The sequence below is a fragment of the Chiroxiphia lanceolata genome, chromosome 9 (assembly GCF_009829145.1).
Source record: "Chiroxiphia lanceolata isolate bChiLan1 chromosome 9, bChiLan1.pri, whole genome shotgun sequence".
In the NCBI taxonomy this organism is placed as follows: Eukaryota; Metazoa; Chordata; class Aves; order Passeriformes; family Pipridae; genus Chiroxiphia; species Chiroxiphia lanceolata.
This window is the reverse complement of record NC_045645.1, coordinates 2,196,153-2,627,604: the sequence shown is the minus strand read 5'-3', so window position 1 is coordinate 2,627,604 and position 431,452 is coordinate 2,196,153. Positions and strand designations below refer to the sequence as shown.

At 40.0% G+C, this 431,452-nt stretch overlaps 10 protein-coding genes across 58 annotated transcripts; 6 read left to right on the top strand and 4 right to left on the bottom strand.

Annotated features, from left to right (window-relative positions):
* The first annotated feature begins 14,415 nt into the window (after positions 1-14,415).
* On the top strand, positions 14,416-91,079 carry AK5 (adenylate kinase 5). The gene is made up of 14 exons (XM_032697184.1): positions 14,416-14,710; positions 16,420-16,606; positions 17,510-17,677; positions 22,711-22,880; positions 23,000-23,113; positions 33,890-34,081; positions 50,764-50,854; positions 56,737-56,813; positions 68,017-68,059; positions 68,826-68,870; positions 75,574-75,737; positions 76,713-76,829; positions 80,691-80,879; positions 88,815-91,079. Exons 1-14 carry the CDS (start codon positions 14,651-14,653, stop codon positions 88,917-88,919), a joined length of 1,722 nt encoding a protein of 573 aa, XP_032553075.1. The 5' UTR covers positions 14,416-14,650; the 3' UTR covers positions 88,920-91,079.
* A 995-nt stretch (positions 91,080-92,074) lies between these two features.
* On the bottom strand, positions 92,075-145,049 carry ZZZ3 (zinc finger ZZ-type containing 3). 3 transcript variants are annotated; one of them, XM_032697182.1, is made up of 13 exons: positions 144,989-145,049; positions 122,526-122,675; positions 119,302-120,870; positions 107,280-107,418; positions 105,773-105,920; positions 105,572-105,690; positions 105,191-105,262; positions 104,912-105,013; positions 103,819-103,914; positions 100,032-100,184; positions 97,028-97,162; positions 93,775-93,875; positions 92,075-93,410 (listed from the first exon to the last, which is right to left on the bottom strand). In XM_032697182.1, exons 3-13 carry the CDS (start codon positions 120,816-120,818, stop codon positions 93,266-93,268), a joined length of 2,727 nt encoding a protein of 908 aa, XP_032553073.1. In that variant the 5' UTR covers positions 120,819-120,870; positions 122,526-122,675; positions 144,989-145,049; the 3' UTR covers positions 92,075-93,265. The 3 variants fall into 3 exon arrangements, with proteins under 3 accessions (XP_032553073.1, XP_032553074.1, XP_032553072.1); XM_032697183.1 differs by lacking the exon at positions 144,989-145,049 and adding an exon at positions 142,931-143,045 and having other exon boundaries at positions 105,572-105,687; XM_032697181.1 differs by lacking the exon at positions 144,989-145,049 and adding an exon at positions 142,931-143,044.
* Positions 145,050-155,835: 10,786 nt separating this feature from the next.
* USP33 (ubiquitin specific peptidase 33) lies at positions 155,836-189,512 on the bottom strand. Of its 5 annotated transcripts, none has more exons than XM_032696024.1 (24): positions 189,399-189,512; positions 183,969-184,102; positions 182,854-182,907; positions 180,704-180,766; positions 180,126-180,278; positions 178,206-178,305; positions 175,188-175,257; positions 174,856-174,969; positions 174,066-174,144; positions 171,983-172,403; positions 171,434-171,574; positions 169,832-169,944; positions 168,333-168,505; positions 168,127-168,230; positions 167,516-167,549; positions 166,687-166,732; positions 165,193-165,373; positions 164,034-164,160; positions 162,831-163,000; positions 161,809-161,890; positions 160,709-160,817; positions 159,266-159,368; positions 158,473-158,541; positions 155,836-157,034 (listed from the first exon to the last, which is right to left on the bottom strand). In XM_032696024.1, the coding sequence occupies exons 2-24, from the start codon at positions 184,047-184,049 to the stop codon at positions 156,877-156,879; spliced, it is 2,745 nt and encodes a 914-aa protein (XP_032551915.1). In that variant the 5' UTR covers positions 184,050-184,102; positions 189,399-189,512; the 3' UTR covers positions 155,836-156,876. The 5 variants fall into 5 exon arrangements, with proteins under 5 accessions (XP_032551915.1, XP_032551916.1, XP_032551917.1 ...); XM_032696025.1 differs by lacking the exon at positions 189,399-189,512 and adding an exon at positions 188,694-188,872; XM_032696026.1 differs by lacking the exon at positions 189,399-189,512 and having other exon boundaries at positions 168,127-168,227; positions 183,969-184,192.
* A 390-nt stretch (positions 189,513-189,902) lies between these two features.
* On the top strand, positions 189,903-224,964 carry MIGA1 (mitoguardin 1). 4 transcript variants are annotated; one of them, XM_032696054.1, is made up of 16 exons: positions 189,903-190,037; positions 190,718-190,888; positions 193,064-193,241; positions 193,804-193,940; positions 194,191-194,317; positions 194,778-194,914; positions 195,660-195,783; positions 212,064-212,164; positions 218,203-218,321; positions 218,507-218,579; positions 218,911-218,997; positions 219,122-219,220; positions 219,512-219,646; positions 220,977-221,030; positions 221,341-221,457; positions 221,796-224,964. In XM_032696054.1, the coding sequence occupies exons 2-16, from the start codon at positions 190,790-190,792 to the stop codon at positions 222,012-222,014; spliced, it is 1,806 nt and encodes a 601-aa protein (XP_032551945.1). In that variant the 5' UTR covers positions 189,903-190,037; positions 190,718-190,789; the 3' UTR covers positions 222,015-224,964. The 4 variants fall into 4 exon arrangements, with proteins under 4 accessions (XP_032551945.1, XP_032551946.1, XP_032551947.1 ...); XM_032696055.1 differs by having other exon boundaries at positions 189,943-190,011; positions 190,716-190,888; XM_032696056.1 differs by having other exon boundaries at positions 189,944-190,005; positions 190,716-190,888.
* A 995-nt stretch (positions 224,965-225,959) lies between these two features.
* On the bottom strand, positions 225,960-226,874 carry LOC116791012 (translation initiation factor IF-2-like). Its single transcript, XM_032696646.1, has one exon. The coding sequence runs from the start codon at positions 226,872-226,874 to the stop codon at positions 225,960-225,962; it is 915 nt and encodes a 304-aa protein (XP_032552537.1).
* Positions 226,152-246,898, top strand: NEXN (nexilin F-actin binding protein). Of its 16 annotated transcripts, none has more exons than XM_032696029.1 (14): positions 226,152-226,241; positions 232,401-232,483; positions 233,559-233,750; positions 233,885-233,966; positions 234,053-234,201; positions 235,482-235,523; positions 236,646-236,813; positions 236,893-237,066; positions 239,185-239,370; positions 242,560-242,760; positions 244,072-244,293; positions 245,331-245,516; positions 246,109-246,469; positions 246,575-246,898. In XM_032696029.1, the coding sequence occupies exons 2-14, from the start codon at positions 232,457-232,459 to the stop codon at positions 246,586-246,588; spliced, it is 2,004 nt and encodes a 667-aa protein (XP_032551920.1). In that variant the 5' UTR covers positions 226,152-226,241; positions 232,401-232,456; the 3' UTR covers positions 246,589-246,898. The 16 variants fall into 16 exon arrangements, with proteins under 16 accessions (XP_032551920.1, XP_032551927.1, XP_032551926.1 ...); XM_032696035.1 differs by having other exon boundaries at positions 226,153-226,241; positions 242,563-242,760; XM_032696034.1 differs by having other exon boundaries at positions 226,220-226,241; positions 232,405-232,483.
* FUBP1 (far upstream element binding protein 1) lies at positions 237,885-271,395 on the bottom strand. Of its 13 annotated transcripts, none has more exons than XR_004358480.1 (22): positions 271,184-271,395; positions 270,133-270,223; positions 268,188-268,226; positions 267,803-267,842; positions 267,014-267,063; positions 266,851-266,922; positions 266,530-266,587; positions 265,337-265,499; positions 265,159-265,257; positions 264,974-265,075; positions 264,208-264,310; positions 264,023-264,123; positions 263,292-263,433; positions 261,981-262,141; positions 261,011-261,165; positions 260,846-260,925; positions 257,947-258,075; positions 257,245-257,319; positions 253,019-253,164; positions 251,377-251,474; positions 250,447-250,494; positions 237,885-238,646 (listed from the first exon to the last, which is right to left on the bottom strand). XR_004358480.1 is itself a non-coding variant. In XM_032696048.1 (20 exons), the coding sequence occupies exons 1-20, from the start codon at positions 271,295-271,297 to the stop codon at positions 238,629-238,631; spliced, it is 1,938 nt and encodes a 645-aa protein (XP_032551939.1). In that variant the 5' UTR covers positions 271,298-271,395; the 3' UTR covers positions 237,885-238,628. The 13 variants fall into 13 exon arrangements, 6 of the variants coding, with proteins under 6 accessions (XP_032551939.1, XP_032551940.1, XP_032551938.1 ...); XR_004358481.1 differs by lacking the exon at positions 237,885-238,646 and adding an exon at positions 247,877-249,517 and having other exon boundaries at positions 251,377-252,629; XR_004358476.1 differs by lacking the exon at positions 237,885-238,646 and adding an exon at positions 247,877-249,517.
* A 255-nt stretch (positions 271,396-271,650) lies between these two features.
* DNAJB4 (DnaJ heat shock protein family (Hsp40) member B4) lies at positions 271,651-294,766 on the top strand. 6 transcript variants are annotated; one of them, XM_032696206.1, is made up of 6 exons: positions 271,652-271,774; positions 272,680-272,793; positions 280,362-280,508; positions 286,098-286,384; positions 288,615-289,189; positions 290,761-294,766. In XM_032696206.1, exons 4-6 carry the CDS (start codon positions 286,174-286,176, stop codon positions 290,992-290,994), a joined length of 1,020 nt encoding a protein of 339 aa, XP_032552097.1. In that variant the 5' UTR covers positions 271,652-271,774; positions 272,680-272,793; positions 280,362-280,508; positions 286,098-286,173; the 3' UTR covers positions 290,995-294,766. The 6 variants fall into 6 exon arrangements, with proteins under 6 accessions (XP_032552098.1, XP_032552097.1, XP_032552096.1 ...); XM_032696205.1 differs by lacking the exon at positions 280,362-280,508; XM_032696209.1 differs by lacking the exons at positions 271,652-271,774; positions 280,362-280,508 and adding an exon at positions 272,123-272,139.
* Positions 294,767-297,439: 2,673 nt separating this feature from the next.
* Positions 297,440-319,817, top strand: GIPC2 (GIPC PDZ domain containing family member 2). The gene is made up of 6 exons (XM_032697031.1): positions 297,440-297,702; positions 305,005-305,190; positions 308,041-308,221; positions 310,346-310,455; positions 311,154-311,235; positions 319,095-319,817. Exons 1-6 carry the CDS (start codon positions 297,469-297,471, stop codon positions 319,247-319,249), a joined length of 948 nt encoding a protein of 315 aa, XP_032552922.1. The 5' UTR covers positions 297,440-297,468; the 3' UTR covers positions 319,250-319,817.
* Positions 319,818-393,073: 73,256 nt separating this feature from the next.
* On the top strand, positions 393,074-411,413 carry PTGFR (prostaglandin F receptor). Of its 8 annotated transcripts, none has more exons than XM_032697044.1 (3): positions 393,074-393,281; positions 394,590-395,437; positions 409,239-410,852. In XM_032697044.1, exons 2-3 carry the CDS (start codon positions 394,649-394,651, stop codon positions 409,539-409,541), a joined length of 1,092 nt encoding a protein of 363 aa, XP_032552935.1. In that variant the 5' UTR covers positions 393,074-393,281; positions 394,590-394,648; the 3' UTR covers positions 409,542-410,852. The 8 variants fall into 8 exon arrangements, with proteins under 8 accessions (XP_032552935.1, XP_032552933.1, XP_032552938.1 ...); XM_032697042.1 differs by lacking the exon at positions 393,074-393,281 and adding an exon at positions 393,372-393,465; XM_032697047.1 differs by lacking the exon at positions 393,074-393,281 and adding an exon at positions 393,639-393,803 and having other exon boundaries at positions 394,590-395,116; positions 409,239-411,413.
* The last annotated feature ends 20,039 nt before the right edge of the window (positions 411,414-431,452 follow it).

Genomic DNA, 431,452 nt, shown 5'->3' with positions numbered 1-431,452 from the left:
GCCGTGAGCACACGAGTCCACCGTGGCTGTACCGCCCGTGGGGGCAAACACTGGCCGCGCACCTCGCCCGTGGCCGGGCGGCTCCGGGCGTGTCACCGCTTCTCTCAGCTCCTCTCAGAAATTCTGTGAAGTGCCTGGGCTTTGTTGAGGTCGCCGAGGGTGGCCTCGGGCCTTGGTGGCCGCAGGGCAGATCTGCCTTGGAGTGAAGAGGACAGGCAGGGAGAGGGACCGGGGACCGCCTTTGGCAGGGGAGAGAGTGGGGTCTAAAAGTTGACTTTTCTTTTGTCAGGAAGCATTGCTACAGCCTTGCCTGCAGTGCATCTATCCCTCCGAGCTGACGAATCATCAGATTTTTATTTCAATCTATTGAACCGCTTGATATGATTCTTTTATTTCCACTGACTCAACTTGTCACCACTTTGTTCAATTGCCTGATGCCTTCCATTAGAGAGGATTCCGAACCTGCCCTGAACCATGGAATCTATTTCCTGCTCTGTGTACTTGTCAGCAGTAATGACTTTCTGAGACAGGAGCATATTTCCATGTATTGATGCTAGATTTTCAATAGCATTGTGTTTGCTGTTTGAAAGCATCGCTGGTTTCCTTGATAAAAATAACCACCTGTAATTAGATTGCCTTTTTCTGCCTAAAGCTAATGAACCTACTCCCTTTCAAATACTATAACCATCAGCTCCCATTGTGCGTCTCCTGTGTGAGCCTTTTATGAACCCACCGAGAAGTGCTATGGGCGTCAGTGTCTCTTGGTGCCTGCTAAAAGCTGTTTATCTTCTTGCAACAGAAAACTAAATGAATTTAAGACCAGGGCCAAAACTCAGCTTTTTCCTTGCCCTTTCAAATGTTTCCACTTAGGTCTCATTCTCAGATGTGCTCAAGATGTGTCGGTAATTCCAAAGGATAGACAGATATCTTTCCAAGCCTGTGCTCACACACTTTCATAAACTGGAGAGTTGATTTCAAGGGCTTTGATTTGGGTATCACCTCATTACCTTTCAGCTCCCATGTGAAGCTGGTGAGAAAACCTGTGACAGAAGGTCTGAGCCTTTGACTGAACTCCTTTCAGTTAAGCTTACTTGTTCTTTGCATTTATTACAAATATTAGTCCTCTGGTAACATGCATTTTGGTCAACAGCTTTTCCCATAGAAATAATGTCAGCAGCTGCATCCTGATGATGCATCTTTGAACCGGACATAAGTCTGTTGTTTGAACTGTTATATAATGAAAAGTTATGTCAAATATGGCCAAAAGGCAGCTTCAGCTTACCAAGAATTAGTCCTGATGTGAGAAGTAATGAACATCTTTTCTGTGAATGAAACTTAAAATCATCCTATTTGCTTAAAACCTCCTGAACCTTCTGAAATTTTTATCACAGGTGGCCTTAATTTCTTCATTCTCTGGAATACTTGACTTTGTAGTTTTAATAACGTTCCTTTAAAGGTCACTGTGTGGGGTTTGCTACCTAGGAAAAAAGGGAATTGAAAAAAAAAAAGGCAAAATTTCTGTCAGGTGGCATTGGTATGATATAAACATAGGTTATCCCCTGAGGACTGTGCAAACAGACACTTGCTCCTTGTGCTGAGCAATTAAGAACCGGAGCAAATTTCCCTTTACGCGAAAGATCACGTGTGGTGGATGAGACATTTCAAACACAAGGTTTCACCCCCGCTCAGAACAGTTTAAAGCACATTTGTCCAGTCAGTACTGCTGCTGTCTCTCACGGATCCTGTGCAGTTCTGCAGCCGACAGGAAGGTTCAGCCGGCTCCTGATGGGAAAGCAGAGCTGCAAACACGCGGCTCTGGTGTCACACACTGCCCGCTGCAGGGTGGGAGCAGTGCCTGCAGCCACTGCGGTCACACTGCAGGTGTTACTCGTGCATTGGAGGTGTTCGGGTCATGCTGCTGCCCCTCCATCCCAGGGCAGAGACAGCACTGAGTTGGGGCAACCTCAGCTGCACAAGCTCATTGGAATATTCCAAAAGGATGGCCGTTATTCCCTCTGATTTATATGCCGTGTAATGTGGTGCAGAGTTCACCTATTTAAGTCTGTCTCTGGTTTGCCTTCTGGATTCCCTCAGCCTGCTTGAGTGTATTCTGTAATGGATCTATTTCTTCTTCTACTTCTGGCTTTTATTTCTTGACAGTCTCAGTCTTTCATGGGCTTTAGTATTCATCAGACACGCATGAGTGTGCCAATGCTTCAGGCATTATTCCTGGAGGTGGAATCACTTCTCTTTTTTTTTTCCCCAGTAAGACAGTACCAAAAGCTTTGTCCTCATTTTTTTCATCTTTATTCCCTTAGGCAGCTCTCGGTACAGACATGGTGCTTGCTTCCATGCCTGCACAAGATTTTTTTTTGTCTAGAAATTAAGCTCTATGCTGTTTGCTTCCATTTCTTCTCTCTGCTTTGTTTCTATGCTAATCACAGTATTTTTTCATGCTCTGAGTATCTTTAGCTTGACCTTTGCCACGACGTGTCTTGTACTTCATGCTGAGTAATTAGAAGGGACACCAATGTATCCCAAGATAATTTGTAATTAAAACAACTGTTTAAAAAGCTGCTGTAGCCACAGCTGGTATTCACATTGGTGCACATGTTGGTGCTCTTCCAGATCCTTTCCTCCTCCAGCAGGTTGCCCAGGTCCTAATCCTCTAATCTAGACCCTCTGGAAATTGCCCTTTATGAGCCATCTGTCAGCTTGCTCCTGTCCAGCCTGGGGCAAACAAACCTATCCTTCCTTTGAGGAGAGGCAGCAATCCCAAGTGTAACCCCATAAGCACCTAACCCAGGGATTTGTGATACCAGAGTCCACCTGACACTTTTTGATCACAAACTCGTGTATTTTTCTATACCAAAATACCAAATAAATATCTGTAATTTTGTTAGTATTAACCTTAACTATATTACCTACTTGTATAATAGTGTATCTCTTCCTCTTTCTGTACTCTGGATCCTTGTTCTGTGTTTGCTTTCCTGTTATTTTTTCAGACTTGCATCATGATTTTCTACTGTATAAGAGGAAAAAAATATATCTTTGGTTGTATTTGTTATACTTCCAAAAGAAAAATTAAAAGGACCTCTTGCAAAGAGGCCAATAAGGGTGATTCTTAAGGAACCATCAAGAAGAGCTCGACTGTGCTATCTCACTTGAAAATACAGATTTATTACTTTCTTAATTTTGGCTGTCAGTACAATAGATTAAAAATTTTGTCACCAAACAAATCTGCTGCAGTTTGTTATCTGAGCTGATAAAATGGCTATTTTCAAATATGGAACCTGAATGAAACAACAGTAATCAAGTTAATTATTGATCTCACTGCTTTGGGTTTTTTTCCCTTTCTGTTAGTGGAAGACTGGCTTGATTCCAGAACGTTTGTACTTTGAAAAGATTTACATCAAAGCAATACTGATAAAAAATAGGCAAAATGAATACGGTGAGAATAACACACAGAATCTGTAGAATGAGAACTTCCAAAGGAAAATTACTTGAAAGAAGCCTTTGCTTTTAATATTACTGAGCTGAAACAGTTGTACTCGACTGTATTTAGCAATGGATTGTTTTTGTACACTGACTAAACACATCAGACCCTTTTGTTCATCCCCAGCATCAAGTTGCTTCACTCTACATGGGAATCAAACCAGACAGTATTTTTTACTGTTATTTACAAAGTGAGATTATAGACATAATTTTTACAGGCCTTTTGAAGTCAGAATAGAACACAGGCAAAAACTTTGAAGCCTACAATGAAATTCAGTTGACATTTGTCCTTCATGAATTAACCACCTACCTTGTCATCAGTTCTGTTCTGTCATTAATGATGCAAATATCGCCAGGTGTGGAGTTTCCATAATGTTGAATTGTGTAATAAACCAGTGTTTAATCTTCAGAAGACATGAAGTTACAAACCATTCCAGCAGCTTATCCTGTTGGTAAAAAAAAAAAAGTAAAATATGAGAAAACAAAACAGGGAAAAATAGCAGCAGCTTATTTAGATAGTTTGTTAGGTGTAATGGCAGTCATGAAATACGAGTGCACATCACCTTTGGTCTCAGTGCATCAATATTTTTCTCAATAGAAAAAGCTGAAAACATTTTGTCAAAACATTCTCATTTCTTAAAATAACAAAGTACGTGAAAAATACAGCAGCAAAAAACAAAACCCAAGTGCTATCTTTTTAAAATTACCCTGTCCACTGTATTTTTCCATTAATATTTCAAAAGGGTGCATTCTCAAATAGAAAATTCATTGACTTCTTAATTAGGAACAAGATAAGAATCTTAATTAAATTGCCTAAATAAAGCTGACTTTAGAACCACAATTTTACTGTTGACTTCAAGCAGTGGATATAACACACTGTGTTTTAAGACTCATTAAGAAGTCATCATTTTTATTCTGCTGCTAGTTCTGGCATCCCTGCGATAAATCTCTCCTGTGTCCCAAGTACCTGAGTGCCTCAGGAATGCAGGGATGGAGCCCAGGTGGTCTCAGCTCTGCTGGTTAAATTAACTCAAATTGGGGGCATGTTGCTGATGGACTCGTTTTCACTCCCAACCCAATACTTAAAAGCTATTTTGTGTACTCTTAAACTACTCTACAGCCTGCAATCTAAATATATCCTTTTTTCTGCCAGGTAATTGTCTTCATTTGCAAGCAAGGGGTTTTTGTATTCCGTTGAGGACTACTCATCAGCTCTGTGAGAAAATAAACACAGAAGGTTTGGGAAAAAAAAACCAACCAAACAAAAAAAGGCTGCATGCACATCAGCTTTCCCTGGAAAAAATTCATATTATGAAAATCATATTAGAAATAAGACCTAGAGCGAGCACCGAGTCAACTTTAAGGAAGGTTATTTATACTCCAAGTACAATAACATTGATTAACATTAAATATTTGAACAGTGACTAAAACTGAATCCAGTACGTTGCCAGGAAGGGTTATGCAGATCAATGTGTGATGAGAACTGAAATGTTATTAGACCTGATTAGTGGAAGAATGCCCTCGAGATGCAAAATTTAAGACAAATACAAAAATAAGCCATTAAGAAACTCAAATATTTTCAATGGGAGGAATAATTTAATATTTAAAAATATAAATATGCATGATTATTTCTGGGTTTCCAGGAGTTACGGAGGAGAGTAGATCAAAATAGCCTAAAAACTTTCTAGACAAAAGCTTACTTGTATTTTTTAGAGCAGCTGCTCAGGTGTGAATAAAAGTGGCAGCAGATCTGCAAACCTTAATAAAATTTCCCTGTCTACTCAAACTGTGTAAAACAGAGCTTTTTGTTCTCTCTTGAGCTGCATTTACCAGGACCCTGCAAAGCTGCTGTGGCTCAGGTGGGAAGTGCTCGTGCTGAACTAAACACAGAGTATCCTTCAGCATCCTAAAAATTCTAAATCCACGCCCCTGGAAATTAAAAGTGCCTCTTTCTGTGAGCTCATTCACCGGAAACTGTTCCCAACTAGAAATGCCAGAATGACTTCATAAACTGAAATCATAATGCTTGGGAGCCAGGTTTCTCTATAATTTATAAAAATGCAGTCCTCCCAACATTCCTTTCTGTGCAGAAGGAGGGTAAAAGGCTTTGTCACCGTTACAGTGCTGGCACTCGGTGCAAGGGGGAATTTTACTTCAAAAATTAAATTAAATTTACTTCAAAAATTTACTCCTATTATTAAGGAGAAAGTCTAGACAAACCCAAATGGTGTATTCAGCAAGAAAGTAAACTGGTGACTAGGCAATCCTCCAAATACTTTCTTCCTTAAAAGCCAAATTGTGTGGCCTGTTGGTGAGGAAGTTGTGCAAACTGAGCACTGCCCACACAAGAAGGGGTTCACTTAGGAAATCTCTGAGTTTTTTATATTGTTTTGCAAAATCGTGAATAAAAACTTCAAGCACCCCCTTTTTACCTGTCCGTGTCTTTGTGCTGAGGCTGTATCCTGATGGGATTTTTCTAAGTCAAAGGGACCATCAAGAAGAAGACCCAGTGACAACAGGAATTACCAGTACATGAATATGTGCCTGTGGTTTCTGTGTGTCTGTCCTGTTCTGTGACCTGAACTAATTGGTTTAGCTGCTAAATACATATTACATGAAAATGGAAAAGCTACATTTAACGCAGTTAATGACCTTTTAGGTTTTAAGACAGGCATTTGAATTTACATGTTCATTCAAGGTGATTGATTTTTACATGGAGAAAAGGTACCAATCAGTCAATCAGCTTCAACTAATCAGTGCCTTAATGGATGCATTTGCAAAAGTATTATCTCAGTGAAAATCACCTTCTTGCACTTCCATAGTTATCAAGAATTGCCTTACACAGTTTCTCTCATCATAACATTACGTAAATGCTAAAAAACCCTTGCACTTTAGGTGCATGTTCATATTAAATATATATCTCAAGAAAATAATAATACCAGGTACAGAAATATGAGGATTTCAGATTGAAATTTCACAAGCAGAACAAATTAAGATTATCCTTTTCAGAATAATGACATTAAAATCATTATATAAGGTAAGGGGTACATAACTTTACTTGCTACCTAGCTTCAGAATAGAGATGATTCTCATTTTACTCTGCTAAAAATAGAAGCAATAAATGCTTTTTATCTGCAGAGCACCTCTTCCTGAAAGATCTCAAAGCATTCAGTGTTAACTTCATGTCATCTTGAAACCTGGATACTTCAATCCCTATGCAAAATTTTTTTGTGTTGCTACTATATATCCATTTTTGCTCTTCCATCTGATTCTGTTTCCCTGCACATTTCCCCAGGATAAGAAAAACATTTCAATTGTTTGATTGCTATACATTACCACATTATGGGAAGCATTTTTAATACAAATTCTTTTCCATGTATGGATTTTTGACACATAAATTTAAGGAGGCTGAACATATTTTGCCTTCCTTTACATCTTCACCTAGGAACCAGAACAGTATGAACTGTCTTTTCCATTTCCTTACTTAATTCTGTGTCTAGTTATAATGATCTAAAATTGCCACATTTGTTTTCAAATCCTTTTGTGAAATAAATTAATCTTCACTCATTAGGCTCTTTATCTGCTCTGAATTCTAGAAACAAAATGTATTTTTTCTCTCAGAGGAGAGAAAAAAATAATGAAAAAATAAATGAAAAATGTGTTTTGGAAAGGAAGTGTGTCTCTGTGTGTATTAGTAATAATGAATGGTCAAATCTGTACTTTTTTTCCCAGAAATTGCTCATAACACTATTTCCATAAAAGAAGTCAGCTAGGGAAGCTGCACAGTCTGCCTCTACAAGTCATGTTTCTCTTTTCCCTAGCCCAGAGGCTGACAGAACAAAGTTTCAGTAGAAAGCTAAGAAAATGTAGCAGAATATCATTAATTGTCAATCAACTTATATAGAACAATAAAATGTCAGCTGCACTAAAGGGTAATTTAAAAAATTATTCCCAAAACTGATTCAGAGGTGTATAATAGTTGTATAACGTAGAGAAAGAATTCATTTAAGGGATCTTTGAATATTCTTTTCCAAATAGTACCAACTCAGCTGTAAGTCAGTGATCACTTTTTCAAATACACGAGTCAAAATAATGTTTTTTTTTAATTCCTGAACGTTTTTTAATAAATAAGAAAGCCACAACCACTGAGTTTGCCACTTGTACAACTCCGTCATTTTATAGTAAAGTGCCTCTTGCAATGAGGAGTTCACACAGGAGCAGGGCTTTGTAAGGAATTCTCCTGGAAACAGCTCCCCTTGCCAAGCTTGTCCTGAACCTGCTGTGTGTCAGGAATGCAGCACCCAGCCAGGGTGGATCTGCTTTCCAGAACACCACTGCCTCAGCTCTTCTGAGACATTAGGAGGGCAGAGCCAAGGGGCCTGTGCAGCAAAAACAAGGTCTTGGTGATTCAACAAGTGCTGAAGATGATTAGTAAGTTCAAATATTAAAAACTACTTGGTATTAGGCTGTATCCAATATTTGGCTAAACTCTTCTCTCCCATTCTGCCAAAAGTTTTCAGCCCATGCCATGTTGAACCTGAGTTCAAGTCCAACCCTCATGGGACAGTTCCATCCAGTGTTATCTTTGCTAATAAGCCATCTGGCAGGGGGTCAGCTTCTACTGAAAACAGGTGTTTGATCCAATTTTCATTGGTTATACTGCCAGGAAAGCATTCACTGGAGTTGGTGACTAAATTCAGGCAGTTCCTGCACGTCAGCAGAAAGGCAGGATGAATTTTGAGCTAACAATAAACCATTTCTGTGGTTAAAACCTTTGTCACTTCCTCTCATGTCTCTCAGCGCAGCTCATTGTATCTTCAGGTGCAATTTCTTTATCTTGCCTTTGTTCTATATTCTGATTTGTATCTGGTTGTTATGTAATGTGCATATTTTAATCTCTAGATCTTGCATTCTGTTCACTGCGATGAAAGAACAAGAAGTTAAACGGAGTTCAAGAGCCTTTGATCATCGAAAAATTACTTACTTGAAGCAAAATTAGCCCCTCTCCCCCAAAAATGTGTTCTTTATAATAGAATTCAGAGTTGTGAACCAATATCTGCCTAAATTACAGCCTTCCTGGGCTTAAAAAAGTCATTTGGACAGTTGTTTCCCACTTAATTATGAAATACGAAAACCAAAGGGAGCCTTAGCTCTAAAAAAATTAAGTTCTTTAACCATGAAACAACAAACACCAGCAGCTGACTGGCATTTTGACAGCTGCTGCTCTGTGGTGAATACTGAATATGAAACAGGGGACTCCACTTTTTACCAGAACACTACAGTTATCACCGTGATCACTCTCAACAAGAGAATAATAATGCCAACATTATTCCATTGTGAATCCTAATTGTAAAAAAATTGCCATGTCACTAATCAGGATTTTTTTTTCTTAGCATTTATATTATTCTTTGGCATCCATGTACAACCTTGCCAAAATTAATAGTACTTGTGTTTGACTACAGTGAAACAAAAACCTGTATTTGTAAATGTCCCGTGGGCCCTTTCATACTAGAAAAAAAGCCCATCCTGGAATCCTTCTTGACCATAGGTAAAAACAATTTTTATCAAACTAAATTGCACTTTCCCCCTTTAACTTGACATCACAATGTTCTGTGCCACTGTAAAGACATGAGCATCAAAAAATGCTGAAAGGTTTCTTGGTGTGAACAATCCCTGAAATCATTACATGACCCTTCTAAGCCCTTCATACAGGAAGTTGGTATTACTTTCAATTCATTTAGCTTTCTATTAAAAAAAAAGTCAAGATGCTTATCTTTTCAAGAGCTGTACTTTGTGAAAGATGATTTTCAAGCAGGGAAGATTTTCACCATATGACTGTATGACTGGCTAACAAGTTACAGAAATAATGTCATAAGGCACTGGTCCATTTAACCACTGAAATAAAGCCCCAATGATAAGTAGCAGGGACTTGTACCTTCTAATAATCTTGAGCTCCACAGTGTTCCCAAGATGAGGTTTAATAGCTGTGCTTGCATTCTTTTCTGTTTCCACCACCCACAAATCATTATTCAGTTCAAGCCTATTTTATTAACTGAATTTTGCTGTGTTTCTTTATGTTGTTTCCCCCCCCCCCCCTCCAGCTACACAAACTCCCTTTAGCTCATAAAGAATAAACCAGATGAACTGAAATTCTTATTTGGGGACGATTCATAGATTAGAACCTTAAAATCTGTGGTTGGATCCTTAGGATGAAAAGGCAGGGAAATTAAGTCTTCCTTGGAAAAAAATCACCCTGCTGAAAATTCAATATCCATTGATTTGGACTGTTTATTAATCAGCTACTGAAAAACGGTAACTGAGGAATATAAATAATCCTCGCAAAAAGCAATTTCCATAACAATGGGGGGAGAGGGAAGATTTCAGTGTAACTGCCCTAAAATAAAAGCAAAAAGCATCAAGAAGCTGGGATGGATCCGACTGGAAGTCTGTGTGAGCCCTCAGTCTTAGTTCTCACCAGCAGGGATCAGCTGTCCTGGGGACAAGGAAAACCTCCACGGGATCCCCTGCCCTTTATCTCTCAGAAACTTAAGGGCTTCCTGAAGTGGCAACCTTGAATTTATTAAGTTACAGAACGCTGTACAATATCCTCATACTATCTAATTATTATATAAAAATTTAAATACAAAATTGTGCATGATAATTGGGAATTATTTAAGAATTATTTAAGACAGGAAAAAAAGTGTAGCAATTTGCCTTGAGAATAAAGATATGTAAGAATAAAAAAAACCCACCTATTGCAAGCACTAGGAGCTGCAAGAAATATACGTGAGAGGTTTCAGAACTGTTAAAGAAATGAGAATGGAAACAAAATGACATAAAAACCCAATGGTAAGAGTGGTGCAACAGCATTGAAAAGAGCTGTTTTTCCGAACAGAAAAAAGAAAAGGATCCAAACAATATTATTGGAATATGCTTGCATGATTTATCAAAAGCAATTGGAAGACTTCACCAAATATTTCGGTCCTGTATATAAATGATGAGATGATGTAATTATACCACAGCATGATGATGAAACATTCTCCATTTCAATTGTAGTCAAGTAAATTTTATAAACAGTAGTCCCTAAAAATAACTGAGTAAATCTGCACGTTTGGATAAGTGGAATTGGAGTTTTAAAACAGCTGAAAAGGACAAGAAAGGGAAAAGCTGGAAAGGGCCTCTAAGAACCCTTGAAATATTTACATTCTGGGAATGTGCTGGACCAGCACCTTCTAAGGGTGGTGGCACAGGGAATTATAGGCCTGGCCATCTAAAGTGGAACTCAGTGAAAAAACAGAACTGATAAGAACATACTGGAATACAGTTTAATCAATTTAATTAATGCCTGTCAATGCCAGTTTTTGAAAAGTAGATCCTCTCAGATCTATGCAGATACTTTGTTTTGGCTGATGAAGAAAAAAAGTGCTGATCTGATGGCATTTATTTACTGCTGTAGGATATTTTCTTTAGGATTCCCTTTAGGAAATGTGAGTGAATCAAAATTAATGAACATTCATTTAATAACAAATTGACTGGTCTCCAAAGTGAAGAAAAGGAAATGGGAAATATTAAGTGAGTTTTGGTTCCATGGGAAATGTATCTTGCCCATGTACTGTATAACACTTGTATTGATTACAAAAAAAAAAAAAAAAGGAAATCACTGTATTGGTTACCAAAAAAAATAAAAAAAATTTATAGCTATTTAGTTTATCATAACAGTAACTTGACTGTAACATTTTTTTAAAATATTTTTCTTCTCAGCAGATTGAAATATACATCCTCAAACTTTTAGGCAGCACAATATTCTTCCTTCCCTCCCATGTTCCATTCATCTTGGTGTCCTCAAAAGTTACATAAAATACTAATTCTGGGATTTAGTGAAATCTAGATCCAGAGATCAGATTTTTCCAGGTAGATTTTTCACTACCTTTCAATTAGTGATTTAATTCACTTTAGTAACCTGTTTGGGTATCAGTAACCTGTATGTCTATCAGAGTGGAAAAGAAAGGGGAGGGAAAACATCAGGTTTAAAAAAAAGTTAACAACACTGTAGTGAAAGAGTTCAGAAATGGATTTCTCATTAAAATGTAAGGATTGTTTTAGCAATGTTGGACTAATTTACACAACATATGGGGCTGCAGGTAAGTTCTGAATTTACACTAAAATGCATATTATTTCTGGATCAGAAGCATATAATTCAGCATATTCCATTACAAAGGCTACCTATAATTGTTTTACTTACAGAATCTACAAATTCAAAGTGTCCACATATCAGCCTGTGTAAGCACATCAATCCAAGGACAGGGGTTCTGATTTAATAAAGACACCAAGCAGAGCGGCAACCTGTGTGACAAATGCCAGCCAGTAGTGCTTGAACAGGCACTAGACAAAAAAAACCAAACGTTTATAAAACACTGGGGTATTCTGAAGTGATTTTTGAAAACATGGAACCTAATTAGGCTTTGACTGAAGGCTATGGGTGTGAGGTAATTGGTTTAACCAAGAAGAATAGAAGGCCCAGAACACCATATTCCAGCTGATCCCATACTAATTTCATATCAGGGCAGCTTCATGTAGCTCCTGGAGGAAACAAGAAGAACGAGAATGGAATCAGCCCAACGGTACAGAATCCACAAGAAGTTTTCAAGATGGATTTTCAGAAATATTATCGCTTTGATAGCAAAATTTTGTTCTTCCTACTGTAGCTTCTGCCCCTCCAGAAAAGGTGGGACATGGGAGAAGTCTCACCAAAGTGATCCCTCTTTTCTTGAACAATAATTTAGATGTGCATAACGAGAAGAGTTTTGTGGCAAAACAGTTAGAGGGTTTTATTTTCTGCTGGCGTTATCTAACTGAGCAAAATGCCTGGGAGCCTACAGTAAAAAACCAACAAGTAGGACAAGACTTTACACAAAAATTTTTCACATTCCTGAGGAAGCATGTGAAAGGAAATATTTTTCTCTTACCAAACCAGGATGTTGGAAGAGATACTAATTTACCCATAAATGCTGAATATATAAAACTATGGATGCTGAAACCCCTATAAATGGAATTTATCTGAGACGATAATACAGATGAATTTTTTTGGATAAAGAAACAAACAAGTTAAACCCACAAAATGCCAAAACCACAGCTCTGTCTGCCTAAATAGAATGGCATCTTCCATTAGCCCTCTTTCCTTAGGAAAGACATTATTTTAAGAAAATATCTATTCAATTTAATTCCATCTTCCTCTTGTCAAGCTTCATTTAAGGTCTTTTAAAAGCAATTACATCTCATATCTTTTGATTAGGACATCGGAGCCTACTCTGTTTTTTACTCAATCAAAATTAAGGTACTGTGCTTTTCAATGGATTTACATTTGGATGTATTAAAATCACAGCAGAAGACAGGAGGGTTAAAGCCACATCCAGATTTTATGGGAGGATGAGGAAGTCTGCAGATGAATGCTGATTAAACTCTCCAGCAAAGACTAAACTCTTCCTTAAACATCCGAGAAGTGTCAATCCATGGGATGACTTAGAAAGCCAACTAGTCCAAGTTGGCATAAGAAGATCATGGGACTGTCTCCCGAGCAGGGCTGAGCGGTTTGTGGAATGAACAAGGACTGGAAGACTCTCTGGGAGAAAGGGAAGTGCTTTCATAAAATGCTGGAGGCCTGGTTGAGGAAAAAGAGGGCAGTTCAGCTACAGAAGCAGCAAAACAAGGAATGTGGCTGCTGCTGAGAGGGCATCAGTATTTCAAACTGATATTGAGCCACAAATCATATACAAGGAGAAGCTTCTTCAAAGACTCCTGAGAAGACCTATCCTATGAGTGAAAAATACAGAGATAGGAAAGCAGTTGCTCAGTGTTTTTTGTAAGTTTGCAGTAATTGTAACCTATTTCTGTTAGGATGTGCCCCAGTGGGACTACAACAATGCTATGTTAGAAAATAAAATTAAAATCTAATTGGAACATCCGACTTGATAGAGGACAGTTCAGCAACTGAAATAATCTACTCTGATTTCCAGTGTGTTACAGAGTATCAGGGACTAACAAGAGTATCAGTGATAACCCCTACTTAGCACTCCTCAGAGTAGATGGAGAATAATGCACCTTGGGTCGGGCTCCCCAATAAAAGAGAGATGCTGATAAAGTGGAGTCAGTTGAGTGGACAGCAATAAAGATGGTGATGGATGAGAGACTTGTCCTTGAGGACAGGCAGAGGGAACTGGGCTTGTTGAGCCTGTGGGAGGCTTAGAGGGCACATCATAGCAGCCCTCCAAGACTTGATAGGAGGTTGTCATGAAAATGGAGCCAGGCTCTTCACAGTGGTGCAATGGTGGGCAAGAGACAAACTGAGACGGGAGGTGATAACGCAATAGATGGAAACCCTTTTTCATGTCGAGGCCAGCCAAGCACGGGTTATTCTGAGAGCCCCTTCAGTCTCCATCCTCGGAGGTTTTGCAAGACGAGACCAGATAAAAGAAAGCCCTGAGCAACCTGGTCTGACCTCAAGAGCTGCCCTTGCCCTGAGCAGGAGGCTGCACCAGAGATGATTCCAGGTCTCTTCCCGTGACCCGCCGATCACAGATCACAGATGCTCGTTACTGATCGTAGCTCGTGGCCGTTCGCCAGCCCAAAGTGTACGAAACGTCTCGCTCTCCAAAACGCCAGAAAACCCTGCCAAGGGCAGAGACCGCGTTATACCGGGAAGCTTCACCAGCGCCCAGCCCTCCCCGCAGCGCAGCCCGGCAGCGGGTGCGCTCGGCGCCGGGACAGCCCGACCGCGGCTCGGTACAGCCGGGCACAGCGCCAGGCACAGCCCCTCGCCAGGCACAGCGCCAGGCACAGCCCCTCGCCAGGCACAGCCCCTCGCCGCCCCCGCCCGCTGTCACCCCGCGGGCACCCCCAAACTTTCGGCGGCAGGCTGCGCACGCTGCCCCTCCCCGCAGGGGGAAACGTGCTCCGCTCCCTCCGTGCAGCGGGGCCGGGGGGTGGGCGGCTGCCTGCCTGCTGCCTCCCTCCTGCCTGCCTGCTGCCTCCCTCCTGCCTGCCTCCCTCCTGCCTGCTGCCTGCTCCTCCTCGCCCAGGCTCCCGCATTGCACCGCCGCGCCGAGCCGAGCGCGGGGCTCGGGCTGCCCCGCCGGCGCCCCCGGCCCCGGCTGGCGGAATGAGCGCCGGCGAGGCCAAGGAGTACCTGGCCCGCAGGGAGATCCCGCAGCTTTTCGAGGTACGGGGGTGTGGGGGTGTATGGGTGTGTGTCTGTGTGGCGGCGTTTTCCGCCCCGTCTGGGGGTGCTCGGCGCCGGGACCCCGCGGCGGGCAGGGCGGGGGCTGAAGGTGGCTGGAAGGACGGGGCGGCGGCGCTGCGGGTCCGTGCGCGGGGAGCTGCCCCAGCCCCGGCAGGGTGGGCGCTGCCCCAGCCCGGGCAGGGTGGGCGCTGCCCGCCGCTCACCCGCGGAGCCCCCGCGCCCGCCCCGCGCCGCCGGCCAGCGAGAGAACTTGGGCGTCCGCAGGGCAAAAGGAGCGCCCGGGAATGCGGGCAGGGAGCATCACCCCTCGGTATGGGGGAAGGGAAAAAGCCACAACTGTTCAGCGAGGTTTTGTTTAGCTTCCCGCAAGTTACCTGCTGCTGATGGCTGGTGGTTACTTCGCTGTGCAGCGTGGATTTTTTTTTGTCTCCAGTCAGACATCCTGTAAATCTATATGACACACACAGACACATATGTGTTTTCCCTTGTCTGTGCTGAAGCCAGGCGTTTTTCTGTGTATATTTGAAAATTACGGGATGCAGACCATGCTAATGTTTTAATAACACAGCTCGAGTGTGAATGGTTTAACAAGAGATGCAGACAGAACTGGTTTTCTGTAGAGGCTCCAAGCTTGAGCTAGAGATTTTTAAAAATTGGTGCATGTCTTCTGCACAAATACGTGGCTGGTTGCTGTGATCAGTTAAGTAGTATAGTAAGGGCACGGATGCACAGAAATGATATCCTATTTTATAAGTTCAAATGTGTGTAAATAGCAGTCACTGTATAAACTGTAGATAACAACTGAGCAAGTCTTGAATTGGAGCTATGTGTGTTTACTACTAATACCAGCTATAACTGTCAAGTTTATTCACACAAAAATTAGGAAGAGCACAAAGGAACAGGAATCATCCCAAAAGACACTTCTTGTTAAGGGAAGGTTGGATGCAGTGCTCTTGTGAAGAGGTGAGATGATGACTTCTGTATCACCTTGTCAAGGAAAATCAATTACCATGCGTCGGAGGAGGGCCTGGCAGCCCTTCCTCCACACTGCCCACAATGCTCATGGCTCCGGTGGGTGCAGAATTAATACTCCAGAGAGGGGGTTTCTAATGGCTTTGGATTCCTGATCAATTAAATCAGGAACCACCAATGAATTTTGGGGGTGTGGGTTGGAGGTTTTTTCCCAATGCTGATCAAGATGATATTTGAGTATTTCTCATGATTTTTAAAACCCTTTTTTTTCATTGCTTGTGCGTTGACAAGAATATAGATGAGATACTTGTGAGTGTGCTGTAAGGAAAAGATACATATTAATGAGGTCAAAGACTACAAAGACTGTGCAACTTTTGGGGCTCTTTAGCTTGGGCATTACTCTGCCTGTACTTGGCACTGGTTGTTCTAAGGAAAATATAGAGGGTTTTTTGCTATTTTCAGGCTTTATTACATGCAAACAGACAAATATATAGACATAGCCATGAGCTTCCTGTTCCAAGCAATTTTTATGACATTGGCAAACCAAAATGGTATGATTTTTGCAGGCCTTAGTTTTATGTGTTGGCTTGAAATGGAGAGTGTGAATACATGAGGAATGTGGGATTCCTCTGTGGAAAGTAAAGGGCAAAGCAAAAGTGCCTGCTTTTTTCCTGGCATCTGCCATTATAGTGTGTATTTCTGACCTTACGTTTCAGAGTCTGTTGAATGGATTAATGTGCTACAAGCCCGATGACCCCATTGAATATTTGGAAAGCTGTTTGCAGAAAGTAAAAGAGCTTGGAGGGCCAGAAAAAGTGAAATGGGACACTTTTGTCAGCCCAGAAAAGAAGACCCTGCCTCCACTCAATGGAGGACAACCCAGGAGGTCTTTTCTCAGGAATGGTAAGGTATTAAATGTAAAAATGATTATATTTCTTGTGCTGTGTGTGGTTTTACATCCACTGCTGAATTATTTTGTAGCAGATCATGCCTCACTCTGATTTTCCATAGGCAAAGGAATCAAAAATTCTATTTCCTTGCATTTTGGCCTTTGCTTTTCTCCTTCCATAGCAGATGCTAGGCCGGAGAGGAAATTGTGATCACTTTGCAGCCAAGTGTTGGATGTATGCTGTGTGAACGTTTAAGACATTAGTGGAGAGATTTGTTGTAACCCACTTCAAACGTTTGCAAAGACAGGGGCAGAGCTGAATCAGTGCACTTGGCTTATATTTTTATTTGGTTCTTATGGATGACATGCATACCAACCTCAGTGCAGTTACACTAAGTGGTTTTTCTAGTTTATATTGGAGCTATACGCTAATTACTAAATACGATGCAAATTATAAACTCTTAGAAAAAGGTGCATCTCATAAAATCTAAGCAGATGTCATACCAATACCTGTAATTATTTTATTTGTAACGTTAACAAAGAGTAATTAGCTCATCTTTCAGTTGCCATAGTTATTCTTCCTTGCCATGCAGCATTTCATTTAACTAATTAGCAGGAATACTGTCTCTACATCTGTGGGCAGCATGTGTCACCAGAGGAGTCCTGCTTAGTGGTACAGGTTATCTGCACAATACAGAGTGCCTCTTCTCAGAGGCCACTACTGAACTCTGGGTGCTATGGGCAGATGTTCACAGCAAACCTGATGTGCTTGTAAAGAAACTTCAAGGAGTATTTAATATAGCAACAGCAAATGCAGTGTGAAATTATGAGATATACTTATTTAAATCTGTCTACACAACAGATTTTGAGTTTTCTGCCTATTTCTGCAATTTCCAGTGTATCTCACTGTTTTACAGTGCTGCCTGACAATTCCAACTTCCCGTACCGCCGCTATGACAGACTCCCTCCCATCCAACAGTTCTCCATCGAAAGCGACACCGACCTCTCCGAAACCGCGGAGCTGATTGAGGAGTACGATGTGTTTGACCCTGCCAGACCTCGGCCGAAGATTATCCTTGTCATAGGTGTGAAAGCAGTCACTTCTACACGATTTTATCTCTGTTACTTTGCCTTCTGCTTTGTACTGCAAATCCATCGAATGCCTGTATGAATTTAAACACGATTTTTTCCATCTGCCCTAGCAAGTCGTGCAGCCCAGTTCAGAGCGTGAAATTGTTGCTGCTGAGGATGTAGCATCCCAGCTGAAAGAGTTTCAGGGGTGACAGCGAGCACCTGCAGTTGTGTTCTGTAGCCTGGGTGCCTGTTGGCTGCTGGAGAGCTCATGGTTTGGTTATGGAGCACATCTGCCAGTTTGATTTGGTCTTAACTAAACCTGGCTCATGCATTTTGAGACAGCAACACCACGTGAACCAAGTGCTCTTCCAAGGCACGCCCCGGATTGAACTGGAACACTGTTATAGGTACATTCAAAGCCGAGCACAAAAAAAGGTATTTCAAAACATTGGATAAGCCAGCTCACAAAGGTGATAGGGAGCTGTTGCCATCTGTGTTTACAACCCCGACAAGTGGTCAGTGTGTCCAGCTGGAGTGAGCACACACCGTCACTAATCCACTGCACTGATAAATTAATCCCTACATCTAGTTGGCAGAAGAATCCTGTGCCAACTTCATGGACAGTGAGCACTCAGTTGGCATCAGTTAGTTGTGCTTTCTCCCCAGATTCTCTCTTGTGAGCAGTTCAGTGTCCTTTCTAAGCAATTTGTACTTTCCAGCCTCAGACAAGCATAAGTTATTAAAAAATAGCTGCAGTTTAAGTCTAAATCAATGTTTTATTCTGTTTTTGAACTGAAGTTCTTTGAACTAGTTTTCCTTGTCATCTGCGTTAGTTTTCTTCAGAAATTTTGCTGCCAGACCTAATGCACTGAATGGTTTAAAGAGTTACAGCACGAGTGCCAGGTGATGGACAACTACATTTTTAATCTATAAAGCTTTATTTTTAGTAAAGCGAGATACTGCTTCCATAACAGAGAATGGTGTAGTAAAAAGGAGCAAAAATGTCTTCTCTGTGCTACAGAGTGGACTCTCTAAGAACAGCGTGTCCTCTAGGCTCTGCATCCAGCAGTTCTCAGAAATGAGCTACTGGAACATATTAAAAACAGAAACCCTGGCATTTTTCTAGATATTTATGGGATGCCAAAGGAATTGCCTAGGGCATTTGAATTTTCTTAAATCTTTTGTTTCAGAATTACAGATCTCGACGTGCAAATCTCTCCATGCCCCGCTGAACTATAAAGGTTGCAATTAGGTGGAGGAATAACCCGTACCTTTCTTTCATCCCAATTAATTAGCCAGCCTTCCTTTTCATAAAGGAGAGGAACTGGCTCCTTTTCAGTGACCACAGAAGGCTCTTAATGCATTGAAATCCGTGTAGCTCAATGGCAGTGGAGTGATGAATGATGGTTTGATTTCGGGGAGATAAAGAGAGATTGGCTTTCACCTCTGGAACTCAGTGCAGGTGCATTTGAAGTGGAATCCTTGAGCTCCAGCATGTAGTGAACAGACCACGGGTTTTACAGAGCTTTTCTTTCCTCCCATTTTTATAGGGAACGTTGTAAACATTCCACAAAGGCTGTTTCAGGTTTATGTTCCCCCTGAGTTCCTCTGAATCTGTTATGGTGTGATCTGTACGGTACCGTGTGTGGCATAGCAGCTATTGAACATTTTTGTACAGTATCAAGAAAATTTCTCCTCCCAAGTTCAACTTGCCATTGAGAAAGCACATAAAAACACACACTGGAATGACTAAAAGAATAACTGACATACCAGATAAAAGAAGAAAAAAGAAAAAAGTGTACTATTCATTTCAAGAGGCAAGTATTGCACGCAAAAAACGTGTTGCATATTTTCCATTTTGTATGAAATGGCAACAAGAAATTCAGTTAAGCAGCACATTTATGTCAAGTTAGTGATAACTGATCATCCTGCCTAGCTCAGGTTGTACTGGTCCCGTTCACTGTTAGGGACTGAAATGAAGTTAAAGACCTGTCCTCTGCTTCGCATATTAGGTGAACTTTTCTTTATTAATGCATTAGCCCAGGATCTTTTTAATGCTTCCATAAAGGTTTTTACAACTTCTTTGCTTTGTGAAATCTGTCATCCTTACAGTGAACCAGGTAGCTCCAGGGCAAAAGAGAACTCACTCAGGAAGGTGGGGGTTTTGTTCTTTCTCTGGGTTTGCAGAAGAGACCTCTGCTGAGAGGGAAATCTGGAAAGCTGCAAACTGAGTGTGTGACTGGATTTTAGAAAAGTCAGGTGGAACCTGCCCAGGTGGTACCCAGCTGAATCACTGGAAAAATTAAGTTTCTAAGGAACTATGACACTGGCAAAACTAGATTGTGTTTAAAAATGTGCTTCCTAATATACTTTACCAAACACATTTTTAGTATCGGTACAGCCTGAATTTAGAGATCTTAAAATATTAATGACCTGGTGTCATTAGCACCTTAGTTCAGTGTGGTTTTTAGCTGCACTTTGTTAAAAACCTGCATGTTAAAAGAATACACTTTCCTTTTGTGATCAAAGTTTAAAGGCTAGACCAAAGATAGTGCTGCCAGCAAGCAGTTGCCTATTGATTTGTTAAATCCAGTCCACAGCTAGATTTTAAAGTCAAAAGTATTTACAGAAATCTTCTTATTAGATGAATTTATTCTGAATTTGCAAGAAAATTGAAATTTTGAACTGCTGTTAACAAAACTAGATTGAAACAACTGCTTCAGTAAAAATTTTCCGCATACAAATTTTCACTTGAGACCCATTAGCAAACATAATTTTAGATGCAACAAGTGTTGCCTAGTCTAGACATCTTCTAGAAATATGTAAAATAATCACACTTTTCTTGCATAATGCATAATCTCAGAATAAGTGAAAAGAACAAAAACCAGAAGTGATTTGATTTTCCTTTCTTCTGAAGAGTTTGTCAGTGTGATTTATCAAAGAATCAGGAATGGATACATCATTCAATAAATTATAATGATTTGCTGTAGGAAGTAATTTTGTCCTATCCCTTTAACCTTATTTTATTACCTGAATGTTTCCCCTCAGAATGTAAATGGATAATCCCAGCGTGCTGTAAAGGGATATATTTGGACCAAGAGCAACAAACTGTGTGAGAAGTTTATGGACATTAAAGCAAATACTTCATTAGCTATTTTCTGATTGCAATTCAAATCAAAGGAATGGAAGTGCCAAAGTTGGTTTTTTTCCTGCTTTTCTTTAATGACAAAGCAAAGCTCTCCCTCACTGGGGTGTGAGGTCCATCTACTTGTTTCAAGAAGGTTTTTTTCAGCTATTTTATTCTTTTACAGGCTGATGTTTTTTCAAGTGTCAGTTTTGGTTTTTTGGCGTCTTTGGCCTCTCTGTTGGAACAGGAACGCTGTTTGCCTTGTTGTCAGTTTTTCTGTTTCTAATTTTCTACACATTACTGGTATATGCTTTGCATTTTTCTTTCTCTTAAAGAAGAGAGAAACATATGGCTTTGTACAACAGAAACACGGAGTGAAGGGAATGAGGGAAAAACATTTTCCATTGTGACCCTGCTGTACCGAGATAAGATCCAGCTTTTCTTTCTTTCCTTTGCTTGTGTGTTTTATAAACATCTGTAGTTGTGGTGACTGGCTGGATGTTACGGATACATGCTTGTAGAAACGTTATTGGATAATGATCAAACCTTTTTTTTTTCCCAAGGGTATAGGTGAACTGGGAGCAGAGGGGGGAACACTTTGACAATGTGCACATTGGCTCCTGCTGGCTGCTGGTGGCACTGAAAGCTCTCTGACAGTGATGCTGGAGCACAGGGCTGGACCTGCTCACACAGAGAGGGCCATAAATAGAAATAATTGTAAAGTTTATCCTGGAGCCAAAATTGTATTAATTATAGAAATGCCTAAAGGCTATTAATGGGAATAATACAGAGAATATGTTAAAGAGTTACATGATTACTAACAAGAAGCTCAATGTATTCATATTTACTTTCATTGTGTTGCCGTACTTTTTAAAGTTCATAGAAATGTTATAATTTTAATCTTAATTCTTTATCTGTTGAAATAAAATTCAGTGTTCTCCCACGGAATTCCCCAAACTATAGCTACTTAGTGCTTATTACCAAAAGATTTGGTTTGGGTTTGCTTGGTTATACTGTCCAGTAGCACACACTTTCCTAAATATAAACAGTTATTTTTATTCCCTGGTTTTACATACTGGATTCCAGATTCTCTGTTCATCACATCATGACATTTCCTTTTAGTTCAGATATGATCTGATTGTTTTACAGGCATTCTTGCTTGTGCTGTCCAGCTGACCTTCACTTCAGCTTTGCCTCTGGTGTAATGTAGCTGTGTTCTGTGATTTTGATACCCCTTTGGCCTGTATTATATCTATTGAAGGGTCTCTTCAAGTTCTCCAGCAAGCTGAACCCGACAAACTGCTTCTCTGGCAGGTGCTTCAAGCATCAATACCAGAAGTATGCATGGTTCAATAAAAGTCTTTGTACCAAATCACTATGGAAACATCTCGGCTGATTATTTAATATTTTTCTGTATTGTAAAATTAGAAAACCTCAGAAACTCATGCAAGCATGTTTAGGAGCAGATTTTATTAGTTTCATTTCATGACTAGTCCACTGATTTAATTGGCTTACTTAAGTAAGTATGATTCTTTCTGACATGAATACAGTTCAGACTATCTGGCTCTGCCTTTGGATTCATAGAATTCAAGAAGGGAAAGTTCATTTTCTGTTCCTCTGCTACAGATCAAGAAAAACTCTGTTCCAGGAGCAGCTTTAGAATGAGGTCGAGCCTAAAAGAGTGCATTTGTTTTTATTTTGCAACTAGGTTTGTATTGGTTTTTTTTTTAACTTCACATTACAAACTTCATGATCTGGGAGATGAGACAGGTTTCCAGTGGCTGGTAACAGGTCATACAAGGGCAAGATTTACTCTAATAATGGTTGGAAAATTGGTGCCCACAGCAGAGATTTCATGTGTGATCGGGTTCTTCAGGTGAAAGGTTAATTTAATGTTTTGCTTGTAATTCCCAATAGGTGGCCCAGGAAGTGGTAAAGGAACCCAGAGTTTGAAAATAGCAGAACGTTATGGATTTAACTACATCTCGGTTGGGGAATTGCTGAGGAAGAAGATCCACAGCACGAGCAGCAATAGGAAATGGAGCCTAATTGCCAAAATAATTACCACTGGAGAACTGGCCCCTCAGGTAGAGTGTACCCCGTGTTCATGTTTGCTTTCCAGGATTCGAACATGCTGTGTAAATGTGCACCAGCAAGAAAACTTCCTTTGCAATATTGAATAAACCACTTCTTTTCTCTGTGAAAGGAAACAACCATAACTGAGATAAAGCAGAGATTAATGCAGATCCCTGATGAAGAGGGGATAGTGATTGATGGATTTCCCAGAGATGTTGCCCAGGCAATCTCCTTTGAGGACCAAGTAAGAAATTGTTTTTATTCTTAAAATAACATACATATCTCTACAACAGTTAAGCTTGTTGAAATCATCAGTCAGATTCCAAGAAAGAGCATTGCTCTTTAGATCTCTGCAAGTACGTAATTACAGGTTGACAAAAGGTTGTTCTTTTGCTCTATGTTGTATTCTATCCTGTCTGAAGACAGACTATTCTGTAAAAAGAAAATGTGACAATATAACCAATAATCCAAGCCTATTGTCTCAGTAATGAGAGTCCTTGCAAGATGAAGGAGGAAACATGAAATCTAACAGTGAATGTTTTTTGTATCTTAGTGATTTAGAAAAGGGGAAAACATATTTCCATATATATTTGTTCAATTTAATCTAAAGTAAGATAAACATACTTAAAGCAATGCTTTTAATTTCGGGTTTATTGCAGTGCATTGAGAAGGCGAATAAAATATGAGTTAAAACTGCCCATCTTTTGCAAGGTTTTGTAAACCTGAAATTATGCTCTTTTTTTTTAGAAAATGACATCATTTTGTTTGTTCTACACTACAGCTCTAAGGTTGAGTCAGCTGAAACTGTTTCCTTAAGTGTATTCACATGTTGTTTTCATGTGTGTATTTTAAACTAATCTAAAAATACTTAAACTCAGTGGAAAAACAAACAGTTTATATCATTTTCTGATGAAGCACTGCTAAGCATAACAGTTCTGGTCACAAGTAGAGGTTGCAGTTTCAGAGCTGAACTTTTAAGATTGCCTTCATGCAGAGCATTTCGAAGTCCTTCACAATTGGGGCACCACTGTTTCTGTACTTGGAGTTCCAAGTGGCACTGCCAAGGCAGAAGTAATGAAACAAAGCAGCTAATGAGGCATTTCATTAATGTGCTTTTACAGGGTCTTATTCTGGGCAAAATTTAGAAGACTGAATTGAGGAAATTAAAGGAAACAGGCAAAATAGTTATTACAGGAAATAGCGATGACTGCCAACGATATCTCCTTACAATTCACAGAAGAGGAGACTATTTTATGAGTGAAACAGCAGAAATGTAGGCTTAACCATCATTGCCTTGGACCATTTTTTTTTGTCCAGTATAACATGTGATGGTGTGACTTCAGTGCATTTCCTGGTGCTATAATTTTGTGCTGATGTTGTTTTTGATGAAAGAAAGGGGGATACGGAACTGGAAGAAGTGACAGGAATTAAGTGCTTTGAGTTATCCTAGGCTCAGGTTCTCTTTCTACAAAGGAGGACCAGTTAAACAACACTGGACCGTATTCTCAGAGAGTTCCTTCATTTTCAGTCAGTTGGGATTTGCTAAATCCTCCTCAAGGCCTGATTCTGCCTGAAGGATAGATCACTGCCTAAGTCTCTAGAAAAATCCAGGAGCACTTAATACAGAGACACCTTCCAATCTTACCAGTTCTCAAAGAAATACTTGAAAGAAGGAATCCTAGACCTTTTGTAGGAGCACAGGAAGGAAAATGTTATCTGTTTAGGCTCCCTCTTTTTCATCTTCCATAGCAGCTGATCTGTAATATGAACATAATTAAGGCCAGGGAAATAAATGCACAAAGGATAGACGTATTTCAACATTGAACATCTGTGTCTGTATCAGCATCTCCAGTGAGATATATTCGATGTTTTATCTCGGATTTATAGTTTAAAGAAATAAAATATACTTGTTTCTTTAAAATTCTCTGCTTAGTAAGCCATATTGCTCCACACATAAGTAGGAAGGCCTTGTGGGAAGGAAATGGGGACTGTGAGCAGTGGTGGTGCTCACCTTCCCTCACAGGATGAGGCTGACAGTAACCCATGGCACATTAAGTTATTTACAGTAATCATGCTAACACTTCCAAGGCACTCAGAGGTTCCTCAATGGGAAGTGCAATTGAGTTGTGGAGAATTCAGTAATTAACTGTTGTGATAATTTGTGTAGGTCTGCAATTAGAGTTGCTAGGGGGGTTTTCCACAGCTTGCTTTCTAGCAGTGTGTAGAAGCACAGAACAGAATTGGTCTCGTTAGCCACAAGTGACAAGATGAGAAGTAGTTGGTTAGTTGAAATTTCAGCAAAGAAAGTTTTGATTGAACAGTAAGACAATTTTAATTAGACCTGTTAAGCAACGGAACATCCTTTGAAGAGAATGGTGAGATCCCACAAAATGCAAATGGCCAAGTCATAGATGTGCCTTATTCTTACAGAGACATCCCCTGTAGAACCCTGAGATCTGTTACTGAAAAGTTCTGAGTAAGAACTGATTCTGATTGTTATCACCCCATTGTCATGGGTGAATACTTATTCTTACAGGTGGTCCCTTTGAGACCACTGCAGTGCTCAAGTCCCTGAAAACAGCAGAAGAGTTTGTGTGACACAGACAAATTCTTTGCCACTGTTTGCACAAACACAATCTCCAAGAGTATATGTAGTAATGCCAAAAATAAATTGGGGGGGGTGGGATGTGAGGAGCAAGTTATTAAACTGAATGGAAATAGAGATGAGTAATGCAGGATATTGAGAGAGGCTGGAACAGGGACTAAACAAATGTGAGAAAAATTGGAAGAATGTAAACAAACCAGGCTACAAAGACCTGACATAGTTCAAGAAAGGATGTCTGGTGGTTATTGGTCATCAGCAGTCTATATGGGTTTATTACACATATGTTGTTCCTGTGTGAGAAAGTATCTGGACCCAAGGTATCCTAAAGAGACAGGAAGTCAAAACTTGGACTAGGTGTGAGCTGGTCGGTAAATGGTGACCCAAGAGAGAGCCTATACAATTTTTGATCCAAATCATGTCACCTTCCCATTCTCCAGCAGTGCCTCTTCTGGAAAATGGGTGATGAACAACTGAACAGCAAGGCACAAAGGGCATAAAATCTGTCTTACTCCCAAACATTAACACTATAGTTCCCTGAACACTATTTACTGAACATTTTTTGTATGTATTACTGTGTGGCTTTCAGCAGTAAGAGCTACGCTGAGTTATTGTAAAAATAAACTGATTTGTATTGGAAATGGTTTACTGTGTTACAGCAGAAAAGGACAGCTCAGGCACCTGGTTTCTCTTGAAAGCCCTTATAAAATCTAACTGCTGTGTTTGCAGTCATCTTTAATGCAATAAATTATTTATGCTAAATTAATTCTTTCAGTTTATGGCTCACATAGCTGTTACTGAGACTTGACACTATTTGAGCTTTTATAGTCTCTTTGTTCTGTGGAAAAATCAAAGGGGTACAGACCATCTGAACTGCAGTTCAGTACCTGTCCTGCAGAACATTCTATTACAGAAATACATGGTGATAAAGACTGCTTGTTAAACTTTGCTTCTGATTGCTCTTGGTACTACCAGCACATTTTTATCCCTTCGACTCATCCAGAATCTGAGCTTTTCTCTGGGAAAGAGTGTTATTTTTAGTAAACTAGTCAAAGCAAAACAAATTATGCTAACATTCCCATACATAGGTATAGCTCAAAGATGATGATTTTCTTATTGTGTTGCCAGACTCTTGTGTGGACAGTAAGTTCTCAACATGTTGCTAGGCAGAATTGTATTAAAACATGTTTCAGCAGGGTGACTAAAGTGCTCAAGATAAAGCAATGTATCATTGCAGCACTCACACTATTTCTCTTCCTGCTCAGTCCTAGAAACCAGAAGTCACAAACACTGTGTCCAAGCAATGCTGTCAACCTGGAATAAGTTTTCTTTGAGTTTCGGTTTTCTTTGAACTTTTTATCCAAGGTGAAATAAGGCCTGTAGTTGTCTCTTTGAAAAATGTAATAAGTAAATTCTCTCATTGGAAGTCTTAGATTGTTGCCTTACCCTCTCATTCCTTAATTGCAGAGAGCAGAGTCAATGCTGCCAACGCGTACTTTTAATAAAGCCCTGAAGTTCCAAGCAGTCACAGTCGTGGAGGAAAAATGAAAACATGAATTTTAAAGTCTTAAAACCAAATAGAACTTCAGGTTGATATATATCTCTGAAATATATGATAATTTCTGCATTTTGATCATTTCAAAATCCTTCTGCATAGCAGCGCAGATTTAATACTGCAGTATTTAGCCTTTCAGTTTGATCCTGGGCATGAAACTATCCTGAATCACAAATTTCTAAGCTATCCGTGATCTCTGCTGAGTGCAAATGGTAGAAAGGTGTTTGAATTTCAAGGACACATTTGAAAATGCCAAGGAGAAAATGGTTTATTTACCATTAACCTGTCAGCTTGAAATTCAGCAAGTCCCCTCTAGTCCCAGCATGCTGAAGCATCCTAAATATCTTCCTCTCCCGTGCCACTGTAATGAAAGGCCTCTGACTGGTGTATTGAACTCAAAGGACTTGGGAAGAAACTGCAGTTTGACTTTCTGTGTAATCTCTCACATGGTTTTTACCCTTCCCAGGAGAAACAATTAACTGTATTTCACAGTTAGTTTCTGTTACTGCTTTGCTATGGCTTGTTTTTTTCCCCCTACTTTCAGCCATTCACGTGTGTAACTTCCCTTCCAATCTAATTCCTTCACCAGTATTAACCTTGTTAGTGTCAATAAAGTACACATGTAGTTTCCTTAAAATATATTGGATTTTTTTTTTAGTAGTGACATAAATGTAGAACAGGTATTAGAATCAATGGCTGTTCATTAATTGATATAATTTAATTATTTGATAAAATAGGAAAACTGGTTTTGTAGAAATTATCTAAAAAAATATTTTTGTCATATATGACCTGGGTGACAAGACTATATTTCAGTAAAAGATAAATTTAAATTTATATGGCCAGGAGTGAGGGCTCCAGGACAGCTGGGCAAGTGAATGCAGCCTGGTGGTGAATCTTATGAAGGGGAAAGGATCTGTTCTTTGCAAGAGGTTGTTGCTCTGGTAAAAGTATTTTCTGTATCACAGACAGTGTGTTTTCATTTCACCTCCTCAACTTCCATCTCCCTTCTCCTAAATCTCCACTTCACTGATCCAGGGAGCATCCACTACTGGATAAGTACCCAGTGATCAGTGTGAGGAGTGGGAGGACCACACCAGCACTCTGCTTTGCTGTGCTTCCTCTTGTTCACTGTCTTTGGCCCTGTGAGTTTTACGTTGCTCTCTTAAAGCCAAGCCTGACCAGGAAGCCTTTGGAATGTTATTACCATCGTCTGTCTTCTCCCCTGGAAGGTAGAGCACCCTCCAGAGAAAGACAGGCAATGGTTCCATTTTTTGCTTGGGTGAGAGGCCCTAGAGCTCAGGATTCCTGTTTTCCTGGAGCAGGGCTTTTCTCTGCTGCTCAGCCTTGGTGAGGGAGAGCTCATCCATTGCTGGGCCTCAGGAGAGGACCAGATGTTCAAAACTGAGAGTGGATGGAGGTGCCTGATGAGTGGTTCTGGAGCAGAGGTCTGCTCAGACCTTCCTTTATCTCATTAACATTCATATTTTATCAGTTAGCTGCCCTACACAGGTGAAAATCTGAATCAGTTCTCCCTAAACACACCAGTCTCTCTCAATCATCAGGGGGCCTAATTATGTACTCTGGGCAGTTTGCTGGAAACTTATTTCTTGGGCAGTGTGAATGTGGTTCAGAAGCAGTTACCAGGAAAAAATTCTACCGACAGGATTCGTTCTTTGACAGCATGATTTGTGATTTTGCTTTTCTGAAATGAGGAAAAACTATGCAAACAGTCTAGTAACCCAACAGAGATGGAACTATAAAAGGAAAATCAGTAATTACAAGGGAGAGCACACATACAATGGACATAAACTAGCTACTAGTAACCTTTACCAATAAGAATAAAACGCCCTGTTAAATTAATGGCAATTGGTCATGAGCTGTCAGTTTTCTCAGGAGTATCTGGGAGAACATTCCAGGAATTAAGAAACAGAGCATTTTCATCTTTTGCCTAATGAGGACTAATGAGAGAGAGTGTAATCATCTTATTTCTACCAAACAACCACACTATTCTCACTAACAAGAGGAGATGTAGAAAAAATCCCCAGAGAAAAGAGAGCATCTCTCCACTTGTACTGTTTAATGTCAATAGCACCATCAACTTGCATACAATTACTCTCAATTTACTCCTGATTCCAGTTCAGGAAGGAGATTCAAACCCAAAGAGAGTAGGATTTACTTACTAGTAAATACTATTCTAAAAAATGAGAGGATGTACCCACCAGTTTTTTATTCTGAGTTGGTGCCATATGCTCTTCGTCTCGTTCCAATGGAATAACAACAAACCTGCCTGTTCCCACTGGCAAAGATTCTCCCTTCTGCTGACTTCCAGCTCGGAAGTAGCCAAATTGCCTTCCCTGAGCCCCACATCCCACCTCACAGGCATTTCTGGATATGAAGAAACCCCTCTGCCCTCAGCAGCAGATGAGTGTGCTGTGGGAAAGCAGCAGGAAGGAATCCAGTTCTTCTGGCTGTGGTGGTTCTCTGCACCTTTTCCACAAGCTGAGTCTCGGAATAAAACTTATTCCCTGGCCATAAAACACTTAGTTCTGAGTTTGAAAAAGAAGTTTTGTTTCAAATGAGTCATTCCTTCGTTAGAAAAAAAAGCAATTTGTATTCATATTTGCTTAGGAGAATAGATATGTTTCTAGAGGAGTAATCCCAGATGTCCACATTTTCACCCTATCCTGTTCCATTCCAGCTCAGAGTATCCATAAGCATGTCTTGCAGGCAGGTACAGTTGAGGGAAGTGGAAGCAGAATGGTTCATGAAAACAGCAGTGAAATATCAATAGCATTTCAAGGTTGTATCCTGGAGGTTGTAAATACCTGTAGGAGGAATATATTAAGTGCTGTTAGGTCTGTGTGCCTGTGGATATGGGAGAGATGTTACCCTTTTGTGCATCTTGTGTTTATGACATGGTTTTCAGCTACTTTCTGATGATAAAGATGCATATTCTGCAGGTAAAAGATGAATTCATAGAGACCACATAATCAGAGTCTGCTTTATATTCCTACTTCAAATGTGCTTGAATTACTATTTTTTTTTTTTACACTTCAGAAAATTTTTCAGACAGTGCTTCATTTGAAACCAGGCTTCTTGAACTGAGAATTTTAAAACATTGTTTTCCTTGACATTTTATTCCTGTGAGTGAAATATATTTTGAATTACAAAACCCATGGTGTCAGAAAAAAGTGGTCTTAGTTCCTAGGATTCTGATAGTGTCTTTTGTGTTGTTGCTGTTACTTGTAAAAAACAAGAAGAGTACTCAGGTCCTGTAGAGAACTTTCCATTTTTAAAAGCAAAAGGAAATAATTAAACCTAATTAATTAATTATTTGTTCAAGATGTACCTTGTTATTATCCTCATTTTACAGTTAGGGAAAAAAAAATAAATGAAGCCCAGGGAATGCTTTCCCATTTTCTTAAATGTGAAGTGACTTCTGCAGCCAGTGCAGTTTGTGGGAACTGGAAGCAGCTGAGAACCTGCACAGCTTCAACCAGGGCATTGAGATCCTTCCCTTCCTGGGGGGCTGCACTTCCTCAGCCATGGTTTCTTTAAGGAACTGAGGCTGATTGTGGAAAGCTGCACTCTCATGTTTGTGTGAAACAAGGGACCCTCTTTTGGTTTCCTGCCTGTTTTTCCTTCAGGGCTGATAATTTCATGAGTGATCAGTGTGTTGTAAGTGCTCTCTGTAGGATTTGATGCTGTAGGTGAAGTCTTGTGGACACAAAAGCTCAAGTCCTGCCCTTGGGGAGGGCTGGGGTGACTCCACAGACTGGGTGGATGCAGTCCTGGAGATGTCTGGGAGGGAGCATTGGAAGGGACATACAGCTTGGAGCATCTTGGGCATCTTTCTGCCACTGTTGTTAGGATCCACAGAAATGGAAATGTTAAATAAAACTACTCACTTGTATAAACTCCTTTTGTCCTTCGCTTTACCAGGTCCCTGATTTGCAGTTGCAATTTAGGAGTCCCTGTGTAATATATTTTAGGAAGCTTCAATCAGCTGGATATGCACCCTGGGACTGGAGCTGTGTCTGTGCTCAGCCTGCTGGGAGGTGCATCAGCCATTCCCTTTCATGAGACACTGCTCCATGACCTAACAGGCTTTGAAATCTCCACTGTTTTCTTTCAGAATCCATCTGTGTCATAATTTGGGGGTTTTTTCCTACTGTATGCTTTTTGAATTCCCAAATTCCTCATTATTCTTCTACTGCTAGTGAAGCAACCTTAATTTAACAGAGCTGCTTTTAATAATGTCCATGTTGCACTAAAGTCTAACACAGAAACTTGCTTTCATAGTCTTTCATGTGAATAATTATGTGCCTTAAAGCTGCTGTGTGGTAGTAAAATTAACTGTCATAATTAATTCATCCATGGAAGGACAGAATAACTCTGTCAACTGTGTATTTACAATAGTCTGAAAAGGGAAGGAAGAATTACTCTGGTTTTGTTGACATTGAGGTATGTGTGTTAGAGGTAGGGGAGAGCTTCTCTCCCACTGGCAGTTATTTAAAAATAATAGGTTATAAGGTTAATTGTTTCAAAATCTAATAGATACTCAGAAATAATTACCAGAACTAGTATTTTTGTAGTTTGTGTGCTCATGCCTCCAATCATCTACAATGTGTGTAAAAAATAATTGGATTTTCTTTAAAATCCTATTTAATTTTCTGTAATGATAGAGAGGCCACCATTCTGCTGGCTGGTGCTGCTTTTCAGGCTGCCCTTCACTGCTTGAAAATGGCTCTGCTTTTTCACCACTTTCTGCTTCCTCATATCCGTATCCTACTCTGTCAGTGAGCTCATTTGTAAAGGCTAATGAGCATTACCCCAGGCTGCAAAAGTTGTATTTCTTTCTTTTGACTTCCTAAGAACCTTTTTCTGCTCACACTGACAGTAAAAAAGGCCAGACCATACTTAAAAGTTGCATTTCCTCAAATGACAGAAACCAGCTGGATGGGATTATTTTTTTTTTTTTTTTAAAAACTTGATTATTAATTTTTCAGATTGTCCACCTGGGAAGTTTTGACTATTCAGGCTAGGAATAGGGTTGTCTTTATGCAATTTAACATCCTTGGGTAGAGGGACCTAGATATAGAGAGCTTAACTGGTGTGTTATGGCCCTCAATAGCAATGTATTAGTAACAACTATATAATTAAAAAAAAGATATAAATCACTTAGTGTTTACACAGGAGTAGTCAGAATACATGTGGATGTTTTAGTGATAATTTTGCATAGCTCAGATTTGACTATCAAATTTACATCTTATCAAGCTGAACAGAGACAAAATTATTCTGTAGATAGAAAACATCAAGAAAAAAAATCTCTATTTAGCATTCTTGAGCATCCACCATCATTTGCAAAATAAGGAGATTATGTCAGTTCTAGAATGGGAAGCAAATGATTTTATTAATATTAGTTGAAATTAAAGTGTGAAATCTTTTGTTCAGGTAAGTAAAGGCAGCAGAAATGACTTTGTGCTTGTGTGTGAGAACAAATAAACCCTTTCTAATCTGTAAGCAGATAAAAACTTGAACAGTTTGTTTTTACCTTAAATGCTCCTTACAGAGAATTCTGGTATGTTTTAAAAGGCAGCACTAGGGTAGTGAAATCTTTAAAGAGAGGTGGATTTCTTTGCAGCAGCCAGGTAGAGGAAAGAACAAAACCAGATCTTAGGAATGTGGTTCATATACACCTGCAGCCCCATTTTTAAAATCCTGTGAATTTAAGTGTCTGAGTGACTTCAGGGTGAGAGGAAACAGCCTCAGGTTGCACCAGGGGAGGTTTGGGTTGAATAAAAGAAAAATTTCTTTATGGAAGGGGTTGTCAAGCCTTGAAACAGGGCAATGATGGAGTCACCATCCCTGGAGGTGTTTAAAAGACGTGTAGATGTGGCACTTAGGGACGGGGTTTAGTGTGGACTTGGCAGTGCTGGGTCAGTGCTTGGACTAAAAAAAAAAAGGTCTTTTTCAACCTGACTGACTCCATGATTCCAGGATTTCTGTTTTTTTCACCACCTGTACTGAATATTGGTGACCCCCAAAGGTTACCTGTGAACATTTAGCAGTGTTCCTGAGAAAGTGGGGCTGTCTTTGCTTTCTCCCCATCAAGCACCAGAGGTGTCTCTTCTTTAACTGTTTGAGAGCATGAGTAACCACAACTTAGAATGAAGATTTAACTGGGAAAGAGCAGAAATTTCTCATTGCCATAAGGCTGAACTTCCTGAAGTTTAGTACAGGGAGGGGTGTGACACAGGCCAGGGCTCACCACACAGACCAAAAGGGACAGGGGAAATTATAATCCTTTTAGCTGCCACACCAGGTCTCTTGAAAAGGGCATTTAAGCTTTAGTGATATTTAGAGGAACCAAGACAGTGTTTTAAGGAACTGTGGCTCTTGGAACAGGTCTGTTTTCACTGGGACCAGGCCATCAATTAGCTTCATAGCGGTTGTGGGATTTGAAATACCACCTTATTTAAAGAGCTTTTAGATGGAAACCATACAACCATTTTCCTGCAGAATATGGGACATTCCTATTTTGCTCTTTTAAAAAAAATTAGCTAAGGGAACCTTCTGGTAATGCCAATGATGAGCATGGTCTAGAGAAGGCTTCTGGTGTGAGGTAAATTTTTTTCCTTAAACTTTTTCCTTAGCGTTTCAGGTGAAGCAAATTGATTCACCTCCTCCTTAAGGCTGTAAATGTCCCTTAAAAAATACAAATGACAGAAAACAAATGGCTTCATCAAGTTCCAGCTTGTGAAATCGTAGCATATCTGAGCCTCCCATGACAATGGAATTGCTGAGTCGGGCGGTGCTGGATACTCAGCTTAACCAGACTGCTGGAATTGCTCTTCCCACAGATCTGCACCCCGGATTTGGTGGTGTTCCTGGCATGTTCCAGCCAAAGGCTGAAGGAGAGGTTACTGAAGCGTGCAGAGCAGCAGGGGAGACCTGATGATAACCTGAAAGCCACCCAGAGGAGACTCATGAATTTCAAGCAGAACGTCGTCCCCTTGGTGAAATATTTCCAGGAGAAAGGGCTCATCATCACAGTAAGTCCTTCAGGATATGCTTCTGAAACCCTCATTGTTGTGGTTGTACTTGGCTTCTTGTACCTTTTGCTGTAAGACAAGCTGGAGGAGTCAAATTATGTTTTAGCTTAATACCATTGTTATTGAAGTGCTTAACGAAGACGACAAATTCATTGAGCAGTTGACAACAGTTGAATTATTGACGTGTTCTAAATTACAGATTGTGTCTGGTTTTACTAATGCACAGAACATGGTACCATGAGAGCACAGATGGCCCATTTTGTTTCTTTTCCTTGCCTAAATAACCTGTGTAGTTTGCATTGATGTGTTCTCCTCACAGCAAGTGTGACTAATTCTGTGTGCTGGTCAGACTCCTGGGCTGAGATCCTTAATTGCAAAGTCATCTGTTGATATGAGGAGCCCTAATAACGAACTTCAGCAGCTTTCTGAACTTCAGAATGAAAATCCTGGGGAATTATTACATTGTCTTCTCCAGAGAGTACATGTTCTGGCTTAGCATTGTGATCAGTTCTGGTTTTAAGGATGAGAGGACTGGAATTCTTGGAAGTGTTTATTCATTATTGAGCAAGTGGGTGTTTTGTGATGTTTCTGTAGTGCTCCTCCTATAAAAAGCATACTTAGCTCTTCAGGAAAAATGTGCCTTTGTGGATAAATCATGTGGGGCATCTGGGTAGAATTGCATTTCTGTGATGGGACCTGTAAAAGAGAAGATTTTTTTCCTATTCAAGTTCCTTCTACTCTTTAATTCTGTTTCTTCAGAGTTGTAAAGATAAGTCCACCTTAGATATCCTCTTTTCTTTTGAAGAAAGCAGATGTTTATGATGGATATGGAAATGACAACATGGCATGTGAACAGTATATTACTGTCCACTAAGGACAAAGAAACAGCCTATTTTCACATAAAAGAAAATACAATTTTGCATGCTGTTTCCCTAGAGAAGGAGGAAGAAAGAGAGAAAATAACACTGAGCCTGCTGCTTATAATGCTGGACCTGGAAAACAGTGAAATACTGTGCAGATGGGAGCAGTGCAAGGACTAGAACAGCATCAAATAGAATTACAGTAGCCTGATTCCTAGAGGAGTAAATCCTTAAGGCAAGGTCAGGCAAGGTCGGTGTTGTCCAGGAGGAAATAAAAAGATTTACATTTTTCTTACATCTTTACCTGTACCTTGTCACTGCTGTTCAACACTCTAAATCTGGGACATTTCTTCTAACTAGCATCAGGATCCTACTCAGGGGCAAGAAGCAGGACTGTTTGTCTTATGGAGTGTTATAATTTTAGATTCACAACTCAAATTTTATACATCTGCTTAAATATGTTGTTTTTCATCAGTAAACAGGCTAAAAGAGAAAATAAAAATTCACTGAAATATAACTAAATATGATTAATAAGCAGACATTATATATATATATATATATATATATATATATATATATATATATATATATGTAATTACTGTTAGACACTGTGTAAGCAAGAAATAAAAAGCTGAATTCCGAAAGAAGATTCATTTTTGTGCTCCGGCAGTTACTCCATATTGGTTTGAACATATTTTGGTTAATTGAATTAAAAGCCACATTCTTCTTTCAGATCTTACTGATCAGGTTGCTTAGGTGTAATTCTTTCCCTTCATCTTTTATTTCAGTTGATCTTTGATAATTTTCTGCAGTACCTGGCTTCTCCTTGTTTGGTGCTCTGTGTGCCTTGTGTTCTCAGTCTGGGCATGGTATACCTGCTCTCAGAGGGTTGATCCTGTTTGCTGCTTTGAAGGAAAGAAGTGAGGCCCCCACCTACAGCACCTCTAAGAAATACAGCTCTGTCCTTTCTGAAAAACTCTCTTTGAAATAAGTATTTATAAACTTCATTATAATTAGGAGAAGTAAAGATCTGATATTTTCATGAACACACAGTCTGTGTTTAAAATTCATTTTAGCAATCTGTCAGTAGCCTTAACAAATCAGAACCTGACTTTACGTAACTCAAATTGGAATTCAGAAGGTATGGAGACTGCAGTAATACAGTTTTGGACAGGGAGTATGTAAATAGATGAATATGCTGGAATTTATTGTTTCAGTAACTTTGAACAAAGATTAAAACATTATGTATTGTTTACCTAGACAATAACTAACACACCAGTTAGCTGGTGGGGGAGGAGATGTTAATTGGATGAAATTATAAAAGGGAGAACACGTAAGTGCCTGGGTGACCTCAGGTGTTCTGATGTTTAGCAGAGGACTTCAATTCTGAACACCAGTTTTTCCCCTCTCCGGTTTAATTTGACTGTAATCTGGTGTAGATATTGGTGTCTTTATTAGAGAGGAGATCATTTGCTTCCAAAAATCTTTCAGTCAACAGTTCTAAGAGAGCTTGGCTGTTCTTTGTTTGGTCTGGATGGAAAAAAAAAAATGTACAGAGCTCCTCATGGTAGCAGTGGAAGCTTCTCCTGCTGGAGACAGGATCAGGTCCAGTCTGCCTTATTTATAATGATTCCATGTAAGCACAGTGCTTTAGTGGCAGCCTTTTTGTGTTAGTAAGTCTGTGTGCATTTAAGGGGGGGGAAAGGACTGGCTTTATTAAGACAAAAATACCAGACAGGAAAAGAAGGCTCTGGTCCTTATTTAAGCAGCCAGAACGAGACAGCATCGTGTGGCATACATGAAATGCATATTTCTCTGATATCTTCCTTGTCCCACTTGTCCTTTTAGGGAATTTACCCTGCCTATGAAAACATTAAAATGACATTCAGATTAGTCAGAGAAGTAAGGGGAACCCAGAAAAAGCAGCTGAAGCTGGAAATGGATTTTGAGCACAAATTTAGAAGTTAAACAGTGGCGGGTGAGGGAAGGAGCTGTCTGCCCTCATAAGCATCAAACAAGCCTAATGGCTGTCAACTGTCACAGAAAAATTCCCCAGGGAGCTGCATTATATAAATTTTTCTCTTGTTTTGGTTAAAAAAGGAATTTTGCTATAGGATTTGCACATTGACATGAGCTTTATCTGAAGGCTGTGACTTACCAAAACGCTGATGAAAATATCAGTTATAATCTCTTTCTAAAGTTTCTGTGTTATCATTTAGCTGCCCAACTTGACGTGTTGGTTTGGGCTTTTCATCTGTTTGTGAATGCTGATTCCAAAGGACCTGCCCTTACTCAATCTTCTTTTAACTTTGGGCCTGTCCCTGGAGAAATGTGGGTCAATCAACTCTCAAGGTCAATCCAAATCTTACTGATAACAAACTGTTATGTAAAGATGTGATAGAAACCTCCATCCTGCTTCCAGGTCTAAATGACAGCCCCTGGCAGGCATCTTATCCCAAACCAGAATCCAGCTCAGAGAATCTTCTCCCGGGGAGGAACATGCATCTGAACACAGAATGAGTAGCTGCCTCTGTTTTTATGGTGGTACTTGCTCTCACCCTTGCAGTTTTGCATTAAACAGTCCTTAAAAAGAGAATTTTAAAAGTCCCACTCCTCCTTCCCTGAAGTGGTGCTGGATGTGGGCAGCTGTTTGTGGAAACCTTGAGACCAGAGGTCCTGTTTGAGATTCAGGAGTTTTGCTGTAAGGTTCCTAAATCTTTATCTGGCCCCACGAATGTATAATGCTTATATAAACATTAAAAAATTTCTATACAGGGAAAATGAGAGGTGGGATGGGAAATAATGACTATCACTATTTCACTTTTTGCTAATTCAAGGCAAGGAGCTGAATTGAAGCCTAGGGAGTTGAAGCCTAGATATCTGTTGAAGCAGATCTCTGCTGTCACAGAAAGCTGTTATAGAAAATTAAGGCTCTCTGTATCTCTCCTATATTTCATAGCTCTGTTGCAGAAAAACTGGGCTGTGAGAAAGAACCTGGAACTGTTTCTTGTAAAACTGCTGAACTAGAGGAAGTTTATTCATGTTCTAATCACTGCTAGGTTTTACACTGTGTCTCAACGCTATTTATGTGTTACTGTTTTGTGAGATATTTTGGAGAACACACAGAAGAAGGTATGTAAATGAGTTTTGTCTAGAAAGGAGTCTAAACAAACTGTTTGTAAATATATGCACATTTTATGTGGGAAAGATAGATGAATAATTTGTGCATATGTGGAAGCATGTACACCGTAAACACTTTTCCAAGCTTCAAAATATTTTCAGCCTCCCATTTTATGATTTATGTCAACAAGTTAAGTCTGTCAGAAATGCCAGTGTCTGCCAGGGAATGGCCAAGCATGGAAACTTGCCATCTGTGTCCATGCAAGCAAGCAGAGAAACCTTGAGGGTAGAAAGTCTTTGCTGAGGTGAATAGCATCAGTGCAACACTATGTTCTTTTCTAACTTTGGAAGCATGGCAATTTAAATAAATACCTTCTTTTGGAAAGCTGCCCTGCCTCCTGTACGCAGTTGGTAGCTTGAATGAAGTGGAAGACTTTGAAAAAAGAAATAAACTTGGACAAGTCTGGCTGTAGAATTAGCCAGTGATGAGTGCATGGGCCAAGCTGATTTAGGAGCTCCAGAAAGAGAGGGAGAATGCTCTTTCTGAAAGCCATACTACTCTGAATTTTCGCATTTCTGGCACTGTGATAGCTGATACATGTTTCAAATTAACAGACGGGTTTTTTTTACAGATCTGATACTAAAGCTAAGTAATTAAGCCAAGTTATCATGCAGAGAAATGAACTGTAAGAGATGTTTAAAATAACATGTCCTAAATGTTCTTCAAGTTATTTTAAATGGTTCATCTTTAGGTAATTAAGCTGTGTCCTTTGGGTGAATGTTAGCTTCTAATTTCGTTCTTGTAGTTACAGTGATGCTTAAAGGAGATTAATTTCTCTTATTTAGATGAGATATATTAAGAAACCAGCTTGGAAAAAATGCCTCATCTCTGGGAAGACCATTTCATTGAATCAGGAATATTTGGCACCCATAAGCAAATTTTCCTGTCCTAAACAACCCCTGATTTTGTGAACATCCAGCTGAAGAACCAAAGCTGCATTTCAGCCCTGCTTTGCAGTAAATGATAAAGTACCACTTTCTGACCCAAAGTTCCGTTAGTGATTTCCAGCTCTGATTGCCACTGGTGGATCTTCCCTGTGCAAAGTTTATAGTCAGTGACTTCCTGATTTTGTGGCAAAACCATTTTGCTACCATTTGATGGAGAAAATTTGCAGCTCAGCTCATGCAAGTTGCTACATCAGTAGAATCCTATAAAAATGTCTCTACATCTGGTGGGTTGTGCTCTACAATTCCAGTATTTAATATCCTTATTTCCTGAATCTATCACTTAGCATCTAAGTTGCTGTTGTTAGCCTTTGTTAACTATTTCTGTTTCCTTATGCAAGTGGCAACTGAATGTTCTTTCTGCTAGAAATCATCCTCAACTTTGATTCAAATGGGCAAAACGAGACTGAGTGAACTGAGTAATGCAATCCAGCATCATCCTGGAATTATTTGAGCGTTTGCTCCTATTCCTTCTTTCCTGTAGATGTACTGCATTAAAGAGAGGGGAGACATAAGAGATTATACTTTCTTATTTTTTAATGCATCATAAAGATAAATTTATTTGCGTTTGTGAATGCTCAGGTGTTGTAATGATGGAAGTCATTGAAGTGTCAGAACCGTCAGCAGAAAGTCTGCTGCCATTAATATTCTGGACTTCTGGCATTTTTCTCTGGAGTTCTGTAGTCTTTTTTGGGCTCAACAAGACAGGGTTAGATGGAGCTGCAGTGTTGGTGGAGAACTGGGGAAGCTGAAAAGCTGCTCATCCCTGTGTGACTCAGGGAACACGCCACACTAGGCAGTGCTGAAACGAGAACTGTCACCTTCCCCGAGGACATCTTCCCTTTGCAGAGTGTTTCTGATAGCTTTTGGAGGAGTTTTTATGTTTGTTAATACAGCTAAACAATATCTACCAAACAGTGCTTTGATGAACCGTGTGAAATATTCAGAATTAGGAAAACACTGCTGTTGTCTTAAGGGAATATGTCCTTGCTACTTCCATTCCCTGATCCTCATGCATCTGATGATCACTAATGATTATTTTGTTTCTTGTAACTGTGGTACATCATTTAGTGTCAGGACAAACATCTGTGGACATCATTGTGTAGACACAACCTAAAATTCTTGGCAAAGACTCTCCTGTGAATCTTGCCCAGTTATCATTTCTACTTCCAGGGTTAAGAGTTGTACCTTTCCATCTTATATAGTGCCGTGCTTTGTTCCATTAACGGCCAGTGACTATAACTGTCTGTTCACCTTGCTGTCACCATATCATGTTCTGCAGTTCAGTAGTTTGCTTAAACAATAAAACAGGAAAAGAAGCCTCATGAGACATAACTGCAGTCACAGGTACTGTGATCTTCTGTGAAGAAAGAACTGGTGTCTCCATTCTCTTTTTATGCCAACACAGTCAGTCACACCAGTCATGGTAAAAGAAATAAAGGACTTAATGTATAAAATGTGGGATCTTTTCACTGTAACTTGCTGCGATCGGTTATTTTTATCTAGGGTTGTTCATGCATATGATACCCCATGATCCATTTTGTTAAAAATGTAGTTGCTAAAATAACATTGGTTATAGGCACATCTTTACATTTTTTCATTATGTACTCAGCTGAATTTCTCCTTCCATCTTTAACCAGAATGTCAGATTGAAGCTTCACATTCATGTTTTCAACACCACTACTTCAAAATCCTCTGCTCTGTCTAGCATGCCATGTCTTGTCATTTCTTGTATTCTACAATCCATTGTGTTGTGGTAATAATATAGTTTTTCTGATGTCAAGGTCACCTCCCTCTCCTACCACTGCAAGATGCCAATTAGGCAACGTAAAAATATACTTTTCAGTAGTTTCCCACTGTGTCCTGCCTCCTGGGCTTTTTTGGTTGCTCTACTGGAAAGAACAGGCTTTTCTGTAAATGCAGAGTCCCCACTAAACAGGAACTTGGAATGTGGGCAATACTGGTTTTAGTCAAGTTGATTATTGAATTTATCCATCCTTAATGCATTGGAAAAAAAAATCCAGCAATCCTCTTTGTATCTGCACCTTCCTGCAAGGATTTCACTGTATATTTTCTGCATAACACAGATCCACATAACCCCCAGGCAGGTGTTTCTTTAACCAGAACATTCTCTCTGCTTCCTTCAGGCTCTGTGTGTCACCACGATCTGCTCTAACGGCCATTAAAGGTTTGGTGGGTACTTCAGCTTTCATCCCTGACCCTGGTCATGGGTGCAAGGCACAAATGAGCTCAATTCCAGCACTCTGAACAAAGGCTTTTCTGCATTTATGCAACTCATGTTCTCTCTTGAACTTCGGAAAGAGAGTCAGGACCCACGTGAATTCTGAAATGAGTTTGGTTTTAAGAACGGTTCCTTATATCCTTGAACTACAACCAGGGGACCACTCCTCAGGAAAATCACTGAATTTAGTAGGGGGAGTGTAACAGAGAATAAGTTAAACCTGTCTGGATATTCTCTCATAGTAACAGAAACCATGTCAGTGTTTCTAGGGAAGATGACTCTGTTAAAGCCTTTAGCTTAACGCCCACTTAAATTAGAGAACTCTTGAAATAATTTATTTGATAGCTCCTTGTTAAGCCTGCACAACAATTTGTTATAACCCCAATCTGATAACATACCTTCTAAATATTAATTATTCTCTAAGTTAAAGGTTACAGCTGTCTTTTTTTACATTGAGCAAAGTTTAGGCAAAACTGCAAGATTCCCTTTTTCCCCATGAATTGCACGAGCATGGGGAGCTTGGCTGATTTTTAAAATACAGCACCTTGGAAAAAGATTAGGATCTGCCTCTAAATTATTTTCCTTTTTTTACAGTATAGACTACTCTCAAAACTAGTAGAATCAAATAAGAGATTACAGTTCTCTGGACGTTTTGTCACTGACTTCCAGAAGTTTCTAGAACTAGAAACTAGAACACCATAGCGCAAGCTAAAGGAAACTTCTGCCATTTCACAAAGGTGACACTGAAAACAGCCACAGTGTGAGGAACACCTCGGTGTAGACTCATCCAGCAGAAGAACAGAGCAGTGGAGAAGGAGCTGCAGTGATGGAGAACACTGACCAGAAACTATTTTAATACAGAGTTTATAAAATAATTACTGTTCAGTAAGTGTAAAGTAGTGGATTCTCTCGTAGAGTATCAAAAGCTCGAATTTTCTGCATCAATGGAAGCAAAGGGCAGTTACAGCAGTTTTGATAGATGATGTTGTATAAATACTTGATATAAGCTGTTTAACTTGCTTTTGCAATAAATTATTGATACCTTAACAGTGTATGAATAGGTTGTTAATAGGCCCCCAAGAGTTTCAGGTATTCTGTAATGCACTTAGCTCAAACAAGCAGGTAGTGGACAGCTGAAGGGAAATGAAATGATATTAAAAAAAAGATTACAGAGGCTTCATTTTTATCTTTCTTGGGTCTTTCTTTCATCTTTCTCCTGCAACACACACTATTGGCACATTACATGCATTTCTTGACCGTATCCCTGTCCCTTCTCAGGCTTTCATTTATATAGTGAGGCTGAATTTTCTGATTTGTACTTTCCATGTCCTTGATCAGCACAGTGGCCATTCTCTGTACTACTTGTTGGCAAGACGTTCCTTGGACATTTATCATCCTTTTTAAAATAAACTCATTGTATTATTTAATTCTTCCCTAAAATTATGTTTCGTTTAATAGCCTCTGGGGAGGAATATTGTCAAAAGCTTTTAAAAAGTTAAATAAATTATGTCAATCAGGTCCACTTCATCCACTTTTTTTTTTAATGATAGTTAGAAAATGCTTTCAGCCTACATAATCCTGTGGGATTTTGTCCCACATTTGTTTCCAGAAAATACATGCTGGCTGCAAGAACGTCATATTCCGTGATGACTAAAGCAATAGTTTCTGTCAGCATCTCCTGAGCTTGCCAGCTTTCATTTAGAAATCAAGTGGTCTCCGTTATGCTCTCAAACAACATGCTCCAGTAATTTGGATGTGGAAACAGAACTTTCTGGTACAGAAAATAAAGCAGCAGTGGTTCACTTCTTGCTGCAGGAAACAAATCCATGTCCCTGCCGAGGCAGCAGTTGGGAGTTGGCTTTATGAGCCCATCCTGAGCTCCAACTGACATTGGCTGAATATTGTCCTGTTTGATACGAGTCATACTTCCAGAGATAAATAATTTATTTCATGAAAATTTAGCAGTCTTCAGCTCAAGGTGACCAAGGAAGGGTTTATTATCAAGGATTCCAGTGCTGTTTATGAAGTTTATTAATGCAGAGACCATCACTGGAAACACTATTTATCCTGGATCAGAATTCATTTCAATACACAGGAACTGTGTAGCTGGGAATTAAAATTTATTTTTGTCTTCCAAGGGAAACAGAAAAGCTAGTAATTTTCAAATGTTCCAGTTCTTCCAGTGTGAAATTCTGTTTTGAATAGCTACAACTCTTGCAGATGAAATTATTTGTGTTGCTAAGCTCTTTGATGACTAAAAATGTCACATTATTTCCTGAATTAAATGCAGATTTTGCATATGGAACGCCCACAGCAGCTAATGTTGAAGCCCATGGTATAGCCTGTGCTTGTTCTTGCATCTGAGTCATTAGTTCTCGTGCTTTAATAACTTGCTAAATTTGCAGCTGAAATGAACTCGGGACTTTTCTTGTTAGCTTTCTGTTGGTAGCATTCTTCCTTGGAAAATTGTGGTGATACACGGAAAAACTGTGTTTTTGTAGTAATTGTTATGAAGTCATCTAATGGTAAAGGACCAGACAACAATATTTTAGTATTTTGTATTCAGAATCTCTTCCACAAAAACCAACAGAAGGAATGCTCTTGATCTTCAGAGGGAAATATTTGGCTTTATTTGGCAGTGGCATCAATGTTTTTCTTTGAAGTGAAGTGCAAACTGCCAGTGGAAGAAACTAGTTTATAGGAAGAAATGTCTTTTCTTTAAATTTTTTTTTTTTAGTTTCCTTTTTTGAGTTACTTGCTGTTGCTTTTATGGACCTTTTTGGGAAACAAGTGTTGCTCTATATTTACTCAGGGTGCCTGTCTGCAGTCTGTATGTGCTGAGGGAGCTGGTGCTAGAAAATTATTCAGTTTTGTTTTGAACAGAAGAAACAGTGACACGGGAGCTCCAGGAGCTCTACAGGCAGGGGAAAACATGTGTTTTAAAAAAAATTTAATCAGGAAAAGTCCCTCTACACACGAACATATTGGTTGATGTTAATGTAGCCTTAGGGCTCATTCTGCCTGCAAGTGCTGTTGCACTCAATATTAAAAAAGAAAAAAAAGAAGTATTGAGGAAGGCATTTGTTTGACCATGTTGGTAATCAGAGCTGTCTCACTGAATGGTGTGCTGTGGGAATGTGAACATTCCACTGCTTGTCTCGTGTGGTGCTGGAGGAAATAAGGGAATTACGCTGTGGAAACCGGTCCTTTGCCAGTTTATTCCCAGATAGTTCAATCTGAAGAACGAGGGCACATCCAAGCCCCATAGGAGTCTTCATGGATAAAGATGGAAGGAAAACTACTGCAAGGCAGGCATTAGTACTGTGGAAAGAAAAACCAAAGGCATCTGGGGAAGAGTTGGGCAGTTCTAGAGCTTCCTGGAATGTCACTGAGCTGAATGTAACGAAGTGACAGTTGCAGTTGTTACTGACTGATCTTCATGCAGCTTGTTTGTGCTGCTCTACCCTTTGTCTGGGTTTTAAAATACTGAATTTTGCATTAATGCTTCGTAATTTGCAGCATCACTGAGTTCCAGTAATGTAAGCAAGGATTTTGCAGGCTGAGACACAGAGAGCTGTTAAGTGTGATGATTTTGGCAGCATCCAGTTTTACCTGACTCTCTGTCATCAGTTGTGTCTTTCCCCTTCCTTTAGAGTTAGGTGCATTAAAGTAAAAAATCAAACAATTTGTTCTAGACCCAGTGGAGGAAGAGAGTAAGATGATCTCTCCCTCAGGCTGACTGTTTTCCTGGATTTTAAAGGAACAGAGTAACAAATAAATCACAGAGCATCTCTTAACTTGGAATGTAATTAAGTTTTCCATTTAGGCTCTTCTGAAGTGATCTGTCTGGATGCCCAGCACCACTGTTCTGTTTCTTTGTAGTACCATTTGCCTCTTTAAAGGCAATTTCCTTGAAAAAGTAAACCCACAGTGAAAATTACTCCAACAGTGGAATGTATATTTTTTTAAAAGAGAAAAAGTAAGTGTTTGTGCCTTCAAGGTAGAAAAGATCTCTATATGTGCATATGCTAAAGCAGCTCTTTGGTTTTAATTAAACTTCATAAATAAGTAATATAAGTTGACTTTGCTGTGGAAGCTGCTGAATGGATGTAATGCATGTCAAGGTGCAAGTTTTCAATCCTTTGTGAAATGAATATGTACACAGAGTTTCTGTGTAGAGGTGTTGGCTTTTATTTGGTGTTGGTATTTATAGCTTGAAAACCTACTTCCAGAAGTAACTTATCTGACAAGTCAGGTAAGCCAAGACAAACACATGCAAATCATGTCCTTAATGATTTGTGAATTCATGCATGTGCTGCCTGATTCAGTTCTGATTCCTGAGGACAATTCCAGAGTATTTATGGTGAGGGTCATGGTAGTGCAGAGAAATGGCTGAAACATTTTGAATTGTTAAATGGACTTCAGCTTTAGAAAGTTTAATAAATACAAGCCTGTTGGAAGCTCAGAGGTCCTTTGAGAAAATGGAGAACATGATGCAGAAATGCCTTTGGAAATCAAAGAGCAATATGTTTGCTTTCCACACGACAGTCACCAGCCATCCAGATGAACGTCCTTATTGGGGAAAAAATCAACCAGCCACTGCTCTTCAATATCTGCACAGACAGAAAGGCTTTGCATCTTAGTGTTATGAAAAGTATGTATGTTCCAAAACCACTCTGTGGCACCACTCTCTGCCTCCATCAGCTTCCCTATCAAACCAGTAATTGCTTTATCCCCTCAAGTCCATTAATTTTCTGTCTGCTGTGCCACCCAATTATTGATTTCTCCCCTCATCCTGATCAAATCCAGCTCTCCTTCAGCTTGCCCATGTTCTGCTCTACAAGGGCCTGTAATTGCCTGGTGTCTTCCCCATCCACTGTTGCCACCACATTGCCCAAGGCACTCATTTTTGTCAGCTGAAAACTGATGTAAGTCAGGCTGTTGTTCCAATGATCCCAGCACAGAGACACAATGATCACAGCACAGAAGTTCTCCCTCTGTCTGCCTCTCAAAAGCTATTACTCCACACAAATGTGCAGACAGGCTATTACAATTAACTGCTGCTGTTAATTGTTTCTCCAGGTGAGAGGTACCATGTCCTTGGTGCCATCCTGTTCAGTGGTACAGTATTGGGAGCTGGCTCAGCAGGGTTTTGCTGGGAAGGGAGTGAAGCTGCCAGAACATCTCCATGATGTGTGCCATGGCACTGAGTTTGTGGGTTTGGGATGAAATAGCAGAAAATCACCTGAAGAAAAAAACCCCAAGGCTGCCTTTTGCAGTAATTTCATTGTTTATGTACTGAGAACAGAAAAAGAGAAAAAAAAATAGAAAATATCTGTGTGTATGGGGGTGCATATTTGTATTTTCACATTTTGTGGTATAAGGCAGTTAAATTAGCTGATAGTTTCTGTTATAACGATGTATTTGCTCTTTTTTGAGGTCATTGCAGCACTCATTAATGTTCCTGGAAGACGTTATTTGAATTTGATCGTTTAATTTTCATTTTTTTCTCACCACAGAGGAGCCTGTCTACGCACCTAATGTGTTCAAAAATCACATAATTGGTGGCTTCAGATTGCACCTATTTTGAGCAAATGAGTTTGGGATACACAAAAGGCAGCAGCAGCTGCTGCAGAACTGTCAGCTCCACTCAGGGCTGGAGAACATTGAGCCTCCTGCTCAAGGAGCACTCCCGGCAGCAGAGGCTCTGGTGACAAGTGGAACTTGAGAAACTAATGACAGACACATGAGGACTCTGCAATTATTGATGAATCCTCTTCAGAACTCCCGTGGTTAAAAAAATAAGGCATTAAGTGGTTTATTTTAGATAACCCAGAGTATTCCTTAGGATTGTAATAATAGTGTTAATATCTCCAATTTAGTTTCTTTCTAGATTTCTGTCTGATACCAGTTTGTGACCTCTGCTAGTTCATAACATTTTAAAAATCACTGGGGAGCTCCAGTGTATTTTCAGTTGTAGTTTTTCTTCTCTATCTGGTAAAATATAATTTGAGATTTCAGAGTATTTGGTGTAAAAGAATAAAAATATTAGAACTAGAGAAAGGATTAGAGAGAAATATCTTTCTCCTATGTCCTCACGCCCCCTTTTGTGGTGGTTTGGAGGTTTGGGGGGTTTTTAGGAGTATTGTTAAAAATACTTTATCATAGGGAACTCCCAGTCTGCACATGTCAGCTGAATTTCTCAGTTCCTCTGCTTACTGGTTTTCCTAGACAAGGCTTCAACGAATTTTTCCTGCCCCCTGTCCCAATGGTTATTATCCTTACACCTTATATATTTTTCCTCACATATTTCTTTCCTGTTTTCCCATGTTGCTGGTGGTTTCGTTTTGCTTTTCCCACTTTCTCTAGATGTAGCTGCACAGGTCAATTAACTTGTAATAATGAAGAGAAGCAAATTAGGGGTGGAACAACAGCAACGAAGGAATTTCTGTGGGGTTGTCCAAAAATGCTAAAGCAGCACTAGAGTGTGGGTCTGGCTTCACCTTTTAGTATTATTTATAGTTATATTTAATATTATTAGATTATATTTAGTCTTTACCAAGGGTAAAATAAAACTAGTTATTGTTTCTTTTCAATCCTTCAGGAGCAAATCTCTGCCTAAGTCAGTCTGAATAATAACAGTGTGTTCTTGTAACCACTGGCACCTGAAAGTCATTATAACTCTCTCAGTCTTTTGAATCTCTTCATGTTCCTGGGATTGTCAACTTTCTAACAAGAAAATACCAACACTTAAAGGACAGTGGTGCAATTTGACTTCTAAACTGGGTATCTCTTTTTTGTGAATAACCCTGGGGTTTTTTTTGTTTAAAAAGAAATTATTCTTCTGTTGGAGGTGACGATAATATGTGGATAATTTGTCCACTTCCTAAGCAATGATTGTGTCTCACTTCCATTGATCTGGTTAATGAATTACAAAGCCAGAAGTGACAGCTATGGCTACATAGAGCAATTTTTAGACTGCAGATTTCCCTGAATTAATTCCTAATTGATTCATTTGAAAATATTAATATTTTTCTTTTTACAAACAATCTTAAGATTTTCAAATCCTGGGGAATCCATTGCCAATTGTGATTAATTAAGCAGAAAAGACACTGTTGTTAGAATAACAAGCTGTTTGCTTCCATTCTGAACTGGTCTCACTAGCTCTTCATCTTTGCCCCTTACAAGTTTGATTTAGACAGGTTCTGCTAAAAATACAAGTTTTACTGCTGTTTGTGAGTAGGGTTGCTTGAGTACCTTCTACCTTTTATTCAAGCCTCCAATAATTATCAAAGGGTTTCACATTAAGATGTTTAGCAATTCAAGGAGGTGCAGAACTAACAAGGTTACTTGGTTTCTTTCAAAAATAATTTCTCCGTGGAAACTGCCTTGCCTTCCTGTGGCTCAGGTATTAAAATTCTCATTTTGTGAGGGGAAAACTGAGTCTGTATACGAGCTTCAAATAATTGGCTTTCTTTGGGTGACAAAGCCCAGATTTTTCAGAGTGCTGAAGCACAGCTGGTGTTCTTTGAAGAGGGAAGTTGATGTTTCACATTCTTGGAACCTTGGGAACATTTAGAGATTGATCATGTGTTTTTTCCATGGAAAATTGGATTATTCAGAGAAATGCTGCTAATGAGAAGGCAAGCCTGTCATCTCTCCAGGCGTGGTGTGACACAGGAACGATGACACACAACCTCATTACAAGTGGCTGGATTTTATGCTCACACATAACTACAAACATCTTACAATACATGTCTTCCCTAGCATATCTTAGGAACACTCTTGTCTGATCAACAGGGACATTCCAAAGCTGCTCTTTGAGTATGAATAATAAATTGCCCAAGTGTAGCCCCACAGCTTTATTTAGGACCTGTTCTTCCACGAGCCTTGGTTTTGACACAAGTTAAAATGTAATCCCTCTAGTAGGTAAACACAAACTCCTGCTTTAGGAACAAACAAAAAGTGCTTTACGACACACACTAAATGGCAAAAGAATTCCTTGAGAACAGATAAATATCTACCCAGACAGATGTATGACTGTGCTACAGGAGTGGTCCTTAGAGTCAAAGCCACAAGCTCCATTTCCAGAGCCAGTCAGAAAACTCCATGGATTGATAATTACAGTAGGCTGAGCTGTGACAGAAATGAACTCTACTGCTGAGCTGAGCATGCAGGTAAAGATTGAAATTGGGATTCATACCAGTTAAGATTTGAGCACTTGGACAGGTGTTGAGAATTAAATTTCCTACCATTTTACCCCTCTCCACTGTCCTTAGGCCTCCTACAGGCTTCCTCTTTCTTTTGTTCACGCAGACACACTTTGCAGAATCATCACTTGGTCTCTTTTCTGTTATTTCCCTATTTTTTAACTATTTCTGACGTCTGCCACTCTAAATAAGTATTCTTGGGGTGATGTTTGCCTCTGAGTTTACCTTGAGGTGCTCATGGAAAATTCCATAAGAAAATAAATTCCATTATTAAACATTTGCAAAACAGCTTAGGTGATACAGGTAATACAGATGTCACCATAAGGCATAATGGAAAGAGTGATCTGAGGTGTTACACAGAGGTTACAGTATTCTCTCTTTCCATAGTAATGTACCTGGCCTCAATCCAAAAAATAAGAAAAATTCCAGAGCAACAGTAATGAAATGTCTGGGTTTTTTCCAAAGAAAGTGATGATCTAAATGAATGAAGCTTGATAAATACGATAGGAAAAGTCACAAACCCACTGTCAAGCATGACACACCTGGCCATAAAAAGAACCTGTCAGAGAGAGCTGAGAAAAAATTTGGGAGAATCACTATCAGAATTCAGGCAAAATACAGAATAAATGGGGGGGGGAGGTTAAAATGGTAAGAAATTAATTATTTGCCTTTTTAAAGGATCTTTTCCTTTCTGATTGTATTAATTTATCACTGAGCCATTACACTTTCTGCCAGTGTGAGAGTGAGGAAAGCTCTCTTTTCTATAAGCAGGGAAGAAATTGTACACACAAATGTCACAATAATTGGTTTCAAATGATTCAGAAATTGCTGAAAGTTTTTCTCTTGCAAATTTAGAAAGTTAATTATGCTAATCTCCAAAAAGAAGTGACAGTGAGGTAATCCCATTTCTGGTCTCTACGCTGTAATTTTTTTCAATCATCCAACAATTTTAGGAGTAATGTGCATTACTAGTTTTACCTTTTGCTTTGAAACTTCATTCTCTGAGGACAAGTCAGTTTTACTGTTGCTTCTGTTTCTGACAAGCTCATAAAAATAGGCAAAAGGGTTTACAAAGTGAATTTAGCTTTGAGTCAAAAGTAAAATGATTCACACCTAAAGCAATGGACAGCACACAGAGAAGTAGAAGGTTTGCTATCAAGAAGGCTCGGGCTGAGAAGTCACACACTGATGATCAGCCAAGGAGTGAACAAGGTCTGATTCCCAACTTCTTCTTTTGTTTTTCAGTTTGATGCTGACAGAGATGAAGAGGAAGTGTTCTCTGACATAAGTTCAGCAGTTGACAGTAAACTGTTTGCAAACAAAGACGCTGCAGCAGGTGAGTCAAAGTAAGATTTAAGGAGCCACATTTGTTGGTGGGATGCTGTTTTCACATTCCACAAGTGTGGATATATGTGCTGTAGTAGAGTCTGGACTGACCTCAAACATTTGCACAACCAAGGGAAAAAAGTCTTTTTACACTTGGAAGCTTCATACAACCCACCTAACAACTTCTCTACAAGTTAACCTTAAAATGCTGTGGCAAGTCCAGTAAACTGTGTTATTAGTGCAAAAACTTTATAAGTGGGTCAAGTCCAGCTGTCAGCAATACCTCAGTGTTCACCAGAAAACCAGTCCTGTGAGATTAGTGATTATACTTCCTCCCTAATAATAATACTAACTCTGAAACTGTGTGTGAATAAAAGTCAGGTGTTTGGGGCTTTCGTTTATTTGTGTATTTATTATTTGTGTTTACTGAGGCTTGAATGTCTTCAAAGAAAAAGCCTTTGAGGGGCAAAGGACTGCAAAAGAATTGAAGCTAAAAATCAAAGCACTGAAAATGTGTAACATCTGTCAGAAATATTTTGCTTGAGGGGAACAGAAACATGTTCTTTGGTAACTTCACAACTTCTTTTTACAGATGACATCCTGCCTGTTTTCCAAATAGACCATGAGGGTTGCATAGGTAGATGATACTGTAAATGTCTTCTGAAACAGCACAGAAAAAGAAATTTCTTGGGGAAATGTGTTCCCGTAAAATTTACTAGCTTTATTACAACAAATGTTATATATATATAGTAGAGAAAATCGTGTATCTGATCTCTCCTCTGTTTAAGGGAAAACTCATCTCCCATAAATTGGCAGGCAAAAAAGACTCATTTATTTGTAACTGTGAACAATCATTTGGGCCCTGCCAAGGAAGGAGGAATTGATGAAGCACAAGGAAGTAGCAACACATCTGTTATCTCTTTTTGACAAAGGGGAGATTATATTTTCCTCCTAGAAGGCATTTGCAAAGAGCAGTGCCTCTGACAGGAAGATCAGGTCATATTTTGAGGAGCTGAAGGGCAGTTCTGAGCTCACTGGCCTACAGAAACCACCCATAAGGGTATTTTTGATCATGTTCTAAATGAGACACAGATGAAGGATCGGGGGGGGAGGGCAGGGATTGAAAGGGGGCTTTGGGAGGGGAATTTAGAATTACAAAAAGTGCACCAGCTGAAAAACCACTGGTTTCCAATGGTCAGCCTCAAGCTAAGATGCACACAAGAATAAAGATGACTGACTCCCTGTCTCTGTTCAGTGGCACACTTACCTCTTTTGTTCTGAGCCTCATTCATAGAGGCAAGAGGTTGATTCCAAACCTAAAATGGCATTCCCACTGTACAACACTGTGTTGGTAATTACCTGTGGATTCCCTGATTAAATGAGCTCAGTGCCAAGTAGCAAGAGGAGGGAAGTGTCATAAAGGTGCTGGCTCTGACAAGCAGCTTGACAAGACCTAAACAATTTGCACAAACCGGTTGTGATTCTGGAGGAGTTCCAGGCAGTTCCTTGAAAGTCTGATCTACTTAATAAATCCCTCACCAAAATAATTGGAGAGCTATGAGTTCTAGCAGATGCCATGCCACAAGCATCTAGTTGGTGCCTAACCTGAGCACTGATAACAGTCAGGAGGTTTGAAGTAGGATTTCTGTGAGATCAGGTATTTAATTTCTAGACATTGCAATTCCAGCATTGCCTTGATCTCACTTTTTGTCTTTTAACCTTATTAGTGATATTGCAATATATTGTGGTTCCTGGTAGCTACTGTAAACATAGTATTTCTAATATTTTTGTGCCTTCACACCAATGTAATTCACATGTTATAGCCGTAAAATCCAGTTATAATCAACTTTGTAACAATATATGCTGAAAGAAAACAACTGAAATTTTTATAGATTAAAATACAGTTTTCTCATTGTTGCCTTCTACAGCATCTTAAGACTGTTGCCAAGAGCAACAACCTGTCATGAAACTCAACAATGTAAGGTTGCAATAAAATTTGTATTAGAAACGTCTTACTGAGAGGAAAATTCAAAAGTAATCGTTCTAATGCTAATCAGTCCTTCAATAAATTATTTCTATAATATTCCACTTGAAATTTATCTTCTAAACATTTGTCTTGCCCAAGTGCTTACATGCAACACGTATTAATTGAGTTATTAGACGGTGCTTCAGAGCATGTTCCCTAACATAAAAAGACATTTTTATTTTATTGAGCTTAAACATGCTATTAAGAGAAGCAGCACGTGTCACAGGGTAGGCTTAGATTACTCTTCTGACAGTCAGTGTTGAACAGTGCAAATGCTAGAGTTGTTAAAATATGAGCAGGGGCATATTTGAGCCAGTGAACCATATTGAGTAGAGTTGCTAGCAGGATTCCAGATAAGTAAGGGATTTAAGCAAGGTTTGGAAATACAGGAGCTGGTTTGCCAAAACACAAATGGTCCAAGGAATAGACTTAATTAGCTCGCATGATGGGGCATTGATGCCGTGTAATGGGAAGTTAAATCAACTGCAGATAAATTTAGATAGATCAGTCCAGTTTAGTTTCGTTGTATAAATGAATTCAGTGAAATGTGAAAAAGCAATGCTTGACATTTGCATACATGAAAACTTAAGGATGGACACACTTTCAGAGAAAGTGCCATGCACCAGGCTCAGAACCCTGGAATGTTTTGTAGGAGCACAGACATTTATGGCCATGATCCCCTGGGCTTTGGGGTGGATTTCTGTGGTGAGAATTACACCCCTGCCCATAGCAACCAGACTCTCCCGGCTTTCCATGACCAAACCTGTGCAATTCAGCTCAGGAGCAACAAGCAGTATGTGAAATGCAGTCTAAAATGTGAAGTGCAGCGTCCTGGTGAAGGAATGGGCTGAGCAGAGCCGTGCTCCCCTCTAGGGCAGGGCTGTCTCTGTCCTGGCTGTCAGACCATCCTCGTGCACCTTTAATTCACCTCAGCCCTCAGGGCTCAGTTGTTGCATCCTCTTGGGTTCCTGGCAAGACAGAGCTTTAGGAATGATGCCTTCGGTGTCAAGATACAAAACGTGGCCGAAAAAAGGGAGTGCGTTGTAGCTGATCTGCTTTTTCTTATTTCATCAGCCTGCACCTCCCTGGAGAGCTGATTATTCAGTTAACAGGGATTTAATAAAAACTTGCAAGTGATTTATTTTTTAATTGTGCAGTAGTGTACCTAATAAAATCCTCTTTTCTTTCCCTAAGGAGAACACAGGGCACATGAAAATGTCCAGGTCTCCCTTGCCTTAACTTTATTCATGCAATTAAGGAAGCATGTTTTAAGTCCTAAGAGTACCTTTGTAGATCAGGTGCTTTCAAGTTATTTGTCCATGGCAGTAGAACTTCTATGCACTTTCTTAATTTTTTTTTAACTCGAGTTTCCCCTTTTGCAATTAATGAAGATACTCAGATCACCTCAATGGGTTCATACAAGCATAGGAAGGTCCCAAGTTAACCAAGAGCTGAGATTATTTGGTGGAAGGGGACAACAAACTGAGCTGGAGCATAGCAGACTCCTCCTGCTGCACCAGGGATATCAGAAGTGCTCTTACATGTCCCCTAATTCCTTTATCTGGTCCTGGGAGCAGCCATTTGCTTCAATTCATTTCTGGTAGGTTTGTCTTTAGGCAATTTGAAAAGGGTAGAGAAGTCTGTACACTGTTCAGTGATGGATGGTTATGGGGTTGGTAGTTTTCATTAAACTGAGAAAGAAAACACAGATTTTTCAATTTTCCTTGAATAAACCCCAGAAAGAAGCTGTGTTTTCCCAAGGACACCGGCGTCCTAGTTCAAGAAAAAAGGCCTTAAGATGCTTGGCCATATTAAAATTGTATAACCATTATGGCTTTTATCACTTAAGATACATTATGCATGAGTACTCATTTTCAGCCTGACCTTTACATTTAAGTTTGCAGCACCATATTTCATATTAATGTTTCTAGCAAAGGATACGGACTGCTCTTGGTAGTTAAGTGACAGTTAATCAAGTGCCTTTAATAAAGTGCACACAAGTGCCTTTAGAAGTGATTGATGTGCCAGAGTAGGCCAGTGCCAGTGACAACTGAGGCTTAGTTAAATTATATTATCAACAATGACACGGTGTTAAGAGTGAGATGTCAGCTGTGTAAAATAAATCAAATAATTAAGATTCTCTCTATTTGGTTGCATATATCTTTTAGAGACAGGTATTTTCAAAAGACCATAAACTGTATATGCCAGAGAACATGCTGCATATGTACATGTGACACTGTGTGGTAGCAGGAGTATCATTCCTTCCTGTAATTTTTTTTAATAGCAATCTGATAGAGTATACATGGGCATTGGGGGTGGGAGCGAGGGAACCAAACCAAACCCAGCAGCAGATGGTAGATGCAGATCTTTCCCTGGTGTCTCTTATGTAGTCCAAAGAGTTAAATTGAAGATTAATTTGGCAGCAGTTGTGATACAGATTGCAAACTAAAACACCCTGGAATCATCCTCTCTACGAAGTTACAGTTTGGTCATCATGACATGCAGTTCCTCTGCTCTGCTCTCTCTCATAGCGATATTTAGTTCGCCACCTACATAGATTATTACTGTGTAAACTTTAAAAGCAAACAAAGCCAGATAATACATAAATGTATCTGGCACGAACTGAACTGCAAAATCTGTTATTGATGGTGCTTGTTGGAGCGAGAGACCCACACAAACAATCCTAATGGTGAGGAAACACCGGGGCAGCAATAGATTTAACACTGTCTGTCCTCGGTGCCAGCAGGAACATCATACCAGGTAGAGACACCTGGAACCCAGGAGGCAGGGAATTGTTTTCTTTACCTCAGTGATCTTGTTTGGCTGGGGGCACGTGGGCACGAAACAAAACACATCTTACACTTCCCCTGGTGTTACCACATGAGGTTAGTGATTGGACTCATCTGTGACTGCTGGCTGGTTACAATTTTTCGATTTCTGTGTATCTTTACAGGATTTTTTGTTACTTGTGATAAATACTCCTATAGTCACATGCCTGTCGATGTTTTAGTGTTTGCTGAACACGTGCAGTATTTGGTTTGGAGCTGCACATTCGGGAGGACCCAGGAGACCATTCCTTCCTTATTGCCCAGGATTGAACTAATCTGAATGGGGTGCCAGTGCCAGAATACGATGTCCATGCTCTACCCTTCCTGTGTTCATATAGAAAGATGGTTGGTGGTTTATCCTCCCATTCTGGTTTAGCAATGAGTACCCCCCTAGATGACTTCTTGAAGTATCAAGCTCAGTTTCTGTTGTCCTGCACCTTCAGCTAAAGCCAAACTGTAAAGCTCAGCCAGGTCAAGGCTTCTCAGCAACTGAGTTTTGGCATCCCACTTGCATGAGAATGCATTCTTGCTGGTCCTGCCACAGGGAGATGGCAAGGAGAAGGGGCAGAGCCATACAGTCACCTTAGAAAGGGTTAGAATAGGATGGAAATGGGGACTTGACAGCTGGAAGTATGATGGTCCCTTATCAGCATCACTCAAGGATCCTTATCTGCTAATCAGCACTTAGTCAGTATTTCCTTTCCTAAACATGGTTGATATTCTCCCCTGAGTGTGGCAATTTTACAATTGCAAGTCATGGCACGCAGAACACCCTGCCCAATAAATATGCAGTGTAGCTAAAACAGTTCACCAGTTAACATAACACTTCCTTATTAAGATTTGGAGTAGCTTTTCTGGATGCTTTGAAGGCTTTGTTAGTGAAACACCGTTCACCAGAGTACTCTGGCACATCCGAAGGGTCCCTGGGATCACAGTTTTTGCACGGATACAGATTATTGGAAATATTACAGTGTTCCATCACATAAAGTGAAAATTTCCAAACCATTTCTGAAGTCTTAATTTTCTTTCCTATTTTAGGGCCAAATGAACTTGATTGCAGTCTGATTATGGATTCTGGAGATCCTGTTTATACAGAATTTGACTTTGAGGACCAGGTAATTTTCTGTATATATGGCCTCTCTCTAGGCAGTTTTCTAGTTTATGGAAGTGCTGTGCTATACAATGTGACTGAACAAGGTGGTGGAGCTTTAAGGGTGCATAAGACAAAGGGCTTCTTAAGTGCAACATAAGTAAATTCACGATACAGACAGGTTGCTTTTTGGTTAGGAGGAAAGAGTGACTATTACTGTAGTATTAAGAGCCTATATCTTCCATTACTGTGCATTGCTGAGTTTCCTCCACACGTTTTAAAATGTTGGCACATGTGGCAAATAGAGTTCCTAGAATGCACTGTAAGTCTGCTGTATATTTAAGAAGAGGAAGTAAAACACTTTTCAAAAGAGCAGCATGAAAATACAAATTGTGAAATATAACTACGACCAAATCAAACATCCTCCCCTTGGAAAAGGATTTATCAGAATTAAAAACAACAAATGCTTACAGTGTGTTGAAACCAGCCTTTCTACCGATCTCGTTGAATGCACATCTAAAAACTAAATTTTGATGAGTGTTTTCCTTGTAGAAAGAAGGCTGGAGAGGGGGAAAAAAAAGTTTGTGTACATCTTTCCCCTGTAACCTTCACCTCCACACTGGTGAGGTCACAAAGTGAACCATGGTGGGTTCCTGTGGCTTGGATGCTGCACTGAGGATCAGCGTTACTGTTCTTGTTACTCTGCTGTGCATAAGCATGAGAAGAATGACTTAGAATTAGAAGGAAGTATTTTTAAAGCCGTCTGCCTGTCACACCACCGTACTTAAGGGTGGTGGTTTTGTATGTTTTGCCTTCTGTCTTCCACTTCTGCGCGACTCTGCTCGTGCTTCCCTCACGAACACCACAGACACCTCTGTAGATTTGCGAGCAGCTTGGCAAAGAATTTTAATCTGTGTTTCTGTTACCGTTCAACCGAATGCAGCTGCAGATGTTTTCACATCTTCCCTCATTATTTGCAAAAGATATCTTTCAGGGTGGCATTTTAAAGCTGGTGACAAAATCAGGGCCAACAAAACTGAATTTTCAGTCACTGTCACGGAGTTGTTCTTGGTTTTCTTTCACAGTCTTCAGTGCAACACTTTGTCCTCACCTGCAACATGTTATATATTCTGGCCCTATTCATTTCTTTTGATTTATAGATCCCTTTACTATTCTCTCTCTTTGGCTTAGTTATTTCAGTCTGGCTTTTTTCAAGGGGGCAGCTTGTCTCTGCCTCCAAATCTCATTTTAAATCCCTTTCTTTCATAAACCCTTCTCTGCCCAGGAAATTCTTACATTTCTCATCATCTTTGTCTTGACTGTACTGCTTCTTTATTGAAGGGGTTAGGCCTATAAAGCAAAGTGCATATTTAAATTATGTTTGGCTGTGTTGATGCTAAAAATAGATTCTTTTGGCAAAGTATGAACACTAAAGAAATTATACTCCTGATTCGTAATGTTTGAAATGCCATTCAAATAATAAGCCCAAGTTTTATAGATACAAAATAAAATTAACAGAAACATAGGAAAATTATGAAAATGTATGAAAATTAATACCATAATTTCAAATGATATAGTTCACTGATGATACATTGCACAGGCCATAAAAGCACTGCCTGCAGTTCTGAATGCACGTGAGACTAAACAAGAAGACTGTGACAGGACCTTGTTGTCCCTGTCAATGGCAAATATCCTTTGTGCCAGATGTGGCAGGCAGCTTTTCTCATTATTTGGCTAAATTTGCCATTCTGGCAGGAGTGCAGTACTGACAGCAAACAGAGAAGGAGAAATGAAGCTAAAGCAGGGCTAAAATCCCTTCAGTCAAGGACAGCTACATAAATATGAGGTGGCTGAGAACGACTTGCCTCAGCTGCAGGGCTGGTATCTTGATACTTACTAGTGATGTTTTAAAACATGTAAATATTTCTATTGCTAAGAAATATTTTTATACCCAGTTTATATAAGATGCCTTGTACAAATATAAAGAAAATATATGCAGGAGAAAGCGATTGCAACCAAAAGCCCTTGCCATCTAAATTTTGAAATTATGCAAGCAAGTGTTGTATACAGAAGCAAAGAAGAGAGTGGAGATTACCATAAAGTCATAATTCCATCTATCTGCCCAGTCTGAAAAACGAAATGAGAAATTCCTCTCTGGAAGGAAAGATCAATAACTAAATTGAGGAGTGAGGAACTGCTCACATTGCAAACTTGAGCTCATTTTGACTGTGGCAGTGATTTAATACTCCAGTGATTTACCACATGCTGTTTACGAATTGTGTGAGGCATCAACAACCTTTACTCAGAGAATCTCAAGTGGAAAAAGAATGCGTGTCTGGATACAAATGTGTCATGCAGGGATGTTATTGCATAGGAGATCTGTCATGAGAATGTGGGGGATAGGAAGGCTGGTTCCTAAGCAACCTTACCCAGCTGAGCTGCTAAAAATGACTGGATTTTAGGAGAACATCTTGGTAGTCACTGCACCAGAGGAGCTGGGGGTTACACAGCGTGTCCTGAGGACAAAGCCACAGCTGGCAGGGGGTGTCACTTGGCACAGCTGGAATGGAGACACACGGATACCACTGCATTTCCTCAGTCCTGGAATGAGCCAGGAAAACCTCCAGGGTAAACTAAGCCAACAGAGTGTCAGAGTTCTTCAGATGCACAACACTTCTTCCAGAACAATGTCTGACTGGAGGCAGAGCCAAGGAGAAGGAGTGCTGTGGTTCCAACCATGCATGTAGTCATTGGCTCATGTAGGAGTGCTCCAAAATACAGCAAAGGCCTTCGAGGAACACTTGGTACCTGTTGCTGAAACACTGCAAAGCAACACTAATGTAGGCAAAGATCTGGCTTTTCTGAAAGGGGAGATGGAATTTAAAACAGCTCAGGAAAAGCTTGAGCTTTGTATTGTACATTTTATAAATGAACGTTCAATTAAATTCATGTAACTGAATTAAAAGCAAGCTGTTGGTTTACTACTGGCTGTGCATGAATACTTCAAGAACTAGAACACCCATAATCACTAAGTCCCTACAGCACTGAAAGGCAGGAGAGAAATACCCACTTAAAAAAAAAAAGCATTTTTTTCTCCAAATCATTAATAACTATTTTGCTGGGTTTTTTTTCTCAGATCCTGGATTACAGAAGGAGTAATCTAGCTTTTCAGAATGACCTAGAAATACATTCTACTAACAAAATAGAAATAAATAAAGCAGAGAGTACCTCTCATTGAGAATGCCTTGTGGAAGAACCAGCCAAAGTTTCATGTGTTAGCAATGCCCACAGCCTTTTCTGGAATAACGATTACACTACTCAGTACTCGATTGGAAAACATAAAAGCAAAGTAAAGTGGTAGATTTCAGATATTTTCACCCACGTTAAGACTTCAGGAGTGTATTTTGGGCAACTCATTTTTGGGGGCAACAGCTTTATAGAGTGTTCTCAGTTTGCAGAACTTGCTGTCATGACTGGTGTCTGGTTTAACAAGAATTGGCCTTTGCTGCTGGAATGCTCTCAAGTGTGATAAAGGTTTTTACAGCTCGCTGTGTTCCTTTGTACTTGCCATTCAATTCCTCAACTTTGCCAGAGAGGCTGTCAATATAATGCCACTTGTTTCCAGAGATCAGACAAGTTTTATTTTTAAGAATTGGATTTTTAATTAGAAACCTACCATTTGGCTTGTTGCAAGTGCATTCAGGCCAAAAGGGAGTATTGAAAAATTGGCCTCAGGGAATCCTATCAAAGAGTTCCAGAAGAAAAGAGCATCCAGTTATTTTCTCATGAAAAGAAGCCTTTCAAGACAACCTTAGCTAATCTGAGGAATATTTAGACTAATTAGAGAAAAAGTTAAAACACACAGTCAGGTGACTGTAGAGTGAATACACTCCTGAACGAGTGTTTACGGAATTGATAACTTTAAAATTTGGGAAATGTAAATGTCAGGCAACCTTCAAGTAAAAAAGCCTCAAAAGTATATTTAGCCCCTCTAAGTATTTTGGACAGTATTATTGGACAGTTTGGGTTGGAATGGACCATAAAGATCATTTTGTTCCAACCCCCCTGCCATAAGCAGGGACACTTTTCACTACACCAGGTCGCTCAGACCCGGATCCAACCTGGCCTTGAACACTTCAGGGATGGGGCAGCCACAACTTCCCTGGACAGCCTGTGCCAGGGCCTCACCACCCTCACATCTGCAAAACATGGAAACTCATTTTTGTGTCTTCAAGGAAGTTACCAGTTCATAACTGAGGCATTTCCACGTCCTTGCAGTGTCAGAGTGCATTTACTGATGAAATTAGGTAAATGCAACAGCACGAGCAAAGAAGAGATTGTCTTTTTTTTTGCCCCCCCAAATGTAAAAAAGACTGAAAGCTAATAAAAGGTTTTCTGTTCAGCAGTGACAAGCAATCTATTGAATTTAGAAGTGTATAGCCCAATCTTTTCTGCAAGTGCAGAATGTTTTATAATTAGAAAACGCGACAGCTCACTTGAAAAACTCACAAGCAGAACCAAAATCAAGCAAAGGAAAAAAGCCCTGAAAGAGACTTACTCTCATTGTAACAAGACGAAACAAGCTCTTGATTAAAAGTTTTTGCCATGTAGTGACAATCCCTTTTCCAACTCGCTGTGGTTTCCCATCCAAAGCACATGGGAATCCAGGCTTTAGGGGAGCAGGAGGAACTCCATTGCTACCAAGACTCCAACAATATTTCTGACCTTACTGATCAGCATAGCTTGAAACTTAAATATTCAAGAGACATAACAAAAAAGGTCCTGAGAGCCTTTTCAATGCAGAAGCAGAACATAAATATTCATAAAACTGATGGGCAACAGCAAATTGTAAGCCTCATTTAACTAAAGCTCTGTGGATTAAACCAAAGATCATTTTCCTCCGTTTACTGTGTTTCCTATCAGTTGGCACTTTGTTTTGATTGTGTTTTCTCTACTTGGAAGGTTCAATCCAAGTAATTTATTTAACCCTTCAGACCCAGTGCTCCGGGGTTGTTATTACAGTACAACAAGGAGCAAAGTGCACACCTCCATCAGCACAGACTCCACCGCCAGGACTTCTAAAGATGCCTTTCAAAATTAGATAAACATTAATTCAGTTATTCGAGGAGTCAGATCTGGAATGTCATGGATTAATCATGTCCTTTCTCTTTACTTGAGAATATAAGGAACTTGTGGTGGAACAGCAGTTTTATTCACATCTGCTGTGCAGCATTAATCATCACAGGTTTTAGTAAAATGACCAAGAGTATCCGGAAGCCATTTAGATTTTTAATGCTGAACATTTCTGCAGTGTCCATTTCTCTTTTGTTGATAGACAGCGGTATCAATTTGAATTACAGATTCTGGTTATACTGAGAACCTGATTAAAAGAGGAGCATGGGATAGAAAAGAAAATGAGAGGACACTCAGAAAATGGTTGTGAAACTCTGTTCCCTCAACATTTGTTTTTATTAAAGCCCACTGAAAGGTGGAGTTCAATCTAGTTTAAGGATATCTGCAAAAAAGGGATAATGAATAAGCATCTGAAGACATGAAAGAGCTGGAGAGGCAGGCCTGACTACAGAGAAAAGATGTTTAATAGAAATGTACTGAAGTCAGTGAACAATCTGTTCAGTTCAAGTTGCCATGGAAACTATCCTATTAAATGCTTTAAAAAAAAAGAAATCAGTTCTAGAAACAAAGTACTACGGTTTGCCTGTTACAAAATGCTTCCTGGATAAGCTCAAAGCAAATGTATCTCGGTGCTTCTGTATCATTTTGTAAGCTGGCATTATTTGTCTCGTTCAGAATCACCATTGTACCCTGTAAGAAAGGCACATGGAAGAAAGCCTACTGCTCTATTTTCCACATGCAAGAAAAATTGCCCCTTGACTCAATCTGCATTTTTACTGTGAAATGCCAGAAATAGTTGTTTGCTCCTTCTTTGACAGATGTTATTTGAGCTCACTTTCTGCTGATAATACATTTATTAGGGGAGATTGAACCGCCAGGGTTAGTTGAAGTCTTTGCATCCCTAATTCTTTCCTGATTTTTGAACCAAAAGGGGCTGCCTGCAGCTCTGGTGGGCAGGACAGGGCACGAGGGTGCAGTTCCAGGGATGGTGAGCTCAGGTGAGTTACTGGGGATGGAAACCACAGTGACAGCATTATTCTTCACCATGTGCTGCTTTTATACTTCACTGAATCCTTCTGCAGTACCTCAGGAAGCCCTTCTCTGTGGCTTGTGGAAGGTGTCTGTACTAAAAGCATTACAATTTACAGTGTCTCACCATCATTTTTCAAGGCACTAGCAGTAGAATAGTGTACCTTTGTTCCTCACACTTGCTTGCCCCTCCACTGACAGACTGAGGCCTTATCCCTTCATGCACAAAATATAAGTTTACAGCTCAATTTATGAGTTCTACCTTTACAGCCCAGAGAACTTGCATAATTCTTGGGGAATATCAGGCATCCCACACAGTTGATGCAAATAGGATCCAAAGCAGAACTTTTCATATTGCATGAAAAAGTTGTTAAAGAAATGTAAAGGTGTGTTTTAAATCCTGCCCTCTCTGCCCCTGAGATTTACACACCTCACTCAGGGCTGTGGACTGGTTCTGTTCACGTTAGCCCAGCATTCCTGAAGACAGCTACCCAAACCCTTCCTTAGGAACATCTGCAGTAATAATTCCTATATTTTAAAGCACTACAGAAGAAACCACTTTTTTCTTTTATACTTCTTAATCACCATTAAAGTACATGCTATATATTTTTACATTCACCCATAAAACTGCAGTGATTACAAGGATGCTGTTTTACTATGTGGGATACAAAACTGCTCTTAAAATCACTTATTTGTGTTGTATTGAAGCAGAAGAGTGGCTTCTCTGGGTGCATTGGAAGTTAAAAAAAAATTCCCAATGTATTTTCAGAAAGCCATATGTTTCCTATGTGTTGGGTTTTTTTACTCCTTATGTATCCCATGATTGTGCAGTCAGTGTTAGTCATTTTGGGCTTAAATACCAGTCATAAAGAGTGAAAAGTGGCCTAGTTTTAGAACTCCTTCACAGCAGTGCATCTCAGATCAGTGAACTGTTTTTTCAGATAATTAAATTTCTTCTTATTAGAGAAGTTCTTTATAAATACTGTAGAAGTTTCTTATTGAAAGTTATAAAACTACCTAATAATAAATAGATGTTCTAGTAAACCTTGAATATCCAGGGTCAAATGTTAAGCAGAGAAGATCTTTGAGTAGCAAAATTGGAGTACAACAATCAGTTTTTATCTGAACAGCAGCAGCTCACAGGATCTGAGGGCCACGTGCTGCTCTTATTTTTACAACACCCTATTCTTGCCCTTCTTTGTGCCAAAATCTTTTTCTTTTTGAAAATTGAATTGAGACAGGCCTGATAAAAAGTCTTTCTTCTCTAAAGTTAAAAAAAAAAAAACAAACAAAACAGAAAACACCAAAATGCACAAACACATACAAAAACCCCAAATCAAAACCAAACCAACCAGCCTTAAAAAGTGATTTGAAGCATAAATCAAATTTAATGGTAAGCAACTGTATGGCTTATAAAACCCATTCCCGGGTCCACTGCCCTTACATAAAACCTGCAGAGAAACATGTCATTTTTATTTGTTTAAATAATTTGTGCCTGACACATTCCTTTGAATATTTACATTCTCAAATTCAAACTTGAAAATTGAGAATACTTTTAGGCAACAATCATGATGTATTTTAGAGTCAGTCTCACTCTCTTCTCCTTTATTCATGATTATTTATATTTGTGAAAAATCTGAATAAAATGAGTGAGGCACTTTTCACCACTGTTTTCCAGCAGCATTCAAGAAATAGTGATGTGATAAAGGAGAACTTTTTTCTTTTCTATGTTACAAAAAGAACCCAAATAAAACCCCCCAAGGCCTGGAGCAGAGGCTATTAATGGGTAACAGGAAAGCTTTCTCATTTCATCAGGTAATGAACATTCACAGCAGCTGCCATTAAGTCCTAATGAAGAAAACGTCCCCTCATCAGATAAAAAGTTAAATCTATTTTATTGATTTCTTTAAAGTGATATGTCTGAAGAGTCCTAATTCATTAGTAGCAAAACTCAAAGATCTGAAGAATTCTGTATCATTTTCTTATTATTTGCTGTGCCAGTGGCAGAGGTTTTTATTATGGATATTAGCTGGATGGGAACTAGATCATCTTCCAACCCAGACCATCCTATGATTATTTCACAACCTAGCAATGACAGGCAGTAACTTAAACTCATTAACCTGTTATCTACTACCAGTCAGATATTTACTAATAACAACCTAGATGACAGGAAGGCAGAATACAGTCTGACTGCATTTTCCAACTCTAAAGACGAATGTCAGATAAATTCTTTACAGGTAGCAAACTTCTCTATTTAGCAGTGATTTTAACGTAGTGTTGATATTGTTTAAGCAGTTACACAATCAGCTGGGCTCTTCTAATAGATGTGTTTCCAGATAATATTTGTAGATATAACTTGGCTGTAAAGGCATCTGAAATTACAGACTATCCATCTTTCTTCAGCAGTTATTCTTGTACAATTCACTGCTACATCATCATAAGATGATGAACTTCCTCTCCTTGCTTTCAAGCACATGGAAACAGCTCTAAAGCACTGTATTGCTGATGGCAATGTGGTGTAATTACCATTAGCCAACTAGAGGGACTTTTCCTGATGTGATGACTTGCTAAATCCAGCAGTTCTCTTCCAAAGCATTTTGGTAACGAGGCAGATCAGTGCTTTCAGGCAGATAAAGGTTAAGCCCTTCACAGTTTAGAAAGACACAATCAGGTCTAGATACTGTCGTCTGTAAACATGAGAAGACTGCATTAAACAGGGTGCCAGACTCTGCCAAGGTCAAACAGCAAAGTTCCTCACTCAGAGCAGCACAAGAAAGAAATAATGCCACTTTCATTTCTTTAATTTGATTGTAAACTTGTGATTGTGATCTCGATTCTTAAAGAAACTTGTGTAAACTTTGTGCCTAGAATTATTTTGATCCATAGAGCTTCAAAGGCATGATAAGAAGCTGAATCTAAAATGAGGCCTTTTTTATGTAATATATCCTTTACATGGTCAAATATTTTATTGTATTATTGCATCACAAAAAAACCATGTAGGGTTAATACCGTCACTTGAAATGTAGGAAAGAGACTGATCTTTCATTTGAAAATGTTGGCAGGTTTTGGTGGGGTTTTTTTTAAGATGGCAGGTCTCCTGCTGCAGTGTAATGAGCTGAGAATTACTGCGAATCAAAAAAATGAAAATATTCTATGTAGCCAATGTAATAATACTTCAGCCTAATGAAGAGCACTTGTGTTTCAGTGATGATGGGAACACAAGGAGAAAGCTGCAAGGGTAGTGCATGAGCCCTGCAAATTAAAGTAGCCAGCAGTTTACCCATTCTGATCCCTTGCTGTTCATTCCCCTCATCTGCTCATGCTGCCACACACGTTTCTCACTGGGGCTGAAGCTGTGCTGTGAGAAACTATGGCTTGATGACCATGTGCTCTTCTGAGCTGACTGGCATAACGTGTTCTGTGCTGATAACATGCACAGATAAAGTAGTATGAGAGTGCTCCTGTCAGTGCTATTATTGATATTTATAGACTAGGTTAAAGTGTTGATGGTATGAGTATATTGACATCACATAACCCAGACTGTGTCCAGAATATATGTAATTCTCATTTGTGAGAACAACAAAGAATTCCCACTCTAACACTCTTGCTGGCCAGCATTTGTAATTTCTCATTGATTGTACTGTACAGGATGTGACAAAATCATGCTAAGTGGCATGGGAGTCTCAGGAAAGAAAACATGCCAAGTTCCCCATTTCCATGGTGTAATCCCTCTGTAGTTCTGCAGCCTTTATAACAACTTTCAAAGACTAATTTCATCTTTACATTGTAGTTCAGTTCTAGAGCTTTCTCCAGTATTGCTTTCTCACTATTAACAGCTTATCACACCACACTTACTTTGGAAGCAATTCATCCTGCAGGAACCATTCCTTTGGACGCTGGAAAGCTGTTCCTCAAAAAACCAATATTATAGACACATAGAATGGCCTGGGTTGGAAGGGACCTTAGAGATCATCTTGTTCCAACCCCCCTGCTTTGGGCAGGGACACCTGCTACTAGACCAGGTTGCTCAAAGCCTCATCCAACCTGGCCTTGAACACTTCCAGGGATGGGGCATCCACAGCTTCTTGGGCAACATGTTCCAGTGCCTCTCCACTCTCACAGTGAAGAATTTCTTCCTAAGATCTAATCTAAACCTGCTCTCTTTCAGTTTAAAGCCATTCCCCCTTGTCCTGTCACTCCATGCCCTTGGAAAAAGTCCCTGTCCAGCTCTCTTGCAAGCCCCTTTTAGGTACTGGAAAGCTGCTCTAAGGTCTCCCCAGAGCCCTCTCCAGGCTGAACGATCCCAGCTCTCTCAGCCTGTCCTCCTGGGAGAGGTGCTCCAGCCCTCTGAGCATCTTGGTGGCCTCCTCAGGACTCGCTGCAGCAGGTCCGTGTTCCCCTTGTGCTGGGAGCCCCAGAGCTGGATGCAACACTCCAGGTGGGGTTTCCTGAGGGCAGAGCCTTCCTTGGCCTGCTGGTCACATGCTTTTGGTGCAGTCCAGGAGACAATTGGCTTTCTGGGCTGCAAGAGCACGTTGCTGGGTCATGTGGAGCTTCTCATCCACCAAGAATCCCAAGTCCTTCTCCCCAGGGCTGCACTCGATCCATTCTCCATCCAGCCTGCATTTGTGCAGGGATTGCCCTGACACAGGAGCAGCACCTTGTCCTTGACCCTGAACTTTGTGATGCTCACACAGCCTCACCTCTCAAGGCTGTCCAGGTCCCTCTGGATGGTATCCCTTCCGATAGCACAACACAGCCTGGGGTCATTGGCAAACTTGCTGAGGGTGCTCTGGATCCCACTGTCCCTGTCACCGAACCCTGAGGAACTCCACTCATCATATGGGGCAGTTCATCATCTCAGGATATCCTGGGTTCTCCAGGCTCACGTTCTGGCAACTGAAACAGCACCGAGAGCACTTCTGTGACATTGTAAATTGTGCCTCAATGTAGATTAAAACTGAGAGGTTGGAGAGGGTTGTTAAGATACACAGACAAGCAGATAGAAGAAGAAATGCAAACTGTGCAGAATATCCATCTCAACTTATCAATTGCTTAATTAACAGGAGGAGGATCAATCAAGTTTTTCTGGTTATGAGAGCACAGGAGGTGAGTTCCTTTTTCGGTGTTAATTGCCGTTTAATTTTGAAACCTTTGATTTCCCCTGGTATTTAAATAGTTACATAGGAGGCAAAGTAAATTCAGGTTATTTATCGTGAAATTTATTTCTCAAAGTATTTTATCATGTGAATCCTCTTTGAATGCAAATTAAGGTTTGTAGAAGACATTTCTATGCTCTTTAAGCCAGTGGATCCAAAAATATTAGAAGATGCTACTGTTAATCAGCATCAAGTCTCAGAGGTGTTTTCAGAAACTGGCAGTTATGAAAACCTCCTTGGGAAGTGTGAGGTGCTGAGAGTCCAAGAGGAATGAAAGGATTAATCAAAACTTTTCATGCCTAGTGGTATTTTGTAATAAGGCCACATAATAATGTGTCTTGTAAGTGATTAAGTCCAAGACAATAAAATTTCATCAGCTCAAATGGTGCAAGATCACCTTCTGTACTGGTATACATCGAGATGTGTCTGCTTCTCTCTTTTTTTCCTTTTTTCTTTTTTTGAAGAACAGATGTGTATGTGCAAGGTCTAGTTTTCAGGTAAAATATCTTTATCATATCTGCAATGAGAATTATGAAACTGGGAGATTACTAGGCTTGTGGATGATAGCTCCTTTTGGAATGCAGAGCATTGTAGCAGAAGGTAAATCTGGTAAAATCAGATCCCCTTGCATGAGTGTTACCCAATTCAGTTTGGTAAGTAGCTGACATAAAAATTAGTAGGTCTTGCCAACTAAAGGATTTTTATTTTCATTTTAGACTTTTCAGAAGACCTGAGGAAATCAAACATAATTTTTGTTGTTGGTAAGTAGGATTCCTGATTTAACTGCTACGTTTGAAAATCCCCATGTTTTTAGCTTTGATTATATGATTTCTTTTAAAGTTGAGCAGAATAGTTTGGTGGAGAATATTTATGCTACAATGATGGTTTAGTCTTTTGGAAGGGAGTTAGCATTTAATAACATGTAATTAACTTGGGTCTGACCATGCTAACAACAGTTGTGTAAAGCATAAACTTTGAGCAGTCTTTTAAAACAAATTATAACGAGAAGAATTACAAGTTTGATCTTAAAGCTCGGTACTAATCACTTGGAAAGAATAATTGCTTTTGTATCAAGCAGTTTTCAGAATTACCTTACAGTGCAGAGCAGGAACAACATATTTCCAAGGTCATAAGGATAGATACCAGAACATGGGGGAGTGTACATAAAAGTAAGTCAATTTGTGCATTCTTTTTCCTAATTAAAAAAAAGCCACACTTCCAAAGCTAATAATAAATGACTGTCAGTTAGGAGCTGAAATCTGGTAGCAGTGAATTGTACAAGAATTAAAGAAAATGCTGAAGAAACCTCACAGGAGTATAACAAAACTGTTGGGAGTGGGGGGAGAGGTAGAAAAACAAGCCCCCCAAATTCTCAGTGGTTAAGTTGCAGTGGGCAGCACTGGGGATGTTCAGTCCATGATACCTTGGCTGGAAAGAGAGAAAGAAGATGGGATGGAACAGGCTTCCATGGATACTTGAATGGGAAAAACTGCCTTGGTCTCAGGTGCCATTAGATGTATTCATGAGGAAATAATAAGATGCTTAAAAAGATGTTTTAAAGTGTGAGATTTAAAGATGTACATTTGAGGTAATTTACAGACTAATCAAAATAAATGCACCATCTGCCATGGCTGACAGATACTGTTTATAAGACAAAAGATAAAAAACAGGCAGTTTCCTCCCCCACTAATTACCCTTGAAAATTGTCCAAAAGGGAAAGAAAAAGAAATAATCTAATTAGCAAAGATTTACATTAGGGCTAATGTAGGAATTAATTGGAATAACAGTCAAGTTGGATTAATTAAGCAACCGTGTCAACGTTTTACCCAGAGAGTAAAGCAGAGACATAGAACCAGCAAGTGGAAAATACAGGAGATAAGAGCAGGATAATAAAAGAGGCAAAAACTAAGGTAAATTTGGCCTGTAAAGTAAAATTCCAGAGCATAAAAATAAAACCCACAGAGATGTAAAAATAAATTTGGGTGATGCTGTAATACTCAAAACTTATGTAATTATTGCCAGCCATTACAAAACCAAAAAACCACAACATAAAAAACAGCAAAAAATTTTTGTCATCAATTTGAACTGCAGTGAATGACGTTCTGATCAGTGCTAAACTGCTGCAGTACTCCATGCTGCATCCACAAAACTGTCACACAGAACAGTTGCTGGGGTCATTGCCCTTCCCTGTCCTCTCCAGGAGGTTCATAAAACAGAGCCATGTTTGGCTTTGGTTGAGGCTGGAAGTGGAACGGGAGGTCTCGGGAATCTTTGTGCCCTTTGGATCAGAAACAAACTCCCCACTGACTCGTAAATGAGGTGGTTAAAGCTCAGTCAGTGTAACCAACGTCCTCTGCAGAACCTTTGTTATGTTCTTGCTGATGTACTAAAGCTGGTAATTGCTTAAGCTCAGTGTAAGGAAGATCAGCTTTTTAGCTGACACTGAAGATATTCTCACCATTGACACTTAGAAATAAGACATTATCAGCTGCAGACAGTAGCTTCTTGTGCACGCACCAGAAATAAATAAATCATGAAACCCAAACTCTTTATTTGTCCAATGTATGTCAGACCTTGAATGACCTAATCTAATTCAATTTATCATTAATTTAGCCCCTGCTTGAGTAGAACATTTAACCAGATAAGGTCCCTGGCAGCCTAAACTGTGCCACAGTAACTGTATTTCAGAAAGGCATAGGATGAGCAATACTGATAATTAAACCCCCCATCAGCCCCAGCACTAACTGTAGAAGCTGAGGAAGGCTGATTTCCCTGACTTCCCATGACTTGAACATCACGTTTTCTTTAAGAAGGATGAAAACTCAGTGATGTCCCAGGACCCCACATCATTCTGCCAACATGTGCTCCAGGTTGTTTTCCGATTAAAATTATCTTTCAGAAAAAAAAAACCACCAAAAAAAGGTATTGAGGTTTTTTTGTTGTTGAGGAGCTATTGAGAAGCCTTCAAACGCCATATTCTGAAGTTAAGGCTTATTTTTACTTGTATAAATAATACAAGTAGCATTGAAGGTAAAATTGCCACACTGAACAAGTCCTCCAAAATCATAGTTTGAATGTAGGGACAGATTAACTGGGGTTATTTTGGTTTCAGTTCTGACTTCTGAGGCTCCGTTGTTGCAGGTTTCCCCTGCAAGCACTTTTCCATGATACAGGGATGATACCCATTGTGATAACAAGGTCTAGAAATTGAAACATTTTAAAATGAATGGTGGGACTCTCTTGTAAATCTTACTGCTGGCACCTTATGTAAATGTTCGTGATATTTTGGTATATGATAAACTTGTGAGATTTAAAACAGAGACATCTCAGTCTGACAGCATGACACTTTTGCCTTATTAACATTTCTGACAGCAAGGCTGGTTCTTGAACTGCTCATATTGCTTGTTCCTGTCCCTGCTCACTCCCAGCAGCAGTCCCAGCTCCCTCTGTCATCACTAATTCATTGGGTTGTGGTGTTGTGTTGTAGGTCAGAGCGGTACATTTGAGTGACATGCCCAGGCTTCTGGTCCTTCTTAGTCTGGGGGAGGCTGGGGCAGGAGGGAGAACTGAGATCCTTTGCTGATCTCAGGCTGGCTGCAGTTAAATATTCAGAAGTGCTGCTTGGACAAGTGTCATGTCCCCAACCCACTGAGACCACTCCTTTTCTCCCCTTGAAGTGCTCCCTGGGAAGCCTTTCTGCAGTCCATGATTAAACAGGGAAGGGTAACCACCTAAGTCAGCAGCGCTGCCAGAAAGTTATTTACCAGGAAATCCCCTCACACAGGCAGATGAATCAACAGAATGGAAGGGAATGCTGCTCTGAGGGATTGCACAGACCTTTTAATCCAGCCTTGTCTACAGAAAAGCAATATACAGAACTGCATTTAATTTCTGTGCCAGTACCCTGGTTCCACGTTCTTGCTTCCTATTTGTATAAAAACTACAAAGGGAGACACAAAGGATCCAGTTTCCAAAAACAATCGCACCGACTGATACAATGTTTCTAATTTCTTAATCTGCAGTTTTTGTTTTTTGTTGAGTTAACAAACGAGCTTTAAAGCAAGATGTACTGCACTGAGCAATACTAGCACAACACAAAAGCCTGCTAACACTGAAGAACTACTGGTAGTTCTACATCGTCCTGCAGGTTACAGCACACTCCTAATTCCTCTGGCTGTTTTCCAGGCTTTAGCCCTTTACCTTCGTGTCATATATAGAAATTAGAAGACAACATGATTAGTCTGAATAGCAAGTTCCCAAGAACCAAGACATATTTTTTCCAAACTCTATGTAGGCAGAGGATGACAGCACACAGAAAAAATGACAGCGTTCACAAAGAATCTTTTGCCTTCACAACAAAAGTGGGGACGTATTTTCCTCCTGACAGTTGAGCCACTGGGAAAACTTGACTACCTTTTTCAGTGCCTCAAGTATTTTCCATTTGAAAAACAACAAAACAAGTTGCAGTGGAGCCTTCTTAACCGAAAAAAAATGTTTTGCTACCTTTTGTTTATGCTTCACAGGCATAAACACATAAACTTTGTTCCAAATAAACTTTCTTCAAGTAAATTATTAATCTCTTTCTTTAGAAAAATGTGTAGATTTAATAAAGACATCCTCTAAAAGAACAGATACAGTTTTTGTAACACTACAAATTGATAGTGAGCTTCAATGACCACAGGGTTAATTTGCTGTTAAAGCTGCTTACGTAGCAATCAGGTAAGGATATACCCTGAGCAAGAAGGAAGCATCTGATTAGTAAGAAAATGCACTTTCACGTTCTTTCCCACCAAAATAGCTCTACTTCAGTCACATGAGATACTTCAGAGGGCGACAGGACACTAAATAATACTTTAATTTCAGACATGTAAGTTAATACTGTTGTAAAGGCCAAGTGTGTGCTCAGCCCTCAACGCTGAATTTCCTGGGGAATTCAGCCTCTCCTCAGGTCAGGCCAAGCAAGAACTGCAGCCTCATTCATTGATAAGAAAGCACAAGACTTGGTAAAACAGGTCACATAAAATTGTTAAGCAATAGAATGCTTTGTTACTCGTCAAATGAATCTAAATTATTAGCAGTGGCTATAAAAATTACCATTTTCAGCACATAACATACTTAATTATGTCTTTTCCTCTTTAAAGAGCTCAGCATTTTAATTTCTGCTTTGTTGGAACTCTCCTACAAAAATAAACACGGTCAATTTTAATTATTGTTTGGGGTGCACACATGGTGTATGGATATGTATTGTGTCATTCTGACAGTGTTCTCTTTTAAAACACTAACAGACAAGGGTATTAGAAACACATCAACTTTTCTGAATATTTACCTACTAAACAACAAAAAATTTTCCTTGTATTGTTATTTCTAAAAAGACATCTAGTTTATTTAGTATACGAAGAGAATCTACGACATTTCTGGTTGGGCTCTACATCAGGAGAGAAACAGTTATATAAGAAACAGAATAAAATAATCTGTATAGCTGGTGGTTTTTTTAATACTGTATATACAGACCAAATCAATAGGATTAAATCACTGCACTGCTAGCATATTCAATGCCAGGAGATAGAATGTGTAAACAAGCACATTCACGCACAAACTTACTGATCTAAAAAACCAAAACAGACCAGAAATACAAGTAATTGCCACTCAGATACTTAATGGACTCATTACAGTTAATTTGCCTGTAATTTCTCCACATCTGTTTCTTTGTAGCCACTCCTATTTTTTCCCTTTTTTCTTTCAACCGGTGCTTTTACAAAACAACAACGTTCTTCATGTTAAAGCAATAGGAGCACAGAATTCAGCCCACGTCGGCAAGAAAAGATGAGCCTGTGACAAAGATAGTTCTAGCAAAAGATTGTAGTACAGGTGTGATTCTCACACCACGGGCTGATAATTGTCTTTGTGAAGCTGAAGTAAAAGACTGCAGATCACAGCAGACAAGCCCCTTCCTTTGATGCTACTGCCTCATGACCCCATTTTTAATCTTAGCTACAGTGCTGTAACTTCTCTGAAAATCACGTGCTCGGAGCAATTATTTCTTGAATTGAATGCAAAAGTTAGAAGAAAATTCACTCTGTTGTGACCGTGTTATTCCTGCCTTTGTTTGTGGAAAAATAAGCAAACAGGGAAACCATGTATTTTGTAGCATCTTCCTTACACGTAGCAGGGCTGTGTAGTCATACTTGCAGTCCCAGCAGTTGATAAATACACGAGTCACATACTGAAAAAACTTTAAGAGCTTGAGCACTGTCTCCCTACTAGGGTATAATTACCTCCTGCTGCAGTAGATCTCCTGAATAGATCTGTCAAAGACTGTAAAATTGCTACTACATGCAGTGGATTTTCTCCACAAGCTCCAATATTGGGGCTTTGCTTTCCCGCCCTCCCCATCTCCCCTCACACCCCGGTGCCATCACGGCCCCTCAGCCCTCAGGGCCTCACCTCAGCTCCACCACGGCTCTGGGGTCACGGCCACAGCAGCGGCATCCATGACGAGCAGCTTCCAGCAGTTTCCATGGACTGTCCATCTCTCCAGCCGGGCTGGGATGGCTGCAGCACCTCGGGAGGCGACCGAAAACGCCTTTGGCTTTTCGTGTCCTTGGCCGCCAGGGAGAGGAGGGAGAAGCACTGAGGTGATGGGCCAGGGCGGGAGAGGGGTGTCCAGAGCAGCCCCACAGAGGCAGAGCTTTGGGGCTCTCGGGTGGAGACCACTCTCCTGTCCAAGGAATCAGGAGGCTTGAGGCACCATTCCTGCCGGGAGAACACCCACAGCATTCCCTGGGTCACTGCCCTTCCCCTCCTGCCCTCTGTCTCCCACCTGTCCTGTGGGTAGGGCGAGGGCCAGGTACAGGTGCCTTCCCTCCAACCTGGGGAGAAACCACTGAGCGGCTTCACCTGTGTGGCCTGTTGTTGAGGTGCCTGTGACCCTGTGGGTGTTTGGCTCTGGGCAGGGGGGTTTCCAGCCGAGTACAGCTGCGGATGCAGGAGAGCAGGAACTGGCAAGGTCTCCCTGTGCCCTTGGCAGCTGCGCTCCCACATTTCCCGGGAGCAGGTGTGAAGAGCAAGGCAGCACCACGGCAGCAGCTGCAGTACCTGGTGCTCAGTTTTGGGCAGAGCCACCAGCACCTGAGAGCTTTCCAGCTCAGAGGGAAAGGATGCAAAACTCTGCTCTTATGTTCACCACAGTTACTGCACACCTGCGTGCATCCCATCTGACAGAGGCAGGTTTTGCTGGCTCTTTGCCTACACGTTTCCGTCCCATAAGTGGGGGCAAAATATTTCCCTCACAGTGATGCAATGAACGTTACTTTCCTACTATTTGTTGCAACTGTCAAAATGAACATATACTGAGTCAACTACCCTTCCCCACAGGCTGTGTGTTTCATGTTTTTCCTTAACATGCTAATGCTGTTAGGCAGACATTTATTCTCTTCTAATCTAGATATTTTTTCCCTCACAAAGGTGGGCCCGGCTCTGGCAAAGGTAGCCAGTGTGAACAGTTAGCCAAGAAATACGGATTTTCTCACCTGTCCACTGCTGACCTTCTCCAAAATGAGTTATTGTCATTATCAGAGAGAAGTAAATTGATCAAAGACATCATGGAATGTGGTGAACCTGTGCCTGGTGTAAGCAACAGTTTTATTTGGGGCCCTAAGGTTAAACAAAGGCAGTGGTAGGTAGATTGTCTAAAAGGGTGGAAATAAGATAGTGGAGCTGATGATTCCCATTCCAGTAAAACTGATCTGTAACCTGAGGTAGAAGTTTCCTCATTACCAAATCTGGGGCACTTGTTTCTCCTTTCAGTGCCAGTATTTCTTTACATTTCAGACTCATATAGGCAGCAAATTAGACATGAAATACAGTGAGACAGACGCATTGCAAAATGTAAGTATAAGTACAGGAAACAGTCCTTTTTATAGCTTTGCATTTCAGATTCAGAGCTGGTCCTCCTGGCAGCTATTCTGAATCACAGTACCTGCAGCAGTTCCCTGCAGAGCTGGCTGACATCCCAGACTAGCTGGACTGCGGATTAAGGGAGACTGAAGGCAGAGGGTGTTGTTCTCAGCTGGACTTGAGTTTTACATGGCAGGTCTGCAGCCCCAGCTCCTGGTGGGTCTTCAGCAAGTGCAGCTGGATTGTGGGATGTGTCTGTTAATGAAAGATACTGGGAAGTGCTGCTCGGGGGAAACTAAAAGCTGTGCTCAGGCTTGATTTTGATTGCTTTGCTCTTCAGCGTGTTTGGTCAGATGGGGTCACTTTCCATGCAGTGTAATTATATCAGTGACACAGCCAAATGCAATCAGATTGGAAAATGCTGCAGCACTGCTCCAGAATTTCACAGGTATTAACATTCATTTTGAAACTATGAAATATTCCCAGGTACCTAGAGGGCACTTTGGGTGGATTGCAGCACTAGATTTGTGTGGCATAGCTGGTCTTGAGAGAAGAAAAAACACAAGAAAAGACACCTGCGTTCACAGGATTGACTTTTAGCCAAACGGGGCCATTTTCAAGGGGGTAGCATTAGAGTCAGTGTAACAAACAAAGGTATCAATCTTTTTCATTAATTAACCAAATAACTCCCTTTCTTTCCTGTGCAGGGTATTGTTCTAGAGCTGCTGAGGGAAGCCATGGTTTCCAGGCTAGGGGACACAAAAGGATTCCTGATTGATGGGTATCCCCAAGAGCTGAAAGACGCAGAAGAGTTTGAGAGCAAGGTGACCAGATAATTGTAATGCTGTTATAACTCCTGTTCAGATACAACTGTACTTCTGGTGCTGCTTGGGTCCCCATCTTTAGCTGATTGCAGCAGGGCCATGAAAAGAGCCAGTCCAGCAGCACTGTGCTGCTCATCACTGAAACCTTTGCACCCCATCAACATACCAACTCCAGCTTTTGCCCTTGCCTACACAGACTCCAGAGTACAAGGAGAAGCAGAGGCTGATTTTACTCAAATTTAGTGCAAACCAGGAACAACTCACATTTAGTGGCAAGCACCATTTCAGAATCAGTTTTGTGATTCTAGTGGATGGCACCATACTTCTTAGGAAAATCTCATCTATTTGATGTAGATTCATGAATGTACGTATCTTCCCAGTTAATATTTCTTACCAGTAAGCCAGCTCTGCCAAAGCTTGCTGCCACTTGAAACAGCAAAGCACAGATTTAATTTTTGTGAGGACTAACAGGTGGCACAGCCATAAAAAGAGCGTTCTGCAAGTGGCTGCGTGGCACTTCAGGGAGTTATCGATTTCCTCAGGATGTGCTAAGACCTACTGAGAAGTCTCAGCCATGCATTTCTCAGCCTGCAGAAAATACTCTGCATAAGCCCTGTGAATGAATTTGCAGGGTTTAGGAGAAGTGGTGAAGCAGGGAAATCAGTTAAATATATATTCCGCCGTGTTACACACCACAAATGTCCTAAACGAGTTTGAAAGGTAGTAAAACTTTAATGAATCACCTGTTTTCTCCCTGAACCTTTAGCTGCTTTATTTAGTTTTTTTGCCACAAAACCCTAGCAAGATACAGGCATCAGAAGCTGGACAAAATAATGGGTGATGGGATTTGCTATTCACAAAAATGTTGCTCTAGTTCCTTTACTAAAATGCTGTAGATTATTAAAAAAACATTGGAAATTTCTTTCATTTTGTGTATAAGGAGGAACTATTTCAGCAGTGCTGCTTTTCTGGCAGGCATACATGTCATGTCCTGTGAACACTGATCTGTGTTATGAAGTAGGATTTCGAGGTTGGAGTGTCCTGGCCTGAGGCATTGCCAGGCAAATAAGTCTTGATGCATCCAGTGCAAAAGCAGAGCCCCTTTCACTTCCCACAGACACTGTAGCAGCAAAAGATCCTGTAGTCCTGAGCTGCCTTTGACATTTGGAGTAAAATACAGGGACCTCAAGTGATTATTTTGAATGTGCCAGGTCACCCCTGTTGTTCCATGTATCCACTTTTCTCAGGGTGGACTTGGCTGGTTGAAAGCTGCTCGGTGAGGCTGTGAAGCTTTTTTAAGTGAGTCATTATTGAGATAATGCTTTGCAGCTCTTTCTGAAGGGCAATGAGAAGTTCTTCCAAAATTATAACTGAATGAAAAGGGATGCACATCAGGCTTCATTAATTAATGGCAGCAAAGTACAGATGAATAATGCTACATATCTGCATGATGTGTAAAAGGCATTGTAATTGTTAACAAAGAGCTGTTCTATTTAGAAGACACGGAGAACAGTGCTTATACTTCAAAGTTTGATAGCTTTGACTCATGAGCTGTGTAGAAACAGCTTATTCTTCAGCCAGTTTTGCCCAGTTCCTTTCTGTGATACAACTGTAGTTTTACCCAGCCATAATTGTAGAGAAGCACACCTCTCTGTTCCCTCCTCAGGCTTTCTGCTGGGTGAGAAGTAGAAAACATTATTAAATTATAAGTTCCATACCACCAGGTGGAAAGTACCCAGTAAGACCTGATAGTTTGGCTTCCTGCAGATGTCCCCACAGCATGTATTATGTAAGCTAAATTGTGTTGGGAGAATAGTAATTAAAAAAAAACCAAAACCAGTAGTAAAAATTGTAATATCTGACCAGGGCACTACTTTCACTTTTTGTAATTTTTAACTTGGAAGAATGACATTTCTGTGATTCTATCTGAATTCCAGATAATAGCAATATTGAAAATTTTAAGAAAACCATATAGATTTTTCAGAAGTGGATCAGACCCTGTCTGTCAAGCAAGATACAGTTATCTGATCCTATCAGTCAGTATATTCCTCACTGTAAGGTGCTGATATGACTGTGGCTGGTGAAAGGAATCATTCCCCATTTGTTCTAATTTAGAACAGGCCATGGAATTCCTCACATGAAACCGTGGAGGAAATAACTTCTCACTATCCTAGTCCAGTTACACAAAAAGACCATTTATTTAAATCATTGGTGAAGCCCATATCTTAACTTCTTTGTCTATGTCTCTTGCACTATTAAACCTCCTTGTTGGCTTTTTGAATCCCCAAGCCCAGTGCTGCTACTGCTGATAGCATTGATGTTTCCTGGGCTGTGTGGAAAAAATGGATAATGTAGATAAGAGACTGTCATTGAACTGTCCAACATCATCCCTTGGCTTCAGCTTCTCTTAGAAAGTCATTGAGGTCGTAGAAAGGTCAACACAACCCAGACATCCTCAGCCAAATGCAGAAGGCCTGACATGAAATATTTACCTTTGGAGTATTTCTTCCTTCCAGGGCTGTCCACAAAGGTACCAAGGGCAATTTCCATATATCAGTCATTTAGACTTCCTTTGCTGTAGCCATGGTAAAAATATAATTTTGTAATGGTTGCTGGTGTGGAGGACAGTTGTCTTTTTTCAAGACTTCTCACTCTTTCCTAAAAGGTGCTCTCCAAATCCCTACTGGAAAGGGAAGGAATGAAGAAAAAGACTGAGAGTGTCTTTAATACATAACTGCAAGGAAAAATTATCACTTTATTTTTCACTGAGCCCATAACACCTATATTTTACTTGATAGAGTGGCTTTTATCCCTTTGGACTCAGCCCAGCGGTTGTTGCTCCGACAGAACCTTGTGTCAGAGAGCACTGTGCCTGAGCAGGGTGCAGACAGAGTGTACTGCAAGATTTATGCTAAATGACATGCATATTTTTCAGTGTTTCAGGGAAAGAACGATGAGGATTTGTTTAGAACTTCCTGGCTCTCTCCTAAAATATTATAAAGAACTTTTTGCTCTTTCTTGCCAGTTCTTTTTTACCCATAAATACTGTGATATCTACGATCAAATGTAGAGAGAGACAATTATTAACTGTCTCTGCCAGGCCTGAGAATAAAAATAAATAAATCTCTGTGTATTTTCTTTACAGAAAAGAACAGACCCTCCCTCACGACTAGTTTGGCACTAGCCAAGCAGCAGTAAATGGTGGGCTTCTCAGAGAATCTGGCAATCACTTGCCACATTGAAAATGCAGAGCAATATATCACATCCTTCCTTTATGCCATGGGTCGTGATAATGTGGGTACACTGCAAATAAAGACATAAATCCTGTGTGACATAAAATAAATCACAGGGTGTATTCCTGTGAACATTTGATGGTGTTCCCGAGCCTGTCTGCTGTTACCCATTTCCATTTCAAGTGAGCAGACTTTAAATTGGACATTTCCTTCTGTTGGGTCTTGGAATTCTAAACCGTAGTTTATCCCTCCCTTCTCCCAGGCTGAACAAAGCAAAGGCCAGAAAGAGAACTGTGTCAAGTATTCTGTAAGTCCTGCAGTGCTTGCATCAAGCTTTGATTTCACAGTTGCAAATAATGAACTGATGATCTTCAGTCCTAGTAGCCAGAATTTGTCAGATCATGTCTCTTTATCTCTCTGTGTAGGGCCCAGTCAAGCAAAGCCTTGATCCTCAGTGCTGGGCTTTCCAAGTGCTGCTACAGTGTGAGGTGTTTGTTAATAACCGTAATTTCTGCATAGACAAATACTATTTGCTGATAAATTCTGTGGTGACTCTTTCAGGATTATCCAGAGAAAATTTCCCCAGACCAGTGGTTTGGGAATACTTATTGTTTGACTTTGTCCCTAGGTTGGGGAGCCAAAACTCGTGTTCTGCCTGGACTGCTCTGCCGAAACCATGAGCAGTCGCCTTCTGCTGAGGAACCAGAGCAGTCAGAACTCTGATAACGCCGAGACCATCAGGGAAGGAATCGAGAGCTATTCCCAAGCAGCAAAGCCTCTGATTGCATACTATGAAAGCAAGACACAGTTATGCAAGGTAAACTGCTTGACCTTTCTAATGAAATCATTGCTTTTTGCTTCCATTATATAGGCAGTGTTTGGAAAATCCTGTCACGACGCCGTTTATGAACTGTTTCCACGCTTCCGGTTTGTTCTCATTTTGCTCTTCCCTGGTTTGTTTGCAGCTTCTATGAACTTCTGAGTCCCACAGTGCAGTTTGAAAGAGCAAAATCACAGAATTATGCTTAATCTGGGAACATATCCTGAATCACTACCTCATCTGTATAGAATCTCTTATTAAACATTAATTCTGGAAAGCTTTTCTTTAAGTATTAGGATTTATTTCTTTATAAGGGCTTTCAGAATTTGGATGAAAGATTATGTTAATCCAAAGTCCTTTAGTTAAATTTACAAATCTGAAAGTGTATATCCTGAAATAAAACAGACCTGCATTTAAGAAAGACTTTTTTTCTGGAATAAATAACATAGTTATATTAATTTCAATGACTTACCTCAGTTTACACCTGCTCAGGATGTGATATTTAAAGCATTTTTTTATTTTCTAATCAATACTTTACAGTGAAGCAAGAAAAATTGCATCAGTGTACTTAGCTGATGTATATGCAGGCACATCTGTAGTCTCATTTATAAGGGATGTTTGGGGGTTTTTTTCTTTATTTCTCTTCTCTGTCATGGTAAACTGTCCCTTATGTTCAGCTACAGAAAGATCTAGTCCTGCTGCTCTGTCTTATCCTAAAAAGGAAAGAATCCAATAATAATTGCTGGAAATATTATGGCATCTTTTTTTCAGGAGGCTGTAGCAAACATGCAAATCACATACCCCAAACTTTTCTCCTCCGCAGAGTTCCCAAAAGAGAAACATGCAGCTAATTTATGCACCCATATCCTGACCTGAGAACAGAGTAAATAACATAGAGCTGAGAAAAATGAAACTCAAAGGAATTAAGTCCTGATTTGTGTCCTTTGCTAACCCCACAATCAGAGCACATAAGGCAAAGTCTAGAGGGGCAGAAGAAAGCTCCCACTTACTTTCCACCTTCAAGCTATGAATGATAACCTGGTTTATTTGATGTTCCACTGAAGAGCTGTCTTGCCAGCATTGCAAGGATGTGTCTAGTTAAGAATTCAGTGCAGTGCACAACACACCAACACAAAGGCAAACAGAGCTCCCTGTTTCAGTATCCCATTGCATGAGCCGTGCCTGCCACAGTGTTTCCCTTTTGGAAGCATCAGCAAAGAGCAGGCCCAAAGAGAATGAAGCTACACTAAACACTTTCACACAGGTTTTGCATTCGTGGTCTGCCTCATTTTACTTGACCTGGACTTCCCTTGCCCTTCCTGAATACTTCTGCTGCAAGTTCCTGCTCCATCTGCTCTGCAGTGGCAAAACATGCACTCTCTTCTTGAAGGCTGATGGCTCCTTAGCTCCTGAAGGGACTTGCCTAATCTGTGGGTCAGAATTGAGTGTGATTTCTACTCTTATCATTAGTTTTTGGGGTATCTGACACTGTAGGTTTGCATGTTAGAAAACAGCTGTGCCTCGCTTGAACAGAGCCCATCCTGCTTTTCTTACAATGGCTGTACACTGCCTGAACTTGCTGCTGGTGAATGTAGGTGTGTTCAACAAACATCCATCTTCTGGGTGTGAAAGCTCTGTAAAATCAGCCTCATAAACATTATAATGGAAAATGGCCTTTAAAGGTTGAAAAACGTCTTCTGTTTTTCTTGGACACAGCCACTGAAATGTCTGCCTGATCCACTTCTTATAAAGAATATATTATAAAAGACATCTGCTATCAAAGCTGTGACTCCACCATCGATACCCCACCCAAACCCTTACGATGTGGACAAGTGATTTATTAGCATTTAGAGAACACTGCCAAAATCCTCAGCAGAGGTGGGATTTTAAAATCAATCCTCCCAAGGCTGTCCTTGTCACCCCCAGTGAGCCGTGGGTACAAGCCAACAGCCCTGGTGCCTGTGCAGAGAGCACCAGAAGCAGATGTAGTTTTTGTACAAGAAGCCTGTTAATGTTTTATTTTTCATGGGTGAGAGAAGTGATTTTTTTTAACCAAGAGTTGTTGAACTGTCTATTTTAAAGTTTACTTTGCACTTTTACGGTGAAAGTGCAAAAATAAGTCTGAGCACTTTGTTGCACAGGGCAGTTGGCTTCAGTTCTATTTCTGATGTTCCCTATCCAAATGTTCCCTATCAGTTCTGAAGTGGACTATGCTGGAATAAAAAAAAGAAAACAAACAGAAATAATAATAAAAAAACCCTCACAAAACCAAAAAACCAACCAACCAAAAAAACCCCAAACAACAACAACAAAAAAATCAACAAAACATTCCGGTTTGGAAATACACTGAGCATTGTGAAACAAAATAACTTTTCTTCTGGAAGGAATTCTTGCTTAGGAAATTTTTCTAGGCAGTTTTCCTGTATAAGTTAACTCAAAGAGTTTAATTAGACAGTCTGACTTTGTCATCTCCAACTGCATCTGGCATGATGATGTCCCTGCAGTGCCCAGTCCTGCTTTGAGCAGGAGGCTGGACTAGATGACCCACTGGGGTTCTTTCCAACCCGTATTACTATCCTGTAAATGTGCATCTTACAAACCTATACGTTATTTGGCTCAACAATTTGAAAAACAAAGACAAATAAATACAGTTAAGATTTGCTCAGTGGCTGTTTTGAAGCAAAGAGAACTAGATAATACAAAGTGTGCAACTGTTGGCTATGTGGGGGAATTAAGAGAAGGGAGACATTTAGGTTTACAGTGTTAAAACTGTCTTAGTGGTGGATATGTTAAAGCTGTGTTGAAGAAAGGAGAGAGTCAAGGGGAAGTTTGCAATTCCCAGGACACAGGGTTAGTTTCTTATTTATAGCAACAGATTTTACAGTTGGCCAAGCATTGACATTAGCAGCCACTCTGATGTTCTCTGAATGATGAAAGGAAGTTCAGGTGGAAAGCAGAAAAACTGACAATAATAACTTCTGATCAAATAAATATAAATTATGACTGCAATTTTTTTTTTTGGTGCGGGCTAGGCTAAAATAGTCCTTGTGTTTTTTGGTATTTGTAATATCATATACATACACAGAAGACTGAGGGAGTGGGTGTTGAGATTTTAAGAGGAATATTAGAGTCTAAATCCCACTAACTGCCACAAAGATTCAGCATTAACCTTTTCTAGCCAGTTTACTGCAGTGTGTGACTAAGCACCACTAAATTCAAGGTGAAATAGTGTTTAACTGTATAAGTGATCATTGTAGGGCTTGACTGTAGCACCCAGGAAAGAAAATCAGAAGTAGACTTGTTCAGCAAGAAAATAGGGTTGGCATGTGGGTGTCATTTGATTTCTCCACTTTAAGTGTGTTTAGGGCTGGACAAAGTTTTCCACAGATTGGGAGCAGCACCTGCCAACAGGGGTATGTGTTTAACTTGTCCTATCCAGCCAGAAGGTTTTCAGTCCTGAAACAGGCTGATTAAATATGCAAATGTAAAATCCAGTCCTGGGCGTAAGGCCAGGAAAAGGTCTGGTGTGGGAATTGGATGTTGGCTGAGCACTCAGTGGAGGAGGAACTGTCACACCTCATCAAGGTGAGCTCGAGAGGACAGTGCCAAGTGAGCTTCCTCACCCTGTGCGTTGGAACAGGCATTAGGGCACGGCTGGATGGAGCCTGATAAACACAGTGGAGCCAGGCAAACTCGAGTCTGACCTGACTTCTCTGCCCTCATTAGGAATTCTCTCCTTGCTTTACTTGCCCAGAAGAGATATATGGTTGTAACAGCATTCCCACTTTAATCCTTGAGAATGTTGTGACCTTCAACAAGACAAGAGGGCTGGGTCTAAAACTGTGCCAGGGGAGGTTTAGGTTGGATATCAGGAAGAAATTTTTAGAGAGAGTGCTCAGCCATTGGAATGGGCTGCCCAGGGAGGAGTGGCTTTTCTAACCCAGCTGATTCTGTGACCTTCTCTAGACCCAGAGTTCCTGTGCACAGGTGCATTCATAAATAACTAATGTGATATTTGGAACTGGAACGTTTTTCCACTCTGCTGACCTCTGAGTGAGATCAGTGACCTGCTGAAGCTGACAAAAGATCAGGCTCTGTTAGAAATGTCCCTTTGGCCAAGATGAGCAGTCAGTGTTTGTGCCCAGCAGAGGCACGAGGTGTGCACAGAGGTGAAGACTCTGGGGGCAGGTGAAACATCTGTGAACCTGCCAGGAATCAGTAACAGCCATCCTTCCACCACCCTGCTGAGGGGAAGGACTGGGATGGAACTCACAGGAGTGTATTTGCAAGGGAAGATGAACTGATTGGGGAATGAAGTGTCCTCTGCTCACTTTTCTGCTGAGGCTTTAAGTTTCTAAATTGTTAATAGAAAATTTTCAATTAAGTTTTTTTAAAAATCATGTTTTGGGGATTTAGTTTAATATCCCATAATTCCTTTCACAGTCAGTTACAGAACCCCCACCTACTGCTAAGGACAGCAAGTGGCTGCTTTTCAATAAAGACCCTGTGCTGGAAATGCAAGGGCTGAAAGCACTGCTCACAAAAACACCCATTGCAGGCTGCCCGAGTCTGTGGGAATCAGGTGTTTCAGGTTAATGAAATGAAATGAAATGCACTATAGTAGCTGTAATAAGCAGGTAGATGCTGTTATTTTTTAATTTATTTTTCAGTGATCTCCAAGGCAGCCAGACAGAAAAGTGCATCTGAAAATTTAGTGGACACCTACTTGTGTTTTGACATGGCTAAATGTAAATCCCTCTGAATATATGGCCTTCTGTCAATTGAGAAGAAAGTGAGGGAAAAAATGATTGTTTTTAATATCTGACTCATCTTTTAAAGCTCTTTTCAAGTGACAGTCTGTAGGAGGGTAATAAGTTATAGAGCAGAGCAATGCGTTGGGAGTCAAGCAAGACACCACTGATCCTACCTAGCTGCCATCAGGCACCTGGTAGGTGTCTGAAGGACAAAGCCATCTGAGGAAAAGGAGCATGAGTATAACAAATAAGTTAAGCAGTCCAGAGCAGAGGATTAAAGGTGCCCAAAAACTTTCCCTGTTTCAGATCACACGCTACCAAAGCTTCGCTGCCTTTTTCCTTCTTTTTTTTGTTTTAAATATTTTTTTCCTCAGTGTTGTTCTACTGTTTCTTTCTAAAATCAGTTGAAGTCACATATTCCATAACCATTATGAAAGAACACGTGACCATCCACCCTCTCAGTCTTCCCTCGTGAGCCTTCTCATGCTGATGCCATTATAAGTGTGTCTGGGGTTCTAAATTCCAAAACCTACATCAGCTGGAGATTTGTTGACAGAAAACTTAATTGGCCGATTTTAATGACAAAAGGAGCAACATTGTACCATGGGGATGGTTACTCCAGCCATTTTTCACACGAGCTCATTAAATCTCTCTGAAGTTACCTAAAGCCATAGCTGCATTTCAAAACTGGAAGCACTATTGGAAAACTATATGGATCTTGCTTTTATGAGAAGCCAGCCTTAAATAACCTTGAAAGCAGTCCTAATTTATGAGGTTTGTTATATTCTGAGAAAGGGAAACACACAGTTTTCTCTCTGGAGCTGCTGAGAGTGTCATTGAATTACTGTAGTACTAGATGTGAATTATTGTCACATTAAGTTAGTTTTGTGCCACAGTGTTAAGTTAGTTTTATGAATTGGGCCTTTGTTATTTAGGAGGCTGGCGTGGGAAGCACTGGGGCTGTCATTAGTCACGCTCATCCATATTTTAGTGTTGCTGTTGGGAAGTCAGTGTTCCAGCCTGTCATAAAGGGCAGCCATTTCTGTGCTTACAAAGCTAATTCTTCGTCACAACTCCCTAGATCTTGACCTGAGTATCAGTCCCAGTTCTGAAGAGGCCACCAAAAAGCCAGTGGCAATCAGCAGGGCTGATAAGATTAGATCAGTTATACAGTGCAGATGTATTTATGGAGTAAAGAGAGAATAAAGATACGTAATCAGACGAGAACTTTGAAATGGCTGTGGCCTTCACCCTGTGTGAAGTATATAACCTGTGGGACAGCCATATGGAAATAGGTGTCTTGGCAGTTGAGACAGGCAGAACAAGCTGTTTTATAGCAGCTGAGATGGGAGTTGCTGGTTTTATTGCAGCTGGAGAAGGTATTTGGTCCAGCATAGTTCACCATTCCCTTTTCTCTTTGCTCCCAGTGAGTACCCCCCTTCAAAACCCTTTGTCTTCATGGCACAGAAAGCTTCTGACAGACACACAGCCCTTGCTGGAGAACTGACTTTCCTAAGGCACGAGCTGCTGCTTCCTGAGCTATTCCACCATTCTAGAACTATTCCATGTGCTTGCTTCAGCACTGCGGGAAGCAGCAGCTCCAGCAGCTGCCACCGTGAGGGAGAGCAGGGCAGGCGAGGGAACGGTGCCTCTGGAAGCTGCTGGGAGGGAAGGGGGGCTTCAGCTCAGACTGGAAGGTGTCCTTGCAGTGATCCCAGGGGGTGCAGCCAGCCAGGCTCCTTCAGGGCTGCCCAGGCTGGGTGTCCAGTGCTGGAGCTGCTGTGTGTGGAGCCACTGGTGGGATGTGCCTCCAACAGGAGGCAACAGGGACCAAACTCTGCCGCGTCTGCGGGTGCCACCAGGAGTGACACCAAGGCATGGAGTGGGAATGCAGTCCCTTGCTGGATCTCTGAAAGGAGCAGCTGCTGACTCCCACACAGGGCTCAGCACTGAGGGACTTAACTGTACGTGGAGTGCAGTGAGGCTGCACAGGAGCTGGCTGTGAGCCAGCACCGTATCTGAGCAGCATTTCTTGGCCTATTTAAAAAGGATGAGTTTTGAATAAGAAACTCCTTTAATTCTCCTGCAGAACAAAGAGGTGGCAGAAAGTTTGATGGTCAGGAAAGTCCCCTTCAAACACTGCAATGGTCTGGCATCCTGGTCAGCAACGTGGAGATGAAAATGCAGCACATAGTTCAGAAAAAGAGCATTTAGCAAAGTTGTCCTGGGTTGTGCAAACTCCATGGCATAAGAGACAAGCATGGAGAAGCAGAAAGGACACCTCCTTTTGAGTAGAGACCAAAGCTCTCAGCAGGCATCTGAGGAAAAGTCACCAGATGCATCTGTGGGGTGTACCCAGCCAGTGGGAAAGATGCTTCTGTCACTGCTTTGGGGGCAAAAGACAGCTCTCCCTCCCCAAGCAGTGACCCGTGTGACACTCACTGTGTGGGATGGACACGGACTCATCGCTCCCAACAGCTCGGGGCCACCTCACGTGCTCCAGGGAACACATACAAGTGTTCCTGGCTGCAAACATAATCCTCCTTTGCTGAAAGGCAGCTCCTCTTCCTCAGCATAGGAAAGTTAATTGGTCCTTTTTTTGGTGAAGTACAGTCATGACAAATAACTTGAACAGAAAACGGAATCCTTGGGGTTCTTCAATGAAAGGGAGCCCTGGTGCCACAAAAGCAGTGCCCCTAGAAAAGATGAGTTGTCCAAAGGACGTCATAAACCCAGAACCAGTTCACCAAACTCCCAAATACAAATGCACAGAAACACCCAAATTTGCTGTGTTAGGGAGTGGCCGTGACCCCAGAGGGCTGTGCAGCCCTTCAGGACCTCGACAGGTTGGAGATGAGCCTTTGGAAACTGTTCTGCATCCCAGAGGGGTACCTTTGCTTTCAAACACAAATATTTCAGAGAAAGAGCTTAAGCTCCTTCACTTGATTAATGTACTTTGCCACAGATGATGGAGCCTACAGAACCTTCTTACATAAATCTCTGGGAACAAAGTGGATAATGTGGTTTATGGAAGCTGCTCCTCTACATTAGAATGCTTCTAACATGAAACAGAGTAACTTTCACTTTATACTGGACCATTTTTTTGTGTCAGTGTTTAGATTCTGAGAGAATTCTTTGTCACATAATCAAAAGTAATGGGTTTTGTCCTGCTTCACAGGTTGATGCAGAAGGAACACAGGAGGATGTTTTTCTGGAAATCTGCAAGACAATTGACTCTTTTCTGAGAAGGGAAGAGGCAGCACTTTCCACAGAAGCGCAGTGATGGTGTGTACTGGTGTGTACTGGTGTGGACACGGCCTCACCTCACATGCACCCACAGCCAGGAGTGCAATGCTGGTCGAAGCAACACTGCTTTCCTGAGGGGTGTCCGGAATGTGTGCATGTGCTGTGTTCCTCTAGATGAAATCCTTTCTCTCTGTGCTGACAGTCCACTCCATAGACAGTGCTCCGTGTGCCACCCCCACTCTGAGAACTGCAGGTTGTTTTCCTGGCTGTTTGCTCTTCACGGGTTCCAAGCAGGCAGGTGAGCAGCAGCTCTGGGTTGTATTTCACGCTTTCCTGCCTTGGGTGGGGAATCAGGCAGTGCCTGGCCAGCAGGGAGCTCTCCAACCCCCTCACACACTGCTCAGCACACTGATGTTAAGGTGACTGCATACAGGTTTCCCATCAGACATTATTTTAATTAACAGGTTTAATTTTTGGGGTGTCACTGAGCTTGTTCTTGGCCTTTAAACCCTGTTCTCTATAACATGCAGCTGTAAGACAGCTGGAATTAGTTAAGCTACAAGTTGAACTTTTCACACATCCCCAGAACACCATTACAACAAGGAGAAAAATTAATTGAGGATACAGTTGAATATCGTGGAATTCTGTCAACCCATCATTGTGGTGCAAACACCATTTTTGAGAGTCTTGTCTCCTGCTGGGAATTGCAGGATTTTATAACTGACTGCCCAGTTCTGTGAGCTGAGAACAATGGTTGTGTTGTACAGTTCAGTGTGTGAGCCAGTGATGGTCCATGTGAGCAGCAGTTGTGCCATAGCTGTTAAAGTCTGCACGTGAAGGTGACTGAGCCAGAACCTACCATGTCACCTTGAAATCGTACTTGGGGAAGCATTTCAAATGCAAAATTCACATCATCATCATCACCTCTTGTCTTGTACTGCCATTGTCAAAACCTGGGGAGGAGGGGGTGTGTGTGGGTGGGTGGGTGGGGGTCTGGTGGGGTGGGAAACCAGCAAAAAAACAACAAAAAAGGAAAATGTCAGGGATTATTTGATTCCTGTTGCTTGCATCTTTAGTAAGTCATTTATCTGTAATAACTGCAAAAAACTCTGTAAAAGTCAAACCGTATTTCTGTTGGGTTAACCCAAATGTTGTGGAGTTTCTCTTGGTATCCTGACAGCTAAATAAAAAGCTTGTTTGACATTCCTGTAAAGTAATTGCATCCTGTTACTGGAACTTCTGGATGAATTCACAGTGAAAGTGGGTTGCATGATTGCTCGTACTGTCCAAGTTGTAACTTTATGCAGCAGATTTGCATTTTTAAAGTTACCTTTCTTGTAATGAAGACATAATACAAATAAAACCATGTACAAAAATGAGGAGGAATGATTTCTGTTACAGTATATGTGGGTTTAATCCTTTTCAAAGCACGGTACATGACTTGAAAATATAGCTCAAATCAGCATGCTTACAGAGTCTGTCCTTTTTCCAGTCAGGGCCGAGTCTTCGTTCTCGTTTTCTTCCTTAGCATTTGCCCTGTAAATGCTAATTCGATTATTTTTAAGGGTCTTGTTTTACACATGTTCTTATCCTTCATATCCTGGATGTTCCTTCTTTTCCTGGGGTCCTTCTACAGCCTACATTTTACCTCTGATGCTCTGGGAAGTGCTTCTCCAGCTCCAGCCCAGCGCTGAGGGAGCAGCGGCGTCGGCAGCACAACATCGGCTCGGCCAGGCCGGGTGGGGAGGGACCCTGACCCCCAGCAGCTGCTGCTGTTGTTTGGGTTGTTAAAAGTAAAACACTCTGGAGTTACCAGGAAGTTGCAAATTCACCTGGGGAGGTTTCCTGGATTTCTAATCACAGCAGAAGTTCTAAAGTGTGGATCTCGTGCTTGGTGCAGGATGGGAACAAAGGCAACAAGCAGCTGCTGTTTGGTTGGTTGAGGGGGGAAGGGGGGAGTTTAAAATCTAATTATAAAAATTATTTAACATACAGTTTCAGTTTAATTTTTCTTCTTTCTGCTTCTTTTTTTCTGTGGAAAAACAAAAAAAAAAAGCCCATGCTTGATTTGGTGTATGTGCATTAGATACCTATTTGCATATGTTCATAAAGTCTGCAAGAGAAATAGCTGTAAATGCATGCAGAGGGAAATATTAATATTTATACATATTCAATAAAAGAGGACTTATCCAAGACACTCCTTTCCTGGGTGATTCAGACTTGAAACTATCCTGCTTCCAATCTCATTCCAGTGATACCGTGATGTTTGGTTCTTTCCCAGCTGTCCTAAACTGATGACTCTTTTCTCTAATGTACTTTCATTATTTTATTCCAATAATTTTTCCAGGATATCAACAGAAAATGAGTATTACCACAGATTGTCTCCCTGATAATACATCTTCACCAACTCTAGTTTCCTATAAAGACCATGAATGATGTGAAAAGCACATTTTTGTGGTATTAGAGAGCCTCTCAGAGCAGTATCTTTTCCAATTTAAAATACATCCTGTGAGGTTTTGTGTTACATTTTTTAGGGCTTATTAAATTTATCTAAGTATAGTGAAATATGTTCACAGATGCTACTTGCTCAATGTTTTAGTAACTGTACTGTATTACCTTCTAAATAGATTAAATGCCTAAAAATTATTGTTTTTCTGAAGCAGAAAATAGCTACACCTAAAGTTATTGCAAAACCTCGTACTGATCCATCTATAATTACAGTTACATGGTGCAGCCAGCCAATTATCCTTCTTATTGCCACCTTTTTAAGTCAAATTAGTCTGTTTTCTACCTAATTGCTCTGAGTATTCTAGTTTCAAAGCAACTGGAAGTCTTTATTACAGTTATAAAATAACCAAGTGTTTCTGAATCACGAGCTATACATTTCAATAAAAAATATATATTAAGTAAAATATGTCACAGATAATTACAAAGCCTCTCAGACGACGGCATACAGGGTGTACCAAGGCCACTGAAGCTGGAATTTCCCATGGTCTGGCAGAGGAGTCTGTGAGATGTGAGGACTGAACTGCTCCTCCTGCCCCGGTGCCAGGAGAGCAGAGGAGGGCACTGGGCATCCTGCAGGGCTGGCACAGGGAGGGGCTGGGGGACGGAGGAAAAATCTCCTCTGAACGTTTTCCACCTCGATTTTAAAAAGTCAGAACTTACACAGAAAGGAAGTCACGGCAAGCATTCTATATATAAACAGACTGGATCCACATAGTTTATTTCTCACAGTTCTCCTGACAATTGAACATTATTTAAGAACATACTGTATACACAGATAAGAAGGAACATACAAAATGTTTTAAATGATGCACAACAAAATCCAGCAGTATAAAAGAATGCATGTGAACCCTTGCTCACTGCTCAGGCTAAATTTAATCACTGTTTAAATAGTAATAAAAATACAATCTTTCATGGATCTTGTGCAGACTACAAAAGAGGAAAAATTATTACCATATATATGATTTATATTAGGCAGTTTTCTTTGATGAGTTGCACTAACAACTCCAAATACAGAGGCAGAAGGCTGTGTATTTTATTTTAAAGGAGTTAATGTCGAGTATTAGAGACTTTACACAGTTACTAGCACTGGCACTTTTCACCATATTTTGTACACATCACATGATCATCTTATATAACATTACATTTAAAAAATATATCTGAGTGACAATTTTATAACATTCACACACCATGAGCTGGTCAAGGAAGCAATGCCACAGTTGCCCCCTGTAGTGCTTCACTGTTGGTAAATAGAGTTCATCGTGGTTTTAAAAAAAAATTAAAAAAATTGAAAGTCAACATGATTAAGCAGCTCCGATTTAATAAAGGCCTGTAACCAACCATCGCCGAGACAGTGAGGATTTGTAGAGTACAGCCTAGAAGCAAACACTGTCATTGGTTAAAACCTTGCCTAAAGAAGTCAGTTACTGTGCTGAAAACTATTTCACAACAAAACTGCAAGCTACTAAACTGTTTTTATATAAATACTTCATCTCCTCTGATCTCATTATAACCGAGTTCTTCAAAGCCTTTGGAATTTACTCTGTCTTTAATGTGTGCTCTCAATTCTGGCTCACCCTTTTGAATGTTTTTGTTTTCTTTTGTTTAGATTCACCACCTAAAAGTGTCTAATGTGGTGAGAAAAGTCTCCCAGTGAAACCTTCTGCACACTAGGAATGTTCAGCTGCTGTTCAGTGATCTAGAACCATGACAGCTCGAAGCTGTAGTTTGACAAGTACACCCAGGAAGCTGTCATGCTGTGAGTGACATTTCAGGGAAAGCAGAGTCTTTCCAAAATGTGCACGGAATTAACAATGGTGCCATTGTTATTTATTCAAAGAGGACAGTAAACCCAAGCTGGTAGATCTGCTTCCCATGTCATCTATTTGCTGGAAAGTAGTTTGGGTCAAGATAATTGTAACTGGTGCCCTGGGACATGCAGTAGTCTCTGTCTAAAAATGTCTCTGCTCTGTAAATAGGTTCTAACTGGTGATCTTCCTTATGAATCTCTGTTTCATGCAGACTGCAAGGGAAAGAAAAAGATAACAGTTTAAAAGTCAAATATTGTCCTTAACTTCCAGACACAGCGATCATATGAACTGATTCATACCAAAGTGGATCCCAGTTCATTCATAAAGTGTAATTCCCCCCCTCTCTTCAACAGTACCAAACCTATCTTATTAAAAAATAAATTATACATCCAGAACTTGTTAAAAAATATATCTCCCCACAAATACAAGCTAATACTTGATAAAAAAGTATCTCCCGCTTTCCCCAGCACAGGGCGTGTGTCCTGTGCTGGAGCAAAGACTCCCAACATGCAGCAATTACACAGCAGGGAGATCTGATCTCCTGACAAATAACAAGTAGAAGCACGTGCTGCTCACCAGTCAGAACAGGAATCACAGAAATCCAGGGACATTTCCTGAGGGCAGTCCTGGCAGTGCCACCGGACACCCTGGATGGGTTCGATGCCGCAGTTGTCGCACTGTGGAGCAGATGGAGAGCACTGAAATCCCGGCGACTGCAGCGCTGCTGTTCCCACAGGACACACCAAAGCTCCTCATGGAGAGCCCTGTGAGTGTCCCTGTTCCTGTGTGTCCCTGTTCCTGTGTGTCCCTGTTCCTGTGTGTCCCTGTTCCTGTGCCAGCCCACGCAGCCGAATCCTTCACATCACAGACCACACTGTATCCGTGGATAAGGAAGTCCTCAGGCTCTCCAGAGCCCTGAGGATTCATCTTTCTCCTGCTTTGCTTCCCACTCCCCAAATGCTCCATCTTGACATTATCCTGCTCAACCAGAGCAGCCCAGCCCTGCCTGCAGTCACTGCTTATCCTCCCGTGGCTCCAGGAGCTGCTGAGACTCAGCACATGAACATGCTAAAGCAGCAAAAATAAAAAGCACCTTGGTGGTCTAATAACTGGATTAAGTTTGTCCATATCAACTGATGAGTCTGTCTCAATTCTCCTGTCCTTTTGAACTGAACTCTAAACTATCTTTCAATTCTCACAGAAATTTAGAATATTTAGAAACCAGGTGAGAAAACTGTTCCAACAGTTACAGCAAGCAGTTAGACAGAGAATTGTCTTGCAAGAATATTTTCTTGCAAACAAGAAAATATTGATTTCAAGAATGCCCCTTCTTTCATGTCTCCTATTAGGGGCTGATTCTGGGACAGCACATGAGTTTTACTTCATGTTTATTCTCTTAATTTTATGAAAACCTTGTTTTGTGTCCTTCAATTTCAGAGTCTCATTACTTGATAGGATTGTGAGGTTGCTACAAAACAAGGAAAAAATATCAATCTATGACTATTATTCAAAATCTTTGTCCCTTCCTTGGCTTCAGGAGGAGACAAAATAACTCCAAACTCAATCAGAGAATTATCATGAATGAACAGGTAAGTCCAAGCCCACGGAATGCCAGACATTCCATGCTGCAGAAGGAAGCAGCTAGAGCAGCCCAGCAGAGCTTGTTGGGAGGCTGCTGGTGGGCTGGGTCAGGGCACAACAGGTCACACAAATGACAACAGGTCATTTCTGAGTCTTGCAGACTCAGAAATGCAGGAACACATGGGGGGGCTGCAAGGAAAAGCCAGGGGGCTGGGAAGGAAGGGGACAGCACATCCAGGGAAGGGAACAGGTCTGGAACTAGAGCTGAGCAAGAAGACAGGAACTAATCCCCCGAGAAGAGTCAGAGACAGCACAGCAGCAAAGTGCAGGAAGAAACAGAGGACAGATGAGATGAAATATTCACAGTGGTATAGAAGGGGGAGAGAAATGCAAAAATACTTGATTAATAAAAAAGGAACCAGGAAAATGGGACTTGCAGGCAAGAAGAACTTCCCAAAAATCTGAACTATGAAGAGTGCTGCAGAGACAGGACTGAAAAGGGAAAAGAAATGTGGGGAAAAAAGCCTGTGCTTCCACATCCTCTCATCCTCTCCCAGAACCTGGAGTTCTCTCTCAGCATCTGTGAAAGCCTCTTGCCCAGCAGCTTGTTCCTGGCCACAACTGATCCAGCTCAGTGTTACAAATGCCTCACACGTGGATCTGTCACACCTGGAGCCCTTCCTTCCACAGGTGGCTTTCCAAGCTTGAGGGCTGGTAATGAGGAGGGACTGAGCACACAAAGAGCTATTCTTTAAAAATACCAAGTTCAGAATAATGCTAAAACTTAGAAAAAAATATAAACTGGTTCCAGTAATCTGGATTTGAGAACCAAGGCAGTGGAAACCCTTGACCTTAATTTTGGTGCTTCAACTTCCCTCTCCCCTGCGAAACAGAAATAATGCCATGCCTTTCATTTCCTAATGAAAAAAAGGAGTATTTCCAAATTGCTCTGATATTATAGCAATGAAAGCCATAAAAAGCCCACAAGGGATTCAATAACTTAATATTCAAAGCAGAGTTTGAATAATGTGCAGTAAACGAGGCTGAAGGCCGTGCAGAACCAGTGCTGCTCTCCATGGTTGCTTATTAGGTGAGGCCCATCCAGCCCAAGGAGTGAGCAAGGCAGCATTCCTGAGGGAAAACAGTGTATAATCACCTCATTTCACAGCTTACTGTAATGCTGAATACAATCAAATTCAGATGTGAAGAGACTTCCAAACTTCAAATGCTCGACACTGTGTAATGCCAACTTACTCCTCAGAATAATTTTATGTAGCAAAAGCAACTGGTTTGTTACCTTGGAGTCTGGTCTGCCTGAATGAAGTTTTGATTTTAGGGGGAAGAAAAGCCTAATTTGAAAAAATCCCCACAAAACAAAACAACAAACACACCCTGCTGACTAAAGCCAGAAAAATAAAAAGCACCTTGTGGTCTAACACTGGATTATATCAACTGATGAGTCTGTCTCAATTCTACACTCATTTTGAACTGAACTCTAAACTATCTTTGCATTCTTACAGAAATGGGTATTAGAAAATAAATCCAGCTGCACAACACTAAACCAGGTGAGGAAACTGTTCCAACAGTTACAGCAAGCAGTTAGACAGAGAATTGTCTTGCAAGAATATTTTCTTGCAAACAAGAAAATATTGATTTCAAGAATGCCCCTTCTTTCATGTCTCCTATTAGGGGCTGATTCTGGGACAGCACATGAGTTTTACTTCATGTTTATTCTCTTAATTTTATGAAAACATTGTTTTGTGTCCTTCTTCAATTTCAGTGAGTTATTACTTGATAGGATTGTGAGGTTGCTACAAAACAAAGAAAAAATATCAATCTAGGACTGTTATTCAAAATCTTTGTCCCTTCCTTGGCTTCAGGAGGAGACAAAATAACTCCAAACTCAATCAGAGAATTATCATGAATGAATCACTGTTAAAAGAACGTTGTGTCAAATGGAATTCTGCAATGATTGAACAAGGCTCTGTTCCAAGCTTCATTTTCCTAACACAGTGAGGGAAAGAGAGAATGTTTATTCATCTCCATAAACCATCAGCATTCAGTGAGACCTAAGAGTGAATTACTTGGGCTGTTTTTATTAAAGAAACTGAGGGAAAGCAGACACAGTGAACAAGAACTAAGGACCCAAACTTGCTGCATGAAACAAAATCTTTGCAGGGAATTCAAACCATGTCCTCTTGGAAAACTTAATTCCACTGAGTACCAGAAGAACATCTCTGACACTCACCTTGAATCCCACGTGCTGCACAAACCCACTCTCTGCATGCATCTGCTGGAGTTTCTGTTTCTTCAATTTTTTAAACTCTAACAGTTCTTTGTACTCGGGTAACTCTCGGTATGTCACTGGAATACTCTCTTCATCCTGTGCCCCAAACAGAAACATCCTCACTTTAGGATACTGTAACAAATTCTTCCCATAAATCATTAGGTAGGATTATTACTGGTTGAGGAAAAGATGGCAATGTATTCTAACATAATGGGGAAGTATTTTAAAACCATAGCACAAAACATTGCACACAGCTAACTTACTGCTTATTTTCTATTATTTATACTTCATTATTTGCATTAAAACAAACCCCACATTATCCTACAACCAAGTTTCTTCTGGTGAAGACCTTAGCTCTGGTATAAAGGAGAGAGCAGAGTCTAACTTTAATTTCTATTTTGGTGGGGTTTTTTCCCTCTCATCTTAGATGTCTAATGGCAATTTGCATTTAATCCCCTTGTCCAGGCATTGGGAGCAAAATGGCAGCTGCAGGAGCAGAGTCAGCTTTTGTTTAAGACAAAAAGAGTTTATTGTAGTCCCAGACACTGGGCAACAGATGATGTAGCTGAGAACTAAAATTTCATGTCGGTTTTACCAAGTTAATTGACCTTTCTCTTCACTATTCCATGGAATGGTATGGACAAGGACTGTCTGTAGGATAGTTATGATCACTGTCCTGAAGGTTCTCTCAGAAGAAAACTTACTTTTCACAGCTACTTTCAAAGCTGTGAAAGTATTAAGAACTAATGACAACATTTTACAGTTTAAAGAATTTCCATACAAAGTGAGATTTTGAAAAGACCCATGGAAGTCAAGCCAGTACCAAGCTCCCATTATATGTATTTTTCATTTGAAGAGTCAAACTGAAGAGTATTAACCTCTCACCTCTACCTGTCAGAACAAGGAGTGATGAGAAGCACCAGTCCATGACTGAAAGAGTAGAACTTTCAGAGTAATTCAACTTCTTCACCCCTTTACTGTCTCTTAACGGCAGAGAAACAATAACTGCTATTTTCCAGAAGCGATGAAGCAGTTTGGCTCCCTACAGGTTTGTGCAAACATCTTTGCCACGGATCTACAGCAGATGGGTCTATTTTTCAAGAAACACACAATTCCTGGGGTTTTTTTCTCATCCAGTTTCCTTCAACAAAGGTTGAGGATCCCTCTGCTATGAAAGGACAGCAGCTCTAATTCAGATGCTCCTTTCAAGACAACTGTTTTATTGCAGCAGCTCTACCTGGGAGATGTCACCTGTCTGCAAAGATGAGGAGTCTTTACTGGCACAGAACAGTTTTCAGACCCTGCACCAACAGGAACATTCAGGTAGCAATTAAAATTCTTCTAATGTAGCCTAAATGTATGATTTCTTTTCACAAATCTGTGAAGACTGAAGATTCTGTATTATTTACTAAGTCAATTAAAGGAAGTGAGGGAAAGAGGCTTGCTCTTAATATTCAATTGCTAAAGGCCTTATCAATTATTTAATTGTAATTATGAACCTATATAAAGAACTAGACTGCCAATGTTCAAAAAAATTATGGTTAAATGACATGATTCAGTTGGGTGGTGAAAAGCTACAGCCTCTTAATATAAAACAGGGATTTTGTTTCCATGCAAATCTCAAGTTTTTCTGAGAAAAACTGCCTGTCACCAAAGAACTGTATATTGAATAAAGTATGCTTTAACAGCTCCCTGTGTGGACAATTCATTCTGCAATAGCAAGCAGTTGTATTCTGGAATAGTCAGACTACTCATAAAATTAAGAAATCATAACTGAAAAGTAAATGAACTCTGCTGGGAACAGTGTCTCTTCACTTGGAAATAACTCACTTATACCAAAATATAATTTTTCAGGAACAGTTATGCCAGTCAAGCTGACTGGTAACACTCAGGCAAAATCTTTTGTCTTTACACAGGAATGGCACCTGGTAATTCCACTGTGAAGTCAAAGAAAACCTCATTTTCTTCCTACACTGCATTTCTTCTGCACAGCAAAGTATTTTTCTCCAAGACAGTGACTGTCACTAAGAGACCTGACTTCTAGCACCAGAACAGAATACTGTACATTCATTTTGAACACAGTTTATGATCCTCTTTTTGCTTCCCAACTGCTTTTATTTTGCACTGATAATGGGGATCTCTTTGTAACTGAGCTCCCCTGTGTCTCTCTACATTACTTCCAGTCAGAAATGTGTCCATCTGGAAATGCTGCACTACTGAGGGAAGATTATGCCAAATTAATAAAAAAAAATGGGGTGAGGGGGGTACAAGTCCACCATTATTACTGCAAAAATGTGACACAGCAACTTCTGCCCCAGTTAGAATAAATCCCACTTGATTTATGGTGCCCACATTTTTTAGAGTTAGGACACCACAGCAAACCCAAAATGTTTTAGACAACTGGTCAGAACAGTTAGTAAATATATATTTATAAGTAATACAGAACAAAAGCATGTGTGCTCAAAAACACTTCCACTGCATCTCTTCTAAAATAGTTTTTGTTTCCCAGGCCCTTTAAGGTTCCTCCTGGAATATGTGAATTTATCAGGAATGTCTGTAGATGAACTAACAGACCATGTGAGTGAAGATGGGATTTGAGACTGAGAAACAGAGGAGTAAATTTAATAATTAAAGAAGGCTTTGCAGTGCAGGTAAAAAAGTCAGTGAAGAAAATGAATGGACTCCTAGTGGGTGGCCTCAAGACTTCTGTTATGCAACAAGCTTCTCACACAGAAAAATAAATTATCAAGTCAGGTTCTTCAGTGGAAGCCCAGAAAAACCACAGTGGTTCACAGCAGCTGTGAAACTTGCCCAGCATCTTAGCAGTAGGATATAGTCCCTCCATGACTGTGTGGAAATGGGAAGGACATTGCTCTAAATTCCTGCAGTATTATTGCACGTAATAAATTAGGAGAGCAGCACACTGCATGAGTAAGCAAGACATTCTCTGGTTTCAGTGACATACCGATACTTCCTCTTCTGCTGCAGTGTCCATATGGCTGTGAAAGCTGCATCTGTCATCATCCTCATCCATATAAACGGGAGGTTCATGGGATGTCATGAAAGTTGAAGGTTTGAAAAGATGTTTATTTAAAGGATGTTGCCGTCTACTTGATGACTAGGGTGAAAAAACGGTATATTTTTAAAAACGTCCCCTCGCTTATTATTTAAATAATCCTCATTGAGAAAAACCTGGCCAGAAAATTGGGCTTTTGCACTAAAAAAATCTATCATCCTGCTTATTATTTTTACTTAATCTCTGTATCAGAGCCTTACACAGCTGGGGTTCTTCTCCCCATAACAAGTGAAATCAGACAAACAGGGCAACACTTCGGTAAAAAAGCAGCAAGGAAGAGCCCTTCCCATAAAACCCCAACCATCCAAACAGATCAGACTGACAGCAGGAGACAAAACACAAAGGAAAGCTGTGGCAATTCTCAAGACTGAGAACCAAAGCTCAAAAACATTAAAAAAACTGCAATGGTGTGAGTTTGAGACTAAACAAAGAAGTAGTTTTGCACAGGTCCCAGAGCCAAGACACCAGTCCACGCTGGACACTTCATCAACTTCTTCTATTTGTGCCTTAAAAAAAAAAAATAATCTACGTCTAGGGCAATTATCCATATTTCTTTCCTAGTCCAGAAGAGGAAAAGGAATTTATTCCACCATAAAAGAGGTTTCTAAGAGACAGAAAGAACTCTCTGAAGGTTTTTTTTCCACTGTCACCGCGTGGAAAAGGAACCTAAAAAACGTTAGGTGAGATAAATTACTCCATTAGCATAAATCTAAAACCTTTCAACTTTAATGCTGCCTGAAGGTGTAGAATGCATGCCAGTTATAAAAGGCACTCAGTCCCTATTACTTATTCCCCAATGGAAGAATATTAAATATCAAAAAGAAGAATTTGGGGTGAAAGAAACTTTTTACTCAGTTACTTTGCAGACCAGCATCTTGACATTTTTAATGTCAAATCTGACATTCCTCGATTTAAAAAAAAAAATAAAAAATCTGTGTGAATCAAAAAAAAACCCAGAAGTATGAGAAGTGGAGGTTTTTTAACAAGCATAAAAGAGAGGATTGTCTTACACTGTGCCTAGCTCCTAACATACAGATAAAGCATAAGGAATAATTGCAATAGTGAGTACTTGCTTTTTTTTTTAGCAAGACTTTTATCCCAAAAGGTTCCTGTATCAATTACAAACATGTAATACTACATTTATCTCTGCAGAGGGATTCAGCCTCTACAGAGGGATCCAGCATTATTTGACAGTTGTGCACAGTTTAAAGCAAAGGTAAAGATCACATAAATTATCTCTGGATGTGTCTGTGCAGGGAGAAGCATCATGAGGAATTGGGATGAGCTCCACTGGCTCTGCTGGAATCAAGAAAGGAAAACTCTCTGTGCTTATATGGCAGCACTGTTATGCACACAGTTATGACCTAGGAATTTAACTGAGCATTTGAATTCTCTTTTTTTAACATGATCTGCCTCTGCTAAAAAAATGAATTGAAATACTACTTGAAAAGCAGACACTTAAAAATCATTTTTCCTCTGGGAAATGTATTTTCTGGATTAAGCTTAAAAGCAGGTGCACTAATGATATTGTATAAACATTAAATTGAAAATGATAAGCCATAATTGAAGAACTGAGTACTAGAGTCCTACTTCTCTGATGCAAGTTTATTTTCACCCACAGTAGATAATGGTTATACAGGAAAACAGACTCATGCATCCTATCCTGCTTGATTTCCTGTATCACTTGCCAGAAGAGACATTATGTCATATGAGTAGATACACAAAGCAACTTCAACGAGATGTTCAAGAGCTGAATAGGCCTCTCACTTCTCCAGTAACCATTTTAAAAAAGCATCCTGGGCAATCCCCATGGAGAAATGCAAGTATTTCCTCGTGAAGCATCCCTTTTGACACAATTCCTTACATTAAACATCTCTCTGCTTCTTATTTCCCCACAGCTCCGTGCTTTAAGCCCCAGCAGCCAGTCCCCACAGCTCTATTATTGGCAATAAAGCAGATTTACAGCAGTTACACTGGACGTGCATCCTCCAGACCGAAATTAGGATCAGCATCACAGAAGCATGGCCCAGGTTGCCAACAGCCTTTGCATTTCCTTTCTGCCACATTATGTTATCTCCACTGGAGACCTGGGAACAACTAGAGCCTGGTGCAGTGCTGTCAATCTGGGCTCTAAGCAGACAGCTCTATTAGCAGCCTGAGAGCTCAGTTCCCCCACAAATGCTGTTTATTTGATTTTTTTTTCATCTGCTCTGTTTCTTACACAGGCTACAAATAGGAAAAGGAGATGCTGCCTCAGTCCAGAGCAGGGCACAGTGACCCTCCTCTCCCAACCTGGCAGTGAGGAGATGAATCACTCTGGGAAAGCAGATGGAAGGATTGGGTTTGTTCTACGTATAAAGCCCAAGAAAAACCTGCAGGAATGGGAGTGTGCCCGTGGTAGTATGAGAATGTCAAGAGTTTTCTAGAAAGTATCTTTTACTCTTGGTTATAGTGGGCTTACAGAGCTTCATGGATCACTGATCAAATTAGTGGGCAATCCAGTTAAAATGTCCCCCATGCACTGATTAAGTAATCCCACTATTTATCAAATACAGCATTGCACACATTCTGTAAAACAGTCTTTTCAAATAAAACCAAGAGGAAGGAAGAAAAGACACGTGACCAAGGTAATTTAAAGTGGTACAGTGACATAAAGAACTCAGAGGATTATAATTTTCAGAACTAAATTTTCCACGCCTTTTGAAATTAGCCCCATGGTATTCTTATATTATATGACAGAAATCAGACCCAACTGTACAAGTAATTTAGATTTCTGGCAGATGAATCTCACCACAGTATTTAAGGTACCAGTATTTCCAGCTGGTTTTGTTGGTTCTTCTGCCAGAAAGCACTTTTCCAATAGACAAGGTGGCAGACAGAGTCATGTTACTCCACCAAATGCCACTGGAAAGGGGTTTTAATACTGTGGTAACAAACAACCCCCCCCCCCAAAACAACAAACAAAACCACCACAAAATCTGAGACTGCCCTCTTTCAATGTCTACAGTCCTCAACAGTACCCAGGAGTACCACGTTCCTTAAAGCATGTGACTGGTCTGCACAGAAATTTAGTCTTTTCTTTTGCAAATTAACATTTCTCAGGACTATACTCTTTTCTCATCCATTCCAAGATCAGGAAAAGCACTGCATTTTAATGGTCATTTATGTGGCCACACTATTTTAATCATCATGTTGTAAATCAAAATAAAACAAGACATTTCAGTCTGAAGCTATGATGGTGCTAATTCAGTATGCTCAGTTATATGTAATTTTATATGGGTTTGTTAATTAGAAGATTACTGTATAATATGAATTATAGGGTTTTTCTTCTTCCAACAGGGTTTTCATTACCACTTCTTGATCAATTATAATAAATTTACGAATGAGGAAAGGACCCTAATTCAATCCTGTTAGTTCAGTTGCAAAACATTCTCTTTTCTGACACTTCATGCCCCCAAGAGCTGTCAATGTGAAACCAGAATTCCCCTCCACCTCACTCCACAGTGCCACTGGCAAAAGAAAAAGATTACTAAGTAAGAAACACATGCAAGGTGGAACTAGTTAGTAAGAATGCACTCATCAAGACTTAAATCTGTTAAAAATGTTAATGATTTCGACTCAACTTGCACAGAAATGCAACCAGAAACAAAGAATTTCTGCTGTAATATTGTCTCACCTTTTTGGAATATAAATATAAGTTTGGAGTTCTTCCCGGAACTGGAATACCAGCTTTAGTCAGTTTAATAAAATATTTTTGTACTCTACTGGCAACCTAGGAAAAAACCAACATGGCACAGTCAGCTGTCAAAGGAAATGTAAGTGGTTCTTCACTTTAAAGTTTTGCCAGTGTTGCTACACTGGTTCAAAATATTAGGACAAGAAATCCTCCATTTTTCCTTTGTGACAATTAATCTAACTGGTACCTATCTTGCAATGCTGCATTTGTACTGGTTCCAGACACTCTGGCAGCTTTCAGAGGAAAAAAATTACCATTCTTTCAATATACACAGAAAAAATTGTGATAGAAAGAACTTTAGTAGCTTGTTCCCTGCTGAAGCTGAACTTAACTCACTCTTAACAATGGCAGGTACATTGTACAGAGTTTCCATGCAGAAAGGATGTCTATATTTTATTTATGAAATATGTAAGCACGCCTTCATTTTTTTCAGCTATGGAGAAATACACCTGTAAGCATAAATATGATCAGAGATGAGGTAATCCTGCATATTGAAATACTTCACTGGGCTTTCAGCTGAAACAGAAGAAATTAAAGTACTGTAAACACACTACGTCAGCATTTTTTACTTCTTGTCAAAATGGAGACATTCTGTCATTTTAGGGGAAGAATTCCAGTAAGTCAGATGCAGAAATACTTGGTGTCTCTACATCTTTGTCCTGCTGTGGATCTCAGGCCCAGTACAGAACTAATTCTTCTGTCTGTCATAGAAGAATTTCCTGAGGAGCAGGAAATTCAGCACTCCAGTGTCACTCAGTCTGAGCACAGTTGGTGTCACTCCATTTTCTGCATAAAATTAAATGCATGCTGTCAAAATCTCATGAACAACCAGGTCTGGCAGCTTTGTCATGGGCTCTGGGGTACTTTTAACATTCTATATTTGAGATGGAGTATGAGGGTCACATTGCAATTAGTGGACTGCAGGCCCTGCTCTTACATTCTGTGATTACTGAAAATATACTGAATTTTCTTTACTGATAGTAAAAAAATAGTCAAGGAAAGGAATTGCTTCTCCAAGTGTTTAACCTGTTACCTGCTTTGCTGTTCTGTTTCCCAGTTCATCAGCTATTTTCTGCCACCGTCGGGACTCCACTTCCTCTGGTGGATACTTCAAAAGCAACTGCTCAAGTTTTTTCTAAATCAACAGTGAAAAAGAATAAATACATTTTTCCTAGCAGAGGTATGTGTTATCAAGAGGTAAGTATCTAAAGACATGTGACCCTGAGCTCCCAAGTGCTATAAACATTGCCACACAATTTGCTTTTATGCTCACGTGTGTTATCCCAGCTACAAAATTAAAGTTTCCCCTTACCTGTTCCTCTACAGTCCACAGCTGGTTAAAAGTTTCAGGTTTGGTCTCATCACAAAGTCGCCCTCTTATCATCTGCTCAGATACAGGATAGAAAATGGAATAGGTGTTTAGAGAAAAGTATGGTCAGGATAAATGCATTTGAACCCATCTCCTCCCTAAGTAAAACCAAACCCACACCAAATGAAGGCAAGAGAATTTGAAGTAAAATTTGCCTAAACCAAAGGTAAGTTCCCAGATTTGAGGACACGAATGACATCCCAGCACCAGTATGAACATCTGACCTAACAGGTAAGATTATTCACATAGGCATATTGAAAAATAAATAAATAAATTTAAAATTACTACTCTGTCAATTTTATTTCTTTCCTGTTTAATACCTACCTGTGGACGACTGTTGGTAGAACCTTCTGGACCATCACTTAAAGGCAAGACAGAGTATGACACAGACTCCCCATCCTTCTTGGGATCCAAAGGACTTTTTGGTCTTGCAGGTATACCTACTGTGAGCAACACAAAGAAAGAATTACTAAACCTCCCCACTGGCCATTTCCTTCTCGTGACATTCGCCCACTTTTCCATTACCTTTGTCAAAAATCAGCTTCACTCTCCTACTGTTACGTTTTCGGTTCTTGAATTCTCTCTCAAAGTTCCCAAGGCTAGTGGTGTATTGGTCCCAGGAGATCTCAGGGAGCTGAACAACTCTCTGAGGATATGGAAGACCCATATCAACCTGAAAAAAACACCAAGAATGCAAAGTGAAAAGCAATATTTAACAACATTGCTCTACGCCCGAACAAAAGCTACAAATGCTGGAACGTTATGAAAACCCGACACTGCTTTTAGCTAACAGCAGGATTGGAAATCAGAGCTTTTGAAGTGCCATGCAGCACACAGGCTTTTTAAGGAGAAGGTTTCTTTCAAGAATAATACACAACAGTGCATATAAAATATGCAGCGGCACGGTCAATGATGGCTTATCGAGCAGACAACTTTGAGCTGAAATAGGTGTCTCCAACATCCTGAAGCCTATCTGCTTTTCACTAAACATGTCATTTGCTCAGGATCTGTGCCTTTCTTAACACAGGAGCCCATAAGATCCAGAGTTTATTATCTGATAATAAATCACCTAAACTTCTCCCATCAAAGAAATCAATGTCTGTTTTACACTGATTTTACTGTCTTACACCTAGAACAAAACTGTTGTAAAGCTCACCTCTATAAATAAAGGTCAACTCTGTGACTATCATTCCTTTGGTTTTGAGACAAAAATACACCAGGCACCTGTCTTCAGCATTCCCCCATCAAATGACTATCAAATGCAACACTCTTACATCATGCACACTGTGAACTCCTCTCAGAATTTAACAGAAAGGCTACTACTGAAACCAAGGGGCTTCCAGGTCTCTACAATTCTAGGAAAAGAGCACCATAAAACACCCACTTCATTCCTCACTCAAATACAAGATGTTGCTACCAGACTAGAAGGTCAAGTATTCAAGCTGAAAACATGTTTTCAGTATTCCTGTTACTACAGGGTTGGGGTTTTTTTTAAAGCTTCAAAACAAAATGTTTCCTTATCAAACTGAATTCTCCTCTCCCAGACAATAGTCTGTTGTCTGTAACTCAGGTGTGTTTTCTAGTGTTCCTTTCGGGTTTAGGCTACGAACTACATTTCCTGTTCTTTAAGAAACACCCTAAAAATTCACTCAAAGCACAACATTTCATTTCTCACATGAGAAAAATTAGGAGTTTTTGATCTGACACTTCCCAGTCGCCTGCAGATTTCAGGTTGTCTTAAAATACCTATGTTATGATTAAGAAATTTAAAAATCACATTTCTACGTACCCAAAAAAGGGAAAGAAAGCGTATCTAATAAAACCATTGAAGACCTATGTCTTACAGATCTAAGAAGAAATCAGAGGGCTATTGCTGCTCAGCAGATAGAGGACTTTAAACTCGTAATTTTTATGCAAGTATACACCTATATTTATGCAAGAATACACCTATGCTCCGATTTCTATAGATGATGAATTACTAGTTATTAAAAAAAAATTCCAAGTAAGACTTAGGAAAAGCCCATAGAAATACCTTCTTCTGGAGTCTTTCCACAAATCCAATAGGATCTTTCAGTGCTTCTCTCTGGTGTCTGCCTAAACTTTCAAGGTCTTGAACTGCTTGAGTCCGTTGAGCCTCGAGTACAGCAATCGTCTGTAACAGTCTCTGATAACTACAGAGACAAAGGAAAACATCTCACTGATTGGCCTTTCACAGAGACCCCCCAGCTAAACACTGGCCATGGTTAGCTACTCCCAGATTTCACAGCTTATCTGACACATTTCATAGACATTTTACTGAATTGTAGTAAAAATATATCAAATATGTTTGAAGTAGTAGGTGAAATAGAAACCCATAAAGAAAAAAAATTCAACTCTCCAGTGATGTCCTATAAATTTAAATTCTGTACTAGCTAAAGCAATGTGGTATCAGGGACAACCTCTATTCATATTCTCAACAAGCTTTGCTTACAAAGTTAAAAATACCACCCAAAAAATGACCTAATTTCTCTTCCACTTCACTATCAGCTTCCTTCCGCCCCAATAAAAATTACTCTACCACAGAACTGTAACATTTTGCTCAACCACGCACAGGCTGGACAGGAATGGTTTGGAAACTGCATCTCGGCATTTTGTAGAGCAGAACACAAGAACCATTTATGAAAGGCAACAATAAACCAAGGAATGAGCGATTTGCAAAATAAACACAAGGAAAACAGATTCCTCTAAGAATACAGAAGTTGAATGAAAATGTTGGTGTCCCCTCAAACCTGCCATCCCAGATTCACACCATTTGGACTATTTAACACTTTTGAGCATCCCTGATGTGACTGTTGTACCTGCACCCCAAACTGCTTTGGATGAAGCTGACTCAGAGGCAGGAGATCACATATTTTAACACAGCCTTTAAAAACCAGTTACCTACATTTAATACCCTTTATTAGCTCTAAAGTTACAGCTGCCCATTTCTGACATTACCCACGGCCCCCGTTGTTGCAAATTATTATGTATCGACTTTTCTTTAACGAAAATGTTTTCTGACATTTAATATTACAACTGTAATTTAGTCCAGCACAAAATACAACCTAACACATACTAAAATCAGGCAAGAGCTATTCACTGTTACAGTATTTCCTAAGTTTTCTTTCTATTCCCTTATTGCTAAAGCCAAGCCCAGCACAGTGAATTCCATGTGTAGGACAGAAAAGATCCAGAGGTTACTGAGCTAATGCAATTTTCCGATGGACTGCACTAGTAATTGGGTAAGGGTGTAAGTGAAGTAAACAGCCTCAAGCCAAAATACAGGCTTTGTACCTTCCAAAATTTAAGTTTCTGCCTAGACTGCTGTCTCCCCACGAAAAAGGGTCACTTTCTTTCCACTCAAATGTAACATTTGAAAACATAAAATATTAGAAAGCTATACTTTCTGAAGTTTAAAACTAAAATAATGAGCTGGTTTAAAAACAGTAGGACACAATTCTGTTATAAATTCATTACTAGTTATATTAATTAGGCCATTAATATATGAACCTGGACCACAGACAGCCTGTTTCCATCAGCAGGTGCCAAAACTCAGGTTAACACAGTCATGGTAACAGAGGCTCAGCAATGTGCACAAATTTGCATCTAAGAAAAAGGCAGGTATTTATTTAACATTCTTCTCTTGAGCTGTTTTACCTAATTTATTCAAATTGTATTTAAGCGATTGCTTTTCTAAAGGAAATGGAAAGAAAAGAATAATTTCATTTAAAATATTAAAACATACAGAAGAAAAAAAAATCAACCAAACGTTGGAGATTTAAATGAAGGGATAATTGAATGATTCACACGTGTAAAGTAAGGGATGAAATCATCTTAAGGAGGTGGCCTTAAATAATTTACTCTGAACGGAAAGAAATGAGTTTACATTTGGGGAGAAACAACAACAAAACAAGGATATTGAACTCCAGTGACTTCCCTCATTAAAACACTCGTGTGACCCCACTGGTCTTCATGGAAATAAGCAAAAATACAAGGATGTTGGGATCATTTAAAAACATGACATGGGATGTTGATCTGTGGCTACAGAGCAGCAGGACAGTGAAATAATTCAAGAGAGAAAAGGGGTTTTTGAACAAACTGTTCCTACAGAAACATCTCCCAGCACTTTTTTACACCTCTGCTACAAAGTGGATTAACTTGGAGCTATTTCCTTTAACTTCCATGCTCAGTTTTTACAGATTAATATATTCTGAAGCCCTGGCATAAGACTGCAATTTTACCAGGCCATTATCAGAAGTACTGAAATACACAAAAATGTGCATTTTGGGGTCTCACATCGCCAAGAGAAAAAACTGAAAATACTACTCCTGAACCACTGCACTGCCCTTTCAACTCCACCATGACTTTTGAGAGCACTCCATGGCTGTGTATCTTAACTTTCAAACCAATCCTGTTTCTGCAGGTTTGTACAGGCTCTCTGGCCCTCCATGACTGGAATAAAGCCAAATATCTCTCTGAAAAAGCAGTAACACACACATTGAGCACTTTCTTGAAGCCTCTGTCTGTTCTGGCCCCTAAAGTCTCAAATGTTAACATAATGTTTCTACACAAAACACATCATGTGAATGATTTCCAGGACTATTAAAAAAAAAAAAGGAGGGGGAAAAAAAGCCAGCTAACAATTTTACTACCCATCTTTCCAGGTTCTCTGTAAGTAAGCACAGTTCTGATTCAAACTACCCCCTGCAGTTGTGTTAAAATTCTCCAAAACTGAAAGGCTAATAAAGGTAAAGTAACCAGATCCTGCAAAACTGGCTCCACCTTTCAACGAGGCAAAGAGCAACCAGCTCTAAATCATCCAGCTACAGTTCCATCACTTGCTCTGAAAGGTCTCCCAGTAATTACCAATAAAAGTTATCTCACATCCTTTGCCAAAACAAAACAAACTCATACAACTAAATAACCTCACAGCCATGCCCCCTACACTGACTAAGTCATACTTTTCCTCAGGGCTAAATAAATAAATAATAACTTGTTGGCACATAAAAATACCCGGGTAGTTTTTCTTTGCAGGAAAACTTTCGCTCCAGAGAATAGAATTCTTGTGTTTCCACAATCCCAGTATTTAAACACTCTCATAATTTCTTAAATTACGTTAATTGCCAGGAATCTTCTGGATGAACACTTGAATCATTCAGTATAGTACAGAAACAGCTCCAGCATCTCTGTGCTGAAAAACCTTGATTAATGTGGGTTTTTGAGGGACTGGTATTTAAAGAAGGAAAGTTACTTCTTACAGATTGATTCTGATCAGCAGGAATTCCTGTTGCTCTCATTTTTCTTTTGCAGTGATAAATATTCCACTCTTCTGGATTACTCCATGAAATAATCACCACAGAGCAGAGCCAGATTTCTTCCAGTCCTGCCACCAGCAATTCATTATTCCCCTGTTCATCTCCATGCCCCTTGTTCCAGCAGTGAGCAGGGGCACAGCAACCTCCTCTCTTGCCTGTGACAAGGCTTGAGAACAGCGAAGCATGTTTCCTAAATTTACTCTTATTTTTTATACTAAATGACTGGGCATTAGCCTGTAAAAGGGGCCACGTCATTCAGCACTATTAAATTATTACAATAAGGGTCATTCAGGTCACAGAAGCCAGTCTCTCCCTGCTTTCTGAAGGTTTCCTTTCCCTTGAAGACTGTACTATACTTTAAACCTTAATCAAATGAGTGAGATGAGAAACTGATACTACAAAATGAAGATTTCTAACTTTTAGGTAGCTAATTTAAATTAGTGGATGGCATAAAGTGGCTGTTGATTACATTCACACCAAGGAAAAAAAAATCAAAATCAATTCAAAATCAATATCAAAAGACAAACTCACTTAAAATTACTTTAGCAACTTACTTGCCTCACATCATTTAGTACCTTGCAAAGAAAAGTACTTTGATGCCTAAATAAAAAGAAGTGATTTATCCTCTTGACTTACAAAATGCTGTGCAGCTGGTGGTCACTAATTCCCACTCCTAACACTAACTGCACTTCTACAGTTATACAGTTCACACTGTGGTAAGATGTGTAGTATCATCAATTTGAGGGCTTTGACAGTAAAAATATGTGTACCATAATTTAGAAATACTGATCAGTTCCTGTGCAGGTAGGAATTGTTTTACATGAAGGAGTATACATGTCTCATAATAAAACCTGGTTAAAATATACGTAGAAAAAACCTTGTTAATTCTTATTTCCAAGAGCTGTGACACCAAACCCGTCTGTATCAGTCACATTTGAACAAGTCTTTGTTTCATTGCCATCTGCTGGCACTCCAGCAAAGTACAGATTACAACCTGCTCTCCAACACCCAAGTCATCTATTACTCTGGATTTTGGTTTAATAACAGCAATTCAGGAAAAAAAAATCCCTTATTGGATCCTAAGACAAGAAAGTATTGGATATTAAACATAAGACTGTAAATTATTGTAGGAAAAGGGAAACATTAATTGCATTTAGAATTTCCAAGTTACCCAAGGCAGCTGTAGTTAGAGGGACTGGCTCCCTGGAGAAATGTGGGGAGTCAGATCAAACACAACCCTGTCATTTCAAAGCAGCAAGTGGGGATTTTTGTTTGGGTTTTGGTTGTGTCCACAAATAACAGAAAATGCTCTCAGCTTTTAAGGTTGGCCTGAAGTCTTTGCCAGTGTGACAATGCAGTAATTTTGACGTGAAAGTTTCTTGCAAATTATTCTGCTATTCATCCAAGATTTAAAAAAAATCTCTAATTTCACCATGGAAAGGGGCTGGGATTCAGTGCTGCACTTGGAGGATGAAGAGTGGCCCTTCTTTGATCTCCCTTCAGAAACAGAGCAGAGTTTAAGGGCATAATCAATAATAACAGTACACACATCGACCCCTGGGAGGGCTCAGAAAAGCACCTTTGCCTGGAGAAAGCAGCATATGGCAGGTTTTTACTTACCTAAAGCTCAGACACTGACCAAGATAATCTACTTACAGCCATTTCTACAACTCATCACGGAATTGCTTCCTACTCTGGCTTAACCTCCTTACACACACTGTCATTTACTGCACTTTCACTGCCCATATTTAGTATTTGTGCTTCAGACCTTTTAAAATATTTCAAAGGTAAGTAAATAATTAAACTGCATCTCCATTTTATACATTAAACGACTGAAGTATACATTAGATGGCTTCTCCAAGGAACAGAACACAAACCACTATTTCTGACTGCCATCCTCACACCTATTTAAAACAGAAACAGAACCGAGCCAAAAAGCACATTTTTCTAAAGGACATTTTTAAGAAAACAACAAATCCTAAAGCAAAACAAAAAATCCCACTGCAGTGTTTCATCTGGATGCAAAAGAACCATTTTTTCACTCCAATTCTAACTTTCACAGCTTCAGACTTCACATTTCAAGCATCTGAACAGTATTTCATTGGTTATGAACCCGTGATGTCCCCTTCTTTCTTAAATTCCTAACTCTTCCACACAAACAGAACACCCACTCACAAATTTCTATGGGCTTCATTCTTGGCAAGAGCTGTCCAACATACTCAGCAGTATTTACTATCAGCTGTACAAAAGCACCTTCATCAAATATCCACATTTCCAGCAAGTTTTCAGAATTTTTAGTAGCAATTAGGTCTCTGTGCCTCTAAACAAACATGGAACTTGTTTCAGTCTTGTCAACAAAACAGCATCCACCAGTCCTTCCCCAGTTAATACATTTTACTACAGGCTTTTGATCTTCCCCTGACAGGATTTTCCAAAGTATTTGTCTGCAGGACTTAGCAGGGAAAAAGAAACAAGTCCCTGTCATTCCTCTGTTTTCAAGGGTTGGATTTACATGAGATAATGGCAGTAAAATTGTTTCCTTCCCAAGAGGCACAGACAGACAGACTGACTGACAGACAGCATATCCTGATCTTTTTCTCCTCCCCTCTCATCATCTCTAATGGGAAGGGTCCCAATTCCTTTGCAGAGGGAATACACCAATTCCTCCAGAACACACACTTAGATATTCCTCTCCAAAAAGATGTTGGGGAAAGCAACCCCTCAGAAGGGGCTTCTGACCCAACTGTACAGAACTCCTCTGATAAAAAGGAATCAGAGACAGTTCACAACACTGATCACTGAACTCCTTCAGCTCACTCTACATCAGTTTTTGCAGGTTCTCACCCAAGGATGACACACACACGTCCAATTATTTAGGTGCATGTTCTTGCCACAGGAACAAATTAACCTGTTCCCCTCAAGTAACTGAATTACAAGAATATTACATACAACCATGAGTAGATGAATGTTCTAACAGCAATACAAAGCATCATTCACTCAACATTCTTTGGCTAAAAAAGGGGAAGAAAAGTTAAATAAGGAAGAAAATTAGTAAATGTGTATTTTTATTACTACTCACTATAATAAACCATGGACACAGTTGGTCCTTGGCTCAGGAAGCATAAAACTTTTGAAGGCTGTTAGAGAAAACAACAGCAAGATTTTCACCTTGAACTATCCAAAGCAAAATAAAGGTGTGCAATCATGAAAAATCACAAACCACCTAGTTATTCCTGCCACCAACAAAGTTCAAAGGAAACCAAAAAGGAGGATATTTCCTACTGAAGCCAGTAATGGGGTAATTTCAAGCTGGTTTAGTTAAAAACTGGCAAGTAAAGGCACATCCATTCTCACAGCATAGGGCACAAACACCATCTTCTCATTTTCTTGGTGGTCTCGTTATGCTTATTAATATTTTAGTGAAACACTTGTCCACCCCTTCCCAACAGGGAATTATGGTGACATAATTTATTCCTCGTGCCACCACAGGTGCTTTACAGTGATATAACTGGCATAACCACATTTTACTGCTTCTTTTAAGTGTTCCTTATGTGTGTGGCCAAAACCACAGCCAGAGCTTTACTCTCCACACAGCAGTGCTGGGTCAATAAATTACTGCCCCATCCTTTCTTAGTGTTCTCTCTTTTTTTTTTTTTAATCAGGACCAAGAATTTCCACTTGGTTCCGATATTTGTTATTGCATTTGATATTTGTTGCATTGCATGATTGCATTGCATTTGACATTTGTTTCCAACTGGTATTTCCTACACCTCAAAACCATTTTTGTTATTTACTGATACCGAATTTTCCGGCTTAGATGAATTCACTAACGAGGAGCCTTAGAAATGGTATTTCCAAATTAAATTTTTACATTCTTCTGCATTAAAATAGTAATTTTGGGGGTGGTGGTAGTAGGGTTTTTTTTTTTTTAGAATTGTGTATTTTCTGCTTCCATGATTTTTGATCCAAGTGGGAACGACAAGTGAATTCCTGTGTGTCCTCCAAAAACTGGCAGCTTGGAAAGGGCAGAGACCACGAGCACTGTCTCTAGGAGAGAAAGTAAGCAGAATGCAACTGTTACTCTTCCCATTCCACAATCAATCCATCAGCCCACACATCCAGAGGTGCTACACCAAGGCAGCCAAGAGGGAAAAGCATCCCTGTGCTGGAGAGTTCCCACTCTCTCTCCCAGGGCTGGATTGCTGCAACTGGAGACTCGGGGAGGTGGGAGCTTAGGCACAAAAACAGGCAAAGCAGGAGAGAATTCCAGGGGTAATGGACACAAATGCAAGAGAAATCAAGCTTTGCTTTCCACTTTAAGTGAGGACTGCAGGGTCTGCTGGTGCTGTTCCCCAGGATTGGGGTTGGCAGCACCGTCACTGTGTTCAGAGAAACAAAAACCCATCTGACAAATGCACTTGACATTTAAGGGCTCCCAGAGTGTGCCCATCAGCAGGCAGGGAAAAGCTGAGGCAGCACATGCCCAAGGAATTATCTCTTGCAAAGTAACAGCTCTGGTGTTTATTGAGTAGTTTATGTGATTCTAAGACATGATTCTGTGATTATACAATACTCTTAAGCTAGACCTTAATCTACAGTCCTGCCAAAATGTTGTGTCACATAACTTTTCCATTGACAAGTCTTTATAGACAGAAATTATTTTATGAAACATGATAAAGTATTGCTGGCAGTAAAAAAAGCTCAGCATACTTCATATTTTAAGCTGTAGTAGAATATGAGGATTTCAACAATAAATGTGGTCACGTGCCTGTTACAATATCATATTTTAATAACACAATTACCTGCAAAACCAAACTGGAGTTGATCAGAAACTCATATTACAAGTTTCTAATTGATTTCCATTACATTTCTATTTTGCAGATCAAGCAGCTGCAGCATTCAATTTCTACATGACTTTACTTAAAGACACTTTTATTTTTTGTTCCTTACTTAGAACACAGACCAATCTACCAGAGAAGAAAAACATCACTGTATGCCACACCACTTCTGTGAAACAAAGGATGAATTAAAACACATTGTAATCTAATACATATGGTATATATGCATTTTTTTAATTATTAACTTCTATTTTGCTTCACCACTGAAAATGTACACTCATCAATTCTTCTGTATTGATGCTACAGTCTATAAATTAATCAGAGGTATTAAATCTTCTACTACAAAAAGTATTCACTTGATTTACACCTATTCCCTTTCTTCCTTAAGATGAAAAAAGTCAGAAACAGTCCCCACAGACTAAAAGTGTATGTCTCAGGAAAATGAAGACTTAGCTGTTCACAGCTCCATGACATGGTTACAAAGGAACGTCAGGAGTATCTGATTTACCTGGACATTGACATAAATCTCTACTGTGTGAACAATTTTACCTTAATTCTGAGACATATAGTTGATATATGGGGATAATTCACAAAATTGATCTAATATTATTATTATTATTCTTAGCCAATATATATGAAGAGAGACACGGATACTTGGTCTTTTCCACTTAAGGAAAAAACGTGGTGCAGGTAAAATGAGAAGATTAGAGACTTGGAAATTTAGGAATAGGATTACATAACAGTTACACCTCAGGAATATTCTGTTTAAGGCAGTTCTTGAATAACTGCTACTGCAAGGGGCACCAAACCCTATTCTGACAAGTCAAGTGCAGTCAGATGAACTTTTATGCAGAATTGTTTAATCTGATCCTTCAGGAGAAAATCTGAGTGAATAAAATACCAAACCTATACCACAGGAAACGTCACAAACGTTTCTTTTCTCCCATTTATACAGTATCAAAAGTGGATCAAAAGACAAACAGCATTCCTGTGAATTGTCAAGTGTATATTAAATCTGATTGTATGATCCTACAGGCTCCTCTGTCTTTCCAAGGTCTCTGCAACAATACAACCCATCACAGGGAAGAATTCACAAGACTGAGTTTTCAGAGGTGTATTAAAATTTTCCATTTAATCTGTCTTCATTTTAAATGCCAGTGCAGCTATTATGATTTTAAATACTATCAAGTAATAAAGAGACATGAAAATACCCATCTACTGAGCAAACACAAGGTCTTAACTCCTGCAATTAAATGCCTGCAGGCAACTGCTTGCATCTAATTCTTGTGTTTTATTGATCTCACCCACAGGTCTAAGTGGTTCCTGTAAAGCCAAATGCACTTCACAGAATCCCAGAAATGCACTGTATGACACATTATATGGAGGTGAAAACACAACTCCTCAATTACATTTTCATCTAGAACCCAGAGCTAAAAGTCAAACTGAGATTTTGAGATTTCTCCCCTTGTGCAACCTAACAGCTATGAAGCATTGCAAATCTCCAAAGCAAGTAGAGAGGAAGAAGGAAAAAAAAAAAAAAAAGAAAAAAGGGCACTAAATGAAACACTGGGCAAAGGGGAAAAAGTACTGAGAATAAAACAGTGAACAGGATAGAAAATTAAAGTAAGCTACTGCAGAATGAGAAAGAATTACACTATAAAAAGATACAGCAAAGAGATATGAGAAACTCCTGAGGAAAGACATATGCAAAATACTGAGCACAGCATATAAAATTCAGCAGTGTAAGAAGATTTAAATCTACAAGTTCAGTCTTGATGAAAGCATCTCGAGAGAAAATGCAAACGGTTCTGAGCCAGAACATAGAAGCAAAATTCTCAAATATGCACCAAACCATATTTTTCTGAGAGGAATTACAATACACAAAAATTCCAATTATGTGTGTAGCAACAGAAAAATTAACATTAGCAATACTTTACAACTACACAACCCCCCAGATCAGTCTGTTATTATCTACAAGAATGTCTGTGTTGTGGTAAAATTTCTGTTTAGAGATCTCATATCTGTCTTTGTAGGAGAGATCTATTTTAATAGAGAGGTTGTGGGGACATCCATCATTTCAGCCTTCTCTCTGAATAATAATATTCTGTAATCTGTGATGATTATTTTTCCCATTATATAATCCAGTTTTCCCAGAAATTTTAATACACGAATGTTGTTCAAACATGTCAGGATTCAAAAAGCACCAAAATTCGTACAGAAATACTACAATATACACTTAGTTGTTCTCCTTGTAGCAAGTCTTATCAACAGCTCTTGAAGGTTTTGGGATGTTCATATTTTATCAAATCACAATAATTTCTTGGAGAGTGCAAACAGCTGTATGAATATGCATGTCATCAAGCCACATAATGTAACAAGGAATAATGTAAGTTTGCAGCTATATCAAATTGCTTCCATGACACACAGGAATTTGGTTTTTTTTTTTCTTCTGTGGCAACATTCAAAGAATGATATTAATGCCTTCTCGGAGCTAGACAAGATGCTAATGTCTCTCTGAGTTGGTTTTTAAGAGAGAACAGAGATATAAATCAGAGAAAAAAATCAACCATTGTAACCCCAAACTGATGAAGGCCAGGAAAAGCAAAGCTGTGCAGCACCTGAAGCTCTGATGAACAGAACACCAGCAATACTCTGCTCAGCCAGAAACACCCCAGGCAAAGGGAAGAGCCTTTGCCTTAAGCGAAACCTACATTAACAGCATGGAAACCCTGGAATTCTCTGCATCTGCCTAATTCTGCTAAAACTGCCTGATGTGATCTCTGTCATTTTTTTCCTAATAAATACAAAAAATCCCCCGTTGCTCCTGGATCTGTGTGCTAACAGAGACAGTCATATTACATACAGACATTAAAGCATCCAAAGAAGTCAAAAGACAACAGTCCATTTTTTCCATTTACAATTTAGGGAACAATAATCTGTTTTCTATCTACCAGGGAAAGTGTCCACTTTGGACTGATGGCTGAAGCTGCAGATATTTGCTTGTTATTTTGAAATCCTAGTTGGTCTAAACCATGCTCAAATTCCAAATTTTCTGATTAAAATGATTTATTCAGATCCAAGACCAAACAAGATTTCATTATAAAAATAATGCAACTCAAATATCAAAAACCCAGTCATGCTGGATTAAACAATCATCTGTGCCTTGTGCCCCATATCCACAGGATCTGTGCTGGGATCATTCACAGAAACTACCACCAGTGGCTCAACTCTTCACATGAAGCAAACTGAAGATTATCTGCATTATATAACAATAATAATAATTTGAACATGTCTATATCTACATTTAAAGAATATAAGTAGTAATGTAGACATAAGTTACTCTGGACAAAGTTCTGGAATTGCTGCATTTGATCAATTAATCTTCCTTAACACAATAATGATGACTCTTTTTCATGACACTCTTAAGAAAGTATCCAACCTTAAATTCTATGTACAGCAGAATGCTAATTGCATAAGCTGTATCTGCAGTGCCTATTGGATAAATACTGCTGATAAATCACTGAAATCTAATTAAAAGTTATTATACCTTTGGTTTTATCTTTCCAGCTAGTTTTTAAGAGAAAAGAGATAACAGATGCATTTTTAAACAAACAAAAACCTCCCCCCAAAAAAACCAAGTTCTGGTTTAATAATTCCTATTGCTAGAACTGTATAAACCACATTGCTGTACCATACTGCATATTAAATAGAGTTTAATTTCGTTTGAGGTAGAAACAAGGAAGAAAAATGAAGACTGAAGAGCACGAAAATTATAATAAAGCACTGAAATTTTTGTGGAAGGACTTTAAATACTTAATGATTTATATATATATTTTTGGTAAGAAACAAAAGCAGAATTCATGGTTACCATAGTTACACATACTCTTTGTTGTGTTTCAATGCCACATGATCTGATTCAAAGTAATACACATCAGGCTCTTCCTCATCCTCCTCTGCAGTGTGGATGTTGGCACTCTCTTTGGCAGATGGAACATATCCAGCAACAAGCCTAGTCTCAGAAAGTGGCTTTCTTAGTCCATCACTCCCATGATCCCCCGCATTACAATTCGTCTCTTTTTCATTCTGTTTAATTTCTTCGGACTTTTTGGGAGATCCATTGATATTATTATTATTAATACCTACAGGGACACTCTTTTCAGTAGGGCTAAGATTATTCTCCTCGACCTGTCCGTTTTCTCTGCAGGGGGAGTTATTTTTAGTGGGGCTGCTTCTGGCAGGGGCAGCCCTTCGTGGGGAAGTTCTCAGCGTGTATCTGTGTTCTTGGAGTTCCAACATCGACGTCACCGGGGCTGGGACACAGTTCAGCACTGAAGGACGTGCTTCAGGTTCCCCTGAGATTGATGCACTGTCATGATGAGCGCTGGGGTTGCTATTGGTGTTTTCAGCACACTGTTCCTTAGAGGCACTACTATCTCCTACAACATCCACCTCCTCCTCCGAATCCCTTAACAAAGATGGCTGGAGTTCAGAAAAGGACCCTGGAGCTGGCTCGTATGCCTGACCACCACGCTCCTCAGGCGAGCAGTCATTTATTATTTTGTGGTCCTCTAACTTTACCTGTTCTTGGGAGTTTGTGCAAGGCACATAATGGTCTACAACGCTGTCCTCTTTGCTGCTGTTGAGCAACAACGAAGAAGGGGCAAATGAGTTTCCATTTTCTGCTACCGTTTTGTCCTTGGGCGGGCGGGAACCAGCACTGTTCTGCTTCGCGCTCCCGTCAAGCTGACAGTCGTCACAGTTCAGAGAATTGGAGTCTCTCTCACCAACTCCATTGACAGTCTGATAACCTGCAACCTCTTCGACGACTGCAGAGTTATTAAACCCTTCTGCACAGACATTCACCTTTTTAACTTCCCTTTTCTCACAATCATCCAGTAGAAGACACCGGCAAGCTCGCTTAGTCCCCGCGGGGGCCGCGTCATTGTCCGACACCAAGCTCTTGTGCTCCAATGACTCCTTCTCTGCTTTGGGAGGCAAGTCTTCCTCGGAGCTGTTGGGTGCCTCCGAGCGCAGGCAGCGCTTAATTCTCTTCAGGACCGGCGAGACAGGATCTGCTGGCTTTTTATCGCTGTTTTCCACAGTTTGTTTGTCAACATTATCCTTCTCGGAAGCAGACAGCCCTCTCTTCCTGGGGCTCACCCACGATTCCCGAGCGCTCTGTTGTTTCAGATCAGTAGTTCTCCCACCGTTGCTGCCCTTCTGGGTTTGCACAGACTCTGGCCTCTTCTTTGGTGACCTGGATCGGATCTGAGGATGGGGTGAAACCTCCTCTGGGTGAGCAATACTCCGGTTCCTTAATGTTCTACCACAAAAGTTTTCATCCAAACCATTTAAACCCACTGTAGATCTTGTCACACGAGTAGATCGAGAAGCAGCCATACTATGGCGAGTCCCCTAAAGTATGTTCATCCTGATCCACTCATTGGGAAACCTTCAACAAAATGGAAACAAAACAGTCAGGAAAAATACTTAAAAATCACCTCTGGATACGGCAAATCTAAAGAATATTTTGTCACAAATGTACCAGTGTAAAACTGAGCAAGCCCATGCAATGTATTCACACCACTTCTTCCTGTGCTGTTTCTTTAGGTCAGTAAAAAGTTTTCCATCTCAGCTACAAAGTAGCTGACTTGGTATTTGTGGTTGTTCTGGTTTTAGTACTTGTGTGGAAATGTTGTTCATATTTATGCCTTATGCAAGGCTGGAATGTGCCACTTAGGCTCTAGTTACTAAAATACACTGGTTTTATGTATTGTACCTATGTTATAATGTATTGGTATTATTGTCTGTTCAAGTAAGAGGTATGAGATTGCATTCTTAATATCCCACTGTTTCCAGCTACATGGTTTCACACACTGAGAAGTAAACCATTAAAATCACATTTGCTTGCTCATTTGTTGCTTAAAGCAAAACCCAATCACTTACTAATGAGAACTGCAATTCTAATTTAACAGGGAATTAAAAAAATAGAGCACACCAGTAAAAAAAATACTTACAGTCATTAAGAGTAAAAATGAAATAAAACAACATTTCTGAATCAGAATCATATAATCATTCCACTTGAAAAGGACTCTGGGAGGCAACCCTGTCCAACCTCCTGTTCAAATGAACATCAGGACTGAATTCAGACGTAGTTACACAGCACACTGTCCACCAGCTGGGTCTTGAAAAAGCACAGATATTCCACAACTTCTCCAGGCAATTTGTGCCAATGTTTGTCTTTATAATGAAAATATTTTTTCTTATACTCAGGTGTACTTTTGCATCACTTACAACAAAAAGCCTGGCTCTCTCAGCAATCTCCTCTGAGGGACCAGCTGGTTTCCCAAGTCTCCTCCCCTTTTAAACTTCCCATGAGACGAATCATCACCGACATCAGATTTAAGTAAATTCAAACTCAAAGGTGAGTTTCAAACATCCCATTAGAGGGTGTCTGTATTTCACATTTCAAGGTGAAATGTGAGAGTACTCGACAACCTCAAAATAACATTTTTAAGAGAGATCAGTCTTACCCTTCTATTCATTTAGTCTTTAAAAATTCAATGTGTCAAACTGCACATCACCGCAGATCTGTCACAACAGCCATGCTAATGAATAAATTCACATCTGTGCACAATGGCCTTCCCTTCTTCATCTACCAAATCCCAGCTTATACAGACCTGTTCAACCGACACATGAGGTGAAGCCTTAAAATTTGAAATATGGAATCAAACCTTTCCCACGTTACTTAGAAAGGTTGAAAACAACAAAGGGAGAAAATTGTTTCAAGAGGTGTTTTTCATTTTCAGCAAAGGAGGTAAAAAAAAAAGAACATAAATTCTCACAAATCTACTATTTAAGTGTCACATGGTCCTGGACCAGCACACTTTAAACCAATACACCTCAAATCAATACCAATAAAATAAACTAAACCAAATTCAAATGCATGCTTTGGTCAGTAATTACCCCTGCACTCAACAGACATTAGAAACCATGTGTCAGAATAAATCTTTACTGATTTGTTGGTATGTTACTTTTTAAAGAAAGAGACCTTACATGACAAGGTAAAAAGTTATTGTTCACTTAGTACAAATGTAAAAAACTTACCATTGCAAAGCTAGAAGAAATATAAACTTCTGGCATTTCATACAGCAGACTCTGTGCCACTGAAATAATATCAATCACCATTGCTGATATCCATGGTGTGATCCAAGTGCTTTACTAGTTTATGCCATCACATTAACAAGACTTTGAAAACTGTTGAGAAAAAGATAAAGATATCAATAAAACACTTAAATCATTGCAAATGAAAAATGCAACAGGGCATGTAAAGAGTAAAAGCTTTTTTAAGAGGAAATTATCAATTTTAGAAGCGTCCTGCCTAAAGAAAGAACAGTATGCTATAAAGTAATTAAGAATGTTAAATACTAATTTAGGTTTCAAATGTAAAACATCTTTCTGAGTAGTTTCTAAGTGATTCTCTGTATAACCCACTAAATGTGTAAGCAAATGAACAGTCATGGGTTCAAACCTCAGAAGATATTTGAAGAGACACAAGAAAACAAGCAGTGAAAGGTATTACAACTAATGAGTTATGAAATGCATTGTCAAATGCATTTTGTAATTAGATACACAGTGAAAAACAACTATTTCTGCTCTTTAATTTTAATTAACTGAGCAGAACTCTGAACGTATATTGGTTCCAAATTCCTGAACAACCTTCTCCTCCACAACAGGACTGAAATGCTTTCTAGAGTTCACATCCAAGGAAAACAATATGTATAAACAATATGTATACCCTCTTTACAGTGAACGTGAAAGAACTCAGATATTGAAAGACAGAGATAAATCTGTAGATCACAAAGTCAGACAATGCCTTCTGCTGTCAACAGTTTGGGCATCTTTGCCAATGCCCAATGGCTATCACTTGAAAAAACATCCCAGCAATCCCATTTAACAGAACACCTACTGCTCTGGAGGCACCATAAATCACTAAAGAATTGTGGTTCCTGAAGCTTTCTTCATGTTCTGTTGACTTCATAAAAAAGAGCTGATTTTCATCTCGACAATTCAAACACTTCACAATGTGAAACACAAGCTGGCAGGTTTCTCCACATTTTTCTTTCTACACAGTTTTTATATTTAGATGACTGGAAACTGTCTTTACTCTCATCCTAGTTATGATTTCAGAGTGGTAAGAGTAGAAAATGAATTCACTATTAAGTTGCCAACTCAAAATATAAACTAAATAAGAGAAGAGATTAATTATGTCTGGTTGTAGTGAAATTCAATAACACAAGATGTTTCCACAGTGATGTTACATGAAGTATCATAAATTCCATTATGTAGATAATTAAATCAAATCAGGTTTCAGTTATTCAGTGGGATTTCTTAATTTAACAAGCAGCAGAGAACTACCATGATAATAAGAGAAATAAAGAATGGCAAAAGAAGAAGGCAAGGAAAACCACTTGAAAATGCAAGTTACTTAAAACCCATATTATTGCCTTTCCTAAAGATCCCTTTAACTGACTGGAAAGACACACATGGAGATACCAAAAGTAAGGAACAAACAACACACCTCAACAAAAACACCAAAGCTCAGCAACTTTGTTAAAAATAAAAAAAATACAGAGAAAAAAATCTTTAAACAAAATATAACAGTGGGTCAATCAGAAGGAGATCTAATTTCTGAATTTTTAATTACTTTACCAGTCCCTAAGTAAAGGACATTCTCATCAGTTGTTTCAGGAATGGCTGCAATAGTAACATCAGTCTTTTTGCCAGATCTGTACAACTCATCTCTCCTGATGTTCTTTCCCCCAAATCAACCTTATTTTACTCGCAGTAGGAAAGACACAACCCCTGCTGGGTCTGTTTGCCTTTGGGGAGAGCAAAAGCATTTTAGACACAGCAAAAATACTGTGTAAACATCACAAGAGGAGAAACCAAGGCAGGGGAAAGAACTTCTACCCAGGTAGGATTTTTTGTTCAGCAGCAGTTTGAGGGGAGGGAATAATTATTTTAAAAAACTGGAAACTTTAAGCAGGATACACTGAAATGATTGCACTTTAATTACAGCTCAAGACCTAGAAAACAACATTCACAAGGGCTTACCAAGTGAACAATTAAATAATTTCCCCCAAAAGCTTCCCTGGAAAAACTGTCTTGAAAATTAACTATTATTCCTTGACATTGCACAGCCAATTACAATGACTTTGTTTTCACACAGAACAACCACTTCTTCCATGGCAGAGAAATCCAATGGAAGAGCAATTTAATGTTTTGGACACCACTCATTTTAGAAACTACTTATGAGCTGGAATAAGGAGTGCAAGGGGAACTAAAGATGCTTTTAGATCTAAGCCCTTCTTCAGGGAGCCACATCAACATTTAATGAAGAACACTGGAATAATGTGATAAAGACTCCAAGTTGGAAGGCGAGAATCAGCTAAGAAACAACATATTCTGGTTCCACTGAAAATGAATCCTGTCTATCTGGGAATGAAGCATGAGCCCAATTATTTAAAGGAATGAAGAAATGTGGGTACAGGTAAAAGTATGTTCAACGTGGCCCTAAGCCAGAAAAGAAACAATGAAGAGAAGTGGTCAGTAAATGAACACGCTGGGTGTAAACAAGACCTGAAAGCAGCAAAGCAACAAAACCCTCTACTAGAACTGTGGTGGAGCTTTTTATATACATGAAACTTATGATGGATAAATTAACATTACATACAACATTAAACAAACAAACAAAAAAATTATGTACTGGGGGTGGGAGTTCAGTCAAAAGACTTTTGATCACACTCATTTCTGTTGCCAGAACTTGGGAGGCCTTAATGTATATATTCCTTTTCTAAAATGTATTTTATTCTTTTTTTAAAAGAATAAAATCCGTATCAGATTTTCCACTACCTTTTTCAACTTGTAACACTTCAGAACAGACCATCACTTTTACACAAATCTTTCTAATACCAAAAACCAGAAGATTTTCAGGGAAAGAAAACAAACTGACACACATCTGTACCAATTACAATAATGTGGGATTTGAGAGTGTAAGACCGTGCATAATTTACCTAGTTTGAGACAATGTACACTCAATTATCCTATATCTCATCCCAAAATATTCAATTCTGAAACCCTGTTTCATTGACCTAATGATTTTCTAGCCTTAATATAACTGTATTAAAATACCTGTGACTTTAGGTAAGACAACAGTCAAGTCTGCCACGTTCCTGCCCCTCCTGGTTTTGCATTTTCCCCAGATAATTACACCAAAAGTATCCTGAATAAGTTTTTGTGTTTGCCTAGAGACACTCTGATCATTACACCATTACCTTCTCATCAGGAATACACTCCAGACTCCGTTATTTCAGTAAAGAAAAAACCAATTTGTCCATTTTAAGCATGCCTGGCACCACTGTACTGTGTATCTCAAAAGCAAAGAATATTCATAAATGACTTAAAACTAATAAACTAAAGTGGTGGATCTCTGTGGTATAAAATAGCAGTTCTTAAATTCTCTGCAGAGCAGTGGCATGTAACTTAAAACAGAGATTTATTTTTTTTGCCCAAGACAAAAAAAAATTTAAAAAGCACCTCTGAAAAGAAGAGAATCTGCCCAGCCATGGGATTATCAGGATTTGGGATTATCTCCACACAGAATGTATATGAGTTCCTAACAAAGCAGTACTACTAAATTAGGGATGAATTTCATTTAACAAATTCTGTTCAGCAGTCTATCACATCTAGAGCACGCCAGCATCTCTTCCCACACATCCTGAGCTTTGCAGAACTACATTAGCAAGGAACCAGTTTTCTGGAACCAGCACTGTACTTTTCTGATTCTACATCACATCAAAATAAGCAACACTTTCAAATGATAAAAATAACCTCCACCAAAAGACACCATGAAGATCTTACCTGAAATAATATATAACAATAAGCAGCTTAAAGCTATAATGAAAAGTTAAATAAATAAATAAAAAATAAAAATAAATAAATGGTGCTGGAATTACTCTGGAATTTCAGCTGTCTCAGACACAGGAAGGTTATATTACACATGGTCAAAATACAGAATGGGACTAATTATATTGTATATATAAGGATAGCAAGATAAAATAAAGAAAATGAAAAAACAAAAGTAGAACAGTAGGAAGAACTTTTCAACAGGTTTTAAAAGCCAGCAAACTAACAAGGGAGATGTTTTACTCAAAATTAAAACTGGCTAAGAACCAAAATGGATAGTTCAAGATGAGATTTTTCTTCCTTAAAACAGATGGGTTCACCAGGGTAGACAAACCTATTCTCAAGTAAGAGGAGAAAAAAAATAAAGGCATCACCCCTCTTCCAGCCAAACATTCCAGGATAACACTGCAAAATTACTTCCTATAAAACTAAATATGAATTATACAAGTGTGACTCTGCAGAAGAACTCCAGAAAAGTAACCGCTGTATCAAATTTCTTCTCCTTAAAGTCTAAAACACTTAAACTGCTTTCAGTTTCTTGTATCTTGGCCAAATTAGACTCTGTGCTGAAATTATACACTGAAGCATCTGTCTCACACTGATATTCCCACCCTACTGTCTCTCCCCTGAATTCCCAGTCAAAATAATTAGTCATTTCTGTGCACAAATATGGAAATTATTTTAAACCCCTCTTACTGCTCAAGACACATCTGACTATTTCTTCAAGATGCTTTTCTACCTCCATATTTTGGAGTAAGAAACTGGAATTTGGAATGGGTGGAGAAACATTTGCCTCAGAGCAAAATTGCTGGTGGAGCTGAGTTGAAGGCAGGCTGAGGGGAATGCTGAAGGTGAATGGACAGGTAGGGAAAGCAGCTAAAAATAAACAACATTCCCCGCTTCAACACACCAAAGAGTGTGTTAATCTTAAATGTGTCATCTTAACTAACTTAAAAAATGCAAAAAAATTATCAATTACTGTAACATCATTTAATACAAATTGCATTTATCCTGAATGAAGAGAAGGCTACAGCTAAACACCCTTACTGAACTTACTTTATTGACTCATATGTAGTCAATAAATACTACTAATACATAGCCAATGAAGTCACTCTTGTCTGATACAATTAATTTACCAAGAAAATTAAAATCAGACTATGAAAGAAATAACTTCCATGTCCCAGTTAACCTCATTTATTGCCCATCCCTCTGTATCCTTATCATTCCACTTACCCGCTCCACTTTATCATGCCAGGTGAAAGGCCCACTCTAAATTATAATATGCCTTTTTCATCTGAAACCATTCAATTGCTAATTAGCTTTCCTGTTATCCAAAGAACATCTCCTCTGCAGGATTACCAACACATGTGACTAACATCTTGGAGATACATTAAATCACACAGGTTCTTCAAAAGCTCATTATAAAATTAATTACACTAACTTGATTACAGTAACCACTTATCAAAATGTTCCCCTAGCAGAATAGACTCCAATATTATTTAATCTCTTAACCACAGCCAGCACAGAGTTTCATATAAATAGGAAATATATTATTTCCTAAACAAGTTATTATTGCAATACATAGAAAATACCTAGCATTAAAAAAATTGCTTTTTCCAATAGGTAGGCTGCAATTGTAAGGGGCTATCAAGTACTTAATAATCCTGCTAACAGTTTACAGGTGAAAAGGAAGTTGATGGAGAAAAGTAGTGCTCCTTTACTTTTTCCTAAAACCTCCAAGATAAGCCAGTTTTGTCCTTTTTGTAGAATACTACACTGGAAATTACTACCCTGATTTGCTGTTGGAGCAGTGACTACAAACACACTGCCCTCTGAAGTACACTGCAAAGTGCACATTTTGGATGAAACACTGGATAGAACATTTTTATCCCCGATGATTTGCAGTCAAGGGCACGCATTTGAAATGCACCAATTAATAGAGCTTTTTATATGCAAAATTCCAGCATCAGCTCCAGAAGACTCGGAAGTGTGTCGTGATGACAAAGTGACACACAGTAGAGTTTGGAGAAGGGGCACATGAGGCAAATTCCAGTGTGTACATGCCCTGACCACACTGCTTGCAAATCATGGATAGCAGGTAACTGCTGGGCTAAAACCCCCTTTAAAAGGGGACTCAACTTCTGTGAGAGCTGCAAACTCTCTACAGTTCTGAGGTGTTTTACTCCCAGATAAATTTAGGGGGGTTGCCAAGTTGGCCAAAGGCTTCAAATACTACTCAGTGACAACAGTAAACAGAGGGACACCTAAAGGGTTGATCTGAATTATAGCTCTGAATGCTTAAAACACATTCTGGACAGACTGAGGGTACAGAGGGAGCCCAGAACTATCCCAAAATCTACAAGGAAAACCAATGCAGCTTGTCCCAGCCAAGCTGTGCCCCTGCTGGGTCTCCTCACCCAATGCATTTTCGTGCTCCCAGAATTCCAGGCATCCCAAAATTCCAGGCATCCCTTGCCACACCAGCTGATACTGCCTTTCATTACAGCACCAGTCTCCACACAACCAGACGTGCTCTCACATGCAAGGGGCTCTACAAAGTCATGGAACAGCTTATAAAACAATGTCAGCTTTCAACCTGAATTTAAACACAGCAGCAGCCTGCTGCCATCAAATCCCAGAATCGCAGAGGTTGGAAAAGACCCTGAAGACCATCGTGTCCAACTGTAAAGGACCTGCCTGGTGTCTGGTTTTGACTGGCAGTCATTTCTATGAGCTCCTGTGGCCGGACTAAGACTGACTGTGACACATTAATACAATTGTATTACATCCAGTCACGTCTCTGGTGTGCAGCCAGCAGGGAAACATCTCTTTTCTACAAGAAACTGCCTGAGATGCTACAGCTGTTGAAATGTTTCATTACTGCACCTCTCTGCCGGCACCTCAACGCTGTGGCAGTTCTCAAAATAGTGATCTGCAGCAAAAGGACCCATCCTTCCTTTTTGTTCCAGCCTTCCATACGGGATATTGTTTATTTTCATTGTCTCTGCTGTTTGGTCTAACTGCAGATGGTCTTTCAAGCAGTTCTGAACACATTCCTGCTCTGTGAGCTGCGTGGCAGCATCACCTATCCAACAGTGACCCTCTCTCCTCAGGAGCACTTGAAGGCAGACAAAAATTTTCTCCCAAAACTGCAGATCTCAGCACTTACAAACATCTCACAATTTATTCCAAATTCTGCTTTATAACCGACACTGAGCTTGTCAAGCAGAGGTTTCACACCCCTCTGGAGTCTGACATTCTCCCTGTATGTTCACTCTGTATTTAAGTGCTCTGAGTAAAAAGGTTGTTATACATATTCCAGTCTACTTGGCTTGGAAGTTTCAACTGGTGAGTACTGAAGGTGTTTTAATTGCAGTAAGAATCACGTTTTTTAAAAGCTCTTAAAAGAACAGAGACCAGCCCCCTTCTGTTGTACTGCTGTCCTGTCTGTGGGCACAGGAAACCAGACCTGCAATATGAACATTACCACGTACCCTTTCCTTTAATTACAGTATAAGTGCTGGTAATAGGGGCCTTTATTTGAAAATACATAAACTTTGTTATAAGAGTGACCCCAGTTCAATCAGTACATTTCTAGGGGCTTCTATTTACATCCAGCTACCTTCAGACAGGATAGCTGAGTACAATTTTCTTGATTTAACAGCACAACGGTAGCCTGGTTAACTTTCTTATTCTAATACATATAATCAAAACAGAACTATGATTGCATCATGTGCAATTTTGTTTTGCTTGATTGCCATTTTGCTTTCTTCTCTTGCTTGCTCAGAAGGTCTTTGTAGGCCAGTGCATTCACTGATAAACAATATGCTGCATTTAATTTTCTAGGTTTTCTGTGCTCTGCCTGGCCTATGCTGACATTACCAACTGGAAATACAAAGGAAGTTCTGTCTGGCCTACATTTACATTTAAAATCTCAGCCTTTCAGTTACTCTCACTTTCTCAATATGAACATCTTTTTCAGTTGAACACTTTGGCATTAAATGTCATTGCTGCCCCGTAAAAATCCAGGCAGTTGTTTGTTCTTTTCCTACAGCTCTTTGCTCTTCCTGCGACCACTGACAAACAACCTTTAGGTTGGTTTGCTCCACTTTCATTTTTCATCTAGATGCAGGCCTGCTCGTAGGTTTTGCAGTTCCTACAGCCCTTAGCACAGTGAAAATTCAGACCAGTCTGATTCACACTGTTTTACTCTTTCAGAGTCACAAATTTATTCTCTCGAAAGGTTAAGCCAGAAGACACAACTTTTCACATAGTGCCACTACGCATCAGCTGTTTCTTCTCCATGCATCTTATTAACTTGCTAAATATACATATTTTAAAGATTTAAAAGGCATTGCCAACTATTTCTGAGACTTTACACTGTTACTCTAAGCCTACCATTAACCTGTCAACACAATGCTGAATTATAGCTACAGTTTACCCTCTTTATGGTTTTCTTTTTGCTTCTTTTATTCGACTTTGTGATACAAGGAATACTCAAGTATTCTGCTTTGATTCCTATTGTTCATCAGGGTTTTGTTTTGCAACACTCAGTTTACGATTTCCCCGCAGTTAGGTGAGACAATTTACTGTCAAACCTCTGCTCACTGTTCAAGCAGAAAATGAAAGACTGCCTAGCAAGTGAAAAATTCATTCTGAATTCAGTTCTCCAGATGTTCTGTGCTCCAGATACTGAGATGCTGCACTACAGCTACAAAGCAGAAGGGATTTGCCTGTTATTGCCTGAGCACAGGAGCAGATCTGTCACCTGAGCACAAACAAACTTCCCTCCCCACGTTAATTGACTGCTCGGTTTCAAAACTCCTTCCTCAGGAAATTTAAATGCAAATCAATTCTGTTGAACTTTATTAACTTCAAGCCTCTTTTCTCACCCGGGGTAAAGCCAAATGTCTGTGCAGTCAGTGCTGTGTCTCCAAGAGCAGTGAGAAGCAGATGGTTAGGCAAGAGCTGCTATATATAATACCTTTACAGCTTCCCACTATTTTTAGCTCAGAGTCCTCTTAAGTCATATGTGATTTCTATCTATTTACTAAACTTCAATGAATCTCTCTCCCATGAACTTCCCCTGAGCTCCCATAAATTTTTAGCATTCGTGCTACCCTCCTGATGTGTTCTAAAAGAGAATTCTACATTTTCATTTCTACAAGTGGGCGTAAAGACCCACAGCCTGGCAAAGAGGAAAGGCTACAAGATTAGATACCCAGTGCAATTCACAGCATTTCAGCTTTAACTCTTTCTCCATTCTGCTTTCACTTGGTGTTCTGGTTGGTTTTTCTTTAATTAGCAGAAAAAAAAATTCTGTGTTTTACTCAGAGCTCCCCCTTCTACACTTCAGTTTTTCTGACTTTGCCCAGATACATTTTTCCAGGGATGAAGAAACAAAAAAAACCATGGTATTATCAAGGATGGAAAGCTACTGCATGCATAAAGCATGCCTTTGCAACTACACCATCAGAGGTGCTTCAAAGAGATCCACTCAGCACTAGGAACCCAGGTGTGTGTTTGCAGCTGTATCTACCCTATTAGAACACATAAGATGTCAAGGGTTTAAATATCACCTTGCCTTTTCTCATTTGAATTTTCTGAAACTGAAGTAATTTCTCACAAAGATTTGACTTTCCTCCTTTGTCTCGAGACAATAGGACTGAGGGCCACAGTAATATTCCATGGATTTTATACATCATCAGTTATTAATTCAATAATACAGGGCAAACTATGACCATATTTTAATAGAATAGCAATTAGAGCATTTAACCTTTTATATAAAAATACATGTCTGGCTATGGTATCTCAAATTCTTGATGATATTTATTGCCACAAATAAAAAGGAGATGCTCATTTTACCCTTCCTCGCATTTATTCTGTGCCATCAGGTAAAAGAACTGAAGGAACATTAAAAGGCTATTCGAGTTCCAGGTTCAGCCACCGGAGAATTTCTCAAAGCACAAGAACAAAGGAAAAAAAAAAAGAGCTCCTGTCTCCCTTCAGCACATTTTATCCCGGATTCAGGGAACGGTGGAAGCTGCCAGAAGGTGGCTCAGGGAGTGTGATGAGATCGTTCCCATCCTGAGCAGATTGCTGAGTTCAGACACTTCCCTAAATGGCCAACCCAGCCCAGCAGGACCAAATCTGCACTTGCAGTTCAGCTCCTGCTCTCCACAGGCACAGGCTTTGTCTCAGTGTCACACACCGGGATTGCTCACACACGGTATCAAATATTTAAGGTATCAAATATTTAAAAACTTCTCATGTGAAGAATTTAGATAAACCTTACCCTAAATGGTTATGTTATTTACTAGGGACTTAGGTACTGACACAAACACAAGGTAAAATTGATGCTTTTCCTGTTTTATCCCTGTGAAGCACTCAGCTATAGAGATATGATTACTCCAAATGTATGACCCGGAGCAATATGACCCGGAGCTTTCTGAGTTTGCCACAGCTACAGTTCGAAATTTTTGGAGTATAAATTTGAAAATAATCACTGAAAGCAGTTACAAAGTTAGAAATCACACTGATTCACTCTGACAGTCATATGCACATTTACAGTCATAAAGATATCAAGTAGAAGACTCTATATAGGGTTCTTTTTAATAATAGATCACTTACAGTTTGCCAGTGATGTCCTAAAAAAGCCTTACTGGCTCTTTCTAAGGCACAGTTTTTCCAAACTAATCCAAGGAATCTAACAGCACTACATGAAACCAACTGCTGTGCCTGTTCCTTACTTAGTACCTCTGAAGGGCTGACATCAAATATTAAGTAAAGATTCACTTGACAAATGTAGTTTACATGCTGTCCATAAAACTGCTTAACCTTTTTAAAAACATTATAGGAAAAAAAAAAACCCAATTGTCAATTATCTTGGAGAACATCTACAATTTCTGTTAAAAAAAAAAATGAAATTATTCAGCTGTGAACAACTGTATTACCCACAGCACAATGCTACAGCCATTAAAGAAGAAAAATAAATACAGTAAGAATGTATCTCCTAAGCAGCCTTTGCTGTATTTTGCACATACAAAGCCCTCATAACTCAGTGATACATTATCTCTCTGAGGGCAATAAGCAATTAAACACATTCCTTCCTCGATAACAGGAAGAAAAAAAAGACTACATAAAAGCCCTATACCTCTAAAAATTAGTTTCCCAGTATCTGAGGACATACCTTTGCTGTACACTCCCAGAATTAATGGATATTTTATCTGGTTTATCTCCCTGGTGCTCTGTATAAAGAAGTCATTCCAAAACTTTGATTATTCCTATTGCTCTTTTCTGTCCCAAGTCTGGTAGACAGATCAGTGTGGGATAATAATTTTCAGAGCAAGGCCTCTGTAAGTCAGAGATTTTTACCACAGAATAGTTAATATTTTATGTCATGACCTCTTTCTAACAATACTCCACACTATTTACTTTTTTTGACACCTAATGAAAACTGAGCTGGTGGTTTTACAGAAATGTCTAAGAAACAGCTGATTTCGAGTAAGGCCTGGGGTTTGGTTTTTTTTTGCATAAAGTTATTCTGTTCTTATGTATTACTTCACATTTCTGACAGTGAGCCTCTGTTTCTATTTTAATACCCATTTTGTGAGATCCTTCTGACTCAAGACAGTGGTGAAATAGAAGAGCCATCAGATTTGTATCACCTTAGCACCTGATGAGGGTCCTAAGACCCTCCAAATGCTTATTTTTTATAAGACCAAAACCAATGTGACCAGGAGCTTTCTGAGTTTGCCACAGATACAGTTTGAAATTTTTAGAGTACTGGTATTCAAAATTGAAATGACCATCTTCTAACATCTCAAACACCTGCCTATTCTGACTTAAAATGCCCCTCCTGAATCACATGCCAGCTAAGGTGGGCACTGCTTCCTTTCTGGAGTTCTCTGTGCATACACTGGATTATCCTTGCTCAGCTGAGGAACACATTAAAACTTTTTGGTTTTAATTGGCTCTTAGTGGTGAGAAAGGAGCGACTCTACAATGTGTGTGTATTTAAACAGCCACTGAGGAAATAAAAATGTAAATCTATGTTGAGTTCAGAGAATCATAATTAAAAATGAGTTGACGGGGGCAGGAACCTTTGTCCAAGGTTACACATTCACTGACAACGAAGGCTACAAGGGTGGCAAAACAGCTTCTTTAGAGACTGAACCCTCTTTCGGCAGCTGGTTTGATTCAGAAAGGTTTTCACTCCCACCCCAAGTGGGTCACTCTCAGAAGGATCTCAGCATTTTGCCTCCCAACTACTGCAAAGGCCTTTTCTCTACCCCTGCTCACTCCTATCCACTTAGAGACTTCCCAAAGGAGCACTTCCTTCGTTTATTGTTTTGTCCAAGGCACCAGTTTCCTTATGCCTTTCTAGCAAAAACAAAGCCCCATCTATCTCTCCTCTCACTCCTCATCAACAGGGTAGACTCACAGGCTGGTGAGTCCTTCTCTCTTTAATTTTGCAACAAGACTTCCCAGGCGAGGTTTCATTTCACCGTTAAGTGATTTAATCTGCAAAAAGGGGCAATCCCACTCCCCTGCAACTCTCAGGAGCATCATCCTTATTATTCCCATGTATTTGCTTTGGTATTCAATCCCATCTCACAGTGAGCTGATTGAGAAAACACAAATCCTTACAAAAGAGGCATTTTTCTCCTAGTTTAGCTTCCTAGACAGGCTCAGTGTAATGGTCAAATGAGCACAGGTGCCAGTGGAAAGCAGGGGCCACCACTCTGCATTTTGGTGACAGACATTCCTTGGATCAGGTTAGCTGTAATGTGAAGCCTTCCTCTCAGGCTCTACCCTGTGCTTTGTAAGCCTAAGCAGCACAGTTACTCCTGTTAACTTGGAACTCTAAACTTCCACGGTGAGGATAAAGATATTTTGTAACTGATGCACAGGAAATAATTCAACCCCGTTGCTGTTTCTCTCTGTACTGCCCGGCTATAACCTGGATTATTGTGAAGTTGTGAACTCCCTGGGGGAAGCATTCTTCATGTCTGCTTCCTGCAAAGCAGGGGTCACGGTGTCATGTTTTATTTTATTTTCATTCTGGTTTACTGTTCACTTTAATATAAAGCTGCTAAAATCCTATTGAAAAGTTAACTGAAACCCAGCTGATGCAAGCCTTCACTGCCACAACCCGAGGCACAAAAAAGGCACCCGAGGGGAAAAAAAAATCCCAAGAACTTTCTATATTCTTATTCGTTACTGACTCAAACCCTTGGGTTCTTTTTGACATCTTCTCATTATGGAAAATACAGTCAGTGAAGGTCAAAAAGCAACAGTTGTCCAGCCTTCAACAGAAGCTAATTTCTAAGTATTAGAAAAGCAAACTTTTGTTTCAAAGCAGTCACAGGAGTGAACCAAGGAGCGAAGCCATAACACAGCCCACGCACAGGGAGGGCACATTTAAGGGAGGATAAGCAAACAAAACTTAATTCTAGTTCATGCCACTCCTGCAGGTCAGGCCTGCTGACAGAACAGACAGGACGAGACGAAATGTCCACATGATTATTTGGTACAAGTCATGTAACAAAGCTGGAGTGACACACGAATCAAAACTGAAAATGGTACCGAGAATATGACACAGAAAAGCCTCTCCAGAGCTCTCCTGTGTCTCACAGAGAATCTCCTGACCTTTTGGGATGGTTTCTTTGAGAGAATTTCTTGGGCCCAGTAAATACAGACATACAACAAGTTTTTTTGAAGGGTAGTTGATCTAACTGCAAGTAAATTCAATTATGAGATATACCCTAACAGCAGGACACAAAGGTCTGATCACCAGAGTCACCTCTCAAGTGGAAAATCAATGAGACATGAGTCACACTGGATACAGTGACAGTAACTGGCTTGTCTTTACCTCCATAACCTGTAAGGGAGGCCAAACAGTCCCTGTCTACATTCAGAATTCTGACTGAAGAATAGAGTAACCCTTCATGCAATATGGGAATTCTCAATAAAACCACTGCTGGGCTCTAATTAGCCAGAGATCTTTTCAGATCACGAGAGATGTAACTGGAATTCACCAGTAACTGAAATTTTAACAAGAAATTAGTTACCTATGTGGTTGGTGTGGGGTTTTCCCGAGATGCAGTCATACAAAAAAACAACAAAAGACAAATCTGTTCTTTTACACTTGTATAATCTGAATGGTGCTGACAGCAAACTGTACCACACAAAGCAAAGCATTTGTGAGAACGAACCACAGAGGATTCTTGAGCATTTGCAAAATTCTCTTTGGTTCAACAACAACTAAGACCTTCAAAAAACATGTCAAGAAGCACACTGAGATAAGCCTTAGAATCTAAAAAGCCTTGAAACGAACTGTAAAGTAAGAAAAGAAATGTGAAAAAGACTTGGGTTTGGGGTGGAAGAGGTGTGGGGGAGCTTTATCTGCACTAGGACATCATAAAAGAGTAAAGGTTTCTCATTGTCCTTTTCAGCACTGGCTGTCAGATGACAGATATGTGAAGAACCTTTCTCATCTGAAGTATTTTAGGAATCCCCTTAACAAAGGAGCACTGGATTCCCAATTATATGATCCAGAAAAATTCTCAGCTGACCTCACTTAGGAGAAATGATGTAACTACACTTTGTTCTGTTAGAAACCACTTCCTCACAGATGGATTTAAAACTATCCATATATATGTGAAAAGTAACTGCCCTACTGCAGCCTCTACAATGATACTGCCAATAATGATTTTTTTTCAGTCTTTCTTCATCTTTTTACAATGCACTGGATACAGCAGAATTTCCAGAAAACTGATGCAATAAACACCGTGATTCTGATAAAAATAGGACGTTGGTTAAAAAACAAACAAACAAACAAAACCAAACCATAAGCTGTAACGGTTTCTCATTATGCCTATTTTTCCAGGAGAAAACAGAAAAATAAATAAATAAACCCAAACCAAACAAAACCAGAAAAGTTGCCAGCTGAGGATTGAGAAGACCTGAGAACATCTGGTTAGGTCCCTTTTTCCTGAAGTCCAGCTTTTGAGGAAATGCCCAAAGAACAGTGCTGGCAGCACAGTAAGGCACAGAAACACTGTCAAATCTTTTCAAGTCCCAAGTAGAGTACTTACTAACAAAAGCAATATAAACATGTCTACCTAACCCATAAAACTCGGTGTTAGTTGTACTCTGACTTTTAGAGACATAAAAAATGCAAGTAAATGAAAAGAAGTGGGTGGAAAACATGTACCAATAAATTCTAATTTTAGAATAATTAATAAAATACAAATTTTAAAGTTGTCAAAGAAATCTTGTAAATTAGAAACAGAAAAAAAAAACAACCCACAAGCAACCAGACGCCAGTATCTGTTGCCATCAGATTCCTACTCCAGGTCCTCAGTCAGTCATTGCTCAGACACTGCCCTGTCAACTCTCCATGACCTGCTCCAAAGTCCAGGTTAAACCAGCCTTTTCCAGGCAGTTCTGGGTGACAATTGCATCTCAGTTTGAGCTCTTCCCGTGGAGCTCAGGGAATAGGTGCATCTGTCTCTGCCTAAGACTTCAGCCTTTGTGCCCTGACTGCATAAGAGACCCTGATCCCTTTAGAATGTGCTACAGAAAGGCCTCTGTACTGCAGGGATACACAGAAGGAAAATCCCTGCAAGACTTAAAATTATTAGAGGAAAGGAACAAGCTCCTTTTCTGACATCACTCTAATACAGTGAGCAGTGTTTGCATTCCTCCTGTATTGATTTTTAGATTTACATAAGCAAACACTGCATCAGGACCTGAACCCGGTGCCCGCTCAGTTCCCAACACTTTGTTTCCCAATGGTTTAGTCCCAATTTCCCAGCAATTACAACAAACAGAACCATCACACCCTGTGAGGTGAAAGTGTAAGTAAAGCGTAATCCATATAATTGGGGAGATGGAAAAATGTACTAAAAGCCTAATTACCATCAGGCTACAGTAGAGTGACAGCATTGTTCTTTGTGAATCCTCTGCACTCTTCTTAAACGTTGGGATTGTGACAGCACTTTAACCTTTCCCTAATTCCAGAGCACACACACAGGTGACACAAAGCCTATCCCTCACTTGCCATAAGCCCAAGGCAGCTCTGTCGAATCTCAAAAACCAGAAACACTTGAACAAGGGCACATGGAATGGAGGCAGTTGATATGGAACAGAAAAAGTGCAGAGTAAGTAATTAAACTGATTTTAGTTCAAAACAGTTCCATCAAATTGTCCAGCACTTTTATCTCTAAAAACAACTCATTTGTGTCAAGCTTAGCTCTTCCAATTTAATAAAATATTTTTAAATCACCCCAAAAAAAAAGCCTCAAAGGAGAAATTTTGTTTAAAACTACCATATGTAACAGACAGGATACATTTCTAATCAGGCTTTTCCATACTGTGACTATCACTTAGCAATGGCCACGAAAGACTGAAATCTGTTTCTAATACACAGAACACAAACTGCTTTTAAATAACATTATATTTGTATAACAAACATTTCAGGAACAGGAAGACTTTACAAGTGATGATTATCCCTCAAAATACACGTCTGGGATAATAACTGTAATCTGTATTTTACAGAAGCAAGGTGAAGTTGACTTCCTGATGTGCTCTATTGCAGAGCCTGGAATGCACCTGATTCCCTGGCTCCTTAGAATTAATCTTTTGAGCTTTGCTTCTCTCTGACAAAGTCTTCTGGAAGACTTTCACTCTCGCTCAGTTTACTTCCACTCGATCATTAAAAACACATAAAGGCAAGTCAAAGGTATTAATTCCACAAGGAAGATCCTATGAAAGTTATCTTTGATATTACATTACAGAAGACTTTAATAAATGTTTTCTAAAAAAACCCCTTTAATTAATATATTTGCTAAATTTTTTTAGCTAAATCTTACAATTGTTAATCCACTAATTATATTTTTTGCTCCACCACGTTGTTTTGGTTTGGTTTTTATATCATGGCCAGCAAAAGTACAAAAATCTAAAAATGAGGACAGGTTTAATGCTCACATGTCATTCTGCCTCCTATGCTAAGGACAGACAAACTATACCTCTATCACCTCTAAAAGGAGGTTATTTAACCTTTTCTAGAGCTTTCAGCAATAGATATCCTATTACCTCCCTCAGATCTTTAACCCTATGATTACCTGGCCTGGATAGATAATCTTTCCTGGAGCTGGAAAGCTTTTCCTGACATGGAAATCTCCTTTTGTACTCTTTAGGACTATTATTTCTTAGCCCACCTAGAGAGAACAGTCTATTATATTCTTCCCTGTAGCAAACTTTACCATATTTGAAGCCTATTATTATGTCTCCCCATCTCTGCTACAGACTAAACAAGGACAATTCTTTCAGTCCTTCCTCAAAGGTCATTATTGCAACTTTTCTCTAAATACTCTTCAGCTGGTTCAAATCTCTTTGAAGCAGAGTAACAAAAACAGACACAGCCCATCATTTGAGGCCTTACCCTGGGTACTGCAGAAGAATTTCCATCTCACACTCAACAACAATCCTGGTCATATATCCCAGGATAACTCCTGGTTTTCTGTCACAACTCCTTTGTGTTCCCTTTGTGATACAGTCTGCAGAAGTGTTGCCCAGCCAATTGTTTCTCATATTTAAGTTTATTATGGCTACTCAAAGGTATTATTTAGTGTTTCTCTTTACTGAACTGCATCCCACAGAGTTCAGACCATTCATCAGATTTATCAAGATCATTTCACACTCTAATGCTTGTGTTCCTTCCCAGATTTGAACTGTCCAGGCAGTCAGTAAATCTGCTTTGTTCTATCACCCAGGTCACAAACTGAAAGACTAGACAGGAATTAATTCAGAGAATACACCTGCACAATTCACATTTGTGTCTTCAACCCTGTATGTCCTTAAAGCATTTCATTAATAAGTGATTAACCAGCATGGCAAATCTGCTCTGACAGTCTCTATTTCTGGTGTTTGTAGATTCCTCAGCTGTGGAGGTAACGTGCCTGACTTCCACACTGCTGTACAGGCAGAGAATGTTTCAAACATTAATATCCAGGGGAGGCTCCACCAACTCTCCCCTTTAATTTATTTGTATGTGGCACAGTAACCCAGTTGTTAGCTCCTCCAATTCTGAATTTGGGTTATCCCTGGGTTTCTTTCCTGTACTGGAGACACTACAGAGACACTTCAATACACACAACTCCCCTCCCCCCCACACCACTAACTCCAAAAAATTCAGATCTCAGGGACACACATCTACACACTAATAAAACAAACCCAACAACAACAAAAAGCAGGATGTTCCCATTTACATACCAACAGGTAAACTCTTGAGAACATTCATTTCCTTTTTGACTTTTAAATTTTAAAACTAAAGTGTTTTAAACAAAGTTAAATCACCCCATTTTAGGCACACAAATCAGCTATTTCTCATGACAAGAGACTGTCAAGATCCTACTGACACATACTCTAAAAGGTCAGCTTTTACACTTCTTACCAATACTTTGTCTGGCACATGTGCACCCACTAATCAAAACAAATATTTGTGTTTAAGTATTGTATTTAAATCTGGACTTCTAAAACCATTTTTAAAATCCTGGACAATCCAATTGCCAACATTCCTATTCCTATATCCTGTGATGAAGTTCAACAGCCCAGAAAAACTGGAGAGCAGCTCCCAGCAATGTCAAACACTGCTAGGGGGAGAATCAACTTTCTTCTGAGCCAACGAGACACGAAGCAATCAGCTCAATGTGCAAAGCAAAAATATTTAAATGGAGTATCAGGTAAAACTCCAACCATGGGGTGATGGAACTGCTGAAACAAGCAACACAGTGAGGAACTCTGCCATCAGAGGGATGATCTCTGCAGGCTTCCAAAGGGCAGAGACTGCACTGGCTGAGCTCTGTATTTCTGTGTTTAAGTGAATTCATTATAAGCATCAAAACACTGAAGTAACTTTAAAGAACAGTTATGGTAAGTTAAGCTCCCAAGTGCTTTGACTGAAGATACAACAAACTGTATAAGGGAAAGTAATTCAATGCAAACTGTTAACTGATACACAAATTTTGAACACAAACTGTACGAATTATCAACCTACTACACTACAAACCCCAACTATTTTGATTACAAAGCTGCACTTCACAGGGGAATCTTTTTAATAGTCTTTTTGTTTGAAAAGCAGTGTCCAATACAGAGAACACACTATTCAGGGTTCAGCTCTACATTTCTTCAGTGTCTTTCATGAGTTACTCAAACAGAAAGAAGGTTTTCAGAAAACTAAAACTCCCATGACGGTTCTTCTACAACCAAAGCAGGTTTTGAACCAGAAACCATATTTACAATGTTCTTAAAACTAGAACAATATACCCTTAAGTGTTAGAGCAAAGTTTACCAGGAGCCAGTTCTTATCATCAGCAGCTTGATTTCCAGCAGAGAACACTTAATTTGGAAACTAAAAAAAAAAAAAAAAAAAAAACAACCTTCCTCCCTACAGAAGTGAGAAAGTTTCTCACTTTCTGCAACTTCACTCCCGCCTACAGAGGTGGCAGAATTTTTCTTCTTCAAGGTTTTTAAGGACAAGTTCTACAAATATCTGTCTGGAATAATCCAAGTGGTTTTAAACCAACCCAAAAGAAAGGGGACAATAGGTCTGATGCTCCTGCACTTCCAGAACTGTGAGTGCAATGTAAATCTGTGGATATAAGTAAGTGCTGAATACTCAATAAATAAATTACCTCTTGCAAAACCTGGTTCTTTATGACCAAAGAGACCTGTGTCATCAGTTCCCACACAATGTAAAGACTTCCATTTTGGGGAAAATCAAAAGAAAGCCAATGAAAATAAAATAAAATAAACAAACAAACAAAACAAAACAAAAAATAAACAAAAAAACCAAAACAAAACAAAAAAAACCAACAAGAAAAATCCCACCATTGGAAGTAAGGCAGACAGCAAAAACTTTGGTTCCAACTTCCCTAGTACTTTCAGAAACACTAAGAAACATTTCTTATTTCCCTTATGCAACAAGGTGGTGGAAGAGCAGAGTCTTCCCACTTTGTATCAACCACACAACTGTCACTGAGCAGAAGTCAACCTAAGCACCTGGAATGATCTAGAACCAGAGACAGACAAACCAACCAACAAATCTTTAAGTCTCCTGGAAATACTGGGAGAGTAAAGCCTTCATTGTGGATGAGACTATGGACAGCAGACTGTAATTTCACCACACAAGTATGCTGGAGACACTGATAAACATCAGGGCAGCCTGTTCAGCTGGAGAACAAAAGCCCTTATTAGGACACATTCCCAAAATCTGTGAAATAAAGATCTGGTTATTTTTGCACATTAAATCCCCAACAACACCGAGAGAATGAATCCCACTTGCTACTTCTCTTTTTCTAGAAATGTTAAAAATAATGAGAGCAGTCACAGGACTGAAGTTCATGATTAAATATCTCAGTAACTAAGCTATTTAACACAGCCCATCTCTTAGTAATTACACACCTGGAGTATGCAAGGCAAAGGACAAGTCACTGCAGTTAACAGTGGCACAACTGAGAACTCCAACAACCACCTACCTTAGACTAAACAACCAGACACATCAACTGTGAGCAGTATTTCAACTCAGGGTCACTGTGCTGTGCTCCTCACTGACACACACGGCTGTGCTGGGAAACAGGCCTTCACAAAAAGCCTCGCTGTAAATCCAAGGCACAGAATTTTTTTATGGGATAAGCATGACAGCGCTGGAAAAAGCCTGAAACCAAAGTTGTTAAGCTTCTGCACGACTTGCTAAACTAAATTAACTGCTAAGACCTTCTGAGGCATTGGGAAGTTTCATGAGTGACTTCAAATTGGGTGAAAACTTTCACCTGATAGCTATTTTTTGAACATTTTACCACATACTCATTACTTCAAAAGAGATGCATTTTTCTCCCTGCTGTTTAACACACACCATTTTTCTTCCTTAAACTTCCACTTTTGATTCAGCAAATACTATTAATCCAAAAGATACTTGAAAACAAACCACAACAATAACTTGTCAACATCTTTTCTGAAAAGTTACACCCCCTTATGTAAAGAATCACATTCTGCTGATCCCAAACATACCAGTCCCTACTGGATCTCCAATCCTGGGAGCAGCTAGGAGAGGAAGCATAATATCTAACCACAGGTTAGAAATACACCCAAAAAAGCACGTTCTCAAAAGGTTGCACAAGTTAGTTCGTTTGTTTTAATGTAAAAACACAGGGTACACCTGGAGCTTCGCTGGAAAGCCTCAGTAAACAATCACTATGTCATTAGTTCAGCATAAGGAACACACCAATGGAAAACACGCAAACATAGGTGCAGCCACTGAAGTGCTACTACAGTTTGTTTAATAGGAACTGCAAACGTATTTCCAAAATAAAATTTGGAACTCCAGTGCCTAAAGAACGCATTCTTTCATCAAAAAATTAGTGTTAGCCTAGGACTGGATTATTAAAATACCCCAAGAGTACACAAACTGCCAACGTTCCTGGATGATCAGGGACGGAACACAAAACGCCATAAGGAAGAAGCAGAACCATATGCTCTCCCTTAAGAGAGATCAGGATTAGGAGACAAAGGAGATATTGCTGAGCTAGGACACTTGGATACTGCTGGAACAGTTTTCGATAATACAGGAGAAAACAGCACTGTATTGGACGAGTTTGGGCGATAAGGGGGCACGTATCAGAGCCCGCAGCGGGAGCAGGCTCGGGATGTCACACAGCTCCTCTGGAGCTCGGCACCCCCAAACCCCGCCGGCCCTGCGGGGCAGGAGCAGCTCGGGCTCCCCGCACAGACCGAGCGATCACAGAGGCGACGAACAGCCCGGGGCAGGTGTGACAGGACGGCGGGACAGGGCCGAGGGGCCGGGGCAGGGCCCCGCCGTGAGGCCGCAGCGCGGCACGGCCGGGGCAGCGCCGGGGCCGGGGCAGCGGGGGTGGCTCGGCGGGCAGGGGCACCCGGGGGCTGCGCGGCGGGCGGGCGCGGGCCGCGGGCAGGGCCAGGGGGAGCGGTGGGACACGGCGAGCGCGGGGCGGGGCGGGGAGGGAGGGGGGGCGGCCGCGGGGTGATGTGAGGTGAGGCGGGGCAGGGCCGGGGCGGGGGGCGGAGGCGGCTCCCGCGGTGCCGCCCCCGGCCCGGTTCCATTTACCCAGCGCCGCCGCCATCCCGCGCCCGCTCCCGCGGGGGCCGCGCGACCTCGCGAGACTTCCCGCCTTCCTCCTCCTCCTCCTCCGCCGCCGCCCCCACCGCGGCGGCCCGGCGCGCGCTCACGGTGCGCGCTCACGGCGCCCGCGCGGCTCGGGCCCCAACATGGCGGCGGCGCCGCGCACGTGCCCCGGGCGCGCCGGCCGCGCGCACACGTCAGGGGCCCGGGGGGAGGCGGGGCCGCCGCGCACGCGCGCGAGGCGCCGCCGCGGGCCGGCAGCTGATTCGAACGGGGCGCGCGAGCCGCCGCCTCCTCCCCGCACGCGCGGGTCACGTGGGGGCTTCCCCCGCGCGCGCGCTCCCTCCGCCTCCTTCCCCCTCCCCGCGCGGGGCCGCTCTCGCCGCCGGCCGGGCCCCCCCCTTTTCTCTTCCCCCCCGGCGCCGGGACGGGCCCTCACCTGGCGGCCGCTCCCCGGCGCGGCGGGCCCGCGCAGCCCCGCGCGCGGCTCCGCTCCCTCCGTGCCGCCCGCACCAGGCGGCGGCGGCGGCGGCGGCGGCTCCGCACAGCGCCTGCTCCCCTCGGCGCGGCGGCGGCTCCTTCCGCTTCCTTCCCCTCCCCCCCGCGCTGCGGCGGCGCCCGCGCGCGGCAGCGCCCCCTGCCGGCGGAGCGCGGCGCGGCCGAGGCAGGTGCCTGGCGGGGAGCCCTCAGCGGGAGCGGGAACGGGAACGGGGCGGCTGTGGGAGCTCCAGAGCGGCTGTGCTGGGCAGGGCACGGGCAGCGCGGCTCGGCGGGGCAGCTCCAGCCCCAGTGCCGCTCCTGCCGTTCGCAGCTCCGGGGCGATTCCCGGCGCTCTCTCCCGCCGTGGCTCAGGCGCTGCCTCGGGAACGGGCTCCGTGGGGCACTCCAGCCCTCTGGGTTACGGGTAAAACGGAACCGGTGGCGCTCTCAAATTGATTTGGTGCTGCCTGGTTCTCACCGGTGTGCGATCACCAAGTTACTCCTCACCACCTCCGCTCCTACAGAGGAAATGCTGTGTATCTCTGACTGTCCTTAACTACTGGGTTTTTTCCTGATTCACCACCGTTATAATGCATCTGGAAGAGCTTCGTGTGGCCAAAAAACGCAAGAGGCTCAAGTTTTTCTGCTAAGTGCTAATGAAATTCAAAGAAGCTTTCCACTAGGAGCAATTAACAAAATTCCAAATTGCTAGAAGATCCTCAGCTAAAACACTTAGAATATTTTCTGTTGCTTTTAAAGCTAGTTACTGACTGTGTGGCAATTCAACCGATCGATACTTTCGTAAAGAAAGCAGATGTAATAAAATCCTAATTGCCCAAATTGCAAGTCTGGTCTCACAGACGCTCCTTCTGCAGAGTCCGCAGAAAAACCTCAGCGGCTTTCCCCACTTTTCCCAAGCGGTTCTCACTTTTCCCCCTTTCGCCTTGCTGACTTGGAAGTCTTCTCCCGTGATCGGATTCGCCACGACTGAAACCCCACGCGAGAGGGAGTTTTTTCTGTTCCCTTGACAGGCGGTGCCGCGTGTGCCGAACCGCGGGGCCCCGCCATCCATGTGGAAATGCGCTCCCTTCGCGGAACAGCTGCAGCGGCCGAGGGTGTTATTGCACTGCAGACAAGGCTGAGCGCCCCTCACGCAGCACTCACTGGGTGTTCTGACGGTGTGTGGGTTTGTTGGTTTGTTTTTTTTTCAGATTCCCACAGCCCTGTAAAGGTGCGGTTGAGCAACGAGAGCTGGCGGAATCCAAGGGGCAGCGCTTTTTCCCCATCGCTGCCCCACAGTCTCTCCTCCTGCCCGCTCTGGTGCTCATCTTACACACAGGGTAAACCAGCAGGGACTTCCTAAACCACCAAGAAGCTGTTCCTGGTGTATTAGTTTTCAGCTACAAATTACCTGCCCTGGCGAGACTCCATGGGGCTGAGGAGAGGCAGCGGGGCTGAGGAGAGGCAGCGGGGCTGAGGAGAGGCAGCGTGTGAGACACGGGGAGGAGCGAACCCATCCTCCTTTGGCAGCAGGAACGTTTTGGCAACGGCGTTGAACCAGTCAAACTGTATGGTCTAACCACACCCTGCACCAGGATTTGCCTTGAATTCACTTAAATATTATGTTCTGCTTTCTTGCCTAAGCAGCAGTAATGCCTAGTGATGGGAAGGTAACAAAGAGCAACTGTTAATGGTGTGATGTTTCTTTCAGGTAATGGTTCGTGCCAAGGAAAGGGATATTCCATATTCCCTACCTCTGCTTGCCCCCTTCTTTTCCCTGGATTTAATCCAGCCATTGTGTGTCTACAGGATAGTTCGGCTCTGTTGGCCTTGCAGAGGAAAATTAACAATAGGCAGAAAAGAAAAAAGCAGCCCATGTGTAGTAAGGACTGAGATCCAGCAGGCTTAATAAGACCTCCACCCAAGATTTACATTTAAACCTGAAGCAAGCTGCTTGCTTGGAAGCTGGCTGAGGCTCTGCATCCATTCTGATGTCCCCATTCGTGCAATCCTTCCCCAAAGTATCCTACAGCAGGATTCAATCATTCCTAAGGGTAAAAGAACATGCTCCTACTTACAGCACCACATTGCCTTCTCCAACACATTTCCACTTCCAGTTGTCTCCCTTGCTCCTCATACACCCTTCCCAAACTATATATTCATACTCCTGATTCTCGTGGCCACAGCTTCCTCTGTGCTACAGCATCTACCTTGTACCAGTAAGTGGTAGTTGTGTTTATTATGGGCAGCCTTGAGTATTCCTCATTTATAGGGCAATAACCAATCCTTTGGCCTCATCAATGCTGGTAGTGGGAACAAGAAATACCAACCACAAAAACCAAACCACAACAGAACCACCCCCTATTCTGATCAAGGGATAATGGTGTTAGTGACAGCTTTTAGGCAAGTTATAATGAGACAAGGTGAAAAATAGTAGGTCAGCCCCCTCCCAAGTCAGTACTTTCCACAAAATCAGGAGCTGAGATGCTATTTTATGTCCCTCCACGTCACTGAAACCTCAGCTCACGTTCATGTGTGGAGAAGTACCCAAGACTGCAAGGACCAAGGTTCCTGCTTTCAGCAGCAACATCAGTTTCTGTCTATCCAAATAAAACTGCTTCATTGCTTCTCCTGAACCTAGAGCAAATATGTTATTTACCCCACCCCCACCCCCCCAAAGATTAACAAAGGTTAGAACCCAGGGCAACTGAGAATTTGCTCCTAAGGACACCTGGTTAGTTCTGTGGCAGCTCTGCTCTCTTCACCCCGTGCCCCAGGAGCAGCACTAACAAGCTGTTCCTGCTTCTGTCCTTGGCCACAGCTCTGGAGCTACCCTGGTTCTTAAACAGGGCACACAGGACAGGGGAGATTAGAGCTGAATTCAGCCCCAGAGACTTATCTGGTCTGGCCCAAGGGAAGCTGGACTGGCCTGGCTGGTTGTGTGGAATCACTCCGGGGACTGGGCAGGGAGAATTTTCCTAAAGCCAGTTTAGGGTCTGTCGGGTCAATGTCCACAGCATGGCCCAAACCCAACAAACCATCCTGGACTGGATGGGAGTTGGCTCAGCACAACATTCAGAAATCTCTCTAATTATTTTACCATCTCAGTAATTTTAAATTTTTTTTAAGTTGGCACGTTGGATCTTGTATTTACGTCTTTTTGAATAGAAAAAAAAAGCATTTGCATTCTTGTAGATAGTTACAGAAAATAAAGTTACAAAAGGAAAGGTTTTGTTGAGCCAGAAAGAAACAAAAAAAAAATTAACAGAGTTTAAACCATTTTCTGCTTGGATAGGCTATGCATCCTTCCACAGAATCACTTCATGTTTTGTTATAGCTCCTCTGTTTCGCTCTCAGTTCTGCCTGCTGTATTCCCTGCACAGCCCTACACTCTGAGGGTTTTTTCCCATTCATGCTACCATATATACAGAACAAATATGAGAAAGACTAGAATGCCATTAAGATTATAATCAACAAAGTGTTCTCTGTTTTACCTGAAGCAAAACGCTTAGATAAATAATTTTGGTTTGTGTCTAACCTTTAACGAAATGAAAACAATTCTGCCTGAAGACACACTCTACTGACTCACTCAGGTGTGGTTTCAGGAGCCAGTTTACATCAGAGACTACAGGCTTTTTGCCACAACTTTTATTAAAATTTACAGTATTTCCAATTTAGTGCCATGGTAACAAAATGCATGCATTTAATATTATTTTTACTACATGAAATACTACTTGGACAAAGACTTTACAGTAGTATGGAAGTCAGCATGTCAAAAATAATAATAAAATATTACTAAACACATAATTGAAAAAAATGCAATTGTGGCAAATTGCACATAATTGTATTTGGTCATCTGGTCTAATATCTACTAAAAATAAATCCACTCCAGCCACAAATTTAGAATGTCTGGGTTTTATGATTTTTTGTTTGTTTGTTTGTTTCTTCTGGGTGGGAACAAGGTAGGGGGAAATAAGTTTTAGCTCTTTGTTAAAGAGAATGAATCTCCAGTGACTGAGAAAGGATAATACATTGGACAATTCAGGAGTCTGACAACCCACACAGATCACTGAGAGTTGATTTTGGTTACTGGAATATGTGATGTTCCATGGTGAAAAAGCAACCTGCCAATCACAAAAGCTAAACAAATTTCAGAAGTTATTAGTTTATTTGCATTTTATGCCTGTATATTTAAAACAGCAGCAATCTAATCCAAATTGGTCCAAGAGGTTGCAGTGAAGTAATGTGATACTTATTTTTAATAATTAAATTAATTAGACTATAATCAGTACCATGTATAACCACTCCTCACATATAAGGCATTCCCATTTAAATGGCTTTTTCTAATTTCAGTAGAGGCTTGAAAGCCAGGTAGATATGAAATGCTAGCTAGACTGTAGCACATTGTTGAAAAAAAAATCCAGATTGGAATTTACTAAACATAAAAGCAGCACACCTTTGCTCTTCAGAATATACTCTTCTTCTTAGTTGAGGGAGGTTTTATATTTCAAAACTGAAACACTGCTATCTCAGATATTGCAACAAACCATATTTTTATTTGCTTCACTGCTGCTACTTTGAGCACATCATTATTCCAGTGCGTAACATTTGACTCCAGCTTCAAGCAAACAGCAAGAACCTGGAAGTCTCTGGAACGTTCCACATATGTGAAACAGGAGTTTTGACTAAATGGGATTAGAATGGGAGCTGGAACTCCATGGGCACAGTGTTTCTTCAGCTGCCTGACTGCAGTGTTCACATCCGCACTCAGTTATCTTACTCAAGGAGTTTTACCCCTGACAGATGTTATGAACTCCTGTCCAAACACTCACTTTTATCTTTCCTTTCTCCTTTAGAAGCATCCCTTTGTTACCTGATTGGAGCACTCTTAGGTATTAGTGTTCTGCATTAATACTTTGAATTATGTATAACCTACATAAAGACGTGTCAGGTCACAGAATATCCCTGTCACTGTTCTGACTGCCTTGCATATTCCTTCAGCTTCTACAGCACAATAAAGAGCTCCATTGTTACTCCAAACTCAACAGCATGTAGTATGTTCAATGTAAACCAGAAGAACATAAATTAGCACTTCTCAAGTAAGATGTAGGTGTTTAAATAAAATAAATCAATAAATACCTGGCATATTTCTGCCTAGCCTTTAGGCACATTTGTTCCTATCAGAAAAGTTGTTTAAAGACAAGCCTAGCTTGTGATTAGGGCCCTCTCATACAGGATGTGAAAGATTTAAATAAGATTTCAAACTAATTGCCATCATACAGGAGTGGGTCCCAGCACTGCTGCCAGTCTGAGAAGGGGAGATCCCTGTTCAGGGCTCAGATCTGGAGTGGAGGGTGGGCACTTCTCAGATTTAGGTTAAAAGTGTGACCAGGAAACTTCCCATGTTCTGGAGAAGGTTTGCAGAGCAGAAGGCCATGAAGTGCCTCCCTGATCTGTCTCTTTTTCAACATCTCCAGACAGAGCCCAGGCAGAGCAGGCTCTGCACTGTGCAAAGCCAAGGTCACACATCAAGTTCAGATTACTCCTGACCCAGTTTAAGAGACAGATTATCTCCACTACACTGCTTGGTTGGAAAGCAAATTAATTACCCTACAAACAAATGAAGTTAGAGAGAGTACACTTCCCTTGCTAAAAATTATTCAGAAGACAGCTCACTCAAAGAAGAGTTCACAGCTATAAAAAAAAAAAAAAAAGGGGTGAGGAGTTACAGCCTTTCACAGGCCAAGGGCAGCAATAAATGTCTTATTTCTTGCTTCTACAGTTAAAGTGTAAACCTCAGTACTGGCCTAAAGATTTAACTGAAAATACTGACTGAATTAAGAGTTGCCAGTTGATTAGCATTTTGGTGTGTGTGAGTGTATTTCCTTTGATACAACTGAAAAATCTCAAAGTAATCTTCTGGTCTCAAAGAGAAAAGTGTGTGTATTGGTGGGAACAAAAATGCATTCACAGCGTGTGAGCAAGGGCTGCATCTCTGATCATCTGGGTTTGGCATTTGAACAGACACCCAGGGGAAGTGGGGGGGGGGGGGGGAAAAAGCAGTGTATCCCCATGGTAACCAGGACATCTTGTTTTAGCATGTACATTAAAAAAGCACACTGGACAGAACAAAATTATTCATCCAGAAAAATATTCATTTCTGGGCAAAGCTACGCATGAACAATGAAAATGAAAAGCTCTTGGCAGTGTCCTGTGAGATATGAGACAAAAATTGCTATTTTTCATTTTTGACAGCTGGCAATTTCAGTTTTTTCTTACTCGTATGAATCAAATGCCTCCTCTCCTCTGCTCTCTTTATTCTTCTCAACAAAGTACTTTTAGATTTAACTTTCTCCTGAGGTAAGTTATTCCCAAAATGTATCTAACTAAAGCTCTTAACGTGTAACACATTCTTTGTGAGCTCCAAGTGAGAAAGGAGGAACATATCTCGAAATGAAACCTCCTCAGGTTAATTTATATTATGAAAATACTTTGTAGATGGTGACTGCTTTATTTTTTTACCTCCCATGCTGCTGAAGAAATGAGTAGTAAGAAAAATAAGCCATTTAAGATTCACTAGCATTGCATAAAGGCTTAAAACCAGCATAAATAACCAGTGTATTCCTACCATGACCACTTTGATTTTTTACTGACAGTTCATTTCATGATGGTATTTAAATGAGCACGCTGAGTGTCAGCTGTATCACTACCAACCCAAAAACCCTACTGGACACAGGAGTGATGTGCTGCTCACAAATGGACCTTCTTGTTCTTGTTGACACACATTTAGAGTACACAAAAGTTTTGTGGGAGAGTAAATAATAGCAGCTTTCTATGAAAACCACGACTCTGAAGTTGTAAGCCATCATTTGTAATATTAAATGTATTATAAACATGTATTTTATCTTGTCATGTGGCAACGTTCACACTGGGTTTTTTATGGAGAAACAGCCTTGTCACCTTGTTGAATGGCTTAAAGCTAGCCTGAAGCCATTCTACACTGAAGACAAGGCGCATTTTAAACAGATATATATATATATATACATAAAAAATCATCACAAAAACAAGTTACACTTTCCACTGTGAGAACAGCGCTTTTAAATTTTTTTACTGCAAAAAGGCTATTTTCTAACCTGCTGAGATTTCGAAGGCTAATATAAAGCAAGTTTGTTTGCAACCACATTAATTTCTGTGAAATGGCACTGAAAAGTGATTTGTCTTTCTTTGTGACACTTCAGAAACCCAGAAAGTCTTATTTTGCTTCCTGCTATTAATTGTCAGCTCTGGATGGCTTAAGTATAGAGGGAAGCCAGAAAAGCCATCTGTTTGGAAGAATGAAAAAGCCTAGTTGTTTTACTCATTTCCTGGGCAAAATGAAGAGCTGAAAGGTTTTCAGTGAGAAAACTGCTTAGACTGCACTAAGCCAGATGTATATAGGGAATTCAAAAGGAATAAACACAACAGAATTTTCTTAGTTCAGTATAAAATAGTTGTATGGCAAATATGAAGAAAGCACTTGCCCCTTTAATCAGATGATCTATAAGTGTTCCTGTAAATTTGCCAAATCTCAGGTTTGCTTTTCCAAATAAATTTGGGTTATGAATAACAGGATAATCTATCAATTAAAAAAAAAATCAACTATTAGCACTATGATTATAAATAAATACCTATAACACTAATTCGAAGGAAACGTTGACTTTAGTCCTTTTAGGACTAAATATATCCTTTTAGGACTAAATATATCCTTTTAGGACTAAATATATCCTTTTAGGATATATTGTGCTGGAAAAAGCCAACCACTATGTGAGTTTTGAACCTGAGAAGGAGGATTCTTAAATAATGCATTAGCATAGCACATCAAATTACATCAGACTTCACAAGGAAAAATTCAGGCCTATTGAACTTTTGCTCCACAAATGAAAACTTCTTGATCCAAATAATGCATTATGAGTAAAAAAACCCTAAATAAATTTGCTTCCACTGACCCAGCTGCATCCAGTAGGTTTGCAAGTCATGGCACAGGATCCAGAGAGAGCAGCAGAATTCAAACAGCAACTGTGTGTGGCTGTTCCCCCCTGCACTCACATCTGGCAGGTTTGGAGTGCCTCCTACCTTACAGCAGTTTTTGTCAAATATGTATTGGAGAATACCTTAAAACATGTTTTTGCTACATTCAGGCAGCTCAACAGATGACAATAACAATAGTATTAAAATAAAATATGCAGAGTAATCAAAATGGTTCTGTCTAATATGAATTAATAAGAATAGTTTTTTTGCCCTTTTTCATATCTTGATACAGCTTTTTGCACAGTGTATGAAGTCTCTAACTTACCCAGGTGTTAGAGACTGAAAGTCTCTAACTGAGAGACTTTCCTGGCCATTACTGACAGGAAGGTGACACCCATTACAGAGGTGTGACCTACTCACTCATTTGAGTGTCATTTATCTATTTAAAAAAAAAAAAAATAAACAACCTTTATCAAATGTAGCTACTCAAGGTCACTGTTCCAACATAACCCCAAAAACCATTACTGTAGTGCCTCCAGCCACAGTTCAATTAAGAGACTGGAGAAGTAGATTATGTGCATATTTATATTTATATATATATATGCATCCCCACACACAGGGCTAATTTAGGTGATACTTGCAGAAACAGCTTTCTGGACTCCCCAATTTAAAGGATGAATCTGCATCACAGATTTGTCTTCAGAACTTCCTGCATTTCCTAATGTTCTAGTGACAGGAAAGGAAGAGACTTGGCCTTTGAGTCAGTAAAAGTGTAACATGAGATAATTTTACAGCTACCAAGCAGGTTGATTTTATTTGTTTTACTAAGCAGACAGACTACTTAGCTCTCACCTCTGAAACATATTACAAAACTCTCTTATTTTACTACTGAGTACTTCAGGAGTTGTTCTGCTATTCCTTTTCCCTCCAATGACCCTGTTTACCTCACACAGGATCTGAAGCACTCTCCCCAGTGTTGGGTGTTCAGATGAACAATTAGCTGTATCACTTGCAAAAAAAAAAAAAAAAAAAAAATCAGAAATTTAGAGAAATCAAGCTTGGAGCTGCTAAGTCCCTGACACCCCCCATGCAGTTTTCCCCAGGAGAGAGGATTAAAGTTCCCAGGCTGAACAGCAGGCTTTTAACAGCTCATATCTGGATTTCCAGACCTAGAACAAGGACTCAGCTGGATCTTTCCCTTCTTGAAATGACAGTTTCCCCTGGCACCCAAACACATTGCTGTGTTTCCTCAACTGGAAACGAATGAACAAAGAATCCAAATAGTCTGCTGAAAGGCTTATGGAAAAAAATAATTTCCACAGCCTCTTCCTGAGATGCATTCTTTCTTTGCTGCGAGCCACAACAGCTTTTCACAGTAAAGACACCTCCTTTACCTGTTCCCTGAATTATTGCCTTCCCTCCAGCACACACAAGCCAACCATCTGGAGTTCTCCCACACTGCTTTCCTTTAAAAGGCTACTTCTATTTCTGTGACACAAAATCCCTTCTAGAGCTCTCAAGGAGCTAAAAGCGAGACAGTCACCCCTTTGGAACCGTCTCAAACACAAACACATCTATTCTTCTCTGCAAACTCAGGGCTTTTTTTCATGGCAGGGTGAAGATGCCTTTTTGTACAGTGACAGAAGCATCAAACTCTGCTGGCCTCAAGTGTCCTGTTACCGATCTGGAACATCCCAGTTTAAGATGATGTTTGACTCTGGATTCCCAGACATGCAGTGGCAAAGACTGACAAAACTGCCAGAGTATTTCTAGATTTCTAACAGGCTTTCTGAAGCCAGCACCAGGCAAATATCCCTGCTCATCCCAGAAAAACTGCCCACTGTTATCCAGTGATTATCACACATTGGAAGTCTGGCATCTTCAGCAATCTTTTAAGCGAGGAAACAATTCCTTTTTCAAGGAATAAACTGTATTTATCATCACATAGCATTCAAAGGGGAAGAGTACAGATGAGACCTCACAACAAGCACAGCACCAAGTAGAGCAGAATAATTACCTCCTGTGCCTCACATCTGATGCTTTTGTTACTATTACCCAGAACAGGTTTTGTTTTGGTATCACTGTGTTTTAACTCTTAGTGTGATCTGCTTTAATACCCACTGGCACAGAACTGCTTCATTCCCTGACAAGCTGATGCCCCAAACATTCAATCTGATTTTCTCTTGCACGTTTTTCAGGCCCAGTCTGTTCCACCACCCAGACCATTAATGAAAACACTGAATAAATTCATAAACTTGATCACCAGACAGTGCTTTAACCAAGAAAACACCTCCCAAGTTTCCAATTAAGAACATCACGTAGCAAAAATTCTTCTGTTGTTACTTAGCTTTAGAGAATCTTAAAACAAAGCAAACTTTAGTTAAAGTTCTTCTAGTGTAAATCCTAGTTTAGTTCAGTCATCCTATTATGACAAAAAAACAGAGGTGGGAGGTTAGAACAGCTTTCCACAGGCCAAGCTCAGAAAGTTACTGCTGACTGTTCAGGGCAGAGGACACTTTCTCCAGGACTGCTACAGGTGGGTTTTTTAAACCAGCACAGCTTTAGGTGTTTTACAAAAAGTTCCAAACCACTGTGATTTTATACTGGTTATAAAATTATACAGAAGAATGTTGTGTCAGTGTTTTCTCCCTTCGGAGCCAGAACTGACAACATTGTTGGCTAAACATGAAGTGGTCAAGAAATGAATTGGATGGGTGTGAGAGCAGCACCACAGCATGGCTTCAAAAGCCTTTATATTTATATAACAAATGAAAAACATTTAGAAAAGCTCCCCCCACCTATTCCACAGTTCATTTTTTTTTTTTATTGATTCAGTCTTGAATAATGCTGCTTATTTGGTAACAGTATCAGGCAAAACCACGAGCAAGTGCCATTCTGCATTCCAATATAATTAATTCAATAACATTTTGCAATATATACATTTTATCCAGCTTCTGACATTAAAGGTCATCATGCCAATGAAAATTTTTAACAACACAATAAAATCCTTCAAATCCAAATGCTTATGAATGTAATTCAAGAGACCAGACAACTTAATTTTCTGGAATTTATATCACTCATGTCCATAATAATTTTACATTTCACACTTCATGCTCTCAAACGTTACCCTAGAGAAGACTAAATCTTTTTTTGCCACGTATACTATTAAAGACACTAGCCAGGTTTATAGAGTTACAGGAGACTATAATAAGATGTAAAATTTAGTAGGTAATAAGTTATGACATTTGCTGACTAAAACATTATTCAGTCTACACTAATGTTTGATCCATTCAAATACAGTAAGTATTTGGATGTTATACACTACCGATTTCATACACTTACAGTGCAAAATAAGTGACAATTTTTTTCCTGAGCATTTAGGAAATGAAAATCCTTTTTCTTTATCACTGATTACAGTCCATTTAAAATATACTCCTCATATACCTAGGTTTGTCAAGACTGTACAATTAAGACAGGCAAAAGTTTGTAGATATCAGAAGCCCAATCAGGAATCAGAAGGGTTACTGAACATCTCTAAAGTTTGTCCCTGTTTTTCAAGTCTAAGGATGTAACAGGATTATTTATAAATTCAGAAATTACATTTTTTTTTTCCATTGAGCAAACGTTCCAAAATGTACAAACCACATGCCTTCCAAAACAGAGAAACAGCTGCTATTTAAACAAATTGCAATACATATTTCAACTTACTATTCTGCAGTTAATGTAATGCCCAGGGAGCTGTGCCTCCAACAGACATAAGAGAATAAAACTTTTAGGAATGCATTTTGGGCATTTTGTAAGGAAGCTGGATTCCTTACAAGTTCATCTTTCTGTCCATAGCTACAGACCATGAGTTTCTAATTCAATCTTCTCCTCTGTTTGCAATATATCAGGTTCAACTGGAGGAACAGGTGGTCTGAGGATAATCTCTGGACCTCCACCATAGATTGACTGAAGAAAATTCCATGTTTCTTCAGATATTTGTCCAGAGTCTGCACCTGAAAAATTTTTAAAATTTAATTACTATTTAGAATAATTCTTTCATGATTTAAGTCCATAACAGATACAAAAAGAAAAAAAGAATATGGATTCCAATTTAAAACTGTAAGCTGCATTTGTGCTTTATCTTGCACCAACTGCCAAACCCAATTATCTATTTTGTGTTAATTTTATCATTCTTGATTCTTACAACTACCTGCTCTAAATTATACATACTTGCACAAAACACAAGTTCTATAATAAACATCTTTTCTAATTCCTATCAATGAAGCTGACAACTGGTAGCTCTTGGTCTTATTATAAGGATATGCAGTCCCATCAATTACACAGTACAGTTCAAGGACTCAAGATTCTTTTTTCATCAAGGAAATTAATATTGACAGTAAAGAATAAAAGTAGGAGAACCACAGTGAAATTCTCCAAACCCCAGAGAGAAAGCATTATTATCAGGACAGTAACAGCCCCAGGAATGCTCCTTGTGTGATGGGTCAGTCCCATTTCTTCTCATTCACTGTTTAAGAGTCTTTGTTTATGATTCCATTCTTCTGAGGAATCCTAGAGGTCCATCTCCTGTCTGAAGTCAGCATCCAACAAGCATTTCTGGTTTTCTGCAGCTTTTCACAGTGGCAAAGGACAAGAGAGCAGCAGCTCATCTCCCCTCCAGGTGTTAACACAGTGATCCTGTCTGACCCAGTGGGAGTGATTTCCTCACACTAACCCGGGCAGGGAGGTCAAAGTGCTCTTCTACCAGATGGAACACCCTTCTCCTTAAGCAAAAACTTCAGCATCCTCATGGTAAAGGGAAGGAGGGAGGGGAGAGAGGGGAGAGAGGGGAGAGAGGGGAGAGAGAGAGGGGAGAGAGAGAGGGGAGAGAAAGAGGGGAGAGAGAGAGGGGAGAGAGAGAGGGGAGAGAGAGAGGGGAGAGAGGGGAGAGAAAAAGAGAGAGAGAGAGAAAAAGAGAGAGAGAGAGAGAAAAAGAGAGAGAAGAGAGAAGCCGTAATAAAGGCACTTCTCCCCCTACCACCTGTATTCTCTGTCCTCACCACCTGCTCCAGTGGTATCTACTACTGTACTTTGCCCATTAAAAGTTCCCAAAGAGGACAGGTACAAAGAGCTGCACATTTGTTTACCTGCACTAACTCAACCATGGAAAGCTTCATCTGCAAGAATTGTTAAGAAAACCCTGATCAAGCCACGTGGTCCAAAGCCAAAGCACACTCCCCATTCCCAAGTTACTCTGCACCTCCTACACTCATCTGCATTTGGATTGGTTAGAGGTACTAATTCTTTATTTCAAGAATAAGCTGGTCCCCACAAAATGGGCACAACACAGATTCACTAGAAATTGCCATTTTACGGCAACAATAAAAAAAATACATTTCCAAATTTCAGCAAATACCCAAGGAGCCCAAAGCTGCAGCAATGTTGGACACCTACCTTGTTTTAGCACAGCATTCCCACACTTTGTCACTGCAATCTTCCCATTATCAATGGGACCTGGAGGATCTAGTGTGACAGAAAAAATATTAAAATTGGGAGAGCTGAAAACAAACAGCAGGTTGGAGGTTCTGCTTCCAAATGGAAGGAGAAACAGCTCATTTGTTTACTGCTTGTTCTTGTACTGCTTAACAGTATGTTCTAAGTTGTTAAAAACTAATCAGATTTTTAATTAGGAGCAAGTTTTTCAAAGCATTCATGATTGCAGTAAGTCTTCAAGCAACATAAAACACAAATTAATCCTAATTCTTACCCCTAGCAAAGTTGTCCTAAAGCAGAGTCAGACAAGGCTGTAGGACATTTTATCAGTGTTTCCATTTTAAAACTTTAAAGGCATCTAAAGTGAGCTAAAGTGACATTATCACAGTGTAACTGAGCTATCTATAAGTTTAGGCTGTGACACGAGGTCACCTTTCCTCCAGAAATTATCTGTCAGTTTGCACAGCAAAATCCACCCCCTTGTACTTAGGTACAATTTGCCTGCTGCAGCAAACGAGCAACATTCTTTCCACAACTACCCCATTATGCCCCTGCTGTGAATTATTTCTCTGTACTTTGGTTCCTGGGTCTATCTGTAACCTGTAAAACCTGTGTCTTACATGTTTCAGAGCTTTCACTGCCTTCTCTGTCTGTCCTTCTACCAAAGCAGAAACAAATTATTTCAAGAAACAACTTACTCCAAGACAGCAAAACCCCAAACATCACCTGTGGTCTGAAATGGAGCACAACTTACCACTGTCTTTACCCTTTACAAATGCTTCCCATTCTCTGAACCAGTGCATGCTGATGCAGTAAAATGTTGATGGAGATTCTTCTTCTTGGAATGCTCTATTAAGCTAAAAGGGAAAAAAAAAGCGTTTTTCTGTCTTTTTTTTTTCTTTAAACTACTGAATTCTGTAATTATTAACAGCATAACATTACACTGCTGTAGAACATTTTAAAATAAAATAGCATTTTGAAAGAGTTTCTCCATGATTTTATGGAGGGTTCTTTGTGTGATGAACTTTATCTTCATCTAGGTTTGTTCTTCCCCTCATATTTTGAGCAATGGCAGTGCAATTCCAAGCAAGGAATGGTGATCTAATGCACTGGGACTTTCCATGACTTACAGATCTTTTTACAGTGTTATTCAGAAACAAGCAAAAAGTCACTTAAACCTCTAAAACCATGATCTTTTTAGCTCTGTAGTAATACAGCTACACCTCCCCTTTGAAGTCATGAACCTAAAGCAGCAACACAACCTCTTAAGGTTTCAGATGGAGCAAGTTTTGCAATCATCCCCTAAAGCAATCTTTAGAATTTTCTTTGTACTAAGCATTAACAATACTTGCACACCAGTGCACATAAAACCACTGTTTATACTGGAAAGATACTGACTGCTAAAGCAAATGAGGTTGACTCAATGTGGTTAATAATAATTACTGACCAGTGGTAACCCAGAGTGAAGAAAAATCAATTATTAAAAATATAAAAAATGGGAAAGCTATGACACCATCTCTGAAGTGTGATTAAAGGACAAACAGAACTGAAAGAACAGACTCATTTGAATTCTTCTCCCCCTCATGAATTAAGATATCAGAAATAGGACTCCAATATCTCTGCACTTATTTTCACTGAAAACTTCAGAGCACATTTTTGGTTTAAGAATAAATCCCTACCACTGGTTATTTTACCACTCAGACTCAAGCACATAATCATCTAACTCATGGAAAATACAGTAGCTCCTTGATAGTAATTTTACAGATCCATATTTACTTCACACTGAACTACTTAGGTTTATGTGTGCCCAGTGGCTTTTTTAAAATTAGAACTAAAGGTTATGATTACATTTGTGTTGGCACAGTATTATTGTACTTAAGCCTTATCAGATTGCACAGAACAGACCACTGGCAGTGTATAAAGAACAACTGCTCACGTGGCTCCACTGTTTCCACACTGTAAAAAAGCAATTTAAGAAACACACTAAAAGTGCATTCCCACATAAACAGTTATCTGGGATATCACAAGGTCATTACTGCTGCCATTAGGAAAGAAGGGATTGTGTACAGGTATATAGATATTTAATAAAGCCCATTTGTTATGGGAATTTCCTGTGCAGTTCTGGTAATGCCCTGGGTCAAGTCATCAATGTTGGGTGATGTCAAAGAGCAGAATGGAGAAGTGTTTACTTTTTTACCCGAATAAACATTTCCAATTCATTTTTCCTCCTTTTTTCAATTCTTTCAGACTCTATTTGGCAGGTATGACAAACATACAGATGGTTAACAGCTGGGCCTCCTCCATATCTGCAGTAAAAGTTAAAAAACCCCACATTAATCTTGTGAAAAATACCATGTTTAGCCATAACAAGTCACACCTCTTTTCTACCTAGCAGATTACTCTCAAGATCTGGATCACCCCACAATCTCTGGGACTTTTCTATCACATGACTTAAGTTTGACATCTTCTTAAAGATATTCACAGACAAGGGAGATCAACAAGAAGTTCAAAAACATTTTCCTTCAGAAAGAACAAATACTTTGTGTACAGAAAATGGATAATGGAAGAAGAATTCACCATATACAGGAAAAGTGGAAATAAGCTGCAAATAGCATTGGTTTTATTTAAAATTTTAAAATATCAATACAAAATTTAAAAAATCGACCCTTTAGATGTAGTGTTTAGGTAGCAGGAAATTAACAGCTAAAAATATTTAATGCAAGTGCAATGCAGAGTCTTTTAGGTCATCAGCAAAGCTCTTCTACAGCTTTTTGTCACTCTAAAAGGAGCCATAGCTTGTAAGAATTTATAAGCAAGCACTTAAAGCTGCCCAACATTAAAAAGCATGGAGCACTTCTCCAGAACACTCAGATATAAGTTATTTGGAAGCAGCACTGGCAGCTGAGGCCATGGGTTCAAAGCCAACAGAAAAGAAAAGCTGTCTCCAGCCAAGAAGAGAACAGGAAGCTGCTACAGAGAGCTCATTCAAAACACCTCTTGCAAAGGGGACTTTTGCTGACCTACTTTGGTTATTTTGTACATACCATACGTGTTTATTGGTTTAATATTGAAGTGCTGCCCCAATAACACACCACTCTGTGGAGCCTTTTAGCACTGCTTTGCACAAGAAAATTAAATAAATTGGCTGTTTGCAAGCCCTTCACTCAGCTTTGTGCCTGGAGTTATTTTTTCTTTCCTCAGCCACTAATTCTGAGGTCTGATGTTGCTGCTTGGAACATTTATTTGCTCTCAAACCGCAGCACTGGAGTTTTTTTCCAATTATGGTTCCAAACTTGCCTGCTATACAGATTATCCCATATATTTTGAGGTAGCATTACAACCAGGTCCTCTATGAAGTTGGCTTTGTGTGGAGGAACACCTGCAGAAGGAACAAAAACAAGCAAGAAAATCAAACAATCAAAAAGACCTGTGGATTTTTAGTGGGGGTGAGGAGACCATGTTAGAAATCCCCAAAGAAATAAAAAGTAGAACCTTTCAATGAATTCAGAGAAATCACAAGTTTTTTCCCAGTATAATCTATTACTGTATTTATAGAGACCACTCTTAAATTTTAGTCTTTTATGAAGCTGAAAAGTTCATAAAAAGCAGGAGCAAACTACATGAATGGTAAAAATTAAAGAGCTAGAATCCATTTTAGACACTGATTTCGAAAAGCTTAAGGTATACAGTTCAAATGTTAGTGATTAAATATTTTGTTTGTGCATGTAAACACATCAACAAAATGTCTATTCAAAATTCAAGTATTTTGCTTAGTGTAATTAATTTTTATTAACATTTAGCACAAAGTAAAATTTTTATGCTCCTATACCCAATATACAGCATTACTACTCAATTTTCACACTGCTATGCCCTGGATACTCTGCATCAGACCAATTTCTTATTCTACAACTTTCAAACCTTCTTGTTGCTTCTAGCACAGAGCTGAGAAAAATATTTAAATTGGGAGATGAAAGAACTGAGGAGGATAATGTAGTGACAGGATTTTTAAAAATGGGAATACACTTGTTTAGGAGGCAAGCAGATAAGCCAAGCTGATCCTCTTCAGGAATTAAGGAAATTTAAAAACAGAATCAAATGTGCAGAGAAAAGAAAAAAATAGGATAACTTCACACAGTATAATTTCCAATTAGTCAGCTACTAACATAAGACAAATAATTTACTTAGAAGTTATAATTTACCTAAGAAGTTATAATATGAACTTACCATAGTCAAATTCCTTTAACTAAAAGAAGTGTACACCCTGTTTATAGCTAGCAGTTGACAAATTGCTTTTTAATGATTCTCAGTGACAGTCTCACCTCCATGCATACAGAGAAAGTCATTATTTGAAATTGGTCCTGGCTCTGCAAAAGTCTTGAATTTGTTTAACCACTGCCTGGAAACGTAGAACTGCAGCAGACTCGGCTCCATCATGTTCAGCAGACTCGATATCCTCCGTCTCTCCCTCTGGGCTTCTTCACTGCTCTTCCTGTCACCAAAACACAAATCAGTAAACAGATACATCTCCTTGTGTACAGTGCAGGTCATTTAGTCTGTAGAGAATCTCTCTTCTCCAAAAGCAGGTCTGAACCTTTCACTCCATCCTCCAAAGCTCTGAACTCAAACTTGACTCAGCATCACACAAAAACTGAGCCACCTCAGTTAATTTATGGTGTGACAGTTGAGACCAATACTAACAGAAAAGCTTCAGGTAAAAAATGCCTCTAGTGACAAGGCTATTTACAGTACAGCAAAACAAGATTAAAACAGTAGGAGAAAACAAATGCTGTGATCAAAGGGTGTGTTTAATACTGTGTGTTTTGTTACTCTTTAGTTTCTATTCTCTTAGCAATAAATTTTAATATTAATCCTCATGTCGAGTCTCTTTTGCCTGTTGTGAAACCTCTCTCACCTTTTAGCAATTTTGTGTGGGTTTTAAAAATTGGGCCAGAGTAAACCCATGACACCATCTAAAATACATTACCTGTTCAAAGTCAGATCAAATTTATTTAACAAAACTCTTAAAAGTTTGATAGTGAAATCCCTTAAACTGAAGATGATGATAATAACATGACTTCTCACCTTTCAATTTTCAAGAACAGACTAGCTTAGAAATTCCCTGAAATTAAATTCCAGCACAGTAAAACCTCTGTTGTTCCACATCCCAATCTGATAGACTTTGCACTATTCCATCCAGAGCTCTTACAGTTAAAAACCTTCCATGTGCAAAGTCTCCCCTTGAGCACAATTCCCTTCCTCTAACGGAACACAAGGTAACTGGTGGCAAGTTCTAAGTGTTGCTTGAAGTTCTCTTTCCATTTATCTCACTGTGCTTTATTTGTGCAGGTTTAATTTTCATTAAGGATTAAGTCTGTCTCCAGCACAGGCTTTTCTGGTTGGTCAAATTATTCCATAATACTTCTTGTGGGGCAGCTAATTCCTGAAAGTTGCCCCTCTGCTTAAAAAGCTAGTTAGTTACATACCTGACTTAGACAGGTATGATCATACTTGAAATTTCTTACCTGTAGAAGAGAACATAGGCTTCTGCATTTTGTACTGTGGATTCTGATACTTCTGTGACACTCTGGTCATCAAATTCATACCACAGGTTATTTAAATTGTTGTGACAGTAAGCTATGTAATGTCCACCTAGAGAGGTAGAAGCAAGAGTTATTAAAAAGGGTCTAGAGCCTAGAGCTGCCCATTTTACCCTGCAATAAATGAAAAGGAAGTAAGTCCTAAAAAGAAAAACAAAACAAACAAAAAAGTCAAGTTTTAAATGAGAAAAACACAGAATCATTAGCAGACACAACTTGGATTTCAACTTCTTTCAAACTCAACATCAGGGTTTTGGTCTGTATTTCTATCAGTGGTGAGTTGAACACCACTGCTTTTAGCATGTTCTCGAACTCTTCAAGCAGCTTGTTGTCTAATGCAGTCCTGAACCGTGATATTCAGAGTAAGACTGTCTGAGCAATTTACCCAAATCAGTTCCCACAATGAACTCTTTGCAAATCTTTGTGTGCTTTCTATTATAAAGTAGCACAGATGTGGAACAGCTACGTGATATCACCACCGTAATTAACTGTGTTTTGAAGATTATTTATCATATATTTTAAATTATTACTATTTTTAAATACATATTTAGCTGCCAGTAGGTAAATAATCAAGTATGTGCTAAACTGATTATGTGAAGCACCATTTAGCAAGCACTAAATGGAAGTTAAAAAGGCATCCAGAAAAAAAAAGAAAAAAACTTCATTCAAACAATGGATACCTCAAATTTGAGAAATATGAGGGGGTAACTTCTATAATAATCTATGAAGTTACTGGCTTAAAACATCTCTTTCTCCTATTTTCCAAATCTTATAAATATTAAAAGCATCTCAGCAGACATGACCTTGACATGCAGCAATAATATGTTTATTCAGCTACTTGTATCACTACCCAGATACAGCAGTTCCTGCCTGTTTTGGGGTTAAATGGCAGCAATCATCCACCTTTTTAAAAAATTACTGACCTCTCTGTGATGGTTTGTGAACCCTTTCCAAATAAGTAATGCATATAAAGTGTAAGTAAGGCAAATTATCTATTTACCCTTCTGTATATGGAACTACCCTTAAAGGGAAGTGCTGATGTGAGTTTTAACTGCAAAGACAAAGCAATGGAGCTCATACTCACTGCTGGCAGTTCCATGGTGGCAGATGACAGACAGGAGATCGTAAGTCACGATCTGAGCTGGACTGTCCTTCGCAAGGAAAGGCTGAAGGTCGAGGCCTTCCAAGGGAAAGGACACGTGCGTCCCAATTTTTGTGGAAAACATAAGTTCATGTCTAAATCTTTTGAGGTGAATGCACAAGATCTGTAAGAAGGATTGACAGATTCAGTGAAGAACTACATACTGTATTTGATATTAAATAACTGAACTGTTTTATCATCCAAAGAATACTTTTCCCAATGACCTGAAGCAACACCAGCTCTTGTGTTCCACAGATGATTTTTGTTGGCAATCAGTTGTGTCTACTAACACTGACCAGAGAATCATAGAATCAACCAGGTTGGAAAAGCCCTCTGAGATCATCCAGTCCAACCCTTGATCCAACCCCGCCGTGGTTCCCAGCCCATGGCACTGATGCCACATCCAGTCTCATCTTAAACACCTCCAGGGACAGGGAATCCACCCCCTCCCTGGGCAGCCCATTCCAACGACTGAGCACTCTCTCTGTAAAAAATTTCTTCCTGATATCCAACCTAAACCTCGCCTGGCACAGCTTTAGACCGAGCCCTCTTGTCCTACTGCTGGTTCCTGGGAGAAGAGCCCGACTCCCACCTGGCTACAACTTTGTGTCAGGGAGTTGCAGAGAGTGAGGAGGTCTCCCCTGAGCCTCCTCTTCTCCAGGCTGAACAGCCCCAGCTCCCTCAGCCTCTCCTCACAGCACTTGTGCTCCAGTCCCTTCCCCAGCCTTGTTGCTCTTCTCTGCACCTGCTCCAGCCCCTCAATGTCCTTCCTGAGCTGAGGGCCCAGAGCTGGACACAGCACTCCAGGGGTGGCCTCACCAGTGCTGAGTACAGGGGAAGAATCCCTGCCCTGCTCCTGTTGGCCACACTGTTCCTGATCCTGGCCCTCTTGGCCACCTGGGCACACTCTGGCTCCTGTTCAGCTCCCTGTCAATACGATGCAGCAGTGAACAACGTACCTTTTCTCCTCCTCAGTGCACATATTGCACAATCCTGTCATGAGGGACATTGATTCTTCCTGATTATTGCAGCCATCAACTCATAACTTTGAAGTCTAAGACTGGATTACTTTTAAAACGTAAAGTTACAAGTGTTACTTCCAGAAAAGACTTCCAGTGTGGCTGTGGTGTTTAATTCTATGACCTACAGTATAAACAATAGTATATATAATAATATAAATATAAATGTTGTTACTGTTTGAAAGCTGACAGTAACAACGTAGGAAGATCCCATTCCTATAACTCTACTTGTCATTTACAAGATTCATTTTCTTACAGGGTGAATAATCAAATATTGTTCACATTCTTAAACAAATGCCAGTATGAAGACAGGCTTTCATCGGCATTATAAACACAATTTACTGCACACAGCTTATTAGTTTTAGCACATTCCTAATCATGCAGCAGAAGTGCTTTAAAGTGCATATTGTAACTGTACCTCAGGAAATTTTTGCACTTTGCAGAATTTCACTCCATTTCTTAACCTAAGTAAAGAAAACAAAACAAAACAACCAATACTTAGTTCTGAAAACTTTTTAGTTTACTGTGCTAGATCAGGAAAAGTTTAAGCTGAATGTTACATCAGTAAACCCAAAATATTTCTGGAATGTAGACTAGACATGGATTAGCCAAGATGACACAAACAATGAGGCTTTAGAAGACAAGACAATCCGTACTGCTGAAAAATTCAAAGCAGCAAACACAGAGAATCAAGTCCCAAGCAGGTAACAGTTTCTCTCTGCATAAAGGAAGGAACTTTAAGTTCCATGAGAGCTGATTATTCAGCAAAAGAGAAAAAAAATGTACTAAATTTATTTTTAGGATATTATCTACAGCAGATACAAGAAGGAATAACACTCCTGTACCACAGAGGCCTTCAAGAAGTCTTCAGACCACTTCTGTTTCTTGGTTCTTTTGTATTTAAAGACATAGTTTATTTACTTACTTTTAACACACCTTAGATTGTTAAAAGTCTCTGCTAATATTAGAGAGGGCTAAAAGCTTTTATTTTATCAATCAAAACATACTCAGATCTAAAACTGTAAGGGCATGAAAAAAAATTAAGCACGTTTGGTTTGCAATGTGGTTCAGTAAGTCAGCGCTTCCTGAGCCCTGCACCTCAGTAATATTAAATTTCTGACAGCCAGAACACAGGGTAATATCAAAAGATGAACAGTACTGTGACATAGCCAACAGAAATAAATGCCTCTGGACTAACAGAAACATTAAAGACCTCAAAGTTAAAACAAAGGTAAAAGCCAACCTACTTTTTACACCTTCCACAGCTGTACATGTTATCACCTGCAAATATCAGGGAGAAGAAATTCAGCCATTATTCTCTAAATCCAGTTATCCTTCAAGTGCATACATTTAAAAATTTCAAAGGAATTTATCTTTAGGTTGCATTCAATATTTAACAGTTGGAAGAGAGTTGACATAGCAACTACAGAGAAAGCTTCTTAGGTTTTATGTTTTCAACTAGGAAGCAGCACAGCATAATCCAAAGAGATGATGCTGTGTAATTTAAAAGGAAAATAATTTATTACGTCCAAATTAAGCTTATAAGAATGAATATTAATATAGTGGGGTTTGAAATTTTTATGAACCTTCAGTTTATACAATTTCACTAAACCAAATTCAGATTTACTTGACATTTCTAAAGCAGCTTTCATGGGCATCTCTTATCTCAAATATTCAAGTGAGTGAGAAGCTTACCTTTTTGAAAGGAATGATCCCAAAAGAACAAGGAATGACTGTGTAACAGTCTAACAGGTGGCCTCTGCTTAATTGAATCAAGCTAAGAAGATATTAATCATCTTATTGGGATAGGAGGGAAATAAAACCCAGAAGAAACGTGTTCATGTAATGAACCTCTTACCCTTGAGCTCATCTCTGGCGAAAAAGGCAGCAAGACAATCTTGTAAGGTTACAACTGGACCCCAAAACCAGCTAGGAACACATGAGACAACAAACCTGAAACATCATTGACAGAAGAGAAAGAAAACCAACAAATGCTCTGCCAGAAGAGCAGAAACTAGAATTTCAAAGCAGACAGATAAATGAAACAAGGTAAATATGATTTACCTTTTGAAATATTCCATAAAAAAGGCTATCCATCCCTGGGGGGCATAGGCTTCTCCACAGGACCCTGTCTTGACTAGAGATGTCTGATGACTTGCAGAATGGAGTTTAGCAAGATCTTCCTTACCTGGAATAGGCAAGGACAGATCCTGAAAGGTCTCCAGAGTTACAGACAGCTAAAAAAGAAAAAAAATGAAACACAACAGAGTTAAGCTCAAAGAGAAACAGCAATTAAATTCAATTCTGTAAAGTTCATCAGTAGCTACCAAGCCACTGTATAACTGAAAATTCCACGGGGTAGCAAATGAATTATAAATAAGGAGATTAATAAGAATTCATTTTCTAAAGAAGAGGAAGCAAAAAATAACATTTTAGAATGAACCTGCACATTGTTCTCACTGAAATATTAAGTCATCATTATTTATCTTCCTACCAGTCATACAAAGCACCATGATTTTTGCCTCAGGCTCCTGTTATACAAGCTTCAGAAAGCTTCAGTGCATTGTTTCCACACTATTTTATTTGACATTATCTTGACCTGATGTAACTGGGCTCACTGTGGCAGACCCAGCTGTGCTGTGTTCCTGCCCCTGTGCTGCATTCAGTGATCACATAATCCCAGAGGAGAACACCAAGCAAACTTTAGAAATTCTGATTTGTTTTTTTGAACTTGCTCATCAGATTATTGTGAGGTCTCACTATCTTAGATCTCAAACAAGAGAAGCAGTAAAGGCATGCAATTCTATCAGGGTTAGGTTTAAACCTTATGCTGAGAAAGATGTCCCCAAGGTAAGGATTTGGATATCCAATACTTGACACAATTGCTTTGGAACTGAAGTGGTCCACTAGACCTATTTAGATAACTGACTTCTTTTAAATAACCACATGTGCTGTTCCAAGTAATTCTCTGAGCAAATAGTACAGAAAAAAAATCAACTTTTCCTGTGTTGCACTACATCTTGCAGTAGAGGACAACTTCAGAAAGCAACTAATGACTATCACCTGTAAAAGTGTCTTTACTCCGATTTTTTGGAAGACATGAATTTTGTCAGCCTCAGTCTACCTGATAAGACTATTCCAGCAGTATGATTAGACTACTTATCTTTTGTTTGTGACAAGAGGTACCTGAGAACTTATGACAGTGTCAGATATTGAGGATATTGGGATATTGTGAATATTATTCAAAACTAATCATACCTAAGTGAAGTTGAAGAGCAAGCCTCTTTCTCCATCCTTGCTATGAGCCAATTCTCAAAATGTTATTTTTCAGCTCTGAGTAAATATCCAGCTCAATGAATACAAGCTATTGTAAGCACTAAGTGCTGGTAGCAGCTACTACTACAATCTGAGTAAAGAAGCATGAAACCACCTAATGTTCTGAGGGATCTGCCACGAAAGAATATAAAGTCACCAGAGAAGGACTGCATTCATGAAGTGGTAAGTATTTGTATTGAGGGAAAAAAAAAATATATTGCAAGCTGGAACTTTCTCTGCTCACTCACCCGATCACAAGTCAAGCACTGGACTGAGCTTATTATAGTGCCATCAAATATATCAGAGATAACACTCCTGTACTTCTTGCGCTTCTTCCTTTTGGGGGATGACACCGTTGAAACTATAAAGTGACAAAAATAAAATGCTGAAGTAAATCAAAGCACAGCAGACTCTGATTTCCTTCAGCTTCGTATCGTTGGAAGTCACACGTATTTTGGGTTAAATTATGAGCCAAGGCCTGTTTACTATTTACTAAATGTTTCTTAGAAATTACACAACCAGATTGCTGCCAGTACCAGTCAATCCAGGCAGGTTCCTCGTGCAGTTTATGAGGAACAAACACCAGGAACTTTTGCCTCTGTAAGTAAAACTCAAACTGCCAGTCTTGGAATCTACTGCTACTGCTCATCTTGGCAGCAACCCCCAAGGTATAAAGTTAAAAATTCTACCTGACACTTAATTCCATCAGAACTTCCCAGGAAGTTTTAACCATGTTGGGCTGAAGAGCTCACACACCAGGTTATTGTATCCCAACACTAATCCCAGTGGGGTGGAGCAGACTAAATGTACCTCTAGAATCCAGCCTAACACCAGTTTATTAAAAAACCTGAAGTCTCTCAGCCTCTCCTTGTGCATGACAGGCTCCAGTCACCCAGTACCTCTTCTGACAGACTTGCTTTAGTTTGTCTAAAACCCTCCTGTAATGGTGAAGCCAAAACTGGAGACAGTAGTACAGATGCAGTGCCAAAACTGCTGAACAAATGAACCTCGAAACAAAAGGATGTCAGTGATTTAAGTCCATTAAACCACTGCCCCTCAACACCAAATTAAAGCATTAAAAGGATAACATGAACATGTTCAGAACTTATCCTGGACAGCCTGGTGAATGAAAGAGGATCACAATATTCAAGTTGCATGAGTTTTTGGTTTGGGTTTGGTGCAATGCCTTAAAAGCATGTTCTGAAAGACAAGCTTTTCTTGAAGTAATCTACTGTTAGACAAAATAAGGGAAAAAATAATAATATATTGTTCCTTGTACCCCAAAGCAGCACTGGCTGGTATCTAAAGGCAGTAAAAGTCTAAATATTCCAGCTGCTGATAAACACACCGTCCTGTGGGGAGTGCCAGAAGAAATAGTCTGCATTGCAGGGACATTATCAACCACAGAGCAGCCAGCATGTACAGGTCTGTCCCCAGTACAGCTGCACACAGCTCCTTAAACCTCAACACACTAAAATGCTGACTTACTGAACTGCTGCTGAAGAACCAACTGCTTGTTCTCTGAAAGGCATTACCTTTCTGGGGGTACTACCTTCTTACACATTTCTCCTCTCTCCAAACCAGTGCAACTGAGAACATTGTCTAAAAATGTTATTCCATCCTCCCAAAACAGAGGTAAATATTATTCATGCTTCAAGAGAATCAGAATATTACAGAAATACAGGGAGTGATCTTATATGTCCAGCTTACATAATGCTCTCTTCTCTCTCCACACTAGAAATAGGGCATAAAAAACCCCTGCATTGTTACACAAGACCTAAGAAACACAATGAAAAAACTGTAATACAGAATAATTCAGCTCCAGGTGGGAGAAAATAAAGGGCCTGTACCTTTTTTGTGGACTGGTGCCAGCGAAGAGCACGATGAGAATGATTTTGGAGGACTGTTTGATAAGCGTGTGTTCATCCCTTCAACTGATGATGGGCTTTGGGCTGCAGACATGTCATTCATGTGGACATCATTGATGTATTCTGCAATTAATATTTCCATTACTGCATAAATTCTACCAGAAAAATGACTGCAGAATGAACAGACACAATGATCATGCAACTTATTAAACCAGAGTGTCAGGACACTGGATGTTTAGGAACGTAGCACCGTTTCAGCTCCTTTTAAGTTAAGAACAAAACCAAAAAACCCACTCTTCTGGACTATCTGAAACCTTACCCAGTACAAATTGTTGGCTTTTCAAAGGAATTAAAAATCGAATTCACAACACCTGAATTGAAAAAAATAAACTGAGAAGGTACATTGTTTACAATAACATCACCTACCCTATTTGAACTATACCTCTAATGTATTCTCTAACTCACTTCCACTTACACAGATGTCCTGGCTAAGAATTGGACTATTTCAACTGCACATTAGTAATGCATTACCTGAGAATCTGCTGTGGATCTGCACTTTGACAGTTCCTTGATTATTTAAGAATTCAGTGGTCTCTGAAGCAGTGTTTGTGTCTTTTTCCAAGTCTTCCAGAGAATTTGCTCTTTTGAGCTTGTTGCTGGATATTTTTTCTTTCTGCCAGTCTTTGGATGTGACTGAGTTGTTCTCATCATCCTGAATTAACATGGTTGTTTCTGCAGGATCCTCTAACACAGGTTTGAAAATGGTGTCATTTTCTGTTTTCTCACAGTTTCCACAGGATTCACAGGGCTGGAAGCTCAGGTCTGACTGGCTCTTGTCTTCTTCCATACTCTCTTCAACACTCATGGGCTGGGCATCTTCCAGTTCCACAACTGGCTCTTTAAGTTCCTCATGAAGCAAATCCATCAGGCAACGCAAAAATTCCTGTGCATCCTGGGATTTGAAACAAGTTTTACCATCTTAGTGCATTTTACTTGGAAGATATTAAAGTAACTATCAGGAAAAGATACAAAGAACTAAAATGAACTAAATATATAACTAAACTACAGCTGGCTGTTGAAGAAGAATAACATCAATTCCTCTTGTCTCGTGTCTAATGTTGAAAACAAATTTCATTTCCAGACCACTCATGTGTTACAAGTAATCTCATCATACAAGTTTCACTCCAAAACATTTCAATTCAGCAAAAATACCACCAGAGCTCCCTGGAATGATCAACATAACTCCAGCAACTACCAAGAGTCTGGTCAGACTCCAGCTTTGCTTGTAATAGAACATTTTAAGGAGCACTTTTTTCAGTCTTCTGCAGCATCTTCAGCAAAGCAACCAGAGCCTTGTTTTCCCTGGGCATGAAGCACCTGATTAAAAAGCTCTGTGATGTTGCTCAGCCTGTCTTTCCAATTGCATCACACTGCCAACAAGATTTTGATTCCTCAACAAGATTCCCCAACTGCAAGTGTTTCTACAAAGAGCTGTCAAGTGTTACTACAAGTCTAATCTGTGTTTGGAAACATCTTAAAATTTCATCAATCCACGCAGCTGCCTCGTCCTGGGCAACAGAGAATATCTCATAAAGCATGTGAGAAAACAATAGGCTCTTCTTGGCAACTACTACTGCTTCTATTTTCTTCTGTTCTCTTTTCTGTATTCTGGTTGTTTATAATACTCATTTTTGCTGCTCAACATTCCCATCCACCACAGCAATTGCTTATTAAGCTCACAACTGCTAATCACAAAACATTCTTTTTCTTAAAAATTATGACTCTCAGACTTGAGTTTGGGGTCTAGGTAATAAAAAAACCCCCACCTATATGCCTACTTTGCTGGCAATCCTTTTACAAAAGAATATTTATATATATATATATATAAATACATATATATATATAAAAATACATATATATATATGTATTTATATATATATATATAAAAAAAATATATATAAAAAATTCCTTTTAATAAATACAGGTTCCTGGAAGACACTACTAAGCTTTTCTAATTACAGGGTTGAAATTTTTCATCTGACCCAAAAGCTTTTAATGAAGTGCTGCAAACTGTATGAATGCAGCAAGATAATGCATGAAGGATCAACTGAAGAATGCCTTTGCAATATAATAATCCACGTGTATTTAACAAGTTCCCAAAATACACAATGGTGGGGTTTTTTTCTAAAGATACTAAATGAAAATTGCATACTGAGTATTTGATTTTTTTAAAAACTATCACTGGTAGATAAATATAAAAATAATCTGCTATTTTTGAACACCTTTCTCTTGTTTTCTGGGACTGCTCAAATATCAGCAGCATTATTTCCCACAAAGGAAAGGTTTCTATGTTATACTTTAATTTTCCTGAAAAGAAGGAAAAGAAGTTGTTCTAAGAAGTTGAAGCCTTTTGAGAATTTGATATAAATAAACATAAAACCTGATTTAACTGCTGATTGTTCCACTTCAGAGGCTCTGCATTTGAAGCATATCAACTAAAATTGACATTGCATATGCTTTAAACAAATACAGAAGTATGGTATCTTCAGCATTACATTTCTGCCTAAGCTTTTAAATGGCTTAGGTAGATTTAAAAGACATCAGACAGTTTTACCTGTTGGGAGTAGCCTCGAAACATTGGATTAACAGTTTTAATTCCTTGAAATAAACCAGTAGGAACAACAGATCCGGGCCTAAAATAAAGTTTTAAATATATAAACGTTAAAAAGCAAGCATTTAAGTGGAACTTTCTATCTTTATTTGAATCATAATTTTACCTGCAACTGAACATCAATGTTATTAATCTTAATCAACCTTAATATTGGTATTGAATTATTAACTGGTATTGAATTATTAACTGACACGATTTTTAAAAAATCTGTCATCCAACAGAAACTTTATCAGGCCTTTTATGCCACATTTCTTACCAGAGAATCAGATGACAAATCAGACATATTCTTGGCACTATGCACAATTACTGTTTCTCTACCTTTGTATTCATATTTTGAAGTATTTTCTTAGACAGAAATTCCGTAGAAGGAAGGAAGGGAAATAGATAAAACATTAATGCAGGACGAAGGACACAGAGAGGATAAAGCAGTTAAACATTTTAGGTGTATTTCTGGCAGATATAAACACTTTTAAAAGTTTAATGCTTTAATCTATTTCTTGTCAGATCTTCCTTGATAAAATTTACATCAATTATTTGTCCTCTCTTTGGCAGATATAGAAAAGAACAGTTTATAAGGAGTGTTTGAATCCTGCCCCTTAGTCTTCCCTTCCTTATTTAAGAGAAATTCAGTGATAGACACAACACAAAAATGAGGAACTTAGGACAGATTGATGCATCCCTCATGACTCTGGAGTCCATTTATTATTATTTCATCACCAAAATGATGCCATACCTGCTTTTGTGCCAGAGTTCTGTCATCAGCTTGAGGTAACTTTTACAAATTGCTGGTTTCTTATCTGTCCTGGCTAAGCCTCCACAGTCAAGAAAAAAGTGTGTCAAAGGTGGGCTGAATAAAAAGAAAAAAACAGTCAATTCTTTTAAGGTTGTTAAAATATAAGAGGAAATCCCCATTTCATACAGAATTATAACATAAAAAGAATAATATTTTATGTCATTGAACAATTCCATTTCCTACATCCTTAAAGGCTGCAACCAAACATTTCCATGTAGAGAAAATGCACACATAAGCAAATATCAAATTGCATTTACAATCATTTTCCATACCAGTTGGAAAGAGCTTGTAAAGCTGCATTCATGTAACAAGTGTTTCCAATATTTTTTAATCCTGTTAGACCTGAAAAGCAGAATGAATATACTCAGTAAGTCTGTTAATCCAACACACAACACATTAAGGAAAATACTTCCTAGAAAACACGTACTAATCAAAATACTCATGTAACACTTGGGATGCTGATTATAATGCAGAATTGTAACTAAAAGAAACATAGGACTTCTAAAGGAATGCCAATCTAATTAGAAGCAGTAATTAAGTGTTTTGATTTTGGCTGACCAAAGTACTTCAGACAGGTAGACTGGATTTCATCTTACTAACTTTTAGTGGCTTATGACACCTGCAGATTTTAATTTAAAATCTGTTTATCAATATTTAAGTTTCACTGCACGATTTATCTGTTCAGTTAAACTTTTGCTAAGCTGCCAATGTAATCACATTACCTAAAGCATCTCAAAGATTTTATTCTTCTGTCCCAAGTTCATGCTAGTAGTCAGATTATGCTAAACATTCAAAACCTGCTCAGTGATGTGATTACCCCAGAATCAAAATTATAATTACCTGCCATTACTCCTTTTCTCTTCCAATTCTATACTTTTATTTACATAAACAGACTGCTCAGTTTAGACTTCCCCACATAACATTTTCAAACCCTCATTGTTTACTTTTTCTTCACTGATATCCACATGTATTTTTGCCACACACATGAAAGTTAAGATTAACATATATTCTTTCTGTGATTATGAGTTATGCTATTCGTGGCTACTAAAGTGTTACATTAATGAAGTAACTCATTTCAAAATTAAATAGCTTTTGTAGGAGGAAACAGTAAGGTTTCTAAGCAAAACATCAGTAAGACTGGAAACACTCAGCAATAAACACTGATGGCTCTATGCAATTCTTGAAGAATAGGAACAACCCCAGTTGTTTTATTAGACTGTGGCAGAAAAATAAAACTTACTAAGAAAATCTTTCTGTATCTGAAAACCAGTTTGGTTACTTCACTTACACTTTCTAAAACACAGAATCTAAAAAACTGAGTTTTAAAATATCCTTCCACCTGTCTAAATGGAAATATAGTCCTGCTTCCTGTACCTGAAACTGCATTCTGCTCTTCCAATTTCTGCCACAAAAAGGACAATCATTTTGACTAAAACTGGAAAACGAGAACAGTGATAGGATTTTAACTTTTTAAAAATTTTATTTCTTTTTTTTTAAACAGCAGTAGATGTACCAGGAAGATACTCTCACTGCGTTTTTCCAGCCTGTAATACAGCAAGGTAAGTTTTCAAATAGACTTCTTTTCCTCTGAAGATACATTCTGCTGTTTGCTCCATCAAAAGCATTTCAGAAGAAATTTTCAGAACAAAGATAAAACGGGGCTAAAGAACTTTCTCCCTTTTAATTTGATAAATGTCCTAACATAGACACATGGTTATTACTGGGAACTTTAATACAACTGTACTTGTAATACATTATTCTGCTTGTACATTATTCTGCTTGTACATTATTCTGCTTGTACATTATTCCTACGAAGTTACGTTCCCTAAAATATTAATAAGACAAGATACAGACTATACAAATACACCCATGGGTTGGAGAAGCTGACTAGGAATAAACCACATGGCTGAATGATTGAAGGGCAGATGGCTAATTAGTGGGGTGGTGACACATCCAGAAAGACTGTGCCAGACACCAGAAGGGACAAGGCAGGTTGTGTGACCAGTGCCAGCAGAATTAGGAGAGGGAAAGCTGGGGGTGGGTGAGTGAAGGAGAAACCAGACCCATCGCTGGGGTTTAACCACAGCCAGAAACTCAACCCCACAGTGGCTCATTCACCCCCTCACAGGGGCACAGGGGGAGGGTTGGAAGAGTAAAAGTGAGAAAACTCATGGGTTGACACAAAGACAGTTTAACAGGGACAGAAAAAGCTGTCCATGGAAGCAGAATGGAACAAGGGATGCATTCAGCACTTCCCATGGGCAGCCAGGGGCTCAGCTGCCCCAGGAAAGCAGGGCTCCATCACCAGTAGTGGTTACTTGGGAAGACAAGCACCCTAACTCAAGTCCCACTCTTCCCTCCTTCTTCCCCCAGGATATGGTCTGGAATATCCCTGTGGTCACTCAGAGCTGTCCCAGCTCACTGTGCACCCCCAGCCCTGTGCTGTGAGGAGCAGGAAAGGCCCTGACTGAGTGTAAGCCCTGCTGGTCCTGAAACATCCCTGTACTATCAACACTGTTTCCAGCACAAATCCAAAACAGGGGCCCAGAGCAGCTACTGGTAAGAAAATTAACTCTTGCCCAGCCAAAACCAGCAAAACAAAACCATGCATCTCAAAAACAACAGCTCAACAATGTGCTGGCCAGATTTTTCTGAGAAAATGGTGCTTAGAAATATTTTTCTTTACCATCAAACACATATATCCTTTTTAGAATTTGAGACTTCTAAGAAATAATAATTACTATGTTCCCTTAGGAAATAAGAAATTAAGACTTCACTGTTTGGGATTTCATCGCTCTCATTTTCATCTTTACACTAGTTTAATATTAGGGTGGGGTAACCTTTGATATCATGAAGTTTGGCAGTGCACAAAATCAATTATGTACAGGAAAAACAAATAACCAAAGCCTCATACTAGGATACTACAGGCTACAAAAAGGGTTACTCAAGATGCAGGAAAGTATTCAAATCAGGAACCTTATAGGGCAGGTGAAAACTGGTTTTATAAAAACCTACTTTCACCAGAGTGGCTACAACACAACTAACTCAACCAGGATTCCAACATGTTTTCTTGTTTTTGTTGCTGCTTGCATGGGTGCACTACATTTATTACCACAGCCTCTGCTCTGAGGGTAAGGAAAGACTGCTGCAAGAAAGGTGAAACTAAAAATAAAGATCTTAGTTGGAGCAGAAAAGGAAACAGTTCCACTTAAAAGAGAATTAGTATATAGCTGGACAACAGATCTGGAGACATACACATGCAATAAAGGGCTGGATTTTGCTTTTATTACCTCTAGTCTTCAATTCATCCTCTTCCACTTCTATATCTAAGTCATCAAATACAGCTGCTAGTGGAATCTTCAGTGTGGGATTACTAGGTATTTTAAAATCCTTATAAGGAGAAAAAGAAAAAATATTTTTACTTGTATTTATCACTTTCTCTCTTAACTGAGCTTCTGTATAATTTTACCAACAAATTTAGAAATTGTGTGAATGCATTTTGAAATCTCACTGCACATGAAGGGCCAACACCAGGATTCCACAGATACCCTGAGAAAGTTTACTAAGAAACCCTCCAGGTTTTTGTTTTCAGATCAACGCTGCAATATTTTATAACAACAGCTGAAGAATCAAAAAACAAAGCCAGGGATTTAATTTCTTTCCCTTGGATAAAAAAAACTAAGCCAGCACCAAAGAGCTAACACAGGAGCCATCACACAAAAGTCAGTGAAGGGGTTTTTGATGTGCCACCAGATGGCTCACTGCAGTTAATGAAGGCAAATTAAACTCTGGGAAGAAAAATGTACAAATAGAGAAACAAAGCATTAGGCAGGAAGGCATTTATTGCATGACAAGCTCTTTTTGTAAACACATAAATAAAAAACCCTACACAAAATGTTTGACAGACTTCGTGAGTTCTACTTATTTTTCTGTATATTATTCCTGTTTCCTTGGAAGATAAGAGCAGGTTAATAGAACAGAAGTTCAGAAGCCTGAACTCAGCTTCATTTAAAGTGACCAGACAACAGAAATTTAAAAAAATTCCAATGGCCCTATTCCAGCTGAGCTGCTGGCATTTTATGAGACAAGGGTCAGATTATGCTCATATTAAACACTAAACTTTGAAGTGAAAATATTAAAGGATATTTCCTTTTACATACACTGAAAAACTGCCCATCTTTCTGCCCAACCTGTGCATCATGGTCTCTTTTCTACTGCTCTGTGTCTCAAGCAAAACACATTTAGAAATACTGCACTTCTACTTGTGACCATTTTAACCAAGTTACCTGTCATTTTATGTGACTACATTAAATATGCAATAAAGAAATAACACTTTTTTTCAGATACATGCAAGAAATTGCAACCTAACTTTCTCCAAGAAAAGACATTATCAGAGTGAGCAGTACTGATGCCACTGAAGGCAAACCTAACCACGAGAAGACAAGCAAAACCCAAACAACCACCCAAATCGGAACAAACCTTGTGGAAACTGCATGTTTTAAAACTGTCTGTATAACATCTGCTTTGCTCATTTTTTCCCCCCCCTAACTTGTCTGCAATACCACCTAATGCTTTATTTATTATTTTACTTTCCAGTTACTGGGATATTTGTTAATAAATGTGGAGTCAGGCACAGCTGAGCACTTTTACGAGGTCTTGTCTTTGATGCCATAATCACACAGAACACTACAATCTTAAGGCTGTGTTTTACTTAACTAGTATGAACTTCCCAGATACTGCCCACACTTTTTCCTTGGCAATCCCAGCTGCCACAGAACCCTGACAGCACTCTCCCAATTCCTAGTTTGATATGTGTTTTCCCACGTGAATCTACACACAATACATTTGTCATTCTACACCAATATTTCACCCACATTTGGAACATTTTCAAGAGCTGACAGAACAGGGCAGCACAGGTGAACTACTGCAATCTTGTAACCTTAAACTCAACCCTGTGCCTTTTCTGTACCTCACAGCTGACTATAGATTACAAACAATTAGACAGTCAGATGAAAAAAGCATTCAGTACACAGAGGCAGAACACAGAAGCTGGGCAACGTTTCTTTAAAGGAATTCTATTAATTTCTCTTCCATTTTCATAAAAAAGTTCAGCCACGAGAATGGAGGAAAAGTCAGCCTCTCTCTTGAGAGAAAGCACAATATTTACTGCAAAGCTACAGCTGCCTTTGTTTCACTGGGTTAAAAAATACCTGCACGCTATTTTCTTGTGCTTGGTGAGACAATCTTGCACTTGGCAGTGGAGAATGAGATCCCAGTTTTCTATCCAGGAACACTTCCTTACTACAGGCATAACACCAAACACGGAGTGTAGTGAGGTTGACAGTTAGACAGTGTTTTGTCTCCTAAAACGGAACAAAAACCAAAATCGTGATTCGGAAATTTGGAATAATTAAATGCTACCACATGCAAGCTAGAACAGAAATATTAAAATTTTAGGTCTTTCAGCAGAGAGAGGAGTATGTATGTTAGAATGGTAAAAGAGAGCAATTCAATTACTGAAATTTTAGCATAAACTATTCAACACTCCTTTTTAGTACAAAGCACTAAAGGTACAATCAGAATCTAAGACACTGTCATACGTAATTCCAACTCCTAAATTCACATACTCCTAAATTAGCAAGACCTGCTTCTCTAAGGTGAAAATCAGACACAGCTGATCAAACTTCCATGCAGTCAGTTAATACAGGTTACTGATTTCACTAAAGCAGAAGTTCTCTAACTTTACTTCACTGCTGCAAGGAGCTGTATCAGCAGCAATTACACATACCTGGGAATGGGTGGTACTGTGATCCACGTGGGATTCACCACAGCCAACGTAGGTACATCTGTTCTGTTGAGCAAGACATGAAGAAGTACATTGAATTAAAAAGAGGTTTACAGGATAGGAACATATTGCCAGTCCCTTTAAAACTCACTCCAATTTCAGAATTGCAGTCCTACACTAACCAAGAGACATGCACAGTAAGCATTAAAATAAGTATAGCATCACCTAAAGCAAAAAAAGAATGCTGCAAGATTTAACTCAACTGCTCTCACTGATGGGCAGTGTTAGACATATAATGTGTTTGGAATATATTTTTTGGCCATTTTTATATATTTATTCATATTCCTGTCAACATATAATTTTTACAATTCACGATTTGGTAAAGACTGTTACAGAAAATACAAAGTTAATCCAGGGTCTAAATGCTAAAATACTGAATGGCAACAGCCTGAGAACACAACACGTTTATACAAAAATCCCTGTATGCCCCTACCTGCAGTGCCTATTTATCACAGTATTACTTCACAACTAATTAGTTTCTTCACCTTTAAATAAGAGTTTCCTGCACTATACAGCTAAGAAACTCCATTCTTGTTATAACATGCAAAATAACTGCTGATTTTAATCATTCTCATTGCAAAACACATTTGGCTGAGCTGAGGGTGGAATCTTGCAGCTGCCAATCTTCAAGCAGTTTTCATTAATTCCCCATGTGCATGAGTCAAGACAATCAGACAGGAGGGCACAGCAGGTTATCTGTACAACTCTCCAAGCATGTTAATTTATACAGTGAAAAAGCAGCTGAACACGGTCGGTTTTCTGTATTAAATAAGCACAGGTATTTGTTAAGTTACAGACAGTTTACATGCTGGGGTCTCACCAGGGTTTTCTAGTGACAAAGGTGAAGACAAGGTGCCAACTCATCCAAGAGGAGCAATGTGACAGTGTGACACTAAGTGTCCTACAGCAACTACAAGACTGTCCTATGGAAACGTTGGTAGGAAATTTAGTTTTTCAGTAACGGTCCAAGAGCTCCATGTGAGAAATGAAAAACATGTTTTAAGCTTGACAGCATTTCCCCACCTGCCAGGTTGATGCATCCCTGAACACCTCTTCCTACTCCCAAGAGGGTTTTTATATGGAATTAAACTTCAAGCCATCTAACAAAAGATATTAACTCTATTTCTTTCTGCCTTCGTCTCTGTTATTGACAGAAGGAACAAAATAATCTGATCTCTTTACCATAATCCACTTAAAAGGACACTAATGACGTGGATTTTTTAAAAAATATTCATACATACACTAAAGGTTGGCATCTTAGCCTGGAGTTCTTACTGGCAGTACTTAAGGAAAAGTTGCCAAGAAATGAAGTCAAGGCTACAGGGTAAAATTTCCACCTCTGGAAAGAGCTGTAAGTCCCAAGAACTCAAGACACTTTATAATCTAAATTAGCCATATGCTTTCCTGTTGGTATCACAGATCAACGAGTAGCAACATTTTCAGAGTTTTTTGGGGTTTGATTTTTTTTCAATACAGTGAAAATTACATTTTTTGGTAGAGAGCAAGAAGAGTTAAGGCAAAAGCACAGTTAAGACAGAACTATATCCAGGGTAAAAACTGTACAAAATTTGTACAAAGGATGAAGAATGTTTATACAACCTTCTACAAGTTTGAAAATAAGGGGTTTGCCTTTGTGTTGCTTAATATATACTCTGACTATTTTATTCTTAATCTTTTAAAGGTCAGAGTTTACTGCTAGAAGTTATTACTACAAATGCTAAGAAAGGTTTATGAAAAGTAACTTAATTAATTCAGGAATATTATTTTTTAAATCTACACACCCAGGGAAAAAATTAAAAAAACCTCCAAAACTTAGAAGCTAAGTATCATAACTCAAGAAGCTACTTCTTACTAAAAAAAAAAAATCTCTTTTTAAGCACATTATTCTTAAATTACAAGAAATACATACCTGGTAGAGGGTAAAAAAATTTTAAAAATAAAGAACTGCGGAAGAAGTGTTGCTTTTAAATAATAACTTAAATAAACTAATTTCAATGATTTAATTATAGATGTTTCTTAAAAAAAAAACACTACCAACTTTAGTTATGGAATACTAGAAAAGGACCCTGCTATGGAACAAAAAACCAGCTTACCTCTAAGCATGCCCAAAGGTTGGGTCCTCTGACTTTACAGTCCTGGCAAGTGCCCTGTTGAAGTTAAACACAAAAGCAAAGGATTATTTCTCTTACTTACACCACTAAACCACAACTTCAAGACAAAACTATAAAGCTTAGTATCAGATGAGCTACTTGAAGACAAAAAAACCCCAGATATGTTAGAATCAACCTAAATTTTTGGTTTGCTTCACATAATAATCTCAAGATCAGCATATTTTTCTACCAAAACCTTGGATCTCTCTCTCTGGGTTTTCATCTTAAACCAAAAAACTGTTCTTATAAATAAGGCATAAACCTGTATTCTATGGCATTATTATAATAATCCTCAAAATTTGTCTTTCCTAGAAATGTAACATAAAAATAGATGCAAGTGATAGAACAACAGGGAATAACCACATATTTCTAGTTGTAGACACTACCTGCAAAGGTTTACACAAAAAAGATGCAACATTAGAAAATTGCTGTGCTCCTCAGCAGCAAATTAACTGTTATTTTTCAGATAAAGAAATTTAGCACCATGGACAGAAAAAGTTTGACTTTTCATCACCTCCCAGCTACTAAAATGGGTTACAAGATCTTTTTTGGTTCCGTTTATTAATCCTAACTCGAAACCAAGAGTTCAGGTAGAGGCATTTTCTCAAACTGTGTCTTCTCTATCAAAAAAGAGAAGTGTTATCCATGTAAATTCGAGCATAAATTTCTTTGTTACATTTTCTACTCGAAGTCAAGTCAGCTGTACTATATTACATTAATATTCCAAATAACTCAGTGCTACAATGGCAGTGAAATACAGTTCAGCTTGGTGCTGTACTAACTCTTTTAACTAATGTTCCACTAAAACATCACTTGCTTTGGAAAACTGCTGGCAAAGGCACTCTTTAAGTGTTAAGTGCTGAAAAACAGTTTTTTCAGCTTCCTCAAGTCTGTAATTCTTCCCATACTTTGTGGAAACTTTACTATTCCAGCAGAGAAGATTTTTACCCACGCTTAACACTTAAATGCGTCTTATAAATAAAAATACACTAAAATATGTACCTAAAGTAACTGAGCAGTTAATAGTGACAGGAAGAGAGTACATGGCTACAACTCACATGGGATTTCTGGATCAATTCCTCTTTTGTTATCTCCCCAACTGATTCCAAGTGTGGGCAGTCGCTGCTGGGTGACGACATGGCAGCAGCTTCCTGAGATCCCGGAGCTGGAATCTTCAACACCAGGGAATCACCTGCCAGCAGAAGCAAGAATGAGTAAAAATCAATTCCTTACAGTTGGGAGCAATACTGGATATCTAATATGTAACATAGATATAACTTCAAAACCAATGTGCCTTTTTAGAGGAAGTTAGTATAAATGATTTTATTAACCCAAACTAAAGCCTGCTGACTTTTAGGGCATAAAGTAACAAAATCCTGAAAGGAGCAGAGCTGATTTGGATTAATTATTTAACTTCCTGGGCTCTACCATGGCACCTCAATGCCATAAAAGTTACAGTTTTCAAGCAAACCTAGCACTGATGGTGGCTTAAACTGTATATCCTGGAAAGGGATCTTTGCAGCACTGCTGAAGTTGTGAAGGCTAAACTGCAGGAGCACAGGACTTGCTTATCAAAGGATAAGGAAACTTTATCTTGGTTTTATTTATTTACAAAGGCATTCTAGATTCAGACATATTATATATCAAAAGCAAACTGAAACTTGTCACTCACACATGGCACTGAACGCTCAGCGAGCTTTTACCTGGGTGAGTTCTCTCTGCCCAACCAAGGTCTTTGAGGCACACACAGAAACTTGTCAGAAATAAAGACTGCTAAATACAATCACTTTGTCATTGTTGTTTTGATGGTGGCATAGAAAGCTATGATGTTTTACAGAAGGAAAATAAAAAACAAAAATAAACTCTGTCACATTCTTTTTATATAAATACTCCAATTGACTCATGCACATAGGAACCATCCAATAACTTTGCTCCAGTTTTGTCCAGTTAAACAATTGTCATTGATGCCTCAATCTCTCCTGAGGCATAGAAGTCATTAACTTTCTTTGCCCAATTATTATCTGTCCAATTCAGCACTCCTTGCAACTAAACTTCCATCCCACCTCAGTGATGCACATCTCTTGATCTCTTTGCAGCCTTGAGCACTCTTATCAACATCTTTTTCCACCTTGCCTGCTGCTTTGGCAGCTTTAGGTTTGTTCCCTCCACTGCACAACCAGTCACTCCTTTGAATATTAAATAACCTCTGGCTCTGACAGCGTGGGGGAAAACAAACCTTGCCTAGTGGACATCTCAGACACAAGGCCCAGTAAACTTCCACTTTATTATCTCTGACTTGCTTTTTACTTCCATTGCCTTGCAAAAAGATCCTTTTGCATCAAGGGTCATTTCAGCTGGCTTTGCTCATCAAAGGCTTTTTCTATATGTGTCTGTGTACGTGTTTAAATAGTTGATTTTAGTCCTATACTGTTATACAAATAATATTATTAAAGTATTATGTATTATTTGTATAGGAATAATAGGTACATACCTTCATATACATGCTTAAATACATTTCCTTTACATATGAACAATTACTTGTATATAAATAATACAATATATTTATTATATATATAACCTGTATACATAAACTCATGTGTCAGTGTGTATCTTAGTCTTTTTTAATGTCATGTTAACAGCTGTTCAGTACAATACTTCAGAACTCATCTCACAAGACTGCCGATACTACAGTAAATTAATAATTGGGGATTTTTTTCTAGATGAGGTCTAAATTCTCTTCCTGGACCAGTGGCATGACATTTAAAAAGCAGCACTCTAAAACACAAGCTTCAGCTGGAGAAGTACTTCCTCAGTTCAGTGTCTGTACCCTATACACACCATCACTCAAAGACACTTCAAATAAGAAAAGTTTTTCAGGCCAACCCTCCTGAACTTCACATTAGCAATTCCTCTTTGAACTGTTACGTTCCTTTTCAGCACAGAAATGGAAACAGGAATGTGTGTTACATCTCACCCATTTGCAAGGTCTGTTAAAATGTTAAAAAAGGACAAGTGAGTTTCAAATAAAGCCCTGGGGACCTGAAATAAATTCAGTGTGAAGTAATGCTGATTTAATACAAATGCTTTAGAAAGACTGATATAATGGATTAGTAAAGCTTTAGATCAAAATTTTTTTTTTAATGGAAGAAACCTTCTGAATGCATTATTCCAAACAATACAAAGAATGGAGACTTCACCTCACGCTGCCAGATTTGCATTTAATGTATTTAACTTTCCACACCTGGAACTGCACAACTCCAAACCTGCAGTCCTGAACAAACCCAAACCCAGGAGCTGTGCCCATGCCAGGTTCTGTTTCTTGTCTGAACCTCTCCCCTTTTAATAATCATCAGAAAGACCAAAACACCTCCAAACTCATGTCCCTGTGGACGTGGTCCCTATTCCTGTCCATACAGAGAACATCCCTTGTGGAAGTCCAGCTAATGATACAGATTCTTCACATGTCATTATCTGAACAAAGCTGAATGGCCTTTCTCTCACCTTTTGCTAACAGAATTCTTACACACCTCCTTCCATCTTGCAGCACTGTGACAACTCACTGTACTGCCATGACATTGGTGGCTCAATATACCTAGCTGCAGTAACACATTTGGTATCATTTTATGTGAAAGTCTAAAACTGTAAAATTAATTTCAAAACCATGACTCATCCTTCACCTCAGTCCTGGCATTCCCGGGGTTGCCCCTCCCTGGCTCACTGCCCTTCCTCCATTTCACCACTTCCTACTCTGTCTGAAGGGATTGCTTATCTTCCTCTGCTGCTGCAGCTCATTATCACACCTACTTTTTCTCCAGCTTCTGCCTCCCGTTGACCTCACCCAAAAAGTCGTTTCTTTGCATTTTCAGTAATTAAAAACCAAAGCAAAACCTACTTTTGAAGTTCCTCCTGCACTGGATTTTAAACTCCTGTTCCGAAGCTGGAGTTTATCTCCACTTCATGGCTCCAGTGATATCACAGAGTAACAATGGTTTGGGTTGGAAGGGACCTTAAAGATCACCTGAGTTCCAACCCCTCTGCCACAGGCAGGGATACCACTCACCAGATCAGGTTGCTCAGGGCCCCATCCAGCCTGGCCTTGGATACTCCCAGGGATGGGGCATCTACAGCTTCCCTGGGCAACCCTGTTCCAGTGCCTCACCACTCTGACAGCAAACAACTTCTTCCTAATACCTAATCTAACCCTGCCCTCTTTGTTCAAAGCCACCCCCCGTTGTTCTATCACTCCAGGCCCTCGTGAAAAGTCCTGCTCCAATTCTCTTGGAGCCCCTTTAGGCACTGCAAGGTCTCCCTGGAGCCTTCTCTTCTCCAGGGGAACAGCCCCAACTCTCTCAGCCTGTTTCCACTCTAACTGTTCAGGACCATATTCATGCAATGAGCTCCTCACCAAATGCTCCCCATGGATGTGGGAGAGAACTCTGCAGTCTATTTTCATCTCTCTCAGCTGTTTCCACTGAAAGGTTTGTTTCAGTCCCCCTGTCTCAATGCATTAGACTCCATCATCCAACAAAGTGAAGCATTTGACGTTCCAAAGAAGGACTTATCAACACATTTTTCCTTAGTGCATGAATAGAGTGAAAGAGCTTCAAAGAAAAAATTATCTTGAAGTCCAGTCTCGGGGTTTTTTTGTGTTCCTGTTTAGTCTTTTCGTTGACCAAAAAAATATGCTCACATGAGCCATCAGAGAAATGTGAACCATCGTGACCAGCAACCTGTTTATCATCCAGCAGAATTCCCCAGCATCACAGACCTCTGTGGTGCCTGCCATGGAAGGCCTGTCACACACACAGAAAAACCCATGGAACGCTAAGAGAATTCAACTGACCTTGAGAATTATCTCAGGTTCCTGCAGGGAGCCCAGTATCTCCTAAAGAAACAAAACGGATTTTGAATTCCCTCAAAAAGTCTTGAATTAATGTTTTCCCCTGCCTAGTTACAGCAGTTAACACTTCGACAGATGTCATAATAAACAAATATATTTATGATATATTCCACTGATGTCCTAAATATGGGACCATTTTATCAGATCATTTTACAGAGTTCAGTAAGGGAATGATGATAGAAGATTTTAAGAATAAAAGGATTATTCTGAAGACATCAATTACATGAATGAGTAATTGTGTCTTCATAAGAGGCTTTTATTATTTTGCCTGCACAGCTCTGAATAACAGCATATCAAACCAGTAAGCTTTAAGTTCAGGCTTCTTAGTTGCACTCACAGTTATTTTACTAGTGATGCACTGGAACAGTTTCATTTAACACATTTTTTTTAAAATGGCAACAAAGCAAGAGTGACACATGGTGCAATTTTGTACCTGAACAATTGATTACTCAGAACACTAAAGAGCTCTGGAACTTCAGTAATTATTTACATACTGATATTCTTCACACTTCAGGAAAAAACTCACCAGCATTAACTCCAAACTGTACAAGCCCATTGGAGCTTTGTAAGATATATATTTTTCCACTGGTTTTCTGCATTGCTCTTTATAAACTTTAGAGAAATCACTTCAGGATAACAATATACATAAATAACACTGTTACCAAACTTGAAACTAGTCTTTCTTAGTGTGTGAAATTAAGGTTAATCTTCCCAGTTTCTTGACTTAAATTCCTTTATATTCTGTTGCTCAATAGGTGGGTTTGAATTTCATCTCCCATCCCTCCTTATTTCTACCTTTTTTTAATCTATCAACCCTAAACAAGAGCATCCCATTTCTGAAAAAATGACAACGCCAATCCCAACCCTGGTTGAAAAAACTTACTTCATCTGTTTAGCATAAAACCTGCTATTTTCCCAGTAAATGACAAAAGCATGTTCAGCAAGCTGCTGAGAGATACCTGCCCCTCCTCTTCATGCACCAAGAGGTACCCACTCAAGCAAGACACAATTTCTTTAAGTCACTTCCATTAGCTTTTTTTTTTTCTGCCACGAAGAACTGTCGCCAAAGAGAAAGGCCATTTAAAAAAAGGCTTGAGTCGAGAGTATGCCCCCTTCCCAGAGCCAGACATTTTCCATTTTATATTGCCTTTCCGGGGTACACCGGCCATTCCTTCATTTCCTTCTTCCACCGCTTCAAACCCTAACTACGAAACCCATTAGCTGACCTCTATATTTCTAAGAGGATTTTCCTGACCCGGGCTCAGCCTAAGCTCTGCAGACGAAGCCTTACAGTGATTTTCCACTGGGTGACAGATACCCCGCACTTTTTGCCCCCTACCCCTCGTAATCGACCATCCCTGTGCATGGACAACCCGGGGGGCGAGCAGAGCAATTTAGGGGTAAATCGCTGTTTTGAGGGATCGCTCGGTACCCGCCGTACCGGGGCAGCTCCCACCGGGACCCGCGGGGGTCTGGGGCCGGTCCCGCACCCCCCGCCCGGGGCCCCCGGGCCGGCTCCCAGCGCCCCGCGCTGTGAGAGCGGCCCCACGCACCGCCCGCCGCCCCAGCGGGGCCCTTCCCCTCTTACCACAGCTCAGCCGGGAGGACGCGCCGCGCCCGGAGCGCAGCCGGGCCCCGAGGGCTCACTCCTGCCTGCGGGGACGGCGGCGGTGCCGCGGCGGTGCGGGGGCGGTGCAGCACCGTGGCGGGGCAGAGCAAGGCAGGCAGACCAAGGCAAGGCAGGGCGGTACAGGCAGGGCGGTACAGGCAGGGCGGTACAGGCAGGGCACTGCGGGCAGGGCAGGGCAGGGCAGGGCAGGGCAGGGCAGGGCAGGGCGCGCCGGGGCCGCGGCTTCGCCGGGGCCGCCCCTCACACACACGGGCGCGCGCGAGTGGGCGCGGCTGCCGCGGCGCGGGCAGGGGGGTCGCGCCCCGATCAAAGATGGCGCCGCCGAGCGCCTCCTCCGGCCCTGCGTGAGCGCTGCCCCGCACAAAGATGGCGGCGCCAGGCTCTTCCTCCCCCCTTCCATCCGCCCGCAGCGCGGCGGGAACCTGCCCGGCGTAAAGATGGCGGGCGCGGGCTCCTGACGGCGCGGGGATGTCCTTACGCGGCGGCGGCTCCGCCCGCCCGGCCGCTGCTCGCTGTGCCGGAAGCGGATCCCGGCGGTCCCCGGGCAGCGCCGGGGCGGGAGCGGACGGAGCTGCCCGCGGGCGCGGCGCTGGGCAGGTAACCCAGGGCGGCGGCTGTAGGGACGAGGCGCGGCCCCGGGGAGAGGCGCGCCCGCCTTGGCCGGGGCTGAGGGGCGTGGGGGCGCCCCGGCTGTGCCCGCCGCCCGCCCGCGCTGGGGAGGGCTCGGCGGGGCCGGGCGGAGCTGGGCTCTGCCTCCATCGCCTCCCTGCCGCGGTTGCGGCCCCGGAGTCGCGGGTCGGAGGCTTCGCGTTGTGCTCGAGCTCCGGGAGCGAGGGGGGCGGCCGGGCCGGGCGTTACGTCAGGCTGTGGGTTTGTTCCTCACGGCGTGTACCTGCCAAGGAACTGCAGCTCTGAGCGGGATGAACTTTTCCTGGCTGCTCTCAAATCTCTTAACTCTTTTAGCTGGCATATACGGTCTCCCGACAGCAGTGATCTCAAGAACAGGGTTGCTGCCGTGCGTGATTTGGAGGATATAGTGAGCGAGCCCTCTGTGGATCCTGGTCACATCTGCAGGTCCGCCCAGAGCAGCTGGACCGAACGGGGCCTGAGCCGAACCGGCAGATTTATTTGCTGTCTCCTCGTTAAATCTTGCCCATGCTCAAAAGCATCAATCAAACAAGTCGTGTACCTGTTATGTAAGAGATTCGAAGCTTGCAGAAGAAACCCTGTCCTGGGCTTTCCATTGCATAACTTGGTACGTATCCTTCCTTTGACAGAGTGTTCCAGAGACCATCTGTGATTGTTTTCGAGATAGTTTCGCTTAATGAGGTTATGGGAGAGAAGGAGCCATGTCAGAAGAAGGTGTTACTGAGACACGATTTTCTCTGAAGACGGCAGCTCTGCGGGTGTTCCATCTCCCCCTTTCTTGGTATTATTCTCTTAACCAGGTAATAAACACATTATCTAAATACTGGTGCTTTTGATATACATTTAGGCATTTATTGCAGTGTTATACGTGCTCTTGTGAGCTTGATGTGAATTAAATTTGCACAGAATACCTTGGAGCTTAGTTTGTTCAAAACACTGAACTAAAATAAATGGACCTTTTTGTCTTTTTCTGCTAATAAATGCTTAGTACATCATCATACATCTGCTTTACCTGCACTGTCTGTATGGCTCCATTTTGTAACAGTGCAATGATTGTCACCAAATATCAAAATCCTCGAGGTTTGTTTTTCATGTAGAATTTTGTGGTAGTCAAAAATTAAACATAACTGTCATTAAATTTTGAATAATAGTGTCGAGTGTGATGTGCAATACCTTTTAGATTGCTAGTACTGCTTGCCAAATTAATCTGAATGATAATTCATTAATGTAAAACAAAAACCTTTATTCTAGTTTTTGAGTCACTTTTATTTGATTAAGTAAGGGCCTCAATGACTAAAACAAGATTCTTTAAAAGCAGGCTGGTTTTTAAACATCTTCAGTCCTTTATGCTGGTTTTCTTTGTTCCATTTTACTTCTGAAAAGATTTTCTTCAAGGAAAATCTCAAGGCTCCATTAATCACAGTATTTCTGTTTACAGGTGGCCCTGGAGTCATTTGGTTGTATTTTCTTTCGTTGATATTATAGGCAAGTTTTCACTAGAAACCCAGAGAGTCTTGGTGAAGAGTAAATTATGATCTTAGTTTCCAGGTTGACAAAAGCTGGAAGTGTTGTGAAGCTGATATTCCTTTTCTGCAGGGAATCACAGGATTTGTCTGTAGAGCACCTGCATGTCAAGGACAGGGAGGAGGAGCTGTAATTGTGTAGAGAATCAGAGAACATACATATTAGTTGCTCATAACTACAAATGTGATAAAAGAGAGAGTGAAGTAAGTCACAGTTATTTGAGAAAAATATTTCAGTTGCAGTCCTCTGGTGCCATAATACCCAGGATGAGAAAAAGAGTTTCTGGTTGGCTGTGCAAAATATGGTCCAGTAGATTTTTTTTTCCATTCTATGTATGCTGAATTATTGACAAGATAACTAAACAAAAGTTTATAATTGGAAATGCCAGTTATATTTTTTCATAGATATTAGTAGGTCCTAAAAATGTTCTGCTTTTGAAACCCACATCGTTAATATGACTGTATTTTATTTTTATCCAGTTAGACACTCATCAGTAAAAGCTATGTAATATTTCATATTTCCTTGTAAATACTTCTGTTTTGCTGCATATAAAACCAGAAGGAGATATTCTCAGTCTTACCTGCATCTGCTTATATTCATATTTTTTCTGTATTTGGAATATTTTAAAATTCTCTTTGCAAGACGACTGATTTCTTTTTTATGTTTCAGCATATTATCCTTTTAAAATACCATGTGCAACTCCATTATGTGCAACTATTGACTCTCCTCTCCTTAGAGCTTTCATTTCACTCTTTATTTATGATCATGCCTGTTGTAGGCACACAGAAGTTTAAAAAGAATCCGCTTGTGGGTCTTTGAATCTCTGTGTGCCCAGCTCTCTCTCTGGGATTGGGAATCACGTTACAGAAGCACCATATTAGGCCCAAGGACTGTGGATCTGGCTTTCTCCCAGCACTCTGTTGCTCAAGCAGCAAGAGTTTCCAAAAGATTTTGGGAACGTGGAGTGTAGTTTCCAGTTAAATGGCACTTTCTGTGTTATAAACTTTGCTAACGGCTTCTGGTTGAAGTTGCTTGTGTATGTGGTTCTTATTTGCTAATTTAAACATCTCTAAACCTATGGTTGATCTATATCCAAAATAAAGTTTGTTTTTTTTTTTTAAAACTGTTTATTTAGAGAAGCAGGTTTAAATACATCTTCTTCTCAAGTTGAAACACTGCACAAATGCTGGCCTTGGGATCTTTCACAGTGCAGGAAATTGTGTAGTTATGGGGGGTGAGTTCCTTCTCAGTATTCTTTTGCTGTTAGAGAATTAATTGAAGCCTGGCATCGTCCTGGCATTAAGAAGAAATTTTAAAAAAAAAAGGGTTATTAGAAAGTTATTTGCTTGGAACCCCATAGTTGGTGGATTTGCAATATACCTTATAGCTCTTGGTGCTGCAAGCTGTCTCTCAGTGTGTGTATTCTCAACAAAGTCCCCTTTTATTTTCAGGTAAAGCTTTCCCCTGGGTTGAAGAAGCTTTTCACAGTAACAGCAGTGAGTGCAATATCTGTGATTTTTCTGGCCCATCACTTTAAAAGAAGACGTGGAAAGAAAAACAAGAAAGTGCCACCATGGGAACCAAGTCATCTGGTGTTGGAGTGTACCAAAGCAGCTGATTCAGAAAAAGGTACATTTTGAAACTCCCAAGTTGGATTTTTTTTTTTTTTTTTTTTTGTTACTTTCTTGGAGAGGAAGAAAAGGGCAGTGAGCCTTTCCTCACAGGACAAGTGTTCCATCCCTCCAATGATCTCCACAGGATAGAACACCTGAGCACGTTTGAATTGTTAAATTTTTACATTTGCCAAATTAGGAGCAAAATTACAGTGTCTTATAAAGAAGGTGGTGTTGTTCCCGAAGGTGAAGTTGTAATCATGATTTTGGATTAAAACTGTCTTTATGAATAGTATATTAACAATAGGGTTTGCCATTCTCAATACTGAGAAATGCAGATCTAATCTTTTATAGAATAGGAAAATAATTATGCTCCAATGCATAGTTATTGTTACGGATAATGTCTGTTCTATTGTGTAATTTCTCACATAGAACTGTAGATAACAGAATAATTGTTGTTTGCTTCTAAACTGGACTTTATTGAGAAGAGTAAATGCAATTCAATTCTTGTGTGGATTGCAAAAGATGTGATGTTTTGAATTTGTGGGAGCTTTAAGTAAAATAAGTGTATCTCTTAGGTTCTAGTTGTTCCAGCAGTCGACAAAACTTGACCCTTTCTCTGAGCTCTGCCAAGGAAAAAGGATCTCAGTCTTGTATCTATGCAAATGGAGGACTTTTCAGTAAATACTCTGGTTCAGTCCAAAGCCTGACCTCGGTAAGTAAAAGTGTTTTAAGGCTCTTGAGTGTCGTCCTGCAGTGAATCTGCATCTAAAGGTTTCCCTGAGCTGAAGGAAGTTCCCTGAGCGAGCTGCAAGGTGGCTGGAGATGCTGAGAAGCCAACTGTCCTTCCCACAGAGGAAAACCAGCTTCTGGGCACATGGCTTGGGTGTAATGTACTCTGGCAGGAATGTGGTAGGATCCTCTCTATAACACTTCAAAATCTGTGTGTTTTGGTTTTTTTTAAGGTTCAGAGTGCCACCTCTTGTCACAGCTGTGCTTGTGCCAATTCTAATTCCTGGGATAAAGCAGATGAAGATGACATTAAGCTTGTCAATATTCCAGTGACTACACCTGAAAATCTATATTTGATGGGTAAGTCAGAATAAGAATACTCAGCATCTGCCTGCAGTGGGGGTAAATAATTTCTTGGGTTTATGATAAAGTGACAGGCAGTATTATTGTGGTGTTCTTTCTAGTTGTCCTGTTGGCATGTCTGAGAACATTTCCATAAAATAATGAAATCACACTCGATCTGAAGTTAGTTTTTTAAATATTTTTCATTTCAATATTTGTATTAGTAATCCTTAAAATAATTTTTAAAGTAAATCAGAAAAAAATACATTGACCATTGTTGCTTTTAATCGTATTGTGAACTTCTTAGTAAAATCTTTTACCGATCTTAGTGAAAAGGCTGGGGATTGCTGTTGTTTTAAAAACTTAACATCTCTGTGATAATCACCCTTATTTTTGCTACCTGTTTTCTTGTGTCTGTGAAACGTGAGTGCCCATGAGCTGTGTTTCATGGCCTGGGGGTGTTCCTGCTCTGCCCTAGGGATGGAGCTGTTTGAGGAGGCCCTGCGGCGCTGGGAGCAGGCACTGACTTTTCGGAACAGGCAAGCTGAAGATGAAGCCATCTGTGGTTCCATTAAGCTGGGAGCAGGAGATGCCATTGCAGAAGAAAGTGTAGAAGTGAGTATATTCAATCTGTAATCTGGTGCTGCCCTTACAATTCCTTGTGTTTTATTACCTGAATCTTTTCAAATGGGAATTCCATCACCAAACTTGAGAATTAATTCCATTTCCAGTTTACTGGTATTGCCCTTAAAGGACATCTGACTTCATTCCTTTTGATTTTTTTTGGTTGGTTATTTGGAGGAGGGCACGGGAAGGGAATTAGCATTATTTATTTTTTGGCAGTTGCTACTGATACATCAGTGTTTGCTTGTGGTATTATGGAGTTATCAAGCAGCTACTTCTCTGCACATAATCCTTGGGTCATCTCTTTCTTTTATGATCATGTAAGAGAGTGTCTGCTTAGCAAAGACAGGTCTCAGGAAAGATGATCAGTTTGTGAATATTCACAAATAAGGTGCCTGAACTGTTTTCCTCCATTCCTATCAACTGAATGCTAAAAATATTTTGAAATAAACAGACACACGTGGCTTTCATTTCTAGTGCAGTAAACATCACAGGTAATTTAAAAGTATTTTAAAATTCAGATTTGATTTTTATTACTCTAAATAAAATACATGTGTGTTCAGTAAAGTGTGTATACTTTGGAAGCTGAAGTGTTCATCTGACTGTTCCTGTGCTGTTTGTAGGGAATTAATGTGGCAGGCTTTGCTCTTTGAAGGCTTAATATCCTTAGACTTTACAAAGGAATCTTACAGGCTGTAAACAAGTAGAAAATCTTCTAATGTCTGTCTCCTTGCAGGATATCATCAGTGCTGAATTCATTCATAAGCTTGAATCTCTTCTTCAAAGAGCTTATCGTCTTCAGGAGGAGTTTGAGGCCACCCTTGGGGTCTCTGATCCTGCTGCTCTAGCTAATGATGTTGGTGAGTTCTGCTATTTTACATCTTTTTTTGCTTCTAATGATGGCTCTTGGTGGGGAGGTGGAACTGAAATATCCACTGAGCAGAATTATATTTATCAGTAAGTCAACAGGAAAAAAAAAATCGTGTTCTTTCCATTATTCTGTAGTGTTTGATGAAGTGCCTGTATTTTAGATAACAGTGGATTGAAAGTTTTTTCCTTTGTAGCTTGTCTGTGTTTAAATATTTATCCAGTAAGATCATATCACCCTTTTAAAGCATGGGTGTTGTAGAAGTTTCATGCATCTGTTGAACTGTCAAACTGTGTATGGTTTGCCATAATTTTTTTTTTTAGCTGAAAACGAAGAACAAAGCAGAAAGACTTAATCTGAGCTTAATAATCGTTATCAAAGCTCTTATCCCTGGTGACTGAAAATTATCACAGTTGTGAGTGACTAAACTGTTGGAATAGCAAACAAAACAAGCAGTTGCTGCCAGACATGCTGATTAAGTAGTGATAGTTTGATTATTTTTATTTAAAGAATTGGGTTTAGGAGTTGTTCAAGACCGATACCGTTGTGCTCTTTTATAATGAAAGATGAAGCATCTGGTCTCAACTGTCAGACTTTAAGGGCAGAACATGTTCAGGGGTCAGTTTGTCAGGGTTGTTTGTTGGGTTCAGCTGGGCTGGCACGAGGTGGCAGCACTGTCCTGTCTTAGCCCTCCTGCATCCACTGAAAACACCTCTGAGCAAGGTGGGAATTAAATTTGGGTCAGAGCTGGCTTTCTGACATACTTCCATGCACCTGTACATGTAATCCTTAAAGCAGAAAACCATTTGAATGTTGCATTTTAGAATTTCTGTCCTCAAACAAAATCAATAAAATGGTATTCAAAGGACTCGACGTGATGCTTCATGTGTTTAGTTATTGTTTTGCTTGGTTACTTTGCAAGTATTTTGAATTAATAGTTTAATTTTGTAGATGGGATGACTGGATTCTTGTTTGCCAAGAATGCTGTGAGAATTTCATTCCTTTCAAATGTTCTTCATAGGAATAATTTGTGATTTCTTGAGTAGGTGTCTGTTACTTTATCATGAATTTTATTGTGCTAGCCCAGCTGAGTGAGGAAAACAAGTAAGGAAGTGGTTCAGTGAATATCATTTTCTGTGTTCAGGATTTGGGGCTTCTCTTCGTTATCCTGAATTTGTGTCTTCAACAGCAAGTAATGTATCAAAGAATGCTGCACTTTTCCAGAATGTTCTAGAAAACAGCAGGACATCATCTGCCTCCAAGTGCTGTGGTGCTTGGAAGATTTTTGCCCAATATTTGATATTGTTAACAACAACAGGAATGGAGGGGTTCAAGAGTCACAAGAATAAGCAAGTCCAGGAAAATTATGGAATCCCAGTGGTCAAAAGAAATGTAGTACAGCATTCTTTACACTAAGAATAAGAATAATACTCTACTGTAAAATGCAAACCACAGTTCTGAACAGGATCATAAACAAAGGGTCCTGTGCTCTGTAGGAATTGAATATCATTTGTGGCAAAAGAGGCAGAATTTACACCTAAAACTTCTTAAAGAAGCTACGTAAAGAGAGCACCCTAATCTCTCACTTACTATTCAGTAATCTTGGAAAGTGAGAATGTTCCAAATGATTGGGAAATTCCAAGTCTTGAAAAAGGACCAAACAACTCCCAAACTCCAGCTCTTCATGCCTGTGAAATAGCTAATTTGCACCCAGACAAATATTTAGTGCCAGTTGATACTGTTTCATAGTAGGTAGGTTTTTTGGACTGTAGGTTTTTGACAGCTCTGCAGTTTGGTGAATTGATACAGCATAAATTAGATGATAATAGTTATCTCAGTGACATGAACATTTATTTATACTTCTGTCTGCTTTAAGGGAAAAATGCTGTAATTTTAACCACTGTGTAGTTGATTATAAAATCATTTGTAGAGCTGGAAGTTGATTAAAATCTATAATTTAGGGCATTAAAAGCATTGGATTAATGAAGAACAGAGGTTAGTAAGATCTGAATTAGCTGTTTAAATGGTTGCCATCTAACAAATTACATTGAATCCAAGCAAGTATGGATTGTACATATAAATGAGAGATTTTAAAAGAAAAATCATGAGGAAACGTTCTTGGAATGTATTAGGAAAATTATGCATCACAATCAGTATAAGTTCTTGGCATGTTGCTGTAGAAAAAAGACCATTGCTGGTCTTTGGCTATGGGAAAAGGGTGGCACCAGCATAGAGGCAGAGCTGCAATCTGGATTTTGTATGGGGTTAGAGTACTGTGTCCAGTTCTGTTTTTCATGTCTCAGGAGATGTGGAGATACTAGACAGCTCAAAACAAGCCATGAGATTTATCTGTTTTGGAAAAACAAGCTAATGTGTGATTTAAGTTGGGTATGTCAGCTCCTTAATGAAGCAGATATTGAGAGGTGACTGACTTGTTCTGAATAGCTGCTTACATATGGGGAAGGTATGTGGTGCTGGGGGATTTGTAGGCCTTGTCAAAGTCAGAACCAGATCAAATTTCTAGTTGTTCGGGGGAACCAAGTTAAGTTCTGAAGTATCTTGCATCTGAAGTGTGTTGAGAATAAGATCAATTTTTTTAATGCTGTTTTGAGGGATGTTTTCATTCTTCTGTGAGAGGAAGATCCAAGGCTCATCCCTGGATGTGTTCAAGGCCAGGTTGGATGGGGCTCTGAGCAGTCTGGTCTGGTGGAGCGTGTCCCTGTCCATGGCAAGGAGTTGGAACAAGATGATGTTTAAGGTCCTTTCCAACCCAAACCCTTCCATAATAACACTTGCAGCTTGTCATCAGCATAACCAGCTCTTGTGCTTCAGGGTTTCAACTGTTGACCCACAACAGTAACCAGAAAATGCTTTGCTTTGTTTTTCCTTCTGATACACAAGGTTAGCTGGAGTTTGTGCATTTGTCTTCCATCTTCTCTCTCTGAAGTGCCTGTGATTCCCCCCAGCTGCAGACAGGGCTCTGGCGGTTGGACAAATGCTATCAAGTGCTACAGAAATGTCTGACTAGCACTTATTCTTGTTTGGGTTAGAACCGACTCCAAATTTGGTCAGGAAGGAGACGTATAAAGGTAAAAATTTCTACCAATTCCTCACTTTCTGCTTTCTCTGTAAAGTTTTCTATCAAACTTTTGGAACTCCTGTTCCCTCTCTCTCCCCTCCTTGTCTGCTGGTCACAGATGCTGCTCCCTCTCTAAACCTTTAAGTGTTTTATTCTTCTCAGATCATTATTTCTTCCCAGTCAAATTAAGATCTCAGTGCTGCCATTGATCAGTCATGCCACAGGCTTGCTTTTCATTTTCTAATCCCACTGACTGTTGGAAATTGGTTGTGCCTGATAAACAATTTGCCAACCAGCTTTGAGAAGCAGAATTCAGTCTCTGGAGGAGACTCTGGAAATGTGCCACGTGGGAGAGTCAGGAATGGGTTACCTGGGAGCCTGCTGGAAAACAAGAGCTTTTCACTGCAACCACTGGCTTTCCTGATGTGGTCTGAAGTGGTTTTCTTCTCATCCTTGCCACAACAGGTAGTTCTGACATTATAGAATATTCAGATATTTCTAAATATTCAACTTTTAGCAGTGCAGAAGATATAAATAAATACATTTTATCCCTGGGATAGAATTCCATTCATATAATAATAAAAATGATTGCACATAATAATTTTCAAATCTGCAAGCTGTTGTTGAGTTATAAATGATTAATACAGGCCCTGGAAAAGAGCTGCATTTTAAATAGGTGAAATAATGGAATGCCATTATGCTCACTGTTGTTACATTCTCCACTGGACTTTCAGAATTATCATACAAACCAGCAAGATAAAAGAGGATTTCCATAGAAAAAAATAGCTCTGGACATGAAATTTAGAGAAGTAGGTAAGGCTAAACAGGGGTTGTTTTTCTGCTGTTCCTCTTAGTGCTGGGAAGCAGCGTGGGAAGCCTATAAACACTTTTTCTTGAGGCAGGCATGAGCCAGAAAGGAGGCAATTGGCAGAAAACTGGGAAACAAAATATTCTTCTTGTTATTTCTGAGTGATGAATGTAAAGGGGTAGAGGGTTAAAAGCTTCCAGCACTTTCTGTAGTCTGTCCTTGAAGAAAGTTCTCTTTTTTTTTTATTATTTTTTTTTTCTTTTCTAGCAGACTTGAGATGTTAGTCGAGCTAACTTGGGAGGAATGTAAAGAGCTGGGAGAGAAACAATAGCTTTACTTACGAGCAGAATTGCAGGTCAGAGGGGAAAATTCTCAAATTGTGGGGCTCCTTGTCACTACTAAATTCCTAATACTTCATATTATTATTTTGATTTCTGCTCTACAAAGGAACTCGAACTAACGGTGACTTGTGTGCACCGGCCCTCAAACTTTTTGGCCATATCAAAAAGTAATCGATGCATACCTTTGAATTTTTAAAATATTTGCTTTTTGTTGTGTATCAGTTCTGCAGTTTCAGACAAATGAAGTGTTTGAGCTGCTGCAGTGAAACCTCTCACAAAGGTCTGTGTTGTCGGATGGTTTCGTTGAAAGGTTTGTCTGTTTCTTTTTTTAATTTTCTTCTCACACTCCAAGATATGTCTGGCATTTTGGAGAGAATAAGCACAGCCTTTAACCTACTGACAAAACTGTTTGGAGAACTGATTTACATGTTAGGAACCTTTTCTCCAGCTGCTCTTAAAAACCCCAAAAATCAGTGAAGCTGCTGAAAGCTCGTTTTTATGTATTTTATTAACCTTGACTTCTCTGATATTTTACTGTCCCTGGATTAATAATTAGAAGCCTGTATTTTCCTTCCTGCCTCAAAAATGTTACTGGAAAAATTTTAGCTTGAGTGTTTTACGTTTTATTTGATTATGCACAAGAAATGTTTCTGTTTGTAATTCTCAGTCTCCAACGAGGAGATGAGCAATTTGTAATAATAATTCACTTAGGTGAGCTCTCCTAGCACAAACTATAAAATAATTTCAAAGTTGTGAAACTTCTTATGATAGTTTGAAACCTTCTGTTTGGTTTGTGCTCCTTGAAGATAAATTTACATTAAATGATTTCTTACTTTCTTGGAGAAGGACTAAACATTTTTCTAATGGCTGGAACAGAATTGAAATGGCAACAAAAGAAAACAGCAGCTTTTTCTTTTTTTGGGGTGTGGAAATATATAAATCCCCTGAAATGCTCATATAAAGGAAAGAAAGCATTACTAGCTAAGTCTGAAGAAAAGCCCAGAAAAGTTATTCCAATCCTATTTTTAAAAAATTAATGTCAATTTTTAACATAACTTTTAGCTATTGCAGTTTGTTGAAGTTCAATAACTGATGAAATCAGGAGGTCTCTCATATTGCAACTTATTGATGCAACTCCTTATTTCTGACTCACAACAGAGTAGACTCAAAGTATACTCAAATACTCAAAGTGCAGATGTTTGAATTGGATAGTATGTCTTCCCTAAGCAATAATATTTAAAACTTTCCTTTAAAGGCATGTTGTCCAATATTAATAACACTTAAATTGCCTTCTGCAAAATTCTTTATCAGAAGGCACCTAGGCATCATGTTGGATAGTAGAATAAGATGGGTAGTTAAAAATTCAACTCTAGAACTGTAAGCAAAAATATTTCTGCAAACCTGGTGTCTATGAAAAGATTATGATGCTTGGCTTTTTCAGTGATACTCCTAATTTTGGCAGTACTCTACTAAAAAATGCAAAGTAGCTTTGCATGGACATGCAGTGAAGTTAATGGTGCTGAAAAATATTAGTGTTCATAATATATGTATCTCTGTGTGTTGGTATTTGATAACCTGGAATGTATGTTTGTGTTTTGTCTTAAGCTAAAACCTTTTCAGCAGTGGCTCAAGATGATCTGTTTTGCTGTCCACTGGAGAGCTCAGGGTCACTCACTGTGGTCACTCAGCCTGGAGGTTGGTGTGGATAGGGATTTACAGAAACACTTCCCCTGAGATCACAAAGTCTGTCTCTGGTTTTTGAGGACCTTTGTCACCATTTGCCCCCCAGCTTTGCCATTAGATCCAACTGTGCAGGCTATTTATACACCTCCTTGCTTTTCCTTAAATGGCACCCCTGAGACCTGTCTTCTTTCTGTCCACACCAAAACTCCTGTCTAAGCCCTTGTCTCTCTCACTTCTTGACTCCTGCCATGTTTTGTCTTGCCCTGTCCATTTAAAATTGGCTTCCCTGACATGGACTTAACTGTCACTTATAAAAACCAGCTTTGTTCGTTTTTCTGACTGGATTATTCCTCTCCCTTAATCAGCATCTCTCCCTCAAGAGTTTCCTTTCAAATGAAACAGGAGCTGCTCCTCCTTTTATCTCTAAAAGCTGCTTATAATTGAGCCCCAATCCATCTAGATGATTTTATTTCCCAGACTTTGTTAGGTTGGCTGTTCCTGTGCTTCCCTGCTCAGTCCTCCCAACACAAGAAGTGTCTCAACTGTTTCTGCTCATTCCTGAGAATGAGCAGCTGCAATTGTCTCTTTTATTAGGAACTTCCTGGTTCTGGAGTTACCTGGGAAAACTCGTAATTACTTTCTCCCTCTTCTTCCTTTCTCTCTGGCCATCCATTTTAAATCCCTGATAAAAAGGGGTAAATATGAAAAAGCTGGTCCAGTTCCTCTCATGAATAAGGAACATTTGTACAGCAGTTTATGCAGGTGGTGCCCCACAGTAGTACTCAGGTAGGACTGGTTATCCATGTGTTTATCACTCTCCCCACAGCACATCTGACTAACACTACTTTAAAAACGTGTATTTTGAGTGTTCTTTCTGCATCTTTTTTTGTTGGCCATTCATTCTAGTGCTTAGCTCTGGCCAGTATCTTCTCCATTTTTTAAAACCTGTTAAAAAAAATACATATTTACCTTCTTTTTGTGTGAAGGAGTGTGATCATTTTCTCCATGTGTCAGGGCTTGATTTAATAACCACTCGCCTGCATTTTGAAAAGTGATTTATTAGATAAGTGGAAACAGGCTTCTAAAGGCAGGAAGCTGCTTTTTTTATTTCTCCTTTTGCATATTCTTGTGATGCATTCTTAACAAGTTATAGTTTACAGATTGTTTTTCTTACTAAAAAAGGATGTACATACACTTGACTTTTATGTGTTTATATACATTGTGAGTATAACTGCTGGAGAGGCAGGAAAAATCCTACCAGACAGATGGCAAGGAGTGAGGGCAGGATAAGTGTTTATTTTTCTGGCTGGAGTATGGCAGTGTGAGGTTACATAAACTGATGATCTAGAACATGTTTTGGCCCATAGGGCCAATTCGTGTTTTAGAACTTCTGCTAAAAAATTTCTCCTTGCATTGCAGTCTGCCTTTAAGAGAGGCTTGTCTGCAACATTTTTGGCCTTGTTGTTTAGCACTGGCCATACCCCATCATTACAGCTCTACACATTTATTTACCAAGCAAATCGTTTGGGGCTGGTTTTTTTCATTGTTTATCCTGTAGCTGGGAGGCTCAAGTAGCTCGTGTAAGCATTTCGTTCCTGAAGTCCTCTTAATATCTTAGAATTTTCTTACTTGTTTCAGCTTGAAATGTTTCAAAGTTAAAACTGTACGTGGGAGTAAAGCTGTTTTTGTGGAAAGTTATAGCAAAAGGTTCTGTGAATAGTAACAATGGAGGGAGTAAAATTTATTATTTATGTGTCGTTTTTTTCTCCTGCATGTATTTGTGCAGTTGATTGCTAAAACTGATAGAAAAAAAAACTTTTTTTTTTTTTGATGGCTCAAGCTAAAGATTTTTTTTTTTTAACAAATTGCTGTAAATTGTCTAATTCTTTGTGGGATATCTGGTGTGTGCACATGGCCCACCTTACCTAATAACCCTGTTTGGAGCAAAGTGCTGTAGTGTGGCTGGTTCAAGAGCACATGTCGATCACACCAGGCTTTATTCTCTGCTCTGCTATTTAAAGCTGCCCTTGTTCTACATGCAGATATGCTGGGAGTATTTAAAGGTAACCGGGTGCATATTTGCAGACAGCTTGGCACCCATTAGCAGCTACTCAAAGAGGTGTAGTTAAAGTTGTATTAGTTGTCTGTAGTAAACCAGGGAAAGGTAAAACAAAGCAAAACTTGAGTAAAGAATATCTATATTTTAGGATCTCCCAGGGTCAGGTTGCACTAATCATCACTTGCATTATGATTCAAGTATTAATGTCCTTACTAATGCATTTAGCAACCTTACAGTGTTCTTAATTTGTTTGGTTTTTTTAATTTGTTTGGTAATTGATTTTATTTAGTAAACTAAAGGTCCAGAGGAACTCTTCATTCAGTACAACTGTTTCAGGATTCTTATCCCATTCTTCCCTCCTTTTGGGGGCAAATGGAATGCAGGCAGGCCCCAAGCAGTGGGGCACTTAAGATATTCTTTAAGTCTCACTGTTTAAAGTTAAGCATATGTCTTGCTAATTTAGGTTCTTACCCTGGGTGCTGTGTGCAGCTGGGTTTGCAGGAGCTGCTCACATTCCTGAGCAGTGTCACTGGAGTCTGCAGTATCCTGCTCAACAGTTCTGCCCTGGAATTCCACTGGAGACTGAGGTTATTGTGCTGTCCCTGCAGAGTTTGCCTGTGTCAAATACACTCCATTCTCAATACAGAATCCTAATGTTAGCCCAAAACATGTCTGTCTCTATCTTTTGATGTTTATTTACTGCAGGTCACCAGTTAAATAATTTGTTCTTTCTGTCTGTTAATTCTGGGGATAGAAGGTATCATTTTTTTTTCTGATACTGCCTTCATACATGTGAGTGGAATTACCAACTGCTGGACAGAATACTTCTCTTTTAATGGAAGAACAACTGATTATGTGGGCTCCTTTTGTCAATCTGTCTCATGTGCTTTGAAGTATCATCATCCCTACAGCATGATTTTCTGGCTAAAGAAAAATCTTCCCAGAAATCTTGTGTTTAAAATCTTACTTTGACAAGATACATGCTGGATGTTCCCATAGCCTTGTGCTGTGTCCAGCAAAGTAGTGTTTATGCTGGAATACTAAACTGTTTATTCTTTCCTTTTTTTGTATAATGAATTAGGAAACTAATTTGAAAAAAAAAAATAATTAGAATTACAAGTTTCAGGAGCTGAGCAACAGTTGCTGGTTATTCTTGCCCTTTTTCATCTCTCCATGTGCTTATATCTGCTCTTCTGTGAGGAAAGGCATGGTGGGAAAGCCAAGAAGGTGGCAGTGAATTGCCTTGAAAAGAAGGCAGGGACACTGCTAGGAATGCACTGGTGTAAACATCCTGCTTTTAAGTACCCCCTGACTTAGAGGAACTGAGGACAAAGAGATAAATGAATTTACTTTTGAGACTCCTCCCTGTTTGGTGAGAAGACTTTTCTGCCTAACCTGCTTATGGAGGCCTCTGGCATAGGAAGGGTACTAAAGATACTAATTCCAGATGAGTAAAGCCTGAAAGTAAACCTTGTACTTCCTTCTCCTCCTGTAAATATGACATTGCATTTTGGATCTGCTTTGAATCTGAGTTAAGATAGAAGCCCACTGAATGGGCTTGAACAGACCATTCCATTGGCACTAGAAAGTGTCTGTGCAAAAATAGCAGCAGGTTCACACTTGGGTTTAGGATGTGAAGAACTGAGAAAAGGCAGGGACATTCAAAGCTGATGACTGAGGTACCTGGCAGGTTCCACACTGCTCTGCTGTAAATCCCTCGTGGACAGTCTCAGCTTTGAAATCAGCAGGGCTGGAATTCAGACTAAACTTTGCTGGGATGCTTTGTGAACCACAGGAGAATGGAGGACCCCTGTGAAGAGGAAACAGCGACAGCTTCGTGTTGCACATCCATCTGAACAGGATTGCACAGCTGAGCAAACTCTGCTTGGCTGCCAGATCTTATCTCTCGACTCAAATACAAGTACAGAAACTGTTGCCTAAACTATTAGACATGAAAATGTCTAGAAGGGTCGTCAGAAACAAAGATTTCTTATAAAAAAGAGGGATTTAAACCTTAAAATCAGGGAAGATCCACTGATTTGAGGTAAAGAAAAGCAGCTGTAGAAAACTGTAACCCTGTGTAAATGTAGAACCTTATAATGTGCAGTTATGGATAATCAGAGTTGACATTTTTGAAGCAATGAAAAGCTGTGTGACAGGGAGGGACCGAGAAGTGACGTGTAGTTTACACAAGTTACACCTCTCAAATCTGTTCCAGGATCATGTGTCTGTGGTAAAACAGAGAAGTGACCACATGCATACATTAGTTTGTGTTCATTAAGCTGATTTCTCAGCTGTCTGCACGTGTCATGTGTTAATTCAGGTTATAAAATACACGTTAGGTGCTGCTTTATCCTCTTAAAATTCAGATTTCAGCAATCTGGCACCACGTGTGTTTACTCTTCCTTAGGAGTGCAGAGTTCCTCGTGGTGAGAGGTCTTTCTATTTTGAGGTCTTGGTTTTCTGATAAAGCATGCTACAATGACTCAGGGACAGCTTTCACAGGTCATGTTCTTTATAATAAAGTATTTTTATCCTTTTGATAATTTCTTTGCTTAAAAAAAGAAAAATTGCAACTGTCGGAAAATATTCCAACTCGGTTATCGAATTTATGGAAAAATCCTTCAGCAGATTTAAATCTCGAAGGAAACATTTGGTTTATCACTGTTCCAGAATATTAAACCTCTCTAATATTTCCTAATACTTCTGTATTTCCTAATCTTCTGTAATGTAATGTGCCTGTGTCTACAGATTACAGGAAATAAATTGTACTTGCATCCCTTTTTTAGGTACACTTGATTTTCACGTGGAGAGACTAAAATGATTACTTATGCAGAAGCATTTTGTGCTCTGTTTGCCTTTGCTAGATGAGACCATCCAAAAGGACTTGATTTTACTATTTTAGAATATAGGAGCAGTAACCACGTTGTTTTGTTTTATATACCATCTAACATGTGTACTCAGCAGATAATATAACTTTATAGACAAAGTCAGTGTCTTGAAGATCTCAAAATAACCAAAATGTTATAAACATCACAGAAATTGCTATTCTTTCTTTCCAAATTATGTGGCAAATCTCTTGAAGGTTATTTTAGGCAAATTGCATCTTTTTCCAGATGACAAATATTGCAGATCAAGTACATCTCCATTTTCAGGTGCATTTTATTGCTTATGTGTGTAAACTTAATGGATTGTACTATTAAACTTTTTAAGCATTCTCTGCTCATGAAGACTGTATTACTGTCATCTATACACGTGCTTTTAATTCAGCTTTTAATCAGCTGGACTACTTTTGTCTTAAGAATAGCATCAAAGTAATACAGCACACAGTGAATGAAGAACATCTCGTGTTTGTGCATAATGATAATTAGATGAGCATCTGATGGCTTGGAAAATGGACCTTTTTATATCTGTGTGAGTGTATTACCAATGGAAGGCTTTTATGTGGGCCTTGAATGCTATAGCTGTACTTGGAAGGAATTAGGAAAGCTCTGTTGAGTCAACTTTTTCCAAAGAAGTAAGATTTGGCCTTCTGTACACACAAAACCAGAAGATCATTCCCTGCATGAAAGCTGCTGAGCTTTGGGTTAAGGATGTAATTTGAAGGCTCAGCTCAGCCAAAGCTTACCTTGGAAAAGGCCTGTGAGTAGGAGGAAGGTGGAATTGCAGATCCTGGTGACTTGGTGCTGTCCTAGGCTCCGTTTTCCCCAGTTTTTCCATGAGATCCCTGCTTTGATTGCCTGTTCCCAGTCACAGACTGGTGAGCAGGAGCTGTGAGTTCCCAGCAGGGGCTCCTGGAGTTGTGAGCACACACTGACAGCCGGGCTGGAGCATCTTCTCGGGGTTTGGTGGGCACGGGAGGAGTGGTTTGGTTTTTGAAGGAATCTCTCACCTCAGTTTGCATCAGAGTGGTCCCAACAAAGAACCCTGAGACATGTTTAACTCCTGCTACATGCTGCTGTACTGGCAGAGTACAGGATTTGGTTAGATATTTTTGAAAGACCCTGACCTGAAATACGTTTTCATACTGAAGTCAGTAACATCTTCGTTTCTATGCAGCTGGTGAGATGCCTCCAGCTATAGGCACTTTCTTAATCCCAGATATTTGTGTTATTGGAGAATTTAAACACATAATTTAACAGTAGCTGTTAAACCCAGAATGGTCTTTGTGGATACCCTGCTTCATTCTTGGCTTGCCAGTTTTAACCTGTGGCTGCATGACCTAGTCATGAGAAGGTTCCATTTGAAGGTTGGGGTTGTTTTCTTTTTATAAATATGGCATGACAGAAAATTCACTGCTTTCTAGGTGCATCCTGTAAGACTTCATGTACTACTGTAGTAGCTACTTGGTTGGACTAATGATATTTTAATGAATATTCAGTCAGCACTCTCAGAACTATAACTATTTATAAATGTAAATAAAGCTCCTTGGTACGTTTCAGCATCAGGGGTGACAAACCACTGTGCCACTTGTGCCTTGCTGGAGGACTGTGACACATTCCCATGGAACTGAGCTGTGTTGATTTGTGCTTCTGTGCTGTCTGAACTTGGGTATTGTCATTCCTTTCCCTGGGCATGAAGCCACACATGGAAGGGGCCTGACAGAGCACTGGGCCCCTCCTGCTCTCGGGGTGCCCTGACTTTTCACAAGTGGATTCCTTTGCGAGGTTCTCTCCTCTTCGGAGTCTGTAAAGTCCCTCCTTTCTCATCTTGCTTTCCTGCTCCTGGTGTATTCACTGATTATCCACTGAAGTGGGAATAGGAACCCGTGGCTTTGTTTAATGGTGGCACTCAGGACTAAAATCCCAGGGAGTTCTTTGCAGTGAGTAAGTGCTTTCCTTTTTTAAATGCTGCACGTAAGCACCACACTCACTTGTGAGCTCCAGCCATGTTTCATTCAGGGCTGGCAGGAAGATAACACATGACCAGTCTTCAGAGTTTCAAAACATGATGTGAAGGTGAATGCTTCTTGACTAAATGCTGAAAAGTGAATTTGTGTGCAGTTCCATCTCTGAGGTCGGATTTTGCTCTGAGAGCTTAGAGCATTAGCTTTGTGCTCTGTCTTACCATGCAAACCTACCAGAGCAAAGACAGATAAATATTCTAGGTTAGCTCACACTGATGTGAAAATAGCTTGGTTCTGGCTTGATTTTTTTTATCTTGTTTAGTTTTAAATAGACAGTCGTTTGCAAAACCTTGTAAAGCTAGGATTAATTTCACAGGCATTAGCAGTCCTCCCTATTTTTCCACTTTTTAATGCCCTTAGTCTAACTTTATAACCACATGTGCATTTTCAGGCACTACAACCAGGAGCCTTGATGGTAATTACTGCTGTCAGCATCACATCTGAAACTCTACTTCGTCCTCTTTGCAAATATAAGTGAACCCAAAATAACTCCTTGGCTTCTCAAATAAGTAGACTATATTTGAGGCTCACATACTTGCTGGTATTCCTTTCCTGAAGGTATTAGAATCCATAAGAACTCGGGATGAGTGTGTGAGCAGTTGCATGCGCTGGTGGGTGGGTTCCTCCTGCAGCTGTTCATTCCAGGAGTCTCTTTGTGCCACTGCCTCTTTTTTTGTGTTCTTGTGTCTAAGAATGGTGTCCTGGTCCTTCCATGGTATGTACTCTAGCTGCAAATTAATTTGCACCCTAGTGAAATTCCGTAGGGAATTTTCATGATAGTGTGGGCACTGATAAACACCTGCTTGGCTGGGGGTATTTTGGGGTGTTAGGGTGGTGGTGGTGGCCACAAAGCCAGGAATAGCTGGCAAGGCTGTTCTGTTTTCTTTGTATGCACATATTGCTTGCCAAAGGTATTATTTCACTCAGCATTGCCAACCTTTTTTTAATCTCTTTTTTTTGTCGTGACATGCAAATTTTGTGCCTTTTTCTGTAGTAGTGAGAATTTTGAGTGAAAACACAGATATTCCGTATTGAACTAACTGAGATGTTAAAAACATCCTGGCTCGGTGAGGGAACACCTGGAATTAGGAATTTTTCCACAAATATAGATGTATTCAAAATTTTATTCTCTATGAGCTTCATGTAATCTACAACAGGCTGAATGCAAGATCTGCAGAAGAACCCCTGATGCTGTGGTGTTCTGGGCTGTGGTTCCTTCATTTACACCAATTCTATACACAGAATAAATTTGAGTTAAACAGCATTATTCCCATTTATATGTAATCAATCACACATAGCCCAGAGTTAAATACATCAGAGTCAGTCTGAGGAGATGTCCTTGTCACTGAGTTATAAACCCACATATAACAGCAAGAGCACAGTAATTATCTCACAGTATCCAAAGGCTTTGAGTCTTCAGCCTGTGCTGCAGTTGGGACTTCCCTGTGGGGGTGCTGGAGGTGTTTCTGGATTGTAAGTTGATATATGAGACCGCTTGACAGCTGCACTCTGTGTACACAGAGCTGTCCTTACCTTGGCATCTTCGTCAGAGCCACCAGTCAGATCTTTGCAGGGATGGCCCGTGTTTTACTCCTGTAGGGGTTTGTCATTTGTGTTGCTGCTTGTGCCTGTTTTCTTCTCCAGAAGGAAGTGCTCTGTGTTCCCTACAGACTGGCAGAATCAGGGAAACCATTTCTTTGGACTGCCCTTGAGCCACGTGCTAGAGGGATTTTATAACTGTGACATGTAGAAACTTTTATTTTAATTACAAATTTGGTGTGGGGAGCAACTTAGCCAAAGGGAGAGGTTGAAAATAGGAGAGTGGAAAAATCTGCCTCCAGGCTCTACATCCCTGTGCTACCCTGGATTTAACAGTGTTAACTGCAGATTCAGCAACTGCTCATGTGAAAAAGTGGTATTAGAAAATCATCTCATGTAATATTAGAAGGGAATTAATGCAAATTTATGAGAAATAAGGAACACCATGTTACTCCAGCTGCTCTGACGGACCTCAGGCTAATGCTTTACAAACCACAGTTTGGTTTTCTGTTCCAGCATTTCAGATCCCAGTTTGTGATTGTTTCTCAACCAACTTGGATGCTGCAGTACTTTTTCTGTTGCTTTTAAGAGGTCAAAAGAAAGAACCAGTAAGAATGAGCTGAAAAAATCAGAAACTTCATATGAATATTGGTGAAGTTGTGATTACAATTTGCCTAGCTTAATCTAGTAAAATCTTTGTCCAAACTTCTAATAATTTTTTCCCCTCAGTGATTAGTCTGAGAGACAGATATTTATTGTTATGTGCAGGTTTTGAGCTGTCAGCCCAGGTCCATGACTAATAAAACCATAACAACCACCAAAGTAATAGTTAAGTTATGTGGATTTGTAGCATTTCAAGTGATGAGCAAACCATTCCAGTGTATTGGCATTTGGCCACTTTGCCCTGTAATAGTGTTTTTAATGAAGAATTGCCATGGCAACAGATCTGGAGGACATTGGGTAGCTGGTTGCTGCTGACTCTTGGAAATAAAACAGACTTTTAGCAACACATGTGTAATGTCTGAAGGTAAAGTAACCCAAAATAACTGCATCTGCTCCACTGGGAATGCAGTGTGGGGCACATCAAGCCAAAGTCTGACTTACTGGCTTACGAATTTAATCCTTCTGTGAAAGTGTTTCTGGATGGTGAAAATAGTAATAAGTGCAACAGTTGAAATCTGAGAATAAAATAAAGGAGACCTGAGAGAAACCGTATTGCAGATGAATTTAAGCAAAAAAAAGTCAGTTATTTTAAAGGCTTTAAGAATTCTAGCACTATAGGAAATGCTTCTGGATGTGTTATTTCAATAAAAGAACTTTTTGGGAAAAGAGGATACAGTGAAGATGAAAAACTTCACTTGCTCTTCTGAAGAACCAGCAAGTGAAAAAAGACATGAAAAGTAGAAAATGAAACAAATTCCAGTGAAGCTAAAATTTGAGGATTTTTTTTTTATTAATGGACTTTTATTTATAACAGTATTTCTTGGTGATTAAAGCATTGAGCATTTGTTACATAACACAGCCAAGTTAAAAACTTAACAGTGTTTAGATTAATATATCAGAGTAATATCATAAGATAGGTCATCAGAAGTCTATAAAGGAAAAGGGAAAACCTCTGGGCAAGTTTTTTTTTCTTCTCCCAGGTCATTGTGGCTGATACTTGAAAGTCCACTTTAAAGGCAGAAAAATGCAGTCACCTTGATATGTGTTAGTGGGTTGTAAAGAGAATTTACTCTCACAGTCTTCTAATGTTGTACCTTCCAGATGAAGTACTGTGTTAAAGTATACATGAAGCACACTTTCAAGATGTAAATGGAATCTAAAAAATGGTTTGGTTTTTTTTTTTATATTTTAAAGATAAAAACACAGACATTACTGTGAAGGATAACACAGATGATTTCTGCCTTCGAGACACATTGAGCATTGCATCAACAGACTCCTTTGTTTCCACAGCTGAGGTAAGACTCTGAAAGATTGCTTTTTTTAAAGATTCATTGATCTGTCTGAACAGTGAACAGAAGAATCCTGATTTTTTGCTAATCACTGTAAGCAAAAATGTATTCCTCTTACGGGGGAAAAAAAAAGGAAACTTTCCAGGCTTAGTTGTAACCAGCCTTTTTTTAATTTTTTTTTTTTGTGTGTGCGCACTGACAGAGTGTTTCCCCAACTCCTAGACAGAAGTTGCTTTTGAAAAATACACCAGATTTTCCTGAGTGAAGAAGCAGTGAGTTGAGGCTATGGTGGTTCCTTTCACTGTGAACTGCATTTTCCTGTTCTTCTTTTCCTCCTGCCTTACCATACTATAGAGATGTATGCAGAAGGCTCTGTATATTTTAGAGCTGGGAGTTTTTTGTTTGAGAGGAAATCATTGGAGGTTGACAGCTCCCTGTTTTAGTGTTCCATGCACAGTATGGAGGCACCAGCTTGAGCTGTAACTCTGCTCTTGTACCAAGAGGAAATTATTAAACAGGAACCAGAGGTTTGAGACTCTGTTATGGAAAACCTGGTAAGGAAAACTCATCTGACTGTGTGAGTGGGGTGTGGGGAGTCAAATGGGGCTCCCATTGGGTTAGTGCAGCCACTGCTGGGAAGGAACCTCTGTCCCAGCAGTGAAAGTCTCTGGATCTGGGAGTGGGAGTGCCAGGGAGCCTCTGGAATGGCTTAACAACATGACATACTTCATCTAATTTCTCTAATCTTCTTTGATAAGACCACAAAGGATACGTAAAGAAACAATCTTTGGATAACAGGATGTTTTCTATCAGCTGAAATCTGCTGCAGCTCCCTTGAAGTGTTTGAAGAATCTCATATGCAGTGACACATTTACTGAGTGAGGAACATCTCCTGTTGTGCTCTCTGGGGAGCTGGAGGGATCTTAAAGAGCACTTCTCTCCAAATAACAGGAAAGGCAAAGTTGGCCTCCATAGATACATTTTGTGGTAGATATTGCTCTCATATATGCACTGCAGCTAAGCTGCTAAACTCAGCTGTAGAAAGAGAGAATTGCATACACATGCTTTGCAGTTATCATCTGACTGTCTGTTATAGGGTTTGGTTTTCCATAGCACAATTACCTTGATTCAGTAACTCACATTAAATTGTGATTACCTTGATTCAGTAACTCACATTGTTGTGAAGCCTAGCATTCATTCCTAACAAAGATTGTTATCTCTAGAGGCTAATTACTCTTTCCTGTAGTTTGGACAAAACCACAATTCAAGCTTGCTTCAACTCTACCAGCTCGTGAGAGGAGCTGTAAACCACTGTAGTTTGTACATTTTGTTTCTTTTTTTTTTCCCTATGAACTTTCATAGTTGTTTTTACAAGTATGTGAAGATGCTCAGTTGGGTTGCTTGGCTTAAAAAAAACGAAAACAAAAAACAAAAGCAACCAACCAAACAGAAACACCCAGGATGTATCAGCTCAGTGGAATCATCATCCTATCCTGAACCTGTATTGTCTCAGGGTGTGCTAAGGAAATGTTTAAGTTAAAATTGGCAGTGTAATTGTCTTTACCTATCCTGAAAATGTTCTGATGCCTCAGAGCCACTTCTGTCAACTCCTCCTTCCAGGACAAAGTTATGAAGGTTTTCTCTTCCTTTCCAGCTGCTCTGTCCTTTGCCAACAGAACAAACTCTCCTTTTTCAGATTTTATGGAATAATCTAGTGAAATTCTCAGCTGACAGAAGTCCTGAAGACTAACAAAGCATGAATAACTTGCAGTTTAGTGTTTGAGCCAAAACACCACCAATGTTCTGGATTAAATATGAGCCACTGGACTTGAACTACAGGGTCAGTTCACTCCAGCAGTGGGTACAGGACATCATTGTGTGCTGCAGGTAGAATGGGTGTTCTTGTACAAATATACTGTTACCTGGATTTAACATTTTGTCCATCCTTGGGGGGAAAAATGCCTCACATAAGTACTGTAAATAATTATGGCAGTGAGAAGGAGCAATAACTACTTCCCAGTGTATTCAGCTCTTAGTGGAGAAGAGTTACAGCTTTGATGTAACTGGATTAGAATTGACATACCTGATTCTTTTATTCTAGACATGATGATATCAGGTAGCTACTTGTTTATCTGCTTTTTTCACTTTCTTGTTCTTGCCCTAGCGAAACAGTAGCATGTTTTAGTTTAGGCTAAGAGGCCTGAAGCTTTTCCAGCTTTGGATTTATCTCAGCTAAGAGCCAAACAGGTAGTTGTTCTTTCATCATAAGCTCCCTGACTGCAGTTAAAATATTAATAACTGCCCTAAACCCCATGTCGTGATAGAAGTGTTTAGCAGGGCTTTTAAATCTGAAATTCATATGTGATTTTGCCCTACCAAGATTAGTAATTTCTCCTTGCAGGAAATCAGAATGTGGCACCACTTTTTGTGGTCGCACCACGCTGCAAGTTGTGTGTTGACAGTTCTTTGTCTTCCTCCTACATCGTGTCCTGTCCCAAGGAGCAGGACTCTGGTTTTAGAGGCTGGAAACTGTTTCAGTGCTGACACACAGATCAAATTTAGCTCAGTGCCTCAGGAGAAATAACTGTCACAAACCAAGACACAGATGCTTGAATGGAAGGTGATGGGGGCACTGCTTAGGAGGCAACAACAGTGTCGTGCTGTGTTGTACGAGGACAAAATCTAGGAAGATGGTTTTTAAGGAAAGAGCTGTACAAAACTGGGACAGCTGGCAGAGTTTAAGTCATGTGCCCTTTTGGTGAGCTCTACAGGATAGCAGGAGTGTGTGCCAAAGCTTCCTCTTGGCTGGGGCTGAGAATCAAGAGGGTGCTGAGCATCACACATCTGATGACTTCTCCCCCAGAGTTGTGCCTGCCTGGACACCCACAGTACACAGGTGCCTGAATCCTCACAGAGACAGTTTAGACACAGTTGTCATCCCCAAGCCCAGACAGACTTCTACTCTTAAACACCCTCAGGCTCTCAGAAGTACTGCAGAAGGGATGGTAAACACAACTGTTTGCCCTAATTAAGTTATTAATACTATATCCTGTGATAAACAATGTTTTCTTCCCTGTTTGAGCCTGTCTGCCATCAGCTTGTGTTGAGGAAGGTTAGTATCCTTTTCAAAGTCTTGCTCTCTCATCTGCTGTGATCAAAATAGCTGCCACCCTTGGCAAGAACACAGCCCTGAGTGTGCCACATAAAGGCTTCTCCCTCTCTTTCCTGGCTTCTTTTCCATCTTCCTGACAGAGGCTCTTTCCTGCTCTCCCTGAGCTTTGGTGCTGCCTCTCTGTTGTCAGTGCACGTGCATTTATCATATCTTATTTTCATATCTTGACTAGAATTGAATCTGAAGTTCTATTATCAAATAAACTTTGCTTTCTTTGTTAAAATGTTAGCTCCATCCAAAGCTTGGGAGATTTTTCAGACTTGTGAATAAAGCCTCAGCTGCTCTTTTTTTTTTTTTTTTGTAACAGCCTTCCTGTCTTCCTCCAGATCTTCCAGATCAACACAATTCAGTTTATTAAAGTACTGTCTCAAGTGTTTTAGTTAGTAATCACCATCTGATCTTCCAACTTCCAAACCATGTTTCACTCTCATGCTGTAACTACTTACTTTAAAAAAAAAAGAAATGTTTTCTCTGGATGTCTTTATGCTTTAAAGAGACTATTATCAGCCTTTTTAATATAGGGGAAGCATCATTTCTCAGAATGTAAGGAATGCTGACTGTTACAGTAAAGTGACCTTTTTATTAGGGGGAGCAAGCAAGAATTCCATTGTTTATTTTTGTTACATTCATGTAGGTGGTTATTTTGGTAGTCAACAAGGCTTTGATGCACAGCTGAGAATTTTTTCTATTTCTTAAGAAACAACTTGTGAGTAGCAAATAAGGGTACTGAGCCTGTTCCTGGGAATCTCAGACTTAAAAACTCTAGCAAGTTCCAGAGATTTGGTGCTTTACAGCAATGATTTCAGCATCTCTTCACTAGCAGATGCAGCCCTAAAGCTGAAGTGTCCAGAGAAAACTGATTAGCATATGAACAATCCATGTTGTAACCTTCAGAGACACAAGGAAGCACCCCAAGCTTAGACACGAATTAGCACTACAGGCTTTGGAGTTTTGAAGGTGTGTCCATATTATTTCAGCATAATGAAGTCAGGTGTCCACTGCAGGTCACCAGAAATGTCCTGTGCTGTGGTTACTGACTGTGCTGTCTCTCTTGAGCCTTGAAGGGATGGAAGTCAAGCCTTCCAAGATGAGGTTGCTGCTGCCTTAGGGTCATGAAAACCCTGAGGTTTGCTCAGTTGTTTAAAGCATGGTGCTAATAAAGCCAAGGTTTGGGGGTTAGGGGCTGTTCAGTTAAGAATTAGGCTGGATCCTTGTGGGTCCCTTCCAACCCAGTGAAACGTGTGGACACACCCAGCCCTGAACTGCAGTCACCTTTTTATCTCTGCTTTGTCTGCATGTTCATGTTCTTCTCCATGTATCCCCACATGACAGTGAGGAAGTAGCAGGCATTTGGGATGTCAGGGCCATCCTCACAACCCTCTGTGCCACTGGCAGCTGCCAGCACTGTGGTGGAGCACCTCAGAGGTGTGGGAAGGTTTTCAACCTGACACTGGCTGTGCAAAGAGGTGTCCACTACAGAGTGGTTTGGTCTCATTGGGATTTCTTTAGCCAGATGAAACCATTTAAAATGGAACCTGACAGTTTATGGAAGGAATTGTATGTATTTGCCAGAAGTAAAAGGTTACTGGTGTGAGTGACTCAACCCCCACGTGTAAGTTCCAGCAAATGAACACCATCTAACAGTGTGTGACACTTGTCAGAACACCAGCTCTGCACTGAAATCTCTGAGTTTTTTCATATCCTTAAACGTTGACATGGACAAAAGCAGGTACTGGCACTTTCCCTCCAGCAGGAAAGCCAACTTGGCCAAAGTGTTGCTGCAGTGTGTGGAGAAGGCACACTGGGATCATCTCACCAGCACTTGGATGGGTGTCCTCACTGACAGGAAAAACTTTGCAGCATGTATTTATTTGAAATTTTTAATGGAGGTTTGATACAAAGTTATACTTTAATCTGATTTGTTTAAATCATTCCCAAATATAGGGTAAGTTTTTATATAGTTTGATTACTTTGACAGTTACTTTTTAAAGATGTTTCCAGGCTATGTTTTTATAGCCTAGAAACACAAGTTTGTTTGCCCCATACAGGATATTAAAAAATATATATAATTAAAAAAAAATTTTTAAAAAATAATAATTTAAAACAAAATAATTTTCTGGTCATTAACTAATCTAATGTAAGCTTTTTTCTTTTGATTATTAATAATATGTAATGTTTATAGTGGAAATCGTAGCTAGCCATTGTTTTGTTGATTAAATATGATACCCTGTAAACAGGAGTTCTCTGTTATTTATGTGCTTTGATTTATTAATCTGGTTTTGGTTTTTTCCTTGCTTTAAAAATGTCTGTGAGTTCACATTAATTTATACGATAATCACAGAATTAAAACTGCCAACAATGAAAACCTTTTTGGGAGCCTGTCACATAAAATTCTGAGTGCTCATGCTTCGTACAATGTGCTTTGGTAACTAGAAGACATATTTCCCAGCGAAACAAAAACAGGGGTGGGAGGATGTTACTATTTCTGGTTTCCTAAAGATCTGCATGATGCAATCATTCTGTACTTTGTGACCTGGCAATTATTTTCTTTTAACAGCTTGGAGACCCATTAGGTTTAACCAGGCAATTTAAGAACTTACCTAGGCAAATTAAATATAAAATTAAGCTGCCTCCATAAGTTTTGAAACTTGAAACTGTAGCTTTCTGCTTCTAAGAGTTACGAAGTAAGTCTTGCAAGGTGTGCTGTATTTATTCTGTGCACCAGTTGAGTGCTGCCCCTTTCTCTTAAGCAGATGCAGAAAAGGATGCGTCTTTCAGTAGAGTATCAGGAAAATTCTTGAATTTGTTTTTATCTTTACAGAAAATATGTTGTCAAGCTCTTTAATGAACTTCCAAACGATTTTTTTGTCAGCTTACAGAGCACAGGGAGATCCGGAACACGTACGGGCTGGATTCCCTTTGCCACTGCCCCTTGTATGAAGAAGCCATGCACTTAGCAGAAGAAGGCAAAATATATTCACGAGTGTTAAGGTACTGATTTATGTCTATTTAACTGTTTTCCAGAAAAGCAAAACTTAAAGTTAAATATTCTACCTAGAAATTGGGTTTTTTTAGGAGTTAATTGCACTAGGTATTTTTTCTAGGAGTTAGACTGATGTGACTATTCTGGTGCTTCTTTTCCTAATGGTCTTTGAAAACTTTTCTATTTTGTGTAGGACTGAAATGTTTGAATGTCTAGGAGACAGTGACTTCCTTGCTAAGCTGCACTGTATTCGACAAGCTTTTCAGGTAAACTGTGAGGAGGGTGATTTGTCTGTCTCATTAAGCCTAAACCAAAGTACATGGCATTGAAAGCACTCTCTGGGCCAGCATTTTTATAATTTGTTCTGGAGTTAAATCTTTTCTTGTTGCCTTTACATTTCTGTAGTTCTGAGATGAGATGAATTTGCAGAGGAGTCCCAGTTTTATGATTAGCTTTGGAACCTTTGCACCAAAGGCTTATTAGGAGCTTGTCCACTATACCAGAGGTTATAATTATATGAAATGTGATTGGAGTGTTTAAGGTCACTTAGTATAACCTTAGTATAACCATGTCTGTATTTTCTGAACCCTTTTCTAGGTAATTCTTTCAGAAACAGCAAACAGAATATTTCTTGCTGAAAGTGGAAGAAAAATTTTGTCTGCTTTAATTGTGAAAGCACGAAAGGTAAAAGCCTTTTTTTAACTAATGTTTTATTCTTTGTGTGGCTCCTACCAGAATTCACTTTCCACTGCAAATAAACCACATCTCTTGTTGAGTTTGCTTGATACTCGTTGCTTTTACTTTGCAGAATCCAAAGAAATTTGAAGATGTCTTTGATGAAATGATATATTTTTTGGAACAAACAGATCACTGGGATAATACCGAAATGGAACTTGCTGCTAGAGGAGTGAGTCTGAATTTCTGAAAAGTGCTTTTACCCTTAATAGGATCTAAAGGATCCTGTTGAGCCATAGGATCTAAAAATAAAATTTTACAATTCAGAATTGTGGGAAAGGCAGCTCTTTTTTTTGTTTGTATTGCTGATTTAGAGAATTGGCATCCACCAGTTTAGTACCAGAAAGTACTTTTTTTTTTAACTTCTCCACAGTATCTTTAATGCATTTGAATATGGTGCATGCTGAATTCCACTGCTGAAAGAGAAACTAGGTTACTTAGGTCATGTTTTCCTTTAATACAGGTGAAAAATCTGAATTTTTATGATGTTGTTCTGGACTTCATATTAATGGATTCATTTGAAGATTTAGAAAATCCACCCATATCTATACAGAATGTAGTCAATAACCGCTGGTTAAATTCCTCTTTTAAAGAAACAGTAAGTATTCATGTGTAATTTTCATACCAATTAATCTGCAGTATGTGGATGGTGTGATCAATATAAGAGTGTTGTGAGCATTCTGATAGAAATTTCTGTGTCTGCTGAAACTGTTCTGGTGCTCTGTGCTTTGTATCCTTAAAGTACAATCTCAAAACAAGACTAAATCCAACAACTGCAGGATAAAGGCTGTGTAAAAAGTCCAGTTTGGCTTCCAGTATAACCGAGTGTGTACCTGAAATATTCCTCAAAAGAATTAAACAGATTGTATTTTTTCATAATAGCAGTTGAAAAGCTACAAGTCTGGGCCCAAAACATACAGAATAATTGAATGTATGAGAGAGAATACTTCAGCTTGTCCTGCAAAAGTTAGTTTTCTCTGAGGAAATAGAATTTTAGCAGGGAGGTTTCACTGAGCCACGTCTGAGGTATTAGATCCAGGTTTTGGTTCAGAGACCAGAGATTTAACAACAAGGCACAAAGCTGCAAGGAAACAAAAGTAAACTGATGCAGTGCAGGCATTCAAATGTTGATTGCAATTCATGATTTCTCAGCTGGTCCTGCTTATTTGTCAGATAGGTCTGTTAGGGACACAGGCTCCTGCCATGGTCAGCTGGTACAGATACTGCTGTCATTTCATCCATTTTTGTCTGTAGAATGCCAGTTTTCCTTTTGTTTTTGTCTTTCAATTGAAACATTCCCTCTAGAGAGAAAAGTGCCATGCATGTATTTCTGTAATTCTGTGGTAACACTGGCTTTGTGAATAGTTAATTCTCCTGCAGTACTCAAGGAGAGTCAGATGAGGATAGGAACGAGCTCTGAGGGGAAAAAAGCCCAGTACTGATATCAGTATATTGTATTTCACAGCTCCATATTTGGACAAAACTCCTTAACTGAATCTGAAGCTATTGCAAGAATGTTTTTGCTAAAATGAAAAAGGACATTTCAATGTGTTCACATTCCACATAATATCTAAAATAGTTACTTATGTCTGAGCACATGCTTTAGTATATAAGAGGCTGGTCCTCAGTTAAACCCAGAGAGAATTGCTAACTGTTGTAACTGTAAAATCAGTTAAGGATGCCAAATTACATTTGAATCAAACTAAAGAAAATGTTGCAAAGATAGATCTGAAATGACATGTATGAACTACATATAAATTTGGTTATTTATATCAGCTGCTGTTTTGTAGTTTTAAACTTTGTGTTATCACAGGATTGAAACTGAAGAAAATACCTGTCCCCAAAATATAGAAATACAGCATTCTGCAGGTGAATTCTTTTGAGATGAAAAATGACTTGGGCTTGCTTTTTTTTCTTTTAACAATTAGGCTGTAGCTTCAAGCTGTTGGTCAGTACTGAAGCAGAAAAGACAGCAAATGAAGGTAAGTTGCCCTTCAAAATTATGTGGAACAAAGTTATTGATCAGCTCCTAAGAATTTGAAGTTTAGACAAGAGTTTTCCAATTGTGGAAATTTAGCTCATGGGGCCCTAATACCTGTTTTTTTAGCAAAAACTGAAAGATTTTTCAACCTAGTTTGGGTGCAGTCAGCAGTGGTGACAGTAATTCTGTTCAGGTTACCACAGCCCTGCTGTAGTAAGTGTGTTAGGCTTTTATGAAGACCTAATGTTAAATAATGGAAATTTATGCTAAACTTACTATGTAACTTCTGTCTCCAATTTTCCATCACTTAGGTGCCTGATGGATTTTTTGCACATTTCTATGCTATATGTGAACATATCAGCCCTGTTTTGGCATGGGGCTTTTTGGGCCCTAGAAATTCCCTTTATGACTTATGCTGCTTCTTCAAGGTTTGCAACTTTTTTTTTTTAATTACCACTTAACCTAAATGAAAAAAAAAAATCTTCCTGATTAAAATAAATTAGTACCTTATTTATAAGTGTAAACATTTCCATTTTCCTAAGGTTAGGGCTAACAGTAAGAAAGCATGAAAACTGAATATTTTAAAATATTTTAAGAGCATTATTAAATGTTTTAAGCCTAGAACTGTTTTGCAAAGTCTGTTTTAACACACTTCTGTCTCAGCACCAAAATGGATGCTTTTAGGAAACGTGTAAAAGAAACAGCTGCTATTTCCTTCTTGTGAGCGAATACAAGTTTTTCCTCTTTATTTTTTTCCCCTGGCTAGGATCAAGTGCTTTTCTTCCTCAAAGACATTTTTGATTTTGAAAAGGTGAGATACTCCAGCATGGAGAGCCTGGCTGAGGACCTCACCCAGCTGCTGATCCGCCACACGGAGCTGCTCATGGCTTATCTGGGAGCAGATTCCCTGAGACACGTCGGTGCCTGTGTGAGCTCTCACGGGCACGTCGTGCCCAGCGGGCTCTTGGAAGCAAAAGTCCAGTAAGCTCTGAAAATCCATGACAAATGCCAGGGAGTGCACCTTGGGGCGCTCCTTCCCACCTTTTTTCTCTAAATGCTGAAGCTACACCGTGGCTCTCAGTGAGCAAGCAACTGGAAACGCATCACGTCACTAAAGTGTGGAAAAGGACTCAGGGAGGTTAAATGTACACCTGTGAAAAGAAATGGGGAGTGTATTGTTGTATATACCTAAATTAATTTTGCAGCCCAGCTGTCGCTGTATTTATACTTCATGTATCCCAAAGCTTTTTTCTGTAATATTTGGGTAAAGTTTATTTATGAAATACTGTACTTTTGCACAGATGATTTGTGAGTGAAGCTGATGGAGTTGTTCCTATTTAAAGGCTTACAGTACAAGGTGTTCATTGCAGAGTCTCATCATTAGGTGTCTGGAAGGTGTTTTGCCTGCAGTCTCTGATTCATGTGACACATGCAATAAAAGGAATCACACTCACAAAAATGAACATGTTGCCCCTGCCCTGGGATTGCATTTGTGTGGGTGTAAGCAGCCATTCTGTACTGCAGTGCAAGGGAGCAGTGCAGGAAATGCAAGCACTGTTGGGGCAGGAATGACTGCTAGTATGCATTTTTTTTACTTTATTTTGTTTTAAAATATCTAAACATCATTAAGGTGTTTAAAAATACTTTTTTAAATTTTAAAAGCTGTGCTAGCTTCACCAGTTAATTTTAAAACCTTTCCTTGTTCTAAAACTGTTACTACTCTATATGGTGGTAAATTAACCAATAGCATTCTCAGTTCATATGTAGCATTTCAAAATATATTTTTAAATAAGTGTGTATGGTAAGATTTGTTAATAATGAAACAGAATTGAAGGCAGTGTTTTATAATTTAAAGCACTTCAGTCTTCCCCCCTTCTCTGTGGGAAGTCAGGTGTCTATTTAAGAAATTCAAGCAGTTGTGGCCATCTGTGTGCAGTGTGAAACTGTGGCTCAGGCTGTGGAACCCTGAACTTCAGGCAGCACAGTCAGAAAGCCTGAGGGAACTCACAGTAATGTTTTTTCCTGTTCCAGGGGTAATAAATAATGATGAGGTATAATCTTTGAATTTCTGTAAACTGAAGCAATGCTTCATAATTAGTTGAGGCTCTTAAACTACACTTACATATGTTTTGCCACACAGAGCCAGCCCACAAGAATCTGTCCTGTGTCAAGAAATACAGAGTGGGTAATTACAGAGCAATTCCAAATATTCAGATACTTGAGAAGCATGTTGTTAAAAATCCAAGATATCAAAACAATCTTTGACTAGAAAAATGTCAGCTTTTGTTGCAAACACAACCCAAAATGACGATATCCAAGAGGAGGGCCTGTGTAATTCATAGATTTTACCGAAGCCAGCATTTTGCTCCTGTGTTGTACTCATTTGATAAGTACAAAAATGATGAAAATGTGTCATATGACTTGTGTGAAATGCCAACTGATTATAATTTATTTAACAAAGAAAAAAGTATACTTCTATGTGTAATAAGAGAGAAATTCCAAATGCTGCTCTTGGCCTGTTTCCACCGTTCAAGTTGCTGAGCTTGGCACTGGGCTCCATGCTGGACTTTTTTCTTTTCTCTGCAATGTCTTCATTGTGGGCATGTGAAGTTTTCTTCACCTATCTCAGCTTTTAAGCAGATAAATATGTTTAAGCTATCTGTGTTTTGGCAGCTTATTGCAAGTCTCTGAATGAAATTATGTGGAACCGTAAAGGTGTCTTGTTGGGCTCATAATCAATAGGAATAGCTGGAAATAGTAGCAGAGCATATTCCACAGCAAATGCACTAGCTGTAGGTAGCAAAGGAAACTGTCTCTCTGGTCTAATAAACTGATGTGAAGAAAATTACACCTTAACATCCATCTCAGAGAAACAGAAATGCACTTTTTCACAGAAGTAAATGTATATTGAGATTTTCATGGTTTTTACAAAAAGCTTTTGAACAAAGTGCAGCAGCATTGCACATGAGGTTATAAATGTTTCCAGATACTTTAAAGTTGGTCTTCTGTCAAAAATGAAAGGGTTTTTTTTAAAAAACAGAAGAATGAGAAAGATCTAATGAAACACCGAAATATTTAGAAAATAGGGAAGAATTTGATAATATCTGACTTAAAATAGGAGCACTTCCATACACTCATGGAGCTCTCAAAAGTCCACAGAATGGGGTTGGAAGTTGAACTGATGTCTTTCCCATCCAAAATTAGGAACACGGGTTCTGGTTGTTGTAAGGTACCAACAAATATTTGATTCAGAAGCAGTTCAGAAATTAAGAGCGAGGGAAGGGAGAAAAAGAGAGAGGAAGAGGGAAATGTGCATGTACATGTGGGTAGGCTTTTGATCCCCTTTGGCTCTTTTAGGACAAAAAACCATTCATCTATTCTGTCCTTTCTAACTTCAAATGGGAGATGGAGGTCTCCTTGTAGCATAGAACTGGAGTCAGTTCTGTTAAAAGCTTCACCTGAGCTAGCAGGCCTGAGAATTTCAGCAGTGCACCATCTCTGAAAACACAAGTGCCAGAGCTGCAGCACAGCAGGGACAGGATGATGCAGTTCTACTCTAGCACATTCAAAATCGGAATTTCGTCCGTAAATCTCTAAATTTGGGTAGTTTTGAATGCCACTTTCCATGCTGATAAGAACAAGCTAAATTTCAAAGCCATCCTCTTCTGCCATAACTGTGCTCCTAAAGTCAGAAATGTTGAATGTGTAGGGATTATACAAGAATCAAATATTTATATAATTTGTAATAATAATCATCTCACTTTTAATGTGTTCTTAATGATTATTATACATTTCTTTTGTAGTCTTTGGTTTCTGTCAAACTGGACGTGTCAAACCAAGTGTCAGAGTAAGATCATTTGTGACCTTTCTATTACCTAATGAAGTGCAGCTGTGTATATGAAATAAAATATTTCAGTGAAACAACTGTTGCTCATGTAGCTGTATCTAAAACTTGAATTTGCACAATTCTTGAAATCTGTTGCAAAATTATTTCATAGGGCAGGTGTTTTGATGCCAGTTAGTCACCTTGAAATTGGAATTTGCTGCCTGAAACCAACAAAAAGCAACTATTACAAAATGTATTATATAAATGAAAACAATATCGAATGGGAACAGCTTTTGGGCTGTCCAGTTTAAACTGGGGGAACGGTCCTGTGCTGTCCTTCAAAAGCCAAGCACGTTTTGTCTTCGCTGGCCGTTGTTGAGATCTGCACAGCCTGAGGTCATGTGGTTATTGTCCTAGTGTTTATAATCCAGCTGAAAGTCGGGCTCCAGCGTGGCAGACACAACACAAGAGAGAGAGGAAGAAGAAAGTTCTGCACTGGAGACCTTGCAAATGAACGTGTAGGAAACAAGTCATCTTTAAGCAGGGAAAGGAACGTATTCCGATGTAATAAAATCGCGTTCTGCCACTGCTTTGTAAAGTTCCCAGAGAAAGGCGCTGCTTTGAGCCACCGCGCTCTGCCTCTCGCAGTCTGGCACTCGGGAGATTCCTCCCCGCTCCACAGCACTGTCACATTACTATTATTAGTTGATCGCTCTCCATGTGCCATAAACCGACCCGGGACCTGACGGTCGTAGGTATAAAACCTCCCCGCGGGCCGGGCCGGGCCAGCGGCGGCGGAGCTGCGGTGCCCGCGCTGAGCGGGGCCGGGCCGGGCTGCGGTGAGTGCGGGCTGAGCCCGGCCGGGGCTGCCGGAGCGCCGGCGGTGCCCGGGCGGGGATCTCCGGCACGGGGCCGAGGAGAACCGCGGAGCGTCGGAGCAGCGCGGGCGGGGCCGGGCCGGGCGGTGGGTCCCCCTGTCCTCCGTGTCCCCCGGCCCGGCCCGCGGAGCCCCCGCCCGCCCGCTGACCTGCGGCAGGGCCGGCACGGCCAGCACCGCGCCAGCCGCCCGGTTATTTATAGCTCCGCGCCGCTTCCAGCCCAAAATTAGCCTGTTGGCCGGGCCGCTGCCCGCAGGGGGGTCTGGCAGCGGAGCCGGGCTGCGCCCCCCGCGCGGATCGGCGGGCGAGGGGCCGGGCACGGCGCGGATCGGCGGGGCCGGGCGGGCCGGGGCAGCTGCCGCGGCGCGGGGATCGCCTGGAATGCGGGCGCCGGGCGCGCGCCGCGACTTTTATGGAAACTTGCGGCGGCGGCGGCGGCCGCAGCCAAGGGGCGCTCGGCAGCGCAGCCCGCCCGGAGCGCCCCGAGCCGCAGCGCGGGCAGGCGCAGGTAAGAGCGGCTCCGCCGCCGCCGCCGCGGGGCTCCGCGGGCTCCGCTCCCCCGCCCCGCTCCCCGCCCTGCCGCCCGCAGCCCGCCCCGCTCCCCCGGCGTGCGGCGAGGCTCGGGCCGCCCGCCCGCCCCGCTGACCCCGCTCCCCTCGCCCGGACCCGCCGCGGCAGCGCCGTCTCCTCCCGCCGCCCCCTCACGGCCCCGCGCGGCGCCCCCGGGGCGGCCGGGCCGAGCACAGCCCGCGGCTCTGGGGGCAGCGGCCCCTTCGCACCGCGGGGCCGCAGGGGAGGGACCCCGGGCTGGGGCGGCAGCCGCGGGCAGCGCCGGGGCGATGTCGCTGCAGTCGGGCGGGAGCGGGGCCGGGAGCGCCGGGCAGGGGCTCCGCACAGCCCGGGCCCCCCTCACGGCCCCAGCGCCCCTCACGGACCCCTCACGGCCCGGGGCCCCCTCACGCTCCGGGCCCGGCGGGTGCGACCCGCAGCAGTTTAACCGCAGCCCCGCAGCGGGGGTTGTGTCCCCGGCGGAGCGGGCGCTCCTCGGCCCCCCGGCCGCGATGGGCGGCGAGCGCGGGGTGAGCGGTGCGGGCAGCTGGTCTGGGCTGTGCGGTCTGTAAGAGTTACTTTGAAATCCCATAAATGCCCGATTTTCGCAAACCGCGTGTCTGCACGTTCGGAGCGGTTCAGTTCTGTCGGTGTGGTTTTCAGCTGAGTGCGTCCCTTGGTTCTGCTTCACCCTGAAGGGATGGCTGTAAGACAGCGTGGGTTGGAAGAAAATATTGGGCTTCTGTGACAGCTTACAAACTGTTTATTAACATGTTTGTTTTAGGTAAATAAGAACTTCTGTTAATGCAATGAGCATGCTTAATGAAACGTGTTAATTCAAAAATTAATCAGCAAGTAGCTGTATGGTAGAAAACATAGTACTCTTAAGCTTAGACCTCAGATCTTAAGAGACCTTAAATCTCTTAGAAAATTGACCAATGAAATTAAATTGTAAAGTAATAATTAGTCTTATAAGAGGGCCAAGTGTAGTAATTAAGGAAGATACAGAAGTATGAGAACATGCCTAGTATATGCAGAAAGCACAGTCTGAGTCAAGAGCCTATCTTGAGCTCAAGATGTAAGAGCTGGGTAGATGGTTTAAGACTTTGCTAAGGAATACCTTCTCTAACTGCTTTTGGAATGTATTAGATGAGCGGTTTCCTCAGTGAAAGAAGTCAGACAAGCATCTGCCATAGGTGGTTGAAGTTGGCTGTGGGGAGGCGCAGGGCAAAGCTGATGGCACTGGGAGGGCAGGGCAGGAGGCGATGGAAGTGCCCCTTTGCTGTGCACCCAGGGCAGCCACAGCTGCTCAGGAAGGTTGTACACACGAGTGGGCTTTCACAGCACTGCCAGAGGGGGGGTTGCTCCAGTGGAAGCAGCAGCACATCTCGAGGAAGGCAGGAGACCTCTCCTGTGCAGCAGAGGCACCACACGGGCCATGACCACTGTGGGTGACCAGCCCTGTGTTCAGTCTGAGCTGGCCAGGAGGATTTTGGAGAAGAGGCAGATTGGCTGTGTCCTGTCAGCGGGGAAGGGAATATACAAATTGCAACAGTGCTTCGTGTCCAGTATTTTACCCCTTGTTTCAGCACCTTCATCTCTGAAGTCCTGTCAGTGAAGGAAACGAGAGTAGAGCTGAAATCACGTTGTTGGTCTTCAGCTGCTGTGACACAGCAGGGGATGAAGGAACTATGGTGTGGGGCAAAATGCTGATTTTTCTGTTGAGGACTTCAGTTCACAATTTACTGCCACGTGTGATTAGGATCAGCAGATATCATGGAACATGAAGTCACGGGCCAGAAGATCCCAGCAGGATTTCCCCTCTTAACAGAGCACTCTCTCATCCCCCACTACCTTTGCTCTGGAGCCTGTATACCCCATAACGGCAAAAAGAGAGTAAGGAATTAACAGATCTTTTCTACAGAGAGGGGTGATTTCATTTTTTTAACAGTTGGACTGTGTGGCACTGTTGCATTAAGAATGTTTATAGTTACATAAAGAAACACAGGCATCTCTTATATTAAATATGTTTTTACAGGTAGCACCATATCTGTAAGGACTATTCTACAATATGAGACTCCCAATAAACGTTGGAGTGTGATAAATTCAGAGATTGAGGAAAAGATTGTGTATGAGATTGAATTAGCTGGGTCAGTTATTGGTAAGCGTTCTGGTCTTTAATTACAAAGACTTAACAAAGGAAATACAAGGAAGTGGAAGTAGTTTTGCATTTTGTATTATAGAAAATGTGAAGTTTAGACAGCTGGTGTTAATTGTCATAACTCATTGGCTTCAGTGGAGCTGACAGTTTATGCCAGCTCAGGATCTTCCCCTGTGCACGATAATTTTAGTACCTACTTCAGTATCTGTGATTTAGTACAACAACTGGTAGTGTCATTCCAGATCAGTTATGGCAAGGACATAAATGAGGAACATTTCCCCTCCTCTTTCCAGTTCTCTTTAATATCTTGTTTAATATTTTAACGCTGTGTTTTCCTCTCCTTAGTTCTCTGGCTGCAAGTAGTGAGTTGCCAGCTCTGACAATGTGGTTTTCTTATATAATGGAGTCTTCCCTGCAAGTAGATCACAAAGAGGAGACAGATGGTAAACGTAACTTGGTGCCATGAAGGGCTTATTTATAACTCACAGGACCCAGCAGGAGAGCAGGGGGCCTCCCAAAAGGAGACATCACAGAGGAACTGGACCTCTTTTAAAGTCCTGGCTTCATACTCCTACTGTAAAGAGCAGTGTTCAGCCCAGGGAAATGCTGATATTTGTCATGTCTCCTGTGAGGATGTTAATCACACCTCTGAAAATCAAGAATTTTTTTTAAAGAAAGGGAATTTTATTATTTATGGGAACTCTGTTGTTTTTTTTTTAATCTGGTTAAAGCTCCACAACTTTTTTTTTTTTCTTTTGGTATCAATTGAGGACTCTGACCTCCTTTCAGAAATGGAAATTAATTAAATTTAAGGAGATGAATTTTAGGACTTGTGAGCCATCAAACCTGTGTCCCCTGAATGTTTTGGCTTTTTGTGTTCACTTTCTTTTACCTGAAGTAAGGTTTTAGGGAGGCTGCATGAAAAATTGAAAAAGTGCTGTGATCAAAACAGCACTTTTCATATCAGATCATATCAGAGGTGATTGCTTATCGTTTACAGCAAACAAATAAGATAATTGAAAACATTTTTTTACAGAATATTTCTAATCTGTTGCCTAGTTTCCTATGCATTATTGGCTTTGTATTAAATTTGCACTTGAACTTTGAGATTTTTTTTTTTGAGTGAGAAGTTTCAGTAAGGAGCTCTTACAGCTTCTGAGATATGTTGATCTTGGGAAATAAAAGATGAGACTGCATCTTAAGCTTCATATTAGGAGACAGAATAGTTTCTGAAGTATCTATACAAGTAGATTTGTGTTACCTCAAAGAATAAGCATTACTTTTACTAGATGAGCTCTGGGGGAAAATTCTTACTGCAAAGCAAGAATACATATGCATATACACACAACTTAAAAATGTAACTGGTTCATCTCAAAAGGGAGTTAGTAGGTCAAGGTTTCTTGGGTTGGCAAATTTATTACTGCATACTTTTGCAAAGCTATTGGCAGGTTAGGAAGTCACTGTTCTTCCATGACATGTAGGTGTCAGGATTTCTTGATGTAGCCACTTGGGTTTTCTCAGCAACAAGACCTGGACTGTGACCCTCTCCTGGTGATCAGGCAGATCCAAAGGAGCTTCAGGCCACAGCTGTAGTTCCTGGAGCAGTGGTCACTGCCACACAAGCCAATACTCAAGGAGTGTTCCTTTTTTTCTTAAACATTTTGGGTTGTCTTCATTGGAATTTACTGCTCTGCCTCGAGGGGTGCCCAAGGTGTGTCCTGCTGCTGGTCCTGCTGAGGCTTAGTGGCCACGGAGAGGGATGAAAGTGCAAACATGGGTGGTGTCATGTTTAGCAATGCCCTGCTGCTTTATAGCCATATCTTTCAGCATCAAAGGTGCAGGTAGGATGACTTGCAGAGGCAAAATGCCACGGAGCCAGCTGGCTAACCTTCAAACATATTAAGAGCTGGTGATGCCAACCAACTGGAAAGCAGCCCAAAGGAAGAGCAGATATGGCAGCATTCCACATGGCAGGAACAGCTCTACCATCCTCTAGGCCAACAGCCTGTTGGACTGGCACACTTTTGGAGGTTCAGACAGCAGGAATCCACATGGAAAATTACTTCCAACATTTGTACTTTTAAAGGAAATTTCAGATTTGTTATCCCACTGTCAAGGGGTTCAGGCAATTGGAGCTGTCAGGAAGGTTCAAGACAAAGTCTTGACTCATAAACATCTTCTTACAATTAATTGCACACAATAAATGAGACATTGGAAAGGTCTGTTTTCAAATGACTTTAAGATGAAGCCACATCAACTGGGTTTGTTGCTGCAGTGAAGGTTAATGGTGCCCTTCTCCTGAGGCATTCAGGTGAAATGGAATTTCTTGGGAAATATTGTCTTTGGGACTTACTTCTCTGCTCCAGCCCTGTGTGAGGGCTGCCAGGTCTCCATGTTCCAGGCTACTGCAGTGCATGGATTGCACCAATGCATGACATTCCTTTGTTTTCTGGTGGGTTCCTGCACTAAACCTGTCAGTCACTGCTGTGTTTGCAGCACAAGGCTAAAGGCTGTCAGCCACAAGAGAGGAAGGAGCAATTCAAAAAGCAGAGTAGCAAAAGAAGAGAACAGAGAACTTTCTCTAAGACCTGCTTATAAAAACGAGATTTTAAGTAGTTTTAAGGTTATGCTGATCACAGGGGGGATTTTATTTACATACATGAGAGGTCAGCTAGAGCTCACAGAGACTGGCAAACCCTGCATGGCACACAAAGGTGTGTCTGAGCCTGTAGGGACCCCGAGAGCACAGAATGCTGATGGAATTATCTGCCTCTCTAGACTCAACAGAACTTTAACCTGCTCTTGCTCATCTGATACAGTCTCAATGGGAACCACCACTAGTGATTTTATGTTCATGTGTTCACAAGTGAGAACCCAAACGCCTTGCATTCCTCTCAGTGTGCAAAGGAGGTGTTTGTCAGCTCTGACTGGGGACTGAGGGGTGGTGCTGTGACTTTCCAGACTAATTTGTCAAAAGGGAACACCCAAGTGTTCTGCAGAACATCTCTGTTGAAGACAAATTTGAAGAGTTTAGAATTTGTAAATCAGGGCAGGCACTGGTGGCTAAATGCTCTTGTTTCATGTTGTGACTGCTTTCATTTGGAAAAACATCCCATGACACCTCAGAATTCCAGCAGAGCTGGTGAGCATTGGTGACATCGGTGTGGTTTTGAAGAGTTTGCATGAAAACAACTCTTATTATTAATTATTTTTAAAACCACATAGAAATTTCCACATTTACAATCTCTTTGTAATTCAGAATTAGAGAACTTCAAGAACTCCTAAGAACTTAACTTTCCATATCATAAAATGCTCTGACTTCAGTTCCTCTAAACCACAAATGACAAGTCCCTTCCATTAGTAAAATGTTACTTTTCCAGCATTTTTACTTCAAGTCTTTTGAGTCCCTTTGTTTGCACCATGTTTGGCACACCGAGTTTTTTAGGCTTTCCTGGCCCTCAGAGGATTGATACAGCACAGACAGCAGGAGCACTGCAGACATGTTATGGTTTCTTTTCTCCTACAAGCTCTGATAGACTGGAAGGTGAAAAAAAAAAAGGAGGGGGGGGGGGGAAAGAAGGAAAACCAGAAATAAAAGGCAAAGGTTTGCCCTGAACTTGAAGTGCCTTTCTGTTTGGTTTCTAATAAATACAGTGCTCTTTAAAATTTCTAACAACACCAGAGCTTGGCTCCAAGTGTTTTTTGGGTTTTTTTTCAAATGGAAATTAAAACCCGATATCTGGAACTATATAGAGGAGTTATGAGCATGAATAGTGAATCATAAGCTTGTTCTTTTAATTACTGTGGCATACTTAGAACCTATTCATGTCTTCAAAAGCCTCAGAGGACCAAGTGAAATTGTGATACATTGATTTCAGCCTATGCAACCTTATTTACAGGAAGATGGTTAAAGCATCATTTAAAAGGAAGGAATATAACTACAACTGTTTCTTTCAGGTAGAAACTGAAAGCAATCTTAAAACATACCAGGTGCAGAGCACAGTACAGTAACCATGAATGACATTGCACAGAAAACTGAGGTAGGTACCCATTTTAAAGTCATCAAAGCAATGGAATGATTTACTACTGATGCTTGTAAAAGTAATAATTACAGAAAAATTGTAAGACAATTATACTGGAATGCTGGTATTGCTGTTATTTTAAGACAATGGAAGGGGACTTGTAACTTAAGATTTGATATAGTCTATGAATTATGTTCTTACTGTTATTAGAAAAACATACGGGGGAAGACAAAATAAAGGCAACAAAATATAAAGAAACTTTCAGTGTTGGTGGGGAAATTCTGGACAACATGTCACCTGGTGAAAGGTGAAAAAATATGAAACATGGAATGTTTTCAGCCAGTTTTCTCAGTCTTTATTGAGAACACTCCTGTCATCATCACTGTAAAAAGAGAAAACTTCCCAGCAGTTCTGAGAAGTGGGAACTTCTCCTGCTGTTTGGGCACCCAGAGAGTAGCACTGGCAAAGAAATGTCCATTTGCTGTATCAGTATCAGAGTCCTGCAATCTTTGCACTTTATAACATAAAATCACTGGGATTCTCTGTTTCCCTAAATATTAAGAAAGTGAGCATGTAATGCACTGAGAGTTTGAAGTTAAGAAATACTACTATTTATTTAAAAAAACCAAAAAACCTCTGTATGGCTGCTGAAGTGTTGCAGAAACCCCCCCATACATATTGTATTATACACCTATGACTTTATACCTGTTTTAAGTGTTGGGGGCAGAGGGGCTCTTTGGTGGCTGCTTAGGATTGAAAGCAACAATCTAAATCTGTAAGTAATGTTTAAAGCCCCAGTACCTGAGAATGTACATTCACACAGTTCATATACTTATTTGTGCAGCTTTTCATTGCAATTGCTTATAGCCTAAGTTTAATGTAATGCTAAATGTTGTTTTGGTTATTTTAGTATTTATTGCTATTTATGGTTTAATTGACGATGGCTCATGGCACAAAGTTCCTAATATCAACTGCACTTCTGTTTTATGTTCTCACATTCTTTCTAATCCAGTCTCTCAGAAGATTTCTGTCCATCTGCTTCAACTTTTCTTTTTTTTTTTCTTATCTTCATTTCTTCTATATCTTCACCAAGATTCTGCTTTCTTCATCTAAACCCGTCCAAAAGTCCTATGTGCCCAAGCTTCACAAGGGTGATGTAAAGGATAAATTTGAAGCAATGCAAAAAGCAAGGGAAGAAAGAAATCAAAGGAGATCTAGAGATGAAAAGCAAAGAAGAAAAGAACAATATGTTAGAGAGAGAGAATGGAACAGGAGAAAGCAGGAGGTTACTTTCTTTGCTAATATTTTGTGTTAATATTTGATATTCTGCCTGAAAATCTATTCACATTATTTTAAGACAATAACATTGGGATTTTATTAGTTATAAAGACAGTTTATTTTCTGTGTTTCATCAACTAGATGAAAGAACTGCTTGCATCTGATGAAGACGATGACACCAAGTTATCTAAAACAGAAAAAGGTTATGTCCCAAAACTAATAGGTAAGAGAGGCCCAACTTTAAAGGCCCCATAATTCACCTGACAAGTATTAGATGAAAGTATTTATCAGTGCATTTCACATCCACAGGGACTGTTAAAGGCAAATTTGCAGAAATGGAGAAGCAAAGGCAAGAAGAAGAAAGAAAAAGAACGGAAGAAGAAAGAAAGCGCAGAATCGAACAAGACATGATTGAGAAAAGAAAAATTCAAAGAGAATTAGCCAAAAAAGCCCAGGAGGTATGTTGATCTGATCACACCAGGCAGGGTATAATTGGAAGCAAACAGCCACAAATTAAAGTTGTGTATTGATCAGAAAGATTCAATCTTAAGATTTCTGACAGTGGTGATTTACGTGGGAGATGCTCAGTGGGATGGAGGTGGGAAATAACGTTCAGAGACTCTTCACTTCTTTACAGTACATCTTTTTTTAAGCTCTAAAACTGAGCTACAGATGAAACCAGGCAGGCAAAAATGTGGCAGGAACCAGGCACAAATTTTGGTGTCCTATGCAAACAAGAGTTTACAGTGTTTGCTAAACTAATTAGAAAATGTTTCTTATATTTTACCAACTCTTACTTTTTCTTGTAAGTTAGTGAATACAGTTCAGTGATACTTGAACTAAGGCAAGCAAGAAGTAGTAAGAAAATGCCAGTGGCAGACAAAAATGAGATGGCATTAATGCAGCAAAAATCATAAATCATGAAGATCCAGATCGTTTTATTCCTTTGCCACTTTGTGGACCATCACTGCATATATATATGAACAGACTGCAACTTTTGCTGATGCCAATAAAGCAAACTCTGCCTTTTGTAGAATTTAGTAAGTGGGTGTCATAGTAATTCCTTTTGCGAGTTTTCTTCAGTGCTACAAACACTGCAGTGAGAGTGAACAATACACTAAATGATATACTAAAAACATGGGCCAACTTTTATTTAACCAAACGACAGTGATACTTAACTTAGGTGTGAATTTGTTCTAAGAAATGAAAACTAGGAGGAGTCAGTTTTCAGACAGTGTTTTCTACTAAGGCTTTTAACATTGTTACAACTGTGCTTTTAACTGGCAATATATCTACCATATTTTTAATCTACTCTGCAAGGCAGAAGTACATACATGTAGAGTTTTAGAATTAACATGAAGCAAACACAGCATTTGGCTTTGGTGGTTTTTGCTTTTGTTTGGTTTTGCCTTTGTTTGCTTTTGTTTGGTTTTTGTTTTTTGTTTTGTTTCTGTTTCACACAATTCTGGAATGCTTAAATGAAGACTGGACATCTCAAGTACACTTCTCAGTTCAGCCCTGCCCTGTTAAAATGCTGTAGCATATTTTCCCTAGGATGTTTTCTGTCATGTTGCCTCTTCCTCCACAAGCATTCCAGCCAAGGTCCAGTCCTTATCACCCCTGGGAATTTAAGTGCTACCTACATATCTCTGATACAAAAAGAATTTCCAGTTCTGTGTTTGCAACTCTAAGGCAAAGAGCCAAAGTAATGTAATCCTGTGAAATTCTCATTTAATAGATTGAGGACTTTAACAATACGGGAACTGAATCAGCAGCTGAGGTAATCAGATTTTTTTAAAGAAATGTTCACCTACATTTTTATTCACTTTTGTTTTATTATTGTAATTTGGGTTGGGAAAACTTTGAAAAGGGCACACAAATATCTGCTTAAAGTTCAACCAAGGAGCTAACAAATTTTTAGAGTATATGGAACTATATGTCTGTTCTTGAAATCAGTATATTGAATTTTGAAAAAGAGCCTGCACTGTGGACACTTTGTGGTTAGTTAAAAAGATCTAAAATGTGAATATTCAAAGCCACCAGAATTATTTGATATATATTGGTAACGATACTCTAAGTCCTCTGGCTTTGGAAAGAATCATCTTAAAAGCTCTTTGCCTTAAACTTGAAATTAAAAGGGGCTTCTGACAACATACAGATGTTTGAACACCTCACTCAGTTAACTTTTTTTTTTTTTTAATTGACTAATTTACCATTTGGATTTTAAGTCTTGAAAATAAATGTTTAATTTCAAAAAGCTGGGTCCAAAGGTCCTATTGTCTTTTACTAACACAAGAAAATCACACTCCTACTACAGTTTTGGAAAGCAAAAAATACCCCCCAAAATCCATTAGCTTTAACTTATTTGACAGTGTCCCTGTTAATCATGGTATTCTGTGGGGGAAAAAAAAAAAAGGTAAAATGTATTTTGGCAAGTAAGTTGCAAAAATAGCTTTGAATCAGCAACTTCCTTCAAAAAACAATTACTGTGCTTGAGAAATTACAAATTGCTCTCTAGAGCCACTGGCTTATTCCAGCCACAGTATTTCCTTTACATGGTAAATGTTAAAACTGGAAGTGGAGTGTGGTTACAATTGCTGTGTGTTCCAAATTACACCTGTTCTTTTCCAACCCATGAGTTTTTGTAACTAACAGTTAGTGAAAATATGTAAAGAAATCAAGGAGTTTCCCAGCAGTTATGTTTAAACTGTAATTCAGTCTTGACACTCTTCAGCTATTACAAGAAAAGCAGGGAGTGCCACAGGCAGTTGGATTTATTCTTGTGGTTAATACTCAGTACAAGTAAATCTTTTGGAAGCTTTGGTGCACACAGGTTAAAACAGCAGTTTCATTAAGAAATGAGTTTATTTATGTAATATCTAACAAATATCTTTCTGGACAGGAAGGGGATGATTCACTCCTAGTTACAGTAGTGCCTGTGAAACCCACCAAGACACCTGGGAGGGTGAAAATAAACTGTGAGAACCCAGGAAAGGAGAGAGCAGAGGAGGAAGAAACGAAGAATGAAACCCAATCCCTGAAGGAAACCAAGTGCCTTTCGTTTGTCACGGTAAACCCCCCATCCCAAAACACCCACAGAGCAGATATTTATCGGCTTAAGATACAACTGTTTCATTTTCCTTACCCAGGGTGAGAATGAAAGCAGTGCCCCCCCGGAGTCTGTGTCTCCTGGGAAGCTGAAGGTGACATTCGAGGAGCTGGAGAGGCAGAGGCAGGAGAGCCAAAGGCGGCAGGCGGAGGAGGAGGCGCGGCAGCGGCTGCAGGAGGAGAGACGGGCCTTTGAGGAGGCCAGACAGCAAATGGTGAGGGCAGGGCTGCTCCTCAACAGGGTCCTGCTTTTCTCTTACTCCTCAACTACCTTTCGAGCTGTTAAGAGTCTGAAAATGCCTTTTTGCAAGATGCATTTTTAGCCTTAGCTCACTAATCACAGTATCTCATCACACTTTCCACATTCCTTTAGTCAACCCCACAAATACAGGTGCTTGAATTTTGCCAGCAATCTCAGCAGGTTTGATATCTACACTTTGTAGTCCCTTCAGCTGTAAGTCTTCAAGAAGATTACTGTGTTGTGTTCCTAATTAGTGCTGCAGATGTTTCAGTGACCAGGTTTTGATGGAAACATTCTGTAGGAACAGAATCCCTTTTCTTATTCCCATATTTATTTGTAAACATGATAGAAATAAACAACAATTACAACTCTTCTCTTAGGAAGAAAGGGCAAAAAAGACAGATCAGCTCAGCTCCCTCATATATATTGACATAAACAACACACCATAAATGACTTAATCAAGTCCCCAAACTGTCAGAAATGAAGCTCACAATTCCTGGTTTGTATTACTTGCAGAACCACCTCCATATTTTCTTTATCATGAGGCAGAGCTACTTTAGATCACCTCTAAACAGACCTCACTGTAGTTTGTTCTTGGATCACACTGAAGGAATCATACACTCACTATTAACCAAAGATCCACCAGACAGTTTAGTTCTGTATTTCCTCATTTTTACCACACTCCATTGCCAAAAGCATTTCTCAAGTTCTGTATTTGAATACTTTTCCCCTGTACAGTCATGATCACTCTGACTTTGTTAATTCACATAAAAAATTCACATACAAACAAGATTAATGAGAAATGAGTTTTTTTAATCTTCTGCAAAAATTGGGAAAATATTATTTATAGGAATTTGCTAACTTCAACAGACTGCAATTATTGAATGGACATTGTCAGACAAACAGATCAAGATCACTATATTGACTATACTTCAGAAACATTCAAGAAATGCATATTCTACACACACAAACCTAAACAAACCCAACACCACAGAACCTCCAGAAAGCTGAAACACAGAAATTCTCAACTGGTCCCCACTGAGAGGGTTCTGGGGTTAGGCAGATACCCAAATTGTAGTTTACTGCTTCACCTCCACCAAATCCCTTAGCCTTTTCACACCAATAACATTGTCATTATGCCACAATGCACCTTTCTCTTTTTGCCTCGGGTTGGGCAGCAAAGGAGGAGAGGGGAGACAATGACAGAGTGAACTCCTTGGAGTCACGAGCTGCTCTAACTGAGCTTCAGTTCCCACCTCCCACCCTTATCTATGCTTTTATTTACCAACCAGTATAAAATAATGTACAAATTGTCTGCATCAAAAGAAATCTTCTAACGTCTGGCTTTATCTGCTAGGCAGTGGTTGCCAAAATTGGAAATAAAAATTTTTCTCAAGTACTCTGGGGTGTCCTCTGGAGGGGGTTTGGTGTTTTGTCCTTGATTGCAGTTTGCAAAGCACAGGCTCCTCTTAGCAGGTGAGTGTTCACTGGAGACAAGCTACTGTGAAGAGATCACAGTATCTCAATTCCCTTTCTTCAGTGATGATTAAATGGCTAAAAAGAAAAGAAATAAAAATCTCAGTCTGGAATAATAGCAAAATGTTAATTAATTGATTCAGTTTTTCTATAAGACTCTACAGCATTTTTTCAACTGGTGCACTGGTGAGAACAATTTCTATGCCAACAAAAAGACTTGATGGTATAAAGGTCTATGGAAGTGATGTAAATAAATTGAATAGCGAGTGATTTACAGCAAAGATCCAACCCCAAGACCATAAAGTAAGTACTTAACTGTCCAGCCTTTTCCTGATAACACATGGTTTGTTCTTTGAATTACACACCCAACAGATTTTTGAAAACTACAGAAGCTACATAAAGGATACCAAAAATTTCCCTTCTCCCTCCCTTGGCTAAAACCAAGATTAAAATGTTTCTCTTAGGAACCAAACTCTTGCTATATTTTTTCCTTAAGGAGAAAACAACATTTATAAGAGATCAGAAAGGAATTAATGGAATATTTATTCACTATAAAGAATATTTTTACGTTTGGGTTAAGTTTTTTCTAATTTTTCCTCTCCCCCTTTCTCTGAAGATAAATGAAGGTGGGGATGAAGAATCTGAAAATTCTGTTAAAGAATTCCGCCCAGGGAAACTCCGACTGAGTTTTGAGGAGATGGAAAGACAGAGGAGAGAAGAGGAGAAGAGGAAAGCAGAGGAGGAAGCGAGGAGACGCATAGAGGAGGAGAAAAGAGCATTTGCTGAAGCGAGGAAGAACATGGTAGGGGATTCTGGTTTAGTGCATGATTTCATTGTTACCTAAGGTTCAAACAAACTGGAAAGAAACTCTGGCAAAAAGCTTTAAATGGAGTTAGGAATGTTTGCTTCAATTCCTTTCTTTATTAGTTCCCCTCCCCACTCATTAGGAGGTGATGGGGTAACTAATCAGGTTCATTTACCCAAAATCCTCACACAACAATCCCTCCTCACACCCAGCCTGGAGAGATTCCAACTGATTTAGTCAAAACCAGATATTCCAACTGATTTAGTCAAACCCAGAGATTCCATCCAATGGGTATTATGCCAAATGCAACCAACTTGGAAAGCAAAATGTTCTCACTAGGAGGGTTTTTTGGTTTTTTTGGGGGGAAGAGCAATTCTTTTACCAGCTCTGGGTTTCTCTCACAGCTTTACAGGGCATCCAGCAATCATCTCTTACAGCTGGAGCACAACTAATGGCATCCCAGTCAGAGCCAATGAATTATCCAGTCACCTGGGGCTCTTTAGGAAGGAAAAATGGAGAAGGCTGAACCCAGCTGACTGAAATGTAGCTTTGGAAGTATTTCAACACAAAAAGTAACTAGTGGCATTCCCCATCAGAACAATTTTAATATGGGTCTTCCTGAGATAAATGCAGATCTCTGTGACATGCAAGGACTTCTAAAGTTTGAGTTAAGATGATGCAGAAGACAAATTTTCAGGGAATTAGGACTGACATTCTGACATTAGCTGAAAGCAGAGGGAGATGCCCAATTTCAGAGGGTGGCAACAATATTATTTATTAAAAAAACCCCCTAGCATGGAGCTTTTGAGTGCAGTCTTCATCCTTACTCCAACCACCCCAAGTCTCAGCAGGCTCGTGGGTATAAGCCAGTTACTTACTGGTGGATATTAGGAAATACAATATTAAATCACCCAAACAGAAACTAAAACAAAGTAGTGTTTGTTGCAAAAGGAAGGGCAGGACTGGCCAGTACAGAACTGTGGAATAACCCAGTTATTTTATGAAAAGCCAGCAGAGAACTAAAGGGAAGCAAAGACAGTATGTGTCTGGTTTTTCTTGTTTTCTTGAGAAACACTTTTTTCAGCCTCAGTGCAGCAATAACCTCACTGATTAAACCTCACTAATTTAATCCATTAGCTGCAGCACAGAGACTGTGCACTGTGACTACAGGCACTGAAAATGGTCAGTAATTAAAACATTAACTGAAAATCTATGCTCCCCACCACCAGTATGATGGCTTTCAGACTGAAACAGGGAATCTCTCATCCCCATCAGTCTCTTTCTGTCAGAGACTGCAAAAAGAACCTGTCTTAGCAGAAATAATCAAGAAAAAATTCTACTTTCTCTCAGTCCCTGTTTGCCCTGGGAATATTGGCTGACTGTGCTGCAAACTGGGATTGTTACAGGAATGTTTCTCACCACCAACTTTTCCCACTTTGCAGGAAAAAAAAAGTATGGCCTCGTTTCACAAAATATGGCTAAAATACTGACTGAACCAACCACAGGGGTTTTGTACCTCACACAACTCATTGAATCTTTGTGGTTTTTAACCACCAATAAACTGGTTCTCTGTCTTTTCATAGTCAGAAATACAGAGCAGCAGCTTCAGTGTTTGCTCACAGGCCCAGCTTTTGAACACAACGTGAGCAAATCCTGAATTAACACCCCTCCTGCTCCCTCAGGGTCTGTGTCTCCTTGAAGGGATGAGCACATGGACCAGGGCATCACAAGCAAGAGTTTCATGTTTCTTTGCTAATTTAAACATGGTTAGCCTCCAAAAACTATGTGGCATTGTTTTCATTGAAGGAAATAGTTTACAGCTTCTTTTTAGACTTCACTTTTCCATAACACAATTTCAACAAACGTGCTCATATTACACAAAACAAATGAAGAATGGAAGGAATGGTGGGGCTGAAGTCCAACTGTAAAATTACTCGGAGGGAAAATCTGAAGGATATCTGTAGTGAATAGCAGAATTTGAGTGGGATTGGGCTAAAAAACTTCTGAAAGAGCTGTGGCAAATAAAAAGGATATGGGCCAAGTAGGTCGAGACAGGGATATGAACTGGGATGGCATTAACAGCAGCAAAAGGTGTGGGTTATATGGCAGTGAGCAGCAACAAAGAGAAGAGGAATTGTCAAAGACTCTTAAAAATGTTTAGTTTCTGTTCCTTTATGAAGGCAGTCACAACACTTTCTCCAATGGAAATTTGCTGCTTTAATTGTTTCCAGCATTTGACTGATTCCTGCTGTTGGGAATGGCTACAACTCAGGGCACACTGAGCCTTCCATGTTTGCCACAAGGCTTTTCAAACACGCCCTGATGAAGCCCAAAGCACATCAGCTCAGAGTTGTGGGCCAGGACCCGAGCTCAGCTCACATTTATCTCCAGACCATTCCTGCTGGGACAATCTGTCAGCAAGTTTGTCCAGGTCCATGCCCAGACACGCACAAGAGGAAGCTTTGGCAAGGAGTTGTTTTAACCTTCCTGCAGGACTCACACTGTCACCACTGGCCCTTTTGGCAGCACCCAGCTTCAGATTTTAGTCATACTGCACTTCAGTCTGAGAAAATGTTACTTCTTCCATTCCCTGCTTTGGAAGGAATGAAAACTGCCTTTCCTAAGCCCTGCCATGCTAGGAATTAGTCTGTGAGATACACCAACTGCTCCTCAACAGCCAACTAACCCTAACCCTACTGGGAAGCCAGAGACAAGGCCAGGGGAAGGAGGAAGCCCTTGCTGGGGGTTCTGTAAACCAATGAACTGGCAACAGGACTTTTATAAACTATTTGTGCACGAGATGAGTTTCTTCTGAAAATTCTGTTCAGTTCTCCTTACTTATGCTCATATTGCTTAATTCAGTTTGCTCCAAAGAAATGGCAGCTCTGTGTACTTCAGTGTTAAGAGCAGTGACGTTTAAACACAAACACTTTGTTTAAGGATGGTCTGAAGGAAACAAGAATGAATTGCTTTAGGTCCTAAAGGTGCATTTAGAGGGCAGAAAATACTTCATCTTCATTAAAGTTTTAGCACTGTAGCTAAAATCAAATACAACCCCCCCCCAAAACACTCCTTCCCACAATAGTAGAGGAATACCCACAAAATATGTCACCTATTTCTGTGACATAAATCTTTATGTCCCACAAGTGTCTGAGCAATGTTGTGGTTTCATCTCTGCATTCCCAGCAGGTGCTGGATGATGAATCACCAGAAATGTTTAAAACATTTTCTCAAGAATCCCTCGTACCTGGGAAACTGGAAATTAATTTTGAGGAGCTGCTGAGGCAAAAAATGGAAGAGGAGAAGAGACGCACGGAAGAAGAGCGTCGGCAAAAGTTGGAAATGGAAAGGCAAGAATTCCAACAGCTGAGACAAGAAATGGGAGAGGTTGGTACATCAAACAATATGTTGAGCATGCTCTGAATAGATCATTTCAGTTAATTATTAAAATCTCAGTTTAAGGCTGTAGCTAAAAACTCCCTTAAGGGAAGTGTTAAATAGACACGTTCAGTACTGTGTGAAAAGAAGGAAAAATAGAAACCCATATTTTGAAAACACTGTATATAATGGTAATGACATATTTTTAACACTAATCTAACCAGGAAAATGTTTTTATCTCTTGCCACCCTTAAAGTAAAACACAGTTTCAAATTTGTAATTTTATGTTGCAGTCACTTCTGAAAATCTCAAGTATTACTACAATGATTAGATAATATTTACTGTCTTGGGAGAACAGAAATCTTTAGTTCCCAAATGAAAATACAAAACTAAAGGTAGGAAAGAGCAGAAAATCCTGCTTTTCCTCAGGGAAACACTGTTAACTAATGAGGAAAGAAACACAGTGGGTTTTTTCTAATTGATGTATCAAGGGTTTGAAGACTGCCACAGCTGACTGTACAAATCACACACACGATCTTCTTGACATTCCAAATGTTTAAAACATCCCAGTCATGAACTTTACGCTTCAATTTGGCTGTGGGTGGCAATTCTTTATTATTCCCTTCTGAAAGTTCAAGGACTGCATTTTTTTTTTTTTGTTAAGCAAAGCTCAAGTGAGTAATAAAGGTTGTGGCTTGTGATGTTCTCAAGTCATCGCAGGGAAAAAGGGAGACAGAGACATCCAGCTAAAATAAATCTTTACCATCAGCCAGAGGGAGAAAAATATCAGCAATTACAGCTTCAGATGTGGTTTGACTACAGGAGCCAGAGCTGCCCTTCCTTTTCCAGCCATGACATCCTGAAATGTCATTTGCTTTTTACTGAATTAAAAGAAAAAAAAAAGAATAATTTTAAAAAGGAATAAATAGCTGTGGTTTAGAAGATTATTTCATATCATATTGCAAGTAAGTAGAAGTGAATTTATGGATCCTGGATAACTCAGTTTTTCATATTGGTGTCTGGTTTTCTGGTGTCTGGTTTTGTGAGTCTTTGAAGGGCATTTATTGAACTCTTGAACAAAGGGTGTTGTAGAAGATATTTTACAAGACATTTTAAAATCTTCAGCTGGTTGAGAGGTGATACAAATGCAGTCATCATGAGAACAGGGATGACAAAAATATGTTACAGGGAGAAGATCTCTGCTGATTTCTAGTAACCAGGAGAACTGTAGTGTTTTAAGATGCACCTTTCTGTGGGAGAATGGGCAGTAAAACTAATCAGGGCCTTTTCCATCTTACACATTCTGTGATTGCTGAACAGCTGGAAGAAGAGTGTGAAACTTTTGAGCTCAGCAAAGAATATGAAGAATTAATAAAGCTAAAAAGAAGTGGCTCTATTCAGGCAAAGAACTTAAAAAGCAAGTTTGAAAAAATAGGACAGTTGTCTCAAGAAGAAATACAGAAGAAGATTGAAGAAGAGCGAGCAAAGAGAAGAGCAATGGATGAAGAAATAAGAGAAAGAGAAGCTGAAAAATTCCAGGAGGTAAGTTCATTGTGTATGTTAATGATATAATTAACCAGCACACTAATGATCAGGAGGGGACTATGCTGCTGCTTTCATCAAATTTTGTTGTATTTCTAAAATTATGTTTTTCCTTCTTTCCTGTTCCCTCCTTGGATGCTTGAGGATATCTCACCCAGCATCCCTAAAGGAAACAGCACCTGGTCAAGCAGAGATATTTTTCTGCTCCAAGTCCTCAGTTCAGCATCTTAACCTGAGACCTGCCAGCCTGAGGGTTTAAAACAGTCCTGTCTGAGAATTATCCTTTAGCACTTAAATTGCTTCTCCTGCTGAACTCATTCATTCTCCGCTGTATGAATTAAATCCAAACCACACCCAACCCAAACAAAACCACTTGGAGTCTTTTTATCAGGTTCACTCACTCCTCAGGGTAGAGCAGAGGAGGATGCCCACCTATCTATAGCTCAGACTGGAACCTCACACTTTTCAGAGGGGGAAAAACAAGAATTGGAGCCATCAGTCTGAACAATCAACACAATGGGCTGGGAGCCACCAGCCCAGTGGGAGCTTTGGTGACATTAATTCTGTGGCAGTGCCCAATCCTGTGACAGCAGCAATCCTGCCCTGAGCCTCCCCTGGGCTCCTCTGCACAGCACTCACTCACTCCTGGGGCAGCTCAGAGCCTGGCTTTTAGTTTTGAGCTTCTAAATTAATGATTGACACTAATTGTTTCTGTAAGATCAACCTTAGGGGTGGAACCTACACTACCACCATGGCATAAAACTCAGTCACTGAGGATTTACCACTGGCACAAAGTATTAAACTTTTATGTGAATAAAACTTCAGGAGTATTTTCAACCTGTCATTTTCTAAATTACTTTTGCAAGTATTTTGCCCTATCCCTGGGATAAACTATTACAAACCTGAGAAAAAAAAACAGGATTTTGTGTGGCTTTTCTCAGTTAAAAAGAACTGTGGGAACATAAAAAATTAGTTTTACCATCGTACACATATCAAAGGTAATAAATAAGTCCTGTTTTGAACGTTTTCTTCCCAAGGAGGACGATGTAGATGTGAGACCAGCCAAGAAATCCGAGGCTCCATTTACTCACAAGGTGAACATGAAGGCCCGTTTTGAGCAAATGGCCAGAGCCCGGGAGGAGGAGGAGCAGAGGAGGATCGAGGAGCAGAAATTCCTGCGCATGCAGTTTGAACAGAAGGAAATCGATGCAGCCTTACAGAAGGTATAAATTTTAAAGTCTCATTCCTCAGACCTAACTGCCATTTGTTTCTGATTACCACTGATGACAACACTACCACAGACACAAAAGGAACCTTTCACTTGTTTTAGCAGCTGCTGGGAATTGCTGAGGTAACATAAATAATGTAAAAATTGCATTTGGTGTTTACCCTTCATGGAATTAAAGAATGGTTTGGGTTGGAAGGGACCTTTAAGATCATGTATTTCTGACCCCCTGACATGGGCAGGGACACCTCTCAGCAGAGCAGGTTGCTCCAAGCCCCATCCAGCCTGGCCTGGAACAGTTCCAGAAAGAGTACAAGACACTGCTAAGAAAGGTCGTGGCATCCCTTGAATAGCCTGAAAATGGAATCTACGCTTGTGCCTGTATTTCACACCAAGATTTCAGCCTTATTAAAATGCATTTACCTGCCTGTTGCATTCCCAGATTCAGGGCGTATGTGACCTAGTGAGGACAGGTGTGGCATTTCCCCTTCTCACAAACACCATAACTTGTCTGTGATCAAAGATGCATCACTGGCAGTCACACTGCTATTGCCACTTTAAATGTTCTAAGTGGACTTATTTCAAAACAGAAAAGAGAAGAGGAAGAAGAAGAAGAGGGAAGCATCATTAATGGTTCTACTTGTGAAGATGAGGAGGATCAAGCTCGATCTGGAGCTCCCTGGTTCAAGAAGTCACTGAAAAACACCTCAGTTGTTGATGGCGAGCCAGTGAGATTCACAGTTAAAATCACCGGAGAGCCCAAACCTGAAGTTACGTGGTGGTTTGAGGGGGAGATGTTGCAGGACTCTGAGGACTATCAGTACATTGAAAGAGGAGAAACCTACTGCCTTTACTTGCCAGAAACCTTCCCAGAAGACGAAGGGGAATATATGTGTAAAGCAGTCAACAACAGAGGCTCAGCTGCCAGCACCTGCATTCTCACCATTGAAAGTAAGAGTTAGCATTTTAATCTGCCCAATTCTCGCTCTTCTTTGCATCTTTCCTGTTAGCAAAACCTAATTACCTTTCTCTCTTAACCCTTCTTGTATTTTCTAGCTGATGACTACTAATGCTCTACCTTAGCTGGAATCTTTCTTCCCCTCAACCTTCTTACTGCATCATCTCTTTCTCTGATGGGGCCAACTAAAGCAAGCAAGGATATGCATTAATTTGTCATTCCTGCATCAGAATAACCTTTGAATTATGAGTGTGTCTGGATTCCCTACTCAAGGCAAAAAATCAGTATTAAAGGCTAAAATAAAAAAAAAAGAATCAATGTATGAAAGATCAACAAAGGAAAAAGCTGAATTAAAATAGTGCTCCCCCATTCCAAGACCAACTGCTGCATAACAGAATAAAGCTGAATACACAACCTGGAAACCTGTGTGGTGGTGTCAGTCTGTTGGTACACTTTGCATGAGCACTGAATATTTAGGCTGTTTAACTTTATCCCAGAGGCACTGAACTGGTAAAAGGAAATACTGATGATGTTCAGAAACCCAAGTGTACTGGTTTTAAAGAATAAAAGATTACCTAACTGCTCACCACTGCTGCCTTTTCCCAAAGAGCATTCATTACTTCTTGCTTTAAAATGGGCTTGCATTTAAACTGTTGTGCTCTGACCACCCCATGCAGATGATAATCCTAAAGGAAAACCATCTCCCTTAGGTTTGTAGTGCTCTTCATAATACCAACAACTGTCTTGGAAAACTTCTGATTTTTTCACTGATTAAATGATGCAGGGGCAGTTGGTGACATTTATGATTGGCTCATACTTTAAGCTTAAAAGAAACAGGCTTTAAGAAAAAAAAGTTTTCAGAAAGTGCCTGTTTTCTTAATCTTAATGCAATACATTTATTGCCCCATCTCTAAACGTTGTCTTAAGGCTACTGGACTATTTTTCTCTAAGACCTCTTGACATCAACATTGATGTCACTGTGCCAACACCATCTGAACCAGATTCAGCTTCTTTAGGAGTAACTTTACAAAAAAATAGTCACATTTTAAATGAAAGAACACGTGTACAGGCCTGGACATAAAGACAAGGCAAGCTGCAGTAAATTAAAGTTCTGCACTCATTTCAAAAAGAAATTTCCCGTGGAAGAACCTGCTGCTCTTTGTCCAGTTCCCTACTGGAATTCACTCTTCTGCCTCCATAAAAAATGGTAACGAGCTGCACTAATTGATGTTTTCAATTAGTACTTCCCCTAATAGCCATATAAACAGATTTTCCTTCATTTCATGTGGGTGATGCTCATTCACAGAGTTACTAATTGCTGCAGTATTTTTCCTCTGAAGCTGTTATTTCAAACTAACAGAGGCAGGGACAGGAGCATAAAAAAGACAAAAACATTGCTATTATTATCCATCAGTTTACATTTATTGAGGAAAAACCATACAAAAACCATTATACAGTTAATGTGTACCCATATTACATACAATGTCAATGCAAGCTCAAAACCACATTTTTGTAAAGCATTCAATTTACCTCAAGTCCAAGCTGCATCTCCCTAAGACACTGTTCCCATCACAGTTGCCTTTTAAAGCCAATCTTCTTTTTACACACGGGTAGTTTCTGCAGAGAACACTTTTCTCAGGACGAAAAGGCATTTCACATGCACGCAAGAGAAATATTTGTGCACACATGAGAGTTTCACAAGCTATTACTAGGGAAGAGGGAATCCTGGCAATTGTATGCTTTCTGAAAAGCCCAGTCCTCCCTTCCTCCCCCCACTTCCAGAAAAAAAAGCAAAATCAAAAAGCTTTTAGCATGCAATGGAAAACTTAAGAATTACTCTGGAAGAGAACAGGGGAGAAACAGTTTCTACCATCCAATAAAATACCACCAGAAAAAGATGCAATATCTCAAGATTAGGCTGTGCAAGTGAATCATGATCCTGTCTGCCTGGACAAGTGAAGGAGATGGCTTATGATCAAGCTACACTGAAGATTATCTACCTGATATTTTGTGGTTTCTGTCCTAATGAAGTACAGGCTGCAGGAAGCGATACAAAAACGCTTTTCCTACTTGGAAAATTATGCTGCTTTGTCAGCTTTGCACACTTCACATTCTGCTGTATTTGTGGGACACTAAAGGGTGGGGCTGGGCTAAGTGGGGAACATTTCCAGACACCTTTTGGACAAGTTCACTGCGTTTCTGAGGAAGGCCAGTTCTCTCTCTGGCTACTGGAGAGCTCCAATAATCTCCTGTTCTCCCAAGAACTATGAGTTTGGAGACAGAGGTGAAAAATAAACACTATCTTAGCACAAAGCAGCGTGGCTGTAAGGCCAGCAGTGAGAGAGCTGGAGTCATACACCTCAAATGCTGCACACAAGAACAGCCCACCTTCCACACACCACCAACATCCCAACACACCGGCTGCTTCTTCTCTATCTCCTCCCACAGGCTAAATTAACAGCTGAAAGACTGTTCAAGGTATTTCAGGAGTAACAGTTGAAGAAAAAGTACCATGTAAAAAGGAAGTGAACAAATGACTCATCCCCACACTAAATTCACAGTATCAAACTCTAAATGGAACACACACCTAACCTTTTCTCATGTCAAAAAATGAAGTTACATGTTAAACTACAGATGAAATACTAAGTGGCTTGAGAAACTGAAGCACAACTATTAATTTAGTTCAAAAAATTAAACTTGGCTGTTCAGAAGAATATAAAGTAAAATAATGGTTTATATTATTCAATCACAGTTAAAAAAAAAAAACGTAACAGATTATGGAACATTTATGGTCAAACAAAGAATACTTCAAAGAATGAAAAGTGATCAGAACAAAAATTATACCCTACACCATTATGTATGGGATACATTGCAAATCTGTTATGTTTTTGCCAATTTTACCTTCCACATGGAGCCCTTCTATGGTCCATGCTCATCGGCTCACCAATGGCATACACTCAAAGGATTCCTCTTTACTGGTAGTAACTATCTCAGGACCTGATTCTATGAGCTATGATTTGGTGCTTGCAGCATCTTCAGCACTGTGTGTGAAAATGAAGGCAGGATTTTTGAATATTTTTCTTTGATGTAACAGATAAGCAGGACTTTTGAAAGAGGAGCAGCACATTTTAGAAACAGAATAATGAACAAAAAAACTCCTAAGATGCTGCTTTATGTTAAGCTAAAAAAAAAAAAAGAAAAACCAACAACAAAAACTCGAAACAAAAACCTGTACCAGACCATCTGTAAGACATATAACATTTTATACTATCAAAATATACAGCAATTCAGTTAAAGTATCAAGAAACAGGATACACTGACTGCTATATCAATAAAATAGTATTTGCTGTACTGTTAACATTTAACTGGTGCACATGCTTGTTCAGTTATAAAACATACTGATCTCAAACTGCACAATCTGTTTTCCTACCATGTCAAGTATGAATAAGCAAACTAAGTTATCTAAAGATTCCACTAACACACTATAACTGTAAGACAAGTTATCGAGTTCAGTGATAACAACAAGAATCATATTCTTTACATTAGGTCTGATGGGTTTAAGTGGGAATAGTGCCCTATTATAAAAAAACATTTGTGAAGGCTGTTGACATTTCTAACCGAAGTAATTCCTGCATATTTTAAAGGTTTTGATTCTTTAATTGCAACAATTAGCTATTTGAGGAAAAATAACAAAAATTACTTATTCTGATCAAGTTCAATTACTGCAATCTAATAATCTTTTTAAAAAATAAAACAAAAAACAAGAAAAAAAGAAAAAAATACATATTTACCTAGAAATATAAACAGTTGTTTAAAAACTTAAGACTTTCCACTGAAATGGAACCGTGAGTAACAATGCATTTGGGGAAGCAGCAGATTGCTTTTCAATACACAACCACAAAGATCTCACAGGGACAACATTAATGTACTGAAATATATTAATTTATATACTTCCTTAGGTTGTGCTTACCTGTTGCTTTTTTGCAGCAGAACCTAAGGTGGAAGGTCTGGGAAGGCACTGTGAAGTATAAATAATTGCACTGTTTGCAATTAATAAAGATTTTATACCTTAAATGAATCAAAATCAACAGCCTCCATTTTGTGACTGATAAAGAATCCAGTGAATTTAATTTTTGCTCAGTTTAGTACATAATAAATGCACCATTCTGTAAGGTTATCTACAAAATACCATGCAAAATACCTCAACTATTAAACTTAATGCCCTACGCTAAAGATAGCAAATACTGTCCTAGCCTTTTGCAAGCTACCAGCATAATTCCTACTTTTAAAAGGGATAAAAATAATTCCTTCTATTTCTACAGCACAATACATACATTGCTGATTACCTGAATAAACTACTTCAGTTTTCAAGCCTTAACTTTTACTTCTCTGTGCAGCCACCCTAAAAAAATTTATTCTCAAAGCAACAACATGGTGTTCCAAAAAAATAAAGCAATTAACAGTTACAGAATTATTTAAAACATACCTACATCACTACATATCCACAAACTGTCTGAAGACAAAGACAACTTCTGTCTAACAAGTGGTTCCAAAGACTTCAATGTTACGATATGCAAACTTTAAAACACTGAATGACAGCTGTCTCAGGAGTACTAATGAAAAAAACTATTACTCAGATAAACAGAAACATGATTTTCTTTAGCTATTGCTAAAAGTTTCAGGAATACTTACCCACAAAGCTCATATTATGTGTATGTATATATATATATATATATATAAGCAAACCTATGGTTCTGAATTAAGAAGCAATTATGATTTCCTAAGATATCAGCACTGTATTCCAACATAATAGTCACACAAGTACGGCATTTGCATTATGTGGAACATTGACAAAAAGATACTGTTGCAGTTCATCAATTTGTCATTCTGATGTACTTACAGTGCAATGCTCCTTGAAGGAACAATCAAGGATGATACACAGCACAGTCCTCCTCACCCCTATAGAGCTAGTTCTATACTGGCTGGATCAAACCTGCACTTCAACAGACAATGGCAAGACAGACTGTAGTGCATGTCATCTAACAGATGCAAAGAGCAAACATAGGATTTCAAGAGAATCAGCTTTTCAGTATGAGCATTAGAGCAATAAGAAGTTTCAAGTATATATAGAAAAATAATCAGTCGATTCAAATACTTGGATATTTACAAAAACAGAAGTTATCTGCTCTGCAGGAAGTTCTCAACCGCTCCCACCACTCAAACAAAACAGCGTTTCAAGGACAGATGCAATTTTTCTAGCTACTATGCAAACCACATTGACTTTCTACACTGCATTTTGAAGTGGACTACTTTAAACTGAAGGCTTAAGCACATTACACTTAAAAGTAAGTTTTATAACTAGTCTGAAAAAATCCATAAAATAGTTATGCAGGAACAGTTTTGAAGTACTCGTTAAAAAACAAAAGTTATCTGTTATAGCAGCTGCACAGGTCTGAAACAGTGGTCATGTCTAAAGGAAATTTCACTGTTAATGCAATGGAAGTATGCCAAAAGATCACCTTCTTAAACACATGCAGTTCGAATCAAATAGAAAGAAAATTAAGGTATCAAGATTACTGGTGCTAGGCAGCAAAATACAATGAATGAAAGAGATCCTCCATCTACAACTATTCTGCAAGAGGGGAAAAACATGCTAACGACAAGTTTTTAAACTCAACAAGGTTTCACCAGGGGGGAAAAAAAAAAACCAACTCATTTGTGTACAGGTACCTTGATTCAGCGTTGCAAATCAATCCTATAATTCTGCAGTACCCACATATCCAACTTACCGACACAGGAGGTTTCATATTATTTATTGTAAAGCACAAAACAGGCATTTTTAAAAGTGATAAAGTATACATTGAAAAAGTACATTTATATCACAAAGCATTGACCACATAATTGCAAATACATTTGCTGGAATGTGTACATCTACACTAATACTAAAAACAAACCATTTTTTTTCATTTCTACACAGAAATATTACCTCCTATCAGTAGTGATAGATATTTTGTACATTTTCAAAAACACTATTTTTTTTTTTTAACCAAAATTAAGATCTTCATCAAGGCGTCTGCATCCATACATTTAACAAAGGTTTTTTCCCCCACACAATGAAGCAAATACTGTATTGTCCACTTCTTATTATTGGCCCTGTGCAGAAGAAATACATAAGAGATACACAAAAAGTTAAAGAAAATCCTTTAAATCGAGCTAACTCAGGAGTGAAGCCTTTAAGAAAGAAAAATTGGTTAATGTAAATGGTGGTGGCTTCTTGCATGGTTTTCAAAACCCTGGGAGGAGAAAGTTTTTCTTTTTTTTTTTCTTTTTTTTAAAAAAAAAACAAAACATAATCACCAAACATATGGATAGATACAGAACTCAAGTTATCAGGTAAACAAAGTCATCTACTTAATTATTCTGAGAGCTATTTCGCTAGAAAAAAAGATGCATACTCCGAAAGTAACGAAGCAGGAGACATGCAAAAAAATATCTACGACCACTGAAACAGAAGCCAGGCAGAAAACACTTGAGCACTGTACCTGTGGCGCTGGAGGGTGCTGGGGCATCCCCTGGGGACTGGTCTGGGCGTAGTAAGCTGCCTGCTGCCTGTAGTACTCGGCCCACGCCGCGCTGTAATCCGGCTGCCCGCCCGGAGGAGCCCCGGCTGGGGCAGGAACTGCCTGACCTGCGGGCGTTAAACACACATCTGGTGGTGCAAACTTCAACATCTCGCTGCCTGACAAAGCTCACCCAGCAATATTCCTCCAAGCAGTCTGAATGAACTTGTGCCTGCTTTCTTTTGACCTAACAGCTCATGCTGTTTTTTAATCACAGAATCAGTTGGGTTGGAAGGGACCTCTGAGATCATCAAGTCCGACCCTTGATCCAACCCCGCCGTGGTTCCCAGCCCATGGCACTGATGCCACATCCAGTCTGTCCTTAAAAACCTCCAGGGATGGAGAATCCACCACTTCCCTGGGCAGCCCATTCCAATGGCTGATCACCCTCTCTGCAAAGAAATTCTTCCTGATATCCAACCTAACCCTCCCCCTGACACAGTTTAAGACCGAGCCCTCTTGTCTTGCTGAGAGTTGCCTGGGAAAAGAGACCAACCCCCCCTGGCTCCCCCCTCCTGTCAGGGAGTTGCAGAGAGTGAGGAGGTCTCCCCTGAGCCTCCTCTTCTCCAGGCTGAACAGCCCCAGCTCCCTCAGCCTCTCCTCACAGCACTTGTGCTCCAGTCCCTTCCCCAGCCTTATTGCTCTTCCCTGGACCTGCTCCAGCCCCTCAATGTCCTTCCTGAGCTGAGGGCCCAGAACTGGACACAGCACTCCAGGGGTGGCCTCACCAGCACGATTCCCATGTAAAGCCGAATTGAGGAATCACGAGGACAGTTTTTTCTGCCCCTTGATTCACACTCGTGAATGTTCAAAGCCTGATCTGAGCAATTGGCAGCATTTGAACACACATAAAGAGTCAAAACTTTCTGTACTCCACCTAGCCTGATTTTCCCTTATTTTACAGGCTGCACTCACAAGCTCAGCAGATGCCAATTCATTTACTCCCACAATTCTGGCATCCTTCAATGGCTGGGACACCGCAGATCACATTTTTCAAAAAGAGCAATAATTTTTGGTCAACATTTACTCCAGCACAGAACACAGTCCTGAAACTTCTCCTTCCAACCTCTGCTACAGCTCCAATCCTCCAGAAATAACAGTGCATACACAGTGTGCACACACCCTCCCAGACTTACAGCTCAGAACTACTGATCCTTGCAACAAAACCAACTGGTAGATTAAAACTCCAGCACTGACACATTGATACACCAGGACTCTGCAGCATATTAAAAAACCCAAACAAAATCACAGCCAACCTTTTAGGACCTCAGTCATGCTGTTCTGCCAAGGAGTATTTGTACAGGCAGCTTTACCTCCTTTTTCCCTAACTTCACAGACATCAAATACACCCCACTTAGCACCACTCTCTTCACCATTTTTTATCTAATTCTTATTTATAAAGCTGTTTGCCAGCTATTCACACTCCCCTACACGTGTAGACTCCCAATCCTCTCAAACACATCAAGTGTGAGCAGAGGATGTGAACATTTGGCAAAGCACCATCCTGAAAGCCACCAACACACAACCTTCCATTTTCCAACCATCTACACAACTGCCTTAATTTTTCCACTTACAATGCAGATAAGTTATAAAACCCCATCCATCTTTTTTGGGGTTATACAGTAAAGCAATTGTTTTCCTAGAAAATCTTAAATTTCTCCAAATCTTTAGAGCCGTAAGCACATTTTAAAAGTTGTAGTTTACCACAACTTAAAATAATTAATCAGAAGTGCATATTGTAACAAAAATGATCTTTAATATGATTACAAATTATCCCAGGACACCCTTTTCTCACGTTCACTATTAATTTAATAATTGTAACGTTTAACTTATTGTCAGCACAGCTGAATGTCGAAGCTAAAGGGATTTTTTGTGCATTACAACTCAAGAATTTTCTGACATTCACACAGCTTTCTCAACGCAGCACTGAAACTCAAGTAATAAATAAAATATGGCAAATTTAACATCTACTCCAAGATTTCAAACTGACTTCTGTCCTGAAATGGGTTAATATTTTAGGTACAGGTACTTCTGAACCTACACATGGAACTCAGCAGCTCAGTCCAAACCTCCCTTCAGTACAAGAACTGCACTGGAACAGGATATTGTTCATACCCAAATCAACAAATTACACTGAAACACTTACAGACAAAGGAAACACAAGAAACACAGAGTAACTCCCCTTCAAGGAGGGCTGAGAAAGAAAATGCCACCAGATTTTACAGCTCAACATCATCAAAATTCCAGCTACAATCATGAGGAAACTTTTAAGAGCAATTTCACTGTTTTATTATGGAATCCCTTAACTATATAAGTCAAGCCCACAATATATAGGAATGACTTGAAATGATAAATTTACAAATTTCAATGGAGACATATAAATAATTTACTAAAACATGACTTCATGTTTAGAAGGAACAGTTATTCTTGAGAGATTTTTATGGCCCAGTTACACGATCTTTATTTCAGATTTTGTATGGAAAAATAAAAATGCCATGTCTCCAACGCAAGGTAACAGCATCTTTATGTCTTTGAAAGCTAAATTACTGTCTTGTTACCTGCTAATACTAAAGGGAGATTTAAAAGACATTTTCTTGATTTATGAAGTGGGGTACAAAGCAAAAATCAGGGTCATCTACAGGATCCATGTACAGCACTGAGAGCTCAGAGACCACATGAACTTGGCTGCTGGGACAGCCTTCCTGGTCATCAGACCTTCTACTACTTAATATTATTGTAGTTTCATTTAGCATTAAACAGCTCAAGATGAATTCCTCTTTTTTAAGTGAATCTTAAGAGAAATGGTACTACCCTCTCAAGGTTCTGAAGCCAGAAGTTCTCATGATTTGCACAGCCAAGTTATACAACCCCAGACATCAAGAGCTCTCCTTCAGGCCAAGAACTCAATCCAAACTAGAAAAAGAAACTCGGATAAGAACTGCCCTCATGTTTTTCCTCTCATTTGATTGTATTGGCATTTTCCAAATTTAGCATTTTAACAGCAACTATTTTTATCTCGTAATTTTTTCTTTTTTGGATTACACTCCTTTTTGGAATTGCTCCCAGAAACTATCCCAACACCTTCTGACTAGTTATGATTTAATCAGAGTAAATGCAAGACTAGTGCAACCCAGACTTTGCTTTCCAGAGATAGCAAATTAGAAAGATTGTGGAGCCCCTGCCAACAAATTACATTATTTTTAAAAAGACAGTGAAAAAACACCCACAACTTTGCATTTAAGAATGTGACCTGAACTGACAGAACACTAAAGTGAAAATAAATAGTTAACTGAACCAGGAAGAAGGAAAATGGAAAGGCCTCTCACATCTTAGAGATCAAGTGTTTGGGAGTTCTGTTGGAATTTTCTTGGTCTGATCCACAGTTCTTGAAGTAAATAATTATTATATACATTTTCTGCTTCACCACTTATGCTGTGTCAAAATAAAGACACAGTTACGTCTTGGCAAATAATTCAAGATGAACATGGTAGAAAGTTGTTAAGAGGAATTAAGCATGGTATTAAATCTAAATGCAAATAATCAGCTGCACCAGCAATTTAATTGCATTTTGCTAAGTCAATTCAAGCAAAATACTTGAGGAAAAAAAGTTAGCAATAACATGTAACCTGCAGTTTTAATGCAGCTCTGAAGTGCTGCAAAGCTAATGCTATTTACAAAAAAAGCACTAGATATAAATGAAAGCTAATTATGATGGTTTTGTAACCTGGAACACAGAAAGCAAGTTACAAGGAAAAAGAAAAATCACAGGTAATCTGAAGAGCACTAGGAAACAGCTGCTAAACAAGAAAAACAGCTTCATAAAGTAGATCAAAGTTCAATTCCAAAACTTAGAAACTATACTTTAAAATACTCAGATTGAGGCATTTAAAAGATGTTGTTTCCCAAGGATTAAATACGGACATTTCAGTAAGTATGAAGTATTTTTGTGAAGCCATTAGTAGCATTAGTACCAATAAATGCCTTAAACACAACGTGAAAGTTGAGTCTGTTTTTCAGCAGGGCCTTCAGCAGTGTACACTTCAGAAGACATGGGCATTGTGCATTTAAATTTTTTTGTGATAAAAAAGCAAGCAAGCCTCCTAAAACATTCCACTAAACAACAACAGAAAAAACCCCTGCACACTTACCCATTTTTTTGTAGTACTCCTCCCAGGCCTTGGTATAGTCAACCTGCCCTGCTGGTGCTGGATTTGGCTGATCTCCTGAATTACATTAAAACCAATTAAACTAAAACGACTGGGGTTTGCTTCACACATACAAATCATCAACTGAAATTTTCAGGAACAATCCCAGATGACAGCACTCAAATCTGACACTACTTTGTGGTAGAAGCTACTACAAACACAAAGTATTAGTAAAAGATACCACAAAGAAGTGTTTAAAGTGCTTAGCATGTTTTCAAGATTCAGGAAGTGCACATCACTCACAACACAAAATACTACCCAAAATTCAAGTGGTAAGCCTCATCCAGGCATAAGTTATAATAACACAACTAAATACCACAACTGTAATTGTCCTAAACCCAATGGAAGTGATGCAGCTATTTAAGCAAATGACAATAATTTTTAGTTATGACTGACTGCTCTGTGTAGTCATTAAACCAGCCCAAGATGTGGCAAAATTGTCTTTGGAGCATACTGCAAAACAAATACATTACCCTGACTACTGCTGAAATTAAGAAAAGCACTGGTGAAGGCTGTAAGCAATAGTTTTCAAAGAAAAACAGCTACTTAAATAAATTGATCGAATGTATGAAGACAACAATAAAAAATAAGTGGGCATTCAGAGCTGCAGCAATGAGAAATGTGTCCATCTGACTGAACAACTACCTTGGCCATTGGTTTGGGTGGTAGCTGGTCCACCTGGAGGGGCTGCAGGAGGTGGCTGTGCTTGCTGCTGGTAATAGTGAGCATAATAAGCTGCCCACGCTGCTGAATTGGGATCTGTTCCTGGCTTACCTATGGAAACAGAACAGAAACGTTTATAAAAGTAGTACTACTGTGAACAGAATGCTGCCCTCAATTAATCCTGTCCTACACACTCTTATTTTCCTCCAAAGAAAAATCCATCTAAACAAAATAACCAGGTACATCTTTTAAGTATTTTTTCTTTCTAGCACAAACTTTTGCTCAGGTTTCAGAACAGTGAACTGTACAAAGTGTACTTTCATAGGGCTGGCGAGATAAAATTATTTCAGAACCCTTACTACTACAATGCCATTCATTACTTTTTCAATGGGATAAGCAGAAACAGACTTGGCAAGTTTAATTAAACAGTCATGTTAATCAGCAATGAATCATTCTGGCACCAAACAATTTCAGTGGTTTTACTTTGGTTATAACCTCACGCTAATGACACTGGCACCGGTGCAGGAGGCATGCCAAAAACATATTTCTGAAACAGAAGAATACAAAGCTTACTGGGTATTTGCAATGCATGGCAGTTCAACTTTAAGGTCACAGTCAAACACAGAAACACACAGCATGTTTAAGAACCTAAATCCCCACACATGGCTATTAAGCATCACTGTTTACTTACAGCTTTTTAGTATAATAAATAATAGTGACATCGGCACCTTCTGCAGCTATCCCCATGGTTCCTTATTTTTATCTACATCTAGGCAGGCCAATGATGCTGTTTCCTAGAGTTTTATTTCTCTGTTTTTCACATTTAGCCTTTAGGAATGGCTTATTCTTGCTGAATCACAGATTGGTTACATTACCAGAGTGCTAACCCACAACACCTGAAAACCTACTGTTAGAGAACATAATGTTTTACCCAACCATCATATCTTTGCACACAATACTTGCATTCATAAAGAGTATTTATTCCTGCAAATAAATGCAGCCAAATGAAGAGAGAATTTCACATAAGGACATGGATATAACTGATATTTTAGAGTAACTATATATAAAAATGGAAATATAATCTTCCCCAAACACAAAATAGGTAAGGCAGCGAGAAATGGAAAAGAAGAAATCCCCTGAAAAAGGCATTCAAGAAGAAATCCACAACAATAAAATTAATGTTAAATGAAATAGTGCGACAAAAGTCAGATGTAACCACTTCAAATGCACACAGTAGTATCAGCATACAGAAAAAAATGTTCACACACTATTTCCTTTTTAAATTACACTGCTTGCATCAACAACAGTGGATTTAAACTAACATGTACTATATTCTAAGGTTACCTGCAAATATCAAATAAGCCATTGCTCGACTCCCCCCCTCCTTCCCCTCTACAGTGGGAGAACAAAAGAGCAGGATTCATTAACTTTCCAAAGAAATCTGACTGTAGTAACTAGCTCCACTTTCACGTGACAAGCATGGCTCTGGAGAAAGCACCTCTGAAAAAAATACTAGAACAACCCATTTGTTACACTGAAATGAGCAACTAAGTGAAAACTGTAGAAAATTCATCCAAATAAATACTTGTCAAAAGAAACACCAACTTCAACTGCACATAGGAACACTTCATTAGATTTTTAAGATGAGTATTTATCAAAAAAATGGTTACAAAATCAAGGTGACATTAAGAGAGTATTTGCCATTTTTTCTTACACATCTTTATGTAGATAAATTACTTTGTAAAAAAGTGAAAATGTGATTCAAAACAGACTAAGATTTTAGCAGTGGTTTTGCATTAAATGACACTTTTGGTATGCTGAGACTTTAAGTTGCTTTGAATCATTCTACATTTAAATAATAATAGGCATTTTTAAATACTAACTGAATGCATGCAGAGCTACCTTTTGCAAAAGCTTGGTAAGTGAAGCCAGAGATGGTTCTTTGAAAAGACACAGTATGTGACAGACATCCTCCCCTTTTCCACTAATGGGATCTGTGTCAGGAACAGTGGCTTATGCAAAAATACTGATTCCATTTATAACAAAAATGAAATTGAGGTATTTTGGCTCAAGTTCTGAGGGAAGTTTCACCTCAAACAAATGAGGCACAACAGACTCAAGCATCTACCTTACCATGCCTTCTGTGGCTGCAGTTCCGTTCCCCCACATGCTCTAGTCCAACCAAAGGATGTAAACTTTAAGAAAAGCAGGACACTACAACTTTGGGAAGTTATAATTCAGTAAAAACTCCCAGTCTTGACAAAGGTAATCAGAAATAGAAGAAATAAATTCTACATTGATGGGTTTCAGAAGAAAATACAGAACTATTACAAGCAAAAGTTCAAAATACACAACCCTGACTAGTTTTACTGTATTAACAGCAGTTCAACAGGGACTCAACAAAATACACCTGTATCAGAGTCTGAGAAGCAATCCTCATAGGTCAACAAAAGCTAAAACATCATATAGCATAAACTATGCAAAGACAGATCAGGGAGACTGTGTAAAATAAAACAGAAAGTCATTTACTATTAGAGAAAGAAAACACATTCTCTGTAAAAACATGAACTGTAAGAAAATTGAACTGCACAAAACCAGTGAACCAAGACTCTTGCAAAAAGTGTCATAAACAGGGATGCAGTATCAATAACAGTTGTAAAAAAAAAGCATATTCCAACTCTAACAAATTTCAACATCTCACAAGCAACATGTGGAAAGTGTAAAACGCAGGTAAAGTGACAAACAGAAAAGCAGAACCTGAGAGAGGAGCTGCTCAGATTTACCAGTGTGACACAAGTGAGCTGTGCAGTGACACTTGGAAGGACAGAAGGGCTGTATTTCCAGGATACCCACCCTGCAGTGCAGCTGTGACATTCCTTACCTGGATCTGGTGGGTTTGGTGGCTGCCAGTGTGGATAAGCATTTCCCCATCCTTGTGGAGCATATGGAGCTGGAGGACCACTGGAAAAGAGCAAGGCACACATATCAGGGAGAGCCAGAGCCAGGGTCACCCTGCAAGAGGGAAGGTGGCTGGAGCAGGACTTACTGAGGGGCAGGGCCAGGAGGCCCTGGATTATAAGGAGCTGGATTATATGGTCCCATGGGAGCACCAGGACCTGGTGGGCCAGGAGGTCCATGGGGGCCAGGAACAACACCATGAGGTCCATGGGGAACAGGTGGACCCAGTGGATTCACTGGACCCTGAAACAAGAACAGCACAGAGGTGAAAATAAACCTTGAGGTTCTCCATTTTTCAGCAGCTCAGAAGAATACAATCCAAAAGATTTGACTGCTGTTAAATAGCAATCCTGCTGAAAACAGGTAATTTTAAGATTAATGAGACTTAGGGCTAATTAAAGAGAACACTTTAAAGCAGCTGTGGCAGTAATAACTAAAAACTTGCATTTCTTTCAGTTTTCTTGAGGAAGTAAAGAACTTTACAAATAAAAGGTGGATTTTTCCACAGGTTGTCTTAAACCCCTCCCAGACTAATACAAGACTACCAGTTTTAAAACAAACCAATACACTTAATTCTGACCAATCCTGCTAATTAAACTAGTTTGTAATATCAGGTACAAAAAGCCACCAGTAAATTTGACTACATGCAAACAAAAGTGTAATGAAAGAGAAGGTGTAAACTTGGATTAGAACTTTACTTAAACATACTGAGACAGAAACTAAACACACAATTTAGTGGCTTTTAGAATACCACTGGTATCTTTGAACCCATCAAATTTTTCATATTCACAAAACGGGCATATTCAAGAACACATCATTAAAACCACACCATATTACACTGAAAAAAACCAACCATTTCCATTTCAAGATTTTGTTTCTTTTGGTGCATTAAGTTATGTTTATGCATCAAAAGAATCCAAATATGGATTCTAATTTTTTATTACCAATTTATTTTCTGATTAATCTGGAAGTGAAAGGGAAGAAAAGTCTCCATGAAGGAGACTTGCCTGCAGTTCTGTTTAGTTATAATAGGAAACCAAAAACCAGTAAACACTCACTCCAATCTTTTCTTCTATAAGCTGTCGTGCATAATCTATTTGCTGGGGTGTTCCACGGATAGTAAACATCTTCATGTTTGGATCTGCATTAGGTGGAGGGTTTCTTTGAAGTTCTATTCTAGCACCAGACTGCTGGCTTATACTTTTAATAGTTTCACCACCTGCAATGCAACATAGAGTTTTTATGATGTGCATTAAAGCAGAAAATAGTGATTTAAATCAGAGAAAGTGCATGGAAGCTGAAGACAAATAAGTGACAAGGTGCCTATTCTTACAAGCTGTACAAGAACATTCTAACAATTTTAAAAAGCCTCTTCAGTGTAGTACAGAGCTTTGATTGCAATAAACTAGGAACAATAAATTATATTTTTAAATAGAGACCACAATAACGTTACTCAGAAACAACAGCCAAGAATTCCTCCAATGTTGTCTGGTTTTTTCGTTCACGTAAATGTGTGAGATTAGACATGAATAACAACCAACACACACGAGTTATCAGCAAAGACAAACTTCAGAACTAAACTCCCTACAAAGCAGTAAGGAAGCACAGATGATAAAAAAAATGGAGAAGACCAGATGGTGAAGTCCACAATTTTTGCAGTGCACTAAAAGCAGAAAGTTAAATTCCTTAAACTGGCTCCTCCTCTCACGTGATCCAGAGATGTTTTATGTACCCTTTGCATACACAACGTTTTCAAAACAAGGGTAATTTGGTATTTAAAATTAAAAAACCCTCAACCTTCCAGGTCAAGAACTGATCTGTGTCAGCCTATTTGCTGTGTCTGGAAAACCCACTATGAACAAGAGATTAAAATGGATTCAAGTGTTTCCTTTTGAAGCATATGGTAAATTATTTTTAAAATTAAATTCAAGAATTGTTTTAATGAACACAGGTATGGAAGAAATTGCTACAGAGTTTCACTGTAAAAGATTTTCACTGAAATGTGTGAAAACTAGTTTTAGGAGCAAGTCAGATTCAGGAACACTTGGCTTATCATGCAGTATCAAACACAAGGTAATTATAAGACACATCACCTAAGAAACTACCAAATGCTACCAATGTAACCCTGTACTTGTTACTTCAAAAAAAGGTTTGATAAATTCAATAAATTGATTGTCTCTTTACTTTTAGAGTACTAGGCTATGTTTTGGTGAGGAAAATCTGAAGAGCATTATGATTTAACAGCACTGTTTTGCTCTAGTGTAAATTATCTACACACACTTGACACATCTCTGTAGTATGGCATTTGTACAAATAGAAAAGCTGACTGTTTTTTTTAATAACATATACACATATGTAAGATATATTGCCTTTGCCAATGATTAATCCAGTTTTGCCAGTAGGGACAATAAAATTGAATTCCTGTAATCCACCAGGAGGCCCCATGTTCCAGTTGCCTTGGCCTCTACCCCTTCCTCGACCACCAGGTCCTGGGCCACCAGGGTTACCAGCCTAAAAAAGAACAGCAAGAAATGAGCATATTCTGTAACAAGTAATGCCAATAGGTTACATCACATCATTTCTAAAGAAAAAACTGATTCACTACTCAGATAGTTTTGATAGTTGTAGTAGTATCTTTTTTTGGAAGACCTAAATTACATTTTAAAAGACGTTCTGTCCAACTCTGCATGTGAAAGATGAGAGGATATCGAAGCAAGCAGAGAGTTTCACATGCACAAAGATGGAATTTTTGTCTGCCTTCTGTAAATGCAGCAGTGGGGCTCATCTAAGAATACAAGATGGTTTAAATGCTTGAACACCAATTAGAACCCAAAGTAACAGCATGTTAGCTCTTAACACAAGACAACAGAAGCAGCAGCTCTAAAACCAGCCACATCAAGAACTGCCATGACCTTGAATCAGTCTCATCACCTGCAAAACTGTAACTGTAAAAGCAAACATTCCTATTCCAGACCAAACTTTGAAGCAGATTCAAATGGCATCATTAAACTATTTCCTTAGTTACACACACTTTCTGAAAAGTTTAGGCCTTTCTAAAAGGTGGGCAGGAGATTTGAAATTTGAAATAACATTACCCAACCTGAACACTGCGAAGGAGATCTGTAATAATTTCTGCAGCATGCTGACATCTGTCAGGAGGCCCTGTGATCTGGGCTATTCTATCTGGAGTTGTTCCATCATCTGGAATAAAAAGGAACTATGCCAGTAAATGCAATCCAGTAAATTTACAGTCAATTCACAGAAACTTAAGAACAGGTCACAAACCTGGCTTAAACTGGATCCTAACACCGGCATCATTCTGGATCTTTTTTATCATCTCCCCATTTCTTCCAATTACAATACCTACAGCAAATCGTGGTATTGGAACCTTAAGAAGAAACCAAAACAAAGCAAGATGTTGCTGATGCAGATATTCCTACCAAATTCACAGAATGAAAGGGTTACAAAGTAGAATAGTAAACCAGGGCAAGACCTAAGCCACTTTTTCAACTGTCTATTTTTCAATAGTCACAAGGCTAGCAAATGTTGGACTACAGTTTAAAAAACAAAGCAATCTTACGTACTACAAGTTCTCATAGTGGTAGCAACTGCAGGGGATATTATAAATAATATCAGAATAATATCAGAATAATAAAAAAAAAAGTTATAAGGTGTCTAAAATGCAGATTCCAGCAGATGAAAAGTTAAGCCTCTCCTTATTAGCTTGTGACTTGCATAACAGGTGAACTTAAATATCCTTCCATAAAGGCCAAACTCCAATTTTGGTAACATTATAGGGTTATATACTTGGCCATAAAACTGACTTGCTTATTTGACAAGCTCCAGCTGAAACTGTTCAGAACAGCTGGCAATGTGAAGTGAACGCTGCACGCCAGGTCATGCCATAACTTCAGCAGTGATCAAGTCATACTTACATGCCACCACCACCACTTTAGAAATCTGATTAAGAGCTTTCAGCAGTATTACCCAGCTTAACATTTCAAAGTTAACATCTCAAAGTACAGTGAACAAGTTTTTCAACCATGCTTACGTCTATCCCTTCATTTCCTCCTATTCTTGACCCATATTCGTTGCGCACCTCTCTAAAGCCACCTTGATCACGGATTAACTCCAGCACCATTTCCTTGGCTTGCTAGAAGAAGAAGCAAAGTTCATTTAGGTACTGCAACACCAGAATGGATTTAAAAATGCTCTGAATTGGGAAGGACTCCTTACTTGAACTTTGTAAGGGTCTCCAGTTATCCTAAGGGGCTTGTCTGCACCAGTGTTCTGTGGCCCATCTTGAATCATGACCATTTTGACACCTGCTCGTTCCTATTTGATAAAAGGGAGGTCAATACCCACTGAAATCCAGATTCCATACCATCATATTTTAAAAAAGATACATATATACCTGTAACTGTTTAATTGTCTCTCCACCTTTCCCAATAACTAATCCCGCTTTACTTGCTGGAATCATAATTTCTTGGACTGCATTTCCAGGTCCATCACCATGATGAAAGCCAGGTGCAGGTCTTCCCTTTTCAACTATCTGGTCAAGTAATCTTTTGGCTGATCTGGGAAAGAAAACCCGTATTTATAAATAACTTATTCCTGCAAGTATCACTTGCCCACACCTATTCTCCTTGGAAATTCTTTCGATCTGAGAAGTTTCTGTCAAAAAAATGTGCTTACTAACACTAAGAAATATGAGGCAAACTCAATAAATCTGCAGCAGTAACTTAAGAACTAACTGCCAGATAACAAAACCACCCCAATACAAGAATGCAAAAGGTGGTTCTTTACCAGACAAGCTCAACTAAGTTTCCTCCAAACATGACCATCACCCTGAATATAGTTACACTAATCAAAGCTTAACTCTGAAAAAAAGCTGCTGCATGCCAAGTAAGGACATTTGTACTTGTAACCATCACCAGAAGAGTGGAGAAAAGTAAGTATATATTCACCACATGTGTAACTCAGCTGCCATCACAGGACTGTAATCAGGATTTTACTAACATCAGTTAAGAACTCTTCCCTTTAATATGTGAGCAGAATAAATTACAATTACAATGAAAATTCCCATAAAGAAAATGACTTCATGAATGGCAGGGTGCCTGGTTGAGACTTAAAAGGAGGATGACACCTACTTTCCCAAAGGAAAACATGTAGCTGCAGGCCCTGCCTGGAAACACGAAGTGGCAGCAGCTAACATAAATAATTATACCACTACACTTCAGATCTTTCCTAGCAAAGCCACTGTAAGTTGGTCTTCAAGTTTCTTTTCAGCATACATTATTTTTTAATACACATCCACACATTTCTTCCTCAAACTGAAATCAGTGCAAGGTTATGCAATTATTATCTACAACAAGATCTGGACTTGAATTCAAGCTGAAGTTCCATTCTTTTTGTCCTAAAATTCCAAGTATGCTGGGAAATTTGACCACAGGTTAAGGGCCTTTTTTCTCGTGTATACATTTAATTGTCATCAAACCGCCTCTTCAGTAGAGGAAAAACATGTATTATATGGGTATTACATTCTGATCTAAAAAATGAAGTGTATTGCACAACCTAACATGCACACACAGAATTTGTTTTACTTACTGAACAGACTCTGGTGTTCCAGTTAGCATACATGATCTTTCAGGTAGGCCTCCACTGTCTGCAGTCATTAAATAAAACCAACTTGTCAGTAAAGTCAGAAAAAGATTATGAAATTAATCATAACATGCAAACTACTGGAAGGTCAATGAAGTAGAATAATCAGTGTATCCCATATTCTTTAAATCATGACAGTCACAACTACAACAATTAAAGTGTACCTTAAATGAAGGCTGAGGCACTTAGAAGCAATGAGAACTCTTCTGAACTTTCTACTATCCCGCCCCCCAAATAAATAAAATAAAAAAACTCATAAATAGTTACCAGGGGCAATCTGTATTTTACAGCCAGACTCTTGCTGTATGCGTGAGATCTGCTCTCCACCTCTGCCAATTACTTGAAGAAAGAAAATACAGAAAGATTATTTGTATTAACAGCATCTGCTAACATCCTGCACTATATACAGGACCACATCCACACTACTTACTGAATCCAACCATCCCATCTGGAACTTTGTATTCCTCTGTCATCACAGACCTACAGAGAATGTTAAACAGAAGACAGTGACCATCCAGAGACCAAAGTGGTGTTACATTTTTATATATATATCCTCCCATTACTCTTAAGAAAGCTTTTGCCCCCAACATCACCCTCCCACCAGCTTTAGAAGTCATTCTGCAAGCACAGTTCTGCCTCAGCTGACAATACACAGAAGCAACACAAAAGGTTTAAGTGTAACACAAATCAACCCAATCCCTTTATTGTGGTACAGAAAAGGCCACTGGAGCATTTCAAGTTTCATCTGCATATCCACTGCAGTATGCTGAAAATGTCAGCATCCCCAGCCAAACCATAAGAATAATAGTGGGATGTGGTTCAGGCAAGAGAGGAGTGGAGAAAACCGCTGAGTTGTAGCTGAGTAATCCTCTGTGTAAGGTTAGAATGTTTTTTTGTTTCTGAGTCCATCAAGGTTCCTTTTTGTTTACAAGATTGTGTCCCTCCCTCTCCCTTCAGATTCCAACTCCCAGTTATGTTTAAGTACCAAAAACCAGCAACACCTTTTCCTTTCCTTAAGCTTGATACCCAGCCTAGGCTGTGAAGAGAGAGAAACAGCAATGCAGGTGCATTTGGAGTGTCTGACTTAGGACTTGCTGAAGTTAAATTTCAACAGATCACACAAATACAGAGTTGGTATCCCTCTTTCAGAAAAAAATCTCGAAATTGCTTTATTTCAGTAAAAACAAGAACTCTACATAAGATGCAGTGCAACTCTTACCTTTGTTGCTGATGCATCGGTGGTAGTTGATTTCCAAAAGCTATAAACAAATATTGTTCAAATTAAATTCAAACAAGTGGTGTAGTTTACAACTAAGCTTCTGCTTTGGTAATAAGACTTAACTGTATCAATATTTTGTCCAAGTTGACTTCTAAGAATTCTTATCAACAGGTTTAAAATCAAATTTAAACATTAACTGTTGCTAAAACTGACACCACTGTCAGTTCTACAAAGCAGACTAGCTTTGCAAAATAAGACATAACCCCCCAGCCACTCTTTTCTTCTTACTTATTCAAGTGCCACCTACCAGAACACTTTCAAACTCTTGTTCTGACAATGTTACACTTGTTTAGGGTTTTTTGACAACAAAATAAAAATTACTTACAGTCATTCTGAGGAGCAACTTTCTTAGCATCTGGTTGATCTGCAAAATTAAGATTTTTTAAATTTTTTTTGCCAAGGAATTCAACAAGTGTTTAAACGTTTTAGTGTGAATTGTAATTTCCAGTGTATTTAGCCCCCTTTCCTTTTTTTTTTTTTTTTCCTTTCTTTCTTTTTTTTCCTCCAATTTCAGGGAGCTGATCATCTGAATGAAAGAAAGAATCTCACGGACACTCAGCACTCGGTTAGTATAGCTGAAAGGATGTTAGGTTTTTCCATGTATCTATTCAGTAGTTTAACAAAAGGCAGCTTTCAGGACACGCTGTATGTAGATTGCTCAGATACCCAGTCACTGAAACTCAACTAAGACAAGGAACAAAGTTGAGCTCTGTTGGTTGCTCAAGCTAATGATGCTTCTATAGTAAAAAAAGAAAAAAAAAATCAAATCCATACAAAAATCAACAATGACTTAAAAGAAAAAAAATTTTCTCACAATGACCACAAGTCTAGATCAAATATCTGAAAATACAACAGTATCACATGGCAATGCAATCTCAATCTGAATGTGGATATGAAATTCCTATCCAAATATCAAGCATTTCATAGCACAAAACTTCAAAAAAAGCAGATTCAAGCAACTACATCACTACTCTCCAAATCCTATCTGTACAGAAGAGAAATAAAAGGCATCATTAACCTGTATCTAAAAAGACAGACTTCAGATGCTTCCTTCCCACCCCAAAATAAAGGCTACATGAACCACCATAATTTATGTGCAGCAAAAACTCAAGACACATATTCCAAGAAATATTTGTGTCAATCCAGAAAGATCCACTAGTTTACGTCATGTTTACATACTAAACACAGGTAATAAATAAAAATTCCTGCCTTTAAAAGGAGAGGGCATTCCCTCCCAGTGTGTTGTACTGCTCGGACTTGTCCAAGAGCCATCTACACATAAAATAAAAAGAATACATTACATATATCATCTGAAGCATCATTAGCTCATTTCTGTATATTAAAAACCTCACCTTCAATAGAAAAAAAAAACTTTATTGCAGGACATAAGAACTCCTGATATAAAGCCTTAGTTACATTCTGTAGACTGAGTTTCAATCCTCTTAAAGGAAAAAAAAAAGGCATTGCTCTTTTGTAAGACCTACGAGAACATTTCAACAAGCTCAGAGGTTTCTTTCCATAATTTAGCCAGGATTTTGTCTGGATAGTAAACATATCAAACCCTGTTAAGTTCAAAGTGGCTGCTCCATAAGAGACAGAAGATGACACACACACATTTCAGGAGAAAACTCTACTGCAGTGTAAGGCAAATCCAAAAAGCTGCAACAAGTCAGAAGATTTAAGCATGATCTTATCAGGGTTCACACATGCTGTAGGCTGAAATATTAGACTAACAAAAGTATCTACAAGGTAGAAAATTTACCTTCCTGTCTTTTTTTAAAGTCCCATGCTTTTACAATGAAATGCAGCAATACTTTTATTTGAAATTGTGCAGTAATAAAGTATATGAAACTACTGTAACAAAGTATATGAAACTAATCGAGTGTAAAGGGTGAGCACTTCCTACTCTAACTTCCAAGCTGTAACCAGCCCCACACAACAACAAAAGACTTCAGTGACATACCTGTGCAGGCATTGCTCTACTAAGAATTTTGTTGCCCCCCCAACACACATTTTTTCATTTGCAGCATTTAAACCACATTTAAAACAGGCTTACGTTCACTTCAGTTTAGAGCACAACAGTTTGAAACAAATTTTCCCAGTAAAGTGAAAACGAAAGTGTATGTCACGATCTACAAGGGGAACAAAATGTTTTAATGCTGTGCTATGGAAAAAAAAAATCGAATCCACCAACAAAAACACCACCTGCAATGTTTCTGGCACAGTGGCCGTACTCAACAAAAACAAATGCAGCAGTAACGAGTTCGTACCTCCATCCTCCAAAGGTCTTTTCTGTCCTCCATAACCGTAGTCGTTCGAGTTCATCGATGTGCCAGCATCTCCTCCAATTTTCGCTGCAATCTAAACAAAAGGCAGACGTTGTGAGTCAAGAAAAAAAGCAATTTTACTAGCTCCTATTTATTCCGGACCTTCTATAAGATTTGAGAAATTCAGACAATGAAAATAACCACAAAGAGAAAATCGTCGCCAAAACCAGTTCCACTCATAAAAATTTTATTAATGTTTTAAGGAAGGCTTGTGCTCATCCTTCGACAGTAGAGCTTTCTATATTTTTCTCATTCCTTGGGAAAAAAAAAATCGACCTAGTTTCCCTTCAAACACCAGAAACTTTTTCCTAAAAGGGGATTTTCTTTCCCCGTTATTGGAGGAACACCGCTGTGTCTCACCGAGGGCCTCACCGGCGAAACAATTTCAACGCTCAGCAGTCCGACCACACAAAACTTTACAACTACTGCCAAAACCGCGACCGCTCATTAACAGACGGGGCGAAAATTTCGCCCGAGAAGCGATGAAAACACCGCCCGCGGTGCCCAACCTACAAACGGAGCCGCGGGATAAAGCGCCGCCGCCAGGGCCGCCCTCGCCCCACAGGCCGCGCCGCTGCCCGGCCGCTCCGAGGGGGCCGCGGGGCCGCCGCCCGCCCGCCCGTCCTCCCTCCCTTCTTCCCTCCCTCCCTCCAACCCCGATAACGCGCCGCTACTCGCCCGCCGAGATTTGGGCTCCCCGCCGCCCGGGGCAGGGCCCCTCGGCCCGCTCGCTCCCTCACGCCCAGCTCCCCCCGGCGCTGCCCGCGGCGGAGCGGGGCCGCTCACACCCCTCAGGGCGCGGGGCCGGGACAAAGCCTTCCCCCTCCCAGGACCGTCCTCAGGCGTCCCCCCAGGCCCTTCCTCAGGCGTCCCCGCAGCCCAGCGCGGCGAGGCCGCAGCCCCCCCACTCGTCCCCTCGCGGCTCCGGCGCCACGGCCTCCAGGGCCCGCGAACCCCATTGATTCGGCTCGGGGCCACGTTACTCATCGCGCACCTGTCTAGCCCTCTGCAGCGCGTCTTTAAAGGCATCGTTCACTCCGCCGGCCCCGCCGCCGCCTCCCCCGGGCGCGCCCGCGGCAGGAGGGGGCACCGTGGAATAGTCCGCCATGGCCGCCCGGCGCCGCTCCGGCCGCTGCCGCCGCCTGCCAAGAAAGAGAGAAAATGGCGGCAGGCGCGCGCCTTTCACATTCCTGCGCGGCGCCGCGAGCGGGGGGGACACCCGCGCCTCGCGAGAGTTCGCGCGAGATCTGCGCCGCAGAACGGCGGAGAAGCCGCGCGGCGCTTCGCCCGGCCCCGCCCACCCGCGGCCGCGGGGTCTCCCGGGCCAGCCCGCAAGGGCTGGGGGGGGGGAATCGCGAGGGTTCCAGCAGCTGCGCGAGCGCCGGGAGGCGCCGCTGATAGGACCGCGGGGGTCACGTGGGGAGAGGGTGGGGGGGAGCAGGGACCGGGGGGTGGCGAAGAGCGCAGAGCCGCGCGCGGATCTCGCGTGGTTTGGTTCGTGGCCGCGGGGGCGCGCCTGAGAGCGGGGTGCGCGGGGGCTGTCGGGAGCGCGCACGGACCGGGCGAGAGGCGGCGGCGGCGCTCGGTGAGTGCGGGAGGGGCCGCGGAGCGCGCGCGGGGTCCGGCGGCGGAGCCTTCCCCCCGCCGGAGCGCGGCGGTGCCCGGGCGGGGCTGTCACCCGGTGCCCGCCGTGTGGCGCGGGGCGGCTGCGGGGAACGACGCGAGCGACGTTCCGGGGGAGCCGCCCTGGCGGGAGGGGCTCGGGCGGCGGGGCCGTTGGGCCGCAGGGCCGGCTTCCTGCCCGGCCCGGCCCGCCCCGCCGGGGCCCTGCGGGCGCGGTCGCTCCGAACGGATCCGGAGCCGTTCCCCAGCTCGGCCGCACGCACGGGCCGTGTCCTGCCTCCCCCCGGGGAGCTCCGCTCGCCTCCCGTTTGCGAACTCGCTGCTGTTGTATGCTCCTCGTAGTTAGGGGGATTTCCCTCTCGGCTGCGCCAGCACAGGCTGCAGTGAAAAACTGGGGGCAGTAATGCTCTAATCTGGGCCGTGTTTAGGTCCTGTGACCCGCTGGGGATGGACTCTCCTCCTGAACAGAGGTGACGGTCTTGCAAAGGCTTCACGTTTAGATAAGGTCACGGAATATCCACTTAAAAATCGTAGAAGTAGAGGCTAAAATACTGGAGGGGAGCTGCTGTGCGACTGCTTTCTGTACCCTTCTGAGGAGGTGCTTTACGGTTTTAAAATAATATTCATCGAACTGTTGCTTTTTCGTGGGCTCTTGGTTCACATAAATATAATTTCGGTTTTTTTGAAGTGTATGTGCTTTTAAACTGAAGCATGTCAGGCCTCTTCCAGCCTAAATGAATGTGTTTTCTTTGTCGTCAGTACTTAAAAATTGTTGTCTTGAACTTTGCCTGGTGTTGGGCTGCGGGCAGGGAGGGAGCAGCTCTTGAATTCGCGTAAGAAAATGCATCTCGCTGTCTTCTCTTTCAGCCAGCCTTGTTCCGTCCTCCGTGTTAGTTCCGTGCTGCCTTAAGGTGATAATAAATGGGATCACTTTAATGACCTTTAGTCACGGGGCTGCTGAGGTCAGATTATCCAGTTCAGGTAACTCCGTTTTGAAGTATTGTAGCTCAAAAAGGTCTTAAGAGTAATATATTCCACGAAGTAAAAGTTCCTACGTCCTTCTAGGCAGATTACAGTGCATAATTAAAGCCGGGTGAACCTTGCTGCTTGTGATATTTTTGCCGAAAAGTCCCGTTCATAAGAATTAGCATATACTTTCCATTAATGCAGCTGTGTTAGCTGGAGGTGGGGGGGGGGGGAAGGAAAACAAAATCAGGTTTGGAAATTGCTATTTCCAGGGAATAGTTTGACCTTGAATTATTTTTCGGTCCCTGTGTTATTGAGAGCGTGACTGTGTGTACCGGCCGCGCTATGCAAATAAACAAGTGGAGCAGCAGCAGTTGATGATGCATTGAAGCCACTAGTGGCCACTGGCTATGACTTTTGTGGCTCTTCACTGACTGCTAAACCACGTGGAGCATCCATGTGCTCTGCTTTTTGTTGTTACAAAACCCTGCCGGTGATTCTTTGCGAGATGAGACAAGGCAGTAGCTGTGTGACACTAATGATTTTTAAGGGGTACTCCTGTACCGTAAGTGGTCTAGTTGCATTCGTAACAACCGATGGCGAGGGAATGTTAATTTTAAATTTTTTTTTTATCAGCTTTTTACTACTTCTTGAGGTGATGCTTCGTTTGAAAGCTCGGGGTGGTGTTTAGTATGATTCCTCAGTTTTCTTAGTCCTTGAAATCACTGTATTTCTTAGGCTTTACAGAGTCAGAGCATGAAATTTAGCAAACTGAAGAAGAGAAGGTGTATGACACGTCTTAGGGTGTTGTACACTATGTAAATACTTTGCCTTTATTTTCCCTGTTCTTAAGTTGATCTGATGACCTTTATTAGCAGTTACAGAGTTTACTTCTCTCTGTGTTTCCCGTGATGGCACTTAGAACCTATCTGCAAGAAAACCACGTCTCTTAAGCACTCTTGTCTCCATTTCCCTTTATTAAATGATACTTGTATTGGGAAAAATATCCTTATGGGATTAATTCTTTAATCTCTTAATGGAGTGGGATGAGGATCTAAACCCTTAACAGTGCTGGCTGCAACATTCAAGTGCTTTGCTGACTTGTTCCAGCAGCACACACCAGGATATTCTGTTTTCTCACTTGCAGAAGTTGCTCATTGCCTGCTTTCTCCAGTCTGCCTTCTAAGAAATTAAATGTCTTAGATTTCTAAGTAGTTTGCACCAGGCTGCTGGAGCATGAGAACTTTGGTTTTGCTGTTTAAAATAAGCTTCACTCCATACAGCAACTCATTCTTACTTAAAAAGGATGTACGGTAGAAAAATCTATCACCTTTCAGAATTTTAATAATTAGTAGGCAATATAAGAAGTAACAGAATATGGAGTTTTAAAAGGTCTTTCGGTGTTTCTTTTGGGGATTGGAGGAAGATGACTTTGTTAACTGAATTTACTGGATTATGACATCTCTCATGGTTTCCAGACCATGGTTGTTTTTTTGGGTAATCATCAGACTACAACGTTCTGGTAGATGCATTTATTGAGAAACAGGTAGCTTAAATGAAAAATCTGACAAGTCAGAAAACTTTTTATGTGTTGTGTGGGTTGCCACAGACTTAAGTAATGGAGGGTTCTGGGTAAAAATATCAAATATCATGTATATGGAAGAATCCTTACTTCTAGCAAAAAGTCCTTGGGGTATTTCTAAATTAGCTAATTCAGATATTGCAAAAGCATCGATGTGAAAATGTGGAACTGCCCAAAATCCTCTGCATAAGCAAAGACTGTTCATGACCCTGCCAGAGGTCTCCTTAATTGTTCCAGGAACCATTTCTTTCAAGACTGCATTACCTTTTGGTCTTGTCACCACAGATCAAAGTAAAAGTGAATTGTTAGAGGAAAAAAGCCCCAAACAACCCAACAACTGAACAGAACTCGATGCATTCAGGCGCTGAGGTGCTTATGCAGAAGGTTTTGGAGAGGTGATCCTGGTCGGTAAGGATCAGAGGAGGGTCACCACTGGCAGGGCTGTACCTCTGCCTGCTGTGCTTCCTGCAAGTCATCGCTGCTGTGGGGAAATCTGCAGTTGGGTCCTGATGATTTCATCCCTGGGGGAGACACAGATCAATAGGTTCAGATCCTGTCAGCTGCTGCTCCTGCACCGGCCAAGGCTGTCCAGAATCTGCAACGTTACCAGTAGAAAACTCCCTTAAGTAGCTGCAAAGAGGAGATTTAACATGTGGGCTGTATCCAAACAACTGTTGATCTGTCAGGAGCTTTCATATTTACTGCATGAGCACTGAGGTAGTAATTGCAAATTTCAGATCCACAATTTGGATAATTTAAAAAAAAAAACCAACCAACCTTCAGATCTTTGGTGTTTTAGGTTTACATTTAGTCATGCTGGTTTTTTTTAGCAAAAAGGTTTAATCTATTAAATCTTTGAAGAGAAACTGTGTGAATATTGTAGATTCCTTAGAGCTTTTATCTTTCACGTTTTACTCTTGTGAATCTTATTTCCTATGTATTTGAGTTCAAATTTTGACTAGGTCACAGAAGGCTCTCCAACTGCATTAGGCCACAGTTGCTTTGGGTGTGTCAAATACAGGAGGATAAATCAGAGAACACTCACTTTTTCCTTAAATACAGCTGCAGTGAGACGGTGTGGATCAGCATATAGAGGGAATGTGGTGTGAAAGGCAGCTGGATAATATTAGTCAGCATGATAAGTGTCATCAGTGCTCAGCTCTGACTTGTTTGAGGGGGCTGGATGTTTCTGTGTGGATGTCATGGGAAGGGAAGCTTGGAGAGCACGGAGAATTTGTTTGCTGTTAACATCTGCAAAACTCCTCCCAGATGGGGGAGAAGTGTGAAGGGCCTTGCTTGGAATGAGCTGGGTGTGGAAGCTGCATGTGAATGGGGGTTAAGGAAGGCAGAGATGGGGATTGAGGGACTTGGAAAGGGAGAACAAATGAATAATGAATAATGCAGAAGTAGCTGTAGAGGGTGGAAGTGTCTTTAAATATCCCTCTTTCAGCAGAGCAGTGAAGAATGTGCGTTCAAGTCCTATTAATAAGCATGTAAATACTTTTTTAAATTAAGGCAGAATTAATGTTCAAAATTGTCATCTTGAAGTGGGAAAAGCTTGATTACTTTGAAGAGATGGGAGCAGTTCCCTATTGCATAGGCCTGATCCCTCATAGTATTCTGATGCTGTTTAATTAAGATCACAACTGTTATTTGTTAATTTGTGAGTCAGAAAATCTTATTTTTACCCACACTGTGCATCTATCACAAGGCAAATTAAAAAAAAAAGTAGGAACGTAAATCTTTTCTGAGACTGAGGAAGGAAAAATGGAAGAGATGATTTAGAAGCTCTAAATTACTAATCCCTTCAGTCCATAAAACTGTGATTATGACAAGCTTATCTAAACTGAAAATCTTCTTAAACTTTATTGTAAGGGTCACATGCATGTTTTGGGAAAAACAAATGTTTGCAGTGATTAGCAATGCTACATGGGCTTAGAAAGGGATGAATGTTGCTGGCTTAATCTCAAATATTGCTGTAAAAAAAATCAGTCCATGTTAATAATTCGACTTGTTGTGAAGGGCAAGAAAACACAAGATTGTGTAGTCTTAGCTTAAACAAAAAAACATACCTGAAAATCTGTTGACTATGGATTGGTGTTTTCTGCAGAGAACAGGGAAAGGAGATCTTTTACTTCCCTTTAATGTGTTAGGATTATGTCCTGTGAGTGGACTGATTCTGTGTAATGATTGGATTAAAATTTTTCATTTCTATGACTATTTACTTGCAGCTGTCCTCTAATTTATCACCGGGTTTTGTACCGATTTTTTTTTTTAGAAAGAGCAGGGAAAAGGTAAAAAGAAAATACATGACTTTCTACAGTGATGTGTCTTTCTAGGACTTGCTACCATGCAAAGTTTGAACTTACACGAGGGAAAATTTTCACGGAACTATGCTTTTTTATAGTCTCTTAGTAGAATAGATGCTGAAATTTGCAGAACACCTGGATATTTTTCTGCTGAATTGTTCATCTTTCCATGTTGTACCTTGTTCACTTTAGCTAGGGGTGCACCATTTAATCTTGAGCAATAAAGTCATTTAAGATATTAATTTCAAAATAGATCTATTAAATTCTCCCCTTCCATCTTCTTTTCTCAGAACTGACAAAGGGGGGAGAAAGGAGAAACAACTGTGAAATGTAATTTAGCTATGGGATGTGGTTGGAACATTTGAAAGACGAATGAGCAGTTATTTTGACTTCTATTACAGCAGATTGTGGTTAATGTAACTAGGGCTGCCTGTATTTCTGCCTTCTGTAGGTGAACTGCAGTACATTCTTATTGACATGCTCTCCTTTCAGGTTGAACGGAGTTGTTCTGACATCTCCTGTTCAAATTCCTCTCTCTGTACAACAGTTCAGGGCCTGTGTTTTCAGCCGTGCTTGTAAAACTGGCTGCATGAATCAGAGCAGCTGGGTGGGATTTTGACGAGCACACTCTGGAAAAAGCATCCAGTGTGACCATCTCCTTTTGCTTATGTAAGAACAGAGTGATCACATGGGCACAGCAAAAATGTGTGCAGTTCCTTATTTGGGAATGCATTAATAACCTTCGTCCTGTTGGTGTGTGATGGCAATTAAAGCCACTGCAGTGTGCCTGAGTTGCTTTTCCAAGTGGATTTATGGGGTTTGCAGTTCTTCTCTTCATCGAGGCTGAAAAAAATATAGCTTATTTTCTACTGGAAACTATTAATTTCTGTCATTATTACAGGGAAAAACCCCCCACAAGTAGAGTTAGGATAGGGATTGTGCAAACATCTCCATATATCTTCACCCTTTCCCCTCTTACATGTGACCTGTATGAATTAGTATCATGGTTATTTAGTTGTTTCTCCCAGCTGTTATGTTTACTGGTAGCTTTTTAATTATGTCAGAAAGAAATCTAATGCTTTTGCAAGAAAACATGACTTCTGTTGGTTCCTTAATTATGGAACATGACTGAAGTACTGATAAAACTCTCGATGAGCCCATCAGCCTTTAGTGTAAACCTGTAGAGTATTCGTCATGAGGAAAATATTTCTATAATGTGTTATGTTCCACTGATGAATGTTCCAAACTGGCACTGGTTTGTTTTGTTTTGTTTTTTTTTTTTAATAGAACAAATCCAAAATCTTGATGATAGGCTGAGAACCATTGGAAAGACAGACTTCAGGTTCAGATCAGGTCCCATCTGAGTCATGCCAGTGCCGGCTTCACAGAGATTTTTTTCCAGGAGCTAACCTGTGAGGACTGTCTTTATTCTACAGGTGCTGCTTTGCTGAGACAACAGGTTGTTAATTATATTATTTGGTGGAAGAAACCTCTTAGAATTACTTTGCTGTAAGTGAAGGAATTGCAACCGTGGTTAGGGTAAATGCTAATAAATTGTTCTAAGTGACAATACCCTCCCGTTTCTACAGATGAAAGACTAGAAGAAGAGCTGTATTATGCTGCTTCCACTGAAATAGTTATTAAATGAAACATTTTGCCAGTCCTAATGTTTCCTGGATGAGGAAGAACTAACTTTGTGAGGGGGTACAGAAATAAATGCATTTTAAATGCCCTTAAAACACCTTCTTTTGTTGCAGTTTCTTGAAGGAAACTCAGCAAGGATTGTTGTGGAAACTAGTGCTATTTTTCCATTGTCCTTTTGCTGTTAATCAGTACATAGCACTACTGTGAGGTCACAGAAGTTCTCCTACCCCAGGATTCATTTGGTGGAAGAACTGGGAGGGAGCCAGGGGCAGTTCCCAGGGTCTGAGCTGCCTGGCCTTGTGTCCAGCCTCAGCTGGCCCCGAGCAAATGTTTGGATTGTGCCAGCTGGCCCTGGCCCGGGGGCTGCAGAATGCTGGCCTGCAGGAGGAGGTGCTCTGTTAATGGCCATTCTGCCCCTGCGTTTTTAGGGAGATTTCTGCCCCTTTTGTGGGGCTGAATCCATTGACTGGGAGTCTTGAATTAAGCCTCACTTTTGCTGAAAACAGGAATAATGGAAACATCTTTACAGGTGTTACTTAATACGTCTTTTTACAAGTGTGTTTACTCCCCTCTTTTATCACTTAGGTGGGAAACAATACAGATACACTTCTCATGGTTTATTTTTCAAGGTTTGTATAATAAAATGATCTGCAGACAGACAAATGAGGGTAGGGGTCTACACATTTTTTTTAACCTGTTTTTTATAATCTGACATGCCTGCTTTGGCTTCTCTGTCGAGAAACTTGCAGTGCATCTGTTCTGTGGTATTTTTTCATTGTCCCACTGACACCATTACTGAGTTTCCAGTGTCCTTTGGCAGAGAATTCTATCACTTGTGGAACTTCTTCATTTTATTGTTTAAACTGGCTTCTGCTGGTTACACTTAGTGGTTCTGGCCATGAATGGTTCAGCCTCCCCCTTTCTCCATCATCTGTAGACCTTGCAGACTTCTGTGACTTCTGTGTTTTTTACAGACCAAAGAATTCAAGCCTCCCCAGTTGTTTCTCATGTGGAAATATTTATGTATCTTTGATTGTCTTGTATAGTCCTCTGAACATTTTTTAAAAGATATTATATGTGGTATACTGTTAATGCTGAGAAAATAGTATATACAGCCTGTGACTGTATATAAAGCATATGTATGATTAATACATTAATCCTATTGTGATGGGGTTTGATAACATATTCAGAGTCTGAGTGTGTTGGCACTTGAGAATCTGAAAGACTTGTTCTGCAGCAATATGTTTTCTTAAAACAATTACCAGAAAGGCTATAAAACTTAATACAGTCTCATAAAAAGCAACTAATCTTGGAGAGAAACTGAATATATACAAATTGTGAAGCTGTTCATCATATTAAATATCTTGTTATATAATCAGCATGGGAAGGTTGGTGGCATGGGAGTCAGAAACCTGACTAGTACAGTGTGATAAATGTGTGATTAAGTCTAACTCTTCATTTCCAGATGGGCTATTTCAGGAATTCCCTGAGGCTTGGAGAAATTCCTGAGTGATGGCCATCAGAGTCAAAAGCAAAAATCCAGGCTTTTTATATCTTTAACTTAAAGGGGAAACTTTGGCTACTGTGTTTTTTTCCTCCTCTCTTTGCCCCAGACTGGAAACTTAATAGTTGTGTAGAACTGGTCAAAATTGAACATTTTCTTGGAGGAAACAGGGCTTCAGCTTCTCCTTACCAACACAGTCTGCTTTTCCATATAGATGTTTGCAGAATTATGCATGGCAACACTTAACTGCTTGGAGTTTGTAGCAGGGTGGTAAATAGGTGTAGTTAATAATGGGAGGGAACCTGTGAAATGTTCTGCGTGATTGGCATTGTTCCTGCTTGACCAATCAACTTGAATAAGAATCCTTTTACAGAAGCTGTGTGGGTGGGAACTCAAATGGCCACCGAAAATCTAAGTCAGGAGTTGAAAAGCACTTGTGGAATCTGTATTCTTTCAGAAGAGGGAAGCCTTAATCTGTAGATGAAAATACTTTCTGTGTCACTTTGTGCGGCCACACTTGGGATGTTTCCTTTTGTGTTTCTAGTGGTGTCTGGTACTTGACAGTCAGTTGATGTGAAGTAGTTGCTGGAGGGAGTTGGTTGCCTTTTCATCAGTGCAGTCCTTGGTGGCTGAGCCCTGACATCGTTGCTGACTTGCAGGAGGTTGTTCGGTCCCTCCTGGGGCTGCAAAGGTAAAACGGGGAAGGTTCTTCCACGTGTATTTGTTCTTCAGCTGTAGTAGAGGTTGTGACTTAGTAGACAGGAATCAGGTATGAGAAAACAATTTCTTTATGTTAATGACATTTAAGTTTGCTATGCTGTGATGGAGGATCCAGCGTGCATGTGTTAGTAGTGTCCTGTCAGGTTTAAGATAGTTGTAACCATGTAGATATGAAATCTACTTGATTAGTTTTTCTTTCTTCTTTTTCTATTATTTTATGTATTTCTGCGTAGGTCATTATGTAAATATGGTGGGAATAATAATTTTCTGAAGAACTCAACCTTTTAACTTAATAGTCACAAACTGTAGTAAGATTTAAAGTGTAAATATGGTGGACATTGTCAGCTGTGCACAGCATTTCTAACTATTGCTGTATTGTTACAAAAAGCAATAAGAAAAATAAAACTAACTTCATCAATTATTTGCTGACAGCACCTGCTGTCTTGTCATGCAGATTTTTCCAAGTAAAATAGATGGCTGCGTGAATCAGAGGCTTAAAATTTCATTGTGAAGATTCAGAAGTGGTAACAGTATATCTCTGGGTGCTAGCAGTATGCCTTTTTGAGATTTAACACTTGAACTGTAAATTTGTGTAGACTCTGGAATGCATATTTATAAAGTAAGGTTTTCCACCTAAGACCTTAAAAACATGTCCTTTGGCCTGTTGGCATGAGCAGAACTTCATGCATGTTCCAGTAATACTATAAACATTGTTTTCAGACAAATACTGCCAATAAAAAATAGAAAATATAGGACTGATGTAACTTAAATATAAATATTTAATTGTACGTTTTTATGTGGCGTTTCACTTTCTTTGTTGGTTATTTATTTAGAGGTATAATCAGCCCCAGAATCCTTATGTAAAGTTAACTTTTTACTTCCATCACAGTTAGCAGAATGTCCCACAGACAACTGAGGAAGAATTTGATAAATTTGGTAGTAACTGGCATATGAAGTGTGTGACTAAATGAAGCTTTTCTTTCAGGACCATTGATTAGAAAGCACTGTTATGCTCTGCAGGTTTCACTTTGAGTTTTCTGTCAGCTATATAAAAATAAATCAACTAATTGTTGCTTCTGTTGTAAACTCCAAAATATTTCTAAATATGATACCAGCTACTGAATAGTTCTGTAGTGAAACTAATGAATTCATGAATGGGGTTTGCATGTACAAGGTCGTAGTATAAAGTGTATAAAAAGTATAAACATAGCTCACAGTTAAAGATGGTGGGGAGAAGAGTCATTGTCAAAATGTGGTGTTTTTTTTTTTCTTTTTTCTTCCCTGGGAAAATAATGGATGATCTTACAGGAAACTTTGTGATTGTGTATGGGTGTGCTTTCTTCAAACCATCGTAGACAAATATAAATTTATTCCATTCATTAATGTGGGTTTGCAAATATTATGATACTTAATTGTGAAAGCTTTTCCTGGGGAGGGATTTGGCTGCTCTGCCTTGACATTTACGTGCACATGTGTATTTATAGTTGTGATCTGTCTGGAATTTGCCTTTGTGGTTTTGTTTGCTCTTTAACTTGTTCTGTGATCTAGTCCTGTCCTTCTCAGTTTTGTTTCTGAGGTTTAATAGGTGAGGAATGGAGAAGAAATGGCTTAATTTAAAAGAAATATTGAACACCGGACTGTTAACTTTCTCATTGCATAACAAGAGTACCATGACATTACCCTAAAGTGGCTTCTAAGAACAGGAAGACACATCTGAGGCTGCCCGGTTTCGCAGAAAATGGTTTTTCTGAACTGACTATAAGCAAAAGCTGCAGAGATACCGCTTGACACTGGAGTGGTGATGATAACATTTTTCTGTGTATGCTGAAATGGAATGTAGGTGTTGTATTTGAAGGCTGTGTAAACAAAGAACTGATGATACAGATGGTTGAGTCATAATTGATACATCAGTCAGAGATGTAGTAGAATTAGGAAGAAAGCTTTTGGATGGTGAAGGTTTTTATCTTCAAACATAATTGTTTTTGAGGTGGTTTCACAGCCAACTGGATTTGTATGTCCAAAAAGGTACTTAGCACTCATTCAGGAGCCAGCTTAATCAAGTCTTAGGTTATGGGCTCACTGATTGATAGGTTGGTAGTTCAGTGACTCGCTTCTGGGAGGCTCGAGTAAGTTCCAGGGCACAGGGCAGGGCCGGGTGCTGGTCATGCTGCCCAAACCACATCCCAGCACCACCCCTCCTTCCAGTTAAAGGTGAAAGTCCCCATGGAAGGGGAGCACACATCCAGTGTGCCAGTCAGAACTGGGCACGAGCAGGGCTGCACACTCTACAGGGCCCTCAGGGACGTGGGCACGAGGTGCCAACCTCTGCAGGCAGTGACTGAAATGCAAGGGCTCTGGAAGTGGCCTTACTGACAAAATGCTCTGTGGGGTTTCCAGGTTCTGCTACAAAACAGGAAGACAACAAGGTAGAAATGCAGAAACTTGTGAAGAACAAAATAATCCTATAAAGGAGTTCCTATGTTGCACAGTAGGTAATGACCTTATCTGGGTTTTGGGGGGACACTTATTCAGGCATTTAAACAAGAAGTATTCCAGCATATTGGAAGCAAAATCTTTTCTCAGTCTTAGAAGAGTTTTTCCTAGGTGTATATGGTAACAGGGAAGACAGGACTGTAGCAGTCAAACTAAATATTTACTTGTATTTTATTGAGGCTGTTTTATTTCCTGTTTACTTGTGCTTATTTGGAGGGACTGCAGTGCCAGAGGTCCTTGTTGAGGACAGTACATGAAGGCTTTTCCTTTCTTTTGATAATAATCCTGAGGAGGAATATGGGATAAAATAACAAAATGAACAGTAAAGAATTGCAAATACCGGATATTTGGAGTTCTGAAAATCTGTGATTTATTATCTTTCCTTGAAACTGCTCTAAAGAGAGAAGATTGGAAGATGTAAAAACTTACCACACTTAAAGTTTTCCCTACTTCTAAGAGAGTCGTATCTCTCTGTTACAAATTGTTTAAAGAACTCAATAAGCATGTGAGAGGAACTGCAGCCTACATGTATTTCCAAAAGATCTCTGCTTGTAGGTTAAAAGGAAGGTCTCAATATGGAGAAAAGGAAGGAATATGCTTTCTGGAAGGAGATGTTTCATTTACCCATTGACTCTTAGAAGATATGAGATTCCAGGCTATAAATTCATTCTGACATGAAGATCTCGTGCAGGGCAGGAAGTAGAAGTAATGTAGTCATTGCTGTACATCCCACTCAGAATCTTAAGTAATTTAGTTTTTAGGGAATATCTTACATAATTAGGGTATAACTCAGCACTTGGGCCAGAATAGCATGTCCCCCTCTGTAGGGAAAGAAAGGATGCCTGAACCCTTAGTCACTGTGATTGTCAGCAAACAATCCCTGTGTAACTTTGTTACAGAATTTGTTCTGTAAGGATTGAAAATTAAGGTGAAGAAACTTTTGATTTAAGGAGAAATCCTCATTATTGTGAATTTTAATGTAGCCTGTGAAATGAAATAACACGTTTTACAAAAGAGGGGGAGAGGATGGGTCACTAAGACCTGCTTATTGCACTGCTTGAATATTCTTTTGATACTTAAAAGGAGACATATGTGTTTAATGTAATATTGTCAAAGGTTAAAACTGCCCAGTAAAACATACAAGTGCAGTAGCTCCTGAGGGAGTTGTACTGTGCTTCACATGGAATCTGCTGCAGTCCTGTTGTAATTCCAGCTGTTGACCTGTTGCCTTCAGAACTCCACAGCAGAGAAAATTTTGAATTTAGGATGTGGGGTTTGCAGACTCTATCTAAATACTAACTGTAAATTAACTAAAGTAGCACTTTCAAAATAAAGATGAGAAGGGTGATTTAGAGCTTTTTTCCATGTGGAACTCAGCAACAGCTTCCTCCTTCAGCTGTAAAGATAATTGATTTTGTAACCTTGTGGTTCCCAGTGTGCCAAAAATGCAAGTAAGTCCTGAGAGATTTGGTGGCAAGGGGAGCTGATTCATACTTTCAATACCCTTTGGCCTCTGTTACATTTGAAATAATATCTACATATATGCAAAAGTTCTTGCTTTCTCAAATACTCTGGTGAAATCTTGGCTTTATTCAGTCTTCATCTTTTCTACCCCTGTTCCAAAGGGGAATGTAAAAAACCCCCAATAAATAATTAAGCAAATCCTGGATACACTGGAGAGAATCTAGTGAATTCTGTTACAGAAATTGGGAAACAATAGATACAATGTGAGGATTAGGGGGAATGACACAAGTTTAAAAAGAGAAAGAAAAGATACAGATCTTTTTCTAGGAATCTCGGGTTAAGGAGACATTTTCTGTCTCTTCTGATCAGCCCCTTTTAAGTTAGAGCAGGTCCTAGAAAACAACTTCACATATAATGTTCCCTGAGTCAGAGGATTAATGGGTTTTATTGTTAGAAGGCAGTTGAGTTTAGTTGGCTTCGTAGTAAGAACTTCATAATTGAGCCTAGAAATGTCTTCATATGGGTAACTTCTAGATATGACCAAAGCTGGTGTGTTTTAATGCTTTGTTCCAGGGAGGATTAATTTTTCAAGCTGCATTAATCAGTCTTGAAGTTTATTCCCCTACTGATAAGCAGGGATAGTTTCTTGACCTATAGCTTTTAGCAGAGATAAAAAAGAAATCTTGCAGGCTAAAACTTTATAGCATTTTCCCTACAGAGCATGACAAATACTTAAGTAGTAAAATTTGCACTGGATGTTGTAAAACAAATGCATAAGAACCAGGAGTTTTTCTGTTACTAACATCTCATCAGAGGGAAGGTATTTGCTTGATGTATTGCTCTGCTTGTCTAATAATCTTGATGTGTCGAAGAAGGCTGTGATGAGAGTTACAGTTTTGGTCTGTTTAATTTAGTGGTTCGAGTTGTGGTAAACAAAGTGGTATTTTTTTGCTCCGATTCATTCTTTCAGCTCAATAGTCCGTGACTGCAGTCAGCTGGGGGGGGGGGGCGACTCGATTTTATTGTTAAAGAAATGAAGTTTGTAGTTGATTTGGGTGTAAAATACTTGCTAGCCTCTGCTGGCAAGGGTACAAATGCCCGTTGATATATTTGGAAGGCGGTTCTGTACAGCTGTCTCTATAGAAACAGTGAAGTAAAACGCTATAATTACTTCCTCTGGGCCGCTGCGGTTCTCTCTCTCTCTGGGGGCCGCTCAGTGTTTGGGGCTGGACGCTGTCGGTGCAAGGCCCTGTCGTGTCACTCGGATTTAACCTTTACACTTTGGAGGTTTGGGGAGGGAGAAAATAGCAGCGAGCGCTGGGGGTGCGCGCGCAGGAGCTGGAGCTGGAGCTGGGCCAGCGGGGAAGTGACGTCCGCGATTATTTGTGGTTCTAGAAAGAGCCGAGACACGTCGTGGGCATGGGAGGACTCTGAGGAGAGGGCTGTGCCTGCTGGGTGTCATCATTTATAAATGAGCACCGGGGGAGGGAAGGAGGTACGGGAGAAGCTGCCCAGCGTTTCTAGATGGATCGGAGAGTTTGCTGATTTACGGCGGTGCCGGTTGTTTGGATTCCGGATTTGATTTGTGCTTTTCCTCCTCCAGCACCTCCACCTTGCTGAGACACTGGACGCTGCTCTCTTTTATAGCGAGGAAAATCTGAACTCCTCCGACACTCAGGATGGGGAAAGATTATTATTCTATCCTGGGAATTGAAAAAGGGGCTTCTGACGAGGATATCAAAAAGGCTTACAGGAAACAAGCGCTGAAATGGCATCCGGATAAGAACAAATCTCCCCACGCAGAAGAAAAATTCAAAGAGATTGCAGAAGCTTATGAAGTGCTGAGTGATCCCAAAAAGAGAGACATTTATGATCAGTTTGGAGAGGAAGGTATGTATATCTCTGTATTACTCTAATCAGTTAATTTCGTTATGTGGAATGAAGCAAAACATAGAGGAAAACACAGTATGTGTTGATTTTTAGACAGTGTATTTGGCTCGTCAGTTTTTTAAATGTAAAATGCATTGCTGGGTTTTAATGCTGATACAGTTTTACTTTCTTATTTTAATTTTTTTTTATTTTATAAATCCCAAATACTTGATGGGCAAAAAGTTACTGAACAGAAGAAGTTCGTATCACTCATAAATAGCTTTCTGGATCTTTTACCTTGCCAGAGCACTTTTGAGATGCAGTTCAAAAGAGATGTATTTTTTTTTTTATATTTTTGCCTGAGGGCAATCTACTTGATCTAGGCAAGGCAGTCCTTCTGAGCAGAAGCCCAGGTGTCCAGTCTGTAGTTGTCCTTGGCTTTGTGCCTGGAGAGGAAAGAATTTGGCTGATGTCACGAAATACCAGAACAATTTTTTAGCTTTAATTGTAAACAGTGATAACATGCCAAGAGAATGAGGCCTCAGAAATGTCATATTTATCCTAAAATGGTTATCTGGAGAGGATGGCTTTTTTTTATTTTTGACCAACATGACTTTCAGTCTTATGATTGAGCAAGAGAGGAAGTCATTAACATCCCTTGCCATAAATGTATGGTATCAGAAATTCCATATGGAATAATGGCTTCCGTTGTGACAATTGTCTGCTCTTTGCTGTTCACTCAGGGCCATGTGTTTTACTGTTATACAGGAGGACACTGAAGTAATTTGTTACCATTATAAAGGAGGGCACTTTGGAGAAAGGTACAAAGTATGAATTTGTAGAGTGGTGTATCTGGAGATATCTCCTCATGCCTCAGTTACTCTCTAAGCTCTTCAGTTGCTTCTGAGAGTGTAATTAGTAGTTGTAAGGGAAAGGCAGAGGGTTGGGTTTTGTGGGAAGGAGGAAAGGCTGTGTTTATGCAGCCAGGAACTTGATGTACCTTCAAGAACTTTTGGCCAGCTGTTCCAGGAGGTGTCCTTCTGCTGTCACAGATTGAATCCCTAATCTTCTTGTTTGACATTAACAGTGCTGTGACAGAAGGATTTACTACTTTTGATATGATCTGGTATTGAGATGGGGAAGGCATTCTGATGTCTCACTTGGATACTCTTGGTACCTGATATTTAACTTATGCATAAAAGGTCTAGAACACTGAGACAAAAAAACCCAGCAAACTTTCCTCCTTCAAATTTAAGGTTTAGGGAATCCTGCTTCATTAATGTAAGCCTTCCCGTTTTTGTGGCTGTGGAGGCAGGAGAACAGCTGTAGTTCTGAGTTGGTCTAAGATTGAAAAAAAACCAAACCACCAACCAAACAAAAAAAACCCAACATTGTAAGTTTAGAAATAAAAGTCTCATAAGAAGACTTTCAGTCTTTTTATCTTAGATGTTTGAGAAATGGTCAGAGCAGAAGAGCACTATTGCGAGGAAATAAAATACTTGATTGCCTCTTTGGAAAGAGGCATTGAAGAAAATTGATTTTTAGCTGAGTTTGGAATGGGAGCACAGGAAGTACAAGGGACTGTTCAGAGTGAATTGTACAGGAAGTCTTAGCAGGAAGGAACAAGATGTAGATCTCTCCTTGTGGAAGATTGAATAGATACAACAAAGCTATTGAGAACCTTGTGATTTTTTGCACAGAGACAGTGATAGTGTATACAAGATTTTTGTACCCAAGTGGATCTTAGTAAGTTCTAAGATGTTTTTATTTGTTACTGAAAATGCATTGCAGGAAAACAGAGGTAAAACTAATTAAAACTGAATTAATGCTGAGCTATAGAGACTGTGCAAAAATGTTGTGGAGAGGGCGTGATTTTCCCCAGAAGTGATCTTGTGGAAGGTTGCAATGCCCTACAGACTTTGCAGAACAAGAAGAGATCAAGTCAAGCAGACCTGTCCTCTGCTAAATCATTAAAATAACTAGTTTGAATCATATGAAATGAAATTGGCAGTATCAGAATACCTGCTCTTCTGAAGTCCTTCTAGAGCTTCAGAAACTTTGTTGCTGTTCAAGCTATTGAATTACTGTTGGTACTTGATATTCTCATGGTGAGTCCTCATGGAAAGGAGACCTTTGACTATACTGTGAATATCTTTTTGACTCATCAGTTCTGCTGTCATTACACTCCACAGTAGGAAAGCTTATACTAATACTCATTTTGGTTTTAACTTTGCTTATTTGTCTCCTTTAGGTCTGAAAGGAGGAGCTGGGGGATCTGATGGACAGGGCGGTACCTTCCGGTACTCCTTCCATGGCGACCCACACGCTACATTTGCAGCTTTCTTTGGGGGCACAAATCCTTTTGAGATCTTCTTTGGAAGGAGGATGCCTGGTGGCAGAGACACTGAAGACATGGAGGTGGATGGTGATCCCTTTGGATCCTTCACTACCTTCAGCATGAATGGTTTTCCAAGGGAAAGGAATACAGTTGGCAGCCAGTTACGTCGTAAACAAGATCCCCCTGTGATCCATGAACTCAAAGTGTCACTGGAAGAGATCTACCACGGCTGCACGAAAAGAATGAGGATTTCACGGAAAAGGCTTAACCCAGATGGCAGAAGTGTCCGAACAGAGGACAAAATTCTTACCATCGAGATCAAAAGAGGGTGGAAAGAAGGCACCAAAATCACTTTTCCGAAAGAAGGCGATGAAACCCCCAACACGATTCCAGCTGATATTGTTTTTATCATTAAAGATAAACCTCACTCTCATTTCAAGAGAGATGGATCAAACATTATCTATCCTGTTAAGATCAGTTTAAGGGAGGTGAGTTTCTCTTTTGGTAGAGCTCTAAATGTTTGAAGTTGTTACAAATACGATGGCTAAACACTGCGTGGCAGCTGTGAAGTTTTAGGATTTGGGGTTTGGGTGTCTTTTTTTTTTTTTTTAATTAGAGTTTTGCTGTTGTCAGTGTGTGGCTGAAGAGCACAGTTATTCATAGAGGAAGCAATAGCTGTGTTGATAAAAATGGGGTATTATTTCCAAGCTGTTTACTGTAGAGGTGGAAGTGTACAAAGGTGGAAGGGTAAGAGTACAGGTTGATATGTCTTAAATCTTCAGACATTACCTTTCTAGCTAATGATGTATTAGACATTAACAAATCCTATATAATATGCTCCTTGCTGCTGGGTTATAATTTCTGTAGGATAAAGCAGAAATGCCTTAAGTATTTTCACTGCCAGCAAATTCAAAGTCTCCCTTTTTATGTCATCAGTTATTTCAGTGTGATTTCAAACTACACAGAGATTGATTTCATGAAGATAAATAGTTGTGAACAGGTGTAAGAGGAGCTATATATAACAACAAAAATGGTATAGCTTTTTAAAATTCCATTCCAAGTCAAAACATACTGGCTTTCTGAAGGAAAAGTCAGAAAGGCAATTTCAGGGTTCTTAAGAGTCTGGAGCCTCAACATAATAATCATTTAAAAGATAATGTGGCTGTGTGTAATGTATTTTTTCTTTTTAATTAGTATCAGGTTAAGAAGTAAACTCTTGCTTGCATTATAAGCTCTTTGTGTACATTAGGCTCCCTTCTTAAAGGATTCTGAACTAAAATAAGTGGGAACTGGGGTGAAGCACTTGAAGTAGTATGAGGGAGGGAGAACAGACTGTTGAATGTTAATGTGGGTAATACAGTTTGTTCATAGATAAAAACCTATTTAGACTCATTACATTGTTATGTAAATTGGACATTATCAGTGTAGACTAAGTGTGCTGAATCAAGTGAAGCTGGAGGAATCAAAATCTTATTATCAGAGATCCTAGTACTGAAAACAAACTGTTGGATTAAGCAGGAGGTCTAATGTTTTAATTTTGGTGCACCAAAATAATAGTTTTTCTTTGAGTATCACAAATACTCACTGAACACAGCTCTGAAATTGGATATGCTATTGCTTATAGACACTCAGATGTCGTTCTGCAATTTGATACAGTTTGATAGTGTATTAGAATAAACCCCTGTGCAATGTAAACACACAAAAAATGAAATGGGATTCTAAATTTCCAATGGCAGCTTAGAAGACTGACATCTCTAGAGAAGTATAGTGAGGATTTCCACTCTTCTGAGCTCTCTTATTATTTGATGAAATCTTTGAAGGACATATAAGCTCAATTACCCTCCAGTGGCCATTGTGTGAGATTTGTAAATTCAGTGATTGAAACCTTCTCTTTTTAAAAGAGGAACACTGTGTTTGAATTTTGACATCTCAGTAGTGCACCCTAGAAATTTAGGATTTTAGTTTAGGATTTTAGTCACTTCTAAATAATCTAAATTCATTTGTAGGTACAAAAGAAGTCGTGACCAATTTGTTTTTCTCCTGTTATGATCTTTTTTAGGCGTTGTGTGGCAGCTCTTTCAACGTGCCAACCATAGAAGGAAGAACCATACCCATGACAGTAAACGAAGTGGTAAAGCCTGGGATGAGAAGAAGAATTATAGGATATGGTTTGCCACTTCCCAAAAATCCTGACCAACGTGGAGACTTAATTATAGAGTTTGAAGTAATTTTCCCAGATAACATTTCTCCAGCATCAAAAGAAGTACTTAGGCGAAATCTTCCAGTTTCATAAAATGGAAGACTGTGTATGTCAACAGATTAAAATAGGACACTGGAAATGCAGAAGACTGGCAAGTCTGTGCTTTAAAAGTGCAATCTGTAACAACTAGTGGAATCTTTGTTTCTTTTTGTTTTGTGGGATGGGTGGGGGGGTATACTGTAATGCTGCATGAGAAGAAAAGGGTTCAAGTACAAGTCATACAGGTGAATTCTGCAGTAAAATTTACAGGGAAAACCACTCATTTTGTTTTAATCTTCCTAATCAACAAAATTTATTCATTATTTTGCTTAATATAAAATGCAGTAATTTTTTACAAAGCCAGTGCATATTTCTGATACAGTACTTGTGCCTCCAAGTACTTTATTTCTTATATCCTTACCCTATCTGTAACATTACACATTTATATACAAAAGTTGGAGATAGTAGTAGAAATACACAAATATATAAACATTTAAAAGAGCAAAACATGAAAGAGATCATATTTTAGTATGTTGCCTTCCACTGCACAAAGCATAGGCTGGAAAAATCAGGTTGGACTCTTGAACCTCCCCCAGTGCAATGAAAGCCTTCTCTTTATTGCCCCAGGAATGTCAGGACTGCATTGTGAGTCTAGCAAAGGGCAGATGGCTTAAGGGCCAGAGGAGCCATTTGCTGTGGGACAGTTCCTCAGCCTTCAGGCAGCACAGCAAGAAGGGATTCCACAAGTAACAAGTGGGCCTGCTGTCAGATGGGGCAGGGGAGCTGGTGACAAGTAACATGGAGAAGGCTGAGTTACTCAGTGCCTTCTTTGCATCAGTCTCTACCAGTAAAACAAGCAGTGAGGAATTCCAGGTCCCTGAGACCAAGGGGAAGTCTGGAAGCTTGGCAGTGGAGGACCAGGTTAGGGTGCACTTGAACTGGAAGTCTGTGAGTCTGACAGGTTGCCCCCAAGCATTGAGGGAGCTGGCTAATGCCACTGCAAGGCCACTCTTACTTACCTTTGGTCATGGAGATTGAGAGATGTTCCAGTAGACTGGAAAAGAGAAAATACCACTTCTCAAGAGGAACAAGAAGGAAGTTAGTCAGCTTCACCTCAAGCCATGGTAAAGTGATGGAAAAAAATCCCCCTGGAATGCATTTCCAGAAGATGATCAGGAATATTCAGCAGCAATGTACAGTTGGGAAATCTTGCTTGACCAATCTCATTGCCATCTCCAGTGAGCTTTGGGGATATCAGGAGAACAGTCCACGTTGTTTGCCTTTTACACCTGCAGGCAGACTGATAAAGTACAGGTTAGATGAAGTGGAAAGTGAGGTGGATTTAAAAGCTGGCCAAATGAGTGGGCACAGGGGCTTGTAATCCATGGCACAAAGTCGAGATGAAGGCAAGTCAATCCTGGTGTACCCTATGGCTCAGTACCGGGGCCAGTACTGTTCAGCATCATTAATCCACCTGAGTGATGGGATGGAGTTTCCAAATCATATAAAACGTGGGAGGAGTGGCTGATGTACTGCCTTTCAAGGGGACCTCAGCAGGCTGGAGAACTGGACAGAGGATTCTCACAAAGTTCAGCAAAGGGGAATGCAAAGTCTTGCTCCCTGAGGAGCAGCTGACCAACAAACTCAGCAGACTGACTGTGAGCCAGCAGTGCAGCCTTGTGGCAACAGAGGCCAAAGCTTTGCTAGCAGATGGAGGGAGATGATCTCTGTCAGCCCTGAGGAGGATACAGCTCGAGCACTGGACTCCCCAGTCCTTGGAAGATACAAATTTAGTGGAGTGGCTCTAGCACAGAACCACGTATGAGAGGCTGAGAGAGCTGGAGCTCTTCAGCCTGGGGGAGATCTTGGTACCTGATGTGAGGGAATGAAGATGGAGGAGCCAGGCTCTTTCTCAGTAGCTCTCAGCGACAGGACTAAAGGGACACCAGTTAATACACAAGGGATTCCATCTGAACACAAGGAAGCACCTTTCTACTGAGAGGATGGTCAGACACTGGAATGGGTTGCCCAGAGAGGTTGAGGAGTTGCCATCCCTGGAGATGCTCATAACCTGAGCAGACATGGTCCTGGGCAGCTGCTCCAGCTGACCATGCACGAGCTGGGGCGTTGGACTACGTCATGCCAAGAGTTTCTTGCCTCCTAAATCATTCTGTGAACTTGGACTTGGCACTTTTCACTAGACAGTGCTCTGAGCCATGTTCTGCAAAGGAGGTTTGGCCCAAAGCTGGGAGGTACTCGTGACAACAGCCTGGGGAGCAGGTCTGTGCTGGAGTGGAAAGCTGCACAAAGGACCCTCTAAGAGCATTTGGCTTGGGCAGGTGTTCAAAGATCACGCTGATCTCAAGCATTCATTATTTTCAGAGGCCAAATTTTACTCCCTTGAAGAAGAAGGAAGAGCCCAGGTCCTAAGGAGAGTTTGCTTAAAACACAAAGTGGGATAGGGGTTGCTCATAAACTTTCATATGCTTGAACTGAGTCTTTTTTGAATACAAAATGAGTTAGTTGTCTTTATAGTTTAAAAGATGCATAGAGAGATGGAGAGCCCTCTGTAATAGTCTAGTTTTATAATACAGTAATAGGGCTGGTTCCCTTGATTGTGGCATGGTATTGGTGAAAGAAATGCCTTGTGGGCATGCTTTATTACTTGAGTTTAAAACCATAATACAGTGCTTTAACAATACTTTCAAAGGGGTTTTTTTGTTGTTGTTGTTTTTTTCATAAGAAAATATGTAAGATTTGCTGTCAGCCTTTTGCCTGTGGAAATTTAGAAGTTACCTGCTCTCTTGGGTAGCTTGAGAAATAGCAGTGTTACATATGTGATTCTCTGCAGGAAAGTAGATCATCTGGAAGTTGGGATTTAATTTACAATAACTGCTTGTTGAGCACAAGAAGAATCCCATTTCTGTTACTCAAAGGAATAGAATTTCTGGGAGATATTGTTCAAATCAATTTTTTGACTGCAGATCTCTCCATGTCGTACCAGTTAGTTGTAGTTCTAAATCCTACAGGGAGGAAACAATTGCTGGAGCAGTATCACAAAGAAAAAAAAATTGCTGCTTAGTGCTTCTGCATATTGTTAACACTATATATTGTTTGTTCAAAAAATTTCCATTTCAGTATGTTCCGTATTGCATTTCTTATGTGGTTTTTAAGTAAAAAATGTAAAGTTGGTTTTTAACATTCTCTTATATTTTGTTATGATGGTAAATGCTACAAGCTACACGACTTCAAAAGCATATCATCCTGAAATACCTGTTTGTCAGTTTAAAAGCTAATAGAACCGAGCATTTTGTAATCCAGGATCTTGTAATGATAGTCCAACTTGTAAAAAAAAAAAAGTTACAGCAACTAGGACTATTTTTTGTAACTATCTTCAGGCAAGAGGAGTAGTGTTAAATTGAAGAATTGCAGTATCTTGTGTATTTAGAGGTGTATATAGATTATATATATATATGTATAGCAAACTAAACTTTTCCAACTGTTTTCAAGCTCAAAATATAAAACTTGTAGGACTGGTATGAAATAAATGCTTGTATTTCTTTTCTTATGGAGAGTTAACAAAGTATATGTTTCAGAAAACAGCATGTAGAATTACTTCAAAATATGAGAGGAAGCATTAATATCTTATCTAATCCAGGATTCACAAAAAATAATATTTTTCTAATCAAAAATGTGCTTAAAAGCTATGTTTTAAAACCCACTTGATTATTTAATAAAGGCTACTTGGGAGAAGGAAGCAAATACTCAGTCACCTACTATATTTGTAACTACTGAAATACATGGAAATAAAATGGTCATTCATGAAGTTGGGATGAGGAGGATTTTTGGTCTCCTGAAGGCTGCTTAGGTGCCATTGAAAGTAGAAGTCGTTTAGTTGCTTTGAAGTTCATCCAGCAAAGCTATGAAAAGCTCTGCTTCTAAAGATCCTTTTTTAATCTCCCCACCGTCAGTCTTTAGGGTAACCCCAAGCTGTTGGAAAGTAGGGCAAAGCTCCCTTACAGCCATTCCTCCTTCCTGCCGTGCAGTGGAATTGCTCCACAGCAGGTTTCTGATGTCCTGAGGGGACTGGTGTTCCCCTCTCCTGCTGAGCCAGTTTTGTATTAGCCGTGCTGAAAGCTTGTCGAAGCCTGTTTGTGGTGTGTTGAACAAATTTACTCTGTTCCTTTCTAGCGTGTGCATCTTATGTGCTGGTCTGACCACTGGTAACATACTTGGGGGGTAAAACAGGTTTTACTCTACCAGTGAAATTTTCTATAACTTAGGGTGAAATTCTGTGCACAGAAATTCAAGTGCTAAACCTAAAAAATAGATGGACATGCTACTGCAAATGTCACTGAGTTAATTTTCCTTTTCAGTCAGTAAATGCTGGTCCTCCTTTGCAGCTAACTGGAATAGTTCTCAGTGTATTGATTGCTTAGTGAACAAATCCTATAGAACTAGGCTATTCATCACAAGGTCTCTTACTGTTTGGCACACAAACTGGGCAAACAGCAACACTGATCTCATGAAGTGCAGAATCTCAGCTCTTCATTTGTCAAATTGCTCAGCAATGGACTTTTAGATGGCATGATTTGTTTCCTTCAGGCTTCTCCAGTTAATTGTTCTATTATTTAAGGAGTGAAAGTAGAGATCTACTGTTGATCCCCTTGGGCATAGAAGGTATAAGTGCCCCGTGCTTGTTTTGTTTCCCTGGAATTACTGGCTTCCCCAAGGGAGGAGCTCTGCAACAACAATCTTGTTAGTCAAGCCTGATTGCTTTATCGAGGGCAAATTACCATGTTCACAGCCCTGCTGCCTTACATTCAAAAAACTCCAAACCCCACCCAGCCAGCCCTCAAATACCAGATGAATACATCATGTGTAGTGAAACACTCTTTACATGCTGATAGTGGCATTTCATGTCCAGTGACTGTTTGATTCATTTTTTTTTTATTTTTTTTAGTACATGGTTTATTTTTCTTTCCAAAACCAAGACTAAATTTGTATGCTCTAAGTACTCTCTGATTAGATCTGGTCAGAACTTTTGACTCTGTATTGCCTCATAATAATTAATTCTCTGTGCCGGCCTGGTCTGACTCCATGTCCCAGAATCCCTTTTCTCTCCAATCATTTGTCTTTTTTATTCTGAAAGCTGAAATGGTAAGGCAGTGCTGCTTCTCTCTGCATCTTCATAGCAGATTCCTTTAGAGGTGCTGGATGTTACCTCATGAAATTTGCACTCTTCACATGTGGAGTGGATTCAGTGCTCCAGTGAAAACGATTCCACTGAGGTGAGTGTAGTTTGGAGCACAGCTGTCTCCTGTAATGTGAACATCTAACTGAACAATTCCTCTATTCCATGGTAGAAAAGGAAACATTTCAAATCTATTAAATGTTACACTTTTCCAATATTTCTGTGTTAATTCTAAGCGTGTCAAAGCTGGAAATAAGAAGGCTTCTAAACTTTGCTTATATGGCTATTGCTTTATTAACCCTTAAAGATTCATAGATATTCTGTGTACAGTTGTGGTAAATAAGCAGGGGTTGGCTGCTTATTACATGGTTTCTTTTATATCCATAATGCTTAATACATGATTTCTTTTATATTCTGGACATAAACCTAGTCAATACTAGTAAATACTTAGTACTTGGCTAATTCCTGAACCTAGTGAGTCATCCATCATAGCTGGGCTTCGCAAACTAAGATTTGGGGAGGGCTCTACCCACGTTTGTTACAAACACGCTGGTGGCTAAAAAGGCCAGCGCAAGACAGACATGTCTGGTTGCAAAAGGCACAGCAGAAAGACTCCTTAGGTGGGAAATTCTGCAAGGCACGATTCTTTCTGCGCTGTCTTTTCTCCTCAAGGGTGATCCTGCTGCGTTCCCAAAGGCATCAGCAGCGTTATAGATGGGGTGTCTCCAGAGCTCCCGATTGGAGGCCAGAGCAGACCAGTTCTGTTGATCAATATGGCCAAGGCTGAGATGTTGTTTCAGGGAGTCCTTGTATCTCCTCTTTGGGGCTCCTCTCTTGGGGCAGCCGGTGGCAAGTTCACCATAAAGCAAGATCTTAGGGAGGCAGTGGTCCTTCATCCTGGAGACGTGCCCTGCCCAGTGCTTGGCTAATTCCTGAACCTAGTGAGTACTCCAGTGAAAACAGGGCGATTCCACTGAGGTGAGTGTAGTTTGGAGCACAGCTGTCTCCTGTCAGGTGAACATCTAACTTTGCTAATTCCTGAACCTAGCGAGGGGGAAGGTGGAGAAGGCCCCCGCTGAGGCTGCAGGGTCGGAACGCGGGCAGGGCTCGGCCCGGGACTCACCCTGAGGCTCGGGCGGCTCCTTGGCCGCAGCTGTTGCGGGGCTGGGCGGGGAGGGCTCAGCCCGGGGCTCCCGCCGAGGCTCGGCCGTGCTCCGCGGTGCGGGTGTGTGTCGGGGCGGGGCCGCACCTGACGGCCGCGATGGCCGCGGGCCGGGGCGGTGCCGCGCCGGGGGCACAGTCCAGCGCGGGCGGCAGCGGCCGGAGCGTGGAAGATGCCGCTGGGGCTGCGGAGCAAGAAGAAGGACAAGTCCAAGGAGACCTTCAAGCTGGTGGAGAGCGAGGCCCCGGCTCCGGCCCCGTCCCCCGCGGCGGCGCCGGCCCCGTCGCGGCTGCATTTCCACACGCAGCTGGCGCACGGCAGCCCCACGGGCCGCGTGGAGGGTTTCGGCAGCGCCCGCGAGCTGTACGGCAGCATCGGCCAGGCCTTCGGCATCGACCCCGCGCAGGTACGGCCGCCGCCCCCGGGCAGCTTTGGCCGCTCCGCGTTTCCTGCGAGCAAAGACGTTCCCTTTGCTGTTCCGAGTTACCGCTCGGGAACAGACACAGACGGAACCGACAGCGGTCCTCCTGACCGAAAGGTCTGCGGTGCCTCGGGTAACCCGTGTGACAGCTCCTGGGCACTGCCGCGCTCCGGGCAAGGGGAGGGGCAGCGGGTCCCTGCGGGTAAATACCCAGAATGGAGGCAAACGGGAGGGGAGTGTGCTGTAAGTGCCCTAAATCTCACTACGTTTTTAAACTTCAGCTGAATGTGACATTTAGAAAGTTTTCTGCTTTATCAAGTAATTATTTTTAACCTCACTGTTCAAGTGAGGTTCACGGAATCATACGATCAGCCAGGTTGGAAAAGACTTCTGAGATCAAGTCCAACCCTTATTTGAGCCTGTAACAAACTCTTTTTTTTTTTTTTTTTTTAACGCTGCTGCCTTTTTGATCTTTTTTTTTTTTTCCCTGGGCCACGTTCTAAACATTTGTTTGGATAACGATTCGTTTGTGTTTGTAAATGCATTGTTTTCTCTGAGTTAAAAGGTAGTGGCCCTATCAAGTTCTTCCTACGTGGTTCTGTGAACCTTGACCTCTGAGTGGGAAACTGAAACAAAGTGCTACCATTTCATCATGCCTGCGTGTGGCTGTACAGCTTTACTTGTTCCCTTCTTTGTTACTGACATCTTTAAAAGTTGTAAGGTTCTGAGAGTTTGCTGAGGCTTGAGGTAGCAGCATTTCAAACAGTACATTGTAAAGTGGCAGTAGCAGTGGGTACAGTTTAACCAGTCGCTGTTGCATTAAGTAGTTAAGAGGTACCAGTGCCATTGCCAGGCAATGCACCTATTTTCCAGATCCTCCCAGCTGCTTTTTGACCTGCTGCTGCTTTGTTTTCTTTCCATACTGAGCTGCTGTTCCCCTTTTGTTCTGTTCCATCTCAGACCTTTTACTCTCCAGTTCTCATAATTGCCAGATTGTCTTCTATTTTAGTTTTCTTCCTTTCACTCTTGAAATTTCGGCTCCACTGACTGGAGAAAGAACAGTGTTCATTCACGAGGAAACTTAATTTTGTATGAATGGTGCTCTCCTGTTTCTCCTGCTAAATGTATAATCTGACACCCTCAAAGGTTTTAGAGGAAGCACCACATGTTTCATGGGCATGTATTGCCAGCCTCGTGCCAAAATAGAGAAGTTTCTTATTTCTTTTTCCTCTCCACTGTTCCATTGCTATGTGTGGCTTTTTGGGTCTTTTTGTTGTGGTTTGTTTGTTTTGGTTTGTTTTGTTTTAATGCGGTTTCTGGTAGAAATTGATGGAGAGTTATTTCTGGAGGCACTGAACTTTAAATCTTTCATTCTATAAATTCAGTTGGCTTTAAGAAACTAAGTTGTACGAAGTGCAAATCATGATCAAAAATATTTCCTGTTGTGAAGGTGGCACAGCAGAGTGAAGAACCTAGGCCAGAGGGTCTTGCAACAGAAGTTTGGATGGACAAGATAAAATAGATCAGTGAACAGCAAGAACTGCCATGGAATGTGAATTTATTAGAATTTATTTTAAATGGTATTTTCTGTTAGGTAAAGCTACTTTTGGACAGATAGTCTGGTGTAAAGAATAATGCCAGAAGCTACATCTCATCGAGCTGACAGACACTGAGGTGCTCAGGTGCCGTTTGTAGGTGGTCCCTGTGCAGGGCAGGTTCTGTGACCTGGCTGTGCTGGAGCCTGTGGGCAGTGTGATCCCTGACTGCCTTTGGAAACAGGCACTGTCACAGGATCTCTGCCTGGGAGTGACTGAGGTGGAAAATAGTGGGGGGGAAGGGAGAGGTAGAGCTCCGTATGGAGAGCATTCAGAGAACTTTTGCAGAAGTGAATACATTTAATATGATCTGTGAGTTCAGTGGAGTGTAGGCAAGGGTGTGCATTCTTGGATAAATTCCTGCCTGAGTGTTCTAGTAAGATTGAGAATGCGCTACACTTGTAATCTGTCACTTCTCCCTTTGACTTCGCGTGGTTACAGCACCTCATTCCCTCTTTGGATCACATCTCACAGGACCAGCTGAGTTCAGCTTCTACTGGAGAATCCTTTCCAGGTTCTGTGATTGACTGCCAACACTGACAGAGAGAAGTTTATATAAAACACGGTTTTTGTTGCACAGACACTGACAGAAACTTCTCTGCAGACCTGGATCATGAGCAGGGTCAGATGGGGACGGGACAAGACAGGGGATGCTTCAAAGGGGTTGCTCCTTCACTCCTGTGATGTTTGCTGGGTGTCTATGGAGGAGTGAGACATAACAGCAGCTTTCTGAGGCTTTTCCTCTACTCATCCTTTCTTGTCTAGGTGTTTTATTCTTCATCCACCTTCCTAGGTGAATATATCTCAGTTACCCTTCTTGAATCTAATATTTAGCCTACCTTTCTGCCTGCCTCTCTGACTTTTACTGTGACCAGCATTTTGTCTTTTCCTGGTGCAGTGTTAATGTTCTTTCCACAGGGAGGAGGAGGAGTGGATGTGGTTTCTAGCAATGGATTACCTGTATCATTAGTATGAGTGCTGTTTGAGATAGATCACGTTGTTCCTGTCTTTTAACTTAATTGCTTCAACAGACTTTCAACAAGCAAGCACAGATCTAAAAAAATATATGGATAGATGCAATTCTTAACTAACTACACACGTGTGTTTCTGTTTGCATGAGTAATAAAAGTATCTCCCTCTATTTTTTCTATGGAGGATGAAGTAGGAAAAGTAGTTGAAAAAAGTATTGATCTGTAGTCTTGGCCATTTAGGATTTCCACTCCACTGTGATTATTGGGAAATGTAACAGGAAATGTTATGTTCCCTGTAAGGGTGAAAGTGCTAAGTGCAGCCTGTATGATAAATAATCAGCACTGACTGAAGGACAATGTGGGTCTGTTAAAGCATTTGGTGGTGGTGTGCTCCTGTGAGAGCACATGGTAGGGCTTTAAAGCATTCAGAGTAGCTAATCAGGCACTGAGAACATGGATATTAAAGTGCAGCTGTAGCAAGGCTGTTTCTTGATCAGATGAGGAGGGAATGGTAAACCACAGGAGCTATATGGATTTTTGGGTTGTGTACTCCTGATTAGTGCTTCTGATGATTTTGCGTGCTTGGAAAGGTGAAGCGTGATGGGGCTGCTGAGGTGAGCTGAATGCTCACTGGGTGTGTCTCTCAAGAGCCAGTGGAGGTTGGGGTTTCTTTCACAGGGGTAGGAATTTTGCTTCACAAGGGGAGTACAGGAAAAGAGAGCCTTTTCTGGCAGCCCTAAGGGCAGAAATGCAGCTCCCTCTGCCTCTTCCAATAATAAGAGTCAGCTCCTGTTGTTCCACAGGCCTTGCCTCCTCATGCTAAACAGTCAAGTACACGGTGAGGCTGTGCCACATTCAACTTTCTTAGAAGTGGTTGATTTAAACCTGTTCAATTTAAACTTCTATGGAAGACTGCTGACCAACAAGCCACTGCTGAAACTTAGGTTTCTGAACAAAACTGCCCTTCTAACAAGAAAGAAATCTAAAGTGTGTTTTAGAGAAAAGGGTCAGCTTGTGAAATCTTCCTCCTCATCACCACGGTGTTGGAAGTTTTATTGTATCTGCTTATCCGTTGAAACAAATTGTGCTCACAATCTCACCTACAGATTGAATGCTTTTGTGAGCAAACAACACTCCCTACAAACCACCTCCTCCCAGCCCTATGGCAGCAATTGTTTGCTTGCTGTTTCCCTAAGCAGTGCTTAAATGTCACACCCATATTAGGTGTGATGCTTGCTGTGTTAACGGTGTCTTTTTCAAATAGTTTAATTGAAAGTATTTGAAATACGAGTATGGAAATAATGGTATAGAAGAACTCATATATGTGTGCTCTGGGTTTAAAAAAACCCCAAACTGAATGGTTATTTTATAAAACTTTTGAATGTATTTGGGGAGGCAAAGTTGCAGACCTGATGCAGTACCAAAAGCACAGTAGAACTTGGAGGAGTTGGTGTCAGTGGGTGTCACATCTTGCTCAGAATTAGATTTCCCATTTCCCTACCTCTTAAACAGAGAAGGAGATTATGATCTCCTCTGTAAAGCTATCTGAGATCTCAAGGTGTAGGCTTAATAGGGAAGATGAGAACATAATAAATATATAGGATATGCAGTATAGTGCTGCATATATACTTTATATAACCCATCATATAACCCTCTCTTTCTGAGCTAATACAGTTTCTTTAGATAACACACAGTGTAACCCTGGTTTTTACTGGCTAGTGTGGTCTCTTCCAATTGAAAATACTGATGCAGGAAATAATCCATATTATAATCTGTTTTATAAGGTTGTGCATAAGCCCCCAGATCCTGTCACTGAATGGAATTTCCTTGTTCTGTGTGCTGCACGAGATAACTCTGGGTGAAGGAGGTATCCTAGATACTTTGGGACTGATGTAACAGTTCTGATTTATAATATCTTGCTAAAGTTGGCATGAAATATCACAGCACTGGTATGCTGAGTTAAAGATCAAATGCATATGAAGGTTTAGGGTAAGGAGAGGAAAGACTTAACAATGAAAATTGCACATTGAATTTTTTCTTGCATCATTTTTGGATGAGAAAATTACTATTAAAATGTGCCAAAATTGGAGTGAGTGGAAGCTGTTCTTAAAGTATTTAAGTATATAATCTGTTATTAGGTACCAGTATTAAATTTATGTAAAATCCACCAAAAACATAATTTTTGAATTCGCAGGTCTCAGTTATGTACAAATAAAGCTGTGCTGTAACTGGTAGATGGTGTAATGGTATATTTTCCTGGGTAGATACATCTTTAGTACATTACTCTTTGCATGTATTTGTTCTAAGAAAAAGCAGTTGTTCACTAAAGAGGATGAAGAATGATTTAAGTTTTATTTTTGACCGGCTGATGCTCTCCCAGCCTTGTGGTTAGCACAGAACTGACTCACAAAAAATGCTGCAGACTTATAGGCTGTAGTAGGAATGCCATCCAGATGAAAGTCTAAAAAGAGAAACTCTGGATCGAGTTTCTAAATATCACATTTCCGCTCTGTTGCCAATTTTATCTATTCAAAGGTGTGACAGTATTTACTAGATGATTGTCTGTTTGACAAGGTCGGATGAAGGATGCTAATGTCTGAAATGTAAGGACAGTGCTTGTTGTTCGTTGTGAGAACAATGAACAAAGAACTGAGTTGCCGTTTTAAACTGGCAAAGTTATTTAGCTTGAGAGAGGATATGTGTGTGTGAACTTGATATTGTCTGTTTGAATTGAATTATTTTTTAAAAAAAACTTATGCTTAGGGATTATTCTTATTTACAAAATAGAATGCAACTTCCTACTTAAAACTAGGTTCAGTTATCTAGGTGTTATTACTGCTTCACTATTGTTTGACTGAAAAACATTGCATTACCTAAGCAAATAAAACTAATGTGTGTTAGGGGTGTGCTGTTACGACTTTCATTGTTAAATAAGGTGTTAGATTGCAGTGGATGGATTAGATGAGATAAGCAAGTAGCCTTTGAAGCCAGGCTGTTTGGTGGGGTTTTTTTTTGTTTATTTTGTTTTTAAAAACGACTAAGCAAGACCTCCCTCCAGAAACACCATGTCTCTACTAAACTTTCAGTTTTTAAAACCAAATTCCCCTTATTATAGAATCTTAATTTCTAGAAAGCTCTGGAAACTTAAATGCTCTCAGTGAAATACATTAGTAAAAAGTATCCGCCCCTCAGTTGACCTGGAATCAACTTAAAAAGGACTTTCATTTCGATTTTTCTGCTGTCATCCAGGGATGCCAGAAGGAAAGAAAAGGCATTTGAAGTGTTCTGAAGTGTGGAAAAACCTGTATCTTTTATGAGGATAGTGAGGGAAGCTGGGAAGGCAAGAGACCCTCCCTCTCCAGCAAAGCCCGGCAGGGTTCAGCAGGACACGGGCCCAGGTCTGTGCCAGGGTTTTTGGGCAGCTGACTGCTCCCCAGGGACTACCACCTGAGTGGTGGCACAGATGAAGGACACCGTCCTGCTGCTGTTTTTCTTGAATGCTAGGCTGGCTTCCCACTGTGTACTCCTTTTAATGTGCTGGCACTGCTTTTTGCGCTTCCTAATTTGGGGCTGGAGCGGACGCTGGAGCACGAGGGGGGTCCAAGGTGCACTCTGAAGGAGAATAACATCCAGCAGATATAGGCAGGGAGTGGAAAAGGATCTGCCCTTATCTGTTGTCCTGTCAGATCAGTGTGCACGTTGCTGGCAGCAGAGCCTTTGTGGGATGGTTTGCTGCTGTGGCTTTGCCACTTGTGCTGGAGGGACAAATGGAGCGGCAAGTCTCCTCCTCTTCCTCTGCTTCCAGTTACATGTAAAAGATGATCTTTGGAGGTACTCTTTGCCTTGGTCAAGTAGGTTTTAGGGATTCTCCAGGTTTCTCTTGGAGCACAGAGTTTCTCTGTTTTGGCTGCTGTGCAGGAGGAGCTGTGGAATCCCTTGGCCCTCACTTCTCTCCCACTCCAGCTTGGAAAGGCATTGGGCAGGTGTAGTTACTAGAGCTGTGAGGGGGATGCTGGGTTTGGGTTTTTCTGTTTTGGCTGGGTTGTTCAGGACAGCCTGTAAGAGCAGAAAGCCCAAAGCCTTCCTGGAATGGCCAAATTCCTTCGTGCAGCACCGTGGTGGGCAAAAGCATCACCTCTGTCCCCGAGCAGTACAGCTGGATTGCTCTCATCCTGCCCGTGCCCAGGACAATCAACCTCCCTGCTGAAGAACTACCATAAATGTAGGGAGAAAAAGAAGTGCCTGGTACCCAGTACTGAAGGGAAATCCCTCAGAAAAGCTGATTTATAAAGAAGAAATTTGCCCTTTTTATTAAGCCTTGCTTTTACTAAGCTGGGACAGGGATGACCCCAAGTCACGCTAGAGGGAGGGTAAACCCATTGAGACAACGTGCTCTGAGCTCATGGGGGAACACATAGAGCAATACAAAACATTTCACGCTCTCTCAAAACCGTTTGGTTTTGATAAGCTCTTTTTTTTTCACCATTAAGCTGCTTTTAAGCAATCGTGTTTTAAGTAGTCCCTAGCGATCTTTGAATCCTGTGGATTCTGTCATGTCATGTGTGGAGCCTGTCACCTCTCCTGGGACAGCTGGAGAAGGAGAGGTATCCTCCTTTCACCTGTGGATCTGTCAGAGGCCAGCACTATGCTCTCATTTTATCTTCCTATCAAGCTCATCAAACCTAATATACTGTTAATGTGTTTGCTTTCCTCCCGCACAGATCATGTTTTGCACTTTGAACACTTATAAAGTTGACATGGACAAGCTCTTAGGTGCACAAATTGGCCTTGAAGATTTCATATTTGCTCACGTGAAGGGACAACGAAAAGAAGTGGAAATTCTTAAAACTGAGGATTTGCTGGGACTTACTATTACAGACAATGGGACTGGCTGTGCATTTATAAAGGTAAGCTGAATTACCAGTGAAATACCTTGTTCTGTAGAAGCTTCTGTTACTATAAAAGGGTGATTATTGGTTTAATGATCCTTCAGAACTATAAAATCTTTTATTATCATAAGTATGGTAAGTAAAGGATAAAGTTGCTTTTCTTTAGGTGCATCATTCAAGATAGTTCAGCTATTTCTGTGCAGCATGTCATTCAAAATTTGTTCACTTGTTCATTGCTTCTGTAATGTGTATCAGCTTTACAATGTGACCATTGTGTGTACCGACCTACCCTGAGGTGGTGGGTGTTAGATCCTGCTTGCATCTGCCCCCTCCTATTTTAAAGTGATTTCCTGATGTCATCGATTAGGTGCTTATAGAACTTCTGTCGCTCATGTGATAATGAGATCATGTTCTTTCAGTCTTTGCCTGTTCACAGGGCAGAAGCCTTTGTGCTGTACTAGAATAGGGGCAAGTATAGTGCTTTTTCAGCTTTCCAGTATTGTTGCCTTAGGTAGTGTGAATTAAAAGGATATGAATTAACACAATTTACCTCAATTAACTTGAGTAGCAACTATGGGCAGTAACATGCATAATATATTAATCATAATTGCTTCCCTTCTCCTCTTCTGGAGGACCTACAGATAGTATGTTTTGAGGCAAGTAGAGGCTGAGGAAATGATGCTACCCTCCTTCCTAGACTAGGTATTAGGAACCTTAATCACATTTTCTGCCTTTTTTAGATTCTTTGCTCTAATCTACTCCAATTATCCACTATTAGCGAGGCATTGGCAATTATCTTCAGTCACTGCTGTCCCAATTGCTGTTCTCGTTGCTGTTGTAAACAGAGCTTCTTGTAAGGAGAGCTTGTATTTTCTGTTCATTCCTTCGCTGCCATGGATATAAAACAAGACATGATTTAGAAATCGCTTCGCTCGTCGTCATGGTGGAAAAATTTGATCATGTTTGAGAAAGTCAAGGTACAGTGGAGGTTTCAGTGAGCATTTTGGCAAAACCACAACCTCGTTTTTTATGTTTAAAGACACAGAAGTGTGAATTTCTAGTGATGGCATCCACACAGCCCATACCATTCAGTCGTGCTGCTGCTTATGTGGCATTTTAAAAGGAGGCATTGACAGCAGTGCTTCGGTGCTCAGCATTCACGTGTGCAGCACTGTGCAGTGAAACCCTCTCTGTGCTTGGTTGGTAACACAGGGAGAGAGCAACCAGTACACAGAATACTGCATAACTGGAGCAGACTGGAAAACCCTCACCACATTAGCAAGGCAAGCTGTAATTTCCTCAAGGGTGATCCTGCTGCGTTCTCAAAGGCATCAGCAGCGTTATAGATGGGGTGTCTCCAGACCTCCCGATTGGAGGCCAGAGTAGACCAGTTCTGTTGATCAATATGGCCAAGGCTGAGATGTTGTTTCAGGGAGTCCTTGTATCTTCTCTTCGGTGGCAAGTTCCCCATAAAGCAGGATCTTAGGGAGGCGGTGGTTGGTCCTTCATCCTGGAGACGTGCCCTGCCCAGCACAGCTGTGTTCTCAGCAACATGGCCTCAATACTTGTGACTGTGCCTGTTCTAGAACAGATGGATTGGTCACATAATCTGACCAGTGGATGTTTAGGACTGTACGGAGGCAGCGTTGATGGAAGCGTTCTGGGAGTCGCAGGTGGTTTACAGCTCACAAGTTTGGTTTTTATTTAGATTAAAGAAAAAAGTGCTGGAAAGAGTTAAGCTCATCCTGAAGCTTCAAACTGTGGCAGTGTATGATAGCAGTGCTCTCACACTTCCCACTGCCTCTCAGATGGAGGCACATGTGTGGGCTCACACAGGCGCACACGGAGCGGGAGCAGGTTTGGGGATGGTTGTGCAGCTGGGCCGGGTGTCACTGCAGTAGGTGGCAATATGTTTGTGTGCTTTGTCTCCCTGTTACCTCACTCAAACTCAACCTGAACAACGTCAGGCTTTGTTGAAAAGATTGTTGTTCAGGAACACATTCAAATGAAATTCGTATCTCTGCTAAATATAAGATATTCTACTGTGTCATAGCTTTTCTGTTACATAGCCAAAGAATAACAGCTTATGTGATGTCTGCACATGAGGAACAAATACATAACAAGTACGTAACAACAGTAAACAATCACTGAAATTTTAAGCGTGATAAATTATTTTAAAGATATTTTTCCCCCTTACTTTTTACGTTCCACTTCACAAAACCTATAAATGCTGACTTCTGTTACAACCTTTAGACCGTGTGTGTTTTCCATGAGGTGGCATTTAGAAGATTTTCTTAGTCTTTATTATTTCAGAGGAAATCTTTTGATATACAGCTGTATAGCTTGATGAGGAAAATGGTAGTTTTATCACTAGAGATGGATCTTACTGAGATTGACCCTTTGTAGTATGTAATTTTTACTATATAACACACCTATTTCGTGTCTCTGGACCATACTTAATAAGAGAAAAATTGTGTTCCTATGCTTGTCAAGCTGTTAAATCAAAATAAAACAAAAAAAAATGATTAAACATTCACATTAGTGACATGTCTTGGATTCAGTTTTAAAGCACAAAAAATATTAGCTTATTCAGAACCCTTAATTTCTAAAGAATAGTTGCGTTCCTTTTTTTTCCTGCTGATTTTTTTTTATTCAGTTCTTATTAAAATACTTTGTTTGAAAAATAATGCTTTTCAAAATACGTTTTATGAAAATCTTACAGACCAAACACACTGCTGGAATACCAAGCTCAGTGCTACTGATGTTGTTCACTGAGATTCTTGAAACTCTGTGGTGTCACCTCTGAAAAGGTGTCACCTTTTAAAGGAACGTTCCTAATTCTGTTTTGTTTTTCTTTCTAAATCCTAGAAAATCAAAGAAGGCAGCCTTATGGACCAAACCAAAACTGTCTGCGTGGGTGACCACATAGAGACTATAAATGGAAAAAACGTGTCGGATTGTCGGCATTATGAAGTCGCCAAAATGCTGAAAGATCTGGAGAAAGGTCAGGTGTTCAAGCTGGAGCTGATAGAGCCTTTGAAAGCATTTGGTGAGTGCCCTTGTTCACTGGATAGCAAAATCCCACATTGCACTGCATTGTAAGTTTGTTTTCAGAATGTGCCCCTGAGGTACCGTAGCTGCCACGTTATTTTTTTAGCTGTGCATTCATTTTTTTTCTTTGAAGTGGAAAATTTAGGAACGGATCTTCTTCCATCTTGCTTTCTCCAGCAGTCGTCCTCGCGAGGGTTTAGTCTCAGTTTCTTTTGCCACTATGTGATGTTGCAAAATAAGTGCAGGAATTGTGTCACAGATACATTTTTAAAGCGTGGATCACTTCACTAATGTGCTGACCCTCGAAACTCCTCTTTTCCTCTATTGATACATATTCCCTGTTGATCTGTGTGTCAGACTTTTCCAGGCTGCAGGAAACACTGGGATTCCCCAGAGCACCTCCTTTGCTGCCTCTCTGCCTGTCTGCTCTCCCTCTCCCCAGCTGTTTTGTGGATCTCTAATCATGCAGCAGGAACACTCGGAAGGAAGCAACATGGCAAAGCTCTGTCTCTACTTGCCACTTGCATGTTACACTTAAATATAGGAGGAATGCATATCTACTGTGAATTCTTATGTATATGAATTCTATCAATTCTTATGTATATTAATTCTATGAATGTGGTAAATAAGCAAACAAAAAAACCCCGGTATATTTAACTCAGGGAATCAAAACAGAGATCAAGTTATCATTTTTATCATCTCAGTTTTTTTATATCCCCTGAAATTTTGTAGCGTTTTTCTGTAATAAGAACTTCAAAATAGTGCTAAATCATAAGTTTGTATGAGGCCTTTTGCACAGCTGCAATAATGGGAAATTCAAAATCACCGTCTTCCCTACAGCAGCCAAAGTTTTAAATGTTTATTTTTCAAATCTTCTTTTATGTGTTAATATTTTACAGCTAATGTCATACACCAGTCTTGACACTTGGTGTCAGAATAGCAGCAGAAATTGAAAATGTGAGAAATGCAATGATTTCTTTCTGCTTCTTGTGCTTCTGTGAAGAATGAGGGTTCTGAGTTTATCTCTAATGCGTTTGGATATCAGCTGATACTCCTGTATCAACTTTAAATGTGTATGTTATACATTATGCTAAAGTAGTATTACATATGTATTCTATTGCAATTAATAACACAGCAATACCCTTTTTTAATATGAGCCTGTAATTTGTATTCAATGCTGAAAGTGTTCCACAGTCTGTTTGTAAAGGCCAGGGTAAATCAGCATTTGATTCATGACTTCAGCCATTATTTAATAGTATTTATTTCAGTCAGGTGATTCACATACCTTTTAGTCTGCTGTGATGTAAAGGAGACCTGCTAATTTCATGGCAATACCTTTGATCTGACATTGAATTAAGAGGCAATCAGAGCTTTGTGGGCAGATTTTTGGAAGGTGCATGTCACTTTTTTACCCCACAGAAATGAATTTGCACGTTGCAGTAGGTTAGAACATCCTGCCTCCAGCCTGAGGTGCAGTTGGGCTTTAGGCACAAATTTATTTGAGATAGTGTTTAAGCTGCAGCTGCTGAGAATAGCCCCAGAGGAGATGAGGAACAAGATCCAGATCCTGAATTCAGCAGGTGCTGAATTCCTGTTGGTTTCCCCTGTGTGACTGCTGGGAATCAAATTGTTAGCTCAGCTCAGCGTGGCTCATCGTGACCTGCCTTGTGGGGGTGTTTGCACCACTGCAGCACTGAAAGATGGGAATGTTGCAATGCTAAACCTGCCGTGTAAAGACCAGAATAAATCAGCAGTTGGCTGGTGACTTGCAGCTGTTATCTAACATTAAGGAATAAAGACAGTTTTCTGTAGAATAGGGAAATAAAATTATACAAGGTGCATGTATTGAAGTGCATGCCATAGGCCTGCTTAGATACATTGGTCAGTGGATGTTCTGGCTTCAGTGAGGTTGAGTAGATATTGGAGTTTGAAGACCAGAAACTGTCAGCAAAGCAATACTTAGAATATAGTTAATTTATAATTTTTACATACTTCTAGATCTCGATTAGAATAAGCAGCGAAGATAATGTAATAACCAAAGCTAATACATCATATTCTGATGTACCATATGCTTAGTTTTGCTTGGTGTTGTTTTATTTTTGTTGTTTGTTTTTGCCTTTAGAAAAGCTGGAACCGAGGTCCAAAGGTGGAGCTTTGACAGAGGCTAAAATCTCCAAAGGGAGAGAAACACTTCGCCTGAGAACCAAAGGCTCTGCTACTGTGGAGGAGATGGTATGGTTACCTTGGGGCCCCTCAGGGGTTCAGTTATCTGGCACCTGGATGTTACAGGGTGGGAAGGAAAAATCTGGATGTCACAGGGTAGGAAGGAAAAGCTTGTGGGTCAAAGACTGCCTTCTGCATGGAGAAATGCTTATAGGAAGTTGAAGATTATCAGGGATAGGATGGGGCTGAGGAACCTGGAAGCATAAAACCTAAGTTTAGGTTTTGGAATCCATGGATTACATGGATGGATTTAAGGTAGAGTAGACCAAAGAGGGAAAGGGGAAAGAAAAAGGGAGGGTGGTTGAAGAATTGGTTCCATTTCTGACACTGCAAAGTGTGTGGGGCCAGTGTAAGGGTTGTTGTTAGGAGAGACTAATTACATGGGCATGAATATGTGCAAAACTAGGATTAGAGTTTGGTGAAGAAATGTTATTTATTCTGGGTTCTCCTAAATCTGATGAGGGTTTGAGGAAGATCTGTATTGCCAGGAGATGTTTAGTTTGAATGTGTGAGCTGCCTGGCTTTGATGGCAGGAGGTAGGCTCAGGTTTATGAGAAGAGGGAAAGAGAGTGGAATAACATATTTTATTTGTAGACTAGGTGGCCAAGATGGGAGTAAGGATAACCACTGTCAAATTGTTGCTTACTTTGAAATCTGCATGGATATTATCATACTTTTGTTCTTTTTCTTCCTTTGTTTCAACAAAGCCAACTGAAGTTGAAGAAAACGCAATTAATAAAGTGGATGAGCTTCTTGAAGCATACATGGGGATAAGAGATAATGAATTAGGTGAGTTTTTAGCAAATACAGTACTACAAAATGAAGCAATTTCTCATTTTCTGAATGCACTCTAAAATTTATTGAGTACTTTAGTCTCTGGATGTAAATGAAGCAAAACTTGTCCAGCATGCAGCCTCAAAAACTTGCCTGTATTTCTGCAAATGTGTGTGTCTGATAAAAGGGTCTTCTTCCCACTTCAATCCTTATGATGTAATTAATTAATCTTCTATTCTTCACATTATCTACACACTGTTGCAAGAATTTTTAAGTTGTTTGCCATAACTGTCACACTGTATTCTTTTCTAGTGGATCTTGTGTGTGCCACATTTAAGGATTCTTAAGGATAAGTTTATTTGCTTTTTTGCCCCTTGGCTTGGACACATCACAGTTGATTGCTGAAGTTGGAATCTGATATCTTCATCAGTGAAAGGGCAACTATTTAGCAAGGGAACTGACAGAGTAATTGCACAAATTTATCAAATTCTCTAAAACCTGTATTCTGAAGAACATGGGAAAACTTGCAGAATGTTTACTAGTTATCAGAATCATCAATTTATAATGAAAGAACTAAGTGTCATAAGTTCCTTAAAAGTGCACCAAACTTGTCCTTGCAGCTGTTGCTTTTCTGTGTTAATCTGACAACAACTAAGTAGGAATTTCTGTTTGTGTGGGAAGAAGCTGCAGTCTGGCTGAGTAAGCAGTGCCACTGTAGCCAGCTGTGGCTGGTGTATTCCTCATGGGATCTTCTGGAACTGCTGATCGTGAGATAAAGAGGAAGGTATTTACTGTTGTGGTAATACCTAAAAAAAAAAAAAACAGCCAAGAATTAGGAAAGGATAAGCTAAATGGAAAGTGATCTTCAAAAGAAAGCTTTCGTGAGAGAGAAGTGGAGAAGGCAAAGCAGGAAAGAAAATAGGTCTGGCATGAAGCTAAGGGCAAAGAAGCAGGGTTGGAAAGGCAGCAGTTAGCACAGAGGAGTGAGAACAAAAGGAGGTTATCTGAATAGCCAAAAGTCCTTTGTTGGCTGCTCCTGGCAGCCAGCATGTGATTGGCAGATTCTACTGGTTTTCTCTCAGGAAAAATTGCAGGTAAAACACTATTTTTCTTCAGTTTAAGATAGAGGTGAGCTTCCTGACATAGAAGAGAGGGCAGAGCTGCCCCAAAACTTGTGAGTTCTGGTCTTTAAGTAATGCCTAAACTTTCTTATTCCCAGAAAATAAAAGTTCTCAAAACTCCTGTTCCCAGCAACTTCAACATGTGATGCTGCTGCCGTGTAATGTGCTCCTGGGATCCCTGTGTGGTGCTGAGACATGTTTAGGTTGGGGATGATTCCATGGCCTGTCCCTCTCCTGCAGCCTTTGTGTCTCAGTCCATCCCTGGCTCCAGCTTCAAAGCCCTGAGTCTTGTGCCAGCTGTCCCTCTGGGAGCTGTTTTTGTCCTGCAGCTGTTGCAGTCCTGGCTTAAGCAGGGCTTCTGGAGGCTCCTGTCCTTGCAGGTTACTGCCAAGGTCTCCAGGCTCCTCACCCTACACGAATAACCAGCTGTAGGTGTCCTGCTTTCAGTGTCCATGGGAACAGTGCTGTGGGAACTGGTGTTCCCTGTGGTTTTGGCTCTCAGGGCTGTAACAGGATGGCTCTGGCACAGCAGACTGAGAAGTTCAGCTGTCAACACATATGGCTGAGCTGATTGCCATTTTTCCCATGAATTCCTTGATTTTTTTTTTTTTCTTTTTCCCCCCCCAAAGATGTAGTGCTCTTCCTCTTTCAGTCTGGAGTTTGGAAACTTTCAAAGAATGCCTTAAAAGAATACTCAAAGAAGGAAGAGATCTTTACTCTCAGAGAGACTCTCTTCTTCCCAACTAGGTGGTTGTTTTGTCCTTCATCTCTTCTTTTCCTCCCCAAAAGGGAGTGTAACCAAGAAAAGCTGTCAGGAATCAAAGACTGTAGGGTTTAGTTTGCACCTTTGAAGCCCCATCCTGAAGTTCAAATCTGAGAGTCGACGGCCAACGGTGCTGGCAAAACTTTATAATTTAAAAACAATTAAACAGCTCTAGGACTCTTTAGGAAAGGAGAGCTAATCACCTGTCACATATCTGCTCAATTAACACATGTCAGTTTTTCACAGACTGGATGTGATCAGTCATCCATGAAAATGAAATATGAGGAAAAGATTCATTCAGAGAATGCCAATCACCACTTAGCTCGAAATTTCACTCATTACTCAAGCCAGATTAGTTGAAAATGCAAGTCATCACAATGTGCAGCTGACAAGTGATTAAGATCTCAATCATTGCTCACTCCCATGCAGTTCTGTTTGTCAGAATCCTTGGATGTCAGTGTTGCTCCTTCATCTCCGTTAAAATGACACTTCCATGGAGTGATTGAATTCTAAAACAGTGCCCCAGTTTCAAGCTGTAAGTTAGAAAGAAAGAAAAAGAAACCCTAATGTCAAATTACAGACAGAATTAAAGGTGAGATAAAGCCCTTAATTTTTGCATAGTTAAGTATCGTGATAGTTGCACAAAGACTGACTAAATCTACACACAGATCCCTAAGTTGGAGCAAAATGCTTGGAAATCATTAGTGGAAATGCATGCACTTTTTTTTTTTTGGCACAGTTTTTTATTTTCAGAGATCTAAACGCTGCTGAGATTTATATACCTGCTTTTGGATGCACTTTTACCTTTTTACTTCCTTACTCTTTTACTGCAAACTGGATTCAATCCACAGAAGGGACAGTTGGCTCTGGAAATGTGTTCCTCAGCCATTTTATGGGCACACTAGAAATTGGGTGAAGGTTTGACTTCAGCCTTCTTTAAAACATAAATGTACAGCTGAGAGATAATTCAGGTTATTTTAAATTCTATGCTTTCTTTTCTGTTAAATAAGCTTGAACTGTTGATTAATAGGAAATGGTGTTAGTGAAAAATACTGGTGGCATTTAGTTTTTAAATCAGTAAGTCTTGAATTGTTATAGACTGTATTTGATCCCAAAAATTCTGTGTGAGAGGAAGCCTGGATCAATGGGATCCAACCCCAGAATGCTGCTGGCTGAAAAATGATGGCAAAAAGGCCTTGCTGTTGCTCAAGCTTCTTCTCTTGGTTCATGAATCCAACCCAGCAATATTTAATACATGTTTTTATCTCAAAATGCTTTAAATGGAGTGATATTCTCCCTGGATCTTTTGTTTTCTTCTCCTTCTGTCACTAGACTTTCATTTCCCAAAGTATTTTATTGTGTACACTCTGGGGCATATTGTTGTGGCTGTTCATTTACTCTGAGAGAATAACAGGAATTTTGGCATCAAGTCCAGTTAAATGAGAAAACTTCTCCACTTCAAGAAGTATTAGTACTTAAAAAAAAAAGGAACAAGAAATAATATTTGTAATAGTACCTTAAATGCCAGATAAAACAATGTTGAACATGAAGCTTAAAACAAGTAATGCTGAATATTGGAAACTGCAATGTTATGCTTCATTTTCTGCTTTAAACTGACAGGACAGAATAATAATATTTGTTACCTTTTTGGTGAAGGCAAAACTTCTAATGGCATTACAGCTAAATAAATATTGAGGTTTCTGTGAAGACTTCTATTAAGAAGTTACAGTAGTGTAGAAGATAGGTAGAAAAACCACTGTGTAAGGTAGATAATAAGAATGGCAGGCAGCAGGTAGCTTTCATGGCTTGTGCCCCATGTGTCTGTTAAAAGTGAAAATAAAGATTTTGTGAAAGATCTTTGAAGTTATTTTAAAGAAGGGACTAGGTTTGAAAAGCCAGCATACTACTTTGTTCAGATTCTGGAAAGGCTGATATTGAGCTTCTCAGTTAAAGCTGACAAGACTTCTAATTCCTTTCATCACTTTTAAGATTGCCGAACTTTTCACATTTTATGTAGAAATTTATCAGGTTTTTACATTGCCTGAAGTGAAATTAAAAAAAAAAAAAAAAAGAGAATCTGAAAACAATTGGGGGCTCTCTTGGGTGTGGAAAAGTATCCTCTTGGACTAAAATTCCTGTAATCACTTATTGTGCAGCTCTTACAAGAAGCACTGGGGGAGAGGGAGGGGAGTGGTGACAATTTGGCACGAGGCCGTCACCCCCCCCCCCCCCCCCCCCCCGAGAACCGGCAGAGTTTTCTTCAAGTTGGCAAAGTATCTGCTAAATACCTTGGCAGGTTTCGAATCTCCTTGGGAATTCCGTGTGGCAAATGTCCTGGTGGGAACGCGCCTGTCCCGCACAACGGGGCCGCCCTGGGGCTGCGGCACCTGCCGGGGGAGACGGAATGTGTTCGGGGGGTGATGGAGAAGGCTGGACAGCTTTTAGTGCTCCTGGATGCATGGAAGGAGTGAGGCGGGGTTCAGCTTGGCACGGGGTGCCTGGAATTCCTGAGGGATGCTGTTCCCGGGATGCGCGGCAGTGCAGCCCCGCCGGCACTGGGGGTCAGCACCGCGCTGCCGAACGCGCAGCCACGACCCTGCAGCCTCCCGCGGAGCCGGCATTCCATGAGCATCGCATTCCAGCGGCTGGACCTGGAGACGGGAGTGTGCCCTGATAATTACAGCACGTCAGACGCGCCCTGGTAGCGCTGGTTGCGGCTGCTCAGTGCAGATCGTAGAGTCATAGAATCAGCTGGGTTGGAAGGGACCTCCGAGATCATCCAGTCCAACCCTTGCTCCAACCCCACTGTGGTTCCCAGCCCATGGCACTGATGCCACATCCAGTCTCACCTTAAACACCTCCAGGGACAGAGAATCCACCCCCTCCCTGGGCAGCCCATTCCAATGGCTGAGCACTCTCTCTGCAAAGAAATTCTTTCTAATCTCCAACCTAAACCTCCCCTGGCACAGCTGAAGACCCAGCCCTCTTGTCTTGCTGATGGTTGGGTGGGCAAAGAGACCAACCCCCCCCCGGCTCCCCCCTCCTGTCAGGGAGTTGCAGAGAGTGAGGAGGTCTCCCCTGAGCCTCCTCTTCTCCAGGCTGAACAGCCCCAGCTCCCTCAGCCTCTCCTCACAGCACTTGTGCTCCAGTCCTTCCCCAGCCTCGTTGCTCTTCTCTGGACCTGCTCCAGCCCCTCAATGTCCTTCCTGAACTGAGGGGCCCAGAGCTGGACACAGCACTCGAGATGAAGCTGTTTTGGTTTGATGCTGCTTTAGCATGGCAGTGACGTTCTGGTTCTTTCTTGGCTAAGTTGAAAGTTGTCCTGATTGTCTGTGTTTAGTGGATTTTGTTTTCAAGTATAAGCTAGTTTTTAAATTCTGTTTTGTTTTTTTTTTATTTGGGAAACTCAGCCTTTAAAGGAATACTGTGTTTGAAGTAACACTTGCTGTTAATGGCAGTTTTTTACTGTGCAGTTTTGAGGCTTCAGCTCAGGCAGTTGGACTGTGATACAGTGCTGGGTGGTCTTGTTTAATCTCTGCTGTCACTGTTATGTGACTCTTTCATATCTCTTGACCAGTTTATCTTAAAACTGGCTAAATTCTTTGTTCCCTCTCTGCTTAAACACTTGTCTAGATGCTTACTCTGCTCATGGCAGTTTTTTTAAGTATCTTGTGTAACTATATCTTGCCATGTTTGGTCTTGTGTCACCTTGCACAGCTCTTCTCTCTCTGACTTTCTCGCAGTGTCTCTCCAGAGTAAGTTCATATCCTGCCTCATATCCAGAAATCTGTGAAGTTTCACTTACACCCTTCACCTCGTTATCTCCAGGGTTTCTGCTCTATAAGTACCTTCTTAATGCCATGATGTCAGGGAATACAGAGCAGCGTTGATAGGACAAATCCTCATATTCCACTTATCAGGAACAAGAGTCCCCTGTTTAATGCCCATCTCCCATCCAGACTTGTCTGAATCAAGAGTCCCAGGAACTTCACAGGGGATGCAGAGAGAATCAATGCAGCAGGGGCAGGGTTTCATCTGACAGGGAAAGAGATCTTGAGAGTCCTTGAGAACCACTGGTGGTGCCTGGGAAGCTGAGTTACACTTGAACTGTCTCCATCACAGCAGTTTATTTGTCAAGATTTACAGATATTTTCCTTGGACTGCTCTGTGTAGTTTGGCACACTGTGATTGTGGTTGGAGCCTCATGTCTGAACACAGTTAAACCCAAAACTTCAGGTTTCTTCAGAACTCCTGATGTTGATGTTTACGGTGTGGAATATGGCTCAAGCTTGCTTACAGCTTGTTACAAATTTGCACAACAGCAAATACTGTTTGGCAGAAGTTTATAACTGTCAATGAGTTGAGTTTCAGGTTATCAAAATAACATCAAATTTATTAAAACTTCAGAGTAGGGAAAGTTTATTTTCCTTTTTATCAGAGAGGCTTTGATTCAATACAGTGCATGTGGTAGAAAGCAGATTGTCCCAGTGAAGATGTTTGCCTGTGGCTTCAAGACTCCCTTCCCTTTCTCAGGCACTGTAATACATGGTTTCCAACTGGATATCCCTCTGGAAAAAGGCTAGAAGTTATCAAATCCTTCAGTGTGGCACTTGAATTTGATATGTTCATGAAGAAAGTGATGGTTCCTTGGTGTATAACAAAAGATGGGGAACATCTTGCAGTTTAAGGCATTCAGATATCACAGTCTGGCTCTGTCATATCAGACCTCTGCTTTCATTTTCCTGGATACCAGGATGTTCCTGGTCTTTGCTGGCTCTGGTTACAGCAGAGAGGCCTTTCCCTTTCTTTTGCACAGTTTGAACCACCTGATTGAGACTTCCAGAAATAACCTTTTCACTTTCCAGAGGCAAAAGCACAAACTTTCCCAGCCTCTAGGGCACTGTAAGTAAAATATGATTTTCAAAGTTGGAGGTAATAGTAACTGAAGCAAACTCGGGCACTGAAACTAATTGCTCCTTAGTTTGGAATGATTTGGAAACATGTGGATCCAAGCAGGACACATGTTTGGTTGGGGGATTTTTGTTGTTGACAAAAATAAGCTAAAGTTAATTAAAAATTAAATGAAATTACGTTGAAAAAATTAAGCGAATCTGCTTGAGGCCGTACCGTAGTTTCCTGAGAACACAACCTCTTTCAGGCAGTTGCAAACACACTATGTCCAATATCCAGCAAACCAGATTTTAATATTCTTTGGGCTCTACACAATGCATCAGCTGAGCCACATTTGAATTCTCGTTTCCTAAAATATTCAAGTGCTCAAGTGTTTTCTCTAGGCTCATTTGTCAGTACTCCTTTTTAAATGCAGGTCATGCTCAACATTTGAACATTTAGACTTGTAAAACATGGGTTGTTGCTAGCAAACCCATCCTGGCTTGGTTGCATGTGCCTGCTATGCAGGCTGTGTGTTGTTTTCCACATTTAAACCCTGTGCCTTTTGGCTTTCCGTGAAAAGCTTGACCACTTCAAACTCTTAACTTGCTGAGATCTGTTCTGCGTTCTTTAGAGGAGAAAAACACTCAAGTTTGCCTTCTGATCTTCTGGTTTAGATCAGCAAGGTCCTATCAAACTTGATGGAGTTGGTGATGACCTGGCTTGGGTCTCATTGTCACACAAGGGTTGTGTTTAACCTTGTTTTTAGGCCCATGCTTCTTGTAATGAATACAGGATACAATTTAATAACATTAAAATGAAAGGTCATTGAATTAAAAATTAAATCTCTGCCAAACAAACAGAAGAATGTATAAAAGCACTCTGAGGAAGCTTTCCTGTCAATCACAGCAGCAAGTAGATAGTGTGGGGGGAATTAAGCACATAAATTCCCTGGAATCCCAAATTCAGCAGGTAAGCTTTGCATCTCCTTAAGCTGACCCTGCCAGGTTCTGAAAACAGGCATTCAAAACCTGCCTTGGCCCTGTGTGTTAGCTGCCACTTTGATGCTGATTCCATTATTCTGTTTTGTTGCTCTTCAGCTGCGACCATTGTGGAAGCTGGAAGAGACAAGAAAAACCCCGACGAGTTCGCGGTGGCCTTGGATGAGACTCTTGGAGACTTTGCCTTCCCGGATGAATTTGTCTTTGACGTGTGGGGAGCGATAGGAGATGCTAAGCAGGGACGACTGCAATGAGAACTGTGCAGTTCCATCAATCCCTGTTTGAAAATACGAAGTGATTTGCAAATATTTACGTCAATAACTTTATCGAGAGGAATTCAGGGTGCTCTGTATAAAGCGTTCTCGTCTGAGACTTTTCTTTTGCAAAGGAAGGTTTCTAATAAAGATGTGAAGGTAAACCCAAAGTTTCGACAGCTGCACGTTTAAAAAATTTAATTTGCACGCAGAAATCACTGGGAGGGACGTGTCAAGGTGATGTGTTTATACAGGAATTTTATGAAAATGATGTATTTTTTATTGTACAGACACTTTGATATATCCATATTCTGAAAAGCTTTAGACAGAACTCAACCAGGAGTTTGGATTATTTTATCTCTTTAGAGAGGTTTATAAACTTGTTGAGGAACTACCTAGCTCTGTGCTGCAGTTCCCTGGTTTTCCTTTGTCCCTGTGTATTCATGTACACAAAAAGCTGAGAAAACCCCAAAGCCTCAGGTTTTCTTACAGTTTGGCTTGGGCATTGTCTTTGCTTGTAGACAAAGCTGGGAAGAAGTTACTCTGATTCTTTAGGATGCAAATTCAGAAAAAAAAAAATCCTCTAAAAGATGAGAACTAAGATCTTGGACTGAAAAGACTCGTTTGCCTTTGGGCCACAGGACATTCTGTCTGGGTGTTACTGAGGTGAGTAAGTAGGGTAGAAATGCTTAAAGTAGGAAGCTGCTGCTTTATTCAGATGCCATATTATTGCAATAGGAGCTGTGGATGGAGAAATAAATGTTGTTTTTGATTCCTGTTAATATATTTGAATACTATCTGTGAGTTGGCTTTGGAGACTACAGTCTATGACTAATTGATCTTTGCATATGCTAAATGATTTCTTGAAATCTTATGGAATTCCCCTCTTTTCTGTGTTTTTTTTTTCAATGTGGAAACACAGGATTAATTGAAGGTGTTCAGACCTAGAGATAATTCTTGTAAAGTCACAGACACTCATGGTTTGGATGACAGTGCATGACTAAACCCTGAAAAATACGTCAAACTGCTTTTAAATGTTAGGATTTCCAATTATATTGTACATAAGCGTTTAACTGCTAATTTTTTACTAATAAATCTGAGATTATAGAAAATGAATTTAAACAAGAATGTGGGGTCTGACCTGGGAAGGTGTCCTATCTTTTTAGTATTTTTATATTTGCATAAGAGTATAAAATAAAAATTATTACAAATTTTTTTTTCTAAGTCACTTCCTAGTTACTTTTCTTCTGAGGATAATGTCTTTCACTGTCTCGCAGACATCTCTTAAAAATAAAGCCTATGCCAATAATTTTACATGTTCTATGTCAATGATTATTTTTGGGTCTCAAACCACGAGAGTTTGAAGTATCATGGAGAGAACAGGTCCTCATTCTCTTTACTAGGTTATTTAGGGAGGCTTCCAAACTCCCCTTCAGTTTTTTGCACCTGTTAACAATTAGTGAATATTTTTTCTAGTTAGGAAATACTGCATTAAGGTCTTATAAATACCATCCAGTGATCTTTGAATGGGGATAATCTCCAATTTTATAAATGCTGCTGTGAATGTTTTGCTCTTGTATCTCTGGTTTAAGGACAAGCTTTCACATAATATAGATATTCCTATTTAATGAGTGGTACAGAGCAGTATGGAGGTAATATATTTTAGGGTATTTTAGAAGTTCAAGGTATCAAAATTTGTCTTCCTTGTACCTTATCACCAGTGTGGGCTGAAATCTATATTTATCTTCAAACAGGCGTGATTGTTATCAACTTCTGTATGTAGAAATTAGATAGAAAATATATGGAAGTAGAAATACAGATAGAAAAATTTGGGCTAATCCTGTTATGAGAAGTAAAATTGCATAATTTTACAAGAACACGTCCCCTTCTGTAAAACTTGAAAGTAAAGAAACTTGAAGGAGGTGGTTACATTTCATACATTGCTCTTTTAGGGCCTTGAGGATATATTATTTTGTGAAGGGAGTGTAATTTTGGGACAGAGAGCACAAGGTCTAGCATTTCTTATTGTTTGATAATTGCAAGTCTGAACCCACAATCTTCTGTTGCAGTTGAGCACACTCAGCTCTTGTACAGGGTTACTTTAACTGATTTATTCATGGTAATGAAGGGTTAAAGTGTTGGGGGCCATATGGTTTATTCTTCAAAGTTCCAGGTGAAAAGGAAAAAGGGAATGTCAAGAATTCGCTGTTGGTTTTGAATTATTTTATATAAAAGTCAAATATCAAATTTTGTGGAAATGTTTATGTACACACTGATGTTAGTAACCAACACGTTACTGATTATAAAATAAATTGAAATTATTTATAAAGAATAATTTATAAAGAATTCCTTCTTTATAAAAAAGTACTCTGGAAGAGCTGTATTATAAAATAATGCCTGAAATGTTGCCTCTAGCAGATAACCCCTGCTGTTTGGGCCGTTCATTTTATTTTGAGAAATTAATGTTGCTCAATCAATTTATCCCCAGGGGATAATTTGTCTCATTAAACTGATAAAATAGTGAGATAAAAATAATCTCTGAAGCTCTAATTCTGCACAGAGCTGTCTCTTGCCATAGTGACCTGTCTTTGTGGAGTTTATTTCAGACCTAAGATTTAAACAGTGATTGCAATTTTACTGGCATTTGCTGCAATAAAGTATGTCAATATATCTTAATTTTTTCTGTGTTCTTACAGCCAACACTACTTCCAATGGTTCTGCTACCCAGTTTAGTGCATTATTTGTGTTTTCCTGATAGCCATGAATAATTTGTCACATGAAAATCACGCTGCCTTATAAAGCATGATAAATACTTCTCACTTTCTGCAGTGATTTGTGTAGTAAATTAATGTGGTTTCACTAATTACTTTACTTCCAGACTTACTGCTCTATTCAGGACAAAACACCACCATTTTTCTCTGTGTGCAGAGACTTCAGGTAGTCTTTAGAGGATTTAATGAAATCTGGTGTTCATAAAGTTCTGAGCTCGTAATCTTAAAAACATGATGAGAGAGGAATATTTTACACTTTTAAAGGAAAAAAATTTTGCAAATTACAGATATATCTTTTGTGGCACCTTTAGTATGCCAAATTATGCTTCAGTTAAATTTGATTTTATGCAACCCTGTTCATACAGCTGCTATTCAAAGAGCTATTAATATAATCAGTATATGTAGGAAAATCTTGTCTGCTATTCAGATTTGCACCTTGATTTGAATAATGCATGTATTCATATTTCTGTATATTATCTTCTTCACAATTAGTCTATTACATCTTTTTTTGAGAGAAATGTAGTATAAAGCTTTGCAAATCTTGTTCTTTGTGAATTTGAGAGTGAAATATTAATGTTAAAATCACCCTCATTTATAGTATTTTGTTAGATTTTTTTTTCTTCCTGCTTTTTAATGTGAACTTCTGCTGCTTTTCAAATTACATATTGTTTTTCATGAAAACAGCTCTTCCAAAGTCTGAGCATTGTAGTAAAATGATATATTACTCTTTTTAGTTTTCTCTTTTTTTGCCAGGAGATCTTTCTGAACAATTAGAACTCAGGGTGTTGACTATTTCACTGTTTCCCCTCTTGAAATCAAATGCTTGTTTGCCATGAACTTCAGAACTCAACTCGAGCAATAAGAGCTTCATCTGAAATTTATATTCAGTATTGTTTTCTTCTGCAATTCTCTGACTCACTATGTTTGTAAGGCATTTTGCCTTTAGATGTTGGTGTACATTGAAAGATCTTTGATTTAGTTTATGAAAATCAAATTTACAGGCTTGGAAGTCAAAGTCTTTGATTAAAAATGATGCAGCCTGCAGTACAGACTTTGTCCTCAAAAAAAGCTGGTTTATGTGTGAGATTCAATCAATGCCAACTAAAAGGGTTGAGACAGCATGAATGCAAAGAAAACATCTCTTTAGGGTTTTTTTAATTGAAACACAAGCACTGGCTTTAAATAGAACTACACAGTAGTTTTTTCTCCTGGGAGGGATGTAGGTTTGCCTGAACCTAAAGGTTACAAGCAATGGTCCCCAAAGCTTTTCAGTGGTGTTTCTCTAACCATTGCATGCCTGAACTTTCCATGGAGGCAGAAAGAATGAAAATAAATTCACTCTAATATTTGAAATTTTGATTGCTGAATTTGTTTATATTGACTTGTTCTTTCCCCCCTGTTTTCTTTTGGGGTGAATAATTAATTTTTTTCTTTTGAGCATGAACTGCATTAATTAACTAGATAAAAGAACTAAAGGTACTTGAATTTCAGATGAGCTCTAATTAGAGAAACATATTGCACTGCAATACCTGACCATATCTAATAATCCAAGTTTCTGCTTACTAAAAGGGTTGTTTTATTAAGTATTCCCAAATCTTTTTTCTTTGCCCTTTTAATAGGGAAATAATTTCACAGAATGGTGAGCAGGCAGGGAGGAGAACTCTTCATTTAGAGGAAAAAGCTTTTAAAGGCAGACTTAGAGTTCCAAGTTGTTCTTGTGACACAGATGCCCTAAAAACAATTTGTGTGATCCTTTCACTTGGCAGCTCTTCCAGTAAAGGCACCAATTTGTACTTCAGACACATAAACTCTGGCCTGAAACAGGAAAGCAAACATGGTAAATCCATTGCAAGTCGTGGTCTTCAGGCATTGATATCCTAATATTGAAATCTCTATCAAAACCCTTCACACATCCTTTCCAAACAGCCCTATTTTCACCCTGTGGATTTTGTTTCCAATGAGTGTTGTTACAGATGATTTTATTTGCTGAGCTTCTGTTTTGAAACCTTTTTTTTGGAAAGCCTTTTTTTTTTTTTGAAGTGCCTACAGGTGAGGTGAATTTTTAATTATCAGATACAGAAACTGGTCAACAGAATTATCTAAATTTCAGCTCTGCTGGTGATAATACCTGAAATACCCACGGGATGTTTGTCATTAACATGTACAAATTTGGTAGTGAACAAATCCTTACTGTAGGACTGCAAAAGTGGAGGTTGACCTTGTCCTTTCCGTGTTAACAAACCAGAATTGCATGTTCTTTCATCGTTGATATGTTTTCTTAATCTATAAAGTGAACCAGGAAAGAAAGGGACCAACTGTGAGCAGAACAAATGTTGTGAAGTCACAAGTATGACCTCCTTCCAGGACCAGAAGCATTGTGAATTGAGGTGAAGCTCTAGGTAAGTAAGTTAGCAGTACAAATGCTTTCTCATTTGGTAAAGAATAACGTAATGCCTTTCAATATCAAAGATAAGTGAATGTAGCTTTAATGTTACTTCTCTGTTCAAGTATAGAGAACTGTGTACTACCAACTGAATATGTAATTTTTGGTAGTTTTATGGTTGGAGTGAATTGGCACCAAGGAAAGGTTCCTGAAACTCAGCTCAGGTTGGTGATTTAGTCCATAAGGCCCAAGGCAGCCTTAGAGGGAACCAGCTCTTCTCTTGAGCTTTGCTAATTGTCAAACTATTGAGCTGGAGAGTTTACCAGAAGACTTTTCAAGAATTGACCTTGGGGATGATTTCTTTTTTTTTTAAAATGAAAAATGGCACAAATAACAGGCTTAGGTTAAGGGGATTGCTGAGGACGCAGGCTGGGAAGGATGACACGACTAAAAAGAATAGTGGAATGTTGCCCAACAAGATGGCCTTTAAAACTTGACTACTAGAATTTTAACAGTTTAAAATGAAAGGTCATAACTTCGGGGACTAATAACTGAGGGAAGTTCTTAATTTGAGATGCTAGATGAAAAATACCTGGATGCACTAGTCATTCACTGAATGACTGTAACCCACCAGAGGGCTGCATCTGGGGAACAAATGACTGTGATGTGCATCACAGGGAGGAAGCCCATGAGGAGCTGGGAGGTAATTTGCTGCCCAGGGCAATGGTGGAGTTTTTATTTTCAACCACGTGCTCGGTGCAAGCTTCCCTGCTGTTTAAACATCAGTCGGATTTGGAAGAAAAGGCTTCGTAAGACGATCACGGGAATCTCTAAAGATCAAACTGAAGATGCTGCATCCTTTGGTACAGCAAACACATAAAAAAAAAAAAAGAATTGTGTTAGGATGGCAAAAATCTTGGAGGGAGGAATTCTTCAAGCTGACCAACTGCACTGCCAAAAGTACAGGTGTGCTTTATGTGGCCACAGGCTGCAACACGAAGGAGGATTTCTCACCACAAATGGAACAGCACAAGGGAAGAGTTATTGGAACAAAAACCAAGCTAATTTTAGGGCAGAATTTTAACCTTCATGAAGAGAGGTTGTATGATAAAGTTGCTGTAGCACCAGCAAACAAGATGTGATCCTCCAGTAGGTTCATTCCAGTCCCAAGAATTATTTTGGCTGTGTTAAAATGCCAGATGTGTCAAACTTTCCCAGTTTGAGCTTAAATGTGGACAGATTTGGAAAAGGCAGGCAGGATTATAGAGGCATTTTTTATGACTGAAATGAAGGAACTTGTCTTTTTGACTGCAGTGTGATGCCAAGGTCCCTCTGAGGTCTCTCAGCAGGGTGGGTGGTTCGGGATGTTGCTGCTGCAAAGGTGTGGAGGGAGCTGGTTCAGACAAGGCTTTCCTTCTGTGTGCCTAAAGCAGGGAAGCTGTGCCAGAGGAGGAAATGTCTCTGGAGTGCTGAGCTTGCTACTGCTGCTGGGCATCAGGAAGAATCATTTCCAACCATAGCTACTGGTCCTGGTGACTTTTCCATTGGCATTAGAAGCCGGATCCTGTTTTTTTGTATGGATTTGGTGCACTACACTCATTTTGCTGTCCTAGACCTGTGCTTAAAGTCATCACTACATCTTCTGAGTGTGGAGAAGGAAGCTGCCAAGGTTTTCATCCTACCCCAGGAGCAGCTGAGAGAAGTGCTGCTCTTCAGCTCTCATCTGGTGTAGGCACTGAATTGCCCAGGACACATGAGGGGGAAGAGCTGAGTTCTGCTTTTGGCCGTGGCTGAGTGAAGAAAGGGTGCAGACAGCAGGGTGTCTGTTGGTTATGCTGCAGACTGTTGCTCAGGACACTTATTTTCTCCATTGTCTAGATTTCTAGTCCCTAGTAAATAATAAAAAAAAAAATGTCTGCTGTTTGTACCCTGCTAAACTGACAACAATGTGCTCCCCCCCTGCATTTCTGGCCTTTCAAATCTGTGGTTAGTCTCTCGAATGATCAGGGCAAAAGGGATTAGTAAATAGCTTTGGCATTAATCTGCATTCAGCTCTGTGTTGAACATCCATTAATTTTATGGCCATAGTAAAATGGGTAGCAGTGTAACAGCTGCCTTGGGTTTTCAATTAAATGCATTAATACATATGCAAGAAAATAGCCTGTCTCAATAGTATTTATAGGGAAGAGGATATTTTTCGAGACTTGTTGCAAATCATTATTATGCCTTTTTTTTAATATGGCATTTGGAAATGTGAGAGTGGAGTTGCAGCCATGCTGCTTTATTGCTTGCAGGTGGAATGTGTGATAATCAGCCTGACCCCTTTGCAATCCTCCTTAATGAGGACAATTTTCATTGCATAAAAATAAGGCTTTATAACTTGATGAACAAGTGCTGGGTTTAGTAAGAAGGTGGTTAAGACTTGCAGAAGGCCCTGAATGCGTATTTACAGCTTTGCTGCACTATGTGTAAAAGAAATATTCATGGCATGAGTGAAGTGTGTAAAATCCTGGTTCATTCTGGTGGTTTGAGAGTGGGGGGGGAGCTGCTTTGCTCATTGTTTCCAAACTGCTTTCTCTAACATGCCTTATTTTCTTCATCTTTTCTCCATGTCAGAATGATGCCTTTGACAGTTTTGTTTGCTTCCAGCTTTCATTCTTCTCCTTTGTGCCTGTGAGCTTTGCCAAACAACACTGAACAATGAGGGAGTCGCTTTGTCCACCCAGCTCAGCTTTTGTCAGACTTTGCACTCCAGCTCATCCTTCCATTCTTTCCAGCTGGATCTCGTATTTGGGACCTCATGTTCCTACCAATGAGTCTCAAAGCATGGTCTTATCACACTGTTTTTATGGATGTTATTCCTTGTATGTGAGGGACAGACTGCCTGGTACATTTTAATATTTCCACCGTCACAAATGCAGCGGCAAAAATCACGTAAGCGTTGGAGCACAGAAGTTGACTGGTTAAAAAAAATTAATTACCATCCTGCTATATTATCATCTGCTTCAGCTCCAAGGCAAGTAGGAGGTGGGGAAGTTTTATAAGTCTTCATTCCCTTATCCAGAGTCAGTAATAAGGCCTAACAGCTAAGAAGCCCACTAGTAGTGTTATGTGTGTAATTCAGTCATTTTACTCTTAGCACTAAACTCCTTTTATTGAATTGTTTTACTGCAGAAGGATTTTAATCTTCCATTGCTGAGAACACCTGAATAAATGAGGGAATAAAATCATGGATAACCTTGAACCATTTGGACAGTGAACTTGCAGGATTGCAGTCTTCTTTCTTCTCAGTGCCACTGCATCTCCCATGGTCTCACATTCCACAGCCCTTGGCTTTCCTGTTTACCAAATCACTGTTTGCTACTCTACCTAGGAACAGAGGTGGGTAACAGAAATGTCCAAAATTATAACTGATCAGGATTTCATACTGTTTCTTTATGCATCTTTTGAAATTGTTATCTTCTTAAATCTCATCGCGTGGAAAAAAAATTGCCAAAAAATTAAGCTGGACTGGAGTTTTGGATTGTTACAAGATCCTCATCTATCATAAATAGCTCTCAAAACATCACAGTAAGTTCTTTAGAATCCATGGCAACTGGCTCAGAAGCATTAAAAGACAAACTGAAATTATTTATACCTGATACTGTTGCTGTGTAGATAGAAAACAGATACTATGATACATTTGAGTGGACAGACAGTGCAGATTTTATGGATTTGGGAAGTTTATTTTCTACAGCCCATCTCTGTGAGTGATTTATAAAGGGGTCATGATTGATGACAGGGTTAAGTAAGGAGAAAAAAAATATTTCTATTTACACACTTCAATTTATGGAACAGGAATGTATTTACGTTGTCTGGCAAAAGAATTTTTTATTGTGTAATAAACCTGGATTTTCCTATCAGGTTTCCACTGTCTGAGGAAGTACATAAGTCTACTCTCAAGCATCTGTCCTGAAAAGCATATCATCTTAGCCAGGACTAGCTTAGTGTAGACAAAATCATATGTGTGATCAACTCTTAGTATGATTTACAAGAAAAAAAAAAGTGGTATATTTGCTCGCAAGCACGTGGGAACAAAGAAATGAGCTCTGCTTTGTCAGAGTTTAGGGAGAAGCAGGTAAGAATTCTCCTGGAAAATGTGGAGTGACACTTCCTTCTCTGTAAAGATTAAAACAACCTTTTCAGCAGTTTCTGCTCCCTGTTTCTTCCCTCGGGTTCCTTCCAGGCAGCTTCTTGTAATCACCTCCCCATGATGCTCATTTGGGATGGGAGTTTGAAGGGTGACATCACTCAGACACATATTGTGATATGTGTGACTAATCAGCACTTAACAATGCAACAATTAATTCCTCTGAGGCATTTTATTTGTCACTTAAAAATACTCCTTTGACTCACAGAGTAACTCATACCCTGCAGGAAAAATAGCTCAGCTCATTAGAGCTGCTCTGCAGTTATCACTTGGCAAGTGTCAGCACTGACATCCCTGGGCCTCATTTATTTTAACCTCAGTCTGGTATCTCACCTCTCTTTTTGGTTTTTTATGGCCTTTTTTTTTTTTTCACAGTGGAATATCTGTCTTGCTTCCAGGCAGAGCAAAGGAATAAACTAGCATTATTAAAAGGAAACAAATAATTTTTTTTTTTAAAAAGCAGACCTTTCTTTTTTCTTCAACTAGCTCTGTGAAAAAGTAAAAAAAATGGCTAAAAAAAGGAACTTCCCTGTGTGAATGTTCCCTGTGAGCTCTGGGCTCAGTGCAAGAAGCATCAGTGTTTTGCATTTTCTTGTCTTTCCCACAGATCAGTCCTGCTTGTAGTTTCTCTGTGAATCTACTTATTTCTTTGGCAGTTCATGCTCTCAAGAGAAAAACTGTTTTACCTCTTTGCCTGAGTCGATTTTTAACATGGCTGATAAAACCAAAAATCCAATGACATCTGTGTCTCTGAAGGAATGAAAAAACCCCAAACCTCAACTCTTCTGTGCTAGGTTAATCTGCACAACGGGGATTTTTGGAGTACTTTTTTTCTCCTTTTTTTTACAAGGCTCCAAAATGACGTGGTTTCAGCTGTTAACTACCACCTCTGAAAGATTGTGAAGACAAAGCTTGGTGAGCTCATCCTTTGGTTAACTATTTCTTTTGGCTTTATCTTTATTTCTTTGGCTTTGCAGCTGATTCTAAATCATCGTGTGTCAGTACAATGCCAGGGCAATCAATTTTGCTTAAGAGGCAGAATTGTGTGAGATGCTGTTTGCAGTCCTGAATTACACACCTGTGCTCACCAGAGAGATCTCCAACCCTCTGAACTTTCCTTTCTACTGGGATTACACCAAAGGGATTGACTGGGAGAATTGTCTCCTGCTTCCATGTGACTGTCTGGTGACGTGGTTGTATCCCTGCTTGACTTCCCTGGGAAGCTTTTCCATAACATAATATGATGTGTGCTCCTGGACACAGGTACTGTGGATGTGGCTGCCCAGCTGCTCCTTCACAGTCACATAATGATTGCATTTTGCCCTTGCTATCACCAAAAAATGTGGTTTTCTAGTACATATTGTTGGGCTGGAGCTAAAATCATGCTGCTGGAAACAAAACAGGGAAGTGTTTCTCTATGAGGGAAGGCTGTTTTGGGAAGAAATGACTCAGAAAAGAGCTCTGGAGGTGAGGGAGTTCCCAGTGCAACATTATAAAGGTGATTCTTTCTCTGTCTGAACAAAGGAATAGGAAGTTGTCCAAGCTGTAATTACCCACAGTACAATGGTTACTGGAGTATCACCTTCAGATCTGGAAGTTTATCCCTCGTGGAGGTATAAGAGAGGAACTCTGAGATTTGGAAACCTTTCTTTGCAGTGGGATCCAGCAAAGTTTGTTGAGGAGAAGATAAAGGAGCAGCTTGCCCGTATGTGAAGCACAGGTTTAATAACAGCAGCTCTCCTGTCTGGCTGGCAGAGGTAAAACGAGAACCATGCAATTAAATTTAAGACTAGGTGGTTTAGATTCCAAGCAGGCCCATCTTAAAAAGCGTGAGTGATTTGCCAGTGGAATGATTTAATGAAGACTGTAATAAATTTCCCCTTATTGGGCATTCTAAAATCTGAACTGGATTTGCTTTTCTGAAGCAAATGCTCCAATTCTAAAAAGATGAATACATAAAAGTCTTATAGCACAATTTGTTCAGGGAGTCAGACTGGAAGATTTTAGTGATCCACTCTGTCCTGTTGTGCAAAAAAAAGTGCTCAGTTGTTGGTCTGTGTACTCTGGTCATGTGAAAGGATTATTTCTCTAGCAGGCCCCAAGTATATCAATTTAACAGAGAGCTCTCAAGTCCACTTTTGTGATTCTGGCTGTTATTCTAAAATGAATGGTGGCCCTATCTCCTTTGTTGCACTGAGCTGGTTAATAAGACTTAAGAGCTGATAATGTGTTTAATGTTGCTCATGCATCTTAAGCCAGCATGAGGCAACAATGAAAGAGGCAATTATTAGTTTCATTTTGCAATTAAAAAAAAAATCCACGTCAGTGAGAATTATTGTGCTTTTGACTTGGCTTCTCTATTGGAATATAGAAACTAGATTGCTACTGGAAGAAAGCTCTGCTATTGCAGAGCTCAAATGTAGGTGATAGTAGGAGAAACTTCCTCAGAGAAAACCGTGGCAAATTTGGAAAAGAAGTGGTAAATGTTAAAGACAATTTAATTAGAGAAATGTCATTTAGAACAGGTTAATTAATGGTTAAAAATACATATAATTTAGTTACTTGAAATACCTCTGTTTTGATACTCCAAGCACAGTATAGTGCAATTCTGAGAGATCAGCATTATCCCATGTTGCCTCAAAAATAATATTTACTACTAATGACTGTTACCCATTTGGATACTCCTAAACCTCCTGAATTAGACACGTTTCAGCACTCAGGAGACGTTGCTGCCAGGCATTTCACAGCTGGAGGGAATTCTCTTGATTTCTCCCTCAGTAAAGCTGTTTTACAGTTTCTGTGCCAGAAGACTGTGGTCTTCTCTATGCCCTTGGATCCCTTCAGATGGAGATGACTGTTGTCTGCAGCTGCTGCTTACTGTTTTATTGCAGCTGGATGCCCTCTTTATTCTTTATTCTTTATTCTTTATTCTTTATTCTTTATTCTTTATTCTTTATTCTTTATTCTTTATTCTTTATTCTGGCTTTGTCCTTGATTCAGGTGCATTCCTTATACCTGCCCCTTTTCTTTTGCAACATTTATTTAGACCTAAACATAAACATGTTGTGAAGAATATAGGGATAATCCCAGATGTGAATATAATATATAGTCCAGCTCTTCCATGCCTGCCCCTTGTTGGGATCACACAAAGTACAGTACTGATCTAGTTGTTTCCATTTTATCTAATATGAGAGTTTTCAGATCACTGTTATCCTGGCTGCTTGTAAACCCATGATCTATAAAGGCTACAGAGTGTGAGTGCTTAAAAAGGTATGTTTTTCATGAGTTTAGTATAATGCTGCCTGGTTTGATCTAACTGCTCATGTTACAAGGTTTTCTCAGAACCAGATGTGTGCACGTGCTGTAAGTTTGCAGAATTTGCACTTGTTGACGGTGAGAAATTTTCCATTGGATAATTTATTTCTATTTAGGTAATCTTTAGCTCCTTTGGAAAAGAAATGTTAAATTATTCATGGGATACATGTTTACTTTTCTCAGTACTTCAGAGATTGTCAAATATCTGAGAAGAGAAGAGAGTGTCTGTCTCCCATTACTCTGTTTAAGAGGTTTAGGAACTCCTACTCAGCAGATCAAAGAAGAAGTGAAGACTCTTTAATTTGATCACAGAGAAAACAGAGGTTTCCCAGTCTAGTTTGTGTAAAGCACACATAAAAAATTTCAGTGAGAGAAGCATAAAGTTAATCAAAGTCAATTCAGGTTCAAAGAAAATCATATCTTGGCAGTTTTGAGGTTAATCAAGCACTGATGACAAAAAAACCCCAAACATTGATAGATTCTCCCTGCTGCATTTTAAAGTTGAGATTGAATTTTAGATGCAATGTTTTAATAGAAATATTCTGGGTCAAGCAAGAATAAGAGCAGAATCATCTTCTTGACCCTTTATAGAGATTCCTTTGCCATTGATCTGTGTAGTTCTTATAAAGTAGTTTATTTAGCAGACATAAGGTATGTAAGTTTTAATATGGATCTTTTGAACCTTCTTCAGACCATGACTCAAATTTTCATAATGAAAAGCAGCAGGAATCCTAACTTAAATTTCTATAAATATATTCTGTTTATTTTAACAGTGCATCATGTGAATTAGTTATTAAATCCAATGGATAATTGTATGTTTTAACGTTGTACATACATCTTAAGAGGCAATTACAGGGTGTCTTGGTTTGACTCTGGGCCCAATTTTCAAACCCCCCACAAGGTGACTTTAATAAAAGCTGTCAGACAGCAAAAAAAAAACCCACAAAAGAAAACACAGGATGATGGAAGAGTTCAGTAAAATGGTTCCCAATACATTGTCAAGAAGTGTTGGATTTCGTTTATTTTCATTTTCTTACAGGTTACAATAATTTTTTCTTAATTGAGTGGAGATTTTAATTTTAATAACCTGTAGATTATTTCTGGGCAGACCAGGACACAGAGAGAGATGGAACAATTCAGTTAGTTAAGAACAAGCTCAAATAAAAGCGTTAGCCTTGAATATGGGTTGAAGTTTTTATTTATTAGTGAACAGAATCAGTCATGTGAAATACAGTATTGATTTACTGGATCAGACAAATACCATCATTTGCCCTGTACTTTTTTTTTTTTTAAAATCTATGCATGTTTTTGTACAAGCAACCAGTAATGAACAACAGGTGACTCTGGGTTTGGGCAGGGCTTGGTGGAAGTCAGAAGAGTGCTCCCCATCCTCTGTCATTTCATGGTGACTCATCTGTACTTTGCATCTTGGTCCCAATGTCACTGAAATGAAAGAATTTTGTTCCTTACTTTCACCACAATTTGATCCAGATGTGAGATTGTTATCTTTTCCGGTTTCCATCTTGTCTTTTATTATTCTCTATGTTCCTGTGCTCTTGTCTGTTCTTTCTAGACCTTATTAAGACCCATTTTAAACAGATAATTGACTTAGAGAAACCGATCTTCTAATTTGAGGAAGCCAGTGTAGATGCTAGTTGGCAATGCCTTCTAATATTTCACATAGTGGTGTACATAATTAATATAAAGGGTTCATATAATACTATGCTAGTACTATGAAATTAAAAATAACACTTACTATCTCCTTTCTTATGAGCCGTGCTTTTTTTGCCTTCTGTACCTGGTGCAAGCTGAGCAGATACTCTGATCTCTGCACAGTGACTACCTCATCTGCTGTCTGTGCACTTCTGATCCGTGCAGAACTCCACAACGTGCACAATTAGGTGGGAGAATTCCTCCTCAGCTACAGCTTTTTGCATTTACCATCACTGACTTTCGTTTGCCTTCATGTTTTCATGTTTCCCCTCTGTTTAGCTATGCGGGCTTATTTATTTATTTATTTATTTATTTATTTATTTATTTATGATAACAAACTGAGCAACATTTTTTGCTCTGCTGAGCAAAAGCAGAAATACTCTCAGGGTGACTTCCACAATTCTTACAACATCTGCAGAGAGGTCTTCTTAAAATAGTTAGTTAGTCCATCTCTTCTGAGTAACACAATGAGCAGCCTTACCTTCCCTCTGAATAACAGCTGAGCAAGAGAGTTTTCTTGCAGTTTGTTGTTATTCCATTAGATTGTGATTTTAGATAAGAGGCCTTTTGTTAAGCAGGTTTGTTGTCCTCAGTGGTTGTGGCCAGCAGACCCTGCGCCCTTCACGCCCGTTTGAAGTTGGGTTCAGGGTTGAATTCTGTGTCCCTGTGCTTTGTCATGCCTTTGATTGCCAGTGCATTACATGTTATGGAAAAACAGCAGGAAACCACAGGCCCTTATTTGTTTAGATTTTCCATTCTTTCCATTTCAAGGTAAGCAGGAATTATGTTTTGAAATGGGTGATTCAGAGGCATAATCATTCCAGTTTGGCAGTGATACTGAACCACAGTGTCACATCCTTTAAATACAGCACAGAATTTGCTAGTATGAAGAAAATGACCTTACTTATATCACTGAAACTCCCTTGGTCCTGTCATAGCTCTTCTTTTCATAACTTCCTGAGTTTCCTCTTCTAATGGTTCTATATATTCATGTAGCAACGAAGTCAATAAATCAGACCTTCCTATTTAGTTTGCTGTGCAAATATACTTTACTTGAGAGCAAAGAAGGGGACACAGGTGGATAGGCTGATTCACCACAAGAAGATTTCTTCTCATTTGTTTCCCATGCATGTGGTGCTGCAATGGCAGAACTACCTCTGATTTTATTCCTACAGGAGCAGAGCACACCCGCAAATTATTGTATCCATGCACTCAAGTTATAATTTTCCCAGCTACTTTTTCTTGCTTTATTCCATTCCATTGATTTATTGATAAGATATAAAGCTTTTAGAACTGCAGATACAGTTACCTTGGGAGCCTGTACTGCAAAAGGCAAACGAGCTGTTTACCTTCCAGAGAACACAAACTTCTTTCATTGCTTCACCTTCCGTGACCAGTGAAAAGATCAGAACTTGGCAGGTGGCAAAACTTTCTGAAGGCTCATTTTTTTGCCATAAATGCTTAATGTAATAGTATTTAATTGCTTCTGTTAAGCTTTTTTTAAGTGGAAAGTAAGATGGATCTCAAAATGATGGATGGAGACAGGATCTAATGTGCTTTTTCGGGACACAAATGCATTGCTGCTTCATCCTCTCTCACTCTGCCTCCACTGTCTGTGGTGTTTGACCAGCTGGGCTGTTCTCTACTGGAAACACCAGATCAACAAATGCTAATATTGACTCTCTTCCTGCTTTATTGGGCTTTGTCTTGAAAGGCCACTGAGATTTAAATGTTGAAGGTACTAAACGTTGTTCAAGATATGGCTACATTTGACCATTGGGTTAAAAAAAAAAAGACAATTCAAAATCTCAGCTGAAAAGCAGAATGGTTTCTATTCTACTGCAGGGCCATTTGGGCTGCCTGAAAAACAGCTGTAAAACTTGTCTGATGCTTCAGTCCTGTCCCTTTTCTCACCAAACACAGAGGAAGCAGTGCTCAGGCCACAGATGAACTATTGGTGTTCCTTCTGTGCACTGAATTGCATTGGGGAGGCAGCTCTTGTGTGTCTCTTAAAAACAAGCTAACATGGTTTCTCTTCCAGAAATGTGCAAGAATAAATCCCTTTAAGTAACAGCATAGTTTTCAACTTTTAATTTTTTAAGTCCCCAAATACTCTGAAGTATTTGTTATTGTTGTTTAATAGATAATTTCTTTTAATTTTGAGTTACCTACTTTACTTGCTTAAATTCCTATTTATTTAAATGAGTGAAATCCCTTTGCAGGTCTGGCTCTTGCTGTTTAACCTTTCCTCCCTCCTTTCTTGATGTGAGTGTCACTGTAAAATGACATCTCTTTCTGGAGTGCAGCAAAGGTTAGTTCATGAAATATCTGGAGGCATTATAATTAAATGAAGTCACGAGGGAAGGTATTGGAAAAAATATGTCTGAAAAACGATACTGAAGAAATTCTGAGAGAAGAACTGTGCATCCTGTGATGTGCAGGAGGTCTGGGGGGAAAAAATGCAATTGCATAGTTAGAGCATGTATCATAATATAGAAGCTGCATTAGGCAACCTTGAATCTGGCATTTCTTAACCTCTGAGACACTGCAGCCCCTGTGTGTGGCTCACCTCCTGTTGTCACCTGACAGGCAGCAGAATTATTATACAACAGATGTTTAATTTGAATGAAGGCCAGAGTTCTTCCCAGTAAATCTAACTGAAGTAAAGAAAAGCTAAGTTCTGATACCATCCAGCATAAAATGCTCGAGTCTATATTGTCCTCTTTCGTGTCTGCCCCATTCGCTGGTTTCCTTCCAGTGCTCTCAGCTAACTCCTGTCTTGACATTTTTGTTAAAGAACATGTCTTGAGGATTAAAGGCAAACTGTCAAACCAACCGTGTGGATTCTCAGCTGGATAAAGTGCCGTGTCCATTTTCAAGTTGAGGTTTGTGCAAATTCCAGTGGAGAACCCTCATGACATTTGAAACTTTCAGACCTTCCCTTTGCCTGCTCCAGACAAAACACTTGGGCACTGCCTTGCCTGAGTTGTTTGGCAGCTCTGTTAATAATGTCAGACATGGAAGAACTAGAAGGGGAAACAGGGGGAACAGAAGGTTGGGTTGAACTTGTGTCATGCAAATTTTTTTCCCGAAACAAAGGTCTGTTCAGCCCATCACTGTGCTTGAGTTGCTTCTGGAAGCAAATTGCTTCACAAAGAACATATTCCAGAACTTCTGCCCTGTTCTGTTTACTACTCTCTGCATTTGAACTAAGATGTGTCACTTTATTTCCAAGAATACTAATTTGTTTTCTGAAATACAATAGGGTAATTTAGAAAAAAAATATTTAATTTTTATTCAATAAAATTCACTGCGACAGAGATTTTTTGGTTTGGTGGTTTTTTTTTTTTTTTTGGATCTGCCTACAGATGAAAATCTCAACTGAAGGAAAACTCCTAACCTGCACTGGTAGTCTTATGAGAAGATGACATTGGCAGGTTTATAAATTCTGTTTAACATTCTTGGTCCAGAAAGAACAGTTTCCCCAAGTCTTTTTAGGTTGTTCTTTCTCTAATGCCCCAGATATTTTTGTCATGCTGTTTTGGAGCCTTCAGGCTCCAAAAAATTTCCAGTTTATCTGTTACTTGTCTTCAATTTTCTTTAATTGCAGACAGGTTTTTATTTTTGACTCAGAAGTCTACTTAGTTCAGCCACGTGATTTGAATTCACCTATTTTTCTTTTCCACTCACAAACTGTGGAAGGGATGTCCAAGGACAAGTTAAATTCATTAAAGTGAGTGGGAGACTTTCCATTGGCTTTGAAGGGTTTTGACTGGACTACTGTAATTCAAAAAAATGAAGCTAATTTTGTTCATCTGCACGTGGATTTGGCTACATCCTTTTGAGAAAAAAACAAAGACTAATTGCCTATGTAACTAATTATGTGTCTGCCACTCTAACCAAATACTTCTAGCGGCACTTTAAATGAATTAGCAAAGCTGTTGCATCATTCTTTCCTTTTTCTCCTGCTGTCCCCTCAAGGAAAAATATCTGTAGGATTTTAATACAACTTTTCTGAGTGTTTTTTACAGACTGTGAGCTGGAGATGTCTGCTTTGCACTGGAGTAAGGAATGGTGAGCTTTGTGACAGCTTTTGGTCACAGGTACAGACTGGGCTTAGGAAAGAGTCATTTATTTCTAAAGATATCTTAAAATGAGGAGCTGGAGTAACAGTTTTCAAACATCTTTTGAAAAATGTTCAGTGATCTTTTAATTGCGTTGTTTTGGAAAATTAAGAGCCTGTAGTAGAAGAGCTCAGGTCTAGAATTTGTCTTTCTGTTCTATGACAAATGGGTGTCACAGAGCGGAGAAGAGGTTGCTGTTCCTTCAGTGTTCAGGAACCTGAGGGAGACAAGCAGAAAAGATGCCCCTCCTTGATTTGTTGCTGATTAACAGAGACAGCCTCGTGAGTGAAGGGATTGGTGGCCGTCTTGTTTAAAATCTCTGTTGACAGGAGGGAAAGTGCCAAGCAAAAATAAAATAAGTAAAAGAAAAACATGCAGGAAGAAATGACTGAAACCTCCTCCTGGGCACAGGAATGGTGGGAGGCAGATAATCAACAACAAGACATTTTGACTGAGATTTCCAGAGCAGGAATATGAGGACCAACTGTCATGACAGAGTTTGAATTTATGAATAGGATTGTGAGTCCTCCAGAGGATGAAGAAGTAAAGGAGGGGAAGAGAATTGATGGAGGGAAGGTAATAGTCCTTGCTATAGGTAGTGGAAACAAGCTATTTTACTCAATGGAGAGGTTCTAATCCTATTTTCAGGTGATACAAACCAATATACACTATCAATGTCTTGTACTTCTCCTCCAAGGCCTCAGAATGTTTCTTTTTTTACAGCTGCACAACTGAAGCTTTCAAGTTTTCATTATTTGCCAAAGACCAAACTGGAGCTTAGGGAAAGTGTCTTGGTTTCTTGGCTATAAGCTGAGTGTCCTCTCCAATGTAATCATTGCAATGGGAAAAGAATTCTACAAGACAGATGGTAAAATAGAGTGTCTGAAGATAGTCCCTGAGATAAAGAACAACTGTATTATATCCCTTTACAGGAAAAGGTCAGTAGCTGGAAATTAAATATGAAATCACAGAATTATTTCCAGCTTTAGCATTTAAAAGCCTTATTTTCCTTTTCACTTAGGTTATGGGGTTTTTTTTTGGCCAGTGCTGTTTGCTATGACTTCTGGCTTACCTGGCAGCTCCTGACCAAAATTTCCTCAATTTAAAGCACAAGGTTTTCAAAACATTATGAATGTGCTAAAAGGTGCATTTGCTTAATTTCAACCTCTATAACAACTTTGTGTATTTGTAATCAAGTGAAAAAACTTATTTATGGAATCAAGAACTAAATGAGAGTTTGAAGACGATAATTTTTGCTAATTAATTTAATTTTAGCTTCCTCTGAGTTTTTTCTCCTCTCCAGCTTTCATGCAATGGCATTATGTTTATTCCTGTTACGTTGAATCTCTAATGTGTTTTCTCTCAAACTAAATGAAAGATCATTAAAATGAAGCAGAAAACTCAAGATGTGCTCCTGCTGCCTGTTGGGTGAAACTCTGCAGAGGTTTCTGGTTCCCTTCTGCTTACTTTTGTGCTTTGGAGGCAAGAACTGTCTGATCCACACCTACCTACAGGTTCCAGTGTCTTGTGTCTGCACCCAGCTGAGAGAAGGACCATCCTGTGCTCTCTGAGATACTCTCTCTTAAGATCTTTTTAGTTGTATTTTAGAGTTTGGCCTTTGGATTTGATAAAAACGAGCTCACGAGGTTTATTTTGACCTTGAATTTTCTGATGTTTTTGATTTTATATCCTTACAAACTTCCAAGTTGTTTGTGCTTTTGTGGGCTGTTTTACAGCAATGCTGTTGTACAGCAACTTTTCATTCCTGCAAGAACTCCAAGCAGCTCAATTTTTAGCCTAATATTTGCATTCTCCCACACAAGGCTGATCAATAACTACCTTGTCAAGAAAAGTATAAGCCAGCTTTGGAAAGAGTTCTCATAACGTTCAGCTTGGTTATAAAATAGTTGAGATGTTTCACAGCACAGTTTATATGCACTACCATCAACTACATTTATAATTAGAAAGGCAATTGGGAAAGGGGTATGCTGTTAAAGGGTGTTTCACTTAAAAAAAAAAAGAAGAAAAAAAGGAAAAAAGAAGTTCTGAAATGTGAACCATCCACCCCAGCCCGAGATGTCCCAGCAGCGGAGGAGCGCTGCCATCGCTCTGGGGCTGTGTCACCATGATCTCATCCAGCAGTAATTCCCTCCTGTTGGAAAAGGCCCCGTGACTGAGAGTGGGACACTGTGAGTGCGAGGGTGGAAATTCTGGGGAGGTCCTCGTGTGGGGTTGATGGAGCTCTGCTGTGGCAGGAATGTCACGATCCCGGGGGTCGCATCGTTAAAACACCGACGGAGCCAACTGGGGGGTGTGTGTGTGTGTGTGTGTGAGACTTTCCAGTGCTAGGAACGGTTGCCTCCCTGGTTTATATAAGAAAATAATTGATTTTCATGATGAAAATTAGCAGCAGTTAATGGCTTGCTCAGTAAATAGCCTGGAGGGTCCTGGAAGAGTCATAGTTGTCCAGCAGCATAACTCTAATACAGAAAACATCTCTACCATTCTCAGCTCTTCCACTGTTTTTTTTTTTTGCTTCAGGGTAATGTGAAGAATTCTTATAAACCAATTCTTATATTCTTCTGTTTCCTCTGTACTCTTCCTATGGAAGAGATCAAGTGAACAGTGTGTCCTTGCTTTTGCAGGAAGATCAGTTTATAGATCTGGTAACTGTTTTCTTTCATTACAGAAGATTTGATATTTACCATTTTCTCCCTTTCCCTCATCCTTACATCGTCTTCAGAATTAAATCTGGCTTGTCAGCTGCCTCCAGGGTGTTCAGTATTTAGCTGACTCTTAGGTAGGGCTGTGGCTAGCACATGGTAGAAGTTGATGAAGCAGTATTGAAATGTCCAAGATGGTGATGATGATGTTCAGAGTCCTGCTTTATTTTTGCTTTCGCAGTAGCTGATGCAATAGATGCCAACTGAGTTAGTGAGTAAGGAAATGGTAAATAAGCTTTAAAGTATTTTTATGAAAAGTAACTTCCCAGACTGGATTCAGCAATACTGTGACAGCAGTATTCCTGATTAAATTGGAATCATGCTATATTTGATTATTGATTTTTTTTTAAAAAAAAACCAAACCCAAACCAAACACAAACAAAACCCAAAACCCCCTTTGAATAGGAGTGTGGAGCCTCTTGCTGGGATCTTTAAGGTGTCATTTTTTAGTGATGTTGTCCTGGAGTTTGAATAGACCGAGGGTTTTACAGGAGCAGGTTCCTTGTTAAGATTGGTACATTTTATGCTCTGAAATGATGGTTTGCTGAACTGACTTACCTGCAGTTTTGTCTTAAAAAACTGCCCCCGTGTGCATTTATACTGTCTTTTCACAGAATTAGCAACAAAGCTGACACTGGTCAACACTAAAGAGAAGAGCTGATAAAAGCTGAGGTGTGAGGGTGGATCTGCTGATGCTGTTGCAGAGGGTGAAGGTGTAAGAGAACAATTCTCAGCAGGAGGATTTGGCTGCATCCAGACAAGATGGCCAGTGCCCTCTGCCAGGTTTATAATCTTAATTTATATGATAATATGAAATATATGGCATAGAAAGCGTTGTTTTTGCAAATGAACTGTTTGGGTTTTTTTAATTTTCTATTTTTTAAGTGCTTCAGGAAGAGAGACACAGTGGATCATTTAATTATTGCATGAAACCAGCCATCCCATAGCTTATAGAGGAACTGGCCTGTTGGGCAAAATAAGCAGCATATTGAAAAAATTACCCCATTCCCTTAAGTAACACTCTTTTATTATCCAGATGATGGTTGTCATAGTAGAAAACAGGAACATGGCACAGCAGAATGGTTATATTGAAGGTTTGAGAGAGACAAAATTGCAACTAGAGTTGCTTTGTTTTTGTCCTTTATTTCCTCTTAGAAAATGTAATTAAGAAAAAACATGATTATTTTTATTTTATTTTTTTTAAAAAAACCTGGCCCTCTCTTATGCCAGTGAGGGGTGTTATTAATTACAGATACTGCAGACTGGCTTCTTCTAAAAACCCTGGACAATCACAGTGTGTTTTGTTTCTGTTCCAAGGTTTTAGAATCATGTACATTTTCTTAGCAATATAGGCAGCCTGTCATGTTTGTGAAGCTTTCAATTACAAAATGATTACAAGGAAGAAATTCTAGACATTCTTCCTTTCAAATTATTTTTCTCCTTTTTTAAAAAAGAAAGGGTCATTTCGTTTATGCAAAGAGTGACTCTGCAAGTGATTCTTTATTTCTTGTTCCTATTTGCATAGGAGCATAAACAGTGCCATTAACTTTTGAAAAGGACATTCATGCCAAATTAAGTGTGGGTTTTTTAGAATGAGACCTAGTTACAAATTTTTATCATGGTTCCAATCCATGCAGCTGAACACAAGTAGTGTATTATACATCAAATACAGGCCAATTCTAGAATGGCTTTAAGAATAAATTCTTACCCTTTTTATTTAGACCAGCAGGGCAATGGTGTATGTCAACAAGTGTTTGATTTGGGTGCATTTTCTGCTCTGGACCACCTCATATTCTTTCTTGAGAGCCAAGAGAGAGTGATCTCATGTGATGGCTTTCCAAATGGTGCTAATTAAGGATTTCTTGCCAGGTGCTCAGCATGCTCCACTCCTCTTGCTTTCAGTTGTGGTTGAGGGCAGGCTGCATTCTCTGGGTTACAACCCTATTGTTTATGAGTTCAAGGTAGCACTGCCAAAAGAAATAGGGTGATGGAAAATAAACAGCACTGGTTTAGTTTGAGGATCCCCTGAATTAGTGGGTTTTCTGGTTTTTTTTTTACTTGGGAATATCAAAGTCTACATCTGGAAAATATCAGCGTGACACAGAAATACTGTCCGCTGATTTCACAGAAGAGTCTTCATATAAAACTTGTGGGAAATCAGTTTTATGTTAAAGGAAGAAGGATCTAAAGCCTCCTACTGACTTAAGAGCTCTCTGGAGCAGTAACTAACTCTGCTTTCCTTCCTGTAACACGACGTGACCTCTGTTTCCAAACTCGGCATCGTGGCCAATTAATTATTGTGTAGTTTCCTGATAAAGCCTCAAATAGGCTAATCCTTGGATATAATACTGTACATAGTTATTACTGACAATATCCTCCATTCCTGAAAGCTGCAGTACGTACCTTTTCATTTTTATTATTTTTTTAAAGAAAAAACAGCTCAGAAATGTGAAATGTAGTAGGTTGTTAGGTTTTTTTTTTTCATTAAACTGTGTATGTGAGGCATCTGGGAATGAAGAAAGGGGCATGTTTTCAGCTTTAAATTTTTCAGCAGGAGAACAACAACTTGTAGGGAGTGTAAGCACATGAGAAAAATTTTTCCTCTTATCTTCTGGGGATCTAATCTGCATCAGGGGAACAGAGTCCCTTTTCTTCTCCAGTATCTCTGTAGGGAAGTGACTTTCTAGCTGTGTAGTGAACACTGGAAGATAGAAAGAGCTCCCCTATGTTCCTAGTCACGGAAAAATAATATTTTTGCTTCAAGAAAAATATGATACAACAGCATGTATTCTGCTTCCTGGGGTTTCCTGCATATTCTTGTTGGATTTTCCATTTAGAATTCTGTTTTGGCATTTCAAAATTGTCATGAGAGAAGGTGCCTATTTCAAGGGCAGCCTATGACAGCTGGCAAAAACTAAGTATTGCTGACATAAGCAAGGGAAATATTTCTTTCTTTCTTCTTTTTTTTTTTTTTTTTAAAGGGAGGTGGGTTTATTGTTTGCCTTTTTTCTTTGTGTGTAAATGGCAGCCTTGCTTTATTTCATACCATTCTGTTTCTACAGCAGAAGAATATCAGAATATTAGGAAGCCAGAGTGACAGTGCTCTGCAGTTCAGTTCATTCCTATTTTGTGCAGCTAAAAGATGTGTTAGCCTAAGGATTGATCCAGCTTCTTAGATATTAGGTGAGTATGATAACAGCTTTGTGAATGTCCCAATAAAAAATGAAAACTAAGTTCACATTCAGTGCTCAGGCCAAAATGTAACTGTGTGTTGAATATGACAGAACTTTCACAAAGCATGGGGACAATCTGCAGTGGCAGATGGACGAGTTGTAATAAATTTCCAGCAAGGGAGTATAAAATCAGTTCAGCTGGGGTAATAGAGACAGCAGCAAGCAGACAACACTGCAAAATTCAAAGTTTAAAAATCGTAAAAAATGAAAGAATATTTGTAGTGGCTGCCTGTCAGTGCGTTACCAGAACAGTTGTTAAATTCCATTTTCATGTCACTGAGTAGTAAGCTTCACACAATAACAGAATTACAGCAGAGGTGGCTGATTTCTGTCAGTACCTCTGAGCAAGGTAAATGATTAAAATTACCTTGTGATAAAAGTGATGAGATTTTTTTTTTTCTTAGATCTTAGCAAAAAAAAAACTTAGTAAAACCTGCTCCCTCCACACTAGATTTTACAGCGCTGTTTCGTTAATCTTGAAGTCTGCTTTGGAAAGAAAATAGATTGCTGAATGAAAGTAAACAAGTTATCCTTGAGATGTCACTTTTTCAGAATAACCTCTGCATTTTTAAAAATAATTTTTCAACTTATAATTAAAATACATTTCTGGACTTGCACTCTGAGGCCAGCGTGGAAGAACTTCAGTGAGCAAGCAGGGGTGTCTATCAGCTGTGACCTCAGTGATGTTGCAACATTCCTGCTGTAAAACCCAGATGCTGTCCTAGGTGATAAATGCATCTGAGTGGTAGGAAAATATTCAGCTTGTCTGGGGAAGAGCAGCTTTGCCAAAATGTTGAGTAACTGAATGGGGCAAACCCTGACTTTCGGAAAACACGACGAGGAGAAGATGCAGAGGGATCATCTCCTATGAGGAGAGGCTGAGGGAGCTGGGGCTGTTGAGCCTGGAGAAGAGGAGGCTCAGGGGAGACCTCCTCACTCTCTGCAACTCCCTGACAGGAGGGGGGAGCCAGGGGGGGGTTGGTCTCTTTTCCCAGGCAACCATCAGCAAGACAAGAGGGCTGGGTCTTCAGCTGTGCCAGGGGAGGTTGAGGTTGGATATTAGAAAGAATTTCTTTGCAGAGAGGGTGCTCAGCCATTGGAATGGGCTGCCCAGGGAAGTGGTGGATTCTCCATCCCTGGAGGTTTTTAAGGTGAGACTGGATGTGGCATCAGTGCCATGGGCTGGGAACCACGGCGGGGTTGGATCAAGGGTTGGACTTGATGATCTCGGAGGTCCCTTCCAACCCAGCTGATTCTGTGATTCTGTGATCTCCTTTCAGAGGAGATTTTCAAAAAACTAGAGAAATTAATTGGGATCTAATCTAAAAATGTACTGTTTTTAATGACTACTGAGTATTAGCATTTTTGTCCTTGACATTTTGAGTGGCTGGCACATCAGCTTCCAATTCCTGACATGGTTTCACCTGAGCTCAGAACAGCGTATGGAGATTCATTTTTCTCACACTGTTGCAGTGTGAGAAGCTCAGAGCTGCTGGAACTTGATCCAGTCCAAGAGCTCCTGTTAGAGGGAGACCACTGCTGTGGTGCTGGAGAGAGCCTGGGTTCAGCTTCGAGAAGCTGTAACTGGCCCGTGTTACAAGTACTGTGTGTGTTTGCCTGTGAAAACTTTGAGGTTCACTGAAGTCTTCCCCCACAGACTTTCACTTTAAAATAGTGCTTTATGATCAGTCATCTTTGAGATGAATGATAGTATTTCTGGGAATTTTGTGGCCTATGGGAAACCAATCCCAAGTTAGTATGCACGTTGTTCTGCTACAGTACCATTTATATCTCAGCTCTGCTGAAAAAAACCCAAACAACAAAGTATAAACCCAGTGTTTTCATAAAGCACTGTTTAGGATGCAGAAGTACAATGTTGCTGTGTCAAATACCCAATATTTTCACACATCTGGGCAAGGCTCAGGTGCTGTCTGGGCCTGCAGTTTGCTGACCTGAAGGCAAGACTCTGCATGAAGGTGTGCAGAGTTTTCACAGTGCCAAATGAGGATGGCTGGCTTTGGTCTGGGAGAAGCCTGACTGAACATTCCTTCTGAGCTCGTTGGTGCTGGGGAATATCTGTATATTTTATGATCTTTTAGGAGATAAAGCTGAGGCCCCACAGACGTTTGTCTTCCCAAAATGGGGCTGAGGTGGACTGTAGGTGCCTTCTTCAGAACCCTGTAGATGGTCATACCTGCATCTTTTAATTTCCTCCTCTCACAGGTTTGTTGCTCAGACAGGAGGCATTGGCTGCTCTGGACTAGATCCGTTTCTTGTGACCATCATTTCTGGAACAAGTTTGTTTGATTAGCCAGATAAAGTAGCACTGCTTCTCCTCCAGGTTACGAAACTAGACAGATAACATGTGGAGTAACTTCAGGGCATGCCTCCAAGGGACCTTGGCTGCATCAAGTGTAGGACATTACTGATGTGTCCTGGAATTTGATTTAGGGCAGCTTCTGGGAGAATTTACCAAAGCTGATGTCTGAAAACTGAGTCTGTGTACAAGGAGCATGCACCTAGCGTGCTGTTCCCCTCAGAGCAGCAGCCACCTCTGCCTTCACCTGCTGCACCTCCTGTTCCTCTTGTCCTCCTCAGTTTGTGACAATCTTCTCAACTTTCTCAACACAACTTATCCTTTCATGGTCACAGCCTGCAGAGAGTCCTGGCAGAGCCCTCCTGATTGTGCCTTGCCCTCAGTGACAGTGTTGGAGGAGAGATAAGGGCATTCAGAAAGGAGATGGATCCATCTGCATCTCCTTACGCTGTTTTCCAAAGGTCTCAGTCTTTATACCATCACTTCCTAGGAATTCCTTTCCTTTGAATGGATTTTATTATGCAGCCCATGTGTGGGGAGGTTTTCTCAAGGCTCTTTCCTGGAACTAATCCTGGCTACACAAGAAGCCAGTTTTGTAGTTTGCTGGTTGTTTTGGATCTGCTCTGATGGGTCTAATTCTTTCCACAATTGTGGAAGGAGCTTTGACAAATAACTTGGGGAACAGTGTTGTAAAGTCTTGTTTTATGTATTAAGAACCTAATTCAGTGAAGTATATGGTTACTTTTGACTTTGTTTTAAAATTAATATATACTTGATGCTTTGATGAAGAAAGCATAGAATATGCTGAGCTGGAAGGGACGCATCAGGATCATCAATTCCTACCCTTAGCCCTGCTCAGGACACCCCAAAAATCACATCATGTGCCTGAGAGCATTGTCCAAACACTTCTTGGACTCAGACAGGCTTGGAAAGGTCCAGGAAAGCACATATTAGCTTTGGTTAGCTTTGTTTCCCTCATCCATTTCCTTGGGCTTGTTTTGTTGCCCGTGTCCCTGAGCTGAGGGACGTTCTCCGTGCACATCAAGCCACCCATCCCCTGCCTTCCTGCACTTCTGCAGCCACAGAAAGACAGCTTGGGTGTCAGAGGTGCTGCATGTGAAAGGGTGAGAGCCCCACAACGCCGGGATGTCACAGGTACAGCTGATATCAGTGAGAGTTTGAGGAGTTATTTTTTATTTATGAAATAATTGAGAAGTGGGGAAACGATTCTCGGCTGTATGATTGAGGAAGGAGAAAGCTGGCTTGTGGTTAATACGAATGAATCAGGAGTTTCTCAAATTTAAAATATTATCAGACCCCAGTTTTTGGAACTTCATACACTCTGTAAAGGAGATTATGATAGTTATTCCTGCAACGATTCATTTCATACTTCTGGCTGGATCAGGCCTGCAGCTGTGATCTGTGTGTTCTGGAAGTTTGAATTCAACTCCACTGAGGGGAAATTGCTCTTCTCAAACATTTAGTTTCTTTTCAACCGCAGAGCTGTTGTGTGGAGAAACACATGTTGCCTATTTTTCCACTGTATTCTACTTTTACTACTATAATTGTTTACTATATACTTGTTTCACTGCTCGTTGTTTACTATGAGCTACTCAGCCTGCAGCTATGTATGAAATTGGTATTAAAAATGGACTGAATTTTACCTACTTTCTCCTTAGTTTGTCCCTTCATCTCCAATAAATCTGTTTCTGGTATTGCAAACAGGTAGGAAAAGGGAACTGATGCTCAAACAACTCTGTTTCTTACAAAGTAATTGCACTTTTCAGTTCTGAGAAAGAGTTGGTAGGTTGATATCTTCAAGCAGATGTCTTCAAGTTTTGCTATTCTCAACATCATCACTGTCTTACGAGTTCGTCATTGTCCTCCTTAAAAACTTTTCCTAGATTAATGTATTCAGTTATTATTAATTCATTTTCTTATTTTGGGCTAAGTTTATACTATCTGATTTTATAAAAATGTAGGGTTTTTTTGAATGTGCTAAACTAAACTGGACAAGGACTGGAAAAGTTTAATCTGACCTAAATATTTGTCTGCAGACATGCATTGGGAAAATAGAATGTATAAATTACATCTGCTGTACTTAAAGTTTTTTGGTTTAAGTTTGTAAAGGGGAACTACAAAAAAGCAATTGCTTGGAAGCATCTGCCATGGTATAAAATGGCCAGATGGAGATCACCACATTTAATAACTGCATCTTGGCAAGGGGATGGTGTGAAAGCTTCTCACCTGTTCCTGTGAAAATTTAGTTGGCTTTGCTTAAATTTCCCTTCCCCAGCCTTTAAAGTTCATCTGTGGGGTGCTTGAGGTGTGGTACCTCTGCAGGGAAGCAGGTAGGAAATGCTCACCCCACCTGCCTTTGCAGGTCAGGATGTACTGGGCTGGACATCAGCCTGGGGCAATATTCTTAATTGTTTTATCTACATAAAACACTTGAGATACTTGATTGATTTTGTTGTTGTTTGGTTTTCTTTGACTATTTATTTGTTCTTATTGCTACTGGGGTTTTTTGTTGGTTTTGTTTTCGTTAATTGTTGACCACAGAAGTACATCTTAATTGGAGCAAAACTTGTGTAATGTATGTATCCATACAAGGCTATCAGATACTTAGTTCTTTTAAATTGCTGAAAATACCTTTTATTAACTTCTGGATTTAGGCACTGTGTATATTGTTTTACAACCATTCATGATTAAAATGGCTCCACATGTGATCTGTATCTGTATTTTGATGTAGTGGGTGGATGAAAGATTTGTTCATGGTAAGAAATAGGAATGAGAGTATGAATTTTACAGATCAAATATTGGGTGATTATAATGGAGTTAAAATGTAATTTTGAATGTTCATAACTAGACTGAGATGATGCCATTTGTCTCAGCTGGAGCAGATGGTTTAGATAGATCACCATTTAAAAACTGAATTCACAAGATATTTATTAAGTCCTTGAAGAATCCAGTAATTCTTTCCACTGGTGCTTCTGAAATATCCCGGGAGAAAAATTCTGCATCCATCAAACTGCAGCTCCATGGACAAATTAAAAGATAAAAAGTGACTTGCTGTTAATATGGTCTAATAGCTAAACATTTTTGATTTTATACTGTACTCCTTTTGGTAAAGTAAGAATCTTTTCTTCTTAAAAAACTTGGGAATGGAAAAGAAGTGAAAGCAAATTCTCAGCTTTAACAATGAGGCTTTATGATGCAGATTAAGAACCCAGGCTCTCAAAAATCAGATCATTGCCTCATGAAAAGATAATGGGAAATATCTTCTCTCATTTCAAAAAAGCAAGCCATTATCCAGAATGTTCTTTTTCACCTTGTCGTTAAAGCTCATTTTTCACTAAGTGCTAAAAAATTTTCTATAGCTATTCAGCAGTTCCCTAAATCCCTAATCCTGCAGATGTTTTGTACGTATTTAACCTCAGGCATATTAGGAATAACTTTGAATTGTTTGAAGATCAGCCAGTTTGCAAACACTTTTAACAGTTGTTGTTTTTTTTTTCCATGGAGTTTTTAATGGAAAAGTAGGAAGGACTTCAGTTAAAAAAATGATTTACTGGAGAAGATGGAGAATTGTGGTTCCAGCATGACTACAAGAGTCAAATGCTGCACATGAGACATTTCATTCACATGAGAGGGATTGTTTTCGTTTCACTGCTTGAATTTTAATTCAGATGTGAGTCCTTATTTTAAAATATTCTTTAGACTGGGGAATAAAAGGTTTTGCAGCCTGTTTTTACTCTTCCATCCTTGCTTAATTGGTCATTTTGGCCCTTATTTTCCTAAGTCCTTCTGCAAACCATGCAACGAGGAAAAAAAAACCCCAGTAATTTGAAGCTTTCAAAACAATTCTATGTAAAGATTCTGTTGGTACCTTGAAAATACCAAATAATTTCTTCTTGCTTTCTCAAGGAGTTTTTCAAAAATATATCCTACATTTGTTCCACTCCTTGAAGTTTTTTCCCTAGGGAAAGTTTCCACTCGTTTAAGTGGGCAATTCTTCTTGAGAATATAGTTGCAATTCTTTATTTTGTTATTTAAAGTAATCATAGTGATTTGAAAACTTGTTCTTTTTTTTGTTGTTCCTGTGAAATTTATTGGTGGCTCCATTCTGTAACTCATTCAAAGACCTTTGTTCCTTGGTTGCAGAGGTTTTATGGCCACACTGTTATTCTTTGAGAGAGGTGTTGTTTTAATCTATCTTTACTGGTGTCTAGACTTCCAGTCTGTAGTAATAAATATATTCTGTCAATATTCCATGCACAGCTTGATATTTTCTTTCTTTAACCTGCTTCTGACTTGATTTAAGGTTATTATTATTACATCATGCAAGATAAACTAAGCTATATAAATGAAGTTCTCAGTCTTTATTTGAAAATATCCTGTGTGTGAAGATCATGCAGGATTGCAACAAAGTGCTGTTCTGTAATGCCAGATAATTAGGAATAGGACAAAAAGGCTATTTGAGTTCCTGACTTGGCTCCTTGAGTTTGTGTAGTGCATCCTATTAGTGCTGATCCTGGAAATGAACTTTAGTGCAGCAACAAACAGGAATAATAAAAAAAAATAAATCTAGATTCAATTCTTTTCCTTGATAAAGGCAATTGAACCAACAGCTTTCCTGGAAAAAGTTCAAGGAAAATTAGTTTTTCTATAAAGATGAGCTACTTTTTTTTGGGAAAAAAAATCATTAATGTAACAAAGAAGCATAAATTACAGTTTAGTGGTTAAACTGTAGTGGGAGACGTGGGTACAGGTCACTGCTTTAAACATGTCTGTACTGCCTTCAATTTAGAATTTTCTCTCTGAAACTCTGCACTGTCAATAAACCCGGGTCACCAAATGACTTCCTAGACCTATCAGGAATTTCCCAGATTCTTTGAATTGTTAGAGTTTTGTAAGATTCACAGTAATTTATGGTTTGGGGTTGAATGCTGCAAATAGTTTTCTTCCGAGTGTGTGTGTGGGAAGGAATCCTGGCTGAGAGGTGTCAAAAAGTTTCCATATTTATTGGTTTTGAAATAACATGCTATGTGAAAAATGTCAAAGGTTAATAGTGGCTTAAACATAAAAAAAAGAAACACTTTGAACAGAATTAAATGATTTAATTAGCCTCAAAATTTGCTTTTATCATCACACCAATACTGAAAAATTGTTTTTTGCTCTTAGCTTTAGCCAGTGAACCAAAACCTCAATTTTTTAATAATTTTCACTTTTTAGACTATTGCTGAATTTGAAACATTGACAATCCTTTATTAATATAATGTAAAATTGTAGACTCAGTGTGATAGTCCTGTGTTGCTAAATAATTAATGATTAATTTTATTAAATAGTTGTTGTTACGTGTTTGTGTTTAAAAGTCATGACTCCTGCAAAGTGTATTTCCCTTGGCCTCTATAGAGGATATCAGTCCTATTGCAGTTATTTTTCCCACCAAAATTTCCACAATAGCACCCCACATTAAAATAATTCTATAATAAAAGGATGGTGACTATAAGAAATGACATATAAAGGGATGCTGTGAAGTGGGAAAGTTCGTAACTGGGATATATCTAAAGAATTATATATCCCAGAGTGAATTAAAAAAAGGGGAAATTAATATTTTAAAAATGTCCCACAAGAACAGATCTTAGCACCTGAATTTCTCCTTGTGCAGATCTGCAAGGTAATTAATGGCTGATTGCAAATTCAGATCCATTCCTGGCATATCAAAGTCTTGGCAATAGAATATTTAAATTTAGTTCAACTTAATATAAAACAATTTTCAATTATAGCTCTTTTCATATAAGAGGAGCTGTTGAACCTTCTCATTAGGTTTTCCCTGTCTTTTTTTTGTGTAAGATGTCCTCATTAATGTTGTGAAATGTTAAATGTCAGATTATGTATTACTGACAGGTACAATCAAGTGAAATAAAGTTATTTCCTACACTTTTTTTTTTTGTTTGTATTTCAGTAGCACAGGAAACAAAATCAAACTCGCAGCTGAACCTACTTCACACCAGGTATGACATTTAATTCTATGAATTGTACCTATTTCAATGATGTTTTGCAGTGACCTTGATTTCATGGATTGTTTCTTTTGATTTGTGCTTGGTAGGATCAAGCACAGTTGTATTACATGTACAGAAAATATATTCATATGTGTCTGTATAGGCAAGTAGATATATTTGGAAAATATAAAAACCTGGTCAAACCTAAGAATTGGAAAATCTTGTACATTGGCAGAGTTGCAAGAAATGGAAAGTAGGCAAGACAAGTCAAAGAAGATGGTTTTGCCATTAAAACCTGAACTTAGGAGATCATCTTAATATGGTGCTGGTCTTCATTTTCTAGTCTAAGGCAGTTCAGAATAAAAATAATCTTTAGAAAGAAAAATAAAGATGTGTAATATAATATACTTCTAATACCCAATTATCAAAGTAGCTGTGTTGCCACACAGAATATATTAGAATTTCTTGTATTATTCATCCACTGCATTTTTTATAGTATGACAATTTTGTGAATTGTTGTGCACAGTCAGATTTCTGTGTTAATATCCTTATGGCTATGGCTATATTTCAGCCAAGCAATTCTCTTAAAAAGAGGAAATATGTAATTTTCATAGTTAAAATGTGCCGATTTACTGTTAAAAGCTGGGAAGAAAGCCAACCAAAACCTTTTAATGACTTTAAATTATATTCTTAATGTTAGTGTGTTACCTAGGAGCTTTATTCTGCTGTCGGTGCAGAATTGGGATGGGGAGAGGACAGAAGGCAGGAAGAGAAGACACCAGCTAGGAGTTTGAATGATTTGTCCAGATCTCAAATCAAAAGGGTCTGAAATAAGAAAGATACATGGAAAGAGGAATTGATGGGGAAAAAAAAGGAAAAGATGAAAGAGGAGATCAAGCCATGAAAGACAAGTGGTGGCAAACCTTCCATCCAGGATTTTTTTCTTTTGTCCAAGGCATCAGAGGTGTCAAACAGGGGAAAACGTGGAGTCTCTCAAATTTGCACAGAATGAAACATTTTGAAGAAGAAAGATGAGAGGATGCAATTCAAGGAATGCCACAGAAATCTTTGTTGAATCATTAATCAACCTGATGGCAAAGGGAAGAAGTAGGAGGATGTTGTGCTTTAGGACAGAGCCCAGTGCTTTAGGACAGCGGGGAGGTGTATTCTGAGTGTGGCTGCAAGGAGCCACTGTATTTAGAAAAGAGGGAAAAAAAAGAGTTATTGCAATGTGCAATAGTTTCTATATGAATCATAGCTCCAAAGAGGCAAAGCACTTCCCTTATTGTGCGGAGAAAAGGGAGGGATTGAGGAAGAAATGAGAATGAGGCTTCGGGAATTCCTTAGGAAACCTGGCACATGCGATTTCCAACAGTCATGTAGGGAATGTTCACTGGAATAATGGCAGGAGTGATCCATTGACAACAAGAAATGGAGATTTGGAACTTCCTTGGTCTGAGAAAGGAAGCAGCTGGTCGAAAACTTTCCATAGAGTCCCCACAGCTTCTGTCCTCAGTCTGTCAGAATTTAATTTTTCGGTCTTTTTAAATTTTATTTTGTTGTTTTCTAATTGGAATTTCACATGGAGTTACCTGGCTACAGGGTATGGTCTACACTGAAGGGGTTTCAGCAGACACCAACAAGATGCTTAAAAAATGCTGATAACTGGAGAACATTCAATACAATTTCATTTCAAACACTTTGCATCGTGATATATTTTAATCCATTTGGAACACAGAGATTTTGGTTGGAGTCTTAAATGCTGGCTTGAACACCCAATATGCCATGAGACTACTCTATATATTTTAGTATGAACTGTGTCAAAATGTCTTTAATGAAGCAAGAATGTGGACTTTAAAAAAAAATTATTTCCAAAGTCAGATCACAGTCGTTGAAAAGATCTTCTAGGGTTACAGAAATAGGGAAACTAACCTGGACCTGGGTACTTAGATCTTTTGTTTGTTTTTTCTGTTTTGTTTTGTTTTCCAAATTACTTAGGGTTTGCTGTGCATAGATCTGAATTGTTTACAGTTCACTGAAGCTGGGCAGTAATTTGTATTTTAATCTGATGTCCTTATCTCACCATTTCAAATCTCTGTATTTCTGAAAGTTGCACAGTTTTGTGGCGTTTCTTTTCAGAGAACAACTTCACCTTTATTTGGGAAAGGTGGGCACTGTATTATATGACTGTATAATTTTCAGGCATCAAAGGAACTAAAGGCTAAAAGAAGTATTTGTAGGTTTGAATAAGAGATTAATACTTTGCTTCAGATAAGGGATGAGAAACTTCCGGGGAAGTGAGACGTAATCTGATTTGTAATCTGATTTGTAATCTCTACCTAGACAGGCAAATTGTCCAGAGATGAAAAGAATCAAATGCAAAGCGGAGGAGGGAATCATGGAATCATTAGGATTGGAAGAGACCTTTAAGATCATCAAGTCCAACCACCCTGTAACCCCTAAACCACTAAGCCACATCACCCAGAGTGAGAAATGCTGAATGATATTGCTAGAAAGCTGAAGTATATAATACTTGATGTTACTCTGAGGACAGTGCTCTCAGTTGTTGAATTCACTCCACAGTTTATGTGTAGCTCTATTTGCTATAAAACTGTGTAGATGTTGGGGCCCATTCCAGAAAATAGTGCAGCACCTCCCCAAGATGCCTGTGCTGGTCACTGCTTAGCTGCTAATGGACTGCATGGAGCATATATGAGCCTCATGGTTGCCATCCCATCATTGTCCTCCTGTTACAGGAGGTGGCATCTGTGTAAAACAAATGGCTCTGTTATCATCCTTCTCCCAGAGACATTGTAAAGTGGTAAAACTACACCTGTTCCATTTCCAGACTAGTGTTTGCAGGTGGAAACCGAGTCTGTTGCTTAAAAGGCTTGTTAATATGACCAAAATGTGGCAAGTAAAACCCTTATCTTTTTTTTTTTTGATCTTTGGGCCAAGTGTTGTGAAGTTAAGTTGTCCAGAAGGACTAAGCTGCTCTGGTCAGATGGTGCTTCTGGTTGGGCTTTTAGAACCTCTTGGATTTTCTGGCACAGGTGGCTTGTGTGTAAAATAAAATCACGACAAGTCATGTTTGGATCAGGCAGTTCTTTTTTTACAACAAAAACAGGAGCCAACAAGTCCTTGTTGAGATAGACCAGTAAACAACTTGGTTATTTTCCACTGTCCTTACTCACCCTGCCCATGCTGTCCTCCTCGTGGTTGTGGTAACAGCACCAGGAGTGTACTTGGGATATGTTTAGAGGCAAAAAGGAAGGAGTACCTGATGGTGTGATTGTTTCAGGCAGCGTGACCACAGGCAATCTGAGCTGTCTGCCCAGTCAAACAATGGTGTGAGGTAAAAAGGCTTTCTGTACATCTAATTAGCATGGCTTACAAAATCAGAGCAGAGATGTGGTAACCCCTGTGTTGTCATGTGTCAGTACCAGGGTTATATGTTCATTACTCTTGGAGAGCTTTGCCTGAGAGCTGCCAGCACACATTGATTGTCTGTGGCTACATCTTCAGGGAGCTGACACTTAGCTGGCTTTCTTAGGATTGCTTACTCTGTGTTTTTCTGAGCAATGATGAAGTCAATATAATGGTTTGAATATTTTTATATGGTGTATGATCTATTGTTTGTTCCTGTGATTTTACATGGCTTGAATTGCTGTGTAGGTTTTATACTGATAGTTTGAAATGATTGTGTGATGCCCATTTCTGATATAATGATTGAAGATTCAGTCAGTGGCTTTTTCCCATAATCATCATAGCAGTCCAGCTTATTTCTGCCATTTTGAAATATGATTAAAACTTTTCACTCATTATTCACTTCTTGTTTCAAGCAAATACAGACACAAACTTTACTGTGATGAAAGGTACCATTCACCAACTGAATTAAAAGGGTGATGCCTTTTTGATCTGAGGAATTAGGCCAAAACCCACCTGATCCCTAGTCCTAGTCTCACTATGAACACATAGATAGGGACAATGCAATAGGGACAAAACCAATACTGCTTTGACCATGGGTCAACTTTGAAGTAATAAAACAAACTGTGTTCTCCTGCTCCAAACAAACTGAGCTCTGCTTACTCATGACCCCACGATGGGAGTTTTGCCACAGCAGGCAGGACAGACAAAGACCAAGGGGTGGTTCCTTTCCTTTTATGTATTTTTACTCAGTAAGAAAGAAATGATTTCTCAGCTGAGGCTGCTATGGGGAACTATTCTTAATCATTGCTCCAGGTCCATATTATTATTTGCATTTTGTAAGCTTGCTATGCAACCACAGGCTTGGGCAATGTTGGGGTGTTTTTTAATGCTGTCACTCATACAGAAGTCTCCAGGACATTGTCCTTTTTGCACACAATCCCTGTTCTTTGTTTCTACTGAAAATGTGTAGTTATTAGTTTGATTACCCTCATTGTTAGCAAAGAATAAATGAGAAAGTATAGTCTATCCCCCTTTTTTTTAAAAAATGCATATCAATTCTCCTGCTGTATGTCCCACCTAAATTTTTTTCTATATCTGCTTTTGTCTCATACTCAGTCCTTTCTGGGAATAGAAAAATAGCTTCTTTCATTTGGTGTCTCATTGTGAATTCTTGATTAGATTAGCATATTAGTCCAGCACTGAAGGCTAGGAGAGATTATATTTTATCAAGTCAAGAAAGAAAAACCTCAATCCCATCAGAGACCACTGAAATGCAGTTGCTGATATCATGTTTGAAAACATTCTGTAGATGCTGATATCTTCATTGAAAATATTTTCTCCAAGTGAAATGATGCTGTAAGTACAGAATACTGTATGAAATTAGTTTTCATTAGCAAGTATTCTGGTGCTTACCCAGCTGTACTCAAAGCTGTTAGGACATGCTACAGAAATGCACTCTGTCCAGAACTGATTAAAAGAATGAATCCAAAGTGGCTTCTCTTGTTGACAATCCTGCTTTTAACACAAAAAGAGTGATGTCTGTCATTTGATGATACACCAGAAGCTAAGAAGAAGAAGCTGTAACCAGTCAGCTTGGGACATGTGCATTTTTGGGCTAGCAAAAGATTTCTATCCATCTTGTGGTTTTGTTTTTACTTTCCTTGTTGTATTCAGTGTTATTCATGAAACATTGGTTTAAATTGTCCATTCCTGCAGAGAATTCCTGGATGCAGAATAGTGTGAATGGCCAGGAAATCTGTAATTGTTCATCCTGCATAATGTCTGGATTTAATTCCTTCTTAAGGTCTGTCCAAATGGAAATGTTTGGCTGGAAATTGGTAGTTATGAGGGAGAAGTCTGTGGGTTGAGAGTGGCCAGCAGTGCAGTATAATGCTGGAGGCATCCTGTCAGAGGAACAATACTGGTCCTAGTAGTGCTGGGAGGCACAGAATAGTGCTAGTACAGGTCCTGTTCTGGATCCTCCATGGCAGATTTACCCTTCCCTGTGTGCAGGTATCTTTGCAGGTGCCTCAGGTATATTCATAGAATCATAGAATCAGCTGGATTGGAAGGGACCTCCGAGATCATCAAGTCCAACCCTTGATCCAACCCCGTTGTGGTTCCCAGCCCATGGCACTGATGCCACATCCAGTCTCATCTTAAACACCTCCAGGGATGGAGAATCCACCACTTCCCTGGGCAGCCCATTCCAATGGCTGAGCACCCTCTCTGGAAAGAAATTCCTCCTGATATCCAACCTAAACCTTCCCTGGCACAGCTTTAGACCCAGCCCTCTTGTCTTGCTGATGGTTGCCTGGGAAAAGAGACCAACCCCCCCTGGCTCCCCCCTCCTGTCAGGGAGTTGCAGAGAGTGAGGAGGTCTCCCCTGAGCCTCCTCTTCTCCAGGCTGAACAGCCCCAGCTCCCTCAGCCTCTCCTCACAGCACTTGTGCTCCAGTCCCTTCCCCAGCCTCGTTGCTCTTCTCTGCACCTGCTCCAGCCCCTCAATGTCCTTCCTGAGCTGAGGGCCCAGAACTGGACACAGCACTCCAGGGGTGGCCTCACCAGTGGTGAGTCCAGGGGAAGAATCACTTCCTTGGCCCTGTTGGCCACACTGTTCCTGAGCCAGACCAGGATCCATTGGCCTTCTTGGCCACCTGGGCACACTCTGGCTACTGTTCAACTTGGCTGTGTCCAGTTCTCTGGCCACTGCAGTGGTCAGCAGTGGTTTGCTGTACTCACTTGTGACAAGGCAACTCCAGAATTTGGAGAACCAGCTCTGAGGAAGGGTTGGGTGGGGCAGTGCAGCAGATTCCATCAGCAGGACAACTGGTGCTCACTGATCCCAGAGCAACTCGAGCGCTGTGACACAGCGGGGGAGGAAGATTAGCACACAAAGCTTGGTCCCTTTCTTCTATCAGAATTGTGTTTAGGGGGAAGTCTGCTCAGTGCTGGAACTCTCTTTTCATCAGAGTTAGAAACCCCCTCCAAAATTAATAACTACTAAGTATGAGTAAGAGCTAGATGTGCTGACTGGCTGGCGAGGATTGGTTTTGTCCCCATTGCATCATCCCCATCTGTGGGGCAGCTGGTCTTTGTGTGTGCTTTGCTCCAGCTGAGGATGGAATTTTTCTATTCAAGGGAAACATACTGCAATTTAGAGACATCTTTTCATTATTAGTGCTCTAGTAATGAGTTGTGTGCTCAAACTGAAATAATGAAAAAGGAAGCAGAGGATGGGCAACACAACCCCAGTGTTATTTGCAACCTTTAACTGCCAGGGAATGGTGATGCAGAAGGTGGCCTTTTATTATAAATGCTTCTGACTGAATTAGGAAACGTACCGAGAAGCCTCAGGTTTTTAATTAATCATTTTAATTTTAAGGCACTTCCTGAATGCATTTATTACCTTTTTTTTTATTGCTTTCTCAGTTGCCTTAATCACCTCAATTACTGAGGAACCAGGCAAACTTCAGAAATATCCTTGTGGCAACTTTTCACGACTGTTTGGCTTTTATTTGCAGATGTCTAAACAGGTGCTGCAGAACAGTCTTTTATAGGGTTATATACCTTTACTTACTGTTTCTTTTATAGGGATATATACCTTTACTTACTGTTTGTTTCTAGTACTAGCTACATTTCTTAGATAATACAGTCCTTGTAATATAAAGGCTGATGATGGACTATTGAAATTTTTGTCTGGGTTCTCTCTGGCAACATTTGCATGGTTGTTAAACTGCCTGTTTTTCCACTGTTCTTCTTTAAGCGTACTTAATAAGGACCTATTTCATGACTTGGTTTCACCACTAAGTATTGCCAATGCTAATCTGCTTAGTTTCTGTTCCATTAAGTGACCATATTCTACCTACTCTTGTTAACTGGAAGTCAAGTGACTTTTAAAGATGGTTTGAATAAATCAAGTGGAAATGTAACCCTGCATTACTTTTTTTCTATACCCACTACTCTATTTTGTTTGCTGAGGTTTTGTTTTAGGTGATCTGGCACCTTCAAATCCACAGTATTAAAGATAAAGAAGTACAAACTCCTAAACATGTTTTCCTTTACATTACTGTCATTGATCAAGTTTTTAATGTGTTACTATGTCAAACTTGTCTTTTTCACAGAAAAGCAAAATGAAGAATAATAATTTTGAAAATAGTGATTTTAAAAAAAAGATTTAAACTTTCTAAACAATTTAAAGTCTCATCCTGTAATAACATGATATTTTACATAAAATACTAAAATTCTATGGATACAACACTTCCAGCACCATACACTTAATTTATTTTATTTGTCCACTAATGGCTAAAATTTAAATAGTCTGTTTATATTAATTTTTTTTTTCATTTGAATACCCTTTCTTTAAGTTCCTTTTTAAAAGAAGCATTTATCTTAGATAACTTATCATCAGGTATGTTTGCAAATTACCTACTGAAATATCCATCCAGATGCCCTGGAAGGTAGGTGCTATGTATTTATATAGTGCATGTATAAATTAATATATATATTATTTAATTTTATTATTTAATTAATATATATTTATAGGTGCTCTAGCACAAACCACTAACCTATTCTGCAGTAATTCACTTCTGAGTGAAACCACAGCTCACGAGGTGAATACAGGCACGAACACAGAAAGGACTGAACCTGCTTTTATGGTTTACATAACACAAATAATATTTAGTGTTGACAGATGGAATAGAGTGCTCAGGACTGGGTAATAAGGAACAAGAGCACAGCAGATAAGAGAACACTGAGTGCAGAGGGCATAACTCTGCAGCAGACACACGGTGTTTAGAAGATGAGCAATAAATAACAAACTAATTATGTTTCAGTACAAACAGTGCCTAAGCAGGAGGAGTGCTTTGAGCCAAGTTGTGGCTCACACAGCCCAACTTACATCACACTTCTTCAGTGAGGAATTGAGCCCCCTACCACAGAGCTGTTTGACTCTGATCATCTCTGCATGCACTCGTGCAGTCCCACAAACACACACTCCACTCAAAGCTGCAGAAAATGAGGTATTTTTGCATTTATTTACACGCAGTTAAAAATCCAGTGGCGTTCACAGTTTGAAATGTAGATGCTTGTCACCTTTTTAACAGTTAAAAAATGGAAATTCCAGATTGGTTTTCATCGGCTAATAGGAATAGAATTTATTTTATTTGTCCACTTATGTCTAAACAGATGCTGCAGAACAGTCTTTTATAGGGTTATATACCTTTACTTACTGTTTCTTTTATAGGGATATATACCTTTACTTACTGTTTGTTTCTAGTACTAGCTACATTTCCTAGATAATACAGTCCTTGTAATATAAGGGCTGATGATGGACTATACAAATAGATAAAAATGAAACTGAAAATTTCAGATCAAACCTAAACATTAAAATGTTATTCTTCAAAATAATACAATTGTTTTACCCCTTTATCTCTTCTTAGAATACTTTAGAAAGTTTCACCTGATTGCAAAATTACTTTTTTTTTTGTTTTTTGTATTGGGTATATATCTGTTAGGAGACATTGAAACATAGCTAAAAGGATGCAAAGAAACTTTTTATCTCTTTATCTCTTCTCTAGAATACTTGAGAAAGTTTCACCTGATTGGAAAATTACTTTTTTTTTATTTTATTGGGCATATATCTGTTAGGAGGCATTGTAACAAAGCTAAAAGGTTGCAAAGAAATTGGCTGTGTAAATTCTTGCATTAGGGTCACAGTGATACCCCTTGCTTTGGTGCCTGAAAATAAGTGAGGACTCACTGTGTGAAACAGTTGGTGGTAAGCCAGAAGGTTCTTTTGGATTTGTATATATTTCCTGTGCTCTCTATGTATTGTTTCATGTGACACACATTGATGAAGGGATAGAAGAGACTGTATAACCACTGTATTCTTGAGAAATCTCTATTTCTCATGGCCTTGCCTAACAGCTTGCTGCAGAAAAGTTCATTTCCAAACAGCTATCCCTACGTTGCCTTTTAGACCAACAGACAGGGTGACACTTTATCCAGGTGATAGTACATTTTATGGGCTAAAGTAATTAAAAAAAGAAGCCATTTCTAAAACAAATAATTCCTACATCTGGGGCCCTGTACTTCCCTCTGTGGGAGGAATTAAACAATGATGTATTCATGGGGGAATAGAGAGATTTAATGGAGCTATCTGCCAGTGCAGCCCCTTTTCAGATTGCTGCCATTTCTCCGCAGGAGCTTCAGGGCTCCTCCAACTGTGATTTTTCTGGGTGCCCTTTTAAAGCTTTTAACCCAGATAACTAGAATAACCCATTGGCTCTTAGGTTTTTGTAATAAAACAGATGAGATTGGGGCCATGCTGTTTAAAGCAAGTAAGTGAGGAGAAAAGAAAATGAAAAGGAAAAAATGCAAAAAATTCACACTGTGAATCTCGCAGGATTCTTTCTTTTGCTGTTGAAATTTTGGTTTTGCTCAACAGTTTTAAATAGTTGCTTGATTTCCAGGCTTCAAAATCACAGAGAATAGTCCGTAAGATTTCTTGCATTTTCTGTGTGGGAAATAATTACTTGCATATCCACCATTTCCAGTGACCTCATATTTGTGGGTTGTCAGCATCTCTCCTAAGGACTGGATGACTTTATGTCCAAATTTTTTGAGTCTCCTCCAGTCTGAAGTGTATTGAATTTTTTTAATGTGCATATGTGTGACTAAGTAGGGTGTCTGTTGACATGTGTGAATGTGATACTTAACGAATTTCCATTAAACTCAGCAGGATTTAGCAGTTCTGGAAACAAATTACAGCTGTTCATGCAGAGCACTCAAAAATTCAGATACCCCAAGAATACGAGCTACTGAGTGTTGGTGAAGTTATAAAGTCTCAAGAGTCGCCAAAAGCAAGAAATATTAGAAATGTTGTAAAGGATGAGGGGATTGAAGCGACCTTATCACTTCCTACAACGACCTGAAAAGGGGTTGTAGCAAGGGAGGGTCGGTCTCTTCTCCCAGGTAACAAGAGATGGGACAAGAGGCAGTGGCCTCAAGTTGTGCCAGAGGAGGTTCAGACTGGATATTGGGAAACATTTCTTCACCAAAAGGGTCGTCAAGCCCTGGAACAGGCTGCCTGAGGAAGTGGTTTTGTCACCATTCCGGGACGTTTTTGTAAGATGTGTAGATGTGGCACTTGGGACATGTTTTAGGGGTGGATGTGGCAGGACTGGGTTAAAGGTTGAACTCAGTGATCTTAAAGGTCTTTTCCAACCTAAATGATTGTATTATTCCTATTGTCCTTTGCTGCCTGTTTTTTGTTTTTCAGATGCTTAGCATGGTTTTTGAAGACATCTCTACATTGAAGTATATATCTCAATTGACTTAAAATAAGAAGGCTGAGAAGCTTAAATCCAAAGAATAAGAATTAATAAGATGTTACATTGGGAAAAAGTCCTGAAATCCATTCTTGGTATGCTGTGTTGCCTATTTTTTAGTAAGTAAAATGTTCTCTTCATGGTTTTCTTTGTTTGCATAGGAGAAGAGCACTGCCCAAGGAAATGCAGAAGGATTTGTTCAGCGAAAAAGCAGCTCTCTAAGTATTCCTATAATAGTGTGAATGATTTAATGCAGAATGGAATTACCTGGTGAAAGGTAAATGCATTGGAAATCACTGCCTGAAAGCTCAGTTCCCATGAAAATACATGTGAATGATACCCCTAGAAAAAAAAGAAAATAGAAATGGCCTTCTATCAATATAAAAATGGTAGCTGATTACACAGACAGCATTTGGAGCTGTGTGACCAACAAATCCCATACCATTTTCCCTCTTGCCTGCTGCTTATCTGCAAGGCTGGGCTCTCAGCTCTGCACAGTCACTGCCTTCATCCAGAGTCTCAAACAATGGGAAAGCAATGACAAATTCAGCCACTTACTGCAGCTGCCAGAGTGACAGCAGCAGAAGGAAAAGACAAAGCAAAGCAAAAAAAAAAGCTGGTGCTAACAACAATGACATCTAACAGCTATCTGACATAGTCTAGAGCCTGTGCCCTGCTGCTCTGCCTGCCAGACTACTGATGGTAAGCTGGCACCCAGATGCTACAGTGATGGGCAATAAATAAATAACATTGTTTAGTTCACAATGAAGATGAGTCAGGACACTCAAGAGACAGGGCATGATTCACACTCGGCCTTCAGAACTCCATCAGATGTAAGTTATTTTGCTTGCCCTCAGGAATTCAGTAACTGGGACTGGGAAGCAGATAGTTATTACTGTGTTACTGCTGTGCTTGGCTACTATATGTTAGTTTACAACTGTTCCATGTTCAAGGAAGTTGTTCCTTATTCCTCAGGTGGCTGTAGTGAGGACAGTGTGAGAAGCTGCACATATTAAGACTTGTGCCTGGTGGAATGAATCCTTCCAACCAAGCCATGGAAATGAACAACACAAGGCAAAGCAAACAATCTGCAGTCTGGCTTGTCCTCTACTACAAGTGCCTTTCTGGGTAAATATCACCATGACTTTTCTCAGTCCAGAACCTCATATTTAAATTTCTTTTACATAATTTTGTGCCTTTTTTTTTTTTTTCCTTCCTAGAGGGAGGCAGAATGTCATGGTCCCGAGCTACGCCTGTTCTTTTCATTGCAAGAGAGGTGCAAGGAAAAAGTGGAGCTGAGTTTGAAGTTACCATTTCTTTTTAATTGATCTGCATTTCTTCACGGTCATGAAAGAGCTCCATTCACTGCTGTGTCCTGTTCTTGCTGAGTGTGGATGGAGCCTGTTGCTCTTGCACTTTTCCTCTGTTGTTCAAGTCTAACTCTAAACTTTCCAGCACATGAGAGCACAGAGATAACAAACCCCCGAATGTTATGTGAGAATGTCACAACTTGGGAAACAGAGGCACGGATTTAAAAATTACTTGCATGGCAGAAAAATTAAACAACTGTTACTCTGAGAGGCAGCTAGAAAAGAGTTTCTCTTTAGAGTGTCTTTGTTCCTTTTCCTTACCTGGGAGGATTTGAAGGCAAGGTTCTATAGGTAAAAGAACATTTTTACGTGGCCATACTGCATTGTTAAAAGCTCTTATTTTCCCGTTTTTATGACAGCCTGGCAATTGTGATTAGAAGCAAATGTCTAATCTGAGAAGGCCAGTTCATGGATGCAGTTGCTGTCTGGCAAAGTTTTCTGTTCTGTGCAAACCTTCCCAACCATGAGCACCCAGCCTTGTGCAGCATGGGATCCACATGGATGTTTTTTGCTGAGTCTGGGATTTTTTTATAAATGCTTCTACTCTAAAATAATAATAATAAAAAAATCCCACACACAGTTAATTAAAAATTTTAAAAATAGCTTTTGAATTTCATATATATTTAACACATGTCCTAAAGGTGGAGATGCTGAATTTTCCTGCTAAATTTTAACTTCATTTTAACCTTTTCTGTTCCTTGGTGTTATTTGTCCCTTGAACATGGGTTTTGACTATGCTGTCTGACTAATTTTTTTCAGCTGAATTTTGTGCCATGTTTCCTAATGCAAAGAGCCTCCTTCTGCTTCACTACTTGCATTTGTACAACACAACAGTGCAGGAGGATTATGTCTATCAACCAAAATTAAAGCATATTTAAAGGACAGACTTCTCCAGTGCTCTGTAGGCTCCTGGAATAAATCTTGTGATACAGCATAGAGGAGACAAATGTAGCATGCTTTTGACTAAACTTCAGATATATTTTTTTTATATCTACTTGGCATGATGCTCAGGATGGTGTGTCAGGAAAGAAGTGTAATTCCAGTTGCATACAGCCGAGTATTTACAGGAAAAAATTGTTGTGTAATATGTACTGATGTATCCTATGCTTTGCCATCCAGTAGCCATAAATGAGTGCTGAAAGTTTCTTCTTTTTAGATGCATTTAAATTTAACCTCTCCTGTTACTCTCTTTCATCATTTTTTCTGGGGTCTAATTTTATATCACAGCTAAAAATATTACCCTTGCCAAGTCCCATTCATTCCCAAGAACTGTCCCTTGGTTCCCAATTTTGAGGATCTTGCTCTGTGGTCAGTCACCATCATTTCCACCATCAAAGCCCTTGAAGCAAAGTTTCACTTTGGAAAGCCCATGCAGTGAGAAGTTAATGACCTATTGCCACAACAGTGCACAGGAACGAGCAGTTACCAAATCACCAGGTGGGTACATGTTCAGGAATGCCCTGGAGGCTTTAAGACAATCACAAACTGTTTCTCCCATGTTTGTTTATTTCTCCTGTGTCTGTTCAATGCATATTTTTGAAATATTTGTTTAGTTCTTCACGGTTATTGAGTGTGCAATGGAGTCAGCTGATATTAGATTTCTTTACGCTGCGTTCCTCGTTCCTTTTTGGAATTCTGCAAGAATAATGCACACTCTCTTAACTGTCTGTTGGCACTGCTTACTGAGATCTGCACAGGTAGGTGTCCTGGTCAAAAGATACGTTCTGTGCTGGTTGGCTGATCCAGCCAACTGACCTGTGTAAATAAAGGTCTTTTCTCCAAAAAGCCAGCCGTGCTCATTTCTCAGTCAAGATTTGGAGTAAGTGGTCAGTACAGACCTTTGATTTCCATGCATGTTGATTTTTTTAGGAATGTATGAGAAACCTCTTGGTCTGATAATAGCGACTAGTGAGCGGCTTCCTAATTTAAATTTATTTGGATTTCATTTTCCATTGGTGTCTAATTGTTCAGCTACAAGTTGGTTGGTATATCCCATATCTACAGCTTGCACTGACTTTGGATTCCATTTGCTCCTTGATAGACCACAACAGCATCCCTAGTCCTTCTGGATCCTTGATGTGTCCTGGCATTAAATTTAGGAGTTGGGGAAGGATTTTGTATATTTGGAAGTAAATGAGATATGGCATATATATTTTCTATTCTACATTCAAGGAAAGTGATGAACAAATGGTTGTATCTCACAGAGAATGAGAGATGTTTTGGAGAAAATGGCTGGAGAAAGGTCAAATGTGTGACTGTTGTACATTGTGAAATGTACATTGTGAAACTAATGAAAAACTTATGAAATTGGTTTATGCTGAGTAGAGGAAAAGCAGAATCTGGCCCATAGGGAGAAGCAATAAGTATGGAATATGAGCAGTACAATGGCTCTATTTACACAAAGACTTAGTAAAACAAGCTGTGTTATTTTAGTTGAGTCTGCCCGGTTTACTATCCAAACACAATATTAATGATACATAATTGGCATCCAATCAGTACCACTTGAGTGGAGTGTTGTTGTGCAATGTTCTGTCTCCAGAGCAGTTCCCTGTCACCGTGCATCACCAGCCAGGTCTGTGAGCTCCCAGACGTGCTCCTGGAAAATGTGGGATAATCCTTTGCTACAGTGACAAAATCGTGGTGTTCCTGACTGTGTGTGTTCTGCTTCAGAGGCTGCTGGAGCCTCTGCTCTGAGATGAAGGCTCAGCCTGGGGTTGCTGAGAGGTCTGGGATGGCTGTGGGGCAGGGTGCTGGGTCAGTCCCTGTGATCCCCTCCTGCCTTTTGCTGTGCTGTGTTCCCACCCTGAAGACTCCAAGGAGCCTGACTGTGGCAAATGCATCACAGTTCTGCAGGCACCACTAGAAAAGAGCACAGAAGACCTTGCTTTGGTCAGAAGCAAGTGGGAGAAAATACGACCTATTAATACAAAATGCTTCATCCTCCAACAGTAATTTTCTCCTGCATTTCTTTGTTGTTTGTTTTGCAGTTGTATTTCTTCATTTTCTTCCTCTTCTTGTACTCTTGTAGTGCCATAATAATGGTATTCTTGAGATTACCGTGGCATTCTCTGTGGTATTTTGAATTTGTCAGTATAGTTTGCTTACATGATTATGTCAAAAAACCCTCTTGTTTACTCACGTTGATGCAAGGAACAACCCTGACTCTGTGAAAGGTGTGCATGCAGTGCTCTCTAGCACTCCTGGGGGCATCATTCCTACCTTTTATTCTGATATAACTGGTTTCCAGAGGTTGGCAGGCCTTTTAAAAGATGGAGGTCTGAAAAAAAGGGAGCTGCTTGGTGGAGATAGGCTGCAATTCTGCTCTTTATAGCTCAATAATTCAGTTTAAAGTCTCTTAGAATTAGCAAGCTCAGAACTAATTAGGTCATGACTGCGATATCTTTAGGCTGCAGCTATTTGTGCTGAGTCATTATGGAGCTGCTTGTGGTCCTCCCAAGCTCCATTTTCTGTCATTTTTCTGTTAACTGAGAGCAGACATACATTTCAGGTTTGTTTGGTTTATACAGTTCTGAGATATGCTGGGGAGCCCCAGTCAGTCCTTTTGTACCACTGAGGTCTGGAGAGTTGACAGGTCCTCCCAGCGGGAGTAACAGGTAGTTACCACAATAAATAACAAAAATAATTTGCCCTAAATCGTGTTTTTCCTCATCTCAGTCTGGGGCCTGTGGGTAAGGGAGAGGAATGAAGCCACTACTTCAAATCAGGCTGTAGACCACATTAAAGATTTCAGAGCTGCAAATGGCTCTTTTTGTTTTCCCCATTTCATCCTGAGCTGCGTTCAGCATTTCCTGCAGCTGTGTGTGTTTGGGTGGCTTTCCCTCAGCAGCAATGCCACCAATATCAGCTGTGATTACTAGAAACAAAGTGGGTAAGTCTGCTGTGCTCAGAGACGTGCCACAAAGCCATTCTGTTTTGTACAAAGCCATTCTGTTTTGTACAAAGCCATTCTGTTTTGTACAAAGCCATTCTGCTGTGTCGGCTCAGTGCCTGATTACAGACTTACCGACAAGTTGCAGGCAACACTTGAACAGTCTGAAGTAGTGAAAATTGTATTATAGGCTGTTTAATTTCTAGTATTCAACGTGCATCAATCTTATTTCCATGCTGAAGGCACAGTCCCTCGCATCAGCTGTGGCCGCTGAGCCTTGTGGGTGTGCACTACAACACGACCTGGAAAATTCACACACACTTGTGTATTAAAATCAGTGTAATCTCTGCAGTGCTGGCTGAGTAGTACTTTAAATTAGGTAATGCTTCAAATTAAGTGCCACTTTTATATCAAAACGCTTCTGTTTTACATGAAAATTCATAGAAGTCTTTCCTGGATCCTTGTAATTAAAGAGGAAAATCATAATTAAAGCCTTCTTTCCATATTGAGATGAATTCAACTTCTTCTTTCAGCTTGAAATGAATAGCAAGTCTGCTTTCTGCTTTTTCAGTGTGATGTGCTGCAGTAACATATCACAGCTTGACAGAGAGCGTGGACTGTTTATTCCTCTGGAGCATCACAAGCTGCTGTGTCAAAATTCTACACTTCCACTGGTAGAACTTTTCTTCAACTGTATAAACCACAATTATGCCCTGAGGAGTGACACTGGAAACTCCACTGCAAATACGTTTATTTTCATGTCCTTGCTCATTATACAACATCTTTTGGCCAGTTACAAAAGGGCAAAGGTGTTATTTTCTGAACAGCTGGTGTCGCTGCTGGGCTCAAACAACTGGACCTGGAGTTCTCTCCTGTTTATGTGTCATCAGCATCCATGATCTCTTTGAGGTGGGCTGCACATGTACTTTGTGGAGACATCAAATGGGTCAGGTAGATTTTATGTATTTTAAATACCTGAGTAGATATACACTGAAATAAGTACAACTAACACATTATAGGACTGTAACATATATTGGAAATACTTTCAGTCTGTGTATTCCTGAAGACATGCTGGCATTTTTTGTGCAACACTTATTTTTGAGTGAGTTCTGTGTCTCCACACAGAGCAGTGCTTTGTATCTAGAGCAATATCTGAAAGCCTGTTTCCTGCTAACTTTTCGCGATGTTTAAAGATCTTTTGCTGTGTTTAACTTTGTTACTGTTGAATTTATTACTAGAGAAAGTAATTACCTGGAAAGAAACATAATTTCTGAGTCTTGAAATTAAATGTTGGTTTTGGGAAAGCTTCCAGATAGATGGAAGAGAATGAATGGCTGATAGAGAAGACTTTTTATGTCTGTGCAAAATATTCCTCTGCCTACTACCCTAATTCCTCCAGGTTATTCTCTGTACCTTTGCTCCTTTTGGTATCCAGAGGCTTTTCCACAGATACAGCCATCTTATTTGTGCTTGTGTACCACTGGCTGTAGCACTGTTTGTCATTTCTGACAAACCTGTGTGCAACAGGTTCCCCAGCAGCCACATAAGGGTTTAGTTAATACACTGCATTTTATAGCTTCATGAATTAAATAAAAATGTCCTGATAAATGGACTGTAAGCCTGGCAGGATATAGGTAACCTGCATTTATGCACTACCAAACACAAGCATCTCTACTACTGATTAGAGCAGTACCTTTGGGCAGCAACTTAACATAAATATTTGATAACAGCAAGAAAGCTAACTCCATCATATTGCAGGCACACTAAAAAGGTGGCTTTGGAATACTTTTGGCATTGATGAGTTCTTTTGAACTGCTCCATAATGATATAACTGGTTTTATGCACTGAATAGTGTTAACTTACCTGTCCTGCTGATTTTGGGTGCCAAAGGTGTATCAAGTGGCCACATGTGCCTACATTTAACTGGGGTCATTACTTTCTTAGCTAATTACTAGGATCCAGGTACCACACACTCATATATTTGTGGGTTAATCAGAGCTACCTGCTGGGTGCATGGTGGACTACATATTGCTGAAGGCTAAGTGGGAAATATTCTGTAACCTGAGCATGAAAATGTATGTTCTGTCCCTATATTGTGACATTCCAGCTGCAGACAGTGTGGACTAGAGGAATTATCCCAGAATCTCAAGAAACCACAGCTTCATTGCAATATGTTTTTTTTTTTAATCTGTTCTGCTGTTTATCAAACAACTGCCAAGAAGTAGGAGGCTCTCATCTTGATTTTTCAATGAAATTAAGAAAAATAGTTTTTGTGTACATCTTCCTGAGTGCTTTCTGAAATGCTCCAGCTGGGCTGATAATTTCTGAGCTATTCAGCTCGCCTGAAATTCAGCTGCTAAATTGTTTGTCAACTGTATTCCTTGCATTCATTGTGTTCTGGTCTCCTAAATGAAACAGCTGTGAATGTATTCACAGTCTGAGAAAGCTGGAGCAGTGGTAGAAATCTGCAGTTTTAGTCATTGCTCATCAGCTGACGTAAAAGCCAAACCAATGGGGAGCATGAGTTTACTCTCTCTCTGATCTCTAACTGTGCCCACGTGTTGCCATTTAATTTGGATGGATCAGAAAAGTCAGCATTCAAGGCTTCTGATAATTCAGGTTTCTGAGGGCATAATAAATCCCAAACATCATAAGGACAGATAGGTAAAGACTTCGGAAAATACAACTGTATGTTCATGGAAGTGGTGAAATAATTTTAAAAAGTGAAGAGTGAAATGCAAAACCAAGGATCACAAGTTATCTAGTGATGAGTCTGTAATGAAAAAAAATTTAAACTGTAATGTTTTCAAGTGTCCTAAAATTCTGTTGCCTCAATCAGGCCTTCCCAGAGATCATTGTAAAAATACACTGGAGTTGCTTCTGAAACTTTAGTGACGACAGAGAAAATGTTCCTGGATCTGTATTTATCTAGAGAATTCCCTTTGCTACCACAAACTCATAAATGTCTTTAGAATACTTTATTCCTGTGTTTGGTTTAGGAAACAACTTCTAATTGACAGCAATTATCTTAGAACGTAACCAAAAGATGGCAGCAGTCCAATGTTTTTTTCTAACAAGTAGACAAGAGACAGTTTATTTACTGTTTTATGAGTTCTGCTGTGTTATGAGAAGGGAAAGATGCTATGGATCCTATTTCCTATTGGAAAGGAAGTGATCAAAACAACTGGAGAGGTAAAAAATGCTTTGCAGTTTTTGTATAAATGTAAGAAAACAAAGCAGAGAACAAACCACATTGAGACGAGGCACTTGTCAGACCAAGGAGAAATATCTTCATGTAAACACTTTCATACTGGACAATTCCCAGATGGGACTTCACTCTATAGTGACAAAAAGATTCAACCAGACCCCCCAAAAAAGGATTAGCCTCCCAAAACATGAGGAACTGGAGGGGGAACCAGAAAAATTGGCTGAGGTGTTTCCTCACCCTTTACCAGTGAACCTGTCATCGTTTCTAGTGTGTGATCTTGAAATCTGTGTGCTCCAACTTTCCTGGGGACGCTCACAAGGGGAATGACAGGATTAATGAAACAGTCTTCTCAGGCCTTCCCGAAGCCCTGTGAGGTCAGGGAAAAGGTTCCCAGTGACTCCATTTGTGTGTGAATCAGCTGCTGTCTGGTGCCATGCCAAAAGGGCCTGGAATTGTGCAATGCACTGATGTGCACCTTATGCTGGGGTTGGATTATCAGTGCAGTCAGGGAGCTGATAACAAAACAGAAGCTACAAAGAGAATTTGGTGTGTGGGGGAGAATGGGGAATTAACTGTTTATTGGGTTTACAGTGCAGACAAATTCCCAAACAACAAAACTTCAGATAACCAAGCACTTCAGCAAAGAAGCCTTCGCCCCTACCCCCGAGCATTTTCAAGTTCAAACACCTCACAAATCGTAGCACATAACATCTTTCAAAACAGAAAATCCCTTAGGAAAAGGTTTCTCATAATCACAAAATTTCCTTACAGGAGGTTGCTCAACAACTCTTAAGCAACATTTCCATTCTGTGCACAGCAAACACAAAAGCTTGTGGCGTTCCAGGGTGCATTCACTTGCTGCTGTAGCTGAGTGAGGTTCCTCCTTTGTAGGGTGAATATGGCTTAGGAACACAATCCTGGTCACTGATCTTCACACTTGTGAAGGTGCATTATCACTCTATTAATGTTTTTTAGATGCTTCACCAGGGCTAAAGCCCTGATATTCAGCCAGTGTGATACACCCCTACAGAAACACTTTGGGGTAGTTGAAGCCTGTCCTGATTGGGGCCATTATTTATTTTAAATTGTGAAAAATCCCACTAACATTTTCCTCTGACTTAGTATTTATTTTTGGTAGCTCAAAGTTCCAGGCTGAAGTTTGCCATTGTATGATATATGACTCATATACTTTTGTCTCCTGAACAGAAGCAGCTTGTCCAAAGGAGGCAGGGTGAGTAGGACTTGCTTTTTGCTACATAAGGTTTGAAGAGAAAAGCTATAGGAGAAGAGGGTCAAAATAGCTGAAGTGTAATGGAAAAGGAGCCCGATTTTTAAAACTTCCACCTTTTCTTTGTGCCTTTGTATAATTAGATAACTCTAATTATACAACTCTGAATTGCTACTGAATTTTACTTCAGAAGGGGAAACACGAGTTAGTTCTGTTTAACGTCTTGTAGAAATCTGGGTTCTTTCCTTCATGTCCCTGCTGGTTTCTTTTTCAGGCAGCTGCTATCCACACCTTGTTTTGTTCACAGGCCTGCAGCTTCACAATCCTCCTCTCAACTACTGTGGTGCAGTGAGCACTGAGCCAACTTTACAAGCCAGGAGGGTTTGACACGAGTGGGAGCAGTCTCGGAAAGCTGTGTGCAAAATGTGATTCAAGAAGAGCAAAATGTGACTCAAGCTCTCTGTTAAATAAACAAAATATCGATGTTTGCAAAATATCGATGTTTGCGGTGAGTTAAACATCTGCATTTCACTTCAAGCGTTAAGTGAACTTTGAAAACGCAATTTCCCCCTGTTTTTATTAAATTCAACAGTTTGAGAAAACTTGGCTGTCAAAAGTACTTTTAAAAGGAGTGATCGGTAAAGGGTGGTGTCCTTTATTATGTTAAAAAACCAGATTTTTTTTAAACCTTTTTCTTTTTTTGGTGGCTCATATGTGTATCCTTTGTGTGGATGATGGTTCCATTACTGGTCTTAATAACTATGTTTACTTTTTGTCTATGTGGTAATTAATTTATATGTTGAAATTCAAGGCTTTTCCTCTCAAGAAAAAGCTTTATTGGAAGAGGATCAGTCTCATAGTTATCCTAAAGCTTAAAGATTATTTAACTTTATTTTTGCAGGACGAGTTTCAATATGAACATCCAGATTTTTTTCAAGACAAGCAAAAAGTGCAAAAATTATTTAGAAATTTAAATAACTTCTGATGAAATCTGGACTATCACATTGGCCTACATTAAACCCCAACAGAATTAAAGATGTATGTGAATTTTAATTTAATTTCTTTGAATAACTTTGTTTTTCTGGTGAACAATTTACTTCTCAAAATGCACTATTTCAGGCAACACGAGATGAAGAAGAATATGTCCTAGGACATATGCTGAACAGGGTTTGTCCTCATGATGTCCTGTTCTACTGCTCTGGTTTACCTGTGGGATGAAGACCCAGAGGGAAATTCCTTCTTGGAGTGAGCAGGGCAGCGTTAATGCTTAAGTGACCCATATTTTGGATGATTTTTCAACAGGAAAAGGTGATGTTCCTTATTTCATATGATCAAGGGGCAAAACAGTGTAACTCAAAAGCTGAGGAGAGGAAACTCTGAAAGAAGTTCAGGAGCTGACAGCGGTTCCCGAGGCTGAACATGTCACTTCACTTTGACAGGAAGCTGAACATGAGCCAGAGTGTGCCCAGGTGGCCAAGAAGGCCAATGGATCCTGGCCTGGCTCAGGAACAGCGTGGCCAACAGGTCCAAGGAAGTGATTCTTCCCCTGTACTCAGCACTGGTGAGGCCACCCCTGGAGTGCTGTATCCAGCTCTGGGCCCTCAGCTCAGGAAGGACATTGAGGTCCTGGAGCAGGTCCAGAGGAGAGCAACGAGGCTGGGGAAGGGACTGGAGCACAAGTGCTGGGAGGAGAGGCTGAGGGAGCTGGGGCTGTTCAGCCTGGAGAAGAGGAGGCTCAGGGGGGACCTCCTCACTCTCTACAACTCCCTGACAGGAGGGGGGAGCCAGGGGGGGGTTGGTCTCTTCTCCCAGGCAATGATCAGTAAGACAAGAGGGCTCAGTCTTCAGGTGTGCCGGGGGAGGTTTAGGTTGGAGATTAGAAAGAATTTCTTTGCAGAGAGGGTGCTCAGCCATTGGAATGGGCTGCCCAGGGAAGTGGGGGATTCTCCATCCTTGGAGGTGTTTTAGGTGAGACTGGATGTGGCATCAGTGCCATGGGCTGGGAACCACAGTGGGGTTGGATCAAGGGTTGGACTTGGTGATCTCGGAGGTCCCTTCCAACCCAGCTGATTCTGTGATTCTATGATTCTATGTCACTGATCCAGGCAAGCAGTGTTGGCCCTTCCTGGCTCCCTCCTTCCAGAGGAGGGTTCAGAGGATGCCGCCAGCATGTTCCCGCAAAAACCAGCCCTGCTGCCTGGCCTGGGAACGGTCCTTGGAATGCCTGCAGGTCCTCTGCAACCCGAGAGCCACAGGGTCACCACCTTTGGTACACAGGGGCAGGCACATGCAGGGTTTTTCTTGTCCCTGACTGTTTTCTGACTCTGGCCTGCTGGCATTATTAAGCATGTCTGATTTATTTCTGCTTGAATGAAATGTTTTGTTTAATCTCAAATGATCTGTCTTAATTGGCTGAGTATGTGGAAACATTTCAGTTTGGGACAGACCCAAAAGAATAACCACTAACTTGTGGGATTTTTTTTTTTTCTGTTGGCTACTGAACAACAACAACAAAAAAAATCAATTATTTACATGGTTTCTCTTTTAACATCAGCTGCAGAGGAACTCAGTAGGATCGTGCCTTTATTTGAACCTGAAAATCAATGTGAAATGTGATCAAAATCAAAGCAGGCTCAGAGGAGCAACCAGGATAGAGAAGAGAGGGTACTTTGCTGTTTTAGATGTATTTCTTTCTTTCTTTCTGACACACTTGAATTCAAACTGAATTCATATCGGAATCTCTTTAAAGTTGATATTATTTTGGGATTCACAGTTTCTTTTGATTGTGTATAGAACTAGAAGGTCAGCTCTGGATATTGAACCTAGTCTTTTTTTAGCTGATGCACACACTCTCTTTCAGGATAGTGTTCACTTGTCACTAAATAATGTGAGCAGCAGGTTTAGATCAGGACATTACAACAGGTTTTAAACTTGTTACACGTCAGTGGTTTTCTGGACCAGGGCTTCGTATTTTGAGTCAGCACCAGAGTTACAACTTCCAGCCAGCATGAGCTTCATCATCTTCAGCTGCACTTTCCAGATCAGGTACATCCCTAGTGGAGGTAAAACACAACGTGGAGAAAGGAGACAAAGAACGAAAGACAGACAAGTAATTTTTCATGCTTGTCTTATGATACTGTAGTGGAGAACAGGCATGGAAATAATGCTGTTAGAAACTGTCCAACACAAATATGGTTTAGAGAGATGAATGAGAGTTTTGCCTGTATCTTGTTGCAGAGATGGAAAACCCACGTCGCCTCTCCTGCAGAGCCAAGCAGAGGCTGTGGTTTCTTCTGCCCCTGATGGTGCATTTACTTCAGAAGTGATTGAGTCTGACATGGAAAACAGGAGTTAAAAAAATCCATTCTTCATTGTCCAAGCAGAAATTAAATAATTGTAATTTGCTTTATTTGCTTAGGTGCTGATCATGAATGTACTCACCCTCTCTCCCCTCCTCTTCAAACACTCTTCTATCTCAAGCAGTCATTTGATATATTGACCACTGAATTCAATACATACAACTACTGTTATTGCATTGTAGTCACAGGAAGGATGTTAAAGCAGTTGTCCAGTAAATACAGCTTTGATTAAGTCAAACATACTTTCCAAGACTAGCTCATATGAAGAATGTGAAGTTAGGAGGTGATGTTTTGGGTAGGCTGGATGTCATTGGGGTCAGTCCGGGGATCATTTTTGGTAAATGATCAGTGTTATTATTATTATTTTATAGATTTCAATTTTTTTTTTTTTAACTGGATGCTGCATATCTTTTGGAAAGGCTGCACTGAAAACTTAACAGTCTCAATTACACTTTGGAAAACTTCCCGTCAGACCCACTTATGTCCGTCTCCAAGTTCAAAGTGTCAGGTCACGTTGAGGTTTTCTTAATAGCAAAGAGGCCTTGGAATGTCACTGAAAGAACACAAGACCAAGTTTTGTGGAAAACGGGGAGTGAGGCAGTAGCTACACTTTCTGGGAAAGCTTTCATAAACAAAAAAAAGGAGAAACTTTGGTTGTGTATGAACTTCTTAGTCTGTAAGATATGAAGTCCTGATGCAGCATTATCCACTGTCCATCCTTCCCATTCCCATTCTTTTGCTACAAAGTGCTGCAATATTATACTGGAGGCATGGTGAGAGGAATCTACAAGTTCTTTTTCTCCTCCAAAACTGCCTGCAAACTAAATCCCCATTTAAGCTTTATACTGTGAGCTATTTACTACAGAGAAAAGGTTATTTTAAGAGCCTGAGTTGGTAATTTCTCTCCAGTTTTTTTTTCTGTGTCTCATCTGAAAACAGGCATCCTTAAAAAAAAAAAGAAAAAAACAGGAAGGCCTGGCTCACCAAATATCACATACCTCACTCTACATGCACTATATATATATTACTTTCTCTAATTCTTGGTAGATGAGATATCACTGTGTAAGGAGAGTCAGTGAAAAGAAATGATTAGGAAAAAACTGGGCCAGTTATTTGTGAAGTTGTGGCATTTCCTCCCCCCCTTAGTCTTACAATGGTAAAGCCAAGAAGATTTGGGATATGAGAGCAGCATAATTTGATTATTGCCCTCTGCTCTTCAGTTGCCAATAACCTTTACTAGTATAAGTGCTACCTAAAAGCTTTATTGTTATTTTTACAGCAAGGATTGGACTGAGTTCCCTTCTCTCCAGGTGATCAGATTAGGATCAGTAACACTGGTGAGGCAATATAGTAATACCAACTCATCACCTTTTACATGCTTAGAATTCCTCAGTCCTATTTCCCAAACTTTCCACCCCCAAAGTAAATTACAGGATTAGCTTATTTATTTTTTCCTACAGTCATGGTACAGTAGCTCAGTGAATTCCATCAATCTCTGCTTTATTTCCCATTTTCACTGTTAAACAAGAGTGAAATCATGACTAGGAGGCCAAACATGATACAGTGGGAATAATTATGGGGTTTTTTTCAGTATGCTTATAGTGTCTTTTCTTTAAGTGCTCCAATATTATTTTTCATAAAAGTCAAGAGAAAAATTTGACTATTCTATCATAACTATTCCATCTTGTGAGTGGATATTATTGTTAGTGCACAAACCAGAAAACAGTATAAATTTCTGTCTTCATCGTTTGTCCAAGTACCTGTTGTCTAAACTAGGCAATAGCTTAAAGGACAACCAATATAAATGATTACCTAGAACTTTTAGTTAAATTTGGATAGTTCAAGATTAAGCTGGACAGGGTGCTGGGCCATCTTGTCTACACTGTGTTTTTGCCAAGGAAGGTTGGATCAGATGATAGATAAAATCATTTCCAATCCAGTATTCTATGACTGAAATATTAACCATTGGTCTGAGTCATCACTTTCTGATGACTCCATTGGCAGTAACCATATGTACAGACTTTGATACACACTTGGCTAACAGATCTACCAGATGCTTTGAAGCTGGGATTAGGAATGTAACAAACACCCCAAAAAACTAGTCATACATGGACATGGATCAAAGTCTAGAACAGAACAAAATGTGTGTCTCTCAAGTCCGGGTTTCCATTAGTTTTTGGTTTGGTGTTTTCTCTTGTTTTTTACAAAATCCGTGGTGGAGAATCTGTGTTTTATTTCCCCAGTAATCTCAAACTGAACGTAGCTGAGTTTACAAAGAACAGCCTTACATGTGGTTACAATGACAATATTTTTCTTTTTAAATCAACAGTCTGTTTTTCAACCATTTAAATTATCAAAGTCCCTTTGATTTCTGTCAAAGAATACTTGTGAAAGTGCAAGTTACACTGGATATTTCTTCCATCTTCTCTTAATGTTGACGCTTTATATGAATTTTTTTTTAATGGTTATAAAATGTTCTATATTTATTAATAACATATATGTCGTTAATAGTGTTTAAAAGAAATAGCTCTAAAGGCTACATTTTATCATGGCACACTGTGAACTGAAGATGTCTAAGTAGTCTGTCCAGGGCTGCCTCTGAAAGAGCACCCTGGGTGAAATGTGTGTTAGGTTGGGTAGAATTTAGGAGGGTGGTTTAAAGCATTTAATTTTGTCTTATATATGTTATAGTTTTCAGAAGCTTATGAAGAAGAACAGGGTGACTCCTCTGCCTTGATTAGACTATACAATTACCTGGCTTTGTACACGACAGCAGGTGTCAATGATGGCTCTTGGTTCAGGGATGGAGGCAAACGCATAAAACAGGTGGGGAATGAGGCAGTTCAGGATTTATAGAGAACAGAGGAAAGACAAGAAGAGATTACCAGGGTGAAAAAAAGGACAAGAAAGGCATTTGCTAAACTGTTAAAGGTTTGGTCACACATGAAAACTGCAGATAGAGATGAGGTGACAGAATGAGCAAATGTACAATCTGAACAAGAACTGGGCTGATAGACAGGGAGCTCTTTTCAGCTGTGTTTCACTTTCCTTCATCTGTTAACCAGGAAACAGGTATTACTGCATTTTACACGCGAGGATCAAAAGCAGAGAGAGATTTATTTAAGGTCATCCAGGAAGTCTACAGCAGAAGAGAGAACTAAATCAGGAATTTCTGAGTTCCAGACCAGTACACTAACCATGGGACAGCTCATTTCCTCTCTGTAGGAGACTCTGCTGCCAAATTGCATTAGAATAGAAATTGCAAAAGTCTCTCTTGTTTATATTTCTTTAAAACAAACCTTCATTAGGACTTGATTCAATACATCACAAATACATTATCAAGATTACCATGAAATGTTTATAAATCTCTAAATCCCAGTGATAGGATTGGCTGGTGATGTAAATGAAACTGAGATCAAGATTTAGGAAAAAAGCAAGTAAGAGTTATCTGAGGAGAAGAGTAAGGTTATTTGCTGATGTAAAAAAAAAAAAAAAAGATTTGAAAAAACTCCGAGAAGTTTTCCTCAATTGGGAAGAACTTGTTTGTGTGATTGAATATGTCAGGATAATTTAAAAGCTCATTTATTATGAAATAGAATCCGCCTGTTTGAATCCTGCGTCTCAACAAATCCCCCGAGGCTGTTTACATAAAAGCAAACAATCTGCCAATGTTCAAAATTTTACTCACTTCCCTCATTTCCCAGCTCTTTCTTAAGGAGGAAAAAAAAAATGGGAAAAAAGAAAAAATCTTTTGTGCAATGTTCTTAAACTTACAGAGCTCGTACTGCTGCAAGAGCCAAGTGTTGCCGAGCTGCTGCCGTCCACAAAGGATGTTGCTCAAGTCATATATGGAAACAAACTGTGCTTTAAAACCAAATTAAATAAAACTCCTTATGCTGAGTATTATGGATTTTTTTTACTGGATTATAAGTATTGTTTAACACTGTAGTGATGTTCTTCATTTTCAGAGTCGACAGTGTATTCCTCAGCTTGGCTCCAGGACAAACAGCTCCTGGCCATAAGTCAGGGTATGGTTTTGGTGACCGTACAGACACAATGTGTTTCCATCTTCCTTTTTTCCCTAGGTACTCATGTACTGCAGTTATCATCAGATTAATTTCTGCTTTTTTCCTCACTTTTAGATGAAGATTTTCTGAGCTGCACTAAATTTTGGCCTGCACATTGCCAGCACTCTTCCTGCTCTGTGTTTGTGAACAGCCATTCATTCCCTTGGCTGAGTACAATCCTGCTGAAGTCAATGGGTCTTTGACTTCCAAGATTCTTGACTTTCAGCCTGTGCCTCAAATGAGCATCAGAAAGTTCCCAGTGACAGCAGCTAAAGCCATGGATTTGATTAAATGTGCCTGCAAGGCTGGCACTGCTGGTGATTCAGCTCTGCTCACATGATGAGACAGGTGAATGTGTCTTCTGGGTGTCCAATGGCAGTCACACACACATGTGTCCAAATGCAGGACTGCTCGTGAATTGACCACAATGGAAGGTAAAACTCTTCATCTGAATAATTTACACATTTTCTTGTTCAGATTTTTATTCAGCAGCCAAAATCTAGGAATAGAGAAACAGTTGAAAGTACTTCACCCTGGCCTTTCCTGCTATTTCAGTCATGAAAACATGTCTCTTTTATAAAGTAAATGTCTGAACCTCTCTTGCTTCCCAAAAGAACATCAAATGTTTGTTTAATGTCTATCAGGAAAATACAGATATAAAAACTTCTTTTAGACACACACACATTCCCTTCTACTCAACATTGGAACCTATCTTGCCACTATAAATCTGTAGAGGGAAGGGGAGATACGGTGCTTACAAGCACCTTTAGGGCTGGAGAGCCTGAGTAAGGAAGAGTGAAGCTGTAGTAAGGCTCCCACAATAGTCTTCTTCACTGTCCTCCATGCTCCCCCTAAAATAAAATCTACACTTCCTGATATCTGTTACTCTTAAATTAAACACCACACAATTCCCTCCTGTCCTATTAATGCATCCACTTGTTCTTCACTTCTTCTCTTTTCTTTGGCAATGATTTTTTTTCTTGGCCAGGCTTTTGACTCCATATAATTTTTATTTTTTTTTTGTATTTCAGCAGAACATATCACATGGCATCAGTATCTGAAAGCTGTTCTCAAAAATCCTTTAGGAAAGGCAGGATGATATACTGGGCCAAGGAATACACTGTTTTGTCTTCTGGCAGGTAAGTTGTGATTATTCTAGACCAGCTGTTTTCCCTGTTTCCTTATCAACAGTTTTGGTACTCGTACAATTTCTCTCTCTCAGCCCTTCAAGAAAGCATAAGAATTCTGGACATGCATCATTAATCTCCAAGGCTAACGTAGGCTCCAATACCAGAATATTATTTCTCAATTTTATCCATCTTGTTTCATATGAACCTTGCCAATAATTTACAGTGCTGCTGCATCTGTCAAGACGAGAGTTCTGCTGTGTTTAAAGAGGATAGTTCTGATATCTGATTGGAAATGGTGTGGAAAAAACCCCAAGACTAAGTCCAGTCTCAGTCCTTTTTCTTTTATCAACCTATATAGTTGACAAGGTCAAAACAGGTGCTCATTGCAAAGATTAATTATCAACCAAGATGTTGATGTTGTAATTCACAGCCTGTTTTCAGTTGTGGCAGGAAATCCCAGCTCACACAAGGGCTCTGCTGTGTGGCAGGAAAACCTGCAAAGCAACACTGGCTCCAAACAGGTTGGGCTGGAAGGGTGGAAAGCTGCAATTTTGGTTGGCCAACCAAGTGTCTTCCCACCAGTGATCTCCCTTGTGCTCTTCAGCTCAGTGAGTTCCCATCCAATCTACTGCAGGGGGCTGGGAATGGGGAGAACATGAGCACACGCTGCAAACTCTGTTTTGCTAGACAAATAGGATTGATCTCCCTGGAATGGGGCTGCTAAATTACCAGCTATTTTCCAAGTGTTTCAGTGAATTCACTGCTTTATCACCATCAGCTGTGACGACAGCCAGGTCCTTGGTTTACTTGGCCACTTTTGAAAATGAGACTGCTTTCAAATTTTCTGGTAAGACTGGTTTGGAGATTTTTGTGTCTTTTCCTTGATGCTGTGATGCTGGTGGAGAATTGCTCAGGTATAGTAAAAGTGAGGTGTAGCTCATGCCTAATCTTTCAGAATTTTCTGGTGCGTAATTTTCAGGTGGACAGTGAATGGTTGGTTTGGATTATTTCCTCCTGGAATAACTCCACTAATACATCAGGAATCTATCATTGATTGCCAAAGAAGCTCACAAGTAATCCACACCATAAGACAGGCAGTTTGAAGATGATGTGTCAGTAGCTGTGTATTCTTTTGGACTCTTCATGGGAAAAGAGGCTCCACTGAGGCTGTTATTAAAGACTCTATTCACTCCTCCTTTTTTTTTTTTTCAAAAAGAAATTTTCCTGATCAGGAATAATTTCACAGAAGGCAAACTTCTCATCAGCTCTTAGCAGAATTAGGGACCACTTATGGAGACAAAAAAGGTAATGGAAGAATGAACTATATTCCAAGGAAGGCCACAGTAGCTCTTACATGTACCATTTCTCTGATCATCCAAGAAGCTATATAGGTTTCAATAAAAAAAAGAACATTTTTAGCTTTGAATGGGCAATCAGGAAGAGACACATATTATTTTAAAGCAATCATTTAATTTCCATAAGATTCAACCAGCCATTCTAGATCCAGTGGTAATGCTGATTACTTCAGCAGGCAGGTGATGATGAGAAGCATTTAATGTCCTTTGAAATAAGCACTGAGGTGGAATCAGGAATCCTTTCATGCCTCAACATTTGATTGTTGCTATTATCCAGGGGAGAAAATTTTCAAGAAAAAAATAAATTGGGTAAAGACGGATAGTGTGTCTGGTACTGAACTGTAACAGAGAGATAATCAAGTACAGGAATTTGTTAAATGGGAATTTTACAGTATTTATTCCGAGGCTGTCTCAGTGAGTATGTCTGAAGTGATCAGGAGGAGGCAATCTGGACATTTAAACACAGAAAAAATGGCTGAGTCATCTGATCCACGGGACCTGTTTGCACTCATGAGTCTGTGGCCACTAGACACAACTTCTTTCCCTGCAGGAAGGACAGAACCAGACACACTCCTGATCCAAAGGACCTGCAGTTCCTGTGGCAGAAGGTTCAGGAGCAGCACATGGGCACTGTTTATGTTCACTGATGAAAGGTCCTGACCCCAGTTTTCATGTGTTATGATGAAGTGGTTGAGCCAGCAGGACCTGCAGCCTGCTGAGCCATGAACCTCCAGGAGGGTTAATTTTGTGATCACAAAAGATCATGCACTCTATGGAATTTAATCAAAATTTGAGGGAATGGGATGAGATGTAGACTACTGCTGCTCAGACCTGTTGGAATCACTCTTTTCTAAATTTAATCAGGCTCTCTGCTGAGAGAGTCACAACATCCTGAATGTGATCCAAGTGTTTAGGATCCTGGCAGTCTACGGATAAGGTTTTGTGTGAGGCATGAGAAAACAAGGAGCATGAAATATAAATGTCAGCTGTAACAGTGGCTTGTTGTTGAAAAATTAAGGCTGTGTTAGAATTTTAATTCCTTCCTGAGTGAATTACTCAGACAAATTCAAGCCCACTGGAAAAAGAAGGCAGAAATTCAATTTCTGATGCAGATATGCTCCTGTCAACATTATACACATGGGACAAATATGTATTAGCATGAATTTGAGCTTGAAGTAACTATACTTCAGCATAATTGCAAGTAGCATGAGCTAAATTAGGTGTAATATTTCAGGAGGAATTGCCCCTTACAGTTTATTTACAATATATTTTCTACCCCTGCTTTTTAAATGAGTTTTCTAACCAGGAGAGAGGTTTTGGTGTATTGCTTGGTTTAAGCAATTTTTAATTTTTTTCTTTTCTTCTGATGTTCAAGCTTGAACTCTATTACAAAGCAAAACCAAAATTGTTTTTTTAGCATTTACACTTGTCCCCAGGCTCAGTAACTTGTCCTTCCACTTTGACTAACTGGTGACCAGGAGAACCTGAGCATGGACAGAAGCAGTTCAGAGTTCCCCCAAGCTAGAAAGCAGAAGTCTGACATGTAATTTCTGGGTTTACTATTAACTAACTATGACCCCAGGCAGTCAGAATGTTAAAATGCTATTAATTGTTCGCCACTAATTAAAGATTAAAGAAAATAAAACATTCCTTCTTGTGTTTTTACAGGCTGCTGAAGAGTTGTTAATTCTTTAAAATTCAGAAGTCAGACTCCCTCCTTCTGTGCTTGTGCTCTAATATCTGTATACAAATGCATGTGGGTGGCCTTTAAGAACCTTTATGACACTTTTTCTTTTGATTATGTGAAGCCAAACTTTTTCATCGAGCACCAGTACGTGGAGAATGTGGTTGCAAAACTGTGACTCACAGATGTTTTTTTCTCTGCCCCTGTACCTTTAGAGGCAGATGGGCCCTTCTGATTATTAAATCCTTCATTAGCCCACTGTTTATCAAAAATCCTACTGTTTATCAGGAGCAACTGGCTTACTGAGATTTCATAGGTAATTTTTCTGCTTGGCTTAAGGCAATATCTATACAGATTATATTAATTTAGTAAGAGCTGAATAGTTACAAGGCTGCCTATCACACTGATATATTCTAATTAAGGATATAAAATTGTTTACCAGCTTTCTTTAGCACAGATATTACTTGAGGTAAGCCAACACTGTGAAAACTACTTATAAAAAAAAAATTAGATCATCCTTAATTAAATCTCTCCACAGAGAGACCTCTCCACATCATAAATGAGTGCTCTTTCTTTTCATTAAGGTGAATTTATTTCTTCATCAAAAAATTATCCTCTGCCAGGAAATTCAAACATTTTCACTTAGCTGAAAACCTTGAGGCTGAGTTCCTGCTCCTGGCTGTGGTTTGTTGTTGAGTCTAAAGTTCATGCTTTGCTTTAAGGTAATAGTGATTCTGGGAAAAAAAATAATACTGTGAAAACATCAAGCTTGTTCTAAAATTAGGCATCTGCTTGCCTAAGCTGTTGCATTATTCTATTTTCATTTAGTTTACTTTGGTGTGTCATAAAAATTTACTTCTCCTCACTTTTAGATGATAAGGCTAACTTTTTTAATTATTTATCTGCAGCAATGACATATTTCTGCATCCCTATCAATCTCAGGCTGTGGTGGCATGGCTCAGGGAGGGAAATGTTTATCTGAAATGTAATTGTTGGCTATTCTAGGGCTGCTTTTTCTGCTAATCAGCTGGCATTTACTTTGTTTGTAACCCAAAGCCTCCTGATGTTACTTGAAATCTTCCTACTGCTTTTTAATGGACTTCGGATTTGTATTTTATTATATACTTAGATAATAACACTGAAGTGTTTTTACTTTGAAATATGAAAAATTATAAGAGGAGAATCAGAGGAAAAAACACCAGAAAAGCAAATGAACCTGTCTACTTACCATTATATATTTGAATAAGGTAGACTAGAATATTTCAATAGAATAGAAAGAAGGTTTCCATGTTAAAAAGATACTTTTGTTCGTGCTTTTAAAAGCAGCTGTGCTCTGTTCCCTGATACTTTTGATAATCAGGAACAACTAATATTAATCTGGCTGTGATTTTGTAACAGAACTGGACTCTGGAAAAGCATGGACATTTTGTGAACTGCAGCAATAATTGCAGGTCATTAAACAGAAAGGAAGATTTTCCCTTAGTCACAGCTTTGATTGGCCCATCAGTGTCTGCTCCCAAGAAACAACAGATCATGTTTTTCATTTCTTCACTGAGTTATCAGTTTCAAATGTCCTCTTATTCTTGGAAAAGATGCCTCTGAAACTGAAAGCATCACCTTTCATCTTGATTTCCTGGAAGGAAAGCCTGTCAGGGCCCTGCATGGCAGATGGGAAGATGGCACTCAACAAGGGTTGCTTTTATGAATTCTGGGGAGAAGAGGTTGCTCCAACCTCTTCTGTCTGTTCATTTATGTGGGTTGTAAATGCTTCAGGAGCAGAGTCCTGTGGCTGTTTTGAGAAAAAACACATAACATCATACAAGAGTATTTCAAATGTGATTTACCTCTGCTCCTAATTAACTTCTGAATTAGAAGTCTCCTGGGTTAGTAACGAATTTGATTAGTTACCTTTATCAATAACATATATCAATTACCATAGTATTTAAATTAAAAGTTGTTCCATTTAACAGCAGTTCACCCTTATTTTGAACCACAATTAAAAGTAATACACAGACCACAACTCCCAAACAGAGGCATTCAAAATCACACGACCAAAATGAGAAATGAAGAATGTCTCTTTAAAGCAGCTGATCCTAACTAGTGCATTTATTGATTGGTGTTTTAATTCTGTGACTATTTATTGAAGTATTGGGAAAATGAGATTATTTTTTTTTCGGTTGATGTTTGTGAAACTGATAAAGTCTGAAGGGATGGATCTCTACCTGTTGGCTAGGCCAGAAAATAAGTGGTAATACAGCACGACTACTAGAACTGGTAATGAACTCAGTGAGCTAGGGGTTATTCATTTTAAATAAATTATTCCTTTCCAGACCTTGTGGAAATTCTGTTTGCAACCAACAGAACAATACAACCCTTTAGTTTCAAAACCGTCTTTAGAAGTGTTTAATCTCTCAAGCCTTCAAATATTAAATCCTTAAACTTGTGTACCAGTAAAAACCCCAAATAAATAATACCACATAACCTGAAAGCATACAGCAGGCATACCCTTAATGAGTTTTATCCATATAATGGGCTTATTTTGCCCATCATGGCATAAATATAATAGGTTAGGACAATTTGAAGGAAATTTTTTCTTTTTTTAATTTGACTTGAGTAGAATGATTGAAAAGAATACTTGATCAAAGATTTCTTTTGACTTGGCTTTTCAGTGTCTCCATTTTGGAGAATGGAAGAAGAGAAAAGGAGTTCATATGGCTCAGCATTTAGTATAATTTTGCAGGTTTTTTGTTCTTACATGTTCAAATACTGAAGAGGTGAGTCATAAGAGAGAACATTTTGTCCCACATATTTAAAATGAAAGAAAATTATGCTGTTATTGTTATGTGTAGAATTGTACTTCCACTCTTGATTAAGCCCCACTCACTATAAATTACCCCAGCCTCGACAGGCAAGATTCAGTCAGTAATGGTGATATGTTTCTCCTCTGGCCATTCAAAAATTTAGGTCTATGCTAGCACAAAAACTGGATAGATACCTTACATAATCAGAGAGGAGCCAACTCTTGATTCTGAAATATCACATGGAACTTTAAAAACTATGTTATAAAAACCGTTTAATCTGCTATTCATTAGTCAGACAAATGGGTACAGAACTACTACACGAAGCTTCCTATAAATTCTTGATGAGAATGCTTTCAAATCGATTGGTTTGTGGGAAGAACATCCTCAGTGACCTGCTGTATAGTCACACTGCTATTATTCTATTTCTCATTTCTAAGGGGTACAAAGTAATGCATAAAACTGCACATAAGAAAGAACCAAACTACCCAAAGAAGGTTCCTAACATCTTCCACGTATGCATTGTAGTGACATAATAGAAAAAAAAGACATCAATAAAGTACTAGATATACACAAGGTTTACAAATGAAGAAGAAAGAAGGGAAATAAATTATTGTCCTGCAGTTCTTTCTGCTATAGCCAAGTTAGTCACTGTCTGAAGCAATCAGAGAGGGTAACAGTATGTGATTAAGATGAAAGTGTATCTCTAAGCAGAAATAAATGCAAATCAATAAACTGATGCAATGAAAGGTTTCAATAGCCACTTCTAATATTTAGCATAGTGTGGCATGATCCATTAGTGAATCACTTGACCAACAAGCAGCATCTTAATTTTTATGTTTATGTAAGCATTGCTCAGAACAAATGTGAATAAGACAGTAAAGAATCAAATTCGTTGTTGATGTCGTATTGCACATCCTGGCATACTGCAAATATTCTGGATTAGACTGGAAACTTCTGGGTTTAGTAATTTTTTTCCACTTGGAAGTTTTGTCTGCATCTCTGATAGCTGGATGATGGATGCTTGAGCTCCCTCCTCCTCTGCTAACAGGCCAGGATGACTCAGTCAAATTCAGCTGTTCAAGCAGATGAGCTGATGGTTGTGCTCTGCCTAGGAAGGAATTGCTCTGCAGGTCTGCTGGTACCTCAGAAATAATCAGTTTGTTTGCTATCAATAGTACCTTCAGCCACCTCATGGCCAAATGCCTCTGAATGGATTTCTTGGACTCTTCCTGTGAGCACAAGATCACAGAATCCCAGAACATGCTGAGCTGGAAGGGACCCACAAGGATCACTGAGTCCAGCCCTCAGCCCTGCACAGGCCCATCCCCAAGAGTCACCCCCTGTGCCCCAGAGGATCAGCCAAACCCTCCTGGAGCTCTGGCAGCCTTGGGGCTGTGCCCACTGCCCTGGGCAGCCTGGGCAGTGCCCAGCCACCCTCTGGGGGAAGAACCTTTGCCTGAGATCCAACCTGAGCCTGCCCTGACACAACTTCAGGCCATTCCCTTGGGTTCTGTCTCTGGTCACTGCAGGGAAGTGATCAGTTGAAATAGAAAAATCTCTCTTTGCTCTTTCTAGTGAAAAGAACTACAATGCAAATATGAATGTCACATATTATAGCAAACCTTTCTGTGTCCCCCTCCCCCTCCAAACTTCACCAGGGAAATGGAGAATATTTCCCGTTTGTTCTGTCTACAGCAATTTGCCAGGAGCCATGCCTTATTATCAAGGAACAAAGAATTAACTTCCTTGCTGATAGGGATGTTTAGAAAATAAAACACCATTATTCATATCTGTACTTCCAGTAAGACCAAACAGTCCCTTTTCAGATAACAGCAGGTGGAAATCTCAGCAGAAAGATGCATGTTTGTCGTTATGATTCCTGATGACCTTTCTTGGTTTTACTCTCCCCTGATAGTGAATGCCTACTGGTGTTTTTAACCTCCTGAAGTGATTCGTGGCTTGTTGCAAAACACCGTTAATTTATATTTAACTACCTAGGAATTTCCTCCTTTAACTGCATTGGCCAGTGTCCCAATTTAGGCAACTCATGCCACAATTTGTGACTGTTTTATGAACTACTTCATGAAGGTCAGAGTGGTGGTTATTGGAATGACAAAGCCATGGGTGAGTTGTCTGCATTCTGCTGAACCACATTTTTTTTTTAATGTGAAGTGTTACAACATATTTTAATATGTATATTTTGAATATGACAGGACACAGCAAGTATTTTATCCACCCTCCTCAAGAATCAAGCAAGCCCAGGATCCTGAGACCATATCTTTAAGGAGACATATTGCAACTTCCATTACTTGCTTCAGGTACCTACACTCTCTAACTGCACCCCAACATGACAGAGCATGTGTTCTTACAAAATCTATTGCCCAGCTTGGGCAGAAACTTACTGTTTTATCCAAACACTATCAAGCCAGGACCTTAAGGGGACACAGCAGCAAGCTTTATTTGCTAAATTTATGTAAACAAGCTTTATTTGCTAAATTTGTATGAGCCTTCAAAAGGTTAGGCATTTGTGACATCCTTTATTGTGCACTTACACTTTGCTATGCACATCATCACCTTCCACATTTTGTGATCACGTTTTCCATACATGAGGTGTAATTAATTTCTAAAGCAAAATTAGCCCTTATCAGTCTTAACTGTTTAAAGAAATGAGATTGCAAATTGTCCTTCACTTATATGTGATTTAGAATCACAGTCTCTCCGAAAATCTGCTGTAAAACCAAGTTAACAGCCTCAAAAAAGACGTGGAAATAACTCCTCGTTTCGTAATAAGAATACTAAATAACACCACTAAAAATACAAGAAGTAGTAGCAATGCTTAAGGAGTGACTCAGACTTTCCAAGACTATAATTTTTCATCTCCATGTTTCTGCTGTCTGCCTATTGGTAGCTTCAGAACAGAGCAAGCCTCTGCCCAACCTCTCAGCGTTGGTTATGGACCTCTTGAAACTCATCATTTCCACTCATTTATTTACTTTTTTCAGCAATATAATACTTAGAACAGCATGTATGCATCAAAAAATGTACAGTTTTGTCTGATGTCAATCCCACCTACTCTAAGTTTCCTTTCTTACCTTCACCTGGATATCTGCGTTTTCATTTGAACAGCTCATTCATCTTGTATAGCTGGATCTCTGACAGAAGTTGCTCCTTGGGGGTGGCAGGAATAACACTAGTTCCAGAGGACAAGGAATTCCTGAAGGACTGCTAATTTTGAAGAAATGGGAGACAGCAACTCTAACCCTTCATGGGAATGGGTACTGTCAATGTCTGTGACCTCAGAAGTCTTTTTTGTCTCCAACAATTATGGGCTGAACAGTGTGGCATTTAACTGAAGGATCTTCACTGACAGTTTTATTTGACTGAGGTGCCCCAAATCTGATCCTATATTAATAATTTCCATCTGTAGTTATTTTGATTTACTACTTTTGTCTCCTAAATATAAAGACTTTTATATCACTGCTATTTCACTAAATGGAAAGATGACACTTACTGTTATTATGTACAAAGAAGAAAAGGTTTCCAATGTTTTGCAGCAAGAACTGTGAATATAAGAAAAGTATATTGTAACTATTACTGAAGGCTGCACAACAAATTTAAGAGTAAATGAAAAAAGAGGAAGAGATATTGTTTTTATTTGCATTCTACCAGCTTTGATGTTGCTACTGAAATGTTTACCTGTTCATTTACAGCAAGGTTGTTTGGAGCTGGTCTTTAGTGCAAAATTAGTGTTGAGTATGCTCTGGATTAATAACAGGAGGCTTTGAGGATTTGATTACTGTACACTTCACCTGCCAACCAGCAACATGCTTCCTCATCCACAAGTTTTTTTTAACATTTTTCTCCCACTGTTTGGAGTTTGGTAACCAATGGGTGGATTGCAATTGTCACAGCACGAGATGTCTTTTTATCTCTATATCTTTTTATCTCTAAATATGTTAAACTATTGCTGCTGAATTTAAACCCATTGAAGGCGAGCAGGGAATGCTGATTCCTTCATTCAAGTTGAAACTTGGGGCAAAAAAGAGCATTTATCTTCCTGATTCTTGGAGTATCCAGGAGCCCAGGGTTTTGCAACCAACACAAGCTCCCCAACACATTAAGAAACGTTGAAGCCAGTGAGCCAAGCCAATGCCACCACCTCAGTTCTCCAGCCTTTTGCAGCCTTTGAACAGCCAGAGTGACACAGCCTCTCAGAAATACTCCTAAGGGGTTCTTGCACCTGCAGCTTTTGTTTTCAGCCATGTAAGGAGTTCAATCAAAACCTGCTTCATCACGGTTGATTGGAAAACAGTTTGTGAGAGTAAGAGCCACTGCCCTGATGGAGATGACATTAATCCCTCCTGTCCCTTCCCACAGCTCCTGCTCAGGTGTACGACCTGAGAAAGGCTGTTCCACCTGAGAAAGCAGTGGCTCCCCAGTCAGGACCCACGGCAGAGGCTGTGATGGGACAGTTTTGGTCACTCCTGCTGTCTTCATTAGTAACAGCAAATGAACGGAGCTGACCACTGGTCACTGTGAAAAACTTAGTTGTGCTGGTGTCATTGCCAGTTTTCACCCCTCCAACACCTTCTGAAATCACCATCCTAATTAGCCATAACTCTACAAAACCACCCCACTCCAGAGAAGCCATTATTTCTGTTATTCTTGTATCAGGAGCACACAAACATGTCCAGGACTGAGCTCCAGACATATCCATCCTGGTTGTGCCAGTGCTTCCCGTGCTGCTGCATTGCTCACAGCACAGAACTGGCATGTGGCACCCTGTGCTCTTCGAGCTTCTGTTCAGGAGCACTCTTTGATGCCTCTTGTCTGAAAAAAAGAGATGAAAGTTTATGTATTTACTTTCCTTCTTTCTCCATCTCTGCAGCAACTGAAATGCTCCTCTCTGTCCTTTTGGCAGAGCACTGCTTTACTCAGGATGCACTCTACAGGCCTGCCTTTCCCTTCCTACCCTAACTACATTTTTACAAGCTCGCTGAAACAGCTGTCTTGAGGTTTTCCTGTTCTTCTCTTTGTCTTGATCTACCTGATAATGCTGTTTTAGCTTCTACCTCCCAGACTGCAGGGTCTTGAAGTACCAACTTCATTGCTTCTTTTCAAATGGAATTGCCCCCCATTTCAGGAGGGATGGGTGAAGAAATCTGGCTAGGACAGAAGAGCAAGCTGTTTGTAGTTTGAGATCTCCATCTCTATTTATTTCTGGGCAGGGAAACATAAAAGAAACTATTTCCCCCGAACTTTAATGGGTAATAATGTATTTTGAGATGTTTTTATATTTTATTGTTGTCTTAAGAATTTATGGGAATTTATAGGTCTCGATCAGACCAAATTGAACATTTTTGCTCTTTGTATGATAAAATGCCAAAATCTGACGAGTATTTTGAGGCAGAAGGTCATCGTGTGGGGCTTTTAATTGTCTGTGTAAGTGACTTGAAACACTATTTGAAAGAATGGATTTACCTGGTCTGTATTTCCTCACTGGTGGATTAGGGAGAAGCAAACTGTACCCATAGTATTCAAGGTATGAAGGTATACAAAAACTGTAGTATGTTTGAGAATTTTAATTTTTAAGTAATTGTCTTGTGGCATCAAGAATAGTACAAATCAAGGCTGTGTCTCAATGGAAGTAAATGTAACTTCTGCATCATTATTGCCCATGACAAATTCTGTAACTTGGTTTTATAACTTGACCTTGATTTTATATTTTTTCTTATTTTTATAGGAGAGTTCTTCATAAAAATTCCCATTCAGGCTCGTTTGGTAGTCCCAGACACTAATGGATGAAAGAACTTAAAAGTTATCTATAACTTTAAGTTGTAACAGTGTAACTACATGATGGGAAAGGAAGAACCTTTGACTCTCTAGCCTTATCCATAATATCACTAATGCCTCATCTGGATGTGTTCTCACCGTATTTCTCCAGTGGAGAAACTGTCCAAGGAACACTGTGAGCTCTACGTGACCCGGTAGGTGCAAGGGGTGTGTGTCAGGTGATGTGCCCAGCTACATCCCGGACAGTATTCCTGGGAGCTACCCCTTCCCGAGCTCCCTGCGCGCTGCTGAAGGCGGTAGTTGGGAAGAAGCACGTGGAAAGCGAAGAGATGAGGCTGCGGCTGAGGACAACCCCTCCCTCGGTTGCCCCCTGAGCTGCTACCGCCGTGAGTGCAGCAGGGTGGGCAGGCACCCGCCCTGCCTGGCCGGGGTGCCCCGCGGCCGTGCCGTGACACGGCAGCCCGGCTCTCCCGGCCGGGGACAGCGCTGCACCCCGGCACGGCGCGGCGGGAGGAGCCGGACGAACCGAGCGCAGGGGCTGCGGCTCCCGGGACAGCGCCCGAGCGGGGCCGCCCCGCAGCCCGGCCGGGCACGGGAGCGCCGGGGTAGCGGTGAAGTGCGGGGACACGGCCGGGCAGCCACAGGGAGCGGGGCCGGGGGCGGAGGGAGGGCGGGCGGCGGGCGGCGCCGGCCGGGCGGGGAGCGGGGCCGGTGTGGGAGCGGGGCCGGCGGAGCTCCCGCAGCGCCTCTGTCCGCACCACGGAGCCACACGGGGCCGAGCGGAGCCAGCCGGGACCGCGGTAGGGCCGGGGCGGCGGGGCCGGAGCGGGCAGGGCCGGAGCGGGCAGGGCCGGGCCGGGACCGCGGCACTTGTGCCCGCCCCGCCCTCGGCGGCAGCAGCGCTCAGGGGCGGAGGGGCCGCCGGTCCCCGGCACCGCCGAGGGTCGCGCTGGGGGCGTGGGGAGCCGGGGAGGTGGGAATGTGGGGAGGGAGGTTCAATGCTGTGCCGGACTCTGCCTGAGGAGTTTCCCTGGACTTTGCCGGTCGAGCACTCCTGGCCGGCAGAGATGCCCCTGGCTCCGGCGTGCGCGGTTCCCGGTGTAGCTCAGTAACCGAGAGATTCCAGCGGCAGTTTGTAGTACGGGTTATTAACGCCTGTCTTTTTTTTATCTTTAATTTTCTTTTTATTTTTTCTTTTTCTTTACCTTTTCTTCCCCCCACCGCTGCCTGGGAGTTTTTTTTTTTTTTTTTTGCCGGCAGAAATATCCCGGGAGTAGAGATGGGAGATAAAGCGCAAAAGCAACTCGCAGAATGGGTTTCTGAATTGGTCTAATAACCAAGTTTGAGCTTCTGCGAGGGCTCTGGGAAGTCGAAGGCTTCAGTGTCGGTTAGGATAAAGCTTTGAAACAAGAACTTGTGAGAGGAGAATTGTTTGGAAGATGTTAGGACATTGTTTTGAAAATAAATGTTTAACAGGGAGAAGAGAAACGGAGTGTGATTATAATCTCTAAATGCTCCAGTCTGAGTATTTCACTTTTTACTGTGGCTGGGCTGACGTATACTGTCATTCTAGAAGTGTGTTGCAAAAACGTTTGTTTAACGTAGGTTAACCACCAGAATGGTTTGTATGGTTTCTCTTACTGCATGTACGTGTGCATTATGTCTTTTATACCTTATTTTGTGTATCTTACACATGCAGAGGCTAAAGATCCTGTAGGCTATATTTGCATTGTATAATGCACGCAGATAATTGTTTTACCCTGTGACTGATGCGCTTACGATGTGATGCCATATCATATCACACAGAAAACCGGAAAATTAGATTTGTACCGCAGACTAATATTATGGAATTTCTGCTTCAAATGCCAGTTGAACAGTGGTATGCCTTTTACAGTGTTGTGTATATTTGTTTTTAATATTGCAGATGCCTTTTAACTGCAAGACTGCTGAAATGCTTTGAGGGCTGCGCCTCCTTTCCTAACCATGAACGGTTCAAAATCACCGGGGCTGGCTGGATTTGGAGTCTTGAGGAACACAACCTGCCACACGGAGAAGAAAATTTCAGTTTTCTTTTCGATAATCTTCATGACGGTGGGAATTTTGTCCAACAGCCTCGCCATAGCAATTCTCATGAAGGCATACCAGAGATTCAGGCAGAAATCAAAAGCCTCCTTTTTGCTTCTTGCCAGTGGCTTGGTTGTCACAGATCTCTTCGGCCACCTCATCAACGGAGCCATTGCAGTGTTTGTGTATGCGTCGGATAAAGACTGGATCCGATTTAACCAGTACAACATTCTTTGCAGTGTTTTTGGCATCTGCATGGTTTTCTTTGGTCTGTGCCCACTCTTCCTGGGCAGTGTGATGGCCGTTGAACGGTGCATTGGAGTCACTAAGCCAATATTTCACTCTACAAAAATGACTTCTAGACATGTGAAAATGATGTTGACTATGGTATGTCTGTTTGCTGTTCTTATAGCTTTGCTGCCTATTCTTAGGTTTAGAGCCTACCAAATTCAAGCATCGAGGACCTGGTGCTTCTATAAAACAGAACATGTTGAGGACTGGGAAGACAGATTTTATCTCTTACTTTTTTCTTGCCTTGGGTTACTGGCCCTTGCCATTTCATTCTTGTGCAATGCTGTCACAGGAATTACCCTCTTAAGAGTCAAACTTAAAAGTCAACAAAGACAAGGGAGATCTCATCATTTTGAAATGATCATTCAGCTCTTGGCTATAATGTGTGTTTCTTGCATTTGCTGGAGTCCATTCCTGGTAAGAGCCTAATGTGTTTGCCAATGTTTAATGCACATCACTGTATAAAAGTTATACTTTTTTATCTCCAGGTTTTAAAGTGCTTGAGCTGTGGTAACAGCTCTATTTGCTCAGTGATGCTAATTTTAATGCATATTGTCCATAATGCATGTACCTATGCATCTATAAAAAAACTTGGTAATTATTCTCCACTTCTGAGCATAAACAAAATACATCGAGTAAGCTAAATATATAGGGACTGTGAGGACTGTATTTCCAGTGCTGTGAAGCAGACAGTGGTAGCAGAATGGTGGCTAGAATAAATCGGAACAAACACTGAGGTTGTCCACAAATTCAGTGAAATCTTGAAGTGGGAAGTCTTTTTAGTCTGTACTGCGGTTCCTGTAACTTTTTTATTTGCAGCAGCCTGTTTGTTGTTATTTTCACAGTTTAGTGCTATACTTGTGACCTGTGTTATGGCAGGTAACAGTTAAGAATTTAAAAATCCTCCACTCCATTTACAGGGCATTAAGGGCTTTGCTTTAGAGTCGTGTTGAGAAACAGGGGTTGGCAGTGGGTTAAAATAACGTTTGGTTTAGCCCTGAGCAAGCTGGGCTTGTAATCTGGACAGCTGACTGGCAAAGCTGCTGTGTGCAGTTGGTGTGCTCTCTCAGCCATCCCAGCTGTATCTTGGGGCTCTGCTGTCACTGCTGTGGCTCTCCCAGAGTGGTAAGTGCTGCTCCTGTTAGGGCACACTCTAAGCCAAAGGAACCAGGATTGTGATACAGGAAGGAATTTGACAGCTGCTGTTGTGTGATGGCATTATAAAGCTGGTATAAAGCTGTAACTCTTTTTAGTGTAGTAAACCTGTCTGGAGAAAATGAATTTTTTTGCTCAGGTCAGAGATGTTAAGTTACAAGCCGTATGAACTCTTTAATTTCTTTCCTAGAAACAAGGCCCCTTAGTTTTCCAGGGAGATAAACGAGGAGCAGTTTTGGTGTGAGCTAACAAATACAGACATTTACATCTGAGATCTGTATCAGCTGTATCTCATCTGCTCACTGCCTATGGTAGGGTATGAAGTCACCTGAGTTAGTTCTAAATTAGATACTGATATTAGCCTTGCTGCAGCAGTTGGGTATATCTGGCAGGTAGCACTTAATTAATCCAGTATCACAGGCTTCAGGGAGAAAGTTTGGATATAAACGTCTGCATCACTGAAATGCACAAAACCTCTTTCACTTCTGTTCATATCACAGAGAATTTTTCTAGTCTTGCTCTGCAGCATAGTTTAAATTCATGTGGGCTTCTGTCAGTGTCGTGGCTGTAGTGTGGAGAGCATAAACAAAGTTGTCACAGCAGTATAGCAAGTTTTGTGGTGAACTTCCTTCCAGTTACTTTAGACATCTCCTGAAGTTTGTCCGAGGCAAGCCAGAGAGTGGTTTTTAAGGAGAGCAACTCAAATGATGACTTTACATTCCATGAAAAAGAAGCATTATCCTCTGGTGACATTTATTTTCAGGTAAAATAATTGTTCTCAAAGGTAGGAATTAATTTGGTTTTTAAAAACCCTTGGGTGTCAGAAGACCTACAAACTTTTTTAATTCAAAAGAGGTGCTTCATTTATTCAACATATGAAGGAACACTAAATTGCAACCACTGTGGTTGTTTTTCAGTGTTGGTAATTTTGTTATGCCTTTCCATTTTTATTAATTGTACTATATATTGTACTAAAGATGGGGTCCTTTGTGGGTATTTCCTTTCTTAGCTCTTAGGATCGTAGAGTTTATACCAGTTATTAATTCATTGAATTACCCAGTCTTTATTTTGATGGCATTCTTTTCACTGAATACAAACAGAATTATAAGTGTGGTGTTAATTTAGCAAGATTTTTTGGCCTGCAGTGGAATAAAGCTTTGTCAGGAACGTACTGCCTAAGTGCTACATTAAAGTGATCCAGGGTTTATCAAGGTGTATGATTTATGATGAATTGCTGCTTCAAACCTACCTATCTGATATATCTTCACCTCTCAGGACCTTTAATTTGTGAAATGAATTATAGAATAAGAATGAATTTATATTCTATAATATAATCAGCGTGTACCAAAGTAAGTCTTTCTTGACATGAATATGAGCAGGTGTCCATAGGAGAAACTATCTGGAAAAGGACCTAAATGATTGTTCTTCAGTCATTTGCTTCTTCAATTTTTTTTCTCAAAGCTCAATCTAGAAGTCAGTGTTAGTCTTTGAATTGTGAATTTTAACTATGTTCTCTATTCCAAAGAGTACACAGAACAAAATGTTTGTGAGAGTCAATTGCCTCAATGTAAACCAAAGCAATTAGAAACCAAACAAACCTTTGGAAGAGAAAGTGGAGGAAGGCAGTGTGGTTTATGCCACATGTGGTTTGCAGATACAAGAGTTTGGATTCGTTGTGTGATTTCCTGTCTGATGTGGGGGTTTGCTTTATTTGTTTTCCTTCTGCTTTCAGTCTAGTCTGGTGTTACGTCCACTGATGTATGTGCAGGGCCACCAGAATCAAGTCCACTGTAATCCAGCTACAGATTGACTTCACTATTAGATTTCCAATCAATTCCATGTTTTTTTCCAAGTGGAGTTAATATTCAGACATTGTCACTGTCCTGTGATAAAATCACCTTTAGATGTCATTAGAGTCCCAAGACCCTGGATTGTCCTTTATGGTGTCTGGTGTGGAACTTATCTTGACTTGTGCATCTTCTCAGTGGTAGCGAAGATGTTTTGGTGCCTTTATGTGTGTGTAAATGCATAGATAGCTGACACTTAATATTATAGGTAATAATATACAGTTGTATAATCAATCATCACCTTTACCTTAAGATTATTGGAGTTGTGTAGCATTTTTCAGAAGCAGAGCCTGTGGTATGGCTTATGTGGAGCTCCGCCTGGAGCTGTTGGACAGGGACTTCCTTTTGATTTTTTTTTTTCCTTTTGATTTCTTTCCTGAAGCTCCATTTCATTTGATTTTCAAACATGAGCAGCTTTTTCAACTTTTCTGCCACTGTGAGGGAACCTTTCCTTAATGAAGTATGAGAATGAGGGGGAACATTGATCTGCTTTTGAGGAACTGAGAGCGGGGGGGAATTCACAAAAAAAGGTGACAAGTAAAATTCATGAGTTTTATAATAATATATGTAGTCAATAATATATGTAGTCAATTTGCAGAGGTACATTTGTTCTGACAGTCCAAATAATTTTGCTTTATGGTGGGTAATTCCAGGTAAATATGTTCTGAAGGTAGTAACATCAACTTTTCTGCATAGTGTCATCTTTTCTCATCCTTGCTAGAGCCTTAGCCCTTTGCTGGGGGTATGTGAGTCTTGCTGGATAAATTTGGTCCTTAGGGGCTGGATTCCCAAAGCAAATAGTTGGGCTGGAGCATTTTGTGACGAGCACCTCTGATGAAATAGATTGTTATATAAAGCTGGTTTTTGGCTGTGACTTGACATCTGGCCTGTCATGAAACGGCTTGGTTTTGGAGCTGTGTTTGTGTGAGCAAATTCTGACTTCAGTACGTCATATTCTGTAGGGCTCGAGGGATAAACATATTTTAAATTTTGTTTGTGGAGTAGCAAAGAGAACTGCCTGTAATTGTGGACAGGAGGGATTTATTTTAGAGGAATAGAAAAAAAAATGTGATACGGAGAAATTTCTGATCTTTTTCATGCGTGGAACACAGTCTTAGCCTGAGAAAAATACTTCTACCTTCAAATTATTCTTGATAAGATCTTTTTCCATGCAGTTATCTGATTAATTTCATTCCACTTTTACCTCCCCTATACACCAGAAAATAGCCACTCCTGGTTTTTTTGGTTTATTTTTTTGGAAAGGGCTCAGCTGTTTATTTTATACGATTAAATCAACTCTTATTCAGTTGCTTTTTTTACTGCATAGATTAATTTTTATCAGTCCCTTCTCATGTAATCTCTTCCCTTTCAAATTTGTTATGCTAACTGTGTCTCTCTGAACTTGCTCTGACTTCTTCTTGTCCTCAGATTGTCTCATGCAGTGGGGCTTGATGGCTGGTTTTCGTGCACTTAGGGCTGTGTCCAGCTTAGAATTTACTGAGTCACTTCAGCCTAGAAGCTGCTGGAGCCGATCTGAGTGGTCCTCTCAGCAAACATTCTTCTGGAGCTGGTGAGAAGGGCAGCTGTGTGCTGACAGGGAGGCTCTCCTTGGAATACCCTCACCCCATCCCACCCTGCTTGCTCCACCAGGTATTTTGGGTGCTCACAGTTCATATGTACCGAAGGAGGTCACTTTGTTGCAGGTTTTACACTAAGTTCTACTTGCATACAGTATAAGGTAGTTTGGTGTACAAGGCAATCTGTGTACATCTCATTTGGGTTGTTTTGCATGTGTAGTCACATCCACCCATGCACAGTGACACTTTGCCAGGAGTTCATACCCCTGTTACCCTTGAAGTCTCTCCCTGCATTCTTGTTTTCTGTCTTTTTTAATAACCTGGCAGTTTAAATTTCTGTTCTACTACCTTATGCTTGTATGTGTGATGGGCATCATGTATTAATATGTAATGGGCATCATGTATTAATAAAGCTCGTTGCTTTATTAATGCTGTTTGTATGCCTTCAAACATTGCTGGTTATACTGTCCCTACTACAGAAGAGTTACTTAGAAATTATTCTCTTGCAGCTGGTGGTTTTTCATGATCAGAAAGTGCAGCTGAGGAGAAGCAGAGAGGTGTCCCAAGATGCAGGCCCACGCTCTGCCAAGTGAGGCTCTTGCCACCTGTCCAGCACAGCCCCCCAGATCTCCCCAGTGGCTGCTCTGCACAAGTGTGTTCTTGTCTTACAGGTTTTTAGTCAAAGCTGCAGCCTCTGTGAGCTTGTTGTGCTTGCACAGGCACTGTCAGCAGGGAGAGTGATCTTTCCTTTTGAAAAACAATAAATTAGTCGTGTTTCTGAAGACTGAAGAAGGAGATACTCTTAAATATGTTTAGCTAACCTTGCAGCTCTGAATGCTGTTGTAAACTTTCAGAGGGAAAAACTGCACTTTGTTTTTTTCAAGATTCAGATTTTAAAGAAGATAATCAACGATAATTGCTATGCTTGTGCTGGCTTTTGGTGTTGAATTCTTGTTAGAGTGGTTGTCTGGTGACACCATACAAAGGTGGGATGTGTTGGCAGAAGATGTCTGGTGGGTCTGGGTGATGCTTCACCCCTGTGGGTTCTTGTTGGATGCTGTCATTGCACCTCTGAGGACAGGTGTGAGCCCATCTCAGGGGCCCACTGCTGCCACAGTGGTTTTAATGAACGAACCAGTTTCATAGGAAAAGGAAAAAAAGGTTTTTGCCAGCAGCAGGCCTGCTAAATACACCTCTATGTCTAGTCCAAAGCATCAATACATTAATGGTTATTGTTGACTGTAGGTAGTTATTTCTCTTCCAGACCTTGCTGTGTCAGAAGAGATCAGGAGGGGCAGTTTGAATGAATAACATTCTCACTGAGTTCCTCTGGAAAGAAGAATCTCATGAGTTTGCTTGTCTTTTGAGCTACACTAGAGAAAGGGCTCTCACTCTTCCTCCTGTTGTGATCCTTTGATTGCTTGCTGGGTTTCCTGATACATCCATTAACACTGTGCAAATTCAATTACTGTTCTTGATTGAGTTCCTCCAAATGAGCCTCTGATACTCAGGGTTAAATTGCTGAAAGGTTACTGTCATTGCTGATATTATGGGCCAAAAGGTATTTTGAAATAAATAACTTATTTTAGGATTTAAGAGGAAAGAGAACACTCATTTGAATCGAAGTTTTTGTTAGTCTCAAGACACAAGTGTCTTTCCACCTTAGTTCCCCCTGGAATAAGGTTTAATCAGCAACTCAGACAATTTGAGTGTGCTTTTGTATGTCCTCATGAAAATATTCTGTGGAAAGAATTTGCAGGTGTCTGCAGAGAGAGCAGCAGAGTTTAATACAGTGCATTTAAAAATTCAATCCACCTATTCAGATGTGTTTCTATGATACTAGAAACCCTTGGATAAGATGTTCATGCATTTTTTTAGTGTTGGTTATAGAGATCTTTCTTTTATTTTGGATAAAATGAAAGGCACAGCTGGCAAATTTCCTCCAGGTTAGATGAGAAATGGAATGAGATTAATTTTAGAGTATCCCCACCTGAGATGATACTGAATTTCAAAGGTACTGTTTTGCTGTTCAGGATTGGTCTGTTCCTATTTTCCTCTTTTACAGCACATAGAGATCTTACAGGCCTTATCCTTTCTGAGAAATATGAATCATTTAAAAAAAATGTTTATAAGTGTGGGCCAGGGCATAGTTTATCACAGAGTGCTTAGAAACTCTATATTAATTGTGGCTATATTTGTAATTCAAGTGTTTACCTCCCTCTCCCAGAAGTCCGGGAGCTGAGCAGTTGAGATCCTCTCTAAACAGGAAAGAAGTGCTGGGGAAGAAATGGGTGGTGGTGATAAGTGATGATATGAAGCAGGGGAGGAAGAAAGGCTGAGATTGACAGACTGCCCTTTATACCAGAGGCTTTTGGGAAAGCATAAATATAGTTTTTGTTATCTGTGTTTACTCGTGCTGTTTGGAAAAACTTATGTAAAGCCTTTTCTGAAAATGCAGTGCCATCAGAATACAATAAGATTGTTTTGGAGAGAAGAAAGTAGGGAAGGCAGGTTGTGAGTCATGTGAGAACGTGGCATTTTCAAAATAATGTTGTTCTGGTTTTCTTTCATAGTTTCTTCCATCTTTATTTTTGAATTTAGATGATATATACTGAATTAAACGATGAAGATCTATAAAATTGAAACACAGTGCATTGCTCCAGATAGATGTCAGTGACTTTCACAGAAACTTCCGATTTTTTTTTTCCAATTTTGAAGTTACCATCTCAAAAAATCAAATTCTCCAAACTTCACCCAAAATAAATTTGCCATTCATAACCTCTGCTTATTTATTGAGTTGGTAAATTTTTTGGATTCTGTGCTTGATATTAAAAAGTCAGTTTGACATACATTCCATTGTTTGGTATAAGAGAATTCTTCCTATCTTTCCTAGATATTAAACTTATTCAGGCCTTTCTTACTTGAAAATATCATACACTGCATAACCATCTTTGGAAAATGTCATACACAGCATAACCATTTTTGGATAGTTATTTTAGGAAAGTTCTCTTTCCTGACTATCTAAACACCTTAAATGGTAAAGTTGTTGCTGAAAAGTCTCAAGGACAAATACACTCACATGGAGCAACTCCAGAAGGTCCTTCACCCTCACCAGGTTTAATGGCAGACATCAGGGTGTGATACAGATTCATATATTCTGAGAGATAATTACGGTGTTAATTCACAACTTAAGTTTGGCATGGTGTTGATAAATGCTTTCTACTAGAAGTTGGTTGTCTCAAGAATACTGCAGAATTTGTGAATGTCTGACCTTAATGGAAGAATAAGTATGAATATGTGTAGTCCTTGCATCCCTGAATACTTAAGGATGGCCCTTATTATGCAGTATTAGAAATACTCTGTTGTTTTCTAGTCCTTACAGTTGTCCTGTAAAGTTCCTCTCAGCATTAGAGGGTAAAGAATTAATTTTTTTGTGCAAGATATTTTGGTTGCAGGCCTTGTTCTTAGGCAGGAACACATTCCTCACGCCATGGAATCAGGCCTTCCTGTAACTTTAAAACATGTAGCTCAGGAAACAGGTTGTTTATTTGACTTTGGTGTGTTTGCTGTGTCTTTTCATGATGAAGTGAGTCATTTACTCTTTCCAATGCTAGAATCTTTTCTATCCCTATCCACAAAGCTTTCCTTTCAAATGAGTTGTCAATTAAGCTGTGAGAGTAATTACATTACCAGCTAGTTGAAGCAAAGTATTTCTAATTTTGACTGGGAGGAAAGGAAATAAGGAAAAAGGGCTGTCAAACCAAGATAGAAATATTTGGATTATTTAGGAGGAACAAAGGTAGCCTGGAATGCTTCATTCAAGCCCAGCCTGAATTTGTGCTACTGCAAACCAGATACAAATAGGTAGTGTCTAAGGGGAAAGCTAGCAGAAAATAAAGACTTCACTTTCAGTTAATGTTTGCAAGTTTATATGCAAAAAACCCCAACACCTTCTGTTTACGAGGCTTACTTCATAATTTCATTCCTGCCTTTTATAGAGCATGATAATGCCAAAGGCAGTCAATAAAATACAAATAGTGAGTATAATAGTGTGGCACTTCACAGGTTTTTTTTTCAGTAATTTTGAGAAATCCTTGCATACAGAAAAATCTCATTTCAAGATGTTTACAAAGGTTTGTTCAGAACACAGAATCAGAGAATCAGAGAATCGGCTGGGTTGGAAAAGCCCTCTGAGATCATCCAGTCCAACCCTTGATCCGACCCCACCGTGGTTCCCAGCCCATGGCACTGATGCCACATCCAGTCTCACCTTAAACACCTCCAGGTTTGGTGACTCCCACAATACCTCCAGGTTTGTGCAGCTCCATTTTAAGGGGAGCAGATATGGAGCTCACAGGGGCTAAATAAACTTCTGTAAAATGATTTGGCAATCCCAGCTGCCTCTGGTAATTCAGATCTTTTCCGACAGTTTCTCATTTGGGTTCTCTTTGGATTCTGTTTTTCCTGTGATCCTGACAGGGGAAAGGTCTTTCTCAGACTCGCTGTTTTTATCAGGATAATAATCAAACTTACACGTTTAAGGATGTGTATCATGACAGGTAGTAATCACCATCCTTGATTTACCTGTTTTGGACCAGAACTTGATTTTGGGAGTTAGACACAGATTTTTTCCCCAAGTGAATAGTGAGCCAGTAAATCCACTCTTAATTTTAGGCATTACTACTTTGCCACAGAAGTATACATGAGAGAAAAGGAGATTGCCTTGTTCTGCTGCTACTTCTCAAGAGCTGATCCTGCAAAACTTTCCACAAGGAATTATTGCATTTGCTGTTGAAAGTACCCTCTGGACTTCAGTGTGAAGGAAAACTTGCTCACGTATTTTTTCGTCTACAATTCCTTTTTAATTTGACATTTTCTATAAAATTACTGTGCTCAGTTAAAATTTAACTGCTAGGCTGAACAATCATCTGGCATATAAAAGTTGAAGACACGGTTCATGTTTGTCTTTTGGAAAGAAAAAGGAAAACATTAGGGGAAAAACACGTTGCAGATCAAGAACATAAAAAGCATTATGTGGCATAAGTAGAACAGTGTGTGCACTAACATTTTGATGGCAGGAGTAGTGCACTGCATATTTCTTGGAAGCCCTAGTTTTTACCCTGACTTACAGAATCACATAAAAACCAGAATGAAGCATGCTCAGCTTCGTTGCAACAAATGCGTGGTTTATGTACTGCAAAATCTGTATAACAAATGATACAGGCAATTTGCTGTCAGTGTTTCTCATAGCTGTTCTTAGGAGATATAAAACGGTACATAAAATGTGAAGATTCAATGCATTTTTAGTTCTCTCTCCCCCTATTTTGCAATTTTTTTTTCTTTAAGTTTGTGTTTATAGAGTGCTACAAAGTGGCAGCTTGTATGATCTCTGGCCTATTAGCAGACTGCAGCTTCTTTTGTAGCATGAATAATGGAAGTTCCAAAAACTTCTGGAAATTCAGGATAAGTATACATTGTTTTGTTTCCATGGAGTGGGACACGATCAGTAAAGTTCTGCCTTGAGCCCTGTGTGGTTTAGGAGAAGGGGATTTGCACCTCTGGGTTCAATGCAGGCCTTAGTGACAAAATATAAATACTCTGCAAATACTGAAAAATCCATGGACTTTATTCCATCAATGGAAATCTTCCGAACTGCTTGTAAGGAAATCCAAGGTAAGAGGAGGAGGTTTGGGAGGGTCTGTGAGGTTCCCACAGGGAAGTGGAGCCCGAAGGCTGAGCCACAGAGGACGAGAATTTCTGATATTTGTCCACTCTGCTTTCCGTGTCAATCTCTTGGTGACCGTTTTTTTTCCAGTTTCCTTAAGTCAAGGATAGAACCTGGATTTAGAGCCTAAGCACTGAAATGCATCAAAGGAGCATTTTTGTCTTATTTCCTACCCAGCTGTGAAGTCTGCTGCTTGTTTGGACTGGCTGTCCTTGAGGACTAACAGGAATGTGACTGAGCAGCACAGCCACTCAGCCTGTTAGCTGTTCTCCTGGAGCTCCAATTGGAGGGGAAATTAAATTAAATTAGTGCTGTTTACGTTTGGAGAGTGGTGTGAAGCTTTAGAGTGGAGTTTTTTTGGTTTGTTGCACTGAGCTTTGTCCCCCGGGGAAATGGCAGTTCCCTGCTTGGTGCAAAACTGAAGTCAACAATTTCAAAATGTTTTTAAAAAATTTTCCATCAGACTTCCTGGATCTTGCAAAGCGAACCTTGGTTTTAGTGAAGCTTAAAGTTGGGCAGAAAGTATGGAGAGGTTTAATGTATTGTGTCAAGTCCTTGCTTGATACAAATTTGATTTCATTTTTAGGGACAGGGAATTCTCAGGTCTTTCCTTAAACCAGTAAGGGCTAATATGAGTCAGGGTAACTTTATATCTTACAAGCAGGTACCCTTGGTTTAAAAAATTGCTTTTAGAGCTGTGCTTTTATAGTTCCTTTTCTAAAGAAAGTTTGAATTGTCTTGGTTAGATCGTTTCTTTTTTTATTTTTTTTTTTTTTTTGCAAACCAGGGAGACACACTACAGCTGTGTTCGTATAAACACTGAATAAATCAGCAAAGTGCTACTTGGATTCTTACATTTCTAAATAGGTTAGAAAACGTCACGAGTTACATTTATTATTTGCCAGCTGGGGATTAATTTTTTGAGTCATCCTGCTGAATCTGCACGAATATGAACTTGTGCACATCAAAGGCAATGAAATATGATGCAATTGCCTTCCCCTTCCCACTTCCCCATTTGGGTACTGCTGGCTACAGGGAACAGAATTCCTTTGTCAGAGTAACCTGGTGGATCTACAGGGAAGGAAGAAAGTCTTTGAATTGGTTTCCTGACTTAATTATTGCCCACTATTAGTCAAATGAGAAGGAAAGAAGTGGCCTTTTGTGCCTGCAGAGGTGGTCCTGCTCTCAGAGCTCTGCTTGCAGTTCCTGAGCTGGTGACTTGAGCCAGTTCAGTGGCACAAGTGTCTCGTGCCCAGGGAGCAAATACAGACTGTCTGCTGTGTTTTGCTTCAATGGAATCCTGTACTAAAAACCTGGGAGTGTATTAGTCCTTTTTATAACTTATGGTTTCAAACTAACTTTGGAACAGTCTTGTTAAGAATTTAAATGCAAAGAAACCAATTGACTATGAAAATGTGATAGAAATAATAATTTATATTGACTTCACTCCATTCTACCCCTCCTCAGCTGGAGTTTAGGGTCTTATTCTAGAAATCAGCAGATGGTTTTCGAAAGGCTCCAGGACATAGTCACCTCTTAGCACTGTTGGTGCAGTTGATTTCAGCGGCTTGCAGTTTTGTGATGTGTTTTTTCAGAAGACATGAAGTGTTTTAGGATAAAAATGCTCATGCTTGGGGCTGGAATGAGGCTCTCTCAGTCCATTTCTATATGGGAGTCTCAGCCTTCAGAACTTCAGATATCTGGGATATTATTTTGTGTTAGTTTCAGTGATAGAAGAAAGGAAATATTTTTTAATTTCTTCGTAATATTCCCAAATAATGTAAGTAATATGGCTAGAAAATTTGTATTTTATGAAGCAAAATTAGTAGTTAATCTAGGTTTTATCTTATTATTTCAAATACAGGGATTCACAGCTGAATTGCTTAAGCAAGTGTCTATGTACATAAAGCTCTGTGTTCAGAAGAGGTAACTTGAATGTTCTGGATGAAGCTTCTCCAAGTCTCAGAATCTATAAATTATGTTTCAATATTCCTTGCCCTGATTTATTTCATGTAAATCCATAATTAAAGCAGAGGTATGTTATGTTGGCCCAGCAAGCTGAACAGCAAATGAACAGATTCATTTAGAGGTGATTACTTCTAAATGGAAGGGAATCTCACAAGTTTGCTGGGTAACACGAGAGAAAATAATACAGCTTTACAAAATCTGGATGGAGCTACTTTTCCTCAATGGCAACATCTACTACTTCTTTTTTCTGAGCATGAAATTGCATTGGATTTGGCATTTATTAACAACAAATGAATTTTGAAGTCCATCAAGAAGCAGGTTAGGAAGCTGTATGTCTGGATTAAGTCAAGCATGAGCTGTGTGGGACAAGGATGTTGGTCTGTGAGCTCTGTTGAGCTCCCATTTGCTGCCCAGTCCTACTTGAATGAGTAAGGAATATTCTGAGTTTGGCTTGTGGTATCAGACCTCTAATAAATAAAATGTAGACTGCCCTGAAAAAAAAACATCCCCTGCAGAAGCCAAAGGAGTTGTTCAAGTTTGGGTGGGCTGCTGATGTCAGAGAGGAATGTGCCCAGTGGTTGTGGGGTGAAAAGCAGACTCAGGGAACTGGCTGGTGTTTGTGTTGGCTTGGTGCTCAGACATTCCTCCTCCTCCTCCTCACACCGGTTCCCAGCTGTGCTTCTGCCAGTCCTACCAGCTTCCTTAGCAGTGTTCCTGGGGGATTTCTGTGCTGCTCCCAGAGATACCACACAGGAACGGTCAATCCGATGCTTAATCAAGCAAGTTCAGTGTCCTTTTATGCATTCACTTTGTTCCACTCAAGTTTAGACTCAGATGTGGTGACCTGCAAGCTATAGGTAGGGTCTGGGAATGAAGAGAAGCATTTAAAAAGGAATAAAATAGGTTTGCTGGAATATTGAGCTTTAGTTTTCTCTCATCATTCATTTTAGGCTTCTGTTTTGTTTTGTTTTGTTTTTTTTTTTCCAATGTATCTTTTTGAAAATACAACTTTCTGCACTTGGACAGACTGACCCTAAGTTTCATGGCCCAATAAATCAGTGTACTCGTAGCATCAGTTGTAAAATACCCCGTTTCTTGGTTAAATAACTGTCACTTTAAAGGCTTTGGAACTGAAAGCCTTACAGTGTTTCATCTTTCTACCAAAAAAGTCTTCATGTGCTTTGAACATTAATGAGAGAGAGAGATAATTTACCACCTTATGGCAAGATTCCTGGCTTTGCAGATCAGGCTTTCCTCACACAGGAACTCAGGACAGGAACCCATCTGTGTCTCCACTGGCAAGAGGAGGGGTATTGGTGGCTTTTGTCACCATGGCTTAAATTTTCCTATAAACCTCTAAATCCTCCGGTGTCAATAAATTATGTTCTGTTGCAGCTTAAAACATATGAATCTTCTTGCTGAAATCAAGCTGCTTTATTCCTTCTGCAGACTTTAATTAGGAAAATGTGAAAAAACCTTTCATAAAAATGCTCTGACCTGCTAGTGGCCTCTGTCCTTGAAAAAACCCGTCCCTGGAACAGTCTTGGCATGCTTTGTTAGCTCAACTTCTGGATTAAGTTTTTATTTCTTGCTCAAATCAGTCCCTGGTTTTGGAGGGTATTCCCTGGCTGGTTGCCATCATCTGCTCAAAGTTCAGCAGAAGTAATTCAGCAGAGACACGTGTGTGTCCTGTGTAAACCATTAGAGGATTTCTAGGATGATAAATGTTATATGCCTGACAGAATTCACATTGCAACTGGGAGGCATTGATGCTGTGAAGGTGTGAAGATCAGAGACGAAGCTGAAACGGTTTCACTCATTTACGTGCTCTCTTGGTGTTTTGTTTTTTTTTTATGTGTAATTTTAAAATATTCCATTTGCAGGTGATTTGTGTGCTCTCTTGGCGTATTTTTTTGATGCATAATTTTAAAACATTCTGTTTTCAGGTGACCATGGCCAGGATTGGGATTAACGAGAGCCGCTCGAAGGAGACGTGTGAAACGATACTTTTCGCCCTCCGAATGGCCACGTGGAACCAGATTTTAGATCCCTGGGTGTACATTCTCCTCCGGAAGGCCGTGCTCAGGAACCTGTACAAGATCACGAGGGGCTGTTGTGGCGTTCACATCGTGAACTTGCACGTGTGGGAGCTCAGCTCCATCAAGAATTCTTTGAAGGTCGCGGCGATATCCGAGTCGCCGAGTTCCAAACAGATAAACCCGCGGCCGCTCAGCTCGAGGGGACAGTGAAGTTTAACACAGGCTGTGAAGAGACAGTGGAGCCAATGCTCGTGCACGGGCAGTACCTTGAAGTGAATTCCAAGGCTCAGTGCTTTGGCACGTCTTTTAAGTTGTGAGTGGTTTGCTGTTGTCGCTCACCGGTTTGATATTGCTACTCCAAAAGATGCCCTGGGATGTTTTAATTCTTTCTGGAATACATCCCTTCCAAAACTGGTAATGGAATGATAAATCATCCGTATTTCTCCCTTCCAGGTACTAAAGTGAACAGGGCTCCTTATAAATACTCCCCACCAAACCTTGGAGGGCTTCTTAAGACTGGATGTGAGTGCAAAAGTGTTCTCCAAGGTGATTTTTAAAAGGAGTAGATTTTCTCTACCCCAAATCCTTTGCAGAGTCACTTCTTTCTAGGATAAAGTCCAGTGTCCTTTCCCTAAGGGTATTCTTTGCTTCTAGGCATTGAATTTACCAATTGTATATATAAAAGACATTTTGCTTGTTCCTAGTTTATGAAATGATCCACTTTGCTTGGTTCATTGACTTGACCTCTTGATTATTCCATGAGTTTTTGGGGAGAGCTGCAAGCTTCGTCAGTGTAAGTGTTACTTTCAGCTCACTGACAAAACCCAAGGTTTCCTGTGGGAACACAGGAGCAGATCAGCTCAGCTTGCTTAGTTACATTTTCAGATTCATTGGTGAGTTTTTAGTCCTTTCAACAAATTGTGTTGAAACGAACAGGCATAAAGCAGTGGTTGGTCTGTAAAAATAGGTTTTCCCTTCCCCCCCAGAACTGAAGGACAATTCTGGAAGTGTTCCCCTAGTGCACATAATGAAATGCTCATGTGGTACATCTGCTTCATTTGTTAAAGGTCACATGTGCCTTGTGAAAATGTGTGTGACCAAGTGAACACCTCTGCAGGGAACCGCTTTGGGAAGGTGGTTTTGTTCGTGAAAGCTGAATGCTCAGTTTTTGCAGGGTCTGTGTCTGAAGAGCTGAGGACATTCAGTATATTTGGAGGTACCAGAAGGTTTCCAGGACTTCACACAAGAGGCCCTTCGCCTTTAATGCTGCTAAATGAGCTTTGGTTTTTGTGACTGTGTGCTGTTCAGAAGCAAAAAATGAGAGGTGTTGTTTTAGAATAAAAAGATCTATTTTATTTTTATCTACTTAACTTCTAATAACTACATTATTGAAGTGTTGTTATATTTGAACAAAGTAGTTAAAAACAGATTCACCAAGAAGACAGTCTGAGGGACCAAAACTATTCACAAAGTACAAATTCACGTTGTATGTGAGAATAGTTTAAGTCAGAAAATAAAAAACCAAAAGGTGTAAATATTTCGATTTTTTTTTTAAGCTATTTCCTTTTTGTTTTAAAAAAGTTGACAAATAAGTGGGTTAAATAACCCTGTAATGAAATGGCTTTATTTACCCTAAAGAATTTCTGTATGTGATTTATTTTCTCAGTCATGGAGCTGATAAGCCGTGGACAGATTTGATGCTGGTCTAAGTTCTGCACTGTTGCTTCACATGGGCTCTGCTGAAATCTGGAGGCATTCAGTCAGTGCTCAGTTTGGCTTTTTCATTTCGTAGAGTGTGATGTCAGTGTATCTGTTGATATAAATTATTTGTTCCTTATGGGGGATTGTTGTTTTAGCAGCTGCAAAAAAAATGTTGGTCCGTAAATTGTTGAGATGTTTGATCGGTGAATGAAGCTCGACAGTGTTCCATTTTGTTGTGTGAATAAATGTAGCTTGTGTAGTTCAGACTGGTTGACTTGCAAAGCAAACAGAAGTTTATATGTATATGTGATTTCTTATATTTTGTGTACTAATACATATTGAATGTAAATTGTAAAGCCTCATTAAACTTATCAAACTGTATCCTGAGTATTACGGTATTTTTGTGTAACAAAAGAGATCCAGAGTTGTTAAAAATAATACTTATGACAAGAAACCTCACACTGGATTCAAGACAGGAGGTGATAGGAGGTGCTAGTGTTTGAACACTTTGCTGTCTGAGGCAGGAAAGGTCGAGTTCTGATGACCCATTCTCAGAAAATGCAAATAGAAGCAGAGCCGAGGGAGTTCGGTGTTTGGGACAGAAGTATTTTTATCCAAATACCTGCCAACATGTTTCACATATGCTGTGAATCCTGGAAAAAATGTGAGTTTTGCTGTTAATATTTTGTCTTGCTCAGTGGTGTGACAGCCTGCAGAGGCAGCTCAGGATGCAGCCCCCCGAGGATCTCTTACCCCTGAAAACAATTGGATTATCCTTGTATTCCACTCACAGGAGAGCCAACAACGTGCTGGGCTGGAGGACTGGTTAGATATTTTATGGAATATGAGATTATAAAAAAAAAAAAACCTGTGGGATGGCTTCACATTAGGATCTGAGTGTTGCCCAGGCAGGGAGCAAAGGACAGTCTGCTTAGCAGTGTGCTGATGATCTGGGTAACGATGTGAGCAGTCATGAGCTGCCTATTTACTGCTGGCAATAATTAGTGCCTCCAGAGCAGGCAGGGGCAATAAGTGCTCTGGTGGGAAGAAAGTGAATCTCATTTCTGACTAATGACCAAAGAAATCCTCAGGGTGGGAGAATATTTTAGCCTAATTGGGATCTTAAGCAATGGCAGGCTGTATAAGGGAGCACATTATCCTAAAATGAGGTCCTAGCCTGGGCTCAATAAACGTGCTGAAGCAAAGAAACCATCAGTAACCAGTTGCTCATCACAGGGATTATGCAAATATCTGTAGTTTGTTACCTGGATACAAAGATAGAGAGCAAGGTTCAAGGCCTTTTAGATCTGATTCTTGAGACAAAGTGTCTACCTTGTGTGTTTTTATTAGTTTAGTCTGATATGTTGGGAACAATTTCAGGAATGGCAGTACCTGCCAGTTTTGTAGCCATGGAGATCCTTTAGAATAAGATGTTGGGACCTTTTGGATGTGCCAATACACTGCTCCAGGATGTTCCTGGTAACACAGCACTCCACTGAGTAGCAGCATAGATTGGCATGAGATTTGATGCTCAAAACTTGGGTCCTGGGAAAAGTGCGCAAATCCCAAGGGGATTTACAACACCTGTTGTGACTTCTGTTGCATCCTAAAGAAAACCCAGATGCTTTTCAATTCAAACTTCTGCAGCCTGCCACCATTAAAAATGGCAAAGCTGCTCTTGCACTTCAGCAAAAAGTGACTTTCAATTAAGTGTTGCTGCATTGCATTGAGGGTGGTATTTAATCCTTGAACAGACATTGTTTTCCTGCTGAATGTGAGTTAATTTTGATACTCGCTAGGAAATTTTTAAATACTAATAGTGTAATGCTGTGTAAAAAATGAGATAAAAGAGGGGCTGTTCAATATGAGCAGTTGCATTTTGTGTTCTTGAGATAACCCTGAGTTTACTACTATGTGATAATGAGTAGCTGCAAGGAAATAAAACAATTATGAGTTCCAACACCCCCTGGCCAGCTAGTATTGAGTGTCTATCTCAGCTGGAAAATGTTGCACATTAATGCTATGTTGGTTGGTTCAGTAACAACATGCTTTGTATTCTCATAAGAATGACTTTTTACAGGTGTGTTGCTCCTTAACCAGTGGATGCAGCGATGTGGGGAACGGTGGTGACAGGTGTTGTGTGTCTCACACATTCTTGTCTTCAACGCTGGAGCTGGGTAAACAACGGGGAAAATGCCATATTTGATTCTCTGCAGAGAACAGCCACTATCACAGCTTGGTTTCTGATGGTCATTAATACATCCAGTTGGATGATTTGGACAGAGACCTTTTTCTGTTGTAAATTTAGCAATTCAGACAATCAAGTAAACTGCTGCTTCTGCACCAAAATGTTTGTTTGCTGTTGATTTTACTCAGCTGTTTTTTGAACCCATGCCCTTGGTGGGAGGAGGTCAGGCTGGTGAGCAGGATCTACACTTGCTGATTATTATAGGATTCTTAAATGTAACTCACAGATTCGTTAACTCATACCTTCTGCAGGCTTTCCCAATCTTTCCTAGTTATTCAAACTAATTAGGTCACAATTAATTCTTTTGGTGAAGGCTGAAAGACAAGGACAGTTGTAAATCTTTCTCATCTGTGCCTGGTTCTTCCTTGGTAAGTAGGAATCCATACTCTTTCTGGTTTTCACTTCACTTTAATACTGTTGGAGAAATCAAAACAGATTTGCAATCTGACCTTTATGTAGCTGGTGCTCTGCTTTTTTTTTTTTCTTTCTTTTTTTTCTTTTTTTCTTTTTTTTTTTTTTTGAGAGGAATGCCATAGGAAAAATTCCATGCAGCTCTGGAGAAATGTAGTAGTCTGATGACTTTTTAGAGGTGATTTATGTTTTGTAGGGGTAAGCAGTGCAATCGAGGAATATATCTACTGGGAGAAACATGGGGGTTTGATCAGAGAGCCTGAAAACTGTGCAAACCCTAAAACATTAGTACAATTTCTTCATAAGAAACAAGAAAACAAGCATAATATTTGTGGCAAGTTACAGGAAGAATTAACAACACAAAAGTGCCAAAGGTCTGGACAGCCACAACTGTTTGCTGTAATAGGTCTGACCCTCCTCATGTGGGGGAAAAAGGCTTCCTGTAAACATTCCAGCAACTCCAAATGATGATGATGCTTTAAGAACAAATCTATTTACTTCATTTGGCCCTTTCTTCTGCTGCCTCCTGTAAACAAGGTGACGTCTGAAGTGATTGGACGATGGTTAAACATTAAAAATACAATTTCAGAAGCAATTTTAAAAATGTGTTTATAATTAGGAGAAGTTAAGGAGTGACATAGATACATGAAGGACTTTGTTTCTTAGCAACACATTCATGGAGTCTTTAGAAAAAAGTCCTGTGGTTGCAGGAATATAAACATGTATCTATCTAGCTGTTTAATTTCAGCACCATGGTTGCAAAATAAATACTCGCTGCAGAAGTTTACAAAGATAAATCCATTTCTTATTTTTTTAAAAAAATCTACTTCCAGTAGGAGGTTGAATTCTTCAGGCAAAGAATTGTTATCAGTAAAACATCTCTACCAAGCAGCTGCCATTCCCAGCAAAAGTTTGCATGTGTGTGTGTGTGTGTGTATTTACTTTCTTCTGAAGGCAGCAGAAGAAAAATCCCTTGAATTGTGTTGTAAATTATAAATAAGCTATTTGTAATCTGAAAAAATTTCTTCATTGGATTGCATATTTCCGTCCTATTTCTGCTTCAGACACACTGAAGGCAGAGCTGTGTGGGAGAGAGGGCTTCAGCAGGAGAATTTAGAACAGTCCCCTCCAGTAGCCTGGAGTGAAACTTTTGCAAGGACACCTGGATGAGTGAGAAAGTCTAAATTTAATTTCAGGATTCAAACTTTTTGTTTTTATAATCCCTGAGAAGCAGTGACTTTCAGTAGTTTCTGGGGTGCCTTAATTTTCATCCATGAAGTTCCCCAGATGCCTGAAAAACCAGGAGGGAGATGAAGAAAGGAGAACTTTAATCTATGATTACCTGAAGCAATCCAACCACAGCTTCCTAAAACAGTAATTTGACATTTGTCACCTCCGTTGAAGAGACTCTCTTTTGTCTTTAAACTGAAAGAGGGTAGATTTTGATTAGATAGTGGGAAGAAATTCTTTGCAGTGAAGGTGCTGAGGCACTGGCACAGGTTGTCTAGAAGAGTTGTGGATTGTGCCATAGCCACAGCTCCTTGGCACCTCCTCCCTGGGTAACCCAGCTGGGGTGAGTAGGAGCTGATGGCCAGAAGGAAAAGTAGTGGTTTGGATGATTTAACCCGCAAAGCTGGATAAAATATTCCACGTGTGTTAGAATTGTTTATATTTTTATACAGACTTGTCAGTCTTTGTCTGTATAAAACTGATCTTCTCTTCCAAGGAAACATTAATCCACTTTAGTGAGAGGCTGAAGTGTTTGCTGTGGTGTTTAATTGGTTCAGTACCACGGAACCCATAAAATGATTTTAAAAGTGTTTGCGATGTTCAGGATTACATTTCATTTGATATGCTTACTGCAAACCTGTTCCTCTTATATTCACTGTCACTTATATTCACTTATATTCACACTGACTTTGATGGAACTGTTTTCAGTTCCAGATTTGACAGAGCTGGAGAAAAACATTCACTGCTTGAAGAAATACTGATATATTTTGAAATTGCTTCCTTCTACCCAATAACTTGCAGCTCGACACAAGGTAATCCCACAAAATATCACTTACTGCTTCATTTCCCTCCCAAATAAAGGTTCAAATTTCACCATGTTTGGCTGGTGTGTTTCTGCTCCCACAAGTGTCATCTTGGAAAACAGTTTATTTCCCAAGAAATAGTTTATATGCCTTCAGGGGTCTGAAAGGAGTATGATTTGCAAATACATGTAGGACAGCCAGGTTTCTCACCTGAACCTTTGTAAGCTATTTCAAAAAGTTCTGATTTCAAAGAAAGTAAAACAAAAATTGTCGAGTGAAAGTGAGCATCATTCATATTTAAAAAGTTATTTTTATTCTTGAAACACTTTGGGTCATGGAGCAGAAACGATGCTTTTTGCTGTAATTAAGCAGGGATGGTCCTTCCAACTTGTGCACCTCTTCCTTATTAAGAATTATCCAACTCACTGTAATTAAGGGGATGATATTTTTATCAAAGGGAAGAAAAAAGACCTAAATGAATTATTGTAACAGGGATATCCCAATAACAAAATATCACCTACTATATCAAAAAACTATTTTTGGCCAGCAATTTGTGCTGTGTATTGTCATGCTGGTGCTAAAATGTCAGTAGTTCACGATAATGGGCTGAGTTTAGGGTGGTAATAGGTGGAAAAAATAACATTCTGAGTCAAAGCCTTGCTTAAGTTATATGTGAGTGCTGGTAGCTCCTGCCAGTGTAGTAATTAATGTTGTTCTGTGATATATACTGCTTAGTTAATTTTTCTTTCTCAGATATAAAAATCAGAAAGGCCATTTTAATTTCAGAGCTGTGAAGTGAGTAACAGGAGACTCAGCCCAGGATGTCTGTGTCTGTGCACCATATGTTCTCCACAGAAATACAGAATTACAGTAATTTTTGTAGTGTAAAGGTTCAACAGTGAAATAGATGATTAGGAGTTGCTGATGATATTCAGAGTTATTGTTTGCATGCATTTGTTATTTTATTCCATAGGAAAGGCTTAGGACATGTAAATCAAATCAAGAATGATGTCAGACTATTGAAAGTACGTGTCTGAGTCTGATCTCGGTGCCAGTGCGAGACTTGGATCCTGTTAATTGTGAGATCACAGAACATCTGGAAAAATCCTGGATGACAAAACCAAGCCAATATAACTTCATAAAAGGTTAAAAAAACCTCAAGTGTGGTGTTGTCAGAAAAAGAGCAGATGGGGAAAGTTACAGCTGTAGCCCTCTTGGATTTCAGGATAGCTTTGGACAGAGCCCAGTGCCGTGGCCTGAACGGACGAGCGTTAGCCTGTTATCTCCAAACAGGGCAAAAACTTGGCTGGAGGCAAAGGAAATGGTGTAAAGGGGGTTAAATGACAGTGTCATACTCGTGCTGGCAGAATCCCAGCCAGAAGAGTCCCTCTTTGTGGTCGTGCTCCTGCCAGGAGACAACGGCCATCTGGGAGCGTTTCCCGTCCTTTGAGTGGTGCAGGTTGTTCCATGGAGACCCCAAATAAATCCCACTTGTCAACACTCACCATGTTCTTCTGGGTGATGCTCCAGTGGTTGGGATGTGATGCATCAGCAGAGGCAGGAGTGGCCCAAGGAAGCCCTTTTGGAGGCGGGGGACGTGGCTGATCCCTCTGCTGTGACGTGGGAGCGTCCTCGGGAGGCCGGGTGGAGCAGCCCAAAGCCCTGCCGGCCTCCAGCATCTGCAGATCCACTCTGCAATTTCCCTGGTGGGTGAAATCTCTTATTTATACTCTGGCCAGTATGAGACAGGTTGGTCTGAAGCCAGGATGGTGAGACGATTGTGAAAAAGGAGGGAAAAAAATCAGTCCTGTAGTAGATGGTTTTTTTTAATAATAATAAAACCATTTCACTTGAAGTACAGTTCTGTTAGAACATGCTACCCAGAAGGCAGCACTAGTAATGCACTCAGTCCTCAGGGAGACTGAGGCCACCCAAGAGTAATAACTAATTATAAATTTTCTCACCTCAAGTCTTACTATGTGCAGTCAGAGCAAGGAAATGTCTCAAACAAGCCTGTGTGGAAGGGAGGGACAGCTCTTGGGAGCAGACAGGAATTCCTCATTTGCTTCAGACACTTGGGTTTCCTGCCCCAGATGACTTAAAATCAGCCTGCAATGTGGCCAGTAATTCCTTGTCAAGGGATTCAACTGCTGTGTATCAGTCTCAGGGAGAGGTGAGGAAACAGGAGTAAAAAGTCTACATAAATTCAAGGGATATTAGTATTTTCTATGGAAAGCAGTACTGCTACTTCTGTGAATTTGAAGAAAAATTAAAGCAGGTCTGGGGGATTTTGTGATGGTGTTTCTTACGTTCTGCTGCCTGATATGGGAGAAATTTTCATTTTGTTTGTTATGAAAGCATGACTCATTTCTGAGGAGACCTCAGGTTCTATAAATCCCCATGTAGTAAGGGTGCCCCTTCAGATTCAGATTTACTAAATGAAAATGGTGCCCATATTGAGACTGAACCAATTATTTTTACTCACATGGGAAAACAGTGTAATCTGTAATCACAGCCTACTGCAGAAGAAACTACTAGGAAAACAATCCATCAGAAGGAGGAAAAGCTACCCCTAGCACTCTAATCAGCACTCTATTGCTAGATTATCTTGTAATTTCTATTTTTCATCTTTATTTTTTATGCCTCTTTCTTCTCCATTCTAATTGCTTTGTGTTTTTGGTGTTCCTGGGGGGGGATTTATGGTAGGAGTAATGAGCACTGACACTGTCACCCTTCCGGTACACTTCTGCAACCTAGTTCCTTCCTCCTGCTCTCCATCCCTACTGCTTATCTTGGGATGATGAAATGCTCATCTCCACTGTTTTTTTCATAAGCAGCTACCAGCAAAATCAATGTACAGTGTCTTTCAGGATAAGAAGTGATGCAAAACTAGAGTTGTGACAGAATAAACCAACTGAGAACCACTATCAGTCAAATGCACGTGGCAGAGGGCTGAGTGTAACTCAATACACTGTGTTCTTAGTTCTGCAAATTCACAGTTGCTGTCCTCTCAGCCTGTCTGCTGTGCTAATCGAGGAGTACAAGGATAGGTATTGTGACTGTCACTGTTTTGAGAACATTTCTGGTTGCAGGGCACAATGCTGAACAGAATTAAGTCTCTGCTGGTGGGGCATGAACAGCACCTGTAGTCCCATCCTCTTACTGGGAGGGTCTGCTTGGCCAAGGGAAACCAACCAGCTTTGCTGCATTTTACCTGCTTTTTCCAAAAAGAACAACGGTGAGAGCACGAGGGGAACCCAGGACTGTGCTACTGATTAAATGACTTTTATGAACTGTGCTTGCTAATTCTTTTTTTTCTCTTCCTCTGCAAAACTAACAAACATTTATTGCTGCTTACAGGCAAAATGAGAAATGATAGTGGTCACACTCTAAAAATGGATTCTCCAATGTCTTTTCAAGTTGCCATGAATGCTACCACCAGTTTAGAATGGCTTGTTCTGATTTGGGGATGAGTTATGCTTGCTGTGAACTGTGGTGAATGATTCCACTGCTGCTAAGCTGTGATTATTCACATCACAATTTTTCGTGAGTGCCTTGTGTCTGCTCACCCTGCTTTAATGCCTCAAGTAAACATGACAGTCCACAACTGCACAGCCTGCCTAAGATAAAAATAAATGTGTGAGTAGCCTTAAAACAATGATGTCCAGTCGTGTCTCTTGTGCTGAAGACAGCGTGGTCAAGTTTTGCCATCAGGAGGAAAGGAGGGTCTGGGTGAGTTCTCAAGACATTAGTGAGAATTCCTTTTACTAATACCTAGTTCTAATTTATTTGCATTCTATTGTAACAGAAAAAAGTTTCCTGAAATTACCTGAAAGGTGTGATACAGATTTATGGAAAGTCCGACTTCCCATTACAGTTCAGAAGCCAAAGATGGCTGAAACACCAAATACAATTTTACTTTTTCACTTATTATTTGGTGTGTAAATTCAAGGGCTGTCCTCTGTGTTGATGCCACGTTTGGTTTTTTCCTTTTCTCTCTCTTTTTTTTTTTTTTTAATGTGCAAAGAAATGTGGCTTTTGATTTTCTTGAACGTTCAGGAATATATTTGGGTACTGAAGCCGTGGAGATGTTTTTTAATGATGATCACCTCATTCCTAATGTCACTACTCTCAATGAGAAGATAAAAGGATTTGCTTTCAGTTATGTGCCAGTAAATCTAAAGATGTTTAATGACACAGCAGTAAAAACAGGCAAAGAAGTTCACGTGGTTTTCATTTTTTAAATATGATTCAAACTCAGCCACAAAAAGCCCTATGAGCTTTTACAGTTGAAAGGCAAAAGTTCTCAGAAAATGCAGGGCAGTATTTTTAAGGCTCTGAAGGCCAGAGAACTCCTTTGACATCCAGCTTCAATCGAAGCGAGCTCGTTTCCTTGTTACCATCACAGGCAACTGTGTGCTCTGCAGTGAGTGAACAGAACAGTATTTATTTCTCATGCCTTGAAAGTAAAACAACTTGAAAGTAAAAAAACCTGAAAGCAAAACAAAGGAGACCTTGGTCTCCGTTGCTTAAGTTGTGGTTACTTGAGAGGGAGAGCACAGTTTGGGTAACAGCAGATTATAAAAGTTCAGAGTCCAAACTTTGAGAACAATCAGGAGCTAGAAGAGAAGCCCTGATCTGTGTGTCCTTAGCAGAATTCTGTCTGACTGCTGCCAGCAGTGTGCACACAACTCAGTCACACTTTCTAAAGCATTGACTTAAACTTTTTTTCATCTGCTTTGGAATAATTTGTTGAAGGCAAGAAATTACTTAATTTGAGCTGGTACAATAAAGATAGGTATGGAGATAGGTATTAATATGCTTTTAAATTGCCATTAAAGCGAGGGAAGCACGATTAGATCTGCAGAAAGATTCAGTTTTGGATTGGATTCTGTTCTCACAGTGATGTAAATAAAAAGCATTTAACGGAAAAAGAAAACCACACCAAACAATTTACAATTTACAATTTTTTCATGCTCCAGTGTGCTGTGGAGTGATACCTTATCTAACTTCAAATAATGGAGCAGGAGTATCAGGAACAGTGTCTGTGCCATACAAAGCCTTGCAAGGCAGGCAAGCCTGTTGTAATGGAATGCAAGAGATGGCCTTGCAGTCATTGAGGAAATTGGCTCATAATGAATGTACGTGGTTCAAATGAACATGAAAGAAATAAGAATACTGTAAAATTGACCACTTTGGTTCTACGTTTTAGCTGAATTAAAATGATCAAGCCTGTATGTAATCACACATCTAAGCCTTATCATACAAATGATACACAATCATATTACTTAGGAGTAGATTTAATAATTGTAAGAGAGATAAGATTTGCTTGCAAGTCCTTTTCATGTAATCTAATACAGACCTCTTGTTAGGCTGTGTTATGTGGGGTAGGAATTTAGCTCAAAGGGCAGAAGAAACCCACCTGTCTTTGATTATTTCTTTTCTATTAATATGAAATAGCAGTAAAATGTTGGCCTAGAAGGAAAGAACAAGCACAAAAAGGGATTATAAACCAGTGGCAGCCAGGCTTGCTGAGCAGAAATATGTGTTGTGTCTTGAGATCAGGCAGGAAACAGGACACTATGGGACAGGTCAGCACAACTGAGTGAGAGTTCAGAGCATCTGAGGCAGATCTCAAAATGGGCAGGTGGGTCACAGTCATTCCAGGTGGTGTCATGAGCAGCTGCCTGGATCAGGGTCAGGCAATACCACCTCAGCCCTGAAGAAACTCCGTGGCCCAAGCGTGAGGTTCATAATCACCTACTCCATCCCTTTCCTGCTCCTTGTGTGGCAGGGGAGGGTAGGTGAGCTGGGTCCTTTTGTCTGACAAGGAATTCTGTGTCCTTGAATCCTCACAAAGGATATTCATTGTCTATAGACATGTTTGCAAGGAGGTGGCAGCCTTGTCTGTGGGCCCAGCTGTGAGAACTCCAAGCACGACCAGTTGCACTTGCTGAAGTTTGAAACATTGACCTCTTGCTTGAAAAAGTCCTGTAGGATGGCTTTCTGATGGGAGTCTTTTTGGGAAAAATTCAACTGCAGCAGTTCAGCTGCCTGTGGAGATGGGGCTGGGGAATGATTTGTTATTTGGCTCACAGCCGGTGGGAAAAAAAGCCAAGGACTGTTTTGTGGTGCACATGGACATGCAGGGTAAAATTTGGCTGCACAGGCTGCCTAAATTATTAGGAATTTTCTAACTTCTGAGTGCTTCATTTTAAAACCTTCCTGTGTATATAAAATACATCAATATAAAAGTCACCCTGGTACTTTTATTGCTGCAGGGGGAAGAACAAAGCATTTCTGTCCTCTGTAAAAAGGGTTCTTATTTGCATCATTTTAGCCTGACATGTTATTATCCTCATCTGAAATACTTTTATTACTTATGTTGTAAGTTCATCTTGGAAGGTTGTTTTGACTCTGCACTGGTTTCAATTTACCTAATAAATCATTTAATTGTGTGCAAGATTGACCATCTTTTTACTCATTTATAATTGGGAAATCACTTGGGAAAATGTGATACTTTACAATTATAAAGTAACACACTAAAATCATTGCCTATAGTGATGCAAGGCAGTACCATGTTCTAAGTCAGTTTAAAACACAGGAAAAAATGATAATATATTTCTTCTTTCCTGCAGTCTGATCTCTATTAATTTTTTTTATTGCTGTTTCTAAATAAAGTTGTTTGTTTTCAGTTTCAGTCAGAAAAAAATGAAGAACACTAAAATGCTGCAGCTGAAAACCCCAAACCTTTGCCTTATTGGAATTTTGGTTCATTTTGAATCGTTGTATGTGATTCTGTAATTCCTTCAGGTAAATTTTGGTTTACAGATAAACCCACATGCAAATAACTTGCACTGAGGAGCAGCAAGTTTGAATGTGTGTTGCCTCTTTTTGAGACAAGAGCAATCATGATTTCAGCTGCTTTTTTTCCCCCTGAAAAATATTTTATTAAAATTATTGGCTTTTTTTCTTCTTTCTGAATCAGCATTTTCTGATGTGATAAATTTCCCTGCACCTCTAATCAGATGGCACTGGTTTAAATTTGTGAGAGGTGGCCTCAGACATTAGGACCAGCTGGCAGGGTACTGGTGTGTCCAGCTCTCTGTTGTGGTGCTCATAGGGGTATAGAATTATTAATGATTTTCAGTAGTACTTTTATTAGAGTTTCTAAAATTATAAGAGTTGGTCAGTTATTTAAAGGATTTAGTCAGATTTATTAACATATTTTTAAGTTCTTCTCGCTGAGTGAGGAAGTGGAATTCCTAAGAGTTAGACATTAACTGAGTTGTCTTAGTAATGGACTTGTCCAACTAGTAATTACTTTTTTTTTATCAATGTCAAACCCTTGTTTGTGAAATCTAAAGGATTTTGTCTAAAGACACGAGGAAGCACAGAAAAAGCTACTTAGTGCGTAGGTTTATGAGAGATGGTATCTTTTGGTTGATCCATTTTAGTTACTATATATTTGTTATAGCTTTCATCCACTAATGGCCCACACTATTTTCTCTTTCAGATTCTGCATCATAAGGCTATTATCTGCTTAGATTTGTTTTGACCCCCATGGCAATAATTTTGCTATGTCTGTTTGCTTCAGATTTTGTTTGTTTGTTTGTTGGGTTTGTTCTTGGCTTGTATATCAGCTTTCAGGAGATTGTACAGATAAAAAAACCCATCCCAAACCCAAAACAATGAAGTGTGATTTTCTTTGCCATCTGCATTTACAATCCCAGCAGGATGAAGTTCATAGCTGAACAGATGGAGTCACTACAGATTATCACTATATCTGTTGGCTTTTGAAATGATGACAGGGTGCTTAAAGCCCAGACAAGACACAAGCACTTATGAAGCCAGAGCCCGATGGGTAACTGTAGAGAGGCAGTGAAAACTTGTTACCCGTGAAGGAAGATGGAATCACAAATTGCTGCTCTTGTGGGGCCATCAGTTCATCTTGTTTGTTTTGCTTCAGTGAGAAAATTCCTCTGGTGGAGAGGAGCAGCCCGAGTGTGCCCGGGTGATGCCACGAGCAGCTGGAGATGTGCTCTGTGCCTCAGATACTGAAAAGGAGAAAATCAGCTGCTTTTTCCACAGTCCTGAAAAGGTCTAGAAGAGACCAAGAAAACAAGCTGTCGGTCATACTTTCCATCTGACCCACAGGTTTAATGCGTAAAACAGGAAAATCCCCTTTTTCATAAAATTATTCTCAAGTATGCCTTAAGCATATTATATCACTTTTAGGATGACTGAGAAATTCTGCATTAAGTAAAACCAACCAACCAACCAACCAGCCAACCACATGTTTATGTAAAACAAAACAGAAAAAAAATATTTAGGCCTGGTTAGTGATCCATAGTATTTTACTGGACACTGTGTCAACAAATGAAATAAAGGAAGGTTTGGAAATTTGACATATGTAAACAAAGCTGTACCAGGGCAGCTGTAAGGAAATACTTTCTTCATCCTCTTTGAAAGAGAACGGGAAAATCCAGTTTGAAATTGCTAATTTTATTTTGGGTTTCTTTTGTGTTGTCTGGAAACTATGGATCCGATATAATGCTGTCTTTGTATAGTGTCTGTATGATTATGTTCCTGACAAATACAAACCAGGTAGAGTGTGGGTAGGCATTTCAGACCTAAAGCTTTACTGAGTGCATACCTCTTCAATTTTCACATTTTAGGGGATAATTCCAGTTACAAAAGGTTACTGAGTAAATCTGACTGGGAGATGTCACACGTCTTTTCTTATTTCTGCCTCTCTCTAATTTCTTGAATGTGCATGTCCTCTGTGGTAGCTGAACTTCAATGTAATATCTATAATGATTTGTGAAATCATTTTTTTTGAAATCATTTTTTTGAAGCATATGCAGGTATCCCCCTGTTGTTGCACATGCAACAGCACATGGAACTGTTATCATCTGGGAGATACCTGCTTGATTTTCTTGACAAACAAGGTAGCTTAAACTTTTAAGGGTGAATTTAAAGATCAAGGAATATATCAGTAGGTATATTAGAAAATACTGTGCCAACACAGTCCATTACATTGATCTGTCAGTGTACCTGTAGTGATGTACAAATAGCTTTTGATTTCCTAATTTGTTATGTGTCTATAAATGTGTAACTTTAATTGTTGGTGTTCTTAAAAGAAACAGCTTTATCATGGATTTTTGACATAAGATTGTATGTGAGGAGTAGAGGGAGAAAAAGTTTGAATTTTTTACTAGCAAAGAAAACACAGCAAAAATTGTGATTAAAATTAATTTCTACTTAAACCCGATACCTTTTAATGATGAAGTTTCACATATTGTAGCTTTAATTTCCTAAAGGACTGTAAAGAACAAGAATGAAAAGTAAATATAAAACAGAGCAAAGAATTATGATCACCATGGCTCCCTGTATAATTCATGTGGTTCAGGATATGACATTTCTGGATATTGGCGATAAGAGTTTGGAAAGACCATGTGGTGTTACTGACTTTCAACACCTTTTCATCTTTTAAGAATAACAATGTCCATAAGTAGGTAAGATGTGTGATATGTTTGTAAAGCAGATAGTTTACCACAACCAAAGACATCATTTTTTTTGAGTTTGAAGAATATGAAACATAAGCTGGAATATTTCACTTGGAACTCCTGGGTGTACTTTTACCCTCCTGAAACATTGTGAATTTAATGAAGGTCCGTGGCATTCTAAGGAATAGTTTCAGACTTCTGTTTCTGTTTTCAAGTGGTACTTCTTTCCTTTGCAGATGTTACGTGTAAAAAATGTTCTTGGGAGCGTTTTAAAAATGCAGCTTGTTCTCCTCTCTTGCACCTTTTCTAGTGAGTAATTCTGGTGGATGGGGTTCAGTAACTCAGAAACAATATGGACTTGAACTCTGCTTTTTTGCATGTTCTCCCACCATAGCCAGCCCCACAGCTTCCCACCAGCAGTCCTTTAAAGGACCTATTCCCACCTCTTTGTTTTCTAAATACACATAATGCTAGCAATTAAAGGCACAATTTCAAATTTTTCCAAGCACTTCTTTAAATTCCCAGTTAATGCACCGTTAATGTTGCCTTGCCTCGAAGGAGGAACTGTGATGTTCCTAAAAGAGCCTCAGAGCTGTCAGGAGAAGGCAAATCTTCTGCTCGGTGTTTAAACACGCCTGTTCTCACTTTGAAATCATCACCTCTCAATCTGCATCAATTCCCTCCTTTTGTCTCAGTTCTGCCTGCCTTGGCAGAGTTTGGTGTTTAAGTATTAGCTTTAAGTGCAGACCCCCATTATGTGGATTTTATTTTTGCATTCCTTTTCCTCTGTATTTGCATTTTCTCACTAATGTGCCTGCACATCTCAAACAGTGTATTTCTGTTTTGAGTTTTTGGTTAAATAAGACTTCAGTTACCGACACTGTTTGCTTTGGCACAGAGCTCTGCAGCTTTTGCACTTTGTAAAACGTTAATAAAGATGGCTCAACTAATTCTGTCAGAGAGCTGGAGTAACACATCTCAAATGACACTGTGCTGAGAATGCCTTAAATTCATAAATTCATGCCACTGCATGACAGGGTGCTATCAGATCTGGCAAACACTTCATTGTAGTTTCTCCCAGGTTTGAATCTGTTTTTAACTGAGGCTTTAAAGTGTTTTAAAAACCACCTGCTAAAATGCATTGCTGGACAACTTAATTGTTTATATTTATTGTGCAGGAACGATACTATAAATTCCAGATGATGAGAGGTGGTAGAAATCTGCAAAGATCAGTCATGATCTGGAAACTTTTTGGAGCTTTGGAGTATTCCTTTGGATTGGGCATTTGAGTCTGCTTAATGTGAAGCCAAGAATGCAAGCCTTTAAATTTAAATGTTGAACTGCCTTTCAGATGTAGGTCATTTGTCTTCTGCTGTAATATTATTCATTAGTTACTGTAAAAAAATTCCTTGGTGTTACTGTTACTCTTGTTATCCTTTCTGTTTATTCTGTTGAAAACTCTGTTGATATTCCCAAATACTTGCAAAGTGATAGAATCCTTTGAAGTTTTTGCATCTTTCCCCAAATACAGCGATTTGTTTAGAGATTTTTTTTTACCCTTCTGTTTTATTTTGCAGTCTTGAAGACTGAAGTTCAAATTTCTCTCTTTGTCTCCCACATTATTTTGAATTCTTTCTCATCTTTGGTGTCAAGGCTGCAGCCTTCAAACTTGGCTAACTTTTGCTTGCCAACAAGTAATTCTTAAGATTTCTCGTCCTTCTGGATGTCCTGTGGTAGACCCAAACTGTCTGAAAAAACTCAACTCCAGATAGAGTCTTTGCTTTTAAAATAGTCACAGTTTACTTCCATTTTACACTTTTTGAAAGATCTGTTGTAAGTCTGAGTGTGGAAGATGCCATATGTCAGAGCACAGTATCATAATGACTTGTCTGTCTAGCCCAACCAAGGCCTGTGGAAAACAGTTTCAGAACTAGCAATATTCAGAAATAAAACTACCTTCTGCTTGTCATTGCTTGCTGATACAATCTCTGCTTTTGTGTTCCCCTATTTCATGGTACTTTAATGCTATTGGGACTTTTTTTTAAAAAAAGAACTTATCTTGCTTTTGCCTACTGTTTTTCTGTAGTTTCTCTCAGGCCTGATGGAGACTTCCTTCTTTTAGTTTTGATATCACTTGAGCAACAAAGTCTTCTTCATAATCAGTCCCAGCTGCCTCATGACACTGTCTTTCATCAATCTTAAGTAAGTTCTCTGAGCAGAAAAGATGAACACCTGGCTGATCACTTCAGCAGGATGAAATATGTCATTCTCACGTCTATGGTGTGATGCCTGATGTAGAGACAGTCTTTTGTTACTGCTAATTTGTCCATATTTATCTAAATAAGTGATAATGATCATTCTGCAGGAAAAGCTAGCTCTCAATTTCCCTTCTCACAGAAGCTTTATGTGGAAGGAATAAATAAAATATTGGATTCTAGTTGCATCCTCTTATAACCGATGAATGGTAATTTGATCAGATGGACCATAGGCTGTCCTTTATTTTCAAGAATAAATAAGCAGAATAAACTACAAGAAACTGGGTAATGCTCTTTTGCCTGGTTTCATCAGCTCATGACAAAATGAGATGCAGTTGCCTGGTGGTGTAGCAGGGACAGGAGTTGGAGTTTAGCCCTGTCTTAGTTTCCACATCACGGTGCCACCTAAGAAGTAAACTTAGAGCTTCCCTTTCACTTCACTGAACTTCTGCTGCTCCACCAACAATGACCCTTTGTTATTCCTGTTTCAGTCTTCCTCTGCTTTCTACCTGTGATTTTCTTTTTGCACGCCCAGGAGATGGGATGGTGTGGCTTGGCAGATGGGGAGAGATCTTGGCCTTTAAGATACAAATTTACACCAGCCTCAACATCCGTGAAAGCCCTGTGCAAAAAGGAGCAAAGGTGCACCCCAGGCAAGGCATCCTCAGCACAGAGAATCCACTGCTGAGAAGAGGCAGGAACAGAACTAGAGGAGGTCGTCAGACACATCTGTGAAACTGTTTACATGACAGAATAAATTAGAAAAAACATAACAAGGCAAGCCCAGCAGGAAAACACTGAGTTTGTATTTCGTTCTTGTCTCCGTCTCAGGTTAGAGGAGAAAGGTGACCTCTGACAGCAAAGGCACGATACTCAAATTACAAATTTGTGCTGTTATGTTTTCTAATGCACGAATACAACACTTCCCCACGTTTGGGTGTGGAGGTTTCACTGCTTAATCAAAGGCTGTCATGGAGATCATCAGGTTTCTAACAAACTGAAGAGGGTGTGATCAGCGAACTGATGAGCTGAAAGCAGGTGTTTGGAACAATTGCCCTTTGCTTGCTTTGTTATGGTGACAGGATTTGTATTTTGTGCAAGAACTTTCGTAGATTTCTCTTGAGAGCTTCTCTGTGCCAGCAGTTGCACTGTCTGCCTTTTCTTAATAGCACATTGCACGGGTTTGGTGTGGCTGGTTCAAGAAGCATATTTGCTCCTTTTTGTAAACTCAAACTGGCTAAGAGCTCTTTCCAATCAGCTGTGAACAAACTCCTCAGCTAGCAGCTCTCTCATTTGTGCTAAGGAGCAGGATGAAATGAAACTGCAGTGATCAAAACATCGAGACAAACTATTTTCCCCTTCCATTTAACTTTCTCTCTTCTCTTATTCTCTTTTCTCCTCTTCCATGCTGTTCTCTCTCGCACCTCCTCCCTATTTCATTTTAATTTCCTCTTACTCTTAGGTGTTACAGTAGAAGGTATGAAGGTGTTGTCCTTCAGAAGCAAAGAACAGACACAGAAGGAGGAAAAAGATGCTATAACTCTTTTTATATACATATATACATATACATATAAATATTTAATTTTTTGCTTTTTCCTTTTCCTCAGAGATCTGAGCAGAAGAAAAAAAAAGTAATATATATATATTACACAGATACATAAGGTATAGTGGGTTTTCAGTACTTGATACCATGTTTGTGTTTACTACATACACTCACTGCTCAGATACCATTTTCCTCATGATAAAGGTGGGAGCTTGATGGCCAGTTCTCACTCTGCTCTGATTCAAATCCATGTTTCTCTGGGTGTTAGTGCGCACTCTGGGTCTTGGCATTCATTTCTTCGTGTTATTTGGGCATAATTTTTATGTATTACACATTAGAATTAATAATATATTGACTATGATTAATTAGCTATTGGTGTACTTGTTATTTCTAAGAGACATGATGGATAGTTACAGAGTTGAGGGTACTGCTGTAATAGAAAATATGAAGCAATATGGTGCTGTGCTGAAATAATGTCCTGAAACAATGCAAACACCTGCTTCCTTCTAACTGTGAAAAAAGCATGAATTATTTTGTTTCTTTGATCTTTGATTTCAATGCTCTGACCTGGCAGTGGTTCAGTATGTTAGAGTAGGTACTTCTGAAATGATTGAAAATTGCTTCAGAACGTCTCCAAGTAACCCTTTCTCTTTGCTTGAGACTGAAGAAGCAATTTCTGTTTCTCACACACAAATCCCTGTAATCTCAGCCTGAAGAGAAATTAATGATCCCTCTTGTTCCTCCCAGTCTCAGACAAACAGTATATTGTAATACTGGGAATCATATCTGATGTCCACTTAAAAATAGGGAATCATTTCAGAAAGGAACTTCAGCTAGAGGATGCAATTTTTCATGTTTTATATTCCCTTTCTTAGGATCGGAGCAGTAGTTTTAAATAAGTAGGTTTTTTGGGGAGAAGTGCTATTAATTTATTAGTAAAATAACAGTCTGTGCACCTGGCAGGTATTTCCCATTACATGTTGTGAAGGGAATCTTTGCATAACATAGATTTAGGATTATTTATGCAGGAGGACAATTTTAAAACGGTAGAATTTCAAGAAAGATTCAAAGGACTCACAGTAAAAAACTGGGCTCATTTACTGAATTCTGTGCCTTATTACTGGCCTGAGAAGTGGAGGATAGGATTTGTCATGGCTGGAGAAACCTCCACTCTGTCAATGAATTGAGATAACGAGGTTCACACATCTCGTCTCTGAAAGAAGTAACTGGATGCAGATGGAATTAATCTTTCTGGTACTTCAGACTGCATTGACAGAGCCTGAGCTGTACAGCCTTACCCACCTGCTTTAAGTGGCTGTGAGAAAACTGTTTGTGGATTATTCATTGCCTGGAAATTCATCTCATGGAAGTGGTCTATTCAATAAAGGCATTAGGATAAATCAATTAACATATCAAAGCCTAACGAGCAACAAGACCAAACCAATTATTATGTCATTAATTAGTAAGGATTAGACTAAGAGGTGATAAAGTGCTTTTCACCTGCTTACCACGACGCCCTCTGTAAACTGGCATCGCTGTGCCTGAGGGAGACACTGCTGTGCTGAAGGTCGGAGGCATTAAATGGGAAATAAAACACGGTTCTACTGGGGCCCAGTCCTGTGCCCTGGGCAGAAATAGCCCAATTACACTGTGACCTTTTCTAGGAACGTTACTGAAACCAGTCTTGTGGATTGCTGCTGCAAAAAACGTTTTGACTTAATAAAACTATTCCATTTTGAATTCTTTTTTTTTTTGCAATCAATAAAGTTTTGTTTCCGATGACTGTAAAATTACTCTTCAGCTTTGGTCAGAATACTCAGCAGTGGAAAAATGATCTTTCTTTATTTCAGAATAGTTTCAAGATGTCATGAGTTGACATGGGAAACCCAGACGTTTTTAATTCTGAAAATTGAGAAATAGATTTTGAACAGGAAAATTATCTTGTTTGATGTGCATCCTCCAGAAGGAGGATAACAGAACATTCCCCAGGTCTCTTCCAGGCTGTACTTTATATAAAAAGATGAGCAGAAACAGTTTTTGGGCATCTGTGCAGAACCTTAGGAAGCTCTTGAAGAAACCAATTATTAAATCCCCTATCAAACCTCTCAGAGTAAATCAGATAATTTGCATTCTTCATATCCTCTCTTAAATACGTATAAGGGGAACTGCAAAAACAGCTTAGCAAAATGTGATCTCAAAAATTAAGACAATAGTCAGGAAATGCTGACTTTAATTTCTGCAAAGATGTCTTTTTTAGAATTTATTTGTTTATTTTTTTTACCCAGCTCTGTGTGCTGTGACACCCTTGCATGCCATGCTCAGCAAACAACAAGCTGGAATTTCCACACAGGTGTGGAGGAGAGCACTAAACCTGCAGTTGTGGTGGTAGTTTTTGATGATCCACACAAGACCCAAAGCCGG

What these genes read in the sequence shown, in the direction of transcription:
- FUBP1 (XM_032696047.1), bottom strand. Translation starts at nt 271,297, where the DNA reads ATGGCGGACTATTCCACGGTGCCCCCTCCTGCCGCGGGCGCGCCCGGG. An exon ending in GGAACACCAGAGTCTGTTCA is followed by an intron (nt 265,500 to 266,529) that starts GTAAGTAAAACA and finishes TTTCTTTCCCAG; the next exon opens with ATCAGCCAAAAGATTACTTG. An exon ending in TAGGATCCAGTTTAAGCCAG is followed by an intron (nt 264,124 to 264,207) that starts GTTTGTGACCTG and finishes TTTTTATTCCAG; the next exon opens with ATGATGGAACAACTCCAGAT.
- NEXN (XM_032696029.1), top strand. Translation starts at nt 232,457, where the DNA reads ATGAATGACATTGCACAGAAAACTGAG. An exon ending in GGAACAGGAGAAAGCAGGAG is followed by an intron (nt 233,751 to 233,884) that starts GTTACTTTCTTT and finishes TTCATCAACTAG; the next exon opens with ATGAAAGAACTGCTTGCATC. An exon ending in TGAGACAAGAAATGGGAGAG is followed by an intron (nt 242,761 to 244,071) that starts GTTGGTACATCA and finishes ATTGCTGAACAG; the next exon opens with CTGGAAGAAGAGTGTGAAAC.
- MIGA1 (XM_032696054.1), top strand. Translation starts at nt 190,790, where the DNA reads ATGTCAGAAGAAGGTGTTACTGAGACACGATTTTCTCTGAAGACGGCA. An exon ending in CAGTCCAAAGCCTGACCTCG is followed by an intron (nt 193,941 to 194,190) that starts GTAAGTAAAAGT and finishes GTTTTTTTTAAG; the next exon opens with GTTCAGAGTGCCACCTCTTG. An exon ending in AGAAAAGACAGCAAATGAAG is followed by an intron (nt 221,031 to 221,340) that starts GTAAGTTGCCCT and finishes TCCATCACTTAG; the next exon opens with GTGCCTGATGGATTTTTTGC.
- LOC116791012 (XM_032696646.1), bottom strand. Translation starts at nt 226,874, where the DNA reads ATGGGATTTCAAAGTAACTCTTACAGACCGCACAGCCCAGACCAGCTG.
- DNAJB4 (XM_032696207.1), top strand. Translation starts at nt 286,174, where the DNA reads ATGGGGAAAGATTATTATTCTATCCTGGGAATTGAAAAAGGGGCTTCT. An exon ending in TGATCAGTTTGGAGAGGAAG is followed by an intron (nt 286,385 to 288,614) that starts GTATGTATATCT and finishes TGTCTCCTTTAG; the next exon opens with GTCTGAAAGGAGGAGCTGGG. An exon ending in TTAAGATCAGTTTAAGGGAG is followed by an intron (nt 289,190 to 290,760) that starts GTGAGTTTCTCT and finishes GATCTTTTTTAG; the next exon opens with GCGTTGTGTGGCAGCTCTTT.
- AK5 (XM_032697184.1), top strand. Translation starts at nt 14,651, where the DNA reads ATGAGCGCCGGCGAGGCCAAGGAGTACCTGGCCCGCAGGGAGATCCCG. An exon ending in AGAAAGGGCTCATCATCACA is followed by an intron (nt 34,082 to 50,763) that starts GTAAGTCCTTCA and finishes TTTGTTTTTCAG; the next exon opens with TTTGATGCTGACAGAGATGA. An exon ending in GTGGTGAACCTGTGCCTGGT is followed by an intron (nt 75,738 to 76,712) that starts GTAAGCAACAGT and finishes TTTCCTGTGCAG; the next exon opens with GGTATTGTTCTAGAGCTGCT.
- PTGFR (XM_032697041.1), top strand. Translation starts at nt 394,649, where the DNA reads ATGAACGGTTCAAAATCACCGGGGCTGGCTGGATTTGGAGTCTTGAGG. An exon ending in TTTGCTGGAGTCCATTCCTG is followed by an intron (nt 395,438 to 409,238) that starts GTAAGAGCCTAA and finishes TTCTGTTTTCAG; the next exon opens with GTGACCATGGCCAGGATTGG.
- ZZZ3 (XM_032697182.1), bottom strand. Translation starts at nt 120,818, where the DNA reads ATGGCTGCTTCTCGATCTACTCGTGTGACAAGATCTACAGTGGGTTTA. An exon ending in GCATTGAAACACAACAAAGA is followed by an intron (nt 107,419 to 119,301) that starts GTATGTGTAACT and finishes TTGTCTCTGTAG; the next exon opens with TTATCAGAGACTGTTACAGA. An exon ending in CAGCAGAAGAGGAAGTATCG is followed by an intron (nt 97,163 to 100,031) that starts GTATGTCACTGA and finishes TTTGGGGCACAG; the next exon opens with GATGAAGAGAGTATTCCAGT.
- USP33 (XM_032696024.1), bottom strand. Translation starts at nt 184,049, where the DNA reads ATGTCGTCACCCAGCAGCGACTGCCCACACTTGGAATCAGTTGGGGAG. An exon ending in CACAAGAAAATAGCGTGCAG is followed by an intron (nt 178,306 to 180,125) that starts GTATTTTTTAAC and finishes TCTCCTTATAAG; the next exon opens with GATTTTAAAATACCTAGTAA. An exon ending in GCCTATGTTCTCTTCTACAG is followed by an intron (nt 163,001 to 164,033) that starts GTAAGAAATTTC and finishes TTTTGGTGACAG; the next exon opens with GAAGAGCAGTGAAGAAGCCC.
- GIPC2 (XM_032697031.1), top strand. Translation starts at nt 297,469, where the DNA reads ATGCCGCTGGGGCTGCGGAGCAAGAAGAAGGACAAGTCCAAGGAGACC. An exon ending in CTGGCTGTGCATTTATAAAG is followed by an intron (nt 305,191 to 308,040) that starts GTAAGCTGAATT and finishes TCTAAATCCTAG; the next exon opens with AAAATCAAAGAAGGCAGCCT. An exon ending in GATAAGAGATAATGAATTAG is followed by an intron (nt 311,236 to 319,094) that starts GTGAGTTTTTAG and finishes GTTGCTCTTCAG; the next exon opens with CTGCGACCATTGTGGAAGCT.